The sequence below is a fragment of the Aotus nancymaae genome, unplaced genomic scaffold (assembly GCF_030222135.1).
Source record: "Aotus nancymaae isolate 86718 unplaced genomic scaffold, 86718_ANA_hifiasm-v0.15.2.pri h1tg000040l, whole genome shotgun sequence".
Lineage (NCBI taxonomy): Eukaryota > Metazoa > Chordata > Mammalia > Primates > Aotidae > Aotus > Aotus nancymaae.
Genome location: NW_026988454.1, coordinates 24,426,906 through 25,003,621, shown reverse-complemented (window position 1 = coordinate 25,003,621; position 576,716 = coordinate 24,426,906). Strand labels below are relative to the sequence as shown.

The window sequence follows — 576,716 nt, the reverse complement described above, 5'->3', positions numbered from 1 at the left end:
GACAATGGTTTAGCTCTAATCCAACTCTGAAGGCTTGAGAACCAGGAGAGCTGTTGGTGTCATTCCAGTCTGAAAGCCAACAGGTGCAAGACACAAAAAGAGCTGATGTTTCGGTTTGAGTCTGGATTTAAAAAAATTTAAAAAGCTAGCATTTGAACTGGTCTTTGACTGTACAAAGGCCTTCTTTCAGGAAGAATTCTCTCACTTGAGGGAGTGCCAGAGCTTTTGTTCTGATTGGATGAACCCTGCCCACTTTAGGGAAGGCAATCTGCTTTACTCAGTCAACTGATTTAAATGTTAATATTATACAAAAGCATCCTCACAGAAACAGAAATAATGTTTGAAGAAATATCTGGGCACCCTGTAAACCAGTCAAGTTGATAAAAAATTAGCCTTCATATGAGAGAATAGCATTTTTCTTAGGAAACATATATTGAAATTAAGTTTAGAGATTAAAAGCTGTGCTGTATGCAACTTGCTCTAAATGGTGGAGACAAAAATGTTTAGCGATAGAGATAGTAAATGGTGATGCAAATTGGGAAAAATGTTCACGTAAGTGAATCTGAGTAAAGGGTATAGAGCTATTCTTTGTACTCTTCACCTACGTTTTCTGTAAACTTAAAATTATTTCCAAGTAAAAGTTTCTTAAAAAGCATTTCATTGTCCTACTAAAAGTACTCCAACTGCTTCCCATTCACTCCTCATCTCAGCTCACTCCTCCTCTCAGCTGATCCTACTCACCTCCCCACATAGAACCTTACCCTGCACACTTTCTGCTCCCAAGATGTGCCAAGTTCATTCCCACCACAGAGCCTTTACACTTGCACTCTCTGCTCTATGCCTTTCCCCCAAGTCGTCTCCACATGGCTGCTCCTTTCCATTGCTCAGATGTCCTGTCAAATGTCATGTATTAGTCTGTTCTCTCACTGCTATAAAGAAATACCGGAAACTGGGTAATTTATAAAGAAAAGAGGTTTAATTGGCTCCCAGTTCCACAGGCTGTATGGGAAGCATGTCTGGAGGGGCCTCAGGAAACTTTCCATTATGGCGGAAGAGGAAGCAGGTATGTCTTACAGAGGAAGAGAGAAAAAGGGGAGGTGCCACACACGTTTAAACAACCAGATCTCATGGGAACTCACTCACTTTGGTGATAACACCAAGCGGAGAATCTTCCCTTTGATCCAATCACCTCCCATCGGGCCCCTCTTCCAACATTAGGGATTACAATTCCACATGAGATTTAGGCAGGCACAAAACTCCAAACCATATCACATAATTTTCCCAGAGAGGGCTTCTGACTACAGAAGCTCAATTATGTTTCCGTTTTGCTTTCCTCTCTGAAGTTACCATGTTGACTCACTCCTTTGCTTGTTTATTATAGTCACTGAGATATAAATTTCAGGAAGGTAGACATCTCATGCATCCTGATTACTGCTATATCTCTAGTCTCTAAAACATTGCTTGGCATATGGTAAGTCCTAAATAAATATTCTAATAAGTGAATAAATGTTTAAATGCCAAGACCCCTCAACCTTTTGAAACTAATATATTTAATCCTTTAGCTTTTCACACTTCTTTAAATATAGCCTTTCCCAGTTTGCAGCAAGAATTTTAATGATAAATATTATGATGTTTCATGTGAGCATCAAATACAGACTATTATCATAGAGGAGTTTAAAAAGTACTGGTTGATAAAAATGAACCTTTTTTTTCAAGTAACTCTGACAGTCTAAAAGTTAAACTAGGTTGACCTAGTAAATGTGAAAAAGATTACATAGTAATAATAAAAAATTTCTTGGGAACAGCTCCTTGCGTTCCAAATACCAAGTACACTATCTGGAAAATAGTAAAGCATTCATAAATATTTAAATAATGTAAGAAATAATCTATCAATAGCCAACAGCTCATAAGCAAGTCACTCTGGAGAAAGTAAAATAAAGGAAGACAGCTAGTTTTGCATCTTCAAATATTAAAACAGATTCATTCTTTTTAACTAGAAGAAGAGCTCATGAGAGTCAGAGGTAAAAGTTCCCCAATGAGATAGAAACAACATTAGGCATAACAACAGAATCTGCCTCAGGATAGTTGCCACCTTCTTCACATTTGTTTTGTTTTGTTTTGTTTTGGGGTGGGGGTTGCACCACTGGTTCTATTGATGATTCATACTTCCCAGCAAACCATATGTTGCTACAGAAGGCATTCACTCTCTGCATTCATTAGGGATAAGAGCCAAGAAAATATAATAAATCACTTTTCACCCATCCAAAATAAGAATGAAATTCCATTTGCAGCAAGATTTAATCAGCAGGCTCTTAAGTAATTTTGGTATTGAAAGCTTGCACTCTTCTGTAATGTGATAGGCTCATTTACAACTCTATACTCCATCATGACATTGCAGCAATTATACCATGGAAAGGTGTTCTTGCCATTTTTTACAACACCAAAAAAAAATCTATAATTTCTCAAGTTCAGTGCATTTAGGTAAAATTGCAGTCTCTGGAAGGTCCTTCTTGGATACTACTTTTTGTATGTTTGTCTTCCTGTATCTGACCCTCTGGCATGCAATACTCCATTCAATGGCAAGGACAGTGTTTGCTTAAGTATAACTGAGCTATTTTGCAATTAGTTTTATAACTTAAAGTTATCATTGGATCATAGTCTTGTAAATAAATACACAAATGTATCACTTTTGACTTCTTCATTAATTCACAACCAGTTTCACCACTAACGTTTCCTAAGCTTAAGGGAAAAGAGAATTATCAACCCAATCTTTTTCTCTGTTTTTTGTTTGTCTGTTTGTTTGTTTTAGATAGGGTCTCACTCTGTCACCCAGACTGGAGTGCAGTGGTGCAATCATGGCTTACTGCAACCTTGATCTCCCAGACTGGGTGATCCTCCCACTTCAGCTCCCAAGTAGCCGGGACTGCAAGCGTGTACCACCACGCCTAGCTGATTTTTGGTTTTTCGTTTGGTAGAGATGTGGTTTCACCATGTTGCCCCAGGCTGGTCTCAAACTTCTGGGCTCAGGTGATCCATCCACCTTGCCCTCCCAAAGTGCTGGGATTACAGGCATGAGCCGCCATGCCCAGTCCTTTTTTTTTCTTTAATTACAGTACAATTTGTATAGAGTAAATTTTATCTTTTAAATATGCAACTCTATGAGTTTTGACAAATGAATGCAGTTGTGTAACCAGCACCACAATCGAAATATAGAACAGTTTTATCACCCTCACAAAATTATTTTATGAACTTTTGTAGTTTAATTCTTTCTCTATCCCCAGCTTCTAATAATATTTAATCAATCAAATCTTTGCCTATAAATATATTCATTATATCACACTCTTTTGCCCTAGTAAGTAAGACTTTATTAGAAAGAATTCAAGAATTAAAATGAAATTTCATCTATAGAAAGGGAAAAGAGGCAAGTTAATAATGATGCCCTTACATTTGCTTCTGTCATGTTTTATTTTTAATTGTTTCTCCATGTTATGTTATTGTATTAGTCCATTTTCACACTGTTGATAAAGACATACCTGAGACTGGGCAATTTACAAAAGAAAGAGGCTAAATGGGACTCACAGTTCCACCTGGCTGGGGACGCCTCACAATCATGGTGAAAGGAAAGAAGGAGCAAGTCACATCTTGATGGTGGCAGGTAAAGAGAGCTTGTGCAGGGCAACTCCTGTTTCTAAAGCCGTCAAATCTCATGAGACCCATTCACTATCATGAGAACAGCCTGGGAAAGATCTGCCCCTCCTACCATAATTCAATTCAATGTTGTAGGAGGGACCCATCTCCCACTGGGTCCCTCCCACAACACATGGGAATTATGAGAGCTACAGGATGAGATTTGACTGGGGACACAGAGCCAAAGCATGTCAGTTACCAAATGTAGGACTCTTATTTAATAAGAATGAAAGAAGGACGATGGCATATGTCATAACAGATAAGGAAAAAAAGTCAGTTTAATTCCCCCCGGTGAGAAAATGTCATTTCTATAACAGTATCTCAAATATTAATTAGCTTATATTAACCTTCTGAAGTGATTACTAATAGTTGAATCATTCTCCAAATCAGAGATGTGAAAATGTTCTCAATTTGAATCCTGGCTAATTGCTAGTAACTACCTAGGGTCCTAAGTTACAAAGAATTCTGAGACTTACTAGGAAATATTAATAATATCAAACACTGAAGTCTTAGAAATGATTAAACATTGAGTACACATTATTTTATTTTATCCTAACAAAAAGCCCAAGAAATCTTTCTAATGTTATCCCCATGCTATGAGAGAGGAAACTGACTTTTAGAGGGATTAAATAACTAATGCAAGGTCAAACCGGTGAGAAATGATGAAGCTGGGATTTGAACGCACAAAGCCAGTCCTAGCTGGATATTTACCAACTTTACCACATTAAACTAAAGCAATTAGTCACACAATATGGGGAAGGGTGATTCAAGTTTTCAATCTGGACTGAAATCTGTAGCTTGTATTAAATACCAAAGGCACAGAGGCTGCAAAGCAAAGAGGAGTTTTTCAAGCAAAAGGCAGAGCAGATGCAAATGCCCAATTGGTAGAAGAACAAGGCACATTAGAGGAACCAAGGAGCCCCCACAAGCCAAGGAAAAGCAGAACAAGCAGAGACAGGAGAGAGGCCTTTGATCTTTTTCTTAAGGGAATCAGGAAGCTCCTGCATAGCTTGAAGCTGGCTAGTGACACAATCACATGTAGGCTTCCCAAAGGCCGACTGCCTGTTGGAAGGAAGGCTGATTCACAAGGGTAAGTGAGTTGCAGGAAGAGCACTTGGAAAGCCACTACAGGCAATCCAGGTGAGGGATAGTGGCTGTATTCGCCACATCTCTTTGGTTTCTATATCTTGCTACTATATTTTGACATTTGGGGCTTAGCTAATCATAGAAGGACTGCCTAGCTCAGAGTTAGTTAATTCCTAGAGATAGCAAACCAAGGACTGCAAGCATGCCTTTTCTATGCAAACCAACCAATTCAGAGTCCAGGCCACCAACTGCCTCCTTTATCAAGTTCCTACACTTCAGGCCACTGTCCTGCTGCATTAATCACCCCAGGACCAGACAGCTAGCAGCAACCTGTATGCCCCAGAGTCTGCTAAAATTATTCAAACTAGTCAATCCTAAACCTGCTTGCCCTGTCTTACCCATTCCTTCCCAAAGAAACCACAATCAAGACTCTTGCCCACACTTCCCCTTACTCCTTCTGCCTTCCAACCTACCCGGGTACTTCTCTGCATGGCCCTCTGTAATGTGGCATGCCCCTCCTCTCAGGATTGTCACCCGAAAGAGCTGTTTTTAATGGCAGTCATCTGATGGGTTGGCCTCAGCGTACCCGAATAATAATGAAACTTACATTTTAAACAGTAGCCCACTGAAAGAGAGGGCATTTCTGAGGGATGTTAGGGGGATACAACTGATAGGAAGTGACGAATATGGAGGAATGAAGGGAAGCTGATATCAAGAAGTGTATCTTCTAGCCTGCAAGTACAGAGAAATAACAGTAAACACTTGGAGCACTCACAAATGTTCTAGGTTCTGTTCTAAGCACTTGATGTACATAACTCATTCAATCCTCTTTGAAATCCTACTTATTATTCCCATTTCATATAGGTTGAAACAGACACAGAGAAGTTAAGTAGTCTGCCAGAACAGAGACTAGCTAACTGTTCATCCACCCATCTTTTTCGCTTCCTGGGAAGGTAGCTGGACTAATGTCCCAGCTGCCTTGAGGTTGGGTGTGGCCAAGAAACTGAGTTCTGACTAGCAGTATATGGGAAAAAATAATGAGTGGCACTTTTGGTCTGGCTCATAAAATCCTCCCATGTGTCATCCTGTGTACTCTGGCTTACCATAACTCTGGAAGCCTCTGATTGAAAATAGTGGAGCCTTCAGATGGATGGAGTGTGGGTCCCCAAATTAAGGAATAGCAGACTATTTATGTAAAAGAGTATCAGATAGTATATTGTAGGCTCTGAGGACCAAGAGGCAGAAGTGAGGATGTTATGTTATGTAGATTTTTTTTTTTTTTTTTGAGACGGAGTCTCACTCTATTCCTCAGAGCATGTCCAAGTTCAAAATGTTGGATGGCATATAGTGTACCTAAAAAATGGGCAGGTCTTTCTCACATAAATTTGGAATGAAAGAAATTGGCATTTCAAAATACCATTCCTGCTCATTCTTGCCATTCTCCTCGATCCGGCAGGATTTGTTTATATTGGTGTTTATAGTTACTGGTTGGCCTGAAAATAGATATTTTAATTCAGAGCTCTCACTCATGGTTAAAGAATGTGAAAAGAAGGTTTCTATGGTAATGTTTTCATTTTTAAATTAAGGTGCAGTTGATTAATCTCTCCTATCCATCTCATGAAACAGAGGATGATTAATTAATGTGGAAACAGATAATTAGGAGAGAAAACAGTAAGTATTCATTTTGGAATTTTTCTTAGATATTTTGGCTTTTGTCTTTACTATTTTATTCAGAAAGTTAGGACAGAGAGATTATTTTCATTTACCACATTCACTTATCCTGTACTCAAAATTATAAAGAGAAACAAATGACATATGTCTTTGTAATTTGTCCTATAGGTAAATATACCATTATTAGCTGTTGTGGTTTGGAGATACCATCCCAAATTCTAGAAAAACAATGCACAGGAAAAGTAGTCTTACACAATGCAATCAGAATTAATTGCAGATTAATTTTAAAAAGCCAATGGATCATACAGGTTGATACATAACACATTAAATATTTTAACTTAAAACATTCTGAAATGTACATGCATCTTTGTCATCCTTTGGTGGAGAGTAATGCACCATCTTCCCTTTCAGCATTGGGCTGTGATTAGAGATCTGGTCAGGTAACGCAAATACGATCTAACCATAATATATTACCAAAATTATAATTTCACTTAATTCAAAGTGGAATGAGTATTGAAAGACATTCAAGAATGAACTGGAGGGCAGAGTCGTTTTTGGTTTTGTTTTTCTAATTGCCCACACATAATTCAATTGCCACTTTCTAATGACTTGTCCTTATTCTTTCCAAAGCATTTAACTTAACAGTCATAGATAAAAGCACTCTTTTGTGCACTCATGTTTCATAGATTCATGTGGAATTTAAATCATGTAATTATAATAATCCACAAAACTTGCATACATTAGTATGGGATTAAATTCAACTGCACGTAATTCAACTGGCAACAGGAAAAGTGCACAGTTGTATAGAGAGCAGCCTGGAGTCCTCAGCTTGGTTTATGAAGGGAATGAAGAAATGCAGTTATTCCTATGAATCTATTAGGTCAATTTGAAAATCTTTGAATGTGTCTGTCAAGTAATTTTTGCACGTTTGTGCATTTTTCAGATCCTCTATGTCAGTGCAATTAAACAAACGTGGTCATGGTGAGACTGCATGGACGACGGTGGAGTAGTGGAAACAGGAGTGACCCTGGTGTCTGACTGACTTTGATTTGACTGCAATCATCTCAGTATTAGCAGCAACACAGTAGTAACAAAAGCAGTTTTGCCATCATTATTTTTAAATCGACTTAAATAGTAATAGTCTTAACACATTATAGATGTATTTATGTGTCAGCAACTATATCCAAAATGTGCTTATAGAAACTATCAAATGCTTGAAATAGTTTCTCAGACATAATACTGAAAATGTTGATTCTATGATATTGAGGACAAGTTTTCTAGGATTAGTAAATAATTCTGCCTGATGAATTTCTATTCATCTTCTCAACCTGGGCATTATCTCTCTCTCTCACACACACACACACACACAAACAGGGCATTTTGGAAATTCATGGAGGCTTTTGATTGGTGCTATAATGGCAGGGCACTGCTGGCATTTAATGATTAAGATTCTCTAATGCTGGAGTCCCACCAATGAGCAGAACCATTGTATAAAACTTGAATGTTCCTCCAAATGGGATACGAAAGTGAAATACTCATTTGGATTTATGTGAACCTAGAACCAAACTCCATTTCATCATACAGCAAATTTGGGGTGGGGGTATAGAATTTTAAGTCATCTCTGCTACCAGAAGACAAGTGTGTTCCTAAAAATCATTGTGCTATGCAAAATTGTGCAATAACAAACCACAGGGCATATAAGGAAAGCAGGGTTAGGGACTCAATACTCCAAAACTTTATCAGTGATCTGTTAAAAAAATAAGATAGGGTGCCAATAAAAATGGTAGCACAATTTTACATCCATTAAATGGTTATTAAATACACAAGTACTCCAATAAATGTGATGCTTAACTTAAAAAAGATCTAACTTTTGCTACTGGAAGTAGGTGACAGAAGAGCAGCAGCTTGAGACTTACTGGGAAGTGATGGAAGGTCATCTGAAATGGAACCGAAAGTCCAATTGCATTATGCTGTACACTATGTATATTAGTGGGGCTCATAACACTCTCAGTGAAATGAGGTAGCTGGTAGATATTGGAAGTGTGTTAGAGTTTATGTTTGTGTATTCCCACATGGCTCCTTCAGCTAAATGCAGTCTTCAGCATTCACCTAGTATTTCTCAATTAAAAAGTCAAGTATAAGCAAATGTGTTATTTCAAACTGTTCCCTAATATGTCAATAGGGTTGGAACAAATTTTAAAACAAATATTACAGCAGAATTGACTGTAGACTAAACTTTTCTGAGAGGGCAACCACATGTCAATTGAGAAAATTTGTATTTTGTTATTTTTGGAACTTTTCAAGATTTTCCTTCTCATCTCAGAAAATCATGTTCTAATGACAATGGCAACTGAGTTGCTAGTATAACACATGGGCAGGGGAATGTGTAGGTGTCATAATCATGGTGATCCAAATGGAGGTACAAGCTCCTAACTTCTTCATTATACTTTCTTTTTTTTTCTTTTTTGCTTCTGTTTTTTGAGATGGGCTCTTGCTCTATGCCAGGATGGAGTGCAGTGGCACAATCTCGGCTCACTGCAACCTCTGCCTCCCAGGTTCAAGCTATTCTCCTGCCTCAGCCTCCTGAGTAGCTGGGACTACAGGTGCGTGCCACCACACCCAGTTAATTTTTGTATTTTTAGTAGAGAAGGGATTTCACCATGTTGGCCAGGATGGTCTCAATCTCTTGACCTCGTGATCCACCCGCCTTTGCCTCCCAAAGTGCTGGGATTACAGGCATGAGCCACCACACTTGACCTATACTTTCTACTATAATCTTTAACTATAACACAGAACATGTACCTATTTAATAGATAAATAAAATTGTATTATAAATTACTTTTCTATCATTTTTACTTTATATACAGTTAGGGTATTATATTGAAATTTTTAAAATTATCCATATAGGCTGAATAAACTATAGAAAAAGTCACTATAAAATATGTGTAAAGAAGGGGAGGCTTTGGGTTTGATAAAATTGTGAACCATTGATATAGATAAAAAAGAAAGGGAATGTAGGCATATTCTTATCACCAAATTCATGGAAGGATTAAATGAGATTATATCTGTATGGCATATGATACTTTTTAAATAAATCACAGATAGATTTATTATTATTAAGATAGTATCAGAAGAACCACAGATCCAGTTGCTCCCTGCACTTCTCCTTTTGGATGGCCATAGGGCCCCCAAACTCAGGAAGTAAGGAAGTAAGCGTTACCAAATTGATCAGGGCTCTCCCAAACCTCCCTGTCCCCCTGTCCTTTAACCATGTTGTGGAAAGGCATAATCTTTCATCTATTTGTGGCCAGCTAGAAATGGAGTGTGAACCATGACTCCCCGCCCTTCCGAGAACCCTGTATCTAATGAGCCACCATCCCATATGGCGCCCCACCTTCCTGCAGTTCAAGTCTGTCTGCTTTCTTCCATCTTCACCACTGCCACAATATTGCAGGCCACTATCATGGAAATAGCCGCCTAGCTGAGCTCAGTGTCCTCTCCCACCCTCTCATATCGTCTCTCTTTCACCAGCACCATCCAACAGAAAAGCAATGTGAACCATGTATGCAATTGTGAAATTTCTGGTACCAACCTAAAACAAGAAGCATAGGAAATTGACGTTAACATTATTTTAGTTAACCTAATATTTGCAGTGTAATATCATTTCAACATGTTATCACTAGGAACAATTATTAATGACATAGTTGATACCATCCTTGTGTTATGTCTTCAACGTTGGCATGTATTTTAAATTTGCAGCACATACCAATGTAGACTATCCACATTTCCAGAGCTCTGCAGCCCCGTGTTGCTATGGCTCTTGGACAGTGTACCTTAAAGCCCTTTTATCTGTGTAAACCACAAAGCCTGTCTCATCACTTTCCTACCTAGCACCCTCTAATTCCCAAATTGCTGTTGCCCTAATGTCTAAACCTCTAAAAATAATTTCCAAGACCCTGCAGTATCTGGTCATTGTTTATCCCATCAGCTTCACCTCTTGCTATCCCTTTCCTGGCCCCACACCTCATCATCTTTATTCCCTCTGTAGAATTTGTTTTGTTCTCACCAACATGTCCTGCTCTCTCTTGCTGTGGGTTTTTTTCCAGAGGGCTTCCTCTACCTGTGACACTTGTAATGTTCCGCACTAATCTGATCATCACCTTAAATTCCTGGACACCCATACTTTTGCTTCAGATTTAGGTTCCCTCCTATGGTTCAGACTCACTTGCCTCAAATCTGGGTTTGCATTGCAGTGAACGCTCTCCCTTGCCATTCTGTCATTGAAATCTCTTGCTCACATGAGGTTTTGCCTACTAAACAGTGAAATGATGAACTTCCTTTGAAAGCTTGCAGCTACGGCTGAATGACAATCAATGAAATAATGGAATGGATGATTCTGGAGTCAGACAGACCTGAGTTTGAAACTCAGTTATGTAATCTTGGGCAAGTTATAAAATTTATGTTTCTTTCCTTATGGATCTTGGGCGATTAGCAAAATGGAAATTATAATGCCCATCTTACAGGGGCTACAAGGAGTAAATGAAATAATGTATATATACATAAAATGGCACATATTTATCTATCTAAACAGAATGCAGTAAATCTGGTCATATCTCTTTCGACATAGGAATATCTATGTATACATACCCTAAAATTTAGATTTATATAGAAAGAAGGTGGCTTTACTTCAGAATGGAGAGCAAGACATATTCTCGATTGCAGCATTAACCTGAAGCATTGACAGAGGGGGTAGGGGTGATAAATAGGAAATATAACATTTTTTCCCATCTGGCCATGTTTCTTGTGTGGACATATTTCCCTGAAAGAAACCCCATATTGTGGAGTGGTAGGTATACTAAGATCTTGGCTGAAATCCCTAACACATTTGAATTGTAACCTTCCTGGAAACTTGAGTTATGTTATTCTTGGGTAAGGAGGCAAAACTGGAGACTTAAGTTTATTTAGTCTTTAATATAAAAGGGGGTTATCTTTGTGCAATTTCAGTTTATTCTGGAAAGTATTAATGAGGGAGTATTCACATTTGGAGGCATTTTAATATTGCTGGCACGATACAATTTGGGGGGATTGATGCTGTCCTGTGATTGTCCTCAACGTATTATTTATGTTAAACTAGATTTGCCAATGTGACTAGGCTTGATATGAGTTGGGAAATATACCACAGTCCATCCCTTGTCAAACAGGCTTCCGTATGAATATTAAGTCCTAATGCCCTAAGACATCCATTGTGTGTAACAAATTAACTTTTTTCCTATGCACAAGGATGGTGCTGGTTATGTAATCTTCTTAGAAGATTTGAGAAAATCGTCACTCAAATCATTTTCTTATGGGCTTAATTCTCTCTGGGAAAGGCTGCATGTTCTAATTTTTGAGCTAAGATGAAGTTGCTTTATTTAATCTCTTTGTCGAGTTTGTTTCAGTTGAATATCACGTGACTTATGATCTCACTGGTTCCATGGGGATAACAGAGAGTCATAGACCATGTTTTGGGAAAAACAGTAGGTTCTTGGTGACAGTGGGTTTTCTTCAAAGAGGGAAACATTTGCAGGGTGCCATGAATCTGGCTACTTAGATGGATACACAGCAGCTAGGAGCAGCCTTTTCCTCAGGCCCCCTGCTTCAGTCAGGATGACAGCTTGGCTAGAGAAAGGAAACTCCTCTGTTTCTTTCCTTCCTCCACCCTTCCCTGTGGAGGGACAAGAAATGACAGACTCCTTCCTTCTGCCTTCCACTTACTTAATTACATGTGGTCAGCAGAACAGCAAGGCAAGGCTTCCAGGGGCCAGGGCGCTCTCTTCACAGACTCCACATCCTATTGCAGAAGCAGTAGGGGAGTCACAGTCCTCGGGGAGCCCAGCTGCATCTCTCTCTTCTTAGGCCCACAGGGAGGCAAACGGATTTATACTAAGGCAGAGGTGACAGACCCCGCAGGAGTCCCGAGAATGGGGTAGATTCTCCATCCTCGCTTTTAACAGATTTCTGGCAGGGGGAGTAGGAGTTGCCTGTGAGATGCTTGTTTACTTCTTCAGAAAAGCATGCTTTGGCTGTTATTGCTTGAGTTCGTTCCAAGGTCCAAAACTCAATGGAAACAGAAGCAATCAATGGGATTGTGTCACCAAAATACTTAACTAGATACTTAGTAATAAGCAGTGAACCCAAGTACTATGATAGCAGATTTTTGGGTTTGGTTGTTGTTGCTCTTTGGTTTATCTCCAGCACCAAGAACAGAGCCAGCGTGTGAAAGAATCTCAATAGTTCTCAAATGGTGACTGCTTATAGAGGTGGGTGGTGCAGCCTGAGCACAGGGGAAGAGTGCAGCCTGCAGGTGGCTGACAGTTCAGGAAGCACTGCACACATGTGAAGTTTAATTTAAATATAATTAAATAATATTAAAATTCCAGTTTCTCAGCTGCACTTGCTGCATTCCCAGTGCTCAACAGTCATATGTAGCTATAGGCTCTTGCACTGGAAAGTGCAGATATGGAACATTTTTTTCCATTTCAGAAAGTTCTACTGGACTGCACCGATTTTAAAGCCTAACTGCCTCTTCTCCTTACTAGCTGGAAAAACTTAAGCAAATTATTTCTCTCAGTTTTGTGACTATTAAATGAGGGAATAAATGAAAGCACTTACAACAGGGCTAGTAAAGAATACTTACCATCATTAGATAAAAGTGGGATTTTGTATACGATAACAAGTAGGAAAAAATAGCCATCTCATCCAGTGGCATTTTTTAATAGAAAGGTTTTCAGTTTAAAATATTTTATTTATTAATATGATTTTTAATGAATTAAGGAAATGTATGACCATTAATCATTTTATCATAATTTTGCCAAAACAAAATTTTATTCACATCAAACTATATTGATTAAACTTGTATTTCAACAATGTAACAAAGCTTGTGATCTACTTGAAGAGTAAAACATGCCAGGGGCTGAACGTGGTGCTCACTCCTGTAATCCCAGCACTTTGGGAGGCTGAGGCAGGCAGATCACCTGAGCCCACGAGTTCTAGACCAGCCTGACCAACATGGTGAGACCCCATCTCTACAAAAAAATACAAAAAATTAGCCAGCCGTGGTGGCAGAGACCTGTGGTCCCAGCTACTCTGGAGGCTGAGGTGGGAGGGTCTCTTGAGTCAGGGAGGCGGAGGTTGCAATGAGCCTAGATAGCGCCACTGCACTCCAGCCAGGGACACAGAGCAAGACTCTGTGAAAAAAAAATAAAAAATAAAAATAAAAAACCATGCCAGGGATCTAGTACAGAATATGAAATACATTTATAGGCACTTAGTGAATGGAGAGAAAAATCTGTTGATATGATTCATTTTGATAACCAATGTGTATTTCTAGTCTTGAAATCCTGGCCTCAAGCAATCCTCCTGAATCAGCCTCCCAAAGAGCTGGAATTGCAGGCACACGTCAACACACTCAGCCAAATGCATATTTCTGAAGGTGGCCTTAGTTGCTGATGAGCAATGGATATGTATGCATAAAATGATTCATCTAGAGAGTTCTAGAAAACAGAGTTTGTATCTCCTTCTTGTTCATCTTTAGGTACTCTTTAGTACCAAGTAGGATAATTTCTGCCATTTTCCCTGTTCTTCAGCATGGCCAAGCTGGTTTATTGTTGCATATGAAGTCTGGGTAAGCACATGTTTCTCTATACTCGGAAATGAATGGGAACTTATGCACTATATAATGTCAAACAGCCCCCGGGGGAAAAAAACTGTACCGTGGTGAAATAGATGCCACCATATTTAGTAATATATTTTAGACTAATAACCATTTCCAGGGCAGAAACAGGCTTTGTTGTTTTTGTATGATTCTGAGCTCATTCAATCAGACAACTTTCACTGTAAATTGTTGTGGTTGAAACCTTAATCTAAATGAGAAGAGCATAAATAATCAGAAACTGTTCTTTAAGCAAACCTGGACAAAGAGTTGGGAGCTCAGTGTTAGCCTTGACTCTGCAATGAACTACCTATTTCTCCTTGAAAACTTCACCTAACTTCTCTAGACCATAGGTTTTGGAAAAGACATTTGTAAATGACAGGTTAATTTAATAATGTCTAATTAATTGTTTAATAATAAAGCTACAATTACACTACTAAGGAAATAGTAACTAATAGTAAATAATTGCACAAATAGTGGGTTTTTTCCCCTCAGAAAATGATGTTCTAAAAGTTTTGTTTTCTAGAAATTATCTCAGGGAACATATTGAAAATCAAGTTAGCAAAAATATTAAACAATTTTGTATAACTAAGGCTCACAGATGAGATGTGCTGTCCCATGAAGTATGTCTTTGCTTGCCCCCATGCTCTTTGTCTACCTTTGGAAATCCTCAGATTTCCTTTTCTACCCCTTTATAAACACCGAGGAATTTCATCCAATTCAGAGTTCTCAGCTATGATGAAAGACAAGAACTGACAAACCAGTCTCCAGCTCTGGCCTCTCTTGTTTGGGGTTAAACGACTTTGGAACTGCTAAGGAGAGTTCATTTCTTTACCAGCATTCTGTACAAATCCACTCTTTTGTGGCTGAATAATACCTCCCTCATTCCATTATCCAGGTTAAAAACTCATCATCATCTTTAACTTCTCCATCTCCTTCATCCCAGCACCAAATCAGTCTAGCTATCAGCCATTCCTCTTCATTAAGCAAAACTGTTCCTTCTTTCTGCAGGTCCTCATCATGTTTGGATCGTTGCTGTCTTTATTTTCCTTATCTTCACTGCTGCCACAGTGTTTTATTTTTCGCTAAATAATGATAACGATAACAAGTCCACTTTATTGCTTCAATCCTTCCTTGGTTCTCCATTGCTTACAGAGCAAGACCTGTAAGCTGGATTAGGAAATTGGACTTCAATATGTGCTTCTAGCTTAACTATCTACCACCTTGCCATATACCCAGGGTGCCAGCTACGTTTTGCTTTTTACCCATTAATTGCTTTACACATCCCAGATCATCTAACATGTGCTTTTCTCCTTATGTTTTTATAATGCCCTTTCAGCTCGAATATAAACTCCATGAAGGCAAGGATTTTATATGTTTTGTGCCATACTGGACACCTAGCACACAAAAAAGTACCCCAATGTAGGTGATGAAAAAGTATGTTGAGTGGATTAGTCAACATATTGTTTCAAGGATCTGTTCCAAGGCTATCCCTGTGATAGCCTTTCTCCATTCTCAGCAGGATGATTGCTCTCTCCAAGATGATTGCTCACTCCCTTTGTGGTTGTAAAACACACCAAATGTGCAACTGTTTTAGCTCAAACATCATATTATCTGTATTTACTCACATATATCTTTCCTAGTTACTTGAGCTCCTTGGTGTCAGAGATACTCCTCATTAATTCTAAATGTCCACCACTGGGCTGGGAGCATTGGCTCACACCTGTAATCCCAGGACTTTGGGAGGCCAAGGCAGGCAGCTCATTTGAGGCCAGGCTGGCCAACATGGTGAAAACCCATCTCTACTAAAAATACAAAAAATAGCAAGCCATGGTGGCGTGTGCCTGCAGACCCAGCTACTCAGGAGGCTGAGATGGGAGAATCACTTGAACCTGGGAGGCAGCGATTGCAGTGAGCTGCGATTGCAGTGAGCTGAGATTGCACCACTGCACTCCAACCTGGGCTGCAGAGAGACTCTGTCTCAAAAAAATAAATAAAAATAAATGCCCACTTTTGTACCCAGTTCATAGTTGGCACTCAAAAACTTTTATGAATGAATAAATGAGTGATGAATTAGGTAGAGGAAGAAACAGAGTAATTTGATTTGGCCTGAGATCACCAACACACACACACACACACACACACGCACACACATCAATGAGGAATACAACACACAAATCACCCTACATAATCAAAAGGTTCTTCTTAGAGTGTCCGTGTTGACCTTTAATTCACCTTTGTAAAACACAGTTTAAAAAGACAGTCTGGCTCATAAAAGCAAATAGGTACATTGTAAATTCACCAATTTGAGATTTTTATAGTGGAAATACTAATAGGTTTTAATGAACTTCTGCTTCTATTATTAAAAACGTTCTACTCTTTCTAATAAAAGAACTCTGATTTGTGGATTTTTCTGATATATTTCAGTTAATTCTTAGCTTCAGCCACCTTGGCAAAAGGAAAGAAGTTTCCCCAGTGGAATTTCAGATAAGTATGCATACTGCAAGAGAAGCAGAAGGGAAAATGATAATTTGTTTTATTCATGACTCTATTCAGATGCAACATATGCTGCCTAGGCCCATGCTGAGGTTTGGATTAGTCTATTCCTAGGGTCCACACCTTGGTGACCACTATCTTCTTCTAATCAGATGACCTATGGACGCCAATGACTGTCTTCTCACTTGTTAAAAGCATTCATTCATACTCAGCATACCTCAGGATAGGCAGAGCCTAGCACTTAAAAGCACAGATGGTATGTTGCTAGTATCAAAATTTCTTTAGAAACAAAATTGGGAAATTAAAATGTAAAGCAACACATAAGAACTAGACACCTCAAGCATGTAATTGTATATTTATTTCTCTTTTTAAAGAACACTCCTTAATGTAATTCAATATACAAACTTGGTTTCACAGAATTATAATCCACTATATAGCACAAAGATAACCCAGATTGTGTGTGCGTGCACACATGTGCGTGCCTGTGCACATGTTGCTGTACCCCTCCCTCTCTTCCACTCTTCTGGACCTACAAAGGCTCTTCCCACCTTCAACGCTAACCAAAAGCCATTGTGAGTATTACATACAACAAACATCATCCTCCCATGAGTTCTTTGCCCTTGAAAGATTCTTTTCCCCATTCCCCCTGAGATAGCCAGGAGTGTGACACTCTTCCCCTGTGCAAAAGGGTAAGGTGACCTCCCCTAACACAGATGTTAACCCTGTTCCCATGTAAACTGGCTGACAGGAAGAGCTGGGGAGCAGGTCTCCAACCCCTTTTCCCTCTTCCACACCCAACCCTCAGAGTCCAAGTGCGACCCTCTGTGTAGCCTTAGTTCCAGTCACCATCCTGTGTAGCAAGAACTAAGGAGATTGCTAAGCCCAGGTCTTCACCATAAGCAGCGCACAGCACTGCCTGCCAAGCCACCGGGCCGGCCGATAACCAAGCTCTACACAGTCCCATGTGCTTTGTCACTTTAATTTTTTAAAGACACCTAGCATAGGTCTGTGGAAACCTAGTGTCCAACGAGTTACATAAAATTGTACCAGTGATGCACTTGTACATATTTACATGGGGTGGAATGTTTTCCCATATTTTTAGATGAGTATATAGATCAACATGTTCACATAAGACCAAATACTTTTAATATTATTTATAACTGATTTATAAAGCTTTGAAAAAACTCACAATAGCACATTGTTTACTTTAATGCTTTACGGTACTATCATTTTAAAATCACAATCAGCACTTAAGTTATAGTCAATCCAGCAAACAAGAGACAAAAAAATATACAAGAGTTAAGAACTGACTGATACATCCTTTATCTTTTTTTTAACTAATGCATAAGTGCAGAATAAGATACTCTACTTTAAATATCTTGTTTACAATGTACATTTTTGTTCTAGTTACGCAACAGTAAATCCCATGCTTCACATAGAAAAGCAATCCACAACATTAAGAAAAAATGTACAATTTATGAAACAAAGTAAATAAATATTAGTATTACAGAATCAGAGCTGTACATAAAAGCTGTTCAGTTTTAATCATATAAAAATATGTTTTAGTGCAACCTCACATATATATTGATGCTGTTTTGCTTTACATCATTTAGATCCAAGTGTCCAAAAAAGGAAAGAAATTACATTTATTACAAAGCAGATACACAAATTCTAAAATATGTACAAATTACTGCTAAAAAATGCTTATAAGAATATAAGCAAAGTAAAGAAAAGGCACAAACATCTGTACAATTTTAAAAGTACCAGACCCAATAGGTTAATTTCAAATTTTGTTTTGGTCAGGCTCATGATGACTTGTTAATTTACCTAATTCTTTTGATATAACAAAAGTATATATAATAGCAAACTACTGTAACTTAGGACAGGCATGCTATAAACTTGATTACCTCCATTTCTAGAAAAACGAAAACAAAAAAATGGGAAAATGTGGAAATGAAAGTCTCCATGCATCGCAGATCAATGTAGCTGACTCTTTTCTGATGAAGGATCTTTGCCCTCCTCTGTGCTTGAAGATAACTCCTTGCTGCTGTGAAAGTCCACCTGCTTGTCATCCACACAACTCTTGCTGTAAAACGTGGAGTGAGCTAATGGAGTCTGTGATGTACCAAAATTGTCCTTTTCACCATCATGCAAGTCAGGGTGGGTGGCTGAGGTACAGGGCTGACCTGGCTCAGGTCTACTAAAGTGTCTAATGCTAACATGTGCACTTCCCAGCGGGTTCTGGTGGGGCTCCTGCACCCGTGCTGGCTGATCTGCCCCAAGCAGAGCTGCCTCTTCTGTGGCAATCCGGAGAGAGGCAATGGCTTTTGTACAAGTCTGTATATTTTCCTCCTGTTCCCGCTCTGTTGCGTTTAGGCTGTCTTCCGAAGTGCTCTGTTTCATCAACAGCCGAGGAGAAGAGGGAGTGCTAGGTGGACCAGAGGACTGCAAAGCGTGAGGACCGCGCTTCTCATGCTGCTTAGAAAGCACATAGGGGTCCTTGGAGAAGGACTCCCCTGACGCACCTTTCTTCTCCTCAAAGCCCTCCATTGGCAGGGGCAATGTGGGTGGAGGATGTAAACTGGAAAGGGCCGGCGGCATGGAGTGAACCATCTGGATCCCACCAACGGGCACCATGGGGATAGGAGCTCGCACTTGTTGCTGAGAGTGGAGTGGAAGATGACTGAAGACATAGTCATTAGGACCCTCAGGGAAAAGGCTGGAGCCTGGATGTTCATAAGCACCTTCTTGGTCTCCATAGAGACTGAAGTAAGGAACCTGAGGTAATCCTCTTCTTAAATTCTGCACAGAGAAACAAAGAGAGCACAACATTCAGATTCTGCTACTCTTCATTCTTAGGTCAAGCTATTAGATCACTCACTCACTCACACATTCACTTCCTAGATAGGCTTCAATACCTAATCCTTTGATCAAGTTTTCAGTTTTCAAGACAAAAGAGATTTCTCTGCTGTCTTTTATAATCCTTATATAAAGGTGTCGGCCTGTGAAAAGTTGCTTTTGCTTTTAAACAGCAAGGTGATAAAGCAGTCAGGGTGTTTTCCACTGGGCACAGAGATACATTTCAGCTCTGTTTTTTCATAAGAGAGAATGAAAAATTAATGAATAATTAGCAGAAAGAGTTTACTGAGCAAAAAAACACTAATAAACGTTAATTATATGTATTTTTAATTCAAAAGGAAATAAAAAGATTACCATCTGTTGCTGTACTGGACAGATTTTTAATATTTTTCTTAAGTGTTGATGAGTATATAATTGGAATGACAAGTCTGAAAACTGGCTTTTTAAAAAAGTTTTCCACAGAACAGATGACAAAATGGTGGTGAGGCCCACAAACTGGGTCCTCCAATGTGTAAGACACTGGTTTAAAGGAATATATTCCTGTCAGGAGATATTCAGCGCAGACCAGGTTCTTCATCCAATAGCAAATCAAGGCCATTTAAGTCTTACATCAATAATAATTTTTTTAAAGGAAACTATCCATCATAGAAGTAGTTAACATTATTATTACAGATAGTTAACAACTTATATTCAACTCCATAGCGAGGTACCAAAGATGACGACATATTAATTCTTTTGTTCATATTATTATTTCCACCTCAATATCTTGTGGGCAGTCAATGAATTAAGGATGCATAAAATGCTCAGCCAGAATTTCAGATTTCATAGTCTCAGTCCTGAAAATGGAGAATTTATTTTCTATACTATTTCTGTGGTGAAATACAACTTAGATTGTCAAATCAGGTTTTAGTGATATTACCATATTTTTAATTGCTGTGATTCATTCTTTTAATGGATTTTCATCTAAAAAGGACTTCATTTATTTTTCTATTTTTTGAGAACCAAAGATAGAAAGATAGATAGATAGATGGATAGATAGATAGATACATAGATAGATAGATACATAGATAGATAGATAGAAACCTCTACAGTATGGTAGTAGTCCAGGATAGAGCCAAAGAAAGTGCTAATTCATTTCAAGAGTGTTTCAGTGCTAAAACTCAAGGTATGCTCTATACCATTAAGGATTCATCCAGTTCTATCTAGATTGTGATTTCTGCTACTCTCTGAGATGCTTAGCTCTTACCTTGCTCTGTGATATATCATATGCAAGCTGGAAACACGGGTTCTCCTGAAAGTGTGAGTGGAATGGTGTAATCATCAATACTATCATTACCAGGACCTCATACTCTGGGAAAGGTGAGAATTTTATGGTACAAGAATCATTTAAATTCTGCACACACACAAAATCCCCCTTGTGTTTGATCGGGTTTAGTAAAGGCGTGTCTCCTTCATCAAACACCAGTTTGAAAGGAAGACCTGCAATGCCTACAGTAACAATCTTTAAAGATAATCAAGTAGGTTTTCTTTTAATCATAGCAATCACAGATTCAAAGTTTAAAATAAATCTAGCTTGGTTAGTTTTCCATTTTACTTCTGGGGGCGATTCCATGACCTCCACTGCATACAACCAATCAGAATGTGGATCTGTGGGGGAACTGAGGAAGTGAACAGAAGTCAGAGAGAGATGTCCTATAATGTAAACTGAGCTGAGGTCACCAACTCCAGGCTGACAAATGGAGTCGTGATTTGTCCTCTAAAACTACAGTACTATTCGACATGTTCTAAATCCAATAAAATCTTGTGGGTGCTACTAATAAATGTTTCAAATTCAGCCCTTTACTGATCAGAAATGAAATGATTTTAACCACAGAGCTAAGTGTACAAGTAGAATTTCTACCATGTGGCCACTTCCAGCGCTCCAAGCCCCACCAGGCATTTCCACATATTCTCTCTCCTCCCATTCACCCTTTCTTCATCCTCCAAAGAAACTCCCAATAAGTTTTCTCTACTTCGGTTTTTACTCCATTTGCAATCCTATTGTTTTGTAGTTTGGGCCACACAAATGTGGTGAACAAACTCCCCGTCTTATTAAATCTCAGTAAGAAAAATTTTGTCACGGAAAAGCAAATAGTGAATTCAAAAGTAGATTGTGTTAAGTGTATGTGCATATATATATATACACACACACAGACATATATACACACATGTAGAAATGTACATACACAGACATCTATATATATGTCTATATGCCATGTACCAGATCTATTACCCCACTCATCTCTTCAACAGTATGGCAGTAGGGACCTCTAAATGCAAATGATCAGAGGGACATAGAAGAGCAAGAGCCTCCTTGGGGGCAGCAGGGAGCAGAGGAGGGAGAGGTGACGCATCTGTGCTCAGTCACTGGCTGGGGCTGCAGGGAGAGCATGGCGTTGGCTTGAAAATAGGCCTGTCCTGAAGGTGCTGACATGCCAGCATGAGGCTGTCTGCCCACTACATTCCTTACAGCTGAATGGCACGTTCTTTCAGGGACAGAAATCTGTATGGGCCACCTCCCTGGTTGCCAGAAACCAATTAAAAAACTGTGGCCAAGAGGTTAAGTGACTTGCCCAGGATCACACAGAAAGCAAGGGATAGTAATCAATGTTGGCTATTTCACTAGACATAATCCTCATCTACACTACATACTGAGGACCTGGACACACCTTTGTCTTTCTTTCTGCTATTTATCTACAAAAGTTTTAAAATGGAAAAGGAAATGTATTGATTGAAAAAAAGATAAGGCCACAAGCCATAATATAATTTCATTTTCATCCTTGAACCACATGTAGTAGACCCTCAAAAATTCAAATTCAGTAAATACTGAATAAATGGATAAAAGATTCTTACCTTTTCATTCTATCTATCTATCTATCTATCTATCTATCTATCTATCTATCTATCTATCATCTATCTATCTTAAAATTAAAACTAACCAGAGGGCACCGGGGCAGAGCTGACAGGGTAGCAGGAAGCCTCTTGCTCTCCTACCTCCCTCTCATCATTTGCGTCCAGAGGTCCCTACTGCCATACTGTTGAAGAGATGAGTAGGGTAACAGATCTGGTACATGGCATATAGATGTATATACAGATGTCTGTGTATGTACATTTGTACATATGTGTATATGTGTGTATACATAAATATGGACATACACTTAACATAATCTACAATTGAATTCATTCTTTTCCTCCAAACTTGTGTTTCCTATGATCACCATCACTCCAAACACAGCCAGAATATGACTATGTCACAGTGAGCTATAAGGTCCCTTCACATCACAGTCAGTGTCCTGTGGTGTGAGAAAGCATAAAGTGGGCAGTGCTTGGGACCAACTGTTCCTGCATCAGGGAGGATTCCCACATCTGTTCCTTCATATCACGGGAACAATGCAGCAGGCTATGCAATCTCTAAAGAGAATTAAACTAGGTAACAGACCAAAAGCGTCATAAATGATAAAGTTTAACAACATTTTAAAATATACCCATGATCTGGCATTTAAAAACACAACAAACCAACATCAAAAAACTGGTACAAACTCAGTGACTACTAAAACTCATCTCTCTCCAAACTTCTGGGCATATATCTAAAAATCACATGAACTCCCTTAGCCCCCTCTTTCAATTCCTTTGCCCAACTTGACTGTGGGTTGCTGTAATTATTTATAACCACAGCATGTTTGCACTAAGTCTACTTTTTCTGACTGAAAAACTGCATGTTTGCAGTTGACTGAGTATGCACCACTCTTTCACAAATGCCACTCTCAATCCACCTGGCCAATGCTAGAACAGGAGCTGCAGGGATGCAGGGAGAGATTTGTCTAACACACCCTACCAGCATCACTGTGTATATACCAGGAAAAGCAGATATCACCCCAGACTTGGTATCCCATGATCCAGGAGATTTACAGTTCTCTTTGGGCTGCAATGGCACAAACTGCAGAAGATCCCTTTTTCCTACTTTTGCTAAGGCACCAAAACCTGTGGAAATGTACCTCTTTTTCTTATTAGCTTCCTAATCTATTAGCAGCACCCAAGACTGGGATGTTGCTAACAGAATCCCAATTGCTATACGTGTTTTTGCAAGATTTGCTTCATCAAGATGAAGTTGGTACCAGACTTGTGAAAAGATCATGCAGGGAGTGGGGAGAAGAACGCAACAGTTTTCCTAAAGTTAAAAAATGACAGGCTGAGCTCAGGATTCAGGGTGGTGGAAGGTGATGAGAGGGAGAAAATTGGCTGACAGGGCAGTGATAAAACAGAGCTGGGAGCTGGCAGTATCTCCTCTGGCTGTGAAAGATGGTGCTGATGCACATGACACAGAGATCCGGAGCAAGAGAGCACAGCAAAGAATAGAGACCAGGAAATCAAAACACATTCAAGGCAGACAGATTCCAAAGGTATCATGCCTCTGCCTATGCTAAGTGCATGCTTTATTCGTTTTTTAAAATCCTACACAAACTGAAAGAGACATCACAGTCTACTGACCCATGGAATAGGCAGGACTCGTGGTCTTTTTATGAATTTGTATGAAACCTACTGCTTAAATGTAATCCATGATGGCTACTGTTATTTTCATTTATAATGAAGGCACATCATAGAAATCTCTGCACATTCTCGCTTAGCTCTCCTGAGTTCCCGTTCTCCTTGGGCCTATGCTTCCACTGAGCAAGTGCACTTGATGGTAGTCATGGCAAGAAAAACAGACATGCTCATGTCTTTGATTTATAAACACACCGAGTGTGTCATTCTTTCCTCTCCTTGTCCCTGACCAGTTTCACATGTCCACTCACGATGGGCAAGGTAATGAGTGTATTAAAAAAGAAGTTTTTGAGGTCGGGCACAGTGGCTCATGCCTGTAATCCTAGCACTCTGGGAGGCCAAGGCAGGTGGATCACTTGAGGTCAGGAGTTCAAGACCAGCCTAGCCAACATGGTGAAACCCCATCTCTACCAAAAAATTAAAAAATTAGCCAGGCGTGGTGGCACACACCTGTAGTCCCAGCTTCTCGGGAGGCTGAGATGCGAGAATCGCTTGAGTCTGGGAGGCAGAGGTTGCAGTGAGCTAAAGTCATGCCACTGCACTCCAGCCTAGGTGAAAGAGTAAGACCCTGCCTCAAAAAATAAATAAATAAAATATAAATTAAAAAAATAAAAGTTTCTGAAAGTCAAGGTTAACAACTGCATCAGAATCCTCACCTGGTGATGAGTTATATAAGTGATGCCTAAATGTCCCTGTGAGTGCACATCCATGCAATTATGCCATTCTAGAGCCTTCATCTTTTTTACTTACAGAAAGGCTTCAGCTCATGTCTATAATTACTTAAGTTTGGAAAGCCTTCAGAAAGGCCTCACCTGTTCCCACTGGGAATGCACTGCTGCTCTGATGCAATACTACACTTTGGATAATGCCACAGCCATGTTACTGACAATGGCATACGACAAAAATGTCTCCCCGCTATTTTCAGTAGCCAGATTCACTCCACCCAAGACGGATACCCATGCTATACTAAATTTCACACCAGTGCATTATCAGGAGGCACCAGTGTGCTTCCACTTATATATTAGAAAGACAAGTGAATTATACTTACAGGAGGCCCCAATACAATTGGCTCTGCTTGCAAATACTGCCCCATGGACAATGGTGGGTTATGGTATAAAGCCCTTCTGGGAGATGGCGCTCTTATGGTGGTCATGTATCTTCTTTCTCTTCTAGGAGAGAGGTCTCTTCTCGTTGTGATATCTTTCCCAGGAGACACTGGCCTCCTTGGAGACAAATGCCTTCTTGGTGAAACATCTCTTTGGGACATCTCTCTCCTCAATGCAGCTTCCTTTCTTGGTGAAAGATGCCTCATGGGTGACAGATCTCTCCTAGGTGATAAGTGTCTTCTGGGAGATAAATCTCCTTTGGGTATCAGATACCTCTTTGGTGAATTATCTCGACAGGGTGAAGAATCATAACCTGGTGAGGAATGGCGGCTTGAGGGTGAGAAGTCCCTGGGAGAGGAGCTAGGCTCTGAAGGTAGCATGCACTCCTCATCCATACAACTAGGTATGTCCAATCTGTCTTTGTCTGGTTCCGAGTCTGTACTTTTGCTCTGGAACAGCCTCTGGTATTCTGTCATCTGAGTATCTTCACATGAGTCACTGGGGGTCATAAGCTGAGTAACTCGAATACTTGGCAAAGTAACCAAATAGCTGATCAATGAAGAATGTCCCAGGGAACTATCTGAAGGAACCCCGTGGGGTACGGCGCCAACATTCACAGGCAAGGAGGAGAATCTAGGAGGCTGAGGACTGGTGCTTCTTGATCTTGTTTTTGGTGTTAAATCTCCCTGGTCATCAAAGTCATCCTCATCTTCATCATCATCATCATTATCATCTCCATCCTCACCATCCGATTCCTCGGCATCTGAGAACTGATGATCAGTTGAAATGCTGGACATGCTATGCTTCTCTGCTGCTTTGTGCAAATCTTCCATATTTTCTGAAACAATTGAACAAAGATAATGGAGATCAAGATTCAAATGTCAAGGTCAGGGTCTTATTTAAGCCCCATCTCTTTCCAAAAGCTTTTTCCAATCCCTAGTGTCCACAGATAGTTATGTCCGAGATCTCCTATAAATGAGGCACTTACCTGTGTGACCCTGCATTCATTCTATCTTCTGATATATCTATTTTTTTCATCCCCAACTTACAAGAAAGATTCCACAGTAGGATCTTATATCTCAGACATCACCCCACTCACAGAAAATCCTCAACAAGTGAGTATGGATGATGTTAATGATGATGCTAGATGGAAAATGAATGCAACAACCTGTCTCTGCAAGTTCAGGCACAAGCGTACGTCTAAGTGATGTATCTCAGGGGGTCTGGCCAACCTCCAGGCCCTCTACTGAGGTTAATGATGTTTGTTTGTTTTCCTACTGGGTTTCTTCTTAACTGGAATAATAATACATTAAAATGCTTTTCAAATTTCCCCAAAAGCCTCATAAAATCTAATTCGCGATCACAAAGCAAGTGCAATTCTATTCCCTCATGGCTCTAAATAGAAGTATTTTCATAGTAAGGCCTTTTTTGCCTTCAGAGTCAAAACTGAAGTGCACTTCTCAGTAGGTTTCAAGAAATTCAATGTTTCAGGTTTATTTCCTAGATTTAGTATTTAATAAAATGAAAAGAGATCATTTTTTAAAAATATCTAAACTTATTTTACCACTTCAGCCACAGAGCTCCAGTGTGCACAGTGAAGAGGTCTGTCAACTAAATTATGATATACCTGCTTCCTCAGTTTCTGTATCATCCACCGATGTCATTGAGACTCCCAATTCCAGGCATTTTTTCATATGTGCTTTAGATTTCATATGCTTCGTTAGGTTACCTTGAAAATGTAACCAAAAAAAGGAGAGAAATCAGTTGGTTATCAAATTAATAACTGCTGATGACTGCTCCAAATTCAATGTGAAATGGACTAATTTTATTACATTCATCATGTAATGCAAATTTGTTTCTAGCCACTACCCCTTGCTTCAACCTTAAGAAGAATAATCTGGTTTCTGAAGGTATCAATCCCTGAGGGCTTTGGCCCAATCTCATATTTTCTTTATTCTAGAAGAAAGGTGAAAGTCCAGGGTCACATCTTTTCAAGAGTAGGCACCAAGCAAGACTGAAAATCCCAGACTTTTCTGCCTGAGACGGGATCTCATATTCATCCAGTGTATCAGCCTCCTGGGTGGGATTCAAGAGCTGCACATAATGGAATCTGTGATGTACTGAGTCTTCACATAAACAAGGAAACACAAGCTAGCCACACACCTCAGAGATACTTCAGAATGAAATATTCTCAACACACCCACTGGGCCCTGACCTTCTGTCATTGATCAGCTATAGAGTAACCTCCGAGGATCTTCAATGTTCAGAAGAAAAATACATACAAACTAATGTGAGGGCCAACTTTGTCAGTGCATTGAAAGATCCATACAAATAATTAGCTAACTACTCATAGGGAGCATTATTCCAGTATTTAGCGTCTATCTGTCTGGCATATGTTAGCAAACGTTATGAGAGCAATTTCTAAAATTCTGGAGCAGCAGCATTCCGTTTTTATTTTATTTATCTTCAGGCTCCTATCATGCTAAGAAAAAAGAAAGGTTTCATGCTGAATATGTTATAATGATAACGGCATATACAATTTTATGTGTATATACGTGTGTGTATATAAATTACATATATAATTTATATAACTGCTTTATGAAATATGAGAAATTTTGAAAACATCAATCCAATCCCTCTTGACCTAGAATCTATAGAAAAAAATACACACACACACACACACACACACACACACACACACACACACATAAATTCTATGCCATATAACTTATCAAAAGAGATTCAGGAACTCATTCAGTTGGAAGGAGCCTTTACATTACTTCAGTGAAAATAGCCATAATGTTATCTGTACCTTTGACAATGCTTTAACAATGTGCCAACAAATACTTTAAGAGAAGGCTCTGTGAAATCTCCGTGGAAACTCAGCCTACTGGCATAGTTTATTCCTCTTGTAGGGGTGTTAAGCTTGCTATTCATGCATGAGCCACAGTTAAAACTGGGACACTGTTGTTTATTATTTTACTCATATTGCTGTATTATTTACTTATTGCTTACATATTTATACATTTTACATGCTGTTGTGATAATTCTAAATGTAGAAATATTTCCAGGCCCCCCACTGCTCTTATTTATCAAAACTTATATCTACAATTTTTAAAAGAGCTCAAAAATGTTATAGACATATCAAGAATCCTTAAATCTAGAAAATTAATGAAATGTATCTATAAATTAATAGGAATCATCTGCTTCTGCCTGAGTGCAAGTATGCTGTGGATGTGTCTAGGTATGACTGCTAAGCGTGTCAGGATGATTTGTTAAGATCTGAGTATGTGTTTCTTTCTTTTGCACTTTTCTCTCCATTCCAAGGATAGTCAGGCTTTAGACTCCCATCTTCAGAATAGGTCTGTAGCTAGAAATCTGGATCTGAAACAATCCCACCATGGCTTTAGTTTGTGAAAGTCATGAGCTGTGGAAGTAATGCATAAGGACAAGGAGAGTGAAGGAGATTGGCGGGGGAGGCCCCTGAAGAAGTGGCACAGACAAGGAGAAGGGATTGGTCGTGCAAGGGCGTTCCATCTGTGCTCAGATTACAATGTGGGTTTGGACAACAGGCATTTCAGTCGGAGGTGAAAACTGGCAGGGTTTTCCAGGATGTTTTGCTCATTTTAAGATTCTGAGACATTTGCATATTCCCAAAGGGTGACAAGGAAACTCCAATAATGACCAAGAATAAATGATTTCTTTCAGGAGATGATGATTCAGAGGCAGACTTAATTTGATTTTTAAAAATGTCTAGAGATGTGTCATTTCTTCATCCAGTTTTCCCACAACTATACTTTCAGCAAACTCTTATGCCCAGTGAAGATATGTATTATTTGTAATGACTAGTGAATTTGCAGTATTTCCTAAAATCAAAGTTTTTATTTTCTTATCTCCTAGGGAATCTCTTAGTAAAGTTCTATATAAAAGGCTTGAGTGTGCAAAGGTGAGTGGTATTTAATTCCTCAAGGACCTAGAAATAGAAATTCCACTTGACCCAGCAATCCCATTACTGGGCATATATCTAAAGGATTATAAATCATTCTATTATAAAGACACATGCACACATATGTTCATTTTGGCACTGTTTACAATAGCAAAGACTTGGAACCAACCCAAGTGCCCATGGATGATAGACTGGACAAGGAAAATGTGGCACATATATACACCATGGAATACTATGCAGCCACAAAAAACGGTGAGTGTGTGTCCTTTGCAGGGATATGGATGAATCTGGAAACCATCATTCTCAGCAAACTGACACAAGAACAGAAAATCAAATCCTGCATGTTCTCACTCATAAGTGGGTGTTGAACAATGAGAACATATGGACACAGGGAGGGGAGCATCACACACTGGGGTCTGTTGGGGGGACTAGGACAGGGTCAGCTGTGGATAGGGAGGTTGGGGAGAGATAACATGGGGGAGAAATGCCAGATATAGGTGATGGGGGGATGGAAGGAGTAAACCACATTGCCATGTAAGTACCTATGAAACAATCCTGCATATTCTGCACATGTACCCCAGAACCTAAAGTGCAATTAAAATACACACACACACACACACACACACACATATATATAAATTAATTAATTTTTTAAAAAGACCATATGAGTTTTTTTGAAATGCAAATGAACACACACTTTTTTTCAGCTTCAAATGAGGCATTCCTGTAATATAGATACCTTTTTAATAAAAAGAAACAGAGATGTTGGAAGGCTATCCATTTACACTTCTAGAACCAATAAAACAATTTAGGATTTTCAGCTGTAAAAGAAAATTGGTGTACATTTCTCTACCAAAGATTATTTTACTTGATATTTATTTTTTCTTGAGGGATATCAGAGCAGATTAATCACTATGCAAATTTAAAGTGGTGAGGGGTGTCTATAGTATCCACTAAACCTAAGGTAAAGCACACTTCCGCAAAAGTCAAACCACCTCTAATTCACTACTGTTTGTATTCTGAGAATACCAGGCTTATGAATTTTTTCATGATATTACAAAAAATAGAAATATAACCAAAGTAACTTCCTTGAATAAAATATTTTTACATAAATCTACCTGTTAAAACAGATTTTTTTGGAGAAATAAAATTCTTTTTTATTATTATTTTTTCTATTGTTTTTTAATTGTATTTGGGCTCTGGGGTACGTGTGCACGTCCTGCATCCTGCAGGATTGTTGCATAAGTATATACACGCCATGGTTGTTTGCTGTCTCCATCCCTGCCCCCACCATTGCCTACACCAGGCATTTCTCCAGGTGTTATCCCTCCCCGTTCTCCCACCACCCCCCCGCTGTGCCCCCCTCAAAAACAGATTTTTAAAAAATTTCCAGGCAAGTCCTAGTTTTATAAGACTAACAGTTAAGTCCTGAGAGTCAGAAATTGTCTCTGTGCTGATAAAAACAGGGAACACAAGCTATCAAATTTCTATGCATAATTAATGCAACTGTAGATGGAGGGGCCCACCTGGGAATGTGTGGGTCTCTACATTATTTATAATCTTGAAACTGACCAAGAGCACACTTTTTTTTTCCCAGCTGCTGCCTTGCTTCTCTAATACCACAGCATGTGCAGGATTTCAAAACTGGTGTAAATATTATCTAGACCACATAACATTTCCAGCATGAAGTAATAGCTATCCAGATGATTCTTACCCACTTCCTTTGGAGACAACTGGCCTGGACCTATGTCTATTGCTCTTAATTAAGTCATAAAAGGAGCCTCACAGTCTCACATACATCCTTTGGTCACTTACTTGAGGGAGAAAATACGTTTTGTGGAATCATATTTTCACAAACAAAACCATCTTATTGTTGGTGAAGGTTAGTTATAAAATAGTACTCAGAAGTCTAAATAGCCAGAGAGAAGTATTTTTCCTCTCAAACAAGTCAGATTTGTACCTTTCGTTTTGAAGGCAAAGTTACATAACTTGCATACATAGGGCCGAACATCAGTATGGGTACGGATGTGTTTTTTGAGCATGCTTGGCTTCTTACAGCGAATCCCACATTCTTCACAAATGTACTTTCCACGGCCACGTCCTCTGACATATACATAATCTTCATTCGATTTGTACCTGTTTTAAAAAGGGAAATCCAGTATGTTTTCAAATATTCTTAGCATGCTATGTTAAAGCAAAAGCTAATTATTTGCACGGCAAATTTTTGTGAGGGTCTTTTACAGACAATTGTTCAACTTTACTTCTATGAAGCCTGTGAAATTTATGTGGTAAATGGCTGAAAGAACTAGATAATAGATTTGGCACTGTAAACAAAATGTAATGCTACATGGAATCCAAAATGGAATTGGCCCCACTATTACATGTGAATTTACAGAGTTGGGAAATAGATCTTCAAATTGATTTATGTAAACCTCAAAGAGTTGCAGAGTTGCAGACCTTTGGATTGGATTCTAGTATGGTCTTCAATCAAGGGACCTACAAAAATCATACCAGCATATTCATCATGTATCTTTGTTAACATTACATCATCTAAGATGTGCATGTACAAACATACAACCCTCTAAATTTGCTAAAATAAGTATAACTGATAATAGAATTCTTCATTGCAAGTTCCTACTCTATTTTTACAATCCTGGCACGAGAGTGCGTCAGAAATTTCTAGTTTACACAGGGTGAGCTCAGCTCACCAACTGTTGTCTACAGATTTGATCTGCTCTTCTCAAAGACCATGAATCTGTACTAATGTGGAGTCTAAATTTCAACTAGCTTTTTCAAGGTACTGTTACATAATGAAAACTAGAGATTCTATTTTTAATCAAATTTGCATTTGTTTCCAGAAGGCTTTCATAGAGATGTTGGAAAGGATATGTGAGGTCATCTTGCTTAATCAAATCGGCTAGAAAAACAGTCTTAGGTATTTTCTTTGATAATCAAGGGAAGAAATCTACCCAGTGCTCAACCATTCCATTTTAGAATACAATAAAACATGATTTGTCATAGAATACAGATATATTAAATGGACTAATTCCATGACTGCCATTATCTCTTAAGTCAAAGCTGGGTGAGAATTTTGGGTTTAATGTTATTCTTGGAAAGATATTCCTTTTGGGGAGTTCTTTTCATAACTTCCAAAGGTAAACTGACATGCAAAATGCCCTAATCCACTGTAAATTTAGATAAAGGCACTAAATTTATAGTTTTTTACATTCTAAGAGCATTATAAATTTTCCTATTTTATTCTAGCTAATCCACAAACAAGAATAAAAGCAACTTTAACTTCAGTCATCCAATCCATTGGAATAATTTTAAGAAAGGAAATCCATCCACATATTTAAATACCAACTCTGTTTGGGATTCACATCTACTCTTAAGGTTATCTACTTTTTGGTCAGTACCAATCCAGATGGAAGTTAAGTAGAATCAAAACTATGAATATTCAATTTTGCATGTCTTTGGTTCCTTTAAATTTCTACCCTTTTACCAGGAATGCTGATTTCCATTTGTCCTTCAAAATTATTTTGAATTTTATCTTTGTCTTTTGCAATAAAGTAGAAAAACCCTCAAGATGTAAATATCTTTTACCTTTAAATTTCACTATTCTCTGCCCCAAACTAGATGAAATTGCTTAAGGGATATAGACTAAAACAATTTTATAGAAAGCTGATTTTCTTCAGGAAGGATACCTCAAGCTTACTATAGCCCACCACCATAGTGATGGGAAATGCATTTTATCTTCAAGCAGTATAATTTTATTTTCAATGTCTTAGCTGATTAACTTGCTTTCAGATAAAAATACAGTAAAATTTTGTATAAAACATAAGTATGTATCAGAAAAACCTGTACAAATAAAATATCATACAATATGTACAGGCCCATGAGTCTACTTGATAAGAGAATTGATGGATTTTGAAAAAAATTCAAAGCTATGTTTAACTAAATTATTAAACCCATCAATTAGATAATATATACTTAAAATTTTGGTCAGTAATACTTTTTATTTTTTTAGTTATCACTTTGCAATCGCCAAAATAAGAGGAGGTAACACAAGGTTTGGAAAAAACACTTGGTCACCACCAGGCAGAAACTGGGCCACAGATTAAGAAGTAACTGGGACACAGCCCATAACAGGGGGCAATTAAAGGAGGAGGAAATGAAATATGGGCACAATCCTTTTGGATCACCAAAACACAGCAATAAAATGTTCACATACGGTTTTTCACTTGTGTCCTTCATTAGTGGAGATGGGCTCCCCAAAGCACAGAGTAATTTGGAGGTCTCGCTAATCTATTGGTACAAGTGCACTGCTATGAAGGCTGCTGAATTGAGAGGGTTGATTCAGTCCCAGGGACCTCTCAGTCTCTGAGGAAAGATAAAATCTATATTTCTCTTGTTTGTGTTAAAAGATGGGGGATGTCGAAAAATATCAAGACAAGATTCATGACTATATATAATAATTGTACACAGTTTTAGTAGTGAAAATGTTAGACATCCAAAGGAGGCAAAACTTCAGGGAGAACCAATAGAATAATCCATCTCCAAACCAGTGATGCTAGGTGAGAAATGGTTATTTCACCTCACTGAACATTCCACACTTTATAGTCAAACAAATGACATTATTGTCCTCCAAATATAACTGGAATAAAGTCATGCCCATGAAAATAAATAAATAATAGATTTTTTGTAGAGATAAGGCTAATTACATCATAATCTTCAAAATGTGGTTGGTACACTTCAAAATTTTTAAATTTTAAAAGCATAAGTGTAGGCTTTTCCTTCTATGTGACTGGATGAAAGATACATTTCATCAAAATCTAAAACAAGATATTACACATGTAATTTTTCTTAATTACACAAATAACAAAGTCTTTGAACCTTATTATTTGCATTTCTATGACTCAGGACTCAACATTTGAAAAGAAATTCCTGAATACAGAGAAAGTGTCATAGACCAGAGAAGACTGGGAAGGCAAGACAACTGAGTGCAACGTGGTATCCTGACTTGGATCCTGGGACAGAAAAGGATATTGATGGAACTGGTGAAATCGCATTTAAGTCTCCAGTTTAGATAATAAGAGAAATAAACAAATTAACTAGTTCTGAAGATCATACGTGATTGTACATGATCTGATTTTTGTAAGCATAGAAAATATGCCCATCGATAAAACAAATACCTATAAAATGATTAAAGAATGAACGAACTTAGATGATATCAGTGTCCATCAATTTAGTAGATTTCATAATAAATTAGAGGTGTGAAAATTTAAGGAAGAGGCTTGCATGATATCCAGTGGGGACATTTTCATGAAAAGCAAGTTCCAAAAGCAAGGGCATGAACTTATTATCTATTACCAGCCAGACTTCAGAAATGTAAATAGAAAAGGAATTCACTTTCAGCTCCCAACCAGATTAGACAGCACTTTTTCCATGCAGACATTCTGGACCATTTACTCTGACCTATAACTGAACATTTTACATTTGCACTTAAGTTTCCTTACCCTCCTTCAAATATTTTGATTCGGATTGGCTCAGTTTGTTTGGATCCAATATCTTTATCTCCATGAATATCTCCTTTCCCTCTTTCCTTTAAGATATTTCCCACTAATTTCCTTTCTAGTTTGCTGCCAAATAAAAAGGATGCATCAGGTTTCATCTGTAAGACAAGAAGAGAGAATCATTTCACATGTTTTCTCTAAGACATAGTCTCCAAGACCCTTTCCCTATTTCCCACTCTTCCATAATCTCTGAAAATGATCCCAAATTCTGTACTAAAAGGCCAGGAACTAGTTTTACAAAATAAGAGCCACTAGGGATAAAATCCGATAAGAGTGGCAGTTTCTACTGAACAAATTCAACATTCTGTTAGATATATATAATTTAGATATATATACTATATAAATATATATTTTATATGTAAATATATGTACATAAACACTCAGCACTCACTCTGTGCAACTCTATCAGAGACTTAAAAGACATATTCTGTGTTCTGAAGTAGCAATGAAAACAATCTATACTAATTAGGGAAGTAGTCTCAAAAATTATTGAAGGGAAAATAACAACTGATATAAGTGAAAATGTATTTTTAAATCCTCTATTTGCCTCCTTGTCAATTTAACATAAATTCCAAAGTGCCCCTTAATATTTTTATAATTTTACCTGGAAGGCATTGATTGTTCTTGTAGGAATAAACCAGTTAGCAACTTGGAAAAATAACTTTTGAAGGAGATAGATACACAAAAACGAATTTTAGTGAAAAGTCTTGTCGATGAGAATAAGCCCTGCGGCATTTGCAAAGCTCAGTCCTCCTTCCTCATCTTTCCTTTTGGCCTCCTCTCTCTGCTCTGTGGCCCACTTCACAGTTCCCTGAATTCCTTGCATCCAAAGAAAATTAGACCTGCTAGGTCACTCACAAAGGTCAGAAGGAAAATAACCCATGGGAATTGATCCCAGTGGAGGCTTTCATGGCACCCACATTTTTAAATTTTAAAAACATTAAGTGTAGGCTTTTCCTTCTGAAAATACTGAAAGTGACACTGTCAGTATTTGGACCATGCCTGAGACCTCAGAACCAAGTGCAGTCAGTGGCTTCTTCCACTTTTGGGTAAGGTCAGACCTTCTGAGAAGGATGTCCCCGCACTGACTTTCATTTTACTTGTATTTTTTTTAGGCCTTATATCCTTCACTATGCAGTCTGCTCAGCAATCAAATCCACAATACAGAGTTCTTCCTAAAACAATGTTTGTTACCTGAGTAAACTGCTTCCAAGCACTTGACGATGTAAGTTTGCCGGTTCCAGGCCTATGCATAGCAGCCAGAGTATAAATTTCTGCAGTGATTTTTTGCTTGGACCTCAGAAGAGCCAGAGTGGTCTTGGTGTTCAATCCTGATGGGTTTGGGTTACAGGAACTAATGCACCATGAAGCATAAACGGAGGATTTGAAGGTGGCCTGTTGCACATAATTGGGTTTTGTATAATTCAAGAAGCACCAACTCACTGTAGTTGTTGTCCGCAGACTGGGGAACTGAAGAATCTGCTGGAAATCTGCCATGTCCGTGAGAAGAAGAGTCGAGTCTGCCACATTCCCGCTGGGGGCAGAGGCCATGCGGACCAGCATGCCGACAGGCCGCTTGTGGCCCTTTCCTTCCTCTTCTGGCTGACCATCTCCTGCTGGTAATGAGGAACTCTGTGGGCTCATGCTCATGTCCGATGCAGTCTCATCAATATCTAATTCATCGGAAGACTCTTTGCTTTCAGAAGGCCCACAGGACTTCTGCCCTGGAAGCGATGCCTGGGAACTGGAAAGCATCTCCTTGCTGGGCGGGAATGGCTCCCGGGAGGATGGGCTAGCAGAAGGATAGTCTTGAGATGAGGAGGGTGACAGGGAGGAGAAGGAAGATGACCCTGACTGCAAGCCATCTTTTGGCTCAGAAGCACACCCTTGTCGAACCAGTTGGGGTTTCTGGGGGCGGGAGAGGTCCTTTTTGATGTCTGAGTTGGTCAGCTCCACAGCACTAAGCTCCTCCACAATCTGTCCATACATCTTTTCTTCTTTGACCCTTTTCTGCTGCTTGGTTTCCATGAAGAGCTCCAAGCTACTGGCTGGAGAAAGCATTCGCTTGCTACCTCCCAGGCTGGCCACGCTGTCGGAGGTGGAAGGCAAACACAAAGGGATTGAGGATTCTAAGCCAAGGGGTAGAGTCTGAGGTGCTTTCCAAATGGGGTACTTTTCCAAGCCCGCATGCTGCCCCAGCACCTGGGCAATGTTGAATCCTATCCCTTGCATGGCTGCATTGGTGACCAGTGTCCTTTGGGTCATATTCTCATCGACTTTGCATATGACAATGGCAGGGCTATTCTGCCCAAGTATCTGAGAAATGCTTGTGTACATGACGCTTCCATAGGATGGTACATGCGTCTGGATCCGAACAGGAACCACTGTTCCCGGGAGGGACTGCAGAGGCCCAGCATTTGCTGAGGCAAAATCTTCTTGAAGAACCTGTTCAGAGGGTGTTTCAGTGGACTTGCTGCTCTGGTCTGATGGAAACTTTGGAAGAAGGTTCTTTGGGTGTAGCCCTGATGCTCCTGAATAACAGGGGTAGGTCTGCTCTTTTGTGTGTCCGTAGTCAGCAGGTTTCTTTCCAGTGTGCTCTGCCACATGTTCTAAGGGATAGCTCGAATGGATTTCTGTCTGATAAGAGGGCTTGCCATAGCTCTTCTGAGGCTGCTGAGCAAAGGGATGTGGAAAATGCGCCTGCCACCAGGGAGGCTGCTGAGCTGGTAAATGAACCATACAGACTGTAGGATACTGAAACTGAAACAAGGCATTCTGGATTGGAGAAAATGGAATTGTCTCTTGATGTGGAAATAAGTGTGGCTGTTCAGGTAAGTGCTTGCTTGTCATATAGGATGTTGGTTGGATCAAGGGATTTCTCAAAGATTCCTGACTGTCCATGTGCATGATCTGTGGCTGGGCCAGGTGCAGTGGCCCTGAGCTCAGCGGGGCACAAGGACTTACCACCTGCTTCCCTGGGTCCTCTTGCTGAAGAGGAGGCAGCACGGCAGGTGGGCCATGGTGCCACCCGGACCGGAGGCCAGCATGCAGATGCTCTAGCTGCTCCTGCTTCACGCTTTGATCCATGCCAGCCTCACCCTGGGCGATTTCTGGGGAGCCGCTGAAGGAAGCTTGCCGCACCAGAAAGCATTTCTTCCTCTCCCTGGACGGTGACACCGTGGAGGCTGCTGCTCCTGACACAGGAGCATGGGACAGATTCCCATAATCAAATGATTTGCTCCGAACTTCTGGGACTTCCGCTGGGTGAGGACAAGGCATCTGCTCTGATGAGCAGCGTCGCATCTCTTTCTGGTGGTGATGGCCTGGGACAGACAATGAGTATGAACCAGCAGGGACGGTCAGAAACTCTGAATGCTTCCCAAACTCATCCTGCTTAGGAAGTGCAGAAAGTTTACTGGTTTCTTCTCTTTCAAAAGACATGGAGAAACTGGAGCTGTGGGACAAGTTGCTTTCTTGGCTGGGGCTGCGGGAGAGGCCTGTGCCTGTGGATTCAAAGCTGGACTCCCCTGAGGAGTGCTCCATATCTGCAAGTCGAAGACGCTTCTTTTTAGGTGGCAACTTCTCCGCGGGGAGTTGGGAAAGGGTCTCGCTTCTTTGGGGCCACTGAAATTCTTCCACAGGCTTCTCTGGCTCTTTGCTCTGTGCTTCTTTCTCCTTCTCGGGTTTATCAGGCTCCTCGGTCACTCGAATCTCAGGAACCTGGATGTTGTGTTGCCGAACTAGCCTGGGCTGTGTGTGATAGGACTGCTGCTGCACCTGCTGAGATGGAGAGGGTTTCCCCCCACTTTCTGCACCATCCCCGGGTGGAGCCCACTCAGGACTCACTGGGGCTTCTGAAATCTCACTGTCGCATGTCTCCGAAGGGGAAGGGGCTTTATCCTGTGTGCAAGCCACAAGTTCAGCTGACTCAGATCTTTCGAATGAATTGGGTCGGCTCAGTGAGTTGGTGTGCTGAATCACAGAAATCACATTTCCAGGAGGTTTCCTGCCCCCTACGTCTGACATCTTGTCTGAATCAATGGCTGACGGTGACTCCTCTGACCCAAGAGATGGACTTCCAGACTGCAGTTGGGGTCGACACGGGTCAAAGCGTTCAGTGTAACCATGAGAAGGGTTTTCGTGTCCAGTCATGGCAAATCCACTCCTGACTCCTTCCTGCATCTGCAGTTTGGGGTCATAATCAGAAGCCATGATACCCACAGGAGTGCTTACAATGCTGCTGCAGATCATGGGGGTGTCCTCTTCATCCCCTACGCTCTTCTCTTTCCGGCGTTTCCTGTTTTCACAGGTAGTTCCAAACAGGCTTGGTACTCCCTGCAATGGCACCACAGGATCCATAAAATATTCTCCACCATGTTTTAAAGAACTCAAGCAGGAAATGTCCCTGTAGCTTTGCTTTGGTGTTTCAGAGTCGTCCCACTTCTTATAGGGTTTCCGACAGATGTCATAGTCATACCCAACCCTGTCCCCAGAAGGCAATTTCTTTTCCTTCAGGGATGAACTGCTGATACCTTTCAACATCCTGCCGTGGTGCTCCACCTCCCCATGGCCCTCCTGTACTGAAGGCAGCTCAAATGCCGCTTGTCTTCTTAGCATGCGCTGCGGGGGTATGCCCACAGTCCCTGGATAGAATACATCGTCGGAACCAGTCATCCTTTCATCAAATGAGTGACTTCCTCTCAAAGAAGGAGGAATGGTTAAATTAGTTGCTGAAGAAGTCGGCATTGAGTTGCTTCTAATAAGGGGTGAAGAGTCTACAGGAGCTTCTAAGAGAACCGGGCTGCTGCCTTGAAAGTTTGCTGGATAAAGTTTTCCTTCATTTCTGATGGGTGGAATAATCTGGGGCTGTCTGGACTCACTGTTGAATTTAGTGGATTTCAGCATGCTCGTTTGACTGGGGTCGACGTCTCCCTTGCTTGGGATCAGCTGTGAAACAGGATCTTCAAACATCTTGACATCTAACCTGGTGTTTACGTGAGGTAATGGTTCCATTATGCCCTTCCTACCCACTGCGGCACGCTCCTGACTTGTGGTTGTAACACTGAGTGCATTTCTCGGACTGAGCCGACAGTATTTTCCAAAGATGATTTCTTCATAAGACTTTGCATTTGTGTTGGGAGGGCTTATTTGCTGCTCAGCACTTTCTGAGCGAGAAAAGTAACCAGAATCAGTGCTTCCTTTACTGTGCGGGCTCAGAAGGTTGAGCGATGGCTCAGAATCTTGTCCTTTTTTCTCCGACAGTCTTAGTGCAAGTTTCTGTTTGACTGTGTGCGAATCATCAGCCTTAGTACTTAAAGATGGATTTGGTAGCATATCAGGGCCAATATACGGAGAACTTTCGTTGGGAAGAGGAATCCCACTTTTGGGGATAATCAAAATCGGCACCTTCATTGGACCTCCCAGTGATTCTTCCAATGACCCATGATAGCCACCTCTGCTGGCAATGTCCAGTGGGATGGGTGGACCAGGACTCATTTTGTCAGAGGCCTCGGCAAATAGAGAACTCTCCTCATCTGTGTCTGTACTCTGTTCACCATCTGAATGTATTTCTGCCTCTACATCAATAAAACCAGCCTCTAGGTCCAATTTAGATACAGCTGACTCTGTGAAGGGTACTAATCCTGCCTTAATTGCATGGGCATGTGACTTCCTGTGCTTGTACAAATTGCTCTTTGTCTTGAAAGAGAAACCACAAGGTATACATGGATATGGCCGCTCCCCAGTATGGGACCTGATGTGTTTTTTCAGTACGCTAGGTTTGGCACACGCTCTGCTGCAGTAAGGGCAAATGTACTTGCCAGGCTTTTTGGGTTTGTGCTCTTTCTTGTGAGCCTCTTCTGCCTGTTCGATACTTTTCTGGGAGTATTGGCTATAAGCAGGGTTCAGACTTGAAATCTTTTTTCTAGGATAACCACCACTGTGGCCATGTATAGGAAAAGGAAATAAGTCCTCGGAGGCAACGGATGGCAAAGGGCCAGGGAAAAGCCACGGAGGACCTTCGAGGCTCTGATGTGGCTTGGTGCTGTGCATGACCCCCTGTGGCAATGAGTGTTGAGGGAAAGAGAGTGAGTGTTGGCATGAGTAAGGACTCGGACGATGCGGTGGATATTGCTTCTCTGCGACTTGCTGCACCACTTCACTAGGGGAGGCCAGTTTCCCAGAAACAAACAGTTGTGCTGATGCTGTGTTTCCTATTTGCTCGGGCTCTATTTGTGGTTGCCGCTGCTGTCCTTCTTGACTGCCAAAAGTGCTCATCTTAATAACAGCTGATTGTTCCTGTCTCCATCTACCTGATGCTTTATCAGTTTCTCCAGACCTTGAGGTAGCTTTTTGTCCTAGAGCTGTGTCCCCAGTGTCCATTTTGTTACACAAGGTCTTAAGTGCTAGTTCCCCTGAAGGCGGTGCAGACTCATGGAGTGTCTCCAAAGCTGTGCTTCTTAGAGCTTGGTTGCTTCCATGTTCCACGGTGTCTGCAAACTTGCTGATTGCTCCTTCTCTTTGGAACCTTCCACACGCACACCACAGTCGATGGGCATTAGACAGTAATGTCCTTGGACCAGGGCTCTAACACAGTTCTCGCCATTGTAGAAGTGTCCATCCAAAAGCTAAGTGCAAATCTAGAAAGATTTCTTATGGCATTTGAAAATTTTCAACCAGGATGAAATCGGGATGATGAATAGTCTAGGAGAAATTTTGCCCATCAACTGGAGCAAAGTTCAATTGCCAGTTTCATAAAATGACCTGAAGAAAAAGAAAATACAAAGAGATCATCGTAATAGTTTCAAATAAGAAACCAAAACAAATCCTAACTAACCAACCAGAAATTAGGTAAATCTGAAATGTTTTTTTACTCCAAGGACTTATTTCTACTGCGATTACATTAATTCCACAAATATATATTAATTTCAAACTCAGCATTAAGTCATAAGCATAAGTCTCTTCCATGTTTGAATTTTGGGCACTCTTTTAAATACTTCTTAACTTTAGAAAACTATCTGAAGGAAAATCCTTGATGGATATGAGCTACAAAAGTGTAAGATTTTAGAAAGCCTCATTAACAAATTTAAAGCTATTTCTAACCAAGTTTTATATGGCCGCTCCCCAGTATGGGACCTGATGTGGTTTTTTCAGTACGCTAGGTTTGGCACACGCTCTGCTGCAGTAAGGGCAAATGTACTTGCCAGACTTTTTGGGTTTGTGCTCTTTCTTGTGAGCCTCTTCTGCCTGTTCGATACTTTTCTGGGAGTATTGGCTATAAGCAGGGTTCAGACTTGAAATCTTTTTTCTAGGATAACCAGCACTGTGGCCATGTATAGGAAAAGGAAATAAGTCCTTGGAAGCAACGGATGGCAAAGGGCCAGGGAAAAGCCACGGAGGACCTTCGAGGCTCTGATGTGGCTTGGTGCTGTGCATGACCCCCTGTGGCAATGAGTGTTGAAGGAAAGAGAGTGAGTGTTGGCATGAGTAAGGACTCGGATGATGCGGTGGATATTGCATGCCAAAGTGTATTACATATCTCCATATAGAAATACGTTTCACAGCTTAATATAAAAATATGTTATATATTAATATAAAATATAAATATAACAGTATACATATAAGCATACATATATACAATGCACATTTTATAAAATGCATAATAAATAATTCATATTTTATATATTACTCTAAGGTTTAGCTATATTTTACAGCTTAAAATCAGCGATGAGTAAAATGATATCAAGGCTATAAGAGTCAGATATCACAGAACTTTGAAAAAGATAAAAGGGTTCATCTAAACAAAATAGTATAAAGTCTTCATAATATAGAAAACAAAGCATATTTTTAGGACAGTTTAAAGGGACAGTTTAAAAATGACATGATTACCTGAACAGTTTAGAGTTCTCATGGGCATGATTGTCCTGACGCTTCCTGGATACAAAATAAATGCAGTTAGGAAAAATTGTTCCATTAAACCATAGCTTTGATATATACAAATACAAATTCCAATTTCCAGTTCATTATATAAAGGGTTCACAATGCTTTGTACCCTAAAACAAAAGCAAGAAACTGCTTCATAAATCATTACGCCAGAATAGTAAACCTTATATTGACACTATGACTCAAATATAACTCAGAGAAAATATTATAAAAACATCATAGTGATATTTTCTGAGATATAAGATTATTATATATAAAATTTCTTAGTTTTTTAAAATGTAATCAGCCTAGTTCTAATTCCCTAGATACTAAAAAGTTGAGAATAGTGGGGGTTTTTTGTTTTGTTTTTTTGAGACAGAGTCTCACTCTGGTGCCCAGGCTGGAGTGCAGTGATGCAATCATTGCTCACTGCAGCCTTGACCTCCCTGAGCTCAGGCAATCCTATCCACCTAAGCCTCCCAAGTAACTGGGGCTAAAGGTGTGTACTACCACACTCATCTAATTTTTGTATTTTTTGTAGAGATAAGGTCTTGCCATATTGCCCACACTGGTCTCAAACTCCTGGGCTCAAGCAATCCGCCCACCTTGGCCTCCCAGTGTTAGGATTACAGGTGTGAGCCACCTCACCTTGCCTGGCTGAGAATAGTGTTTTGTTTTGTTTTCGAGAGAGTCTTGTTCTGTCACCAGGTGCCAGGCTGGAGTGCAGTGGCATGATCTCGGCTCACTGCAACCTCCGCCTCCCAGGTTCAAGCAATTATCCTACCTCAGCCTCCCAAGTAGCTGGAGCTACAGGTGCGCATCACCATGCCCAGCTAATTTTTTTTGTATTTTTTAGTAGAGAAGGGGTTTCACCATGTTGGCCAGGATGGTTTCGATCTCTTGACCTCGTGATCCACCCACCTCACCTCCAAATAGCTCCCAAGCCACTGTGCCTAGCTTGAAAATCATTAGTTTTAAGGAAAATAAGAACCTTACAAGTGAAAATTAGGTATGTATCATTTTCCATCTTTTACTTGACTTCAAATATATAATTTTTCTCAAAACATAAACTTCAGGGGCTGAGCATCGTAGCTCATGCCTGCAATCCTAGCACTTTAGGAGGCCAAGGCAGGTGGATCCCTTGAGCTTAGGAGTTTGAGACCAGCCTGGGCAACATGGCAAAACCCAGTCTCTACAAAAAATATAAAAATTAGCTGGGTGTGGTGGCAGATACCTATAGTCCCAGCTACTCAGGAGGCTGAGGTGGGAAAATCACCTGAGCCAGTAGGTCGAGGCTGTAGTGAGCTATGATTGCAGCACTCAAGCCTGGGGAACAGAGTGAGACTCTATCTCAAAACAAACAAACGAACAAAACAAAAAACACCATAAACCTCCAGTGATAAGTACATACATTTTATAAAAAACAAGACTGGAATAATTTATTTGATAAGTTATCAAATAAAACATAATGTTTTTAATTAGTTGTTAAATGAAATACAATGTTTTCAAAATTGATAAAGGTAATACCTTTATAAATCAGATATATTTCTTTTTTATGGTTTAAAATAATAAAACCATTCTTATACACTAAGGACATATCACATAGTAGATACATCAAATAAAAATCAGAAATATATTCTGCTACCAGAGAATATACCAGAAGGTGAAGAAAAGTGACTTAAATAAAATTCGAAAGCAGGTATCTCATGGTCAGAACAAAACATATGTAGACCATTAAGCTAATTGTTTAGACCATTAAGTTAATTTTTAATTTCTAAGAGAGGGAGGATAATCAGAAAAAAGTCTTATCTATCATTTTATTTTAAAAAATCAATTTTTCTAAGTTTAACATAGGATCATTCCATATTCCAACAGCATTCATTATCCAGAAAGTTCTTAAGATTCAAAATATTAATTCATTTATGTAAATAGCTTCTGTCAAGAAAATACCTTCCTTTTAAATTTCTAAGACAAGCCTACCCAAGATGCTTCACCATTTTACCAGGAAGCTAGATGATATCCCACACCATGCTTTCTCTCCTGGGTTGGGCAGGAAGAGATTCCATCTTTGTGCCTGAGCCGGAGGTCCCAGCACTACAGGGACCCCTTCTCTGACCCAAATGTCTCGTTTTTCACTTCAGTGAAAGGCTTACTAGGGAACTAGAAATCATGCTTGTTTCACGTGAACCTTTCACATTTGATTTGAAACATGTTTGAGGATGTCTTTTTCTCTCCAACACTATCCTTAGGAAGCCTTTGACTAACTGCTATCCATAAAATTGCATCTCTTGGAGTTTCTGAGACATATAGAGAAAGGTAGGTGAGAGCGAAAGTGAGTGATGGGTTCTTTTTGGAATGTATTGATCGTATTTATGAACCATTAAAAATAGAGACTATTTGTATTAGTTTTCTACAGCTGCTTTATCCTGGAAACGATAAAGATTCTGCAATGGAAACTGTGTGCCTCATAATCTATTACTGAGCATGGCATGACTTTCTCTTTAAAAACAAGCAGGATTTGGGAGGGTTCAAAAGTTTCTTTGCTACTCCATTCAAGTTATAATGAGGAAAAGAAATTCACTTTAAAAACAATAGGGTTTTCAAAGTTTAATTCAAGATTAGATAATGGCATTTGTCTTGTTTTGTTAGGTGACACTTTTACTAAGTAACCTAACTCTTCCAAATGGCATAAATTCTTGAGCTTGCATTTTATTCCTAAAATGTATAAAAATGCTTATGGATAAGAAAACATTTTAAGAAGTATGTCAGAGAAGGAAATCTATATTATTAAGTGGATCATTAAATCTAGGAAAATACTGTCTTTGGACTTCATAATATTATTACAAATCATTAAATGTACCATTGTATCCACCTGCAATTTTGATTTCTTCAACAGAGATCTACTTAGAGCTATAAAGATCTATAGTAATATGGTTAATTACAGCTACAGTATTTCTCTATGACCGTGTAGAGTCAATTCATTTTTCATATTCTCTAATAGTCCATTAAAAATATACACCAGGTTTCCTAATCAATTGATGCATCAAAAAATGCACTATGAGAGTAATTCTCATAAGAAAACAGCGAGTTATTCACTGAGATTTCCTTTTATGGTAACCAAACCCACGCAAAGTCATTTTTGGCACCCACTGCCAACAAAGGAGCGGTATTCCAAATACAGTTCTGCATTCACAGTTAAAATTTTCTCTCGTGGTTTTTGAGTGCTATGAAAGGAGTAAGATAATTTACCGGAGAATAAAACTCAGGGGATATGACTTTGGGTTTCCTGTGGACGCTGCTCCAGCCCACAGGAGTCCTCCAGACAGTAAAGACAGGCATTGTCTGGCAGGGTCATCACACTTTTCAGACAGGGGTCATGTTAAAAAAGATATTACCTCTGCATGGTTATTTCAGTGGTAATGGAACTAAAGGAACTGAAGTGAAAGAAAATGATATTACAGGGAAGAGCTGGCATTTTTCTAGAAGTGTGCCCTCTCCTTTGGCCACTCTTCAGAGTCCCACTCAAATAAGTTTGGCACCCAGTTAAATAATTTCCCCAGACAGGCTCCCAAAGGAAAAACATAGAAACATCCTGGGGGATGGACCTACTCAGAGGTCTCTTCAGGATAACGGTGGGGTGGGATTGGCAGGAAGACAGGCTTGCTCTGCAGAGGAATAAAGGCCTACAGTACCCAGACTTGTCATTCTGGGGTCTTTTACTTAGAAAAACACTATCTCAGAGAAAACTTTACCTCAGGAAATTAATCATTACTTGAGTGGTGGCAAAAGTCAAGTGAGCATTAAATCATGACGTCCTAAATAATGAAGGTATAAAATGACTGGCAGCAAAAACGACTGGCTTCTCCACTTCTAACATTTTAATAATATAACATTTTTAAACATTAAAGTGGTCGTTTGGTCTTTTCTTGAGGATTTGGTGATGTGACACTTGCAAACAAAATATGGGGCTTTTGATAATCATTAGTGAATGACATTTTAGAAGAGACATTATATTTGTTATTAAAATGCCACAGATCAATTGTAAAATCTTTAAAAACTACATGAACATCTCAGGGCATCGTAGCTGTAACACTGATCCCACAAGTCACATAGACACTCATTGCCCAACCACCACTCAGAGCGTACATGCTCAGAGAGCACTGGATGAGGGAAAAAAGGAACTACCAAGAAAGTGTGACCAGTGCCAGAGTCCTGTTGAATAAAGGCTTATTTCCACAGGATGATTTTCAAAAAGGTGCCTTCCCAAGAGCCAAATTTATTATAAACACTTCTTTTAGTAAAAATTCCTGTAACAACCTCAGTTCTCTCTAAAATGAGCAAGTTGCCACCATGCGGAGAAAACCATATTACATACAATCCTGCCAAGCAATTCAGAAAACTTTCGGAGAAAAGTAAAAAGATTGTGATGATTATCCTCTAATTTGATGTAATTAATATCTAATTTGATATTTAAAGCCTAATGAGAAACAACCATATTTTTCCACATTGGCTGTAATGCAGGCATCATATATTTGTAGAGTTTGCCGATTTAGTCAAGATAATTATGATTTATTTCGACTACAGCATGCTGCTTTTAATATTTTGTCATATCATTTAAAATAATTTTTAAAATTGCAATTTCACTTTTCTATTGAGATGTTTTCTCATTATACAGCAAAAGTTATTAGGATTTACTAAGTTAGAGTTTCACATGAAAATAAAGTTTGTAGAAATAAATTTTGTCAAATAAAGATATTTTAATTATAACAACAATAATTAATTATAAATAAGACTGGTCTACTATGAAAAACAAAATATAACAAAACACAGGTTTCACACTAAATGGAAAATATATTGTATCCTCCCTGATTTGATGAGAAAATCAGTTTATATATCAGTTCATGGTAGTCCAAAACAGCTTTTCAAGTTTAATGTAACAAGAGAGTAAAAATAAATAAATTTTAGTTATTAACCTGTTATCCTCATATCAAAAAACTGCATCACAACGGTCTTTGATTTCCAAGATGCCAACTCTCCCCACAGGAACTCATGCACAACTTCTGGGAACCTAAAAGATGAATAAGAAGATTTAAAAGACGAAGACACCTGTAATGAATTTAATAAGCATGCTCATTCTTCTTCACTCACAGAACCTGCCTTCCTTTAGGAAAGAAAATTTGGAACTGGATCTCTCAAGAAGCCCTTTTTATCCCCCAAGAAAGAATTTCCTTTCTTTTAATACAGTTTAAATATTTTGAATAAATACTTTCCTTTAAAGGGAATTAATTCCCTGTAACAGTGAAATGCTAGAGATAAAACTTCACATATCAGAACTAAAAATTGTGTCATTGTAGTCCATGACACAGTTCTGCCATAAAGCTGAGATGTCCACAGAACTTCTTTTGGTGTATCAGCAACTAAGCTTCGCAGGATGAAGTCTCAGATAACCTCATTATAAATGTTTCTCTAGTTTATTTCAGTGATGTTATATTTTGTGCTAAAATTAAATTCTGAAATAGGAATCCAAAACCAACCAAAGCAAATTAAGACTTTGCAAAGTTTACTAAGTAATGAAGAAAGGAACTTTTCATACTTAGAATTAATATTTATCTAAGTATGATCCAAAGAAATGCATGGAAAATTAAGCTACCTAATCCAAATAGATTAATCAACGACCTTAACAGAGTTTATCTCCCAGTATAAAGGACTTACATAAAAAATATTATATGCTACCCATAATTGTTTATTTGTCATTTTTTTAAAAAAATTGCTCTTTCTTCTTGGCAAGTTATTAGAAAACTCTCATTGGAAGGGCTAAAGCATTAAAATACGACAGCTAAAATGTACTTTCCTTGCAGTACCACTTCATGTGAGCATTCAAAGTGCTTAAAGGAAGTAGTTTGCTTTAATTCCCCCCTCCTTTCTGCACATCACTGCAGTAGCACTTCAGGACACTCTGTGCACTTGAGACATGAATCATTATAAGCAAGTAGGCCCACTCGGTTCCTCAAAAGACACAAAAGGTGCAAAAATAGTTTCTGCAATTGAAGCAAGAACCACGTCAGTAACCAGATGAATGTGGGCGGTCACATAAGATTCTGGTGCTGCAAAGGGCAAATTATTAAGCAAATGCTAGATTTATTTTCTTTCTTAAACTTTGTTCTTCTTGCCTCAAATCAACCATTCTCTGGCACTCAAAATGACACCTGACAAGGTCTACTATTCTCAAAATTGAAACTTTCATCAATGCTAAAGAGCATGATTCATTAACATAGAAGGAATAGTGGTAATATCCTAAAAAATATACATTTTCTATAAGATAATTACCTATATCTATATTTTTAACACTTTAAATATCACATCTTTAAAAAAATCAAATAAAAGTGCTTCAAAAAAAACTCACAAAAACTATAATCCAGTCTAAAGTAAAGCATGGAATCCCTCAAAAAAAAAGAAGAAGAAGAAATCACAAAATCACCGAGTTATTTTGTACTCCAAGTAAAATGCACCCAAGACATAATGGGCCACAGTTCTAAAGATACAGCTCTTTATAGGGAACCTTAACTTGCAGTCATCAGTGGCTATACGTGACTGGTAATCTTACAGTCTCCAAATTAAGAGGCAAGAGGGTAAAAGAAGGGCTTAATTTACAGTAGGCCAGCACCGACATCCCTTCCCCTGCAGAAATCATCATTCCTACCAGCAGCCTCCATGGGCAAAACAGAGCACATGAGTGCCCCCTAACAACCTCCAATGAGACAACATTCTCAGTTCTAACTCTGCTTTTCCAATCTTACTTTCTAAGATGATGGCTACTGGAAATGGTAAACACTCCCTTCATGATATGCACATGTGTCCGAAACTGTAGATTACGGAAGATCCTCCTTTTTATCCAGTAAGAGGATTCGAAAATTGGTTCTGTTGCATCACTCACAACTCATGACCTTTTAAATGTCTGGATTTCTCTTGAAGCAGAAAAAAGCATTGGCAATCATGTTACACTTATCTTTACCTTACAGAAAGTTCCAGATAATTAGCATGATTTTAAAGCAAAGATTCAAATGACATTAGCATGAAAGACAATGATACCAATTTCAACATTTTTACACAAATCATTTTGTTATAAATTGAAATCAGTAATGGCCTCTACATGGGACTTGGTTATTGTTATTATTGAAATGGAGACATGGAGGTGCCATCTCAGAAATTTATTTTTTGCATTAATTTTAAGTGAGTTTTTGTGTCTATTTCTCCATCAAAATAAAAGAAAAATCTTTCCTCAAACAGTTCTTGAGAATGTATTATGACAACTCACGCTTCTATTCCCAAGAAATCAACAATTTACATAGTGTGCTATTTAAGAAATGGAATAAAGAGGGAAAAATGATTATTTCTTGAACTTTGCTTTTAGGTTATTAGATTCATAAGAAATTACCAGGCAATGAAAGCTTAATACTTAATAAAACAAACAAGTTTTCAGAAATAGTGCTAGTGAATCTTGATAGATATCCCAAGGTTATTTAAAATTCCTTCCTAAATATGAGGTGAAAATTATCATTCACTTTACCAAGTACAGGATGGTTTTTCTGTCAACCTGCATGTTAATGGAAGAGACCCTTGAAAATATTTTCCAATCCTCCAACTCCTATTTGTAACAAACACTTGGAAGATTTGAGTATTACTGTTTCTATCCCTGTGGTTTCTCAGCCTTCCCATTCTTAGAAGAAAAGAAAATCCTTGGCATTAGTTACTTGTTCTTGCATGCTTATAGGTTATTACCATTAAGCTAAGCAAGAGTCAAGCTATTGATTGATAGATGATAGACAGATAGATATTTTTAAAATATCCTTTGTTAGTGGGATTATCTTTTTCTGCTCTCTACTTTTCCAAACTGTTTCAAAACAAGTTATGGTTAATGGTTTAATATGACTCTTACGTGAATCTAGCAAGACATGAAGTTTTCATTGGCAGAACTCTCAAGAACCTCCCATCACCCTTGTTTTTTCTGAGGTTACATAAATACATACTATACCACAATTTTAGGAGAAAAGCTGATAATATAAACCAGTTATACTTTAGGTAAGTGTTGTCATAATTAAAAACAATAATTATTGGCAGGGTATAGTGGCTCACACCTGTAATCCCAGGACTTTTGGAAGACTGCTTGAGACCAGAAGGTTCAGACCAGTCTGGGTAACATAGCAAGACCCTATCTCTACAAAAAAAAAAAAAAAAAAAAAAAAAAATTAGGCAGGTGTGGTGGTGCACATCTGTAGTTCCAGGTATATAGGAGGCTGAGGTGGGAAGATCATTTGAACTGAGGAGTTTGGGGCTACAGTGAGCTGCAATTGCACCAGCCTGGGTGACAGTGAGACCCCTGTCTTTAAAAAAAAAAAAAAAAAAAAAACAACAACAACAAAAATAATTCTTATAAACTCAATGAAAAAAATGGCAAAGAGGAACTGGACACAAGATATAGTCACTTTATTTGTCAGTAAAAAGGAATGTTTAAGCATTACATGTTTAAAAGAATGAACACTACTCTTCACTAGAGAAGAAGACACTTTACTCTTATAGTAGGGAATAGAAAAAACTCAAAAGTAGTGACTAAAGATGGGAGGAAGATCATTGAAAGAGATATCAATGTTCAAGATATATTCCATCAATTTCACAAGCTTTTTGTAGAGGCATCTTTTCCTCTCTACAAAAAAAAAAAAAAAAAAAAAAATACTCTAAATGGGCCCATCATTCCACTTTGAAGTGCCTAGAGTGGCAAAAACAAAACAAAAAAAAAGAGCCTGGGAAGGACTAGAGAAGGCAGATACAGGATAAACCACACACACACACACACACACACACACACACACACACACACACAGTATGATGACTATAAGCTTAGATCTTTAGAAATAGTTTCGATATCAAAGTAATGGATGAGGTTGGGGCTGAAATGTAAAGAAGAAAACATATTAAAGGGACATGACTAGGAAAAGAGAAACATGGTAGTTTTGGAACATGGGGCAATTCATTAGTGGGACAACACTGTAGAAGGTTTTGCAAAGTCAAGAAGGTGCATGGAAAGAAGGATTCCCACAGCATTTTCATAATAGGAGGCTGGGGGAAACGGAATCCAAATTAGCCAGAAACTGCCCATGAAAATGATACCAAAGCTACCTATGGTCTATTGCTGCTTCTCAGCAGGTAGTGCAGGCGCACAGATAAGATAGGAAACAAAACATTGTGTAAATTAAAACTAGTGAAAACAAACAAAAAAAGCAGGTACATGTGCATTAGAGATTGTAACTTAATCCTCTTTAAATAGGATTTCTGATTATTATATGATACTTTAAGACATTCACTGAATGCCTACTCTGTGCCAGAAAATTGGGCTATATTTACAAAATATAGAAAAAGAAAAGATAAGCACTGCATTTAAGAGCACAGAGCTGAATGGGCATGGTGGCTCACATCTGTAATCCCAACACTTTGGGAGGCCCAGGCGGGCAGATCACTTGAGCTCAGGACTTCAAGACCAGCCTGGCCAACATGGTGAAACCCTGTCTCTACTAAAAATACAAAAATTAGCCAAGTATAGTGGCTGGAGCCTGTAATCCCAACTACTTGGGAAGCTGAGGCAGGAGAATCGCTTGAACCCAAGAATCAGAGGTTGTAGTGAGCTGAGATCATACCACTGCACTCCAGCCTGGGCAACAGAGCAAGACTCCATCTCAAAAAAAAAAAAGGAAGAGCTCAGAGCTTCAGGAGGGAGATATTTGTGAATAAGTTCAACAAAGTATTTTAGATACTTTGACATAAATATAAACAGAGTACAAGGGAGATTGCAAGAGAGTATGGTCACTCTTATCTGGAAAGTTAGAAAAGGATATAGGTGAAGGAGAGGAAGGCAGCAAATCACACTGCCACGTGTGTACCTATGCAACAATTTTGCATGATCTTCACGTGTACCCCAAAACCTAAAATACAATAAAAAAAAATTAAAAAAAAAAAGAAAAGGCTTTCTAGAGGTAATGATGCTGAACTTAGTATCTAAATAAAACTATATATGCTAATATACGAAGTGTACAGTTCTGAATGTTAGATTTAGAGACAAATACATTTGTCAGAAGAAATAAAAATACAAGACTCTATCATTCTAGTTTCTCTATAGTTATATGTACTTTATTTTAGTGTGGTGAAATATTGGTTTGTGAGGATGCTTGGGGAATAAGGTGTTCTACTTAATACAGCCTTATGGTTAGGTAAAGACCACAGAGAAAATCATTTTTTGTTTAAACATATGGTAGTAATTATTTTCAAAAGTACACTAGCTTTTGTCTTGAGTTAATTACCATCTACTAACCATAATTTAATATTTCTTTGATGATTCAGGATCATACAGCGTTCTCTAGTCATTCTGCATCTTGGCTGAGCTCACCTGGTATTGGCCATGCAAACTTCTCCTAACGTGGGTCCTTAAAACACATGTCATGTTTTCTAAGATAAGAGCTATAACCTAGGTTTGTTTTCTTGACCTACATTTGACATCATGTAAGTCATATATCTGACCAACTTGATTTTAGGAGCAAATATATAACTATAAACTTCTATTAATATTTAAATGTTGAGCTTATTCTAAATCACAGAGACAGGCAGCGTTTAGGGCTGTGAAATAATTTAGAAACCATTGAATTTAATCTATCAGGCAACTAACAAATAAAAACAGTGAGAACCAGAGAAGTCAAAAGACTCACTTAGAGACCTACAGTTCATTATGATAGTTCTGCCCTACAGCTTAGGTCTTTATACTGTCAAGTCAATTATTTTCCATTATCCACACTATTTCCTCTTATTCAAAGTTTATTTATCTAACCCCATCGCAGAAATCAATTGAATAAGTAAAAAATGAATAATTAATAATCTTGAAATTTGAATGAGCAGAGATATTTGTAATCTATAATCAGTCAAAGAAACAGAAAATAACAGTAGTTAAGAACCGATGCTCCAGTGAACTGTTTATCAACATTTATAATAAATAAAATAAATTCAGCAGAAATTTTAATTTGTCCAAAATGAGTAAATGATAGAAAAATTAGATGGAATGATAATCAATTTCAACAAGTAGCGCATTATTTGGTAGCCAAAACAAAAATAATTAATTTTCAACCAATTTTCAGTATAAGCTATTTTCTAAGATTTTTATGCTCTTACAATAAAACTTTTAAAGTAAATATTTTAAGTAGAGTTATGAGATCACCTTCCTAAAAGCAAAGATAGCTCTTTCATTGAAAGTCAATGGAGATAAGCCCCATGGTTCATAATACCAAAATTTCACCTAGGAGACCTGTGAAGGCATAGTAAAACCATCTCCGCAGGGACTACTTCTTCTGCTGCATTGGTTTTGCAAAAGGGCAGGGCCAAGTAGATGTTTTGTATAATTAAAAATCTTTTTTGTTTTCTCATTTGTGACACATTTTCCCATTTTTATTTTTTTCCTTCCCTTCAATTTCCTCTATCTTATCCCCTAATATTATGGTAGGTTAATAACTACTTCTTGCCAAGCCATTTTAAACATTTACTCTTTGTGTTTAAATAAATATTTAGAGAGACAGGGATAAAAGCAAATAAGGTTTATTTGACCACCGTACTCTAGTGAGAAGTATGTATGACACAACAAAGTCATAACTGCAAAGTATTGGTTTCTCAAGTTTTATCTTTTACAGTGCTTACGTTTACTATTTGGTTGCTGCAGATACTCATAAATAAGGTCATGATTCTCCAATTTTCTTTTTATTCCTGGGTATGCAAAGACTAACATAAAGAAAGGATGCCATTAACTTTGGATTATGTAAATAAAGAGAACAGAGAAGTCAAATCATAAAATATGCACTATATTCATAAGTATTCATATAACTTGCCTGAAGAAAATCCATCTTTGAGGGAAAAGCCTCCTGCATCAATAGAAATAATACCCAAAGCAATTAAAGCACAGCTGAAAATTTGAATGGCATTCCACATCTCATGCTACAGATGATCATCAGATATGATGAAAAAGAAATTGTCTTCAGTCTCCCTACAGTAAGTCTACACACAATAAAAATCTCTCAAAGAGAAATCAAGGGAAAGCCTATGACATATCATATAACCCAATCAGACAGACCCTATCTACTTCTAATAACTGAGCTGCTGAAAGAATCTATTCTATTTCATCTCTTGACAATTTTCCCAGAGAGTGGTGAAATTGGTCTGTGTGCCCTTGTAGAGATATACAACCTCAGGAAACCAAAGAACAAACCTGGACTCACACTGTCCCAGGTTCTATGTGGCACATGGGGTAAGTGTATACTATCCCCCAAGACTTCAGAAACTGACATGAGGTTAGCTCACAGCAAATAACCAGAACATTAGTTGCCAGAGTTTAGGAACCATACAATCAAAAATGGCTTGAACCACCAGGAAAGACTAGACAGAGGGAAGGGGCTCACATGGAAGCCATATTTACACAAATGAATTAACTAGATAAAGCTTTATTATTACCTGTGCTACATGGTTATTCAGGTACTTCCTTGACATTTTGATAAACTCTGGATGGCATTCATATTTTTGGTCTCGTCTCAGAATACATCATTGTCTACAAAGTTTAAGGCTAAAAAAAAATTCAAGTTTCAAGCAGGCATTTACAAGATGCTATTGGGCAAATTCTGTCAGGCAATTCCAGAATTCCATCTGCAGGCTCATTCACTCAGTCGAATTACATTTTTCCAAAGCTCATATATACTAGTGTTATGAAATAGAATATTACGAAAATGCAAACTTCGTATTTCTTTGAGTTTGAATCCAGATAGCACTGCCTCATTTACCAAAAAAAAACTCCACATACATATAAATTTAAACTAATTTCAATGACACCAAGTAAGAATTAAAAATTGTGTGCATGTGTAGGATCAAGATAAATAAGACAAGATTCTGCTTTCAAAGAGCTTACTGTCTAGTGATTAAGGAAACCATATGAACAATAAGCTATAAAAGCAATAGAGGCATGAAATGGTGTTGGGTGTATGTGAAGACAAGAGATTTCTTGGAAGTGCTGCATTTAAGGAACACTATCTTAGATCTTGAAGGAAGGCTCAGATCTGCAGGCAGAGATGGATTTAATGTGAGCTTATCATTGTGACATAGGCAAGAGAAGGGATGCTGGAGAAGCAGTGTGTGTGCCTAGAACATTAGGCAGACTGAGGTGACGGTGGTGGCAGAAGGTAAAGAACTTTAGTTGGCAGACACTGAGAGACATCAGTGGTTCTGAGAAGACAACTGCCACAGTCACAGAGACATTTTAGAAAGCTAAAACTTACATCCCATCTCTTTCCATCCATTTTGAGCAAACTCTGCAAATATACAGCCCGAAAAAGAATTGAGATTAAGAAGTTTGTTTTAAGAAAAGGAGACTTGAACAAAGGAGGAAAAGATACAAGTAATAACATAATGGAATAAAATCTTTAAAAAGTGGAATACTATGCAGCCATTAAAAAGAATGAGTTCATGTCCTTTGTAGGGACATGGATGAAGCTGGAAGCCGTAATTCTCAGCAAACTAGTACAGGAACCAAAAACCAAACATCGCATGCTCTCACTCAAAAGTGGGAGTTGAACAATGAGAACACATGGACACAGGGAGGGGAGTATCACATACCAGGGCCTGTCAGAGGGTAGGGGACAAGGGGAGGGAGGACATTAGGACAAACAGCTAATGCATACAGGGCTTAAAACCTAGATGACAGGTTGTTAGGTGTGGCAAACCTATCATGGCACGTGCTTACCTATGAAACAAACCTGCATGTTCTGCACATGTATCCCAGAACTTAAAGTAAAATAAAAATTAATTAATTAATATTTTATTAAATAATTAATGAAAAAAAAGTGGGAACCAAAAAGGAACTCAAAAGTGTAGATAAAGAGTCTATATCAGGAGAAAGCATGAAAACTTTTCTGTTTTGGAATGGAGGGAAGCAAGACACAATGAAGCGATATAACTTTTCAGAAAGAAAAGAAACTGAGGTGTTCCCTTAGATATTCTTATTTTCTCAGAAAAGTAGAAGGCAAGGTCTGCTGATGGGAGCAGGGAACTAGCTCTGGTAGAGGGGCTTGATGAGTGGGAACAGTCAATTTGCCTTGAGTATTAGTACTCACAGCAGTCTTAGGAAAAACACTACTTCTTATTAGGTCATTTACAAAGAGTATTTTCCAAACTTTTTTTGAGTCAATAACCATATCCAAATAATTTAATAATATATCCAAAAGTTTATCTTTTATTCTATAATAAAATTCTTTTTTTTTAAAGCAAATGTCCTAACATTCTATTTATTTTGCTAGTTACTGATAAAGCACTTGTAAAACAAATAATGGCATATCATTACAATGGAATGCTCTGTAGTTTACTAAAAATAATGGAGTAGATCTATATATTTCCAGTGTGAAAGTAAATGGTAGATGAACGTATTATACGATACTAATGGTTTAAACAAAGTTTAAAAAGTCTCTCCTTTATATCACATTTATCTTCGTGTATGCTACCATTTTTCTTTCTTTAAAAATTTATTTATTTAACTTTAGGTGCATACTATATCTGGCATTTCTCCCCATGTTATCCCTCTCCACCCTCCCCTCCCTCCTCACCCACCCACTGTCTCTCCCCTACCCGTCCCCAACTGCCCTCAGTGTGTGATGCTCCTCTCCCTGAGTCCATGTGTTCTCATTGTTCAACACCCACCTGTGAGTGAGAACATGCAGTGTTTGGCTTTCTGTTCTTGTGTCAGTTTGCTGAGAATGATGGTTTCCAGATTCATCCAAGTCCCTACAAGGACACAAACTCATCGTTTTTTATGGCTGTGTAGTATTCCATGGTGTATATGTACCATATTTTCTTGGTCCAGTCTATCATTGATGGGCATTTGGGTTGGTTCCAGGTCTTTGTTATTGTACACAGGGCTGCAATGAACATACATGTGCATGTGTCTTTATAGTAGAATGATTTAGAGTTCTTTGGGTATATGCCCAGTAATGGGATTGCTCGGTCAAATGGAATTTCTATTTCTAGATCCTTGAGAAATCGCCACACTGTCTTCCACAATGGTTGAACTAATTTACACTCCCACCAACAGTGTAAAAGTGTTCCTATTTCTCCACAGCCTCTCCAGCATCTGTTGTCTCCAGATTTTTTAATGATCGCTATTCTAACTGGCGTGAGATGATATCTCAATGTGGTTTTGATTTGCATTTCTCTAATTACCAGTGATGATGAGCATTTTTTCATGTTTGTTGGCCTCATATATGTCTTCTTTTGAAAAGTGTCTGTTCATATCCTTTGCCCACTTTTGAATGGGGTTGTTTGTTTTTTCTTGCATATCTCTTTTAGTTCTTTGTAGATTCTGGTTATTAGCCCTTTGTCAGATAGGTAGATTGCACAAATTTTTTCCCATTCTGTTGGTTGCCAATTCGTGCTAATGATGGTTTCTTTTGCTGTACAGAAGCTCTGAATTTTAATTGGATTCTATTTGTCTATCTTGATTTTTGTTGACATTGCCTTTGGTGTTTTATTCATGAAGTCCTTGCCTATGCCTATGTCCTGGATGGTTTTGCCTACATTTTCTTCTAGTGTTTTTATGGTGTTAGGTTTTATGTTTAAAATAATAAAATTCTCAAGATGATTAAGCTATTATGTATGAACAGTAGATTTAAAACTGTTACATATTTTTAAAACTGTATATATATATATCTCATAATTCTGTATAATGACCTAGAGTAGAAAATTGTGATACTCATGCTGTGCCCCATTGTATAGGCATTTAGGAAATATTCACTGATGACTTGAATATTTACTTTTTAGTGTCATTAGTGACTGAGATAATTCTTTTCAGTGAATTAGACAATAATTTAACAAAGGAAATTGATGATGAGTCTATGCCACATTTCTTTTCCAACACCATGATTACCAAAATATGTATTGCTTGATACTATGGTCTGAGTAAGGTGTCTATTCTAGTCTACTTAGCAATTAAAAAGGAGCTCCGTGATTTACATGATGGAGTGATGTAAATCACTCCCCCTCCCTCCCTCCCTCCCTCCCTTCCCCCTTCCTTCCTTCCTTCCTCCCTCCCTTCCTTTCTTCCCTTCCTTCCTTTCCTTCCTCTGTCCCTCCTTTGTTCTTTCTCTGTCTTCCTCCCTCCCTCCTTCCCTCCCGTCCTTCCTTCCTTTACTTGTTTTATCTCTTACTTTCTTTTTTTTTTTTTTTTTTTTTTTGAGACAGAGTCTAGCTGTGTCGCCTAGGCTAAAGTGCCTCCCTCTGCCTCCCGCCTCAGCCTTTCGAGTAGCTGGGACATGTACACCAATATGTCTGGCAAATTTTTGTATTTTTTGTAGAGATGGGATTTCGTCATGTTGTCCAGGCTGGTCTCAAAATCCTGGGCTCAAGAGAGCTGCCCTCCTCAGCCGCCCAAATTGTTGAGAATACAGGTGTAAGCCACTGTGCCTAGCCCTCACAGTTTATAATTTCAAATTGTCTACTTAAAATGAAAAGATATAGGAGAAATTTATCTGGACTCAAAATCAGGAAGAATTTTATTTTTACTTAAAATTAGCTTCATAGACATTACATTTTAAGCCTATTCTATGTCCCTCTTTGGACTGACTAATAGAAAGCTAAGATCTAAATCTGTGGCCTTCCTGTAGGAAGGATCTAGACCTTCTTGGCAGGTATTTTGGTCACTAACATCATGTCTAGCTTCAAGTACTATTTCTACCTTTCTTTTCCATTGTTTCATACTGACAATTAACAATATGTACCCACACAGACACACACATCTCAATAATGGGGACTATTACAAAAGGCAATCAATGTAGCTAGGAACTGTTTCCAAAGTTGAATCTATTTGTATATTTCAATAGTTTGAGCAATACAACTGTGAAGACTAATTGGTTCCAACTCTGTGAAAAATAACAGGAACTCTCTGAATATGCATCTTTTCCTTAGCCTTCAACTGTATTGATTCCAAGAGAAGAAAAGCTTCAAAAATATAACAGAAAAGGTACATATAACCCAACTGGATAGGAACACTAATTATTTTTACTTCTCCAAGGAACTGCATATGATTAATATGGAAATAATATGGTCAAATTATATTATCTTTGAGCCATGGTCAAATTTCCAGCTACTGTCAAAGCTCAGCAGCAGACAAAGCAAATGCATCTGACATATTCTTGGACATGGATAATGTACACTGGCAGATCCTACACACAAATCCTGTGCAGTGTACTGAAGCAGGTGGATGAAGGTTTTGTCTCTCTTGAACACCCATGGGGTTATAAAATCAGATTTGGAAACACGTACTTTAATAAGTTTTGAAGCCATTGGATCAGAAACCATTACAAGTCTCAAATTGGACTCTACTTTTAAGGTAAAGATTCAACTATCCTAAGTGTTACTCTAATTTTGAACAATGAATTAAAGAACCTGAAAATCATTTTCAGTGTCATTTAGATTAACCAATTATATGTGATCTAATTTGATCTTTCTCTTCAAATAAATGTAAACACTAAAGAATGTGTGTTTGGAATTCGTAATTTGGATTTCAGTCAACATTGACCAATATCTAATATAAGCATAGTGGTTTAATTTCTCTATTCTTCACACTCATATAAATAATTTGAAGAATGTGATTTAAACAATGCAACCAGAAATTATTTGCCTTGAAAAATTATAATAAATTTAAAAATTTAGTTTGTTTAATTTCGTTTTTAAGATGTTTTGAGTTTTGAAAGCAGTTTGCCAAAATGTGCAGGCCTGTAAATGGTCTGAATTCACACAATATTCAGTGACTTCTCATTTATTGATGTTACTTGGAATCTCACTTTCATTCTTTTTCACATATCACTGAAGGGAAAAGAATTTACTTTAAAAAAAAAAAAAAAACAATCTACCTAATCAAAAATTCTTCATTAGCACAGCTTTTCATCAAAGTAGAGAAAAATAAGCAGAAACATATAATCAAATAAAAACAAAGAAAACTATAACATAAAGCATTTTAGTCATATTATCCAATTTCTATCAGACTTGCTCTAGGTTCACTGAGGGGCTTAGATAAGGTGCCAGAACTAATTTTATTGCAGCTTCTGCTCTCTGATTTTAACATGGATGTAAATTATTTGAATAAATATTAATAGATTACAGTACCTCTTTCAATAGGTAACTAGCCATACAATATAGAGAAGAAAATGTTTTAGTAATGTCTATGTATACTATTTTTTAAAGCTTATTTCAGCCTCATAATAGCCTTCTAATGGAAGAAGAGCATGAGAAAACTGATGCTCAGAAAGATTAAGCAATTGTCAAAGCAATTTCTCAAAGATCACACAGCAGAGGGTCACTCCTTGGCCTCCTGCTTCTCAGTGCAAGGCGGTTTCCATGGACAGCATATGGATATAGGTTTAAGATCCCACCTGCCATGGGCTAACTGTGGGTGAATCCCTTTTGGAGCTTGAGTTTCCTCATATGTAAGATAGGGATAATAAACGTGCTGGCCCATTTCTCCACCATTCTATGGGTGAGCCCACATGGAGAGGACACATGAAAGTGACCTGTTAATTTTAAATTGCCAAGTAGTAGATATGGTTGTTGTTGTCACTGATACTAATGAACAAAGCAGTTTTATTGCTGACTAAATAAACCCAAGCTGAAGAAATGTTAAGGTCTGGGTCCTAACTAAAACTTCCTGTTTCACTGAGGGCCCTGAGTAAGTCCTATCAGCACAGTAAGCAGTCAGAAAGCTTTAATACAGTGACTACAGTTGATTCTTGAATGCCACAGGGGTTAGGGTGTTGATCTCACCCTGGACCAAGCAGTTGAAAATCCACATATAATTTTTGAATCCCCGAAAACTAACTACTGACAGACTACTGTTGACCAGAGCCTTACCGACAACCTAAGCAGTGGATGAACACATATTTTGTATGGTATCTGTATTACATATGGTATTCCTACAATAATAAGCTAGAGAAAAAAGTTATTAAGAAAATCATAAGAAAGTGAAAATAAACTTACTGTACTGTATTTATTGATCCCATAAGTCTTCATCGTCTGTTACAGGATGAAGACTTATCTGCCTGAAATAGTGGCAAGTGCAGCTGTAGACCTCAAACTACAGTACCCATTAAGCAATCCAGCTTTTTCTTTCTAATGTCATGACTTCCCTCTGCTTTTGGGGAACACTTCTAGCATTAGTAATGGCACTTCCTATGGGTCCCGTGGTGTTATTCAAGGTTTACATTATTGCATTAAACATAATGAAAAATGTGCAAAAACCATGAGAGATCACTTTTTACTATGTATGCAATTTGCTGGGAGACAGACAATTGCACGAAGATGACTGCCGTACATGGCGTTTTAAGCGGATACTTGCAACACTTGAGCTCACTGTAGGAGCAACAGGAGGGAACTACAAAATTATGACGCTACTACAGCAAGTACGACAGTTAATTTTATGCAGTTATGATTTGATACTGCATCTTTTCCTTTGTTTACATTTCTCTCACTGCGAATAGTCCCATGTATAGTCCATGTATGTGCATACGTTTTGGCAAATTTTTACTTTTTATAAGAGATGTATGTATATTTCATGGTAGTAAATGATAAAATAGACTAATATCTACATATATTTTATACACTCATAACACATCTAACTTTTTCTTTTTTGATGTTTCTATTTTTTTTAATATTTCCGGTATTTCATTCATTAAATACAAACCACCTTAACATCAACTCAACACTTACAAGTTCTGGATGAGAAATAAAAAAAAAATTTTTTTAGAATTCATTAAACTTCATCTATCCAAGTGACTCCAAATAGATGTGAAATGCTTAGTTCTAAATTATTTCACACTACTTTCCTACTATGGAACAAATAGTTGTAACTCATCAAAAGTGACAAGTCTGAAATACTTTTGTCAAGGAGACGGTAATTAGGATTTTAAGCTAATAAGGGCATAAATATTTTAGATAGCGAATAGAGACAATATGACCCAAAACTGTAAACAAAGTGCTATTCTCCCTGAGTAACAGTTTTCCACTGTGTACATATGTACTTGGGGTGCCCAAATAGTACTGACAGAATACACTCTTATCCTCAATTTTGCTTTCTGCTGTTTCAATTACCCTCAGTCAACCGTGGTCGGAAAATAGGTGAGAACAGTAGGATAACATATTTTGAGAGTGAGAGAGAGAAACCACACTCAGAAAGCTTTTATTACAATATATTGCTATAACTGTTCTTTATATGTATTAGTTATTGTTTTATATCTTTTACTGTGTCTAATTTATTAATTAAACTTTATCATAGGTATGTATGTACAGAAAAAAACATAGTATACATAGGATTCAGTACCCTCTATGGTTTCAGGCATTCATTTGGGGGTCTCGGAATGTATCCCCCATGGATAAGGAGAGACTACTGTACATATAGGTCTGGAAAAATCCTCTTTTTTTCCACAAACATAGTGACTTTATGTCAAGGAGGGGTATTATAAATAATTCTGACTTGGGCTTCTAGGTAACAGTAGCTAGTGCCTGTCAAACATTAAAAAAGATTTTCATCCTGAGAAGCCATAAGAAATACTCTCTCTCTTTGATTTGGGTGGTGAGGAGAGGAAGTCAGGGATTTCTTTGGTCATTGCTACTACCGTGACTAGAGACAGCCTGATGGCACTTCTGATATAGAGAATAAACAGTCAAACACCCCAACGAAAGAAACCAGTTCCTCAAGGCTTCACAGGTCTCTGGAGCAAGCTTTGGCTGAAAGCACACCACCCCTATTGTTGCAATTCATGAATCAGTAATGTTTCCATTTTTGCTTTAGATAGATAGCTCCCATCAAGTTCCCTGTTCCTTGCTGTCAATAGTGTCATACAAATGCTATAATTAAAACACCTTGGTCGAAATAGGTTTGGTCTGCTGGTGCTTCCCCCTTTCTAGATCCACCTGCATGCCCATGAAGATGGCTTGAAACCAAGAAATAGCAAGGTTGTACAGTGTTTCACCTGGGTTGCAATTTTCTGTCTAACTCACCCTCTCAAAATGAGAAGAGATTCTGCTCCTAAGTTCTTAGGGACAAGGGTGACCTCATGAAGATGGGGTTGATGATGAAGTATGTAGTCTGGAGTGAAGACAGAACTGAGTCTCAATTCTAATGCACAATTCACCAGCTATGAGATCTTGGTTATATAACAAATTCTCCTAACATGTTTCTTTATTATAAAACAGGATACTAATAGTTCTTATGCTAGCAGTTGTGAGTATTAAATGAGATAGCACATGCAAATCATTCGGGACAATACCTAGCACTTATAAAATGCCACAAAATATTGGCATTCTTATTTACATATTAGCAGAGTTAAGTTTCCAGAAGGTATAAATATAGGCAAACATTACATTTACAAAAATAGGTACTTGACTTTTTATTTGAACTACAGGAGTAGCAAGTGTAACTAATTAGTTGAAAACAGAGTCTTCTCAAACCAGGGTCAAATGCTAGTGGAAAATGGTTATTTGATTTTGTGTGTATGCAAGCACATGTGAAATATGTGTTTATATCTGTAGATTTTGTCTTAGTAGAGGTAAAACATTGAAAAAATGAAATATTACTCAAAGCATGAAGTATTGATAAAGCAAACTGTTCTTACTGTATTTCATAAACTAAAAAATACTACACAGAATGTCAATGTCAAAATTCCTGCTTTGGAGTTTATTTTTGTTTTATATCGTAATGACTCCATTACATGCAACTGATTTTTTTTGGCTTGTCAGTGGGAAACATCATTCTCGTCCCAAGTGCAACCCAGGAGGAGATGACGCTATCTATGGTATCACCTAAGTATCCTTAAAAGACAGATAGGAATGTGAATCTTTTCAATTTCAAGAACAGCCATTTCTCGCTGAGGGGCTAAACTACTAAGAAATTAGGAGAGAGACAGCATTGGGCATTATCTCTTCTTGGAAGAACGGAGCATTCATATTACTATTCATTGTCACCAGTCACTATTGAAGTAACTAAAAATTAGTACATTTCTGATCATCAGTGGACAGCTGCACATCAACAAATTATTTGAAAAATCAACACTTGCTGAAAGCATTTTTCCCCCCAAATCTTACTGAAGTCCCAAACATCAGAGCTGTTAACTAACTTCTATAATGCAACCTGAAACTGTAATTAAAGTTCAAGGTGGTAGAATAGTAAACATCAAAAAAGTAGGGGAGCCTCTGGGCTAAGATCCAGCTAGTTCGCAAACACAGTATCTTTGGAGTCTAGCAGGGAATGATACATCAGCACCAGGCCCATGACTGGAACCCAGCATCGCTGATTAGTTTGAAATTTTCCTTGCTCACCTGTGCATGAAAAGCCACAGATCTATCATTTAATGCCAATGAGTAATAGAGTCTTCTCAAACCGGGGTCAAATTGCTAAAGGCTATTTTTTTTCCTAGTAGATTGAAAAAGCTTATTTTTTCACAAGAACTTTCCCAGAAATTAGACTAAGCAGCAAATATTTTCCCTTTACTTCAAGACTTATTGTCTGGGCTACCATACACCCAGGTGGCAGCAAAAAACATGGAAAATGTCTGCATTTGGCTGGTGTGGAATAAACGGTCATCACAGCTCACACATATCTGAGGAATTGTGTCTAGGAAGACAGCATCACCACATCCGGCTGCTGAAGTGTGTGTCTGTTACTTCAATTTTTATATCACAATATTAAATTAACAACCATGATATCATATTAGTCATTATTAACACTTACTAAGCACTTCTGCCTCTAGTATGCAAAGTGCAGAATTCAAGTTTAATACGGTGCGACTCTAACTGCCAGACAGCATCTTCACTTGATTTATGCTTCTCTATCAACCAGAGGGTTCTTTTCCAAGCTAATCACCTTAAGTTTCTAAGTATTTGGCCTTCATTTTTGTATATGCCCAATATGCTCAGAAACAAGAAATCCATGACTAATCATAAGTAAATTAACAAATGAATACATTTTCTGCTTAGAGTGATAAGCATCTTTTTGATGGGAATGATTTAATTTTATTGAGATAGATTAAAATTTAAAACCAGAAGCCAAAATCTTATAAATGGCTTCCCTTTGATATTCTCAGGGATGGTAAACAGAAAATAAAAAATGAGAATTTTACAGGTTTAGAAGGAGGAATCCCTCAAAATGCATAGAAGGTATTTAGGTCTATGAAAATAATTCAAAGAACTGGCTTTATCATATAAAACTGGAAAGATCCTTCTGTTCTAACATTGAGTGTCTCTCCCTAGGCTAATCCAAATGGCTCAGAAAGCTTGTGTGCTATACCAGACAACAGCTTTAGAAGATCATAATTTTATCTTTTGTTGCTTCTTGATGTTAATGAGTAAATAATGGCATTTCTTGACAAAGACTAGCTACATAGTGATAATTAGGCAGAAACCTCTACATTTTGACCAGACTGAATGCTGTAGGAGTCACCTCACTATATGGTGTGGGGAACATAATGGACTCAGCCTGCACCAGGGAAAGAGGCCAGGGTAGCCCATGCAGTGGCTGGGCTTGCCCTGTCTATTCAGTTCTGATGCTGTCTGCAGGTCAGAAGAGGGGACCTTTCCCAGGGACTCACCAGGTATGAGGTCAAGCAGTGACCAATATAAAATAAAAATAAAAAAATAAAAAATGGGAACAGGAGAATACACACAATACCTGCAGGTAAGAGGCACTATGATAGCACGAAAAGAACACTAGATTAAGGCAAGTGTCAGCACACCTTAAAACACATTCTCATGAAGAGAACTGTGAACCTAGGAGGCAGAGGTTGCAGTGAGCTGAGATCGCTCCACTGCACTCCAGTCTGGGCAATAGAGTGAGACTCTGCCTCAGAAAAAAATAATAATAATAAATACATTCTCACTTGAGAAAGTTAAATAAGGGCAATGATCACTGAGATAGTGATTGCCAGTAATTACAAGAGTCTAAGCCAGCTCTCTTTCACTCTAGATCTAATATTTCCACAGACATGGCACCTCTCAGCAGAACAATTGAGCTCTCCTGATTATGTACCCTTGTATAAGTCACTTCCACTTAGTGGGACTTAGTTTCCTATCTATAAAATGGACACAGTAATTCCTGCCCTGCTGTCTTCCTGGGTTACTGTAAGAACTAAATAAATCTCCATATATGAAAACAATATGAAAATGAAAATCACTAGATCACTGTAAGATATGAATTTTAAATCCAAGGCCCTTCTCAATCACAGTTTTCTAGATGTCCCCATCACAGGCATTCTGTGTCATGACTTAAGTTTTAACATGGTTCATTTGTATTCATCTTTAAAAGTAAATGTATCCTTCTCCCTAAAGCTTTCCACAAATCCTTTTCTGCGAAACCACAAGACAGACATCTACTAATCGTTCTATCTCACTGTGCCGTATTAATGTCTTACACTGGAGTATGAGGCCCCTGGAGATTGGGATTTTGTCTGTATTTGTTAATATACTACCAGCTACTATAACAAACAAAATCCAAAATGCATAAGGGCTCATTCTCAAAAGCAATCTAAAATGTGTGTTCTGGTAGACGGGTGGCTCCACACTGGGAGGAATTAAAAAGCCCAGCCTCCTTCAAACTTATGGCTTCACTATCTGCAACAAGGATTCCATCTTCTGCCATGATTACGGCAAAAGCGGGGAAGCACAGAGGGTAAAGCAGAGGAGGGTTTGATGAGTCAGCTGATGAATTTGTACACGGGGACTTCCCCCCACATTCCATTCACTAGAACTCAGCCACATGGCTCATGTAACTGCAGTAGGGCCTGGGAAATGCAGTCTAACTGTGAGTCCAGGAAGGACAGGACAAAGGTTTGGTGAACAGCCAGTCAGTCCTGCCACCCTCATACTCGATATTCAAAAGATGCTTTCTAATGTGTGAATGGACTGACTAGTACATCCGAGTCTTGGCCACGAAGTAATAAAGGAAAAAAAAAAGAGAAAAGCTATATGTAAATCATGTTCACAGCTCCAATTCACTTAATTTCACAAATCACTCTTTGCCTTCCTTTTCCTAATATTTGTGAATCCAATTTTAAGGATGAAAAATGACATTGCCAAAAGAAAAAAGAAAAGCATCATAAACAAAGCTTAAAGTTTCTAAAAAAGAATCACTCCCTAATAAGAGAATGTCATGGAGAGAAGAGAATCATGAACAGAGAGAATTTTCTAGTAATACACAAAGAAAAGATAAAGAGAACGTGATAGCATCTACTTGCTGTTCAATTTGCTTTAGAATTTTACATTTTTATAGTAAGAGGTAAAGTCTTGCCATGTTTCTTGTAGCTAAGTTAGACGTTACAACATAAAATTCTGATTTTGATGCTTTAATATCTAAGTTGTTTTAAAATCAATGGAGTTTAAAGACTGATCAAATGCATGAATAGAATGAAAAAAGATCTTTGGCATTTTTAAGGAAAGTCACTAGGTACACCAAGAATGAATGAGGGGTCTTTCAAAGGCATCATATACAACTCTGTAGTTTGTACTTTTAAATATCTGCATTTGACCAGGTCAAGATGGCTAGTGTATTTAATTCTTACTAAAAGAAATTTTTGAAGCTTAAATTTAAACTCCAATTGGTAACTAAGTGCATATGCCAGTATTTCATCATCACCTAGAAGTTTCAGGTGATGAAATGCTACAGTTAATGCTCCAACCAGGAGGATCTCTTTACTCTAGTGGAATTTGCTTCACCACACAAGCTTTCAAATAGATTTATTTATGCTATTTTTTCTGACTATATTTTAAAAGAAAAATGACACAGGTTTCACAGATGCTGGTGAAATAATTACAGTTGCATAGGCAAGGCATATAATTAGTTGAAGAAGAGGGTTAAAAAAAGATTTCACCTACACTATGTGGGTACAAAGACTTAGGATTAACTGTGAAGCAACTGCTGTCTGTATCTTTCATAGTTATAACCAACACTGAGGCAAAAAATACCCCAACTATAAATATATATAGTGTATACACACACACACACACACACACACACACAACTCAGGACACAAAGAGAAGACATCCTTCCTAAACTCAAAAGTGGACAGATGCTTACACTGAAAATAAACTCAGTTGCCTTCACTGCATGGGCGTGCAGCAAAAATCAGGACAGAGCGAGGACAGGACAGAGAACAATGAAGTGATTCCTCCTTTCCTATAATAAAAGGCCACAATTCACTCCCTGAGACAGAGAGATGACTTCTCTTCTTTGGCACCCAGTGTATGGGAACATCACCACTTCATGCACCCCTGACTCCTGAGGAGTGGGAGGCTGAAAGTACCAGGACAGGAACGAAATCATCTCATTTTCATATGAACCCGTTGAACTCCTAACCATTTCAACTTCGCAGCTGAAAGAGCCCTTAAGCATGAATATCAAAAGCTGTTATTTACCTGTTTTCGCAATCTCCTTTAATTATTCTAAGAAGTTTGCAAGCAAGTCTACAATGACACAGTGCAGGAAACTCCAGTTCAAACTTTAATTGCATATGGAAGTACAATGCCAGCATATTTTTATCCAACACATATAAATTTTAATGGGAAGAATTTTCTCACAGCTTAAACAATCACATCTTACTTAGGGATAAAGAGCTCAAAGGCCTTGTGAATAATTACAAATGAATATTATACATAGTTGTGGCCTGGACAACTCCACTCAATTTCATAAAATGTTACACCGGTACTGAAGCAGATTGACGGAGTGTCCCACAAAGACAGCAGGTGAGAGGTGGTTTGGAAGGCAGGTACGACAATAGGGTCATGCTCTCCTGATCTGGGATGATATCAGGATAATTTTTAGAACATTGGAATTCATAACTCTAGTCCTTTTGGAGCAAGGCAGGTAATGAAGATTTGTAAAGTGTCTTGGTGAAGGCAAGAAAGAGAAACATTGATGCCCTGAAGCCAAGTGAAGACTGACTGTGAATCAAACTGAAAAAAAGAGTACACATTTGGAGGTCCTGAGTTATGACCGTGCTTGGAAAAGCAAATGCCAGCATACTTCTCCCAACTACCTAACTAACCTTTGCATAAGGTATTAAGCAACAGTAAGAAGTTAAAAATTATTAACTTTTTAATAAGTAAAAAGTAAAAAATGGCACATGTTGGAGTGTAGATACTCTAGCTTATTAGCGAAATAAGGACTCTATAGTCAAAATAGGGCAGCCTAATAAAGTGCTTGAGATTATAAGGCCATTCCACCTCAGCTTGGAGAAAGGCTTAAGGAACTCCCACAGGAAAAGTGCTAGATGATTATTCTGAATAGACTTTTAAAAGATGAATGGAGAATAGTCATCCTTTCAATTGGATTCAATGGGGCATGGCCACAAATTTTAGCCTTTTCCCCCCAAAATAAACAAACAACAAAAAAAACACATAATCAACAAATTCCCTTAATAGTGCGCTGAGTGCCACCCGAGGTAACGCTAGATTGTGAGGTATATACCCTTCAAGATCAATTAGATGCAAAACATACACTAGAAGAAAAAGATGGACTGTAAGCAGAGGAATTGCATGGGCTGACAAGGCTAGCAGATGCCTTTAGGGAGCTAGTGAGCCAAAGGACCCAGGAGGGCATGGTATGTGACCCTGGCCACTTGTCCCAGCCAGCCTGTGCACAAGAGGTGACAGCTTCTGCTCCCCATGGAGGGACAGGGAAGCAATTACCTCCAATATTCCCCTCTCAAGGAACCCCCCAACTCCTCCCTACCCCCTGAAAACCGAGGCAGCCTCAGATAATATCATGACAAGAAGCCAGATAACAACACTGCTCCCCAAGAACTGCCCCCATCCCAACAGGAACCTTTTACACAGAGCTTTCTCTCTCTCAGTGGAAGAGGACACAGAGAGACAAAGGAATCCTGCCTTCCTTTGCTCATCTGCAGGGCTTTCCAAGTAGGGCAGAGTTTTACAGAAAAAAAAAAAAAAAATCTACTTTTCATCAAGAGGAGGAGCTTATACAGAAAACAGACAGTACATGGGAACAGTTTTCAGGGCAGGTCTGAGAACACTGTGTGTCTCTTGACCTAGCTCTACCACCTCATCAACTTGTTGAGCTCATATTTAAGCATACCAGAGCTCTTCAGACTGCACCTTTCAACTGGACTCCACGGCGCATGGCCATCTACAAAGGGCCCAATTTGGAGGAATCTGGCAGAGGCTTATGAAACACCAATATGTAGGGTGCTAAGACCCTTACCATTCATTCATTTGACAAATATTTATTAAGCATATACCAAGTGTCAGATATTTTGCCTGGTGCCAGGTCTACAATGGGGAATGAAACAGACATCATCTCTGTCTGCCCTAGAGAAATTCTGCCTAGAGGATAGCTCTCCCAACACAGGTTAGAACTACTATTCTCAACCTGTACATATGTATATCTCAGTACATCTACACATTCACTAACAACTTCATTTAAAAAAATTTCATCATCAATACCAATACCTACACTGAGGATTACTGTACCTACTGGGCTTACTGCGCTGCAGATCTGCCTTCGTCCTATTCACTGTCAGTACTCTCAATATACTCACATTTTGGAGAAATAGGATACAAAATGGCTTATGCTCTCAAGTAGCTTACAATCTCCTTTGAGGACAAAATATTTACATGAAACTGTAAATGACAGAGTGGAAAAGAGACCCTGGAAAATTCATGCAAATAATCAATAAACAGGCTGCATAACATGTGGTATCCAGGCTGCTCCTCCTATGGAGTAGCCATTCTTCATTCCTTCTCTTTCTTAATAAACTTGCTTTCACTTTACTGTAAAAAAATGTGTCATCCAAATCATAACAGTTTTCAGAGCAAAGAGGAGCACTATTAATACTTAATATTGGAAATGCCTCTGGCAATTCAGAACCTAAGATCAGTACTTTCATAAACCCCTTTTTCGAGAGGTGTAGTCTTTAATTCAAAAAGCATATTTAGTTCCTCATCAAAGAAATATTTATGGAAAATTTACTATATTCAAGGTATAACGACAGGCTTTTCTAGAGGTAGGCTTTGAGCAGGAGCTCACAGAGCTAAATAAGACACAATTCTTATTTATCTATTTATTCTTATTTATCTATCTAAGACATTAAAATACCATGAATGCATACCATGTGACGATCTTATGCTCAGCTTTTTGCACATACATTATCTCTAATCATCAAAACAACCCTGCTAGGTAAACAGTATTGCTACTATTTTATAGATGATGTTTCTAGTGGTTAAGTAACTGTCCAGGGTCCCGCCAGCTGTAAGGAGCTGGCACTGGAACCAGTACATCTCACTGTGATACCCCAGCTCTTACTCTGTGACAGGTACTGCTTGGATTATTCTGAGGAAGAAAACATGTCTTTCTTGATGGAGTAATCAAGGATGACTCAACAGGGCATACGTGATGTTAGATACAGATCTTGAAGGATTGAGTTAGAAGGATTTTAAAAGGCAGAGAGTAGAGCGGACGGCAACCCAGGGAGGCGGAACAGCCCAGAGCTGGAAAGACTAAGGATTGGGCACGGAGGAGTCAACTTGGCCAGGACTCCATAGTTCTGAGTAGAGGATCTGGGGACTGTAAGACTGAAAGACAGGTAAGCTGAGGTCAGCTTTCCCTTTGTGTTTAATTAAGCAAACAGGAAACTCAGTTTGCATACCCTTAGTATACTCCACAGTGAATCTGCATTGACGCCAACCAGTTCATCCAGCTCAAGGTGTCTGGGAGGCAGAGTGCTTCATATGGCTGGCCGGAAGGGGGCATTGTATCATCCAAAGGCAGGATGTAATAATGTTCTGGCAAAGTTGAAATAATGTAAATAAATCTAATTTTTTTCCATAGAAATAATGTTATAATGAGTGTGACATTTCATATAAATGGCTGGTTCTCATAAAAAAGCACCCCAAACACCCTAAACAGTAGTCCCATAATAATAATACCTTCAGTGTGCACATGTAAATTAAATAGGCTGGTGTCATAGTCATAATTTTAATAAGTCGAAACTATCCTGCAAAGTTTTAATAAGTCCTGCAAAGGACTTTGCAGGACTGGGAGGGACTCTAGGACAGGTCAAAGTGACCACAAGGAGAGAGGCTGTGCACAAGGCCAGGACGCTGCCAGCTGAGAGAAAGCTGCCATAAAAAAACAGAAGGACTGGCCAGTGGCCCAAAACCTGTGGGGTCAAGTCTTAGGCAAACTGATTAGAAGATCAAGGCCAGCTTTAGAGCATGTCCCTACCTCCAGGCTCTTCCCTCATCGACATAGTCTCCTAAAGCAGTATTTCTAATCTTATTGCTCTCCTGCTCAAAGACTTTCAGTGACTCCCCATTTCCTACCCAGTTCCAACTTCATGTCTGTCACTTAGGGCCCTCCAGAATCTGGTTTACTGTTCATCCACCCAACCTAATCTTCCACTACATCTATTCCAATATGCTAGGCTGTAGAAATGTGGCTTAGTCATTATTCTCAAGCATGAGAGGCATCTTTATGCCTTTGCTCAGGCTATGAGCTTGGCTTGGCAGACTTTCCATATGATCTCTTTCCTAGACGTAAGACCCAACTCACATGCCAGCTGTTTCCTGAAACTTGATACATAAGAAATGCTCTGTAAATATATCTGTAGATGAATGGATGGATGGAAGGAGGGAGGGAGGAATGAAGGAAGTAATGGATGGGAGACAGAGATAGAAAGAGGGATGGATGGAAGGAGAGATGGAAGGAGGGAGGGATGGATGGATGGATGGACAGAGGAAAGGAGGGATGGATTGAGAGAGAGTTGGGGGAGGGATGGAGGGATGGATGGATAGAGGGAAGGAGAGAGGGAGGGACAGAGGGATGGAAGGAAGAAAGGAGGGCTGGATGGATAGAAGGATGAATGAATGGATGGATGGAGGGATGGAGAAAAGGATGGGGGAGGGATGAACAGAGGGTGGGATAGAGGCAGGGTAGGAAGAAAGGATGGAAGGATGAATGGATGGAGGGAGGAAGGGAATGCTGGATGAAGGGATAAATGGATAGATGGTGGAGGTCCTGATCATGAATCTCGCAGCTGGTCATGCTCGTTCTCCTGTCAGTGTGCCACAGTACACTTTTGTTCCTATTTCAAAACATTGCATGCTCCCTTCTTCCATAAACATCTGAAGACAGTTCTTCTCTTCCTTATTAAATAGAAGGCTGCTGAAGGCTAAATTATATTCATCTTTGTATCCCACACAAATCTGAGTACAAGGTCTTTCACCGAATATGTACTGAAGATATCAGAGTATCAGTGGCATGGTATACCCAGAAGCAGGCAGAAAATGTGCATGACAGAAAACATAATCCATGTAAGGGATGAATCCTGGATATGAATGGCTGTAAATGTACCTGCATCAGCTTTAACTATTCCAGACAAAAGTCAAGTCTCCAGTCTGAGGTTACCTTTAGGCAGAGACAGTCAAGGTCATCACCTCTTACTCCTCCTTCAGGCCTCAATTCCGGCACCATCTCTTCCCTGAAGCCTGAGAACACTCACCCCGCCTCACTCACCATGAGATTCTAAGCCCTCCCTCTCTTTGCTCTCTTGGCACTGGGCATACATCCCTTTAAGATACAGGCCAAGAATGTTCCTGAGTAAGTACTGCCTCCCGTGTCTCTCTTCAGAGCAGAGGTGTTGGCTTTGTTCATGTCTGTACCCATCATTCCCAGAACAGTGTCTGGCATGCACTTGGCTCCTAAAAAAAGGCTTCTTTGTAAGTACTTCATTTTAGAAGTACTTAGCTCATATTCTGGGTTTTTTGTTTGTTTATTTGTTTTGAGATGGAGTCTCTCCCTGTCACCCAGGCTGGAGTGCAGTGGCACGATCTCAGCTCATTGTACCTTCTCTTGGGTTCAAGTGATTCTCCTGCCTCAGCCTCCTGAGTAGCTGAGGCTAGATTATAGGCACATGACCACACTTGGCTATTTTTTTGTATTTTTAGTAGAGACCATGTTGGCCAGGCTGTTCTTGAACTCCTGACCTCAAGTGATCCACCCACCATGGCCTCCCAAAGTGCTGGGATTACAGCCATGAGCCACTGTGCCCAGCCCAATATTGTGATTTTTAAAAATCTACTAAGTGCAATCATCATTGTTCACTAAATCTCTTATGGTTGTAGAGCTTAGGCTAGGCTTTACAGTCAGGCAGCCCCAGCTGGGAATATCAGCTCTGCTTCTTACTAGGGTTGCTATCTTAAATAAGTCACTGACCCTCTCTAGGCTGATTTCATCAAATCACATCATAGGATAACAACATCTACCCTGCAGCATGTCAGGGCCACAGGTTATGTAAATAAGCACCTAACAGAGCTCCCAGTCATTGGTTATTGCTCAATAATGATAGCAATTATAATGACTAGACTAAGAGGATACGTAAAAGTAAAGGTTGATGTATTTTTTCAAGGAACATATATATATATATATAGTTTTTAATTATAGTGTATTTTTACAAAATCAAACTTAAGAATTTAGTTCAGCCACCCCATACAGACACAGTCTACATCTCTGGGGCTATAAATTATTTGTCATGCTTTCAGTAAGAATCTCAATCCAACAGACAAAGGAAACGTAATGGAATATTCAGGAGATGTCTTGAGTTTATAGAAAAACATGCAAAATATTAGGCTAGGTGCAGTGGCTCATGCCAGTAATCCCAACACTTTGGGAGGCCAAGAGGCAAATCACTTGGGGGCAGGAGTTTGAGGCCACTCTGACCAAGATGGTGAAACCTTATCTCTACTAAAAATACAAAAATTAGCTGGGTGTGGTGGTGTGCGCTTGTAATCCAGCTATACTCAGGAGGCTGAAGCCAGAGAATTGCTTGAACCCGGGAGGTGAAGGTTGCGGTGAGCCGAGACCACGCCACTGCACTCCAGTTTGGGCAACAGAATAAGACTCTGTTTTAAAAAGAAAAACAAGAAAGAAAAAAAAGGAGAAAAAGAATATGCAATATATGGCATAGGAGGTAAGGCTACAGGATCTGTCTTCAAACTGATTTCTGCTTCATGATTTTCCAAGGAGAATTGAAAAAAATAAACAGTGAACAGGAAAGGGATGTTTCCTTAACATTAAATATTTAAAGCAGGTCGATAAGATCCCTACATATCAGGAATTCTTCATCAGTCACTGTGCCTCCCAAACGTTAACTATGGAAGCGGTACATGTGTATGCCATATTGAGAAAAACCAATGCAGAAAATGTGTTTTGGACACAGCCTCCAAAGAACACAAATGAGTGTCTAGCTTCCTGTGTAAACAAATGTCATTACATTCAAAGAACAGTGCATCAGGAAATTCCTTAGAAAACATCTATGAGGCACGTGCACGTATGTGTGTGTGTGTGTGTTTGTGTGTGTGTGTGTGTGTGACAGAGAGAGAGAGAGAGAGAAAGCGCAAACAAGCTGATGGCATTTCACCATGGAACGACCTCAGAGCACTGTAAGACAAATCATTAAAAATGCAACACATGCAAACTCTCTTCTACTGCAGATGCAGGGGGGTTAGTGAAAGCAGCATGGTCACTTAAGATCAGTTTAAGAAACCTGGCTGCTTACCAATGGGAGTAAGTAGGTGGATTTTTCCAAACCACCCTATTTACATCTTCAAAACCCTATCATTTTGTGCAATGGCTAAAATTTTATGCATGTCATGAGTCTTTCCCCTCCCCCCCACACAATGTAGCTGCTTTGAAGAATGTCAGATTAGAATCAAGGAGAAAAAAAGAGCCATTCTTTTAAAGTCTCAAAAATTGCACAACTTTCAGTTGAAGTAAGAAAGGCAGAGCCAACAGTCCTTACATCATGGTATGAAAAAACTTCCTAACACATTCTCACTACACAGATTTCACAGACCTGACCCCTCCCATGTTAGGTGTGTACACTAAGTTAAATCCTTTATTTAGCGATTATTCTTTAATCTTTAATCCCTTAATTCTTCAGACTAACCGTTATCATATTAATGAGTAAATAAATCCAAAAGAGGTTCTGACTCAATTTCAGATCAACATGGAGTAGCTGAAGCCAGAGTTACCCTCCTGCCTGAAAGCAGCAATATGAATGTAACAATAGCTCTCAAGATGCTGGGGCCACCTGGCAGGAAGGGACAGTGATGCCTGAAAGAAGGGAAGCAAATGAGGTAAACTCTACAACTGTCCCAGGAGCTGGCCTGGAGAGAGTCTTCAGGCCAAGGCCTAGGAAATGGGGACCTAGGCAGAGATCAGCGGTCCCCGAGTGGAGGACTTGGAGACAGAAGTCCAGGGAGCCAAAGACGGTTAAAGATTACCAGGTAAAATACCAGGAAGGAGAGCACTATACAGAGAGGAATCCAAAGAGCTATGAATATTCAGTTAAGTACGGATTGATCAGCACGAGAGAAAACTACCCCAGCCAGGGAAAAACCACCTGAATGTATTAGAGGGAACAGTGCCTGGTATTCGCAAAGGCCACCAGCCCTGTTCCCAACAGCCAGAGGGGAAAATCGTCTAATTTATGGGGAATCGGTTAGAGTACTAACAAGGTCTTCCCTTGATAGCGGAGAAAAATCCACTCTTGACTAAATGCTGCCCTGGTCCTACCTAATGAAGCTTTTTAAATAGCAAGATGTAAAAAGATCACACTGTTTCCAAGTATCTTGTAGCATGCCCCATAACAAAGCTTCATAAAATTTTTAGGAACGCAAAAGTTTCTAGTAGCCAACAAAGTAAAATTCTGGCATCTAATCCAAAATTGTCAAGTAGAAAGTGGAAAAGTGTGAACTATAAACAGGGGAAAAATTAACTGATCAGAACTGACTCAGATGATAGAATTAGTAGAAAAGAACAATAAGACAGTTTTTTTAAAAACTGCATTCCATATCTTCCAGAAACTAAAGAATGGCTGTGTCAAGTAGAAACAACATGGAAAATATTAAAAAGACCAAAATTAAATCCCTAGAGAGGAAACGTTCAAAATTTGAGATATATAATACACTGGATGGCAGATTAGACATTAGGGGCAGATTATACATTACTGAAGAAAAGATTAGTGAACTTGAAGACATAGTAATAAAAATGATTCAAAGTGAAACAGACAAAACAGACTTGGCCCTACTTGAAGTCCACAATTCCAAAAGTGTGTCTGAAAGTTAAATGCTCCCACTTATTCTCAGGCTCAGACAAAATCCATTATATAGTTCAAGATCAATTTAACATGGTAAAAAGAAAGTGCTTATTTTTCTGTTAATAAAATTATATGACTTTATAATATTTAATATAGAGTTATCTCACTTTATAATCTTTCTATTGATGGATATATACACTGTGTGTAAGATCTATCACTGCTATGTATACAAGCCAAACATATATCAATAATGAAAACCTGTGGGCAGGTTATTATTTTTCCATCACTATAGTCTAGTCAGAATTACAGTAATGAAATCAAAATTATTATGAGGGCTAATTTCACTTAAAGGATTAATATTCTTTGTTATTCTGATCTAGTTTCTGACTATCTTTTATTTCACCTATGTCTCCCTGTTATCTGTGATTGAATCTTCTGGATTCTGGAAATCATTCACACTTAACATTTTATTAACATATCTACATAGATGACATACATATTTGATTGATTTTCCTTAAATTTGCCCCTTCACTGTAGTAAGAGATAGTATATTATTAAGTCATTTAAATTCAATCATGTATAAACCAGAAGACATTTATGTCTAGATGCTCCATCATCAGTTCAGGGTTGTTGTTTTTTGTTGTTTTTTGTTGTTTTTTTTTGAGACGTGGTCTCGCTCTGCCACCCAGGTTGAAGTGCAATGGCACAATCACAGCTCATTGCAGCCTCAACCCTCAAAGGCTTAAGCAATCTTCCCACTTTGGTCTCCCAGGTAGCTAGGACTATAGGCACGTGCCCCAAAATTTTTCAATTTTTTTGTAGAGACAAGGTCTCACTGTTGCCCAGGCTCATTCTGATTCCTGAACTCAGAGAATCCTCCTGCCTCGGCCTCTCAAAGTGCTGGGATTATAGGCATGAGCCATCATGCCTGGTCTCAGATGTTTTTTAATATATTCAGTTTCTCTTTACAATCTTTCCTCTATAATTTTCTTGTATTCCTAACAGATCCATGCTGGTCACTGCCAATATAATGATGACTAAGACATAACCCTCAGAGTCTATGGTCTAGAGCTAAACAGGTGAAAAATATTTTACACCATATCTATGGTCAAATATGAACAAAGCACTAGCAAGCAGAAGCAAGGAGATGACTAAGTGTACTGGTGAGAGGGATAAGGGAACACAGTAAGAAAAACTTCATGATGGAGACGACCTTCATGTCTTAAAGTATGTGCAGAAGTTCACCTGATAAGGAAATTGAAATGTGACATTAGAGGCAGAGGAAATAGCAACTGTAAATGCACAAAAGCATGAAGAAACCAGGTATATTCTGGGAATAAATAAATGTTGGTATTACTAATGCATACCCTAAAGCACTAGGAAGCCATCAAAAATTTCTAAGTTTGGGAATGACGTGGTTAGATTTCTCTTTTAGAGGAACACCCTTGGAAGCAATGTGGAGAACGGTGGAGAAGTGAGTGGAGACTTCGGGCAAGGACATCAGTCAACAGTTGACTGTAATAGTTCAGGGAGATACGATGAAGAACTGAATGGGGCAGAGGTGGTGGGTCAGGGGAAGCTGATTACAGAGATACTTAAGAAGAAGAATTGACAGAAGTTGGGAATTGGTTACATGTGTCAGTGTGATGAGAGGGTAAGAAAGGAGTGAAGGGTGATTCCAAGGGTCTAGCTCAGATGTCTATAGGGGTAGCAGGGCTTTGCATGGAAAGAAGGTATGACAAGTCTTGAGGGAAAAGTATGATTCTAAACTTGTCTAATTTGAAGTTTCTTTGGGCTATTTATGCAGAGAAATCTAATACATAGTGTGTAGAAGTAGGAAACTAGAGTGTCTACTACAGAATAGGAGTCAAAGAAATCAAAGTGGATAAAAACACTCAGTCTTTGCAAACTTAGAGAGTAAGAAGGGAAATGAGGAAGTCTTGCTGAGTTCATTCTGTACTACTATAACAGAATACCACAGACTGGTAATTATAACAAGCAGAAATTTGGGGCTTATGGTTCTGGAAGCTAGGAAGTCTAAGATCAAGTCATGGCATATGGAGAGGGCCTTCTTGCTGTAACAGCCCATAGTGGAAGGGCAAAGACAGAGCAAGAGAGTGCACAAGAGAGGGAGAAAAGGGGGCTAACTAATCCTTTTATAAGGAGCTCTCTCCCAAGATAACAAACCCACTTTCTCAATGACTGCATTACTCCATTCAGGAAGGCATGGCCTAATCACCTCTCCTTAGGTCTCAACGCTGTTGCACTGGGGATTTACTTTCCAATACATGCTCTTTTGGGGGACACATTCAAACCACAGCAAAGCCCTCTGACAGAACTCTGCACTGCAACATTTAATAGACGGATTGGGGGACAGAACCAGTGATGGAGACTGAGAAGGAGTAATTGGGCAAGCAGCAAAGAAACCAGGGGTGTATGGAGTCAAGAAACCCAAGGGAGAAGAATATTTCAAGGAGGAGAAGGTTCAAATGCAATAGAAAAGTCATATTAAATAAGCAATGTTTAAATGTACTGAAATTGCCAATTGATAGATCATTGATGCCTTTTATATGAATAATTACATGGAGATTGAGATGTCAAAAACAGATTCCATGAAAACAAAAGGTAAAGAACTTGACATTTCTAACATAGATTAATCTTTAAGAATTTCAAGCTGGGCATGGGGGCTCAGGAAGCCCAGTCAACATATTATATTAATATTAATAACAATAATTGTGATCCTAATAAGTGACTATGGACTACTTATTATCTGTCAGGCATTGTGCTAGGCGTTTCACATGCATGGTCTTGTTTAATTCTAGGTAATTAGATGACTCCACAAGAGTTTTTCTTGAACCACAAATTTTCATCATATTGCTAGTCTTCTGCACAAAATATCCAACTTGATTATCTGTACTCTAAGAATAGTAACTATGTCTTATAATTCCTTTCTTTTGTCCCATCTGGTAAAGTTTTGGGGACATGATATCCCAATATCCTTTAAAACTCTTGATAACATACCAAGTTCTTGCTATCCACATGACTTTGTATTAGACAATAGAGAGGATTTTTTTACACTCCCAATTCTATACAAATTTGGAAGCTGATTAGAGAGACAAGGCATGCAGATGAAAATTTAAATTATAGCTCTAAACATCAATTAAGTGCTACTACATTTATAATCGTAGTATATGAATGTGGTGAAAAAGAGATTGCTATGGGCTACTGTCATGAAACAAATATTTATGCAGCTGGTAGAAGTTAAATAAGGGCTTGAATATTCTGACAGGCAGAGACCAGGCTTTCCAGGAGGTGGAAGTGCCTGAGCAAAGGAATGGTTGTGCATCTCGTGAGAGCCAAGAGTTCACAGCCAATGATTTATTTAGCAAAGTCTTTAGCTAGTAGAGCTAAAGACTTCTTTGTCTTTAGCCCCAGTTCAGCCCATTTTTAGCATGCATTTTTTCCTTCCTTATATTGCCTCAATTCATCTCTTTATCTACTTCTCATGATCACAAGTCTCTGTTATCCTACCCTGTTTCAACTATTACCACCTCCCTGTCACTCAACTCACACTATTAGCACTGCTAAGGATCCACAGTTCTACTTCCGAAGGAACTTTGGATTTTCTAGCGCTCTGCACAGTAGGACACATAGAGCACGGCATACCATCCCCTGCCTCTGGCATTTCTCATCCTTCATTCTAACTCACTGCTGTTTTCCCCACACAAATGTGCTCCAAGACCTCCTAAAACAAACTACATTGTCTTCTTCCAAACCTCCCCTGGCTCAAAGTCAGTCTTGATGCACAAGGCTCTAAATCATAATTTACTGCTTAGAAGCCATTAATCCTGTACAGAAGGAGCAGAGTTTACTGCCAATGAGTTGTTCAAGTACTAAGGTGATATGGCTCTACATGAATTTTTATTTAAGTCCCCTATAAAAATGTTTGTAATAGTGTCAGAGTGTGTGTGTGTGCACATGCGTGTACATATACGTACACACACAAACACACTGTCTCTCTCTCTCTCTCAAAGTGAGGAGGAACGGATGTTGAAGAATGACAACTCCTTGGGGACAGGCCACATTTTTGTTCAAATCGAGTTGAACAGTATTAGCAAGAGCGTGAGAGGACTTCAGAAACAATACAAATAAGGCAGATTGGCACATTCTTCAAGCTATCCTTTGATCCCAGATTCTAAACACTAAAATACAAACTAAGGCTTAGACCCAAATTTTCTTCTTTGAGTCTCAGAGATTAGGTCTATATATTTTAGAAATGCAATATCATCTTCTTAAAAAAAATTACTTGGTAATTAACCTGACTGAAAGCTCTGCCCAAAATACTGTGGCTCTGGCTTAGAATACTCTATGGTTGTAGCCAAAGCTAGAACGAATACACTTTCAGTTCTAGTCTCTGTTCTCTCACTAAATTTCACTTTGGCTGTATGCTGATAATTTGATCTCATTTGGAGATGACTAGCAGTCACATATACACCATCAAGTGATAATCACGAGGCAAAATCTAAATTATGTCATTTCAAATAAGCATCGGACTATTATTACTAATTTAATAAGCAGGAAATGCCCATGTGTCTCATGCACTATGCTGGACAAAGCTTGCATGGAGATAAATAAAACACTACTAGTAAGTACAAGATCCTCAAAGTTCACACTCTGAGATGTAAAGAATGAACGATAGCACAATTTTAAGAGTAAAGAAATTGACAAGGCAACAGAGGAACACCAAGTAAGAAGTGAAGATAAGAATATGCCTTGAAGAATTATAAAAAGATTGCAAGAAAGTAACATTTAAACTAAATCTCGGCTGGATGCGGTGGCTCATGCCTATAATCCCAGCACTTTGGGAGGCCGAGGCCATGGGTGGGGATCACCTGAGGTCAGGAGTTCAAGAACCTGGCCAACATGATAAAACCCCATCTATACTAAAAATACAAAAATGAGCTGGGCATGGTGGCACGTGCCTGTATTCCCAGCTATTTGGGAGGCTAAGGCAGGAGAATCACTTGAATCTGGGAGGCAGAGGTTGCAGTGAGCCGAGATCATGCCACTGCACTCTAGCCTGGTCAACAGAGTGAGACTCTGTCTCAAAAAATAAAAATAAAATGAAATAATAAAAATAAACTAGATCTCAAAGGAGGAGGGAAAGAAGGGAAGGGAAATATATGTAGCATGTATTATTTGTCAGACATTGAGAGATGGTGAATCTGAGGCAGGACAACTAAAGTCACCAGCTAGAATATCACACAGCCAGCTTCAGACAGCTTTGTATGCTCTGTCCAATGTACAAGCTCCCTTCTAAAGGCAAGAAGCCTTCTTTAGGTGGAAAAATGAAATAATCTTTATTGCACTTAAAGTTTTCCAAAAATTACCTCTTATGAAATATTTACTTGTAATGATTAACAGTTTATGGTTGTAGCTGTAAGTTTCTATCTGCCCATAAAATGCTTTTAAAGCCGGGAGCAGTGGCTCACACCTGTAATCCCAGAACTTTGGGAGTCCAAGGCGGATGGATCACTTGAGGCCAGGAGTTCAAGACCAAACTGGGCAACATTGTGAAGCCTCATCTCTACAAAAAATTAGCCAGGGATGGGGGAATACACCTGTAATCCCAGCTACTCAAGCGGCTGAGGCCCGGGAATCTCTTGAACCCAGGAGGCAGAGGTTGCAGTGAGCCAAGATGGCATTACTGCCTTCCAGCCTGGGGGACAGAGTGAAACTCTGCCTCAAAAATAAAAAAAGAAAGAAAAGGAAAAAAAAGCTTTTAAAACCTAGTACATTGAAAAATGCCTGAGAATCAGGCAAGGCGTCTCAAGTCTGTAACCTCAACACTTTGGGAGGCCGAGGCAGGAGGATTGCTTAAAGCCAGGAGTTCAAGACCAGCCTGGGAAATATAGCAAGAACAAGGAAGGAAGGAAAGAAGGAAGGAAGGAAGGAAAAAAAGGAAGCAAAGAAGGAAGGAGGGAGGGAAGGAAGAAAAAAGAAGGAGAGAGAAAGGGAGGGAAGGAATGAAGGAAGGGATGAAGGAAGGAAGAGAGGGAGGGAGGAAGGGAGAGAAGGAAGGAAGGAAAGAAGGAAGGAAGGGAGGAAGGGAGGGAGGGAGGGAAGGAGGAAAGGAAGGAAAGGGGGAGAGGGAGGGAGGAAGGGAACGAGGGAGGGAGGGAGGGAAGGCAGGAAAGGAGGGAGGGAGGAAGGGAATGAGGGAAGGGAGGGAGGCAGAGAAGGAAGGAAGGAAGGAAAGAAGGAAGCAAGGAAGGAAGGGAGGGAGAGAGGGAGGGAGGGAGGAATTAAAGGAAGAAAGGGAATAAAGAATTAGCTGGGTGTGGTGGTAGGCACCTGTAGTCTCAGGTACTCGCAAGGCTGAGGCAGAAGGATTGCTTGAGCCCAGCATGCAATGAGCTATGATCACTCCACTGCTCTCCAGGCTGAGCAACAGAGTGAGACCTTGTCTCAAATTAAAAAAAAAAAAAAAGAAAGAAAGAAAGAAAATAAAGAAGAAAAAAAGGAAAATGCTTGGGGTTCAAGGTCTATTTAAGAGATATGTAAAACTTCAAAAATGGATGCAAAATGTTGTGTCTATATCCATTTTCATGGGGAAAAACGTCAGGAGCTTTTATGAGTCTTAAAGGAGTTTATAAACCTCTACCCCAGAAAAGGCTATGAAGCACTAACCTACAGACTTTTGCTAGGTTTTTAATGCTTTCTGAAAGGAAAAATACATACACTTAAGTTTCACATAGAAGGAAATAGATTTCATATATAACCAGGAAGAAGCTTCATATATTCTACTATAATGTAACAACTTGATAAGCAGCCATTGAAGTGACCCTTTCCCATGTTTCTAATAACTACTCAGGATGTTAACAGTGAAAGGACCGTTTAGAAAGCTAATTTCCTTTTCATCATGCTTGTTAAGTGTTTACTTTAATCCACATCCTGTGTAACCCTATGGGAAAATTTTTAACTAATACTGGGGAAAATCCCATAGGGTTACACAGGATGTGAACAGGGCCTGTACTGAACTACCTTCAGCTTGAAACATAAAATTAGATAGGTGAGTTTCACTTTCTGTTTGTCAGAAGTTCCACTTTCTGGCTCCCAAAGCTTAGATTCACAGTGTATCTGTGTCCGTGCAATAAAATCCCAAGCTTCTTACTCTCTTTTAAAGGAAGGATTCCTGCTTGTCGTATAGCAAAATTCTTTCAGCACACAAATGCAAATCTGTGGTGCTAATCAAGGAGAGGCGGCTGGAGCACGCCCAAGTGCTCCTCCATACCTGGGCTCACACACAGTTCAGCTGCGTTTTCCATTTCCTGCGGAGAACATACATCATACCACTTCCCTATAGAAGAAAGAAAGCAGCCCAATTTAACTGCTGATGGAAACACTGTCATACTTTCCACTGGCCAAGCTTGAAACCATTACTGATCTAACCTTCATTAATTTTTCCACAACAATTTGCAGAAATGTCAGGAAGCAGCTGTACGAAGACTGATTAATTGTCCTTATCACCACTACTTTACCAGGCTCGCTCTCTCTTCTCTCTTTCTCTCTTTCTCCCCTTCTCCCCTCCCTCTCTTTCAGTTTAAAAATATAATTGGGATTTTTCTGTTTTGGTTGGTACTGATGGTGGTATATCATACTCTGAAAAATCCAGATCTATTTTTGATGTCTTTCAATGGCCCAAACATTTTCAGATCTAAAGGAGACCCCATGAAGTTTGGGACAGCATCCACGAAGGAAAAGGTTGCTTCCTGCTGATTACTCAGTTATAGCTGTTTAAACAGACGTTCATGAATTCAAGTCTTACAGCAACACTGCATTTATTAGTCAATCATAGACACTAAAATTCACTTCCGAAATGTGAATTAGAAAATCAAATGCCCTTTTTCTATTTTTTTCCCACTTTCTTTTCTCCCTCATCATTTTCATTTGAGCTATACCATCTGTCCCAGCCTATCAAATAATGTACTGTGCATGCCTGGCAAAAACAAGTGGAACAGTACACCTCATAACCCCATGTACGCAACCACCGAGCATCTCTAAAAGTGGTACATAACAAAATCTGGCCATCTGGGGATAACTGGTTACAGCAAGCTTAGCTTCTCAGCCAGCACTCAGATTTGCAGACTTTTAACTAGTTGGCAAAGCGTCAACTAGTGTTCAAGAAGAGAAACACTAACAAACATTTTTTTTTCAAAACACAAGAATTCAGATATAAATTTTCAAAGGTGTACTTGCCAATGTTGCTGACAAGAAGGCTTCAAAAGCAAAGATCAAGGCACTGTCATGTCGTTGAAATGGGGCCAGAGTCAATCCAAATCTCGCATTTTGCAGCATTACCAAACTTTTTGGGTATGAACATATTTTTCCTTCCCCATATTGCCTGAATATATACAAGCAAGCGATTAAAGCCGAACAGACTTTGAACCAAATGACACAGTATCTTTCAGAGACAGCTCCAGCAGACTGGGAAGAGTTCCTTGTAGGACTACATTAAAAAAAAAAAAATCCAAAGGCTCTCTTTATCCCAGATAGACTCATTTCAAACCGAAGAAAAACAGATTGGACAACTATGTCTTAAGGCATTAAAGTAATAACTGGACATGTAGCATAGTGGCCCAGATCATGGACCATGGACCCAGAATACCTGCTTTCAATCCCATCTCTGCCACTTACCAGACATACAAATATCATCAGGCAAGTTAGCTAACCTCTCCGTGCCTCAGTCTTATCATCCATAAAATGGGGATACAAATAATATTGTTAAGACAATTACACAGCACTTAAAAATGAACTATAAATGCTAGCTATTAACTCTATATTTTTCTGTTGATATTTCAGGTATCTATTAGCCTAACAGTGAGGAGGAAATAATGCGACATGAATTCCTAAATTAATTTTAGAAAGCCCTCTGGGTTGGCTGAAAGATTTCCCCTGATAATATGGGGATATCCATATTATTTGAAACACTACGACCAAAACTGGGTCAAGCAATCAAAGCTAAATAGTCTATCGTTTCTGTTCACTCCCCCTCCCCTAGCTGTCACAGGACAACATGTCTTGTGCTGCCATGGGATGTAGGGGCAGGCACGGCTGGAGAGTACCACACCTTACTGCCACCTCCACGCCTGGAAAGCAGAGCTGGGGAGAAGGCCACCACAGACCAGCGAAGTGCAAACAAAGACGGAAGCTGACTTGGCCTTCATCATAATCAAAGCACTCATTGAAGAAGCCAAAGGCGCTCATTCCCTTGGCACTAAGACTGGAGTTAAGGTGCCAGGAGGCCACACAGTGCAGGAAAGATGCTACCTTTAATTCCTGCTCCACCATATGACCTTAAGTAACTCTCATGCTCTAAAATCTTAATCTGCAGTAAAACACAGGATTTCATCCACATCAGACCTTTTGAGTATTTTGGCTGCCATGACCTCCTTGGCAGTCTGAGGAAGCCTATGGGTTCAGTCTTAGCAGAATGTTTTAAACTACACTGGATTACAAAAGAAACCCATTATCATGAATATAGGTATCTCAAAATAACTTTTAAAGCAAACTTATTGACAGTAATATACGTGATTCTTTATTAATAATTATAAACAAGATATACTGCAGGTCTAATACCCACCATAATTCGGAGTAGATGTAATCATAAAGATACTTTGAGATATGAGCCACAACAGTAATGTGATATGAAACTGTCTGTGATTTCTATTGGTGACAAAGTCACTGCCACTGCTGAAACTGCTGTCATTTGTGGCTTACATGAATAATGAAGGGAGTGCTGAAGTTCAGTTAGAGATTAACGAAATATAGTTTTTTCTCAACCAAATTTTCTGAATTCTGTCCATTTGTGGTTAAGAGCCCCAGCCTAGGTAAATAATAAAGTCCTTTATAATTCCAATATCTCAAATCAATGATCACATTGTGTCCCTGAGAATATTCCACAGAGAATATTCACAAAGAGAAAAAAAGCAATTCCTATTCTTTCCAACTGTGTGGAGGAAAACAGATTTACAGGATAGAAGTGTCTTTCCTCATCTCTCTCCAAGTAAAGGAGGGAAAACTTACTGACTTGGAAATGAATTACCCAAACACAACCAAGCCCTACCAGCCTACAGGCAAATACATATGAAGTGGCATTAACACCAATTAACCACAGCTCCTGTTCCAGCCCCACCTGCTCACACAGGACCTCAAGTCCCCTTAAAAAGTCCCAACTAAGTATATCTAGGATTCCAGCAAGGGAGACTTACAAGAGCCCATAGGCAGTCTGGCAGCCAGTCACAACACCATCTGCCACGGCTTCCTTCCTGCACCAGCTCCCCCTAGCGTCCTCAGGAAGGATCCCCTCTACCGCTTTTGCAGATGGTTCCCGCAGTAAGAATGCTAATGCCCAGATGCCCCCACAGACAGCAGAGTCCATACTTCCAGGCAAGAGGAGTTCTTGCCATTGGTCCCACGCTTTAGAAAGCTTGCGTATCACAAACATGCACAAATAAATTCTCTGAAAAATACACAGCACCTTTATCATAGGCATCCAGATGTCCTGTAACCCTAAACCCTGCTACAACGGTTTGAGCCCCCAGGGAAATGCTTCTTTTGCCCAATCTCTTTGCACCAAAGAGTAACTGAGTTGGAATGCCCTGAAGGCTCATAGACTGTGACACTGCAGAGTGTGGAGTTAGACATCACTTCAAAAGCGGAGATTTAAGCAGCAAAAACGCTTAGGTAAAAGAAAAGACTTAAGAGTCATTTCTCTCAGATGGCATGGACGCAATAGATTCTTGCATAACAAGTGTAGCCATGCCAAGCATCCCTTTCAAAGTTTCTCCTTGTGCTCTGATCAGTGGTTCTAGAATCGTTAATAAATTAGAGCAGCAATTGGAACAATCACACATGGCACTTGAAGAGCGTTTCGCAATTAAACAATTCTTATTCTTAAATTTGTAAAGATGTAACCTGCATGAAGCATGATGCCAGTTCTTTACATTAGCAACTAAAATGAACACTAAAAACAAACTTGTGAATAGTTTTGCTTCTGTAAAAACAGCTAAGGACATTAATTCAATTTTTAAAAAATATTAAAAAGCCTCAGTTGCATTTAAATAATTTTGAATTTAAAATGTTGTATTCATTCATTGTAATATAGATTTATTTGCCATTCAATTTTAACATGTGATTTTGGATATTCTGTAAGAAAAATTCTTTTTTTTTTAAATAGCTTAATTTAAAACAAATTTTGTACTTACTCTCACTTAGATATATGATGAAAATATACTGATATTTCCTATATGTTGAATACAAGTACATTACATGCTTAAATCCTTTAGGCCATTGAGAATGAGTACAAGTCAACACCTTAGTATATGTAGCTACTTTTTTTTGGAGTTCAGAAAATCAAAAAGCAGAAATTTTTAAGAAGCAGTAGAAAATCTAAAAACAGGCCGGGCCCGGTGGCTCACGCCTGTAATCCCAGCACTTTGGGAGGCCGAGGCAGGTGGATCACGAGGTCAAGAGATCGAGACCATCTTGGTCAACATGGTGAAACCCCGTCTCTACTAAAAATACAAAAAATTAGCTAGGCATGGTGGTGAGTGCCTGTAATCCCAGCTACTCGGGAGGCTGAGGCAGGAGAATTGCCTGAACCCAGGAGGCGGAGGTTGCGGTGAGCCAAGATCACGCCATTGCACTCCAGCCTGGGTAACAAGAGCGAAACTCCGTCTCGGAAAAAAAAAAAAAGAAAGAAAAGAAAATCTAAAAACAGTCCATTTAAATTTTAAAGCTGCAAATAATTAAAGTAAGCAGACTTGTCAAGCATGACCCATATAAAGTTCACTAACAGGACATTAGAACTTCTTTATTTAATAAAGATTTAATTACTGTTCCACAAAAATAAGCCAGAAAATCATTCTCATCAAATCCACAATGTGAATAGGTCAAATGAAATCTCTGCAACTTCATGTTCTGTGCAAATAAAGATTTTATCACTGATCAAATGAAGAGTCTTTGTGGGCCTCCAATTGAACTCTTGAGCCCAAGGCCCCATAAATACTGATAGCAATGATCCTCTCCCCAGTTGTGTGTTCTTAAGGTCCAACTCAAGCTTGGCTTGTAACCAATTCTCCTTCAAGACTGTCACCAAAGCAGTTCCATCAGGCTTCTTCCTTCTACTCTTCTTGAGAATCTCACACAGTTTATGGCTCATACCTTGTAGCCATGTAAGACAAGGCTCAGATCCAGTCCCAGAAGCGAGGGAGGCAACAGTTACACCCTTCATTGACCAACTTGGAAATCCTCTACCTCATTGCAGCCAGCTACAAAACCATAGCTGAATACCAGCGAGTGATTACACATACTAGGGGGGACGGAGGAGTGGTTCTGCAATTTGAAAACAATAAAGTCCACACATTTGTAGACAGAACCATTGATCTTGTTTACCCCTCTTTCATCTTTGTTATATCTTCTCCCTGCCTCCAAGGTTCTGGGCTTATAACTCACCTTATACTTCACCACCTCCACACCTCTGGAGCTGGTAGAAGGCATTTCCCTACCTGACTTATTAAAATTCAGGTCAAGAAGGAGGAAGAATGGCCATAGAGGCCAGAGAGAATGAAGGAAGATTCAGAAAGTGCCTTTCCACATTTTTGCTCATAATCCATTTCTTAAGCTTGGAGGATAAATCTTGTAGCAAGATTTATCTCACACACACACACACACACACACACACACACACACACACACAACACACACCCCCAAAAGCAAGAGGCTGAGTGGTGAAACAGTAGAAGGTTGAGATACTTGTCCAAACTCTGCAAGCTATTCTATGAAATCCAGAGCAAGAAGCTCAGTTTCCTGATGTTTCAACCAATGACCTTTTCAGTTAATCACTGATTCCCTCCCACCAGTTAACTACTCACATTGTTGCCATGATATTGATATTATTCAATTTAGCAATCTCTTATTAAGATGTTAATAATATTGGAAAAATAAAACTTAGAAATCATTGAGTTATCAAGAATTATTCTTATATTTTATGTTATTATAAAATGTGTAAGTTAAAAACGTCTCATTTTAATAGACATTACACAAATTGTACAGAACATTTCCAAACTTAATCCCTTACACATCTAAGAGAGTTTGACTAAAAATGTTATCATGAGTTAAAAAGATTTAAAAATGTGTTCTCCAGAAAATATTAACTAATTGCATCTGTTCTAAAGAATAAATGCCAATAATGAATTTAATTAATTAATTTAAGGTGCCAACCTTAAAATATAATTGTTTTAATTTTTTCACCAGACTTCCAAAATACTTCAAACAAATGCATATAAAAAGGGCATATGTAAAACAAAAATAATAAATGATTATAATTTAATAAATTTAAAATAAAGCTATAAATATCTTCAAATAAATGAATTAATTATCTTCATCCACTAGTTTGCTTCTATATTCTAAGTAAAATCCTAAGTGAACAGATCTTCCACACTAAATAGACCAATCATGTTTCTTCAAAAAACACAAATATCATGTGTCTGATTTAGAAATTTATTTTCAATGTCTGAAAAGTATCTAAGCTCCTTAAAATAAAATATTTCTTACTATATAATTCCTGGTTTAGGAGAAATTTCCATTATGTGTATGTTTAAATAGCTTAAGAACAAAAGCTTATATCAAGATTCTAAACCAAGTCTGTCCAAACTATGGCCCGCGGGCCACATGCGGCCCAGGGTGACTTTGAAAGTGGCCCAATACAAATTTTTAAACTTTCTTAGAACATTATGAGTTTTTGTTTTGTTTTAGCTCGTCAGCTATCCTTAGTGTTAGTGTATTTTATGTGTGGCCCAAGACAATTCTTCCCACGTGGCCTAGGGAAGCCAAAAGATTGGACACCCTTGCTCTATAAATACCAAAGTCTGTCTTTCTTTCTTTTCTTTCTTTCTTCTTTCTTTCTCTCTTTCTCTCTCTCTTTCTTTTCTTTCTTTCTTTCTTTTTTTTTTTTTTTTTCTGATGGAGACTTCCTCTGTCATCCAGGCTGGAAGTGCAGTGGCATGATCTCGGCTCACTGCAGCCTCCACCTCCTGGGTTTAAGCAATTCTCCTGCCTCAGCCTCCCAAGTAGCTGGGATTATAGGTGTACGCCACCATAGCCAGCTAATTTTTGCATTTTCAGTAGAGATGGGGTTTTACCATGTTGGCCAAGCTGGTCTCAAACTCCTGACCTCCAGTGATCCACCTGCCTTGGCCTTCCAAAGGGCTGGGATTACAGGCGTCAGCCACTGCAACCAGCAAATACTGAAATATTTCAACTCTTGTTCCTGTCAGCTGGTAAAGGTTCACAAAACACATATTTAAAAGCGTAGATATAATTCTAGATATTTTTTAAACGCTATATTCCTTTGGTCAAAAACAGTCAAAGAGAATTTTATAATCAAATAAAATTTATTGAAATGATGCTCAAATAGCAATTTTCCATCCACTTGCAACCTTACATTTTCATATGTTATTTAGTACCTCCCCATTAATATTGTATTTCCCAGTTATATTTAATCTATCTGATGTTTATCAGAATGAAAAATACAAGTCATAGGCCAACATCTTTCCATTCCTATTCTGAATGAAAAAATGAATGAGTGAAGAATAAATAAAAACCTAGATGCACACATCAGACCAGTTTCTGTCCTCTCCTCCAAGGCCACAGATATAAGGTATAATAAAATATACATGCATTAGAAGACAGTGCAGGTACAAATGCATACTATTTAGAAAATAATACCAAAGTCAAATTAACTTTTTTCCTCTGTAGAGATAAAAACAAGTCCACATAAACATTTTATCTTTGTCAAATAAATACTTCCAAATGTGAGTTGGAGTTTTCTAAAAATAAATTCCTACATTTACATATAGTTTAATTCAAATTTTTTGCAACTACAAAAATATGTTCATCAACTACAAAAACTCAAAATTTATACTTGGCATAAAAATGATTGCCATTTATGCACATATCATATGTAGACCTTTTTAAATTTGCTTTAGAAATGAAAGAACTCAAACTTAAGAGTTCTGTGACAAAGGTCCCATAGGTCTCTTGGGTCAATTTGAATTTCTGACTGTTTAAGACAGAGGTATACTTGGTGGCATGTTATACTTGATTCAAATACTCATGAATATGTGCTACAAAGTAAATATGGAGAAAAAGTGATAGCCTTGTTTTCGCATGCAACATAACTAAGCTAAAATAAACACAGGATAAATCCTGCAAGACACAAACCTGTCAGCCACGATCACCAGTTGAAAGAAATGCAGAAAATGACAAAGATGAGGCAAGGAGAGGTAATAATAATAAAGGAGAAATTATTACCTGCCAAGGGGCATATCACTACACTCAGGTTTACTGTGCCCCTAAGCGATTGGTTTAGGTCTTCCAATCTCAATGGTCCCTCACAATTCTGGCCATGATCAGTGGTTGAAATGATCTTGCCAGTGCTTCCAAAGGTGGAAGATGCCCCCATATGTTGAGGGATTCCCTGACGATATGTACATGTACAGATGAACAAACATACTAACCCTATCTATTCTAGGGCTTCCCGTAGAACAGGAGAAAAGCAGCCTAATAAAACATCTTACCACTTCAATTCTCAAGGAAAAGGAATCCCAATACTGTGATAAATAAAGCATGATGAGAATGCATGGCAGTTTTTTCAGAAGCTCTGAGAATCCCGACTACCATGAACCTGACAGCTAGATTGTTATACTCTAGCAGGCTGAGCACACTTTAGAGTTCAAAATGGCAGAGAATAGCTTTGTGGCATAGAAACATTAGTATATAATACTCACCTCATAAATGTAATTTCAAACAAGCTGTCTACCTATAAAACAGGAAAGCTGACTTATATTGGTTAGTTACCTATAAGAAGGATGTGTTTTATTTAAAATTTTGTCTGTTTTCTCTACTCAGCTATATTTCCCAGCCCCCAGCCTGGGATAAAACAGGAATTCAGCAAAAGTTTGTTGACTGAGTGATTAAGTGAATGGATGAATGGCTGAATGAATGATTGTAAACCCACTCACTACTCATGTACTTTGGTGTCTTTGTGGGGTTTAGGAGCAATTGCTTCTTCTTCCATTCTACTGCTCCTGTTAATTTCCCTCGTTATTCCTGTTAAATTACAGGATGGTTTGATATAATTTAAAATACCCCTTTGTAATAATATGGGTGCCTCTGTGAAAGTTCTTTTATCTAGCCCAGTTGGCTATATAATTGCTTGAAAAAATAAAAACCAACCAAACATAACCATGATATAAATTTTACCCCTTTACATTCTATAATAATAGGCTGTTCATCTTAACAAAGCAATTTCAGAATTTTTCTTTAACAAGCTCTGTTATTATTCCTAAAGCTTCAATTATGAATAGTATCCTATCACCTCCTGCTAGCATCCTGCACGCCTGCCCCATGTTTCCTCAGGTTGGGTGTGACAAAGGCCTGCATATGACTGTGTGTTTTGTCTATGTATTGGCACATAAATATCCTTGAGGACAGGAAAAGAGCTGGTGTGTGTGTCTGTCTGTGTGCGCACATGCACGTGCATGCACTTCCTTGGATTGTTCTCCATGGAATTCTCCCTCCAGATGGGAAAAGAGCCAAGGAGAGCCCGAGGACTTCCCTGACCCTAAGCCAAGGGTGTGGCAAGTGTGCTCACCATTATCAGCTGGTGCGCAAAGAGAAGGAGTGAGAAGGAGGAAAGAGGTAGCAGGGAGGAGGAGGAAAGCCGTTAGTGAGTGCAGAGATCTTTTAATTGCAAGACAGTAATTTGGGAGTGTAACATTTTTGCAGTATTTTAAAGTGTGCAAAGACTTCTCAGGACTAGCATATTCTCAAATGACACCTCTAAGACCAACCCAGGCATAAAGATCTTCTGAGGCTTACATAAACTTACTGCCCATTAAGGAGATATACAGAAAAAGCTCAGCCTTTTTCTCACTGGTGTACTTAATTATGTATTCAAGATAAGTAATAACCTTTAGAATGTTTTCACCCTGTGTTTGCCTTGTTTTCTCTACTCAGCGATATTTCTATACTGAAACCTCTTCAAATTCACCCAGCATTCTTAAATTGCCGAATCCATTGGTCCTTTCTTAGATCACAACATTGGTAACAAATTTGTGGCATTATACGCTGAAGACTCCCTTAAATATAAGGCTCTTAGCTCAAGATCTGACATACCCAATGCGCTTAATAAGTAAGAGCTCCTCTCATTAGCAAGCTCCTCCTGGCTTAGCTTCTTTGAGACTTGCCTCTGTTAGTTTTCCAGCTACATTTCTAAATATTTTGAAATATTTTGGAATCTTTTATCTGATCTGCAAGGCTCAGATGAAGTGTTTTCCCCCAATAAACTTCCCCACTTTTGCAGTGTCAGAATTAATGCCACTCTCTCTTGTGTTCTCATAGCTTTTGCTCAACTCCCATTATCTCACTAATCATGGTCGGCTTTGAATTTTAGTTGAGTGAATTTTTTTTCAAGATAGAGTCTTGCTCTGTCCACCAGGCCAGAGTACAGTGGTGTGATCTCGGCTTACTACAACCTCCAGCTCCAGGGTTCAAGCAATTCTCCTGCCTCAGCCTCCCCAGTAGCTGGGATTACAGGCACATGCCACCACACTCAGCTAATTTTTGTATTTATAGTAGAGACGGGGTTTCACCATGTTGGCCTGGCTGGTCTCGAACTCCTGATCTCATGATCCGCCCACCTCAGCCTCCCAAAGTGCTGGGATTACAGGCATGAGCCACTGCACCCGGCCCGAGCACATATTTTATATCCCCAACTAAATTTTCAGCTACTTGAGAATGGGGCCATTCTTATTTATCTCAACACTGAGCACAATGTCTTGCACATGGCTGGCTTTCCATAAATGTTGGTTGATTGAAAAGTTGATAACAAATATTAAATTGAAGCTTTAACTGCTTCCTGTTTCCCACCCTTCATAGCCAATCCCAAGACAAAGCCTACAGAATATTCATCTTCTGTGTCTCTCCCAAACCCACTTTACATTCCTATTACAATCATCCTAGTTCAGAACTTTACTACCTCTCAAGGAGACTATTGAATAGCTTCCTAATTTGTCTCCCTCCAAGTTTTCCAATTCTTATTGGTGATACGATCTGCAGTGAGCAGATTAATATTTTAAAACTATAACCCAATCATGTGATTCCTATCACATGATTAGGTAGAAAAAATGCCTACCAAACTAATGTGCTAATTCATTATATTCCAGTCCTTCTATACTCTCCAGGTCTCCTGGCTCCTTCCCTTCTTCTTCTTTCATAGCTCCTCTTCACTTACCAATGTTCTATTCCAAACATACCATGTTACTTTTCCTTCCATGATCACACCAACTTTATCCATCCCAACTTTTTACCTAGATGAATATCATTCTTGCCACCTATCAAAATCTTGCTCATCCTTAAAGCTGTCCTCAGGAAATACTTCCTGCTCCCCAAGCCCTCTACCCAGGCAAATCCATAGGATATTAATGTGATTTCTTTCTCTTCATAAAACATTTTATTTATACCTCGCTGAGGGCACTACTCTAAGCTTTCTTATATCCAAGTCTGGTATGTACTGGTCTGATCTCTATTTTAGGTAGGGTTTATAAGCAACTTGAAGGCTGAAATGCAGACTTACTCATCATTGTATTCCTCCACAGCACCAAAACACTACATTGCATATGGCAGAAATGCCATAAATATTCATTGAGTTTAAATGAACTGAAGCTTTTAAAAATAGCCAAAAAAGCTCAGGTTCCATGTAAGAAGAACGGGGCTCAAGCCAACTGAGTGTTGGCGTCTGTGATGATTGGTGTCCTCAAAATTTCCACTTAAGGATAATGACAGAATCAAGCTCCGCTAGAGCCAATGAATAATTTATTTGTGCACAAAACATTCTGTTAATGGAAATCTTTTTATGGCTCAAGATCTAAAATATATTTACTGCCCTATAGTTATGAAATGTTTGCTTTAATCATTAGGTACACAAGGTAATAACAAATGATAATTACAGAATCATTATATACTCTTAAACTGATTTAATCAAGGGTGTCTCTTCTCAAATTCAAAAACTCCTCAGTGGATGGGGAGGGGAAGGATTATGCTGGAGCCAATCAACTCACTTCTACCATCAAATTTAAGAAACTAAGGTTTTCTGTTGTTAGAAATACCACCAATTCAAAGAGTAACTTTAGATACAAATGGCTAGTACTTTTTTTTTATTTTAAAGCTCAATTAAAAATCTCCCTGCCTCCCCAAACTAGACTGCCTCAATCAACGAAACATATCAGAGAAAGAGAGAAGTGCATGTGTCTGCGCATTCCCTAGATGTTGCAGCCTGCCAAAAAATGTTTCTTTGCTGTGCTATTTCAGCAAGTCGTGAGATGGCAATGATCATCCTCCTCAAAAGAAAAAGATAGCTATTTTTCCTGTATGTTTTTATTTTAAGAGGCTGGAAGGCACACTTCTGGCTGCTGAGAGTACTCTGACACGTACACATGTTCCTGAGGAGGTGAATTTGTGGGGGGATTTTGGCAGGGTTAAGGTTAAGAAAACTTAAAATCATCCTAAGCTCTTGGGAAATATTTAAGGAGCTGAAAAAAAAACAGCAAAAAGAGGAAGACGATGAAGTCTTCCAGTGAATTCCCGTTTCCAACTATAAACCCTCATGAAAAACAAAAAGAAAGTAGTATAAAATACATACTTCTTAATCTATATTTATCTCAGACTCAACTGGTACACAATCAAATTCATCACACTACTACCCAAACCAGCTTCTCTCTTTACCTCACGTTTTCTATGAAAAGTGATATTCGAACTCCAAAGCTCAAAGCCTGGAGTCATCATTGACAGCTTCCTTCTGCTCCCCACCCCCAGAATGCACACACATCCACACATGCTCATCCTAGACCCAATCAGGCAGCCCCTACACTGGTGTCCTTCACATGGCCTGTGCCTGTCAATCTTTACCGCTACGCTCCAACCAGGCCCTCACACCGGTCTGATCTCCCACCACACACAGTAGGCAGGAGATCAGCAGGTACTCTGGGTACAAATGGCAAAGTGCCAAAGGCCAGATCCACGCCTGGAGCTCTTACGTACTTGGAATCCAGGGACAATTCCCAGAGGCAGTGAGCCGTGGAAGTGTCCAGAGTCCTAGGAAAAACAATTTGAGCTGAACGAAGCCACAAGGGCACCATGATGCAAAACCTGAGAAGTAAGGAACTGAGGGGGATATGGGAGGAAGTCAGAAAGAACTTCCTGAACCTGGGATGCAGTGCCTTCATCTATGATGTAAGTGTGGGAGGAGATATACAGGCAGAATATGAGGGGACAGCTCTTGTTCGAATTAATGGAAGTGCCTCCTAAGTGGATTCTGTGCTTGCAATGACTGCTGCTGCCTCCCACCCCACCCTCACCTCATCCACCATCCAACACAGTCCAGCCAGAACCAGCTCCCTAAAGTGCAACTCTGACTGCGGCACTCTCCTGCTCAAAGGCTTTCAGGGGCTTCCCACACCCCTTTGTCCAGCAGTCAAGGTCAGCTGTGCTTTGCCTTCACACTACACAGGAATCCCTCATTGTCAGAGGCCACATTTTATTCATCTGATTAAATCTTTTCAGAGATCAATTATTTTTGTTGACATAGTCAAAAAAGGGATTGTAGCGGTTTTAGGTTTGTTCTGCTGTGTGGAGAAGGGGTTTGTTATTATTTTACTTTAAGAGAAATTTTTGCACTAAAAAAAATCACTAAAAAAATCATAAATTTGTACTCATGACCTGCCTCTTGATATTTAATAAGTATCAGACTTGAAGATTCATCTCACAAATATAATTAAAAGTAAACCTGTGTCCAGGTATCAATTTTCAGTCCTCAAAGTGAATTTTAAAAGAGAAACTCACAGCAAATATTTTTATTTAACTCAACAAACATTAAATGTTTACAATCTATTCAATCGCTATTTTTAAGGATAAAGAAAACACAAACAAGCAACTTACAGTGCAGGCATATGAGAGCAAAACCTCACATAAATTACTTTATTATAAAGTCCAAGTACAAAAACGCATACATAAAGTGGCATAAGAGAAGTATAAATTGCCAAGGGGTGATGAGGACAGAGGAGCTCAAACATGAAGGGAAGTAACACTACAATAAAATTATTAACCAGACTCTGACGTCAGTAAAGGGCATTAACCCATAATGCAAATCGCATTTCTTAAATGTGATTAAGAAAGCTAATTTTTCTTTTGGCAATTCATGGGTGAGACGTCAATGTGATATCAGATTCAAACATAAAATAAAGATCTCTATGTGGAGGATTTTGTCCAATATCCAATTAAAGGATTTATAGTGAAAACTTTAACTGCCAAGGGAACCAGCACTTCAGAGGCCCTTCTTAATATGTAAAGATATTGCTCGGAAATCACAAGATTCTCAGATCAGGGACATGATTGGGTAAACTTAACAGTTGGTATCATCGGGTTTTAGTTTCCAGAAGGTGATATCTGACAGAGGTCTGGAAAATTAACAATCCATATCTTTCTACAGCATTTTGTTCCTTGGACTACCTCAAGATTCCCTGAAATTGTAAGATTTAACTCTGCCCCCAAATTTTAATATGGCTGCCTTCTATTTCCTTATGTGAATCATAATAAACAGAACATAGTGACCATATCCACAAAGCTCCGATATTTGAACACTCCAGTTAACTAGACCAGTGACCTGGCAGTGACTGACATGTTATCTGAATAGATGGATTCTGTTCTGTGACTCACTAGTGCTGCGACTTTAAACAAATCACTCAACTAAAACCAACCCCCCACCACCAAGCCTCCAATTCCTTATAGACAAAATAAAGTGTGAGTAATAACTACATAATAGTTATTGCCTCAAATGAGATAATGTACATGGAAGCCATTTGTAGAGAGAGAGTAAAGCATTACTCAAATATTCATTCACGCCATCATAGAAACAAAGCATATGATCAGTCACTAAGATCCACTGTGTAGGTTTTGCACGAAGAGTGAAAAATGAGAGGTTCCTTCACACAGCCATCCTATACTGCAAACTGAAGGGGACAGGAAGGATAGACAGAAGGAGATACTATGAAATTATATGAACTCAGCCTTCAGCCAGGGTTTCAGATGGCTACTGCATGCTCGTGGAACAAAATGGGATTTACTCATACTACCAATTTGGTTAATACTTAGTGATGGAATGATGAATATATGAATGAAAAGTTATTGAATGCATGAGTCAATGAAGGTATAGCCAGGTGAAATGCTTGAAAAACAAATCAGGAAGAGTCAAGTTGTATAGAAGAAACAAGAAAATAATTTTGGAAAAATGAAGCCATGTAGCTCAAATAAGCTAACAGTAATGGGCTCCACTCACGTAAGTCAGAATAGCAAAACAAAGAGCATAAGAAATCTACAGCATACAAAAGAGTAAGGAGGCCATAAGAAATCTAGAGCATACAAAAGAGTCCATGTTTTCATATCAGTTTGTAAATATTAATACTCAAACATAAATACTGATACCCTCTTCTGTTATCTTTTAAAAACAAGGAACCAAACAGAAGAATTGTATGCATCTGAAGAGCTATAAAAATATAAACGGAAACCTTATATAATAGGAAACATTTTGAAGGCCACAATATACTGAAGCTTATAAGGTCTACTCTGAATGATCTGCGATAGCAGAAGTTATAGTACCCCAGAAGATAACAGATAGCAAATCTAATGTGCACCTTTATCAAATCCTTATGAGATCAGCTAAAATGTGTTCAAACAATGAATTAAAAGGGTTTTCTGACTCTTCATTTTCCTAATTGGTATAAATAATAACAAGAAAAAAACATATAAAGGCATATCACAGAGAAAGGAAAGAAAAATGGATGAAGAATAGATTTGTAGAAATCACAAAATATAGCAATTTCCACAGAACATAAAATTATGTATTTTGGATGTCCTAATTTAAAGTAAGATTTCAGTGATGTCTGACTCCAGAAACTACTAATGGTAATACTTATATAATTTCAGCAAATTAATTACTGCTCTTTAACCCAATATTTTCAAATAAACATGAGATTCTTAATAATTGTCATCTTTTTTTTAGGAAGGAATATCACTTACATATTTCCTAAATAATTATATCCAATGTAATGACAATATATAAATCTGATCACCCATGTGTTTAAAAGCCCAGACTCCAGCTAATATCACTTTAAAATGAATAATGTCAAGACAAGTCAAAACCATTCACTACTTGAAGTAAAATAGCAGGGCATGCAAAGCAACATTATTGTAAAAAATAATAACAATTTGTATTTACTGAGTTTTACAAAAGGTACCATAAAAGGAAGAACATTCTAATGATGAGAATGTTCCTTTCTGACCTCGCGAACTGTTTTCTATTTACTAACAATTTGTAGTGGGAGGAGTTGGGCACATTTTTAAAATTCATTATTTGTAAAAAAAAATTATATTGAAAAAATTGCCTCATTTGGGCTAATGCATAGGACCAGGTTCATTGATAAACACACTAAGAAGTTGCTGAGTATGCATTCCATATGCATCATGAAAATGCTTACTGATTCCATATGAAGTGCTTCCTTACCAAAAGAAGTATTTGATTTAATTGAGAAAATATACCCAGCTCTTTGAGTAAAGACCATGTTGACAGGTTAAAGAATCAGTCACATGATAAATGAAATACAATTCTGGTTACATTTAACCAGTGACTGCAATGACTATGAAATCACTACTCTATTAATTACCATCATCATAACCACTACTATTTACTGAACTCCTAGTACTCGCCAGGTATTTAATCCTCATAGAGCCTATGAACTAAGCAGCATCCTTGTTTAATGCAAAGCAATTGTTTCAAAGCAAGTGACCCCAATGAGTTCACTCAGCTAGAGGAGTCCAGAACTCACAATGCAATAAGCAAGAAGGCCATCTGCACTCAATGCCCAGGTCATTCCATTCTCAGGAGGCACTGATAAAACAGTCTCTTGAACAAAATTTAAATTAGGTACCACCAATTCAAAAGTCACTTAACACTTAGAGTACTTTGGAAATAACTGTAAAAGCCAAACTTGTGTGTAGATGGAAAATTAAATGTGTCAAACAAAGACATTTAAGTTAGTGGTTTGGATTATTAATTTTCATCTTCTAACATCTATTATAGCTATTGAAAAAATTAAGGTCTTGCTTTTCAAACTTATTAAGTATCTCTCTTCCTAATGGGTTTTTCATCTAACTGCCTTAAATTATCCAAAACTATTTTCAAATGGCACAATGTGCCCATAACAATGAAAATTATTGGTCACAAATGAACACTGAATCATGAACCTTGCAAAATGAAAAGGGGTCTCTGGAATGTCCACACTTGATATTTCTACACTCACTGGATGCTCAAAGGCTACACTAGCAAATCAAGTTCTTAAGCAGTTCCCTTAAGAGAGATTATTTTAGACAAAGCTTAGGGCAGTTGTTGCCCCTGCGTAAACTCTACAACACTATCACTGAAAAACCATCTGACATCATCATGTCTTAAGATGTTCACAGGTAAAGCAGACACTGTAAGTGGGTTTGGTTTAGAAGCTGTCTTCCCAAATGATTAGATACTTTCCTCTCTTGTTCATTATCATTCATCAGGTTTTAAAATAGCTCCAGTTTATTTGGAGGAAAATTAAGTAACAAGCTGTACAATTTTAGAATCACGAATAACATTTAGAATTTCAGAAATTCAAATCTTGTGACCTAAATTAGGAATACAATTTTTTTCCAATTTTTCTTTACTGTGTAAAGGGTTAATTAAAGCATGAGTTTGCTTGGATTTTTTTTTTTTTTAATTACCAAGCCCTAAAATCAGTATCATTTAAATTTCTGATGCCAAAAATCTGTTTGACAGAGCAGGCTTTACTATACTGACATTTTAACAGTAGCCAAAGTCCTGTTCCCACTAAATTCTGTCTTGGCAGCACTAATAATTTGCTAAAAGCCTAAACTCCTCCTGGTAACTAATGTGTTCTCAACCTCAGGAGCTTTCCACAGCAGCTCAGTGCAACAAGGAAGCTGAAGCAATCAAGTCCTTCCTTAAGGTTTCTATTCTTACTACAGAAACCATGATTTCTATAAAATGAGAATGGTTTAAAATATGGAAAGATGCTAATTTACTCCAAATGTTCATTGTATCTTAGATGGGAATCCGACAAAATGCAATAAAATTACTTATAAAAACCTTACTCAAAGTAAAATCTGATATTTTTATATTGCCTCAAGATTATAACAAGCAAATCATCATTAATATATGAAATAAAAGAATCTGGTTTCAAACTGACAACATCTGGTTCAAATGACACCACTTTCTAATCTTCAGCTAAAATCAGATTTTTCCAAAAATGCAATAAATATATGAATATTTTCATTCAGGTAACATCCAAAACATCTATCACAGGTTTTGAAAGCCTCAAATAATTACTGTCAAAATTTCACATAAAGCTTATTTAACATTGTGCTTGAGGAATCTTTCCAGTAACTCTGAAATCAAACCATACAGAAAGCATTTGGCTTGACTTACCTAGTGGCTGTATGTTAAAGAATTGGTAAAAGAGCATTCCAACCAAAGGAATTCACTTAATTTTTCAAGTAGATCTGATTACTATGGTCTTTTAAAAAATTCAAGGGCTCCACCTAATGAGGAAAAAACAAAGAAATGCATTTAAACCAGAGCATCATTATATAATCTATATATTAATAACACAAAAATCGAATCCAGACTATTATGATATTATGCTATGTTTTCCTAAGTTACTGTGCTACTTAAAGCTATAAAACAACAAAAGCATCTAGGAATTACATTAAATTTTCCAGTTTGGGGTAAAATGAATATTCAAGCATACGGAAAACAATAAAAGAATACAACAAAGTGTGAGAGCAGAAGAGTTTGTTTTCAGAACTGACTGGCAGATGGAAATAATGGCTATATAATGTCAGTTAAGACATTAAAATTAGAGATGAGGGGGAAATGCAATTTATTGCTTTGGAATTATACTCATTGATTCTTCTAATTTTCTATGCAATGAAAATTTGTAGGTGACGGTTCCTGAAAGCCATTAAGCCCTAGCTACATGCAATCTCTGTTGAGAAACAGAAACTAATATCTAGACAGATCATTTAAACATAAAAATGATCAAGAAGTCTTGGAGATAATTCACCAGCATGAATTTCCAAATTATTCTGAGAATGTTACACCTTGACCCTACAGAAAGTGTTTACTCTACTAAGGGCTCATAAATAGCTTATTATTATTTATAAATAATATTAGTTTATTCCATTCACTTTGCCAGTAGAAGCACTTTTCCTGAAATTCAAACATTAAATTACTATCTCAGCTCTAAGAGAACATTTGAGAGAAAGCAAGCAATAACTTGAGAGAGAGCCTGAAGTGAATGCTGGAGGAATGAGCAGAAGAGTGAAATAGAAAATTGGACAGTTTCTAGCTACTCCCAAATTAGGTCTTCCCAGGCCTTCAAATATTGGTATGTTCAAACATAGTAATACTTCAAGAAGTCCCAGAACATCAAGCACAATCATATTCAAGTGGCAGTCCAAAACTTATTCCAAAGCCATAAGCAGATTTTTTTTATTATGCAATTTGAAATTAGCCATGTACTGCCATCCCTCCAAACCCACTAAACACATTAACAGAATTGATTGATAATCTCAGTATTAAAAAATAAAGATAGAAACAGATTTGTTATCCACCAGTATTAGAAGGTAATTGCTCTAGAAAAGAACAAAACAAAAGATGTTGCTAACAATAGAGAAGACAAATAGCAGTAACTATACATACTAACTAGAAATCCACAGTAATCACGGGAAATATGTTTTCATTTTCAAGAAAACCTGTGTCTAGATTCTAGTCTTACTGATATTCAATAAATAATTATCTAGGAAACTCATTTGGACATGGTCTCAAAAGACTTCTTCATTAACAGGGATACATAATTTTTATTCCAGGGTTCTTGCCATAAATATGATGAGACAAATGTCAAATGGTTTAGTTATTTAAAATTACACCGAATCTACAAAGACAATCACCTAAACGATGAACTGCAAAATGATCCAATGCACACATTTTTCACATTTGAACATCTAGAGCGGCGAAAATATTTCTGTACTTTTCCTAGCATTTTATGCAAAAGTTACAAAGCCTCTCTCAAATAAGATTTGGTGGCTAGCTTCATAATATCACTTCTGAATACTTCCCAGGATGGTTTTATGCAGAAGCTAGCCGTCACTTTCCAAGAAAAGAGGTAGGGCCCTCCCTTCGTGATGAAGGAGAAACTTCAAGATTCTTAAAATCTCAATGATTTCTGAAAGTACAATGTAAAACCGACTCATACAAAAGTCTTTTCCAGTCTCTCTTCATTTCTCGGGTAGAGTATTGTTTTCTAAAATTATGTAATTCCTGCCTCATAAGAGGTCTTACATTTCCTACAGATATCCAGTCATTAAGCCAATATGTTAAAAGGCTTTTTCACCTATACAGCAACTATGCTTTCATTTCTAATTATGGTGCCTAAGTGGTCAGTGACTTCAAACTACTTAGGAATTTTTCAGTGTTCCCACAGAGTGCCTAAAAGTGGTAGCAATGGGCATCTCATATCAAAGTTCAAAAGCACTAAGTATAAAATATATTAGTCATTCATTGGATGATTCAGCTAAATGACTGCTACTGATTAGCACAGAAGATGCAGATCTGTTGCCCATACAACAGGTAAGCCTCACATACAAACCACTACATAACATTTATTTAGAAATGTTCACTTCCTTAAAAATAATTACATATAATGAAATGAAAATAAACACAGCAAATTGCCTACAATAGCTACACCAACACCTCAAATAATTTTATAACCTGATGAAAGTCACTGAATCTAAACTTCCTTACCTTTAATTTATTTTTATTACCTGCCTTACCAACCTGGGCATGGGTTGGGGGTTGGGAGAGGGACCCTTAGTGTTTTTTGACTCTATCAGAAAATCTAAATACATCTGACCTTTGTATTTCAGTCAGTTATATGTTACATAGTCTAAACAATGGAGCAATTTATCATTAGCTAATATTTGATTATGCTTGTCATCAATTGGTTTGTTTCAGTTATTTGCATGTAATAAATCAGATGTACACACAATGCTGGGCTTGAGTGACTTTCTCTAGCTGAATGGTCTACCAGGAGTAGTACACAGGAACCATGCTCCCTGAGTTCACCAAGACACTTCCTGGGAGCGGCTAAACTGACCATGCTGTTGTAATACTGATCACAGTAAATGAGCTTTTCGAGGAGCCTTCTAGAGTAGAAAACCACACTCTGGAGTAAGCTTGTGAATCTTAAGGTCTCTATAGACCTAACTAATTCTTAGTAGTCATCAAACACTCTCTTTTCGTTGACAAGGAAACTGAGGCCCAGCAGGTCACTTGCACAAGGTCATGCAACTAGAAGTAGTTTACATGACTACTATTTTGCTGTTTCCCCCTTTACATCATAGAGCCACTGTGCCTCTTATAGGCAAAAATTCAGTCATAGCTAGCAGGAGCTTATTGAGCACCAACTATGTTAAACTTGCTTATCGGCTTAGGATGGGAAGGAAAAGGGAAGAGTAATGAGTTCAGTGTGTGAAAACAGACCACAAATACTGGCTCCAAAGTATCCCCCTCGTCATGGTTGCAATCAACTCACCTCTTCATAAACCTAGTAAAGAAGTGGCCAATGAAAATAGGAAAACCAAGAATACTTTGACACTGTTACACACTCAAGACATCTTGGCATATTTTGCAAGGTTTCAAAGTGACACCTGAAAAGCCCTCCCCTTATGGTGAATTAGTACAGTTATCCTTAGTTATTTTATTATTTTTCCTTATAAACACGTAACAACATTGAAGATATTTTTAACCAGAAAAACACCATTTATCCCATCGCCTAAACACAATTCTTTTCATTTTTAAAAATTCCAATCTATTATTTGTCCCCATGTAAGCATATTTTCACGGAGATGTCCTCATAATGTACATATAATTGTGTATTCTGATTTTGCAATTTAACATTGCATAAGTATATGATTTCCATGAAATTCAGTTTTCATTGTTACTAGCCATATAATATTCCATAAAGCTAACATAAAGTCATTTCCTTCATCATCCTTAAATGTAGTAACATTTCAAATGGTCTCACTTATTTTAATACTACCTATATTATTTTTTCTTAGAATATTACCAAAAATAGGATTATCAAATCAAAAGAGAGAAATGGGTTTGTAATGGACTTCATATTTATGGCTATACTGATTTCAAGAGATTCAAATTATCTACAAAGCCACCAGCAGTAGATGTGCATTCAACTTTCACCAAACTTTCTTAGCATTGCATGTAATTACAATTTTTTTCAGAGGCTTATTTCATGTAATATGATACTTAAGGGTTGCATTTTTGTTTTAATGGTGACTGTAATTATTCTCTCACTTAAAAATTATCTGATTGTCTTTCACCTCTAATGTAAAATTATCTACCCATATAATATGACTACCTTTAGGCCCCAGTTTTTCTTATGAACCTAAATGGCCTTTTATGTAATATATATATTAATTTTCTATACATTTTTTCTGTAAATTTATTTTAACTATTTAATTTATCTGGCATATATTTGGATCCACAGCATACGGTACGCATTCAAATAGTTCTGACAAATTAAGCTTGCTTTACTATATTGCATTATAGTATGTCCATTTCTTGGCTCACCATTTAGTTACATCGATCCACATATTTAAAATGGAACTTTTGTTCAGACTGCGAGTATGATGTGACTGGCATTGTGTTAGGTAGTTTTCATGTGTATTATCACATGAACTTAGGGTGTGTGTTAGTTTTAATTACTGTTTCATAGTATGTTCAAATCCATGTAGAGCTAGATTCTACTCTTCATTTTCTTCTTTCAAACATTCATTGATATTTTCTTTTGTGCATGAGTATATGTGAGAAATTTTCATCCATTTTTTTCAGATTATATTATTTAAGTGTACTGTTTGCCCTCCATATTCAGCCATACTCAGAACATTCCCATTAGGAGTCTGATTAAAATTGGGTTGAATCATATATATAGAGTTAAAATGCCATATATGTAGAGATTCATAATAATGTGCTATTTCTAACATGGGAAAACAAAATGTGTGTGTGTGTGTGTGTGTGTGTATATATATGCATCTTTTCAACATTTTTTCCCATGTTAAAAAAATAGCACATTATTATGAATCTCTACATATAAGATATTTTAACTTTTATATTCAATAGATATTTATATTCTGTAAGTCTCCTGGTTCTCTGTCTTTCCTCATTTCCACTCCACTTGCTTGGAAATACTTCCTTTCTTCATGTCCAGCAATTAAATTGTATTAATTCCTCACAAGGTTCTCTGAATCACTTCCTTTACATGCCAGAAATACTGATTAAATAGAAGCCAAGTATTTAAAATCCTATCTTAAATAAAATATCTTCATTTCCTTGACCAAAATGAAATTAAAACTGCATGTAAACAATATCATCACCACAAAATAATATCCCAAGGAATCATTCTATTTCTATAGAAGATTTACATGACAAAGCCCTGAGTTTCTTTAAAACACAGCTGACATCTGGGAGGCCAAGGCAGGCAGATCATAAGGTCAAGAGATGGAGACCAACCTGGTCAACATGGTGAAACTCCATCTCTACTAAAAATACAAAAATTAGCTAGGCATGGTGGCATGCACTTGTAGTCCCAGCTACTTGGTAGGCTGAGGCAGGATAATCACTTGAACCTGGGAAGCGACAGAGAGAGACTCTGTCTCAAAGCACACACATGCACACACACGCACACACACAGCTAATGGCTTTGGTTAGCTACAGCCCTCCTCCTTCCCCTCCACCCACCATTGTCTTATTCCTGCTATCTGTGAAACAGGTTTGAATTCAAAGATAGAGAAAAAAATGCAGAAATACAAATCACTTAAAATTATAAATAAAATATGTTAAACTTAAGTTTGACTGAAAATAGTCTGAATTTTGTTATGCATGTTAACTAAATCCACGTGTTATCTTCATTGATTTCACAAAACTTGGTACTCTCAAGGAATCTCATAGTTTACATAGCTGATAATAGTAAATGAAGAATTCTAGAGCCTGTACTGAAAGGGAAGAGAAGGACAAAGAGAAAAAATGGGAGGGAAAAAAGAAAGACCTGAATGTCTGTGTGTAGATAGGCAAATAAGGCCTGAAACTGTTTTCCATCCATACTCTGAAAGTCATCACTATGTGTCAAGTTTGTCAAGTTGAGTGAACGAAGGAGTGATGTGCCTCTCCACTTTCCTGAAGAACCACGTAGAAAATGTGGCAAATATTTAATTTAAGCCTTGTTTCCTGAAAGATTGCAAGATGCCCACAAATTTTCTTTCCCAGAGTTCAAAATAGCAAGCTGAGTGGGTGTAAGCACTTTAAGTGAAAAAAAAAAAAAAAAAAGTAACTAAGGAAAAGGAAATCATACTTTCTGCTTCTTAGTATAAGATTTTTTTAAAAGGCCATTTAAAGAGATATTAGCGATATGAATCTGGCGGTTGTCTTGAATCAGAATACAAATACAGTCCTGGTGACCTAAGACAGAACCCCTGGCCACATTTAAACGTGATTCATTCTGTATAAAGATTAAACTGACAACATCATAGTTACAGTAAGAGCGAGCTGTTGTCAGCTACAACCAGATACCTAAATCACAACAGGAAAACACTTGCACAGAGAGAAAGCTGAATGTTTCTAGGGCCTTTGCCCTTTCCAAAGAGAAAGACCTTCATAAGCAGTGCTTTATAATATTTTAACATGTAGATGAGTCACCAGGAGAGCTTGTTACAAATATAGGTTCTGATTCTGAAAGTCTAACCCAAAGTTCCCAGGTGATGAGTTTGCTGGTCTACACTGTGAGAAGCGAGGTTGTAGTCTGTAACAATAATTTCCTATTAGCCAAACAACAGAAATCACACTCAACCAATTAAGAACGCTTGCTGGGTACCTGTGCCAGTAGTTACAGTAGATAATAAAGTACATAACACGTGACCTGAGCTAACACAGAAAAGTATGTTTTAAAAAAAAAAAGCTAAATGCTAAAATGTGTGATAAAGACTCTAAGAATAATAGGAGTGGAGAACAGAAAGCCTTCCGTAGGGGATAGAGTGGTTGTAAATGGCTTCATAGAGCAAATGGGAAGTGTGCAGCCCCAAGATGGGGTAAGGGGTAAATGTGGAGAAAGAAAGAGCAGGCCACCACTAAGGGCAATTCTAGAAGGGAGAGCCTAGAGTTCCCACAAGAGAAAGCTATGGTGCACCTGCTTTGTGGTTATAGATATTATCATTGGAAGCTTTTAATCAGAATTCACTTTTAACCAAGTGAAAGGAAACTCTGGCCTTGTTTAAAATTTGTCGGTTTGGAAATGATAATTCTATTCCAGGACAGGAAAGAATGGGTAGTTTTGCCTTAGTCTTATGCAAATTTTCTCCACTGGCAGCAGCAATAGTGTTATGAATGACATTTTAGGTTTGGGCCTGGGAGCACAAAATTATCATTTTTGTACATATATTTATGCATATGTATGCCTTTGGTTAACATATGTTTTTAATGATTAAGACTTTTAAGAGCATTAGAATCATAACTTTATACTACAATAGATTTAATAATCTTCTGTTACTTCGAGTACTTGAATTTTGCTTTTATTATAAAAATAAACCCTTTTTTTCTCCCGTAACATAATTTGGGATGGCACATACCCACACAACACCCTCAACTCCAGCAATATTCTTTCATTCTTCCCTTTCCTCCCACACTGGCTGACAATGGGAAGAAAACATATCCAGAAACAGAATGAAATTATTAATGAATTATACCTTAGGTGTTTTTTTTTTTTAATCTTAAAGAGTTTTTCCTGCCAACTCACAATATGTTGGGTATTGCACAATGGATTCAACAGAAAAGCAACCAAGGTTTCCAAAGGTCAATACAAACATAAACTTTCAATCTCTAAACTTTATTTTTTAACTGAAGAGAATTACAGAGGGATGAGGGTACCTGCAAGCTGCAAGAGGGAAGTACTTGAAAGAGAAACCTAATATTTTTGCACTCCTAAGTCAGGTCAGCAATCTTACTGAGTTCTAATTCCATCTTTTTGTCTTGGGAACTATCAAATTCGTCATCTTATTGTAAGCATTAAGAAATGGTATTTGGAAGACTTACAAATCTTATGTTTCATATTAATGTTAAATGCCGTGACTATGGTTTAGCCACAGTTACTGTCCGAGGTGTGTTCCTGTCTTACCAAACTTGACTATGCTTCCTGTTCTTAGCAAGGAAGTCAGAATTTAGGCAATGCATTATGGCAAAACTGCTATCTAACGCATCAAAGCTTGAGTGTTACAAGATACCTGTTCACTGCAATTGGGCTGAACAAAGTCCTAGTATTCAGGATGTATGAACAGAGTCACCTTCCCTCCCACCAATCCAACGCACACACACATAAAACCCTCACTAATGACAAGAAAAAAATACGAATATGAGAATGCTAAGTTACTGTTACCTATGAATGGTTGCAAAAACAATAAACAGAAGGCAGATAGGCACACCCTGTTGAGACCATGAAGTGTGTCTTCTTCAAATCTCTTCCCCTTTCTATCCTGACCCTGTTCAGGTGTCCTTGCCTAAGCAGGTCGTGGGGTCTTTGCAAGCTGCACTCTGCATCTACTGCAGAGAAGAGCTGATAAGATTTTTCACACTAGGTTGTCAAAAATGTAACCTGTTCTCATTATGAAAAAATTTACATTATGAAAACAACAAAAACAAACAAAAATCTTGGGACATCATGAAACTTAATACAAACAAATAAGTGTGGTGAAGAGATATATGTGGGGGAGGGGTTTTGCAAGAATAGAAGCAAGATGTCCTCTGTGGGAAATATTATCAATCCTATTAAGTTACAGTGCAAGGTGTGTCGTAGACACTAGAAGCACATATGGCCGACTTTCAGTTCTCCAAGGTGATTTTTATTTGAATTGAAGTTGCTCTTCTGAAAACAATTAATCAACGATAAGTTCTCTCTCCCTCCCACTCTCTCTTCAAAGTGTGTGTCTATATATACAGGTCTTTTGACTAATTATAAGCCATAGTCCCATTTTTTCCTCCTTAGTATCTATCACTATGATTATCTGTGTTTATGTGTCACCTGCCTTTAGAATTACCCATGGCTATTACCAGAAGTTACAGAGTTAAATTTGCAACAGCACAGACTTCTAACTACAAGCCTGGGACCATGGTGGAAACAAACGTTCAGTTAAGGAAGATTTCTCAAGCCAGAACTGATGTCCTCACTAACTCGGCTGCCAGGCTTAGATCAAATGAAGGTCGATGCAATGTCCCCAGAGGAAGCTGTTCAACTCGCCTGGTCGGTTCCCCGGAGCCCTGCCAAGGAGGCTCTTCAGATTGACAGCACCCTGGCAGAGCTGCTGTCTTCCCCACGCAGAGAGGCCCTCCCCCGGACGACAGGCTGGGTGCAAAGCCATCTTCCACAGACACCAAAAGAGAACACAGCAAAGCTAAGCTGCTGGGGACAGCCACCTGTGGCTGAGACAAAGGCAGGTTCCCCCTGCCGCGGGACGATCACTAGGACTGTCAGGCTGTCGAAATGTATATTGCAGACAGGACATCCCTCCTGGCATCCAGCGTGAGTGAAGCCCAGGCCACAGCAACAACAGCCTGGCCTGAGGACAGCCTGCACCACACATCAAAGCCAGAGGCCCTGGGAGGCTGGCCAGTCGCCAAAGACGCCTGAGAGCAGCAGGGGAGTGTGTTGCCTTAGGACAATAGCAAACTGGGACGTGGTAGAGTCTGTAAATTCCAAGCACTGGGGAGGTCTTCTCAGAGATTTTACCCTCTCCTGTCAGGGCTGTGATTTAATTTCCTTTGAAGAAAAAAAAAAGAAAAGAAAAAAGAAAAGAATATACATTCCCAAACCTTCTGTCTGCAAAGGCAGACACCACAATGCAAGCTTAATGCACTCTGGTCCTTCCCAGCAGGCGGCCACTGTCTAACACAATACAGCTAAGTGAGATGTGACATTCTCCTGGTCCCCTTAATAGGGCATTAAGTCTAAGGAGTAATTAAGATCATTTAAATGCAAACATCATTGTTTCACTGCTACTATCCTCCCAGATATTTCCCATCAATTCTGTTTAATTAGAGTAGCACCACACGTTAATTATAACCTGATGGTTTTATTGATTTCACGGGGCACATCATACAGTCCCATTTTAGGTAGCAAGGACTTAAGGTGAGGCATGAACATCTCAGTCACAAAGGTGACTCAGCTCTTGGACTGATGAGGTTCTGGTTTTTCTACCAGGAGAGGTTTACCCACGTGCTCAACAGAAATACTTTGGGAATCATCTTACATCCTCACTTTATTTCATAGCATTTTGCAAAACAACACATCGAAAACAAACTAAGACAAAAAAATAAAATAAACCTGTTAGAGTGTAAAAGATGTATCCATCTGCTCTGTTCTCTGGTCTTAATCTGAAATTCTTAAGGACCAGGATGAGGTACTGTGAAGCCTATGCAGGTAAAGCTGGAATCAAACAGAAATACGGTGTGCACTTATGCCACTGAAGCAACCGGCCCAGCTTCAAAAAGCCACGCTGCCTACATGCTTATTAGCACAGAGAGAGCTGGTCAGTTTTCCTTTCAGAGGAAATGAATATGAGTTGAGGTCACTCAACTCTAATCCACCCTGTACCTCAGGGTTATACTCCCAGCAGCACATGCTCCATTAAGCCAGCAGTTTGTCATAGCCCAGCGTGTCATCCATAATGGCATGTTGGGGGTGGAATCACTTCCAACTCCTCGCTAATCCAGTGCGGGGAACGCCAAGGTACAGAGTTTTACTTGATTGCATAAAACGTAGAGCTATTTTCAGCTTCCAAATCATCATTCTGGCTCTTTCACCAGTCCTAAAGCCATATTACAACCCTTTAAAAATATCTTTTCTATTCGTTTTCCCCTATGTTAACATAAGCAAACACTTAAAGTAATCCTACTAAGTCTCCGAAATATAAAGCCATGAAATGTTAGAAAAAAAAAAAAGACTAAAAAGAGTTTAAGAGTTTTACAACATATTTGCAATTTTTTTTTTTTTTTTTTTTTTTTTAGACAGAGTCTTGCTGTTTCACCAGGCTAGAGTGCAGTGGCACGATCTCGGCTCGCTGCAACCTCCGCCTCCCAGGTTCAAGCAATTCTCCTGCCTCAGCCTCCGGAGAAGCTGGGACTACAGGCGCATGCCACCACGCATAGCTAATTTTTGTATTTTTTAGTAGAGATGGGGTTTCACCATGGTCTTGATCTCTTGACCTCTTGATCCACCTGCCTCAGCCCCCCAAAGTGCTGGGATTATAGGCCTGAGCCACTGCCCCTGGCCCCACATTTGCTATTTAAAATGGTTTCTGCCACTACGGTAGTGGACTTTCAGTTATCTCCAAACTCCTTATAAGAAACCTGGGCAATCAACACTTAGCAGGACTTTGGTGCCTGATGACAAGATCAATTTTGTTATAGTCACACTTCGAAAAACGACTTTGAAGAGTAACATTAAATAATGAAAATTAAACAACAGCTAACTGATATAGGAAGAACTTCAGCTATTTCTGTAATAATTCCACTGGGAATTTTGCTGAACATTATAAAAACAGGATGTTTTGTTTGTTGTTCTTCATAAAAGACTACCGAACCAGTGTAAGACTCTAAAATATATCAAGACTACAAATCTATGTGAAGTCTAGTAATATTTTTAAAAAACCAAATGGAATTTTTATTCATGTATTTAACATTTTTGCTCAATGTAAGATGACCTCAGGAAACATGTTTCTTATTTTTATGAAAGCCAAAAGGAAACACAGTTACATAATTCTGCAATGGTTCAGCATCACAGTGCAGAGAACTTAAGCCTAAATATAGGACAGTCACAAATGAGTCTTCACTGCTAAGACTTCTTATATTTAACAGTAACAAAGGATTATCCCATGGTAACCAGATACCTGTTCCATTTAGAGGCTAATCCTAACATAAGGATTTCAATAACAAACTTTTTCTAATGTTAACGTCAATGAACTGTGATGAAGCTACTGCACCAAGGATGAACTTAATAGTAGTGGATTTAGAGATAACTTTAAGTGGGCATAATTAGCACATAAATACAGTCTTATCTTTGGATGTGGGGTGGGGGGAGGTTTCACTTCTATAAATGAAATAGTAATTTTTTACTGCTTAAATAAATGAAAGCATATATATCATCTTCTTTTCCTGATCCACATAGCTGTATTTGGAAGTGGAGAAGAAATAGGGAAGAAGTATGTCTAGGAAACAATTGCACCTGAGTGTTTTCCTAAAGGCTGGGCATGGTAGCTCACATCTGTAATCTCAGCACTTTGGGAAGCCAAGGTGGGAAGACTGCCTGAACCCAGGAGTTCAAGACCAGCCTGAGCAACATAGTGAGACTCTGTCTCTAAAAAATAAAAATAAATAAATAAATTTAGCTAGGCATGGTGCACCTGTAGTCCCAGCTACTCAGGAGGCTAAGGTGGGAGGATTGCTTGCACCCAGAAAGTTAAAATTGCAGTGAGCTGTGATTGTGCCACTACACTCCAGCCTGGGCAACAGAGACAGACTCTGTCTCAAAAAAAAAAAAAAAAAAAAAAAAAAACCTAAAACAAATAGTTGGGCTCTGCTCTGTGTCCATTCCGATGCTTTTGAAATAGCTGGAAAAGTCACCCAAATAACTGCTGCTGCCATTCCATGAACTGATCGCTATTTAAATCAAGTGAAAGCATCAGTTCAACCCCAAGTCTATGAAAGGAACTAGAGGCTCCTCTTCACTTCTGAGGTCCCAGAGGCTACATCTAATCACTAAGACTGATATTTTTATTTCTAAAAAGTATCTCTTTAATATCTAACCACTTATACACTTTGGTGAAACATATCTTTTTCCTATTTTAATATCTATAATTTGCTATTCATGTCATCCGTTAAGCTATTCAACAATCATTTACCATGCACCTATCACACACCAGGCACTGGGCTGTATGCAAAGGTACACAAATGTATTTTTTGATCTTAAAGAAGACCAGACTTGGAGGAAGTATGAAAAGTGCTGTGGTGCGAATTACCATAGGGTCCATAGGAGCGAGAGTAGTAGTTATTAAGGAAGATCTGAGAGTAGAGTTACTTGAAATGGACCTTGAGTAACTAAGAGACATTTGTGAAGTAGACAAGAAGAAAACCAAGCTGAGAGGAAATGTATTCAGTTTTAAAGCAAACTAAGTTTGAAGTGCCTTAGAAACAACTGGGTAGAAATATCCAAGTCGACATTTGGAAACATAGATGTAGAATCCATGAGATTATGTGAACTGAAAAACTAGTATGGAAGACTATTAGCATCATTAGCAGCTAGAGTTACTCTTTTTTTTTTTGACACAGGATCTTGCTGTATCATCCAGGATGTAGTACAGTGGCATGATCAAGGCTCATTGCAGCCTTGACCTCCCAGGCTTAAGCCATTCTCCCACTTCAGCCTCCTGAGTAACTGGGATCACAGGTATGTGCTGCCATGCCCGGCTAATGTTTTTGTATTTTGTTTGTAGAGACAAGGTTTCACTATGTTGCCCAGGCTGGGCTCCAACTCCTAGGCTCAGTCATCTGCCTGCCTTGGCCTCCCAAACTGCTGGGATTACAGGTATGAGCCACCACGCTTAGCCTAGAGGGAGTCTTAGAATAATGGGCCTCTGTAAAACAGTCTGAAAAGCTGCAGAGAGTGGCTTAAGGGTTGAACTTTGGGAAAAGCCCCAAAGACTGAGAAATGTGTGAAGGTGCTGAGAACAGAGTCAGGCCTACCAGGCCACAGCATCACAGGACCAAGCGGAGAAAAAAATCAAATGATAAACAGAGTCAGACACAAATCAGGTCAAATAAGTCAAAGACCCAAAAGATGTCTGTGAATTTCAAAATTAAGAGGTTACAGATGTTCCTTGTTAAAGCAGGTGGTCAAAACCGTGGAGCAGTCGAGACAGTAAAGTAGTAGCTAGAAGAGCCATCAGGATTATTGGTTTTACTGTTTGTTTGCTTGATTGTTTTCAATATGGAAGGGATTTGAGCTAATTTAAATGTTTCTAGTTGAGAGACCTTTAATAGCTATGGCCCTGAAAAAAACACAATGTCCTAACAATATTTTACTGGATTACATTTTGGCCACAGTGGAGAGATAATTACGACTTGATTGTGTTAGGACAAAACTTCAAATTCTTAGCAATTGACTAACCACTAATAATGATTTAATGATTTGGGGAGTCTGTAATGGAAGAAATATGCTGTTCTTCTGTCAAATGAATCAAGAAGGAATCACATAACACTGTGGGGAAATCTTGAAAATGAAACTACTAAAAGGTAAACTTTGACTATATGATTTTCAAGCTGAACAAAGCTTTATGGATCATCCGCTTAAATCGCTTATTGTGAAACAGATTTAAAATCAATGTAATAATAACAAATTTCCACTGAAAAATATCAAAACTGAGTTTAAATTGTACAAGAAAGAAAATGATTATGACAAAGAGACTGTCCAAACTACTCTGTTTGAGAAACTTTGAAACATTTTATTCAGATATCTAGATGGGAGGGAATTCGTAAGCCTGGCAATTACAAGTTACCAGTAGGGCTACCAAGACAATTTCTGAAGAAGCACCCTGAAAGAATTCACTAGCTGCTCCTGTTCTTAGCGTGTAAGGACTAACTCATCCTGCTCCGTCTGGGGTCATGCCTCGCCGTGGTTCTCACCCTGAATACTGTCACAGGACAAGAAAACAGTCACTTTGAAAACAGTAAGCAAGAAACCCTGAAATATTTTAGTATCACAGTATGGTTGTTTGTGTTGTATGATCACAACAGAAAACCCAGTTTTATTCATGTGATGAAAAATTCAGGAAAAAAAGTATTTCTTTAGAACTTAGAAAATGACTTACATAAGGTTAGTTTCTGGGAAATATACAAGTAATAGAAGCACTTTCATATTCTTTCACAGCTTGAATTTAGAGTTTTCCAACTCCCTTAAGAGGTGAGAAGGAAAAGCAACAAGAAGAGGAAGTAACTCTAGCAGGCCTGGAATCAACAAGGCCTGGTAATAGGATTTGGCTCCTGGCCAAGAGTGGGGTCCACCTGCCCTCTCTGTGGTAAGACTCAGGGTTGAGGCTCTTTTATAGATAAGACACACATGTACACCCCAAGCATGATTTAATTTCTCTATAAGATGTACCAGATAGTTTTGGCAAACCAGACTCTGTTTAGGCTGTTGTGATTTCCACAAAGAGGAACATGAAAAGTTTGGGCTGACTGCTGAAAACCTTAAGAAAATGAAAAGCCTCAAAATAGTAATGGAGTTTGAAACGATCACCACAGAGAGAAATAAAAATAACCCACATTTACTGAGTATTTTCCTATTTAATCTTTTACCACACAGGTACAATTATTTCCCCAGCTTACAGAGAACTTAAGGCCCCAAAAGGTTCAAGAACTTGTCTACAGCCTCGCCATAAGTGCCGGAGAGAGGGTTTTAATCCTTTGAGCCTGAATCTAAACCATCTCTCTTGAAAATAGACACTGGCAATTTAAACAGATTCATGGGTTGAAGAAATCTAAATATCCTGCCACGACTGGCACCTAATTTTCAGTTCATGTCATAATGATTCTGACCTGGCAAAAGGATCACCAATGCCAAACCAAAAGAATGTGTAATGTACTGAACGATTCCTGATTACTCACTGTGTGAGCTGGTATGATAGAACTCCATGGTGGAAGAGTTTCAGTGGAGGTTACTCACGTCTTTATACAACAATGATACTGCTGCTCTCACACTTAGAACGAAGGTCATTGCTCTAAATTTGGCAACAAAATCAAAGTCTTTCTTATCCAGCTCAAGAGTATTATTTTACCCAGATCATTGTCCTAATTTACTTTGGCACTAAAACATGTTTATTACTATAAAGTAAAGCTAAAATTGATGGGTTTGGGAGACTTTATATACCATGTTCCACTACGTTAATTTTGGAGGGCATGCCATGCTTTCTATCTTTAGAAAGTATAATCTATTTCCTCCTTCTTAAATAAAAGCCACAGATTTCCCCAAAAAACCTAAAACTTCAGTACATTACGTTGTTTTAAATTTTTTTTTCACTTTATTATTGGGAAATTATTTAATCTTTCTATCAAGAAGTAGCATTTTGCTTTTCTTATAAAATGCTCAGGATAAACTCTTTTTTTCTCTCATTTATTCAATTATTCATTCAACAAACAATTGTGCATTCCCATAAGCCATGGTTCTTGTCTTCATGGAGCTCAGGGGCTAATGAAGGTCAGACATTGAAAACAGATTGTTACTGTGTAGACCCCATAACAAAAGACATGCTGTATAATTAGTTATCTAACAATATTTGAGAAAGGCAGCATTCTTCTAAATTCTTTAAAACTTGGGAGCTATGTATCCCTCCTATCATGATCTGAAGCCTAGAATAATTCTTAAATCCACCACAGATACACTTTATTTCAACAACTCCCAGATGTCTCACGACACCTGAACCGAGTTTCAAAACTCACCAGCATAGATGTTCTAGAGACTTCTCCAAAGAAGTCACTGGTGCAACACTATCACATTCTAGCCTGGGTAGACTTCTCTCTCAATCTAATGCATCAGTTTGTTCAGTTTGACAAATTTAGAGTAAGAGGGGAAAAATACATAAGATACTCAGAATTGGAACACCCTCTTAGAGTCTTCTCTGCTGTATGTTTCCTAGTCTAAAATGATAAACATTCCTATCTTTGACAAATTTGATCTAAATATTTGTCATGCGACGCAGAAAGAAGAGTGAGCTATTTTGCGCTTATCTTTTAATTACTCTAAACTCCTCTTAGTTTAATTGCATACTTATACAACATATACTTCTTTTCTTACTTTTTCTAGAACCTGCTAAGATTCCAGTTATTTTCTTACTGATTTCCTTCAGTCGGTAGCTAGACCCATAGATTAAGGCATTTTTCTTTTCCTCTCTTGGCAGACTAAGTTCATTTGGCACAGATTTGTACACAAGATCATGTCCAAAAGGAATCCAAGGAAATTATCAGATATCTATTTCTTTCCACATCAGAGAAGCAAACCCTAGCTAATCCAGCTTGTCTGCCCTCTGAGCCTGGGGCTTAGTATGAGAAGTTACACGCCCAGGAGAGGGGGGACGCTAAGCTGGCAACCCAGAGGGTCTCCCTGTGGTTTTGATAAGAACACACTTGTAACAGGTGCCAGCACCTGTTCTTCCGGCTCCCAAAATAGTTCCTACTTAAAATGAATCATATCCTAACAGTTTGCTTTTAAGCTTACTGTTTGAAATTTGGAATGTGTTTCCCTCTAGAACCAGTGTCATCAGTACTGGTTGGCATGCCATGCCACCCTTCAAAAGCCTATATAACCGGATTTAGGATTTGCCTAAGGCAGTGTAGTAAGAGCACCATAGAACCTACCTCCCTTAGATGGCATAGCTTCTTGTCAAATAGTCACACTGAGAAATGGAGTCAATAGGATATGAAACTGCCTTTTCCCACATGGACCATGCAAGTCTAGGTGGAACTCTAAGAGGTAAATAATAAAGTAAGAATAGCAAGACACAATGGGCCAGGGGCATCAGCCGGAAGAATCTCAGTGGCTCTTGCTGTCAGAGACAGCAGTGGTGGTTCAGGCATTGGTAGCAGCAGAGATGGCAGAAGAGTGGAAGAGAAAAGCGGGCAGGGAAAATAAGTGAATCAGATGCTAGGGCAGCCTTTGAAAAGGGAGTATCCTACAATTGAGGTTAAGAGAATTGAGGAAGAGAAGGGAATTTCTACCACAAGCCAATTGGGGAATCCCCTGGTTGGGATTGCCATTCATTTTGTCACTGACTAGGAATATTCATTGCTTAGTCATGTAACTGTCTCAGTCTTTGTTTCTTACTCTGGCTTCTTAAATTCAAGCTCTGTGTTGTTCATAAAAACCTGGTTCAGGCTGGTGGCTGTGCAATCCCCCTCAGATTTATTGTTAGCCTGCGGTAGTTCTCAGTTAGGGTGATTCTGCCCCCTTAAGGGACACTACGCAATGTCTCAGGTTCTTTCTGGTTGCCAAGCCTGGGAGTGGGAAGGGGTGTGCTATTGTACCCTGGTGGGTAGAGGTCAGGGATACTGGTAAATACTCCACAATGCACAGGACAGTCCCCCACAACAAAGATTTATCTGGCCCCAAATGTCAAACCATGCTGAAGTTAAGAAAACCGATGACATTATAACTCTGCAGCAATAACTCTTTGGTACGTTCCCGCGCTCCTGGTGTTTAATCAAGTGATTATGACAAAAATCCTGTAGACTAACTGTATCACTCAAACTCTATTGTGAAGATCGGGCTCAACCAAGAGAAATTCTACAAAAAAACCCATAGTATTCTTCAGAATTACAAAGTGTGACATTTGTTTTTTCATTGAAGATGTCCAATCAAGACAGCCGATCTTTGAGAGGCTGGTAGAAATGGCACAGGATGAACTTGGTATCACCTGGATGTAACTGAAGTTTTTCAGGGAGGACACTGCACAACCTCCTCTGTGAGTGTGAACCCTGCCACCAATGCCACATCCTGCTTCTTAAGCTTTTCCATAAACAGCAGCTGTATTCCTCCCCAAGCATCAGATGACAACCCAGGAACATGCACACGTTCCTGAAATGCTCACAGCTATCCAGTATTAAAGCAATAATCTCCCCCAGGGAAAAGTCCTACTGGGCCTGATGTGGGAGAAAGAATGAAAGCAGGGCTATTCATCAGGGCACAGCTTCCAGGTCCATGCCACCACAAAGCACTCCATGACCCGGGCAAGGAATGTTAAGTAACTTCTTTCTGGCCCTCTGTTTCCTCAACTAAAAGCAGAAAAGGTTTGGCCTAGTCATCTCCAACTTCAGTTTCAATTCTCACCGCCATGATGGTTTTCTTCCCAAAAGGTAAAGAGAAGAGAATCGGCTCCAAAGAAAGTAAATGAGAGTGAGCTTGTGAAACCCTTTTCATTAAAGGTCCCAATCTCACTAAGTGTCTGTGGGCTGCGAGAGATGAACCACCCACGTGGTAAGTTCACCCACAAGAGCAAGTTTTCTGGACAAAGGCGAAAGCTGGCCCCAAGCTTGACAGGCAAAGTCTCTATTGAGCTCCAGGCCACATGAGAAATGCTGACTGTAAGAATGAAGGACCAATCTTTGTGTGTGCACAGCAGGAAGAGGACTAATCATTCCACACTGGCCTCTTCCACCAAAACCTTCTGTACAGACAACCATCATCCCCAGAGCACCATCTTCTCATTAGGAAGGATAGAAGAAGAAGAGTACAGTGCGTCTTAAACTGTCTTCATATTATAATACAAATCACAAACAAAACCAAAGTGGGCACAAACAGTATGAATTTGAGGAGCCTTTAGTTGTAATGGGCAAATACTTTATGTATTTATAGCCATATGGTAGAAACCCAAATTCATTCTGGGGAACCTCTCAACTATACTGGTTTTGTTCATGGTTCTACAATAAGACAGGAATCTGTTTTCCTGAGACTCCCCACTGAGTTTTTTATGCTGTGCTTCTGTTCCTATGTTTAAGTGAGCCATTTAAAAGGAAGAGTGTCAAAGGTAGACTCAGGTATGAAAGTATAAAATTTCATACCAGTAAAGTGTCTTGTACAAAAAAAATATAAAATTTCATATCGGTAAAGTATTTTGTATAAAATACAAGATACTTTACCGGTATGAAAGTATAAAATTGTATTTCTATCCTCAGATTTCTAAAATCTGAGTATGCAAAATTATTTAAAAAGTACACTATGGTGGGGGCATGTATAAGTGAAAGTAATAAAATCCATTTCTTATTACAGCCATTTCAACGTCGTCACAATCTCACAGGGCTGCGTTTTCCCAACTGAAACACCAGGATTTTAATGTGTCTGGAGTTTGAGACCTTCTGATAAATTATGCTTGTTTGCTAGTTTTGTTGTTGTTGTTGTTGTTTTGGTTTGTTTGTTTTCAGTAAGCGCTGCCACTTTATGAAATATCTATCATCAGTATTTGACAGCACTTGACAACCATTATCTCATTACTTTTTACCACATCCTGGTAAGGGGGAAATGGCAGGTAACTTCATCGCTTTTCACTAAAAAACAGACAGCAAGGGGTTAAAAAAAAAAAAAAAAGGAGAACTTCAGGTCTCCCAGTTCTACGTACTGCACCACTTTAATATTTAGGATTCTCCCCAGGCCATTCTCAGAGAAAAAAAGTGAAAAGAATCCTCTTTGACTTGCTTGGGTCACTGCCCCCAAGATACCGAAGACTCGATGTACAGTACATTGGTGGTGAAACTGAAAGGCATATGCAAGAAGCCGACTCCCTTCTCATTGCAAATAATCCTAACATGACGATGTGCTACAGAAATCAATAGCAGTAATGACTACCTTTTCTGGAACTGCCTCAGCAGTCAGCTGGAGAGGGGGACTTGCTAAGCCCAGGCACACTGCCTGGATCAAGCACTGAAAACAAGCTTCACAATAGAGAAGCGTGAGTAATTTACTTATTAAAGAGATAACTGTAAAGTCTGATACAAACAGACAAGCGTAAAGCCTTCAATGCACAAACCAAATGCTTGGCTCAGAGACCATAAAATGCAATAAGCAATGAAATCTAGGTTATATTACTCAACTTTCAAAAGTCTAATGCCCCTTTTTATCCTTAGAAAGATGACACAAAGCAATGACCTGTGAGGGGGAGTTCTGGTTAGCAGGAGCTCCCCAAAGACACTGAGCCCACAGCAGGAAGTGGAGGGGAAACCTCAGTGACTAGTCTGAGACCAACCTGGTCCTCCATGTAAGGCTGCAATGCAGATAAAGGAGACTACTGTACTTCAGGTCGGTTCTAAAGCATTCTACATTATTCAAAAAGGACAAAAATCTAATCAGGCATTGCCCGAATGATCCCTTCTGTGATCATTTTTCTCATGTTGTTCAGAAATGCAGTGGTGATAGTGCATTTGTGAGACTCTAAGGCCAGGAAACAACATCTCTGTAACCCTAATTTTACTTTTAAAATCATGACTTCACTATCACCAACTAGCAAATACCAAAAATAAGGCAAAAATGTCTAAAACACTGTTAGAAAGTGAAGCTTGAGTTCATGAGCAAATCAGAAAAAAAAAGTCACTTGTCATCAGATGTTGTCTGTCAACTTAAAATCAAACCCAAATAAAAACAGAATTCAAACAGTTCTTCTACAATAAGCTATTGTATAGCCCCTAGATCTGTCATTCACAACTCCCGGAAATAACTGCACATTTGTGAAATGCTCTTATTTTGTATGTTCTCACGGGCTTTCATGACTTGTGCAAATTGTTTTCCAAGCACCATCCGGCCATAATGACCAGGTTAGAACTGATAATTATGCCTGCCTGTCTATAGGTTTGTCAGCTAAAGAAATCCACAGACGGCTGCATGATGAGCAGAATTCTACTTCGGGCGCAGCTGCGCTGACCACACTGCATTAGAAAAACAACCTTCTTTGCAATAACCAGTTCTGGGCATCACTGGTTAAAAAAGACTAGTTTCCTGTTTTTCTCAAAAACTTCAGAGTGTGGGTATTGCTATTTTTTACCCCACCCACACTTTTTTCTTTTTAATTGTTGAAGATTAGGTGCCGTAAACACCTAATCATGAGCAGTTTTTATATTAATTTTAATATTAGGTCGGATTTGTTCTTTCCATGCGGGGCCTTCCCTTTGTGGAGACCTGTGTGGCTTCTCCTGCGGAAGTGGGGAAACCACGGGGCTGCGGGCTGCTGTCCAGGAGGGTCTGGGGTTGGGTCTTGGATCTGGGGACTTCTCTGTGGCCCGGTGTTTATCCAGGTAGCTGTCCCCCACCACTGGCCTCCTTATGGCCTGGCTATGCATGGTCCCCTGCAGGGATGCTGCAGCTGACCTAGGGCAATAGATGGTCGGGGGAAGAGGCGCTGTTCCCCCTAAAAGAGTATCTCAGCCCAGGCTTGGGAAACACTCCTTACTGATGAAGTTGGGGGGCGGCTAACAGTGACATAAAGCATCAAGATCCCAGACATATCATCCATATTATCGTATTTCTGTTTATACTGTGCCATTTCCCTTCCTCACTTTGAAATGTTATTTCCTTTCTTTCAAGAGGAATTTGAAGTATATGAAGGCAGTGCACATTATAGCAGGGCTGCTCCTGGTGCCTGACCCCCTCACTTCACTCCCGTCCCTGCGCAAAGGTTAACTCCTTGCAAATTCCCCTTCCCCGCTACCAAATTAACACACAGGCATGAGTGCTGGGCAGGATGATACAGAGCTGTCTCCCGCACTGAAGAGAGGCTCTCAAGGTAGGCGGTACTGCCCTGTTCGCGCTATAGCCCCAGCACCTCAAACAGTGCCTGGAAAATAGCAAGTGCTTGATTAATATTTCTTGAGACTGACTGCCCCCTCCCTTATCTGCTTCATCTTTTATCACACCTCCTCTCACCTGCTCTCTTTTTTATTTTTTAAATTTTTATTTATTTATTTTTGAGATGGAGTTTTGCTCTTGGTGCAATGGCTCAACCTCAGCCCACTGCAACCTCCACCTCCTGAGTTCAAGTGATTCTCCTGCCTCAGCCTTCCGAGTAGCTGGGATAACAGGTGCCCGCCACCACGCCTGGCTGATTTTTTGTATTTTTAGTAGAGATAGGGTTTCACCATGTTCGCCAGGCTGGTCTCAAACTCCTGGCCTCCAGTGATCTACCTGCCTTGGCCTCCCAAAGTGCTGGGATTACTGGCGTGAGCCACTGTGCCCGTCCCTCTTACCTGCTCTCTTGGGTACACCTCTCTGGAAACCCTCATCTACTATACTGCAGTTTCTTTACATCTGCCTTTTTTAGAAACTATAAACTCGTGCAGGTGGAGGACTGGGCTCAGCACACCTGGCACAGAACAAGTGCTCAATAACATCTGCTGGGTGTTGTTAAATGAATCATTTGTGATTACCCACTTTGAAGCCAGGAACTATGCAGATACTGTAGAAACACATTTCTGTCTCTAATTTTTTTAACCAATACTACAACTTTTGATCCCTACAAGAAAAGTCTGCAGCATTTCCTCAACCAACAGTATATGCTTAATGGCAAAGCAATAAGACTTAATCTGGGAGGATCACTTGAGCCCAGGAGTTTGAGACCAGCCTGGGCAACACAAGAGACTCTGTCTCTACAAAAAATTAAAAATTTTGTGATGGCACATGCCTGTAGTCTCAGCTACTCGGGAGGCTGAGATGGAAGGCTGAGAGCCCAGGAGGGCTGCAGTGAGCTACAATCCTGCCACTGCACTACAGCCTGGGCAACAAAGCAACACTATGTCTCAAAAAAAAAAAAAAAAAAAGAATCCATGTAAGCTTGTCGAAAAAAAAAAAAAAGAAAGAAAAACTTGAAAGAAAATGATAAATGAGGCCAGGTACGATGGCTCACATCAGTAATTCAAGCACTTTGGGAGGCCAAAGAGGGCAGATCACCTGAAGACAGGACTTTTGAGACCAGCCTGGCCAACATGGCAAAACTCCACCTCTACTAAAAATACAAAAATTACTCAGCCATGGTGGTGTGCGCCTGTAATCCCTGCTGCTCTGGAGGTTGAGGCAGGAGAATCGCTTGAACCCAGGAGGCAGAAGTTGCAGTGAGCCTAGATCACACCATTGCACTCCAGCCTGAGCAACAAGAGCTAAACTCCGACTCAAAAAAAGAAAATGATAAATGAAATGTTTATTGCTGTACTGCTATGCAAGAAGTTGAGGTAATATCCTTTGAAAGTTCCTAAAAAGAAAGAATTCTAAGCAAAATCAAAATCTTCCTTTTTGTTAAAATTCATGGTAGAAAAAGTGTTAAATCTTTTTTTCTTCTATAAGTTCTCCTTTTAAAGGAAAGGCAGAAGTTCAGCAAAGATCTCTATCCCCTCAGACCTCCAATATTTTTCTGAACTGTAAAAAAGATAAGAAAAAAACCAAGCCACAATCAGACTTACATTTTATGTATATGTATTGACTTCATATCACTCCCACTCATGTTAAGAAGAACCCAAGTGATAAAAACTCAAATAAACTCCTGAGGTAAGGAAAATATATGTATAATATCATTTGTTTCAAGAATTTTAATAAATTATTAATATGTACACTCATTCTATAAAGCTCTACAACAGCAGTTCCTAACCTTCTGGGTACCAGCGACTGGTTTCCTGGAAGACAATTTTTCCATGGACCAACAGCAGGCAGGGCGTTGGGATGATTCAAGTGCATTGCATGTATTGTGCACTTTATTTCTATTATTATTACATTGTTATAATGAAATTATTATACAACTCACCATAATATAGAATCCATGGGAGCCCTGAGCTTGTTTTCCTGCAGGAAAACTAGATGGTCCCATCTGGAGGTGATGGGAGACAGTGACAGATCATCATGCATTAGATTCTCATTGGGAGTGCACAACCTAGATCCCTGGCATGTGCAGTTCACAATAGGGTTCACGCTCCTATGAGAATCTAATGCACTGCTGATTTCTGAAGGCAGAGCCCACTCACCTCCGCTAACCTCCTGCTGTGCAGCCCAGTTCCTAACAGGCAACAGACCATTAATGGTCTGTGGCCCGGGTGCTGGGGCCCCTGCTTTACAGGCTGCCAATTGCTGCAACTTCTACCACTGGTAGCAGCTTTATTCCTTACAAATTTTGCAACTTGTCTAAGCAATAGACTTTTTAAAATGAGATAAAGCTTCTTTAATTTCTATGTGCCTTAATGTTGGAAAAAATAAAAAAGAGAAGAGAAGTCAACTATCATTTCACAGAAGACACAGATCTATCTTCAAGGAAGTTAAAATCTACTTAGACAGTATACCAATATGCATACATCAGATAACAGAAACATCACAATAGAACAGAATACCAGTAAGGAACAACGGAAGACAATACTGTCAGCATATTTAAACGATGAGGCTCATTCACAAAGGAAAACACAGGCTAGAATAATAGACCTCTTTGCTTCTGTATGTTTGTAAATAACATAGTCATTGTCTTATATATTATTATCAAGTAGCAAAGTCTTTCCCCATTCACTGGCAGATCAATCGGAATGGCCTTCCCCAGTATAATTCATATATAAGAAGAAATTTACTAATAATGAGAAGTTTTGACATAGGTACTAATGACTTGAGATGAATAAACCAGATTTTATATATGAAAAAAATGTATTGTCTCCTCCCATAGAAACCAGAGCAGTGAGGCAACAACATTGGAGGAACTATAAGCAACATGACCAGTGCAAAAAAGTAATTCTGTTACTTGAAGATATCCTTGGATAAAGTAGAATAGCACCATACACTTACGGATTTTTTTTTTAAACCCACGTACACATTTTTCCCATCAGGTTGTTGGTAAAAAGTAATGAGTATGAAATGGTAATATCTCAAATTTAACACTCCAAAGACTCTGTTTGGGCCAAATCATCAAGTAAATGCTCTTAAAATTTGCCCTCTCCCTCCAAACAATTTAATGTCATCTAAGTTCGAAGTTGTCAGTCCCACACTTTCCAATTATAAATAGACAAAACTCAGTGTATGGAACTTCTGTTTAGAAAAGGATTCCATTTCAAAGCGGGCTCCTAAGAAGAAAGAAATGGTAAGTAAGCACACCAGCCCAGGCGGGAGCCTTACTAGAGATTAGAATTTGGTCCACCTGCAAGAACAGATGGCTATTCTGGACAGCTGCAGGAAGATGGGGGAAATAGCTTGAGAGCTATTGATTGCTGTAATGATTAAAACCAACAACAACGACAAAGTGACACTGGAGGTTTTATACTGTTACTCAAAATTTTTTTTCAGGGAAATTTAGGTTTATAATGTTAGAATGGCACATCAGTCCAGCAGTTTAAGACTCTATTATCAATCGTTTATACTGGAATCTGTTAGCAGCCCTGCATTCTCTTTTTCCACTCTAGAGAATAAACACTAATACCCAAAATGTGTGTTTGGCTTACATATTTACAAGAATAAAGCAAATTTATTGTACTAGATTCCAGATGTAAAAGATGTGTCACTCCTTCAATTTCTCCTACCTTTGACAGTTTCAAAAATTGTGCATGCGTGCATATACACACACACACACACACACACATATATACATACATATAAACAATTACTGCATTTGCTACATTAGCAAATCTATTATATATATTATATATGTAAGATATATGTATCATATATGTATATGTATGTATATTATATATATTATATAATATATAATATATATAATAGATTTGCTAATGTAGGAAATGCAAAATATAAAAAATGATAAGGTTCTGTTGCATATTTTAAATAAATTCTCTGTTCACAGCTCCATAATACACCACAAAATTTAATATGAAACCTCTTAGAGCAAAACTATATGTGAAAATAAACTACCAATTATAGTAGTTTGGGTTACTTTAATGTAAATCCTAGATACAAACCAAATCTTTTTTATCTGCCTTGTCAAATGTTCCTGAAATGAACACATTAAGACTGCTTTTATTTCAAAATCTCAGATCCTTTTGGAAATTACCAATTAACTTCTTTAAATTATTAATGGCTATTAACAGTTACTATACAAAAAATAGCTTTTCTAAAATGTTGCTTTCTGAAGAATCAAAGCATATCAGAAACAATATTACAAAATATTTCTAAAGATAGGACATGGCAAATATCAAGTTATGAATTTTTTAAGAGATTTAATTGAGTTCTCCGAAATAAAGAGGAAATAAAATAAGTTTAGAAAAGAGGTCAAATTCAACAGTAAATGTCATGCTGGGTTTAAAGTAAATGAAAAATACCAAAGTCCTCACAATACCTCACATCTACATTCATCTAACTATGCTTTGCATATTGCACATTTGGATGTCCCTGCTCTGTATGAATGTCTCGGACGGACTAGGATCCCCCGGAGGAATCAGATGCACTTCTTTCTGCACTGATTCAAGGAATGTTTGTAGTCCACAGGTCCCAAAAACACACTTATAAGCAAAATCTTTATTTAAATCTCATGCTTATTATTTTATGTAGCTTTTGTTCCATGTGGAGAAATGTTTATACTGCTGTAAAATCATATTAGGAGGATATGTGTGTGTTAGCAATTTTCAAATTAAATGTGCATAATTTACCTTTGCCCCTACCATTGGAAAGACCACCCAGTAAGCAGCCAGGCCAGCCAAAGGGCTGTAGGGGGTGTCCTTTCTTTCCTCTCTGCTACCCTTGTTGAGTAATTGACTCTTTTGTCTATCTCTCCCTCTCAGTCCAGCAACCTTGAACTAAAACCTCCCTTGGCTCACTCTGTATTTCACCTCCCCCTCAACTCCCAGCCCCACCACCAGCAGCCTACAGAAGTGACAGCTTAGAGCCTAACCAAGAACTCTAGGAACAGCCTAGACACAGAGGGCAAAGTGCGGCTCTCACAGTAGCAGAGAGAGCTGTGTTCCTCAACATCACAGCTTATCACTCAGAAAGAAATTTGCAAAGAAACTGACATCCACGTTATAACTTCTTAACTATTACTAATACTTCAAGTACACTACAGGTCAACTCAGCTTTTGTGACTTAACAAAAAAGAATAAATATTAGTAAGAAAACTTTATACATCAAGGATATTGTATATGCACATAGAGGAGCAAAGAAAACTGGAGTCTTTATGCATGACATTTATTCACTCAATAATTTTTTGAGCACCTAATAACTTTGAGGTATACCCATTTGGTATTACATCCCTCAGTTAAATGCCTTTGTTCTATTGCCTTTTCTTTCTTTTTTAAGGATTGCTTCTGAGAATTAGAGCCTTTAATTCTACTCATCTTCCAAAATAATACAGGGCAGGGAAAATTCAATGGATGACACCAAATCACATCCCTTAGAATTCTCCTTTCCTTGACAGTCCTAACCCTGTAAGAATTCATATGGCCAACCAATTCCATTACAAACTGCAATGACCTCCTAAGGGGCTTAAACACCTCTTTAAGTCATGAAATCTTACATAACAAAAGTTAACTATGTTTATATATATATATCTATCTACCTATATGTGCTAGCACTTAAAATTCAAGAACAGGTTTTCAAAAATAGTTTCCTCCAGCAAGAGATTTATTTATTTATTTATTTATTTTGGTTTTGTTTTTTGAGATGGAGTCTCGCTCTGTCGCCAGGCTGGGGTGCAGTGGTATGATATCAGCTCACTGCAACCTCCACCTCCCAGGTTCAAGCGATCCTCCTGCCTCAGCCTCCTGAGTAGCTGGGACTAAAGGCGCACGCCACCACACCCAGCTAATTTTTTGTATTTTTAGTAGAGACGGGGTTTCACCATGCTGGCCAGGATGGTCTCGATCTCTTGACCTCGTGATCTGCCCACCTCGGCCTCCCAAAGTGCTGGGATTACAGGTATCAGACACCGCACGTGGCCCAGCAAGAGACTTATTACAGCCTATTTTACTTGGCCATGTGAATTTTGTTTTTGTTTTTGTTGTGGTTAGTTTTTCTTCCTTAATAAGAAAATAAGTCTCTTGACAGCTACTATTGCTCTAGGAAAACCAAATCTCTTCTGAATGATTCCAGATATCCAATATGCTGCCATTTTTATAATTTGGATGGCTGTATATAACCCATGAATTCAAATTTTGTTTTCTATTGTACTTCTAATAGCTTATTCATTTAGGATTTGGGATGATGCACATTAATGCTGTCAGGAGCATTTTAAGAAAATGCTGAGTGAAAGACATAAAAATCCTAATTTCATTAAAAATTAGTCAAAAGAGACATTAGGGTTACACTACTAACTAGTAAAGGTCTGAAACTGAGAAGAGCAAAAAAGGAAACACTTTAAGGAATAGTGTTACCAGTACTTTTTTCTTTTACTTAGTTCAAAATCCCTGCATAATTAATACAGTAATACTTAATAAATGCCTGTGAACCTACCACCTTCTCTCTTGCAGTTTAATTAGGTGATTGACTTCAGGCATATTATAAATCATAATGACATTTTAATTACTTTTTTAATGTGCACACTTAAAAGATTTATAAACAGGAATAGAACAGCCCAGTACGTTGAAAAGAGGCACACCAAATGAAATGAAGCACACAGCCTAGGATGATGACAGGCAGATATTTCTAGAGGATAGAAGTGAACCAGAAGGGGTTTCACAGGTTTCAGTAAACATCAGCTCTACTGCCTTGGGAGCAGTTATGAACAACCTATACAGGCTTCTTAATAATCTTAACTGTCTTTACAAGGAAGGAACCGGGTCTCTCTGTCAGTTACACTTTAGGCCCTCCCAAGAGAGTCTCTTCTTACAGTGAAAAAGCAGAGACTTTTGAGGATCAGACCCTGGTTCAAATCCTTCCTTTACCACTGGCCAGCTGGATGACCTTGACAAAATCAACCTCTCTAGGCTTTGAGTTCCTCATTTGTAAATTCTGTAAATGGAAGAAAATACCTATTTTGCAGTGCTGTGGTGGAAATTACATTGGGTAAGCAGTAAACTGCACTGGTGAAGAGGTATGCTCTAAATCAGACTTTCTGAATTCTAATCCTGGCTCTGCCTCTAATGCCCTCTAGAACCTTGGGCAAGTTACTTAGTCTCCTTGTGCCTCATTTTCCTCAACTGTAAAATGGAGACAGTATCAGCAACAACCTCGAAAACTTGTTGGGAAACTAAATAAGTTAATACACAGAAAGCACTCCTGCCTGGCACACAGTAAGTGCTCAATAGATGTCAGCTACTAATAAATCACTGAGCATAATCACTGATGCACAGTAATACTCAGCCATACTTGATTTTTCTTCTTTTTCTACAGCGCTTATTTCCCATAGACAGTTCCTGAAATTCCACCTCTGCTGTGAAATTATCTTGTAGAGTTAGGTCAGTGCTAACTCCTTTATTATCTCTTTCTCCTGTGTATGTAGATCCATATCAAAGTGCCTACCTTTAAGTTTCTACACCATGAGCATTTAGTCTGGGAGATTCTCTTTATAAGGCAGAATAGTAATTCCAAAATAAATACGTACTTTGATGCTAAGGACAACAAGGAGAATAACTGAAAAAGGATGAATATATAAAGCTGTGCAAAGAGCTTTCTCTTTATCTTTCCGGTAGGTCCACATTAGGATTTCATTTTACCCTAACGGGGTGAAAGTGCAATGAGCCTCAGCCCAATGTGGCAACCTACCCCTTTCTAACTGCTAAAATACAATTTCCCTTTGCCAGGAACTATCTTTATAAAAAGTGAAAAAGAAAAAATTAAGCTGTAATTTTTCAGTAGGGATTTTCAGTCCTCCCTGTGGTAAACTGGTGAACAGGAGAAGTCGACAAAAGGTAAGATCCAGAAGGATATAAGAAATCGTAGGTAGGGAGGTACTGACTCCAGTATTTCTAACTTGCTGTGGGCAAGTATGGTGATAGAATTCTTGTAATAAAGAATTGGATGTGTGTGTTAGTGTAAATATTTCTTTTAATCCAAACATACTTATTCAGAAAGCATCACTGTTTATATCAGAAAACAAGGATTTTACTCTTTTGCTATTAGGTGCTTTCATTGTCTTTTTTTTCCCCTTTGCATGCTATTAGGTATCAAGTTTTGTGTTAATAACTTTATAGGAAGGTTCTGGCCAAACCTGGTGAAGACTACACATCAGTGGCATTTCTTACTCTACAAGCCAGGCAATCATATATATAGTCAACCAGATTGTATTAACTATCAGTGGTATTTATCACCATGGCACCTAATCTACTATACATTTGGTCAAAGATAAAAAAGTATCTGCCTTGAACTGCCTTCTACAAGCCAGTTGTTATCGTCACAGATTGACTGAAACAGATACGCTTTTGATACACAGAACCTGAACACATTATCTCTCACTCTTCCTCCACCCACTTCAGTGACAGCTTTGGTCAGCAACAGCTGCAGCTGATACATTACTCTACTTGTTTAAGAAAGTGGCATAAATACAGAGATGAGATGACATAAAGCTGTGAATGTTGGACATGGCTTTTATAAAGCTTTCCTGAGCCAACCAAAAAAACAGGATATGTGCTAAAAGAATTTGTGTATGCTGCCAGTTACTTAGAAAACATGTGGACAAATATATGCTTTCAGTAACTAATGCATTAATAAAGGTGGATTAGCATGCAAGACTTCATTGCTAGCTTAATGGATTTAAGGCCAAAAAAAATTCCAATAGGATCTCATATGAATTTCTTGAAATGTTGTACTAGAATAGGTCATTTATTTTTGCAGAGGTTCCTAATCTTCCAAATAAAAAGAAATCTCCAACAGTCTCACAGTCACCCATTGAATAACACAGCTTCAAGTCCTATATATTGTCATTTTATACCTCTTACAGATGGCATAGATTAGCAACAGAAAGGAAAAATATGCATATAATCTTAAAACTAGAAAGATCACATTGCAAGACTGCTGTGTCAGTAATTTCTGCTTTCAAGAGTTACACAATGCTTAAACAATAGTTATCCTACCGAGCTACAGTTCACTTAACCTCACAGTCCAGCTGATGATTGATGAAGGGTCAAGAGGGTAGCAGACTTTGGGTGCACAGCACTTTAGTCCTTTATCAAAAATGGCAAGAGGCCACATACTACAATAACGGAACAAATACTTCCTTTTACCATACAGTAAATTCCTTCCTCTGATTGGCTAAAGTTTCAGTGCATGGTTCACAAGAACAAAGATACATTCTATCATGAGCAAAACACATTTTAAAGAGCAATGACTTAAATCTCGGGCCAAGTAAAATGTCTATATCCCTACAATAATTAAAAACCAGGTGTGTCTATTTGTCTCCTTATGCTAAAATGTCCATGAAGAAGTTCACAAATGGACTTCTGAAATCTAACTCTTCAGCTTATGTTGCATAAATTATTATTCATCAAGACACACACACACCCACCTATAAAGGCAATTAAACTTTTCAGTATGTGCATGAGAAATATATAGAATGATCTAATTCAATATAGGGTAAACTACAATAATATTTCCATCTTCTAAAAGATGGAAAAGTTTTTAAAAAGCACTATCCAGATCATTATTATAAATTAATTCAGAATCAGGGGGATATATCTATTTTGAAAGAAAATAAGGAGATAAAACTTTATTCCAAATGTGTGAAATTCTGGTTAATTGGATTATATTGTGGTAAATGAGAGTTAATCACAAAACACTTATCCTAACCCATATTGTTGAAAAATCTTATTTTTCATAATTGATAAGTATTGCCTCCATAAGTATAGCATTTTCTCCTTTTTAGTGTAGTCCGAACATCGATTCAAATTTGTAGAATAATGTATTTTAGGTTAGGTAGAAGATTTAAATCTAATGTTGAAAATCTTAGATCAGTGGTTCTTGGCTAAGGTTGGTTTCGCTCTCTAGGGGATATCTGGCAATGTCTGGAGCCACTTTGACTGTCACAACTGGGGAGAGGGAAAACTGGATATCTATTGGGTAGCTGGCCAGGAATGTTACTAAGCATCCTACACTGCACATGACAGCCCCTCCACAACAAAGAATGATCTAGAACCAAATGTTAACAATGCCAAGGTTGAGAAACCCTGGCCTAGATGTTGCTTTAAAAAATAAATTACTGATAGTATGTCATGCTTTCTTCTAGTTACCTATCTTTTCTATGGAAAATACAGTGCATGTAACCAAAAAAAAAAAAGTGTATTATAGCTAATCAAAATTTTACTGCACAAAAACAAATTTACTGGATAAATATATATATAGTATCAACTATGTACACATTTCTGACTCAGAGTAAAAAATGATTTCATAAAAATAATGTGTTTGAATGTAATACCCAAATCAATTCAATCTTTACATGTTAACATGTATGAAATAATTATCTAATTTTAAAATTTGTTCTCAGTATTTTAAAAATTCTGAAGTACTATACAGAATTTTCTCTGATCACTTTCCCAAATCTTAACTCACCTGATTTTTAACCTGACAAACAGGACAATCCAACTTTTAAAGCTATTTATAATCCTAGAACCCAGAGAAATAAATGTAAAAGTGTATCACCACCAGCATTAAAAAGTATATACTGAATCACAATCAGAATAACCAGTTAAATCAAACTAAGAGTTACATTATATATATTAATTATTTTACTCTACTCGCCAACTTCATTTTATTGACACAGTGACCCAAAAAAGGCCCGGGTTGAAAGTGTATTAATACTATTAATCTTGTATAACACATGTTCAATCATTAGATAGATGCTCATTACCTTCCTTCTTAGCAAAAAGAGAAGACTGACGCTTAATTTCCCCTGCAGAACACTGATCCAGAATGGCCCTTCACAGAGATTGAATGCAAGCCTCGCTCAGAGGCCACAAAGAGAGAGGGGACTCTTAAAACCGTCTGGCAGCAGTGACCACTGAACGGCTATGCATGCATGTTCTACACAGCACAGATAGAAGGTCCCTGGATCTCCACCAAGACCCACCTGGGTTTGCAGCAGCCCACACCCTGACACTCCTTTGGGGTTCAGCACCAAAGGTTATTATTGACTTGAACATTTTTATATAGCAGAGAAGGACTCGTGGGTTGGAATGAAGAAATATGGCCAGAATCCAGGAGGTCTGCTTCCTCACTGTACACTCACTGACCACACGCTTGTGAGCCAGTCCTTGAGTGTCTCTGAGGCTCAAAAGCCATGTCTGTAAAATAGGTGTTGTTGGGAGGATTAAATGAAATAAATGTACATGAAAGAACTTTATAAACTACCAGTCTCCATAAAGTGCATGCGTTTGTTTTTTTGCGGAATGTACAACAGGGCCTTTACTTCCTCTTTCTCTGACTTCCCACGAGTATCCTCCTGACCCTTTTATTTCCTCTCAAGAGACAGGTCCTCAAACTCAACCAAATCCCATCAGATAGAATCTAAAACAGTCTGAGCGATGCGAATGGTACATTCCATCACTTTAACATGGAACTCTATTTCTTCCTGTAATCTGTATTGAGTGCCAAGTGCTCTGGGTGCGTTACTTCACTTAAGCTTCACAACAACACTACCATGTGATAATCATCCCTGTTCTACCAGCAGAAAAGTAAAGCACAAAAAGATTTAGAACTCACCTGATATTCACCAAGCTAGAATTGAGGAAACCAGGACAAGAGGCAAGACCATTTAATTCCAGAGCCCACACTCTTCACCGCTACCACGAACAACCTCCCATTTTAAAAATACAGTTATTTCTAAAACCAAATACCAATTTTTGTAAAGTGAGCCTCACAGTGTGCGGAGAACCAAGCAATGTACAATTACCACACCATACAGATATACTGAATCTTTTCGCTTTGTACACTTAGTCTTCCCTACTTTCTCTTGGTCAGGACACTGACAGCAGGACCAGTGAAACCAACATTTTGCCTAAAACATGGTTCTTCCAGTCATTTTCTTAGGTTAAAGAAGAAACTCACTTCTCCATTGAGATGTTTACAATCATCTCTGATACTGCAGAAGTGAATTACTGGTATGTTTGGTGAGATGATGCAATCCATCAGTGAGTACATGAAAATAATGGTGATGATAATACATGCTTATTCATAATAACTTCCAGGTTACAGAACGTTTCTACTATACATTATCTCACTAGACTGGATCTTCCAGCCATGAGGGGAAGAAAAGACTTGCAAGTATTGTAAAGAAAAAGGCAAGCCAAGTGTCAGAGCACCCAAAGAGAGAACTAGTGCCCAAGGTTCTTGCTTATTCATTCTACAACCAAAACTGCAATTTTGGAACTTCTGAAGGACTAGAAAAAAAACATGTCTTGTGATTCCAAAATAATTTTGAAATATTTTCCTTTTAAGGAAGACAATGAAACAACACAAAAACTTTATTAAAATAATTCTATCTACATTTTTATATTATAAATATAATCCTAGAAATACAAAATTTACCTTATGGAATACACCACATGAATAGATCAGAAGTAAAAAATCGCAAAAATGCATATTTAGAAAAGTACAATGGCATATGTTTGCATTAATACCCTATTTAGCCCCCATCCATTTTTACCTTTCATCTCCCAGATAACTAGTAGCCCTTGCAGGCAGTTATAATGACTTAGCTTGCCTATCCCACCCTCCCCAGGCTTAATACAGGACTTTATAAGGGACTCAGCTAAGGTATGGATTGGTTAATTGATGGAAATCAGGTACTATAAAATAAATGACACACAGACAAGCAACCCTAAATTCAGCTGAAATGCAACTTTGAGCAAAAGCAAACCACAAATTTAATAGCACTACAAAAAATGCTCCTTTTGAACTTGACAGTTCCCAGTCATTCAGGCCCAGAGTAACACACAGGGAGCAGTCCTCAGAAAGTTCTGTGGTGTCTTCTGAATCACTGCCATTACCCGAGAAAACCCCAGGAAGTGGTTTGACTTAGTAGCTGGACCAGTGCGTAGGTATCAGCTGATGTCTCTCACACATACAAGTCGGTAACAATGGGGACGTTGTGAAACCAGGAATAACCTTCCTTATCTTTAGTAGTTTGGGAAATCATTTCTAACTCAATGAGTATATAACTTGGGAACAAGTCAAATGGTTAATTATTCACTGAGAGCTCAGTAATTAATCTGTGTTAGATCAAATATCATCAGATCTGAATAACATAAGAATGTCCGATGTCTGGAACAATGAGTCTTTGGAATCGCTTCCATAAAGCAGCAATCTTTCCTAAACAGTTATGACCAACAAAGAAGAAAGCCTAAATGCAGGGAGCTGCTGGCAAAAAACTAATCAAAATGAACTGTGATCTCATAAAACCCTTCAAAGTCAGTTTATTTTAAAATATAAGTTGATGCCATCTTTTTCTGCTCCAGCAAACGGTTGGTGCAAACCACAGTAAGATTAGGTAAAATTCCAGCTGCTGATAAATCTGGGTGGTGGCAAGCCAGTGAGCTCACCCAGAAGAAAACCATGCAATGTCAAGAGTCTATCCTCACATGTCTTCATCTAACAACTAAAGGAAAAGGTCCAAGACGTCCTACCAAACCAAAACTAAGAGATGTGATTTACCTAAACCCAGAGACCTGAACTAAATAGCTACCTCTTTTCTGAGACAGAAGTTAGCTCTTTAATGGCCACGATTGAGAGTCATAAAAGGAAGTTATGATTTCATGCAGTATTGAGTTTCTTACAGTTCATAAATTTCCCACTGGACATTTTTCAATGTATCACCCCAATGGTCAGCACCCTTTTTGGCTGATTTGACTATTATTTTACATTCCCAGCATCCACAATCCCAACCTCTGGAAATATTAATTCTCTAAAATATCTAACAAAGTCACAAGGGCAACCATAAGACACAACTTTTACCCAAAACAGCAATATTCCCCTAACAACAAGAATCTGCAATTCCAATTCTAAAGCATTACGCAACAACTCTTTTTTACAGACACCACATAGCTTTGACCCCAGCAAGAGCCTGCTGCACAGAAACAGAACAGATTCACCTGCCTTCAACACTCAGCAGTATATGTGCCAAGAGCTCTCCAGCTCTCCTGTGCAAAGCCACATACACCTTTTAGGAAATCCTTTACATCTCCTCACCAGGAAAAAAAAAATGGCTATTTGCCCCCAATCCAAACAAGACATTTAAAGAAGCAGGCTTTTTTTCATGTCTCTACTTTCCCAAAAGAAATGGATGCCTCAAAAACAAGCTGTTTATTCAAAATAGCAAATTCTAGAATGGACTGAGAATTAATCCAATCACTGACATTATTTTGAACACCAATACTATTGACTAGTAAATGATGTACACCATGATTTACCATGGGCTATACTAAGTGTCTTTTATGTTATTAAAACTTAAAATAATCATTATAAGCATATTTGACTAAATTATTTGAAAACAATTTATCCATTAGTGGAATATATGATTATTCCCAATTTTGAGCACACATTTTCCAGCCATTCTGGATTGAGAGAAATACACCATTTGTATATACTGAATTAGGCATGATCATATAGCATTAAGTTTCTATATTACATGAAAAAACAAGCCTTCTCCCCATTACCTCTTCCTATCCTGGCCCACGGGAATTTTACGAACAGACTCCAACAGGATGATAATAAATTAATACATTCATAAAAAGAATAGATGAGGTGTTCCCTAGCTCCTGAATTTTTTTTAAGCGGACCAATAATTCTTCTAATTATCTAAGGAATGAGCAACATCCTTCTAAAATACTCGGTTTTCTAGGATCTGACCAACATCAAAAGGAACACACAGTTGCACCAATCCCTGAGCAGTAAGCATGACTTCGGTCTGAAATAGGAGGATACACTGTACTTAAATTGACCCACTACAAATGGTTCCCCTCCACTCAGCCATTTGCTATTAAAAGAACCAAGCTGTTCTGCAGATAAGCAGGAAGAGGATATTCAAAACGTGTAGGCGGGATATTTTCACAGAGCTTCTCTAAATTCCAAATACCTGAACAAACCGAACCGATTTAAAAACTGAATTCAAGTTTTTAAACCTGAGTTAATAATAAAAAAACAATGTTCACTTCCTTTTTCAACTACTCAGGAATAAATCTTTATATAAAAACTTAAATAGAACAAAAATCTATAACAAAACTTTTGGTTAAGTTGCTTACAAATGTTTTCAAAACATCATGAAACCAGAAGTCTAAATTTCCATTTTTAGATTTTTTTTCTCCAGCTCAGGCTTAACAAAGATATACCTGTTTGGTTGCTGTTTAAAAAAATCTGTTTTTGTCCCATATAAATTAGTAAGCAGGCCAAGCATGATTATTGTTTTGAAATCAGTGTTTTTGGAAGACAGCATGCCCTTATTGAATTAAAAGAGATGTACTGAGTATAGCCTAAATGCTATCACTATGGAGGTTCAAAACAGTTATAACTCTAAACCATAGCCCTATGCCTAAGGGCTAAGAACTAGGACAGGCAAGATGTGTATACATAAAACGATTACACTCCTCTATAAGGGGCAGAGTCAAAAGAGAAGAAGGAAAATTATTAACAAATGCAGCCAGCAAGGACCAAAAAGAAGGACACTCAGGAGGGAAGAGAATGAGCAAAGTCCTGAAGATCTGAATAAACATGGTCCATTTATAGGACATTAAGGAGGTCGACTGGACTGGATCAGAGGGCTTAGAGACATGATAAGAATTAAAACTGGCTAGGTAGGGCGGGGTCAGAGGTCACCTGTCCTGACACCTTTGGTTTACAGATAAGGAAGCTAGGCTCAAAGTCGTGAATGAGTCAACAAATTCTTTAAGTGCTTCCTATACACTATCTACTCTACTAGGCACTGAGATGCAGAGGTGAATAATAAAATGTCAGTGACCTCAGGGAGCCCACACTGAGGACAGACAGACAAAAAACACAGCAACTAATAAGTTAATCATTTCAGATTCTGAACATTTCTACGAAGTAAAAAATGCAATAAAACCTGAACTAGGGATGGATAAAGGAAACTGCTCAAATGTGGGACACAAATGGCCTGTCCAAAGAAGTAACATTTGAGTTGAGACTTGAACAATGAGAAGGAGCCATGCAGGGGAGATGCAGGTAAAGAGCACTGCAAGCAAGAAAAACAGTAAGTGCAAAGACAGAGACAAAAACAAGCTGAGCAAGTTTAAGGAACAGAATGAAGGCCATTATGACTGGAACCTAACTGGGAATGTGGTGTGTAGAGGGAAATGAGCTCAAAGAAGCAGAACCCTATGGGCCATGGTGAATAGCTTGGATTTTATCCTAAAGGTAAGGAGAATGAATCCATTAGAGAATTTTTAGCAAGGAATGGTATTACATAATTCGTATTTAATAGGCTACTCTGCGGAGTGTGGAGTCAGGGAAGACTGTAAAGAGTTTTTGCAGCATACAAGGCCAGATGCTGGTGGCCTGGACCGAGACTATAGCAGAGCAAAAAGTAAGAAGGCATGACATTCAGCATTTATTTTGGAGAGACAGCCAGAAGTACTTACTGGATTAAATGTGAGTCTTTGGAGAAGGAGAGGAATCCAGGATGAGTTCTGGAATTATGGCCTGAGTAACAAACATAGCTGATTTAGTGAAACATGGTTCTGTTTAGTGAAATGCAAAGGTTTGGTGGGGGAGCACAGCTGTAGGCAGGGAGACATTGATAGTTCTCTTTCACCTATTTCAACTTTGATATGGCCATTGGACAACCAAGTGCATGGGTTTAGGAGGAATACAGGTTGAGAACTCGTGATAAGATCCATTAATGAAAATAAAACTTTGAAAATTATTAGCATATTGATGATATTCTAAACCATGCTGAGATATCTGCTAGAAAGACAGTGTAGATAAAGAAGATAAGAGGATTTAGACAGAACCCTAGGGGAGTACAACACTTAGGGGAAGCCTAGCAAAGAAGACAGAGAGGGTTAGATGGGGGAAAGTGTAGAGTCATGGAAGCTGGGAGGGTTACGCATTTCATTAAACAAGGCAGAGTGGGCAACAGTTCAAAATGTTGTTAAGAGTTGAGAAGATGAAGACAAAGAATGACCACCAGCTTTGGGAAGATACATGAGAGGTGAGAACTTAAGAGAGTTAGTAAAGATAGATAAATTTGAGCAGTTTTAGTGAACAGTAACATTTCCAGGGTCACAAAGGAAGTTAAAGGCCAAGCAACTTAAAGCAGGTCTCTGGATTCCACTTCCTGTACTATTTCTGTTGCTCTAAGCTACCTTTCATCCTATGGACAATAAAGACCCTCTGAAGAACTTTGAGCAGGAAAGAGGTGCTGAAAGAGAGTCACTGTAAAATTAATCTGATAGCAGTGTATGAGATCAATTCGAGATAGAAGCTTCCATAGTAGACAGGCGCAGGGATGAGAGCCTGCATTAGCAGATGGCAAGAATGAAGAGGAATAAGCCATAGAGACAGCTCCAAAGAATGTGCAAGGCCAGGGAAAGTTAGAATGATTCCCAGTGAGTGACGCTGATACCAAGAATCATTCAACAGGACAGGAGAAAATCAAGTGGTGAAATGCAAAAGGGCTAAGCACTTTTGAAAAATTCTTTTATATGTTGCACAATGCCTGTATTTATACAGAAGGCATAGGTCAGGAGTGGTGGCTCACACCTGTAACCCCAGCACTTTGGGAGACCGAGGCAGGTGGGTCGCTTGAACCCAAGAGTTTAAGACCAGCCTGGGCAACACCCAAAAAAATGCAAAAGTTAGTTAAGCATGATGGCATGGGCCTGTAATCTCAGCTACTTAAGTGACTGAGGTGAAAGGATCACTTGAGCCCAGGAAGTTGAGATTGCAGTAAGCTGAGACGGCACCACTGCACTCCAGCTGGTGCAGAAGAGCGACACCCTGTCTCAAAATAAATAATAAATAAGTAAATAAATAGTAAAAAGGTGTAACAGTTTTTACAAAAGTATTAACTTTGTATATTTTTGTCCTTTTCTTTATTATCATATATTATCACTTTTATCATTGCTAATGCTTTGAACAAAATATAAACTAGTCTTCTTGACTGTCTTTACTGTGTAGTCCAACATATGCACTAACAAGCTCATGAAGTACATATATGTCTAGTTAGTTTTAATCAAGAATGCCCTCTTTAATTATTTAAGTTTTACTAGGTGACCAACTAAGTAACTAAGACCAAGGGAAGAAAATATGGCCACAATATAAATCAGTATTTCTAATGAATACCACATGACAAATTTTTATTTAATTCTCTAGAAAGTAAATAATGTAATATCATAGTTCAGAATTGAAATTCCTTTTCCAGAACATTTCCATTCAACACTATTTAGGATTTATACAGCTTGTTGCCCCCCTGAAATGTTTTACTACCAAAGTCCAAATTATATCTCGTTCCAATGTATTGTGTATAATTATATACCTTTGGTTAAATTAGAGAAAGTAAAGAAAAAAAAAATCAAGAGTTTGGCAGTTGAGCCATTCATACTCCTCACCTGACTGACCTTTTAATTCCAACATGTGAAAGACCCTAGAAAAGTTAGGAGATCTCCCAAGAGCTTAGCCTCCTGAGACTACACAATTGTCCCCAAATGAAATACACTTGTAGAAGAGAGTGGAAAACAATGAGGGCTATAACATGGGCTTGTAAAAGTATTTCAACTATTCTTTAGCTTTTGTGATTAGAAAGATGCATTCCTTAATCATGGAAATGCAACTGAAAGAATGCAAAGGCAAAATTTCCAAAGAGGTACTGGGATTAAGTGTGTGTGTCTTAACACGGAGCCCAAAAGGTGATGCAGCCCTCTTCCAATATATTACTTAACTAATCCTCATGAACGTATTTCCATGATCGATTTTTATAGGAGTAGAAGCAATCTTGAAAGGCTTGACAACTGTCAGGCATGTTTCTGATATCATTTAAACTTCTGATGCAGTAAATTGTCTCCAAAAACTCTGTCAAAATCCACATGACATTGGCTTCAGTACAATGAGAAAATGATGGAAACAGAGTGTACTCTAAAATCACGTTAACACAGACTCATTAATCACTGCATTGCTAACAAATGTTCCCGATTTCAACATGTATTTCAAAGCACAGCTCTACACCCTTCTGTATACATAATTTTCCAAAATGATTCACATCTAAGTGGCAACAAATTTATACATCCATTACGATAACAACTGAGAATACATTTTGAGACAAGTATTCAGACTTAGAGTTTCTCTGGGTGTGAATTTATGAATTCAAAGCCTGTTTCTCGCCTTACTGGTGAGAGCAGCTGAAGCAGGAAGGGATGGTGCCGGCAGCGGTCAAAAGCCGTCCATAACCTCATGCGAAGTCAGTGGCAACCCTCTCCAAGTTCCATATGAGACAAGCAGGCACTGAAGATGACATCAGGAAGTACAGAGTGTTTTCTGTGCCTCCCCAGATGTCCTGGCAGGAGACAGGCTTTTCCCAATCTAAGGGAAAACCAGCCAGGAAATGTGTCTCAGTTGACAGCCCCAGATCACAACTTCTGAGTGGTGATAAAAAGTGACTGTAGGGACACTGAGAGGCCTCTCTGCAATCCTGCTGGGACTGAAGGCACCGCGCCTCATCATCCTAATTACAGAAATCCTAGGGTTAGAATGGAGATGGGGCTCCAAGGTGAGGCCACAGTGTGGGGCAATGACCCTTGGACTTGAACTCAAAAGACCGGATATCTATTTCTGGCTCTGCCACTCATGAACTGTGTGGCCCTGGACATGTAATCTAACATGTCTGCTCCTCTATTATGTTATTTATAAACTTAGAAAAAGTGAAACATATATCCTCACTATCATATGGCTTTTGTAAGAACTCAATGAGACTATGTGTTCAAGAGTCATTGGTAAATTACGAAGGCCTGAGAAAATGGAGATTTCTCACTTTATGGAAGGGCACATCCTTTATACTGTAGGCAATCGGTAGTCAGCGAAGCTTTTAGATCTTCACAGTAACCTATTATATATGATGTTTTAAAAAGTTGAAGCTTGCAGTGGAATAAGGAACTGAACACAGAGTAATTTGAGTCAGGAGCTTTTGAAGAAGAACATGGATGGGAAGAATATGGCTGCTGAATGTTGAGCACAGGGTCAATAATAAATAAGAGATGATAGTTCTCTGAGTACCTGTTAGAATAAACTCCATCCTCTAACTTCTTGAGCCCTCCACTAGCACTGCAAATTCAACCCCATTATCCTCTTGACCTGCTCCTTCTCTATCTCAGACTCAGATCCCCACTTGCTAATGCAAGACCCCCTTCTCTCATTGGTTTTCACTTCTTCACAGCTGCTAGAGTGGCTCTTTGCTCTCACGTTGACTTTGGGTTCCTGATTCTCAACCATCGCAGGCCGTCTGACTTCAGCTGTCTGAGCAGCTGCAGATCACACAGTCAGATACTTCATTAACACCCTTCACAGGCTTCCATAGTCTCTTCTCCAGGCAGCCTTCCAGCCTCCTTCTGACCCTCCCATGCCCCTCTCTAAACATGGCTCACCCACAGGCTATGTTCTGTTTCCCTGGTTTAAATTGTAATCCCAGCAAAAGTCACTCAATAGTGCCACCTGGGCTGTGATTGCTGACTTCCAATAAATTCTTTGAGGACCAAGACTATGTCTTCTTCATATTGTATCTACAGGGACTAGCACAGAACCTGGCATATGGAATACCCTCAACTGAGCACCTATTTCAGTGAATGAAATTGATAATCTGGAAACTCTATAATTCATCTCTCCTATAACGGTACTTTTCTTGGCTTTCACCTACCCCCTCACTACTCCTCTTAGTCATCTTTATTAGATTCTATTTTCCATTCTGTCCCCAAAGCAGGAATATTTCCCAGGATTCTAAACTCAGCTCTCAAGATTCTCTCTTTGTTGTCTCTCCAGCAGAGAACAGTTCCCACCAGCAAACACAGTAGAATGTCAAGACATTTCAGATATTCACCCTCACTGGGACCCAAATTCAATCCTCCTGCCAACAACCCCACAACTTACACCCTCCCCCAGAGGGTGAAGCCATACCAAAATATTGACTCCAATGAAAAGGAACAAAGGTCAGAGAGGAATCGGACCCTCCCAGTGGAGAGAGCTGAGCCTCAAGTGGGACTGACAGGCAAGCCTTTGCCACCAGACACAGTCACCAATGTGTCCTACATTGATGACAAAGAAGCCTCTCTTCTCAGGGATCACTGCTTGCCTTTAAAAGTCCAGGTTCTCTGAGGCCTGGGAGCTTTATACCTTTAAGGGCATTTAGTGTCCTCTCTTTCAGACAGTCTTCCACCTCTGAGAAAGCTTTGCTTACAAAGCACTTCATTACAAACAGGGAAAGCGGCCCTAGACCTCTGAGACCCTAGCCCAAACCTGCCCATTTGGCCTGTGTGGCCCAGGCTGTCTTCGATCAAGTCCCCAGGCAAAGTTCAGTCTACAACTGGGTTCTTCCTGGAGTCCTTTCATCTGTCAATGCCCCGGCACAATTTGAGGCCACAATCACAACTGCAGGTTCCTCACACCCCTATCTTGACAGAACAGTAATATAAAATAAAATGTGTCTTCTCCCCAGCAGTTCTGGCCTCTATTATTGGAATTTCCATTCCTTGAACCACTGGGTTCAAATGTAAGGCATCTTTGACATCGCTAGCACTCAGTTTGGATCAAGCATGAGACGTCACTTGTTTTCCCCATACTAGACTCAAGTTTCTTGAGGGAAGAAGTTTTTATCTTATGCTTTATGGTCAAAATGCACAGATCCTTTTTCATGGTTTTACTATATATTTCTGAACTTTCTTAAGCTTGTTCCCTTAGGAGGGAAATAAATTCTTTATTGGACTATGCCATGAGGCCTTATGAATACCTCTCCACTCATAAAAAACTAACCTAAATAACAGAAGGAAATAATTTTGGATATGGCCTTACCCAGTTCATACAGGAGTCAGGCTGTGATTTTACGGAAAATGAGGCACTTGTGGGCAATTAGTTATTTAAATATCTATCAGTCATCATGTCAATAATTTTTAAATGTCCAGTAAAAAGTCTAAAAGTTTGGAAAGAGAACTTTTTAAGAAAAATTCTGCAGCAAGTGAAGTAATTCCAAGAAAAACGCACCTAGACAACTAGAGCAACCGGTTTTGAGACACCGTAAGAATGGTCCTACACATGTTATTAGAGTACATTCCTGTGCATCCTTTAGTGCTGAGGCAATCAGATAGTGTCATCTAACTTTAGTGTCATTAGAAGAATGCCTTTAATAAAAATTCTTGGACCTGAGTTCTGTCATCTGTATTTGAAAATATGGTCTCTGAGGTCCTGCTTTCAGCTGTCAGGATAGTTAGACCTCACAGATCTCCTTCTCTCGTAGAAAATATATCTTCTCCCAAGTAAAAAGAGTAGGAATAAAATACTTCCACTAAAATGCATTTATCTCTATGTACTATGCCTCCCTTGAGATCTGTGTCTCTCGCTGAGTTCCCAGCCTCATGTACTATGACAGTCCTTTCTAAAAGCCACCACTCAACATGAGCTGCTAGTCCTGCTGACTCAAATGATGACATCTTGTTATAGAAATCTGAGTGCCTCATGGTGGATCTACACATCAGTTACTGACAGCCACTGCCAACCTCTGTCACAGGAAGATTAAGATAACACAGTCAAATCTGTAAACACTGCCCTAACTAATTATCAGAGTTTGTTACCATTATCAGGGCTGCAGGAGAACTACCCAGAGTCACCACACTGACCCCTGACATCATACATATGAGGTCAGAGTCTTTCAGCTCCTAAGCCCCAGCAGACAAGCTCCAGTGAGCAGAGATTATCCTTAAGCCACTGTCAACACAATGTGTAATTTTGAGTATAAACCCCATCCATTTATTAGGCCTCATATTCCTCACCTGTAAAATGACTACAGTGAAGTATGAAACATCTTAAAACTTGTATAATCATTAAGAATAATTCCTAAAACTAAAGAGTCATCAATACCGTTAACTCACTGATTACATAAAAAAGAAGTGGAAGAGGCAGGGTGCAGTGGCTCATGCCTGTAATGCCAGCACTTTGGGAGGCCAAGGTGGGAGGATCACTTGAAGTCAGGAGTTTGAGATCAGCCTGGCCAACATAGCAAGATCCCGTCTCCACTAAATAAATAAATAAATAGCTGGGAGTGGTGGTGAGCACCTCTAGTTCTAGCTACTCAGGAGGCTAGGGCAGGAGGATCACTTGAGCTCAGGAAGTCAAGGCTACAGTGAGCTATGATCATGCCACTGCACTCCAGCCTGAGTGACAAAGTAAGACCCTGTCTCTATAAAAAAGAGAAAGGAAAGGTGGGGGTAGGGAGGGAGAGTAGTGGAGGAAAAGAAAGAATCATATATACCCTCCCAGAATGAGCTTTAGCAATGGGTCATTCATTGTTCTGACACTGTCAATTAGGTATCTTCTTAATTTTGAGAGTTTTTCTTTATCGTTTACATAATGCTGGTGTAATGTACCTTTAAGAAGGTAAAATTAAGTGTTACATTACCTCAATGTTTTAGACTGGTTTTTGGTGTTAGCTTCACTCTCCTAAACTCTGCAACATAACAGGAAGCTTAGTGAAAGGGCCACATATTAACCAGGAAACTCTATCAGCTGCACCGACCAAAGTTGATAAACTAATCACCCATACTACATTCAAATAGTCTGATCATCCATAAGTAATAGAAGTGTCTCCATAGAAACCAAGTGCACAGTAAAATCTGCTCTGAGTACAGGATCTACTTTAACAAAAAGACTTCACTTCAAGCCAAGATTTTGCTCTAACTTAGGTTTACACATTATCATACACAGGTATCATTAGATATCACTCCTTTGAATTTCACAGTCCTGAATATCACAAAAAGCTCTGCACATGGAGAGAGAAAGGGGTGGGGGGAGTTTTGGGAGAAAAGATTTGCATATGTAGTTATAAAAATACCAAAGCAGATTCCATGCTAAGCTCTGCCAAAAAGAGAACAATTACTGTTGCCCATCAGCACTCAGCCTTGAAATTATATTCTCTTCTCCAAGCAGAAGCAGTCATCAGATTATCAAAACGAGGTTATCCTGACTAAATTCAAATAGTTCTTATATGGAATAAGCACAATGCAATCAACAGACAAGCAGCTATTTCCTTCCCACACAAACTATAATCTTTTGTGAAATATATTTTTAATGAAGAATACATAACCTCCTACATGTTTACCTCTGCCCTCACACTCCTCCACATAAAAGCACACACACATTTTAAAGAAAGGGAGAAGAATTTTATAACTTCTAAAAACATCCCTTACAATGTAAGGCAAAGAACAGTAACATCTGAACTAACCCTCAAATATATTTTTTTCATATAGTGTGATGCTTATGAAAGTAAAGCTAGTCTCCAGTGCCTTCTCAGGGAAAGTACAACGAAATCGACATAAACAATGGATCTCACCAATATTTTAATAATTCCTTTCTAATTAGATGCATCATGAAGGCTTAATTCATTCAACTACTAATGACTCAAAACTCACAGAGCTCTGAGTTGAAGCTTCTGCAAATTTCAAATTATAAATTTCTTGTCATGAATCATCCTGCTTATTCAAGAAGCAAGTTTTCAAAAGGAAGGTTTTCTTTGTAGGTGATGTTCATAGTGACAGTCATTTTTCTTTCTCCTTCAATCCCTTGAATTTTAAATGACTAAAATTGAAACAATATGACTTGATGGGTGAAACATTTTTGCCATTAGGATAGCTGATTTGAAATAAGGCTATAAAAATAATTTTGAATGTTCACGCCCACTTAACAGAATTGTAAAGCAGACAGAAGTTTCAAAATCTCTTTTTTCACTAGGACTTTTTTATCCTACACACAATATCTGCTTGAGGGTACTGGATTCTGGGATGTATCTCATAATTTGGTTTTTAGGAGGCAAACCATTAAGAAATTAATTACAGTGACAAGTAGCCTTGGTAATCTCTTACATTAGGGGAATATGCCTAGCCGGGCGTGGTGGCAGGGGCCTGTAATCTCAGCTACTGGGGAGGCTGAGGCAGGAGAATTGCTTGAATCAGGACCCGGAAGGCGGAGGTTGCAGTGAGCCGAGATAGCGACACTATCTTCCATCCTGAGCTACAGAATGAGACTCCATCTCAAAAAAAAAAAAAAAAGGGAACATGCCTTTGTTCTGGAAACAAAAAATGAATAAAACTTGGTATGCCAAAATCAGTAAGTCTCTTTTAAAAAACAAAAAAAAGCCTTAAAAGATCACAAAACCAATTTTGCCTAGGTGTGTGAATGATGTAACCCTTATACTTAACGGTGCATTAATTTTGTCTAATTGTCATTAAAAAGAATAATAATCGCTGAAAAGATAGACTAAACAAACATGGACAAACCAGTGTTGTTTCATTCAAACCTAAACTACACCCCATCAGAAAAAAACCTTGTCTCCTTAACGCAACACATGGTCAAAATTACTTTTGCGAACAAAGTAGCATAAGGAAAGGATAGAGACAGGAAGAGGAACAAGAGGAAGAGAAGGAAACAGAGGAGTTAGGAAGACGGACTAGGAAAACAGTTTGGGAGACAGACACTCTTATCCAAAAGCAAACGTAGCTGCTAAAAGGCTGGTGACTAAATCTCACTGCATCCAGTTCAGGAACCTTATTCACATGTGTGTAAGAAAGAGGTAGGGAAAAGCAAGACAATGAAAAAACACATTTGTGCATTCAGTTATAATGCATTTTCACACACATACACAAATGCACCACTCTGCTCCCCAAAGCATGCTGATAAGAGGTGCAGGTTAACTTTAAAAATCACCTCCAGATAGACACCCAAGCATATCGAGATGAAAAACAACACATCCTACATGTCACTAGGAATGCTGGCACACCTTTAAATTCAAAACCTCTGTTTTTACACAGGATTGTGATAGTCCAGTTGCTCATGGACTAATCTAACTGATTTGGAAAAGAAAATCTTAGCTAACTGAAGAAAACCCAATGCCTTCTCCAGTGCACCCCATGGAGTTACTCCGTGCAGCCTATGGCAAGGTTCTGACTGTCCACTTCTTTAGGTCCAGGAAATGCACCTTTCCCCACACACAGCCACGGAGGAGGGCTAAGAAACAAACTGAGCCAGAATTGCCGCCGTTCACAAAAGGAATTCCCCCTCCCTTCCCCTCCTTCTCCCTCCCCTTTCTTCTCTGTCCCTCCCCCATCATCGCTGGTGAATAATATCACTCTGCTACCTGCCTTGAGCAACACCATGAGTCCCTGTCTTCAAGCATTCAGGGAATTTAACAGCCTGGAAATTCCTGTTGTCCATTCGCTGAGGTCACAGATAAAGCTAAACAACAAGCCGTGGTTCCCATCAATCATAAGTCACTCACTGATAGAATGTATGGTAGGAGACCTGATGGAAGCGAGTCACCAGAGAAAATACCCACTGATGACGCATATCCAGGCATAAAAATAGTTACAGGGCCCTCAAAGGGATTATTCAACAGCCTACATTTAGACTTTCTTACAAGAGACCTGAAGTCAACGTGCTGCAGTTAAGTGGCTGGAGAGAGTTGAAGTTTAAGCTTCCTCAACAGACATAACCACAAAAACCTGTTTTAAATAAGCTCCACAATAACAAGCTGTTTGGTAAATTTTAACACAACTTTATAAGCCCTAAACAGCACCACCAACTATCTTATAAAATGCCATACAATCTTCTATTTTATCCACTTTCTCCCTCATACAACGATTTCTCGTTTTCAACTCGTAGTCCCCAAGTGGTAATATTTAATCAGTCCAAAGAAATATAGCCTTAGCTGCTGTCAAAATAAACTTTCGGAAAACGACACAAATTGCTCTCTGCATCTATATCTTTATAAAACATACTTTTAAGTAGAATAAAGCTTAATGACAAATTTCACTGAAAAAACTGACATTTTGCCCACTGTATTTGCAGTTATCTTTTTCATGAATTGGTTTGATCACTTAGAGAAATAATTACCACATGTATTACATATACCTACTAAATATGGTATCTTATACAAAGTAGGTATCACTACTGTTTGACAAATGAGTGAGTGAATGAATGAATCAATAAATAAATCTTATGTACAAATATTTGAATTGGGCAAATGACAAATAAGATGTTAACTAAGACTGAGATTCTGTTTTTTTTTTTATTTTATGAGGAGAAAAACAACTTTTTACATGTGTAACAATTTTAATAGTTTTCAAATCATCTGTTCTCTTTTCCTCCCACTAAAACATATGCATAGCTACCCTACAAAGCAGGTCGTTCACAGAACTTTCATATCAGAGAATGCTGGATTTTTGCACATATTTATATTTGAATATCTAAAAATGTTCCCTTCCCAGTTTGCCTTAAGCAAATGTGCTGACACAACGAACAACGAAGACAACTGGCTATGACAGAACCCAAAATTCTGCCTCAGAACTTGAACACTTCCGACTTGCAACACCCTATTTGTTAGTCTTATTACAAATCCTTTCCTCATTTGGACAGGTTTCCATTGTTACCCAGTTAATTATTAGCCATAGAAATTTATCTGTGATAGAATGTATCTCGGTGCTTAACGTTATTAACAATCTTGCCCACACAAACAGCAAAAACCTGTTAACAACACTGCTCTAACTTTTGAAGAACATGCTTATGGCTTTATTGTAGAGAGTAGTTCTCCAGTGAACAAGTAGTTAAAAAGATGACATTTTTCTTCCTGTCCTGGTAGGTTCTGCATCACCTTCCTCAAGTATGATAACACTGCTATAAATACAGGTGCAACATATTTTTAGTACTAAGATTTCACAAAGCATTCACGTTTCTCTCCTGTGCATATGTGTCAACAGTATGTGGCCTAGTTTAAAGAACCTAAATGGAAATGTTCGCTGGTGCCCTCTAGTTGATCATTGCTAAAGCAATTTTGAGGAAGTACACGTGTATCTCCATCACCCCACTCATAAATATTGCAAAGTTCCCAATTAACATTTGGTCATTAATTCCTGACATAAAATGTGAAATAAAAAATGAAATTTAAAAACTGTCTTATTTCATAAGGTTTCATTAGGCATTTTTTTTGAAAATGAACAATAAAGGAAAACTGAGAAACAGAAAAAAACCTAAAAGATAAGATGAATCGTATCCCTATTTGCCAAAGAAGAAAGAATGTATTAATACTTAATATTAACTCAGAAACCAAAAATGTTTCACTAATTTTACCATAAGATAGCTCAAAATCAGCCAAGGCACCCTGAAATGATCACATGTCACCCTGCTGCAAACATCTGACAGCTTTCAGTTATGGTGGTCTATGCTGGTCAAGTCTGAACTGAAAATTCTCAGATACTTTTCAAACAATACCAACATCCAAAGGAGACACTATTTCAAATTGCACTGACATGTTAACTAACAATCCAGAGATCACTATTGAATCCCCTAAGAGGTTATTTCCATCAGCACTCCTAGTTTTAGTAATTCCGCACCTGTTAAATTTACTATCAGCAGAACCATTGTTTTTTGTTAAGAGAAAAATGAAACTTCCTTATCCTAGATTAGAAACTATGCTATCGTTATAGTTATTTAAATCTGTGAAATCATTTCCTGCATTGTCTCCTGTAATGAAGAGGTTAAACAAACCACTGCTGAAAATTTAAAAATGTCAAAATACATTTCAGAGAGTAAGTGTTTTTATCTTTTTGAAATCTCAAACAAGGCAATCACCTGGTCACTAAATTTAGAAACAGGTTATTTAATTATCTGGAAAGAACTGAGCGAAGGGGAGGATATAGCAAAAGGGTGATGTAGCAAAAACAAAATGCTTTTTCAAATTAGTCTCTCTAGAAACAATATTTAAATTCATCCCCCATGCCACTAGTAAAATACCATGACAATAAATCAATTTACATGTTTTAACTATATTCAAAAAATGGGAAAATGCATCCCTAGTTCACTATCCTACGCCCAGTCAAAGACAGATAAATCCCATTTAGACTATAAGGTTAGTCCTCTCCTTCAGTCTCAGTATCATGATGGATTCTGTTTTGTTTTGTTGTTTTTTTTGAGACAGGGTCTCACTCTGTTGCCCAGGCTGCAGTGCAGTGGTGTGACCACAACTCACTGCAGCCTCCATCTCCCAGGCTCAAGCAATCCTCCCACCTCAGCCTCTCAAGTAGCTGGGACTACAGGTGCATGCCATGTTAAGATGGGATCTCTCTACATTGCCAGGGCTGATTTCAAACTCTTGGGATCAAGCAATCCTCCCATCCCGGCCTCCCAAAATGCTGGTTTATCAATTTGAGCCACTGTGCCCAGGCATGGATTCTGTTTTATTTTTAATTTTTTAAAAATTACATCTTTAGATTTTCTCATTGTTTAATCGTGACATTTTTCATTTAGTAAATAAGATTGCTTCTTAAATATTTCATGGGCTTATGTTCAATGACGTCATTATCTTCATTTTTTTCCCACCCAGCAATGCACCTACAAGAGTACGTGCACACACACACACACACACACACACACACATATTCAACCTTTCCCTTATGCCTGATCTCCTCTGATGAGGCCAAACATTCAAAGAGCCCAGGGTGTACTCAAGAGAGTCATCCTTAACACCTCCTCAAACCTCAGCTCCCTTATCTAATCGCCAAGCCATGACAATTTTACCAAGTTACCTCTCTTTCTTGTCTGTCTTCTAATTCCACTGCCATGACCTTAGTTTTACCCTTTAGCACAGTGCTTCTCTCAGGGAAATACAATAATAACTACCCACAGTTCTCCCACTTCCCTCAAACATGGCCAATAGTGAGTTGTAGAAAACATAACTGTGACTATAGTACTCATTCCATCAAAACCCTTCAATGGCTCCTAGCTGTATCATACAAAGTCCTGTCAGAGATCACCCTACACTATCATAATTTTTCATTTCCATGTTTGAACTTTCTATTTGATTTTGAGTTCCTTAAGGTCAGAGACTGTGCTGTGATTACTGCATCTCCAGCTCTCAGCAGACTACCTGGCACTTTTGTTGAACTAAAGAGGACTGAACAACAGGACACTGCATTGACATTTTAAACTCCTGATGCAGCCAGGCATGGTGGCTCATATCTGTAATTCCAGTGTTTGGGGAGACTGAGGCAGGAAGATCTCTCGTAGATGGAGACCAGCCTTGGCAACAAAGCAAGACCTTGTCTCTACAAAGAAATTAACAAGGGCTATGCACCTGTAGCTCTAGCTACTTGGGAGTCTGAAGCAGTAAGATGACTTAAGGAATTCGAGATTATAGTGAGTTGTGATGGCACCACTACACTCCAGCCTGAGCAACAGAGCAAGGCCCTGTCTCAAAACAAGCAAACAAACAAAACTCCTGATGTGGTCTAGCTAGACTAGATAAAAAGAAAGCATGGCAGAGTAATTCTCTTTAAAATCAAAGAAAACTGAGTTCAACAATAGTCCTGTCACATCTTAGCCAATTACATAACCCATCTGAACCTTAGGTTCCCAATCTGCAAAATGGTGTTATGGCAAATGGAATAGCATCTGTGTGTCCGCTACAATAGCTCACACCTATTGAGAAGATGCTCAATAAATGGCAGCTATTATTATGTTTTAGTGATTTCTGCTGTGCAATTATATATATGTATATCAGACATCAAAATGACCAATTTTGGTGCTGTGCACTAGACAGGTATCTATATATCTATACTGTCTAATACTGTAGCTGCTGGCCATAAATGGCTCTTGACACTTGAAATGTGGCTAGTATAACCGAGAAACTGATTTTTCTATTTTAATTAATATAAATTTAGATACTTCATGAGACTGGGTGGCTATGGCACTGGACAGCACAGACCAAATTAGCCCTGACATCGATGGAGTCCCCTTTAAGTGTCTATCATTTCCCTTTCCCCAGAATCAGTCTTGTTTACAAGGATTCCAGGCCAGTGTTAATTAGGGTCTATGTCTTCATTTTTGTTAATTCGACACTGCCTGTTTTGTTAAAGTAATCAGACCTACATGCCTGTATTTTTCACTCTCTTTGCAAATTAACTCTAACACTAGTAGAAGGGGCTCTACATCAGTAAAACAACCCATTCTATTTAAGAAATTTAGCCCTGAAAGTCTGAGAAGATCAGATAACAGAGTTCCATAGAGAATCTTTCTCAAATAAGCTCCTCCAAAACTTTGTATATTTACAAAGTTAACTCAGTTCAGCTTTCACTGTGTGTACTTATTTTCATGCACTTGCTTTGCACTCCAACATTCTAAAATTCATTGAAGGTAGAAACAGTCTTGTTTTGTTTCCTTGTACACGTGTTGAATGGATTATTACCAGTCAGAGAAACAAATGAAGAATACAGGCCACGGAATGGAACCCCCAGCACAACACAGAGAGACAGATTAGAGTGGCAAGTGCACAGGATCTGGATCAAAAAAGCCCACTTCAAATCCCAGCTCTGCCATTAACATTCTATGAGGTTTGGAAAAATCACCTCACCTCTGATTTGTTAAATAATGGTAATACTAACCGCAACTACTAAATATCCTACTAATAATCTAATGAGATAAATCAGACATACAAATATTAGGGCAAATAGTGTAACTGAGAAAGCAATACAAATAACACTTAACTTTCTACCTTGTATATTACTTGTATGTTACTACAAAAAGTAATGTCCCATAAATATGAAAAACACCATGTATCTGTCTTGACAATTTGGATAAATGTCTATAGGGAAAGATCAATTTTAAAATAATTATAAGGATGATTACACTTCCATTTGTAAACTGTAATAACAGTCATTACCTGTGGTGTACAGTCTTTATCTGACATCAAGGTAGAATGTTAAAATACGCTTTGTATATATGACCTGTCTCCTTAATTATACCTGTGCTGTATGGACAGGGTCTGCGGTCTTCAAAAGTATTTGGTAATAATAGCTCACTTTTGTTGTTCGTTTTTCAGTTCACAAAGTACTTTCACTGATATGCTTAAAGTTCTGTTCAGGACAACTCCCAGATAGGCTGAGGATTTTATTATTTTCATTTTGCAGAAAAGTAAAGTAATAATGGCATCAGTAAGTATAACCATCAGGTTAATAACTCGAAGTCTAGAGCTCCTGTTCTTGTACTCAGGGAATTTCCTACTGTTCCCCATTTCCAAAGAAGAATCCAGATTGTGTTCATGTGTTCTCACATTAAGAATTTTAGCAAAATACTAGCCATTACACTGTACATCTATCTCATGTTACACATGTATGTTTACATATAATTTAATATTGATTAATATTAATATATAATTTAATAATTTTAAAAAGTATTCTCACCCACACTCACGTAGCAGATCCTTACAGAGTGGGTATGCCAGGTAGTGCAATCGCCATTTATGGATAAGGAAATTGGAGTTTGGAGAGATCTCAACTCTTGACTGTGTCTTCGTAGAGCGATGGAGATGAATGATCTGTGCACCGGGCTGTGTATCTAGATCTACTACCAGCCAGCTGAGTAGCTTGAAATGAGTCACCCAACCTCCCTGGGCCTCAACCTCCTTCTGTGTAGAGACTTTTAGTCACTCACAGATACAACCTAGCTATTAAAACTCTATTATCAGGGATGGGCGTAGTGGCTCATGCCTGTAATCCCAACACTTTGGGAGGCCAAGTCGGGCGGATCACAAGGTCAGGAGATCGAGACCATCCTGGCCAACATGGTGAAACCCTATCTCTACTAAAAATACAAAAATTAGCTGGGCGTGGTGGCACACACATGTAGTCCCAGCTACTCAGGAGGCTGAGGGAGGAGAATTGCTTGAATCTGGGAGGTGGAGGTTGGCAGTGAGCCCAGATCGTACCACTGCACTCCAACCTGTGCAACACAGAGAGACTCAGTCTCAAAAACAAACAAAAAAAAACCTCTATTATTCTGCAATTCAGCTAATTGGACAACATTGCTGAGACACGGCCCCCGATGGTCTAAGTTCTTGCTGGTTCTTTGTCCTCTCTCAAACACTGTAATGCATCTCACAATATCTCTTGCTTCACAATCAAAAAACTGGACTTCATTAAGGAGTTCATTCTGTTTGTTTGTTTATCTTTATAGAGCCTTAGGCCTTGTTTATGCCCCATTTATTCTTTGATCACTTAGCTATGTTCAGCTGGTAAAACATTCCCTAGAAGAAAGGCTAGCTGAGACAGACACATGCAGGCACAGGGGTTCCAGAGGAAAAGGTGTGCTCTCGCCTGACCTGGCCTCACTGCGCTGCCTACCACACTTTCACTTTGAGGATAGGAGATGCTTCCCTGTGTTGATGGGTTTTGATATCTTTTACATTTTTATCTTTTTAAAGAAATAGTACAAAACCCAAGAGTGATAGGAAAGACAGGCTCTTGCATGCGGGTCCAGGAACAGGGTCACAACAGATTTAAAACTATTCAAGTGTCCCAACTAAGAACATGTCCACCATAAAGAAGGGGCAAGTCCAAAAGAACTCGTGGCTAAGGGCACCTGGCTAAAAGTAGGGACTCATGTGCACAAATCCACACATACCCTCTGCTGGCATGGATAAAGCTCTTCCTACATCCCAGCTGAGGTGCCAGAGAAATAAGCAACCTGACCCCCAAAGGGCCTTTGGAGCCTGGCAGTAACCTGAGCTGCTCTAGGTTATTTTTGCTGATGGCTAGTGGTTCTTAAAGGGACTGTGTTCTAAGTACACATGTCCAGACACAAGATGCAAATCAATGATAAGACAGATGTGACTGACCTATCATCATGAAACAAAGTCCATAAATGCATATAGTAAACGAGAAGACATGTGAGCAAATATTTTAATGACCTTTCAAAAAGATCAATCACATATCCTGTGATATAACATCAATGGCTTAATAAAAGGCAATACTGAATAACAGAGTATTCTATTGGTGTAAAATGTAAACAGCAGGCATTTTCTCAAGGCTTTGTCTTCAGTCCAAGCCTGCTACTAAAGAAGGGAATGGGGAGTCGAGAATACATATGGAAATGACTTCCAGGACCCAGCTCTAAAGTTATCATCCCACTTAAATGCTCGCTACATCTCTTAGAAGTATAATCATTCCTTCGTACCAAAAAGGAAAGTGGAGCTAGGTGAGGCTTTGTAACATACTCAAAAGTTACATGAAAGATGGGTGCAAGCCCCTTCCAATAATGTATATGGGAAAGGTGAAATTTCAAAAGCAAATATCCTATTCAAGAAACCATTCTCATGAAACAATTAGTCCTTTCATTCTCTATCCCACATCCCTATATTGGCCAGGCAGGAACTGGAATAACCCAGTAACAAGGAAAGTGGGACCTGGAGTCACAAACACCCAGGCTTGTAAACCTTTTCCACCACAAACTTGCTAAGTGACCTTGGGCAAAGCGGATACATTCCCTGGGCCTCAGTGGGAGTAACAGTGATACCTACATGGTCGGATTGTTTAGAGAGAGGTCATCATATGTGTAATATTTTTGGAATGGTGCCTAGCACAAAGAAACCCCAGAGTAAAACTATGGCTCTTATCGGTTGTGCTAGTATTTCTAATTCAGAAAGTGTGCAATTCAATTTGCCTTGAAAAATTTGATAATATATAATCATAAGAAAAATCATGTAACAGCTAATTATCAAGTAGGTACTTCACAGATACCATTTCTGGTGATCACAATTTTGCCAGGCAAGGGATCTGACTCCCCTTTGCAGATGAGGGAACTGAAATTTACAAAGGTTTAGTATCTTGCCCAAATCACAACCAGCAAGTGACAGAGCAGGGACTTTAATTTAGGTCTCACTTCAAAGCCTGTACTCCTTTCTCTCAATCGAGAAATAGCCAGAGAAATGGCATGAAGAGCAGTGGGAACAACCCTCTATTCTATCCAGTTCTATTCTACAACTTGTTAACTGTGCCCTAAGGTCAGTTGTGTAACCTCTCTAACCTGTTTCACCCACATTTTTCGGGGGGACGGAAGCCTAATCTCTGCAGCATGTTATCCATCCATTATTGGTTTACAGGTAATTCCACAGAGAATGATAAAGTACTCTGTAACCCTATTTAAAATATATTCTAAGGATTCATTTCTGAGCCATGGCTCTTCAGAAATTCACAAGCCCTGTATTATATAAATCATGATAAAACCACACAAATGCATAAAATCTTATAGTTCATAAAACATCTTCACAAACATTCGCTCACTTAATCATCCTAACAACTCAGCAAGGTAGCTATGTGCCTGTTTCTCAGATGATGAAACTGAGGCACAAGTTAAGTCAATTGCTTATAGTCGTATAATCAATAAATAGTAGACGTCATCATTTTAATAGCTGGGTTTTATGCTATCCTATCTGTGTTTCATCCATTGTATTAAGTCCAGCTCTGGAAAAATATCAGCATCTTTCTAGTATAACCTGCTATATTCTGTAATATATCAAAGGATGGCATCCCCTTCTGTCTTTCAGGTACTATCTTTTACATGTGTTGCAAAATATAGTTTTAATTAATTCCAACATTATTTCCTAACACAGCACAATACCTACCCAAGAAAATCAGTCAACAGAATAACTTCCCAAAGCTTGAGTGTTCAAAGGCACAAGGGCCACATCTTACCCATCATTTCATAGCATGGAGTACCTTACGGCACTTAGGAGTAGATGTTCCATGAATTAAATTGAATACAACTGTAACTTTATAAAATTATGTCTCTATTTTACATAATAATTTATAAAAACTTTAAGGTACTTTTAACAGGGAACTTAACAACAGAAGTTACGTTTCAAGAATGCATTTATTGAGTGTCCAGCGTGTCTTGCACTGCTCCAAGTGCTTTATGTTTACTACTTTATTTATGGAAAACAATTCTATAGGTAGGCACTAATACTATTTTTTATTTTACAGATGAGGAAACTAAATCAAGTTAACTTGGTCAAGGGTACAGAGCTAGTTAGTGGTAGGTCAGTCATTGGAACTCAGGGTCTCTGGCATCCACAGAGTGTGTTCAGAACCACTCTGCTACACTGTCCCCACTGATAATATGCCAGACACCATCCTCAGACCTTAATTCATCTTCACAACAACCCTGGGAGCAGTAGCAAATCACCTTGGAGATTGAAAGTCGCCTTGATAATTCACTGGCACGAATTGGTATTCAGGAGAAAAATTAAGTAATCCAATTTAATTGTCCTGCCCACGACCAAAAATATCACAAGTAGCACATCCATCACATTACAATTTTAAAAGTTGTTGGAAAAATAAACCTTAAAGCTACATTTTAATTTTAACACTTGAATTTTAAATTCATAGCCAGTTTACCTCTTCTTGAAACAGTATCTTTTGATATGTTTTCTGTGCAGTCTCGTATACTTAACATTGTTTTTGTTTGTAATCTTACAGTTGTGATTCTATCTAGTATCCATTGAAAATTTTTAAAATAAAAAGCAATAAAAATCTGATAGAAATTTTTTTTCAGGACTTCAATTCTTGTCTCTTTTCTTGCTTTCATCTTATTTCTCATCTTTCTTCTTTTGTAGTTTCCTTTGTTATTTGCTTTGTTTCCTGGTCAAATGATGTAGGCTGGTAAGCATAGCAATCTTCCAAAGCTACACGCTTAACAGTAGGTTCCTCAAAGTTAAGTCTATGGACAATCCACATCATTATCTCCGAGGCTGGCATCCCAAATCTACATTTTTCAGCAAGTTGCCAAGGTGAATTCTCTACATACTGGGATAAATCATAAGATTTTCAGTCTGCTGATTCCTGTAAGTGGTTCTTCCATTGAACCACTTTTTCATTTAGTAGTGTGTATGTGCTAGTTTTATAAAAACATAAACTTCGCTCTCTAGACTTCAGCTGAGAGTGTCACACAATATGGGACATTTAATGTACTAAATTTAAACCAAAGATTTTAACACACTTTATCATTTATTTCAATGTGTGGCAGCCAGAAAACACAACTAGAGAAAAGAGAGTGAATCAAACCAGGCCTCCAAAGATAATGGCTTAGGAAATGCACCCAACCTGCTTCATTTGAGTTTACCAAAGCAACAGATTTTTATTTTGGGTGTTTCATTTTCATGTGAAACCTGACCATCTGGATCTCTCAATTAACCTTCATTATTAAAAACTACCTTATTGAACCAACTAATGGCCAATGTTTGAGGAAAAATGCTCAAATAAAACTTCATCGGAAGTTTTCATCTAATAGAAAGTATTTAGTTACTAACAATGCAAGAGAAAAGCTAACACTTAAAATGTGACTTTTTTTGAGATGTCGCTTGCTTAAATGTTTGATTGTTGCCCATAAAACCTGACAGGAAATTCAGATTACTGTATGCGGGTCGCTAAGAGAGGATACTATAGTCAATCTTGTCACATCAACCTCCTTCCTAAACTTCACACAGTGTTTGTTCTTCAACCTTATGGAGACACCAGTTCCTCAGTTCCAGCAGTTCACCATCTTCCTCCTCCAGGTTTCTTTCACTATGGCCTCTGAATCCCACTATTAACCACTTTACCCTTTGTCTCGCCAGCATCCCAACTCATCTGACACCTTGCCCTTCATACCCATCCTAAAAAACACTCAATTTAGTTCACTGCTTTTTCTGTCCCCATATAATCTAGAGGGGCTGAGAAGAAGCACCAATTTCACAGGCTGAGCTACTTCTGCAGAGCCCTCTGAACGTTGGCCTTCTCATTCCAGGACGCTCTGCTTGGCGCTCTGCCATTTCCTCTAGAGACAATTCCAAGTGTTCCCCATTTTTGTCAATATTACCCAGTTTTTCCAGATAAACTTGCCTTCCACTTCACAAAAATAATGGAAAAAAAACAATGAATTTTTCAAAGTAAATTATCCTCGATGTACAGTTTCTACCCATAAACTTAGTAGCATTCCTCCTTCTGCCCCATCGGTCCTTTCTACAGCTTAGAGCACTCTAGCTGCTCCAGGATTCTGCTCAATTATCATCCTTCCTTTCTATCATCTACCTTTCCCTCTCCAATGGCTCTACTTGGTCAGCATATATAAACAGGTTCACATTGATTCAGAAATGCTCTCTGGGTCCTGCTTCTTATTCTACCATCTCACTCCTCCTACACACAGCCAAGCTTTCTTGAGGTACAAGGTATGATTATATTGTTCTTTTCTCTAACTCCTCGAATATAGTTCCTGATAGGTCCTCAATAATAATTCCCATTGTTTTAAGATTGATGCTGAAATTAGAGAAGCCAAATAGAAAGGTGGAAAAATATTTCAGCAGCCGTTTTATAAAAAGAGAATATCCAACAGCAAAAAAACAAAGGAAAGGGGGCTCAACTTTGTTAAACACCAGAGAAATAAAAATGAAAATTACAAGGGTACACCACTATCTAGCCATCAGAATGCTCAAAATGCAAAAGATGAAATACTACAGCAGGGTAAAGACAGTTAGGACCCTCATGGATGTTGGAAGGGGCACAAACTGGCATACCTGCTTTAAAAAGGCACGCAGTAATAACTGCTAAAGTAGAATTCATGGAAGCCCCATGATCTAGCAACTCCACCCCTAGGGCTGCACCTGCAGAGATGTACCATAATATTCATAGAGGCACTACTTGTAAGAGCCAAAGCCAAAAGTAATCCAAATTCACCAATGACAGAATGAACAGATTACAGTACATTCATAGGATGGAATTCAATACAGTAATGAGAATGGATGATTGTTACATGCCACAACATGAACAAATCTTACTGACATACCATGGAATGAAATAAGTCAGACACACACACACAAAGCAGAGCATATGATTCCATATATATAAAGTATAAAAGCAGGCAAAAGTGATAGATATGGTGTTAAAAGTTAAAACAGTAGTTCTCCTTGGGTTCTAACATTAAGAGATGTGCTCTTAGAATGCTGATAATGTTCAAATGGTGAAAATCCATCAAACTATCTACATCCTTTTCTTTATATATATTATATTACACAATTTTAAAATCTGGTTATACGGATTCATCCTTGAACCACTTCTTATTCAAAACACTCTTGACTTCCTTCTCTGTCTCACTCTATAGATGCTAACATCCTGAGGCCAGGGATTAATCCTTGTCTGCCTCTCTCTATAGATGCTAACATCCTGAGGCCAGGGACTAATCCTTGTCTATCTCAGCTTCCCTAGTTCCTATACAGAGCTTAGGACACACCTGTTCTCAACAAATGATTCTGGATGAGTGAACGACCATGGCACCTCAGCCTCACCGATTTTATTCTCGTTTATGCTCTTGACTCTGAAGTCTGCATTTTCGGCCTCTTTCCTGGGCTCCAGGTCTTGATATCTACCTATAGACACTGCAGTGATAACAATCTGCCCTTTATTTGGAACAGGCTTTGAGTCAGGAGCTTTACCTATCACAGACAGCCTGCACGTTAGTAATTATTACCCCTACTTTACAGACCAGGAAATCAAGGATCCCAGAGGTTAAGTAATTTACCTAAGAATGCATGGGTGATAAATTGGAGAAGTAAAATTGAAACTCAGGTCTTTCTTATCCCAAAGCCAAGGATCTTTCCACAGACCACACATGACCACAGATACAACAAATCTAAAATGTAGGTCACACAGGCTGGGAGCAGTGGCTCAAGCCTGTAATCCTAACACTTTGAGAGGCTGAGGCGCATGGATCACCTGAGGTCAGAAGTTCGAGACGAGCCTGGCCAATATGGCAAAACCCCATCTCTACTAATAGTACAAAAATTAGCATGGGGTGGTAGTGCACGCCTGTGGTCCCAGCTACTCAGGAGGCAGAGCCAGAAGAATCACTTGAATTTGGGAGGTTGAGGTTTCAGTGAGATCGTGCCACTGCACTCCAGCCTGGGCAAGAGAGTGAAACTCTATCTCAGTAAATAAATAAACAAATAAATAAAACTGAAAAATTGAAATGTAGGTCACTGCTTTTCTCAAAGGCCTGCTCATCTTCCTCATCCTGGGCAACATCATCACTACCCACCTTGTCACTCAAGCTGCAGTACTGGGAATCGCCTTCAATTTCCCTCACCTTTCACACTGACCCAGCCTCTAAGTACTATGCCAAGTTTGACAGTCCATCCTGTGCTCACTATACCGCAGCATTAATTCAGGCTTTCATTTTTTTCTCTTGAATGGTACTGTAATTGTCTGTATACCACGTCCCCCAAATGCAGGCTTGCTTTCATCTGTATCATTCTTGTGATGCTACCTGAGATGTCTTTGTGTGATGCTACCTGAGATGTCTTTGTAAAATGCAAATCTGAGTATGTCCCTCCCCTTATCTACAGGACAGAGTTCAAACATAGCAGCATGGCATGCCCTCCTTGACCCGGTCGTGGCCAAACTCTCCAGATCCTTCCCTTATGATTCTACTCCTCCTCCTCCTCCCACCCTGTAATCCTGCCATGTGAAGATTTACTGCTCACAAATGCACCTCACTGTTTCCATGTCTCTGGGTCCTTTTATGCCAAGGCTTTATCTTCCTGGAATGCCCTTTCCCATGCTGTCTACCAGGCAAATTACCACCCATCCTGCAAGCGGTAGCTCAAGCATTTAGTCCTCTGTCAAACCTCTCAAGTAAAGCTGCTGCATTGCTTTCATGTCACAGCTAAGCTTTGTGCTTCGTTCTCTCACAGCCCCTTTCATAATGTATTGCAGTTTTTACAGTCTGCAGCCTTCACTTCTAGACCATTAGCTCCACGGGGACACATCTCCGCTCTTCATTGCACGCTCAGGCCCGCACACAATAGTCAACAATACTTGAACAAGTGAATTAGTAAATGAAACCAATTGTATGTGTACATATAATCTTAGTTGCAAATAATTTATTTTTAAAAGCAAATCCCAAGAGAATGGTCCAGGCAGAAACAATGAGGCAGGACTAGATCATTTATCTTTGTAAACTCTACGAGAGTGCAGCTCAAAGTATAAGGCTGAAAACAACATTTAGCTGTTGTGTGTCTGCGGGAACATAGCATCCTCCTCTCCCAGGCCTCTCATCAATAATCTCCTCCTACCACCACCGCAGCCATCTCTGATCCTGGGCAGCGGTTAAGTTCAAGGGTGAAAGGAAAAGGGGTGAAGATGTGTATTGAATAGGCTATTTCCTGGATCCCTAGTCTCTGAAGCTAGTGGAGACAATCACTGATACTCGATCTCAAGCTTTATGTGGAATAAAAATGGTCTAAACCTTAATAGAGATGATTCTCAGCACTAACCAGGATAGAGCAGAACATTCCATTTATCTCCTGGATCGGCTAAAGTAGAACAGAGCAAAAATAAACATTTTTCAGATTGTGCTCTCATTTCTAAGATGCAGGACAGGAACGTGGGCATATAAATAGTCAAGTGGTGATACTGTCACTTCTGAATGAAGAAACTAAGCAAGGGACTGGTGGAATTGACAAAGATGAGTATGGCTGCAAAGCACAGTGAGAGAAGAAACTTGACTGAGAGTTGAGCAAGAGGCTGAGAAACAGCAGGCAGGAATATCCACTTCACCAATCGCTCCACGGCACCTCGCCACCCCAGGCCACACGGTACTTAAGTACAAGGCAGGACATCAGATGACCTACCAAAAGTACTCCTTGCACAGAGGAGAAAGCTGACTACAGCTCTCGTCAGCCCCTACTCTACATGAAGGCTACAATTAAACAGCTCTCCCTGGAATAAGACTGTGGAAAGAAGCAGGCAAGTGTCCCCTGAGACACACAGAAAAGCAGTAACTATGTTGACATTCCTAGAAGAGAGAGGGAGAAGAGCATTTTTTTTGCAGTTGCATTCTTTAATTGCCTCTTCTGGCTTCCTTTCTGGAGAGGGAAGAGAGGTGGGTGATGGCGGCTGGATCACGTAAAAGACCAGAGCGCAGCTGATGTGAACCTCTATCGGCCCTCCTTGCACAAAGACCTTATTATAATACATACATAAAAATGCGTGGGCAAGTCTTGGAGGGTTGGGTTTCCCCCCCCAAACTCACTCCCAGCCCCGTGCTTTGAATGTAGTTGTGTATACACACCCTCTGACAGAATAGGTTCTTCATGTTGCCATGGAGCTGAAACCTCTATAGTTTAGATGGAAGGATCACAGTGCTTTTATACTTCTAACAGCAGAGGTAATAATCACTGCATAATATTAACTCCACTTGTATTTCAGATTTTCAGTTGCTCATCTTCGTGTTCTACATGAACTCTATGTGTATTTTTTAACTTACTCCTTGTAAAATTACATGGGAGCTGCTAGCAAACGAAATCTTGTGTTTGTAAATCAATATGCCAAAACTTGGGTGCATTCATGACGTGTGAGTTTTCCCCACCCCGCCCTTTCTAACAGAGAGACTGTGATCTTATCACGTCAAGGGGAGTTTATGAGAAATGCAAAGTACAAATCAATCCACAGCTAATAAATATTCTGTGAAACACATAAAACATCCCATAACCAGAAACTATTTTCTCTGACATGATAAACCTAAAGGTTATTTTTATTCTGATTATTTTTCAAACAGGTTTCAAGAATCAAAATCATATCTAGAACACTTTTGCAAACATGGATATGCTTCTGCAAGTTCCTCTCAGATCTTATTTCAAAGCTTAGCTATTACCCTATTGTTCAGAAATCAAATAAAATATTCGAATGAAAGAAAAACAAAGTGATTTCCTAGCACAATCTCAATGTCTATGCTGCCCCTTCTTTCAGATTTTGTATCTCCTGTGAAATCAGTAATTTGACTTCTACAAAATAAAATGCAAAGGAGTTAAATAAAATAATTTTGATTTCCTACCTGGAAATATGCTTTTGGTCCTAGTCACACATTCTCATAATCTTGAGCCTCAATGTCTCAGGTAAATTCGCCAATCTGCTGACAAGAAGTTTTGTATTATGACTTCTCCTCCCACAATGCATGCATTACAACTTGACTATGAAGATGACCTTCATCTTAACCAGAACAGCAAAACTGAATCTAGCAGTTTGAAAAATGAGAGTACAAACATGCGGAGGAGGGAGAGGCAAAACAGGTGGATAAGATGATGCACTAAGTTACGTATAATATTAGTGCTAGAGTGCTCTGCAAGGTGAAATCTTAAGAATTAGAAAATAATTTATGAGCAATAAAATAGTGATGGCACTAGATTATAACCCAAATAATAGAACAAATATCCATGAGTCCACACCAAAGTCAATCAATCAATCAATCAATAAAATACGTAGATATTTCCTCCCTTGAAAGGGTAAAGCTTAATTCTTCTCCCCTTAAATGTAGGCTGACTTCCAAAAATAGAACATAGAACGAGAAAAGCAGTAACTTTACAGTGGAAAAACCTGGCAGAGTCTACCATAACCAAGCGATCACAGTTAACATCACCAGTGATAAGGCATGTTGATGTGACACAATTTCTAACATAACGGGATGAGTCGGGAAGCTCACCTTGTGGTATGCTGCCCCCAAACCCATAACCCCAGACTACAAAATTCCTGGCCCATAATCCTCCAAAATGTCAGTTCCATCTGAAACAAGTAGACTGTGCCATGGTACCTTCATATTGTATTTTGTGTAATATTAAATATTTTTAAAGTGAATAGTTAATTAATACCAAATAAACTTCTCAGGCAAACCAAACCATTCTTTAAAATGGTTAATCAACCACTCAAACAGAACAGCCTTGTTAAGATAGTAATATTGGTTAGACAGGAATTTTTCTTTAATTTTGCTGCTTTTGGAACACTTCAGCATGACATCTTCAAATGTTGTACATTTCAGTTTTTTCTTTACTAAAGACAGTGTGTATATTTTCACTATGACTAGCAACAATGGTGCTTGTATTGATCATTCTGGCAGTTATTTAAATAGGCTTGTTTTCTCCCTATCTCAATGGCCTTACAATGCTAATACTATAATGCTCAGGACCTTCCGAGCACCCTAGCCAGACCCTCCTTGCTGCTTGTGAATAGGCATTCCCCAGCCTCTTGGCTGGGTGACAGCAACCACAGCAGCACACAAGGCTGGTGGAGAACCAATGAGTAAAATGATAAACATTTGAGATGAAACAGGATGTTGGGGACAGGGGGGCGAAGAGACAAAATCTCTCAACCCTGAACTACTAAAGCTACTTTGGAACTCCTAACGGTGTTCCCTTGTTGTAAAACTAGGAGCAGTAAACAGGTCTTTTCTCTGGTGTTTTCTCCTTTATCATAAATAATTTCAGAATTACTGCCATATAACATGCCACCACCCAGGCACAGAACTTAAGACTCTGAGCTAACTGAACCATAAGCACTATACTCCCATAAATATTGTAAATGTTCACTGGAGACACTTAAACAATAATGTGAAAATAAAATGTATTCCGTACAGAGAACACAACATTTTCAATAGATCTGCCCTTGCTGTTGATTGAAAGTGCACTTTAAACCACCATGTCCCCTCTTATCTATGTCAGTTAGGAACAACAATAATGATCACTTGCAAGCCCAGGAACCTTCCTGGCAAGCGTAAATTTAAGAAATTCTGAAATAAACATAATACTTCACTTATACAGTGTCCTAGAATCGGACTTCACTTTTATGTACTCTCAATATGTAAGTAAATATTTCTTAAGCTGAAATTCTACTGAAATTATTCCCTGATTTCTGTACTTGAAGTGCAATCATTTTTTTGATCGCTATGTATTGAAGAATCCACAAAATACTAAGGTTATAACTATGCACATCGTGCATTCCTGCTTTACCCCATAAATTAATGTACCAGTGCCATATATGCATATATCCCAGTACCATACTGCAGGAAAAAAAATGATTCAGGTGGTTCCCATTAATTCACACACTGATTCTGATATCGAGGTTAACAAAACAAAACAGAAACGCAAAATCACCACTATGGTGGTGCTCTCTTGGACTCCTTTTTAAAGAGTGTTAGCAACAAGGACGTCTTCTCAAGAGTCTATGATACTCATCTCTCTCATCCATTTCACTGTTGCTTTATTGCTAATGATTGCACGAAAACAAAGTAAACGTTTGCACCAAAACAAAGTTTAAAAAAAAAATTCATCTTAGTAGCAATTTGATACTTTAAATAAATCTCTGAAAACCTTTTCCACCGGAAGTGTCCTAACAGTGACAGATCATTTTGCAATCTATACAAGGAGAAGGAACACAGCCATGTGGTGAGAAATATGGACAGGGCAGGAAGTGAGCGAGATGCGGCAAGCTCGCTCACTTCAGACTAAATATAAAACTTTATGGCAATGTGAAACCCAAATTTCTAGTCATTTTTAGACTTAAAAACCCAATTCAGCCTGTCTGAATTTCAACCATTTGACAAGTTCCTCCAATGAAAAAGTGGGAAATTACAAAGATGAATTTGAGAACACACATTCTACTTTTGTTCTCCACTTGTTACACTCGTCATCCCCAAACTTATTTACCCATCTCTTTCATGCACTTATCTTTAAGAATCATTTCTGGAAAACTTAGTAATTAACATTTTGAAAACAATGCTAGAGCAAAAATGTTACAGCGTCACATATACTTTCCTTTAAAAATGTGTTACATATTTCCCTGTAAAGCTGTTGCTCATGTTGAACAACAGGACACCAAACTTGAAAAGGCAAAATTAGGCCTATGAGAAAACGCAGTAGGTGCAGTATCAGAGATGAATGTGACATTTCATTCCAAGCACTATTGCACACATACAACTGGTACACTCAAGTCTAAATCATAATTCCATATGGATAATAGTCCTCACCCTTTCTAAATAAAAATAAGGCAACTCAATGAAACTGATCACATGATTAAAAAGAGGTAAACAGCCCTTTTTACCCTTCAAAAGAAAAAAACTCATGAGAATATTTCTATCAATACTGATATTTTTTAAAAAATTGATATTTTAAAGCATAACACCATAACCCATATTACTCTGCAAGAGCAGTTTGTTATCCATTTGCTTTCATTTATTCTTAGCCTTTTCACTTGTATCAGTTCCATTTGTTATCTCACACTATTATTTATCAGTTAAGTAACCCTGCGTAAACTGTGGTTTTCATATCAATTGACCTGGGATAACACAGGCTGATATGTCATTAGCAAAGCTTGTTCTAACAATCCTCTCCTTTTATGAATTGTTAAAACCAACTTAATTATATTTTCTTAACTATTTTGATGATTTTGGTTGCGCATTTACTATACACAATTTTTGATATTAAATTTGTCTTTTAAAACTAAGGAAAAACCTTTCATTCATTTTTTAAATTCTTCCTCCACTGTATGAAATATTCGAAGACATATTGAACTCCTATCTCTACATCAGAGTTAAGAAAGATACTGCTCAACCATCTACCAATAAACTATCTACCAGATAACTTAGGTTATTTAAAAATAATTATAAGATCAATTAAACCGATGTAAAGAAAATCTTGAAATGCACTACAAATTCCAAAGTGCATCCTGTTTACATAATAAAATCTGAGCCTCAGAAGAAGAAAACCAACAAGGCATGATTTAGGTAATCAATACGGGGGCCTGCTAAAATGATTTCTGCAAATGAGCAATGAGTTGAGACCACATTTTAAAGTTTACTATTACTTACATTTTAAAATTAAGACACTGGAAAGTGTGTTATAAATACTTAAAAGCTCATGGAAAAAAACTATACATAATAAAACATAGAATGTTTTTCAAGTGTTTAATAAATATAAGTATTTTGTTTTTAAAACCTGAGGTTAAATACAATTCTTAATTTACTAGTCAGATTCACTGTACTCAGAAATTCCTGAATATAGTTTTCATTTACTTTCTAAGCTATCAATCTATAAATAAATCTACATTTAATCTGAAAAAATTATATGACATATTAGATCCTTTAAATATTAAGGGCTCTTAACTGATGATTAATTCCCCTCTACCTTGGTCATTCCACGATTTTAGAATATAAAAGTCCTTAAGAATCCAAGCCACTTCACAGTAGACCAAGAAGCAACATGAAAAATAATCATCAGGCTGGGCACGGTGGCTTATGCCTGTAATCCTAGCAGTTTGGGAGGCTAAGGCGGATGGATCACTGGAGGTCAGGAGTTCGAGACCAGCCTGGCCAACATGACAAAACCCCATTTCTACTGAAAATATAAAAATTAGCCAGGTATGGTGGCACATGCCTGTGATCCCAGCTACTTGGTTGGCTGAGGCAGGAAAATTGCTTCAACTTGGGAGGCAGAGGTTGCAGTAAGCTGAGATGGCGCCACTGCACTCCAGCCTGGGTAACAGAGGGAGACTCAGTCTCAAAATAATAGTAATAATAATAATAATCAGAGAACCACACTATCTTTATCACTGTAACTTTTAAATAACTTTGAAGGCATTCATGAAAAACTAATCAGAAACAGATAATCCAGATAAGATAAAGCTACAATCATTAAATGTATAAATTAACAAAACAAAAATTAAATCACATTGAGAAACAGTAGAACCAAGTAGAGATAAGTAACAAGAATTAATATTTATAATAAATAAGAAGTTCATAGAAACTTATTTTTCAAAAAATAGCTAAGAAATAAATTAGAAAAGATAGGCCAGGTCAATCCAAACAAAGAAATGTAATTAATAAAAACACCTCATTATTATTAAAATGCAAACCAAAACAACAATGCAGTCAAAATTTTCACCTTGGCACAATCATGATAAAAATGGAAAGCAATTTGGAAATAGTGACCATGTATAATAAAAAATATTCATACCCTTTGAAAACAATCCCAAAAGAAAAAAAAAAAGAATATTCAGAAATAAGGGGATTTTTAGAAAACTGTGATCGTTAAATTAGATCCAAAATATGCAGCCATTAAAAGTAGAATATGGTAATTGGCAAAATGAAAGTGTTTATAAAAATGATTTTGAAAGTAAGGATTGTATCAATAACTATTTCAAGTGTATGAATGTGGGCAAAGATCACAGCATATACAAGGAAAAGTTTTTTAAATCAAATTTATACACTGAAAAAGCCTACGATATAGTTATGCCTCTTTTCTTTATGGTGATATAATATTGCTTGTGTGATAAATTAAAAACTTGACAAGAACAAATAAATTACAGTAATCTGGTCAACTCCAAAATTAAATCTCCCAAATGCATCACCCAGTACGTACCATAAAACAATGACTATTCCACAGGAGAGTTCACCAATGGCCAGATCTCTCTAACCAAAGCAAGACCAACAACTTACATGAAATGAAACTGTGAATGGTTCGTAGCATATCCATACTATTTAAGCTATTAATCCATGCCCAGTGCTTAAAAAGGTTACTATCTAGCAAGTGATGTTAGAGATTGTTCATTTTTATCCTTGTGATTGTACTACATTCATTATGTCTATGGGAGTTCAGTATACACTACCAAATCACGTTGTTTGAATACAGGCAGTTCTCAACTTACAAACACCTGACGAAAACCAAAAATAAAACCAGCTGCTGCTGTCCCCGGGGTTGTCGCCTTCTAGCACTACCAGTGGTCTTACTGTAACCCCTAGAGAGTCTCAGCTGTTGTGAGGAAATCTAAAACTTTTTAGAGAATTTGGGGGTAGAAAGGGTCAAAGCAATAAAAGCAGCAAAGTGAATTTACACAAAGCACACAAACCATTGCTTACCCTCAGTCGTACTCAATAAAGGTTTGATGAATGAATGAATAAATTTTCTTTTCACCTCTGTAATTTGAGACCCATTACTTTGCCTCTATCCTACTTCAGCAGCCTGTTAACAAGCCTCCTTTTGGGGCTCTTGATTCATGGAGCTGGACTCAAGAAGGGAGTGAAACCCCATAACCAAACAGCTGTCATCAACAGGCTGTCCACTAGGCAATTCAACAAAGAGGACCTGCGCTCAGGACCAATCCAGAAAGTTCTGTTCTTGTGACCTCCCCTAGAGCACCAGTTTGATGTATTACTCCAATTGTACTTTGATAGCCTTAAAGAAGCAGAACCACTTTAAACACATCTAAATTCTAATAACTTTTCAATTCATTTCACCCCATGTATTTCTAACTAATCATTCATCTTCTGAAATTTCAAGCCACTCCATTACTCAAAAATCTTCCTCAGTTCTCTCTTAGCAACTGAATTACAGAAAATCAAAGAAACTCAAAGTTTGAGAGGTCTAAAAGGACTTTTAGCACAATAACCTAATGAACAGGGTCAAACAACTCCACTCTTTCATTCAAGTTCCATCACAACATGGTCCAGGTTATCCTACTTATGATTCTCAGATCTTAACCCTATACATTTACTGTCTCCTGACTTTCACTCATGCCACCATTTATATCATACTCTATGTGAATGGTGCCCTCACAATTTTGCAAAATCCAACTCTTGGTCAGCCATATGTGGTGTTCCTGCTTTCACTTGTAACATTATCTCCATCTTCTAACCCATCTCTGTTTCTAAAGATGCTAACCAATACTCAAGGTCCCCATCTTCCAGAAAACCTTTCCTGGTTCCTGCAATTGGCCTTTTTCTCTGAACTTTCATTTCATCTGGTTTATGCATCTTTTTTGCATATTCTGTCTTCCAGTATAATGAGTTAGTCATGCATGTCATTAACAATATTAGATTGCATTCTCTCTGAGAACGTGGTGTAGGATTCACACTTATTTCTATACAGTTTCTAGCCCATTGCCAAATCAGAACAGGTACTCAAATAATTGTTGGCTGGGACTTTTGACTGGTAGGAAAATACAGATGACTTAGGAACTAGAAAAGTTTAAGGGGTGTTTTAGACTGGAATGGACTATAGCAATCAAAGACTTAGGGCTAAATTTTGATAACTTGGTACCTTCAGCTTCACTGGGTTGAGAAGAGTGCTAAATGGCAGGATGTCACTGACAAAAACACACATTTTCCTATTTCAAAATTTCGCCTAAGACCAAATATGTACCTATGGAAAAAGAAGACTTCCTTTCATCTCTTCCTCCCCTCTGTAAGATACCACCTCGCAAAAAAAACAAATTCCAAATTCTATACAACCAATTAAAAACACAGTTTTGAAACAAAGTGCAAAGGAACTAAAGATAATTTAACTTGTTTTATAGAATATCAAAAATAACTTTCCTTTTTGGTTAACAATAGTCTACTAATGGGCAAATTTCAAGAATACAAACCTGAAACACTTGAAGAGCAGGTATATCATTTTAGAGGTAGCTAAATGTTATTTTCTCTACTATATAGAGCCTGTGTGTCTGCCTAACACATAACATGCATTTTCTTAATTAGTATGCATGCTGAAATATCTATTTTAATAAATCTATCATGATCCAAGGAAATCATTATGATCTATTAAAGGACAATTAACTATAAAAGCATTAGCTATAGAGAAAGAGATACCTTCAAATTGGTATACACAGATTTCCACCATCCATAAATAAAAATCTACCTAAATATTTTTCAAGACTCAAGACTCAAGATTCTAAGATGCTGTGTTTACGTAGCAATGGTATAGTATACATTGGCAGATGTTTCAAAATATTTTAGATTCTACATATATGAGTATTTATAATCTGAAAAGTAAATCCCATGATTTTAAGACAACTTAAATATAAACTAGGCAGGAGAAAGTACAACAATGTTAGAAAGGAAATCACTGGAAAATGAATACATATTAAGCGTGTTAATATTAAGTCTTTATACACCAACATTTTTTGAGATTACATATATCTAAAATGCAAAAAAAATTTGTCTCTCTTTTCAGTCAGAAATGTCTCAGGGTTATTATCATAAACATAGATCATCACAGCAAACCGACCCATTTATTTATTTCCATTTACTAGGAAAATACTTATGGAGCCTCTTCTATGAGTCAAGGGCAACATTAAGTCCTGGAGATAACAGTATCCTTTGGGGCAGGCATAGTCTCAGCCCCAGTAGAACTTAGATTCTAAGTAGAAAGATCAACAAATAGCTACTGTAAATTGGGGAAAACAGAGTAACACCTTTTAAAGCTACTGAGATGCTCACATTTGCCTACTCCTTCACTCTTGTTTCCTCAAGTGGCCTACATTTTGATCTTTTAAGATCTTGCTGCTGATTTTTGTAGTTTATCAATTTCCTTCCTCACTTTCAGGCTGTCAGGGATTACATTTGTAGCCAAATGTGCAGTCCTTTACCAGTGACAATACTTGACTTCCATATACTGCTCCTAATCTCTAGCCAATCAGATCATCAAGCCTATTAAAACTGAGCCTAAAATAAGGACCAACGAGCTCTGAGTGAAGGCTGAATAGGTATTTTCTACCATTGTGGTTTGATAAAATCATTTTATGCATTATCCATTTCTTTCTGATGGGATATTTCTATTACTGAACTGTTCCTGCCATCCATTTAAGAAGACAATATAAAGAAATGTTTTACCCACAAAATTTCGCACTCTTCTCTCATTCTCTTCTAAAATAAGCAAAAACAAAACAACAACAACAAAGCAACCTACACTTCTGCTTAGAAGCAAGATCCCTACTGCCAGAAAAGTCTTCTTTAAGTACAGTCCATAGAAATGGACTAACATATAAACCACTGTTTCTCAAAGAGTAGTCCTCAGATCACCTGCATCAGAATTACCTAATTTGCCTCTTAAAATTCAGGTTTCCTATGCTTCACCTGAGACCTAGTGCATCACATACATAGAGCATGAGGACCTGAATTTTTTAGGGCTCCTTGAAAGACTGTCGTGCATGATACTGCTTGAATCCCCTGATCTAAATAACCAAAGAAAATGAAAATGTCAGTCTGAGCTCTAAAGACTCAAGTCCTCTATTTTACTACCAGTCTGCAAACTTTAATGAATGCCACCCTCTGCAATGCACTGGATAAAATTAAGTTTCAAAAGCTCATGACAATAAAGTTTAAAGGCTACCTCTACCCAGGGAGTTTCCACTTTAATATGGAAGACAAAACACAAACACATAAATACAACTTAAAAATAAGCACAAGCAGCATTTCAGGGCAGTCCAGTGGATAGGGGACAACGTACTGAGAGGGGCAGAGCCTAAGACTGAGCAGAATACAGTTGGGATTCAGAAAAGAAAAATTCTAAAACAAATCTGGGGGAGAATTTAATCGTAGCAGTTTTCAAGCGGGTCTCCAAAAAGGTGTGAGGATTGCAACAGTGCATTTAAGATCAAGGAGAAAATATGTATAATCATATCTCTTGGTATCATAGTCAACACAGAAAGAGAAATGTCCTGCACGCTTATTGAAAAGATGAGATATTGGTTTGACTAAGTCTCCCTGAAAAGAAGCTTTTACAAACATATATTATCTTTTGAGGCAGACAGAGGAGGTATCATTATCCCCAGTTTACAAACGAGGAGACTAAGAATCATCTGAGAACTTTTTTCACAGAGTTCTTATTGTAGGGCAGAGCTGATCCTTTTCTTCCATCAGGGACTCTTTGCTCAGCCTGACACTGCTTCCAGAAGGATCATTAACTCACTGTCTGTCCTTCAAAACAACAAGCCATTCAAAAACATACTTCTCCCTCTGTCCAATTCAGGAAACAAGCAGGGAAAGTTTGTATGTCTGTGATGTGTCTGTGTGCATGCAGGTAGATGTATGCATGAGTGTGTGTGTTGAGGGCATCACTGACTAATTTAACTGACCACTCGTTTCATAATTAATGAGTTACTCACTGTATTTTAGTGTCTAATGGATGTTTCAGTGCTAGTACTTAGGGCTAATTATACTGAAAAGTAAAAGCCAACGAAAGTCTCTGACTTTGTGATTTGATTTGTGATCAAGGTGATTATTTGAAATCTCCATACTGGGTTAGTGACAGCAGGTTTCCTTTGGCTGTGCTATCCAATATGGTAGGCACTAGCCATATGTGGCTGCTTAGATGTAAATATAAAATTAACATGAAATAAAATTTAAAATTTAATTCCTCAGTTGCACTGCCACATTTCAAGTACCCCAAAGCCACTTGTGGTTAGTGGCTACCATATTGGCCAATGCAGTTCAATTGGAGAGCACTGCTCCAGCAAAAGACAACTTCAGGCCCCAGTATATACGACCATTGTTATTTACGTCTAGTTCCAAACACATGCTAACAACAGTGACCAAACGTTTGACCCTCCCACTAGGGCAGAATTCATATCTTTCTTCTCAGAAATCCCTTCCCCCTTCTGCTTATCACCCCTCTTATCTCATGTTTTCATCCTAGCTTGATAGCTACATGCACATCCATTTCCTCTACAGTCAGCTTATCAAGGCCAGTGGGTCATGTTCAGTTACCAGTAATGGTCCATGGCCTGTTAGGAGCCGGGTCGCGCAGCAGGAGGTGAGTGGTGGGCAAGGGAGCATTACCGCCTGAGCTCCGCCTCCTATCAGATCTGCGGCAGCGTTAGATTCTCATAGGAGCACGAACTCGTCTGTGAACTGCGCATGCGAGGGACCTAAGTTGCACATTCCTTATAAGAATCTAATGTCTGATTATCTGAGGTGGAGCAGTTTCATCCTAAAACCATCCACCATCCCCACACCATGGAAAAATTGTCCTCCATGAAACTGGTCCCTGGTGTCAAAAAGGTTGGGGACTGTGGGTTTAAAGAGTGGTAAGGTTTTGTGATGATTTCTACAAGGCAGGTGCTTAGATGGAATTATTGCTGGTGCTGCACATTTATAAGGAGAAAAAAAATCAAATGATTTTAGAAGTGGGTATGAAAATGTACCTAGCAGACATAAATCAGAAAAGTGCTGGGCTGTATTGCAGGTATTGTTATCCCCAATTCATAGATGAGGAGACTGAGTCATCAGCCAATACACAGAGGATGGCCCCTTACCACAGCAGGGAGACAAAGCCAGCACCCACGACCTATGGGAACTGAACTGCTTAGCTGAGGATGAGATTGTCAAAAAGTCTTATCAATTCAATTCTTATTCATGCTGTTACAACATCTTCAAAAACTCGAGCCTTGGGATGCTAATGAGAACTTCTACTTTCACTCTGACAGTGACTGCTGAACCGCGAAAAACGTAAATTTCCTTCGTGCTATCATTTGGATAGTTTCAAAGTATCTGAAGTATGAACAATATCTGATATTTTCAAGATACCTGTTTAAGGGGGAAAACCCATGGATCAGGACACATTGGCTGTTCCCATGAAGGAAGAAAATATTAAAAAGGATTGAAGAGTTATCACACTGGTACTTCACCATTCACTGCTTTCTTTTGCCAGCTTTAATGCCATACTTAACTAAGTATCTAATTGCCATACTTAGTTAAGCTTCTGGGCGCTTTCCCACAAGCCTTGGAAGAAAGAGGTACCTACAGGGCCACCATAGACCAGAGGAAAGGTAAAACACAGGAAATGAAACCAAGCAACACGGTGAGAGCACAACTGAGGATGATCAGAGAGCGCACAGTCGACTGCAGGGGCTGCTGAGTGTGGCCTTCAGAGGAAGTGAAACTTAGAACAGCACCTAAATGCATCACTTTCCACAAAAAAAGTCACCCACTCTTGCCCCATCCTCACCTTCACCCCATCTCGTGGCTCATCATTGTGGCATTTCTTCATTGTCAACGTTCCAGATTGATAAAAAGTAGCAAACCAAAAGACTGGCCCAGCAAAGTCCCTGATCAGCCACATCACCAGCAGCAGGTTGCATGTTTGCACACGTCTCTCCCACCACAGTGTACCCCAAAACTCAGCCAGGTCAGAACCCTGAAACATTATCAGGCTCTCCGTACACTAAAAAAAAAAAAAATGTGCCTGAGATGTGCTCAGAGATTGCAGTCATAGTACTGGGGATGGGCTCTGGCACAGGCCTCTTGAAACAGAATCTGAGCTCCACTGCATATCCACAGGTAACCCTGGGGAAGCAACTGATCCTTGGTGCCTTCATAGTGGTCTACCAATTCTAAGACATATATGCTTTTTCCCCATATTTTAACATTTCTGAAATCAGAATGTGTCTTGCTATGGATGGCATCTTTCAAAAAATTGGAATCTTTGTTTTTCTTTCTTAGAGGTACATCAAATACCATCTTACAACTGATGATACCTTAGAGTCCATGAAATGTGGAGCCTACTTTATAAAGTATTGATGAAGATTAAATTAGTTAATTTAGGTCAAGTATTTAGAATACTTGGCCTTGGGTAAGCTGCTCAGTAATTATTAGTTACTATTACATTTATGATTCTGAAAATGGGCACAGTCATAAGAGACAATCAACACATCTTTACTCATAAGTTGTGTGTTAAAATGATGGCTGATGCAGAAGTGTTGTGGGGAGAGGTTAAATGACTATTCAAAATCTGATGTGTCCCCAGCCCTCAGCGCACAGTAGGTGGTACATAATAAATAATTGTTGACTAAGTTATGAATGCACAACCTAGGCTTACTCATGCCAAAAGTATCTGCATCAAACACAAATATCTAATATTCTTTCCATACAAAGAGAAACCAGCAAGTGCATGGTTCTTTGATGCTAAGTGACAAAGAGCAGATTCCTACTTTTTAAAGGCTGTGAATACTTTTCCAGATCAAAACTTTATGCAGGTTTTCTTCTCTGGTAATGAGAAGTTACCAGAGTTTCTACTTCAACCTTCCACAAATTTAAATCCTGAGCCCCTTCTTTTAAAGCTGAATTCAAATTACATCTCCTCTAAGAACTGTTTTTCCCCATTCTTTCTCCCCCATTTAATATTCTTTCTATTTCTACCCCTTAGCATTTATCTCAGCTATCATAAACACTTGATTTGAACCTCACTGGACACAATAATACTAAAATATTATGTAGGAATGGAACTGTGTCTTGATCATCACTGCCTCCTCTGGAGAACCTTACACAAGAGGGAAATCTGCTTGGATCCTAGTTACATGTGGAGTTGTGGCCCCCTCAAAAAGATACATTGAAGTTCTGACTCCAGGACCTCAGAATGTGGCCTTGTTTGGAAATAGGGTCCATGCAAATGTCATTAGTTAGGACGACATCACACTGTAGTAGGGTGGGCCCCTTATCCAATATGACACAAATGGAGAATACTACGTGAAGACTGAGAGAGAGACTAGAGTAAGAGGATCCCAGGAACAGCAAAGATTGCAAACCATGGCCAGAAGCTGGGAGAGAGACACAGAACAGATTTCCCCTCACAGCCCTCAAATGACCTAACCCTGCTGACACCTCGGCTTCACACTTGCAGCCTCCAGAACTGTGAGACAATAGATGTCTTTTGCTTTCAGCCACCCAGTGTGTGGGACTTTATCACAACAGCTCGAGTAAAATATCTACTGCATCTCTCCTCATATAGATGCTGTAACACTGGACTCGCTTTTATCATGGACCTCTACCCAGCCTTTCTTAATCTTGGTGGCATCACTCCCTTGAATCAGGCCTATAAAAGTTAGGGTTTCTCCAGGGTTGGCCCCACACCCTCTTTTCATGTCTGTTCTCTTTACACCCTCTCATCCACTCCAACTCAGACACCATTATACATTGATGACACCCACTTCCATCTCCAGACTCCTATGTTCAACTGACTACTCGGCATCTCCATTTAGATAATTCAAAGCCACTTTAAACTCAACAAATCCAAAAACAAGTCACCACTCTCCTAAACCTGGCTTTCCCTCAGTGAGCCCCATTCCAATAATTTGTGTCTCTGCCCATTCAGGCATGCAGGCCACACACTTAGGACTCATTCTGGGCTATTTTCTCTCCTTCACTCTCTACATCCAATCTACCATCAAGCCCTATCTATTTCTTCTCCTAGAAATCTCTCAAATCTCACTGATCTTTCGCCATTCTCCACCTCTACCTCTTTAATTCACTGCAGTGGATTAATCCAGTGCAGTCATCTACTCCCTGGATTACTGCAATGATCTCTTGACCAGTTCTAGATCTAATCTTGCCAAATTGTTCAACATACAAAGCTGGACCACGTAGACCAAGTAAATTTCAAAATGCAGATCTAATCTTTTCATCCCCATGTCTGAACAACTTCTATGGGTTTTCTTCATGGTGGGATAAAGCCCAAAATCCTGAAATAAGTTTTATAAGACCCTGTGCAGACTGAGCCCTGCCAACTCTCCCAGGCGCACCTCCCTTGTTCTTGGTGCTCCAGCCACAGCAGAGTTCCTTTATGCCTTTGATTAGAACCATCATCACACTAATCACAGGGCCTGTACCCTAGCTGTTCCCTCCACCTGAAGAAACCACCAACCCCTTCACTTATTTAATGCTCCCCATGAGTCAATCTGGGCTCGAGATACCCATTTCTCAGAAAAATATTTCCCTGACTTCATAAAAGACATGAAGCTCTCCTGTTCTCCTCTCTCCTGGCACTTTATTGTATAATGTACATACATATACAATAAAGCATAATGTATAATTCCACATCTGTGTGATTATCAGATTCATATGGATGAAGATCTTCTAATGAGGGCTGAAACTCTTTGTTCCTGTTGTATCCCCAGCTCTCAGATCAGTGTCCAGCACAAAACAGCTACTCAATAAGTATTTGATAAATATATTAATCAACGGTAAACAAATATGTCTCTACTTCAGTCTCAATACCTTTTTCCTTCCACCCTTTCCTATTTGTCTCCCTGTTTATTTTCTCCCACTTATTTTATTTATTTATTTATTTATTTATTTATTTATTTATTTATGTATTTATTTGTAGAGACAGGTTTCGCCATTTTGGCCAGGCTGGTCTCAAACTCCTGACCTCAGGTGATCCACCCATCCCGGCCTCCCAAAGTGCTAGGATTAAAGGCATGAGCCACTGTGCCCGGCCCTATTTACTTTTTCTATTAAACAAACTCAAGGGTTAAAACTGCAACAGCACCCAGAGAGTTGCCACGAATGTGGATGCTGCATTCTTCTAGCTGCATCCTCCTGGGCCTTCCACCCTAAAGCTTTAACAGACCGCATGCCTCCTAACGACAGCATCTGGATGTTCTGCGCTGGTTTCACAAAGCTGCAGGCCTGTAGCTGTTTCAGAATTGTCTCCCCAAGATTCATGCCCACGAGGTCATGCCAAGCTGACCTCTTCGGAACGTGATACCCTGAAGCACAGCTGCAAAAATAGAGCACTCTATAACAACTTCTTATTCACATAAAAAAAATGCAATGTTCTTTCACTTTTAGGGAACCAACATGTTCACATAATTTTTTTAAAACAAGGTGAAATAAATGAAGAAAAGAGCCTTAAGTTATATAAAAGTATTTTCCTATGACAAAACAATGTAAAAGCAAACACAGGTTCCAGTAATTTAGAGAAAGCGAAGTCATAAAAGCCATTTAACCAAGAGAGTCTGAAGTCTCAAATCATTCTCACTATTATTTTTTAAATATTAACACCTGTAGTTAACACATTCACATTTCATTATAATACATAATTCCCTACCTATTCTTTTACTTTTAAGTCATGCGATTTAGATTGTTTCATTCTCTGCTTTTTTAAATGTCTTTATTAACTCCAAGTTACCCATCTGTCCATTACTCTACCAAATGTAATGACATTTTCATTTACTCACACTGGCTTTTTTATTCCAGTGTATTTTTAGTGTGTTCTTATTTTAGGTTTACAAAAACACAAGCAGAAAGAAGCCTCAAAACTCATAAAGACCTTTGAGGCAAGTCACCTCAGCTTTCTTTCAACAGATTCAGATAAAAATTAGAAAACAATACTGTTAAATGCCTTTTATGTGAAATATACAAAATATTCTTTGCTCTCTTTCTGATAGCAGTTTTCTTCACCACTTTCAGAGCTTTATAGTTTGATATTGAGTCATAATTGTGCTTCAAAAATTAAAAAGCAAATCCTACTAGATTCTTATGGGATAGGTAAGAAATATATTTTACCAGCTGCAGCTCAAATCAGGAACTGTCTACAGATGTCTTCTATGCAAATCTAGATGCACAGTAATCGGCTCAAATGCAAGCCATTTTTTTCAGAATCAAATTTCTTTTAATGAAACACATGTCACAATGCAGTTTATAATATGGATAAGTTTATCATTATTCTACTCAAAGACCTACTTTTATAAATATTATCTGACTTGCCTTCTACAAATAAAGTCCATGTTCAAACCTATTAAGCTTTGGGACATAAGATGTAATATACATTATCTACACAAAAATAGTAAAATGACATTTTAAAATATTGATAATTATAAGTTTACTAAGTTAAAAATTGAGACCCTGATATGGATCTTACTCTGTTCCTTTCACATTTAGTGTGCTATTCTCAAGTGATGTTAATAAGTTGTAAATAAATGTATGCAAACTCTACATTGGTCACTGATGTGAGAGAGCAAAGAGTAAGTCCTCAAAGGAGGCAGAAATGGTAACCTATTCGAAGGATGCAACAGAAGTTAAAAAACACTTCTGGATAAAAACGGAGCTTCCTAAGGATATTTTTATGTCATTAGACATAAACTCTAAAAATATTTCTACAACAGGAAAGTTCGTTCCATCAAAGTTAATTATTCTGTTTATTGTAAAGCCATAATAGTTGGATCTTTCCATAGGCCCAACAAACATTTCCTCTACCATTCATTTCATCTCCAAAGATAAGAATTACAGCCCCATTTTGTATAACTGCTACATGAGGTCACAGAGTTATAGCTAAAAAGAAAGTCACAAATGCAAAAATAATGTCCCTTCTACCATATTCTGCTACTTATTTGTCACTCAGTTATCCTTGTATCTCCGAAGTCCTGGCTTCCAAAGGTTCAGCACACAGAGCTGGCCTTAGTCAAGTCCTACATCACATGTGAGTGGCTCACAGCTTCACTTTGAGCCCCACCTGTGGTGTCCATTCTTGTACTATCCAAGTCACAGGTATGTATTAAGGACCTCCTCCCTGACAACCAAGACCCCATGACCCATACAAGGAGAGAGAACTCATTTGGAAATTCCCTAATTTCCAGGAAATCAATTCCTAAATACATCTTATGTTTCAAGAATTTAGAAACTGGGATATCATGTAATAGAAAAATAAACTTCTCTTAGGAAAATAAAAGGTATGAGGTACCTACCACCAACAAGGAGATAAAAAAAAATTATACACAGATTTACTAATCTGGATTAAAAAATTACTAATCCAGCTGGGAATAGTGGCCTGTGCCTGCAATCTTAGCACTTTGGGAAGTTGAGGCAGGAGGATCACTTGAGCCCAAGAGTTCCAGACCAGCCTAAGCGACATAGCGAGACCCCATTTTCACCAAAAATTTTAAAAATTAGCTGGGAATCGGAGCACATGCCTGTAGTCCCAGGTACTTGGGAGACTGAGGCAGGAGGATCACTTGAGCCTGGAAGATAGAAGCAGTAGTGACCTATTATCATGCCACGGCAATCCACAGTGAGTGACAGAATGAGACCCTGTCTCAATATACATATATAAATCCATCTCTTTTCCCCAATTTATTCATTCATTCACCCATTTGTTCAGCAGAAGTATACAGAGCTACAGTAAGGAAGCAGGTCATGAAAAGGGAAAGTCTAGGATTTGAATTAGGACTGCCTGAGCTTAAATGCAAGCTCCAAAACATACCAGCAGTGTGACAAGATATTTAACTTCTCTGCCCTTCCGTTGTTTTCATCTATAAAATAAGAAGACTAACAGCCTTGCCTCAAAAAAATAAAAAATTTAAAATATGAGGACATGCCAGGCAAGGTAGTAATCCCAGCACTTTGAGAGGTGGGCAGATCGCTTGGGGCCAGGAGCTTGAGACCAGCCTGGCCAATATGGCCAAATCTGCCTCTACTAAAAATACAAAAATTAGCCGGGCGTGGTGGCACATGCCTGTAATTGCAGCTACTTGGGAGGCTGAGACAGAAGAATCGCTTAAACCCAGGAGACAGAGGCTACAGTGAGCTGAGATTGTGCCACTGCACTCCAGCCTGGGTGACAGAGCGAGACTCTGCCTCAAAAAAAAAAAAAAAAAAAAAAAGGATAAACAACACATGTAAATGGCCTAGAAAAGTGTCTGACATTCGGTTTTCTTAAATTATCATTATGAACTAAAAATTCCATCAGATTCTGAAGTTACAGTGATAAAATAAGGCTCCACTGCCCTTTCCCTACTGAGGATTACAATCTAAGTGGGACCATGTACTAATCTCAAACCAGTAGTTAATCCTAATCTGAAAGAACTAGGGAGAAAAAGGATTGTCAAACTTCTTTTGGAAATCTAGGACTTAATCCTCCTTTAGTCAGAAACTTCAGGGTCTAATTTAAATGCCTTTTCCATACTTCCAAAAAATCAAAGCTTAAACAGTCATTCACACTAAATAGCAAATGACAGATCAAAGTACATGCCAGCAATTTCCTACCTATTAATCACTTTTCAGTTCTTATCTTCCTTTAACTCTGCATGGCATATGGTTTTGATGCCCAAAGCCTCTTTGGGAAAACACAACTTTGTTGGCTTCTAAGATGCGACCCTTTCTTCATTTCCCTCCTGTCCCTGTAGTCCACATCCTCAGGATCTGCCTCATCTTACATCTCTACCCCATTTTTCACAGTCTCCCACTTGTACTTTAAACTTCAGCCATACTAATCTATTTAAAATGCTCCCAACTCTCAATGCATTCTCAGACCCTCACCAAGCTGCTCTCAGTGCCTATTGATCCTTCCAAGGGCAGCTGAAGGAATGTTCCATTTCACTTCTTCTCCAAGGAGGATTTGGGGCTCCCTCCAGGCCCTTCTTTTTCACCCTCTGCATCCCCCTACTTTTGCCCTTATTCCAGTATCCTGATTCAAGAATCAGGTCAGTTCCTTCACTTGACTATGATGTCTTTGGGGACAGCAACAAAAGCTCTCGCTTCACATTTAATAAATACAAATAAGCATATAAATAAACTTAAATTTTAAAATAGTAAGATCCACCGTGGCCTGGACTTCATTTATTGAGTGCTTACTACAGACCAGTTCTCTATATATATTAGTATACTTAATCCTCACAAGGTCTGTTTTAAGAGGTATCCCTGTTTTACAGGTGAGCAAACCGAGGCTAAGGAAACAAAGTAACTTGCCCAAAGTCATACGACTAGACAGTAGCTAAGACAGTATTCAAATCCACGCAGGCCAGCTCTGAAATCCACAGTTCTGGTCCTATTCTACACTGACTGCCTCTTTTCCAGCCATAAGTCTGATTAAGCAACAGAACTGGATCTCAATAAGAACTATGATATGTACATCCCTACAGAGCCTCAAAAACAGATTTTTTAAAAAGACTGTCTTGCCCCCTCCTATTATTTCACAGGTATGAGCATATAAATACATAGTAGTTACATGAACATGTATTCACGTAAACAGATACTACTCTCCAGAAAACAAACATGTTTTAATATAAATCCTGCCCAATATCTAACAAACTGAGAATTATCAATAAGTCAGTAATTAGTAAATAACTATACCACTGATAATAGGGATAAATATTTCATAGTGAACAATAAGATAACCATGAACCAAAATGTAACAGATGATATTTCAAAATATGATAGTTAATCCTACCTATTACATCTCCCATGATGTTAGTTACAGTCTCCTATGTTCCAACTAAGACGATACATCGAACACTTTGGAGAAGATTTTCTTTTTCAAAACCATTCATATTTGATTCCAAATAATATTCCAACGGAACTGATATATTGGATGGATCCCAAACACTCCATCTGTTTTTCATTTCGTTGTACCTTAGCAAGGCAGAGAAATGAAGATCCCTTGCTCAAAAATTAATTTCTAGGCAGTGACAGCAGAGCATTAAACTAAACTCAGGGTCCTTCTGAGCTTGGAGCTCTGTGCAAACGCACCGGTCACATGCCCACAAAGCCAGGCCTGTGGAACCCCTAGATTCTACGTCAGGCACAGTACCAGGCAGGAGGTACAGCAATGGCTTTCAATCCACAATCCCGATTTCCAGAAAGGCTCAAATGTAGCATCAAAGATCCTGTTAGGCAATGAATAGTCAAACATGGAATAGGTTTAAGAGTTCAAAGAATCTTTGGATCTCAAACCGCTATGTAGAGCCCTAGGGTTAAGTGCTAGTTAAAATGATTCAAATTCAAGTGGGCCTCTCTTTAGCTTTGCTAAATGTCTTCTTTTATAAATTAATAGGTCAATGAGCTTTTTAAAAAATGACTCTCATTAGATGTAAAAGGAGGATTGCAAATGATTAGAGTAGTAAATAAAGCACCAGGATTGCAGTATCTTGCTTCTTTCAGTGATTTTTCTTTAAACTTAATAAATGTTTATTATGCATCTACGGTGTTTACATTTCATTCAAAATCACATATCTCATTTTTGCTGAATTAAAACCTCTTAACAAAAAACAAAACTCTAAAATTATGACTGAAGACCACAAAATAGCATCCGAAATATGATAGATAGCAGTATCATCTTCATTTCTTCATTCAGTACCTGTGCTTTGAGCAAATGCTCCAGGTCGGGCACTGTTCTAGGCACTGGACATTCAGAAAGGAAAAGACAAACTCTGCCTTTACTTATGTAGTTCATTGGAAAAGGCACAGAGTAGACAACCAATTCTTTTAAAAAATACTATTTAAGATATTTCAAATTGTAATTCCAAGATACAATGGAGGATTGCATTTTCTAGGATTTTCTTCCAAGAAACACAAACCTACAGTTAAGAGGAAAAATATATTCTCCTACTGACCCTAAACAGAACTATAGTTTTGGTCCCTGCAAAGGCACAAAATTCTTCTGCAATACAGAAAGTGAAATCTATCCCCAAATGTAGATGTATTTGTAATTCACATCAAATCACATTTGCTTAGACTACAATTACAGACAAGGTACCGGGTTTGGATTAATGTTATAAAAATTCAGAATCTATGCAGTCCATAAGCACTCCTCACACTCCATTTTTCATAAAACAGTATGTTAATCTCCTGGAGATTATGAGATTGAACTAATATGTCTAAGGATCCTACTTAGTACCTCCAACATGATGCTACATAAAAACTGGGGATTATTGTTTATACAAATCTGGAGTAATTGGTCCCTATAATACTACTACTAAATAAATACTTTCATAGTACCTTTGCAGCTACATCCTTTGAGGTCACATAGTTGGGTCCCCTGACTTCTACTTGCTCTCCATGTTTGAAATCTTATACAGAGTAAATAGAAGGCAGAGGACCCAACTATGTGGCCATAAAGGATGAAATTAACGTGCACTTTAGAAGTTCTTGTTATATCACACAAACCTTCCATACAATTTTATTGTGAAGGAAAGAAGGAAATGAGAATATTTTTAGAAAGTAATCTTGTATTAGCATAGTGCTTTCCAGATTTGCGAAACATTTTCACTCACAAAACTTGGTTTGCCCCCAAATTGTTTAACTATAAGAGTGTACTGTAATGGATTATGCTCTCTTGACACAATACCAAAGAACAACCTCCCCTCTATTCTTAATTTCCAATTTTATTTTCTTCAGTGGGCCAGTGAGGATATCTGTACCAACATTTTTGGACATTTCATAACCCATAACTTTGCTACCATAACAACTTGAACTAAGCTCAGATGGGAAAAATGATTGTTGTGTTATATTCTGTCAAGGAAAAAGGAAAAAAGCTATCCCCAAAAGACAATTTCAATATCGAAAGCTATTATTCCAGATGTAGTCAAATAACCTTACATTTCCTCATTTCATAATTCAGCTGAAAGCTTCCCAAGAAAAATGACATTGTACTATATGTCCATCTCATAATCCTGCGGGGACTTCTTTTAAAGGAGAATATTTAGGCAACACTACTAAAAGCATAAGTCAGCGGTTAGCTTCATGACTCAGTTTAACCTAAACACGTAAACACAGTGTACATTCCAATTTGGAATGATTTTTGAGGTTTACTAGGAACTACTACATAATATTTTCATTTAATAAGTCCTTTCTCTGTCAACTCTTTGATATAAGAAACCTTAGCAGACCTCCCAGTGAACTTTGGCATTTTGGCTGTGTGTCCAAAAGAACAATCTACCATTACAAAGCCTATTCATGAGTCAAACAGGGTCGTAATCACAATGACGACAGCTCAGCTGACACAACGTTTCTTTATCATACCTGCAAGTATGGAAGACACGTAAGATTCAAGTTACTAAATTACAGATTATTAGTACTAAACATCGATTCTCAAATATAATTCGAAAGATCATTCATGCAAGTTTAAACTTTTTAAAATTTAACAGGTTGGGTTAACTTGCTTGTGTCCAACTTTTTATGTCTACCTCTAGCAAAATAATAATATAAAAAGTAAAAGTCCATCTAATAATTTCAATATAATAAATCCAGAGCTATGATACTGTCTTCAAATTCACAAGATCATTAGTATTCTTTTAAACAAAATTCATCATATTCCCTAAATAACAACAGCTAAAATCATGAACACTGAGATCATTTTCTTGTAATGATTCTGGCTGGAAGTGTATAAACCTCACGATGTTTGTGCTTTGCGCTAAACATTCATATCTTTGTTTCCACAACAAAGTAAAAAGGTGGCAGTTAGAGGGAGAGTTAAACAAGAGGTTTCCTGCGAGGACTTTGTGAAAAGAAAGAGTGTATATTCTATCCCGGCAATGACAAATGGACCCAGGCCTCCTGAGGTCAGCTCTCCTGGGCACCATAAGGCCCCACTTCGGGAGCCCCCGGGTGCTCCGGGCCCACCTGCCTGGGCGTCCTCTCCGTCAGGGAGATGCCAGTGCTGTGGTCCCCTGAGGCCAACTGCCCCCCAACCCCCGGGCTTTTCCGCCCCGTGGAGGCCCCCGACACGCCGGGGCGAGCGAACCCCAACCGGGGCACGCGTTCTCCCGCCCGGACCCGCTCCCGGCGCTGAGCCCGCGCCCCCGGGCGGCCCCGAAACTAGGTCTGGGCCGGCGCTGCAGCGGCCGCCGGGCGCGGCGAGCCCCACTTTCTCCTGGCAGGAAGGGGGGAGGCCGAGAGCATTTCCTGTTGTGCAGCTGAGCCCAGCGGAGACGTCATTGCATTCATGCTCCCTCGGGTGTCAGCGGACCGGGGGCCGAAGTTCAAGCCGCGTCCAGGGCAGGCAGCGCGCGGCGGGGCGGGGCGGGCGGCCAGGGCTCCCCTCTCCCGCGGGCGCTCCCGGCCCCTCCGTCCCCTGCCGGCCCGGCGCTGCTACCGGAGGCCAACCCTGGGGCTGCGCGGGGAGGAGCTGCTCTTCCTCCCGAAGGAAATCGAGCTCGCAAGCCCAGCGCTCCCAGCCGCAGACTGCGGGCTACCCTCCTCCGCCGCCTGGATTTCCGACAGCGGAGGAAAGGCGTGCGTTCCAGGTGCTGAGAGGACACACTGGCCGGGCGCACGTTTCTTAGCTTAATTTTGAACGCAGTTTCCCTAAAGATGACCCTTTTTTCCACTAGGATTATTTCCAAGTCATCAAAAGTGAAAATCGCTTAAGTGTTGTTGCAGTTGTTTTCCCCTCGTTTTTCTATCTATCTCCATTCTAACTGTGGATTCCGTAAATAACTGTCAGAAGACAGGGAAAGGAACATTTCTGCACTGCAGAGCTACAGTGAGGAGAAAGTAGGCAAGAAGGCCCCCTGAGACGTTTCTAAAAGCATATTCTATGTGTTTTCATTATGAAAACACCCACTGCACAACATATAAACTCCTTTTGTTAGGACCTTAAGTTTTCATATCAACTAATACTTTTAAAAATCAGAATCTCTAAAGAATCTGTCAATCTTAACCATTTTAATAGCAAACAAAACCTTTAGCCAGAGTGTTTTAAAATTGAAATTACCTATTCATGTTTCTTAAAGATTTTTAGTTTCCTTTCTTCTAAATTTCCAACCTTCCATTTAGTTTCAGCCATAAACCAGGTTATAACCATGCGTAAATCTAGAGAAGCTCTGGCTTATGGTTAATAATGATTAAAAATAAGGCCATAAGGTATTTTATAATCATTTTGAAATAAAAAACGGGGATAGTTTAATTTCAGCTTATGCAGTTTGAGACAGATCATCAACTACAAAACAAATCGTAGATTCTGTTCTTCTCGTGGTAAACAAATGTTACAGATGTTTTATTGTGTCAACATCTCTAACATTTGAACTAAGCAATGTTTCACATCAGGACATGAATTAAAATAATGTATTCTATGGACCTGGGGTGATCATGATGTGTCAATGTAGGTTCTTGGATTATAACAGACGTACCACTCTAGTGCAAAACAGACTTCCATAGTGGGGGAAGCTGTGTGTATGTGGCGACAGGAAGTACATGGGAAATCTCTGTACCTTCCGCTGAATTTTGCTGTGAAGCTAAAACTACCCTAAAAATATAAATGCTATTTTTAAACATACGTTTAGGGTTTTATAGGTATCATGATACTTAAAATGTGCACTGCATTTTAACCTATGAATTCACAAGTAAATGAATCTTAAGAGTTGGCACAGAAGTCATCTCAATGTTTTCGTGAAGTTCATCCTCGGTTCTACTGCTTCTTGATAAACAAATTTCATTTTTAATAGGCTACTGAAAATTTTTTATATAGTAAAGGTACACCAAAGACTTTACAATTTCATATATGCTACCTGCCCTATCCAGTCATACACTATTTCAGGCAATATTAAAAGTAACTTAGGTTTCTCTACTTAGAGTGATGCAAAGCCCTTCAGTAATATTCTGTTGTCTTATTTCCTAAACATCTGAATATTACGACTTTATCACTATACCTTAAATTTGCATAGTACATTAGAGTTTGCCATTTACTTCACACACACACACACACACACACACACACACATATATATATTTCTAACACCATTTTTTTTTTCAAGAAATAGGCTCAGGGAATTGAAATCTCCACTCAGTTCAGGACTAGCATAGCTATGGGAACCTCAGAGTGGCTCCTTTCAATTTGCTGAAAAGCAATCCCAAACTCTTCCCATTCTCAGACTCCTTATTCCTAACTGTAACCACTTCTTTACTTCCCAGTGGCCAGTGCCCCTGAGTGTGAGTGCTGAGAGGGGCCTACAAAAAATCTAATCACATCCAACTGCTTTATTTACTTGACTTCCCAAACTGTATCAAAGGATTCTAGACTGTAAATGTGATTCCAGCGTATTCGATCCCAGGAAATACTGTAGTGGATGTCTGCTTCCTGAGTGATCCTACACCAGCTTTTTTTTTTTTTTTTTTGGTGTCTTTTCTCCTCATATCAATCGTTCTTTTATCCATCAAATCTCTGCAGCAATTCTTGTGTATTTTATATGAACATACTTATACTTGTTCCTTGGAATCATCTGCCAATGGTATACAATTAACACTCCCCAAGCTGCATGTGACTGCCCAGATACTGTCTATGCTCAATGAAGATTTTATTCAAAATTCATGCTGTCTGATCTACACTTAATTGCTGCTGATGACACTTGGAAAGGACAAAGAGGGAAGACTAAAAAATGTTTTATTTTATAATCCTAATTACAGACTAAATAAAATCAGTACTACCATAAATTTAGTATAGATGGAGGATGTAAAGATCAGTATGACAACAGTAAGTTAGACTAACTTGTGAATAAATACACAACTGAAAATATAAACCAGAACATAAAAAACAGCAGTTCTTCAGATTCCTGGTGCTATTTTCAAAGGCACCTCTTTTACACCATGAAAGAGAACAAATAACTGTGAGAATAAAAGGAAGTTTTGCAGGATAACGTTATTTTACACTTTCTCTTTAGAAAACCATTAAAATGCTCCAATTTTGTTGCTTAAAGTACATCATGAAGGTGCACAATTCCAACCTAATAAGATATATTACTCATACAATGAAAAGGATTAAGACCTGAAGTTTCCCTTTTAAAACTCACTGTTTCATTCAGGATTGGTTTCATTTAAATATGTAGTCAGAATATGAAAGAAACAGTAAGTTGTTACCATAATGTTTTACTTTGCATACTTCTGAGATCCAAGTTCTCTATCTCAAGAGTCTCCACATTTTCATAGTCTTTGATATGGCCAGACTGTATCCAACAGGCTGACTTGTTTCACAAACTGGCCTCTTCTCTGAAAATATTCAGAAGGGCATACTAAATGTTCCTTCTTATCTAGCAAAATCCAAACTGAATATCCTTCTCAAATGAGCTTTCACCAATCATTTGTTGTTTTTCCAGAAAACCGATTCCCACGAAATGCAATGACAAAATCAGGACTCTCTTCTTTCTGAGAACCACATCCTATTTCCATTACACAGTGAGCAACTGTGTTGTTCCTCTAGAACCTGTACTTTCCCAAATCAGAGCCCAGCTCAAAATTAAATAGCTGAAGTGAAAGGAAGGGAGCTCACTGAGTGAGCAGATATATACAAGAATGAAGAGAGAAGTGAATCACACACACATACACACTCTCATGAACACATAAGAATGAATGAACCTTTCATGAAAAACCTACCTACCCACTTGCTTCAGAATCTTTGGTTCTAACAGGACCCTTTTCTACTTTGATATCTCCAAGCTCAGTGGTTTTATTTTTCTTACAAACTACCCATAAAACTATAACCTCTCTTTATAAGTGGTCTTCAGCACAAATTACTAGTGCCTCAATCCCTTCAAGGCTAGATAACTAAACAAAGTACAGACACTGTAACTGAGACAGTCCCAAGACCTGCAGGTGGTTCTAGGATTATTCATTCACTCCTCTGGACAATAACAAAATGTATCATCACCTCGTACCTTTCAGGCTCTAGATAAAAGTCAATAAAGTCTTTAGATGGAAATATATTTACATAGTACTCTAGTGTTTACGAGCATATCTCCTTGTTCAACCTCCATCTAATTAAGTACTTCAGAAGAGACCCTCAATAAAATCTAAATAATAGTAAGTACTCAGATGGCCTATAATCAAGCATGTTATTGAAACAGCAGTGTCCCCACATGAATTCAAGTAAAACACAATTAATTAACTATATGTTTTATTATAACACAGTAGTTTTCTATTCTCTCCTAGTCACTCACAAAGTCCTATGTACTTCTCCAGAGACTAAAAGTGCGACTAGAGCTAAATCTAAAATGTATTTATTTCCATAATGATTAAAAGGGAAGTTCCAAAATCAAAGTACACATGCAGGAAAAAATAACTTTTGTTTTGGCAACATATAATTATTAACTCTCAACTATCTTTTAATATATCACTTGGGCATATAGGTCCACTTATTCTATCAAATATGTGACCATTTAAATATTCCTTCTTTCCTTTTCATTATGTGGAGTAAGTCATCTGTGCAGACAAATTAAGAGAGTTTTCTCACAGGCCCTAAATACAGTCTAGATTTCAAGTAGGATTTTGTTTTTAAATTGTTGTTAAGATGCAACAAAACTCTTTGCATACTGTTAGGCTCTATATAGACGACATTCTTACAAGCAGTATAAATGCATGCAAGTACTTCCCAATATTCTACATCCCCATTTTTAATTAACAGAAAAATATAATTGATGAAAAGGTTAATTTATACCAAAATGACAATCATTTGAGCTCAGCCTAGTATCAGTATTGCATGTCATTTATATTGCCAAAAAGTAGGAAGTAGGAAAGTATGTGTCACCGGCACAGGTGTGAATATAACAATACATCCTTCAGCAAAACCCTTGCTTTACCTTTATGATTAAAGTCATCATCCTTCAGTTTGCTGGGTTTCTAGGACACTGGCAGTATATAAAAATAATATGCCAATTCAAAGCAAACATGTCTTACATGCAAACTGCATATACTCCCTGCTACTTATAAATGCAATTGAATTTTCTGCATAGAAATTTTCACATACTTATCTTTTATCTGTTTGTTTCATTTCATTAAATTGTGTATGTACTTACAGAACTGTTCAATTCAGGGACCAAATTCTTAATGGGGGTAGATTACATGCACCATTATCTATCGTTTTAAGCCCAAATCCCTTAAGCTGGAATATGAATCCTTAGACCACATATCTCAATCTTCCTAACTTTCTCACCAACATTCACTTAATACACATTTTATGTTTCCCTCAAATGAGATGCTTCTCTGAAAATACTCTTGACACTTTCCCATATTGGTATGTGTGCCCAGATACAGCATTTCCTTTTGCTATGAAACCTCTCCTGAGTCCTCAGCCAGGGCTGACGTTGTGCCTTCTCAGTACTTCATACGTGCCTCTCTCATGGTACTTAACCTGCTTCTTTTAAATACTGCTTCCCTTACATCATTCTTTTCCTCAATATGGTAGATTATAAAAGTTCTGATGATGAGAATAGTGACTCTTCTTTATATTATATATTCTACTTACATTTATATTCTATGTATATTTATACTCTACTTCATATTCCCATATATCTTGCACATACCAGCATCTCAAGAATTATATTTGTTAAAATCAATTTGCATTACATTATTATACAATCCAACTCTGTTCTAGTTATACTACATAAAAAGTCTCAGCAAGCATGGCTAGTCCTTTTCTGTAAAACGTTTCTAAGCCAGTTGGTAAGAGGCTGTCTTCTGGAAAATAAATGGTAATAAGCAATTCATTTTTGAGGAGTTATCCAAAAAAAAAAAAAAACTCAGCCTGGAGTAAATTTCAAACATGAACAACCTGATCCCCGGGAAATTAATAAAATAAAAATGAAAACAACATCCTATGAGGTCTAGTTGAAGGAAATGGGATTATTTAGCCTGGAGAAAAGAATACTTAAGGTGAACAAGATTGCTATCTTTAAATAATTGTAGGACTGTCATGCAAGACAATGAGTAAACTTGTTCTAGATAGCTGGAGAGGGCTCAGCTGCTGGTAACTAAAAGTATCCAAGAACAGAATAAGCCTCCCTAAGAAATAAAAATGTGTTTAAGTAGAGACTGAATGCAAGCAGTCCTTGGCGATTTGTCCTAAGTGATTTCTCACTCAGTTAGAGATTAAATGATGCTGCCAATAGTTTTATCTAATCCTGAAATTCTGTAAGAAACTTTACATTGCAAAGTGTCCTGCCACCCGTTGACAAACCAAAACTGATACATCAGATCCTACACCTAAGAAAATTAATCAGCATATTTAAATTAGGCACTTTAAGAGACACCCCAAATAAGGCATCATTGCAGTACCACAGATTGTATCACAGTGAAAGGAAGAAGTAAAATTTCTCACAAAAAGCTCAGCTGGGACTGATGATACAGTCTGCTCAAAACCAAAAGCTGACCCATCGGGAAGAAAGCACTGGGAAAAGGTGCACTAAATAAGGAAGCCATCACTTGCATGTTCCAAAAGAACCTCAGAATTTCATCTCTTCATGCCTGCCCCATTAACTACCTCATTTTTTTAGAAACACTTACATGTCAAATACAAATAATAACAGTAGCTTGATGTATACAACTGATGGTATAGTGTAAAAATTTGAAATGAAATTTAAACCAAATCAATTTGGCTCAAAGGAGATTAAAAAATGTTAGATATACTGTTTGGTAATGTCTGATTTTACAACTATAAGAAGGGTTAGTATAACCATAGCAGGCTTCAAAGCCATGGCAATTTTGTGATTAATTTCAAAATATCTTCTGTTTGCTTCCTACTGCTTTCATCCTACATAGCCCATAAGAATATAGGAAAAGACGAACTATCAGGATACTTTCTCCACAATATAAATTCCTGGGATTATTTGTGAAGATGTACAATTTTTCCAGATGGCTATTAATACCCATCATGACCATTTTCAGACATTAGCAAACTCCCACCAAACATTGCCATAAACCAACTGATGACTGAACAGACTTGGACTTTGTCCACCAGAAAATTTAATCTCCACACTCAGTGTCTAATTATTTGTTATATTCTACACTGTCAGTTTATTATTTTAAAAGGCCATTTAGAATATTCTCATCCACTTGACCCATTTTAAAAGTTACACTTGATTGAAGTTGGGCACCAAGTTTATCACGAATAGTACTGAGGTCATTCGAACAAGTAAACAGATTACAAATCCAAAAACAAATGTCTTTAGATCCCTTTTCTTTTGTTTGAATGTGGGTATCACGATCTGAATACTTCATGACACAAATGCATTAGTGACCTACACAAAATTTAAATCCATCAGGAGATATTATAACAAGCTATGGAAATGCTGACCATTATCTTTCTGAAAACAATTACACAGGCCTGTAATAAATTGCATCAGTATCAGTCAGTTATCTCAACAACACTCTACTAACCCTTGTCACCAGTGTATTGCTGTGTATCAGATTTTTTTTCAACAAATGAATTATTCTCAAAGCTTAAGTGTTGCTTCACACACTAAAAATAGCCACTCCAATTCTCTTGTGTTACCCTGCTCTATTCCCAGGAGGCAGAGCAGTGCTATAAACAATGCTTCATTTTCACAGATGAAGAAATAATGAAATATAACAGAGGTGCAGCCTCTCGGCCTGAATCATTTTGAAAATCAATGATAAGGCAAGCAATCAACTAGTGGGGTCAGAGTTTCGAGTCACCCATTCTGGTGTTCTCTAGAACTCTGGTGAAGGCTCTAATAAGCACAGCCTCACAAGAGCAGAAAAGATATCTGAAATCCTCATTTTACCCAAAAAGGCTACATCTCTAAATCTCTCCCAAGATAAACTTTGACACATGACTACTGACAAGAAAATAAATTGAATGTTTACAACCCTGGATTTGTCCCTGGCTTAGAGAAAGTGAATATATTAAAAATGTAAGCATCAGCAGAAGAAAAAAAGTTTGCTAAGTGTTCCATGGATAATTAGAAGCTGAACTTCTCATGACCTATCCATAAAGTGTTGGACAAGCCATCAAGACCATCCCAGGGGACACTGCTGAGTTGCAAAGACAAAGACTTTCACCACTTGCTTTGCATGAAAGGAAACCATTTCACCCCAGCCTTTCTTCCTCCATTTGTCTCGGCCTACCTGGGCCAAGGGTGTGTAGTGGGAGAAAGGAATACACTCTCTCTTTTACACCTAATTTATCCAAACACACACACCAAGAAAGAATGCTTCCTCAAACCCCACACTCATGAGCAACAGCCACCTTCACACAGCATCCTTCTTAGAGCACCCTGAACAAGATATAGTTAAAAAAAAAAAAAAAAAGACTGTCCTAGATGGAAGAATCCCAGTTCAATTATAAACTTCTCTATCCAACTGTAGGGAGAAAAATGAGTCAAGAAGGCCCTATTTGGTCACTTGCTGCAAAAACAAATGGGAAGTTTAGAGCCTGGGGAGTCCTGAACTATTGGTTTAAGAGACGTTTGGGATTGCTGGATGGACACACGGAGATACTTGTTTTCCGGAGAACATTAAAATTGAATGTGCCAAGAAGCACTTAAAAGTGCACAGACAGTCTGGGCACAGTGGCTCATGCCTGTAATCCTAGCACTTTGGGAAGTTGAGGCTGGTGGATGGCTTGAGCCCAGGAGTTGAAGACCAGCCTGGGCAACATGGCAAAACTCTGCCTCCATAGAAAGTACAAAAATTAGCTGAGCATGGTGCCAGGTGCCTGTAGTCCCAGCTACTTGGGAGGCTGAAGTAGGAGGATTGTTTGAGCCCAGGAGTTGGAGGTTGCAGTGAGCCCAGATTGCACCACTGCATTCCAGCAGGGACAACAGAGTGAGACCCTGTCTCAAAATAATAATAATAAAATAAAGGTGCACAGACTGATGAACTCTGGCTGATGGCACAAGGACTAGACCGGACTTGAGCTCCTGGAGAATCCTTCATCTGGTTCTGATGGCCCCCCTCTTACAATGTGGCAGGTGTTTTTCCTTACCATTTGGACAGTAAGCTTCTTGAGAATTAAGACTTTAAACATTCACCAAATATCAATTGTATACCCAGCACGTCATGCACTGTATCGAGCACATTTTTGTGAAAGTGAAACCATCCAAAGCCACTAGAAATTTTACAGCAAAAATTATCAGTTAAAAGATGAATAATTCATTTAAACAAGATTAAAAATATAAATTCTGAATATAATTTGTGTAACTACTTCACATTAGCAAGCTTATAAATGCATTTAACAATAGAATGTGTCACAAAAATTAGCCTCGCATGGTGGTGTGAGCCTGCAGTCCCAGCTACTCAGGGGACTGAGGCAGGAGGATCATTTGATCCCAGGAGGTCGAGGCGGCAGTGAACTGTAATCGTGCCCCTGCACTCCAGCCTGGGGGACAGAGCAAGAAACTGTCTCAAGAAAAAAGAAAAGGATGTGTCATTTGTAAACCATTTTTTTTTCTTGCTCTTAAAAAAAAACAGCCAGCACCTAATTCTACTAATTTTACAGGTATGAAGGGCCATAATGCTGAACCATAAAAATGAACTTTAAAAAAAAAGAGTGCTATAATATTTAGGTGTCAAAAACTACCTTACTATGAAATATGTATACATATATACACATATGTATAAAATAAATGGGGTATTTCATTAATGATTTAGTAAGTCTTACAATGTTTCTTTAACTGTTATTTGGGTTAAGAGAGACCACTATAAAAGCAGAGATTCCTGTAAACACTGAAAAGTAATACAGTGACTGAATTTGCCATAAAAAGTTTCTAAATTAGTCTACTAGAATGCAAACTCCATGAAGGCAGGGAATTTTTTTTTCTACTACTTTTGTTTATTGCTGGATCTCCAGTGTCTAGAACAGCACCTTCCCCAGAGCAGGTGCTTAATAAATCTCTGTTGAATTAATAATTTTTTTTTAAATTAAAGTCAACAGTCCTGTGAAAATCCAAGTTGTGACTCTTAAGTAGGCCCAAGGCCCCATGAGTAATCAATGGTCCTCTGGTTCTTGCAATTTACAAAGAATTTTAAGTTGGGTAATTCAGGCCCCAAAAGCTATTTTTAGAGCAAAAACTTCAGAATGATTTTCACATAGAACCAGAGAATTTAATTCACTTCATTGGTATAGCACTGACTGAGCTCAGTGAGAAATACCCCAGATTATCATTGATGCTTCCATTTGTTCAAACTGCTGAATGTGAAACCATGTAATTGTAACATGGTTTCTTAAACCTTTTCAGGCAAGAGTTTAATGGACCATTGAAAATATTTAAGTAAAATTTTACTGTCACAACAATTTGAATTGTCCTGTGTTTTTCTTAGGTCCAACCCTTATTAATAATAACCCATAGCTACCAGGTATTAAACGTTTACTATGTGCTCATTGAGATGGGTGCACACATTCTCACAAAAATTTCACAGTGACCCTTGAACGGGTATTATCCTCATTTTGTACCTCAGGGAGGTTAAGTAACTTACTCAAATTCCCCCAGGTGGTGGTAGAGCTGGAATTTGCCCTATTCTGTCTGACTTCAAATCCTGGTTCTTTGGGCTACCTGTGGGCTACCTGTTTACCAATATCCTACTAATGGGAAATGTTGTGCTAAGTGATAAATATAGTTGGAATTTTAAAATATTTGGAATAATTTTTATGTGTAAATAATTGCTTATGCTTCATGAAAGGGTAAAAAGACCAAGCATTTTCAGAGCCAAAGAACCCTGAGTTCAAATCCTGCTTCACCAAAGCGGAATTTGACTATCAAAGCTGTAAGATTTGTTCTTGGGTTCTTACCAAGTTTAAAAAGAAGAAACTGAGGCCAGCACAAGAAGATCCAATAGAAAGCGTTTATTCAGGCTCCTAGGCAAGGTTCTGCGGTCCAACAGCGGGGGCCGGAGAAGTCGCACAGACTCCTCTCAGATGTGGGGTTTTATAGGGAGTGAAGGCCTCGATTGGTTGTGGGAGAGCAGGACTACTATTGGGTAAGGTTACAAGCCTTTGTTTGCATACAGGACTTTGCTGCTATTGGTTAGAATTATTTGGCTGCTATTGGCTAGAAAGACTTGGCTGCTATTGGCTAGAAAGACTTGGCTGCTATTGGCTAGAATCACAAGACCCCGCTTGCATACTGGGTTCTTTTTTTTTTTTTTTTTTTTTTTTTTTTTTTGAGACGGAGTTTCGCTCTCGTTACCCAGGCTGGAGTGCAATGGCGCGATCTCGGCTCACCGCAACCTCCGCCTCCTGGGTTCAGGCAATTCTCCTGCCTCAGCTTCCTGAGTAGCTGGGATTACAGGCACGCGCCACCATGCCCAGCTAATTTTTTTGTATTAGTAGAGACGGGGTTTCACAATGTTGACCAGGATGGTCTCGATCTCTTGACCTCGTGATCCACCCGCCTCGGCCTCCCAAAGTGCTGGGATTACAGGCTTGAGCCACCGCGCCCGGCCGCATACTGGGTTCTTTAAGGGAAGGCCAGGCTGAGCGAGAAGGGGAGAAGGGAACATGCCCGAGCACGTCCGAGCTGGCGGAAAAAAGAGGCGGCGGGGTGTGCGTCCAAGCTCCCGGCGAGGCAACCGGCCTTACAAAAGCATCCTTGCAAAATCCTTTCTGAATGTAAGTTTCTTTAAGTGTACACATAAAGATAAAAAACCAGATCTTCTTGGGGTGGTTGGGAGGGCTACGGGATGTAACGTGGGGAGAAAGCCTGGAATGGAGGCTGGCACAGGTGAGTGCTCTTTAAGCCTAAATTGTCTTCCTTCTAACGGATTTGCTAAATTGGCACTGTGCTGATTTTTTTAAGTGTTTAGTTCATCCTTGTAATACCATAATTACAGAATATAATGACATTGCATTCTCTACGACTACAAAGTAGAATTTATAAACTGATAGAATATGAGTTGGAAGAAGCTTTAGGAGCCATCTGTTCCAATCTCTTCCATTTCCAAATGAGGTCCAAAGAGCTCCGATGACTTGTTTCCAAGTTTTCACAGAAAGTTAATTGCAAAGACAGGACTAGATCTTGCGTCCCTCCCACCCCCACTCCCGCTATACCCTCAGCTTTTGCTTCACGTTACACAGGCATGGCAACGCATGTAATTTACTAACAATTAAGCAGTATAAAATAACCTCAATTTAATTGCATCCAATTAACAAGCCAAATTAGCGTTTCATATGTACACTATTAAACTAGTTGTCTGGCTTCCAAAAGAAATAAAACACTGTTTCAAATAAATCTAGCATTTTAGTGAACAAAGCTACTTACAATTTAAATCACCTTTCCTATAATCTTCTTTATATGGAATTAGACATTAATCTCCATTTTAAAAGAAATATTTTCTGCAACTATCAGGATGCAAATTCATGCTGTATTTAAGTAGTAAAATTTTATCTCTCACAAAACATGGTTCTCTATGATTTGTATATGTGTGTGTGCATACATGCATACATGTACATGTATGCACATTGACAGATCCCTAATTAAACAGAAATGAAGGTGTGTCTACATTTACCTACTGCCCTAGTTTCAAAAGTCTCACCCTTTTTCCTAGGCTTCTGAACTCAACAGAATATGCCACAATGCAAATAATAAGAGCTTCGATGATCTCCGGCTTGTTTTTACAGAGAAAATGAAACCATTAAATAAATCTTTGCCAAACGAAACACTGCATTTCAAATACTCTGCACTACACTATCTTTCCAGTATTGTCATGATTTTGATATAGCTGAGTATCAATTAAAAAGCAGTATTCTAATTAACCATGAAATGAATCATTGGTCCATTCCTTATATATGTATACCTAAAAATATAATTACCTTGTAATTTTAAGTATAAACATGTCTGTAAGTTGGTGTTTGATGGTCAGCTTTCACTACTAATATTTATAAATGTATTCTAGAACAAAAAAATGTTATACTAGGTTAAAATAAAATGCAATACTTTTAACGTTGTTCAAACTGACAGCCTGTCATACACATCTAGCCATGTTTAAATATTTTAATCACTTTTGTCACTTATTATTTTCTAGGGTACTTTTAAACACATCAATTAACAGGATAAAAGAATTCATATTATCATTCAATAGGGGCAAGTTTCATTACTTCTCTTTAGAATATTTTGGCAATCTAACTGTCTCCTTGCCACCAAGATATTCATCTTATATGCCCTTATCAGCTTTCTGAAACACCCACTTTATAGCATCACTCCTCTGCTCAAAAACCTTCAGTATGTCCAGCTTTCTCTGCAGGTCTTTGAGGCGCCACAAGATCTGGACCTATGTACCTTTCCAGGCTCCCAACTCCTCCTCTCCCTGGTACTATCCCTGTCCCCTCCCATTCCAGGTCACAGTATATGGAGCTCCTGCCTCCCTTCCTCACTTAACAAAATTCTACTTAACATTCAAGGCCCTCAGTAAAAAAAAGAATTACCTCGTCCCATTAGAACCCTCTAATCTTTCCAGTAGGAAAAAATCCTGCTTCCATTTATGCTCTACTCGCAATTGCAAGTGTTAATAAAGTTTACTATAAGCCATGTCTCTTCTAGATTGTAAAATGTTTGAAGTTGGAAATCATCATCCTTTTATCTCTGTTACTCATTCTGACTCTCAGTCTGACTGCAGAGCCCAAGCTTGGAACTACTGCATAAAATAGACTCTTTTGGTCACCTAAATTGAATTTCCTACATTACATAGATTATAAAACAGAAAAAAAAGTAATCAAATGATGCAGTGGACAAAATAAAGGAAAATGACTTTCACTAACCTGTTTCTACTCTTTTGCTTCATACTTACATGTCACACAGACCCCTAATCACATGGAAAGCAAGAAATCAGATCTAAATTTCTCCAAAGATCCTGATATTTTCAATCATGAGGAGAAATTATTGGGAGAATTGAATGTTTCAGTCCTTTGCTAGTTGTTTGAAAACATACAGATCCAGCTCACACAGGGTTCCAAAGATTAATTGGTTACTTCACACAGAGACCTTGTAAAGACTTCTGACTTGGTAGTTATTTATTAATTGAATCAATGATGCTGGCTATTTTTTGTTAACTGGAGTGCCAAATAAGTATTTTTAGAACTTAAATTCTTTGTTATTAAAAAAAATCTGCAAATAATAATAGTTAATCTACACGTAAGTCCTTCAAACTGAAGTCATTACATATAGAGTCATTAAAAATTTCCAGGTGCTCCAAGACAACCGATGTGGAAGCACTGGGAAGACACAGGTTTTACGCACAAGGTTCTTCCAACTTCAAGCCTCTGCCTTTCCATGGATCAGCCTATAACATGGTGATTTGAGGGTCAGCATGTGTCCTGATTTGCCAAAAGCAGTCCTCACATGTGCCAGGTTGGATAATCAGTCCTGTGGTCAACCTTCCTTCAAGGCCCCACATTACCTTTCTCTTGTTATCAGCCCCACTGGCTTGTTTTCAACTTCTGGAAAGGAGCTCCTTCTGTGGTTTGGGTCATTATTATACCGTGGGTATCTAGCACAAGGTCTAATCTACAGGAAATACTTGAACAACTGAAAGAGTGAATTGCATTGACCAACAATAATAGGGTGCTAGTCGTAGTACTTTGGATAGAGGATTAAGATTATACATGAGTGACAAGTCAAAAAGGTTGGCTCTCGGTGCTTCCTGAACTTACTTCCATCACCCTATGACCGAGAAGTGGCCAGTCAGACCCCCTCTGCTTTCTGCCCAGAATCACCCTCAGGCACGCAAACATCATATTCATCTCTTCTTCTCTCCAAAGCTCTTTCTTAAATAGATCTAAACAATTAGACCTCCAATTTTAAGCTGGTTGAAAATCTAAAGTTATAGACACTTGTAGAACAGAGCACATGTCATAGATAATACCTCAAATGATGAGTAATGGGAGCGTATATTAAGATAGCACAAATTCAGCCCAACTATCAGGCAGTTCTGATTCTATTCTAAATGCAGTCATGAAGCCAGTTTAGGCCTGTGTCTCTCTAATGTTGATATGCATGGTCCATCTCAGAAAAGCCAAAGATTGCACAGACCAAGAAAGCTGTTATCTTCTTTTGCACGATGATTTCGGAGTTGTGATACAATAATAAAGTGCTAAAATATTTTCCCAAATTAGTTTATGGCAGCTCATAGATACAAATGCTGGTTTACAACCTCTTTTTCATAAGCATTGCCATAAATATCATCAGAAAGCAATGCTTTTGATTGTGACCAAACACCAGGAACAAAGAGAAAATATTATTTCTCATACAATTACTTTAAAATAAGCATGATTTTATTTTCATAAAGTTTTCCTATTTTCCTTTCATCCTCTGGGCTCATCCACAGCTTCAAACACTGTAAATCCTACAGGTTTTACAGTACAGACCTCACCTGAATATTCACTAAAGTTTAGCTGCATATTAATAAGGACTATGCCTGAATGGTTCAAGCAAATCCATACACTCTGGATGGTCTGAAGTTCCTTATGAAACTTGAATTGCATTAAGTTGAGTTAGAAACTTCCTCTGCTCCTTTGTATAACATCATTTTAAAAGTTGTAACAGTTAAATACCAAGTTTTAGCCAAAATATGAATTCATGATGCATTCACATATGAATTGGAAGCATATCATTAAAATTTTCAAGTAGATATTTAAACTGTCAACCCTTTCTCCATCTACAGAACTAATGTATAGAGTTCTACTGATGCTGATCACATACCACAATGTGAAAACAGTGTTTATTTTTAACAAATAGAAGATGAGCAGCCTGTGTGATCCTCAGCCATGCATCCAGTTCACTTTTCCCTTATGATAATAATTACCACATCAGTTATTGCATTACTTTACATCCTAATGGGTTATACTTTCACTCATGCCAACTAACATTTTCTATCACTCTGTAAAACTACTTTTCCTATGTGAAGCTTTCAAATGGACTTCAGTTAATTACTGTTGATAATTTAAAAACTGAAACCCAATACAAATAGCATACTTGTTATAATTCAAAAACTGAAACCTAACACCACCGTACAACACAGTTATTTGTTATTGCTGCTGTTAAAATGAGCCCTGCTTTGAAAAAAATGGCAAATTTTGGAGTAAGATTTTTCATTTTAAATTAAATCAGCATAAAAAGAGTTAACCTGATTTTCTGAATAGTGACAAAGTGCCAAAAATTCAAGCAGACACATGCACCACTATACTACAAGGAACGTCCCCATATATAATGTCCTCTGTTTTGTTTTCATGGTAACAAGAACATTCACAAACACATCCCATGCAAAGGAGCCTGATCAATCAAAATATTCTGCTAGTTAAGCTTTCAATGTTATCAAAGAGCATTATTTTCCTATGTGATGATATACACATAGTAAATTTTTCACATTCCATGTTTAATAGCAATATACAAATGTTTTATGTACTTCAGCGGTATTTTACCAAACACCTCTACAAGGATCTAACCAATTAAAAATCAGTTAGAGCTTAAATCTGTAAGATCATTAATATACCACCATTCCTAAAATTGTCCCCAAATCAATCACACATCAATTTATTCTTAAATATCCTTGTATAAATATAAGCCATCTCTAATAGCCGCATAGAATACAATCACTGTAGCAGAAATACAGATGCCAATAAGCAAATTGTTTTATGCCCTACCTAAGCTCCACGCAAGAAATTGTCTCAGACAATGTTCAAAAGATTCATCATTGTAATGTAATATTTTTCTGTATATAAGAAATATACTGCATGTTTCAAACCTAGTGGTCAAAAGGGATTATGACACTTGAAACAAACACACTATCATCAAGTAAATGCTGGTAAATCCCTTTCAGCTCACAATGAAAATGTACAGTTGTCTTCTAGTACCATGACTCCTTAGGGTTCCACAGGTAATTTTCTCTTAATAATGAAAATGATACCCACTTTACTCACAGAAAGGGCATTTCTGTTCTGACAAGCTATGTGGCCTATACCCTAAAATTCAAACCAATCTACTCATTCCACAATCTACTTTGTTAAAAATCTGCTTTTGGCACTCTTATAAGGTGAAAAAGCAATGAGGCATTTGCTACATATGTAGCAAACATAAGTGATCTGTATGTGTAAATATTTAAAATAACTTGGTTTGCTCAAGGACAAACATCACCAAATATTACTGTATCACTGGAGGAAACGTTTCTAATAAAGTTAAATGGGCTTTTTCTGGGAGGACAGATCATTGCAAATTTAATTAAAATGGATCTTATTAATATTTCAAGTAATTTCTGGGCTTGATTATGCACTACAAAAGAAACAACTGTACTGAAGAGAAAAATCAATAGCCCTTGACTAGGGCTCTGGGTATGCTAGAAGAACACAGTTCTCTTAGGAATTATCGAGGTCTACCCTTAAGGTTCGGGGCAAGTACCAATATTCATTTGGAGGCAAATTGAGTTATTTTAAAAATGGCAGAAAAGGAAGGAGAAAAATCAGTTCAAATTTTCCATTATAATAAAAGTACAGGAAACAAGCCTTTCTATATCATTTTAGGCCTAAATAACTGCAGAGAATAAGGGTTTTGCAATATCAGTTGCACACACAGCTTCCTATGTGAATGCTAAACCATTACAGGTGTCCTAAGGCCTCCAGTGAAACCTATTACCAACAGATTCCTCCGGTCTCCTCCAAGCCATCCCCAGTACCCCCTATCCGCCCACACATTATTGCTCCTCTCCTCCAAACGTCTTGGTTAAGGACCCGCTCTCTTCTCTGTACTCCCGAGGTTAAAGTGCCCCCGTTCTTTTGGCATAGCAGGTTACAAGCTTTCCCGTTAGGGAGACTAGTGCCTGCAGTCCTTTTTAGTTAGATGCTTTTAAGTCAGAGATGAGAGGAGCCACTTGAAGAAATCCTCCTTCCCTTCTTCCTTTCCCCCACTGGGAACCAGGTCCTTGAAGGGCAACACCCAGGGACGCTTCCTGACCTTCTATCCCCTCACCCAATTTGGGCTTGGAGGGTTGGGGTCGCATTTTCTCGTGTCCTCTGCTGCACTGGATGTGTTATGTAAGAGAGACAGAACGCGGGAGGCACATGCGTATAAAGCGCACCGATGTGTGATAACAGCTGGGGTAGGAGGGCTGATCTGGAGTCCACCCCCCACCAAATACGACAGACCCCACACATGCACATCAGCACCCCCTCCCCCACCCTCGCACATACACGCGCGCGCGCGCGCACACACACACACACACACCCAGAGCAATGTTTTCCTGTCTCACCCCTACCAGTACCAGAGGCACAGAATGGAAAGGCGGGGGGTGGGGGTGAAAGGAGGTGAAAGAGGAGGAGCAGCAGCAGCAGCACATCTGCTTTGATAGCAGCCGGCAGTGCCGCCGCGGCACAGAGCCCCTCGTTAACCCCCTTCCTGTGGCTGCACCACGTCATGGAACATTCCCGGAACGGGCCAACGTTCCACCCACTTCAGGGAACAGACATAAAGGCGCAGACCCAGCTCCCCACAGTGCACAGCCCAAACACACATGTCCCTTCCCGATCCCCGGCCAGACGCACAGACAAACACGCATGCAAACCGGCCCCACCAGTCTCCACGCGCCAGGGTCCAGCCGGCAGCGGCCAGAGCCGCTCTGCGGCCGGTGCACCCGCAAGGCGAGGGCGCCTCCGCCTGAACCTTCCATCGAGACAGTCCCCTCCTTCCTCGCTTCCTTCCTTCGCTCCTTCCTTCCTTCCTTGCCCGGGAGGTAAAGGGAGTCACTGAAATGCCTGGAGCCAGCGCCTTCCCTGCGCTCGCTCGGCCGCAGGCCGGCGGCCCGGGCCTCGCGCCGCCCGCCCGCGCCGCGCGCCGCGGCCCCCTCCCCCGCTACCTGACAGCGGGCCGCCGCCGGCCGCCGCAGCCGCAGCGGTGGCCGGGCCGTGCGCGCCGGTGCACGTCGCTCATTAGTAAGCAGGCACATTCCTGCCTCCAGCGCTCCCGCGCGGCCCCCTCCCCCCCAGGACATTACGCAAAGCAGCCTCCCCTCATCTGCATAGATCCGCGGCCAGGGTATTCCCCGCATTTCCCCACGCGCCCGACCCCCCTCCCGCGGTCTCCCCATCCCCGCCCCCTCCGACCCTCACCCTCCGGCCACCAGGAAGGGGCTGGGGGCGCTCGCCGGGGAGCTGGGGACAGAGTTCGGCGGCGGCGATTCCAGTGTGAAGTGAAACAAGCTCCCAGCGCCGAAGGAGGCAGGAAAAACCCAGCGCCCAGGCCACTTACCGAGCCGAGGAGGGACCTAGATTCCCGCCGCTCCGCTCTCCCAGTGGCCGGTCCGCCCTCCGCGCACCCCGAGGCTGCACCCAGCACCCCACAGGCGAGACGTGGAGGAACACTGTGAACGAGCCAGGAGACCCTCCAAGTTGCTCCGGGCTCCGGGGAGCGTCAAGGTCCAGGACACAACTTGGCAAAGACTTGTGCCACAGTCACTGAAGATGTTTGAGACCCTCCTCCGGGGAGCGACGGCGCTCGGCTGCGCCCCGCTCTCCTCCTCTCCACCCCCTCACCTCCAGCCCGCCTCCCGCCGGCCGCCCGCCTCCGGGCCGCGAGCCCCTCGGGTGGCTGTCAGCTCCCGGCCACCGCCGGGTGACAGGGGCGGGAGGAGGGCGAGACACGGCGGCCCGAGCCCGAGAGGGCGAGGGGGATCCTCGCAGCCGCGGCGGCCGCTCACCTGGAAAGTCACCGCTGAGGAGGAGGAGGAGGAGGACGGGGAGGAGGAGGGAGAGGAGGAGGGGGAGGAAACCCCCCTGGTGCCCTTGCTCTCGCTGCCGCGGCGGCCGCTCCTCGCCAAGGCTGAGCGTGTCTGGTGGGGGGTGTCTGGTAGCATTTCCTTAAGGACAGAGGGAGGGCGGGCGCGGAGGGAGGGAAGAAATCCCGACCGCCAGCCCAGGCTCCTCTTGCCTTTATTTATTTTTCTGACACTGTACGGAGATGGGCCCGAGGCAGGGGCCGCGGGGCTCAGGCGGGAGCCGCGAGGCCCGGGCCGCAGCTGTCTGCGTGCGCGAGCCGCAGCGGCCGCCTCCCCTCCCGGGCTGTGGACGCACCGGGTTATTCCTGGCAGCGCCTCCCCGAACAGAAGTTACTAGGAGGAGTGCGCGGCGAGGGCGGACGGGGGGAGAGGCAGTGGGAGGGAGGGAGGAAGAGGGAGAGACTCAGCCAGCGACGTCATCGGATCCCCCAGCGTGTCCCAGGGAGGGAGGCTGAACCAGAAAAACCAGTCTGGAGCCAGCGAGCGAGGGAGGGATGCGCGGCGCGCGGGGCGACGGGGGAGGAAGGCGGTCGGGAGGGCAGGGCCTGGCCCCGCGGCTGCCGCTCGGGGCGGGGAGATCGCGGCCGCGCACTCGCTCGGTCGGAGCGGGGAACTCCCCGGAGAGCCGGTCTCTACTTGTCATGCAAAAAAACTTGGGCTTCTCTGGGAGCCTGAGAATTTCCTTTAAGGATGTGGAAACCTCCTCCGTCCCCACCCCTTCCCCATTTCCCAGAGAATCATCGCCTGCCTTCCTGATGAACGGAATTATCTAATTAGTAGGGTCCTTAGATTTGGTCCAAGTACTCCGGATCCCCGGCCTCTCAACGCCCCTGCTGCCTCTACTCACAATTACGTTATCGGTCAAGAAAAGCAAAATCAGACTGTGGCTCCTGGCTGCGTTTCTGGAGCTTTGCAGTGTTTCCCTAGCACTTTCCCTGCCCTCGCGGGCGCGCGAACTTTTCAAGTGCTCGAAACGCCCGGGTGGCCTTCCCTGGAGTCACACACCAGGGTGCCCCCGGAGCCCCCAGCTCCGCGACCGCGGCCCGCCCTCGCTGGGGGATGCAAATAGGTGTGGGCAGCGGCGCGTGGAGCAGCTGCCGGTTTCCTGGTGGGCCGCGCTGGAACCCTGGGGGGAGCTGCCACCTTCAGCCTGTGCGCTTCCCTCTCCACGGAAGGGACCAAAGTTGAAATATCACCCAGCCCTGGGAGAGCGGGGCCGGGGTGGGGGGTGGGGGGCGGGGGGCAGTGGGGGCGGTGGAATCCCATGCGAGTGGGAGCTGAAGCTCTGGGCTTCCTACCCGGCCGGGCGACACCCGGGGGACACCGGGGCTCCGTCGGGCCGTTACCCTGTTTGTGTGGACTGGTGTACATCCTCGAGGGAGTTTCCCAGGGCGCCACGGTGCTGAGGCGCGACGAATGACTGCGGGGCCCGGCCGGCGGCCGGAGCGCCTCCCCGGGGTGGTCTCCCCTCCGAGCGGAGACGGCGCGCAGCCTCTCCTGGGCGCCCCAGCCCCCGCGCCCCACGGAGCCCAGCCGAGCGCCCGGGGCGCCGCGGGCCCCAGCGGTCCTCCCCACCCCCTGGCAGCGCCGCCGCCCTGCCAGGGGCGGAGTAAACAAGAGACGCGCAAGATTTGACCTGGCGCGACCCGGCTTTCTGGCCGGGGTTCCCCCTGAGCAGGTGACTCCGGGGGAGGCGTGGAAATGAGTCTCTGGAATTCCGGGCCAAAGACAATAACTGTGGTTCTGCTTTTAAACCAGGTATTTCACCAACAACTGCGGAATGTTTTGTGTCTCGAGTTTCAGATTTCTCGGAAAGGGACCAAATGTCAGGACATATAAAATATCCCCTTCTCTTTTCATTAAAAATGAATGCATTACAAAGGAAGGGCAGCCCCGTAAATGCCTGCGAGAACAGCGCTGCTGGTTTCGTTTTTGTTTTGTTTTGTTTTTCATCCTGACCTACAATCAGTGTATTTTTGTGGTCCCCATGCAATGGCTACAGTGCCGCCACCGCCGCCGCCGCCGCCGCCGCCGCCGTGAAGAGCAACTCTGCAAAATAAAGCGGTAATACATTTTTTTAAGTGATTTTTTTTCTCAGAGGAGAAATATCTGAACAATTTGGCATAAGTTTCACTTTGTCCTTCTTTTAGGTTGATCTCATTTAAATTCAGGGCCTACTTCCACTTAAGCAACTTCTTCTTTCATTGTATAGGTTCTTTAACATCCAGCCTTTTTTTGGCTTAACTTGAAGCCTTTAATTTAAAAAACTGTCCCAACATCATTTTCTTTTAAATGTATGCAGTTGCATTTTAAACATCCATTTAACACGCAAAATGTGATTTTTTTGAATTTTTTTCACTTTCAAACCCACCTGCTACATACTCCCAGAGACCATTTTATTTAATTGCTTAATAGAGAAAATTAAGCAGTTTCTTTAAGAATCCAATTTCCCTTCAACAAACACAACAGCAGCTGCCCAAGCTCCCAGAAACTAAGCAAGGCAACTAGCAGGCAGCGTTTTGCTTCACTAGAATGAATGTTAGTTGAGACCTTAAATACCTCTGAAAAAGACTAGATTAAAGAGAATAATGGGGATATTAAGATACTTCGGTAGTTATTTAAAATACTTTTAAATAACAGACATCCATTTTGATGATTAGATCCCACCATCAAAGAGGATCCCTGAAAACAGTTTTAGTCAAAATTTGACAAATTTTAAATAATTACTTTGTTTCAGAGGCATGAAGATGGAAAGAAGATAGCTTGCATTGAGTTGAAGTAAAGTAAAAATATTGTGAATATGTGTAACTAGGTGACATCCTCTCTGCTGGGAAGAATCGTATGTGTGTATGTGTGTGTGTCTGTGTGTGTGTCACAGAGAGAGACAGGGTCTTGCTCCATTGCCCAGGCTGGAGTGTGGTGGCACAATCCTAGTTCACTGCAACCTCTGCCTTTCAGGTTCAAGCGATCCTCCTGCCTCAGCCTCCTGAGTAGAGGGGAAGCCACTGCAGCTCTCGGGCAAATCAGCACCAGCCACTCCAGAGCCTGACCTACATAGGACTTATAGAAAGCGTTGTCTATTGTGGTTGGTTGTTCCTGTGGTCAGTCCCAATGGCCTACTGATTGGGGGTTTTTCTCCAAAAGGCTGCATGGCTTTTCTCCTCCAAGTGAATCTCCTTTATAACCCATATTTTATATCTATATCCCAGACATGCTATCCATATTTAGTTAATTTCCAGTTGCTTGCATGTAAGGGCAATAGAGTAATCGAAAAACTCTTCTCAGAAAACCCCCAAAGACAAAACTAGCATTGGTAGAAAACTGGACATGCAGCTCTAAGAAGCTCTACGGGAAATGAGGCTAGGTAGGGCACAGCTCCCCCAGCCTGGCACCCACAGGGAGCATCAGCAAGGAAGAAGGAATTTGCTTTTCATCATGCATCCTTCTTATCACTTCTCAGTTTCAAAGGAAAGGAAAATTTGGTAATCTGCATTTTGAGACATTAAGAAAGAAAAATAATTAATGGCTACATGGTTGTATGGCATTTTTCAGAGTGTTGTCAGAAAATCACTTTGATCTGAAATTACTTTCATTCAAAAAATATTTATTGAGTGCCTGCTATGTGCTGAAGATTTTTTTTTTTCTTTTTTTTTTTTTTTGAGACGGAGTTTCGCTCTTGTTACCCAGGCTGGAGTGCAATGGCGCGATCTCGGCTCACCGCAACCTCCGCCTCCTGGGTTCAAGCAATTCTCCTGCCTCAGCCTCCCAAGTATCTGGGATTACAGGCGTGCGCCACCACGCCCAGCTAATTTTTTTGTATTTTTAGTAGAGACGGGGTTTCACCATGTTGACCAGGATGGTCTCGATCTATTGACCTCGTGATCCACCCGCCTAGGCCTTCCAAAGTGCTGGGATTATAGGCGTGAGCCACTGGGCCCGGCCTCCTGAAGATTCTTAAGACACATCAGTGAACAAATCAAAGACCCCTCTTTTCTTGGAGCTTGCATTCCAATGGGAGGAGAAGATTTGTAGGAAGAACGGGATAGACAATAAATGTAAGTAATAAATTATATAGGACTTTGAAAGGTGAAATATTTGGGGAAAAACATAAAATAGGGTAAAGGATATAGGTGGGGTGAGGGTTGTCCTGATGCTGTATTAAATAGGGACGTCAGAGTAAGACTTGTTGAAAAGGAAGATTTCTGCTATGGCTTGAAGGAAATACCTGGAGATATCTGGAGGGCAGAGCTTTTCAGATAGGGGGAACAGCCAAGGTTCAGTTCCAATACCTGGAATTTTTTTAGACTTCAATGGTAATGGTGTGACTAGAATAAAATGAGACAGCCAGTGAACAGAAGACTTCTCAGGCCATCATAAGGACTCCAGAAAAGCTTCTTAAAAGGCAAGTTTTGGGCCTTTACCACTCAGTCCCACGGAATCTGAATCTGAATGCAGGGCTCAGGACTCTGCATTTTTAACATGTAAAGCAGTTGTTATTTATGTAGGCTAAAGCACAGGGCCTCCTGCCACAGAGCATGGAGCCTGATATACCCAGGCAGGAGAACTGGGTACCAGGAGACATTGTACATGAAGCTTCCAGAACCAGGCATGTTCATGTTACTAATCAAGACTTTCCCTTAAATCTGCAACTCAAATGACTTTAAGGAAAAATGGATTTGATTGATTCACATAACTATCAGTCAAGGACTAATTTTCAACATAGTGAGATCCTGAGGCTCAAATATTATTACCCCGTAAAGCCTTCTCCATCTCTGTTCCTAATTTCTCCGCTTACTTTGCCCTTCAGGCAAACATTCTGCAGGTTGGTGGCAGAATTCCCAGATTATCTTCTTCCTAGATAAGCAACCCAGCAGGAAAAGACCTTCTTTCCAGATAGCTAAGGCAGCCTTAGTCACGTCATTGCACCTGAACCACTTGCCGGGCTGGGGTGGAGTGATCTGATTGGTCAGGACTAGACTTGGATAGGAGAAGGTCCTCATGGAAAAAAAAAAAAAAAAAAAAAAAAAAAAAAAAAAAAAAAAAGCTGTTCCCAAAAGAAAGGCATCTTGCAGACCAGAGGGCGGAAAGTACCCACTATATCCCTTAATTCTTTTGGCTTTGGCTTCCCTGTTTTTTAAAACTAGGGATTTAGTCAAGATGATGTGTCTGATTCCCTATAAATTCTATATAAATCGCTGTAATAAATCCCCCCAATAAACTTGTGCAAAATGAATTAACTGGCATGCCATTCCCTCAGACAAATTTATAGTACTATAAATAAGACATTAAAGGGGTTACCTGCTATGGGATTCTGAAGAATAAATAGAATATAGCCTTAGGTCTTAATAAAGCGTAGTGACTTAGAACTGCCTTTCTGATGGATCTCTTGCTTCCTACTTATCTGCTTTAATTAGTGTATGGAGGAAAATTAAGCAGTGTCATGATTCACATGATGTTAAGAATACATAGATCCTCAAAAATTAGTTGAAGAAAAGAATTTGGAGGGAAAATCTGCCTGTCTGTTGAATTCTCAATAGGATACAAGTCCAATCATTCTAATGTAGACAAGTCTTTTTATCCCACTATACATCCTTTGGATGAGGAGTGGAGGGAGATAGTGGTAATGAATGACTGATCAGCCAGAGCCATACTGTGATTCAAGATGACATCTGTTAGGGTTGAAGGATAAAGTGCTTATCCTTGTGGGTTTTACAAGCAGACAGAACATGCAGACATTCAACTAACCAAATGTCACCCTATACTGCAGAGTTGCTCAGAATATATTCCAAAGAACACTTGTAGCAATATCTCTTAAAATGCTCAATTAAAAGCCTGGGCTACCCCCTATATTTATAAAATCAGAATCCTCAAAATTAAAGCCTGGGAAACTCCATGTGAATAAGATCCCCAGGTGACTTCTATTCTCATTAAAGTTTGAGAAGCATCCCTTTACACCTTGTCCCTCAGACTGAATGGGGGCTGGCTGGCTGAGAACTCCCTTCTTCCCTGTTTGTTATATTCTTCAGGTTTCACATGATCCTTTATGACAAGTTGGTCTGTTTTTCTCCTTTAAAGATATTCTTGTGGCTCTTATTTTAACCAGATATCTTCTGTGCAAAAAAATATGTCAGGAAAGAAATGATCCTGTGAATGATCCAGCCCTGAGGATAAGAAGGGTGGAGGGAGAGGAGGGAACAGTGGGGCCCAGAATATAGGAATCCATAGAGGACACATGGGGACGGAGAGGTCAGCTGTGGGGCTGAGCAAGATGGAAGCAAACTTTGATGGTTTTCTAGTTTAGCTTAGGACCAACCCTGCCCATAGTTTATGGAAGGAAACGGCATATTTCATCAGTCCAGTCTGCTCGTGAAATGCTTGTTATATTCTAGAGAACGCTCAAGGAATGTCCAGTCAGGCCTTTATTCTGAGGAAGCTCAATGATATCTCACAGATAACCTTAAAGATGAACAAATATCAGATTAAGGAACAGCCAGTAAGACCCTGTTTTACTAATCCCTGAACTGCCACCTTAGATGTAGGGAAATGTAGGCTTATGATACTATGTTAGCAATTTAAGAGCACCACATTAATGTCATCCTCCATCCTGCTTTGTTCCATCACCCTCCCCCAACTCCAAAATTGGTTAGAGCTGAAATTCCTTCGCTTAAAGTCACTGCTCGGGGTTAAGACTTTGCCTCTGTAGAAATCTTCACTTACAAGCTAACTACAAGTGGTAGCCCTTCTTATCCTAAGCTCTTAATCAGTCATTAACTTCTTATGAAAGATTAATTTATTAGATTGCCTTACAGAGTGACAGCTAGCTTAGTGCTCAAATTGATTTATCTTGACAAAGCATAGAATGGAGATAATATAGGAAGGTCTGGAGGGGGAGTGAGACAGAGAAATCCAAAACTTGGACCAGACTGACAGGGGCACACTAGGGCAACTTGGAATAGGATACAAATTGAAGGGGAAGGTTGTGAAAAGATGAAGACAAAGGCAAACGCAGAAGCCAACGTCTTTGGCAACAGAGGATGCCTGTGCTCAGGGCCTGTGGAGCGGGCATGATGATCCGGGCTTTTTAGGCAGAAGGTGGGTGGCTCTGTCAGCCCAGAGCACAGGTGCTAGTCCTGATCCTGACCTAGCAGGAGACATGGGTCCCCTCTCTTAGCCTCTACTTCCTCATTCAATCAACTAGGGGATTCCCTTTCAATCATAAGATTCAGAAATAGAAACTCCTAACAATCTAGCAGGCACAGAGAAGGGGAGCAGGAAGAGAGGGAAGCGTGAAAGAGAAAAATAGCAGAGAGAGACTAAGTCCAAATTCCTCCCATGCTCTTGCAGGGGTTTCTTAAAGTAAAACATCAATTTCCAGTGTTAAAGAAATGGGAGTAAATGGGCAAGGGATAGTAGTGGGTTTCAGAGAATAGTGATTTTGGTTTAAGAACAGGTCATAAAAATTTGGCACACTGTATGCTCAGAAAGGAGAAGAGTTGTTTCTCATTATCAGTCAAAACACATTGGGAAAAATGTATTTTTCTTGAATTTCACCAGTAAAGTCTTTCATTGTACCTAAGTCCTTAAACTCTTAGAAATTCTGGGACCAGGAACATTTGACACACTCCCAATCTATCTATTGATCTAACATCTGGTAGATTTTACCCTCTTTCATATAGGTTTGAAACTTCAGTTTAGGGTAGTAAAACAAAAAAAGTCAGGTAGTTATCACTAAGTTTGTTCAGTGATTCAAGCCCTTAGTTAGAAATTGTATGTAAAATAATGCAGCAAGTTGAGAGCATCAGAGAGACAATGTGCTAAGAGAGGATATTATTTCTGATCCAGAGGAGGCTGCTCTCAGCAAAGAAGACACCAAAAAAAAATTTTTTTTTTTTTAAACAGTCTTGCTGTGCTTCCCAGGCTGGAGTGCAGTGGCTCAATCTCGGCTCACACAATCTCCACCTCCTGTGTTCAAGCGATTCTCCTGCCTCAGCTTACTGAGTAGCTGGGATTACAGGCGTGCACCACCATGCCTGGTTAATTTTGTATTTTTAGTAGAGAGGGGTTTTCACCATGTTGGTCAGGCTGATCTCGAAATGCTGACATCTCATGATCCACTCACCTCTGCCTCCCAAAGTGCTGGGATTACAAGCGTGAGCTACTGTGCCCGGCCGAAGATACCAAAATTATGCAGATGCGAAGCAGGCTGAGTTTACTTAGCTGTTACTGGGGTAACAACAGAGTCACTGCTGAAATAGTCCCATGCAATCATCCATGAACTTCATAAAGCCGAACAACAGAGAGACTAGTGTGTCATTTCAATACTTCCTTGTATAAGAGGAAGAAGAAATCCATGATCTGTTTAGAAGGATTTGCACAAGAGAAAATTAAATTCATTTTAAAATATTTTGTACTCACATTCAGCTATTTGAAAAGTCCACATATAGATTAGACTGCCCCCAGTGATTCTGGTGAGTATAACAGTATTAGAAACCTTAATTATTTGTTTTGTATCTTTTTAAAAAATATATTTAATAAAGGAATACTTACTCAGTATGTCATTTTCCATTGACATTCTTGTATATATCGATGAATATGTCAGTACCTTCTGTTCTGGCAAACTGGTATGCTCCAGGTCTCTCTAGTGCCATATAAATATATCTATCAGTGTTTTATAATTGTGTCTCCTGCACTGAGCTGCGGGATCCTCAACTAGAAGAGACTGTGCCAATGATATATAGTGTTGAATAAATATTCTGAGTTTTAAAGTTATTATTTTACTCCTGCCTTCTTATCTTTTCCTAGGCTCTGTGGTATAAGCCGTGACACTGCCACTGAAGTGTGTGAGACTCCCTTTGCTAAATAACATCTTAAATAATGACATGGGTTGGGGCATAGTTCAAACAGATCTGTGTTAAAAAAAAAAAAAAAAAAAAAAACAATATGTAGCCTTAGGGAGGCAGCCTGTTCTTTTTTTATTACATCTTTCCTTCAAGGCAATGATTATTTTCCAGCAATGGAAGATTTTTGCCAGGCACTTAAGGATGTCTGACCCAAGTACCGCTGGCACAAAGCTCACCAAATGTCATGTGTGTAAATCAGCCCTTGATGGACTGACAAAAACAGTATTTTTCAAAATGTAGGCTGAGGAGGCTGAGGCAGGAGAATCGCTTGAACCCGGGAGGTGGAGGTTGCAGTGAGCCTAGATCGCGTCACGGCTCTCCAGTCTGGTGACCGAGTGAGACTTTGTCTCAAACAAACAAACAAACAAACAAAAGACATATATTTTATATGTTCTACTAATTAATTCAAAAAACTTTTCCCAGAAACAACTTTCAGTGAATAAGTAATGGCTGCTGGATATAATTTGCAATTGGGTGGCAGGTCAGCAAGGAAAGAAATCCAAATAGAGGACTTTCTGAAAGCCCAATTATAATTAGCCTAAAGTAAACAAATCATAAGTGTACAATTAGATTAATTTTGGCATATATATGTGTGTGTGTAACCATTACTCTGAAGAACGTGGAGACGATTTTTAAGATTATAGAAGGCTCCCTTGTACCCCTTCCCACAGGGTACCCCTGAGATCATCTATGTTCTAACTTCTATCATCATAGGTTGGTTTTTTAGTAAAGATACATATGTATATATGCATGCATGCACATATGTATGCGTTTATTTTTTAAATGTTTCAAGTAACCATGTGCTAGACCAAGTTTGATGACTAGAGATACAGGAGTCATCAAGGCAGATGAGGCCTCTAGGTTCTCTGGGCCTCACATTCTGGTTAAGAAACTGATAGTAAACAAATTTACCCATAAGACAGTTTCAAATCATGAAAAATGACAAGAATAAAACAAGGCAATTGATAGGCAATAAATAGGTAGCATAGGGTAATATTGAATGAAGGTGGAGTTATCTGCAGGGTTGACATTTGGGCTGATAACTGACTGAAGAAAAGCAGGGAAAAAGAGCCCCAGGAAGAGGGAACTGAAAGTGCAGAAGCCCTAAGCCAAGGAGAAGCTCCGTGCCATGAGGAACTGAAAGGCCAGTGTGGCTGGACATGGGAGGTGGGGAGTGTGGAGGAGAAAGTTCTAAGAGATGAGGTAAGAAAGGCAACCAGAATGAACCAGAGGAAGATGCCTTTGTGGGCTAGATGAGTTTTAAGGAAGGAGGTAGACACTGGGGATTAAAAAATACATATATCATGCCAGGCACGGTGGCTCACACCTGTAATCCCAGCACTTTGGGAGGCCAAGGCGGGCGTACCACGAGGTCAAGAGAATGACACCATCCTGGTCATGGTGAAACCCCGTCTCTACTAAAAATACAAAAATTAGCCAGGCATGGTGGTGCATGCCTGTAATCCCAGCTACTCGGGAGGCTGAGGCAGGAGAACTGATTGAACCCAGGAGGCAGAGGTTGCAGTGAGCCAAGACTGGCCATTGCACTTCAGCCTGGGCAACAAAGGGAGACTCCATCTCAAAAAATAAAAATAAAAAAATTACTCAGATTTACTAATCTGAATTTTAAAATTATTAATCGAGCTGGGCATGGTGGCTCGAGCTTGTAATCCTAGCACTTTGGGAGGTTGAGGCAGGAGGATCACCTGAGCCCAGGAGTTCCAGACCAGCCTAAGCAACATAATGAGACCCTATTCCTACCAAAAATTTAAAGAATTATCTGGGAATGGGAGCACATGCCTGTAGTCCCAGCTACTTGGGAGGCTGAGGTAGGAGAATCACTTGAATTTGGGAAGCAGAGGTTGCAGTGAGCCGAGATCACGCCATTGCACTCCAATCTGGTGACAGAGTGAGACTCCATCTCAAACACACACACACACACACACACACACACACACACACTCCTTATATGTTCTATTAATTAATTCAAAAAACTTTTCCCAGAAACAACCTTCAGTAAATAAGTAATGGCTGTTGGATATAACTTGCAACTGGGTGGCAGGTCAGCAGGGAAAGAATTCCAAATAGAGGACTTTCTGAAAGCCTAATTATACATGTTGAATGCGACAAAAGGAAAATAGTTTTTAAGGTAGCAAATCCTAAAGAGAATTTAGATAATGTGGGTGCTATTCTTCACATTTTTCTATGGCTAATTAGAGAGAGCTGGGAAACACACAATGCTGCCCACAGCTCTGCCAACCCATTATGGGCAATTCTAATTTCAGATAAATGAAGCCCTTGGTTACCACCCCCAGCTTGTCTTGGAACATCCATTGTATTATCAGAGTAGATGAGTAAAAATAATAGCCTTCTGAATATCTACAAAGGGTACCTTTCTCTTATTAGTAGATAGTTACAAGTTCAAATCATGTCTCCGTGCTAATGAAGCAACTCCCAAATTTACTTTGCTCTTGAAAATCTAGCTTTTCAATTTCTGTTTTACACAGAAAATGTGATATTTAGCTGAGTAATTTAGAGCACTAAAAGTTCAATGTGTGTAACTTTAAAAATTAGTGATTATGTGAAATCTTAGGTGCATATATAGATACATATGCGTATCTTCTCTCTAGTAAATAGCATGTATTCACTTCTCATTTTAAAAAAGCATTTCTAGCAGTATATATCGATCCAAGTATATAAACTTAAAATATGCTATAAATCAATAAACAATTGACATCTTTAAAGTTTAGCTTTCATTAAATAAAACCATGATGTTATTTTTAAAAAATGATAATATGCATGTAATGGGAAATATTAAATGTCATGGCCAGGGCAAAATTTGAAGAAGAAAAAAATATCAAGACAATTGCATTTAAGTTTCCAACAAGAGATTACATCACTAGGTTTACTGTATTTATACAAATGTAATAGCAATGTTTGTAAAATGCCCCTAAAATTCCTGGGTAAAAGCAGAAATGAAGAAAATGTGTGTGCTTATAAATATCAGGATATCTGAAAGCATAAAGATATTTAGTTGAGTTTTTCCATTGTCATCCAGATTTGATTACGTAGAACAGACTGAAAGGTTCTTATTGTCTTGGTGTTTCAGCACTTAGCAAAGGAGCTGCCATTCATTTCGGCTTTTTTCTTAATTATTCCAGGGTTCCATGAACTGCTTCCTCTGAGATGAGATCTAACAAAGCTGAAGACTAAAATGTAGTTGTTTACAGCATGAGAAGGAGGCTACCCTGTGCACGGCAAAATCAACAGAGAAGAGACAGTCCTATGCCTTCGAGAAGCAGTCTGCTGATACTGTCATGATGTCTAGTGACAGACTAAAGATTAAAACCCGACACCCTCATTTTCCTGACAGTGATTTAACCAAGTAGCGTAACATTGCTAAGAGCTTCAATTTCCTACAAAATTGGGACAATAGTATTTGTTTCATAGTGTTACTGTCAGGGTTATATATTAAGCATTTAATGTATGCTGATTGTTTATCTAAATATTCATGGTCAGGCACTAACTTCTTATGTGACTCTGTGCAATGCATTAATCTCTGTGCCTGCTTCCTCATCCATAAATTGGGAGTTGAACAAGGTGAGCCCTAAGTTTCGTTCCAACTTCAACATTCTGTAATTCTTGCAGTTTATATGGCCTCAGTTTTCTTACCTTTATAATGGGCATAAGAGTACCTACCTCATAGAATTTTTGGGAGGATAAAATGAATTAAGACAGGTAGAAATTCATAGAACAGTGCCTGCCACGTTGGAAGTGTTTGATACATATTAGCTGTGATGATGATGCTAATGATGAAGATGATGATGACTCCATTTGCAGATAGTGTGTCAGCTATAAAACATTCAGTATCAAATTGATTACATTCTCTTTGAGTCAATGCCAGAGCTACCAAGATTTTATTCTTTAAAAGTTCTTCAAGAATAAACTCATTTTACTTGATTTGATTATTACACATTGTATACCTGTATCAAAAATCTCATGTACCCCATAAATACGGGGTACCTACTGTGTACCCACAAAAATTAAAATAATTTTTTTAAAAGCCTAAACTCATTCACTTCTTAGTAAGAATTATGTAAAGATTTCCCAGTGTAGATACCCTCCCCTGCTAATATTTTTTTTTCTTTTGTTATCAGTATCTTACAAAATAATTGGCCTGGGAGTGGTGGCTCATGCCTGTAATTTCAGCAGTTTGGAAGGCCAAGATGGGAGGATTGTTTGAGGCCAAGAGTTCAAAACCAGCCTGGGCAACATAGTGAGACCCCATCTGAACAAAAAAATTAAAAAATTAGCGAGGCATGGTGTCACGAGTCTGTAGTCCTAGCTACTTAGGAGGCTGAGGTGAGAGGATTGTTTGAGCCTTGGAGGTCGAGGCTGCAGTGAACTGTGATTGTGACATTGCCCTACAGCCTGGGTTACAGAGCAAGATCCTGTCACCCTCCTCAAAAAAACAAAATGCAATAAGTTGACTTATTTATGGCCACTCTCTCTTTTTGTGAGCTGGATATGTGTTCACTTTCATTCTAAAAAAGTACAGCCCCCAAAGCTCATACTTGTTGTCAAAACTCACTACATTTAGGGAGTTTCCTGTAGTCTCCTCTTTCAAGTATTTTAAATAATGTGTAATTTCTTCATGCAGTTGGAACATGCTAATGTTGAGTTGGTACATGAAGAAAAGTTTTGATTTACTCAAAACTGGGATTTGTGCAGGTCATTTCCTAGTTCTTCTAAGTATTTAATAAATGTAAAATGTAACACACAATTAAATAAGCTAACCAAGCCAAATGAACCGGTGAGTGCATTATAAATAGCAACCAAAATTATACTTCAGATGTTAACTCGTGTGTCCTGATTTAATAATGAATTACATCATTTGACAAATGAGATAAGACTTTCACCTTTACCCTTCTGATCCAAACTTCTAATAGTTGAAATGTATTATTACCATCTGATGTCTGGCCTGTAAAATGCCCTGGTGCTATCTGCCTCATTTTTAAGTAGTCAGGACTCGTGTATGCCAGCAGAGCACTCTCCTCAGTGTCTTGATTGGCAGGCCTGGAGAGAAGGCTAAGAAACAAATGAACTGTGGAGATATAGTTCCAGCTCTGTAGAAGTTTCTTCTAGTTCAAGGCAGATTCATTTTCTTAGTTTGTACAGCAAAGAAATTGTCATGATCGAAGTTGTTTTTATTTTGTATCTCAATCCTGAAGGATGCAATTCCTACACTTGCCAAGAATGTTTGCATCTGTTTTAAATTATTTAACACCTTTTACAAAATGGCAATAACTTTAACACCTTTTATTTTCAGAGAAAATAATTCGAGAATGAAGCTGAGAATGATACATAAGCCTAGAGTTTTAACTCAGTGAAGCAATATGATTCTGACAGTTCTTTATTGTTTTTCACATTGTGCTAGGTACCTAGTAAAAAGGCAAGATGAATCTTATTGCTTTCAAAAACCTGACAATATGGTATGTAGCACAGAATGAACATACAAAGAACAATATCCAATAACACAGATGAAAGTGACAAAGCCATTGCCAATCAGAGTGATGCAGATTGTAAGCTCAGTTTTCTTGGTAGGTGTCATGGGATGTATGTTGGTATCCTCTAACATTCATAGCTTATAATCTAATCCCCAATGTGATGGTAAAAGTATCTGGGGGTGAGAACTTTGAGAAGTAACTAGGCATCAGGGTGGACCCCTCCTAAATGAGATTAATGTCCTTATAAGAAAAGACCAGAGAGTTAGTTCACTCTCTTTCAGTATGTGAGGACACAAGAAGCCCAGAATCTGCAACCTGAAAGAGGACCCTCACTCGAACCCAATCATGCTGATGCTGTGATCTTGGACTTTCACGTTCCAGAACTGTGAGAAACAAATTTACGTTGCTTATAAGCCACCCATTTCATGACACTTTGTTATAATAGCCTGAACTAAGACAATAAATATAAAAGAGAATTGATAAAGATGAAATTTAGGAAAACAATTAGAAGTGAAATGCAAATAACAAGAGGGTGATCCTGGGGTAGAAAAGTGTCTGTGTCTGGTAGATCTGAATAGTTTAGAAATTCCAAGCCTGTGCAAAATAGGAGTTACCAATGATAATGGCTGCATCATTACAAGGTGTACCCAAAAGACAATTAAGAGTACGTCTGTGTTTGTCAGTGGGGAGGCTGAGAGTGGGAAATGTTAAATAATCTGCCCATGGTCACTCAGCCGCCAAGTAAGAGAGCAGGGAATCAAGTTCAGATCGAAGTGCTCTAAAGTGATTCCCCAGCCTCCTCATAGCTTCACTTAACAACCATTTCCTGCTTTGGTTGACTTTACAAAGATGACCATACATTTGAGAGAAAAAGGGGAAGCTATAAATCCTCACATATGAACAAATGGCATGAATCAACATCACCCACTGCAAACTAGGCATGTTCATCTTCTGTCTATATATCTTCATTCCCAGACATCCATCAGACATACAGTGCCTTATCTGAGAAGTACACTTGGAGGTCAGTTTTTTGGAGTAAATTAATTGAAGTCTTATGATTCTAGAAAGTTCCTGTATTTTAAAGGAATTCCCCCAAAAAATGGTACAATGAAATGAATCACTAATAGTGGAATTTCAGGTACTCAGGTACCTGATAATAAAAACTATTTCAGAACAACATAACTTTCCTGGCACCTGTCAAATCACAATTTTCATATGAGATGTGGCCAGTTGGGTATTTAAAGACAATTGGTCAGTTATTGTGATGGTTAATATTGAGTGTCAACTTGTTTGGATTGAAGGATGCAAAATATTGTTCCTGGGTGCATCTGTGAGGGTTGTGTTTGTCTGTTTTCATGATGCTCATAAAGACATATCTGAGACTGGGCAATTTACAAAACAAAGAGGTTTAATGGACTCACAGTTCCACATGGCTGGGGAGGCCTCACAATCATGGTGGAAGGTGAAAGGCACATCTCACATGGTGGCAGATAAGAGAAGAGAGCTTGTGCAGGGAAACTCTCATTTTGCAAACCATCAGATCTCATGAGACTTACTATCATGAGAACAGCATGGGAAAGACCTGTCCCCATGATTCAGTTACCTCCCACTGGGTCCCTCCCACAAAACGTGGGAATTCAAGATAAGATTTTGGTGAGGACACTAGAATCCAATCATGCTGATGCTGGAAGAGGCAGACCCACCCTCAATCTGAGTGGGCACCATCAATGCTAGTGCAGCTAGAATAAAGCAGGCAGAAGAAAGTGGAATGAGCAGACTTGCTGAGTCTTCTGGTCATCATTTTTCTCCCATCCTTGATGGTTTTTGCCCTTGAACATCAGACTCCAAGTTCTTCAGCTCTCGAACTCTCGGACTTACAGCAGTGGTCTGCCAGGGGCCCTCAGGCCTTCAGCCACAGACTGAAGGTAGCACTGTTGGCTTCTCTACTTTTGAGGTTTTGGGACTCAGACTGGCTTCCCTGCTCCTCAGCTTACAGGCAGCCTATTGTAGGACTTCACCCTGTGATTGTGAGTCAATTCTCCTAGTAAATTCCCCTTCATATATACATATATCCTATTCATTCTTACCACTAGAGAACCCTGACAAATACAGATTTCTAGATGTACAGATGAATTGAGAGGCAAACACTCTGAATTAACAAGGCAGAAATGAAAAAGGTGTTCTGCCCAAGATCTTCAGCACTGGTCAGACCTCTATTAGAATTTCTTTTCCAATTCAAAACTTATCAACCCAAGAAAAATATAAAAAATTTGTAAAGCATTCAGAAGAGATGAAAGACTAAAGCAAAACTATATGTTCAAATATTTAACACTACCAAAATGTAATGTGTTTCAGTAAAATGATATATGTCCTCAACTCACACAAATTCATAAGTGTCTAATATACACACATATAGGAAGTGAATATCAGATGCCTGTGTACTATTTGTATAAAGTTTAAGTTAAAACTCATTTCCATCCCAAATATGTGTGATATGTAAAATAATATTCTATGTGTTTAATTTTTGGGGGTCATTTTAGATTTTATTTTTATTTGCAAAAAAAGATGTCTACAGACAAAATTAATGGAAAAAGCCAAAAATTAGTACCAAAAGAGGAAACGAGGTTAAGAAAAAACATGAACACATAGAAACATGTAAAAATACTCAAGCCAGGTTCGGAGAACCAGCAACCCTGACAGCAAGTGTTGTCAAACATCCAAGTGGGTTGCTAAGGAAGGTTAGGGAATCTCCCTTTCCCAGAAGTCTTTAAAAATAGGATAACATCTGTTTGGATGGGATAATGGTGGTAGTGCTTGACTTGGCAGCTTCTTAAGCAAACCTATAGTTGGGTAATTCTACCATTTCTATTTCTGATTGTAAAAAGTAACATAACTTCAGTTCACCTAGAAAAATGGGGCTTATAATGACTTGCAATATTAATTGTCTGATAAAACTATTTTCATTGTTATTTGTCGTGCAAAGGTAGATAATTGAGTTTTTCAGATTATACTTGAAATTGCAGCAACTTTCCTTACCTATCTGTAGCATTTCCTTACGTCAAACTTTCCTTACCTATCTGTAGCATTTCCTCCAAAATATGAGAAAACCAGAGATGTACTGAGATTATCCTTACAAGAAAGTTACGAAGCATTGTACATAATCCTCTATTTAATTTTTAACTCCAACTAAGTAATACCTGCATCCAGTCGGGCAGAGGTTACAGGAAGGCTAGATTATATAAACCCTATTAAAAACTGGAGTCTGCCAGACCAATAACCCAAGGGGTAAAATTTATATACTTGGCCCCTGGAGAGAATTTAGACTGTGATCCAGATGTATCTGTACTGCTCTCACCATCACCAAAATTTTGCTTTCTACTATACTACGGGACTGTTTTTCCCCATTCCATTTCACTATACATGTATTTGTTAAGCTCCTACTTTTGGTCAGGTGTGGAGAGAAAAAGCCCAGTGCCCCTGCCCTTGTGGAACACACGATCTAAAAAAGGCATGGGTGGCTCCAAGTGTTGTAGGGTCTTATGCTAGTATAATTTTCGACATGCATTTTAAGAAAAGGAATACATAATTACAAATGCAGAATTACTAACAAAAGGGAATATTTATTGCATAGAGAAAACTAATGACAACAAATTACAAGTTTTAACATTCTGACAAATGCCAGAAACATCACAAAATGTCAGAAAAAAAACTATATTCTGTTTAATTAACTGACTGATCACATCTATAATTCTACTTGGTTGCATATTGTTGACCACATGAAAAGAATTTTTTATATTTTTTCTATGGAGAGAAAACAATGATAATTCATTCCATCATTCTCTTGGTATGATTGACTGAAATTTGTTTTCTTTCTGATTCACAACTCTTTCATAAATATAAGTAAATTTTCAGGATGTTGTCAAGTACATGAAAATTTCAATCAAATTTCTTTGATATATGAACTGCAGGAGCTGTAAGATTTCAGGGCATTGCTAATTTCCATGTATGTAAATAATTTTAAATACTCTGTCAATTGATGATACTTATTAATCAGCTTGTCACTGGTGTCCTCGTAATGGTATAGTGTGAGTTTGATTTTATCTCTGTCAATGTTAGGATTGTGTATCAAATTTGAAAGAAATTTAAATATTTTTCCAATGAGTTCATGTGATTCAGTCCTCTGCATTAAATGTGTTATCAAAGAATAAAAAGCCCATTCAGTACTCCTCTCTTCCTGTTAATGAATTATTGCTCTTTGTATTATCTAAAAAATATTTGTTACAATTTACTTCTTGATGTCAGAGCAATTTCTTTTGACTTTATCTCTCAATTTTTTTTCATATTCTATCAAATTTCATCTGGATTTTCTCCCAGTTCCTTAATACATTAAGTCATAGATGACAAAAGAGTTACTCTTCATAAATATCTATATCAGGAGTCATTGATTTAGAAGAGTTTTTTAGCCGGGCGCGGTGGCTCAAGCCTGTAATCCCAGCACTTTGGGAGGCCGAGGCGGGTGGATCACGAGGTCAAGAGATCGAGACCATCCTGGTCAACATGGTGAAACCCCGTCTCTACTAATTCAAAAAATTAGCTGGGCACGGTGGCGCGTGCCTGTAATCCCAGCTACTCAGGAGGCTGAGGCAGGAGAATTGCCTGAACCCAGGAGGCGGAGATTGCGGTGAGCCGAGATCGCGCCATTGCGCTCCAGCCTGGGTATCAAGAGCGAAACTCCGTCTCAAAAAAAAAAAAAAAAAAAAAAAAGAAGAGTTTTTTAATTGAAAACTTCCAAAGCGTCTATGCAAATTCCAGGTAAAATGAAGTATTTATATCTAATTAATTTTTTGAATAATCTGTTCACATCTTGTTTGTGTTTCTCTTCCATGCCTTTAAAAATATATTTCAGAGTCATTAAACTGCATGGTACAATGTTTTAAGACTTGAACAGCTTTAGTGTGGGCAAACCAAACCATGTTGTTACCTTCAGACTCTGAAAAGAAATACTCTTGTTGGCATTTAGCATTCAGTAAAATGTACAAATCATTGTGTTCAGCACAATGAGTTTTGAATAACTCATGTATCCATCACTTAAAACAAATAGCATTTTCACCACCCAGAAAGTTCCCTTTCCCATCCACACTCCCTTCTTCACCCATCATCACCCCCCAGAGCAACCCTTTTCTAATTCTGTCACCATAATACATTTTATCTACTCTCAGACGTCATGTGAGTGGAATCACTCAGGATGTAATCGTTTGTGGTCTGTCTTATTTTGCTTAACATGATTTTGAGAATCAACCACATTGTTGCATGTATGGATAGTTTATTCTATTATGCAGTGTGGGTAAACCAAACCATGTTGCTACCTTTAGACTCCTAAAAGAGATACTCTGTGGGCATTTACCATGGTAAACTGTATAAATATACCATCATATATTTATTTATTCTCCTATTGATGGAATTTGGATTCTTTCCAGTTGGGGCTATTAATTTGGATGCTTTGAATATTCTTATGTAAGTCTTTGCATGGACATGGGTTTTCATTTCTTTTGGCTACCTATCTGAGAATACAACTGTTCAGTAATAGGGTAGATGCATGTTTAACTTTACTGGAAACATGGTATATTTATTTTAAGTACTCCCTCTACAAGGAAAACACAAAAACAAAACATGTAATTGTTGACAATACTGAAGTGGCCCAAGAATTAGGCTTCCTTAAAGGGAGCCTTCTTCCACCTGTATTGATCGTCCATCGCTCTTCACTAGGCGTCATTCTTTGGGTCAGCTAGGCGTCATTCTTTGGTCAGCTAGGCAGAACGACTTGCTGTTCCCTGAGTATGTGATACAGTTTCTTCCTGTGAGTCTCTCTACAAGGTACTTCCTCTAACTGGCTGCTCATCTCTCATCCTTTACCTGCCCTATCCATTCTTAAAGACCGGATTTAATCATTTTCGTCTCTGGAAGGCCTTTCATACCACCCTTCCCAAACCCCCATCGCCACTATCAAGACTGAACTAAGTGTCTCTTCTCTGTGCTCCCATAGAAACTCAGGTTTTCCTCTATAATTGCTAGTCTATTTGTCTATCTCCATTACTAGACTACAAGCTCTCTATGGGTGAAGTCCTGATCACTGTTAGAATCTAATGCCTACCAAAGTTCTTGACCAGGAATAGGTGCCTGACAAGTATCAACTGAATCCATGAATAAATGATTAAGCAGGTCTGATGTTATTGGCATTGGGGGAAATTTGTTTATACTTTATGATATTAAGGTAGAAATACGTTGTTAGTTGTATAGGTCTGGAGGTCAGGCATTGGGCTTATAGGTAGGAGGAGGAAAAGACGTATGGATATGGGAGCTCCCCTTACTTTCAGTCACCTTGTATACAGGTAAGGATTGAAAGTTTGAGATTCAATACAAATACTTGGGGAAAGTTTCCAGTTTTGAGAGAGAATGAGAGAAGGGGCAAATTGCAGTAGATTGTGGTATAAATGAAAAGAGAAGGGGAGAAATGCAAACTGTGTAGACAGGTAAATCAAGAATTTTGGTGCTGAGATTCCAAGTAGAGCAATGAAGATATGTCCCAACAGACAGATGAGATTGGATCACATTGATTCTTTCACTTTTATTTTTGTTAGTTTAAGAAAGAAAAGACAACTGAGACTATTTTCAAATTGAAGGACCAGTGTCACTGGACAGAGGAAATTATGAGACAGATATGAGAAGATACAAATGAGACAAATTTAGTTCATATAAAGTTTTTGCTGAGGTCTCACACCACTAAGTCATGATATGGGTTGGTTGGTTGGTTGGTTTCATGAATAGAAATTGCCTGACACCACATTTTCACTTCAAGGCATTGATTAAGTTTGGGGTCAAAAGTACTTAGGTGACTCAAAGCAGAAGCCTTTATCCATAATGAGTAGAACTGAGTGAAGGCTGCATGAGAAGTTTGAATTTCCAACAGGAACTTCACGTGTTACAGATCTCATAGTACTAACAGAGGCCATTTTATAATGGGTTCAAGGTAATAATAACATTTGGAGCTGGAAATAAGCTTCAAGATGATCTTGTCCAGTATCTAGGAGACTTTATGTCATGGTTGGGACATTGCTTAGACATCATCTCTTCTAGGAATCCTTCCTCGGGTTGTAAATAAACACACTTTAAAAAATGTTACAGGCAAGTCTTCTATCCTCTTGGAGTTTTTATAATGCTTATGATTATTAAATGTTAAAGCCTCTGAGAAGTTCTACAGTAAATAAACCAATGTAATTCTGATTCACAAAATAGTTTTCCATCATATTTGAACCTGGAAACCATCATACTTTTATTTTGTGGACACTTACCTGCATTAAAAAAGAGTCCTTTGAGAATCACTAAACTAACTTATCCATTCAGACAGAGTCTCAGTCAATATTTTTATCTCCTTATTTCATGTATTTAAACTTAATAGCTGAAAACAATTTCATTATCTTTGTTGACTGGGATGATCTGGACAATTCTCCTGTTCCACATAATGCTAGCTGGGCCTGCAGTTAGCTGTGGCCTGACTGAGGCCTCTGCACAGATGCTGGAACTCTGAGTTCTGCCCTGGATGCTGGCATGGCTGGCTTCTCCCTCCCCATCTAGTCTCAGGCCTCTAGCTCTTCACCTGTGTTCACCATGTTATCCCTCCTTATAGTGTCTTCATAAGGTACACAGACCATTTAGATAGTGACTCAGGGTACCTAAAAGTACAAAATCAGAAACTTCTGAGACTTTCTTAAGGTTTACACCCAGAACTGGAATAGCAACGCTTCTTCACATTGTATTGGATAAAGCAGTCACAGGGCCAGCCCAGATTCAAAAGGAGCAAAAAATAAACTCTACCTTTCCATCAGGTGGTGCACAGGGAAAGAGAGATGACAAAGAATTTTCAGTAATATTTAATCCACCACACCTCTCATGGGCTTTTAGCACACTGTGGGATAAAGAACCTGTTCCCTGACACTGTAAAATTCCCCAGATAACTAAATCCCCAAGCTTCTTGGCATCACAGAGATGGCTGGGTCCATTGATATCTTCCCTAATATCCAGGATCAAGATGTTAGGCAAATGGTCAAGAGGACTCAGATCCAAACACATTAAATCAGGGATATGGGCTGGGCACATTGCCTCACTTGTAATCCTAGCACTTTGGGAGGCTGAGGACGGCAGATTGCTTGCACCCAGGAGTTCAAGACCAGACTGGGCAACATGGCGAAAACTTGTCTCCACAAAAAAATACCAAAAAAAATTAGCCAAACATGGTGGCATGTGCCTGTACTCCCAGCTACTCAAGAGGTTGAGGTGGGAAAATCACTTGAGCCCAGGAGGTTTAACTGCACCACTGCACTCCAGTCAGAGTGACAGAGCAAGACCCTGTCTCAGAAAAAAAAAAATTTAGGAAATGTTGAAAGACTGACGCTAGTTCTAATGGTCTAAACCAGAGGTGAGCAAACTACATTCTGTAGGCCAAATCCACCTACTGCTGGTTTTTGTAAATAACATTTTGCTGGAACACCGCCACACCAATGCGTTTGTCTATTGCCTATGGCTGCATTTGTGCTACAGAGTCAGAGTTGAACAGTTGGGACTAACACCAATTGACTTGCAAACCTAAAATATTGACCATCTGGCCCTTTACATTAAAAGTTTGCCAACCTCTGTTCTAGATTATATAAGCATTACAAAATGATGCCCACTTTATTGTGAGATGACTCTATCTATACATTAAGAAATGTGGAATATTAGCAAGCTGTAAAACAGTTTTGATGGAGATAAAAAATTGCTGTACTGTTGCATGTATCAAGAGTACATTCTTTCTTATTGTTGATTGTATTCTATTTGATTTCTATAAGTAAAGCTACTATGAACATCTATGTGCAGGTCTTTGAATGAATATATACTTTTATTTATTTTTTTTGTAAGAGTTAAATGGCTAGATCTTGGAGTCAGGATATCTTTAACTTTTTTAAAAAACTGCCAGCATGTTTTCCAAACATTCTTACCAGCCATTGAAGAGAGTTCCTGTTCTGCTACACCTGTGCACTTGCTTTAGTCAGTCCTTTAATTTCAGTCCCTGTAATAGGTATGTAGTAGAATCACATTACAGTTTTAACTTGCATTTTTCTAATGACTGATGATGTTAATCATCTTTTCATAGGCTTATATGCCATCCACATTTTTTTTTTATGAAATTTCTGTGGAGATTTTATTGCCCATTTTCAAAAATTGAGGGTTTCTTATTGTTGAGTTTTGAGAATTCTTTATATATTTTGGGTAGAAGTTGTTTATCAGATGTGTAAATTGTATTTTTTTCTAGTCTATGATTTGTCTTTCAATCTCTTTTAAAGAGAAGTTTTAAATTTTTATGGAATTCAGTATAACCATTTTTTTCTTATTTCTTTTCTTTTCTTTTTTTTTTTTTGAGATGAAATTTCACTCTTGTTTTCCAGGCTGGAGTGCAATGGCATGATCCTGGCTCACTATAACCTCAACCTCCTGGGTTCAAGCAATTCTTCTGCTTCAGCCTCCTAAGTAGCTGGGATTATAGGATTAAAGAGAAGTTTTAAATTTTTATGAAGTTCAGTATAACCATTTTTTTCTTATTTCTTTTCTTTTTTTTTTTTTTTTTTGAGATGAAATTTCACTCTTGTTTTCCAGGCTGGAGTGCAATGGCATGATCCTGGCTCACTATAACCTCAGCCTCCTGGGTTCAAGCAATTCTTCTGCTTCAGCCTCCTAAGTAGCTGGGATTATAGGCACCCACCACTATGCCTGGCTATTTTTTCTATTTTTAGTAGAGACAGGGTTTCACCATGTTGACCAGGCTGGTCTCAAACTCCTGACCTCAGGTGATCCACCCTCCTCGGCCCTCCAAAGTGCTGGAAGAACAGGCATGAACCACCATGCCTGGCCCATTTTTTTCTTTTATGGATAGTACTTTTGGTGTCATATAAGAAATCTCTGCTTAATCTAAGGTCACAAACATTTCTGCTTATATTTTCTTCAAGAGATGTGATTGTTTTAAGTTTTACATTTAGGTCAATAATCAATTTTGAGTTAATTTATTTAATAAGGCACAAGATATGGATTCAAGTTTTTTTGGTATATGGGTATCCAATTATTCTATGATAATTTATTGAAAAAACTATCCTTCCTCCATTAAACTGCATTTGTCCTTTTGTCAAAGATCAGTTGTCGTTACTTTTGTATCTGGACTCTCTGTTCTGTTCCATAGATTTGTCTGTCTTAATGCCAGTACTGCAGTATTCTGATTACTGTAAATGTTGACATCAGAAAATATTAGTTCTCTATTTTTTCCTTTTTCAAAGCTGTTGCAGGGATTCTATGTCCTTTTTATTTCCATACTAATTTTAGAGTCAGTTTGTCAGTTTCTGCCTGTAGATTTGGTGAACAAATCCCAAACACTCCACTGTCTTGCTACTTATGCAGCGGCCCCTCTCTGACTAAGGTTGTTCTCGGCCTGTAGCCACATGCTCAATCCACATGCTGGCAGGCCAGAAGTGCCTAGGAATGAATACTGTTTTCCATAGCAGTTGTACTAATTTCCATTCCCACCAGCAGTGTAAAAGTGTTCTCTTTTTACTGCATCCATGCCAACATCTATTGTTTCTTGACTTTTTAATTATGGCCATTCTTGCAGGAGTAAAGTGGTATCTCATCATGGTTTTGATTTGCATTTCTCTGATGATTAGTGATGTTGAGCATTTTTTCATATGTTCGTTGGCTGTTTGTATAAAATCTCAATAACACAATTTAAAAACTTGACCTGATGGACATAGATGGAATTCTGCACTCAACAATTAGATAATATAAACTACATTATGCTCAAGTACACATAGAACACTTATAAATGTTGATCATGTATTTAGGCAAAATGTAAGCCTCAAAAATATCTTTAAATATGTATAATATAGACCACATTTTCTGACATCAACTCAATTAAGCTAATAGATAATAAGAAAAATATGAATTCCCCACATATTTAAAACTTAAAAACATGCTCTTTAAGTGACTCATGAGGTAAAGAAATCATAATGGAAATTTTAAAGTGAATGATAATAACAACATTACATATCAGAACTTGTAAGATCCAACCAGAACTAAGGCCCCGCAATTCACTCCTAGGGAAGCACCAAAGAGGAACTCTTGCACATGTGCAGCAGGGATGCAGAGGAAGATCTTTACAGCAATACTATTTAAAAAATAGCAAAGACCTAGGAACAACCTACATGCCTGTTGTCAGTAGAATGTATAAATAAACTGGTGACCGTCAAACAATAAAATATTATACAGCATTCAAAATGAATGACCATCAGCTTCACATCACAATATGAACGAATATTAACAATATAGAGTGTAAAAAATAAATAGATGATAACTAGATAGACAGATATATAAAATAAATTCCCAATGATACATACAAATACACTTTTCATAAACTTTGAAACACTAAAACTAAATGTGATACTTCTAGGACTATATAGATATGAAATAGAACTATGTAAATAAAAAAGGAAGGAAATGATTAATTATGATTCAGGATAGTGGTTACCTTGGGTGGAGACAGACAGGAAGAAACACTGACTTTAGATCCAGGCAAGAGGACCTCTGGGCTCTTATCTGTAGGCCCAAATCTGGTCGTCTTCTAACTGTGTCCCTCCCCTTAAGGAAAGGAGTCTGTAGCACAAAAAGGATGTTCTCACTCAAAGCCTACAGCGCCCCCTTCTAGATAATGCTCTGAATACCCGGAAGTCAGGACTTCCCTGTCCCTACAGTGAGAGCCTCTCTCAGTGACTGTGTGGACCTCTGGCCCAGGTCTATTCTTCCAAGCACAGATCATGATTCTACGTGCACTCAGGCCTATGGAGTGGCCAAGGGTGCTACTTACCAGTATGTGGACTGACCTTTGGGCCTAGTATCCATGTGTGTGCTCAAAGGACAGGCTGCCGAAGACCATCTCTCCTCACACTACTGTCACGGTCCAATGTAGCTAAAAACCTAAGAATTCAAAATTCCGGCCTAGCCTTACAGGTTGGTATGAATATATTTAGTGAGATGGAAGCATAGAATGCATTTTATTTAACAGTCTTAGCTAGAGTGATAGCTTTTCAATATTTAAATATATAGCATGTGGGCCTTTTCCTCCAGGCCCCGTAAATGTTTACAAGTGTGGCAGAGGGATAGAATTCCGGAGCACGAAATAGGCAGATATAATTGACTTTCAAAGTTCTAGCACCTATGAATTTAACAAAATGGCATCTTGGCTGGATCAGACACATACGGATTTTTCATGGTAACGATTGGCTTGAGTGTATCTGTTGGGAGCAATGGCAAAAGATAACTAGAGAGGGAAGCAAGGGCCAGATCATACATGGTCTTATAAGTTATACTGTGGAGTTTGGACTATCCTAAGAGTAACAGGGAAATACTAGATGATTTTAAGAGTGAGGCTGACATGATCAGGCTTGCATTTTAGAAAGATTAATGTAGCTGCAAAGTGAATGTTGGTTGAGGGACAGGACTGGGAGAGGGAGAGCAAGTAATGTGTCTCTCTCAGTAATTATTAGGTAATCAGCAGGAAGGAGATGCAGATGTTTGGAGTCAAATGAAAGTAATAAGGGTAAGGTCTACAGGATCAACTTACAGAGAAATAGAAATTAAGGCCGATTCCTACGTTTTCAGCTGGCGAAGTTGGGCAGCATTGTCTTTCAACGGGATAAAGAATTGAACTGAAGGTTTGGGAACTGTATAGGGAAAGACATTGGATTTAATTTGGACGTATTGTGCTTAAGGGCCTGTAGGCAGCTAGTAAGCTTTTGGCACAAACTTGGCACATAGTAATTGTGCAATGTAAGTAAAAATGAGGAAATGAAGTCAAAATTGTTCACTATTTTATTTATTTTTGAGACAGAGTCTTGCTCTGTCACCCAGGCTGGAGTGCAGTGGCATGATCTTGGCTCAGTGCAACCTCTGCCTCCCAGGTTCAAGCAATTGTCCTGCCTCAGCCTCCTGAGTGGCTGGGACTACAGGCGCATGCCACCACATCCAGCTAATTTGTATATTTTTAATAGAGACAGGGTTTCACCATACTGATCAGGCTGGTCTCATACTCCTGACCTCGTGATCCACCTGCCTTAGTTTTCAAAGTGTTGAGATTGGCCAATTATTTTTTAACTATTCTTTTTTCCTGAGGTTGGAAAAGATGAGGAGAGTTTCCTCGAAGGTCTAAGGGAGCTTGAATCAATTGCTGCTCTCGTCAATTAGCATACTCCTTTGTAGATTTGTCAATATATGAAACGATGCTATTAGTGAAATTTTATTTTGTTCTAGACTTGCCTATTATATTCTATAGATCATAATAACTTCAACCCACTCTAAAATTGACCATACAATTGGAAATAAAACACTCTTCAGCAAACGCAAAAGAATAGAAATCATAACAAACAGTCTCTCAGACCACAGTGCAATCAAATTAGAACTCAGGATTAAGAAACTCACTCAAAACCACACAACTGCATGGAAACTGAACAACCTGCTTCTGAATGACTACTGGGTAAATAACAAAATTAATCAGAAATAAATAAGTTCTTTGAAACCAATGATAACAAAGACACAATGTACCAGAATCTCTGGGACACAGCTAAAGTAAGTTTAGAGGGAAATTTATAACACTAAATGCCCACAGGAGAAAGCAGAAAAGATCTAAAATTAAAAGCTTAACATCACAATGAAAAGAACTAGAGAAGCAAGAGCAAACAAATTCAAAAGCTAGCAGAAAATAAGAAATAACTAAGATCAGAGCAGAACTGAAGGAGATAGAGAAACAAAAAGCCCTTCAAAAATATCAGTGAATCCAGGAGTTGGTTTTTTGAAAAGATCAACAAAATATATAGACTGCTAGCCAGACTAATAAAGAATAAAAAAGAGAAGAATAAAACAGACACAATAAAAAATGATAAAGGGGATATCACCACTGATCCCACAGAAATACAAACTGCCATCAGAGAATACTATAACCACTTGTATGCAAATAAACTAGAAAATGTAGAAGAAATGGATACATTCCTAGACACATATATTCTCCCAAGACTAAACCAGGACGAAGTCAAATCCCTGAATAGACCAATAACGAGTTCTGAAATTGAAGCAGAAATAACGAGTTCTGAAATTAACAGCCTACCAACTAAAAAAAGCCCAGGACCAAACAGATTCACAACCAAATTCTACCAAAGGTATAAAAAGGAGCTGGAACCTTTCTTTCTGAAACTGTACCAAACAATAGAAAAAGAGGGACTCCTCCCTAACTCATTTTATGAGGGCAGCATCATCCTAATACCAAAACCTGGTAGTGACACAACAAAAAAAGAAAATTTCAGGCCAATATCCCTGATGAATATCGATGTGAAAATCAATAAAATAAAATACTGGCAAACTCAATCCAGCAGCACATCAAAAAGCTTATGATCAAGTTGGCTTCATCCCTGGGATGCAAGGCTGGTTCAACATACATGAATCAATTAATGTAATCCATCACATAAACAGAACCAGTGACAAAAACCACATGATTATCTCAATAGATGTAGAAAAGGCCTTCAGTAAAATTCAACCCCTCTTAATGCTAAAAATTCTCAGTAAACTAGGTATTGATGGAACATATCTGAAAATAATAAGAGCTATTTATGACAAACCCACAGCCAATATCATACTGAAGGGACAAAACTGAAACCATTCCCTTTGAAAACCGGCACAAGACAAGGACGCCCTCTCTCACCACTCCTATTCAATGTAGTATTAAAAGTTCTGCCCAGGGAAATAAGGAAAGAGAAAGAAATAAAGAGTATTCAAATAGGAAGAGAGAAAGTCAAATTGTCTCTGTTTGCAGATGACATGATTATATATATTTAGAAAGCCCCATCGTCTCAGCCCAAAATCTCCTTAAGCTGATAAGCAACTTCAGCAAATTCTGAGGATACAAAATCAATGTGCAAAAATCACAAGCATTTCTGTACACCAATAATAGACAAACAGAGAGTCAAATCTTGAGTTCAACCATTGTGGAAGACAGTGTGGTGATTTTTCAAGGATCTAGAACTAGAAATACCATTTGACCCAACAATACCATTACTGGGTATATACCCAAAAGATTATAAATCATTCTGCTATAAAGACACATGCACACATATGTTTATTGCAGCACTATTCACAATAGCAAAGGCTTGAAATCAACCCAAATGCCCATCAACAATAGACTGGATAAAGAAAATGTGGCACATATATACCACGGAATACTATGCAGCCATAAAAAAGAATGAGTTCATGTTCTTTGAAGGGATATGGATGAAGCTGGAAACCAACATTCTCAACAAACTAACACAGGAACAGAAAACCAAACACTGCATGTTGTCGCTCATAAGTTGGATTTGAACAATGAGAACACATGGACACAAGGAGGGGAACATCATGAACAGGAGCCTGTCGGGGATGGGGGCTAGAGAGGTGATAGTATTATGAGAAATACCTAATGTAGATGACGGGTTGATGGGTGCAGCAAACCACCATGGCCTGTGTATACCTATGTAACAAACCTGCACATTCTGCATATGTATCCCAGAACTTAAAGTATAATAATTTTAAAAAAAGAATAAAAAGTGTATTTACTTTTGTAATATTTCCAAGTGGGTCTCGTAGCTCCTTTTGACAGATTTCCTGCTACCTCAGGGTTTCAGGTTCCTACAGTCTTATGAATCTTTGAGATATGATTTGCGAGGGTATCACATTGGACAATAGGACTGAAGAACTGCCAGATCTAGGGGTGGCTTACGTCACCTCTGCCCATAGTCCATCGACCCAACAGAGTCACCTGACCTCAATCCAATGCAAAGGGGCTGGTATATCCAGACCTTTTGTGTGCCCAGGTACAGGAACTAGGGCTCATGACCATTTAGCCAGTATCTAGAACACTTGAAAATCAAGACAGTTTTCAGGTAAGTGCTCAAATAACAAATGTGCAATACAAACGTCTAAATGCCAGCTTCCATGCAGACTTGTTCAAAGAATGACACATTGTGTAATTGCAAAAAAGGTCTTACCACTATCTTCAACTCATTTAAAGTGCTTTATTATTTGCTTGTCATAAGTTTGCTTAATTCTTTTAGAGGAATTCAAACTCTTATGCTAAAGATAATACTTAGTGGTCTTTTCTTCTGCAGTCAGAACCTTGAGAATTTGCCACCAGGACTACAGAAGAGAACTTGGCAAAATGCAATGGAGATCTGTAAGAGATGTTTAACTCAGATGTTTCAAGTTATAAAATGCCTAATGCCATTATTTAAAACATAAACTTTTTTTTAGAGATAGTCTAATTAAATAACATCTGATATAACAAAAAAGAATTCCTTATAGTCATGTGATATCTTACAGACATTATCTTGTTTGGTTATCATGACTATATATATTATATGTATAATAATATATTATACCCTAATATATTCTCTTTGTCATAATGGCACCCAGATTTTCTATGGGGTGCTACTATTCCTCACCAACTCTCAAATTCCCACTGTTTGGCTAGGGCTGGCTCCCCACCCAAATTATGGGATAGGAACAAGGCCTAGACCTGACCAATCAAAGCTCACATCTGCCTGATTACAAACAGCAATTCAGAGATAAACACAACATCCAAGTCATGCTAATCGGGGTCACTGCCAATCAATTATTGGACTACCGTTGTAACAGTTGAGAAACAGACCTGTTTCTAAAGCCAGTTGGATATAAGCCTGGAGTTGTTGGAGGCCGTCTTGCCCCATGAGGAGAGGCTGCCAGAGACTTGGGTCTAACAGAGAAAAGCAGGGCCAAGGCATAGAGGGTGACTCAGTTCTAATGACACTGTTTGAACCAGGATCCAACCACAGTGATGCCAGGCTACCCCTGGACTTTTCATCCACGGGAGTCAATGCATTCTTTTTCGTCCTTTTGCCATTTTGATTTGGGTATCTTTCATTAGCAGCTGAAAGAGTCCTACGCTTTTGGTTGGGCTGTTTCTATTTTCCGTATTTTATAGGAAAATAAACAGAGGTTTAGAGTTTAACTTACTATATATAGTTTACTTCACACATAGTTGGGCAAAACAGAAGGGAAAATTGACTTAAACTGCAGTGCTTTAATTGTATATTACTTAGGATTATTTTTCAGTTTTAAATCATGCTCCTTTTTTTTATCAAGATTTATGAAAAATTTTGTCAGGGTAGAATAATTACCACATTGTGTCTGGATTGTTCAGTTTTTCCAATATTTATTGGCAGTAGTTGTGTAGCATTTTAGTATAATAAATACAAATGGCTGAGTCATTCTCAAGAAATAAATAGTAAATTTTAAGTACTTTATGAGCCATATGATAGATACTTCAGCTTCTGATCTGTACTTGAATTTTTTTCTATAGTCAAGCCCAGATCTGATTTAAAAGCAGTAGAGAGGTTTTGAAATACTACTCAAATGTGTGCTACTTATGAAATCTAGTGGTTTTATAAAAAAGCATGTATGTACTGTATACTTCAAAATAACTAAATAACAGTATTCTTAATGGGAAAAAAATCCCATTTTTTCCTGGAACTATGAATGGAAAATTCAACTGCATACCATTCCAATTCAAGGATCTGTAATCTTAGACGATTGAAGAGTTCCCCTTTCCAAGGAATGTTTCTCTGTGTGGTTTCTAAACCTCCTGACTTTTTGCAAAAATGTAGCATACCCTGGGAAGCATAAAGGAATAACAATGCAGGAATATCATAGCTCTTCTTAAATTTTCACGTCAGACTCACAGGTTTTCCATTTTTATATGTCCTAGTTAGTCATGATCTTTACTGCATTCGACTTTTGTCTTTAGAACAAAACAGAGAGCTACAAGGGAGTGAGAAGGATTTCCTCTTTTAAATAAAAAACGAAGACAAAGTTGCTTAGACCCAGACTTGGGTACCACAAAGACATGTGAACGGCTACATCGCTAGGAATCTGATGTTCTACTTTATTCTTTTAATAGTGAGTGGTTATAATTTTAATGTAACTCTGTGCCATTCTTAATAAGATTATCTACTATTAATAGTTGGTGCAAAAGTAATTGCCTGCCTCCTCTTGATGCCCTGTTGACAACAGCTCAGATGAGTAAATAGCCCAATCAGAGTAACAGACTGGGTATAGAAGGAAGCTTGATATAGTTCTCGCCTTTATGCAGCGACAAGCATGATCCTGAAGCACAGGAGAGGGGCCTTCTGATGTTGCTGCCCAGATGTTAACTCTGTAAGTGGGGATTAGGAAACAATCCTTTATCTCTCAGCCTCAGTTTCTTCAGCTATAAATGGAAATACTAATGTTTCCCTCATGAGGATGTGTGAAGATTGAAAGGTTAAATGTTTTGTTGTTTATTTATTGTTCTTTTTTTAAAAAGCACCGTAAATTCTTGTGAATATAAGATATTATAGACAATTGAACATCCATTTCAGCTCTCCCTTTCCATGCAAATTAAGGAAAGTATAGTCAAAATCCAAGAATTAACACAACTAGAGTCACAACAAAAACCAGTAACAAATTAAAATTAAGTTGCCATCAAGTAAAATTGTACAATTAAATTGTATTACCAACTATAATTATATATATATGTCCACAGACACATACACACAGACACACACACACACACAGAATTTTAAGTTTAGCCAAATGGACAAATTGGGTCTGAAAAAATGTCCTCTCCAGTAGCTGAAGACATTAGAAATGACTTCCATGGCAGTAGTATGATAATTCATATCTCTACTACCATGGTTTCTTAATTAATTTGAGACATTATAATTAGACTCTTTCTCCTTTTCTTTTTCATTTTCACTTCATCCCAGCATCTTTGGGTGGGATCAATCCCTCCCTTCCCCCACCCTTAGTGTGCTCCAGCCCAGCCCTGGCAGCTGCCAGTCAAATTTCCACCAGGAAAAGCCTTTCATCAGCCAACCACAAGGAATCAAGTGGAAATAGAATAGAAATAAAATTTGCCCTTACTATCCACCATTTTACCACAGTTTCTCGGTTCTTACTACCCTCTTTCTCCTAACCCTTTCCTTATGCTGATGGAGCCCCCACTACCACCCCACAGCTCCACTCCCTAGGAATCTGATGTTTTCTAGCTCAGCTGACTACTTTTGTCTGCCTCCTCTAAAGGGTCTCCAGTTTCAGAATGATTACCATTTTTCTCCTCCAGTTTCTCTTTCAATAAAACTCACATTTGTTCAAGCTTGCTGATCTCAGCACAGTATAACACACAAACCAACTAAGCAATCCTAATGTGTGAATAATTGCTTTTTCTCTTCATTCTGGGATTTTGCATTTTAAGCATGTTAGTCAATATTCATCTACAATTAGTGAAATCCCATGGAATGTAAAAGGAGTCCTAGGTTGCTGAGTGGGAATACCTATGGGCAACAGACTTCACTTCATTTCAACTCATAAGTGAAGGTTTCTCACCTTTGGTTAGGGCCAATCTCTAGAAGTTCTACATTTATTTCCTGAGAAAAATCATTGCTTAGGGATTAGGAATCACCTCTGGCTGCCATCTTGGATTTGACAGCAAGAATGCAGTTTTGTTCGTGGAGCATGCAAATGGCTTGCAAAGTCCTGCTGATTGGCATGAACCCATGAGGAAATCAAGTTTGTCATTCATGTACACACCCTCTATGAGGCAGTACTTCTTCCTCATTCACAGACAAACACACTTTAAATTGCATTGGGCACTTGTCGTCTTTCTAGTTTTGGAACATAGAAAGAGTATAGTTGTGACTGAAGCCTGATTAAATCCTGAAGTGTTGATTAACAAGTGCAGATGCTAGAAATATCTACAGGTCAACTTCCTTGGTCTTTGATTAACTTTTGCTCTTAAGTGGGCTGAGTCTTGAGAAGAAGGAGTATTGTGTGTAAATTTTATTATTTTTGCTGGATATGTGAAGTTGCAGTGATTCTTTCCAGGAAAATATTCAAAAATTATTGTGATGTCTTCTTTTTGTTAATTGTTTTATATAAGCTTACATACAATTTGTTGGTAGAAATGAATTGCATTTATGGCTTATTTGCTATTTTTCATTTGTATCCTTTAAGCCCCAAGAACCAGGAAGATCAGAATATGCTAGGAGTACAGAATCACATATTCCCTTAATCTGAGCACCTACCTATGAATGGAATGAAAAATGTACATTGTATTCTAAGAAGCAAAAGTAAAGATACAGCTACCAAATTGCTTAGGTGGAAAAAATTACTTATGTGACAGATCTTGAAAAAACTGTCTCAACTTTCTTTACATGTAGAATCTATTTTCTACCTCTACCATATGAACTAAAATAATTCACAGACTGATTACAGATTAAGTCCCAATTGTCATATTTTAAGGCATCATTTTAGTCCTAATATTACGCAATTGACACATTCTTTTATTGGCCCTTAAACACTGGGTTTCCAGAGTTCAATGCCTCCTTTTTATTCTCACTCTTTTTCAAAGTTTTGTTTGCTTTTTGTTTTGGGGGGATTTTTTTTTTGAAGTAAAATCTCCCTTTATTGCCCAGGCTGGAGTGCAGTGGCACAATCTGGGCTCACAGCAACCTCCACCTCCCTGGTGGTATAAGCGATTCTCCTGCCTCAGCCTTCCAAGTAACTGGGACTACAGGCACCCGCCATTATGCCTGGCTAATTTTTGCCTTTTTAGTAGAGATGAGGTTTCACTATGTTGGCCAGGCTGGTCTCAAACTCCTGGCCTCAAGTGATCCACTCTCCTTGGCCTCCCAAAGTGCTGGGATTACAGACGTAAACTACCATACCAGGCTACAAAGTTCTTAACATGGATGCCCACAAAAACTGGATAGAGCCCACAGATGAATTCAATTTTGGCTAGACAATGTTTCAAATTTAAAACCAGAGATGTTTATTTATTCATTTAGATTTCCCATGTTCTTTTGAACAAGGAAAATGATGCTCAAAATGGGAAGATCTGACAACACTACACCAATCCTTACACACAGGAATCATTCGTTGGAACTAAATAGAAGTTGCTCTAGTTCTTGCCGCTTCCTATCACATTAAATCTATGGCCTGCTTGCTTTATCATTTATACAGCGAGCATTTGTAATACTCCTTGCATATTCACCCTGTGTAATTTCATCCTTGCTTGTGATTTGATCTACCTCACTCTAAAATTCTAATCCAGAGCATATTCTTAAACACTATACATATTATTTTCTTTTCTTTTCTTTTTGACAGAGTCTTTTTCTGTTGTCCAGGTTGGAGTGTAGTGGCATGATCTCAGCTCACTTCAGCCTCTGCCTCCCAGCATCAAATGATTCTCATGTCTCAACCTCTGGAGTATCTGGGATTACAGGTGCATGCCACCATGCCAGGCTAATGTTCTGTGTATTTTTAGTAGAGATGGGGTTTCATCATGTTGACCAGGCTGGTCTTGAACTCCTGGCCTCAAGCGATTTGCCCTCCTCGGCCTCCCAGTGTTGAGATTATAGGTAATGGGACAGCACACCCAGCCAAATGCATTATTTTCTCTCATTAGCCACTAAGTTTGTGTCTCCAGTATTCCCTATAGAGTCAGTAGTGTCACCATCTGTGATGATCAGTTTCAAGTGTCAATTTAGATAGTCTATAATACCCAGTTGTTCACATAAACAACAATCAAAGTTTTACTGTGAAAGTATTTTGTAGATGTGGTTAACATCTAAAATCAGTTGACTTTAAGTAATTATCTTTGATAATGTGAATAGGTTTCATCCATTCAGTTGCAAAGCCATAAGAGCAGAACGGTCTTCTTTGAAGAAGAAATTCAGTTTCAAGACAGCCGCATCAGCTCCTGCCTGAGATTTCCAGCCTGCAGACTATCCTACATACTTTTGACTTGCCAGGACCCACAGTCCTACAAGTTCTGTTTCTGTGAAAAACCCTGACTGATATCCCATTAATGTAGACATCCATGCTAAAAATCTAAGAGACTACCTGAACACTTCCTCCTGCTGCTGGCTTTTATCCAGTTATAGACCTTTCAAATTATTCTTCAAAAGAAACATCAGATCTAATCTTGTAATTCTAGCATTCAAGTCTGGTCTCTATTACCTAGACATCAAAGCTCAGACTCGTAAGTAGGGCACACATGGCTGCTCATTTCTGGTCCCTGCCTACTGGTCCATTTACCGCTGTACTATTCACTTCCCTTGCACTTACCACCCAGATGAAGATGCTTCCATGTTTTTAAAGGCACCCTCATATTTTATTCCTATGTGCGCATCTATGCTGCTTCTATAACCTCAAATATTTTTCTTTACAGAGCACCTGGCAAAAATCTACTCAATGTTTGAGACTTTGTTTAAATGTCTTTTCTTCTACGAAACTTCCAGATCTTTTCCTTTCCCAGTAGAACTGATCAAGTCTTCATTTGTACTCCAGCCCCCTAGTGTATACTTCACTCAAGCAGGGCCACAATATAGGAATTGACTTCATTTGTTCACCCATGTACCTGTCTTTCTCTGTTAAACTGTGAAGCCTAATTCATTTCCTAATTTAGTAGACCCTTATGGCAATACTTGCTAATCACCTCTCAATATCTATTCTCCCCTTCTTGCAAAGTGAAAGAATTTCTAGCTAAGCACACAGCAACCCAGAACAAAACATACACATTCAAGCTCCCTTATGACTTGGTATGGCCATGTCACTAAGTTCTGACCAATGGAATTTAAGTGCAAGTGTCCTGTACCAGCATCCAACAACTTTCCATCAGAGGCAAATGTCATAGGCTCTTTGCCTCCTCTTTTTCACTTCTTCTATCCTGCTGTTTAGAACACGAAGGTACAACTGAAGTTCCATCTTTGTTCTTGAGGGAGAGTTTGCTTTTAGCTTGGTCAAATGGAAAGACACAGGGAGCCTTTGTCCCTGGGGACTTGGGAGAGCAAAAAACTACACTAGCTCTAGACTCGTTACTGGTTCCAAGTCAGAGAGGAGCTGACAATCTCAGGAGTGAGCTGGCTATGTTTGGGTTTTTAAACTCGGATCCTGTGTTTGCATATGGTCTTCCTATTGTTTGTACAGGGTATCACAGAAGATACCTAGGGACTTTGACTTAGTTCCAACTACGGTTTTTAGGAACCCAATCCTTGACACTGTCTGCTTTACTTGGCCAAAATCTGACTGACTAGCCCAATTCCATCTCCTACAAGAGAGGGTGAATAAGTGAAGCAAACAAAGAAGAGAAATGGCTAGGTTAGAGCCAAGATGGAGGCTAGATAGGAGGCCATGAGCTCTCTGGAGAAAATGGCAACACGCAGCAAAGAATTTGAGCCAATAGTTGGTGCACAAGGATAGTAAAACCAAGCAATGGGAGAGAAATATGTCAAATTATTGCTGGGGTGATTTGATTTACTCCTTCAAAAATCATAGTCATGTTAGATAAATGGACACATTATGACCTTTCTCAACATGGGTGTAAAGAATAGACATTCTTGCAAACTCTTGTAGGAGTATAAATTGCTTAAAATTGGGGGAGGGCAATTTGACAATTCTCATAAGTATTTTAACTGTGTATTCACTAGGAACCAAAGATGTTTTAAAAGGTGAGGAAGAGGCTCAGCAGAAGCACTGGAAACATGTGTCTTCATGATTTAATACTGTTAACTAGGTTCTAGTTATGTACTATGACAGACAGACACACACTCACTCACATGTCTACTCTACTCCCAGCAATAACAAGAATTAGGAAACCTTTATTATACATTTAACAAGAAATATGTAAAACCAATACAGAAAACAGTAAATTTGCATTGATGTTTACTTGAGGGCTGAAGCTGTCTTTCTTAGATGATGCTATTATTCTCATATATAGAAAACCAAGAGAAATAATTGATTTATTAACATCAGGGTTTAGTAAGATGGCTAAAAATAAACGAAATACCTAGGATTAATATGTACATAGAATTAATACAGCAGTAACAATAATTAGAAAACAGAATGGAGGAAAAAGGCAACAATTCAAATTTGCAGAAAACTGATGGATTGATCAATAAATAGTTTTGGGAAATTTGATAACTAAAATAGAAAAACAATAGTCTTTCCTTACACAGCACACATATGCACACACACAAACAATCTATATGATTTGAATATGCAAATAACAAATACAAAGAATAAAGTAGTATAGCACTGAAACAAAACTTGGGAGATTATTTCTGGGGGAGAAAAATGTCTACTGTGACCCTCAGTAAAAAGCCCAAAGCCAAAAAGGAAAATATTGACAATTGATTACATAAAATTAGAAACTTAAAGACCATAGAAAATTTGGCCAGCAAACACAGTAGGATAAAATATTTGTGATGCCTTTGAGGGACTGAATATCTTTGTTATAAAGGGCACCTGCATAACAAGAAAAAGTGAAACACTCAGTAGGAAATGGTCAAAGAATAGGAAAAGGCCACTAACAGAATAGGTTCATAAATGAATAATAAGCATGGAAAACTTGACCAACATCACTAAATATAATACATAGAAACTGAAACAAAACAAAATACAATCCAATATTTATAAGATTCACAAAGATTAAAAATATTTATAATCAATACAGAGAACAATAAACAACTCGGTGAAAATGAGGAGGAAAAGTAACGTGTGTGCATGTCAGATTAGCAAAGTTGACAAAGATTGACATAATTAAAACAATATTATGAACAAACATAATGAGAAAAACAAAATAATTAGAACAATTACTGTGTGTTTGTTCTCCCTGTAAGTATGTTTCACCCCAATTCCAGCCTTCCTGTTTTGTTATCACATGGATTTTCCCAGGTTTGGTAAGCAAAATATGCCTGACTTTTCCTGTCATTTGTATGCAACTAAACTTATTGAGAAGATTGTGTCTGGCTTCATAAAGAGGTAGAGAGGCTCTCTGGGCAGGGCATCTCTGAAAGAAAGGCAGTAGTCCCAGTCAGGGGCTTATAGAAATAACTCCCATCTCCCTGAGACAGAGCACCTGGGGGAAGGGGCAGCTGTGAGCATAGCTTCAGCAGACTTAAACGGCTCTCAAGAGAGCAGCAGATCTCCCAGCACAGTGCTCGAGCTCTGCTAAGGGCCAAACTGCCTCCTCAAGTGGGTCCCTGACCCCCAAGCCTTCTGACTGGAAGACACCTCCCAGCAGGTGTCAACAGACAACTCATACAAGAGAGCTCTGGCTGGCATCTGGCAGGCAACTCTCTGGGACGAAGCTTCCAGAAGAAGAAACGGGCAGCAATCTTTGCTGTTCCGCAGCCTCTGCTAGTGATACCCAGGCAAACAGGGTCTGGAGTGCACCTCCAGGAACTTCCAGCTGACCTGCAGCAGAGAGGCCTGACTCTTAAAAGGAAAACTAATAAACAGAAAGGAATAGCATCAACATCAACAAAAAAGATGTCCATGCAAAAACTCCATATGAAGGTCACCAACATCAAAGACCAAAGATAGATAAATCCACAAAGATGAGGAAAAACCAGCACAAAATGGTAGAAAATTCCAAAAACCAGAGGATCACAACTCCTCACCAGCAGAGGAAAAAACTGGATGGAGAATGAGTTTGACGAATTGACAGAAGTAGGCTTCATAAGGTGGGTAATAACAAACTCCTCTGAGCTAAAGGAGCATATTCTAACTGAATGCAAGGAAGCTTACAACCTTGAAAAAAGATTAGAGGAATTGCTAACTAGAATAACCAGTTTAGAGAAGAAGATAAATAACCTGATGGAGCTGAGAAACACAGCACAAGAACTTTGTGAAGCATATACAAGTATCAATAGCCAAATCGACCCAGTGGAAGAAAGGATATCAGAAATCAAAGATCAACTTAGTGAAATAAAGCTTGAAGACGAGATTAGAAAAAAAAAGAATGAAAAGGAATGAACAAAGCCTCCAAGCAATGTGGGACTATGTGAAAAGATCAAATCTACATTTGATTGGTTTACCTGAAAGTGATAGGGAGAATGGAACCAAGTTGGAAAAGACTCTTCAGGACGTTACCCAGGAGAACTTCCCCCACCTAGCAAGAGAGGCCAACATTTAAATTCAGAAAATACAGAGAATACCACAGAGATATTCCTCAAGAAGAGCAACCCCAAGACATATAATCATCAGATTCACCAAGGTTGAAATGAAGGAAAAAATGTTAAGGGTGGCCAGAGAGAAAGGCTGGGTTACCTACAAAGGGAAACCCATCAGATTCACAGTGGATCTCTCTGCAGAAACCCTACAAGCCAGAAGAGAGTGGGGGCCAAAGTTCAACATCCTTAAAGAAAAGAAGTTTCAACCCAGAATTTCATATTCAGCCAAACTAAGCTTCATAAGTGAAAGAGAAATAATATCCTTTACAGACAAGCTGAGAGATTTTGTCACCACCAGGCCTGCCTTACAAGAGTTCCTGAAGAAAGTACTAAATATGGAAAGGAAAAACTGGTACCAGCCACTGCAAAAAACATACCAAATGGTAACGACTGTTGACACGATGAAGAAACTGCAACAACTAAGGGGCAAAATAACCAGCTAGCATCAGAATGACAAGCTCAAATTCACACATAATATTAACCTTAAAGGTAAATAGGCTAAATGCCCCAACTAAAAGATACAGACTAAAAAATTAGATAAGGAGTCAAGACCCATCGGTGTGGTATACTCAGAAAACCCATCTCACATGTAAAGACACACATAGGCTCAAAATAAAGGGATGGAGGAACATTTACCAAGCAAATGGAGAAAAAAAGCAGGGGTTGCAATTCTAGTCTCTGATAAAACAGACTTTAAACCAACAAAGATTACAAAAGACAAAGAAGGGCATTACATAATGGTAAAGGGATCAATGCAATAAGAAGGGCTACCTATCCTAAATATATCTATACCCAATACAGGAGCACCCAGATTCATAAAGCAAGTTCTTAGAGACCTAAAAAGAGACTTATACTCCCACATAATAATAGTGGGAGACTTTAACACCCTACTGCCAATATTAGACAGATCATTGAGACAGAAATTAACAAGGATATTCAGGACTTGAACTCAGCTCTGGATCATGCAGACCTAATAGACATCTACAGAACTCTCCACCCCAAACCAACATAATACACATTCTTCTCAGCACCACATTGCACTTGTTCTAAAATTGACCACATAATTGGAAGTAAAACACTCCTTAGAATATGCAGAAGGGAAATCATCATGAACAGTCTCTCAGGCTACAGTGCAATCAAATTAGATCTCAGGATTAAGAAACTCACTCAAAATTGCACAACTACATGGAAACTGAACAACCTGCTCCTGAATGACTACTGAATAAATAACAAAATTAAGGCAAAAATAAATAATTTCTTTGAAACCAATGACAACAAAGATACAATGTACCAGAATTTCTGGGACACAGCAAAAGCAATGTTTAGAGGGAAATTTATAGCATTAAATGCCCACAGGAGAAAGCAAGAAAGATCTAAAATCAACACCTAACATCACAATTAAAAGAACTACAGAAGCAAGAGCAAACAAATTTAAAAGCCAGCAGAAGACTAGAAATAACTAAGATGAGAGCAGAACTGAAGGAGATACAGACACAAAAAACTTCAAAAAAAAAAATCAATGAAACCAAGAGTTGGCTTTTTGAAAAGATTAACAAAATAGATAGACCACTAGCCAGACTAACAAAGAAGAAAAGAGAGAAGAATTAAATAGACATAATAAAAAATAATAAAGGGGATATCACCACGGATCCCACAGAAATACAAATTACCATCAGAGAATACTATAAACACCTCTGTGCAAATAAGCTAGAAAATCTAGAGAAATGGATAAATTCCAGGACACATACACCCTCCCAAGACTAAACCAGGAACAAATCAAATCTCTGAAAGACCAATAACAAGTTCTGAAAGTGAGGCAGTAATTAATAGCCTACCAACCAAAAAAAAGCCAAGGATCAGACAGATTCACAGACAAATTCTACCAGAGGTGCAAAGAGGAGCTGGTACCTTTCTTTCTGAAACTGTACAAACAATAGAAAAAGAGGGGCTCTTCCCTAACTCATTTTATGAGGGCAGCGTCATCCTGATACCAAAACCTGGCAGACACACAACAGAAAAAGAAAACTTCAGGCCCATATCCCTGATGAACATCCATGCGAAAATTAATAAAATAAAATACTGGCAAACCGAATCCAACAGCACATCAAAAGCTTTTCTATCACGATTAAGTCCACTTCATCCCTGGGATGCAAGGCTGGTTTAACATATGCAAATCAATAAATGTAATACATCACATAAATAGAACCAATGACAAAAACCACATGATTATCTCAAAAGATGCAGAAAACACCATCGATAAAATTCAACACCCTTTTATGCTAAAAACTCTCAATAAACTAGGTATTGATGAAACATATCTCAAAAGAATAAGAGCTATTTATGACAAACCCACAGCCAATATCATACTGAAGGGGTAAAGCTGAAACCATTCCCTTTGAAAGTCGGCACAAGACAAGGATGCCCTCCCTCACCACTCCCATTCAACATAGAATTGGAAGTTCTGGCCAGGGAAATCAGGCAAGAGACAGAAATAAAGTGTATTCAAATAGGAAGAGAAGAAGTCAAATTGTCTGTGTTTGCAGATGACATGATTGTATATTTAGAAAACTCAATTGTCTCAGCCCCAAATCTTTTTAAGCTGATAAGCAACTTCAGCAAAGTTCAGGAAACAAAATCAATGTGCAAAAATCACAAGCATTCCTATACACCAGTAATAGATAAACACAGAGCCAAATCTTGAGTGAACTCCCATTCACAACTGCTACAAGGAGAGTAAAATACCTAGGAATACAACTTACAAGGGATGTGAAGGACCTCTTCAAGGAGAACTACAAACCACTGCTCAAGGAAATAAGAGAAGACACAAACAAATGGAAAAACATTCCATGCTCATATAGGAAGAATCAATATCTTGGAAATAGCCATACTGCCCAGAGTAATTTATAGATTCAATGCTATGCCCATCAAGCTACCATTGACTTTCTTCACAGAATTAGAAAAAACTACTTTAAATTTCATATGGAACCAAAAAAGAGCCTGTATAGCCAAGACAATCCAAAGTAAAAACAACAAAGTTGGAGACATCACGCTACCTGACTTCAAACTGTACTACAAGGCTACAGTGACCCACACATCTACAACCATCTGAACTTTCACAAACCTGACAAAAGCAATGGAGAAAGGATTCCCTGTTCAATAAATAGTGTTGGGAAAACTGGCTAGCCATATGCAGAAAATTGAAACTGGATCCCTTCCTTACACCTTATACAAAAATTAACTCAAGATGGATTAAATACTTAAATGTAAGACCTAAAACCATAACAACCCTAGAAGAAAACCTCAGCAATACCATTCAGGACATAGGCATGGGCAAAGCCTTCATGACTAAAACACCAAAAGCAATAGCAACAAAAGCCAAAATTGACAAATGGGATCTAACTAAACTAAAGAACTTCTGCACAGCAAAAGAAACTAACATCAGAGTGAACAGGCAACCTACAGAATGGGAGAAAATTTTAGCAATCTATCAATTCGACAAAGGGCTAATATCCAGAATCTACAAGGAATTTCAACAAATTTACAAGAAAAAGCAAACAACTCCATCAAAAAGTGGGTGAAGGATATGAACAGACATTTCTCCAAAGAAGCTATTTTTGTGGCCAACAAACATATGAAAGAAAGCTCATCATCACTGGTCATTGAGAAATACAAATCAAAATCACAATGAGATACCATCTCACACCAGTTAGAATGGTGATCATTAAAAAGACAACAGATGCTGGAGAGGATGTGGAGAAATAGGAACACTTTTACACTGTTGGTGGGAGTGTAAATTACTTCAACCATTGTGGAAGATAGTGTGGTGATTTTTCAAGGATCTAGAACTAGAAATACCATTTGACCCAGAAATCTCATTACTGAGTATATACCCAAAGGTTTATAAATCATTCTACTATAAAGACACATGTACACGTATGTTCACTGCAGCACTATTCACAATAGCAAAAACTTGGAACCAACCCAAATGCCCATCAATAATAGACTGAATAAAGAAAATGTGGCACATATATACCATGGAATACTATGCAGCTATAAAAAAGAATGAGTTCATATCCTTTGAAGGGACACGGATGAAGCTGGAAACCATCATCCTAAGCAAACTAACACAGGAACAGAAAACCAAACCTTGCATGTTCTCACTCATAAGTGGGAGTTGAACAATTAGAACACATGGAAACAGGGAGGGGAACATCACACATCGAGCCCTGTAGGGGTGTAGGAGGAAAGGGGAGGGAGAGCATTGGGACAAATACCTAATGCATGTGGGGCTTAAAACCTAGATGATGGGTTGATGGGTGCAGCAAACCACCATGGCACATGTATACCTATGTAACAAACCTGCATGTTCTGCATATATATCCAAGAACTTAAAGTATAATAAATAAATGTTTTTGAAAACTGCACAATTTTATTCTCTCATAGTACTGGAGGTCAGTGTTTGAAATCAAGGTGCTGGCAGGGTTGGTTCCTCCTAGAGGCTCTGAGGAGAATTCAGTCCATGTACCTCTCCTAGTTTCTGATGGCTGCTGGTCATTCTTGGTACTCCTTGGCTTGTAGATGCATCTCTTTAATCTCTGCCTCTGTCTTCATGTCACCTCTCTGTGTCCTCTCTGCTTTTCTCTTGTAATGACACTTGTCATTGAATATAGGGCTCATCATAATCCAGTATGCTCTCATCAAGTGATCTTTAACTAAATTGTATCTGCAAAGACACTTTTTGCAAGTAAGTCACGTTCACAGGTTCTCAGGGGGCATATCTTTTGTAGGGGCACCATTCATCACAGGACATATATTCAGTAAAATGTTCCAGTGGAAAAATGTTTGAAGGGTATGATTTCAGAAAATTTTTTTCATGTACTTTTAAAACAAATTAACATGCATTATTTCCCCAAAACCAATTGGACGAAAAAAATTGTTAGTTTGCTGAAGTGTAAGTAATTGACATTTTTAAGTGCCATTGATAGAACTGTAGATTGGTAGGGCCTTTCAGATAGCAATTTGGCAGTTCAATTTCCAGGAATTTATACTACAGAAGTATGTGTGTTTTTACACAAAGATATATGCCCAATTATGCCCATTATAGCATTGTTTGTGATAGCAAAAATATAAAAAAAACTAAAGCATTTTTGTGTCTGTTTCCTCTGGAAGTTGTTTCCTTATGGACCTAGAGCAAAAGTAGACATACAATTCTAAAATGTCATTAAAAATTAGAGATAGAGAGAGTTTTTTTGTATATTGACAAGGATAAAAAGCCATAATATATTGCTAAATAAAAACAGCAAGTTAGAAACAGTATTTATAGTGTGATCCCATTTTACAATCAGTATTTTTATACACTAAGGAAAAAAACCCAAGAGGATGTACGCAGCAATTATCTTTTGAGTGATGGGACTACAGAACTTTCACTTCCTGCTTTATACATTTCTAGATTGTAGGAACATTTCACAATGAGCGTCTATCATTTCTAAGGGAGAAAACAATGAAGATTTTTTTTTTTAGGGAAAGGCAAATGCTACAGAGAGTGGCATTGTTCCAGGGCTGGCTCTTGGGCCAAGTTTTAGACTCCGCTGCAGAGCAGTGGACAGGACCTTCCTCAGCTGGGCTTGTGAATAGCATGATTGACACTTTCTGCTTGGCCTGGGCTTTCATGCATCTGGCCTGGCTCAGCTAGGAACTCCCTTGAAATTTCCACAAAGATGCCTCTCCATCATGTATACAGTATTGACCGTTAGCTGTGGAGGACTTAAGCACAATCAGCTCATACTTTTCAGCTGTATGACTCTGAGTAAGTTATTTAACCTCCCTAGCCTGCCTACCTCAAGGGTTGATTTTGGAGCTGAAGTTAAAAAAATACGTAAAATTCTTTCATGGACATCGCAACATAGTAGGTACATATAAATATCAATTCACACCCATCACCTCTTCTACCACCTTCTTTCTCCTTGACTGCATTCCTGGGCAGGTGGGTAATCTTCAACAGTGGCTCTCAATGAGGGCTCTATCATCCCCTTGGTGGCAGTTTTAAAATGGGGAAGAGCACATGTTTTGGTTGTCGCCATGATAAAGAAGCTACTGCCTTTGACTAGATCTTTGGCAGGTTCCAGGAATGCCAAATGTCCTGCAATACATGAGACAGTTCCAGACAATAAAGAATTGTCTTGTATCCCATATAACTTTTCATTGCCCCACAAGATATCCGTATAAGTTAAAAACCTGTTTACATTATTTGAGCCTGGAAGCTAATTTCATTTTACATAACTACATTGCATTTCCCAAGGAGAAAATTATATTTGTTTTGTTTTGATTTTACCACTTTTTTGAAAATCACTTTCTGATAGCAACACCACTTATGCAATTTATGTCTCCAAATAAAACACACTTCTCGTATCAAAATATCCCATTGTATCCCATCAATATGTACAATTATTGTGTGCCAATTAAAAATAAAAATTAAAAAATTCTCACTTTTAACCATCTACCTCCGTAGCTGTCACAAGTTGGTTTGGTGCATAGGTGCAATCACCTGACAATAATCTTATATCCTCTGGAATACTCATTCTTAAACATTTATATAATGAAATCCATACTAATCTGTCATAAATTACTTTGCTCTTATTTCTCTTTATACTAGTTTGTGCATTATATTGACTTTTTTTGAAATGATGTGTAGGTAGATTATATTATCCATCACTTTTATTTCAGAATCATAAAGGAAGCATTGCAAACTATTTATTACAAAAAAGAGAACTTGATGAGATTGAGGACTATTCTAGAAGATCATAAAGTTTTTCAATTGCAGCAAAACCCCTAGCAGAGAATGTATTAGTTCGTTTTTATGCTGCTGATAAAGACATACCTGAAATTGGGAGCGAAAACAGGTTTCCACATGGCTAAAGAGACCTCAGAATCATGACGGGAGACCAAAGGCATTTCTTCCATGATGGCGGCAAGAGAAGAATGAGAGAAACAAAAGCGCAAACTCCTGATAAACCCCTCAGATCTCGTGAAACTTATTCACTATCACGAGAATAACACGGGAAAGACCATCCCCCAAGATTCAACTATCCCCCTCTGGGTCCCTTCCACAACACGTGAGAATTCTGGGAGATAGAATTCAAGTCAAGATTTGGTGAGGACACAGCTAAACCATATCCAGGAACATCCCTCCTGTGAAGTAGGGTGGGTTCAACAATTGCATGCTTTCAATTGTAGAATAATGACGTTGGCAAAAATTCCAGCATCTTCTGATCCTAGATTCAAGATAACAGCCAACACCTGTCCCTCTAGAGCCAGAATCAGGGAGGCAACAGGGTCCAGGACGATTCTTATGAGGTCCTTAGTTCAGAAGGAGAAATCAGATAATCAGGCCGTCCTTTTAGTTGCCAAACCAGAAGGCTAGCAATACATCATGAGCATGTAGAAGAAGTGATGGGCAAGAAGCCAAAGATGCAAGTCCACTGAGAAGGGACAGCGGTGGGGACTGTTGTTGCTGGTCGTGGACAAGGTAGCAAGTTGGACAAGGAGTAAGGTAAACAATGTGGAACAGGTTTCGCCTCAGCATCATTTTAATATGTGGGTTGGACTCCTAGATCTGTGTGCTTCTACCAAACACTGAATACTTGTTGCATGATTTCTTAAAGGTGCCAGCCGGCATCTGAAAAATAAAGAATGAAGACATCTGATTTCCTCAAGTTTCCTTGCTAGTGGGCCAGAAGACGGATGAAAAATATTGAAAATTGCCAACAAATAAATCACTATTTGCATTTTGGAATACTTCTTGTTACTTTTATTTTAGTTTATATTTCTAGTGATGGAAAATCTTTTTTAACAGATTAACAGAGAACACCAACGTAGGATGAGCTATGGTAACGGCAGTCTAGTTTCCACAGTTTTCCAAATTATGAGGAAGTGAATGATTGCCAGGACCTCCTCATGGGCTCCAGACTACAGAGTTTGCAGAAGTAAAATGACAACAACAGAGGCAAAAATAAAAGAGTAGATCATTTGAAAACATTGTTCCATAGTCTAGTTTATTTCAAATCAAAACAAAATTGAAAGCAAGAATTGCTCAGGATAAGATGCAAAATGGATGCACTGTGCCCAGAGAATAAAGCACTATTCTATTAGAGCGAGGAACTATATTTGGAAAAGAGTAGTATTAAAAATAATCCTCAAAAAGGAAGTCAGAAAGGAATGAGAAAGACATTTTACACAGATCAGAAGTGAAGGTTTATCAAAGGCAGAAGTCCTAAGACAGTGTATAAGTGTTCTAAAATACTTAGTCTAAGACACATGTAGACAACCTCCTGTATCAGGAGTATCCACCCTGTCACTCACCAGACCTGTCATCTTAAGAAATATACATTAGGTTGGTGCAAAAGTAATTACTGTTCATTAGTAGAAATACCTAATGTAGATGTCAGGTTGATGGGTGCAGCAAACCATCATGGCACATCTATACCTAAGTAAAAAATGCGCACATTCTGCACATATACTCCAAAACTTAAAGTATAATTTTAAAAAAGGAGTAATTGCTGTTTTGCCATTACCCTTAATATATATAACATATATTTATATTTATCTATATTTAATATGTATTCATATATACATGCTCATATATGATAGCTATAGATAAAGGTAGAAAAGAGATAGATTCCCTTATTTGTATAAACTTAAATCTTGCTACACGTATTTTTTTTAATTAAATTAAATTAAATCTTTCCAACCTAGGCTATGTTAAGATGTAACTGGTGTACAGGACAGGCACAGCCCAGCCCTCACAAAGATAAGTGAGTGAGGGAGTCAGGCTGCTAAATGGGCAATAATCACACAGACCCATGCTGGAGCAATGTGTGAGCTGTCAGAGAATCTTAGAAGGGCACTTGTTTTACTCCTGGATAGTCAGAGGGACCTTCCCAGCGGAAATGATGTCTAAACTGAGATCCAAAGAATGAGTTGGAATTTGCTGGAGAATGAGGGTGGCAGAGGGGCAGGAAGATTATGTCCCACAGAGGCAACAACCAACAACATTTAGAAAAGCCAAGAGAGGGTAAGGACTCTTCAAAGAGACAGAAGTTCAATGTGACAAGATCATGGAGTGGAGTGGAGTGGAAGCTACTGTAGTAAGTAGGAACCAGTTCATAACGAGGCTTCTTAAGGGTTTGTGCATCCTAAAAGCAATGGCAAGACTTTAAAGGACTTGATCAGGGAAGCAATATAAGCAGGTGGAAGGTCATTCTGGCTACAGTGTGGAGAACGAATTAAAAGAAAGAAAACTGACAAATATTTTGTCATATATTATTAATATATTGTCATATATTGTTAATATATTCATGTATCTATTCAATTATTATAAGTCACTCACCTACCTTTTCCTATTTTCTAAATGGTACATCTTAACTGGCCAAGGTGAACCCAACATATCACTCTCCTACAAGCATTTTGAAAAGATATGCTATTATGTCCTGATTAGCATACTAGGAAAGAATAAAACAAGAACTACAGATAATAAAGCAAGATTTTAATCAATGGAGACTTTTAAAGCAATGAGAAAATAATTTTAAGTGCAAGATAAAAATGTTAGCTCACCTGATAGAGCTAGAGCCTTAAAGAATCTTGTATCTATACTACAGGTAACAAATAATTGTAATTCAAAGTCATAAGACCCTGTTTTTAAAGGAATCCTAGGAAGGCTTCATGGAGGAGGTAGAATTTTGTCTGGATTGTTTTTAAAGGATAGGTAAGAGTTTAAGAAACTGAGAATGGGAAGTAGGGTGGGAGGATCCTCTTGAAAAAGGGTTGGGGGAAGACACCATAAAGTGTAAGTTTTGTTTGGCTCTGGGGTCACCATGGTGGACAACTGTAGGACCCTGACTGCCACCACTCATGGCCTCTGGAGGAGAGCAATCAAGTTTGGGAGCAGGAAGGACTTCCAGCTCTGCTCTAGGAAATCTAAGCTCACTGTGACAGGTGGCATAGATTAAAGTCTTGCAGGACTAGTGGCAGGGAGACCAACCTGGCTTAAACAGTGCAAACACAATGTGAAAAAGGCATCAACTTGGTGGATCTATGAATATTGGAAGGAAAGGATTTAAGAGAATATGAAGTGAGGGAAACTACAAGGCGGGTGAGAAAGAAGAAGCCCCTCTGAACACTTGGGAATGCTAGTTAAAAATGGGCCAATTAGCCTCGTCCCCATGCAGAAACTATGGGGATCATGCCAAACCAATGGAAATGTCAGCATAAGTATTTGCATCTATTAGGAATGTGAGTACTAAGTTACCAGCCCTTGTAACAAACACAATGAGGAGCATGGAAGCCATTAGACAGGTTATTTGGAAAGGGCCCGTGAGAAACATTTTGAATACTTAGCTTTGGTGCTGTTAAAAAGCAGAGATAGGCAAGGAATGGTGGCTCACGCCTGTAATCCCAGCACTTTGGGAGGCCAAGGCAGGCGGATCATGAGGTCAAGAGATCGAGACCATCCTGCCCAACATGGTGAAACGCCATCTCTACAAAAATACAAAAATTAGCTGAGCATGGTGGTGCATGCCTGTAGTCCCAGCTACTCGGGAAGCTGAGGCAAGACAATCACTTGAACCCAGGAGGCAGAGGTTGCAGTGAGCCAAGATAGCGCCAATGCACTCCATCCTGGCAACAGAGCGAGACTCAGTCTCAAAAACCCATCTCAAAAAACAAAACAAAACACAACAAAACAGAGCTAGATGCTGCGTGCGGTGATTCCCACCTGTAATCTTAGCACTTTGGGAGGCCAAGGCGGGTGGATCACTTGAGGTCAAGAGTTCAAGACCAGCCTGGCCAACATAGTGAAACCACATCGCTACTAAAAATACAAAAATTAGCCGGATGTGGTGGCACACGCCTGTAATCCTAGCTACTTGGGAGGCTGAGACAGGAGAATTACTTGAACCGAGGAGGTGAAAGTTGCAGAGTTGCACTGAGCTGAGATCGGGCCACTGTACTCCAGCCTTGGCAACAGAGTGAGACTCTGTCTGGAAAAAAAAAAAAAAAGCAGAACTAGAAAGCAAAGTTATTGTCATTTGGCCAGGGACTTGTTTGTATGCAATAATCGCCAACAGTCTTAATGGTTTTAAATAGTTCTGAACAACCGTCTGATTTTGAGAAAAGGTAATGAATACATTGGTGTCTTGATGTAAATTAGCACACAGAGCCACAGACAAAGTTGTTTTCTCCACTTTCTCCTCTATGGTTTCTAATAATTCTGCACATGGTTCCCTACCTCTTACCACTGGCCAATGGAAAGCCAAAGTAATGTGTCCATTACAGGATTCTCTTCTACATACCTAGAAGCCTTTCTGGAAAAAGAGTATTCAGAGAAAAATAAAGAAGCAGCAGATCCTAGGATTTTACTGGCTGGGAAGCCTTGAAACTTGGTTTCAGTACTAACCTTAAGAAACAGGCAATTGAGAGGCAAGTTTCTGAACAAGGTAATAATAATGAAATGGCATTTCAATATTTAAATATAGTTACTTTCATAAGGTAAATGACGGGAGAGAATGACTAGAAGGATTTACAGAAGGCTCCGAGAGGAAGACGTCATTGTGAATAAAATGGAAAATGGGCGGAGTTTGAGTTTTTTTAGTGCCTAGAAAAAGGGAAAAGAAATGGTTACAAAAGATGTTTTAGGTAAACAGACACTGTAATTTGAAGCTGGGCCATGTAGGGGAATGCAGGGCTGGGATGAGAGGTGTGAAGACGTGGGTGCCATCACAGAAGAGCGGAATAGCGTTACTCCCGGAAATTATCATCCACACCAGTACGGGTAGATAAAATTTAGAGATGAAAGGCGACTGTATTTAACCAGAAGAAATCACTGTTAATTTCAAATGGATAGCCAATTTGAGAAGAATCTAAAGAGAGAGGAAATATTAATAGAAAGCAAAAGGATAATGGGAGATGACAAGGATGTGGGATTTGAAGGAAGAAAGAAACAAAACATGGCTGGACCTCAGAAGATAGTGAGGTATGTAGATAAAGGATAAATCCGATTTCGAAACCCTGGGCAAAGGCCAGAATAGCTCTGGTGGTTTAACGCCCAGTGCTTTTTATTGCTTTATGAAATAGAAATTGTGAAGCCTTAAAATTATTTTGTGCATAGCATAATGTAGGGGAAGTCACCTCAGCCCACAGCGCCTCTGTCTTGTTAGATGTTGTCCCATTCATGAGAAGGACAAAGAGGTGCCATAAACGCAGGGGAGGGGGAGAGACCCAGAGAGGAAAGGCAGGGCAGGAAAGATGAACTTAGTCATGGGAACAGTGAGGAAAAAGTGTGGGGAGGGAATAAACATTCATTTCCTAATAAGAACCAGATGCTATAAATATATTATCTCATTCAACCTTCACCACAGCGCTGAGGAGCAGATAGACGATTGGAGAAACAGGAGGTTGAGGAACTTGCCCAAGAATACAGAACTGCATTGAGGCTGAGACTTCATTCAGAACCTAATATCACAATATGCTGCTCCTTGAGATGGGAAAAATAGCATTTGTAGGCTAGAAGAAGCAAGAGGTTGAAAACTGAAGATGAAAGTTATTACATAGAAAAAAAAAATCTTTGAAATGGAATGTTGAAAACGCACTAAGTCACTCATGTTCAACGTCAAGGGTGTTACTGGACTGTTACGGGAAACACCCTGGCCTATTAAGATAGCTATTTAAGAAAAGCTAATTTTTACACATGGAATGATTGGAAGAAATTGTATAATCAACTGAGACATCGGATGAAAACCGTAAATAATGAGGAGAATGTCATCTTTCCTCTGGCATAAAAATATTGCCAGATTGTGGCAACAGTTCAAAAATTTTATGAAGACCCCCCCCGGGAGAAGAGTCATCCTTCCTTTCCCTTCCCCCAGCTCCTTCTCTCAGCCAGCCCTTTCTCAGCCACTCTGATTTCTGGAAATAAAAACAGCAGGAAATTCAGTGTTTGCTCTTGGCATCACTTCCTCTCTTTCCAAGCCACCCCCCGACATTTCCCATTCAATCTATCTATTATACGATGTATACCCATCTCATGTCCTCGAGAAAGGCTTTCAAATTAAACAAGTACTATCTGTTTTGATGCAAGTATCTCCTTCAAAAGTTATCTTCTTAAATGTCATTACCTTAATTCTACATAGGATAAATAAATTAATAAAATGCAAAATGTCTCTTCTCTGCACAAAAAATTTCTGAAAATTGTTTATTTCATGAGAAATGCATGACAGATGGTATGAGTAGTGGTGAGGCATTCAAAACAGAACAAAGTTTCCTACTGTTCTGTCAGATGTTTCCACTCTCTGTTCCATCCATTAAACGCTGACTTATTTTTCTTCCACAAATTCAGTTCGGCTTCTAAAAAAATAAATAATGCTTTGGGTATTCATTTAAGATTTTCTTATACTATTACTGGAAACCTCAATCTGAAATGTAACCTTCACACCACAGAGATTAAGTGGCTGGAAGCATCTACAATAACTTCCAACACGTAGGAAATGATGGTCATTGTTCAAGGAGCATTCAATTACCTTTGATCACTAAGATTATTCAGTTAGATGCGTAGATTGGTACATAAGTAATATTTAAATATTTCATGGGCCAGGCATGGTGGCTCATACCTGCAATCCTACTACTTTGGGAGTCCAAGGTGGGCGCCTCACTTGAGCTCAGGAGTTCAAGAACAGCCTGGCCAACTTGGTAAAACCCTGTCTTTACAAAAAATACAAAAATTAGCCAGGCATGGTGGTGGGCGCCTGTAATCCCAGCTACTCGGGAGGCTGAGGCTCAAGAATCACTTGAACAAGGGAGGCAGAGGTTTCAGTAAGCAGAGATGGAGCCACTGCACTCCAGCCTGGGCAACAGAGTGAGACTCTGTCTCAAATAAATAAATAAATAAGTTAGTTAGTTTCGTGAAAGAAGATTACTGCTAAAATCTAAAATGTTCAATTGGTCAGTAATGGATTTGCTAAAGCAATACCCATATTGCCTCAAGGATGGTTCCACCAAGCTTGTCTAACCCACAGTCCATGGGCTTCATGTGGCCCGAGACAGTTTTAAATGCAGCCCAACATGAACGTTTGGTAAACTTTCTTAAAACATTATGAGATGTTTTTGTAATTATTATTATTATTTTTAGCTCATAAGCTATTGTTAGTGTTAGTGTATTTTATGTGTGACCCAAGACAATTCTTCTTCCAATGTGGCTCAGAGAAGCCAAAAGACGGGATACCCCTATTTAGGCTATATTTTGGTAAACAATGAATAGTATTCTCATAGAAGCCCATTATACTTTATGACTGAGAACTGATAAGTGCATGAAATGGAAGCATTCGCATGCCCTCGTGCATGACATGTGTGCACACATACAACTTTCAACAAAACATGGTTAAACACGGTCATGTGTGAACTTTGCCAACTCCTGCGTGTCCCAGACGCTCCATGCCTACTACATACTTCTTTCTCCTGCGTGTCCCAGACGCTCCATGCCTACTACAGACTTCTTTCTCATGCGTGTCCCAGACGCTCCATGCCTACTACAGACTTCTTTCTCATGCGTGTCCCAGACGCTCCATGCCTACTACAGACTTCTTTCTCATGCGTGTCCCAGATACTCCATGCCTACTACATACTTCTTTCTCCTGCGTGTCCCAGACGCTCCATGCCTACTACAGACTTCTTTCTCCTGCGTGTCCCAGACGCTCCATGCCTACTACAGACTTCTTTCTCATGCGTGTCCCAGATACTCCATGCCTACTACATACTTCTTTCTCCTGCGTGTCCCAGACGCTCCATGCCTACTACAGACTTCTTTCTCCTGCGTGTCCCAGACGCTCCATGCCTACTACAGACTTCTTTCTCATGCGTGTCCCAGATACTCCATGCCTACTACATACTTCTTTCTCCTGCGTGTCCCAGACGCTCCATGCCTACTACAGACTTCTTTCTCCTGCGTGTCCCAGACGCTCCATGCCTACTACAGACTTCTTTCTCATGCGTGTCCCAGATACTCCATGCCTACTACATACTTCTTTCTCATGCATGTCCCAGACGCTCCGTGCCTACTACAGACTCCTTTCTCATGCGTGTCCCAGATACTCCATGCCTACTACATACTTCTTTCTCCTGCGTGTCCCAGATGCTCCATGACCACTACATACTTCTTTCTCCTGCGTGTCCCAGACGCTCCATGTCTACTACAGACTTCTTTCTCATGTGTGTCCCAGATGCTCTGTGCCTACTACATACTTCTTTCTCATGCGGTTTGTTTTGTTCACTTTCCCTTTTGGGGTCTTTTGAATAAAAAATTTGGATCTAAAGGAGCAATGAGCTTCTAGAAGAAAACTTGTAGAGATGTGGATGATAAAGTTTTCAACGGCATTCCAGATGACAAGTGGATCATATTTTTATTCTTCCTGCTGAGTCAGATCCTTTATAGAATTGAGTGATTCCATTCAGCATATGTTGATTTATGATAGGAACTGAGATTGATATCACTCTATTAAAAAGACTGTAATCTCTAAAAAGAGAACAATTAGACAAGATATTTTTTAAAAAGATCCTAATTAAAAGCAAAAAAAATTTCAGCAAAAAAAAATATCTGCTGAAAATCAGAAGAATATTTTCATGGTTATTCTGGAAATAAATTGATGCTACTTGGCAACCTTCACAAAATGAAAAGTACTGCGGTCTCTCCTGCCAGTTTTCTCATGTGTAACTGACCACTGGTAGATGAGAAACAAACCCTAAACTCCATTGCTTTAATTATTTGTCTGATTGACCAGCAAACCAATAAAAAAAAATTATTTTATTTTTATAGAGGAGATTTGCACAGTGGGTTGCCATCTGTAATTGTTTTTTTAAAAAACACAGCATTCAGTAGCATAGTTGGCTAAAATGTTGTTGTTGATAGAATCCTAATGGTAATTATCAACTGAAAAGAAACTAGAATATTCAATCTCAGTGATTTTAAAGCAGGATTTTTAAAGTGACAGCAAAATTATTGTGCTACACAGACTTGCCTTCTAGGTTTCTTTTCTTCAGAATTCAAATCTGCGACATGCACAGGTTTGTACTTAAGCTTTAATAGATTTAACTGTTAATTTTCACAGGGGATTGCTGGGGAGAGGGTTTGGGAGGAGTGGGCATACAGGGATTCTCTGTAATGTCCTTACAACTTCTCTGAAAATCTAAAATAACATTTTTAATGTAAGGATTATGGTTATTTAGAGGAGAAAGATCTGGAAGAGGAAAAGAGCTTAGGGAAAACTCCATGGAGCAAGCCCTGTTTGTATTGGATGGGCAAAATTAATATATAAATAAATGTGTAATAGTTACCCATTAACTCCCCTAAAGAGGAAGGGCATTCTAAGCAGAAGTAAAAACATTGAAAAGTACAAAGAGGTACAGTCCTGGCTAACCAGAAAATGTCAAACAGCTTTCACTCCTTCATTAAGTGAAATTTAGAACCATTCCCCTGTGAGATCTAAGATTTAGGCCCAATCACCACAGCTAGGATTTTGTATCAAGTCCCCAAACTTCTTGTCAATTATACACTCAACCCTGTTCTCCCAGGGACTATCTCTCCCTGTCTAGTGGATCAAAATTTTTTCCTTGACCCATGATGGCAGACACATCACAGATTGATACAGCTACTTTGATCTTGCCATTTTGACATGAGAGTATTTTGGCATACCATTGCCCATGTTATAATTCCAATTCATATGACGTTTAAACGAGGAGTCTCCCTTCCTTTCTCATGGATTCCTGAGTATTTTGCTGGGGGACGCTTAGTACTTACCACTTTCTGCCTTGACATGTACCAATATCTGAAAAAAAGACACTGCTGCAATGGAGAAGCACTCAAGATCTGGAGTCGCTGCTTATACCTGCCAGTCGTATAAGGCATGACCATAGCCATCACAACTGGCTTTTCTCAACTGTTTCCTCGTTCTTGTGATGATAGCACTTTAAGCACCAGGTTGCTGTAAGGATGTAATAAAGTGAAGTAAGGTAGTCGGGTGCCTGAAATAAAAGAAGTACTTATGCTTGCTATTATTCTCAAGAAAGAAGTTTCTTCTTAGGAAGAGAGAGTCTGTCTTATTTATCTTGGAATCCCCCCACAACCCAGTGCCTTATGCCTATTATGTTGCATTCTCTTATGAAAAGATGAACAACCCTTAGGAGATACCTTTCAATCATATTTGAGAATTGTACTGAATTGCTTGTCTTTCATGTATAGAAATTATAATGTTTTGTACTGCAGCTATCTTAGCATTAAAGGGCTCTCATTGTATACATTTTGCACAAAGAAACGGAAGATCCAAGGGGACCATTTGCTTAAGGGTATGCAAGCTAGTTATTGGGCTTGTTACTCCTATTCCATAACAGGTCAGCCTCCCATCCTTAGCTTAGCTTTTTCCTTCACTCATAGCTGTTTTCTCTGTTGCCCTATGACCAACCAACTCGCCATAAGAAAACTCCAGTCACATTTGATGAATAGAGGTAACACTGCCTAATGCTTTCATTCAGGACAAAACACATCTGCTTCTTCACTCTATGTGAAAATTGTACCTAGTTCGAAGAAGATACAATGTCACAATATGTGAAAAGCATGACAGTTCGTGGTAAAGGAACATCAACATTCCCTAGTGCTTTTAATGCAAAATTGTGTGCTGCTGTGTTCCATTTCTGCAATTATATACATGCAAGCTTAATGTAACTGAGTTTCCTATTTGTAAACACTAGAAAATATAAACAATGCTTGACAGTTTAGTCACAATATCGAGGTGGTTGTAATGAGTGACTTAATTTTCTATTGTATTTGTAAATTTACAATATTTTATGCAATCTATATTTCTCTTTAGACTTAATATGAAATAGCCTTTAGAGTTAGAGTAATAATCTAAATATGATAGAAGGCTGTATTAAGACATTTTAAACACTTTAATAAAGTTTTACATACTTTCAGGCTTATAGTGTTTGTCAGATTAACTACTAATACATAGTAATTTCACTACTGTGGATTTCCCCTTTTATATTTTAAGAAATATATGAATGGCTTGGTGTAAAATATATAGAATACAGATCTCATTCCTGTGTAAGCAGAGCATTGGTACCTGCCTAACTTCTTCCATTTGACCAAGGAAAAATCTTTTCACATACTCCTCTTTCCTCTTGAAAAATTACATTTTGTCAATGTATTTATTACATATGTTTGTTTTATGGCTGTTAATTTTCTATTTGTCTCATACCGTGCCTTTTTGTTTGGCCTGGTGGGTCCTCATATAGACATTAGGGTGGATGGGTAGATAAAGATTTTTATTGAATTCTGAGTCTTTCTTTGTTTCCTGAGGATAAGATCCTTTACTAGTCTTCTGCATAAAAATTTTATCCTTTGAGCTGTGGGCAGCTTACAGAAAAAAATGCCTAAGAATATGACTAAAATTTAAAAAACCATTATATTTTAAAAGCCAGTATTTTTATTTTTTATTTATATATTTATTTGATTGTAAGTTGATGGATTATAGCTGTATATATTTATGGAGAACAAAGTGATATGATTTATGAGTACAATGTGTAATAATTAAATAAAGCTAATATATTAAAATGTATGAATGTCTTCTATTGAATCATGACATGTATAATTGGTGTCCTGAAATTTTTTTTTTTTGTTTGTTTTTTGAGATGGAGTTTCGCTCTTGTTACCCAGGCTGGAGTGCAATGGCGCGATCTCGGCTCACTGCAACCTCCGCCTCCTGGGTTCAGGCAATTCTCCTGCCTCAGCCTCCTGAGTAGCTGGGATTACAGGCACGCACCACCATGCCCAGCTAATTTTTTGTATTTTTAATAGAGACGGGGTTTCACCATGTTGACAGGATGGTCTCGATCTCTTGACCTCGTGATCCACCTGCCTCAGCCTCCCAAAGTGCTCGGATTACAGGCGTGAGTCACCGCACCCTGCCCTGAAATTTTTAATTTCAAAATAATTGCTTTACTATAACTTCTTTCATAATTTGCCCACACATGCACTCCTCTGCTTGATCTTTTGTTTCTGCTATGACAAGGGAGAACTTTTTAAAATTACATGTCGTCCACAAAGAATCCCTTCACACAATTGATTCTTGAAAAGCAGATACCTTCAAAAAAGTCAACTAAGTAAATTACCATGACATCAAAAGACAGAAGTAAATGCTCCCTACCCTAGTCCTTTCTTGACACATTTTTTTTTCTTTATTTTTTATTTTTGGTTTCACAAACCACTTTCTAAAAACATGCAGGTTTGCCAGGACAATGTTTTATTCTGTTATTTCTAGGAGAAATGCACAGGTCTAAAATTCCTTCTAGTTTTATTCCAAAAATGAAATTCCAGGTCTTTTCAATAAGTTGTTTTATATGAATTCCCTCATTCATTGATTTTCCTGACAAACTTTTATTATCTGACTAAAATGCATCAACTACAATATTGTAATCTGAAGATAAATATGTGAATAAAAATTTTCCCACCAGCATAACCCAGTGGTGATACAGGTTTAGAATCATCAGAATGCAATATGATAAAGTGCTAGCTGCTAAAGAAGCACTAAGGAGAAAGAAACAAATGATATTTGAACAAACCAAGAAAAGATTCCCAGAAGAGTTGGGTCATAAAAATTGTGTAGGTGCTGATCAGGTGAAGAGGAAGAGGATGGGCCTTCTAAGTGGCAGGAGATGAATGATAGGGCAGGGAGGTCAAAAGAAGAGTCAAGGAAAAGTAGGATGTTGCCAGATACTAAAGCGTCTTTATACCAATTGCCTTGAGGACATGGACGATTTATAACATATTTTCAAATACCAATTGAAATAAACACACTTAAGGTCATAACTATCTGTATGCAATATATATTATTACTCTTTTTCTGGCACATAATAATATGTTGTTTAATCTGGCTGTTTTTATCTTTAGTGACTTTATTGATGTTCCAACTTTTACACAGCCAAAAGTGGTCCAGAACCATTTCTTATTTAATTAATTCTTCTCTCCAAGTGCCTAGTGAGTACTCATAAAATATTACACGACTATAGGAAAGCACTCTCTTCTGTAAAGAGTTTGGTTATCGGGCAATCAAGATATAACACACCTTTATGTTTATTTAATACCCCTTTGACCATAAGCATACCTCAATATTTTATTTATTATTCATTTCACTAGCTTGATGTGGTCTCAGTTCTTGTTTAGATTCCTGCTCTAAGGGATTGAATTATAAAAGTGAAGGAGAAAGCTCTGTGCAGGCTATGAAACACAGGTCAATCTTGGGAAAAATAGATGTAGGGACCAGCGACTTTCTGAGACATAACTTAGGAAATCAAAAGAAAAACAGACTTTTGCATCCAGCCTTGATGGAATAATAGGACCCAGATTTACCTTCCCACCATAAACAACTGGAGCGTTGGACAAAATATATGAACAACTGTCTTTAGATGTTTGGCAATGAACTCTGCATGTTTGTGATCCCTAATAAAACAGCAAAAAATAAAAAGAACGCTGCATTAGTGACCTGTGGCAAGCTAATCTAATGTATGCGTTGTATTAGTCTGTTTTCATGCTGCTGATAAAAACATACCTGAGACTGAGTGATTTATAAAGAAAAAGGTTTAATGGACTCACAGTTCCACATGGCTGGGGAGGCCTCACAATCATGGCGTAAGGTGAAAGGCACATCTTACACAGCATCAGGCAAGACAGAATGAGGATCAAATGCAAGGGATTTCCCCTTATAAAATCATCAGATCTCTTGAGACTTACGGCCACGAGAACAGTATGGGAGAAACTGCCCCCATGATCCAATTATCTTCCACCAGCTTCCTCCTGCAACACATGGGGATTGTGAAAACTACAATTCAAGATGAGATTTGGGTGGGGACACAGCCAAAGCATACCATATGTAATTTTAGTTATGGGGAAATACATGGATAGTGGAAAAACTTTTGTAAATTTGATGAAAACTATAAATGCACAGATTCAAGAAACTCAACAAATCCCAAGACAGACAGACATATACACATGAAAATACAAACATGCCAAAGCCCATCATAATTAAAATGCTGATAATCAGTGATGGTAAGAAAAAAAAATTTAATGAGAGAAAAAGACATTACCTACAGATGAATCGTAAAAGAATAACTACAGACCTGGTGCCAGAAATCCTGTGAGTCAAAAGACATCTATAAAGTACTAAACGAAACACACTCACAGCGGGGCATGGTGGCTTACGCCTGTAATCCCAACACTTTGGAAGGCTGAGGCAGGTGGATCATGAGGTCAGGAGAGCGAGACCATCCTGGCCAACATGGTGAATCCCTGTCTCCACTAAAACACAAAAATTTAGCCGGGTATGGTGACACGAGCCTGTAGTCCCAGTTACTCGGGAGGCTGGGGCAGGGGAATCGCTTGAACCTGTGAGGCAGAGGTTGTAATGAGCTGAGGTCACCTCCACTGCACTCCAGCCTGGCAACAGAGCAAGACTCTGTCTCAAACAACAACAACAACAACAACAACCACCAAAAAAAAAACCATTCACGACCTAGCCATATCCAGCAGAAATACCCTTTAATAGATCCTTTAATAATAAAGAATAAATATAAAGTCTTTTAAACAAGCAAAAGCTGAAAAACTTTGTCACTAGCAAATCTGTACTACAGAAATGTTAAATGTTCTTCAGGAAAACTATGTAATAAACTTAACTCTTTGCCCAATATTAAAATTGAAAAGTATAGAAATAGTAAATTTGAACAAATTTTTTCTTATTTTTTGATTCCTTAAAAGATAATTGTCAGTGAAAAAATATCATCAATATATTATACGTTTTGTAATACATGTAGAAGTGAAGTCTACTCAAAAACACAGGTTGAGTATCCCTTGGCCAAAATGCTGGGACCAGAAGTGTTTTGGATTTTGGATTTTTTTGAATATTGGAATATTTGAATATACATAATGAGGTATCTTGGGAATGGGACCCACGTCTGAACACAAAATTAATCCATGTTTTATATACACCTGATATACATAGCCTGAATGTAATTTTATGCAATATATTTAATATTTTTGTGCATGAAACAAAGATTGTATACATTGAGTTCTAGAAGGCAAAGATGTCAGGTATGGAATTTTCCACTTGTAGCATCAATTTGGTGCTCAAAATATTTTAAACTTTGGAGTATTTCAAATTTCAGACAGAAGAGATGAAAAAGATGTATCCTGTTGTACAGTTCTTACTTTATATGGGAAGAGGCATAATATTAATTGAAAGTAGACTGCGCAAAGTTAATGATGCATATTGTAAACCTTAAAGCAAACAGTTTCAGAAAGGGCGAGACAGTAAGTCATAGTGCCAATGAAATAGACTAATATAAAATACTTGATTTATATAACAGAAGGCAGGAAAAGAGAAAAAGAACTCAAAGCAAGTAGGTCAAAGAGAACATAAATAGTAAGATGACAAATTTCAACATAACTCTATTAATAATTACATTAAACCCAAATGGTATAAACAGTCCAATTAAAAGGCAGAGATTGTAAGACTGAATAAAAATTATGACCTACTACTTATATACCAACTACAAGAACTTCACTTTAAATATCAAAAAAGGATAAAAGTAAAAGGATGATTAAAAATGTAACATGCAAACACTGTTCATAATAAAGATTAACTGTGTCTTTTAAGATTATATAAGAATTCAAAATAAGAAATATCACCAGAGATAAAGAGGGCATTTCATAAGATTAAAGTGGTCAATTTATCAAAATATCATATCTGTTATCAAGCCATAACAGACCTGAAGTCAACATTCACTAATTCTGTGATCGTAAAGCATGTGATTCAGCTTTCTTAGTCTAAGTTTCTTAATTTTATAAAATGGGACTACTGCTTGACAGGACTATTGCTATTAAAAGTACTCTGAGTTCTATGTGAAATGTGACATTATTTCTCTACCCATTTTCATATGTTTATTTTTAATTTTTTAACTCTTCATTTTTAAATCATTTCAGATTTATAAAACAGCTACAAATTTCCCAAAAGTTAGCATCTTATGTCAGTAAATTATCAAAATCAAGATATTAAACACTGATTCAGTACAACTATCAAACATTCTTCAGAGTTTTACCAATTGTCTCTCTAATGTCATTTTCATTGTCCAGGGTCCAATTCATGTTCACATATCGCCTTTAGCTGCCACGTATACCTACTCTCCTTTATTCTAGAACCGATTCTCAGTGCTTCTTTGTCTTTAATGTTCCTGTCACTTTTGAAGACACTGGTCAGTTATATTTAGAAATATTTGTAAATTTAGGGTTATCTTTTTTTTTTTTTTAATTTGAGACAGTTTTGCTCTGTCACCCAGGCTGGAGTGCAGTGATGCAATCTTGGCTCACTGAAACCTCCTCCCAGGTTCAAGCGGTTCCCCTGCCTCAGCCTCCTGAGTAGCTGGGATTACAGGCATGCACCACCTCATCAGTCTAATTTTTGTATTTTTAGTAGAGATGGGGTTTCACCATGTCAACCAGGCTGGACTCAAACTTCTGATCTCAAGTGATACGCCCGCCTCGGCCTCCCAAAGTGCTGGGATTACAGGCATGAACCACCAGGTCTGACCAAATTTAGGGTTATCTGGTAGATTCCACAATCAAATATACATTAACCATTCTGAGTAAAAATATCACAAGAATTATGCCATGTCTATTTGAGTGCAGCATGTCGTGAGACACAGGCCATTGATTTGTCTCTTACAGGTGATGTTAACTTTGATTCCTTGGTTAAGGTGGTGTCTTCCAGGCTTCTTCACCTTAAAGTTACTATTTTTTCCCATTATTATAGTAATTTTTAAAACCCTCAGAAACTGTACACTGTCATATTTTTCCACCCAGCTTGGCATATACAGAGAGAGGGAAGGAGGAAGGTGGGTAGAGAGAGAGAAAAAGAAAGAGAGAGATAATGTGAGAGCAAGTGGATTCTTGACATATTTTTAGAAGTACATTGTATCAATTTCTGCATTTCCATATTTTTTCTTAAACTACTTTAATTTAAAAAAAAAAAAAGAGAGAGAGAGATAGAAGGAATCTACTCTTATCCTCATCCCAATCAGCTTGGAGCTAACTTAGACTTGCCAAAAAAAGAATCCCCCAGAGACTGGGCATGGTGGGTTATGCCTATAATTCCAGAGTTTTGGGGAGCCAAGGCAGAAGAATCCTTTGAGGCCAGGAGCTATGATTGCTCCACGGCACTCCAACCTGGGCAACAGAGAGAGAGAGAGACCCTCTCTCTGAAAAAAAAGGACTCCCCTGGGCACCTGCATTGTTCTGATATGAATGCCTGTTTGGGTGGGAAAATGTAAGACCTCTATAAGAGAAACAAGGGGAATGTTGGTCTCTCCCTAGGTTTTTCTCCAGGTGGCATGTAATTTTCCCCTCCTAAGGAAGTCATGTGAGCTGAAGTCTCTCATTCTGCCTGAGGAAGTTATTCTTGAACTCGAGCACAGGAGGAGTTTCCTTTCTGGGATGTTGAGCAAGTCCACTTTTACCTGATAACTTCATCCTGGATTCATTTTGGCTCTGAAAGCTGCTCCTCCCACGTGGTCTGCAAATCAACACACCCTCATCCTACTCTGCATGTTTATGTCACTGCTTCATCTGACAATTGTTTGTAATGGTCAGATCTGTTGCTTATCTGCCTTGTAGGAGGCCATGGAGATGAGCGAGGTAATATGTGTTCAAAGGAAAGGAAAACATGTCCCACTTTGAGCCACACTCTCAGGGGTACAACATCACTGAAGTCATCATCTGCCCAGATGCCTCAAGATTTAATCATAGGAGATATCATTTTACATGTAGGAAATTATAGTTTCTGAAGGGTGAAGGGACTTAGTGAAAACACAATTGAAAATGTAAATAATCCAAATTTAGAACTCAAATTTTCAGATTGTAAGGACTCTGTTTAAAACACTACCAGCTCTCAGATGCCATGGAGCTCCTAAGAAAGTTGTATCAAGATGAGCAAGACCCAGTTTCATATTTAAACAAAATTGCAGTATTCTAGATTCTAAAGCACAGGCAGAACTAATTCTTCCCATGGTGGAATGCATTTAATTAGGAGTAAGTCTATGTGTAACAATTTAAATAATAACTTTATAGCCACTGACTTTACATTCATATCAGAGCTGAGTTCTGACCATGGTTTTAAATTCTTTAAAAATAACATTTATCCTTTTTTTGTTCAAAAAGCAATACAAAAACAATGTAAAATCTGAAATTGTAGAAAAAATGTATCATAAAAACTGTAAAATATTTTGTAAAAAAGTAAAAAGCACTATTAAAGGTAATCGCTATTATACTTTGGTTAGTAAAATCCTCCAACTTTTCTGCCAATGTAATATAAAAATAGTTATATATTTATATTATTTTATATATTTAATATTTTATTATATAAGTATATTGATAATTTATAATTATATCTTATATAATTATATATAAGTAATCATAAATCTGTAATTATCATTATATTAAAATATGAGATGATTCCTACTTCTTTGATAAAGCTTCTTTTTACACTTATGAAGATTTTCCTGTGAAGTTATACAACCTGAGTTTTAAAGACAGTAAAGTATTCTATTGGATGGTTGTATCATAATTTATGTAAATGTACCCCATAATTTATGTCAATAAATCCCATCTCTACAAAAAAAATAAACAAATTAGTCAGGTATGGTAGCACGTACCTGCAGTCCCAGCTACCCACTAGGCTGAGGTGGGAGGATCGTTTGAGCCTGGGAGGTGAACGCTTCAGTGAGCCATGATCATATCACTGCACTCCAGCCTGAATGAAATACTCAAGACTCAAATAAAATCCAAAACCAGAGCAAGACTCAAATAAAATCCAAAACCTAACAATGATTAAATTAATATTCAAATCTTTATGTGCATTCACAATAGGTGAAATAGGTATAAAGTTTAAACATTTTTGTCACATATTTCTGTATTTTCTCTAGAAAGATTTACCTCAAGTTGCACTCTTCAAGCATTGTCTGTTTCTTTATTTCTTTGTTGTGACAATGAGGAGTGCATCTGACTGCAGAGAACAGAGAACCCGACCACAGCAGTAAAAATAAGAGATCTGTTTGTCTCAGACCACAGGAAGACCAGAGGTTATCAATCTTTTCATCTTTTTCATTCAGTAGTGTTTCCCTTGCATTTGCCTGTATGCCACCTGTATTAGTCCCTTCTCATACTGCTGTAAATAACTGCCCGAGACTGGGTAATTTATAAAGGAAGAGGTTTAATTGACTCACAGTTCCACATGGCTAGAAAGGCCTCAGGAAACTTATAATCATGACGGAAAGGGAAGCAAGCAAGTCCTTCTTCACATGATGGCAGGAAGGAGAAGTGTGGAGCAAAAGGGGACAAGCCCCTTATAAAACCATCATATCTCATGAGAACTCACTCACTATCACGAGAACAGCAGCATGGGGGTAACCACCCCCATAATTTAATTACCTTCCACCCGGTCCCTCCCATGACACATGGGGATTATGGAAACTACTTTCAAGATGAGATTTGAGTAAGGACACAGCCAAACCATACATATCACACCATGCTTTTTAAAAGTTGGGAAAACTGGCTAGCCATGTGCAAAAAGCTGAAATTGTACCCCTTCCTTACACTTTATACAAAAATTAACTCAAGATAGATTAAAGATTTAAACATAAGACCTAACATCACAAAAACCCTAGAAGATAACCTAGGCAATACTGTTCAGAACATAGGCATAGGAAAGGACTTCATGACTAAAACACCAAAAGCAATGGCAACAAAAGCCAAAATAGACAAATGGGAGCTAATTAAACTTAAGAGCTTCTGCACAGCAAAAGAAACAATCATTAGAGTGAAGCAGCAACCAACAGAATGGGAAAAAGTTTTTGCAATCTACCCATCTGACAAAGGGCTAATATCCAGAATCTACAAAGAACTAAAACAGATTTACAAGGAAAAAAAAACAAACCTCATCAAAAAGTGGGCGAAGGATATGAACAGACATTTTTCAAAAGAAGACATTTATGCAGCCAACAATCATATGAAAAAATGCTCATCATCACTGGTCATTAGAGAAATGCAAATCAAAATCACACTGAGATACCATCTCACAGCAGTTAGAATGGCGATCATTAAAAAGTCTGGAGAGGACAGACGCTGGAGAGGATGTGGAGAAATAGGAACACTTTTACACTGTTGGTGGAAGTGTAAATTAGCTCAACCATTGTGGAAGACAGTGTGGCGATTCCTCAAGGATTTGAAATAGAAATACCATTTGACCCAGCAATCCCATTACTGGGTATATACCCAAAGGATTATAAATCATTCTATTTTTCTTTTAAATTATGTTTCTAATCATTTTTCCTATCCTCTGAAAAGTTTGATGAAACGTGTAAGTTGTTACGTAAGATTTGCTAAGCACCTTATTACCCTACAGAACATTGTACAAAGTGCTCTAGGGAGAATTCATTTTTATTTATTTATTTTTGTTTTTTGAGAAAGAAAAAGGGGGAGAGAGAACAGGATTCTTGCTTTATTGCCCAGGCTGGAATGCAATCTAAAAATAGGTATTAAAAACCTCTTTTATGCCAATAATTGTGCTTAACAATGGAGACGGGAAGCCATAAGGGAAGAAAATAACAAACAAACAGCCAACCAATATTTCATTTAAGTCTGTGAAATGCTATGCAAATGCTGAAGAATTATTTACTTCCAATTTTCTAATTATGTGGTCACTTTCAAAATAGGTGTAATGTGATACTGAGAAAAATGTATGTTCTGTGGACCTGGGGTGGAGGACTCTCTAAATATTCACTAAGTTTACTTATTCCAGGTCTAAGTTCAAATCATAGATGTCCCTATTAATTTTCTATGTCGTTGATCCATCGAATATTAACATTGTGGTGTCAAAATCTCCCGCTATTATTGTGCGGGAGTCCAGGTCTCTTTATAAGTCATTAAGAACTTATCTTATGTATCTGGGTGCTCCTGTATTGGGTTCATATATATTTATAATCATTAACTCCTGTTGTTGCATTGATCCTTTTACCATTACGTAATGCCCTTTGTTTCTTTTAGTCTTTGTTACTATTAAAGTCTATTTTGTGAGAGACGAAAGTTACAACTCCTGTTTTTTTTACTTTTTTTTTTTTTTGCTCTCCATTTAATTGGTGAATCTTCCTCCATCCCTTTGTTTTGAGTCTTTGTATGTCATTGCTTGTGAAATAGATCTGGATACAGTGTACCAATGGCTTTTGACTTTTTATTCAATTTACCTGTCTGTGTCTTTGATTGGGGCATTTAATCCATTTAAATTTAGAATTAATATTAATATTTGTGAGTTCAATATTGTCATTTAATGCTAGCTGGCTATTTTGCCCATTAGTTGATGTAGATTCTTCATTATAAAGATACTCTTTATGTTTTGGTAAGTTTTTGGGATGACTGATACTGGTTGTTCCTTTCTGTTTGTAGTGCTTCTTTCAGAAGCTCTTGTAAAGCAGGCCTGGTGGTGATGAAATCGCTGAATGCTTGATTGTTCGCGAAAAATTTTCTTTTTCCTTCGCTTATAAAGTTTAGTTTGGCAGGATATCAGATTCTGGGTTGAAAATTCTTTTCTTTGAGGATATTGACTATTGACCCCCACTCTCTTCTAGTTTGTAGGGTTTCTGGTGAGAGGTCTGCTGTGAGTCTGATAGGCTTCCCTTTATGGGTAATGTAACTTTTCTCTCTAGCTGCCCTTAGAATTTTCTCCTTTATTTCAACCCTAGTGAATCTAGCGATTATGTGTCTTGGAGTTGCTCTACTTGAGAAATATCTTTTAGGTGTTCTCTGGATTAGCTGGAGTTGAGTATTGTCCTGCCTTACTAGATTAGGAAAGTTTTCCTGAATAATATCCTGAAGAATATTTTCCAATTTGGATTCATTCTCTTCATGACATTTAGGTATACCTATCCATCGTAAATTAGGTCTTTTCACATAGTCCCATATTTCTTGGAGACTTTGCTCATTCCTTTTTACTCTTTCTTCTCTAATCTTGTCTTCTCGTTTCATTTCATTGAGTTGGTCTTTGACCTCTGTTATCCTTTCTTCTGCTTGATCAATTCGACTGTTAAAACCTGTGCATACTTCACGGAGTTCTCATATTGTATTCTTCAGTTCCACTAATTCACTTATATTTATCTCTAAATTATCTATTCTCGTTAGAATTTCATCAAACCTTTTTTCAAGGTTCTTAGTTTCTTTACATTGGGCTAGAGCATGTTCTTTTAGTTCACTGAAGTTCCTTATTATCCACTTTCTGAAGCCCAAATCTGTTAATGGAATGCACTCGTTCTCCATCAGGCCTTGTTCTCTTGTTGATGAGGAACTGTGATCACCTGTAGAAGGAGAGGCATTCTGATCTTGGGTATTCTCAGCCTTTTTATGCTGGTTTCTTCCCTTCATTGTGAGTCCATCCACCTGTCGTCTTTGTAATTGCCTACTTTCAAATTAGGTCTCTGAGTGGACGTCCAACTTGTTGATTTCCAGTGCCGAAATCTGAGCAACCCACTGCACCTGCCAAAACAGCGGCATCAAGATTCGTGGTGCTTTTCTGCCCGGGAATCTCCAGTCTGGCTTCTCTCTTGAGTCCCTTCTTCAATCAGGTAAATGGGTGACTCTGCCTTCCCGGAACTCCAAACATTGATCAGTCCCGTTTACTCTGCACCAAGAACCGCTGCGCCGGGAGCCGGCAAAACCGCGATGCCGGCCACAAGAGTCGCCCTGGCGACCCGTGGGGCTCCTCCACTGGGAATCTTCTGGTCTGTGGGTAACAAAAATTCGTCTGAAAGTGTGGCGTCCTCTCGTTCTGTGTGTTTTCTCTGGGAGCTACAATCCCGAGCTGCTAGTGATTAGCCATCTTGGATCTCTCTCTGATAAATCATTCTATTATAAAGACACTTGCACACGTATGTTCATTGTGGTACTGTTTACAACAGCAAAGACTTAGAACCAACTCAAATGACCAACTTTCTGGATAAAGAAAATGTGGCACATCTACACCATGGAATACTATGCAGCCATAAAAAAGGATGGGTTCATGCCCTTTGCAGGGACATGGATGAAGCTGGAAACCATCATTCTCAGCAAACTGACACAAGAACAGAAAATCAAACACCTCATGTTCTCATTCATAAGTGGGCATTGAACAATGAGAACACATGGACACAGGGAGGGGAACATCACACACTAGGGCCTGTTGGGGGATTGGGGGGGCTAGGGGAGGGATAGCAGGGAGAGGAGGGATTGGAGAGGGATAACATTAGGAGAAATACCTAACGTAGGTGATGGGGGGGTGGATGCAGCAAACTACCATGACATGTGTATACCTATGTAACAATCCTGCATGATTTGTACATGTACCCCAGAACTTAAAGTATAATTAAAAAAAGAATATTATTGTGGATATAGAGAAATAGCCATGTGATTGAGCACCCAACACCAGGAGGAATCAATTTCTCTACTTTGAATGTTACCAGCTACAACTGTTTTAATTAAAGTATAACTTAGAATAAAAAAAAAAAGTTGACATCAAAAAGTGGCTATAATTATACAATAATTTTATTCTAATTATTCCCTACTTTTCCTTTTTTTGGTTATTTTAATTAATCCTGTTTTGGACAGCTTTATGTATAATTTTTAGTTTACATCTTGGATTATTAGAGTCCTGTGACTGAGGATTTCTACCTATTTTGATATCATGGTCTAGTATTCTAAATTTTTTAAAAAATTATTTTTAAATGAACTTTGTTTTCTAGAATAGTCTTAGATTCATAGGGAAGTTGCAAAGATAGTACAGAGAGTTTCCATAAACCCTGCACCCAGTTTCCCTAATTGTTAGCATTTTCTGTTACTATGGTACATTTGTCACAACCAATGAATCAATATCGATACATCATTATTAACTAAAGTTTATATTTATTCACATGTTCTTAGATTTTACCTGTTGTCCTTTTTCTGTTCCAGAAACCCACCAAGAATGCCACCATCTCTCTGCACTGTCTTTAGGCTGTGTCAGTTTCTCAGACTTTCCTTGTTTTTGATGACCTTAACAGTTTCCATGAATATTTGGTCAGGCATTTTGCAGAATAGTTCTCAATTTGGATTTGTATGATGTTTTCCTCGTAATTAGATGGTGGTTACAAATTTTGGGGAGGAAAAAACACAGAGGTAGAATGCCATTTTCCTCGCATCACATCAAAGGTTCATGCTATCAACATGACCTGTCATGGATGCCAAACGCGATTATGTGGCTGAAGCAGAGTTCTTTTCCATTGTGAGTTGCTCTATCCCCTTCCATCATGTTGTGTTGTTTAGAAGGAAGTCAATATGTGCAGCCCATACTTATGGGGGTAGTAGGGTGGGGAGTTATTCTCCACATCTTTGAGGGGATATCTTATAAGTTATTTGGAATTCTTTTGTACGTTTTAGTTATTTATTCAATCATTTTTTTAAGTATTCAGGGGATGCACAAATCAGCCACTGGAAAAGAATATCCAATCATTTATTTAATAACTCATGGATATTTGTGTTATACTTAGGGATGTAATGTAATACTGCACTATCTGCTTTCTTGCTCCAATTGCTTCAGCTGTGGTCATTGGGATCTCTTTCTGTTGGCTCCTGTGTTCCTTTGACATACTCCCATTTTTGTTTTGTTTTGAGCACTTTCTTATTTTATGACACTACATGATGCTCCAGATATGTCTTGTATATTTCCTGCCCCATTCCTAGACTCAGCCATTTCTCCAAGGAGCCTCATGTTTTTTATTGGAGAATAGTACTATAAACCAAGATCTAGACACTGAGTATGCTTAATACTTTGTAACCTGTAATCAGCAATATATTTCTTTCTAATTTTAATCCTGTTCTCATTGCAAATAAAAATTCTTATACAGACATATAAAATATCTGCAATTAAGACCTATTCTTTGTGTCTTGTTCTCGACAGGAATATAGCAATGCTGTTCTCAAGCATATGCTGGATTTCTCTTAATATTAATATGACTAAGGGTGATGCATGGATTGTTGTTTACTGGGCAGAATGTCTTTTCACCGTTTCAGAGGTCTACCTGAAATCTCAGTCTCGGCCTTCGGGTCACTTCTTATAAGCTCTGTGAATTGCACAGGAAGAGGGACAAGGTCCATTCTGTCATTCAGCCTCACCTTAGTAAACCCAGCCATAAAAAGTTACTTCAATTCTAGTTTCTCTAACTTCACACCTTCCATTAAATAACCCCAAGATTCTGCCTCTGAAAAATAAATTTAATATATCAAGGGAATAAAACAGCAAAACACATCCTGATTTGAAGCTCCATTTTGTACCATTCCATTTGTAACACTATTTTTATGAAATGACAAGACAAAAAGAACAAATTTAAGAAATGTGAAGAACCACATTCATTTTTATGCAGGCATTATAGGCATTGTACAATGATCAAGACCATTGGCATCAGAGCTAAAATAAGAACAGAGAGGTAATGCAGTGGAGAATTCATCAGTCACATTAACAACAAATTACACACTAATCCTTTATCTATTATTTATAGTATCAATAAGTGTATCCTGTCTAGACTACAGAGTACTTAAACTCAAAGGTGTCAGTAATAACAAAGAATAACATTATTAAATAATAGTAAACACCAATTAAAATAAAAATGAATGGAGTATAAGAAAAAGCACCTTACAGATTGTGTTTATAAACCTAGCCTATTATATGCAGTTGTTATCGGAATTATGATTTATGCTAGCTAATATATCTGATTTTGACAACTGGGTAAACAAAAAATTCAGATTATTAGAATTAAAAAAATTTTGCTTGAAAAAAGATCCATATATGAGTAAAATTTAAAATTTATATCATCAATATTTTAGTATTTCCAGATTTTTTACGTTTTCAAATTTGTATCTTATTAGTGTCACGTCAAATAAAAAGAGCTAAAGTAAGTGTTTATCTTGACCAAATTTAGCAATCATGACTTCTATAGCTGCAAACAAAGCTTATCCACAGAATTTAACTTATATTCAGATATAAACGGCCCCTAAATGCTCCTCAATTTTCTTTCATTTAGACAAAAAACAAGTTTCCCCCTTTTGCGGAGTTGTTCAGTTAAAAGACTGTTTCATTTGGACAATGAGACTGATGGCTCCCAGTGAGAATGGGCAAGGCAGAGCCAGCCCTGACAGAAGAGGGAGCCACTCTGCCTCCGAGGAGGCTGACTCAGGTTCCAAGGCTTATGCCCTGGGCTTTGGCCCGTGGGCATTTACACAGAGAAAATTTGTTGAGTATAATCATGATTGTCTCTGACCACATTTGTTTCATGTAGGAACTCCTTGGCATGTGTCTCACAGGACTGGGGTGAGAGTGGAGATCCATGACATGTTACCAGGGTCTCCATGAACACATGGGTCCTAGGGACAGGAGGTGCATGTGTCCATGGCAAAACAAGGCCTTAGCTGGTAGACTGGATTTCGGAGACAGGATTCTAATATCCACCAGGAAATTTGCCTGGAAGAAAAACATGCTCCTAGGTTTCTGAGGGAAAAACCAGATAGATTAATGCAGAGGCCAACTTTAGAATCAGTGGCACAAAGCAAGGTTGAGCCTGGGGACAAGACCACTTTCTTTTAAGAGCCTGACACTGAAGGACATGTGACTAGGGTGTGAGCATAGGAGTCAAAATTCAGCAGAAGATATTGATTCTAGATTAAATTAAAAGCAAAGGGGTCTTAGCCTCAGAAAAGTAGCTGCTGGAACAGAGCACATAGAAGGCCCATACTTTGGGACTGACTGGCTAACTCAGCAGCTTTTAGTATGGGATCCACTTAATGGGACTAGATATTAAGAATGGGACTTAATACTGAGGCTTCTGCCTGGGGGATTAGCACGGTTTAAATACGGCCTGACACAGGGGTGGACTTGCTCTTGTATATGGGATGTTGGAGTCCCAGCTGTGGGGAACTGGGAATTATGGAGACTGAAATCAGAAGACATGATGACTAAAAGTAATGTCACACCCTGAATTGGATCCTGAGGCAGAAAGAGGTCATTAGGTAAAAAGTAAAAATATCTGAATCAAGTTTGAAGGTTAGTTAATTTAAAAATGTCAATATTCATTCACTAATTGTTACAAATGAATCATAGAGATATGATATGTTAGCAGTAAGACAAACTGGGTACAAGTTATATAGCCACCTTCTGTACTATCATCACTAACTTTTTTGTAAATCTGAAACTTATCAAAAGTAAAAGTTTATTTTTTAAAAATCAGGCACCTTATTATCTTTCTTTTTTTTCCTTTTCTCATGTAAACACTTTTCCCTATTCAAGGAGAAAATACCATTTCCATTTCACTTTATCTGGGTGCTTAGTATCTTCCCAGAAATATGACATTTATGGGGTTTTTTGTCGATATCATATATAAAAATGGGACCATTTGCTTACATACTATTCTGTCTTAGTCTGGTCAGGCTGCTATAACAAAAATGCCATAAACTGAGTGACTTATATGCAATAGAAATTTATTTCTCATAGTTCAAAACGCCAGGATCAAGATCAAGATCAAGGTGCCAGCAGATTTGCTACCAGGTGAGGGCCCACTCTGGTTCGTAGAAGGCATCTTTTCCACCCTCACTTGGAGGAAGGGGTAAGGGATGTATCTTGGGCCTCTTGCAATAGGCACAGTCTATTCATGAGGGTTCCATCTTCATGATCTAATTATTTCCCAAAGGTCCCACCTCCTAATACTGTTACATTAGAGAAGTTTTTAACATTAATTTTCGATGTACAAACACTCAGATCATAGTATAATTTCTTTGAGTTGTTCAATATCAAAAAACAACATGTGCTATGACTTCAGTTATAATATTAATTGAAAAAATGCTTTATAATGTGAACAAAGCATATTTTAAAAATAGTGTTTAAAAACAGAATAAATTTGCTTTCAAGTCAATAAAGGTTACTTTTTAAATTAATACTTGACATCATTTTAAATTTAGTTTATCCCCTCACCTCCTTCTTTCATCTCTCTCTCTCTACCTGTTGCATTTTAAAAAGCTTAGAGTTGTCATACCTTTGACACCATCTACTTCAATTCTATCTTTTGATTAAGAAATGGAGGTTCAGGGTTTTGATAAGCTACCAGAAATGAGCTATGCAATTCCACATATTAATAAATGAATAAACTGGGCCTAGAGCCAGTAGTATACCTGTTATTAGTCCATGTTCATGCTGCTGATAAAGAGATACCCAAGACTGGGAAATCTACAAAAAAAAAAAAGAAGTTTATTGAACTTAATGGTTCCACGTGGCTGGAGAGGTCTCACAATCATGGTGGAAAGCAAGGAGGCACAAGTTACATTTTATGTGGGTAGCAGCAGGCAAAGAGAACTTGTGCAGGGAAACTCCCGTTTTTAAAACCGTCAGATCTCATAAGACCCATTCACTATCATAAGAACAGCATGGGAAAGACCAGCCACCATGATTCAGTCATCTCTCATTGGGTCCTTCCCACAACATACGGGAATTATGGGAGCTACAAGATGAGATTTGGGTGAGGACACAGAACCAATCCATATGACTACCTCCTAACCAAAAGCACATTTTACTGCACAGTCTTACCTTCACTCTACAAAAATTACTTTGTTTCCAGAGTTACTCTTGAAATTTCCCTTCCTATAAAGACAAAGACAAGTTTGTGTCTATGGCCATATGCCTGGACTTTATCTCTGTTGTTCCAGCAAGACTGATGTGAATCCTTTTACAGCTTAACTTTATTACCTCTTTAAAAGGAAATGCTGAGAAAAATTCATGATTCTCATACTTAGATAAAAGTGCCAGCAAGTTAATAATTTATAAAATAATTTTACTGCCATATGGATTTTCCCCCATCTAGTCCCATTTTCTGAGTACATGAATGTGCTAAAATTTTAAGTGTAAACAGCAAAGTTGTTTTTAAAATCAGCTCTCCAAAGAGTTATAAAGCAGTAAAGGAAATGAAATTTGTTCGCCTTGAAGGTGATGCTACAAAGATATACAGTTACGTGTAGGAAGAAACATGTTCATTTGTATATTCTGGGCTGTTCTTTATTTTGTGGCTGCAGTCTACTTGCTAGGATTTTCCCTGAGGGAATTTCTGTTTCTATTCCAAGTGGTCTGTGTTCCAAAACAGCTACCAAAGTTTATTGCTAATGTTCTTTCCATTCCCTACAAGTCAATGTCCTGCCACATTAACGAGGTGTTTTGATGTCTTTAGAGCATCTCTTCTGTACCCACCTATCCCCAAACTACAGCTACCAGGGGGGTTTCCCTGACAGCAGCTGCTGTCATCTTACGTGTCCTCTAGGGATGGTTCAAGAAACAATGGAAGGGTATTTAGAAGTGATGGAAAATAAGGCTTGACAGGTCAGATTATGGTTATGATAGGTCTGGGATCCTGGATTTGTTGGTTGGGGGTCCTACCTTGCCATAGCTCCTAAGTTTAATTTGGGGCTTGGTGACTCTCTGGCGCCACACTCTGGCATCTGATCAGCAGCAAAGCCCTTTGGACTCCATCAAGCAGTTCAGTGCAGATCATCACAGAGAAACCCATGGAGAAAACAATGTAAAAATCTCTGTGAAATGTATCATATTTCAGAGATATAGGACTGACCTGAGTAATTTTCTTTCAAAATTTTTTTCTTCAGGTATTTAAAGTCAGAGTTAGGCATAAGTTTAGCTTTGAGTTCCCATTTGTACCATATACTTCTTAATTTTCATTTTTATTTTTTTCTGTATACAAAGAACATAGGCCTCATGGAACACATTTATTCAAAAGGAATAGTAAAACTCTCCACCCCATTCTTACACCATGCCTGAGAGAAAACCACTGATAGCAATTGGTCTATATCCTTCCAGCTTTTGGACTGTGTTTATGCAAATATGTGCATAAATATACTACCAAAAATATATCATACTGTGTGTGCATGTGTAACTTGCATTTGTCTTTTTACTAAACAATATACATTAGGTATCTTTCTATATCAATGCACAGAGTCATTTTATTCTTTTTAATAGCCACATGGTATTCTACTCTATTATACAGAGTTATTAAAATCTATTTAACCAGGCCCCCAATCATAGGGATTTGGATTAGTTTCACATTTTTAATAAAAGTACCATCATTACACATATATCTGTGATTACTTGGAACAATATTTTTGCAGAATAAATTTCTGGAAGAGAAAGAAAATATATCAATTTGTGCTTCCATCAAGAATGTATGAAAGTCCATATTTTCTTCTTATTGTTATGCCTAACAATGTAAATTTTTAATACATTTTGGTCTTTGTTAGTTTAACTAAAATTTATTTTTACTTAATTATAATTGAGTTTAATTGAGTATATCTTTTAAGAAGTATGTTTAATGATCATCTATGTTACTTCTTTGTGAATTCTCTGTTCATATTTGTTTATTTTCTGTAGTGATATTTTCCTTTATCTTAACAAATTTGTGAAAGATAATTTTCACACATTGGCTGTCATTGCAATTTCCCTCATTTTGTCACTTGTCTTTTATCTTGTTTACATAATCATTTCATTCATCTTTTTCTTTATGGTTTCTATTAATCTGATGTGTTTAGCAAGTATTCCTGACATAAAAATTATTTTTCACTGGAACATTTATTATTTTTGTTATTTTTAAGGCATTAACCAATCGAGAGACCTTTTAGGATATGATTTTGAAGTAGGAATACAAATTCATTTCTTCCCAATTGGGTAGACAAAATTTGCAGCTGATTTATTGAACAATATGTCTTTTCTCCACTAATATGAAATGTCACTTTTATGATATAGCAAATCGCATATACATCAAGGTCTATTTTTTATTATGAATAACCCATTGACCTATTGATTTGTGTCTCTATTAGTATCAGGGTGTTTTAATTGCAGTATTTTATAATATGTTTTAATAAATTACAGATCAAGATTTCATTAATAATTTTTATATTGCTCATAGCATTCTAACGTATTTATTATATTCCAAATGAAATTTTAAACTAAATTTTCAAGGTTCTGAAAATGCTAAATTTAGTTTTTAATTGTAATTGCAATAATTTTATTATAACTTATTACTTTATACTCTTCACCCGATATAGTTGTGTTTCTTCATTTGTTTTAGCCTGTCTTTTGTGTTTAATTGAAAGCCTTGTTATTGGATTTATTTCTAGGTATGTTTATTAATGTTATTAATGAGTCTTGTTTCCCACTTCATTTTCTTACTTTTATTGATTTTTGGTATATTGATCTCGTATTAACTGCTTTCTTATACTTGCTGTTGCTGTAGCAAATCGTTTTCTTGATTTTACTCCAAGGCAGTTATATAATTTTTGGTAAATGATCAGACATTTTACAGTCAATATATACTTCCTTTCCTTTTCTTATATTCCTTTATTTGTCAGAAGTTCCAGAATCTTGTTGAATAATAGAAGTATTAATAGAAAGCGTTCTCTTATTTATCACTTTAATGTGATTATTTTTGGTATTTCATTATAAAGTATTATATTGGTTTTGGATTTCCGAAAAATACCCTTACCAAGTTAAGAAAGTTTGCTTTTCCCTTGACATGGTAGGAATCTTAATCAAAAGTAATGCTTAAATTTATAAAATGCCCTTTGGCTTCTACCAAGATTACATCAGCGTATTTCCTAACTTAGAACAATTTTTGTACTCTTGAATAAATTTGATCAGGTAAAGTGTATTGCTGTTTCAGTGTACTGTTGGATTTGATATTTCATAATTAACTATTTTTATTTGTGCTTATTAGATAGATTGGTCCATGGTTCTGTGACATCTTTATCAGGTTTATTATATCAAAGTTATGCTTTCTATAGTTTTGTAACAATTAAATAATACCGAACTTAACTATTCATCAGTATTTGGTAAAAATTTCTGAGAAAACCAATATGGCTCAGAGCCATTTTGCAGGATTTTTTGACAAAATTTTCAACTTTTCTGTGGATATTGATCTATTTAGGCTTCCCATTATTTATTTAGCCAAATTGGTTCTTTGTAGTTTCCTAAAAAATATCTACTTAAAAATTTTATTTTCAGAAAAGTACAAAAATTTTATTTAAAGATTATAATTTCCTTTGATTATTCCCCTTTTCTGTTTTCTAATATTGTATCTGTGTTCTCTCAGGTTTCCTTTGGCTAGACTTGCCAGGGATTGATTGGTTTGTTTTGTTTTTATAACTTTTCAAATAAAAGATCACAGTTTTTATCAGTAAGTTGTAATGTTCGACTTTTTCATTTTTAAGTCATTGCTTTTGGATTCTTTTACTTTCTTTTGATTTATTTTCTTCTTTTTAACTTCTGGAGTTAAACATTTAGGTTATTTTAAGGTTACTTTAGATTACATCAAACAAAATTTCTTATAAGGTAAGATTTGGCTACAATTCACAAGATTATATTATGTTAACAGGATTCTTTTTACCTCTTTGATACAGGAGTTATCTAGAAGACTATACTTTTATTTCTAGGTGATTTTTAAAAATGCTTTCTTTTGATGTTCATGTCAGTATTTATTGCATGGAGTCAAACATAATTTCCTATAAAAATTATTGATTTTCAAATATATATTTAATTACACAAGTAGCATATGAATACATTTTTATTGTGAGTCATATAATGTAGATAAAACTATTTCCTCTAATTCCATTTCTAGTGGTAACAATAGTTACTGGCTTATTGTATATCATTTCAGTCTCTTTTCTATTCATCTTTGTCCTCTCACTAGGAGCTGGTACCATCCTGTACTTGTTGTATTTAGCACTCTGACCCATGCATGCATGGACGCTGCTCCTACCTGCAGACTGCTGCCTCACTTGGGGGTGTTAAGGGGATACAGAGAGGTCGATTCATCTGGTTGCATCTCTGGAGTTCCCCAACTAATCACCTTCTCCATTACTCTTGATGCACCCCTGCTCACTGCATCTGCCAAATCAGAGCATGAAGTAACTCTTTTATAGAAGTTATTCCTACATGCATTTTGACCATACATTTCTTCTTCAAGTGATTGTGTTTTCCATCTTTCAGTTACCCAACATAATTTTGTGTACTCAGTATTCATTTATAGTTACCAACATATTTACCCATCCAATATTCTTGATTCCCTCCTTGAATTTCCATCTTTTCAAATGAAATCATTTTTACTTTTGCTAGTAGAACTCCCTTCAACATTTCAGTGTAGGCCTCCTAGCAATAAATTGTGTGCATTTTGCTTTTTTGTTTACTTTTTGCTTCCTTTTGTTGTTTGTTTGTTTGAAAATGTCACCATGTAACGTTCATTTTGAAGATTGTTTTTCACACGTTGGCCTTCAATTTCTTTCAGAACTCTAGAGATAGCATTATATTATCTTCCAGCTTCTATTGTTCCTATTAGAGACAGCTGCCAGTCATTGTTGCTCTTTTGTAGACAATGTGTCTTTTTTCCTCTGGCTGGTTTTTTGATCTTCTTGGTCTTTGGTTCAGCAGTTTTATTCTGAGTTGCATAATTGTGGTTTTCTTTATATTTATTCTGCTTGAGGGTTTGCTGAGCTTCTTAATCAGTGGATTAAATGTAGTTTATCTACTTTAGAAAATTCCCAGCCATTATCTCTTTGAATATTGCTTCTGCTCTATTTCTTTCTTTTTGCCCTCTGAAACTTCAGTTTTACATGGTAGACTTTTCATGCTTGTCCTGTATGTCTCTTACATTTGTTTCTTCTTTTCTCCTTTTCTTGTTTTCTTCCATGCTTTACTTTGTATATTTTTCACTGATATGTTTCCAGTTCGCAAGTCTTGTATTCAGCAGTGTCCAACCTATTGTTAAACTCATGCACTGGGTTTTTAAATTTAATTTTGAAATAATTTACTTTGAAATATTTTTATCAAAAAAGTTGCAAGAACAGTAGAATGAACTCCCACATTCTCTTCATCCAGATTCCCCAGTTAATAGTTTTATATTTGCTCCATCTCTCTTTCTAAAGATAGATAGATAACTGAGTGTGTTCAAGGATATGATACCTCTTTGTGAATATTTTGAGCAAGTTGAGCAAGTTGAAATCCTTATGCCCTATAATCTCTAAATATTACTATTAATATTTCTCCTAAAGACACTCTCCTACAAAGTAATCACCAAGCCTTTCAAATAGGAAAATGGACAGTGATAAATACCACCATTCAAACCACAGCCCATTACTATTCAATGTTGGAGGCTTATATTGAAATTTCACTACCTCTATCCTTGAATCATCCCCTTTTACAGGGAGCCCTTGTTTTTGATGGAAATTGAAACCTATATACTTGGTACATTAATTGCTACTGAGGTGTCATTGCACCTAGGCTCTCTCCATGGTCAGAATTTTGAAATATATGTGTGTATTCATGTATATGTACACAGACATACTCACTTGCATTGTAAGTTTTTTTCTTTCCTTCCTTCCCTTTCACTCTTTCCTTTCCCTCCCTTCCTTCCTTCCCTCCTCCTTCTTACCATAGCAATAGCAACGAGTTATGTTTTCTTTTCCCCTCTTCATATTTGTACATTTCTTTTCCCACAGTGAGAAATCCAGCTTTCATTATAGATACTTTCTTGATCAATCCTCCTTTACATAATTAATTTCCTGAAAATGCCAGGTACTGCCATGGCCAGCTCATCACTCCTGCTTTCATCTCCAGGCAAGTCATGACTTTTGAACTCTTCTCCCCCACAAACCCTGGGCTGTTTGATATGCCACTGCCTCCATGCCCCTGCCTCCGCCTTTTTGGCTGTTAGACACATTGCTAACTGTGCATCCCAACTTACTCTCACCTTCACCTCCCTGGTGCTTCTTCTGATGGGCATACAACTACCACCACATGTACCCCCATGAATGCTTCCTTGGACACCAGGCACACTGCTGCCTCCACATGGCTTTCCCATTGTGACTTCCTTTGCCCCTATGCATACCTCTATCTGTATGCCCGCCACCCTACTTTTTGGCTATTGGATACTCTGCTAACTCTATTGACCCCTTCCACTGCTGTTTTCTTTAAATATTTCTTAACTGCTGATATTATATTTTTTCATATTTATAATGCCTAAAGAAATGTTTTTTATAGATTCCTTTTACTGAAAATTTTCCATTTCCTTATCGACTTCGCATTTTATTTTCTTAAACATATTCATAAAAATTATTGGGTAAATTCTTGTTTGCTGATTACAATATCTTGATCATCTACAATTGTGTTTCTGTTTGTTTTTTTCTCTCGATTATTGGGCAAATGAACTTGATCTTCCATGAATAGTAATGTAAAAAATGTTAGACATTATGTATAATAAAAGCATACAGGGTCTAGATGATATTGTCTTCCACCCAAAAGTGTTCCCTTTTTCTTCTGTTGGGCAGATAGAATGGCCGTTGATCACCTCAATTGAGTTAGTGATTATTTTGAGTCAGACTCTGGTTTCAGTTTTGCTGAGTGTACCTCTAAATAACTTCTGTTCTTAGGGTGTAGCCCTTCAGGGCTTTCAATTGAGAGCTTGGTGGATCTCTGTCTTCCCAGCCCTAAAAGATTACAGCAGGTTTTCAGTTTAGCTCTTTAACCTCCTGCTCCATGAAACTTCAAAGTTTATCAATTTTCTTGAAAGGAAGACTGGCAATATATTTGGGACACTCTATAGTCTTCTGTGAAGGGTAGAGATCTCTGTTGTTGCTTTCTATGAGGGGCAGACTGTAGCTTTACTCAGAATCTGTAAATATTCCCATCAAAAAACCACCTGTAGATGATCAATGTCAATTCCCTACTCCCTCTTATGTTTTTGTATCTTATTTCTTATGTCTCTGGGCTCCTCTTCCCCATAGCAGTTCTTTGACTCTTTAGCACCATGATACTGTGGGGGATTTCACTTTGCATTTCAGAAGTTTGAGGGCTACTGTTTTAGCCTCCATACAGTCTCAGAACTCGGTTATTGTCTTAGCCATGTGTTTGGGGTCTCTCACATCTTCAGTGAGTCACAGAGCCCCATATAACTGCTAAAAGTTTTGTTAGTTTAACTTTTTCCCCAGCTGCATCTTTCTGCCTGGACTCATTCTGATCCCTAGCCTGCACTCCAAAGTGGCAGTTTTGCCAAGGGAAAAAAATTGTGGCCATCATCAAGTCATTACTGGAAAGTTCTCACTTCTCTGGAATTTTAATCCATTTAGTTCTTGTTTTTAAAACTCTCTGATTATTTTATAAATATACAATTTACCTAGGTTTTTCTCATTGTTGTTAGTCCAAGTGTTGGCCTGCCACACTTACTACATCCTTTCCGGAAGTAGAAATTCTCTCTGTTGCCCTTAATGAATTTTTAAAAATATTTTATACCACTTTATCATTTATTCTAAGTCCAAAACATGTTTTCCACCATTGTTGGTAGCAGAAGTCCTGGAATTGGTTTCTATACATTTTCAGATCCCGTAAAAATGAATTTAGCTGAATTTGACTAATGTAAATTAGATTTATGTGAGCTGATCTTTGCTGCAATTAGAGAAGCGGTGCAGGTTCCCCATTCTAGCACTCAGTATTTGAAATTGTACCTCTGCTAGGATTCTGCGGTATTTCAGCTCACTGCCTGTGTGCATTGACAAATATTATCAGCCCTCTCTTTTCTTATCTATTAGGCAGGGCCACAAGATGCAACACATGCTTTCTCATTGCTTCACAACTTTTTCTTCTTTCACTTTCATTCAGTCACTTCATAACAGCTATGTGTTAAGCATAGGAGATTTGTCAGTGAAAAAGTAGTCAAACTCCTCGTCTTTATGGACATTACATTGTAGTGGGAAGAGACAATAAACAAAAGCAATAACACGCTTAATAGTTGACATATAATTCCAAGCTGTGTACCTATTGGTCTTAAATAGGGGAGAGACACTCAAGACATAAATAAAATGTAATAAAATCCAAGTCCTACAGTTTGTAAGGGACTTGGACAAGACCCTCAGAGTCCTTAAGGATAGGATAGGTGGGGACTACCTGTAACAATTAATGAAGATGTAGTATTCAGCTTCTTTATCTCTGCTGATAAAGTTTTCTCTATACATTATTAAACTTTGATAGTTATAAAGTTGGAAAGGTTGAAAATGTTGTGATGTATAGGAATAAGAAAAATGATTTCTTATAGTCTGTGTATCTTGGTTTAAAAACATGTACACCCTGGAGTTAAGTTTCAGGTGCCCTCTCCGATGAGTCTATCCTATACAAGGGTTGTAACATCTCCCCAGTTTCTGCTGGTTAGATCAGATTTTGTTTCCAGAATTTTCAAATTTCTTGCTGGTCCATGAAATAGGAACTTCTTCTTACCTCCTGATAATATTAAAAAGAAACTTACACTCTTCTTCCTATGATGAAGGGTGAGTAACTGGTGAAAATGGGAGGGGGAGCCTGTTTTTAAATTCCCTTTCAGATGAATGTTCTCACCGAATAATTTTTCTCTTCTGCCCAGGGTAAACTTACTGGGTCAAGCTCTGCCCTTATAAGAGAGATCAACAGCTTTACAAACGTATGTTCATTTTTGCCAGAGGACCAAGCCACAATCTCTAAATCAGCTTAACCAACAACAGAAGTGATACTGAGTTCCAAGCTGGCTCCCTTCTCCACTGACTAAGAATCTATAGACAAAAGGAGACATTGATCTCTTCAAGACACTCAATAAATTCTTTTGAGTTACTCCAGAACTCCAAAGGGCCATATCTCCCCCTAAATTTCTGGTATTTGTATTATTCAAGCTTTGCCCTTTCCCCTGATGGCCTGTAGTGTGTATGCTTTAGGAGAGAAAAGCTCATAAAACGTAGGCATAATATGGTTTGATAAGTAGAATACGAAGGTTATACTAATACAGAGGAGGCAGTTTGGTTGGGGGGGCAGTAGTGATGAAGAGATGAGGATAATGCTGGAGTAAATGTCAATGACAGTCTGAGAGAAGCAAAAATGATTGACTTGGACCTGGAATTCAGTATCTTTTCTCTTCTTTCCTTTCTCCTGTATGATGGAGGGAGAAGGAAAAATGATTATGAAGCAATGTATTTTCTGGCTTCAAAGAGGTTATGAATTACTATAGTAAGAACTTTTTGAAAGAAAATGAAATTAAAAAATACTGAATCATTGCACTGAAAGTTATTCAGGAAAATTGGGACTAAGTAGAATCAAAATTACCCTGAAGTCACACTCCATACAAGCAAGATGAACATGAAGTGAAAGATTTAAAGGTGTTGAAAGAAAAAAACACCAACCTAGGATTCTGTCCTAGGCTTTCCTTCAGAAGTTAGAAGAAATACTTTTAGATAACTAAAAATCATGGAAATTTGTTGCCAGTAGACTTGCTCTGAAAGAGATAAATGTTAGAATAAGTTCTTCAAAGAGAAGAAAAACATATAGGCTAGGCTATAACTGAGGAAAGAAAGAATGTTACAAAAAAAAAATAAGGGTAAAATAAAACTTTTTTTCTTTTTTTTCTCTTTGAGACAGAGTCTCACTCTATTGCCCAGACTGGAGTGCAGCAGTGCAATCTTGGCTCACTGCAACCTCTGCCTCCCAGGTTCAGGGGATTCTCCTGCCTCAGCCTCCCAAATATCTGGGATTATAGGTGTGTGTCACCATGCCCAGCTGAATTTTTATATTTTTTGTAGAGACGGGATTTCACCATGTTGGCCAGGCCGGTCTCAAACTCCTCACCTCAAGTGATCCACCCGCCTCAGCCTCACAAAGTGCTGAGATTACAGACATGAGCCACTGCACTTAATTGATCTAACAGATAACAGTTTATTCAAAATAATGATAGCAACATTGCATTTGGTGATTATAGTTTATGGACAGGTGAAATGAACGACAGAAATGTTATAAGGGATAAAAGTAAAAAATTGAAATACTCCAGGATAAGGTACTTCCACTATCTGTGAAGTGATATAGTGTTACTTAAAAGTAGAATTGGATTATTTGTAAGTGAGTATTTCAAACTCTATGACAACCTCTGAAAAAAATTTTTAAAAGAAGTATAATTGACATGGTAAGAGATGAGAAAAATGGCATTAATATAAAATGCTCAATCAAAATCATAAAGTCAGAAAAGCAGTGGGGAAAAAAAGCACAAGGGCAATAAATAGATACTATTCCAGATATTAATCTAACTATATAAATAATAACTTTAAACATGAATAGTCAGTCTAAATATACTAATTAAAAGATAAAGACTGTCAAAGTGAATAAGAAACATGTTGTATGCAAGAAACCCACTTTAAATATAATGATACAGATAAATTAATATGAAGAAATAGAAAAAGAATATACCATGATAACACTAATCAAGAGGTAGCTGAAGTAGCTGTATTAATCTGAGATGAAGCAGACTTCAGAACAATAAAAATTATGAGGAATAAGGAGGGGTACCACATAATGGTAAAGGGGTTAACTCTCCAAGAAGACATAATGGCCCTTAATGTATATGCCCCTAACAACAAAGCATTAAAATACATGAGGCAAAAATTTACAGAATTTCTAGGAGAAAAAAAAAATCCACGATTTTAGTTGGGGATGTCAACAACCTTTTTTCACTAATTCACATATCCAGTAGGCAAGAAATAAGTAATGACATAATTGAACCAAATAGCACCATCAATTACCTAGATCTTATTGACATTTATAGAATATCTCCTCCAAAAACAGCAGAATATATATTCCTCTTAAGTTCATACAGAACAGTCACCATGATAGGATAAATTCTAGATTATAAAGCACCACTTAACAAATTTAAAAGAATAGAACTTACATGAAGTATGCTCTGAGACCACAATGGAATTAAATTAGATACTGATTAACAGGAAAATAGCTAGAAAAACACAAAATATTTGGAGATTAAACAACACATTTTTTTCTTTTTCTTTTTGTAATTTTTTTTCATCAACGTTTATTTTAAGTTCCAGGTTTACATAGGTAAACATGTGCCATGGTGATTTGCTGCACAGATCAACCCATCATCTAGGTATTAAGCCCAGCATCCATTAGTTATTTTTCCTGATGCTGTCCCTCTCCCCGCCCTCTCAACAAGCCCCTGTGTATGTTGATTCCCCTCATGTGTCCATGTATTCTCATTGTTTGGCTCCCACTTGTAAGTGAGAACATACCGTGTTTGGTTTTCTGTTCCTGTGTTTGTTGAGGATAACGGCTTCCAACTTCATCCATGTCCCTGCAAAGGACATGATCTCATTCCTTTTTATGACTGCATAGTATTCCATGGTGTATATGTACCACATTTTCTTTATCTAGTCATCATAGATGGGCATTTGGGTTGATTTTGTGTTTTTGCCATTGCGAATAGTGCTGCAATGAACATATGTGTTAACATATCTTTATAATAGAATGATTTATAATCCTTTGGGTATATACCAAATAATAGGATTGCTGGGTCAAATGATATTTCTGTTTCTAGATCTTTGAGGAATCACCACACTTTCACAATGATCAAATGTTCACATTCCCACCAACAGTGTAAAAGTGTTCCTTTTCTTCCACAATCTTGCCAGCATCTGTTGTTTCTTGATTTTTTAATAATCACCATTCTGAGTGGCATGAGATGGTATCTCATTGTGGTTTTGATTTGCATTTCTCTTTTTTTTTCTTAAGATGGAGTCTCATTCTGTCACCCAGGCTGGAGTGCAATGGTGTGATCTCAGCTCACTGAAACCACCGCCTCTTGGGTTCAAGTGATCCTCCCTCCTCAGCCTCCTAAGTAGCTAGGATTATAAGCATATACCACCATGCCCAGCTAATTTTCAGTAGAGACAGGGTTTCATCATGTTGGCCAGTCTGGTCTTGAACTCCTGACCAAGTGATTTGCCTGCCTTGGCCTCCCAAAGTTCTGGGATTACAGGCAAGAGACACTGCGCCCAGCCTGCATTTCTCTAATAATCAATGATGCTGAGTTTTTTGTCATATGTTTGCCGGCTTCATGAATGTCTTCTTTTAAGAAGTGTCTGCTTACACCCTTTGCCCACTTTTTAACGTTTTTTCTTGTAAATTTGTCTAAGTTCCTTGTAGACTCTGGATATTAGACCTTTGTCAGATGGATAAATTGCAAAAATTTTCTCCCATTCTATAGGTTGTCTGGACACTCTGATGACAATTTCTTTTGCTGTGCAGAAGTTCTTTAGTTTAATTAGATCTCATTTGTCAATTTTTGCTTTTGTGGCAATTGCTTTGGTGTTTTTTTCAAGAAATCTTTGCCTGTACCTATGTCCTGAATGGTATTGCCCAGATTTTCTTCTAGAGTTTTTTTTAGTTTTGGTAAACAACACACTTCTAAACAACAAATAGGTCAAAGAAGATCAAGATAAATTTTAAAATATTTTGAACTAAATAAAAAATGAAAGTACAACTTATTCAAATTTGTGGAATGTAGGGAAAGCAGTGCTTAAAGGGAAATATATGGCATTAAATGTATACATTAGGGAAGAAGACAGACTTAAAATCAATAACCTAAAAAATTAGAAAATTAGAAAATGAAGAGTAAATTAAATACTAAGCAGAAGAAATAATAAAAAATTAGAGTATCTATGAATGAAATGGAAAACAATTTCTATCAATGAAATGGAAAACAATAAAGAAAATCAGCAAACCAAAATCTGATTCTTTAACAAGGTAATTGATTTGGCAAGCCTGTAGTTCCATGAGTCAAAAAAAAAAAGAGAGAGAGAAGACACAAGTTACTAATATCACAAATGAGAGAGAAGTCATTACTACTGATCCTATAAACATTAAAATAATAATAAAGGAATGTTATGAACAACTCTATGCCCACAAATTTGATAACCTAGATGAAATAAACAAACTCCTTGAAAGACACAGTACCAAAATTCATACAACCAGAAATAGACAATTTAAAGAGGCCTATATCTATTAAAGAAATGGAATAAATAATTAATATAGTCTAAAACAGAGGGAACCAGGCCAGGAAGACTCACTAGTACATTCTATGAAACATTTAAGGAACTAATGACAGCAATTCTCTACAATGTCTTCCAGAAAATAGACACAGAGAGATTACTTCTTAACTCATTCTATGAGGGCAGTATTACTGAGATACCAAAACAAGAAAAAGACATTACAAGAAAAAAAAAAAAAAAAAAAAAAACTACAGAGCAGTATCTCTCATGAATACAAGCAACATTCCTCAACAAATTATTAGCATTGAACCCAACAATGTAGAAAAAGAATTACACACATGATCAAGTGGGATTATTTGAGGTGTGCCATGCTTGTTCAACATTAAAAAATCAGTTAATGTAACCTATCACATCAACAGGTAAAAGAAGATATCATATGATGATATAAATAGATGTGGAAAAAGCATTTGACAAAATCCAACATTCATTCTTAATAAAGACTTAGCAAACTGGGAATAGAGGGGAATGTCTTCAATTTGACAAAGAATAGCACTAAAAAACATATAGCTATCATCATACTTAATGGTGAGAAACTAAATACTCTCTTCCTAAGATCAAGAACACGACAATAATGTCCCTTCTCACCACTCCTATTCAACATTGCACTGGAAGTCCTAGCTAATTTAATAAAATAAGAAAGGAAATAAAAGGTATACAGATCAGGAAGGAAGAAATAAAGCTGTTTTTGTTCACAGATATCATGATTGTGTATATAGAAAATCCCAAAGAATAAATAAAAAAACTCCTGGAACTTATAAATGATTAAAATAACTACAGCATACAAGACTAAAAGACGGAAGTCTATTGTTTTTTCTATAAAACATCAATAAACAATTGGAATTGAAAAGCAAAAACAAAACTCCATTTACATTAGCACCAAAGAAATGAGATATTTAGGTATGTATAAGATCTACATGAGGAAAACTACAAAATTCTGTTGAAAGAAATTAGAGATCTAAATAAATTGTGAGATGTTCATTCTTATGGATAAGAAGACTCAGTAAGGTTAAAATGTCAGTTTTTTCCATTGTGCATATAGATTCGATGCAATCCCAGTCACGTATCATCAAGTTATTTTGAAAAGCTATTTCAAAAGTTGGTACGGAAAGGCAAAGGAACCAGAATAGCTAAAACAACAAAAGTTAAGAGGACTGATACTACTTGATTTCAAAATATACTGTATAGTCGTCAAAACAGGTATAGTATTAGAGAAAAAAAAAATACATCAATATCACAGAACAGAGAGTCCATAAATGGACATAATATAGTCAACTGACCTTTGACAAAGAAGCGGAGGCAATACAATGGAGCAAAATTAGGTTGGAAAAACTGGACACTCCTGTGGTAAAATAAATTAATCTGGACACAGACCTGACACCTTCACAAAAATTAACTCAAAATGGATCATAAATTTCCAATGAAAAACTATAAATCTTCCAGAAGATAACAACATCAAAGTGAGAAAATCAAGAAGACCTTGGGTTTGAAAATGAGTTTTTAGATACAACACCAAAAGCATGATCCATGAAAAAAAAATTTAAGTGAGACTTCCTTAAAACTTAACACTTCTGTTCTGCAAAAGACACTCTTAAGAAAATGACAAGCAAGCCATAGACTGGGAGAAAATGTCTGCAAAACATATCTGATGGAGAATTCACAAGAAAATATACAACAAACTCTTAATAACAGTAAGAAAGTGAATCTAAGTTTAAAACAGGCAAAGATCTGAACAGACACCTGACTAAAAAAGGCTTTCAGATGGCAAATAAGTGCACAAGGTACTCTACATCACATCTCATTAGGGAATTTCAAATTAAAATAACAATGAGATACTGCTATATACTATACTATTACATACTACTATACTACTATATACTGTACTATTACATACTACTATACTACTATATACTATACTATTACATATTTTAGCTGCTGTAATAAGATGTATATATACTATATATAGTATATATACATATTACTATGTAATAGTATATAGTATAGTATATATGTATAGTATATACTATACTATTACAGCTGCTAAAATTCAACATTGACAAAACCAAATGCTGATAAGGACATGAAGCAATAGGAATTCTCATTTTTTTCTCATAGGAATCCAAAATAGTACAGCCACTTTGGAAGATAGTTTGGCAGTTTCTTACAAAGCTAAAAATAATCTTACCATATGATCTGGTAATTGTGTTCCCTGGTGTTTATCCAAATGAATTGAAAGCTTATGTTCACAAAAAAACCTGCAAATAAATATTTATTAGTAAGCACCAAGAATTGGAAACAACCAAGGATAAAGACACTGTGATACATCCATACAATGGAATTTAATTCAACAATGAACATTAATTAGTTAATTACCAAGCCATAAAGAGACATGCAGGAACCTTAAATGCATGTAGCTAAGTGAAAGAAGCTAGTAGGAGAAGGCTACATACTATATGATTCCAACTATATGACATTCTGGAGAAGACAACACAATAGGACAGTAATAATTTCAGTGGTTTCCAGGGGCCCAGGGAAAAAATTAGCCAGGCATGCTGAAGTGGTGTGATCTCAGCTCACTGCAACCTCTGCCTCTTAGGTTCAAGCTATTTATCCTGCCTCGGTTTCCCAAGTAGCTGGGATTTCAGGCATGCATCAGCATGCCTGACTAATTTTTTGTATTTTTAGTAGGGATGGGGTTTCACCATGTTGGCCAGGCTGGTCCTGACCAGCCTGACCTCAAGTGATTCACCCATCTTTGCCTCCCAAAGTGCTGGGATTACAGGTGTGAGCCACTGTGCCCGGTCAGTTCGGCACTTTTTAAAAGGATACCAGGACGGCCGGGCACAGTGGCTCACATCTGTAATCCCTGCACTTTGGGAGGCTGAAGCAGGTGGATCACCTGAGGTCAGGAGTTCAAGACCAGCCTGGGCAACATGGTGAAACTCTGTCTTTACCAAAAATACAAAAATTAGGTAGCCGCAGTGGCACGTGCCTGAAATCCCAGCTACTCGGGAGGCTGAGGCAGGAGAATCACTTGAGCCCAGGAGACGGAGGTTGCAGTGAGCCCAGACTGCGCCATTGCACTCCAGCCTGGGTGACAGAGCAACATTCAGTCTCAAAAAAAAAAAAAAAAAGGCCAAGAGCAGTGGCTCATGTGTGTAATCTCAACACTTTGGGAGGCCCTGGAGGGCGGATCACGAGGTCAAGAGCTCAAGATCATCCTGGCCAACATGGTGAAACCCTATCTCTACCAAAAATACAAAAATTAGCTGGGCACGGTGGTGTGCACCTCTAGTCCCAGCTACCCATACACCTGTGAATTGGCCACTTGGATGTGAAGGCAGGAGAATCACTTGAACCCAGAAGGGGGAGGTTGCAGTGAACCAAGATGGTGCCACTGCACTCCAGTCTGGTGACAGAATGAGACTCCATCTTAAAAAAGGAAAAAAAAAATACCAGGAAATAACCCCACATCTCCTTGTACCACCATTTTGCTGCACATAAGCGAACACTGTACTCCACTGGCTTAAACAAATAGGGGGTTGTTTTTCTTACATCACAAGAAGTCTGGAAGGAGGTCACTGCTCACTTGGTACAGCAGGTTGCTGACGTCAAGGCAAATATCTCTGAAATTCTCTGTTCTTTCTCTCACGCTTATAAGACAGCTATCCACCTCCAGCCATGATATGCATAGTGAATTCAGAAAAATGGGGAAAAAAAAGGACTATGCTAGTGAAATATTTCTCAGCAGTCCTTCCAGCAGATTCTGACTTGACTCAGAATCACGGCTTGACCCAGTCACCTCACTGTATTCCACTTAATCTTCCAAATGTCCTCATGGGTCTGATGATCTTCTACAGCCAGAGCCTAGATGTCAGTGATGTGGGCCATTCATCTGCTTTTTTTGAGAGGTGAATTTTTGAGGGAAATGGCAATTGGATGCTCAGCTCCTGGGAGAAAAAGTTGTCAGAACACTCTTTGGTTCTGACAGGCCTGCTAAGGTACCCTCGGGTGAGGGAAGCTGGTGTTCTCTGGGCTCTCAGTTGGCCAGCTTCACAGATAGCTTAAACTGGCTTTTGGCACTTGGCAGGGTGGCTCGATGGCAAATCCCTCTCATGGTAAATCCCATTTCTCTTGTAAACAAAATAATGGTGCTTAGTTAAATTTTGTTGCACTCCCCTTTTGTGCTGGATGTTTGTTATGCTAGTTTTAAAAACTGACTTTCAACTAGCTCTGTGGATGACTAACACAGGGGCCCAATAAATGGACTGTAGGCATTTTAGCTGCCTTTAATTCAAGGGAAGAAGTTACTTAATATGGTAAGAAGTATCAACCCATCCTATCATCCCTGCATTCCACATTTCTGTAATACTGATTTTCCCAGAGGCTATCAATTTCGCCAAAGCCTTGCCTTCCATGGACAGAGTCTGTGTCCAAAGAGGATAGTTTAATTAGCTGCTTCACATATCTCAAATTATTGAGAAATAAGCTTTCCATCTTACACAAGAGAGGGAATGCCCGCTGACAATGCCTCACCTATAGATTGGCTACTTGGATGTGAAGACCATCCCAGGACAATTCATATTATATGGGGGATGGTCATTGTGTAGGAATGCCCAAGGGATGAGATGCCACAGACATCTTGAGAAGATGCCATGATTCCATTTAGTATAATGTGAAAGTGCTTTCTAGATGGTAGAGTACTAAGCAAATATAGGCGTTATTATAGAACTTCAATCAGAGTTGGCCCTTGGAAGATGAGTAGCATTTCAGCAGACGGAGAAGGTAATATGAATCATTAGTGCTCAAGGGGTATGGAAGAGTAAAAGTAAATGCTGAGTTTGGGGAGGAAATAAGTGTTCCTATAATAACGGAATACATAATTATTCAGAAAGATGCAGTTACAGAAGTTGAAAAACTGGGTTAAGGTCAGCTAAACCACAGAAGATGCTGGCTGCCATGCTAAGGGAGTGAGATTTCCTGCAGGTCATGGGAAATCAGTGACAATTTTTGAGGAGAGGAGTAATCTAATCTGATCTATATTTTCAGGAAGATAATCCTAGTAGCAGTGATAAGGGTGACATGGAGATGCAAATGTGGAGACAGTAAGACCACTTACAGAGCTTACTCAATAGAGAAGAAATAGACTTGAAGGTTTAAATTGAAGAAACGTAGCAAAGAACAAATTACTGGAATTATACTATTGATGGGAAATTGTGGTAGCAACCGCTAGTGGTCTCCCACTATCTGCTTTCTCCCTTGCATTAGTCTGCTTAGGTTGCCACAACAAAGTAACACAAACGGGGTGGCTGAAGTGACAGAAACATATTGTCTCTCAGTTCTAGAGGATACACCTCTGAAATCCAAGTGTCAGTGTGGTTAGTTACCTGTGGGGCTGTGTGGGAGAATCTGTTCCATGCTTTCCTCCTAGTGACAGCTGGCAGTCCTTGGTATTTCTCCTGTGTGTTTCTATCTTCATCTTCTTTTCTTTTTTCTTTTCCTTTCTTTTTTTTCCCCCAAAACAGAGTGTTGCTTTGTCACCCAGTCTGGAGTGCAGTAGTGCAAAAACAGCTCACTGCAGCCTCGACCTTCCTGGTTCAAGCAATCCTCCTACCTCAGGACCCCTGCTTCAGTCCCAAGTAGCTGGGACTGTAGGCATGTGCCACCATGCCTGGTTAATTTTTGTATTATTTGTAGAGATGGGGTTTTGTCATGTTGCCCAGGCTGGTCTCCAACTCCTGAGGTCAGGCGATCTCCACCCATCTCAGCCTCCCACAGTGCTGAGATTACAGATGTGAATTATCACACCTGGCCTTTTCTGTTTATTTTTCTTCTTCTTCTTTTTAAAGAAAGAAGGACACCAATCATATTAGATAAGAGATTGACCCTACACAAGTATGATCTTGTCTTGACTAATTATACCTGCAATGTCCCTATTTCCAAATAATGCCACATTCTGAGAAACTGGGGATTAGAACTTTGACATATCTTTTTGGGGACACAATTCAATCCACAATGTCTCATATCCATGCTAATGGACTTCTGATTTCCAGCTGGCACATTTCCACCTAGCTGTGGCCACATGGATGAATTCAGGCCAAAGAGGTGAAGGTCGAAGTGTTGTGTGACAGTATGTTCTGCAAATCTTGCTTAAGGGTCAGTGTACAGGTCCCTTTTGACTCATCTTCATGTTTCCTCTACCCTGCTTTAAGGAATAGAGTTGTCCTTTTACCATTATGTAATGTCCTTCTTTGTCTCTTTTGATCTTTGTTGGTTTGAAGTCCATTTTATCGGAGACTAAGATTGCAAGCCCTGCTTTTTTTTTGTTCTCCATTTGCTTGGTAAATCTTCTTCCATCCCTTTATTTTGAGTCTATGTGTGTCTTTGTATGTGAGATGGGTTTCTTGAATACAGCACACCAATGGTTCTGACTTTTTATCCAGTTTGCCAGTCTGTGTCTTTTGATTGGGGCATTTACGCCATTTACATTCAATGTTAATATTGTTATGTGTGAATTTGATCCTGCCATTTTGTTACTGACTGGTTTTCTTTCTCATTAGTTGACTCATTTTCTTCATTGCATTTTTGGTCTTTGCCAACTGGTTTGCTTTTGCAGTGACTGGTACTTGTTCCTTTCCATGCTTAGTGTTTCTTTCAGGAGCTCTTGTAGGGCAGGTCTGGTGGTGACAAAATCTCTCAATAATTGCTTGTCTGCAAAGGATTTTATTTCTCCTTCACTTATGAAGCTTAGTTTGGCTGGATATGAGATTCTGAGTTGAAAGTTCTTTTCTTTAAGGATGTTGAATATTGGCCCCCACTCTCTTTCTGGCTTGTAGAGTTTCTGCAGAGAGATCTGCTGTGAGTCTGATGGGCTTCCCTCTGTGGGTGACCTGACTTCTCTCTGGCTGCCCTTAGCATTTTTTCCTTCATTGTGACCCTGGTGAATCTGATGATTATGTGCCTTGGGGTTGCTCTTCTTGAGGAATATCTTCGTGGAGTTCTCCGTATTTCTTGAATTTGAAATTTGGACTGCCTTGCTAGGCTTGGGAAGTTCTCCTGGTTAATATCCTGGAGTGTGTTGTCCAGCTTGGATTCATTCTCCCCGTCATATTCAGGTACATCGATCAAGTGTAGATTAGGTTTTTTCACATAATACCATATTTCTTGGAGGCTTTGTTCATTTCTTTTCACTTTTTTTTCTCTTGTATTGCCTTCTCTTTTATTTCATTTAGTTGATCTTCAATCTCTGATATCCTTTCTTCTGCTTGATAAATTCGGCTATTAAAACTTGTGTTTGTGACTTGTTCATTTATTCAGCCATCAACTCAGGTTCTTTTGGAGCTAAGCTAAGTGAGTCTTAAGAATATATTTCTAGGGAGAGAGATCCAAGATGGCTGATCACCAGTAGCTCTGGCCCACAGCTCCCAGTGAAAGCGTAGAGAACGAGAGGATGCCACACTTTCAGACGAATTTTTGTTGCTCATGGACTAAGAGATTCCCAGCGGAGGAGCCCCACGGGTTGCCAGGGCGACTCTTGTGGCCAGCGCGGCGGTTTTGCTGGCGCCGCAGCATGGCAGTTCTTGGTGGAGAGTCCAGAGATTCCCGGGCAGAAAAGCACCATCCATCTTAACACCGCTGTTTTGGCCGGCGCAGTGGATTGCTCAGATTTCGGCGCTGGGAATCAACAAGTTGGACGTCAGCTCAGAGACCTACTTAGAAAGTCGGTAATTACAAAGATGACAGAGGGATAAATATATATTGAAGGGAAGAAACCAGCCTAAAAAGGCAGAGAATACTCAAAATCATAATGCCTCTCCCTCTACAGGGGATCGCAGTTCCTCATCAGCAACGGAACAAGGCTTAATGGAGAGCGAGTGTGTTCCATTATCAGAAGCAGGTTTCAAAAGGTGGGTGATAAGAAACTTCTGTGAATTAAAAGAACTTGTTCTAACCCAATGCAAAGAAACTAAGAACCTTGAAAAAAGGTTTGACGAAATGCTAATGAGAATGGACAACTTAGAGAGGAATATAAGTGAATTGATGGAGCTGAAAAACACAACACGAGAACTTCGTGAAGTATGCACAAGTTTAAACAGTCAAATTGATCAAGCAGAAGAAAGGATATCAGATCTCGAGGAACAGCTTAGTGAAATGAAACGAGAAGACGAGATTGGAGAAAAAAGGATAAAAAGGAATGAGCAAAGTCTCCAGGAAATATGGGACTATGTGAAAAGACCTAATTTACGTTTGATAGGCGTACCTGAATGTGACGAAGAGAATGAATCCAAGTTGGAAAATACTCTTCAGGATATCATTCAGGAAAACTTTCCCAACCTGGCAAGGCAGGGTAATATTCAACTCCAGGTAATACAGAGAACACCACAAAGATATTCTTCAAGAAGACCAACCCCAAGGCACATAATCGCCAGATTTATTAGGGTTGAAATGAAGGAGAAAATACTAAGGGCAGCCAGAGAGAAAGGTCAGGTTACCCATAAAGGGAAACCTATCAGACTTACAGCAGATCTCTCAGCAGAAACCCTACAAGCTAGAAAAGAGTGGGGACCAATATTTAACATCCTTAAAGAAAAGAACTTTCAACCCAGAATTTCATATCCAGCCAAACTAAGCTTTATAAGCAAAGGAAAAGTTAAATCTTTTGCAAACAAACAAGTACTTACAGATTTCACCACCACCAGGCCTGCTCTACAAGAGCTTCTGAAAGAAGCACTATACATATAAAGGAACGACCAATATCAGCCTTTCCAAAAATATATCAAAAAGCAAAGAGCATCAACACAATGAAAAATTTACACCAACTAATGGGCAAAACAGCTAGCTAGCATCAAATGGCAGTGTTAAACTCATATATATTCAAATTGGATAAAAAGCCAAAACCCATCGGTATGCTGCATCCAGACCTATCTCACATGCAACGATACACAAAGACTCAAAACAAAGAGAAGGAGGAAGATTTACCAACCAAACAGAGAGTAAAAATAAACAGATAAATAAAAAGCAGGAGATGCAATTCTCGCCTCTGATAAAATAGACTTTAAAGCAACAAAGATCAAAAGAGGTAAAGAAGGACATTACATAATGGCAAAAGGATCAATGTAACAAGAAGAGCTAACGATTCTATAGATCAATGAGACAGAAAATTAACAAGGACATCCAGGACTTGAACTCAGACCTTGAACAAGTAAATTTAATAAACATTTATAGAACTCTCCACTTCAAATACACAAAACATACATTACCACCTCACACCTATTCCAAAAGTGACTACATAATTGGAAGTAAATCATTCCTCAGTAATCGCATAACATTTCATAGGTTTAAATGAAATATTGGTTGGCTGATTGTTTGTTATTTTCTTCCCTTATTCCTTCCTGTCTACATCATTAAGTATAATTATTGGTATAAAAGAGGTTTTCAATACCCATTACTAAACTGCATTCTAGCCTGGGCAAGAAAGCAATACTCCCATTCTCTCTCTCTTTTTATCTTCCTTTTTCTTCCTCTTCTTCATTCTTTTTTGCTTTCTTTCTTTCTTCATTTTTTTCTTTCTTAAAAAAAAAAAAAACTTCTGTTTGCTTCACGTAGTTCTTGTGCTATGTTCTTCAGCTCCATCAAGTCATTTATGCATTTATGCGGTTATTCTAGTTAGCATTTCTAACCTTTTTTCAAGGTTTTTGGTTTCTTTGCATTGAGTTAGAACGTGTTCCTTTAGCTCTGAAAAGTTTGTTATTATCCACCTTCTGCATCCTGTTTCCGCCAATTCTTCGCACTCCTTCTTGGTCAAGTTGTGATCCTGTGTTGTTGAGGAGTTGTGATCCCTCGAAGGAGAAGAGGTGTTCTGGTCTTTGATGGTTTCATCTTTTTTGTGCTGGTTTCTTCCCATCTTTGTGGATTTACCTGGCTGTGGCATCAGAGAGCTGCTTGATAAGGTTGCTTGTCTGCTTGTAGGGGGGCTACTGGGTTTCTAGGGGCTCCTAGAGGTTACTAGGTAAGCTTCCTGTGTCTTTTTTGTTTATGCTGGGAGATTAAGCCCGCTTCTTCCGCTGACCTGTAGGCACTGCTGGGTTGTCAAGAACGCCGTCCCATTGCTACGTAGGCTTCCTGTGTTTTTTGTTAAAACATGTAGCCCAGTCCCATCCCTCTAGTGGTGCGTTGTGCCCTTCCTCTACTGGGCTAGATCCTTCAGGGTTCATCTCAGATTGTGGCACTGGCTACACAACCCACTAGAGTCAGAGCTTAATGGTAAAAGGATCAATCCAACAGGAAGAGCTAACTATCCTAAATATATATGCCCCCAACACAGGAGCACCCAGATACATAAAGCAAGTTCTTAATGACCTAAAATGCGATTTAGACTCCCACACAATAATAGTGGGAGACTTCAATACTCCTCAATATTAGACAGATCAACAAGACAGAAAATTAACAAGGATATCCAGGACTGGAATGCAGAGCTGGACCAAGCAGATCTAATAGACATACACAGAACGCTCCACCTCAAACCCACAGAATATACATTTTTCTCAGCACCACATTGCACTTACTCTAAAATTGACCACATCATTGGAAGCAAACCACTCCTCAGCAAATGCAAAAGAACAGGAATCATAACAAACAGTCTATCAGACCACAGCGCAATCAGACTAGAACTCAGGATCAAGAAACACACTCAGACCTGCACAACCACTTGGAAACTGAACAACTTGCTTCTGAATGTCGACTGGATAAACAATGAAATGAAGGCAGAAATAAAGATGTTCTTTGAAACCAACCAGAATGAAGACACAACTTACCAGAATCTCTGGGACACCTTTAAAGCAGTATCAAGAGGGAAATTTATAGCAATAAATGCCCACCAGAGAAGAGAGGAAAGATCTAAAATTGACTCCTATCATCAAAATTGAAAGAACTAGAGGAGCAAGATCAAAAAAACTCAAAACCTAGCAGAAGACAAGAGATAACTAAGATCAGAGAAGAACTGAAGGAGACAGAGGCACAAAAACCCTTCAAAAAATCAATAAATCCAGGAGCTGGTTTTTTGAAAAGATCAACAAAATAGACAGACCACTGGCCAGATTAATAAAAAAGAAAAGGGAGAAGAATCAAATAGATGCAATAAAAAACGATAAAGGGGATATCACCACTGATCCCACAGAAATACAAACTACCATCAGAGATTACTACAAACAGCTCTACTCACATAAACCAGTAAACCAGGAAGAAATGGATAAATTCCTAGACACTTGTACTCTACCAAAACTAAACCAGGAGGAAGCTGAAACTGTGAATAGACCAATAACAAGGGCTGAAGTAGAGGCAGCAATCAATAGCCTACCAACCAAAAAAAGTCCAGGTCCAGATGGGTTCACAGCCGAATTCTACCAGACGTACAAAGAGGAGCTGGTTCCATTCCTTCTGAAACTGTATCAAACAATACAAAAGGAGGGAATCCTCCCTAACTCATTTTATGAGACCTACATCATCCTGATACCAAAACCAGGCAGAGACTCAACTAAAAAAGAAAACTTCAGGCCAATATCTATGATGAACATCGACGCAAAAATCTTCAATAAAAATACTGGCAAACAGATTGCAACAGCACATCAGGAAGCTTATCCATCACGACCAAGTAGGCTTCATCCCGGGGATGCAAGGCTGGTTCAACATACGCAAATCCATAAATGTAATCCATCACATAAACGGAACCAAAGACAAAAACCACATGATTATCTCAATAGATGCAGAGAAGGCCTTCAATAAAATTCAACAGCCCTTCATGCTAAAAACTCTCAATAAACTAGGTATTGATGGGACGTATCATAAAATGATAAAAGCTATACATGACAAATCTACAGCCAATATCATACTGAACGGGTGAAAGCTGGAAGAATTCCCTTTGAAATCAGGCACTAGACAAGGATGCCCTCTCTCACCACTCCTATGCAACATAGTATTGGAAGTTCTAGCCAGAGCAATCAGGCAAGAAAAAGAAATAAAGGGTATTCAAATAGGAAAGGAGGAAGTCAAATTGTCTCTATTTGCAGATGACATGATTGTATATCTAGAAGATTCCATCATCTCAGCCCAAAATCTTCTCAAACTGATAAGCAACTTCAGCAAAGTCTTGGGATACAAAATCAATGTGCAAAAATCACAAGCATTCCTATATACCAATAACAGACAAACAGAGAGCCAAATCAAAAGCGAACACCCATTCACAATTGCTACAAAGAGAATAAAATACCTAGGAATACAACTAACAAGGAACATAAAGGACCTCTTCAAGGAGAACTACAAACCACTGCTCAACGAAATAAGAGAGGACACAAACAGATGGAGAAATATTCTATGCTCATGGTTAGGAAGAATCAATATCGTGAAAATGGCCATACTGCCCAAAGTAATCTATAGATTCAATGCTATCCCCATCAAGCTACCAATGACTTTCTTCACAGAACTGGAAAAAACCATTTAAACTTCATATGGAATCACAAGAGACCCTGCATAGCCAAGACAATCCTAAGCAAAAAGAACAAAGCCGGAGGCATCACACTGCTAGACTTCAAACTACACTACAAGGCTACAGTAATCAAAACAGCATGGTACTGGTACCAAAACAGAGACATAGACCAATGGAACAGAACAGAGACCCCAGAAGAAACACTACACATCTACAATCATCTGATCTTTGACAAACCCAGCAAAAACAAGCAATGGGGAAAGGCTTCCCTGTTTAATAAATGGTGTTGGGAAAAATGGCTAGCAATGTACAGAAAGCAGAAACCAGACCCCTACCTGTCATCTTACACTAAAATTAACTCCAGATGGATCAAAGACTTAAACATAAGACCTAACACCATAAAAACACTAGAAGAAAACATAGGCAAAACCATCCAGGACACAGGCATAGGCAAGGACTTCTGGACTAAAACACCAAAAGCAATGGCAATAAAAGCCAGGATAGACAAATGGGATCTAATTAAACTCCAGAGCTTCTGTACAGCAAAAAAAATCATGATTAGAGTGAATCGGCAACCAACAGAATGGGAAAAAATTTTTGCAATCTACCCATCTGACAAAGGGCTAATATCTAGAATCTACAAAGAACTAAAACAGATATACAAGAAAAAAACAAACAACCCCATTCAAAAGTAGGTGAAGGATATGAACAGACACTTTTCAAAAGAGGACATATATGAGGCCAACAAGCATATGAAAAAACGCTCATCATCACTGGTCATTAGAGAAATGCAAATCAAAACCACACTGAGATATCATCTCATGCCAGTTAGAATGGCAATCTTTAAAAAATCGGGAGACAACAGATGCTGGAGAGGATATGGAGAAATAGGAACACTCTTACACAGTTGGTGGGAGTGTAAATTAGTTCAACCATTGTGGAAGATAGTGTGGCAATTTCTCAAGGATCTAGAAATAGAAATTCCATTTGACCCAGCAATCCCACTATTGAGTATATACCCAAAGAACTATAAATCGTTCTACTATAAAAGACACATGCACACATATGTTCACTGCAGCCCTGTGTACAATAGCAAAGACCTGGAACCAACCCAAATGCCCATCAATGATAGACTGGACAAAGAAAATGTGGTACATATACACCATGGAATACTACACAGCCATAAAAAATGATGAGTTCATGTCCTTTGTAGGGACTTGGATGAATCTGGAAACCATCATTCTCAGCAAACTGACCCAAGAACAGAAAGCCAAGCACCGTTATGTTCTCACTCATAGGTGGGTGTTGAACAATGAGACCACGTGAACTCAGGGAGAGGAGCATCACACACGGGACAGTTGTAGGGGGGTAGGGGAGAGACAATGGAGGGTGGGAAGGGAGGGATGGGATAACATGAGAAATACCAGATATAGTATGCACCTAAAGTAAAATAAATAAATTATAAAAAATAAAAAAGAAATAGAGTTGTCGATTCCAGCCAAAATAGACTTAACTCTTACAGATAAGAAGGAGGGCTTGAATAAGATTCTGAGGTGGGCTGGCCAGGGTCCTGCAGACACTGTGAGTAAGATATTCACAGGGAACTCTTTCAAAAAAAAATAATCCAGAAATCCCAACTGCAGCCCATGAGCTGACTCTAGCACAAAGGTGGGCATTTTTTTAATTTTTATTTTTGGCTGACACAATTTTAAAATATTTAAATGGAAATGTGTTTACTAAAAAAGTAAATGGCATTTGCTCCAGTTTTTCAGAGACTCAATTATGCCCTATTACCTTACATCTAGCTTTACTTAATTATGATACATGCCTGATCTCTAAAGAATGTGACTATTATATCCTTTAAATATTCAACACTTATTTAGAATAGAGGCTGAAGGCTTCTATTCTAGAAGGATCTAGAAGGATTGGAGAAAAAGGTCCTCTGGTAGCAGTGTCCACCTCTTCTCTACTACCTAGAGCAATTTGGCTCTGCTCCAACTCCTAAATACTCCATGCAGCAAAACAAAAACTGTGCAATTACTTGAATTACAGCAGCAGTCCTTGGGATTCCTGGGCTCTTCATCATTCCAATCTCTGTCTCTGCCTTCACAGCACATTTTCCCTGTTGTCTCTGTCTTCTAGGACACCAGTCATATTGCATAAGAGGCCCACCCCACTCTAGCATGATGTCATCTTGACTAATTCCATCTGCAATATACACCCATCGGGGGTGGTGGTTTTACAATCATTTATTGTCACTCTAGAATGCTTTAGAAAGTCTCTCTCACCAGTGACCACCATCCATCCACCCAAGTAGCTTATGATAACATTTCTTTTAACATCATACAGTAGTCTCCCTGAGAAAAATTCTAGTAAGTATATTACCTTCAACTTGCTAGCTCCCAGGGACATTTTAGCACCATTAAGAGACTGGTACCCACAGGCCATCTGGCTCTGTCCTGACTTTTCTAACTGCAGTGGGTCCGTTTTTGAGGAGGAAATAATGAGTATAATGAATGCATGTAGGATTTGCGTCACCAGTGAGCCATCCAGCTGGACCATTCAGAGCAGGATGGCCACATCATATGTCCCAAAGAGGGACTGTCAGACCAAGTGGACTTAATTGAGTCTTGCTCAATGTGCTGTATTTGGATACATGCACATGAAGAGAGAACATTCCAAGCTTGATGAGAAGCACAGGCAAATGCACTTCTAGCACTAGAGAGTGATGGAGATGTTTCACATCTGTATGAGATCATGCAATGACTCACGACTCATCTAGACACTAATTTTTCTAACTCTTTTTAAAGACTCTCTATAGAATCCTCTGTGTTTAGAAATCTTAGAGTTCTCTGTAGCAAATAGAGTCCATTTTAAAATCAGTGAAAACCTGCAGCATCAACATAACCACTAGTAGCTGCTGCTCATTTGGCCTGTAAAGAACAACTGTTACTGGTTAATAGCAAAAATCAAACAAACAAAAACAAAAAACAACCCACAAAACAAACACAAAAAGCATACCTGATTAATTAAATGCATTGGCACTGCATTTTGTATCTATAGCAATTTGAAAAAGCTGTAATGAGCATTCATTGTAAGGACAAAAAAAGTAATTTTTACCTACTTCTTTCACTTAATCTTTCCCAACTACTCTCCAGGGTAAAAGAACTCTCCTTGTCACCTCAGTTCATATAAACACACATGAACAACACACAGTAGGTTCTAGAAGTGTAGTTTCTTAATTGGTTTTGAGTTCCATATAATCCTAAAAAAGCAGATTTCTCAATTTAAAATATAGACATGACTGTGTATTTATAGTGCTGAAAACTTAAAAAGAACTTTAATATCCAAAAACAAAGAAAAGTTTAAGCAAAATATGTCCATATGATGTTGTGCTATGCAATCATTAAACATGATTTTTACATTTTAAGTAAGAGAAAATTTTTGTTAAATTTGAGGCAGAAGAAATCTCTCTGATGCAAGTTGTTATACAGTATGTCACAACGAGCTAAGTCTATATTGTAAAAAGACTTGCAGGAATATATTAAAATGTCCAGTGTTTTCTCTGGGTGGAGAGTGTGGGGGAAATGTTTTTAAAAAACTTTCCCGTTTTGGTATCACAAATATGCTATATTTATAATGAATAAAAAATAATTCAGAAGTATCTTTTCTGCAATACTGAAGATTTTTCCCATGCCCAGGCCTCTCAAAGGGACATGTCCTAACTTTCACCCTTGAAGTACAGATAAATGGGGAAAAAATTTGTTCCAAATATATTGATATTGTTAGAAAATGCTTATCTCGTGTAGCGGAACCAAAGGAAATGTGTAAATATTGAATACTGTAAGGATACGCATAAATACAATTCTTCCTCCTGAACTTTTAAGCAAGGACTAATAGTTATATGAAGTTGTCTTCTTGGAATACAATTTAAGGGTGACACAGAAGTCCCAGTCATTTCCAAAATTAATAGGTATTATCATCAGTATGTCAGACAGACATCCTCCCTGATATGGTTTGTGTCCCCACTCAAATTTCCTCTTGAGTTGTAGCTCCTATAATCCCCACATACTGTGGAAGGGAACTGGTGGGAGGTAACTTAATCATGGGGGCAGGTTTTCCTGTGCTGTTCTCTTGATAGTGAGTAAGTCTCATAAGATCTGATGGTTTTATAAAGGGCAGTTCCCCTGAACACACTCTTTTGCCTGCCACCATGTAAGACATGACTTTGCTCGTCCTTTGCTTTCTGCCATGATTGTGAGACCTCCCCAGCTATGTGGAACTGTGAGTCCATTAAGCCTCTTTTTCTTTATGAATTACCCAGTCTCAGCTATTTCTTCATAGCAGCATGAAAATGGACTAATACACTCCCCTTCCAAAAAAAAAAAACGAATGAAAAGTCTCTGTCAATTATTAGAAGTACTTAAGGAAGAGTATCTTCAGCCCCATATATAGTCTGAGAAATATTACAACAATCAAACAATATTAATATAGCTTGAAGCTAAAACAGGTTATTGAAATCTTCCATTGGTGTTTCTTATGTTTACTGCTATTCATGGAATTCAACTGGATAAGGCTTTTCTTCTCCAGTCTCACTGTGTAGCAGAATGAAAAAGCTAAAAAAAATGACATGTAAATATTTCTTCTATACATACAAAAAAGTGTTATCTAAATCAAATATGGAATCATCATGAGAATACTTAGAAGTGAGTAATGTATTATAGTTGGTAAAAATAATAATGAAGTTTTAAAGGCAATAATACCCATTGTATTATTTACACTGTAAAAATACAATCTGTGTGTAGATTAATATTTTCCACAAAAGTATCTGTAAAACATGACTAAGATTGTTAGATATGGTCTGGAAAGCAGAGAAAGCAAATCTGGACATGTTAATATTTATCAAGAAGTTCCAAAAATTGTGAACTGACTTTCTCACAAAACAGTATTTGAATAAAGGTTTATGCAAATGCTTCATTTTTTTAAGCACAAAACTATCTCATCATGATTGGCAAATCATGAAAAACCGAAAGCAAATCCAGTAGAATGGGTTCTAAACACCCAATTGAGCGTTATAGGTATTTATTTAAAAAAAAAAAAAAAACTGACCACAGGAAAAAATTTTAAAATGGCTTATGAAAATATTATTTCATTTTGTAACAGTGGGGTTGGGAGTCTTAATAATTTTCTAACACGTAAAGTGGGTATATCAAATTCTGCAAATATCACATTAACTCATAAAACGTTAAGTCCTATTAAGGTAGATAGATCTTCAATAGATCTACTCTTTTTTTTTTTTTTTGCAATTTTATAACGATGTACCAAGTACACACAATTTAAAAAAGGAAACCAAACTTTTATATTAAGATATGACCCCCAAATCATCAATAATACATCGTTTTAATGCTAGCAGAATCTTCTTCTGACATCAATTCTATTAGTATAATTATAATGCCAATTTAAAAAATTTAGTGGGTCTCTTCATTTTAGTTTAGAGCTTGATTGGGTACATTCGGGAAAACATCCATGGCTTGCTACTCTCTCTCTACCTCCAGCACTATGCTTTTCCCCGCCAGCCCTCCCTCCGCATCCTCTGACTCAGAGGCTATTTGGAGAGGACACCTGTTTTAAATGGATCCACAGGAAATACCTATGTTGCCTTTTCATAGTCTGACCCTGCATCTGGTTGGCTGAAATGTGATCATGATTAAAAAAAAAAAAATGTTGCCCACAAACTGATGCAACTTCAGTGTGACAACATTTACTGGAAGGCAGGAGGGAATCCAGTTTATATTTATTTTCCTTCCATTAAGCCCTGGTAGTGTAGTGTAGGAAAAAAGTAAGTAAAAGGGCAAAACCAGTTTAACACCCAAAAGATCAGTATTAAATTACACACACATGGGTTTTACATCCAAACTTAGAATGATTTTTTTAAGCTGAATGCAATCCTGTGGCAGAAAGTTATTTGACACTCCTTTCTTTATAGCTATTTATAAACCACTTGTCCATCTAGCTGATGTTATTATATATTGATACGACTTTAATCAATCTCTAGTGGAAACCCATTGAAAGCTGAATTTACAGTTTCCTCGTGACTGACAGTCGCCTGTCAACATTAAAAACCTTACTGGTCCAAAATAATGAAAGGCACTCGCGGCTGCCTGTGCTCGGGTTTACACCCCACGTTCACACGCCCACCCGATACCTTCGCACGAAGCACCTGCTCTTGGCCAACTGCAACTACCCCAGAAAGAGTCGCCGCGATTCCAGGGTGGCGGAATCATTTGCGGGCACTGGGGTCCCCTCCTTCAGTGCAGGTTCCCCGCCCCCTCGCCCGGCCAGGCGCCCACTCGCCCCAGACCCCGCTTCCCCCTGGAGCTCAGCGCGCATTTCCCGAAGCCCCGTCGCACCCAGAGGTCGCACCCACTCCTAGGACGCCTAGGGGGCGCCCCCCGGCTGGGTGTCCCGGGACCCTGAGAACGCAGGACCATAATGACGAAGGTGACGAAAGAGATGACGCCACGCCGCCTGCCAGGCCGCTGCCGGCCGCGGGGAGCGTCCGCAAACCGCACCCCGCCCGTAAGGGTCGCCCGCGTGCTCGCGGCCGCGCCGGTCCCCGGGGGCGCGCGCCCAGCCCCCGCCCCCGCCCCGCCCCGCCCCGCGCCCGCGCCCGCGCCCGCTCCGCGGCCGGGTTCCCACGGCGTCCGCCCCCGCGCGCCCGGCGTCTCCCGCCCGCCCTCGTCGCCGCCCAGCCCGCCCAGCCCGCCCAGGCCTCTCGCGAACATGGCGCTTGTCCCCTGCCAGGTGCTGCGGGTGGCAATCCTGCTGTCCTACTGCTCTATCCTGTGCAACTACAAGGCCATCGAAATGCCCTCGCACCAGACCTATGGAGGGAGCTGGAAATTCCTGACGTTCATTGATCTGGTAAGGCCGTCCCCTCCCCCTGCCCGCCCCGCACCCCGTGCCTGTGTGTGTTTGTGGGTGTGCGAGCACCTGCGCGCGTGCGCGCCTCCAGCATCCACCCGTGTCCTCGCCTCTACCCCAATTATTACGTGTGAAGGGCTGGCTGCCCCCGCAGCAGCACCTTCTGAACCACCCACCTTTACCTGGTAGCTGGGGGACGAATGGAGGTGGGGCGCAGCCAGGTGGTGGGCTCTTTGGAGGGGGACACAGAATTGCTTGTAAGAGGTGACACGGGAAGAATCTTCAACTAACAAAAGCATCGGACCTGATCATGACTGGCCTGAGACCCATTCGCCCTCAAGGTGCTTTCCAGGGCACCCACCGTGGGATGAAACTTGCTGCAACTGAAGGAAATTGGGTATTGTCTAGTGATTTGGAACTTCACCTGAAAGAACCAAAACCTTCTCATAAGGGAGAGAAAGCACCTAATAAAGTTGTCTTCTTTGCATCTGTTCTTTTTTTTTTTTTGTCCCATTGTCAATAATTTATTTCCAACCTTTAACCTGTAAATATTAGGAAACAGAGATGTTCAAAGTGCATTTCCAAAGTGACTGTACACTCTTCTCTGTCTTCCCCTATACAAGTTTACAGTAGTTTGCATAAGCAGCTCCTCTGTTGGCACAATAGAACAATCTTGACAGGTGTAGGTTATTATTAGTATCATCATTTTGAAAGTTTTTTTTTGGGGACTAAAAGGCCCTCTCCAACCCCCCTGGAGAATCAGAACATGGGCATAAGGCCCAATAATCAACTCATGGATGGACCTAGGAATTTCAGGGTAAAGGTGACTAAGACACACACAGATTATCAGGAAGAGGGTTAAACAAAAGCAATGAAATTGTAAAGCACTCAGAAAAATTGTAGAACCAATTCCTGGGACTCCCAGAATTGTTTGTGCAAAACTATACACTAGGTTGGCTACACCAGCAAGATTATAATCTTTTTTGTTGACTCTCCATTCTGATGAAGAGAACCTGATACATGTTTTGAGAATTTCCAAAGGCTTAGGATGCCTCAAAGAAATGCAGTCAGAGGCTTTTGGTTTAAAAATAACACCTTATATTTGCATTATAGTAGATACTTTCAGAGTGGAATTTCAATTCTTTTGCCCAGCAGTCTCCAAACTATGCGCATACCCTCAGTCCCACAAGACTTCACAGGGCATAGAATGTTGCAAGGGTTTCAATTTTCAGATCCTCATCTTCCAACTCTTCTTAAAACTAATCTCCCTCTGAACATGCGTGATGCCTGCCAGTTCTCTTTTCATTCTCCCCATTCATCCAATTGAGGAGCACACAACAAGGCTCTGAGGTGTGTTTTTCTGTTTGCTCCTTTTAGTATCCAGAAGATAGATGGCTGTCACCAGGACTGTCTTCATATTTGATTGAACAACAATGTTGGAGTTGTCTTGACAGAAAAGCTTATTGGGTTGATTGGCTTGTCAATGAGGATTGGCTTTGTCAATTATGTTATGTAGCAGACATTTTCCATATATTGAATGAGCTAAATCTGCAGCCCTGAGGTTCTGATACATATGTATATGAAGCAAGCATATCACCCACAGAGTGCCAGAAAGCATGTCCCTTTTTCAAGTGTTTACACTTAACTATGTTAAGCATGTTTAGATGTTATTTAAGAATGTGTGCATAGATTTTCAGAATTCTTTGAGGGGCTATATGAGCGAAACTCCTTTTGGGACACTGCCTTATCCCATTCCTAAGTCAGATCTTACTTAGAGCTGACCCATTTGAATGTTGCTAAGAAGCAATACTGGGCCAAAATACAAAATACAGAGATGCTATCAGAGCCATAGGTACTAGAAACAGCCCTTAGCATCACTCTTGCAGTAGATGCTGTGTTGTGGGAGCAAGGGGAGGGGTCAGCAGGTGAACAGACATAGAAATTGAGGGTGTTGGTTAACCTGAGAGATGCCAACTTCTCATAATTGGTATTGCTTACTGTGCAGTAAAAAACAAGGCTCAGAAGAAACCTCTCATAACCTCTGTGTGACATGAAACCATAATAGTGTCAGCTTGATATGCTGCCATACAATTTATCTTTTAGCATTCAATGATTGAACTGCCTGTTTTAAATACCAATCACCATAAAGGACTTTTTTCTATCCCAGAAGTCAGACAGTAGATTCAAATATGAAACATTTACTTTGCTTCATATTTAGTTTCAGATTGCACAAGACCTTTAGCCAGGCATTTTAATGTTTTACTCTGTGGCTCCTGATTGAAATATAATAATTATCTTTAACCAAGAGTTCCTGTGAGAAAGTATGTCTAAGATATTTTCATAAAAACATTCATGCAAAGTGTTATTCTTATTGTTTGAGATTTAGAATCTTTAGAGCTTAAGCATTGTACAGCTGTTAAAACAACCATCCTGTCAATCCTCAGTAATGGCGTGAAAAGATTAGGCTGCTATAATTTAGCCATTTTACTTTTCACTTTTAATATTAAAAAGACCGTACACTTTATTACCTAGTGCCTTGTACAATATTAATGGGTCTAAGTTTATTGGAACAATTTTGCAAGAGGGTTTAGCTTTTTAAAAATTTAATGAGAAGGCCTTTTTTCTTGCCAACTTGGAATGCAGGAGTCATTTATCCTGATGGCCACAGTTGGATTCCATGTTCCATGGCATCAGTTTACCAGGATGTGAGTCAGGAATCTCAGGCTACATGTATCCAGGAGCAGATGGTTATGTGGCAGTGGCCATTCTGGCTGTATTCATATCTCTCTTTGGGTATGAGGAACTTTCCAACGGATTCAGAGCTCGTGGTCAAAAACTGAAATGACATTGTTACTATCAGTAATCTTATACTATTATTTTCCGATGGTTTCTTTTACTAGTATTGAGAAACTGTAAGATGACTAAGGTGCTTTTGGAAAATTGAAGTTAGTAAATGGAAAAAGAACACTATCTTGGTGTAGTAGGCAGAATAATGGGCCTCCAAAGATGTTTACATCCTCCTGCACGGAACCCATGAATACATTAGGTTACATGGCAAAGAGAAATTGAGATTGCACATGGAATTAAGGTTGCAAATCAACTGACCTTAAAATAGGAAAATTATCCTGGGTTATCCTATTGGGCCCAGTGTAATTACAAGGGACCTTAAAAGGAATAGGGAAACAGAAGATAAGAGACCATCGGAGGAAGACGTGACTGGAAGAAAGTCACAGAGAGATGCAACAACGCTGGCCTTGAAGATGGAGGATGCAGCCAGGAGCCAAGGGGTGTGTGAGAGGTTCTAGAAGCTGGAGAGGACGAGAAAATGGCTTTCCTCCTAGAGTTTGCAGGAGCACATACCTGCTGACAGCTTGATTTTAGCCTAGTTTGGACTTCTGATCTCCAGATTTGTAAAATAATAAATTTGTGTCGTTTAAGCCATTCGATTGATAGTAATTGGTTACCACAGTAATAGAAGACTAGTATACTTGGCTTTAAAGCCTCTGACTTAGAAAAAAACTTAACTGTTTTTGTACTTACATGAAATAAATGCAATGACTCAGCTAGTCCTTTATGTATAGTAGATAACTGGTTAATTTTAGCTTTAACAACGCAGGTTTTTTCCTACTTCATCCATGAAATTATGTGGAGGAGACATATACGTCTAACAGTGGGCAATATGAGAATCTATAAAGACTGGACAACATTGGAAAAACTAGGTCTTTACTGTGAAGTATTTCAGAGACTATCATTATGTAGCATGTCAGGCCAGGAAAAGGAATATACTTAACTGGAAATAAGCTGGAAAGAAAGAAAATTTAAACTAGCTATTGCTCAAATATTAACATTTTCTTAGTCAATATCACAGCTGTTGAATTTTCTTCAAGTGATGTGGATTCATTGATTCATTCACTAGCAAAATGATTATGCTTCATGTTACATGATAATTGCCTCCAAAGATAATAAAGAAGAATCAGGATAAAACCAGCATAAATAAATGAAAAGAAAAAGGCAAATGTATTTTAAGGTCTTAGTGGTTGGGGTATAATAGGTGTTTAGTAAATGTTTAAATAAATAGAAGCTTTCTCTTCCCAAATTTTCATTGAGTATTCTTTTCTTGCCCTGTCTCCTCCCAAAACTTTCAAAATGATAGGAATTTAAAAATGTATCAACCAGAACATTATTCAGATGTGTGTGGTAGAGTGTCTAACAGATGAGTCAGAATCAACTTCTTTGAAAACCATGAGCTGCATTTTTTAGAAAACAAAATATTGATAACGGATTTAAGGCATCTTAATTTTTAAAGATTGAAACAGATTTGGCAGTTCCGCTGACTCTAGTTTGTAGTACTGGCCATTTTGAGTTACCATCTCTTAGGACCGTATCAGACCCATTATTTCTCCTGGACTGGCTTTTCATTCATGTCATGGCAGAATAATGTTCAGGCCCTGCCTACTCAGAGTGGGCGGACAACCAACAGGATCAGCTTTGCTGGGAGCCTGTTAGAAATGTGGCATTTCCAGCTCCACCCCAGAGCTTCTGAATCAGAGTCTGCATTTTAATAGGATCATCAGGTGATTTCTATGCACATTCAAAGTTGATAAATACTGCTCTAAGCCACATTATTTTTGTTTTTTAATTTACATGGATTAATTATAGGAGTCTGTAGAGCAGTCTTAATATACTAATTCTGCCTATTTGTCGTTTTTTTTTGTTTTGAGACAGAGTTTCACTCTGGAGTGCAGTGGCGTGATCTTGGCTCACTTCAACCTCTGCCTCCCAGGTTCAAGAAATTCTCCTGCCTCAGCCTCCCAAGTAGCTGGGATTATGGGTGCCTGCCACCACACCTGGCTAATTTTTGTGTTTTTACTAGAGACAGGGTTTTACTATGTTGGCCAGGCTGGTCTCAAACTCCTGATCTCAACCTCCCGAAGTGTTGGGATTACAGGAGTGAGCCACTATGCCTTGCCTGAATTCTGCCTATTTTCAAAACATATTACAGATTGGCTTTCACTGTGATATAACAAAAAAAATGTAAAAAATAATAATTAGAAAATAAAAGAAAAAGAAAGACATGTTTCAGGTACCAGAGATGGGTTAATTATTGCTATTGAGAAACAAATTTGAATAATCTTCAGGGCAACTAAGGTGATAAACAATACACATTTGACTGCATTGTCCCTATATTGGAATAAAGGAAGTATAACAGTTTATCGGGAAAAATACAGTTCTTCCCAGGCACTGACTTTTCAAGGTAATTTATCACTCAGATATTTACTTAAAGAACATTAAGGGTGGGTATGGTGGCTCATACCTGTAGTCCCAGCACTGTGGGAGACCATGGCAAGAGGCTTGCTTAAGCCCAAGAGTTTGAGACCAGCCTGGGCAACATAGCAAGACTCCCACTACAAAAAATTAGTTGAGGGTGGTGACGTGTGCCTGTAGTCCTAGCTGTGTGGGGGGGCTGGGGCAGGAGGATGACTTGAGTCCAGGAGTTTGAGTTTTCAGTGAGCTATGATAGTGCCTCTGCACTCCAGCCTGAGTAGCAGAGTCAGATCCTGTCCGTAAATAAAAATAAAAAAGAACATTGGTTAGCATAGTGGATAATGCCTTTCATTGGTTTTTAGCATAATATATAGAAATATTCTTACAGTTAATGTTTCTTATTTGATGGTTTTATGAAGGCCAAAGGCATGGTCTTATATTTTGGCTAGGGTGAAAGCATTTTTGTACAAGTTTAAGGTAATATAATCTAGGTACTTTTTTTGTTATCTAAATCTGTATTGCAAAAGAATTTCAGAAAACCACAGAGAGAGCAGGATAAATAAAGTCTCAGATGTGGAAAAGCTTGGGGTGCTCAAAGAACAGGAAATTATCAAGTGTACCTGAAGGATACCATTTTTACTTTTAGACATGCTGAGAATTTTTGACATTTAAAAAATGTTAAAGAGGGAAAACAAGCTGTGTAAGTATACTACATTTTGCATTTGAATTAGTCTTATATTTATTTACATGCTTATCATAAAATATATTCTTGACTCTATTTCATGACTTAATTTTAAATAGGAAATAAAATATTTTGAGAAGAGATTCTGCATGTCATTATGTAACTGTGGTACTTAGTTTTGCCAGTCAAAACACACAGTGCCACATGAAGGCCAGTAGTTTATTGAGTAATCAGGGAACAAAATTAGGTGGGCTTTTTCTGTGTTTTGTTTCCTTGGGGTTTTGGATATTATACAGAGAATATGAAATTGCAAATGTTTTCTTCAGGAGACTCAGACTTGACCCTAAAATATGCACATAAACTTGAAGGATCAAATAACATTTTTTTCCTAACCTGGAGGGAGAATTGTGAGAATAATGCTTTGCATAGAATCTTCTTCACCTTCTTTGCATGTTTCTTTTGGATCAGGCATAAAATAGGGGCCTGGTTTTGTTAGAGTGGGGGAAATAGTTGATGATATAATCACCCGTTCCCTGTTAGTTGCAAATGGTATTGAAATTACAGAAAGTCATCTGACCATAGTTGAGGTCACTTCTTTTCCCATTCCTGCCATTCCCCCATGTCTGGTATAACATTTAGCAAAATTGTTAACTGCTCTTGAGGGTTTTCATTTGTTTCTCTGTGTTCCTCTGAAATGTCACATGTTTCTGTGGAAGCGTGAACAATAGTACAATTTTCCACATTGAATCAGATGTTCATGTGATCCAAGCATGCTTGGAAAAATCTTACTGCTTAGGATTCCATACAACATAGCTCTCTTGTGCAGTCTGTAGCTAAGCAGTTAAAGGGGCCGTGTCTCACCTGTAGGTAGCCCTTCTGAGTGCAGTGATACCAGAGCTCTCTTTGAAAGTGAGACACCCCTTGATCAGATCCATTGTGGACTTGAACAAGATACAAGATCGAAGCATGGAATTCTGAAAAGTCAGACAATGCACTAGCGCATTCACATTGACTTATATTTAGGTCTGTCGGGCTTTTGAAATTAATTATTTTTTAAAAATTAATTTCAAAAGTGATACATACTTATTGTAGAAAATTTGTACAACTACAGCCAACCGTAGAAATACAGGAAAAAAAATATAGTCCGTCTTAATTCTCCCTAATTTTCCTTGCATCTTAGCGTTTCAGTGCTTCAAGATGGTATTTATTTTGGAACTTTATGTACATACAGAAACATATATAGAAAGTCAGATTACCGTGTATATGTGTATGTGTGTTTGTACATATGTAGTCAGATATAAAAAAATCATATTCTTTAAAACTTATTTTAAAATTACAGATATCATTCAGAGATACCAGTGTTAGTATTTTGATATTTGTCTTTTCAGTCCTATATATACTTCTGTTAAAAAAAAACAAAACATTCAACATAAACATATGGTTTTTATAAATTTTTTATCCATGTATCCATGTACACTAAAATTTATTCCTTTTTTTTTTTTTTTGAGATGGAGTCTCATTCTGTTGTCCAGGATGGAGTGCAGTGGCGCTATCTTGGCTCACTGCAACCTCCACCTCCCAGGTTCAAGTGATTCTTCTGCTTCAGCCTCCCGAGTAGCTGGGACTACAGGTGCATGCCACCACTCCTGGCTACATTTTTTTTTTTTTTTTTTTTTTAGTAGAGACAGGGTTTTGCCGTTTTGCCCAGGCAGGACTGGAACTCCTGGGCTCAAAGGATCCACCCACCTTGGTCTCCCAAGGTATTGAGATTACAGGCATGAGTCACCATTCCCGGCCAATTTGTTCTTTTTGGCATACAGTTCTGTAAGTTTTGATAGATGCACAGAATGGTATAAATACCACCACAATCACCTAAAAGCATTCCTTTGTCTTCCCTATGTATACTAGAACCCTCCCCTGAATCTTATCAACCATAGATTTGTTCTCCATTCATATACTTTTGTATTTCCTAGAAAAGTATATAAAGCATACAGTATGTCTTTCAGTCTGGCTTTTCATTTAGCAGAAAGCAATTCAGATTTACCTATGTTGTTGTGTGTATCAGCAATTTATTCCATTTTACCAGTGAGTAGTGTTCCATGGTATTGATGTACCAGTTTTATTTATCCGTTCACAAGTTCAAGTACATTAGAGGCTTTTTTCACTTTGGGGTAATTATGAGAAAAGCTGCTATAAAGATTTGCATACAAGTTTTTGTATGAACATCAGTTTTCATTTTTACTGGGCATATGCCTAGGACTGCTTGGTCATATGGTAGGTATATGTTTAACTGTGTAAGAGACCCCCACAGTTTTCTAGAGTGGATGTGGCATGTTGCATTACCACCAGCCATGTGTGAGAGCTCCACAGATGGGAACTCACATTGTATCCTTAGAGAGTGGTGTCAATTTTTCTTTTATTTCAGCTATTCTAGTAGGTGTGTAGCAGTATCTCATTGTGGTTTTGAGTTCCCCTCATGACTAAAGATGTTAAATATCTTTTCCTGTGCCTTTTAAGAATATATTTATGTTCTTTATGAAGTTTGCCCATTTAAAAAATACTGGGTTGTTTTATTATTATTAAGCTTTGAGAGGTTTTATGTATGCCAAATAAAAGCTTTTTGGCAAATATGTGATTTGCAAATATTTTCTCCCTGTGTTTAGTTTATTTTGTTGGTAGTATCTTTTACAGAGCAAAAGTTCATCATTTTGATGATACCAAATTTACCATTATTATTCTTTTTATGGAACCTCCTAGAAATTTTATAGTTTTATGTTTTTATCGATAATCCTTTTTTTTTTTTTTTTTTGGTACGTGTTGTGTAATTTTCTCTGCACCATGTCCTGAAAGATTGTCATTTTGCCATTGAATTACCTTTGCACCTTTGACAGAAATCAATTGACTACATTTGTGTGTCCGTTTCCGGATTCTTTTCTGCTCCACTGATGTGTGTGTCTCTTCACAGGTACCTCACTCTGTTGATTGCAGCTTTATAGTGAATCTTTAAAGTAGGTAGTGAGAATCATCCAGCTTTGTTCTTTCTCAAAATTTGTTTATACTATTCTAATTACTTTTCCTTTCTGTTTAAATTTAGGATAATCTTGTTAATATCTACAGATAATTGTACTTGGAGTTTTGAGTAGGATTTCATTGAATCTATAAAAGTAATTTGGGGAAAGTTGAACATCTTAACAATATTTACTTTTCCAATTCATGAGGAACATGACATATCTCTTCATTTATTTAGATTTTTTATTTCTTTCATTGGTGTTTTGTAGTTTTCAGACATAGTTTGTGTGTGTATTTTGTTAGGTTTATATCTATTTTATTGTGAATGGTACTTTTAAAATTTATTTAATTTTTTTTTCATTTTCTTCATCCATTTTGTGTTGCTATCACAGAATGCCACAGACTGGGTAATTTATTAAGAAAAGAAACTTATATCTTGCAGTTCTGGAGGCTTAGAAGTACAAAAGCATGGTGCTGGCATCTGGTGAAGGCCTTCTTCTTGCACCATACCATGGCGAGGCATCACAGGGCAAGAGGAGCATGTGAGAGAGAGCCAAACTAGCTTTTCTGACAGACCCACTCTTGTGATAACTAACTCTTTCCTATGATAATCTATTAATCAATTAACACATTAATCCATTAATAGCAAAACCCTCATAACTCAATCACCTCTTAAAATGCCCTACTCCTTAATAATGTTACATTGGGGATTAAGCTTCCACATGAGTTTCAGAGATAACAAACATTAAATGGCATCGACCCTTTTATATTTAATTGACATTTTAATTGAGATAATTGTAGATTCACTTCAGTTGTAAGAAATACAGAGAGATACTGTGTAGGCTTTACCCACTTTCTCCCAGTGGTTATATCTTGCAAAACTGTATTATAATATCAAAACCAAGATATTGATATTGAAACAGTAAAGATAGAAAACCTTTCCATTATCACAGTGATACCTCATGTAGCCTTTTATGACCACAACTACCTTCTCCTTTTGCCCCATCCCTAACCTCTGCTAGCCATTAATTTGTTCTTTCCTGATTTTTATCATTTCAAGAATATTACGTATCCATAACCATACATATGTGACTTCTGGGGATTGCTATTTTTTAAAAAAATCAGAATAATTCCCTAGAGAGTCACCCAAAGTGTCACATGTATCAGTAGTTTGTTCCTTTTCATTGCTGGTAGTATTTGTTAGCATTCATACACCACAGTTTAGCCGTTTATACATTAAGGGATATCTGGATTGTTTTTATGTCTTACTTGGACAAATGTCTATTCAAGTCTTTTGCCTGTTTTTAATTGGATCATTTGTTTTTCTATGATTGAGTTGTATTAGTTCTTTATAAATTTTAGATATTAAACCCTTATCAAATCTTGGTTTGCAAATTTTTTTACCAATTTGTGTGTTGCCGTTTCATTTTATTGTTTGCTTCCTTTGCTGTGCAAAAGACTTAGTTTGATGTGGTCTTATTTATTTACTTTTGCTTTTATGGCCTGAGCTTTTGGTATGGTATCTAAATAAATAAATAAATAACTGCCAAGACCATTTTCTGGGACTATTCCCCCGTATTCTCTTCTAGGAGTTTTATAGTTTCTGGCATTACATTTATATTGATTTTACATTTTATGTAGAATTTTATGTATGATGTAAGAAAAGAGTCTAATTTTATTCATTTGCCTGTGAAAATATAGTTTTTCCAGCACCATTTATTGAAAAGATTATTCTTCCCTCCTTGCATTCTTTTGGTGGCTTTGTCAAAAATTAGCAAATTATATATCTTTGAATTTATTTCTGAGCTCTTGATTCTGTTGCACTGGTCCATGTGTCTGTTTTTATGCCAGCACCATACTGTTTTGATTACCATAGCTTTGTAGTGTAATTTAAAATCATGATGTGTGATGATTTTTGACTCAAACCAGGCTTGCATTTGTGGGGTGAATGCTACTTAGTTATCTTGCACTGTTCATTTTAGATATTGCTAGATTTAATTTGCTAATATTTTGTAGAGATCTTTTTCTGCTTTTCTGTTCATGAGGAATATTTGTCAATTGTGTGTTTTTCTTTTCTTGTTTTTGGATTTGATATTAGGATATGTTGACCTCATTCCTCTTAAGTGTTCTGGAAGAGATTAAGCAAAATTAATGTTACTTCTTTCCAGAATGTTTGGGAGAATTTACCAGTGAAAACCACTGGGCTTGGGATTTTCTTTATTGAAAAGTTTTATCCACAAATTCCATTTGTTTGATTTCAAAATGTAGGACTATTAGTGTCAATTTTTAAAACTGAGATTTGATATCTTTCAAAGAATTGGTCAATTTTGTCTTTCAGTATTTTATTATCTTTCTCTTATTGTCTGTAGCGTCTGTAGTGATAACCATACTGCATTGCTGACATGGGTAATTTGTGCCTTATCTCCTTTTTCTTCATCAGTCTGGGTAGGGGGTTACACGAATTTATATTGATTTGATTCAAAGATCAGTTCTTATTTTTTTCTGTCTATTGTTACTGTTCTCAAGTTCATTGATTTTGCTTTTCTTTTTTTCTTTTTCCTTTTTTCTTTTCTTTTTTTCTCTTTTGCCTCAAACAGTGACATTTATTTAAAGAAAAAAATGACAAGATGTCCATCCCTTGGCTCTCTTCCCTACCCTCTCCTGCTGCTCCTCAGCACCCCCAAGACTGAACTCTGGATGGGGCTAGGTGGCAGGATAGCCCCTCAGATGAGGGCAGCAACACTGAGGGTCATTTCCTCAGTGGAGGTGTTGTAAAAGGTCTCTATGTCTTGAAGAGTCCTCTTGTCTTCTTCTGTAACCATGTTAATAGTCACATCCTTACAGCCAAACCATCCACCTTGACCGATTCTTTGGATATATTTTCCCTGTTGGTGGGAAGGTCATAGTTGATGACTAAAGAAACCTACTGCACATAAATGCCTCTGGCCTATGTCAGGAAAGACAACTCTTCAGCATGTGCACAAGAGTCTATCCTGAAGGGATGACACATGGGTATCCATGTAGGCAGCCAAGGAAGGAAGAGGAAATAAGCATCCCTGTTCCCCAAAAACCTTAGGCATGCCAGATTCTATTCCAAGTTGTTACTTTCCTGAAAGGGGCACTGGATGTTCCCTTGGAGAGGAAATCACCTTGGATTTTTTTCTTTTTTTTGAGAAAAGGTCTCACTCTGTCATCCAGGCTGGAGTGCAGCTCACTACAGCCTCAACCTCTCAGGTTTAGGTGGTGCTCCCAGCTCAGCCTCTCAAGTAGCAGGGACTACGGGCATAAACCACCATGCCCAGATAATTTTTATATATATATTTTTTGGTAGAGACGGGGTTCTGCCATGTTGCCCAGGCTGGTCTTGAACTCCTGGTCTCAAGCGATCCACCCCACTCAGCCTCCCAAAGTGCTAGAACCACAGGCATGAGCCACTGTGCTAGGCTGATTTCTGTTTTTAACCTTGATTATTTTCTTCCTTCTGTTTGTTTTGGGTTTGTTTTGCTCTTCTTTAACTAAATTCTTAATGGGGAAGTTTACATGATTAATTTGAACCCTTTATTCTTTCCTATATAAGCATTTGATACTGAAATTTTTCCCCTAAGCACTGCTTTAATTATATCTCATGTTTTAATATATCTTATTTTCATTTTCATTCAATTAAAAATATTTTTTAAAATTCCCTTTGATTCTGTTTTACAGTGGGTTGTACATTGTTTATACAGATTTTTCAGATATCTTTTCATGATTTACTTCTAATTTAATTACATTACAATCAGAGATCATTCTTTGCATGATTTCAGTTCTTTTAAATTTATTAAGTTTGGTTTTACAGCTCAGAATATGGGCTATCATGTTACATATTCAGTGTGCACTTGAAATATGTATTTTGCTTTTAGTAAGTGGAATGTTTCTTGAATGTCACCTAGGAAAAGTTTGTTGATGGTGTTATTCAGGTCTTCTGTTTTCTTGCTGATTTTCTAGTGTCTCATTAATTGAGAAAGGAGAATTGAAGTCTCTTAAGTGTAACTGTAAATTTGTCTATTTCCTATTTCAGTTTTATTAGTTCTTGCATTATATATTTTGGAGCATGCACCTTGTTAAAAGTACATGCACAGTTGGAAATGCTGTGTATCTTGGTGAATTGATCCTTTACCACTATAAATTGTTCTTCTTCCTAGGCAATTATTTTTCTTGTTCCAAAGTCTGCTTTGTCTGATATTAGCATAGCTTCTCCAGCTTTCTTTTGGTATTTGCATGTTATATCTTTTTTCGTCTTTTTACTTTTAACTTTATCAACATATTTAAAGTGAATTTTTTTGTAGATAACATATAGTTGGATCTTATTTTTAAAATTTAATTTGATAATCTCTATTCTTTAATAGGTACAATTTACATTTAATGTAATTATTAAAATAATTGGACTTAGTTCTATCATTTTCTTATTAGTTTTTTTATTTGTTATTCTTTTTTTGTTCCTCCACTCCCATTTCCTGCCTTATTCTGGGTAATTTTTTAGTATTTAATTTTATCTGTTGGCCATTTGTATATATCTCTTTGAATTATTATTTTAGTTGTTTCTCTAGTGATTACCATATACAAACCTAGCTTTACACAATCTACTTAGAGGGAATAGTTTATCACTTCAAGTGAAACATATAAGCCTTGTCACTCTACCCTCCTCAGTTGATGTCATAGTTGTCATTTTCATCATAGCTACGTAACTTGAGAACCCTATAATGTTATAATGTTTGCTATTAACAATAAATATTTGAAAGAACTTTGTATAGTAAAATACTCCATTACCCAAATATTTACCATTTCTGTTGCTCTCTCTCTAGTTCTCATGTTGATATTTCCCTCTGATATCATTTCTCTTCAGCTTTAGAATTTATTTTAGCATTTCATTAAGAAGAGATCTGCTGGCAACAAGTCTCTTAGTTTTTCTTCATCTGAGTATGCTTTCTTTTGCCATCATTCTTTAAGGATGTTTTTGCTGGATATAAAGCTCTGGTTAGCAGTTTTTTTCTTTCATTGCTTAAAAGATGTGTCACTGTCATCTAGCCTGTATGATTTCTGAAGAAAAATTTGAAATTATTTAAGCCATTGCTCTCTTAAAGGCAATGTGTTGTTTTTCTCTGGTTGCCTTTAAGTTTTTTTTACTAATCTTTGGTTTTCAGCAGTTTGAGTATGATGTGTCTGAGTATGGTTTTATGAGTTTGCTTTGGTAGGAGTTTGCTGAGTTTCTTGAATCTGCAGTTATGTCTTTCACTCAGTTTAAGAAATTTTCAGCCATTATTTTTTCAAATATTTTTTCTATGATTACGTCTTTCTTTCACCTCTCCTTCCAGGACTCCATTGATATGCATATCAGATCTTTTGATTACTATTCCAAAGGTTGCTGAGAACTTCTTCACTTTTTTCAGTCTCTCTCTTTCTCTGTTCTTTAGGTTGTATCATTTCTATTGAACCATCTTCAAATTCACTGACTCCACTGTCATCAGCATATTGTTATTGCATCCATCTAGTGAATTTTTAAATTTCCAATATTGTAATTTTGAGTTCTAAAATATTCACCTGGTTCCATTTTATGGTTACTGTTTCTCAGCAATTAATTTCTATCTTTTATTCATTTTAACAGTGTTCACCTTTACCTTATGGAAGATTATTGAAAAGCTGCCCTAAAGTCGTTGCCTGATAATTCCAACATTGGGGTCCCTTTGGGTTGACATCTTTTGATTGTGTGTTTCCCTTAATATTGATCCATTTTTTCTGGCTCTTTGTATGTCATGTTATTTTGGTTATACCATGAACATTTTGAATATTGTATTAATCCGTTTTCACACTGCTGATAAAGACATACCCAAGACTAGGTAATTTATAAAGAAAAAGAGATTTGATAGACTCATTGTTCCACATGGCTGGGGAGGCCTCACAATCATAGCAGAAGCCAAAAGGCATGTCTTACATGGTGGTAGGCAAGACAGAAAGAGGGCCAAGCAAAAGGGAAAACCCCTTATGAAACCATCAGATCTCATAAGACTTATTCACTACCAATGAGAACAGTATGGGGAAACCACCCCCATGATTCAATTGTCTCCCACAGGCTCCCTCCCACAACATGTGGGAATTATGGGAGCTACAATTCAAGATGAGATTTGGGTGGAGACACAGCCAAACCATATCAAACATTATGTGGTAAGGCTCAAGGTTGTGTTAAAATTATATGGAGAAATGTTGACTTTGTTTATTTGTTTAAGCAGGCAATCAACCAAGTTTCCTTTTTCCAGGTCCTTTTTGTGATTTCTTTCATACTCTCTAGCTCTCAAGATATTCCTTTTTATGGTTCTTGTGGCCAGAAGGTGTCTTCTCAAAATTTTAGCCTCCCATGCTGTCATGCAGTCCACATAATTGGCGATGCCTTCACAGTGAGATAGGAGGAGAAAAGAGAGAGAAAGAAAAAAAAACATTTTCTCGCCACCATTCACACAGCAGGACTTCATCTTGCCTGGTTCCTCTGGTCATTGAGGTGGGTTTTTCTTGGGGTTTTAGGTACTCATGCTAAAGGAAAAGAAAAGAGGGAATCATAATCTCTAGCATGCAGAGGACTTTTCCTCTATCCTGTAGCTGGAAAGAGGAGGCTTCTCCTGGAGTTTTTGCTCTCAATGCTTGCTTCACAGTTCTAGAACTCAGTCTGCACGCAGGTCAAATAAGGGGAAAAAAAGGAGAGCAAAAATCTATAAACTGTACCCCATGGGTCCTTATTTATTTTTGCCTTAGTTCCCAATGCATTTGTCATTGTGTGTTTTTCAAAGTCCTCAGATAGTTGCTTTTTGTACTCTGTTCAGAGTTCTTAGTTGTAATCAGTGGGATTCATAGGCTGTAGTCAGCTTACTTCACTTGGGCTGTCACCAGAAGCCTACATATGTTTTCAATACCTATTTTTTTACACTTAAAATATTTTATAAACATTTTTCCATGCCATTATACATTCTCCCATATCATAATTTTTAATGACTGCGTATTCCTTCATATGAGTGTTTATATTGATTGTCTTAGTGAATATATGAATAAATAAATCTTTACACACATCTGTGATTATATTCTTAGGATAAATTCTTAAAGGCAGAATTGCTATACTAACATCTTTAGAGAGTATCTTAACGTTAAATAGATTTAGACTCCCTCCAATAATTGGAATATTGATTTCTCTATATTCCTGCTATAGAATGGGATAGAATAGATAGAAAAATAATGCCAATGATCACTAAAGGTGCTTAAACCTGACAGTTTCCTGTCTGGTAGATTAACTGCAAATATTTTACCACATATCTCATAAATATAAGTGACTAGCTGTCTTTGGCTAGATATTTATAAAATTCAGTGGTATTAGGCATGTTTGGTTTGGGCTCATAAAAACTTGAGCCAGACATAACTTTTCAGGTGCCTAGAGCATCCTAATTAGGATAGAATGGGCATTGCTGAAGAGAGCAAGAATGGCTTTCTGTGTGCCGTAATCATGGGGTCTGCATTCCATTCATCTTGCATTAAAATTGTGCTTTAGTTTAGTCATGAGTGATTTATTAGGTCCAGTTTGAAGAGTTGGCTTCTCAACATTAGGAGTCTGAGGAAAGTGTATTTGCTATAACACTACACATCCTTTTTTTTTTCTAATTACATATGTATACCTTTGTTGTTTTAAAAAAGACATATGAATATTAAAAATCCCTATAGAATGGGAAAATATCCTCTTCTAAACTATTAAGGGATATTCTATGCCAGAATAGATTACTTCTCTATCAGCCCAAGCCCTGACAGAGAAGAGAATTGGTGCACTCAAAGTGGGTAATCTGAATGAGATTAGTGAAAGAACCATTTACAATTGTGGGCAGGGTGTAGAGATCACAAAATATACAAGTTCCCTGGGGACTGGAGAGTATCGCTTCTAGGCCTGGAGCTTTGACCTTTGGTGCTCATCCAGCGTGCAGGGTGCCCTCAGTGGGTGTGTGAACAAAACAAAGACCTCATGTTTCCTGTTCTTTCTTTGTCCAATTTCCTGCCAGTCCTCATTGATTAAACCTATCAGAAGTCAGAGGGTCAGCATGCCTCTTGATGCAGTGCACACATATCTACCAAAGCAAATGCAGGAAACATTGGATTGAAATCTCCTTACACATATGTGTTCAGAAGACAATGGCTAATTTGCAACTAATTGTATATGATGAAAGAATATTTCTGTTTCACCAGGTATTTATAGTAGAATATAAATGATAATTCTTAACATAAGACTCTTAGCAGGGCTGGGCGTGGTGTCTCATGCCTGTAATCTCAGCACTTTGGGAAGCCGAGGCAGTTGGATCACCTGAAATCAGGAGTTTGAAACTAGCCTGGCCAATGCGGTGAAACCCCATCTCTACTAAAAATACAAAATCAGCCACAAGTAGTGGTGTGGTGGGCACCTGTAATCCCAGCTACTTGAGAGGAAGAGGCAGGAGAATTGCTTGAACCCAGGAGGCAGAGGTTGCAGTGAGCTGAGATCACACCATTGCACCCACTCCAGCCTGGGCAACAAAGTGAGACTGTCTCAAAAAAAAAAAAAAAAAAGAAAAGAAAAACTTCTTATCAAAATATGCTACCAATTTATTGGAGAATTATATACAGCATATTATACATCTGTGAATACCTATGATACGATGTATATATTAGGCTTTATAATATAAGGGATAAGCACTTGGGCTTGGGAGTTACACTGAGTTTGAATCCCAGCTTTTCCATCTATTAGCTCTCTAACTTGGGGTGAGTTTATTACCTTCTCTAAGTCATAATGCTTCTATTTTGCTTGTTTCTTTTATATGTTACACAGGAATATAATAGTACCTACCATGTAGGATTGTTGTGAGGATTAAATGAGATCACGTATTTGTCTTAGTCCATTTGTGTTGCTCTAAAGGAATACCTGAGGCAGTGTAATTTATAAAGGAAAAATATTTATTTGGCTCATGATTCTGTTGGCTGGAAGACTGGGTATCTGGTGAAAGTCTCAGGCTACATAAACTCATGGTGAAATGCAATCGGGAGCCAGAGTATGGCGAGATCACATGGCAATAGAGAGAGAGGGGAGGTGCCACATTCTTTTTAGCAACCAGCTGTTGTGGGAACTAACAGAGATATAACCCATTTACTGCCACCCAGAGAGGGGATTCCACCCCTATCACCCAAACACCTACCAGTAGGCCCCACCTCCAGCACTGGAAATTAAATTTCAACATGAGCTTTGGAAGGGTCAAACATTCAAACTATAGCAGTATGCAAATTGCATAAGCCAATGTCTGGCACGTATTAAGTATTGTACTTAAAAAATGTTGTCTATTATTATTCGAATTGTTACACATTTGTGACCAGGGACAAGAACCAAGAGTTGAGAGGACTCTCCTCATTGTAGGATGAAACTCATTGCTTAAGTAAGTATATCCTTCAGAAAGGATAGAGAATTCAGTGATTAAGGGCACAGGTTCTGGAGTAAAACCTTTTGAGTTTACAGCCTAGTTCTGCTTTGACAAATACTTATCTGCTCATCTTCTCAGTGCTTTAATTTCTTCATCTGAAAACTGGGATTGTTATATCTATCTATCTATCTATCTATCTATCTATCTATCTATCTAAATATATTTTTAAAAATTTATAGACTGTATATGTAAAAAGATAAGTATGAAAATTCATTATAATATCAAAAACTTAGAATTTATAGTCAATCTGTTTTCAGGATTTGAAATCATAGTCCCACAGAAGACAGATCTGGTGAAATTGTTTTCCAATACAGGCATACCTTGGTGAGATTGTGGGTTTGGTTTCAGACCACAGCAGTAAAGTGAATATTGCAATCAAGTGAATCACATGAAATTTTTGGTTTCCCAGTACATATAAAAGTTATGTTTATACTCTAGTCTACCAAGTGTACAATGCCATTATGTCTAAAAAATGCACATGCCTTAATTTCAAAATACTTTATTGCTAAAATATGTTAATGATCATCTGAGCCCTGATTGTATAATTGCCTTTTACTAGTGGAGGGTCTTGCCTTGATATTGATGGCTGCTGACTGATCTGGGTGGTGGTTGCTGAAGATTGGGGTGACTGGCAATTTCTTAAAATAGGATACCTGTGAAGTTTGCTGCACTGATTTACTTGTCCTTTCACAAAAGATTGTTCCATACCATGCAATGTTTGGTAGCATTTTACCCACAATAGAACTTCTTTCATAATTGTAGTCAATCCTCTCAAACTGTGCTGCTGCGTTATCAACTAAGCGTATGTAATGTTCTAAATCCTTTGTTGTCATTTCAACAATGTTCACAGTATCCTCACCAGGGGTAGATTTCATTTCAAAAAAGCATTTTCTTTGTTCCTCTATAAGAAGCAATACCTCATCTGTTCAAGTGTATCATGACTTTGCAGCAATTCAATCACATCTTCAGACTCCACTTTTAATTCCAGTTCTCTTGTTATTTCTAACACATCTGCAGTTAACTTTATCCTCTGATGCCTTTAACTCCTCAAAATCATCTATGAGATTTGGAATTAACTTCTTCTGAACTCCTGTTAATGTTGATATTTTGACTTCCTCCCATAGATTACAAATATTCTTTATAGCTTGTAGAATGGTTTTCAATTTATTTTGCCCAGATTCATAAGAGGAATCACACCTATGGCAGCTACAGCCTTATGAAATTTATTTATTTGTTTTTAGATAGGATGTATCTCTCTCACTGATGCTGGAATGCAGTGGCATGAACATGGTTCACTGCAGCCTTGACCTCCTGGGCTCAAGAGATTATCCTGCCTCAGCCTCCTGTACTGGAACTACAGGGGTGCAACACCATGCCAGGCTAATTTTTTGATTTATTTTTTGTAGGGACAGGGTCTCATTTTGTTGCTCAGGCTGATCTCTTTCTTTCTTTTTTTTTTTTTTGAGACGGAGTTTTGCTCTTGTTACCCAGGCTGGAGTGCAATGGCGTGATCTCGGCTCACCACAACCTCCGTCTCCTGGGTTCAAGCAATTCTCCTGCCTCAGCCTCCCGAGTAGCTGGGACTACAGGCGTGCACCACCATGCCCAACTAATTTTTGTATTTTTAGTAGAGACGGGGTTTCACTATGTTGACCAGAATGGTCTCAATCTCTTGACCTCGTGATCCACCCGTCTCGGCCTCCCAAAGTGCTGGGATTATAGGCGTGAGTCACTGCGCCCGGCCGCCCAGGCTGATCTCAAACTCCTGGGGTCAGGCAATCCTTCTGCCTCAGCCTTTCAAAGTGTTGGTGTTACAGGGATCAGCCACCATGCCCAATCTATATTTCTTAAATAATAAGACTTGAAAGTCAAAATTGCTTCTTGAGCCATGGGCTGCAGAATGGGTGTTGTGTTAGAAGGCATGAAAACATTAATTTTCCTTTACATCTCCATCAAAGCTCTTGGGTGACTATGTGCATTGTCAATGAGCAGTAATATTTTGAAAGAAGTCTTTTTGTTTTCTGAGCAGTAGATCTCAGTAGTGGGCTTAAAATATTCAATAAACCATACTGTAAACAGAGCTCGTAGATTTTCAAAATGGTACATGAGCATTGGCCTCAACTTCAAGTCACCAGTCTCATTAGCCCCTAACAAGAGAATAAACCTGTCCATCAAAACTTTGAGGCCAGGCCAAGCTCAGTAGATTATGCTTGTAATCCCAGCATTTTGACAGTCTAAGGCGGGAGGATTGCTTGAGGCCAGGAGATTGAGACTAGCCTGGGCAACATAGCATAAGTTTATTTCTACTTAAAATTTAAAAATTAGCTACGTGCGGTGGCATATCGCTATAGTCCCAACTACTCAGGAGGCTGAGGTGGGAGCATTACTTGAACCCAGGAATTCAAGGCTGCAGTGAGCTATGATTGCACCACTGCACTCTAGCCTGGGTGACACAGTGAGACTGTGTCTCTGAAAAAACAAAACAACCATCCCTCCACCCCTACAAAAAAAAAAAAACCACACATACTTTGAAGTCAGGTACCGACTTCTCATCTCTAGCTGTGAGAGTCGTAAATGGCATCTTCTAAAAGAAGGTGATTTTGTCTACATTGAAAATCTGTTGCTCAGTGCAGTCACCTTCAGCAGTGATCTCAGTTGGATCTTCTGGATAACTTGCTGCAACTTCTACTTGAGCACTTCCTGCCTCACCTTGTGGTTTATGTGATGAAGACAGCTGTTTTTCCTTTAACCTCATGAATCAGCCTCTGCCAGCTTCCAGCTTTTCTTCTTCAGCTTCCTCATCCCTCTTGGCCCTCATAGAATTGCAGAGAGTTAGGGCCTTGCTCTGGATTAGGTTTTGGCTTAAGGGAATATTGTGGCTGTTTTGATCTTTTCGCCATATCACTCAAGCTTTCGCCATATCAGCAATAAGGCTGTTTTCTTTCTTATCATTTGAGTGGTCACTGGAGTAGTGCTTTTAATTTCCTTCAATAACTTTTCCTTTGCATGCACAACTTGGCTAACTAGTTAGCACAGGAAGCCTAGTTTTTGGCCTGTCTAGGCCTTCAACATGATCTTCTCAGCAGGCTTAATCATTTCTAGCTTTTGCATTAAAGTGAGAGATGTGAAGCTCTTCTTTACACTTGATCACTTAGAGCCCATTGTAGGGTTATTAATGGCCCAATTTCACTATTGTTGGATCTCCGGGAATAGGGAGGTCTTGGGAGAAGGACAAAAATGGGGAAACAGCTGGTTGGTGGAGCAGTCAAAACACACACAACATGTATGGATTGCACTTGCCATCTTCTATGGGTGAAGTTTGAGGTGCCCCAAAGCAATTATAATAGTAAGATCAAGGATCACTGATCATAGATCACCATAACAGATATAATAATAATGAAAAAGTTTGAAATATTGCAAGGATTACCAGAATGTGACACAGAGACAGGAAGTAATCATATGCTGTTGGAAAAATGCCATTGATACCCTTGCTTGATGCAGGGTTGCCACAAAACCTTTAATTTGTTTAAAACAAAACAAAACTACAGTATCTATGAGTTGAGTGCAGTAAAATGAGGTGTGCCTCTATGTGATTGGTGGCCCCCCATATCTGCTGGTCTAAAATCTGAGATGGTGGCCATAAGACTCTTTTCTGCTTGACTCAGAGATAAAAGTATCTAGAAAGACTTCTTTTCATTTCTAGGAGGCAGCTAATGTGTTGCCAAGTTGGTGACAGAAACCCAGAAAATGACTGGGTAGGAAGAAATTACGTAAAGCACTAATAGAAGTGAGTTACATCCTGGGAGATGTAATACACACAAATAAAGTGTTGTAGGTTGTTGCTAATGGGAAGAATTAGCAGCAGTGTACACTTAGGTTTGTAGTTTTCTATTTTATGTACTCCATTGCTTCAGAGTGAGAGAACCATTCACTGAGTAGGGGAAAATACCTTCTCAATAGAGCTGAGGTTTGTTGCATGGAGACCTAAAAAGCATTATTATACTAAATTGAGCTACAATTGTACATACAAACATTTTCAGCCATAGATCTTGGACTAGAATAGCCCTCAAATAAAAACATGACCCCTAGATAAGTCCCCGTATCCCATCTATTGAAAAACATTAATACTAGCATTAGACAAATATTTTCTTGCTCCAGGTTGAGTGAATAGCAAAAAATGACAACTTTACGCAACCATTGAAAATGACTATAGAACAAATGAAATATATTTCAAACTGAAAACTCTCAAGAAGAGAACACCAGTGAAAACCATTTACAATAGGAAACAAAAAAGTTTAGAAAACTGTTCAGAATCCTCACTAGAGTGAAAAAGGTATAGTCCCAGTGGAACAGAGCATGATGCCATGAGTTGAGAATTAAGAAATGAAAAGGCAACAGGTTGGGCTGAAATGGGGAGTGGATAAGATGAGGTTAATTGCAAGAGTCTAAAAATGCAATGACAAAAACTAAAAAGGAAATGTAAGAGTAAAATTAACATCCACAATGGGGACAATAAAAGGTGAAATTGATACTATGGGAAATCAGATCAGTGTGATGGAGAATAAACTAAAGAAATTTTTCAGAATTTAGAAGAAAAGGAAAAAGAAAATAATGAAAGAGAAACTGCGAAGTAAAGAGAATGGAACTTCAGTAACAATTATTGATTATTCCTCAATAATAAACTATAGTAATTAGAAACAAATAATAAAATAAAATTGAAGGAAATTCCTAGTGCAGGGGGCAAAAATAGATAAAAGACTAGAGTATATATATTGAAAGGTTAATTGTCTTTCAGACAAATAAATAAGAAATGACATATAGCTGGAGTCATCTTGGCAAAATTTGGGGTTTAAAATAATGATGAGCTATCTTATAAGTAGCCATGAATGAAAAATCAAATAAAACATACACAAAGAGCACTCCAGAAAGTTACCTACTAAGGAACAAAAATTACAATTCTTTGAGTCATCCAAATTTATTATGTATTATTTAGACTCTGAGTCAAAGAAAGTAACAGAAGTAAGAGGGCAACACCTACAGAATTTTGAGATGAAAATTCTGTCTTCTAAAAATTTTATACCTAACTAAGTTGTCTTCCTGAGTTAAGATAATTAAAATATATTATTAGTTGTATAAGTTTTCAGAAAATAGTGTCCATATACCTCATCTTGTTTTTTCATTCTATTTATTACTGCATTTTAATTGAATAAGCCAAGAAAGGAGTTAAAATGAAAAAATTCAAGAATGAAGTAGAAATGATATAAAACTTGTGTTATTTGTGAAACAGATTGATTATAAGGTCAAGTCTAAAGAGTTTGTTAGGATTTGTTCAGATTACAAGGAATAGTTCAATTAAAAACTAAAATGTTACTAATGCAGACTCTTGGTCAAAAATTGAGCTGAAATAATGTGGTTTTAATTACAGATACTTTTTAATGCTGTTTTCCTGGTTAAAGATACAGAGAAGTAATCTGGCCAAATATTTCCTACAGAGATAGTACTTTAATGAGTACTTAAGAATTATTTGTTAATTAGCACCCGAAGGTTCTAATCTGAATATGGGCTTTTCCTGCCTTCATTGCTATTTACATGAATAAATATAAATTGATATGCTTAAGCTGGCTAAAGTATCTCCTCTGAACTTTTAGTATGCTTTTATGATTGGTCAGTTTCAAAGGTAAATTGCAGTCTAATTTAGGCCTATCTAGTGTGAGAGTTACTAAGTTATTTTAAAGACCTCACCCAATCAGATGGCTTCTCTTCTTGCTACTAAATTGTGGTTTTAAATATCAGAATCAAAAAGAGAAGATGGAGAAGGTTATATTATTGTCACTGTGAATAGACTAGCCTTAATAGCTCATGGTGGGAATTCCCCTGCGATTTCATTTATGGGTACAGTATCAGAGTGCCATGCTGATATGGGTGGCCAATAGATAAGTATATATTAATAATTGATAAGCAGTTTCTTAATGACTCTTTTGTCTTTAAAAAATGATTTTATTTTTAGTAGAGACGGGGTTTCACCATGTTGACCAGGATGGTCTCGATCTCTTGACCTCGTGATCCACCTGCCTCGGCCTCCCAAAGTGCAATCCAGATACAGATCGCTATCAAATATGTCAGAGGTTAATAGGAATGTGTCATTGATACTGTAATACAGTTGCAATTGCTTTATTTCTACTTTATATTTTTATTGAAAGTTAACCTAGCATTATAATTTTAAAATGATTTTTTTCTTCTAATACATGTAATTTTTCTATATATTAGCACAAATTAAACTCATAGCCTGAATGTAATAAACATGTAAGAACCAATATCTGGTTACCACAGAAAGCCATTATTATATGACCTAATTTGATATTTAAAAAATAGGAAGGGAATAGCACTGTACCAGCAGATTTAAATTGTAAAGGAAAAGTGAAGTTTGTTTTGTTTTGTTTTTCCTTAGGAGAATGCCTATCAAATGGAATCTCCCTTGCTTTTTGCTGAAGTGAGGCTTGCTCTGTTACTTTGTAGTGGGAGAATGTATCAGATATTCTGGTGTAGCAAAAAATTTAGACCTTATCACCTTTCTTAATCCTACATCCCCTCATTTCTTCATTTATTTTTCTTAGTAGCTCAGAGTGCATGGCCCAACAAGCATACCCCAGCATATCCTCATCATACATACCCTGTTTACCTTCAATCTTACTCACTTGGAAAATCTATAATCCTGATTAAACTCAACTACTTGCATACTCATGCCTGCACCCTAGCAGCTAAGCATGATTGAAGAAAATCATAGCAGCCTCCTGTGTGATCTTGCTTGATGTTTATGACCACAAATACCCAGTGAGCGCTCCACGCTGTGCTGACCAACCAGCTACTACACTTACCTAGGCAGTTTTATCTTTGATTCTCATAGTGCCTCTTTCACCTGCTTTCCTCTCTCCTCAAATCTTGGGCAGCCCTCTTTAATCTTCCCACTCAGCTGTCTCTTTCACTCAGAAAACAATCTTCATATTATCCAAAGGGCATGATGATCTTGCTGCTTATTTCAGTATAAGACAACAAAAGCATTTGGAGGAGTCTTCTACATTCTCCCATTATCAAATTTCTCAAACTACCTCCATGTAAAACTCTACTACACTTTCTCTCCTATTGCAATAGAGGAAGTGTCTGTGCTTCTTAGGACAATGCTCCCATGTATACACTGGATTCTATAACCTCATGCCTAATTGAGCATTTTATTACTCAAAGTATCTCTCCTCCCTCCTGTATTACACAGTTTTCAATTTCAACTGCTTTATTTTCATCAGTCCACAAACATAGTGTGCTATCTCCCATCTTACACAAAACAAGACAAAATAAGATTTGTCTTTGTCTTAAATCTCCTAGTGCCACGCTATTTCTCTGGTTCTATTTTCAGCAAAACTCCTTGGAAGAAGTTATGCTTCCGGTTTCCAATTCCTCTTCCTCCATTCTCTCTGAAACACATTCTGCTCCAGTGAAAGAGGTCTAATCAAGCTCATCTGTGACCACTGCGTCAACACAGATAGAGGCTAATTCTGATTTCTTACTTAAATAACTCTCAGAAATGACTAGGCTACTAAATAACCTTCTTTTTCTTGAAACATTTCCTTAAAACTTGGATTCTGGGAAGCATCACTCTCTTAGCTTTTTTCTGACCATTCTGGCTGTTTTCTGTCTCTTCTTAACCTCTGTTACTTGTTCCTCTTCCTCTTCTTAACTCTCAATGTTGAATTCCTGAAAAATCAGTCCTAGAGCATCTTCCCCTTATAGTCTACATTCACTACCTTGGGGGAACTCACCTAGCATTATGGCGGCTTTAAATACATTCTATGTAATGATCGTCCCCTAAATTTATATTTTGAGTCACAGTCTCTCTTGAGCTCTATATTCTTATATCTAATCACCTGCTTTTAAAACTTATGTTAAAAAACTTTTATTGATTTTACCTTACAAACCTGCTCCTACTCTCTTGTTCTATATCTAAATTAATATCACCATCTTCCAAGACTTCTGTGTTGTACAACTCCAGGGTATGCTGTTCTTATGGATTAATTGGATTTTTGTTAGCATCTTCTGTGCATTTTTTTCCCCATGGGTATCTCATTTATTTGAATTAGACTAAAACATGCGAACCATTCAGCAGCTGTATTTAGCTCTTGAAAATTTCAGTCTATCTGGGTAGCTACTATACTAATTACATGATGAAAATAATCAGCTAATATTCTTTTGTTTGAGAAATTTTTTTTTCTTTTTTTTAATTGCATTTTAGGTTTTGGGGTACATGTGGAAAACATGCAAGGTTGTTGCATAGGTGCATACGTGGCAGTGTGATTTGCTGCCTTCCTCCCCTTCACCTGTATCTGGCATTTCTCCCCATGCTATCCCTCCCCAACTCCCCACCCCCCCGCTGTCCCCCCCACTCCCCCCAACAGACCCCAGTGTATAGTGCTCCTCCCTGTGTCCATGTGTTCTCATTGTTCAGCACCCTCCTATGAGTGAGAACATGCGGTGTTTGATTTTGTGTTCTTGTGTCAGTTTGCTGAGAATGATGGTTTCCAGGTTCATCCATGTCCCTACAAAGGACGCAAACTCATCATTTTTGATGGCTGCATAATATTCCATGGTGTATATGTGCCACATTTTTCCTGTCCAGTCTATCATCAATGGGCATTTGGGTTGGTTCCAAATCTTTGCTATTGTAAACAGTGCTGCAATGAACATTCGTGTGCATGTGTCCTTATAGTAGAAAGATTTATAATCCTTTGGATATATGCCCAGTAATGGGATTGCTGGGTCAAATGGAATTTCTATTTCCAGGTCCTTGAGGAATCGCCACACTGTCTTCCACAATGGTTGAACTAATTTACACTCCCACCAACAGTGTAAAAGTGTTCCTATTTCTCCACATCCTCTCCAGCATCTGTTGTCTCCAGATTTTTTAATGATCGCCATTCTAACTGGCATGATATGGTATCTCAATGTAGTTTTGATTTGCATTTCTCTAATGACCAGTGATGATGAGCATTTTTTCATATGTTTGTTGGCCTCATGTATGTCTTCTTTTGTAAAGTATCTGTTCATATCCTTGGCCCATTTTTGAATGGGCTTGTTTGTTTTTTTCTTGTAAATCTGTTTTAGCTCGTTGTAAATTCTGGATATCAGCCCTTTGTCAGACGGGTAGGCTGCAAAAATTTTTTCCCATTCTGTTGGTTGCCGATTCATTGACAAAGATCAGAAAACCATCTTCATATTGGCTAAAGTGCATAACTCAAAAAAATAATTTTAACTAACCTCAGATCTTGGAAACATTTCAGTGAAGAGCTTTTGATTTTAAAAAAGTATTCAGTTTTCACTGAGCATTTTAGGATAGTAACCATATAATATTTTCCGATTCCACCAAAAATAGCCACATTTGTTTTTTACTAAAAAGTAGTAAATATCAGCCTTTTTATGTGGTGCTACTACTGCAGAAAGCTTCATAAACTTTTCAGCCGGAAATATTGTAAAGATCAAAGAGCTTTCCAAGGAGTTTCTAACTAACAATGAATATAGATACTCTCTCTGCATTAGCCAAACTAGCTATGCTCTGTTTCCTAGAGCACACCACATTCTAAGCAAGAGAGGGATTATTAAAAAGTTAACCATGGAATACATAATACACATAAAATAGTTGGAGTGATATGTGCATAAGTTTTTAAAGCTAATTTTACCTCTACTGCTGTTTTCCATATCATGCTACTTTCCCAGACTATAATTTTGCCTCCTGCCCTGAAGTAGCCGCAATCCTGAATTTTGTGTTTCTCTCTTCCTCCTTTTTAAGTAGTATAGATCCCTAAAGAAAATATTGTCTTGGTTAGTTTTGCTTGATTAGGGCCTTCGTAAAAGTGGTATCATTAAGAAAGCTTTCTTTATCCAAATAGAAATAGTGTGTTTAAGCAGGGTAAGCTTGGCAGAACAATGGACCATTGTGATATTGTTTACATGCTTATGTTTTTTATTGCCTTCGGTACTATGTAATTTGGTCTTGTAACTGATTAGCCAATTAGGAATTGGAAGGATGATATGTAAATGTTACTGTCTGACTGACAGAATGATTTATTAGAAGTGTGTATTTGTAGAATTTCACCTGCTTTGTTGTTTGGGAGGCCCGGTGCCAAAGCTAAACACAAGTGTCCATGGCAGACCTGCGGCCAGTGGTTTAGGAGAAAATTCAGCCACAGTTGAATTTTGTTCAAGTACGGTATTGTTCGCTTGCCAGTGGTGTCATGCTGACTTTAGAATATCTTTACCTTTTCTGTAGTTTCCATCAGCATTGTTGATTTCAGCATGTATGGATATAACCCATGGGTCCTGATGCCACCCACTGACAGCACTGGCCTGGTTTTTGGCCCTGGTTGTGCTGATACTTCCTATTCTTCCATTGTCAGTGTTTGTATTCCATTCTTACTGCCAAATGGATCCTCTGAACCGTAAGATTTACATAAAGAGGCCTTTACTTTGCTCTTGGAAAACTCTGTGTAGCTCATTGACCTAGGTTGTTTCCTTTCATTTCAGAAATGGGTGGATTTTGTTCTCATTAAAAATATTCTTTTGATTTCACTATTTTGTCTTAATGTGATCTGGATAGAAAAATGCTAAAAATATTACTCTTACAAAGAAAGCAGAAAAAAAGAAGGAACTCGTATTTGTCCATAGCTTTAATCTACAAAATTAAAAAGCATTCGCTTACTTTAGGAAATAATAGGAGTCAGTTTTATGAAAATGTGTTAGTTAAAGCTTACTAACTTTAATGTTCTGCTGTCTTTATTCCCTTTATTTTAAAAGGCAAACGATATACACATTGCATCCCTCTGTAAACATTTAGTTGATTTATTTATTTGACAAACTCTTTCTGAATACCAGTGTGCCACTCTACTAGTTTTAGTAATACAATGACAAGTAACACACAGCCCCTGCCTTCAAAAATATTGTGATGTAATGGCGGTGTCAGGCCCAAACAACAGCATAGGGGTATAGTGAAAGAGAGATGTACAGGTTATTACAAATGATTAAAAACTCTACCCTTTCCAATCATTGTTGGATTCTAAGGTAACACTGATTAGCTAAACTAAGTCCACCCACATTAGGAGCCACACTCTTCATGGAATGGATATATCCATTCTGCCTTTGCCCTGGGGAAGTCAATGGCTGTATTTAGAAGTACACAGTTTTAGCTCCTTAAGGTCATTTATAGCATTGACAAAGTAGATGTGATAAATATATATAGAAGTTTTTTAAAAAGAGCTACTGAACATCTTTCTTCCTGGTAAGTTCTAACACAAAATTGTTCACTTGAGCATTACCTGGGCCTTAGAAGAGATTTGGTTACTGGCTAGGATTCTTTTTTTTTCTTTTTTGAGATAGGGTTTTGCTCTTGTTGCCCAAGCTGGAGTGCAATGGTGCGATCTTGGCTCACTGCAACCTCTGCCTCCTGGGTTCAAGATATTCTCCTGCCTCAGCCTCCTGAGTAGCTAGGATTACAGGCATGCACCACCATGCCTGGCTAATTTTGTATTTTTAGTAGAGACAAGGTTTCTCCATCTTGGTCACGCTGGTCTCAAACTCCTGACCTCAGGTGATGCATCTGCTTTGGCCTCCCAAAGTGCTATGATTACAGATGTGAGCCACTGCACCCAGCCCACTGGTCAGGATTGTTATTAGTAACTGAGTGAAACGTTTTCTACTCAAAATGAGTTGCCTTCATTTTCTGCCCCAAATGGAAGGAATTGACAATGTTTCTGATTGCTGTTGCTTCTGGTAGTGATGGTAGTGGTGGGGATGATGGGAAGAGATTTCTGTTTTCACTTTAATCAACAACAGACTTTGTTCCCCAGAAGCCATGTGATCAGCCAATTTAGAGGTGAGAGTTGCTCTGTACTGGTTTTTGAGAAAAGCCCCTTTGTTGCCTTACTAGTCCCTCTTTGGGACCTTTTTTAATTTAAGAGTGAATCTTGCAGCCAGCCATTCTGTGGAAATAGAAATGATGCTACAATTAAAAATAGAAACATTGAAAAGTTACTGTGCTTAGAGCCTATTATATAAAGGTCTTTATCTTATATTCCTCTCATGCCTTCACAGAAGTAAATGAAAGACTCTGCCTCTCATTTAATTAGGAGGGTAAAGTTTCCTTCTGACCTTGCTTTAGTGAAGGGATTCCTTTCTCCATGAGAGTCCTTTTTTCCAGCCTCAAGATGCCATCTTTGCAGAAAAATAGTGGTTGTTTGTCTCAAGTGGGCATTTTATATTTCCAAAAACCTCTCAGTATGTGACATTTGTTCACCAAAGACCTCTTAGCATTTCCCAGGTGTGAGCTCTTCTGTTTGTGCTTTTATGTTTTAGTGCTAGATCAGAGAAAACATAGAAACTGTAGAATACCCTGAGTGTAGGGCTCATGGCTATAATCCCAGTACTTTGGGAGGCTGAGGCAGGGAAGACTGCTTGAGACCAGAAGTTCAAGACCTGCCTGGGCAACGTAGCAAGCTACGTGACTACAAAAATAAAAAACAAAAAATTAGCTGGGCATGGTGGTGTACGCCTGAAGTCCTAGCTACTTGGGAGGCTGAGGCAGGAGGAATGCTTGATCCTAGGAGTTCAAGACTTCAGTGATCTGTGATGGCACCACTGCACTCCAGCCTGGGTAACAGAGCAAGACCCTGTCTCAGAAAAAGAAAAAAAAAAAAAGAATATCCTGAGTGTGTACAAGAGCTATAGCTAGTAGGCCTGGAATTGAACCCTAAAGGTGAAGCTTGTGTATACTGGGCATAAAATGACATATTAACAATTAAGCTTAGCTAAGGTAAGATCTCATTATGCCTCCTAGCTCATTGCAACATTTCTACATTTTGATAAAATTCTGTATAAAAATAAGGGCAACATGGCCAGGTGTGGAGACTCACGCGTGTAATCCCAGCACTGTGGGAGGCTGAGGCGGGCAGATCACGAGGTCAGGAGTTCAATACCAGACTGGCCAACATGGTGAAACCCTGTCTCTACTAAAAAATACAAAAATTAGCTGGACATGGTGGCTTGTGCCTGTAATCCCAGCTACTTGGGAGGATGAGGTAGGAGAATTGCTTGGACCCGGACCTGGGAGGTGGAGGTTGCGGTGAGCCAAGATCGCATCACTGCACTCCAGCCTGGGCTACAGAGCGAGACTCCATCTCAAAAATAAAAAATAAAAAAAATAAGGGCAACATGGCACAGACCAGTGAGATCATAGCATCATAGTGAGGGTCAAGTCAGGATAAGATAGATGGTTAATGGAGCATCCCATGCCACAAAAGCCAGATAAATCAAAGACCGAGACAACATGCATGACACCACCAAGGGCCAGAGACACTGAAACAGCTGTGTGAGAGCAAAAGGAAGACCCGCATGGCTCTCAGAAGTGGATGTGAATAGTGTTCAGGATGCGGCTGCTGAGGAACCCGTGAGAGTGAGCAAGTAGGGCACAGGCCTTCAGTGAATTAACATACCAGGAAGCACAGAAATCTGTTGTGCATTGTAATGATAATATCACTCACATCCTTCAGTCCAAAATATTTGCCTGGGAGTATCATAGCTGGAGTGCTTTTCTCAAGCTGACTATAAACACTATGAAGATTAGGTTTTACTGAGAAAAAAACTGCCGAACAATATCAATATTTCTCCCACAGCTCCAGAAAAAATGTGTCCGCAAGCACAGTCCTATCCTTGAATTGGTGATATAAGCCAAGTGGATCGTTTGAGGTTAGGGGATGTATCGCTGAGTTCTCTAACTTGTCTTTTGGAAACTTTGAGTAGTCTGGGTTATGACATGGGGCTTTGCTTTGGAAGTTAAGTACAAGGTCAGGATCCTTACACAGCTATCATACACATTCAGTGGCAGTAGTACGTGTTCCTTGAGGTTTTAGCCCTGCGGGCAGCCAACTTCTACAAGGCGCAGATGGCAGGAACAGGGGACTGACTTTTGGAAACAGATGGTAGGAATAGAGGCCATTAAGGAAATGGTGGCTTTTCCACAAGGATCCCCAAAGGTCTGGTGAATGGTTCTAGTGAGCTTGTGTGCTTTTCCCCTCTGTTCTCTTTCCTTTCTGAATTATTATAGATTGAATTTTGTCCTTCTAAAATTCACGTTGAGGTCCTAACACCAGGACTTTGGAATGCAACCTTATTTGGAAATCAGCTCATATCAGATGTAATTAGTGAAGTTTAGATGAGATCATCCTGGAGTAGGGCAGGCCCTGAATCTGACATGACTGGTATTCTTGTAAAAGGGGGAAATATGGAAACAGACACGCACACAGGGAGAACACGATGTGAGCATGAAGGCAGAGATGGGAGTGATGCTTCTACAAGCCAAGGAACACGGAAGGTTACCAGCAAACCAACAGAGAAAAGGTATGGAACAGATTCTCACTCTCAGCCCATCCTGCTGACGTCTTGATCTCAGACTTCTGGCCCCAAAACTGTGAGGGAGTAACTTCTGTTGTTTAAGTCATCCAGTGTGTGATGGTCTGTTATGGCAGCCCTAGCAGACAGATGCATGGTTTTCTATTTCTTGCCTGTCTTTTCTAGGGCACTCTACATTCATTTTGATCAGGGACTATGTCCTGGTAATTTCCAAATCGTCATCACATACAGTGGTCCTGGTTTACTGAATAAAAAAAGTAGATAATGTAGATTTCTACCAATAAACATTTAGCTGTATCTCAAGTAGGAAAACATATGTACTATTCTCCTAATTCTCAAACTCATTTCAGTTTAGCAACCTTGACCGTGGGTTAGGTTTGGGGTGGCTTCCCTGTGTCTTAGTCTATTTGGGCTGCTATAAAAAAGTATCATAGACTAGACGGCTTATCAGCACCAGATTTATTTCTCATAGTTCCCTTGGGTGAGAAGTCCAAGATCAAAGCACCAAGATTTCTTGTCTCATGAGGGCTGGCTTCCTAATTCATAGACAGTGGAAGCGGGGAAGGATCTCTCTCAGGCCTCTTTTATAAGGACATTGATACCATTTGTGAGAGCTCCACCCTCATGACTGGTCACTTCCCAAAGCTTCATCTCCAGATACGATACCCTCACACTGGGTGTTGAGTTGCAACATACAAAATTTAGAGGGACACAAACATTCAAACCATAGCACGTTGATTAGTTCTTCATTTCCCTAAGTCTCATCAATGACCCTCATTAAACTGTATTTAAAAAGCTAAGCATAACAACTTTCACAGTATCTACAGATAAGTGAAGTTTTTATACTGTAGCACTGTTTTGGGAAAGGCTTTGCTTAAAAAAATGTGTATAGGTAGTATCAAGCATTTGATTAAAATTTTCTTGAGAAGAAAATAAATTGTTTAATTGTCACACAAATGAAGGGTATTTAAATATAAAGATACCTACTCATTGTGAAGACATGTCCTGAATAAGTAAGGAATATATGTGGACCATTTATTTAGACAGATAAAAGTCTCCAAAACATATTACCATGGATGCAGACATCTGTCTTCTAGACTGTAGAAGCTAGCTGTATAAAATTATGGTGATATATGAGTGAACTGAGATATTTTTAAACTATAAGCGAAAATGTAGGTCCTTAAAAGTAAACTAAAATAAAGTTTCCTTCATAACTGCAAGCAAAAAAAAAAAAAAAAAAAGGCCAACTGGCTGTATCTGGAAACCTCAGCATCTGTTTACTTGAGTTTTAACCTTTGTGCCAAAGGGCTGGCAAGCAGAGGGAAAGGAGGCTGTCTGGAAACTCAAAAGGGGAATGAAGTGACACAGGACATAGGAAAGAGGGGAAGAATTCTAGGTCAGAGGTGGAAGGGACATATTCTGTAATAGTTTTCTGAGCCCTAGTGTTAGAAGTCATTTCTGAAAGCTTAGAGATCAACTAAAATATCCTTCCACTGTGATTAGTTGGAAACATTTTTAACTTGATTTATCTTTTTTGTGTTCCATTTTCCTTGTTTCTTGTGTTTCTTCTAAGAGAAGGAAACAGAGACTTCTTCTGTTGAATTCCTGATCCAGTTAAATATATGACAGACAGCATAATTTTACATAAGACTTTCTCTGGAAACTGATTTGCTTGACTTACTCTAGTTTTAAGTTGGCTTATATGTTTTGCTCAAATGTTTAGAATTGTCAAAATGGCTGCCCAAAGCTTTGATGCCAGATTGCGTCTCTCAATAGACAGTTAAGTAAAGGAGTATAGGGAAGGTCTTACCTTATGTAACAGAGGTGACTCTGCAGACACTTTACTGTTTGTTTACTGCATAAGCACATTGTAATGGGATGTGATTTAGAAGCACTAGACTCAAGTCTGTTTAAAAAACATTCCAGATTTACTCTACTAAAAATACTAAGAAAAAATTTTGCTTTAAAATTTCTTGCTGCATAGCATTTAAGAAAACTTACCCAACGTAAGACAGTATCTTGAGAAATCTAAAACCAAGTGAAAAGACTTGGAAAACGTCTCCTGACCACGATGGTCAAATGTTTGTGGTGTCTATTTGATAGCACAACAAGTGAAATAGAGTGCCTTAACTTTTCCTTTTCCCTGATCTAACCTCTGTTTCTAGGAATAAAAAACAGAAGCGCAGTTTGCAGCTCAGAGAATTCTCACTTAACAACTTCAGCTGGGATGGGGCCCAGAATCTGGCTCTGGTGTCTAAAATTACACTTTTAACTGTATGTGAGGATATTAACACTTGCCTTCACCAGTTTTCAACAGACACATATATGTGGGATGCCTGTAGGTATTTAATTTTCTAAGACGTTTATAGTTAGAAATGCCTTTGAAACCCCTGGACTATGGGTGTTTTCCCATGGAATACCATTGTCTTGTTTGTTTATTTTCAAAGCAGTGCACATGTCTTATATAAATTGACTCCAGATTACATTGTCCTGTTTATCTATTTATTTTTATTTTCAAAGCAAACCAGGCATACTGAGGAGTCTTACATGAACAGCCCAATGAGTTTTTACAAAGGAAACACATCTGTGTAACCACCACCCATATAAACATATCAAACATCACCAATACCCCGGGCGCTGCTCTGTCTCTTCCGTGTCATTAGCCCCTCAAAGGTAACCACTGTTCTGACCTCTGTCACTGTAGATTATTGCTGCTCATTCTTCCATTCTACAGAATATCCATGAAAATTCTATAGTATCCTACAGGAATCATGCTTACATTGTTGTTGTTGTTTTCCTAGATTCTTTTGTTCAGTGTGTGTCTGTGAGGTTCATTCTTGTGGTCGCATGCAGCAGTCATTTGTTCTTTTTCTTTACTTTGTAGGATTCCATTTTGTATGTTTTAAAATATATACTCCATTCTATTGCTGATGCATTTTTCTGTTATTTCCAACTTTCAGCTATCAAGAATAATGCTTCTATGAATGTGCTTATCCATGTAGCATTGATTCACATGGATATGCATTTCTGCCGAGGAAGAGAATTGCTGGGTTATAGAGTCCACATATGTTCGGCTTCGTGGAGACTGCCAGTTTTCCAAAGTGGTTTTTAAAAATTTGCATTCCCCATAGCAGTGTTTGAGTTCCAGTTATCCTATGTCCTCACCAATGCTTTGTAGTGTCAATATTTTTGCTGATTTATTAATTTTTAAAATTTTGGCTGTTCTAGTGGCTATGCAGTAATCTTTTGTCATGGTTTTAATTTGGATTTCTCTGATCACCAATATTGTTAATCATTTTTATTTCATTACCTGCCATTTGAATATTGATCTTTTTAATAACATGTGTGTTAAAGTCCTTTGCCAATTAAAAATATTGGACAGTCTTTCTTTTACTCTCTGGCTTGTAGAAGGCAATTTTTCAAAGAATTTGAGTTCATTTTCAGTCATATACATGACAAATATATTTTCTTTCTTTATAGCTTATCTTCCCTCTTTGTGACATCTTTTGATCAACTTAAGTTCTTACTTTCAATGAAGTTTAGCTTATTAATTCATTCCATTATTGTTTTTCATCCTTTTTAGAAATATTTACCCAACCCAAGGTCATGAAGATATTCTCCTGGGCTATCTTCTAGGAGCTTTGTCGTTTTGCCTTTCACATTTCTGGTCTGTCTGGGAGTGATTTTTTGTAAAATGTGAGGTAGGAGGCAGGAATCATTTTTTCTCACATGGCTATCCATTCCTTTTCTCGGTGGCAGCTTTGCCATACAGCAGCTTACTGTTTATGTGTGGGGCTGTGTCTGGACTCTGTGCTGCTCCGCTGGTCTATTTACCTGTCCTTGCACTGATACTGAATGGCTTCAATTACTATAACTGTAAATTATATCTTGATATCTCGTGATATAAGTTCTCCGACTTTGTTCTTCAATATCATTTTTATTTTCTTGACCTTTTGCATTTCCAGGTAATTTTACGATCAGCTTGCCAAATTTCACACACAAAGATTTACATTATTAATTGGGATAACAATGAATCTATCACCAATTTAAGTAGAATTGACATTTTTCAATATTGTACCTTCCAGGAACCTAGTAGATGCCTCTATTTCTTAAGTCTTCTTTCACATTATCAGTAAAGTTTTGGGTTTTCTTTGTGGAGGACTTGTGCATCTTTCACTGGCTTTATTCCTAGTTATGTGTCCTCTTTTTAATAGAGAGCTACTTCTAGTTTGAATAGAAGCAGAATCTTCCTTTACAGTCACATCCTTAAACAAAACATCATAGAGAAACTCTATTTTGAAGCTGAAGAGAGGAAGTGCCCTTGAACCTCGAGGAGGAGGTGTGGGGTTTTTTTTTTGGTTGTTGGTTTGAGGTAGGTGAGATGCAGTATGTCTTGTCCAGATGGAATCTTTGGAATATCCTTAAAGGCAGCAGATGTGCGTGGGAAGAATGACAGAGTATATTGAGAAGCAGACTTAATGCCTTGGGTAATTGCATAGTTGAATGAATAAACCAATGCATATTTTAAGTATCTGAAGTACATTCATTGATGCAAAGCAAATGACCATCCGAAACATAGGTTATATCCTGGATTTACCTTCTGAAATCTTTGATTTACCATCCCCAGTTGCCAGAGATGAAGTTACAAATTAGATGATTAAAATATTATCAAGGTAATTGAGTAAGGGATACATAGTTTAGATTTACCACCAAATATATTTCCCATTAAATAAAAAACATTTTGAAATTTAATAACTCATGCGTGAGTCAGTGACAGCATACTGTTTAAGAGTTAAAGTCTCTTGGAACTCCTGCTGGTTACTACTCTATTTTTCTTTTCTTTCCCAATCATGCTTTGGGAAAGAATATTTCTTACTTGCTGACACCAGTGTCTCAGCTCCAATTCACTTCTCACACCAGCTCCTGACTTCTGACATCCATCGAAACTGTTCTCATCCTTAAGACCCAAAGACCTCGTAATTGCCAGATTCAGTAAAGAAGTTTTCTTCAAGTTCTTTTGACATTTGAGATTACTGAACTATTCCTTCTCCTTGAAACTCTTCTTTTGTGGCTTTCTTGATATTTATTCTCCTTTCCTGGTCTCCTTCCTACGTCTCTGACTCTTTCTCAGGCTGTCTTCATTCCATAAATGTTGGTATTGTGTATGGCCTGCTTCAGACTCATTGCTTCTTCATTGTGAGTCCTCAGTCTGGTGGAACTCTTTCACTCTGTGGCTTCCCTGACAGTCAGTCTTCTGATGTTTTTGAAGGCTTGTCCTGAAATAGTCTACACTACAAATACATATGTCTAACTACCTGTTGGACCTCTCCATTTGAGAGTCCCAGAGGCATTTAAAACTTTACCTGTCAGAACAGGAAACATCTTAACATGCTCAGCACCTTGCCTGGAAGTGGTTATTGACTCTTTTCTCTTTTTTATTTCTCCATGTCTAGTGACAACATCTAACAAGTCTTCCTCCTTAGTAGCCTTAATATCTCTGCAGTCTTGACCCTCTACTCTATATCTGTTTTCTTTTTTCTGTTCCCAAATAACCTTACATCCGGCTTTTAAAAAAAAACAGCCTCCTAACTGGCCTCTCTGCCTTCAATATGGTCTTTCTCCAATCTCATATCTGCTCTCAAGACTATCTTTCCAAAATATACTGCTCCTCTATTTAAAACTACAGTGGTTCTATTTTTCCTTTAGCACGAAAGCCAAGAACTTCAATATGGCTTTTAAAACCTAACCATAAGGGAGCTCCCTCTGCTTTTCTAGTCTGTTCTTGACACTACCTCTTTCCACCTGCCTGGCCTGTTATCCAGAGCCCCTGCAGTTCCTTCCATTGCTCTGTGCCTTCCCTTCATAAATACTCTGCTTCTGCCCAGAACAGTCACATCTGTATCCACAACCTTCTTCTGTGGATGGCTTCTTACTCTTTCTCCAAAACTCACCTTGATTATGTCATTGTCTAGGGGAATGCTTTTTCTCATTCCCCTAACCACACCAGTCTGAAATATATTATATTGCATTATATGTGTTTTTTTAAATCCCACTCTGAACTTTTTTCAAAGGCAAAAAACACGTCTTTCACGTTTGTATCCTCCCTCTGCAGGTGCTTTTAGATATAGGCACTATGTTAGGCTCTAGGGATGCAAGATTAATAAGGCATCATCCCTGCCTATGAGGCTCTCATAGTGTAGAAAGTGAAACAGAAACACCAACAGATAGTTACTGTGAAGTTTGAAAAGTGCCACATGACAGGTATTTTTAAAACGTGGAAGATAGAGCACCTGATTCTAGGTCTGAGCAAGTTCTATTTAAGAGTATACAAGGATTCTTTGAGAAACATAGATGGACAAATAATCTGCAGAGTAAATATCCTCTCCTGGAAAACTCCTGGCAAACCCATCACCTGTTTCATCAGCTGATCTCCAGAGACTGCATTTTCGATCTTCAGATGTAGAGAACTGCATGGGAGCTGAAATATTAACAAATAGGACCTAAACATGTAAATAAACATGATATGGTTTGGTAGGAGAGGTAAATGTATTAAGCCATATTTTAGGGCTTAGTTGAGACTTGAAAAAATAAGCATCTCTTTTGTATGCTCAGGAGCTGTCGGACAAAATCCTAAGCCTGACCGAGATCATTGTCCCCCCTGGCTTTGTCTAAAAATGTTGCTGACAGAGCATGGGGGCTCACATCTGAAATGCCAGCACTTTGGAAGGGTGAGGTTGGAAGATGGTTTGAGCCCAAGGGATCGTGCCATTACTGCACTTCAGCGTGGGTGACAGAGCAAGACCCTGTAAGACCCTGTCTCAAAAAAAAAAAAAAAGAAAGAAAGATAAGAAAAAGAGCAAAAAGGCATTTGCCTTTGCGGTAATAAGAACAACCTAAAGCCTTGAAATATTCATTCTACTTTTTCAGATACAATGTTAAAAATTATTATAGATTGCTTTCTCCCAAACAGATTCCTAAGCTGGCTCTCATGCTATGAGACTTACTGGAATGACTTTTTGATTTGATGAATTTTCTTAGGACAGATAAATACTGTAAATGTTTTCTTAACCTAATCTGATTACGAACAGAATTTCAAACCTAACAAATAACCCAAATACATAGGTGACCGCTTTCGTTTCATGGCCCTGAATAGCTGGAAAGTTAGTAGAAAAGTGTATCTTCAAGCTGAGCTTTCAAAACACATACCTGTTTTCAAAAATCTCTAGGGGTAAAATATTTAATGCTTGGTTTCATTTTGCTTCTAGTTTTCTTCTAAAAACACAGTATGACTAGTTTAAAACAATGCTAGATAATTCCTAAGGGAAAATGCTGCAAGAACCTTTCACATAATGAGTTTACTGCCTTAGCTTACTGTTTAAGTTACATGTTTTCAGGAAGTTCTCAGACATATGAATGGAAGATTATCTCTGATTCCACTTTAAAATAAATGGGGAAAAAATGCACCAAGGTGGAAGTGGTGGTGGGGAAAGAAGAAGGATATGAACAATATGAGGGCAGCACTATTTTTATTTTATTAATGATTAGACATAGTGCATTACAGTTTGAAAAAAAGTTCAGATTGTAAGTATGTATTTTTCCACTTGAAAAAGTCAATTAAACTAAGAAACCAATGGATGTCAGCTTGCAGGTACTGGATCAGTAGAACATAGTATCATGGCTTACTGTCTACCATTATAGTATCATGATCATCAGTATTCTGGCTAAATGCTTTATTTCTAAATTGTTATTTCTTCTTATGTGTTTTAATACATTTGAGGTTATTGTCTATGTAATATGCTTTTCTCTGCCTCTACTTCTTCATCTGTGAGATAGAGATAGTTGGAGTTCCTGGATCATGGAGTTATTACAAGGAGTAGATGAGAGGGGTGACTAAAGTGCCCAGCACAGAGCCTCGTACTCAGTCAGCATTAAGGTAGGGTTTGTAATTGCCATGACTTGTTTTTTATACTTTATTTTACATCATAAGCATTTTATTAAGTTGCTAACCATTATTCAAACCCATGGTGTCTCAGGGATATTTAACATCTCACTTTTCTCTCCAGATTTAAATAATGTCATTTTGGTCAGGTTTGCAATTTCTAGATCGGTAATAACATATATTCCACTTAACTAAACATTCTTATGCAGAAGTCTTTGTGACCAAGTGAGATGCATTTCCAAAATAAAATAATTGGGTCAAAATATATACATATTTTAAAGACTTTTGATTCATATGTCCAAATTCTATCCCTGAAAGAGTGTACCCATTTGAAAGTATCCCTTTCTCTTGCTATGTTTCAATAAGAACTAAGAAAGTATAAAAGAATGTGGCGAAAAATAACAGAAGGCTGGAAGTTTTAGAGCCAGAATATTTGAATTTATTAGTTACTTACACCATGGTATCTCAGGGAGGGAAGATAAATATATTCCTATAACTTCTTATATTGAAAAGGAGCTTTTGTGTGATGAAATAAAAGCACTGCACTGATGTTAAGCAGCCTGTTTCTTATATTGACTGATACAGGATTAAATACCAGCTTGAGGAAGTCACTCTACTTCTCATAGTTAGAGACTCACAATTTGCAAAATGGTGTTACCATACCTGTGTTATAGGCTTTTTGTGGCAGGGAAGTAGGATTGTGCATGAGAAACACCAAGCAAAGGTCTTGGCATATAGAAATCAACTGTAATTGATCATAGGCTTATTGACCATGAGTATGTTTTTGCTGCAGAGCCAATCTTTAGCCTTCCTCACTTTATTGCATCTGTAGATTCATAAAGTAGTAGAGTTCCCGGCAGGTGTACTGGCTGTGTCATGAATGAGCAGAGGGCAGAATTCCATGACATTCTCAGCCGTACTGTCAACACATTTGATGGTCCTGGTTAGTGTTAACATGACATGGTTTTATGACTTGATTTAGTGCACATCTAGCTCCTGCTTTGTTCCAGACACTGAATCAAGAATTTGTGTTACAGGAGTAAATAAAATGTAATCTTTGTCCTTGAAGGGCTCATAATCTAGACCAGAAGTAGTTACCATCTTTTCTGGGTGAAATTATTCTTCTTTTTATAATTGCTGAGTATTCATTTGTGCTGTTCCCATAAGACACACACTGGTAGGTATTTGGAGGTGAAAGTGAGTAATGATAAAGCCAGGCTGTGCTCTTAAGATGGTTAGAATGTGGTGTGTAGTTCAGTTAATTGGCATGCTGTGGTAGGAAAATAGTGGGCTTTTGGTCAGAAGACCTTGGTTCATACTTGTGGAATGATGGATTGGGCAAGGAAGGCCCTTGTGTTCTAAGCAAGAAAATGAAAAGAGTCAAAAATCTAGTTATTCGTTCATCCATTTGGCAAATATTTATCAAGTACCTGGGATTCGGCAGAGAATAAAATATACAAAAATCCCTGCCCTCATGGAGCATAGACTTGTTGCAGGTGGAGAAGGATATAAAAACTGCTGCTATGAAATTTTTTAAAGGCAGTGAAGGAAGCCTTGGAAAGTTGGGGAGGGGTGGCACGTTTATAGAGAGTGGCAGGAGAGGCCTATTTTGCCAAATCCCTGTTGAATCCAATGCGGATGGCATGAGGTTCAAGAGGCAGAAGAGACCCAGAGCCAGCACATAAGATGGAGTTTTACTAAACATACAGGGGAGAGAGTCCAGTGGTGGTGGGATGGACAGGAGAACCACCTTACATACAGTCCCGGGGCAGCAAGTGGGCTAGATAGAACCACAACAGCTTGTGGGACGCATGCTGTTTCTATAGCATTTTCACTTAGCAGCCTCCCCGTAACGACCTCCACCTGGCAACCTTCATTCAACCCAACTCAGAGCTCTGATTCTGTGTACAGCCTGTGTTCCACAGGACAGTATGGGGGCTCAGATATACCTCGTACACAAGGAACGAATCTCTGGGTTCGCCGTTCCAGGATTCCCTAGCTCAGAACACACATTCAGGTGCGTCTGCCATACAGGGTCCTTCTCAGGGTATGCTTAAGTTATTGCTATCAGGTGCCTTTAACGTACAAGGCCTCACTACAAACTAACATTTGAATGAAGAGCCAGAGGAAGTGAGGGTACAGTTCAAAGAAGCAGCCCTAACCCCAGGAGACCAATGGGACCGGAGCAGAGTGTATGTGGGGTGCAGGTCGGGGGAAGTGGCGGTGGCAGGGGACAGGGAAGGGACATGTTGCTAAGGACTTTGGCTTTTACTGGGCGTAAGATACGAAGCCTTCAAAGGAGTGTGAACAGAGTGATGGGAGGGTGTTCCCACAATCTAGGGAGACATGGTAATGATGTAGACCAACGAGATAGCAGTAGATGTGGTGCAAAGGGTCAGATTCTGGAGGTTGTGTTTAAAGATAAACCCTGATCATTAAACAATCTGGAGACAACAGATGCTGGAGAGGATGTGGAGAAACAGAAACACTTTTACACTGTTGGTGGGAGTGTAAATTAGTGCAACCATTTTGGAAGACAGTGTGGCACTTCCTCAAGGACCTAGAAATAGAAATTCCATTTGACCCAGCAATCCCATTACTGGGTATATATCCAAAGGATTATAAATCGTTCTATTATAAGGACACATGCACACGAATGTTCATTGCAGCACTGTTTACAATAGCAAAGACTTGGAACCAACCCAAATGCCCATTGATGATAGACTGGACAGGGAAAATGTGGCACATATACACCATGGAACACTATGCAGCCATAAAAAACGATGAGTTCGTGTCCTTTGTAGGGACATGGATGAACCTAGAAACCATCATTCTCAGCAAAGTGACACAAGAACAGGAAATCAAACACCGCATATTCTCAATCATAGGCAGCTGTTGAACAATGAGAACACGTGGACACAGGGAGGGGAGCATCACACACTGGGGTCTGTTGGGGGGAAATAGGGGAGGGACAGCGGGTGGTGGGGAGTTGGGGAGGGATAACATGGGGAGAAATGCCAGATATAGGTGATGGGGAGGAAGGCAGCAAACTACATTGCCATGTATGTACTATGCAACAATCTTGCATGTTCTTCACATGTACCCCAAAACCTAAAATGTAATAAAATATATATTTAAAAAAAAATAAACCCTGCTAAAGAATGGCATTAGCAGAGTTTAGAGCTGTGTTACTGTGAAGCCTGAGTGGCCATCAGTTGAGATGAGGATGATGGTGGGAAAGGCAGATTATAGGGGAGAGCACAAGGAGTTCAGGTTTGCACCAGTTAAGTTTGAGATGCCTTTTGACTTTCAAATGCAGATGTCTGGTTAACTGGAGTTCAAGGGAGAGGTCCTGGCTAAGGATGTAAATACCAGGATTATCATCATAGAGGCGGTATCTGAAGTCAAGAGTTGATCAGATCTGTAAGATAGTGGTTGCAGCTGTAAAAGAGAAGAGCTCCAATGACTAAGCATCATGGTAAACTATCATGCAGACAGTAGTAATAACTATTATGCGCTTCTGAGAAAATGTGGTACCTTTACCCTGTTCACTGTGGCCACTTTCAAAAACATTGTGTTTGTTTACTAAATGTTGTCTTCATGACCTGAAAAATTGAAGGTTTTTTCCTATCAGGGATTGATTCAGGCACAAAGATAACTTGGGCACCACTGGAGTTGGGCATAGGCAGCTCTGTGCAGGATGCTTAACAATAGAATTTCAACAGACATAGTAATCTCGGCCTCCGGTTTTGCTACATAAAAACACATTGATTCAAAAAGGACACAAGAAATGTAGGTCCACAGAGATTAAAACATCACTAGAATGGATGTGTACATTATATACAGGATGCTTTCAATATAAAGTAAAAAAATAACTGAAGATTGGACTCAAGACAGAGGCCAGTTTTTCTAGGTTAAAGATGCCTTCCAGAAAAATGTTTGCTCAGCCATGCTTTTAGCAATCACTTATGTGTAGAAAGCTTTTCCACATGTCTCCTGTATTTATTCACTCAACAGGAATTAGTTTAGTAGCATAACCCAAAGACTTATCATTTGTGTTGCCTTATGATTGATGTTGTTAATAAGTAACTAAGTCCTATGATCCTATTAAGAATTTTACAACAAAGAGGGGCTTGAGTGACCTAAATAAAAATCAGTGCCAAAAAACTCCTATATGGAACTTCTGGAGAGTGTCCCAAACAAAGAATTTTCTTTTTGTTTTCCTTTCTTCCTTTTTTTTTTCCCTTCTTGAGACAGGGTCTCATTCTGTCACCCAGACAGAGTACAGTGGCATGATCATAGCTCACTGCTACCTCAACCTCTCAGGCTCAGTTGATCCTCCTGCTTCAGCCTCCTGAGTAGCTGGTACTACAAGAATGGGTCACTGCACCCGACTAATTTTTGTATTTTTTGTAGAGACGGAGTTTCGTCATGTTCCCCAGGCTGGTCTCGAACTCCTGGGCTCAAGGGATCCACTCTCCTTGGCCTCCCAAAGAGCAAAAGAATTTTCATAGTACATAATGTGTTCATCACCTACTGACAAATTTCTCAGATCACGTCTGGGAGCACGCTGGCTACATGGGGATCATAGATTTTTGCCTACATATGCTCAATTTAAGTATCAAACACTCCATACACCTTGCAGCGTATCTCTAAATTAAAGATTTTTAAAGGCTCAACAATTCAAGAGTATTGTAATAATTTTCAAAGTATGCCACACCCTAAGAGGTGTCCATCTATGGGGGTGATACTTGGATAAGGGGAATAAAGTCCACTTCTGAATTGTGGGTAACAAACACAAGGTAAGTGCAAGCAGGCAGCTTGTACTTACCGTGATAGATGCATATTTTGGAAGTGAATGACACTGAAGCATTAGGGCTTTTTATACTCCAGTGGCAAGGTGGGCTGTACAAAACTGCAGGGCCTTCATGTAAGACAAAGGTAGCACTTATGTGTTTGTAGTAACTCATGGACACTTTGGACTTAGATTCTAAGGGGCTTATCCCTCCTCCATCCAGTGTTTCTGGACTTCTTCCTGGATTAAGGACCTTTGGAAGAAGGCTCCATTCTTGTCTGTAACCCCTATTCAGTGCACTGATTGGGGTGCTTAGCACAATCACAGCTAACAAACAGAGGAAATATTAGATAATATTTTCAGTTCGGCTCTAGGATCCAATATCAATATGGTAGAATAGATGGAGTTGTTCTTGTTTGCCCACTGTTGTCTTCAAGTATGTGATTTCTTCCAGCATTTACCGGTTTGAATCATCATCTCTCAGGTGCCGCATTCTGATCAAGTTGAACATGTCATGTAATATACATATATTTTTCGATGTGTCTGAGCATACTACAACTTTATATTACATAATCCTTTTCTCCCAAAGATCATTTAATTTGTCTTCCTTTCCCTTACTTCCCTTTCTCCTTTCCTTCCATCTATCCTTCCTTATCTACAGACAAAATTGCCGCAAAAATGTCACTGTTAGCTATTTGGAGAAGCTATAAAAGTCATCTGCTAGGAGCAGTTCCAGTGTGTGTCTGGTTAGCAACCAGGCCTTTCTCTGACAACCAGTAGAACGGTTCAGTTGTGGATGTCTTAACCATTCATAAACCATAGGTATTTTATTTTCGCTAGTAAAACTGTGTGATAATTATTTCAAATAATGTTATGGTTGATGACTCTGATTTTTAAAACACTTCTCAGGAAAATGTTATTAGGATTCACTTAGAAATTTATGAACAACTTTTCACTAAATTTAATATATCATACCAAGTTTTACGTCAGCTTGTTTTTCCTATTTTTAAAAGTTAGTATAAATTTAGTTTGCTTTCTAATGTAAAATTTAGTATACTTTCTGATTTCTAACAAACCACAGTTTATTTTTGTTTATTTGGTATTCTGGTGAAAAAAACTATTGATAGTTTTAAAATTAATGTACCTTATAAAGCAGCATAAATTATGACTTTTTTCTATTCTGAGTTCTTAGAGCTCTTAGTGGTATTTCTTCCTGATTTTAGGTTTATAAATTTTGTTTGACTTCTTGATGTGTGGGCATTGAAATCATTTCTCTTAGGAGATGTTTCCAAATGAATACTGCTTTTAGAAAGAGACATATATATTTTTATTAATACCTGTTGGAACTTCTCTGGAAGGTTATGTATTTGTTTTCTTTCTTCCATCCACAACAAAAGTGTTGAAACCAGCCTTATCCTTTTATGGCGCGCGTTCATCAAAAAAAAGTTTTGTTGTTCTGTCCACGTACAACTTTGAGTATTGATGGTTCTCTCTGTTTTTTAGAATTTAAACACATACTGTGTATGTTTACGAGAATAGAAAAGTGGAAGAAAACAAAACGATATGCATTACTTTAATGTAACTGAACAAAAAATGCCATTGTTTATATTTCTATTGATGCAAGGTACTCTGTTACTATTCATTGTTTTATAAACATACATTTTATATTAATAATTATATGCTTAATTAATAGATTTATAAAATCTCTACTTTTTAGAACATATATTTCTTTATATTTTGATTTTAATTTCTGTTTACTATTTTTTTGCCCTATAATTTACAGTAACATAATGGGTACATGAGATTCATTCTTCATAGTGTTTTTTTTTTCCCTCAACTCTACTGAGTTTTATCTCATCCACCTGGGGGCTTACTACCATGGCCACACCTGGATCTCACTGTTATTGAGAACAGCTTGACCTTTAAAACCCAATTCTGGTACCACAGACTCCCATCATTTAGTCCCACCATACCTGTGACCTACCTAAGCACTCTTGTTTTCTCTCTCTCTTGACTCCATGCTTTTCTTTACCGAGTCTAAGCCCTGTGATCTATCTCTAATTATTCATCTCCTGATACCCTCAGTGCCCTAGTGTCTTGTTGAGCTTCCTTGCAAACCCTCAGACCCATTAATTCCCATTGGCATGCCCTATAAGTATGGCACTGGGTGCTGTTGGAAAAACAATCCTGTAACAGATGGAAATATACTATGATGGCATCTTTCTTTATGGGGCCCTCAGAATTTCCTGGCCATCCTTCTTCTAATCCCAAGTCAGGTCCCTTCCCATTCCACTCAGCTGTCTTCACCACTGTATTAATTCTGTAATTGGTAAACATGCATTAACACTACATTCCAGATGTGCGCTAAGCTCTAGGGATATGATGTTGAACTGAAACAAGACTCTACCCATGTCGTCTGCAAAAGAGTCAGATACTTATGAAATAGCAACACCAATGATGATTTCATTACACTTGAATCGATCAGTGAAACACAAAAGGTTGCCTGAGAATAGATTGAGTGAGAGTAGGGCAGACTGTAATTTGGCTATGTGTAGAGTTTTCTTATTATCATTGCCTTACTTTTCCTTATAGTTTACTATATGTGGATTCCTGGGTTAATATTGTTGTTTCTTTCATTTCTTTTCAGACTTTACTTAAATGGTATTTTGCTTTTTCAGTCGTTTACAGCTTGCTGTTATTCTTCAACATTATGCCCGTGCAGTTTATCCATGTTGATACATGTTACTTTAGGCAGTTTATTTTCACTGCTGTATATTTTTTCTTTTAATATGTCTATTTATTTATCTATGGTTGAGTCTCTACATATTTGAGCTATTTTCTATTTCTTGTCATTCTTTATAGAATTCTGATATGAGCAGGCAAGGCGTGATAAAGATTGGTTAATTTTTAATATACAGGTAAAATTTACCTTTGGCCATTCACTGTAGCCTTCTTTAGCTAACACAAGCATCACATATTACTAATAAATCAGTCCACTTTGAATGTTCTGCCATATTTAAAACAATAAGATAATGTCTTCGTAGGTTTTCCTGATCTACTTTCTTTTTTTTTTTTTTTGAGACAGAGTTTTGCTCTTGTTTGTTGCCCAGGCTGGAGTGAAACGGTGTCATCTCGGCTCGCTGCAACCTCTGCTTCCCAGGTTTGAGCCATTCTCCTGCCTCAGCCTCCCGAGTAGCTGGATTACAGGTATGCACCACCATGCCCAGCTAATTTTTTGTATTTTTAGTAGAGACAGGGTTTCTCCATGTTGGTCAGACTGGTCTCGAACTCCCAACCTCAGGTGATCTGCCCTCCTTGGCCTCCCAAAGTGCTGGGATTACAGGTGTAAGCCACTGCGCCCAGCCTTTCCTGATCTACTTTCTCTAGAAGCGGATTGAAAATGATTAAATGGCCCAAAGTCAGAAAGATAGAACTCAGATTTCCAGTCTGAATAATATAAAAGCAAATGTTTTTTAAATGATTTTTCTGCAGTTCATAAGAATAACTGAAATCAGCAATGCTACTAAAAGTCAACAAAGTCATGGTGAATTAATGCTATCGTATATAACATCTTTCAGCCCCGGATCACCCTTCAACACCTGCTGTTTCTTAGCAGACTGGATTTCATGAGCATTTGTCCTTCACAGAGAGGCCAATGTTGCGCTTTTTCAGTAGAGTGCTGAAGGGCCATTGCAGGAGGAAGGACCTCTCTTTCTATTTTCAGCTGCTGCCCCACTAATCAGTGGTGTAGGTATAAGGACATCCAGTTTGCTCTGCCCCAGCCATAGGCAAGGGGACGTGCAGTCCCTCAGTAACCTCACAGCCCCAGCCTGTCCAGTGACCACTTCCCTGCAGCCCTCCCAACAAGGACATCACATGCTCCAGGTCTCCTGCCCACAGTCATCCCTGAACTCCTTCTGTGCACCTGCTCATCAGTGGTGGCTCACTTGCCCCTGGGAAGGCTGCTTCCTTCCTGCCCGGCAGCTGTGGCTCTTCCTGCAGGCTGCAAACACACCTTTTCCAGTGGAGCATTTTATTAGTCTGTTCTCACACTGCTATGAAGAAATACCTGAGACTGGGTAATTTACAAAGGAAAGAGATTTAATTGACTCACAGTTCAGCATTGCTGGGGAGGCCTCAGGAAACTTACAATCATGGTGGAAGGCAAAGGAGAAGCAGGCACCTTCTTTACAGGGTGGCAAGACAGAGTGAGTGCAAGTAGGGGAATGCCAGATGTTTATAAAACCATCATATCTGGTGAGACTCACTCACTATCGAGAAAAGAGCATGTGGGAAACCACCCCCATAATCCAGTTCCCTCCAACCTTGTCCTGTCCTTGACATGTGGAGATTGTGGGGATTACAATTCAAGGTGAGATTTTGGGTAGGGACACAGCCAAACAGTATCAGGTCTGAAGTCCATCCTTGGGGAGGAGGTCCTTTTCCAAGTTTTTTTTTTTGGTGGGGGTACCCTTCTTGAGCTCCAGGGTACCTTTTATAATTCTCTTTACATTTTATTTAGGTTTTAGAGTTATCTAGCTCTTTAATGTTACTTTTAGCAGTTAAATTATCTTCTGTTGAAGAGAATTGTCACCATGAATAAAAATTTAGTGGGACAAAATATTTTACAATCTTAGAAAATTTAATGAACTTCAGAACATTATCAAAGATGCAGCATCTTTTTTCCCCCAATAATTGTTTATCACTTTTATTGTGCTTTAATCTAAATGTCATATACTTAGCAAATGGAGATAGTGCTAAGTTAGAGGTTAGGCACTTTAAAGCATATTCACCTTTGTAGCAGAGTTCACAATGGTTTCATAGTGTGCATTTCTGCATTAATAGTTTACTAAGTGCTTTGTACTCAGCAATAAATAATTATTTGTTTAAAAATCAATGGTATATTTAATTCAGTGTTCAAAAAGTTCATGCTAATATTAATAATGTAAAAATCTTTAAGCCTGTAAAATGTTTGAGTAGCTCAGCTGGGTGCAGTGGCTCACAGCTGTAATCCCAGCACTTTGGGAGGCCAAGGTGCGTGGATCACCTGAGGTCAGGAGCTCAAGACCAGCCTGGCCAAAATGGCAAAACCCCGTCTCTACCAAAAATACAAAAATTAGCTGGGGGTGGTCATGCATATCTGTAATCCCAGCTACTTGGGTGGCTGAGGCAGGAGAATCACTTGAACCCAGGAGACAGAGGTTGCAGTGAGCTGAGATTGTGCCACTGCACTCCACCCTGGGTGACAGAGTAAGACTCTGTCTCAAAAAAAAAAAAAAACTGAGTAGCTCGTAGTGTCATTGTAGGCCCCACCCAGGTAGCTGTGGAAGCAAACTCAGAACACCCTGGGGGGAATTTTCTATCATTTTTTGCAAATTAGAGTGGAGTCTCTGGGAAGGTCCCCGCTGCGTATTTATCTGGCAGTTGAGGGAACATAGCATGATACTTTGTGAAGAATATCCAAATGCCTTCTTTAGATGGTTGTTCTCCTTGGTACTTATATATTAAAAGCAATTATGTGATATTGTAATGAATTATGTTGACAAGCTTTCATTCCCAAAGCTGCTTATCTGACTAAAAAACTACTTATTTTTTTTCTGCCGGTCTGAATGAATTGCTTGCCAGTGGTGACTTATGGCCTGTTTCATTGATTTTCAGTAATGAGATGGAGCAGTATGAGGCAAATATCTGTGGACAAAAGCAGGGATTCTAAATCACATTCTGCAAACCACACATTTGATGGTGCAGTTAGCCCATCTCCTCAAAAATGTTTGTGGTGAAGTTTCCTTGAAAAAGCTTGGGCTTAAAGCATGTCACTTAGATGACAGATTTAGAAAGAATTTCAGTCATTAGAGTGAGAAGTCCACTTTGGCTTCATCAGGCTAACCCGCTCCAAGGTTAGGAGAGGATAATTCACCAGGCGGTGCATCTAATGGGCATCATCTTAGTGGATGAGGCAGATAGAGAGAGCCTGTGGTTCTTTTAAATGCATTGATTTCTCTACGGAGTAGCATTCAAACATGTGACTGATCATGGACTCCAGGTAAGTGATGATGGACCCCCCCTGGTTATAGAATTGCTACTGGGTGTTCAGATGGCTCAGGCAAGCAAAGCATTGAAAACAAAGGCAAAGGAAATCCTTGCGGGATTCACTCATCTGGTTTCATACTGAGTCACTGTCTTATGAGGATAAAGTACCCTTGGCATCCACTCTTGATCTTGATAACAGGGAGAAAGAATTATGCACTGTTAAAAAGAAAGATACCTGTGGAAAGGGGGATCCCTTGAAGATGGTGTTTCATAGAACTGCTATTTTATGGCTCTTGTGTCCTTTCCACATGTTATTTAACTTCTCAAATTTAGTCTTTGCTGAACATAGATACTGACTAGGTTGGTTTCCAGCAAGAACTGCATTGAAAGTTTTATGAACTGCAAACAAAATAACTTTTTATGCTGTAAAGTACCTCACGATATGTGACCGTAGGTGAAATACAGGAAGGTCTCAAGCTCACACCATTTCTCCAAATGTGCTACTTACGTTTCTGCATATGAGAAACAGCACTCTTTCTCTTTCACACATATATAACTGTACATATTATATATATGTACATATCATATATGTGCATATCATATAGATCTAATAAACAGTTATAGTTCCTACTTGTCTTCCCCTATTCGGGACTATAGTACCTATATATTCGGTACTATATACCTATATATTTGGTACTATATAGGTACTATAGTTCCAAGTAGGGGAGAACAAGTAGGGAGGTCTACAGAGTGATACCTACCTATCTAGATATATGTGACTTTTATATAGAGATTTTCTGTGTAGATAGACTGTTCCTCTCCAGATTACATATAAATTTATTAAGTGTCACATAATAGTTTTCTAATTAGAAAAGAGACCAGGTAGATTTTTCATTTCTTCCTTATCATTTCCCCTTTAATTAATGCTTTTATCCTCATATGGGGACTCTTCCAGGCCCTTCTTTATGACACTAATAAATCTCACTGCCTCTTTCCCATCTGTTCTCTCCACAGTTTTCCTTCATTCCATGATCCATGTCACTCCAGTTTCCATTGCTGTCCTTCTTGGCATTCCATCTTCTTATTTCTTCTGTCTGCTGTGCCTAGAATTAACTTGAAAATATGAACCATCTTCAAGACAAATCTATGGTGTTCTTCACATTAGTGTTATGAAAGTATAACATAATCAGAAAGTGGAAGACCTTGGCTGCCAGTCACTGGGGATCTTACAACCAAAGGTCAAGACAAATGTACTTTGACCTTTTAAAATTCATACATACAGCGATTCCATTTCTTACTTAAAGTGTTGCTTTTCTTATTTTGATATGTTCTTGTGTTTTGCCTCAGTTTAGTCATTTAGGTAGAAATGTACAAATTAGCAACTAATTAAGGACATAACTTGATATTCTTTTTTGGTGCTGACCTTTCTTGTTTTTATTTTTATTTTATTTTTATTTTTTGAGACAGAGTCTTGCTCTGTTGCCAAGGCTGGAGTGCAGTGGTATAATCTTGGCTCACTACAGCCTTTGACTCACATATTCAAATGATTCTCATGCCTCAGCCTCCCAAGTAATTGGGATTACAGGTGCACACCACCACACCCAGCTAATTTTTGTGTTTTTAGTAGAGATGGGGTTCCACCATGTTGGCCAGGCTGGTCTGGAACTCCTGACCTCAAGTGATCCACCCGCCTTGGCCTCCCAAAGTGTTGGGATTACAGGTGTGAGCCACTGCACCCGGCCATAATTTAATTTAGTTGAGGATATTGAAGATGATGTCATGGGATGAAATAAAAGCAGTTCTGGATAAATTATGTCATATATGTTTAGGAATAAATGGCAGAAGTCTAATGAATTTGTCCTATAATACAAACAGGATCGTGATAGTTTAGTGCATTCCAGAGAAAAAAAATAACAGAATATTAAATTAATTTAATCAAAACCAATTGTGCATTTCAAAAAATATAAAGACATGAATGGAACTTGGGTACACTTCAATACTTGCAAAAATGAAGTTAAAATCTAAAATGACTCAGTAACTCAGCTATGATTTCCTGACAGGGAGAGTTGAGGAGGTGGAGAAAAAAGATGGAGATGGAATTAAACAGTAGAGAAGATTTTAGAGAAACAAATACTGAGTGACTCCAAAGTAATCCTGGGATTTTGCTGTTGTTGTTCTGATCTATTCCTATTTATATGTCGCGGAGAGACATGATACATTTGACCACTTCATTTCTACATGCAATATAAAATAACAAGAGCAACTAGCCTGCTAAGAACCCAAAGCCAGATGGTGTATATGTGTGTCATGCCGAGTTGATGGTTTGGAAGTGCCAGCTCTGCAGAATGGCTGGAGTTGGATAATACTTCAAGGTAATCCTGCTTAAGATCCACTTGTGCCTCTCCATATAACTTTTACATTTTTAACAGTTAATTTAATGAATTTTAAGTTGCAGTGGTCAGCAGGATTCAGGTAGACAATGGAAAAATACACATAAAATGTCCCTAATGGCATTTGTTAACTGTCAGTTCAAATCAAAGTCATAAAGTGACAGAAACGTCAAATAATTTAATATTGGCAAACTGCTTCTTGAATAAGCAAGTAACCAAAAGTGAGTTTATACTTCTTTCCTGGGAAGGAGAGACTGTTACATAATTTTTAGAGATTATCTTTTGAGGATTAACCAATGTGAGTTAAAGAAACAGTAACAAAACCCAAACATTTCCTCTTTGTCTCCTTACGTTTAGAAAATAGGAAAAAATCATTTTGTAGTACCTCCTTTCCCTGACCTCCATGTACACTCCTTGGGGAAGTCTTTTTAGCAGTTTAGGTGAGGTGGGGGCCATACTATGGTCCGAAGTTGCGGAGAACAAGTAGGGAGGTCTACAGAGAGTGACCGGATAGCCACCAGGTAATAGTAAGGGGACTGCTGTGTTAGATGACACCACTGGGTGAGAAGATGAATCAACTGTAGAAAAGTATAAGACTTCATTTGTATGTACTGTTAATTATATACATTGGAGAAAGTGTTGCTTAGACTATTACATTTAGATTTGCAGAAATTATTTTGTTTTTTCCCTCTCCTAAATTTGAGATTGTTTCCCTCCTTTTTTTTGATGTTAAGGTTCCCTCCTATTCCTATTCCTTTTCTTTTAAATCTTTATAAAAGCAACTATTTCCCAAGAATTAGTAAATTACTTATTTATACAAAAAATATTGAGTAATTTAGCTAAATCAGTTTCTTCTTTCTCTGTTTTGAAGGTCTGATACTAGGTACATCTGTATTTAATATCATAAAGTCTTCTTGATGAATTGACTTTTTATCATTATGAAATGTTCCTCATTATTTTTGGTCATATTCCTTATGTAGCTACATACTTAAAATTTAAAGTTATCTTTTTGTTGAGGCCCTGCTTATCCCGAGTTTGTGAATTAGGAAAATCTAAGGTCTCACAACGAAAAATATATCTCTACAGTGTTGCTGACTATGAAGGCTCAAAAGAGGAAAAAGTGTTCTCTACTGTATGCTTAGCTTGCTTTGGAAGCCTACTTTAAAAAAAAGAACTTTTGGGGCCAGGTGTAGTGGCTCATGCCTGAAATCCCAGCACTTTGGGAGGCGGGCGGATCATGAGGTCAGGAGTTTGAGGCGAGCCAGTCTGGCCAACATGGAGAAACTCCATCTCTATTAAAAGTACAAAAATTAGCCAGGTATTGTGGCACATGCCTGTAATCCTAGGTACTGGTGAGGCTGAGGCAGGAGAATTGCTTGAATCCAGGGGAAGAAGTTGCAGTGAGCTGAGATATAGAAATTAGAAAAGTAAAAATCTTTTATATTTATTTTCATATCCATATTATCCATATCTCTGTTTCAGCAACTGTCATTGCTCTGTATAGATTTCACAAAGGTCACATCATTTCTTTATTCATCTAATATATCTTTTAGTAAAAGTCTACTGATAATGAATTTTCTCAGTTTCTGTTTATCTGAAAAAGTCTTTCACCTTTGAGAGTTTTTCTCCTTATAAGATTTAAAATATGTTGTTTCATTGTTTTCTTGGCTTGGATCATTTTACGCAAGAAATGTGTGTTAATTATTTTTGTTCTGTATGTGATAACTTTTTTCCTTCCAGTGAATTTAAAATTTCTCTCTTTATCACAAATTTTCTGAAATTTGATTACACTGGGCATTGATATGGTTTTCTTTGTGTATACTCCACTGTTGGGCTTCTTGGATCTTTGGGTTTATAGTTTTCAGAAAACTTTGAAAAACTTCAGCCATTATTTCTTCAATTTTTTCTTTCTACTTGACCACTCTTTTCTCCTTTGGGTCTCCCATACACATACATTAGACTGTTTCTCACAGTTCACTTAGGTTGTTAATATTTAAAGTCTTTCTTTTTTCTATGATTAATTTTGGAAATTTTCTTTTCATGTATTCATGTTTTCTATGTATTCAGTTTTCAATCTTTTCTCTTTCAGTGTCTAATATGCTATTATTTCCATACAGTGACTTTAATTTCAGATGTATTTTTAACTTTTGAATATTAACTTTGATTCTTTTTAAGTTCTTATTTTTGTCACCATTTTTACATCTTCCTTTAATTTTTGAACTGATTTAGTTTAGTTGTTTCATGCCCTTGTCTACCAATGCCAATATTTCTGTTATTTTTATATTTGTTTTTATTGAATGACTTTTCTCTTGGTGAAGGATCATATCTTTCTATTGCTTGACATGTTCCATAATTTTTGTTGGATGGTGGACATGTGCACTATGTTGTTGAATATCTGGAATTTGTTGTCTTCCTTTAAAGAATGTAGAATTTTGTTTTTAATAGGCATTTAAACTACTTATAGATCAGCTTCTTTATTTTTTTGAGCATTATTTTTAAATATTTTTGAGGTGGATCTATGTTAGCCTTTATTCCAGGGCTATGTTAGTGCCCTGTTTAGGCATGAGACTTCTTGGATCTCTACGGAATGCCTGTCGTAGCCAATAAGGCCTCTCCTATGTGATTCATCAGAACTGGAATACGTCTGTATCCTGAGTGAGCTTTGAGAATTGTTTAGCCTATTGCTTGTAGTAGGTAGAATTCTAAAATGACCCCAAAGATATTCACATTTGTGTATTCTCCTCCAATTGAATTTCGGAAGAATGTGAATGTGATTATTCTTGTGATTATTTTATATGGAAAAAGGAAAATTATCTAAGATGGGCTTGATTTCATCTGGTAAGCCCTTTAAAAAGAGATTTATCTGACTGATTGCTGAGTAAAAAGTCCAGTATCTGAAAGGTTGCTTCACGTATTTAGTCCAAATGTCTAGTTGTTTATGGTGTGAAGGCAAATCTGGTCCAGTTACTATATCATGGAGTTTTTAGGTGAACAGTCGTAGTGAATTCACTTGTCTTTGGGGGGTATTGCTATAGCTTTATCTAGAACTTTCTTTCTTGGACTTATCCTCCATCATGTTTTCTTGCTTTCCAGGCTGCATAAAATAATTCAGTGGTCTCCAGATATTTATACTTTATCATTACCAAGGCAATATTCTATTTCCTTTGCCTATAAATGAAACTCCCACAGAAATTTTACATATAATGCAATAACTAGGCTTTTTGAGCTTACCGAATTCTATTTTTAATCAATCTTTAAAACTAAGGGATATTGAGTTGGGAGGAAAGGATCTGAAAGAGACTAGCCAACTATATTTCAAAAGAATAAAAACCACTGTCTTTAAACTTTCAAGTTATTTGGAAATATTTTATGCTAATAAAATATAGACAGAGTAATACAATAAATTTCTATATGCCATATAACCAACTTAAGAAATAAAGTATTATCTGTACAGTTGATGCCCTATACAGATAATATTTCCTCCAATCTTATCCTTTTCTCTCTAGAGGTAACTTAATGCAATGTTATTAATTCACATGCATTTCCTCATATACTTCATATCCCTGCAAACTTAAATTTATCTTTGCATTTTTTGAAATTTATTTCAATTGTGTCAGAATGTGCCATTCTTTCCTGGTTTTCTTTTTTTTTGGTTTAATATTTTGTTCTGAAAATGAATTATTTAAATTTATTTAGATTTCCATTGTATGACTATGACACAATTACTTATCCAGTCAACTATTAAGAAACATATAATTGGGCCGGGCGCGGTGGCTCATGCCTGTAATCCCAGCACTTTAGGAGGCCGAGGCGGGTGGATCACGAGGTCAAGAGATCGAGACCATCCTGGTCAACATGGTGAAACCCCATCTCTACTAAAAATACAAAAAATTAGCTGGGCATGGTGGCGCCTGCCTGTAATCCCAGCTACTCAGGAGGCTGAGGCAGGAGAATTGCCTGAACCCAGGAGGTGGAGGTTGCAGTGAGCTGAGATCGCGCCATTGCACTCCAGCCTGGGTAACGAGTGAAACTCCATCTCAAAAAAAAAAAAAGAAAGAAACATATAATTATTTCAACTTTTCTTAAGCAACGAACACTTAAATTAACCTTTGGTAGATATGACTAGTACACATGTATGAGAGTTTCTGTAGGGAATGTACTTTATAATTATATCACTAAATAAATAAAGTACATGTATTTTTAAATTACTATAGATGGTTCACAACTCAGAATTTTTGACTTACTATATTTTAACTTCATGATGATGTGAAAGTGATCACATTCAATAGAAATCATACTTTGAGTACTCATGAAACCGTTTTGTTTTTCACATTCATTACAATGTTTAATAAATTACATGAGATTTTCAACATTTTATTATAAAATGGGCTTTGTGTTAGGTGATTTTGCTCAACTGCAGGCTAATGTGTGTGTTCTGAGCACATTTTAGGGAGGCTAAGCTAAGCTATGATATTCGATAGGTTGGGTGTATTAAATGCATTTCCAACTTAAGATATTTTTAGTTTACTATGAATTTATAGGGACGTTATCGCATCATAAGTTGAGGAGCATCTGTAGATATTGTCGGTCGTTTTTCACAGTGATTGTCCAGATCTGTATTCCTACCATAAGAATCTGGTGCCCTACATCTTTATAACACTTAGTATTATCACAATTAAATTGTAAATAATTATAATGGTGAGAATTGCTACCTCATTGTGGTCTTAATTTGTATTCCCCTGGTTATTAGTCACCTTTTTATGTTTACTAGCCAGATTAGCATGAAGATTATTATTCCCCAGTAGGGTCACTCCATTGTAATCAAACTCCATTAGGACCAACATAGAGATTCAAACATCTAAAGTCCTAAGATGTGAAAAATACAAATATATGAATAGAAAGATATGAAAAATAGAAAATAGAAATTTTTTCTAAGTATGAAATTATTCTCTGAGTCATTGAAGTTATTTCTGGTTATCAAAACATGAATCTTGCCAGCACTTCTATTGTGTCGTTCTCAAGTGTGGCAGTCTTAGCTTCTCTTACTCTGGCTTTCTGGCTGTAGAAAGAATGACAATAAACCTTAAGTCACTGAAATTAAAGACGGTCCACATTATGAGGAAACGGAGAACATTGCTCTGGCTAAGACTGACTAATAATAGTAAGATTTGGTGAACTCCAGAAAGCCTCGCTTAATAATTTGAGTGTTCTAGTGCTGTGCTAAGTGATGGAACCAAATACTTTTTAGAATCCGTCTTCCCTTGTAAGGACCCCTATCCACAGAGCTTTCACAGACTCTTTCTACTGCCAATGAGGAAATATACCAAAAAAGGTACTTGCTATCTTTTCTTTCTTTTTTTTTTTTATTATAGTATATGTGCTGCCGAAGCGAGCACTTTCTTTTTTTAAATATATATATGTGTGTATGTGTGTATATATATATATACACATATATATATACACACACACATATATATATGTATATGTTTTTTTTTATTGCACTTTAGGTTCTGGGGTACATGTGAAGAACATGCAGGATTGTTGCATAGGTACATACATGGCAATGTGGTTTGCTGCCTCCATCCCCATCATCAATATCTGGCATTTCTCCCTATGTTATCCCTCCCCAACTCTCTACCCACCACTGTCCCTCCCCTAGTCACCCCCAACAAACACCAGTGTGTGGTGCTCCCCTCTCTGTGTCCATGTGTTCCCATTGTTCAACACCCACCTATGAGTGACAACAGGTGGTGTTTGATTTTCTGTTCTTGTGTCAGTTTGCTGAGAATGATGGTTTCCAGGTTCATCCATGTGCCTACAAAGGACACAAACTCATTGTTTTCTATGGCTGCATAGTATTCCATGGTGTATATGTGCCACATTTTTTCTAGGGTTTTTATGGTGTTAGGTCTTATGTTTAAGTCTTTAATCCATCTGGAGTCAGTTTTAGTGTAAGGTGTCAGGAAGGGGTCCAGTTTCTGCTTTTTGCACATGGCTAGCCAGTTTTCCCAACACCATTTATTAAACAGAGAATCCTTTCCCTATTGTTTGTTTTTGTGAGGTTTGTCAAAGATCAGATGGTTGTAGATGTGTGACATTGCCGCTGATGCCTCTGTTCTGTTCCATTGGTCTATATCTCTGTTTTGGTATGAGTACCATGCTGTTTTGATTACTGTAGTCTTGTAGTATAGTTTGAAACTTGCTATCTTTTCTAAGCAGGCAGTGAGTAAAATTGTATCTTTTACAAAGGTATCATCTGTAAATTATTTTCAGTAGAAAAAAAAGCCAGAAAAGTTTTCCTGAATCTATCCTCGCTGCTAATTGAGTATGACTTTGTGCCCAGGGGATATGTTTTCTGCCCTTCCCATAATTTGAATTATCATCTGCCTAACTGCATTACAATATGCTACCTGCAGCATTCTCCTTCTGCAGCAATCCAAGTAAAACATAGCTGATCTAAATGCTTCCATTTGTAATTGATTTGGAGAATGTACAACCTGTAGTTTTTTGTGGGGGATTGGGGGAAATGGTATGGGTATCTCTGTTTATATTACTTTGGAAATATTTTATTTCATTAATATAAAAACCTGAGTAGGAGGTCATTTGGTTCAAGTTTGACAACAGAAACTTGTTTCATTCCAGTCTTAATTATTACATTCAGTTGATTTATTTTTTATGACTCAAGTACCCACTTCCCACCATTTCCTTTGGTAGAAAAAATATCTAAATGTAAGAAACAAAAACATAGAAAAGTTTTTTTTTCACATTTAGCCTGAATTGTCTTATTATTCAGACCATCGTCACCTTTTTGTTTTCACTTCTTAGATATTTGTTTAAACTCACTAGTTATAATGACTAGTAGAAACCATAGACATGATTTAGACATGACCTAGTAGGAACCATGACAAACCATAGACATAATGCTTTAAAATAATGGTCCTGCCAGTTTGATCGTTGATATTGCTTTCTATCGGGCCTATTTAGACGTGTGTGTGTGCATGCATATTTTGCACTTGTCCCGATGTGAGTGAAAATGGAAGTCGTGTTTTAAAGATGGACTTTCTCACCTATAATAGCAAGTTGTAAATTTCTGTTTTCTATTTCTAGGACCAGCTCTTTAAAGTATGCTTCTGATCCTTTCCTCTCAGATGTCATGTTGCACATCAGCAGCTCATTCGCTGTTCCACAGCTTGGGTCTCTAGATCTTAATGACTAATACTGGCTGTTGTCCCCCTACAGGTTATCCAGGCTGTCTTTTTTGGCATCTGTGTGCTGACTGATCTTTCCAGTCTTCTGACTCGAGGAAGTGGGAACCAGGAGCAAGAGAGGCAGCTCAAGAAGCTCATCTCTCTCCGGGACTGGATGCTAGCTGTGTTGGCCTTTCCTGTTGGGGTTGTGAGTATGATGGAGGATGCATTCAGCCACAAAAGAAACTTGGCTCTTATTTCAGACTTCTGAGAGACAAAAAAAGAGTTCATTATAAGAGGTTTCTGTATTATTACTTTGCTAGAGGTGTCAGTACCACAGATGCGGTTGCTTAAACAACAGACATTTATTTTCTCATAGTTCTGGAGGCCGAAGTCTGATATGCAGGTGTCCACAGGGTTAGTTTCTTCTGAGTCCTCTCTCCCCGTGGCTTACAGATGGTGCCTTCTGACTGTCTTCACACCGTCTTCTCTCTGTGCCTGTCTTTGCCTATTTTTGATCTACCTTACAAAAATCGTTCTATTTTTGTAAGATGTATTAATCATGTTAGATTAGGGCCCCCTAATGGCATCATTTAACCGTATATAATTACCTCTTTTAAAAACCTAGTCTTCAAATAGAGTCACGTTCTAAGGTTCTGGGGGTTAGGACTTCTACATATGAATTTTGCAGAGGACGCAATTCAGTCTATAACAGTTTTTTAAGCAGCCCAAACTTGAAAGATAGGGTCCTTGGGTCAACCAGTCTAGTATTTTTTGAACTTGGGGGAGGAAATCAGTATTAGCTCATACTTCTTCACTTACCCAACTGAGCCATTAGCTAATATCGTTGAAGTAAATGCCTCTTAATATTTGGGTCTGTTTTGACTTCATTGATTTTCATTGTTTTCAGTTAGATTCTCTCCATAACTCAACTTCCTTCACAAGTCTGTTAATTTTCCATTGTCTGCACGTAAACCATGTTTTTTAAAGGCCCTCAGAGACCCTATAGATTTTAACCTTTGCATAGCCAAGATAAGAATAAGAGAATTCATATATATCACAAATTGTAAAGATGAGTAAGAGATTTTACTTAATTCAAGTTCAGACCTTTCATTTGCCAGCTGATTTGGGGGAAAAACAGAAGTCCCAGTGATGTGGACTAGCACATGCACAAAGTCCATTGTAGGAAGAATCAGAACATTGTTCATAAATCCTTCCAGTGGCTTAATCATATTTGTCAGGTCTGTAGCTTGTAGAAGGCCCTACATGCTTGCTTTAAGACCAATTAGTAGACAGATTGTCACTGGATTGCTTTTTCTCTGTGCCAAATTGTATTTTCTTGGATGAAATAGCCCTTAACCCTTGAGAACCACACAATGGCCAGGGAGCATTATAATTTGGTTACACTCCTCATCCCTTCATCCTTGTCCTCTGAAAGCAGATCTCTCAAATTCCATTGTTTAGCATAACAGAGTGTAATGCTTTCCATATTACGTAATATTTCCTTCTTTGGACTTTCCATATAAAATTCAAATACTTTCTATCAGAATACTCATCTAAGAGAAAATTTCCATTAGCATAAAGCATAAATTTATATCGTTTCTGCATAAAGGAATTATCTAGAAAATGTAAGTCTCTCTGTGTAAGTGTATATGCATATATATCTAATATATAGTATATGCATATATATATATACATATTATACATACCATACATACATTTTTTCTTTTTTAACATTTACTCCCTTGGAATTCCTATAGACATGTCATTGCCTGTGGAAGCCTTTGTTGACTAAAAGAACTACAACAGTAATACAATAAAAAAGTAAATAGGAGTACAGTGTTAACATGTTTTCTCTTACCTCCCTTCTGTATGTGGTATCAAATTATGTCTCTACAGGGGAAATTTTGACTTACTTTGTAAATCTTGCTGCCTTACTCAAAAGCTCATGGCATATGCCTTTTAGACATTTTTTGCCTTTCTTTGGGGGAAACATTTTGCACCTGCTTGAAACTTGAAGTATTTGTAAACTCTCAGTGTATTTCGTGAAATTACCCCATGTATGCTTCATGGTTTGTAAAACAAGTGGCGGCCTTTCTGTTTAGTTATTTGTTTTAATACATCTGATATTTTCCTCCATCTATCACTATCTTTGTTGTGTTGCCTATGTTTTATAAAAAAGAGGAATAGGTGTCTTTCATCCGCAGCCACCCCACCCCTCTTAAACCAGAAGCCCCAGCATCACGCTTTCATGGTGTACGGGTGCAGCTGTCCTAGTGGCTAAGCTCTCTGACAGCAGGACCACTCCTCTTCACTGTGCCCAGGGCCTCCCATGCCACCAAGCACATGGACAGGGTCAGTGCTCTGAGAATTCACAACAGAAATCAAAGAATAGATAAGGAATCAGAGATGTGCAACTCACTGATGTTTTTAACTCATTTTTTTTTTTTGCCCATTGATATTCTGTAGTCACTATTTCCATCTTTCACAATCTTCCCTGTTACTGTGAGTCACTGTTCCCTTCATAGTTACTAGTTTGTTGTTTTTCTAAACTTTTTAAGGTTCCTTTCAAAGAAAGTCACATTTCTTTCTCCCTTTTCCCTGCTCCTTTCTCTCCCTCCTCTCCCTTCTTTTAAGAATAATCTAGGTCAGTATTCTCTAGAAATCATCATATGTTTTCTACTATTTCTATCTTGCTCTGTCATTTGATGTTTTATATCTATTTATGCAGTTTCCACTAGACTTCTCACTCTAACACACAGAAATTCATTTTGAGGCCAAAAAAGTCTGATAAATTGATCCTTCCCAAATCCCAATAATTTTATTGTAGTCATATTTACAAAAGATATGAACGTGCCTCTTTACAAGTATTTGTATTAGTCTGTTCTCACACTGCTAATAAAGACATACCCAAGATGAGTAATTTATAAAGGAAAGAGCTTTAATTGACTCACAGCTCCACATGGCTGGGGAGGCCTCACAATCATGGCGGAAGGCAAAGGAGGAGCAAAGTCACATCTTACATGGTGACAGGCCAGAGAGTGTGCAGGGGAACTCCCCTTTATAAAACCATCAAATCTTGTGAGATTTATTCACCATCATGAGAACAGCATGAGAAAAACCATCCCCATGATTCAATTACCTCCCACTGGGTCCCTCCCATGACACATGAGGATTATGGGAGCTGCAATTCAAGATGAGATTTTCGTGGGGACACAGCCAAACTATGTCAGTATTTTAATACAAAATTTGTTTTCACTAAAACATCTAACTTTGTGATTTTTCATCTTTCTCTCCCTAAGGGTATTTCCCACCTTTCCTTTCCAAGGTGCTGTGTTTTAGCTGTGGCTTCAGAGTTTCCCCTGTCCCTTCTGTACCTTTTTCCATATTCCCCCAACTGCTCAGAGGGGTCTAGAATCCTGCTGTAGCTTTATTCTTATGACTTCGGACGTTCTTCCTTATTAAAATGCAAACTCTCCCTGGAGCATTCCAAGTGATTCACCAGGAATCACTTGAAGAAGCATCTTTTTAACTCTTTCTGTGCCTCCTGGCCTGGAAAGGAGGTGCCAACCTGGAGGGGTCATTACATCAGAAGGATGGAAGAGCATTAATACCCAGGAACTGATGGAAGCAGAATTATGCCTGTACGAATCTGTAGCATAAAAATGCTTATCATGTGTGAAGATGATTAATGATAACATTTATAAGTAAATGTGTTCATAATTTTGGTGGATGCAGTCAAAATCCTAAAGGACAAAATTCTTAAGCACACTCTCTGTGCCAGGGGAGCACCGGGCATCCTATAGCTGCAGGTGCAGAGCCTCAGGTTTAAGTCCTCCTGTGGTTCGCACAGGTCTCCCCTGCTCTGCCACCCTGACTGCTGGGGCACTGCCAACCTTGCAGAGTGCTTCCCTGGCTACTATTTACTGACTTTCTTTGCCTACTGCCTTTCTACTTTTTTGTCAGTCAGAAGTTGAAAGGGAAAGCAATGTTATTTTTGCTTCATGGTGCAGGCAAAATGGCATCGGGCATGAAAAGAGAGTAAAGAATGAATGCATTACCTCTGAACAGCTGAATTTATCAACTTTGTACAAATGTTCCTGAAGAGACCTCTTGGCTCCTGAGCTTTTCCTGATGCTCCCATTATCTCTCTCTTTCTCTCTCTCTCACCTCAACTGAAACCATGGCAGCAAGAATGACATGGGTGGGTTATCTGGGATTTGTATTTTCTGCATTAATGCTTCCTCCAGTAACGAGGTTAATTGAGAGTTAACAGTAATTGCTTTATGTGAGCATGAAGCCCTAAATATGATTTTGTAACCCATGCACCTAACGTGTCTACTTCATGGTCTCTCTTCATCTCAAGGATACATAAAAATCACGAAACATTCCAATCAAAGATAATTGGAGGAAAGTTTTATTTCAGCATAACCTTGAGGAAATCAGGCAGGGTTGCTTGAGTGAACATGGCATGTATCATCCTGATTTGTGTAGATTCCCATAAATACCAGGCTGGCCTTGATTAGTAATGCTAATGGCCGGAAACCACCAGCACTCCCAAAGCCTTGCAACTAATTTTGCAGGAATAACCCTTGGGAGGCTCTTCTTACCATGTGCAGTTTATTTCTGAACCCTGTCACCCTTTTAAAGAAGCATTAAAAATAATTGTATGACATTATGTGGTCTGGAAGCACTGAAGTTTATTAGGAGCAATCAGACCAAGAATGTCTTTTGTCTCCTGTGAGTTTGTTGACTTTTGTGCTGGCAGATCCCATTATGACTAAGAGACTGGGCTTAGGCTTTTAACCAAAAAAAAGGGGTGAGGCATGAGAGAAGAGCAGAAACAGCAAATAAATAAATAATATATATATATATAAAATATATTTATAAGTATATTTATATTTATTTAATATATATACTTAACATATATAATTATAATATTTATTATATATAATATAATTATAATGTAATTTATATTATATTTAATGAGTATGAAAGTGCCCCCTCAGGAATCCTAAATGTATCTCCAACTGCTAAAGCAGCCCTTTAATAAAAATGTACAATTATTTATACATTTTAAACTTTATGTCTTTTTAAATAGAGACGGGGTTTCGCCCTGTTGCCCAGGCTGGAATATGGTTGAGACTCACTACAGTCTCAACCTCCTGGGTTCAAGGGATCCTCTCACCTCAGTATCCCAAGTAGCTAGGACTACAGGCATGTACCAGTACACCCACCTAAGTTAAATTCTTTAGGAGACTAGGGTATCACTAAATTTCCCAGGCTGGTCTTGAACTCCTGGCCTCAAGTGGTTCTCCTGCCTCAGCCTCCTGAGTAGCCAGATTACAGGACAAGCTACCATTGCCAGCTAATTATAAATTTTTTATTCATTGTAGATTATGCATCCTATTCCTTTGTAGCTGCTCACCTTGAATAATGCACGTAATCTAATCTCATAACCTCACCAGTACACTTTTGCCCTAGTGTTGGTTTGGTTGCTCTACCCCCAGTGTTGGTCTGGCCCATCCCAGCATGAAGATGACAGCCCTTTCTGAGTGGGTCTGAGGAGGTCTTTGAGGTTTTGATCCGTTTCAATCTGGGATGAGTGTCCAGGTTATTTGGAGCAAACTGGCATGTGCCTGTATTAACTTTTGGGGAATTTGACCTTCTTATCTGAGTTTAGACTCAAAGCTGTTTAAGTAACCATTTCTAGTGTTATAATCATGTCTTGTAAAGACTTGATGAAGATTTTATAGGTAGCAACCTATTCTAGAATCCTTTAGAACTTGATTTTCCTTGTAACGGGACTGTATGGTATCTGCTTCCTTAGGAAACATGGAAAATCGATTTAAAATCTCAAATGCAAACTCAAAGTAAATGTATATTGCTATTGTTTTCATAAAGTAATTCCCAAAAATCTTTGTTTCTTGACATGCTATCTAATTCTAACCTGTCTTTAAGAAGTTTTGAGATGCATATACATTTAGATTATCATAAACCTACGTAGTTTCATTACTGATTTTTAAATGAAAGAGATTGGCTTAAATGGGAACCCAGAATATTAGTTAATATTAATGACCAATATTAAAGTCTGCTAATATTTAACACATAAAGGAAGAAAATTTGATTCTAATTGAGACTATAAATAAAAGAAAATGCCTTTCCTTCTCTTTTGATATTAAGGGGGAAATTTAAAAAAATACATTGTTTATTCTACAAACTCTGGATTTAACTTAAAAATACACTTAATATTATCTAATCCTCTCTTTATTAAATTTTCACATAAGTACCTAAAGTCAAAGACTTTTCTATTTTCTTTAAGCCTTAACTGATGTTTTAAGTTTCTCTGAATGTCCTTTTCCTTTCTTTTCACCTCAAGTTAAAAATACAAAATCGGCTAGATCATGTTTTATGGTAAAACTGCTGATGGGGTTAATCAAATGCTAGCCCCCTGCATTGAAATAAGGAATGTGAATTAAGTTACCTAAGAAGGAAGGTTCAGAGATGAGGATTCATTCAAGATCAGTAAGGAAAATGAGCCATATTTTCCCAATACCAGGAGAAAAGCTCAGAAAACTATAATTACCAAAACTACGTGAGTGGTCTTACAACTATTTTTTAATAACTTTTCAAAAGACCAGAAATACCATATGTTTAGATGTATGTACCTGACAAGAAACCAGGTTGCTTCTCAATCATTTAATATACTCTTTTCTCCTAAATAATTTTCTGCCTAGGTGACCTATTTAATTTACACATATTCACGTTAGCTCAGACTGGTCAGCTTTTTTGATATCTGCAAGACACATTTCTTAAACACGATAAATAATCACACTTTAACAAAATTTCATATAGATGCCCACTTTAAAATACACGACAGGGAAAACCACACATTTATAACTAGACTGTTTAAAGGACAGAAGTTCTCATCAAATCAGTAATTATTTGTGGATCCATGGAGCCTACTGTGTAGCAAGTACTGAGTGTTGAGAATCAGGATAGTGTTGGCTGAGAACTGGCCTGTCCTTCAAAGGTTTCACAGTCTAGGGAGGGTGACTGTATAAGCTATATCGACAAGTACATTAAAATAGGGTGTGATGAGTATAATAATAGATGTGTTGAAGGTGCAGAGAAGTATCCCCAAAGAGAGAGGGGTTAATTGTAGTGGGTGGGAAGTCCTGAAAGACTTCTCAGAAGTGATGACATCAAAGCTCTGTTTGAGCTTATTGGACATACAAGATAATGATGCATTCAGTTGCAAGTAACAGAACACCTTCAAATATCCACCTGGCCCACCTTTCACTTCATTCAAGTCTGCTCAAATAAGCTCAGCAAAGCTTCTATGAATGATCTATATGAATTAGCCTCTCATTATTCTCTGTTCCCTTACCTTGCTTTATTTTATCCATAATGATTATCACTACTTGGCATATTATATTTATTCTTTTATTTGTGTAGTGTGTCTCTTCTCTGATTTGGTTCATATGCTACGAGGCCAGGGAGGTTATGTGTTTCACATACTACTTTATCCCAAGCATTAGGAGCACTGTCTAAATAATTCAATATTAGTTGAGTGTAGTCCAGCCAACCATGGTTTAAGTAATAAAGATATTTAATATCTCACAAGACAAGAAGCTTGTTGATGGGTAGTTTCAGGGTGCTATTGCTCAGTATTTTCATATTTTGTAGTTTTTATTGAGACAGGGTCTCGCTATGTCACATAGACTGGAGTACAGTGGCATGATCTCAGCTCACTGCAACCTCCACCTCTCAGGCTGAAGCAATCCTCCCACCTCAGCCTCCTGAGTAGCTGGGACCACAGGTGTGTGCCACCACGCCCAGCTAATGTTTGTATTCTTTGTAGAGATGGGATTTTGCCCATGTTGCCCAGGTTGGTCTCAAACTTCTGAGCTCAAGCAATCCACCACCTTGGCATTCCACAGTGCTGGAATTACAGGCATGAGCCACCATGCCCAGCCAGTATTTTCATTTGAGACTCGTACATTTTCTGTTTTCCACACGTCTGTCTTCAGAGTATTACTTTTTTGTCCTTGGACTTGCCACCTAAAGTCTCAAGAGTTTAATAAAGCACCAAGCATCACATCCTTCACAGCCATGTTCAAGGGCAGAAAAGGAAGAAACTCTCTAGGGAGCCCTCCCCAAGTGTATGTCTCTTCATCAGGCAAACAGATTGTTCCCAGAAGCTCCACCTGCAGTTTTCACCATAGGTCTCATTGGTCAGAACCATCACATAGCTAGAGCCAGCAGTGTGAGAGGCCAGGAAAGCAAGAAGCAGCAGAAGGAAATGAAGTTACCATGAGGGCTTAAACTAATTATGGCCTATCCTTAGGGGCTGGGCATATTGCATATGGTTTGTCTAAACAAAATCAGGACTTTAAAAAAATGTAGTAAGTAGGATTCTAGGTAATTTATTTTTTATGTCAATATGAAAAATATATACAGTAAAGCTGATAAGATTAATCATTGACATTTTCTATTGTAGCCAAAAAGGTATATTTTCCCATTCATTCTCTACCAATATCATTTTTTTTCTGAGATGGAGTCTTCATCTGTCACTAGACTGGAGTGCAGTGGTGTGATCTTGGCTCACTGCCGCCTCCACCTCCTGGGTTCAAGTGATTCTTCTGCCTCAGCCTCCTGAGTAGCTGGGACTACAGGTGCGCACCACCACACCCAGCTGATTTTTGTAAACCAATTATCATGCATTCTCACCAGTAGTATCATAAAGAACAATTGAAATCTGATATCTGATAATCAAAGAAGAATTTCTTACATATTTGATGTAATAGTTTAATTTCTAAAGCTCCATACAAAATTTGTCAGAGGTGTCCCTTGCTTTAGACCACAAAGTCAGAGAGTCAGACAACTGGGTTCAATAAGTAAAGTCTTCCTTGAATATCCTTCCTCCTAGAAATTATCGTGTCCCATAGATCATTTCACGGTGTTCCTACTTTTTCTGGACCAAAAATAAATAAATAAATCACAGAAATATCTTAGAAAATAAAGTTATCTTCTTCCCATAATTGTAGTCGTCAGTAAAATATATATTTGAAATTTGAGATCAAGAAAAGGTAGAATTGATTTTCAGTACCGTTAATAATGCGTGCCTATTATGCACTAGACATGTGATTCCTGTCCTCAACAATGTGACCCCCAAAACCAGGATCTTATATATGTCCTTGTTTTGGGGACCAGAGACAAGATGCAAAATTCTTGATTTAAAAAGAAAAGAAAAAAAGAAACACTATTCACATTTCTTCTTCCTTCCCCGCATGTCATTCCCTCTGTCTTTCCCTCTATCTCCCCAACACCCCCATCTTTCTCTCTGTCTCTCTCCCTCACCCTCTTCTCTCTCTCTTTCTCTATCTTTCTCCTTTTACCTCATCCCTTCACCCTAACCATTTCTTTCTATGTAGGAAAAGAAACAATAGCGTATTGCTGTGTGAGTGTTCCTGAAATTACTACTGTCCCCGTGGGTGTTTTGAGTAACTCTTACCTCCTTTAGCTGGATCAAAGTGTGCTGTTACATCAGCTGATAAAAAAGTAATTTCCCCTCAAGGAAGGAGCTAGTAGACCTTCCACCTACACAAAATTTACTAACTTCATCGTGCCCATGTGATTACTATTCTAATGATTTGCTTATTTTACCACAAATAGCCAGTCCTGGATAGGACTTTCATTTATTGTACCTTTTTCTAACTTTCTTAGGGAACAAAAGTTAAGGCATAATTCTGACTATTGGGAATGTGACGCAGACACTCAGGTGGGAAGGTGGGAAGATGAGGAGAGGGCAGGTGGTGAGGAGAGACGGTGTAGCTCTGCCAGCCAGCTCACCGTCTCCTAAGCTCCTCTGAAGTGCACATTTTCCAGAAGTTTGCCACCAGAGAATGTCACTTGAGATTAGTTCTGTACATAGGTAGGCTATGTCAGTACTTAATTTACCCATAGCAACAAATGTATACTGGGAGTTTGGGCTGTATTGGTGAAGCTGGTGGCACGTGAGGAAATTGAAGACAGCTGTGCCGCAGAGGGAGCGGAAGGAGCCCTTCAGCCCTGGTCTGCTTTTGCACTTTTCTGGATTCTCTGCTACTTTGTTCATTTTTGCCCAGAAAAGATTGGAGAGGAATGTGAAATAAGAAAGAATCCTAGACGTGAGTGAGTGGCAGGCCCAAGTTTAAAGGCATAACGAGAGAGGAGTTTTACCACCTTGCCCCTTGATCCTAAGGACATCTCACCTTCCCTTTGTTTCCCTTAAAAATCAACTACAAAATGCAAAGACTGCATTCGCTCACACACACAACTCAAAAGAAAGAAGAGTCTTTGCTCCCTTGGCCGGAGGGTACCGTGAGCATGCACAGACCCAGGGGCTTTCTGTTACACTAGAGGATAAAATTAGCACTGAGTTAACAGAGGAAAATGGCCCCCAGACTCATTAATAAAGCAACATTTTGGTTTGAATATTCAGAAATGCTATCTGCACCCATCCATTACCTCAGAGTTCCGAAGAAGATACCGCATGCCCGGTGGCCTCCACTGTCGCCTCTGTTTTAGTTCCTGCCTTTGAGTGAGCAGTTCCACTTGCACTTCCTGAGGCTTCTCACCATAGCCCTTCCCTAGGTGGCAAAACGCACAAACAACGTGAGAGCCTGAAAGATGGAAGAATGAGAGCTGATTTTCACTACATGCTTGCTGTGGGCCAGGCGCTGTGCTATACTAGAACGATTTATTTAATCCTCATGTCCCCAGAAAGTAGGAACTTCCATCATTCTCACTTCACAGAAGACTTCTGTTTTGTAGATTTACAGATGGGGTTCCCAGGTTATAGCTTGCCTGCTTGAGGTCCCACAGCAAGTGAATGATGCTAGTAAATCAACCAGGCTTTGAACCCAAACACTCCAATGAACAGAGTGCTTGCTCTTAGTAACCACGGTTCTGTGCTGTATAATGACGTTTTTTGTCAATGACAGATGACATATAAGCAGTGGTTACATGTCATCGTAAGATTATAAAACGATATTATGGGCTTGACATGGTGGCTCACACCTGTAATCCCAGTACTTTGAGAGGCTTGAGGTGGGCAGATCACTAGAGCCCAGGAGTTTGAGACCAGCCTGGGGAACATAGTGAGATCCCATCTCTACAAAAAATAAAATAAAATAAAATAAACATTTACAAAAATTAGCTGGGTGTTTTGGCATACACCCTGTAGTCCTAGCCACTTGGGAGGCTGAGCTGGGAGGATCCCTTGAGCGCAGGAGGTGGAGGCTTTAGTGAGCTAAGATTTGTGCCACTGCACTCCAGCCTGGACAATGGAGTGAGACCCTGTCTCAAAAATAAAACAAAAAGCGAAAAACTGGATTAGGGGCCAGATGTAGTGACTCATGCTTGTAATCTCAGTGCTTTGGGAGTCTGAGATGGGATGATTACTTGAAGCCGGAAGTTCCAGATCAGCCTGGGGAACAGCAAGACCCTGTTTCTAGAAAACATTTTAAAAGTTACCTGCTTGGTAGCATGCACCTGTCGTCCCAGCTACATGGGAGGCTGCAGTAAGATGATTGCTTGAGCCTAAGGGTTCGGCTGAGCGAGCTATGATCACTTCACTGCACTCCAGCCTGGGCAACAAGAGCACAGCTATGTCTCCGAAAAAAAAAAGAAGAAGAAGAAGAAAGAAAAGAAAAAACCAACAACATGCTTTTACTATGTTTAGTATGTTTAAATACACAAATACTTACCATTATGTTGCAGTTGCCTGCAGTATTCGGTAGTTTGTAGCTTAGGAGCAATAGGCTGTACCTTCTATAGAGCCTAGGTATGCAGTAGGCTATACCACCTAGGTTTGTGTAATTCCACTCTATGATGTTTACAAGATTGTTAAATAGCCTAATGACACATTTCGCACAATGTGTCTCTGTTGTTGAGTGATGCGTGACTGTGCTCTAAACTTTTTGACAAATCTAACCTAACTTTGGTTTTTGTCATTTGCCTGATAGCCATTTTTAGCTACGTACATAAGGCTTGAGCTGACCAAAATTTCTAACTTTGGAAAAGTATCAGAATAAGAATAGGAGTTATGTAGAATCTGGATCAAAAATAACTGCTTTATCTTTTTCCTGGAGGTGGCTTAACAAAAGACTGTGTTCGTTTGTGCTTCTGTTGTTTCCCTTTGATACACTGTTTCACACTGTAGAGCCAATGACTTTATACAGTTTTACAGGACAGCTTGCAAAGTGTAAGTTTTGACAAGAAAATAAAATCTTTCCTGCTTTTGTCTTCTCATTTCAAATATTGCATGCAGATTTAAGCTACCACATGTTTACCCAACGTGCTTGTTTTTCATATGTGAAAATAAGGTTATATCGGTAGAATTAGTTACCTTTAAAAAATTGGTGGCGGAGTGTATCCAGTATATCATCTGTAAATCATCCCTAGGCTTCCAAGAAGGCATAAATTGTAGCTACACAATTGCAAAAAAACCTATTTTTGGTGAGAAGTGATCCAATGCATTCCACAGAAGCAGCAGCATCCTAAAAGCTGAACAATGTCTACCTCATGAAATGTTTTACTAAGAATTCCAAAAACTCTGCTTTATCAAGAGTTAGTTTTAAGTCAAATCTGTTTTTCTTTTTAAATTTATAATTGAGCCCTCCACCTGTTTTAAACAAGGATTTGAGGTGGTGTAAGTCAAATCTGTCACTCAAGCAAACACTCTAGCATCCTGAGCCCTGTTGTTCATCAAAGGCCTTCAGTAATTAATCTTAGCTTTTTGGGTAAGTGCCTTCTATATTATGGTGTAAGGAAGGTAGAGCAACTTTCTTATGCCTTTTATCCTAAAAAGGGAGAGAAGTAAAAACATGGGAAGAAACCTTCAATAGACCTTCTGGCAAGTTCTATTGTCGTATATTGAGTGCTAAGTACCAGTCACTGAGCTAACCACTGTCATACGATTTCACTGACTCTAGAAGAGGATCTTACCTAATAAATAAGAGCCACTGAGCAACAGGAAGCCACTGGTCCCTACAGATTGTGATGTTAGGAAGAAGACTTGGAGCCCATTAGGGTGGGCAAACTGCTGCCATCCAGGCTGAAGCAGCGGGTTCTTTCTCTGCTTCTGTCCTATTGAAAGAAAATGCCTGCCCTATTGGATCTGGTCAGTGATGTTTGATGAACAATGTTTGTGCTTGAAGAGTCTCAAGCAGAAAAGATAGTAAGAGAGGAGAGAGGAATAAAAGCTCAAGATGGGAAATAAAAATCACCCACATGAAGTAGGTTTCCGTTGGAGCCCCAGGTTCCCTTCACAGATCAGCATCGAAGCAGATGTTTCTCCCCAATCTTGGCACCTTCCTGAACTGCTGATACTCAAAGTTAATTAGTTTAGTAGAACTTCGTGTCTCTTAATTGATGAAAAGTGATTTTCAACAACAAAAATATCTATAATTGGGCTGCGATTCTAGATGGGGCCTAAGGAGATGACAGGGAATTCAGGTAGACCAAATGCCAAGGAAAAATGCTCTGAAGTGCTCTCAAGCAGACAGATGGCAGACGCATGAACAGTACCTATGCATCTTTGAGTCATATTGGTTCCAAAGATGACCATTAGCTTGCTAACACCTCCCGCTTTATGTATACAGCGTAGATCTTCACAGAAAAAATTTAAAGGCGAAATACAAAAGTCTACACCAATTTCCATAATAAGCACTTGTTACCCTTATAATAAGAAAACCTCACAGAAAAGTATTAGAAAATCCCTCATACAACTACTCATGTTTGGAAAATATATCACAATTGTGTTTGTAAGTGTGCTCGTATTTAGAGGTGTTCACATTCTACATGTAAATGGCAAATTGTTCACGGAGAAAAACAGAAAAAAACATTGATATGTTATTGATAGGATACCAAGAAACAAATATACCAGCCTTTCCAAAAGTTCTTTTCCCATTGCAAATTATGTATATAACTTGCTATGTATTTTCCTGGTTTTTAATGTGTATAATCTAAAATAAACAAAACACAGAATACCATAGCCTTCCTACTCTCCTAGTCCCATAGCAATTCCAGAGCAGTGAGATAGCCATTTGTTCATGTCCTAGTGTTCTTGGAAGCACCAAATATTCTCGTAGCCCAGGACACTGTTTTGTTAGTCTATTTTGAGATAATCCTTCTCTCAGTAAATGAACTTTTGCTAACGAAATGATTATAGACTAAAGATAAAATCAGAAAGATAAGGAATTTATGATGTGAAAAAATTGTCAAGTGTACTAAAAATTTGTCAGATTGCCTAAACTCTCCCTAGGGGCAATAACTTTGAAGAAGCAAAAAGGGAAGCTGAATTCTGAGTGAACTTGAATTGGATGATATTAGTGGCAGGTAGTCAAATTACTATAATCTGATGAATTCTTTCGCACAGTAGAGATTGACTGGCTTTGTAGACCAGAATGCTTTCTTGGGTGGCCAGAGAACCCTGTCCTGTCTATGGAACTGGCAATGAATTTTATCTCTTTAATGCCATAAACCTGGTCACTATTTTGATCATTTTTCTTCTGTTAACGTATCTTTCTTGGATAGGCTGTATTTTATTTGATTAGCCTTCACTTTTCACTGTTACAGTAGTATTCTGATCAGTAGTATTCTGTTACTCTGCTACTATACCCAGGGCATTAAATATAGACATTGACACATAGTCATCTAACATAGGATGCTTCTAAAAAAGCATGGTCTAATTTATTAATTAACTTTTACTAGATTGAATTAAATTAGATTTTTCTTACTTTGATCCTCAGGTAACTGAGATGTGTTTAGCTGGATATCTCTCCTGTGTAGTTAAAGCTACCCTTTGGATATTCATATTAATGTAATTTTATCTAGTAACTATAGTCCCCTTTTATTTTAAAAATGAGAAGGAATGGCTGGGCACAGTGGCTCATGCCTGTAATCCCAACACTTTGGGAGGCCGATGCAGGCGGATCACCTGAGGTCAGGAATTTGAGACCAGCCTGACCAACATGGAGGAAGCTAGTCTCTACTAAAAAAAATGCAAAATTATCCGAGCATGGTGGTGGGCCCCTGTAGTCCCAGCTACTCGGGAGGCTGAGACAGGAGAATGGCTTGAACCCAGGAAGTGGAGGTTACGGTGAGCCGAGATCATGCCAATGCACTCTAACCTGGGCAACAAGAGTGAAACTCTGTTTAAAAAAAAAAAAAGTGAGAAAGAAAGACAGCAAGAGTTTAATTATTCAGTGATTTTATGGTGGAAAGAAGGCCCAAATAGTTTTTTGTCAAAAAGAAACTTAATGCTAATTGATAATCGTTCCCTAACATATTAAAAATACACTTATGTGAGGTTTCTGACTGTCTAGTTATTTTATTTAATGTCACTTGACAGAGAGTGAAAGAAGCCTTGCTTTATTTACTTTAGAGTGGAATTCAATTCTAAATGAATCTAACTTTGAGCACATAACAGGAGGGTTAGTTTTTAGAATAGTAAAATGATCACCTTTTGGGATGATCTCACCTGTGAGGCATAAGTCAACCAGAGGTACAAAAGTTTCCTCCCTCCAGGCCTTATTTTTGCCACCCCTTACCCTCTCACAATGCAAACCACCTTGCTAACCAGACCCTTCAGACATTGCTCTTCACAAAATAAGACTGCCACCAGTAGAGGCCAAGCCCAGGCAATTTGGGTCCTGTAGGTGGGAGAGAAAATCAGACCTAATAGTCGTCATTCTCATGTTTCAGTCAGTGGTAAAACTGGCCAGACAGAGATGCCTGGGGCTGTGAGAAGAGACAGAACTGGAGGAGTGTGGCATGACTGGTGCAGTTTCAGCCTAAAGGCACAGGGATGACACAGGGTACAACCTCAGGAACCTCATCTGCAAATCCAGAGACAGCTGGTCACAGGGATCCATCCATGCAAGCTGGCCTTCTGGGGAAAGATTTCCACCTCAAAGATGAAGTAAGAATATGATAGGAGCCTATTAACTAAAATTTGAGTAAGGAAGGAGATGTGCAAGCTACAAGACAAGACCCAGGAATCAGTTAGGACCAACAAGTATTCCAAATCACTATTGCTTCTGTTTCTTATGGATATGAATTTCCTAGAGGGAAGATGTACCTGGTCAAATAATCCTGGTTGAAATGCTTGAGATTTATTAATGCATTTATTACTATCAAAGACAAGACTGCTGCTACCCTGTGACCTTGTAAGGCATGTTCAATCCAGAGGACCGGCTTGATGATTTTTCACCATTTGTGACCATTTTCATTTTCCTTTAGTTTTTTTCTAGAATGATTAACCACATTTACTCACCACAAGTTCTTTTCTAGAATGATTAACCACATTTACTCACCAAAAGTTCTGACTATATGCAGGCTTTTCTGGGGGACCCAGAACTAGCTATGAAATAGTCTCTGGGATCTAATTTATTTATTCAACCAATCATTAATACATTCAAAAGTATCTAGTATCTAGTATGTACAAAAAGTATTTAAAGAAGTTGAAAGTGACCAGGTGTGCTGGCTCATGCCTATAATCCCAGCACATTGGGAGGCCGAGGCTGGAGGATGGCTTGAAACCAGGAGTTTGAGACCAGCTTGGGAAACCAAGTACAACTCTGTCTCTGTTCCCCCCACAAAAAGGTTAAAAGCATAGGAGTCTCACTGCCTGACCTCACATTCTGGTTTGGACATTTATTAACTTTTTGACTCTGGTAAAGTTACTAAAATGAAAATTTTCTAAAGATCTGTTTTTTTCATCTGTAAGACTGGATAAAATAATAGTAGCCACCTTAAAGTAGTGATGATTCTCAAAGAAGATCTTGCTTCTGAAATCTCTGGCCCATACATTGTGAAGACTAAACAAAGGCAAGCCAGCCTTAATAAAGTGCTGAGAAAGTACATGCATATAATATGCTCAAAATGACAAAACTGTAGTGATGAAGAACACATCAACAGTTGCCAGGGGCTAGTTCAGGTTGTGGGGAAGATGTGGCTATCAAGAGTTAGTACTAGGCCTGCCTGGATGATAGAGTGAGACTCTATCTAAAAAGAAAAAAAAAAAGTACCATTCTTTGTGATAATAGAAAGCTTCTGTATCCTGGGTAGGGCAGTTGTGATACAAATGTATATGTGTGATACCACTCCCACCCCTACCAAAAATGAGTGCATGTAAAAGCCAGTGAAACCCAAATTTGATCTGTAGTTTGTAGTGTCGTATCAATGTTAATTTTCTGGTTTTGAGGATGTACCATGGCTATGTAAGATGATACTGGGGAAAGCAGGAGGAAGGATACACAGGAACACTGTGTTATCTTTCAATTATATGTCTTAGATTATTTCAACATAGAGGGTTTGTTTTGTATTTTTGTTTTGATTTGCTCTGTTTTTGAGATAGTGTCTCTCTCTGTAGCCCAGGCTAGAGTACAGCAGCGTGATCTTGGCTCACTGCAGCTTCCGCCTTCCAGATTCAAGTGATTCTCCTGCTTCAGCCTTCTGAGTAGCTGAGATTACAGGCATACACCACCACATCTGGCTATTTTTGTGTGTGTGTTTTTAGTAGAGACGCGATTTCGCCATATTGGCCAGGCTGGTCTCGAACTTCTGGCCTCAAGTGATTTACCTGCTTCGGCCTCCCAAAGTGCTGGGATTACAGGTGGGAGCCATCAAAATAGAGTTTAAAAATATAAAGCATGAGAAGAGATTTGACAGTGTAACAGAGAAGAGATAGACTTTTCTCTGCCCTTACGGAGTTTACTTTCTACTGGGAAGAGAAACCAGTAGTTACACAGACAGTTATTTCGTGGTAACTGTGCTCAGTGTTAAGAAGGAAAAACATAACATGCTATGAGAGCATGTACAAAGACAAGGGGCCTGAAGCTGAGGCCGCTCAGGAAAGACTTCTTAGATGGGGGGATATCTAAGCTCCCACTTCTAAGGTAGGTGAGCTGGGTGGGATGGTGGGAGGCATTCTAGGGAAAGGGAGCAACACTGATCGGGACCTGAAGGGTGTAAGAGCCCTCAGCAGTTTAGAGGAACTGGCCACCATGCAGGAATCAGAGTTAAGTCGACTAGTGTTACAAGCACAGTGCTGTGGGGGTCAGGGAAAGAAGTAATTATGTCTGACAAGAAGCTGGGGGTGAAAACCACTGCGCCATGATGGTAGCGGTGGATAAAGCTTAGATTTTGAAATGGGTTGTTTTTTAATGAATTTAAAGCTGCAGTTATAGAACCCACAAAGGAATGGATGCTTCGAATATGTGATAAGTTTGGGAAGCCACACATAGTCTGGTGAAGAGGGTCCCTGAAAGAAGCTGGAAAGAGACTGGGAAAAACATTTGGGGCTTGACGACAAAGGCAGTTTGATTTTTTTTTTTTTTTTTTTTTTTTTGCCTACAGGCATGGAGGAACCACTGGGACTTTTGTGCTGACAGGTTCTTCAGAGTTAACTCAGAGGCCAAGATAAAGCATAGATGGAGTTAAAGAGAACTGAAGCCAGTGAGCCTGGCCAAGAGGCTACTGCAGGAGTCCAGGATAGGGACAGTAGAGCCTGAAGCCAGGGTGAAGGCAGTGGTACTGGGACAGGGAGTGGCAAAGGAGCCTCATGCCAGCAGCCCAGCCATGGGGGCCTCAGATCCTGAAGCATCTCTCCTAGTAATTTAGGTTACTGCAAACGTAATTGTGGTTTTTGCAGTTTATCCCTCTGAGATCTCATGTAGGTACATAAAAAACATACATGTAACACATCTACTGTGGCTTTGTTAGAAATTGGGAAACAGGGCGCTGTTGTTTAAGGAGTGTAGAGTTTCATTTTGTGGTGATGCAACGTTCTAGTGATAGCTGCACAACATTGTGGTTATACTTAATGCACTGAATTATACACTTAAAAATGGAAAAAATGGTAAATTTCATGTTGTGTATATTTTACCATAATTTAAACATAAAAATAAATAAATAAAACCTGAAAAAAAAATTGGGAAATTGGAAAGAATGCATACATTGGGGTTCTGTGGAGCACTTAAAAACATGGAGTATCTCCTTAAAATATTAGGTTAGAAGAATTGCAGAAGACTAGGTATAGCATGACCTAATTTCATAGAATAATGTGTTGAGTGGATTTTACATACATAGAAAAAGATCTTGAAAGATATACTTCTCTCTCTTTGACAATAAAGATCTTTGCAGGTGGAGATTGTAAAGAATGTTTAATTTTTATACATTTCCTTATAGTGATTTATGTATTACAAATGTGTTCATGCTTTAAAATATCTGTCTGTTGCTCTTCTATATGAACAGTGTTGTCTTAGATTGGGCTTCTCTGACCAGGCTCTGAGATGGAGACCACATGCAGAAGGAGGCAGCCCTTGGGAGGTACCCGTGTTAGGAAGTGACGAAGACAGCATTGGGCAGAGAGGGAAGCTCACCCATGTTGCAGTTTTAACGGAGGCATGCAAGGAGTTCTTGAGCTTGGATGGCCCTTCAGAGTTATCCTAAATTGAGGCAGTGGGGCAGGGTCTTTGTATCCTTGGTTAGGCAGTCATTGGGTTTGGACTGCCTTGAGGAGGGAGCATGACCTTGGGCAAGTCTATTCTCTTAAGCTGAGGGCAACTCCCATTGAAGGTTGCAGCTGAGAGTGGCCACCCACTTATATTCATAAGCACTGGCCAATGGATGCCCTAACTCTGAAGAGGGGATCTAAGAAAGCACTACAGTATCCATTACAGTTATTTGGTGTAAGTTTGCAATTTATTTTCAGACCTTGCTTAATAATCTTAGCTTCACTTTCACTAATACAAAGATAAAGGTGGAAAAAATGATAATCTCAATGTGGAAAAAAATGAAATGAAATTAGACATTTTTGATTAAAAAAGTCTTGGCAATTAGGAGTGAAAAGCAATTTCTTTTACCTGATAGAGAGCCCTTTCTCCAGGCTCCCCTTTCTCTGAAGGTGCAGGCCCTCTGCGGGCAAGGCTCCTCCGGTTTAATGTTCCTCCCCAACATTGTGTGGCCTCAAGGCCTTGCCTTCCATCTCCTAGACCACAGTCCACAGAGTGCTCTGATTCTCTTTTTGACATTTGCCTCCAGAAAGTCCCAGTTTCTGAGTTTGCCACTGTTTTCATTTTTCCTCTATTCTATTTTTTTCCTTTCTCTTTTTGGGGCTCCTAGTGATTTCCCTTCCTTTCTTGTGTGCTCAGCAATACATTTAAAAGTATATTTGTGGTAATTTATTTAGCACCTAGTGTTTCTCAGTGGGAAGGTTTTTCAGTGTATCTAGTCCACAGTTCTGCAGAAAGCTAAACCCCGACTGTCTTCACCAAAGGCAACGTTTCCTGTTACTGCCTCTAATGTGACTTTCAGTTTTATTTTTTATATTTTATTTATTTCATAAGTTCATTCACCTTTATCCTCTTCTCCTCTTGCTGTATCTTCTCTTGAGTCTCATTTTTTCTTCTTTGACCTCTTTGCTTTAATGGAGAATTATTTGATCATGAATTATACCCATAGGGGAAAACTTTCTGGTTTGTATCATTCAGCTGACTTTTTAAAATCATATTCCTCTTTATGTTTTTTGTGGTGTCTATGATTACATTCCACACTGTTTCATTTCTTGTGATTATTCATCGTTAAATGGGTTTGTTCTTACTGAGCCAGCTATTTGTGAAAGGATAGAACTGGAGACAGGCTAGGGAGTGGAGCTAGGGCAGCTTGAATTTCCATCTTTTTTCCACCACTGCCTTGTCCTGGGGAACGGACTCTGTGTGGGCTCAACTTATTTCTCTCTCCTCAGCTCATTTTTATCACAACTCTTTCAGATGGTGACATAAAGCTTGGTCCCCATCAGCTGAGCATGAGCCATATGTTCAGGCTTGTCACCACCACGCTTTTCTTGTTGACCTTAATACACCCACATCCTGCTCTTGCAGAGATGACACACTAGCCCATTTCCACATTTAACATCATCACCTCTGACCCCTAACACCAAGCAGAGATCTGAGCATTTCCCCAGTGCTCCCATGCATCGAGACCTCATGTTCCCAGTAAGGGTCATTTAATGTCCTTCAGGGTGTGCCACCTGTAAAGAGCTGTCTGTTCCGCTCACTCACCCAGAGAGCTGTGGGATCTTGTTTCTTCCGTCAGTCTCCCCATGTCCTTGATTAATTTTCCTAACACTTGGCACCCTTTTTAAAGAGCGATGTTTGGATTATGGGTGCTTCCTACTTTCATCAGTTTCACCTCTGTTTCTCATTCTTCTAGTTTTTGATTGACTTCAGGAAAGAGAGCTTTCAGTCCTGCACTTTCAGTCCAGAGGATTATTATAGGATGATAGAAGACGTAAGCAGGTAAGGAAGGAGCTATCTGATAGGCGATCTGAGAAAGGCTGGGCCGTAAGAGTAGCCTGGAAAGAAGGAGATTTCTTCCTTACGTATAGAAGGACAAAAATCCACAGGGAACATCCAGGAGGAATTTTAGGTCAATCGGAAGAAAAGAAGTAAAATGGTACTTGTTCCTGTGGGAGATATGGAGTTTGGAGTGTACAAGGAACAGCAATATACTTTATTTGTTTATTCAGCAAATTTTTATCACATCCATGCTATATGCCAGACAGTGGGGAATGAGTAATGAACAGGACAAACGAATTCCTGTTCTCTGATACTTTACTTTCTCATCAAGGAGCCACAAAACAAGGAAAAAATGAGCAGCAGCAACAACAGCAAAAGCCTGTTTCCTGCCGGGTTCTATCATAGACAGTAACAGAGCAGTGGAGGGTCTAGTGGTGGTTTCCATGTGGAGGTGCTATTTCAGCTGGGCCTGAAAGAACAAAGAATCCAGCCGTGTGAAAGGAGGAGAAGAGCATTCCTGGCACAGAGTAGAAAATGCTGTGGCCCTGAATCAGGAAACAGCTTAATAATTTTCAGGAACAAACAAATCACCAGTTTGACTTGAAGGCACAGGAGAGAACATGGCACAGACCAAGGCTGGAGAGAAAGGCAGGAACCAGATCATGTAGGTGTTTGTAGGAGCTGGGTTTCCATTCTATCATTACTTCCTCAGTCAGTAGAGATAATGAAGAACAGAAATGTAGACAAATACGGATAAATTATAAATGTACCAAAAAGATGACAGTTAAAACCCATAAGATCATAACATCAACACGTGCTTTGGCAATTCTCTGTATGGAGATTCTAGTTTTAACGTAATTTGGGCAGAATGCATAGTATAGAAAAAATAACACAACTCACAGACTCACATTCTAAGGAGAAGAATTCCATGTCATGCTTTTAGGAATGAATCCTAGAAACTGGTTGTCCTCTGGAACAAAGGAGACTGTGACATTTTAGCGAGCCCTATGCGTCACTGTGTGTTTCTGAATTTGAGGATATGGTCGAGGAAAATAAGCAGGAAGGAAAGGACTTGTACACTCAGGGTTCCATAGATCTGGAAAGTGAGAAGACAAGGGCTGTGTTGAAGGAGACACTCACTCTTTGCATGGGGCCATCAGAGGCAAAACCAGATAGCATGCACAACACCTGGCTTACTCTGATGCTCAAGCTTCCTATGTTTTGCAAAGTGAAATCACAATTGGAAACATTTCTAAAGATTACCCTTCTGCAGCAGAAAGAATTGACTGGAAAGTAAGTTAGGAAAAAGAAATCTAGAGGCAAGGTAATAGAGCCCCAAACAGAATTTAAATCTTTTCCTATGAGTATTTGGTAAAGTCTGAGTACTGACATAACAATTTTAAAAGGGAATGTGTTATAGGATTATATCTAGTTGAAGCTGCAGAGTTTAAGGATGTATCAGTTTCTTCCCCTCTTCCTCTTTCCTTCCCTTCCTCAGCAGTGAATGTTTCAGATGATGCTATCAGCCTTTATATACCAGTCTATAGATAAGAGACTCTTCCTTTTAGCCTTCTTCATGGCGAATTTCTCTCCAACATCCTTTGCATTCTAATTGGTCATACTGAATTCCAAAGAATTTCCCATTAATCAGTAAAGCTTCTTAGAAGTGGACTAAAGCTGAAGTTTCAGCTTCTATCAGACTCCATGTGAGAGACTTCTTTCAAAAAGAAACAAGCTTTGAATCCAGTTTCCTTTTTGCATTAATTTCTAGTAGTTCTGAGGACTCAAATGAGATATCAATGACTACCTGTCACTCAAGTATTTTATCTCAAAGCTTAAAGGACTGGAAAGTGACTGTGCTCCTTCCACTCTCAGTTCAAGTACAGTATTCTGGTCCTGGCAGCCAAGAAGCAGCAGGTGTAGGATGAGGAATAGCTTGGCCATTGCTCTTGGCCAGAGAAGACACTCTTTACAACAGTGGAAGGTTTCAGTATCACTTAGCCTGTCCAAGAGAAACTATTTTTGTTCCATATCCATGCCCTGGTAGGAGAGTTCAAATTTATTTTGGGTTTGCTGATGGCTATACTATCAGGAGGATATCAGTGTGGGAAGCCAAGAAGCTACCATCTGTGCTGTGTTTATATCTAAAGAATTATTTAGAAGACTGATTACTCAGTTAGCTGTGCCTCCTGACCTTCTAGTATTACACTTACAAAGGTAACTAACACTTTCTTGAAAGTCACTTCACCTTTAATAACCCATATAATTCCCTTAATATATGGTAGGGATCAAAGTACTGACCAACGCTTCACACTGAGTGGATGCTATGAATGATTACTAGTGGTTAACAGAAAGTAGCTCCCAACAGTGGTATGTTAGTAAATATTTAGCAATGGCCTCTCTAGGGAAAAAAATACCTGATTCATAGTATTTGCCAGTTTCCATGGTGGAATATTAAGAACAAATAAACTCAAAAACATAGATGAAATATAGGAATTCTGTAAAAGACAATAATAACCAAAATCAACTCAAGTGAAAGTAGGAAGCCCAAAGAGCCCTATATTTATTAAAGAAAATGAATTCACAAATCTACCCACAAGAAAAATCGCAAGTACAGATGGCTTTACTAGGGAAGTATATCAATTGCACAAGGAATAAATTGTATTAATCTTGCACAAAGCCCTTCATAAAATAGAGGAGGCAACACTTCCCAACTCGTTTTTTGATTCTAGAATTTATACTATTACCAGAATTAGATGAGGACATCATGAGAAAAGAAAATTACACATCAGTATACTTCATGAACAGAGATGAAAAGAAAATCCTTTGCAAAGTGTCAGCAGATTGAATCCAGTAAAAACATATAATATATATATAATACATATAATATATATATAATACATGATGACCAGGAATGTAAGGTTGGTTTGACATTCAAAATAAATTGATATAATTCACCATATTAACAGAATAAAGAGGAAAAACTATACGATCATCTCAAGATATAAAAAAAAATCTGAAAAAATTCAGAAATTCAGCACTCATTCATTGTGTGTATTAACTCTCAAATAAAGTAAGAATAGTGTTCCTATTTCTCCACATCCTCTCCAGCATCTATTTTCTCCAGATTTTTTAATGATCGCCATTCTAACTGGCGTGAGATGGTATCTCAATGTAGTTTTGATTTGCATTTCTCTAATGACCAGTGATGATGAGCATTTTTTCATATGTTTGTTGGCCTCTTGTATGTCTTCTTTTGTAAAGTATCTGTTCATATCCTTCGCCCATTTTTGAATGGGCTTGTTTGTTTTTTTCTTGTAAATCTTTTTTAGCTCGTTGTAAATTCTGGATATCAGCCCTTTGTCAGATGGGTAGGCTGAAAAAATTTTTTCCCATTCTGTTGGTTGCCGATTCACTCTATTGACTGTTTCTTTTGCTGTGCAGAAGCTGTGGAGTTTGATTAGGTCCCATTTGTCTATTTTGGCTTTTGTTGCCAATGCTTTTGGTGTTTTGGTCATAAAGTCCTTGCCTACGCCTATGTCCTGAATGGTTTTGCCTAGGTTTCCTTCTAGGGTTTTTATGGTGTTAGGCCTTATGTTTTGCACTGTTGGTGGGAGTGTAAATTAGTTCAACCACTGTGGAAAACAGTGTGGCGATTCCTCAAGGACCTAGAAATAGAAATTCCATTTGACCCAGCAATCCCATTACTGGGCATATATCCAAAGGATTATAAATCGTTCTACTATAAGGACACATGCACATGAATGTTCATTGCAGCACAGTTTACAATAGCAAAGACCTGGAACCAACCCAAATGCCCATCGATGATAGACTGGACAGGAAAAATGTGGCACATATACACCATGGAATATTATGCAGCCATTAAAAACGAGGAGTTCGCATCCTTTGTAGGGACATGGATGAACCTGGAAACCATCATTCTCAGCAAACTGACACAAGAACACAAAACCAAACACCACATGTTCTCACTCATAGGAGGGTGTTGAACAAGGAGAACACATGGACACAGGGAGGGGAGCACTATACACGGGGGTCTGTTGCGGGGGAGTGGGGGGGACAGCGGGGGGGGGGGAGTTGGGGAGGGATAGCATGGGGAGAAATGCCAGATATGGGTGAGAGGGAGGGAGGCAGCAAATCACACTGCCATGAATGCACCTATGCAACAACTTTGCATGTTTTTCACATGTACCCCAAAACCTAAAATGCAATAAAAAAAAAAATAAATAAAAAAAATAAAGTAAGAATAGAAGAGATTGTTTTCAACTTGATAAAAAACTAAAAAAAGTCCGCAGCTAATATGAGACTTAAGTGCGAAAAGACTGAACACTTTCCCTAAGATAGAGACAAAAGCAAGGATGGTCACTCTTCATCACTTCTATTCAACATTTCGCTGCGGGTCACAGGCAGTGTGATAAAGAAAATCGAAGTAAAATGCATAAAATTGTTAGGGAAAAACACTGTCTTTATTTGCAGATCGTGTAAGTATAAAATGCAAAGCTATTTCTAAAATAGCTACTAGAACTACTACAGGAATTTAGCAAAGGTATAAGATACAATGCCAATATTCAAAAATCAGTTCATTTTTATAAACTAGTGAAAAAGAATGAAAAAAATGTAATACCCGGCCAGGCGCAGTGGCTCATGCCTGTAATCCTATCATTTTGGGAGGCCGAGGCAGGCAGATCACGAGGTCAGGAGTTCTAGACCAGCCTGAACAACATGGTAAAACATCATCTCTACCAAAAATAGAAAAATTAGCCAGGCATGGTGGTGCAAGCCCATAATCCGAGCTACTCAGGAGGCTGAGGCAGGAGAATCACTTGAACCCAGGAGGCAGAGGTTGCCGTGAGCCAAGATAGTGCCACTGCACTCAGCCTGGGCGACAGAGCAAGACTCCATCTCTAAAAGAAAATATCTATATCTGTATCTATAATACTCTCCACAATAGCATCACAAAAAATGTTTATGAATGGGTTCAATAAAATATATGCAGTATCTATATATTGAAAACCACAAACATTGCTGAGGGAAATTAAAGAAGACCCAAGTAAATAGAGATTCAAATTATCTTCATGGATTGGAAGATTCAATATTGTTAAAATGTTAGCTCTCTCCAAACAGTCACCATGAGAATTCTAGCAGGATATTTGTATAAATTAACAAATGGAGATTCTAAAATTTAATGGAAATTCAAAAGACTTAAAACAGTCAAAACAATTTGGAAAGGAAGTGGGAGCCTATGGTAAGCAGAATTCCAACATGACACCAAGATTCCATCCCCTGCTGCATCGGCGAGTACAATCCCTTTCTGTCATGTGTGGGAGAGACCTGTGAATACGATGGGATTTCACTCAGTTGATTAGGTTATGTTACATGGCAAAGGTGAAGAGAGTTTCACCAGTGGCTTCATCCAGGACTGAAGTGGCTTCATGCCTGTGTTTGGACACCCAGACCAAATGTAAACCTTTGGTCCTCACCCTCCAGAAACAGACATGCCTTAACCACCCTTCAGGTTAAGGTAAACACACATTTATTGCACAGTCTACCTTTGGGGGTCAGACCCCAGGAGGAGGTCCACAAATGCCCTGAGGCATACTCATGACTATGTGGGCAGGAATTCCAGGCTCATGATTACTTCAGGTGTGATCTCAAAGGGAAGAGGTGCATGCTCTATATAGGCAAGCCACTTGGCTGTGGGATCTCTTCACTCCATGGGAAGGGAGGAGGCTCAAGGTGGCTGGAATAGAGCCTCCCCAAACAGCACATGTCAAACTTGTATGTGCATAGGATCTTATTGAAATGCATGATCAGAGCAGATCAGAGTGAGACCTGTGATCCTGCACATTTTATTTTTATTTATTTATTAACATTCTTTTATTTATTCATTTATTATACTTTAAGTTCTGGGGCACATTGCAGAATGTGCAGTTTTGTTACATAGGTATACATGTGCCATGGCGGTTTGCTGCATCCATCACCTCGTCATCTACATTAGGTATTTCTCCTAATGCTATCCCTCTCCTATACCCCCACCCACTGCTATCCCTTCCCTACCCCTCCACCCCCTGACAGGCCTCGGTGTGTGATGTTCCCCTTCTTGTTCCTTGTGTTCTCATTGTTCAACACCCACTTATGAGCGAGAACATGCAGTGTTTCTTTTTTTGTTCTTGTGTCAGTTTGCTGAGAATGATGGTTTCCAGCTTCATCCATGTCCCGGCAAAGGGGATCTTGAAGGGAAGAGCAGCATGTTCTGCATAGGCAAGCCACCTGCCCAAGGGATCTCTTCACTCCGTGGGAAGAGAGGAGGCTCAAGGTGGCTGGAATAGAGCCACCCCAAGTAGAACATGTCAAACTTCTATGTACATAGGATCTTATTGAAATGCAGGATCAGAGCAGATCAGAGTGAGACATGGGATCCTGCACATTTTAAAAGCTCTCAAGTGACATGAGTGCTGCTGACCCACTTTGAATAGCTGTGCCTGGAAATCATGGGGCAGAGTAGTACTGCCATGATGCCTGCCAGTGTCTCCCTAGTATCAGAGCACATAATCAACCCTAATTGGAGTGGTGTCACTTAGAGTTGTCGAATCTATGCAGCAAAAGAAGTGAAAACAGGAATGGCTATCTTTAATTGTTTACTCTCTGTCACTAATATCTGTATGTGTGATATCTCATGTGATTCATTGGTAACCACGCCTTGCCAAGAACCAGCTTAGAAACGATAGCCAGTTGCTTAAATACATTATTCTGATCTCACGGAATCCCTTATTTTCAACCTTTTATCTGTCCTTTACTCAAGCCATTGTGCTACAAGATCCCTATGATCCTCAAGTTTTCTAAAGCCCTTTTTCCTAAATCCTCATTTTCACAGACCTCAAGACAGCCTGGGAATACATCCTGATTGGTTACACTACAAAATCTTGTTATTCGATCTCCATTGGGCCCTCCTGATTCATGATAGTCTTCCTTTTTAATATTTTATGGACTTCCTAGCACATTATCCACAGCAGTGCCCCAAATCCACTCTTTGTGCTCAGCTCTGTTTCCAACTGTCGGCAAAAGTGCTTGCATTTCACTTTAAAGGGAAGAACGCTTCATCTGTGTTTATAATCCTAATCCCTTTCTTTTCCTGGGCTTTGCTTATCAGTCATTCCCTGTCTTTCTATCTCCTTTTACTCTGACTTCTGGCCAATCAAAATATTGCCTGGACTTGCTATTTTGTAAGAGCATACACACCTCCTAATCCCTGTTACATGTCTCAGGCAGCCGGCCTCCTTTGCCTTCCCTCACTGCCCATGGCCATGAAACAGGAGACTCGTCTTACTGCCTCTACCTGTCACCTACCAACACTTTAATCTCTTGTGTTCTGGCCTTTACTTCCACCAACCTACCAAAACCACCAATTGGAAGTGGCATGAAACATAAAATACGGGACCATGGATAAGCTATAAAATGAAGTAGAAATTGTTTCTGTTTAATATTCATGCTGTATTTTTCCATTTTGCAGCATTTTTTATGTTGAGACATCACTCTACAGCGACTTTGATCTCTTCCTGTGGGATGGTTCCCTTTTTTATGCTACATTTTTTGACATTTACAAAAACATACACTTTTTCTTTTAAATTCAGTGCAGAAGGTTAAGACCTCTGTCCATTCATTATTTTATCTGAACTTCTTTTCTCACCATTAGCTGGAAGAGGGTAAAATAATACATTGAGTACTCTATTCTCTTTTGATGATTACGTTGCTTTTGGGCCAAAACAAACCTTTGGAATCCAGATGAACTTCTAAGTTATTCCAAGAGAATTAGGAATCTTCCTTTACCCTCCATGGACCCAGTTTCTCAATGCAGCTAAAGCCCTTGCTTAGTCTGTATAAATTAATACATTTGCTGGAAATGTGACTTTTGGAGATTTTATAGCAGTGGTTTCAGTGCTGCTAGTGGTGAAGTGGAAATTTGAGAATGTGAAGATTAATTTAAACCACATGATGGGTTCAAGGAAAAGGGACATACCCTGCCATTTCCTGAGTGTGTGCTAACTCTAGATAGTGGGGAATGGTATCCGAAAAAACCACCAGTGAACTTTTAAACCCTCTTGAGAGGAATCAAACCAGCACAATTAGCCCTGAAAAGGAGCTGTTCATGAAAACAGGCCTCTTCTCTCTCCCTCAGAAACAGATCCCTTTGCCTGAAAGAACACAATTGGGAAATCAGAGAGAAGAGGCACCTTAACTTTTACTACTAATGGAATGAAGCTAGACCCGTGTTTCCAATCATTAGCTGGTTTACTGATCCGTCTTTCACCATAGATTCCAAATTCTGTTGGGTTCTTTTAACTGTTGTTAACCAATAAATTGTATATTGTGGATAGTTGATGACCTTGAAATAAGAGAGTTCTTTTTCCTTCCAGTTTGTTGTAGCGGTGTTCTGGATCATTTATGCCTATGACAGAGAGATGATATACCCGAAGCTGCTGGATAATTTTATCCCAGGGTGGCTGAATCACGGAATGGTGAGTGGATTAAAACAAATGGCTTTCTTTTATTTTAAAAAATCTATTAAATAGCTATTATCTGCTATTTAGATCTTCCATAGAATTTACCTAAAAGCCATGAAATCTTGGAAGGTTATAATGAGAGATTAAAATTAGAGAATACTATAATATTTACTGAATATAGATAGAAACTTCTTCCCATGGAATTGAGTCATTGTTTAAACTATGTAGTAGATGAATTCACAGATTATTAAGGTGGATGTGTCGGAGGTGTTAAATAATATAACTAGCCAATTCTGGGATGAATTTAATTTCCGTGCCATTAGAAGGCTTGTCCTCAGAGCCCAAGGATGGATTCCTACCTACACAGCCACCAGCCCTCTGCTCCACCTGCACCTCACATCCACAGAATTGTGTTGGAAATAACTGCTGCAGCTGGACAGTTTCCCCTAGATGGGCAGCAAGGCTGTTATTTTCCCTCGGAGATCTGTTGCAGGCGTTTGGAGGTGTCTTTAGCGATGGAATGGTTTGCCTCATCGGGTTCTTCACCAGTTTGGGTGTTTGCCTGTGGCTTTGAGGCCTTCTCCTTCTTCTCAGTCTAATTCTTTCTGATGCTTTAGCCATGATGTTACCCTCACTAATTTCAAAGCCAGTGCTTTGGATGGTTTTCACATCACTTTACAACATTTGAGGACATATTTTCTGCAGTGAAATTTTGTATCATCTTCTCTTTCAGCTTTTGGAATTGAGCGCTATTTGTTATTAGCTAAGAAGCATGCATTTTGGTTGCAGCAGTTTTTAGAATATGTCCCAAGGTGTTCCTGGTGAAAAGGGCAGCCCATCACAAGAAATTATAGGGGAACAAGAACTGGAAATCATAAGTCTTGGGTGCAAAATAACAGATTCCCTCTGCCCCCAATTTTGGTATATTTGAAGAAAAGCAGTGTGTCTAACAAACAAACATTACTGTACCGAAGGGTTTCGATCAATCCTTTCTTAAGCCAGTGCATCAAAAGTGACGCATCTCAGAGAACTGGATTTTTCTTTGAGTTCATTTAGAGCCACGCTCTTGAGGGATTAACATGGCACCTCTGGTCTATTTCCAAACACATCAGCTGGGTCTTGTCAGTTCAATTTAGCCACCCAAGGGGCCTGGCGTGGTTACTATGCCCCTCTCCAACTTTTTGCTTTCCTTGCATGTGAACAGCACGTTGTAACTCTGTGCCTTTGCAATCTTCTGCCCCAAATGCCCTTCTCAATCTTTCCTGACAAATTCCTTCTCATCCCGCTAGCTTAGTTCCTATCTTCTTTAAGAAGCCATTCCTAACTCCCCAAGCAAAGTTAGCTGTTCCGTTACTTGTGCTTGCACAGCACTTTCCTGTCTCTAGTATGCATGTCTGTATCCCCACAAAAATGCTAAGCTCCTAGTACAAAACAGCCTTTGAATTCCAAGCACTTCACCCAGTTGTCTGGCATACAGTAGGATCAATACATATTTATTAAATTGGTGAATGAATTCACTATAGCCAATTTCCATAATTCTTTACCAGTTACATAGCCACTATTTTTTTTTTTTTTTTTTTTGGGAGAATGTACTGGTGCCAGGCACCCAACAGTGATTGTATCATTAAATTTTCACAATGGCACTACAAATGATCTCATTTGCAAATGAAGAAACTGAATCTCAGAAACATTGTATAATTTGCCCAAATGACCTAGCTCAGCATGGTAGAAGTGGGATCTGAACCCAGGCCTAACTGGGGTTCACATTTTATCATTTTATCTGTGGCCACATTTTATCTAAACAGGCAAAACATTAATTGATTCTTGATAAAAATTATAATATTGTATAGCTTTTACAACAGTAAGTCAACAAAGTATAAGAGAAACATCTTCAGGGTATTTTAAAGCTCAGTTTCAAACTGTTTAGCATATTTCAGCTAAGATAAACCAGTCAATAATTAGGTAGGTATTTTTAAGAAAAAGATACTATGAAATTCATGACCTCCAAAATCTAAGTTGGAAATGGAAATAGGCTTTGCAAATTGTCACTTCAGTCATTACACTGAAAAATATTATTGTGTGCTCAGTCAGTAGCAGGTTGGCCAAAAGCAGGCATATTCTTGTACAAATAGTATCCTCTGTGACATCTCCAAATATAAGGAAGAGTAAATCACCTAGATAACTCTAATTAAAGTGTCCAAATTGTATGTATTAAAGGGAGACTCCTGAAATTGCGGCCTCCAGTTGAATGTGATGTCAGTTACCTTGTTCTGACGTTAGAAGAGACTCTGCTGAGAACAAATAATTGCATCACGTGCTATAGAATTGAAGTCTCGGACACTTTGGCCTATTGTTAACAGGCCTGAAGTGCACAATATTACCTTCATGCCAGAGAATGAATCACAACCTTTGTGGATCCTGATTCTAAATTTTTAACGTTTTGAACAAATGGCTTATTAAGCATGTATGCAGCCATTAGAACTTTGACTTGCCTCTCTTAATTTTCCCTTGATTCACTTTGATGTTTTAAAATTCTTACTCCTAGAGACAACTACTACTTAGAAACACAAGGAGGAATTGAATGACACAAATATTTAGGAAAGGGAAAAGATAAATTAGTGAATATGTCAAATCCTATGAGATAATATGAGCTCAATAGCTTCTTTCACAATGAATTTTGTGTCCTAATAAAGATAAATGACCAGTTCTTGGCTTGTACTCATGTTTCAATTCATAGTTCCAGAATTACTGAGAAAAAAGAAGTTGCACACGGTGGCTGAGGAGTATTTTGCAATATTAAACAATTTACATTACTTGAATTCTGTTTCCGTGTAACTAGATACAAAATGGATAAACCATGATGCTGCTCTTTTAGACTAGCAATTAAAATATGAACATTAAATGCTGGAATTATTAATAATTTTCATAAAATGTATAATGACATTTCAAAGGAATGAGCATTTTCTTCTTTGTTTAAATATTAAAGTTTTAGTAATTATTATAATTTGTATTTGCTTTTAATTCTAATTGGTTTTTAAATATTTAATTTAAAAATAGCATTTCTAAATATCTGTAAATCGGTCCATTCAAAATTTCTTAGCACCTGGGTAACATGGTGAAACCCTGTCTCTTAAAAAGAAAATTAGCTGAATGTGGTGGTGTGGTCCTGTAGTCCTAGCTACTCAGGAGGCTGCAGTGGAGGATTGCTTGGGCCCAGCAGGTCAAGGTTATAGTGAATCTTGATCATGCCACTGCACTCCAGCCTGAGTGACAGGAGTGAGACTCTGTTTCAAGAAAAAATAAATTCTCACATTTATTTAAATGCATATATTTTAAATAAAATAATTCAAATTGTGTACATTTTGATTATAATTAATTTTATTTTCAGTTGATCTTTTAGATTATTATTATCAGTAGAGCTAAAATTTTGTGAGATTTTCCATTATAATGGCATATTTAGTAATTTTGCTGAAATGAAGGCAAGAAAAATAAAGTTTTAGAGTATTTATGTTCATATAATATTAAATATTTTAATATATTTATAGCTTATAAATATATATATCTTACCCAATCACATATTTTCTATTTTGTTTTGTAAAAATACATCTGACAATATAGAAGGATAAAACATATTTTATTTAGTACTTCATTAGCTTTATTTGTAACGTTTCTTTTTCCATAAGTGTATATGCTTATTTTAACTTTAAATAGGTAACACATATATATGCTATAAAATTTAAATGCTTCCCTGCCTCCTCTGTATACCAGCTACTTAATTCTTTTTTTCCTTTACTTGTACCATTTAAAATTAATTTTAATGTACATGTAATAATTTAATATATTTACAGGGTACAGAGTGATATTTCAAAACATGTATATAATGTGTAATGATTGGGGTAATTAGCGTAAGTGTTTTCTCAAACCTTTACTATTTCTTTATGTTGAGAACATTCAAAATTCTCTCTTCTAGCTTTTTGAAAATATACAATAAATTATTGTTATTCATTCTATATTGCTGTAGAACACTGGAACTTATTCCTCCTATCTGGCTATAAACTTTGTGTCTGCTAACCAGCCTGTCCGTACCCTCCCCTCCCGGCTACCCTTCCCAACTGCTAATAACCACAGTTCTACTCACTACTTCTACAACCTCATCGTTTTTAGCTCCATCTTGTTCCAGATCTTAAAGGAAAAGCTTTCAGTTTTCTCTGTTTAGTATATTGTTAGCTGTGGGTTTGTCATATATGGCAGAGGTTGCAGTGAACCAATATCACAACCCTACACTGCTGTGTGACACAGGTCACCAGGGAAGTGAGGAAAAGCCAGCAGCTACAGACATTGTACTGATGAATAGAATGAATATTCTGCAATTGTTGGGTAGAATGTTCTGTAAATATCTGTTAAGTCCATTTGTTCTGTGGTATAATTTAAGCCCATTGTTTCTTTGTTGACTTTCTCTCTTGATGATCAGTCTAGTGCTGTCAGTGGAGTATTGGAAGTCCCACAGTATTATTGTGTTGGTGTCTATCTCACTTCTTAGGTCTAGTAGTAGTTGTTTTATAAATTCGGGAGCTCCAGTGTTAGATGCATGTATATTTAGGATTTTGATATTTCCCTTTTGGACTAGTCCTTTTATCATTATATAATGTCCCTCTTTGTCTTTTAAAGCAACTGCTATTGCTTTAAAGTCTGTTTTGTCTGATACAAGAATAACTACTCCTGCTCACTTTTGGTGTCCGTTTTCATAGAATATCTTTTCCTACCCCTTTACCTTCAGTTTATGTGAGTCTTTGTCAGGTGAGTCTCTTGAAGACATCAGATACTTGGTTGGTTAATTCTTATCCATTCTGTCATTTTGTGTCTTTTAAGTAGAGCATTTAGGTCATTTACATTCAATGTTACTATTGAGATGTGAGATACTATTCTAGTCATCATACTATTTGTTGCCTGAATACCTTGGTCTTTTCTTTCATTGTGTTATTATTTTATAGGTACTGTAAGATTTCTGCTTTAAGGAAATTCTAGTTTGGTTTATTTTGAGGATTTGTTTCAAGATTTAGAGCTCCTTTTAGCAGTTCTTTGTAGTGCTGGCTTGGTATTGGCAAATTCTCTCAGCATTTGTTTGTCTGAAAAAGACTATCTTTCCTTCATTTATGAATCTTAGTTTTGCTGGATACAGAATTCTTGGCTAATTGTTTTAAGGAGGCTAAAGATAGGACCTACTCCCTTCTGGCTTGCAGGGTTTTTGCTGAGAAATATATTAATCTGATAAGTTTTCCTTTGTGGGTACCTGATGCTTTTTGCCACACAGCTCTTAAGATTCTTTCTTTTGTCTTGACTTTAGATAACCTGATGACTATGTGCCTAGGTTATGATCTTTCTGTGATGAATTTTCCAGGTGTTCTTTAAGCTTCTTGTAGTTGGATGTCCAGATCTCTAGCAAGGCCAGAGAAGTTTTCCTCAATTATTTCCTCAAATATGATTTCCAAACATTTAGATTTTCTCTTCTTCCTCAGGGACACCAATTATTCTTAGGTTTGGTCACTTAACATAGTCCCAAACTTCTTGGAGCCTTTATCCATTTTTTAAATTCTTTTTTCTTTGTCTTTGTTGAGTTGGGTTTATTTGAAAGTCTTGTCTTTGAGCTCTGTAGTTGTTTCTTCTACTTGTTCAGTTATATTACTGAGATTTTCTAGTGCATTTTGCATTTCTCTAAGTGTGATTTCTTCTTCACTTCTAGAAGTTGTGATTATTTTTTATTTATGCTATTTCACTGGAGACTTTTGCATTCATATTCTGTATCTCTTTTTTTGAAGTTGAACTTCACCTTCCTCTGGTGTCTCCTTGATTAGCTTAATGATTGACTTTCTGAATTCTTTTTCTGGCAATTTGGAGATTTCATCTTGGTTTGGATCCATTGCTGGTGAGCTAGTGTGATCTTTTGTTGGTGCTGAATAACCTTGTTTTGTTGTATTACCAGATTTATTTTTCTGGTTCCTTCTCATTTGGGTATACTATGTCAGATGGAAGATAGTATACCCAAATGAGAAGCAAGGCTGCTGTTCATATTATTTTGTCCCTTGGGGTGCTCCCTTGATGTAATGCTCTCCCCCCTCCTCTAAGGAAGGGGCTTCCTGAAAATCGAACTGCAGTGATTGTTGTTTCTCTTCCGGATCTAGCCACCCAGTGGAGCTACCAGGCTCCAGCCTGGTAATGGGGAGTGTCTGCAGAGTCATGTGATATGATCTGTCTTCAGGTCTCTCAGCTGTGGATCCCAGCACCTGTTCCGGTTGAGGAAGTAGGGAAGAGAAGTGGACTCTTGAGGGTCCTTGGTTGTATTTTTGTGCTCTAGGGTTGTATTTTTGTGCTCTAGTTTTGTGTTGGTTGGCCTCCAGCCAGGAGGTGGAGCTTTCAAGAGCGCATCAGCTGCCGGAGTATATGGAGGATACAAGCCTACCCTAGGGTCACCTTTGGATAAGTATTCAAGTTTCTCTGGTGGTGGTGCAGGGCCATAGAGCTCCTAAGAGATTATATTGTTTGTCTTGGGCTACCAGGACGGGTAGAGAAAGACTATTAACTTGGGACAGGGTTCAGCGTATCTGAGCTCAGACTTTTCTTGGGCAGGGCTTGCTGCAGCTGCTGTAGGAGATCAGGAGTGTAGTTCCCAGGCCAAATGGAGTTATGTTCCCAGGGGGATTTTGGCTGCTTCTGCTGTGTGACACAGGTCACCAGGGAAGTGAGAAAAAGCCAGCAGCCACAGACAGGCTTCACTTAGCTCCCATGCAGCCTGCTGCATTGAAAAGCTGGGCTCACTCCCACCATGCCACCCCAACAGCACACAGTTTATTTCCAGGCAGCTGGGGAGCAGTGCTGAGAACTTGCCCTAGGCTACGAGCCTCCCAGCCGAGAAAGCAAGCCTACTCACAGTTCCTCAGCTGTCCCACAGAGCCTGCAGCGGCAATGCACCTCCTTCAAAGGGCCTGTAGTTTCTCTTGGCTTTTCTAGTATGTTGCTGCAGTAGTTCTTGGAGCAAGTTCATGACGTGAGTCTGCACATGTGCTCTGTCTCAGGGAGAGCTGCAAGTTAGTGTCCTGCCTCTTATATGCCATTTTTCTCACATTCCCCCTGAATGGAGTATTTTAAAACAACTGTCTTCAAGTTCAGAAACTCTTCTGCCTGATCTATTCTATTATTGAAGTTCTCAGTTTTATTTTTATTTCACTCATTGAGTTATTCAGTTCTAACATTTCTGTTTCATTCTTTTTAATTATATCTATTTTTTAAAATTTCTTACTCAGATTATGAATTTTCGGATTTCATTGAATATATTTGTGTTGTCTATTTGTGTTCTCTTGTATCTTGCCAGGTTTCCGCAAGATTGTTGTTTTGCATTGTTTTCAGGTGTTTTTAGATTGGTTTTCCTCTGGGTTCTGTTACTTAGAGAATTATTGTATTTCTTTGAAGGCCTCACATTTCCTTACTTTTTCATATTGCTTGTTTCCCTGTGTTGGTATCTGTGAATCTGGTGGGACACTTCCTTTTCTGATTTTATGGAGTAGCTTTCATAGGGAAAAATGTTTTTCTGTATATCTGTCATAAAGTGTCAGTTGGGTAGGGTGCTTTGGCTTTGGCTCAGTGTGGGTGCAGTAATGGAGTCTTTGTATGATTTCTTCAGCTATAATCAACGTCATTGGTGTCTGTGAGTACCTCAGTGGCCTATGCTGTGTTTGCTTGTAGAGGCTATTGCACGGCTTTCCTGGGGACAGGGACACCAGGCAGATCAGTTTGGGGGCCCCAGTGGTAGGGAGCATGGGTGTATGGCAGCTCTTCCGCTGCAGTGGGCAGGTTATCTGACAAGAGCAGGCCTGGGTGGCTTCATCACTGGAGGGGGCAGGGTCACTGGTGATGGCAGCAGCCCTGGATGGCTAGTCTTGGGTCCCTGAGGGATGTGCTTGGGCACAAAATCACTTTGCTACTGGAGGGGGTGGGGTCACCAGTGGTGGCATATCTTGGCCAGGCTGGTTCTTCTGCCTGCGGAGGGCACGTGTGGGTGTGCAGCACTTTTCTCCTGGAGGGAGCAGGTTGCCATCAGTGGTGGGCCTGGTCAGGGGATCCACAGTCCTACGGGAGGGGTGCCGGCTCTGTTACTGCAAAGGTTGGGGTTGCTGGTGGCAGCAGCAGCAGCCTTCAGGCAGGCAACTCCTGCATTCTGAGGAGTGCATGCGTTGGCTTCCTCTGCCCATGGGCAGCCTTCCCACTGTATTGGACTGCCTGTTTTCTGGGGTATGGAATACCATGTGTGCTCAGATGCTCGGGTCTCAGCTGCAGAGCTGGTATCATGACTCTGCATCCCTCTGGGTGATGTAGTGGGATATTGGAGGGACCTCAAGGATGTGGAGATTCAGAGGTTTTTGGGTCCCAGGCCAGGATGCACACTGGTGGTGGCTCTACTCTCAACATGATGATGTGCTGTGGCAGCCTGTGTCCTGTGGGCTTGGGTCCCAGCTTGATTTCCTCTCTGGAACAATGCAGTCACATGGTTTGCAGGTAGCTCCCTATATGTGAGGGCAGAGGGCTCTCCTCTTGTTAGGGCTACAGGCATCCAGCATGGAAATGTGGACTGCTGGGGATCTTAGGCTTACCTTTCATCTGTGCTTGAGGTCTCTCTGGGCTCTGAGCTGATCCTAGCCAGGTGCTTTTCTTCCTGTCTATGCTGCCGTCCCAAGTCTCCATCCCCCAGAGGGGCTTTGTCACTTCTTTGCTGAATTCCAGTGTTCTCCCCTAGACTTGCTGTTTGACATGTGACTGGAGGAGATGAATGCTGGGTGCCTCTAGTCAGCCATCTTGATGATGTCTTCTGTAACTTTTCACTATTTCTGCAAATGTTTATGATACTGTAGGCCTGGCTGCCTGTGCTATAAATGGGGGAGTAGGTCTCTTTGTTGGATTTTGTAAGGATCATTCCATTATGGCCACACAAATCACACTGAGAGAGACATAAGAAATTAAAGGATCTGTTATATAGAGTCACAGGACTTAGAGACAAGAGGCATGGCAATCCCCACCACATAGGGCCTGTATAGGAGCTCTGGGGAGGGGGCTCAACCAGGTAGATGGGGAGGGGAGAGAGAGAAAACCCATAGAGAAGTCCCTTTATTGGGGGCTAGAGTAGAGTACACAAACAAAAGGTGTGAGGGGATTTTACTGGTGTGTTTGAAAGTCACTAGGGCACTGTCAGGAGAGAGCTAATAGGGGAACTTGTGGCAAATACCAGCATTATCATACTGGTGCACCTGGTCACCTGGGTGGAGTGCTCATAACCTGTTGGTGGGGGATGTTGGGGGATTGGGAAAATAAGTTTTAAACATTTACAGTATACAGTCGTTGCCTGTTGAGATCTTTATAATAAAAAGAGTTCCAAGAAAGAATGCACACTCTTCTCATGTGCAGAATCACATTCATTATTTGAAGAGTTTCAACATAGTTTCTAGGAATCTAGAGCCCAGACCGCAGAACTGAGATGTAGTTAGGTATATCATGACACTATTTCAGAACATGTCATCAACTCAACCTTGAATTTGCAGTGTTCAAATGCCCAGCACAAAATTAGTCAGAAAACAGGCATAAGAAAGCTTACAGGATCTGAAATCCGCAGGGGTTTCATTTTTGATTTACACTAAAGTTTTAGAAGTGAGACATGATCATAATGAGAGTGTCATATCCCTTCTTTTCTATTGTCTCCTTTTTTTCTCTCAGCAACTGATCCTAGAATTTATTTGAAGAGGAGAAGAAATGAGTAAATGGGTGACTTAGAAGAGTAATGCGGTCTTGTATAAATACTAAGTTACCTCTAGTATCTATGAAACTATCGAAAGAGAGAATTATTGTTTTAATGTATTACAATTAAAAAATAAACATATGCAATATAGCACATTTAAATGGAGCCAGTTCAATACCTAAAATCAAACATTCTTCTCTCCTTGTAGCCTATTTAACTTTATATTCTTAGCAACTTGAACAGCACATGGCACACAGTAGGCATTCAATAAATGTTGATGATTAAAACAATGTTTATGTATGTGCTTTTGAAACTTGGAAGAATTTCATATTTACATTTTCTATCCTTCTATCATCTTTCTTTCTTTTTTTTTTCTTTTTTGAGATGGAGTCTCACTCTGTTGCCCAGGCTGAGTGCAGTGGCCTGATCTCAGCTCACTGCAACCTCCACCTCCCGGGTTCAAGCGATTCTTGTGCCTCAGCCTCCCGAGTAGCTGGGATTACAGGTGCACACCACTATGCCCAGCTAATTTTTGTACTTTTTAGTACAGATGGGGTTTCACCATGTTGGCCAGGGTGGTCTTGATCTCCTGACCTCATGATCCACCCACCACAGCCTTCCAAAATGTTGGGATTACAGGCATGAGCTCGCGCCCGGCCCCCTTCTACCATCTTTCTATCCTCAGTCCACTGATGATCAGATGAAAGAAAAGCACAGGCGATATCAGCAAATGAATCAGAATTTCCAAACTGTAGTGCAGGTGACCAGGGGCAGTTGTAGGAGACAGAGTTCTGAATGGCCTGCAACATATGGAGCTGGACTTTGAAATAATTCAGTCTAACAAACATGTACTGAAAACCTGTGATCTGCAAATCACCCTGATAGATATTATGGGGCTGCAGGATGAGAAAAAACACAAAATGCATGCAGTTTTAAAGGCTGGAAATGGCATATTTGAGATGGAAGAAGGCAAATAGGAAAACAGTTCCACAAGCCAACGGCATAGTCCCCAAAGGACTGTTTTCAGTTTGACAAGGAGAAGCACTATTATTCTGGCCTGCTTCCTTGTTGCAAATATAGAACCATGAACCTTTCTCTTCTGCTCATTGTGATTTTAAAGCAATGTCAGTGAAGCAAATATACATTAAAAGCAATAAATAAATAAATATTTAAGCTCTAGAAAGATTGCCAAGCTTTCATGATGCTATAACAGGAAAAACCATTAATAAGATAGTGCCTTGGCTCACTGAAGAACTAATTCGTGTTTATAAAGTGCTTTCAGAATGCAAAGCACTGAAGAAGGTTAGGTTATTATTATTACCAAAGATCTTTAAAAAGCAAGATCTTGATATTCTTATAATCACAACAGGAGTTGTTCATTTCCCATGTAATTTATGAGCAGAAAAAAGAATAATAAACTCCGCCTCTCTTCATGCTTGATTTGTCAGTTGTTCTTGTTATATGTAACTGATCCTCAAGAGAGCCTTAATTTAGGCAACAATTTATTCTCTTCAATATTATTTTGACATTTGGTAATTACTACAGATTTTGTGCATCTGTCTTTCCCAGAAGAGAAGGCATTAAATGCCACTTGGATGATCACTGGTTTTGCGGAAACTCAGATTTGATGTTATTCTTTTGGTAGATAGCATGACTTATGGTAAGTTTCCAGTTCTGGGATACACAGATTGTGCATTTCATTACTCATGGAGTCTGTGCCACATTGATATTAGGTATTTGATAAAGATAAGCTATTGGTTGAGAGAAGAATATCATAAATATTTCAATAATAAAACTGGCCTTTTCCAATTTTCCACATGTGTGCTAAAAAAATTCAGATATCTGGAAATTTGCAAAAATGAAAGTAAGAAACTGGATCAGAGGTCAGAAATTTCTTAGGAACCTCTCTCTAGGACTCTCAAATGGACCTCCCAAAGAAAACAAATAAGACCCCCCAAAACCAGGAACAAGAAGGAGAGTTCCATCAACAGTTAGTCAGATGCTTTCAGAATTGCTTCATGCTATTCCCATAGGTAAACTTTTTTCTTATCAAATTTTATGGATAATGACAGCTTCTTCCATTGTGAATTTTCATTTGTGATCATTAGTTCTAACAAGTCCAGTCCTCCCATGTTAGATTTTGCAGATTTAAATTTTGATGTGAAGATTTGGTTAGTCTGTTTATTCAAACCAGTAATACATTTCAAGGCAATTACTTTTAGCTATTGCAAATGATATTTCTAATTTGTTATTTTAACCATAATATTATAAACTGGAAAAAATGTAGTATTTTTAAGCTGACGTTTGAATAAATTGTGAACAACTTTGTAAGGTAGAAAGAAAAGGAAAACTGGAGGGAGAAAGGGGAGATGGGGAGAAGGATGGAGAAGGAGGAAAGATAGAGAAAAGAAAGAATAGTGTCATGAATGAAAAGATGCAAGGTGGCCATAAAAAAAAGGAAGACAGGATAAGGAGTTGGGAAAGGGGAAGACCAGAGGAGAAAGAGGGTTAAAAAATGTTCTAGAATAAAGAAGGCAGAATGGCAAAGTCAAATCACACACTTCTTTATACCCTACCTTCTCCATGGCTACTTAAGGTTTAGGGGTTAATTTTTTCTCTCTTTCTCTCATTCTCTCTTTTTTCTTTCTTTTTAGAGACAGAGTCTTAGCCCAAGTTGAAGTGCAATGCTGCAGTCATAGTTCACTTTAACCTCAAACTCTAAGTCTCAAGGGATCCTTCTACCACAGCCTCCTGAGTAGCTTGAACTACAGGCACACCTCACCATGCATGGCTAATTTTTAATATTTTAAATTTTTTCTAGAGCCAGATTCTCACTATGTTGCCTAGGCTGATCTCAAACTTCTGGCCTCAAGGAATCCTCCTGCCTTAGCCTTCCAAAGTGCTGGGATTACAGGGATGAGTCACTGTACCTGGCCCTTTTTCTCCTTAGTGCCTGGTGTGGTGCCTGGTATATTGTAGGCACTTAGTAACCATTTGATGAATCAATAGATGTTAATGGATCAAGCTGGCCTCCTTATGGTTCCTTGAACACCCCAGGTACCCCTGTCTTCTTGGACTATGTCCCCAGAGATTTGTTTAGTTCACTCTTCTACTTCCTCCTCACCTTTTCAGTAATGCCTACCCCGAGCAGCCAATTAGGAACTGCAGCTAACCCTATACTCCCCACTCACTGAAATTCCCTAACTCTGCTCCCGCTTTCCATGGCAGTAATCCTCCTTGATATGTAATGTGGTTTTGCTTATATGTTATATTTATGGTTTATTGTCTGTCTTCCCCTGCTAGAATGGAATTTCCATAGGGCAGGGGTCGGTCTTTATTTCAGTTGCTGATTTACCCCAAATACGTAGCACAATGCTTGTTTGTTGCATGGATGAATCATCCTTATCAATATATGTCCATGTTTTTTCTTGTTCTTTTTTCTCTCATTCTTTCTCCCCTCCCCTTCATAATAGTTGACAGAGAATACAACCCCAAAGCATTTACCTATTTTCTAACTTGTATTTAACCTCACTCTTCAATTTCAGCTGCATTGCAGCAAAATCCTGCGCACATGTCCTGCTGTTCCCCGAAACGGTCTTTTTGTGCACTTTATATTGCCATTTACTGCCTGAAAAGACCTGGACTGATGTCCAAAGAACACATTCCAGAACACGGAAGAGCTACAGGTCAGCCTGGCTCAAATTTGTTGAAAAGTTCTTCTACATATTAATTGTTTTATTTGGGTATTAGTTATTTTCTCTCTAGGGGAATAATCAGAGAGTGGCTTTTTAAGACAATTTTATGCCATCACAAATCCTTTTGGAGAACTAATTTTCCATGCTAGGGTCGAATTCAAAGCTAATGCTGTCATTTGGCTTGTACTCTACCCTTGTTCTTGCTTTGTTTAAGTGATGAGTTAGGCCCAGCAATAGCATTAGTTCATCAAAAGGTCTATAAGTTGTATTCAGATCGTTTGGGGTCAACAAAACCCAGAATGTGGTTTACACAAGTGCTTTCTCCCCTAATCCTTAAATCCATAGATATTTCAAAGTAAACTTAATTCATATGCTTTTCGTTCATTTGCCCTTAGGTCTTTATGTTTTGGGGAGGGGGTGGTGGTAGGCAGGAAGGTACTGTTCTAGGAACTGGCTTCCTTCTTCACTGCCACAGACAGATCATTCATTAGCCACAGACCCAGTTTCTTGGCAGAAGTCCATACCTGTGTCCTTTCCAGGTCCCTCTTAATTGAAGCTCCAACCTCAGCACACATCAGTGTAGCTGCCAAAGAAAGTAAAGCGGAAAGAGGCTGCATTTTCTCTCATAGAACCACAGAATCCTAGACTTGTGATTCTAAAGATCATCTGGTTCATCTACCATGTGAGCCTTAAATCACCTGGACAGTATCCTGGCTAATTACCTTTCAGCCTCTGATTAAGCATCTCCAGTGACAGAGCTTCAATAGCCAACCACAGTCACAGGTGGCTTTCAGCTATAAGGACTCTCAGAAGAAACTGAGTCTTTTTTTCTGCATCCCAAATCTCTCCAGTCCCTTCATCCATTTAAAACCAGTCCTCTGTGTTCCCCTCATGTTCTCTTGCCATGAAGATTTCACTCTCCCATGATTTCAGGTTCTGCTCTACATGTATCCTTCCCAAGCCTGTGCTTCCTGGTCCAACTACCCCATGGGTACCACATTCTGCATCTGATACAAGGACCTTGAGATAAACCACACTGACTGCTTAAGCTAACTCCTTCTTTAAATCTTATTACTTGTCTTGTGTTGCCATCTCAAAAATGGCAAGATGCATCTAAAAGCTCCTCTTCTTATCACATGCTCCGCCATTAGGTGGCAGGTCCTATCAGCTGCACCTCCAAAATAGCTCCCAGGTGGGCCTCAGCCTCCTCATGTCCACCATGTCTGCTTTAGTTCAAGATTTGGTCATCTCTCAGCTGAACTGAGGCACCAGCTTCATCGCTCATCTTCTGGCCCCTGCCCTCTTGTTCCCCAGTGCTTTTTACCACATTGCTTCCAAGTTTCCCTTTCTCCAGATCATGGAGCTAGTAAGAATGTGTTGATGGGTTCTCATCCTCATGTTATCATTGTGCTTCTTTATCCGGGTCTTATAGAAAGATGGTCAGCTGAAGAGAAGCCAGGACAAGAGTGTGGCAACCCCCAGTAGAAAATATTCAATCTTGGTTGGGCACAGTGGCTCATGCCTGTAATCTCAGCACTTTGGGAGGCTAAGGTGGGCGGATCATGAGATCAAGAGATGGAGACCATTCCTGGCCAACATGGTGAAACTCTGTCTCTACTAAAAATACAAAAATTAGCTGGGCATGGTGGCACATGCTGTAGTCCCAGATACTCGGGAGGCTGAGGCAGGAGAATCGCTTGAACCTGGGAGGTAGAGGTTGCAGTGAGCCGAGATTGCACCACTGCACTCCAGCCTGGAGATAGAACGAGACTTCATCTCAAAAAAACCAAAATATGTAATCTCATTTATTTTTCATGACCCTTTGATTCTAAATCTGAGCTACTGAATTTGTCCCCAAACTGCTTGATCCTTGAGGGATACTGAGGTCCTGGCTAACTTCCCCGAGCCCATTTATGCCTCTTCTTAAGGTGCAGCTTATCCTGGAGGTCCTCAGCATCCCCTTCACCCACTTTAACCTGTGGCTAACACAGCACACCAGCCATACTGCCACAGCCCCTGCACATTGCCCTCTGAGCTGAACGGATGCAGAGCTCCCATTCAGAACTCTGCTTATCCTCCGAGTGTGCTCACTCATGCATCACCTCTCCCATTACATCACTTGCTCATGCATGCATCGCTTCTCCACTGCCTATCCCTTATTTATGAGCCTCTTTACCCAGCAGGTACCTCTCCCATAGCATCCATTGTGCTGTATTTGTAGTTTGTTTCTACGTTTTTTGGAAGTGGATGTCCTTTGGAGGCAGGCATGTGGTCTTAGCATCCTCTGTATATTCCATTATCTGGCTTAGTGCCTGGCACATAGTAGGTCTCAGAAATGTTCTTTGAAAAAATGCGTGAATGAATGGTTGAGTGAATGAGCTTCTATCACATTTCCTTATTCTCCAAGTCTACTAACATTTTCTGAAAAGGAAATAAAATTATTTTCTCTAAGTGAACTGAAGCCAGTATCTATGATCATTTAATTTTCTACATTCTTCAGTGAGCTATTCCAGTTGTTCAGCGATTCATTGTAGACGCTTTTAGCATCCTTGTCAAGCTGATTGATTTATAATTTCCAGGATCCATTTTCTTCTTTCAAATGAACAGCATAGCAATATCTGATGGCTTGCAAGTGTCCAGTCTAATAACTTGCCCAAGTGCTCACAGCCTGTAAGCAGCCAAGCTGGGAGTGGACCACTCACTAGCTGCCCCCTCTGTACCTGTGTGCCATGGGGCCTCTCTCCGTGGAACCTTGTAAACATCTAGTTAGAGATGCTGCTAAATTTAAATTATCATTATATTTCACCAAACATACTTCATTAAGTCACTGATAAACATTCCTGGCATTTTTTATTATTTTCCTTTTCATCCAAGCAAGGATTATTTTCTCTTATTGTTCTTACCATCTCTATATCTGTATCCAGGAACTGAGCTTACAGCTAATGATCTAATTCAGATATGTGTAAACCTGGGTGTAATAATTAGCCCAGATTGGTGGAAACGTTTCCCTTTTATGCAATCCCTTTCATCCTTATCACGTACATTAAATCATTGGATCTGGTAATATAGATGATTAACCTGTATTTCCAGGTGCTGCTGCTGATATGGCTGCTATCTTCATGTGCTGGGATAAACAGACTGTTGTTAGTAAATATTCCTTCTGATACCTGCTCTCTGCCATCACTACGCATGTTCCAAAATGTCTTTTTTGCTCTGTTCTTTTTCTCATACCAGTTTAACTCAAAAAGATCCACTTCATTTCCATAGGCTAAACTTCTAATGAATGCAGACATTTGCAAGGGGCCTGAACTGGATAACCTCTCGAGTTTTCTCCAGTTTTAGTATTCTGTGAACACAGTTTGGTGTAAATAATTTAAGAGGTTAGTCAGAATGGAGTTCTCTGTTCAAATGGTCTCCTTAAATTCCTCTACTGAGTTCTTAGAGCTTGTTGTGGGATTCGGGAGCTTACCCTTGGAAGTACAGAGCACAGTGCCTGCCACACAGTAGGCCCAATAAATAAAACAAAATTAAACGAAGTTAATTTAAACAAAATTAAAGCATCCCTAGAGCTAACAATTTTAACTTATTATCATATAATAAGTAACAAGTTAGTGTCAATCTCAACCTAAAGTTTCAAGGAAAACTGCCCCGTAGAATCTTGTATTTTTAGCAACACTGAATTTGTACTCCTAACAAAAAATTAATGAAATTCCTTAAAAGCTGTTATAAAATGTAAGTTACTTATCCTTGGACAAAGAGTTCAAATCTTCCTTATTTATTGTTAAGCATTCCCCGTTCATCATACTTATTGGAAAGAACTTTGCTTAAACTCAGAATTTGACTGCTAATATTCACACATATGGCAAATATGAACTAATCAGACCACAGATATTTTGCTGCATTCCATGGTGTCTCATTTATTTGTTTAATTTGCAGCTATAGCAACTAGATTCCACCACTTTGGGCTTTTACACAGAACTACAGTATGATCAGCTTGGTTGAAGTTTGGCACTCGACATGCTGCTCAATTGAAGACATATGCACAAAATCACTTACCACATTTTTTTAACCTGTTTTTCACACTGGGTAGGTCTGTAATATTTGCATAAAAATATGAAAAGCAACCTTCTACAGGGAGAGAAGGCAATTAAAAGATGTTGCGACCTTTCTTTCTGCAGCATTTCAAAGCTTAAAGTTTTCTTGGCATGCTTTTCAAACGCCCATCTGACTTTGAAGCAGGCTGCCTCTCCACAGAAAGCTTGCTCCAGCAATGACTAAAGGATTGACCTGGTGCCATGCATGCTGCTCTGCACAAGAAGGGCATTTGGAAATGACCTTGAAATGAAGTTTTGCCAAGTTAATGAAATATAGGCCTTCAAGAAGTGCTATTTCAGAAGTGATGTACAGAAGGGCATCTGCAGCATTGTCAAAAATTGCCCCTTAATTTGGTGTTGGATGAACATGAATTTTTAACTTCCATAAGGAATGATACTCTTGATTTTATTAGTCGCATTTTGTAACAGGTTGGAAAAATTAGGTAATGGAGAATATTGGCATACCACTGTTGTTTCTTTTAGGTGACTTTTTAAAAACATTTGCTGAAGGAAAGGTTGATGCTCAAAGAGTACAATTATAAATGGAGAGATGGGAGTTTAAAATGAAGGATAAGCCACAAATGAGGGTGAAGTTAGTGGATAGAGAAAAGACGAGAGGAAAAGGTATCTCTCTTTACTTATAAGCTGCCTGTCGATATGATTTAGATTCTAGGAGGGGGCATTTCTTTTCTCAGTATGCACACTCATAGAGTGAACTGTTGTGACTGGTTAAACGTGTTAATTGATATTGACACCAGTTGTTGCTATACGGTTTTCCATTTTACTGAGCGGTGTATTTATATTGCTGCATAATGTCGCCTGATTGCACGTCTCATGCTGGTGAAGTTGGCTGACATTTCAAGCTCTGGGTATCATGAAGCTGAGCTTTAACCTTTTTTGGAAGTCAGAGTTAGTGTGGCACTGGAAGGCCTCCTTCAGCTTCCCTTCTTGTGGCCTCCCTTCTATAATGCTAGCAAGGCTGACACAGTCCAAGTTTGAGGCAGTCAAGGTGGGACAGCAGAAGATTGTTGAGGTACAAGTCATATATTCTCTTACACCAACTCTCAGATTTTTATATAATCTGAGTCTACACTTCTTTTAAAAAATAATAAATAGGAGGGCCAGGCACAGTGGCTCACACCTGTAATCCCAGCACTTTGGGAGGCCAAGATGGGTGGATCACGTGGTCAGGAGATCAAGACCATCCTGACTAACATGGTGAAACCTTGTCTCTACTAAAAATACAAAAATGAGCTGGGCATGGTGGCATGCGCCTGTAATCTCAGCTACTCAGGAGGCTGAGGCGGGAGAATCACTTGAACCCAGGAGGCAGAGGTTGCAGTGAGCTGAGATCATGCCATTTCACTCGAGCCTGGATGACAGAGCAAGATTCCATCTCAAAAAAAAAAAAAAAGTCAAAGTTATAGCTTATAATCATTTGTACAACTGTTCACATTTTTAATTTTTTTATTTTTTAGAATCTCACTGTGTCACCCAGGCTGGAGTACACAGTAGCACTGTCATGGCTCACTGTACCCTCAAACTCCTGGGCTCAAGTGATCCTCCTGCCTCAGCCTCCTGAGTAGCTAGGACCACAGGTGTAGACTACCACACCTGGCTACTTTTTTAAAAAATTATTTTTTGTAGAGACAGTGGCCTTACTATGTTTCCCAGGCTGGTCTTGAGCTCCTGGACTCAAGAGATCCTCCTGCCTCAGCCTTCCCTAAGTCCTGGGATTACATGCATGAGCTGCTACACCCAGCCCCTGCTCACAATTTATATAGCAACTTATTTTAAAAACAGTAATGAATTTGCAAAATAGTTTTTAATGCAGTAATTTATTATATACTGAAATCAAGCTTGATGATTTTTCATTAGGTTTTGCAAAGTGTCATATGCTAAATTATTTGCTTGTGAATTTTTCCCCAATGCCTGTATTTGGTCCCCAATGCCTGTATTTGGTAAGTTTGCATGGAAAGTTCTGGCATAAGAAACTCAGAAATATTTTGTTGTTTTACCTTAGCATTTTTATTGATGTGTCTTAACGGTGATTTGCTTTAAATTGCAGTATCATACTTTTTTCTGTACCTAAATCTTTCCAGCTGAAGAGCCCAGTTTCCTGCAAAACCCTCATCCCCAATTTAGAGCCCTCTTTATATTAATATGAGTCATTTTAAAAGTATTTCCTGAAACACTTCTCAACTTCATAAATAAAGAAGGGATGTATCTTAGTCCATTCAGGCTGCTATAACAAAATAGCATACATTGGGTGGCTTATAAACAACATAAATTTATTTATCACAATTCTAGAGGCTGGGAAGTCTAAGAGCAGAGTGCCAGCATGGCTGGGTTCTGGTAAGGATCCTCTTCCAGATTATAGACTTCCAACTTCTTGCTCTGTCCTCACACGGCAGAAGGAGCAAGGGATCTTTCTGGAGCCTCTTTAAAAAGCCCACCAATCCCATTCATTGAGCCTCCACCCCAGTGACCTAATCACTTCCCAAAGGGCCACATCCTTATGCCATAACCTTAGAGGTTAGGGTTTCAACATATGAATTCCTAGGAGACAGAAACATTCAGCCCACAGCAGGATGAGAAAAAGAAAGGAAAGTACAACAAAGGACATCAACCATAAGGAACACCATGACTTCTGATGTTTAATATCATAGATCACAGATCGAAGGAGTCGAGAGACAGAATAAAAAGACAAGGCCCAGGCCCAGGGAGCTTTTGATGCCTGACACTCCTCTTGTCCTTGCTCTCCCGCTGACCTCAGTGCTCAGCACTGCCTTTCTTCTCCTGGAAGCATTTTCCATTTATCTTTTGGTGTAAACATTTTAGAGATGAGAGAAGTAGGGAGCTTATCATTATTCAGTCTGATCAAACAGTATCTTCACCTTTAAGTGATATTCAGAATTTCATTGTCCTGTTTTTTTAAAAAAAAAATCATATGAGATTATTTTTGTGTATGTGGATAAACTATAAGGTAACAAAAACTTCTTTCTGCATCCTGGCACAGCTCCTCCAGTTGAATAGGGGCCTTCTTTCCAAAAAAGTCCAGGTAAGGACCTTCTCAACCTGTATTCTAACATGATGGGACGTTGTCCTCTTTGCTCTCCTATCTTATCATTGCAAACTCTCCAACATTTTCTATATTAACATCATTTATATTTATATTAGCACATATGTTTTGAAAGAGATATGATCCCCATTGAAAATTCTTTTCCTTTAAAAGCTAATTCCATTTCTAGAGATCTTGATGATGCTTTCTTCTTTTCATGGATTGAAGCTGCATTAATGTTGGTCAACCCTGGATGGCCCAGGTCTCATACTCAGAGGTTCTGATGGATTCAGCCTGGGATAAGACCAAGACACCATCTATTTTTTTTTTAATGCTTCTTTACATGGTTCTGAGCCAGGTTTGAAGATCTCTAAATTTGTTGGTCCCACAGGCATCCCTGGGGTTCAAAAAAAGGAGTTATTGGCAGATCACAAAGGTAGGGAAGCTGTCCTGGTGATATCTAGATCTCAACTGAATAGAGACAAACCTGAGTTAATGTGCATAATCACGCGCACTTTAAGGGGTTGGTTGCGAGGTTGTATCTCTGCCTCAGTTTCTACTGTAATAAAATACTGGTACTTTATCAAGATTCTGAGAAAATTTGATAAATTTTAACATTTAATGTAAGATTAAAGGAATAATACAAGTGTCAATTAGCATTAATCCTTGAAAATATGGAGTTAAATGATCTGTAACTAGAGATGGCAGTTAACAGGGGACATGAGTTTTTTCTGGGTTATATGAAACAAAATATAAATCTTTTATATAACTCAATTTCCTACAGAAAAAAAAACTTACTTGTCAGTGGGGTTTTTAAAGTTTTATTTTATTTTCTTGGATCTCATTACTTTTCCATAAATCCTATAAGCAGAATTACAATGAGGTGAGTCATAGTCTTAACACTTTTTTGGAGCTTCTTCTGCCAAAGCAGCTTGGAATATAAAGGATTTTCCAAAACTGTGTTTGGGGAACATGGGAAGGTATGGAAAGGAAGGAAGGGTGGGAGTCTAGGAGGAAAGGAGGAAGAAGGAAAAGAAAGGGAAAGGGAGAGGAAGGAAGGGCACAAAACGTTTTACTTCAGATTACATTTTTTAAAAATCTTAGTGACATTTATAAAGGTAAAACTTACCTGGTGTCTCATTTGCATGTTTTAGACAACCCTGAGGTGCAAATGAATTTGGGTTTCAAAAGTTCATTCATGAGCCAGTTATTTGGAACTGGAAACACAGTTTCCCATGAAAGTTTTGTTATGTAAGTGGTAATTCATTTTTGAGACTGGTTTCTAAACTCTCATCATTCAGTTTTGAAACTGAATTTTGCATTTACAATGATAAATAGTAGATTATACAGTTGAAAACTTGTAGATGTAAAAAACATAAAAGTGATAAAATCAATGGTTTAATTGCTTTAAACTTTTAACTTCAGTGCTGGTGCTGGAGGGAAAGCAGATTTAATTTAGGAGTCTGAGGATGTTCAAGACATCTAAGGTTGATATTTGAGAGTATCCTTCAAAGAAGCAGCAGCCATTCTCTCAGGAGGGCCTCTGCAGCCATGCATGTGCTTAAAGCTGGTCCCTAAAAAGTAACATCCTTAGACTGTATGAATAAGTCCTCAACAGAAATGTCTTCTTTTCTTTCTAGGCCAGGTGTGGTGGCTCACGCCTGCAATTCCAGCACTTTGGGAGGCCAAGGCAGGCAGATCTCTTGAGGTCAGAAGCTCAAGACCAGCCTGGCCAACATGGTGAAATCCCATCTCTACTAAAAATACAAAAATTAGCTCAGTGTGGTGGCACATGCCTGTAGTCCCAGTTACTCAGGAGGCTGACACAGGGGAATTGCTTGAACTCAGGAGGTGGAGGTTGCAATGAGCTGAGATCATACTACTGCACTCCAGCCTGGGCGACAGAGTGAGACTCCGTCTTAGGGAAAAAAAGATCCTTCTTTCTTTCTATAACCAGTATCAGTGGAGCACATATTATGTGCAAGGTGCTCCTCACTATTTATGCTAGCAGGCAAAACAGAAAGAACCCCTGTCCTTGTGAGTTTATAGTCTAGGGATGGAGACAAATGTTCAAATAACTGCACAAGTTGATGACCTATGATTCATCCATTTTTATAAAAGGTTATTATATGAACATTCAAGTACGTACAAATTTACAAGGCATAAGGATGACACATTTAGGGTGATTCTGGAGAGTGGGGTGCATAAATCTTTAAGTAACTGCTAGGGGCCAGCCGCTTCCATATGCTGTCACATTTGTTCTGTGAGTAACCCTGAGGGGGAGGGATCATCACCACCTTTCCACAGGTGAGGATCTGAGACTAAAAGGAATTAAGGAATCTGTCCATGAGGGTTCAACCAAGAGCCTGGGTTCAAACCAAGTGTATCCAACTGCAGGCACTTCTTGTCAGTCTAAACTGCCTGCTCTGCAAAACCACTCTCAAGATATTTTCTATTGTTTTATTCAATATGTAAGTATCCATGCAATAATCTCTTTCTAAAATTTAGTAATTGAAGTCATGTTGCCTCTCCTGATGCTGATGTGTTCCTTTCTGTTAATAAGAGCTCTTTCCACTTCTCTGACACGGTTAGTGCCCTCAAGCCATAACCAGCCTATCTGTGGCTTCCACTACAGTTTTCTGTCTTTCATTCCTACCATATGCTTTTTGTCTGATTCTTCATTTTGTCTTGATTTTCACCATCCTGAGCCTTTCATTGCAAGCTGCCTTGACCTTTTGAGGAGTAGTGAGAATATATAGAAAAGAAATAGACATCCGGGGTGTGAATTCCACAAAGCTCTCTTTTTATATCCTCCACATGACCTAGAACAGGGCCTTGTACTTAGAAGTGGACAGTAACTATTGGTTGTTAAATGATCCTAGTAATTCTGAAGGACAGTTCTGCTTATTTTAAGGAGGACCAAGAAGTCGATAGCTCTGGCTTTATACGTGAACTTCATCACGAAACGTACTGCTTTCCTTTTTCTTAATAGAGATTTGTCTCTTGCATTTTCTTTATAAATGGAATGCGAAGGACAATGATCACAGCTAACGTGCATCACGTTCTTTCTTCTTTCTGTGCTAAGCACTTTATAGATAGTGTTTATTTAATCCTCACAACCTGATTATCATCCCATTTCATGAAAGGAAATACTGAGGGTTAGAGAATTTAAGAGGTTTAGGAGGAAAGTGAGGAAATAAATTTTTTCCTGATGATTCAGCAAAAGATAGGAAAAAAATAGAGGAAGAAAAAGGATATATATTTCAGTATATGTGAGAAATATAAATTGCTTTAAGTATGATCAGTAAAATGCAGGAGAGGCTAGAGAAAGTCACAAATGATTTATGAAGGAATGATTCTCCTGCCTATCCCCTGTTCAGTCTCACACTGCCATAAAAATACTACTGGAGACTGGATAATTTATAAAGGAAAGAGGTTTAATTGAATCACAGTTCTGTGTGACTCAGGAGACCTCAGGAAACTTACAATCATGGCAGAAAGGAAAGCAGGCATGTCTTATGTGGTGGCAGGCGAGAAAGAGCAAGCGTGTGAAGGAGGAACTGTCAAAACACTCACAGAACCATTTGATCTCATAAGAACTCCCTCTCTATCATGAGAATAGCATGAGAGAATACACCCCTGTGATCACGTCACCTCCCATGAGATTATGGGGATGATAATTCCAGATGAGATTTGGATGGGGACACAGAGCCAAACCGAATCCCCCAGTTCTGTTGATGGGCAGGGAAAAGTCCTGTGCAGACTCTCATTTAAAGATATGAGACATTCTCTTGTCAGGTGATCATAACTTGAGCTGACTTATAAATTTCTCTAATCCATCTATTTATTTGGATAATTTCAAGTTGAGTAGTTTATTTGTGAATAAAACCTAAGGTCTCCTCTGTGGTTCCTCTGGTCTGGCTCTTGTTTTTGTGAGTCCCCAAAGATGCCATAACCCCAGGATCCCTGGAGAACCTGAATGTGTGCTTGATCTCTTCCCATCATGGCAGGTAGCCCCCAGCATGCTGCCTATCATCACTGTCCTTGCAACACCGAAGGCCCTCTGGGCACAACTGCAGCTCTCTAGACCAGAACCACAAAGAAACAAGGTTCTTTCTGTCTAGTCTCACTGGAAAGAGGGAGAAACCCCATGTGAGCAGTACTACGAGGGAGTCCCTAGAAAGTGGGTCTCACCCAGAGAATTACAGGAATCATATTAGGAGATCAACCCATTCATAGAGATTAGCCCAACACATATTTATTTAACCCCTTGTTTGTGGGATTGTTCTGGATATTGACTGTGTTCCTCTTGAGAAAGAACAGCCAATAAAGGAGGGAAATTAAAGCCCCTTGGAAGGGTGGAGAAGTGACGAGCTCTGGGACCACTGTAAAGACTGAAGGTGGGAGTTTAGGGTGACTATGGTGATTTAGGGAGAATTTCCGTTTCATGCAGAGTCTAGGGAACTCAGAAGGCTTAGATATAGCTGGAAGTGGAGGTAAAGGTGCAGCATAGCTGGAGGTGTGGTTAGAGAAATAAGCAGGGGTTCAGATCCAGGAGACTCCTACATACCAAAAACTAGTTTACGTTTTATCCTCTAGGAAACAAGAAGCAAGGCAAAGTTGTGTGTGAGTACAGTGACTCGTTGACACACTGGACAAATGGGAAAGAAAGGAAAGGTGACTCAGTGTTATCCTAATAGCTCTGGGGAGTTGTTGAAGAGTTTTAAGCAGGGGGAAGATGGGGTCAGATAAACATTTTAGAAGGCTTTCCTCTCCAGGGCTGAGGGGAAACGTTGACAAGCACAGGCTGCATTTAGGAAGAAATAGAAGAAGGCTGAGAGGGGAACCTTGCCGACTGGCCACCTGAGGGAGCGTGGGGGAGGACATGATGCAGGGAAGCTGGGAGGGAGCCCTCGCCAGGGAGGGAGAGTATCTCAGGGAGAAGGAATGTGGGCAGCTGAGGAGAGCACTTCCAGAAGAAGGCAGGGCTGGCAGCATCCTGGGCACATGGAGGTCTGACCAGACAAGGACAGTGTCTGGCACAGGTGCTCCTGAGTGCCAAAGTGATGACAAGGAGAGCCACCAGAAGAAAAAAGGAGCCTTGCCTGAGAAACAAAAAGCAATTAAACATCTTGTCAGTGTGGCATTTTTTTTAGGCGAAAGATGATTGATGGCTTCATCTTTTACTTGATCCCGAAGCAAGGACAGATTGAGAAATGGTGTCTGAGGGGCAGATGATTTTTCCCCTCTGGCCTTGCCTCCTTCTGACCTTCCATTTTCTCCCAGTGAAAGAGGTGCTGCTTCTGGCCTGTGGCCTTATTTAGCAGGCTCGGAACTTTTTCCCATCTTCATAATAATGGCCTTTGGTGCTCTTTCTACTGCTTAATGTACTGTCATCCAGAATAATTCTTTTCTATGTTGATCTGAATGTTAATCTATAAATTAAAGAAATCATAAGAGAACTTGCAAAAAAATGGGAAAAAGTAGTTACTTGTTTTGTGTATTTCTGGAGGGGAGGAGAGAGAGTCTTTAAAATAATCTCCCATTTGTGCTTTCTCATTTGTCGGCACATTAGAAGCAACAAAACCAACACACACACACACACACACACACGCACACACATGCACACGATTTGATAAATTGGAAAACTGGCTGCATGACTTAGATTATATGTCTTTCTTTAAAATTTTCTGAAATCTGATGTAGATATTTAAGAGCCTTCAGAAATTTCCATGGGCGTGCCATTAGAGATAAGCCATTTGTTTTTGAGGGGATTCAAAGAGGGAAATGTACTTTAGAAAACAGATGAAATTGGACTCAACTTGGAGAAATGGTTCTCTGACCAGTTGTCATTTAAAGGCATTGGACTGTGGGCTCCAGGCGTTGACTGCTTCTCAAGATAAATATGCAACTAGGAACGAAGAGGGGCATTTTCAGGGATTGCTGTGCGTTGGTATTATAATGTGCTAAGCATGCCCATGACGTCTTTGGAGGTCTGAGCATGCAGATGAGACATAAATGCTTCTCAGTTCATTCTCATAATTTCTCTGATCTTACTGGCAAGAAAAAAAAAAAGAAAAAAAAAACTCTTCAGGAGCATAAAATATTATTGAATTTGCAGCAGTTGTCATGGTTACCTGCATAGTTTCATTGCGTTATTAATGTGTAATTCCTCTTATTTCTGGAAATATCATTATAGTGAAACATAATAGTCTGCAGCCTCTTAGCAAGTTTCTCTGTGTATCTCAGAGATCCTGACAATGGCTGTGATGAATGTGCCTGTGGTTTCCCGGTCACCTGCATGCTGATGATCCAGCAACTGGGACATCATTGTTTAGGAAAAGACAACTTGAAGTTAATGACTCTTGAGAATCCCTTGAAAGTTCAAATGTCTCTTCTATACAAAAGTGCTTATTTTTTTTTCTGTGGGTCAGTAATCTAAGGCTCTACTCTTTTTCTAAATAAAATAATTTATGTTTTATTACATTAAAACTTTTTACAGCAATTATTTTTCCTTGCTAAAGTCACTCTTGGGCACTCAACCAGAAGACATTTTTCAGCATCCCCTGCAGCTGGGTCTGGCCATGAAAATCATGGGAGAGTGGAATGTGAGTGGACGTTATGTAATCATTTGCAGATCTGGCCCATAAACACCTCCCACAGATCCTCCAGTCCCTTCTTTCCAGGTTGGTTGGTAAGTCTGCCAGCCTAGATCCTGGAGTAATTGGGTAGAACAGAGCCTCACTATAGGTCAGGAACATCTATTGTTACAGAAAGGAGACCACCCTCTGAGATGTGAGGGTTGTGTATTACATCAGCCGGTGTTGCCTTAACTGATGCATTGCTTGTCAACGTTTCTTCTAAGTGGGCCATATAATCCTTGGGAGAAAGTCTGTATTTTCCATCCATGAATATCTCCCATAACTTCTTTCATAGCCTTTAAAAAAGAAGTTGGCGTTGTATATCCCAGGACTTTCTTATCAATGCCCAGTGATAATTTTGCTATTTTGGAAGAGTGCTGGACACTTGAATGGCTACAGCAATAGTGGATATTTTGAAAATTATCGGACCCTTGTGATTTACATGCACAGATAACCAAAGGAAAGGAAATTAATCTTTTCTGGATACTTCCATGTACCAAGTACTATGTTCAGTTCTCTATTTACTCTCTGTAATTGATCTTCTCTGGAGCATTATCATTCCGTTTTACAGATTTTTAAAGTGTCATATCATTTAAATAACTTCTTCACGGCTGGGAGGTAGCAAGGGAAAATACAAACGAAAGTCTGCCTGGAACCAAAGCCAGCCAACCTTTCTACTTTGCTGCTTTTTGTGGCGTATGTTCAGTTAATATCTGTTGATCACCACACTCCAAGACAGAATCTTACAGCTAGTAATAATTGGAAACGTATGCAGATAACATTTGATTATCTGGGGTGTTGAGAATTGAAGCTCTCATTCAGTTGTTAGAAAAATTATAAAACTGACATTGTTGAGTTTTACATTCTATCTTAAGATATCAGAACAGCTGTTTTAACAGATACCAAAATAACAGTAGTTTAAAATCGATGGTCTGGAGGTTGGCAGGCCAGTTCTTCTCATGAGGTCATCTAGGGCCCCAGGCTCTTTCATCTGGTTGCTCATGGATCCTCTGCATAGCAGAAGATGAGGTTGTTCCTCATCTGCATAGCAGCAGATGGTATACCACACCATGTCTGCATGTAAGCCATTAGGAAAGAAGGAATGGGAGGAAAGAGCACATTTCTTTCCAGTTAATGTCATGACCCAAAAATTGCACACATCACTTTTGCTCCCAAATGTTGCATGGTTGCACGGACATCTAGCTGCAGGTGAGTCTAAGAAACATCATCTGTAAGTGCCAGTATGTCTATTCTTGTGGACGAAGGGTACAAGAGAGGTTGTTGGACAAATAGCAGCCTTTGCTGTACCTTCTTTCCTTTCCCAATCTCTGATAAACTTACAAAGAAGAAAGATCCAAAACTGTAGTAGCAGAAAATGGAAGGAAATGAAAAATGGAAACTAAGTAATTCAGAAATTGAAGGTCTTCTTTCTCCTTAACCTCTTCCAGTGCATATGCTAAAAGAATCAACAGTTCGTTTCTTGCATTAAATCACTTTAAATAAGCCATAACTATTAAATCAGTATTCTTTGAATAAAATGATTGCAATGAATTGAGAATATTTGAACAAAAACTAGATATTAAATCATATTAAATGATTAGAATTAATTTTATTAGGTTTGACATATGATTAAATTATAAAACAAAACCTCATCTGGTAGAGACATTTACTGAGATATACATAAGTGAAATGATATGATGTCTGAAATTTGCTTTAAAATACTCCAGCAAAAGATGCAGGGGGGATGATGAATAGTTGAAATTAAATTGGGAAAAATATTAGTTGTTGAAGTTGGATGATGGGTTCATAGGGGTTTATTTTGCTATTCTTTCTACTTTATGTGTATTTGAAATATTTCATAATAAAAAGTTAAATAAATACTTGCTCCAAGAAGCAAAAATAATTTTTGACTGTGCCCTGATGTTCATATGAGCTCATTTCTCTACTCCAGTTAAGTGCTTTCTTAAATTTGCAGTGTTTTATTTATTCTGCATGCATATACCCAGAAAACTTATTTGCATCTAAAGAATGCATTAACAATTTGTTTTTGAGTGAACTAAGCAAGATTTTGGCAAGTAGCTGCTTCATCCAGTGATAAAAAGGATGCAAAAAAGCAAGTAAGATAAGGCCCCTCTCAGCAAGTTTAAAGTCGACACAGGCAAATAAGACAATTCCTCAGATAAATTTAATTTAAGAGAAGTATACAAGAAGCCTTAAATGTTAGGAGATCATATCAAATTAGAAGGATCAGGAAGAGTTTCCTGGATTAGATATTATAAGCTTTAAAGGAAGGGTAGGCTTTTGACAGATGGAAGTGGTGGGGAGAGTGGGACCACCAGGAGAAAGGCTTCAAGCCAAAGAACATGTGGTAGTTTTCTGGTGACAGGAAAGAGTGATATGGTTTTGAGCATGGGTATCTGGATGTCTCATTAGAGTAAATCAGGAAGTAAAGAGGATCTGAGTGAGATAATTGATGCTTTTTATAAGGATGTGTAGTTTTGAGACACTGGTGCATCTCAAGATGAAATGTTCATCTCAAAATACAGTATTGGAGCACAGAGAAACGTTAGTGTGGATAGTCAGCCATCTAAGTTGAGAATTGAAGCTGTAGGTAGAGGATGAGTTTACTACAGAAGAGAATAGAGAAAATATTTTTAAGCCAGTTTTACTGAAGTAGAGGATGGATATTAGACAATATCATTGTGAAAATGACATAATGATTTCAGTTCCCTTGAAGATACTATGAGTCACTGGAGTAACAAGAGCTGTATTCCTTGCCCAACCCCTCTACTGAATTCTCAGCCCTTCGTTATCCACACAGTGCCCCCATGTCTCTACTTTATTTCTCCTTTCTCCTTCACCCTAAGCTTCTCCAAGTTGTCAACCCAGAATGTTTCCACCGCTTGACTTCCATTCATCTTTCAACCGACTCTGAATGAGAATTCTTTACCAATCCACTGAAACTGTTAGTTATCAGTAACTGCCACGTTGACCAATTCCATGAAAACTTTTTACTTCTCAGTTCTCTTGACTCTCTGAGCAATGCTTGGCCTCTCAGCCAAGTCTCACTTCCCTGGAACTCTCTCTTCCTGGCCTCTGGTTTTGTTTTTCCATTTTTTTTGTAGGCTACTCCTCTCCTGGACATTTACATATTGTGTTGCCTCGGGACCATTGCTGGACTCTCCCTCTCTTTCTACAATCTCTCCTGGAGGAATTTCTTCCTACTCCACAGTTTCACCCAACAAAAGTCAACAAAATGCCCACATTTATATCTCATTTGAGTTCTAAACCTACTGAATATCTCACATAGATTTCTCATGACATTTCATATGTAACACATCCATACTGAAATTTGGACTCTCACATCCCTCCCAAACCTGTTCCCCATCTCAGTAAATATTCAGCCACCACCACCTACCTTGTAGCTCAAGGCAGTAAGTTGTTTAGTTTGCAGAGTCCATGGGACGATTCTATCAGGAAGCCCAAGCAGATACCACTTTATTATGAAATATTCTTTGATCCCCGGACTGTTCCCAAAGTAGCTGAAGTGTGTAGGCCTTTAAAAGAAAAGTTCCAAAACTGAGTATAGTGACTTGTGCCTGTAGTCCCAGCTACTTGGGAGGCTGAGGTGGGAGGATTGCTTGAGCCCTGGAGTTCGAGGCTGCAGTGAGCTATGATCACACCACTGCACTCCAGCCTAGGTGACAGAGTAAGACCCTGTCTCTAAAAAAAAAAAAAAAAAAAATTAAAAAATTAAAAAGATACAGCTTTCTGATGTAAATCATTGCTACATAGCTGTTTGATTTAGATACCAGTGCTAGCTTTAAATTTAAATCTGTGGTTGGCTTTGCACTATATATTTTTAAAGGATGTTGTGGGCTACTTATACTGAGAAGCCAAGCTCTTGAGTCTGACCACACTTGGTTATATACAGGACTATCCTCAATGGGCTCCACAAGTAGAAGGGACCCCACAAATCATCTGGGAGATGCAAATGTTGCTCTTCTATCAACCAGATTGGAAATCCATAGGTGTGGACATCTCCATACCCTTTACTATGCCCAGAGTGGTGAAAAAATTGCAACCCTTAATTCTCCTCTTTGGCAAGGAACTGGAGTTCCTTTCCTTCTTATCCCACTAGGTCTTGAGAGAATGAAATTAAAGTAGCCTTGCATTTTATTCATTCCTTATGAATCTACATTCTCTGGAAAGGCACAATGATTTGGTGGAAAGATAACCTGCTTCTAGCTCCATCTCAGGAACTAGCAAGTAAGTTGTAAATCTGTAATTAATAGAGTCATCCTTACCTCTTTTCTGTACCTTCCTCCACATCAAACACATTAGAACAATGAACTCTGCTTTAGTATTTGCTTTGTGCCAGACACTACCCTAAATAATAGATGAGGGAACTGAGGCTTAGAAAGTTAGTAAATGGCAGCTGGGCACGATGGCTCACACCTATAATCGCAGCACTTTAGGCGGTTAAGGCAGGCAGATCACCTGAGGTCAGGAGTTCAAGACCAGGCTGACCAACATGGCAAACCCCATCTCTACTAAAAATACAAAATTAGCTGGGCGTGGTGGCACATGCCTGTAAACCCAGCTATTCTGGAGGCTGAAGCAGGAGAATTGCTTAAACCCTGGAAGCAGAGACTGCAGTGAGCTGAGATCACATCATTGTGCTCCAGCCTGGGGAACAGGAGCGAAACTCCATCTCAGAAAAAAAGAAAAGAAAGTTAGTAAATGGCACAAAGATGCCCAGTTAATGCAGACCCACAGTTTAAATCCAGGCTATTCAGATCTACTTCTTAACAACTCTCTTATACCACATTGCAGAGAAAGATTTCTGGATTTCTTCTTCCTCTCATTCCTACTGTGCCACCGATGTAAGAGGTACCATCAATTTAACTTAACGGTTTTCAGGAAATAAAGTAAGCACCACCAAATCATGTGTAGTTATAGTGGACCTGTCTTTTAAAATTCTAATAAATGTTTTTTTCCTTCTTGGTAATTCCTTTTTACTTCATGTCCCTGAAGCTAAAATCCTCAGGGACAAGCTAATCACAAAAAACAGGCACATTCTTGGCTATCGACTTCTAAAATTGGGTCATGCAACTCATAAAAGATAGCCAGGAGCCAGGGGTGGTTTTTGGTCTGGTTTGGTTTGAATTATAAGACAGAATTTGTTCAAGATAAACTTAAAAAATTTTCTTTAATGTTTCCTTTGCATATCAAGAACCAAAGCCTGACAATTCTCACATCAACAGTAGAGTTTGGGGAGAATTAAGGATGTCAGAGAAGCTTCTTGTCCCAAAAGAGATTATGCTTTAGCTGCTGGTAAGAGGAGCATCTGCAGTTTAGATGCTGAGGGACCCTGAGAAGGTTCTGCATTCCTTGGTGCCCCTGAAATGGGAGATCATTGAAACCCCAGAAGTGTTTTGAGAAATGCCAGCATACAAGGAACCTGGGTTTGATTTCTAAACCATCACTTCCCAGGAGAGGAAGCAAACAGCATCACAGAGGAGTGGAAGGCAGCAATCACTAGTAGAGGTGTCCCAGCAACATGGAAAACATTTTAAGATTCATGTCCCCAGGGACTGCCCTGAGAGAATCAGAAGGGCCTTGGTGACCTGATGAGGGAACATCATCAGTAAGTTTGATGTGGATTCTCTGTGCTGGAGGCTGTGGAAACAGAAACAATGTCAGCAGCAAAAGCAGTGTAGGTAGAAGTCTCCATCAAAGATGAGCAGATAATAAACCAGGTATCTCCCCTATGATGCCATGATACATATGAGCTTTCTTAGAATTTAGTTACTATCCCAGGAAAAAATAAAGAAAGATAGAACTCTAATTTTACCATGTTTAAATTCTGAATTTGACTGTGAAATAACTGAACAAGATTTAGTCTTTTGGAAATAGCTGTAGTTTAGCAGCTAAGTTACTCAAGGTCACATAGCTAGACAGTGCTGAGGCCAGGATTCGAGTCCAGGCAGTCTGACTTCACAGTCCATTCTCTAAAGCTCCACACTGTATTGTACTGTTCTATACTCTACTATCTTACTATCTCCATGTTTCCCGCAGCCAAATGGAATGGTGGCTCAAGACCTTAAGTTAAATTACATTAGAGAAAGCTAAAGGGTAATTTCAAAATTCACCTTTTGACTTTCCACCTTAATTTCAAGATGCATACAAATATCAGTATGAGTAAAATGTTTTAGACTGGAAGAAGTACAAGATATATTTATATTCTCATCTCTCCATCTCTACTACCAGTGTCTAATTCATGTCTTACCTACACTCTGGCCTCTAAACTGGGGAGTTTAGGCTTTTTCTGTGTACTTAGGAGCAAGAAAATTAGGACCAATGGATGGAAGCTTTAAAGAGACAGAATTCTGTGTAGAATTAGAGAGAGTTTCTCACAGTCTCAGATATCCAAAGATAAAATGAACATCTTTGTTTGGAACCAAAAGCCATGTCCCCTGAGATGCTATATCATGGTTGAGACACCTACAACGAATAAGGGACCTTATGTAGAAGAATTCAACCGAAGACATGGCTGGATGATGCAGTCTTTTACGTTTCTTCCGATTTTGAAATTCTGCCGCTTTAGAATGGAGGTTGTGAAAACCAAATTGCCTTGTGTTTACAGAGTGGGAAGTGAGAAAATAAAAACAGTGGGTATAAAGTAGTCTTTTAGAGATGGCTACCACTGAGGGAAGCAGAGTGTTATTGTATAGTATGGTGGGACGGAGGGAAGATTTTAACACTGGGAAGAATTGAACAGATTTGTAGATAGAAAAAGGAGGGGAATTAGTTAAAAAATGGAAAACTAAAGGTTAGAGAGGACTCTGGTTCTAGTATCCACTGTTGTATAACATAGTTCCTCAAAACTTAGTGGCTTTAAACAATAATCATTTTGTTATATCTTAGGATTGTGTTGGTCTGGAACTGAGGCAATGCTCAGCAGGGTGATTCTTCTTTTCCACATGTTGATGACAGAGGTGACTCCGTCCGTGGTCTTTGGCTGAAATTGTCTTGTGTCCTTGGTTGGAATGGCTGGAAGGCTGTGCTCAGCTGGAACTGTTGACCAGAGCACCTACATGTGACCTCACCAGCCTCTTAGGGTAGTCTGACTTTTTATTGCCAGCTTATAGTTCCCAGAGCAGTATTCCAGGAGGTCCAGATGAAACTGCCAAGCTTCATAAGCCCTAGCCTCAGATGCCCAGAGCATCACTTCTGCTGCTTTTTGTTTGTTGTCAGTTAAGTCCCTAAGGCCAGTTCAGATTCAAGGGGAAGAACTAGATGCACCGCTCAGTGGAAGTAGTAGCAAAGAATGTATAGCCATCTTTAGTCTCCCATACAGACAATAGAACGAGGTCCTGAACGATGTGCAGAGTCCAAATTGAGAGCAAAGGTAGAGTGATTATCTTTAGAATGATGGAGAGACATGTCTACCTCAGAGATAAGGACAAAGAAAAGGGGTTCCAGAAGGTGGAAACAAATTTTGAGATGAAAATGAGGGAAAGGGAAAGGAGTCATTTCTACGGTTAAGTAATCCAAGGCTATCTAGTAGAAGAGGAGTTTCACATAATAAAAATTATGCTACCTCTCCATCCGTGTCTTTTACCTCTGGGTTGTTTCCTCATTCTGATAATATATTGTCACTGGCTTTACCAGACACGTCTGCCACAGACTTCTGTCTGAAGACACTGTCTGCAGGATTTTTGGCTGAGTTGTTCTATGCTTTTTTGTACCAAACACATGTAGCACATGAAACTCTGGTGTAGTCCAGGGCAGTGGGGCAGGTAAATTGTCTTTCCTGGAAAATATGTCCATAATGTGTGCCTTATGCCCAGTCTGTGCTTTTAAGGGATAGAGCACTCCATGAACCAAGGCTAGAGTAGCAAAACATGAAATCTGCTTTCTACAAATTATCCAGATAATCTCATCCAATCCACTTCTGGATGAAAAACAGAGCCACATGAGGGTGACACTCTGGCAGATATTCAAAGCTGCGTGGCCATGGCTTGGCTCCTGTTGTATCCACAGAGCTGTTTGATTGGGTTGATTTATGCAGTTTTTCCCATATGAATCCTTTTGATAAGTATCTTTAGAAGCTTCTAATTCATTTTAAAGGAATGTTTCTTTTTGGCCTCATGTCTCATTCTTTTCACGTTATATATTCTGGTGATAAATGATGGATGCATAAATATATTACCTTTGCTCAATCAGTGTTTTCTGTTGTTGATGTAAAGTACACTAATTGGATTTGTTTCAGTATAGCTGAATTTGGAATGTGACATTTTGCCAAGTCGAAATCACACTTGCCCATACAACACAGATGCGGATTTTGCAGTTGTTTTCTTTTTAAAACAGTATATGTCTGTGGTGCCATTGATTAATGTAATATTGCATTAATGTGCTATTACAATGCTCCAGGGAATTCATGAGGTCTTTCAGCCAGCAGCAAAGAACTCCCCAAACAAAGCTTTTAATAAAATACAGATTGCAGGGCAAAGAAAAGTATCAACCATGAGAATTTATGGATAGCAGAAATGCTTGAGGAATCAGCTTTTGATGGCCTTGCCAATGGAAATACTGTGTAATTGTTATATTATTTCATTCCCCTACAAATAGTTAGAAATCATTTCTATATGTATTCATTTATTGAATCTGTGTTTTTGAATGACCAAGATATTATGACAGTATTGATCCATGACTTCTCTTTTTCTTGTTAAGTTTCCACTTGCTTCAGTGCTTGTATAGACTCACTGTCAGATCCAAAAGGTCAGTGGAGGCTGACACAGCCACATGTGTGACACGGCATAAACTGCAGAAATTAAAATTGAATCCATCACTGTCCATTGTAATGGCTGGCAGGCAACCTTCTACAATGCAGTGTTGATGTAATTCTGGCATGGAGTCATTCTGAATCTATTTTAAGTAACAACTATTTTTTTTTCCCTTCTCAAGGTATTTCTTAATCTTTAACCATTACATTTTCTCTGTTAAAAAATTTGGAATAATATTTTTCTAAATCAATTAACTGATGTAAAATTTAAGTGAATAAAAATATCCTTAGTATAATATACTCAACTTTATAAATGTAGGCGCCACTGCCAGCCTGCTAACAGAAGGGCATAAATCCAACTCCACTTATTTTCAGATTTCAGGCGTGGTGGGGGGTGGTGGTAGTATTTTCAAATATCCATTTGATAAGAGAAACAGAGGCAAGTCTTTTCTTTTTTGGCGTAGGTCTACCATAGCCTTACAGTAGATTTAAAATACAGAAGGTAATATTTCCCCTTTTAAACCTCTACAACTTGCAAGATCTGGGGGAAAGCAAAATACACAAAAACAAAAAGCATAGAGCTCTTTAATTTAAAGAAAATTTTGCTGTAAACAAGTTTTATGAATCAGCATTTTGATATAAATAATTTACAGCAATAACCATAAGATCATTAAGTTCAAGCATGCAGAAAACCATTTCATGGTCTTTGGTAATAGGGCTAATAGAGGCCAACTTAAGTGAGCTTAGGCCACTGATTTTAATAATGTGCCTTCAAAAGTCCAACTTGTGTTGATGTTTAGAGTGGAGATAAAATAAAAGTCATTTCTCTTATATTTCAGTGCTTTTAGGTCTGGACATTTTTTAATGGGCTCTGTAAAGTAAATGTCACTTAAGATGTCATAAGTAATATAAATTCAAGAGATGTTAAGGTTCTGCCCCCATATCCATAAAAATGATACACGGAGTATGTTGAGGAACAAGTGAGGGGCATTGCCATCTCCTCCCAGGTATCTTCTTTTTGAGAATGCAGTTTTTTTTCCCCCTCTTTTGCCCCAGTTGCAACAACTTAAGACTTAGATTTCATCCCATGACTGTCTTTCTAAAACCACGAGATAGAATACCTTCCATGACCCAACTATACAACTATCTTCTTGTGTTTTTCTGGTGTTTGTATTCCCATAGTTGCAAATAAAAAGTATATTTTTAGTTTTAGAATTTTCCTTTCCATTAAAAAAAAAAATCCCTGAAGATTTGTGGCACCACTGTTATTTCTGTTAATGTCATTGCTTCCATAGCAGCAAGCTAAGACTTTGTAAGAAACTATGTTTACAAAAAGCAATTATCCAAGTGAACATTATAGCTACATGCGGCAAACTTTCAACTTAGATTTCCCATAACTATTACAACACACACACACACACATACCCACACTCACACACACACCCCTGCTCCTTCCAATTTGTATCATAAATACAGTGTCATCAGCTATATTCTTGTGCCCTGGAGCAGGGTGAAACTAGTTCTTTGGGCTTCCATAGCAGAATGAAAACTCAGGCAACTCACATTCTTGGTCGTAGAAGGTGAGTTCTTTCCTGATCTCAGATTCCAAATAGGAGTTGAATATAAAATCAATGAGTTTGTACTGATCCTTAGGGTAGATTTAAGGAAAAATTAGGAAATAAAGAAAATAAATTCTCAGTTTTTTTTCACAGTGCATTTTGCTAAGCATTAAACATAACATTGACAGACATACTCATTTTGCCTAAAAGGCTTGTTGCCCTCAGAATGTCAGTCAGTAGAGTCATGTCTTTAATTTAGGATATTTCAGACTTGCTTTACCATCTTCCAGGTGAGAGATTTTAGTAGCCATTCCATGGAGAGATGAAAATGTCTATATAAAGGGCACTTTCTAATTGGCTGTACCTCAACATGAAATGAGATAAGAATGCTATCTAAAGCATGCTAAAGAATGCACTGTAGAGATTTTTTATTCATGTGAGTAAGACTGGCCTTCTTGGATGTTCCAGTGTGCCTTGGTGTTACTAATTTTCTCTGAACAAAAATGAATTCTAAAATCTTTCTGATGAACACTGCCTATGTCCTATTGCATGGGTAAAAGGTAAATAGGAAATAAAATTATCTTTTTACAGTATTTTCAAGCAATGCTCTTTATTAAATAATCTAACTTAGCAACTTCTGGCCACAGAACTCTGTAGCCATTGGGTAGAAGTACAAGCAAAATAAGAGCTATGAGCCACTTTCTCCCTTCCTGCTGAGAGCTTACATTTGCATAGAGAACACAGCCATGAATTCAGAATAAAATAAATACATACAAATAAAAGAGGCAGAGTGACACATATGCAGCCAACTTTGTTATATCATCAGGGGCAGGAAGGGTCAGTGATGCTAGGTCTTGTTAGACTGTCAAGGCTTAATTCTTATGAGACATTTTAAGGAATGGAAGACTGTAATTTAGTGAGGAGGAAGAATAGCATTTGTCAGATACATCCAGCAAAATAGTGGCATCATAAAATCAAGCAACGCTGCAGAAATTAAAAATTAAACTTACCATATTCATACTGCATAAAAGCAACCCCATAAAACTGTCTAATCTCACACTTCATCCATCAAAAGCCTTTCTAAACCATTTTAGATATTTTCCCCCAGCTATTCTAAAATTCACTTTCCTTATCTGGAAAATGATCTCCTAGGATCCTTAAAAAAAATCTCCATTTATAATTCAGGAAAATTGCCACAGCCGACAGAAATGAAGGTGGTGGAGTGCTCAGGGAAGCTGCAAGAAGTGATTGCTGAGAGGAGATGAGGAAAGATCACCACCCCAGGTCCCGCGCTAGCCAAATGCAGGAGCTAGACATTTGGAGGAGAAGGGCTGAGGGGTCTTGCCCCTGGAGCCTGATGTATTAATAGCAGGGACCCCTGAGTGTCTCTCTGCATTGGAAAAACTTTTAGTTAACCTAGAAGGTTGGCTGAAGCCACCTCACCCCTGCAGTTCCTGTAGTAAAGAAAACACAGCCCCTGCTCTGATCCTTTAACAAGAAGCAAATCTATATAGTTGTGATCCATTTACCAAGTGCTGAATTTACTAAACATCTATTCTACATAGGTATTGAACCAGATACTAAAATCATAGTCACCCATTATATTATTGTGGTAGGTGGACTCGTATACCCTGAAGGAGTCCTAATCCCTAAAACTTGGAAATATGTTATGTTACAAGGCAAAGGGCAATTAAGGTTGTAGATGAGATGCAAATTGCTAATCAGCTAACTTTAAGATAAGGAGGTCATCCTGAATTATCTCAGAGGGCCCCTTGTAATCACGAGGGCCCTTTAAATGTGGAAGAGAGAGGCTGAAGAGTCAATGTCAGAGTAATACGATGTAAAAAAACTTCACCAGCCATTGCTGGTTCTGAAGATGGCAGAGGGGGCCATGAGCTAAGGAATGTGAACCCATTCTAGAACTGAAAAGGGCAAGAAAATGGATTCTCCCTTAGAGCTTCCAGAAGGAACAGAGAGCCCTGACAACTCCCTCATTTTAGCCCAGTGAGACCCATGTCAGACTCCTGACCTTGGAATTATAAGATAATAAATACGTGTTGTTGGCCCCCAAGTTCATGGTAATTTGTAATAGCAGCCATAGAAAACTAGTACAGTCATACTGTTGATTTCTTTTGTAAGAATGTCAGAAATTGCCTTGTTCATTATCTTGCTAATTTCTTAACATTTCCCTTCACACTCAAAAAAGTCCCTTCCAGGAGGGCAAGGCCTTGCCTGCTGTGTTCACTGCTATATCCCACATGCCAGAGCAGAACTTCAAATACACTAGTTGATATGGCTTGGCTGTGTCCCCACCCAAATCTCACCTTTAATTGTAGTTCCCATAATCCCTGCATGTCATGGGAGGGTCCTGGTGGGAGATAATTTAATCAGGGGGGCAGTTACCCTCATGCTGTTCTTGTGATAGTGAGTTCTTAAGAGATATGATGGTTTTATAAGGTGCTTTCAGCCCTTTTGCTCATTCTTCTTCCTGCCACCATGTGAAGAAGGACATGTTTGCTTCCCCTTGTGCCATGATTAAACCTTTTTCCTTTAGTTACCCAGTCTTGAGTATGTCTTTATTAGCAGCTTGAGAATGGACTAATACACTGGTGTTCAATGAATGGTTCTTGAGTGTCAAGTGAATAATTTTATACCTAAGTGAATGACCAGAAATTATGATTCTCTCCCCAGGGCTTCCTCAAAGTAGACACATAGGAAATAGTGAAGGAAAAATGAAAAGTAACAAGAGGTCAGGAACCTGAAGAAGTAGTATTTATACAGAACACAGTAAAGTTTCAGAAAATTTGAATTACAAAACAAAGTATAAACCCTCTGTGTACTGGAAAGAGCCCTGTGATGCTGAAGAACGTAACACTATGGAAGGAGGCTGCTCGTATACAGGAAGGAGACTAGTGGTGTTCAACCACAGAATACTCAGTTCCTTTCTTAGGTAGATTTACCATAGTGCCATAAATCAGTTTTTATCAGGAAACAATAACAAATGAAATTAACCTAGAGCAATAAATATACAGGTGAGAAAACTGGACATAGCAGAGAAACTGGATGGAACATTTATTAAGTCAAATCAATATGGCAAAATTCTGTCTTCTACTATGGCTTTCAAGACCTTTTGACTAAAAATATTAACATACAGCCTTCCACATATATCATAAAAAAGAAAAGTCTTAAATTTTTTGAACACCAAAAAGGTAGAAGCCAATGTGTTTTATGAAGTTTTTTTCTTCCTAATTTTGGAGGGGGCAGACAGATTTTTAATTCTATCTTTGCTTGCTTCTGGATGCTTCCCTTGTCAACAGATATGCAGTAAGCATTTTGTACATGTTAACTTACTTAGTTTTACCTATGAGGTAGGCACCAGATGTCCCTCTCTATATTGATGGGGAAACTGAGCCTTTGTGAAAGTAAAGTGACTTGCCTAAGGACACAGAGTGAGTTAGTGGTGAAGTATGGATTGAAACCCAGGCAGTTTGACTCAAGAATTTACTCTCCTAGCTCCGCTCCCACCACCAGACACTGGTGGGCTCTGAGATAAACTGGAAGCACATCAGATCCAGTCCTTTGCTGTGGGAGGTTTATATTGTAGTAGAGGAGGCATGTGAGAAATAAGAATTGCATAGATATGTATTGTGGCTGGTGCTGTGAAGGAGACATGGACCACAGGATCCTGAGAGAGTGAATTCTAGTGTGGGCTAGAATTCATTTCTGGGAGCCACAGAGCCTCGCCACATTGCAAATCTCCTAGAGCAAATGAATATTTAAATGCGAAAATATTCCGTAAGTCCTTCATATAGGTTAAGTGGAGATTGATGAGAAGGAGTCTAAACACTTTTCTAAAATTCCAACAATTGGCCAGGCATAGTGGCTCCTGCCTGTAATCCCAGCACTTTGGGAGGCTAAGGCAGGTGGATCACTTGAGGTCAGGAGTTCGAGAACGGTCTGGCCAACATGGTGAAATCCTGTCTCTACTAAAAATATAAAAATTACCCCGGCATGGTGGCACATGACTGTAAGCCCAGTTACTCCGGAGGCTGAGGCAGGAGAATTGCTTGAACCTGGGAGGTGGAGGTTGCAGTGAGCCAAGATCACACCACAGCACTCCAACCCGGGCAACAGAGTGAGACCCTGTCTCCAAAAAAAAATCCAACAGTAAGTTTATTTCTAAATTTTTATTTGCCTGTGGTATTATAGTTGCTCTGAATGTCCTTTGTGTAACCCAGGGTTTCTCAGCTTCAGCATTATTGACTATTCGGGACCGGATAATTCTTGTTGGATGGGGCCTGGGGGCTGCTCTGTGCATTGTGGAATGTTTAGCAACATCCCTGGCCTCTTCTCACCAGTAACAACTTCTCTTCCTACAACTTGTGAGAGCCAAAAATGTCTCAAGACGTTGCCGAATGTCCCCAGAGAGCAAAATTGCCCTAGGTTGAAAAACACTGGTAATCCACCAACAATTCAAATTCTACCTATCCTTGAAGACCAATTTTAATTGCGTCATGCTTCGAGCCCATTCTTCTCTCCTTCTTTTCAAAAACCCACAACCACACTATATAGGCAGTATTTAAAGCTCAGCAGATAGCATTTTCTGAAATCAGCCAACCCCTCTTTACCCCAGCCTCCCGCCAGGATGGGAAGGAGCACACACATGTGAGGAAATTAATCGGAACTTCAAGCTCCCTCTTCATCACCCGGTGGTTGTACAAGATTTGTTTTGAGTTTTCCACCTCACTCTTAGAACAGGGTCTAAGGCAGTGACTTCCAGGCATGTACTAAGCAAGTGACTGACCAGATCATGAAGTCTTCCCTGTTCGTGAAAATGTCTCATCGATTTATAGTAGCACTTCATTCAGGCCTTCAAACTGAATCATGAAGTGAAAACTCAGTGCCTCAGGGTGCTACACTCTTCAGGAGGAGAGGTAAAACGTATGAGTGTAGAAGAGGTTTGAGTGTGTCTGTGTGCAGTAAGTCCCTTGAGTTTAGCTCCTGTTCAGACCAAAACACAGGAGCCCTTTCCTACTCTCAAGCATGGTGGGCCGACATACAGAAAGCAGAGTGAATTTGAAGGGCATATATGCTCAGCTTAACATCTCATCTTCTAAGACAGCAACATACGATTTCTGATTTTAAACCAAGGCAGAATTAATCTGCAAAGCCTGTGCTTACGGTGGGAATATGACAGGGAGGAAGAAATGGAACTGCAATGCAGCCATCTCTGGATCAACTTCTGAAAAAGCATTGTGATCCTCAATCTTAACAGATATCAAAATGGACCCCTAAAAAGCCCCTTGCAATACTCTGAAGTTGTTCTTAGAGCTTTGGGATTTTTTGGCAGTAAAGTTACAGAGAAAGTAAAAATGGTTTTAATGTGCTAAGGATTTTGATACAGTAGCATTTTAAATATAATTGTATGTGTTTAGTTACATTGTTGCTTCATTTTATTAATTAACCTACAATTAATTATTGTGAGCTATTATATGGCAGTCACTGTGCCAGACGCTGCATATATAAAGATAAATAAATATCCCGTTGCCGACTTCGAGGATCTTACCATCCTTGAAGTTGAGAAACAAGCAAAGAAGAGAAGCTGACAGTCACAAAGCAGGGTTCTAAGTGCTTTGACTGCACATCGGATAGTAAAATAAATGAGGGGCAGCAAACATGAAGGCTGGGAGAGGAGAACAAGTGTCTGGAAAAGATTTTTTTTTTTTCTCTCTTTCTTTCTTCCTTTTTTTTTTTTTTTTTTTTGACACAGAGTCTTGCTCTGTTGCCCAGGCTGGAGTGGAGTGCAGTGGCACAATCTCCGCTCACTGCAATCTCCACCTCCTGGGTTCAAGTGATCCTCCTGCCTCACCCTCCCAAGTAGCTGGGATTACAGGCCGGGCTAATTTTTGCGTTTTTAGTAGAGACAGTGGTGTTTCACCATGTTGACCAGGCTAGTCCCAAACTCCTGACCTCAGGTAATCCACTTGCCTCAGGCTCCCAAAGTGCTGGGATTACAGGTGTGAGCTGCCACACCTGGCCTGGAAAGTTCTTTCTGAGAAGACAAAAATCTATGAGAACAAGTTAAAAAATTAAAACTTATTAAATATAATTTGACTTGAGACTTTAATAAGTCTATTTTGAGAATTATTTTGGCTCCCCATATAAATGATCAAAGATGGACTATAATCAAATAGAAAGCTGGAATCAAAGAGAAACAGATCCTTCATGAGTTTCTGAATAATTGCCACGACATAGAACAAAAGTGTAATAAAATATATGCTTGATTTTTCCTATTAAGAGACTTTGCCAAAGCCTAGTAAAATACTCTTCATAACTTACCTCATAAAGTAATAGAAGGGAAATGCCTCCATGTTTTCCTACATTTAATGCCATCAAGGTATGTTACTGCCAAAACATGCAGATACTCCTGCCTGGACTGAATTTAGGGACTGGTTGACTCTGGAATGCTCATTGCTCTCAATGTGCAGCACGAAGAGAACTGGACTTGAGATCAGAAAACCTTAATGCAAGTTCCACTCTGCTACTCACTAGCTGTGACACTTTACACAAGCCATTTAACATTTCTGAACCTCAGTTATTTCTTCTGTAAGATGAGGCTTTCCAGGATGGCTATGAGGATTAAATGGAATCTAGGTTATTATTAGGCCTCTTTGCTAATTAGCTGTTGGGTAAGTGGATCTTCTTATGCTACCATGCAAGGTCATACTTTAACCAAAGCACCACTGCAGGATATGTGATTGAGGTAGATAAAGGTTTTCTCCTCTGTCTTCCTGCCTTCCCATCCCATCCAAATCCTCACTGTGGCCAGAATATGGTCCTTAGGAAACATAGATTAGTTCCGTCACTTCTAAGTCATACTCTTCAGTAGCTCCTCATCACTGTCTGGATGAAACCCAACATCTTGGTGCCAAGGTCCCTTCTGTTCTGGGTGTGGTCCTTGCCCACCTTCCTCCCCCTGCACACCTCTGCTGTGCCAGCCCCTCCGTGCACATTCTCTCCCTTTCCCCTCCATGTCTTGGCACCTGTGGCTCCTTCATATTGGAATAGCTGTGCTCCCGTTTCTCCCCATAAACTTCTCCCAGCTGGTTCTTCAGCATCCAACTCAAGTTGTAAGCCTTTCCTGTGTGCTTTCCATGGTGTATACATAGGCCGTGGTGTGGGAAATTTCCCACCCTGAATGGCCATTATCCATTTACTTGTCTTTCTCCGTCATTGACCTGGGACTTATTGGGGGCAGAGATTAGGGTTCATTGCACTTTATATTCCTTTGCTTCACTGTCAGCTTGGAACATTGTGCTCATCAGTAGGTCTTGCTGAATTAATGAACTGATCAATCACTGACTGATTCATAATTGACTAATATGCACAGCAACTGATTAAACATAAGACAAAATAAATTGTATTTATGATGTCAGAATGCAAATTCTTCATTCTTTAAATATTTCCACCCAAGAAAAATGGGAAAAGGTACGGATGAGCTGTGAATCCTGATGATACTCATGAGGTCACTAAATAGTGTTTTGTAGCAAAGATTGGTGCTAGCCTAACTCAGCATCCACTTTCTCCGTTCTCCAGAACAATAGATTCTGATTTTTATCTGGGTATATGGCCACCAACAATAAAACAAACAAACAAAAAACACTATTTCCCAGTGCACCTTACAGGTAGATATGGCAAATAAAGTAGAAGTGAAAGTATTTTGTGGAACTATCAAGAGGGCTGTTTAATGAGAGCTGACTCATCAAGGAGGAGCTTCACCTCCTTCACCAACGTCTACTTTTCCTCTCTTCTGACCTGGATTTGAGATATTTAGATATGGCTGCTGTGTCTCAACAGCACTTTGACCCATCGGGTGACCTAGAACATCCTAGCACCCATGTGCTAGAATGTCAAAGCAAAAAAAAAAAAAAAAAAAAGGAATGGGTCAGTTCTCTGATAGCACTGTTAATCCTACAGTCCCAGCCTCTAGACTTCTTTACACAAGAGAGTAATGAATGAACACCCTAATGCAGTGGCTAATACACCTTTTTTGTAAAAGGCCAGAGAATAAACATTTTAGACTTTGTGGTCCATACAGTCTCATTCACAACTCCTCAAATCTGCTCTCATAATTTAAAAGCAGCCACAGACAATACATAAACAAATGAGTGACTATGTTAGAATGAAATTTTAATTACAAAAACAGGTGGCAGGCTGGATTTGATTCATAGACTGTAGCCTACTGATCCCTGCTCTGAGGCACTGTGATTTTGAGTCCCTGTGATATATATATATATATATATAGAGAGAGAGAGAGAGAGAGAGAGAGAGAGAGGGAGCTAAATCTCAGCCTTATGAACACATCTTATTGGTGAGCTAAAACTTGTGATTTGGAAGAGAGAAACTGTCAAGACTCTTGTTTCATGTTTAAAACTGTTTCCTTCAGTAGACTCTTTCTCCCTTAATTGATGCTTATTTGATTATACAAAGTCCTGACATTTCTGTTTCCAGACTTTTGATTATTAAGACCGGATGATCCAGGGCTTTTCTAGGTTTCTCAGTTACATTATGTTCAGTTTGGAGGATTCCAGCAGAATATAAATGGGACAGCCATCAGGTGTATGGACAGGGAAGATGGAGGACAAAAGGCAAGGCCTGTAGGAACTGAATGAAGAGCACCATGCTGAGAGCTCCTAAAATGTGTTTGAATTATATGACAAAACTTTTAGGCTACCTGGATGATAGCCTATTGTACTCTGTTACCACGGAGATTGCACAAGTTGAATTGATGTTTAGCAGCAGGACCAGAGCTACTCTTGGAGATTCTTTTTAGCAGAGACTTTACTTGTTGCTGCTAGGATGTCTTGGATTTTCTGGTTTAGCTCATCCTGTGAATGCAGAACAATGTAGTACAGACCAGGAATGGCAAATTGATTTCTCCTTCCATGAAAACTCTAACTGATGGGTAGTAGATAGCTGGAGCTTCGTATTGAGAAAGATTATGTGGCTCCGTCCATTTTTAACAGAAGTGGTCTGTGCTTTCCTACCAGTGTCTTCCCCAGCTGCATGAGGGCAGTGAGGGGAATGGAGGAATCTGAAACAAGTTGCCACTCTTGATATAGACTTAAGTGACAAGGAGGCTAACAGGGTATTATCATTTAAACAGTCTCTAATCTGGTTCTTCATTTTACACATGGCTGTAATATTAAGGCTTGGAAATGTAAAGTAAGTCACACAGGGTTCTATGACTAGTTAACAGCAAAACCACTGTTAGAAGTTAACAGTAGTATTCTTCATTACACGATACTTGACATAGTCAATTGAGAAGTTTTTATACTTTTCATTAATTTTTCATAATTTCTTTCTAACATAGAACTAGAACCAGTTAGTTGTTCGTTTTCCAACAACCGAACTTCTAGAGCTCTTGTTGCTGGCATTTTACCAGCCTGATCCTTCAGACTCCATTTAATTTTGTGAGCCCCTATCACCTTCCAATTACTGTGGTTTTTTGTTGTTGTGTTAATGATGTTCAGGGTCAGTTTCTGTTGCCTACAATCAAGAACTTGGATTAATATGATGGTTGTATAATATCCCAAAGAGTATGATCATTAAGTTGTGAATATAAATTATTGAGGGATGAAACTCTGCCTCAGTACACCCCACTCCTGGTAGGTATTCAATGATCAGTTGTTGTATTAAATTGAAACTTCTCACCTATTCTAAATTTGTGTTCTTTTAAACACTATTTCAACAAATGTCTTTATGGGTATAGCTTTCTACATTTTTTTTTTTTTGAGACAGAATCTCACTCTGTCACTCAGGCTGGAGTGCAGTAGTGTGATCTCTGCTCACTGCAATCTCTGCCTCCCAGGTCTAAGTGATTCTCTTGCCTCAGTCTCCCAAGTAGCTGAGATTACAGGCACCTACCACCACACCAGCTAATTTTTGTATTCTTAGTAAAGACAGGGTTTCACTATGTTGGCCAGGCTCATCTGGAACTTCTGACCTCAAGTGATCTGCCCAATTCAGCCTCCCAAAGTGCTGGGATTACAGGCATAAACTATCATGCCTGGCCGCTTTCCACATATTTTTGATTACTTAAGGTAGATTCTCAAGAGTGGGATTACTAATCCCATGGTAGGATCATGTTTATGGCTCAATATGTTTTATCAACCTGCTTTCCAGAAGGGCTGTATTGATTTGCAATGTTCCCCGCCATGCTTGAAATCACTAGTTTCCCTATAACCCTGTCAGCACTCATGCAATAGAAGGAAATACAGCATCTCATTGTTATTTTAGTGTGAATGTTTTCTCATTTGCGTGTTGCTAATTGCATCTTCTCATTTGTGAATTTACTTACTTGTCTTTTGCAACCTAAATGAACTCCATAAAGAGTGAAGATATTAACTTTTACTGACTGGTAATATTGTCCTCACTTGGGGTTTGTTCTTCCATTTAATTGCGGGGTATTTGGGGAACATCTTTACTCTCTTTTGAAGAGAATCCTCTTAAACTTCTTCCAAAACCTTGAACTCTGAAAGTTTCCAACCTTGTGAAAATGCTTGGGTTTTTAACCTGCCTTAGCTGCCAGCATTAATTAACCAAAGGCGAGCATCCTACCCGCTACTGTCAGCTAATCTGGGAACGCTTTAGATACCTTTCCCCACATGCCTGGATTGCTTTTTATGGTCAAAAATAGAATTAAATATCTTACGTTCCGCATTGTTACTGTTCTTTTCCAAATAGGAAATTAGTTGCTGTTTAACCCAAATCTCTTGTCCAACTTGCTGTCCCCAAAGCAAGGGTTTGACATATCCCTTTACAAACCTTTACAGATTTTTTTCTTCCACTAAACCAGCTTCTAATGGTTTAACATATCCAGGTGGATATCCTCCACCACTAAAACTTGAGTTTAGGTAGAACATAAACCATTCCCATGATCTCAGATGGTGATTCTTAAAAATGATGTCACAGCACAAAGGAAGCCCTTGGCAAAAAGGTAAAAATGAAGGACCCTTCGTTCATTCTCAGCATTTTGAAAATTGTGTCTTTTATTGTCTTCCTGAACCTTTGCTACTTTCTGACCCCTGATTCCATAGTTTTCTCTTTAACCAATTTTCAGCTTTAGTTTTCCCTCAGGTAGGACAGAACAATTCGACATTTTTATAATTCTTTCAGAAATTGTTGCTTTAATCCTCTTCCCTCAAACCTCACTCCTAGACCCTAGCTGAAACATCTTTTGGTTCTGAGGAAACCTCTGTGAACTGAGAATACACTGAAAACTAGTCCCATATTCATAGTTCAAAACTAATTAAATAGAAGAGTTACTTTCCAAAATAACAGAACTCATTAGAGCATCAGAACTCAGGTAACACGCTTATATGAAAGGGAACACATACTGGTTGACATAGAGCTGAACAGAAGCAAATGCCATACCTGTAAAGATCAAAATAGGTGTTCTAATGTAATAAAGCCGATGGGAGACATTAAATCAGAAGTCAAGAGATGGACGCTTGCCCCAGGTTGCTGCTAGTTAGCTAATGACCTTCAGGCTCAGTTTGAGGCTCAGCTTCCTTATCTATGAAACTGCACTCAGGCCAGGTGCAGTGGTACGTGCCTGTAGTGCCAGCTACTTGGGAGGGTGAGGTGCGAGGATCACCTGAGCCCAAGAGGTTGACGCTGAAGTGATCTATGATCATGCCACTGCACTCTAGCCTGGGTGACAGATTGAGCTCCTACCTCTAAATATAAAACAAAACAAAACTGGAGTCAATTGGTGATGTTCAAGCTTTGGAGTTGTTTTTAGCAACACAACTCAGTTTTCAAGTGAAAAATATAACAAAAGAAGAAATGCCTGTAGAACTCCTCTGATTGGAATAAGGGCTCATGGCCTAGAATCCCACCCTCTTAACTTTCTCTAACCTTCCACTCTTGAGGGCTTCAAGGAAGCCTCAGATTATTCCTTATGACGATTGTTGATATAAGAACAGGCCCAGTTATTTTCCCGCTTTAAAATTCTGTACTTTCCCATGGTTAAAATACAGCTTATGCTTTTAGATTGAGTAGGTTAGATCAGCAGAGTAGCATGGAAACCTGTCTCTGTGACCTCTGTCTGCCCTCACTATACAAGGGCCTTGATACGTCATGGAGTTTTCAGAATATGAATAATGACCCAACTGTTTTTTTGCCAGGTGCTTCCTTTGTCCTGTGAACTGTGCTGCAGATCCTCCCACCTTACCTCTAATTCTCACCACCAACCTCATCTTGAGCTACTCCTCACTCTAGCCCACTTGAGACACGCCAATCTAACTTAGGGTGCTAGGGTCAGATCATAGGGCCTTTGCTGCTCCCTCTGATGGAGCTCGTCAAAGCTGGCCCCTTCTCTTATTTCAGGTTCCAACTTGTATGTCACCTTCTAAGATAAGTCTTCTTTGACCATCCTAATTAAAGATATTCTGGACATCTGTCTGGTTGAATTCTTAACATTTATTACTGTGTACAAGTGGATTAGTCAGTTTGTTAGTTTGTTACATTTATCTTTGCTCAAATCCCTCCACATACACTGAAACATGAACCCACAGAGAGAAGAGAGATCTTATGTCTCGTCCTCCTCCAAGCATCCAGAAAAGTGCCTGGTCCAGAGTAGATGTTTTGTGAGTATCTTGTGAATGAAAAAATGAACAGGAGAAGTTGTTAGTATAATCTCTATCATACGGATGCAGAAACTGAGACTTAGAGAGGTTTAACTGCCAACTCTGAAGCTTCATCACTGGTAAGCAACTGATCATAGATTCGAACTCAAGTTTGACCTAAGAGCAAATCTTGACTCTGTTATTTGGTCTCTCTTAGTGGAACCATTTTCAACTCTCATCAATGTTTAAATCTACCTGATAGGATGCTAATAAGATAATTATGACGATAACAATGAAAATTGTGCTACCAATAATTGCTTATACTTCAAGTGTATATTTGGCCTTTCCTTGATCACATACTGAGCACACATCACCTCAGCTGGCAGCACATTTGTTGCTGGTTACCTCTAATTTTTTAAAAGTTCTTTCTTACCTTGAGCCAAAATCTACCATTATGCATCTTTCACCCACTAATCTCAGTTTATCCCTCCATAACAAACACAGTGAATCTCTTCTAGCTGCCAGGGAGAGAAAGTAGGTACAAAGAATGGACTTGAGGTCCAGATATCACTAGTTTTGTTGTTGTTATTGTTGTTTTAACCAATGTGCAAATACCTAGTATGTCAAGCATTCCTAGGTGGTAATTTACAAGGCAGTTTACCTGCCATGGGTGCAGTATTATTATCAATGAGTATTATTATTGTAGTTTCATCTTAATTAATGGTGATATTCTTTTTCTTAGCTAGTAGATAAGCACACTCTTAGAAGAAAATTGAGTTCTTACCACTGGCTATGAGTAATTCATTTTGTCTATGCAAGGTGTCTTAATACGAAAGAAGTTTTCATACTAGATCCATTCCTCCCCACAACTTGAATATGATAAGATTGATGAGGAGGAATCAGGTAAACCCTCTGAGCTCCTAAAAACCAAGGCCCAATACAAACCTGTTTAATTGTGTGGTCTCTGGCTTCAGCTTTTGGCCTTTGAGAGCATTTTAGTCCAAGCTACACTGTGGTCTCTGTGGTATTCGCTGGTGGTGACTGGTTCCTGAGAATATTACCTATATTTGGATCTTGTATGGCTCATAACTTTTATCTAGATCCAAATTTTCTGTTCTGTTTCACACAAATGAATAAAGAAAAATGTGATAACAGCAGCTAATATTTACTATTTACTGTGAGCCAAGAACTGTTCTAAACCTTTTACTTGGATTATTGCATTTAATAGACAATATTATATACTGGGAAAATAGCATAGGCCCTTTTTGCATTTAATGCATTTCATGCATTTTCTTCATTTTCTCCTTAATTTCAGTTTCCTACTTTATGATATTCTATCTTCCTCAATGATATGACTGATTCAGTGCCATGCAATAATTCATGTAGTGCTTACAGCAGTGCCTGGCAGAGACTTAGCACTCAAGAAATCCTAGCTGTTGTGATTACCATATTTCCTTCTTGATGCTGAACAGATTCAGTATTTTTGGATCTAGATTCACAGTAGAGCATGCAATTTTCTGGCTTGAATCAACACACTATACTACAGTTGACAGGATGATAAGGTAGAAATAGCAACATGCCGCAGGGCAAGAGATCTGGGGTCAGGCTTTATCTCTGCACTTTAATAGGTTGTGAACATCCCAGCAGTTCCTCGACTCCTGAGAGCTTTGATTCCTCATTTATACATGAGATATGTGAACCTGGTGATCTCTGAGATCCCTTACCTCATGTGTACCTTCCTTGACAGAATGTGAATTTCACCATAATGAGGATTGTATTTCTATAATCTCAGCTCACATAGTACGTTAAAGAGACCCCAAAGCACCATAGTGGAAGATTCTTCAGGAAATGCTTGGTTAGTAAGAAACATCAGAAAAGGACCCTCCAGGACCCTCTTCTGTCTGTGCTCCCATAGCACTCACTAGTAGGCAAAGCCATCAGTAACTAATGGGTTTAGGAATTACCAGGAAAGGCAGTGTGAAATGCACCATTGGTAGTATTTGCGTTTGTTTTGTTTTTAAATCAATTCATTCTGATTCTTATTGCAAAAGAAGTAGTGTGGTGTGATAAGAAAAGTGCTGGCCCCAGAGTCCAGAGCCTGTGAATTTTATTTCAGCTCCGCCGCTGTCTGGTTTTCTAGCAAATGACGTTGACCTTCCTTGGGTCTTAGTTTTTGCAGTTGACAAACTATAGGATTGCTAAAAATTTCCGGCCATTTAAAAACTCTCTGCTACCAATTTCTTTATATAAGAACAATATTCATATGAAATCCTATTGACAGAAAAACATTCTGCCCCCCCTTTCTCCATTTTTTGCCAAATATAATGAGAGTTGGTGTGGAAAAATATATTCTGCTGTGAAAAGGTTCATTCAGCCTTTTCTTAATAGATCAAGTGGTTGGTATTTCAGCTGGCTTCTGAAATACATTACAAATCACAATCTGGAAAAATTTCCAAAGCAGCTAGCTCCAAGCCTTCCTGCTGAATTTGGATACATCTTTAGGCCTTACTCTGCAGCTCATCCTTAACAACTGACAAAATATTTACTTTGCTTAGTACAGAAAAGGGTAACATTTTCCAAAATATTAAACTAGGTTGGATTCAGAACACAGACAATGAGGCAAAAAGCTGGACCTCTGTTCGAAGCACTGTCATTGAATCATTTTCCAGAGTGCCATGAGAAACAGAGCCTTGGTGGATGTTTGTGCTCCACAGTAACTCTGAAAAAGGCAGAAGCCAGCCAGCCTCTGTCTAGCAGCCCCACTGGTGTGTTGAGCCACGGTTCTCAAAGTGTCGTCCCCGGGCCAACAGCATCAGCATCTACTGGCAACTGGTTAGAGATGCAAATTTCTCACAATCCATTCCCAGACCTCCTAAATCAGAACGTTCCAAAATGTGGCCTCCCAATCTGTGCTGTAACGAGTCCTTCAGGTAAACAAGTCGAGGTAGTTCTGATACTGATAAAAGTTTGCAAAGCGTTGGTTTAGGCCTGTGAAGGCTATAGGTGTTTATTACCATGCAATTGGGAGTTTGAAACAATGACAAGACTGGTAACTCCGTTTTTGTTAATGAATTTTTTTTCAAACGTAAATAATGTGAAGTTTGGGGGTATTGCTTTTTGAAGTGCTCTCCCCTCCAAGGCTGTGTCCCTCTCTTCCCATCTCCCTCCCCAGCCCCACTTCATGCTTATGGCAGTAGGGTCTGAATTATATTTGTCTGTTTTGAGACGGTAAAAATGCACTGCAATTTGGTTTGATGTACTTGAATGTAGCTAGTAATTTTAATAAAAACTTAACTGCATTTTTTTAAAAAGACTCTCACTTGAAGTTCCTCTTATGATGAAAAAGTGAACAAAAATGGAATGACTACAATTTATAATGTTCTGGTCTATCAGTGAGCCTTCTCTTTAACAGAGTAACTATTTTCTATAAGTAAATTGTGATTTACTTTAAATTAAATTACTGAAAATCAGTCTAGTCACCAGCTGTAATTAAGAAACAGACTACCGGCCAGGTTTGGTGGCTCACACCTGTAATCCCAGCACTTTGGGAGGTTGAGGCAGGTGGATCACGAGATCAGGAGATTGAGACCATCCTGGCTAACATGGTGAAACCCTGTCTCTACTAAAACTACAAAAAATTAGCCAGGTGTGGTGGCAGTGCCTGTAGTCCCAGCTACTCAGGAGGCTGAGGCCAGAGAATCACTTGAACCCGGGAGGTGGAGGTTGCAGTGAGCCAAGATCGCACCACTGCACTCCAGCTTGGGCAACAGAGCAAGACTCCATAGAAGGGAAGGAAGGAAGGGAGGGAGGAAGGGAGGGAGGGAGGGAGGGAGAGAGAGAGAGACTACCATTGTAACGGCTGTATTATTGCCGTTTAAAATTGCAAATAATTTTTAGGGGAAATTCAGATAGTCCTTCTGCCCCTCCCGAATGTCTCCTGCCTGCCCTGCCTGGTCGCTGTTACCTGCCTGGCCACTGCAGGCATCTGAGCTGTGACCTTTGTCCCGCAGTCTCATGCTTGGCGATGTCATTTGGTCCCAGGGTTTCAACTCCTGCATCTGTTAATTTGGAAGGCACACAAGTCTGTAACTGGAGTGTGATTTCGCTCCTGAGTTGTAGCTAATGTCACCAACTGCTTCAGTGTCCTTCCAGCGCCTTCAGACCACACATCCAAACCAGAACTCCTCATCTTTCACCCTACCTTTACTCTTCTCAACATCCCTATTTCCTTGAGTGGGCATTTCCCACCTCAGTGCCCCCCACGACCTGCCATTAAGTTGAGTGCAGGAAACCAGGAATAATAGGAGGTTCTAGGATTTGGAACTACGTAGGTCTGGTTTTAAACCCAGGTCGGCCACCTACCGTCATTAGGCTACTCACTTTGCAGATATGCAGCTTCTTCATGTGTAAACAGAATTTTTTGGAGGAGTAAGAGAGGAAAAGTATATTAAAATTTGGTTGTATAATGTATTATCCAAACCAGAACACACTGAGAGTGAACGTGGCTGTTGTTAATGATTATTCCATGACCCCTCAAAAAAGGCAAAATCTTAAACTGTGCCAAGCAAAACAGGATGTATGTTCATTCTACATGTTTAGTGCTGTGACTACTGTAGTAGGTCCTCAGTAAATGCGTATTCCTTCTCCCTTCCTTTCTGCCATAGCAACATTTGTCTTCAGTGTTTTCTGAATCTGCCCTTGGTTTCCGTCTCTCCTGCCCCTACAGCTGTTCTCAGTCCCTGACACTTAGACCATAGTAATGTTCTCCCAACTGGGTTCCTTGCCTTCCATTTTTCCCCTCTAATATATTCTGTGCACATGTGCCAGATTAATCTTCTGGAACCACATCTCTTAAACCATTCTCTGCCTCAAGACCCTTTGCCAACTGCACATTGCCCACTTACTAAAGTTAAAACTCTCCAGCATGGTATTGAAAAGTCTTCCTGCTTGGGGCCCAGTAGATTTTCTCAGATTTAATTCCAAGCACCGTCCTTTGTCTACACCAGGTTCTTGGCAAACTCCACCATTTCCCAACAGCCTTGCCTTTCCTGTCTGCTGTAGTCTTCCCTTCTGTCTCCGCCTGTTCAAGTCCACTGTCCTTCATGCTGAAGTGTGGCCTCTTCCAGAAAGCCTTCCCTTGTCTGCCCAGTGAGAAGCTCTCCCCTGACCCCCTAAATTATCCTAACAATGTTTCATTCCTGGCCTCCGTTTTATATTGTAGTTAATCAGGTTCATGTCTTAGACATCTTACAAGGAAGGGGAATAGGAGGCAGTTCAAGCCTCTTTGCCTCAAATAATTCACACATAAGAGGAATTCAGTAAATGCTTGTTGAATGAATAAATGACTGACTGAAAGTCATTTTTGCCCTCAATAATTAAATACTGCCATTGTTTTAAGTAAGCAGAAGTTCCTAAAGTATATGACAGGGATTCTTTCTTTATTTTGCTTCTTTTAAGAACTAGGAGATTGAAATCTTTACCGTCAGTGACAGTAAAGATTCTAAAACTACAAGTGACTTTTTCCTGCATCTTCTGTTGATGTTATTAGTTTTATTTGTCCATAAGAAGCAGCGTATTTAATAATGAGAAAAAAACCCGTAGCTCCAAGAAGCAAATTTTACGTATAATAAAGTAAAAGATTCTGCTTACAACTCAGGTATTGGAAAACACAGTTTGCTTTCTTGACTGCCTCTCCCCAAACTCCAAACTATACGGGGCAACTTTGTCTTGCTTTTGCTTGTTTCTGTCCCAATTTTAGAGGCAAATTTGTATATATTTTAATGTAATATGCCTCTACTCTCTCTTTGGCATATTTGTTTTTATAATTGTTTTATAGTCAATAACACATGTACATTTTTTTGAACAGCACATCTGTGATTAAGGGAATCAGTTTTCACAAATTAAAAAAAAAAAAAAAGCCCCAGATCTGTTTCAGAGAAAGCTACTTGTTTGCAAAGAGATCATTTGTAATTGCTGGTGAATCTTGTGTAATGATAATAGAGAAAACCAGTCATCAGTGTTCTCTGACTTCTTCTGTTTCAATATTTATCCACTTGTTTGTCTTACAGAAGTGCTCAGGTGTAATGACAAGAGTTGCACCTATTCAGGCTTGCCTTAAAATGGTAGTTCTAGATTCCGTTCTTCTTCACTTTTTGATTCAAGAAATGTTTTTCTTTGCATTAGATAATTGCCAAATAATTCTGTTAGATGCTGCAAATATTTTTACCAGACTTTTATCTCAGTATGTGTTTTTGGAAGTGAAAATATAAGCAGCTAATTTTTATTGAATTTGAAACAGATAGGCCTCAGAATTAGCATAATTTTGTAAAAATTGTATAGAGTCTACTTACATGGCCATTAAAAAATGAATGGAGTTAGCAAGGGGTAGGTAGTTCACATCCTCTCTCAGGGAACTCTGGGATATCAGGGCAGGCCACCAAGCATCTTATTTTTATAAGGAACCTAATGCCCTAAAGCAAGCTTGTCCAACCTGTGGCCTGCAGCCCACATGCAGCCCAGGGCAGCTTTGAATGTGGCCCAACACAAACTCATAAACTTTCTTAAAACATTGAGTCTTTTTTTTGTAATTTTTTTCTTTTAGTTCATCAGCTATTGTTAGTGTTTAGTATATTTTATGTGTGACCCAAGACAATTATTCTTCTCCCAGTGTGGCTCAGGGACGCCAAAAGATTGGACACCCCTGCCCTAAGGAAGATGATTCACTGTCTGAACTTCTATCATGAAATTAAGACTCTTGAACAAAGATAAAACATTTCTTAGAAGTAGGAAGGTTGTTCTGGAAAGCAAGAATTTTTACCTGTAGCCAGTCAATCACCCTGTCAACAAATGCTTAGTCAGTGCCTGTTATGTCCTAGGCCCTGGACGAAGTGTTGAGAGTGGTGTAGGAAACAGCCCAGCACGGTCCCGCGTGGAGTACGCTGTCTGGTGGAGAGAAGCCATTAGCCCATGCCCCTGCCCCATGCCCCTCCTGCACCCCCATTTGGTCCTATTGGCATCAGGAGGAAAGTGTCAGAAAGCACCAGTGAGCCATAACCTTTAAGTGTCCTCCAGCCTGGGGTCTGGAAAATTCTAAACTCTTGGATCTAAGAGATTGTAAAATTGAAAAAGCAAGAGCACAAAAACGGGCTTTTAGGGCTTAACGTATTCCAGTAACCTAGCAAAGGTCACGTCCTCCAAATGTAGGCCAAAAGAGCTTGATCTCTTTGGGGTAAAATTTTTTTCAACATGGAAATCCCTGACTGATATTTTAGGGTTCTTTCAACAGGGTTCTTTTGATGCAAAACCCAGAGCTTTAGCGGCCATAATGGTTGGGTCTTGGAGGAGCTGGGGATGGGCTAGCAGCATCTGCTATCAGGATCCACATGCACAGGGACCCAGGAGAGGCCAGGAAGAGCTGGGGTGGCAGACTGGCCGAGCTGCAGGAAGAACGGAAAAGCATAGGTTGTCACCTCATTGTCCTTAATGTGACTCAGCAATTTCCCCAGAGCTCGCTCATTCCTCTTTATCTGTTAGGTATCTATTATCTACCTCCCTTAACCTCCTGTTTCTATTTCATCTTTCTCTGTAGTGATTTCAAACACTTTTAAACATGAAACTCTTTCTTCAAGTAACATCTTGTGTTTAAAGCTGATAAAAACTGAACTGCAAAGTGGCAGTAGGCTCAGCCCCTCCCACTCAGACCTCCCCTCATCCCTGCACCAGGCCCTGCGTTACCCCCTCAGAACCCCAAGACGCCTTGGAACATGCTTTGAAAATCTCTGCCCTGGCCTCTTAGATTTGGTTCTCTCATAGTTTCCTGTTCTTCATGACCTCCAATGACCACTTTAGGCCCCCGAGGGGCTGTATTTTGTTATTTTTCTGCACAGGCCTGTTTACATACAGACTGGATTATTCTTGAATGAAGCACCCACCTCAGACCAGTCAGTTGGGGCCAAGACGATGATGGAGTTAAGTTGTACAAAATGTGGCTAGGTAAGGCTGTCTCTCCAGCAGGAGCTGAGCGAGGTGGCGGCCCTCAGCAGGACTGTGTGTGGGACAGGGACCATGATTGCCATGTACAGGTAGAGCAAGTGTCCCAACACCAAATCCAGCAGAGTCTACAGGCAGGCAACAGCGTCGAACAGCCACAGGCCCACATGAGGGAGAGAGCAGCTGAGGAGCAGGAAGGAGGATTGAGTGGCCATTTGAGGGTGGGACGGCATTTACTTGGACAAATGAGAGGGACTCAGGGGGCTTGGACTCTGGGACTATTGAAAGCTCAAAACCAAATGAAGAAATGATTGTCACAAAAGTGATGAATTGGCCCCAAGGTGGGCGTGGCCTGGGAAACAGGGAAAATGAAAGTAACCTTCATCTGCTCCTTTGTGTAGGTGTGGAGCTAGCTTTTAAAAAATGTGTTCTTTTCATTTCCAAGATGTCAAGTATAAAACGCCAACTCACTTTAAATTTAAGAGTTCAGTTCTTATTCTCTGTAAAAGGCAAATGTTGCTTTTGTGACCACATGAAACATTGCTTTGAAGGACACCTGGCTAAGATCTTTTTGGCAGTGCCAGATCATGCCATTGCCACGATGGAAACCCAGATTTGGGGCCAGTAGGAGGAACTGTGACTCCCCAAGCCAGAGGCAGAATATGGCCCTAAGTGGGTCCTGGGCTTCTGCAGGGGCAAGGCCTGACTCCAGGAGTACCCTTGGACTTGGCCTTAAGGCACTGTGAAGAAAGAAGCTCTGTTTCTTGCAATCTGAACAAAGCACATGAAAGAATTTGTACTTACTATTCATATAGGAAGACCTTTGCCTCCAAGATGGAATCGGTTTGAAGACTTAAGTTATAATTCTGGCTTTGACACTACCTTATCGCGTAATTGTATTCTGCTTTTCTAACCTTTTAGTTTCTTTTTCGATGAAAGACACATTCACATCTAATATATCCCAAGTTAGGAATCCCAACAAAGCAGTCCTACAACTTTTTGTCAATTCTCTTCCACCTTCTCTGGGGGTCTATCATGAACAAATAGGTGCAGCTTATTGGGAAAAGTGTATATTTTATCATGTAATGGACATTTTCACATTTGCAATTTAATGTTTTCCAACTCACCAGAATATATAGACCATCATTAATGCTGCCATACCCTCTTTTACCAGGATTCTGCTGCGGTGTCATTATTTGTGTCTCAAATGAGTTGAACCACCATGACAGTGACAACTCATCATTCTTCTTTCAGCAGATAACATCTTCCCCACAGACCACCCTCCACAGAAAAAGATGACTGAGGCAATGCCATTTAGTTGTTTGTTTTCTTAATCCTTTTGTAATAATTCCATTGTTTGATGCCTCTCATTTCTGGACTCTCAGAAAAAATATATATATATATATGATCTATGACCAGAGTCAAGGGGGAATTTTGTGGGTTTCTGTGGTGTTATTTCATATGTAAACTGTTCCATTTACAAGGCTTCAGCATTCAGTGAGAGAAAATGACATTACATCAGATTCGATGGGACATTTCACGGTCTTAGTGTCTTTTATTTTAAAAGTAATTAAAAATGTGATCTCAAGCTCATAGAACTTTCCTAACTTACAATTGACTAGAGATAATATCTCATCACTTTCTTTCCATTTACCCTCAAATGAGAAGATTGGCTTCTATATGTCTAAAATAGCAACCTGATTAGGTTTAAAATCTAATTAAATTTAACCTGTGAAAGCTTAAGATCCTTTAATGGTTTGCTAATGTCCCTAGCAGTTTCCCAATGGAAGGTGTGATATTGCTATTGATACATGGAATTATTTTAGGGGCATAGTGGTGAATGATTTCACTACTTAATGCAAACTTATTATACTTATTCTACTATGTATTAGTAAAAATGTAAATACATGTTAAAGTAAAACTATAATGTGTAAGATAGTTAAGTTGTAACATAAGATCTTATGTATTATAGTTTATATTATTATAGCTTACACATTAATCATATTTTGCTAATATGATTAATATTAGTATATTAACTATTGTATGTTAAGAATATCCTATGCATTAATAAGACATAATATGTCATTGTATTGTTGTGTTTTAATAATAATATATATATATCAAACCATGGACATTATTACTTAGATGGTCAGTAAAATAAGTGAGTCAACCTAGAATTCATTTTTAAAATACTAAGCAAATAATAGCACAAGTTGTTCTTAGATATGGGAAGCTCATGAAGACAGTAAGAGAATAACTAACATTTGAGAAATATTAACTAGCAGAAAAAAGTTTGACTCAGCTTGTCTCCAGTTTTACGTTTTGCCCCTCTTCATTTTAGCCTTTCAGAACCATTTGTTGCTTCTGAAATGCACAGTTAACTTTCACATCTCCCATTCTTGAATTAAAATGTTGGCTTAATCCCATCACATATGGAAGACCTTGGGAAGGTCAGTTACACTCTTTGGCTTTAGCATCCTCATCTAACAATGAACTGCTACCCAGCAAAAGTTCCTTAAAGTTACTGGATATAATAGTATTGTGTAAACTGTAGTAAATTATGCAGATACAAGAGATTATAATATTTCATCTTAACATCTCTCACAGTGCATAACAAGTGTTCATTACGTATGTGTTAGGGAATAAATGAATGCCTACCACTGATGTTCAAGTTTGAAATGGCATTTATTTCATTAAGCAGGCATTCACAGGATGGCAGTAACTAATGCCGAAATATTGGAGGAAGGATCTTTTCCTTCAAGATAGATAGTGAAGGAGGAAACTAACACCTAAAGAGGTAATTACAAATAAGGTATTATGCTAATTTTTAAAGTAGAGATAAGGTGAGGAGCATTGACTCAGCTGGGAGGGCTTCCCAGAAGATCTGATGCTGAAGCTGCATCTTACAAGATGGGGAGGAGCTATCTCATGGAGTGAAAAAGGGCTGTCTTGGCTGAGGGAGCATGGGCATAGCTGTAGACCAGTACTGTCCAGCAGAAATATGATGCAAGCCACAAATGCAAACCAGATTAAACAGAACTTCAAAGAAAGTGTGAAGTTAGTAGTATATCTTCTTTAATTCAACAAATAGTATATAGTATCATTTAACAGGAAATCAATATTTTTAAATTATAAAAATATTTTACATTATTTTGTGCTAAAATAAATCTTCAAAATCTGGCATTTACACTTACAGCAGATGTCAGTTTGGGCTAATCATATTTCAAGAGCTTAATAACCACATCTATGTTGTAGTTACTGTATTTGACAGCATACGTGTAGGTGATAGAGGAAAAAGCCCAGAATACTAAATAAACCGTGAGTTCTTTGATATGCCTCTGGTGCAGATTCTAGGTAGAGACTGGGGGAAGATGAAAGGGAAATGCAGTCAGACATCAGAGCATGAAGGCCTTAGATACCAAGTTAGGGGGTCTCTCAATTTAATCATAAAGGCATTCTGGGGCCTTTGCCACCTTGGAAAGATTTTATATAGATCAAATTTGAGGTTTTAAAAGATTACTCTGGCAACTGTGTGAAGAATCAGTTGGGGTCCACAGTGCAAAGAATGTTGGAGGTATTTCTCAATCTGTTCTGTTTCTCTGTGCTTGATGGAACTTTCATATAAACTCCAGCAATTAGCAAACAGACAGCCCTTCTCAATTAGCAGTGTTTTTTGAGTTTTTATTATACTCCAGAACTTTATGAGAATTAAGTGTAAGGTGGTGGAAGCAGAGCTAAGAATATCAGGTTGTAAGAGAGAAAGGCTGGGGTGTGGACACGCTGAGGCTCAAGCTGAGCAGTCCATGAACTGCAATTTTTAGTCAAATAGACCCTGTCCTCCACCAAACCACAGCACACAGGCAGTATAACATCACCGCATGCGTGTGTGCAGGCCAGCTGTCCCTAATTGTAAAGTATACATCAAAGGGAACTATCCACCATCCCCCAAATGCCTTCTTTGCCAAGATGCTTCTGACTCCTAAACTCTAGATAATAATCTTTCCTTTGAGGTAAAAATTGATTTTTGTAGCCATCTTTTCTAAAGAGGCAAATGTCTTGAGTAGGTTACATATTTTCATAACCTGCTAATAACTATGCTATTTGCTTCCCTTTTCCCTTTATAGCATAATACAAGCTTCCCAGATTCATTCCCCCCGCCCCCCAGGATTGCCTGCTTCACAAGGTCCTTTCTTATTCCTTTTATTCTGCCTTTCTGCCAATTTTGCTAGCTCCGTGGCACCATGCTAGCTCCATTGGTCTCTAATCCAAAACTCTGCCATCAATACATGTTGATGTGTGGAAGGTGGTGCAAATGGACATAGATACTTAAAGCGGTGTCCTTTCAGAGTCATGCTGGCCATGCCTCCTGTTTCTTCTGGGAGCTCCAAGGCCTATGCTGGTCCCCCTGAGCCAATTAATGAGAACGTTACATGAAGCAGTCAGCAAGCTTGGAGGCCACCACCAGAGGGAGATATTGCCCCCCCCGGCGGAGTTGGTATCCATGAGTCTCACTCCTGGACCCCTGTCTGGGGTCTACCCCCTCCAGGCACCACCCAACCCTCTTGTCCTGGATGTCCAGAAAGGGGTTGAAGCATGAGGGGATTCTCATGGCCATCACGTTGGGGGCACGGACCATCAGGGTGGCTCTGCATGGCACTGCAGCCATTTTTGAAATCTGAGATTTAAAACCCAAATTTTTAAATCTAAAATTTTTTACATTTCAAAACCAAGTCCTGAGATTATATGACCTTGGGTGATTAATTTATTTTGCTCAAATTAGAACCCAGGAAATTGGGAAATGTTTGATAGTTTGATGAGATAAAGAGAAAGGGGGAAATGAACCCTGCTTATGTATTGTTAAAAGGAAAACCATAGGCAAAATAAATTTAACAGACTTTGATTCAGTAAAGAATGATTTGTTAACCAGAGAGCCCCCAACCAGAGTAGGTTCAGAGAGACTCTGGCCCTGCCACGTGATCAAAGAAGATTTATGGACCAAAAAAAAAAAGGAAAGCTGATGTGTAGAAAACAGAAGTGAAAGTGAAGTATAGAAATAGCCAGATTGGTTACACCTTGGCATTCTTCTTATTTGAATGTGGTTTCAATAGTTGGCCACATTTGATTGGCCTAAACTCGGTGATTGATAGAAGAGTAGGTAACAATCTGTTTACACATTTTGCACATTCAGTTAGGTTACCGTTCACTATGTACTCTTTAGGCTGAATTTCAAATATGTAAGCAGTAGCTTTAGGCTAAATTTAATTTAACAGTATGAATGGGGAATTGCCTTCACTTTGCTGTGCCAGATGTAAATAATTGTAATTTTTTTCTCTAGCATGTACATAGTTTGCCAAGTTAGTAAGTTATTAGAAAGTCTTTTTTCTTTCTTTTGCAAAAAGAACCTGTACTTTGAGTGAGATGCTGCTGGGAAGCCAGCTCCATTGCCTGTCTGGCGTCTGTCCATGGTGCTTGAGCGGCAGGCAATGATATTCTGAAAACTTCAAAGACCCCCTAAACAAACCTCTGCCCATCCTGGTGGGGGGTCAGCGGTGGGGAGGATATGTTGCTGTGAGGAGAGGGAGACTTGGACTTTGAAAGTTTTTCTCCCTGTTACATAAAACCTTAGGCAATTAGTCTTTTCAAAGGTAAAACATTTCTTTTTATAATCTCTTCATCACACAAACATACACACACACACACTCATAAAAGAAGAAAAAGTAATGTTGCTCAGGAAAATTGCAACAATGAGATTGACTCCTGTTGCTTTTGTCAATTGCCTTCTTTCAGAAGTAGATTAGAGTGATGAGTGATAATGCCATGAATATCCTAAGGGGGTTTCCCAAAGAAAAGAGAAAAATCCTTCAGAGTCCCCACCTGGTTGGGAGCATCAAATGCCTTTCAGGAGCTTTGTTTCAAAAGAGAAGAAAATGTTGATTGAAAGCAGACTAGAAGTTGTTGTCTTTCTTTGGGAAAAAAATAGTTTAATTATTGGAGAAATAAGTAGGAAGGGGAAAATGGAACCCATCCATCCAGTGTTGCCTTGCTGGGGCTTCCCTTTTTTTAACTGAGATTTTCAAGTGTTCTTTCTGGAATGGGGTGAGTAAAGGATTCCTCACACAGACGCTGATTAGGATACTTTTGTCAGAAAAGAATGGATCAGAATTAGACTCAGGAACCTAAACCAATACCATTGATAATAAGATGGAACAAAAATGCTAGGACCTTTTTTAGAAAGTAGCCTTTGATGGCTCGTGGTGGATATTCTATGATACATAACATGAGCAAACACAACTTGGGAGATGAGGATGAAATAAACTCCAATCAGATTGTCTTGGAATGCGGCAAAGGGATTATTCCCTCTGAGTTCAAATGCACTTCCCTTCCTGGGGCAGGGGCGGGAGGCCTAGTCATTACTACATAGCCCTGCATGCGTGCATGTATTTATTCATTCATTCATCAGTCATTCATTGAGGGCCCACTGAAAGTTAGATGGTGTGGTAGGAGGTAGGGATTTAAAAATGAACAGATGAGGAGCTGAAATTCTAGTGGCAGAGTGGAGAATGGTGACATACCACGTAAGGGGGTAGGATATGCCCTGGGTACTGTGGAAACCCAGAAGATTTTTCTTCAAATGAGATGTTTCCAGGACTTTATTCCATGTAATTTTTTTTTTCTAAATAGAATTTAGTATTTCCTTTCATCATTGCTGGTCTCTGTGAGGACATGTGTGTTTCTGTAATAGTGGAAGAAAGAAAAACATCTGAAATTTGTACAGATACATTTTTGCTTTGTGGCACATTGTATAGAATAATGGCAGGGAAGCTATGTGGGAATGTACATATCTGCAGGGCTTTTCTGACCTGAAGCTAAACCTGTGCCTGAGAAAGGAAGTACATCAAATAAGCTTCTGGAATGGAAAATGGTGGCCTTTTTCTGCCAAATGCCTGCCTGGCATGCCATATTACCAGGCTCCCCATCTCGCTCTCTTCTCCCCTGATCCATTTGTAGGGGAGGAAGAAATCTAGGTTCCTGGCAGAGACCCCTATAACAAAGATAGATAAACAAGAGAAAAGGATACAGATGTATTTGGGTTTTACGTGACATGGATGCCTGCATAAGGCAAATGAAGATCTGAAGAAACAGGTAAACCCTTGTATTTTTTATGCTAGGTTTAACTCAGAAGAGGATAGCTGGGAAGTATAATTGGATTAAAAAGTGTGATCTACTGATAGTAAACTCGAGGAATTCCTGTTTGTTCCAGTTCTATTCCTCAAAGGTAAAGATGCCTCTTTCCTCTGGATCTAGGGAGGGCACCCCTCCATTGAGGGTCTCCCCAGGTTTGCTTCAGAGAAGGCAGGGCGGGGAAGGGAGGAGGTGAGAAGACCTTCCTCCCACTACTGCCGTGCTCCCAAATTCCTTCAGCTTAAAATATGTTCAGGTATATAAGCTGAGCCCCATCACATTTTTATTTCCTTGTATTTAATTCGCCCCAAAAATGAAATGTGAGGTTTTATTTGACCAGGATATCTGGTTTCTGTTTCCTTTAATCCTGGGAAGCCTCCTTGGGCCTTACGGGTTGTGCCAGTTCTCATGAGTTGAGTGCATACGGCTGGTGTCCCTCCTGGTGACCTTCGCAGCCATCTGGGCCGGGGCCTGTGTCTGTCCGGCTCAGCCCAGTGGGGCAGGGCCTCTGCCGCGAGTTTGCAGATGCCTCATTCGGACTCTGAGTCTGTGACTCACGCCATCTGTTGGTAATTTGTCGTTGTTCTGGAGTCAGGGGTTTTCAAAGGATTCGATCTCTGGAGTCCCTTCACAAGTGCAGTGCCTGTGATTTTCTGACACCCTCTTGCCATCCGGCCTATGGCCAGGACCCAGCAGTGAGTCAAGCTACTGTGGATATAATGATGTTGTTCTTTGCACTTGAGAGAGCTTCACACCAAGTTCCTGCCCCCTTTTGAGCGAGTCACACTCTTTATGGGACTTGTTTGAAGTCCAGCCAAGCTGGCAACTGTGGGGTTCCACTTTTACAACCTCTAGCAACAGTAGGCTCCAGTCCTTTGTGTCACCGTGCCATCTGCTTAGCTTTTTTCCTCTTCAAACTGTAAGCAAAATGAGCTACCTACACCAAAAAAACACCACCCGCCCAACTAAAACACATTTGCATCGAGTCAACCTAAATGTTACTGCTTTGTTCGCTCTAAACCACATTTAAAACAATTTCCATACTTCCTTAAGACATTTTTTTCACCAAAATATAGACAATCATAATAGTAATTATATTTTTTTCTACACACCAGGCACTGTGCTGCATGTTTTATGTTCATGATTCCATTTCATTATCACAGAAACCCAATGAAGGAGATATTGTCATTATCTTGGTTTTTTTGCATGTAAGGGAACTGGGGCTCAGAGAAGTTAAACAATTTACGATGAGCATGCTACCAGTAAGCAAGGGATCTAAATCTAAACCCCACTGCCTGGCTCTAGAGTGTGACAGTTCAACTGTTTTCTATACTGCCCCCACCCCTTGATATTAATAATCTGATGCATTGAAGTTCAATGCCTTTAACTGATTCATTCTTCAACCCTTAAATATATAGTGTCACACACCATTAGCAATCCCCATCTGTTCATCTCTTTAACAAATATTTTTGAGCATCAACTGTGTGCCATGTATCATGCTGGACCCTGTCTCTTGAAGCTTATAATGTAGTTGAGGCTACAATTTATTCATGTAATAAACCTTTGTAAGGAACATATGGTGTGCAGGGCATTGTGCTAGGGGCTGGGGCTATAAAGTCAAGAAAGATGATACCATCTCTCTTAACTAATATATGATAAACTCATGATTAAACTTTAAATTGGAGGAGCCAGATATTTAGTATGTATGCCCAAAATTTGGTATGTATGTCCTGGCCAAATCAGTGAACTTCTCTCTCCCTTGGTTTCTTCCTCTATTCAGTAGATAATATGTAAGGTTACAACCAGCTCTGGAAAGACAATTTCTACTCTAACCGAACCTGGCTTTGAAGGAGCTTTTCTATTAGAAATATAGGAAAAGAGAAAAGAGCCGAGCCTGGGTTCATGATAGAAGTAGGAAAAAGAAGTTATGAAGTATATCAGCAAGAAAACTTTTGGCTACAAGTAAGAGAAAACATGACCAAAGGGTTGAAAACTTAGAAGTCTATTTTCTCCCATAAGAAGAAGTCAAAGGGTAAGTGTTTCTGGTGTTACTTCCATTGCTCAGCAGTGTCACCAAAGACCCATTTTCTTTTTTTTTTTTTTTGAGATGGACTTTCACTCTGTCACCCAGGTTGGAGTGCAGTGGCATGATCTCAGTGCACTGATACCTCTGCCTCCTGGTTTCAAGCAATTCTCTTGCCTCAACCTCCCCAGTAGCTGGGATTACAGGCATGTGCCACTACACCTGGCTAATTTTTGTATTTTTAGTAGAGATGGGATTTCACCATGCTGTCCAGGCTGGTCTCGAACTCCCGACCTCAGGTAATCCGCCTGCCTCGGGCTCCCAAAGTGCTGGGATTACAGGTATGAGCCATCACGCCTGGCCTCATTTTCTTTTCAGACTTCTTATTGCCACCCTTAGTGTTGACCTTTCATCCTCAAAGTTATGGCTTCCTGAACACAAGATGGCTCCTGTTGTGCCCAGAATTATTTTCTCATAACAACCACCCAGGCAGAAAGGAAGCCATTGTAGAGAAAGACTTGCTTCCTACTATGGCATTGCTTTTGTTTTCACTCCAGAAAGGGAGTCTTTCCCCAGCCAACTTTCCCTTTTCTCTTATTGGCTAGAACTAGGTCATATGTTGAGCCCTCAGCCAATCATAATTTGTCCTTTGGGTCTGAGGGAGGGATTCTGCTTTCTCTGAGGTCATGTGATCCACCAGCTTTTAAAAGAAAATCCATCTTGGATTTGCAAGGAAGAAAGTGAATAGATAATTAATGGTGTCTGTCATAGGGAGTCAGGTGGAAGCAGACATTCTAGCGTGGTCATTTGGCCCTAGAAAAGCTGGAACATTTGAAAGAACTGTAATGAGTGGAAATGCCTAACATGTGAATTCTAGAAAAGATAGATCCTGCGACAAAACCTTTGTTATCTAAAAAGATGTCCCTAAATGGGAAGGATAGGTGATAAGATTGCCACTAGGAGACTCTTAGGAACTCTGCATGACTAGCTGGTATTTGAAATGGAGGAGCATCAGTTACAACTTCCCTTTCATCTTGAATTCAGACACTGTAGATATAATTACCAGGATAGATTGACACTGGGGCAGCCTAAAAGAACCTCAGTCATCCAAAAGTCTATTGAACTGGCCACCATGAAACGAAGATGACTAAGATACAGTCCACTCATGGCAGAATTTTTAGGTATTGATGAATTTCCAGCTGTAACTGCAGTGTAATATGTGTTTTGCCAAGATTGTGCACAGAATACAGTTGGAGCACCAGGGAGAGACCGGCAACACTGCTTGGAGTGGGGCAGGTGGTGATGAGGGGAGGATGTATAGGGAAATGACATTTCACGTGGCCCCTGAAGGAAGAAAAGAGGCATTCAGAATTGAAATGAAAGAAAAGGGAAGTAAATTCCAGTGGAATCTCATAACAGAAGTGAAAGTTGTCTGAATATTTTTGAGCAGATATTAATGGCAGAACCTTTAGGAATCCATGCTAACACTGCTATTCAGAAAATTTGTGCTAATTTCCTTTGTTGAGCAAGACTGTGGGTGTGGCTTCAGAAAGAGGAGGTGGTGGATGCTTATATCTGCCTGCTTGTCGCTGAGCTGAAGGGCCATCACTGGCTGGAATAGCAGCCCCTAAAGAATGTAGGAAGGACCATGTGTTCTATCTCCCATCTCTTTTACTGCACGATCTTGTTTTCCTCTCATCTTCCCACTTCCACATGCATGTTTATAACATGGTAAACTTCTCCCCCTTCACATTAAGGCATGTGTTATCGCATCTTGGTCTTTCCCCTGCCCTATCACAAGACCTGACACATGGCCCATGTTCAAAATGTGAACTGTGGACAATTGGATGATCGAATAAATGATGTAAGAAGCTAGGTGGTGGGAGACCTATGTGTTGGTCACATAGACAATTAAGACTCATCCCATAGTCTCCCGGCTTCATTATATTAATCATATCTGGCTCAGGATGTTTTACCTGACTAGAACTTGTGAAATGTGGCAACAGGCAGAAAAGCAGAGGCCAAATGTCTCCCTATAATTAGATATATTTAACACAAGAGGGTCCGGGTAGAATTTAACTATTACCTAAGCCCATCTAAAATGAACAAAGAATAAATGAACCGAGAGCAAACATTTATTCAAACCAGTTATGAAAGAGAGTATGACATAGGTCATTGAGGAACAGACTCTTCAGCCAGACCTCCTGGGTTTAAATCTCAGCTGATTGCTTCCTGGCTGTTTTACTTTGGGCAAATCATTTAATTCCTGTATGCCTCAGTTTCTTCATCTACAGAATAGGAATTAAAACAGTGAACACCTCTAAGGATTATTGTAAGGATGAAATGACTCTAGGTGGTGTAGTTTCATATTACCATAGTCCCTGGCAAATAGAGAATACTGTACAAGTGCTGACTACTTGAGTTTCAGAACAGCATTAGAAATTAAATATAACTTTTATATATTACATGTGATGAAAGTTTAGCTGGGAGAAGTTACATGTGGCAAATCTATTGGTTTTAACCTGGCAAGATAATAGCTAGGACTTCTATAAGGATTTTCTCATATTTCTACATAAAACATATAAACCACGGCCACCTTGTTCTCCTGGGATCATGAAGTTATGAGATCATAGATCGAGCACATCATCTGATTCTTGCTCCTTCCTTCTGGACCAATGGCTAGTGACATTTTTCCAACAATTAAAGCTATCACTGGTAAAGAAGCATTTGTTTGGGTTTGGGCTTTTTGTTTTTTTAAAAGTTTCCACTCTGTCATGAACCAAAATTTTTACCAAATACAATTTAAAAAATAGTTACTAGAAAAAGAAAAAAATTTAAAAAAAAACAGACAATATTCAAGGCCAAATGGTTTTATTAGATTCAATGGGAAAATGGCTTTAAAAATCTTTCAAGTACTTACTCTCAATTCCTGTACTTAACCTTTCTGTGAATCTATACCAATGGCCGAGCACCAGTGTGCAGACCGCACTCTATGAGTATCTAACTTAAAGAACTTCCGTGAAGAGTTAGTTACTCCTCAGATGGAAATGATACACTTTCCTATTTGCTCTTAGCTTGTGGAGAAGTTTTCAGATTTCTATAGATTTTCCTTTACAAACATTGACCTGATGTTTGTGAGGCTGCCTGGAGAATCTCTATCCATCAGCAAAGCACATTAGAAAAGTGGTCTGAAAAAAAAGAAATCAACAAGAAATAAAGCCATAAAACGTAGCCTTTATAGTCGATCCTGTGCTGAGCACAAGGTAAATGTTAGTCACTTTTAACAGAGGCTCAGGAGAGCTCCCGAAAGAAACAAGCTCTGGGAGTACTTGAGAAAAGCTGTTTCAGTGAACAACTATCCCAAACCCCTATGTGAACACCCTGACCCTGGTGAACAAGACTGAACCATTTTAGACTTGTGTGGAGCCCTTTTGCCCCTTGGCCTGTATCCCTAACTCAAACCAGACTTTCCTGACAACTTTTCCCTTAGCTCCAAACTCAGACTTGGCTGTCATAATCTTACCACTTCTGGGATGAGGCATTAAGAGACAGACAGAAAGTAGCTAGGGAAAGAGTTCATTTCCATGCACTCCTACAGTTAACACTTCCTATCAAAAGCTTTGCTTTCTATTTCATTTCATTTTTATTTAACAAATGCTTTCACTGTGCTCATGGTGTGTCAGGCACAGTTCTAAGGAATTTGCAAACATCAACTCATTTAATCCTCAGGACAACCCTGTGGGTAGGTTCTGTTTTTCTCCCTATTTTATAGATGAAACCAAAGCACAGAGCATTTAAGCAATACAAGTTAAGCATCCCTAATCTGAAAACCCAAAATCTGAAATGCTCCAAAACCCAAACTTTTTGAGAACTGATAAGACATCACAAGTGGAAAATATCACGTGTAGGTACCTAGCACAAACTGTTTTGTGCACAAAATTGTTTAAAATATTGTATAAAATTACCTTCAGGCTATGTGTATAAGGCATATATAAAAAATAAATGAACTTCATGTTTAGAATTGGGTCCCTTCTCCAAATAGTAGGTGTATGCAAATATTCCAAAATTCAAACCACTGATGGTCCCAAGCCTTTCGGATAAGGGATCCTCAACCTGTGTATTCTTCAGTCACACAACTGCGTTTTTATCTCTGTCAACACATCTCCTCCTCCAGGATAAAGAGGAAAAGTAGCAGGGAGAAGGGCTTAGAATGAGCACAAGCAATAGCAGTGTAAGGAGAAGTTAATTTCTGGCCAGGAGGAGCAGGAATGCAGCCAAATTTCACAAACAGCACAAGGGATTCTAGTCACTGGCAAGAGAAAACAAGCTGAAGACTGAGTGGCAGGGTTGCTGTGTAATATGAAGAAAATGGAACCCAAGCCACTTGCATTTCATGACCACGCTCAAATTAATGGACATGATAACACATCTATAATAATAACCATAATAATAAAATAGCTATGCTTTTTGAAACTCTACGGTATGGCAGTTTACATAAGTAAAACTTTGTTTAATCCTCACAACTATATGGAGAAGGCGGCATTATCCCCATTTTTCAGTTGAAAAACTTAATCAAAGTACAAAGAGGTGAAGTAACTTGACCATAATCTTATAGCTAGTGATAGGCAGAGCCAGAATTGACATCCGTTTCTGTCTAACTCTAAATAGTGGGTTGTTTTGACTCAGCCACATTGTTATAGTTAGTGACCTGATGCCATTATATTGGGGTGCTTAGGAGAATCCTAAATTCAGATGCTGAGTCACCACATGCCCAAGAAGTCTCAGAAAGATGGCACCTACAGATACATCTAAATTAGTTTTTTTTTAAGCTTGGAAAATCCAAGAAAGATAAACTTTGCACCCATTAGCCTGACACAGAACACTTCCATTTTATACAAATAGTAACGTCTCATGCGTCTCTGCAAGAAGAGCATGCAACATCATGGCTGGGGATATGCCCCCACAGAGAGCCCTTGTTGGCCCTGGGGTATTTGTCTTTCTTATCCCAGGTTGCATGTGGTTATAGAAGGTGAAATGCTGTTACTGAGCCTAGCGCCTATCTGATGGCCTATATGAATGACCCACTAGAGTTATTGGGTTCTGCCAACATTATTTCCATCCTAGATCTACAAAATGTTTGTGGGTAGATAGAGCCGGTTCCTGAGATCAGGCTAGAAGGTGTTTTTCATACTCTACAAGGCTTACATAAATTCATTGTCTTCCTTTTAGAAAAAAATCCTTGGTCCAGCGTCTTTTACATACTTGATAAATAATCAGTTGATCATGTGAGAACATTTGCAGCTGTACATGTAGGTGCTAAAGCCTTATTACCTGCAGAGTTGGAATTATACTAAGACATTAACCACTTATCTAAAATAATTCAAGAAGACAATAAAAGACAAATAATTCTAGGATCATCAGGAGTGATATTCTTTCTATGCCAAATGAAATTATGGACATAACACTAATAGAAGGTTCAAAGAAAAGGAAGCCCATATATTCTTGGAATTATCAAGGTTATTCCCGTAATTATACACTTGCTTGGAACCCTAGCCTTTTTTTTTCTTTTTTCATTGAATAGCCTCCCAGTTAAAAATAACCTGATAAAGTATCCTAGACTACAAAATGCCAGGAATCTTTTTACCAGGTGACATCTCATCTTTCAGGATATCTGATCTTAAGTCACCCCAAATTAACTTGTACATTTTATTTGGTAGTAGACAGTGGTAACATAGGTATTGTTAACGTATTGATATGACAGTGGAAGGAGACTTTTGATGAATTGATCAAGAAGAAAAAGAATTCTGTGTTGTCACCTGGCTATGGTTCAGAAGTATTGCCCTGAACTGCCATAGTACCACTGAGGGTGAAATAGGAAAACATGTCCTCAACATTATCAAGCACACACCTCCATGGGAAGACTGCATATGTGACACTCATACCTCATCTCTTCTCCTGCTCCTAATACAGACAGAGCTAATCCATCACAGCACTCTTTCCTGCCAGGCCTAGATTTGCCATCAAAATCCTTCTCACCTCAATGCTCCAAACAGGTCTTCTCAAGCCATGACAGCTGGATCATGAGTTAAACCTGTTTACTTTCTCAGGTCAGCACTAGTAATGCAAAGATGAGTACACATAACACCTGCCCTCAAATAGCTGGCAGACTATTGAGGGAATATTGTGAGATACAATGATAGAATGTATGTGTTAAATGGTAATGGAAGACAGAAGAGGGAATAACTTGTCTATTCCTGAAGGAGGTAAGGAGTGTTTCCTGGAGGAAATGAACATGGATGAGATTGGAAGGATGAAGGAGTTCACCTATCAATAAAGGGGTGGAGGCTGTAAATGGCACAGACTGTGCAGGTGCTTCCCTAGCCTAGGGCCTGAGTGGAGGAATGGCAAAGAGGTAGGGGGCAGCCTCAGGTCAAGACCTTAACCTCTTTTATTGCTAGGTAAGACGCTAAGTATTTTTCTTGCAGAAAAATTCCCAGTCTGAGGTATGTAGACCCTTTGGGGCCATGAGATTATTACAAGGACTGCATGAATTTGCAGCACACTGAGTAGGCTCTGATAAATGTACTAAATGTATCACATGGGTACAGGCTTTCATAATGTCACTGCTAAGAATGCACCATGTGCTTGTAGCAGAAGATACAGAAAAGAGAAAGCTTTCACCTTCAATGATTTGCTCTGAAGTTCCATCAACAAAACACTGTGAGCGTCAAGGTATAGGCTGGAGAGCTGATTTGACTGCAAAGATGTGCTGCCTGTGCAGGCTCTTTCGAGGAGTCCTGGGGTCTCAGTGTCTTCTCAGGCATTTTATGATATGTTACATTCTCAAGTTAATTCCTCTCTTTTTGAAAAATATATAAATTCAGCCTGGGGTTCACAAGCTCAAAGCCATGTTACCACTAAAGCCTTTCTCACAACCTAAAGCACTTGAACGTACCTTCACTCTCCTAGACATCGTTATATCTAAATAACTTCTCTAAGAAGGAAATAGCTTCAGTCCTTCATTGACTAACAGTTTAACCTTTGAAGAAGAAACAAATCTGTAACATCCATGTCACTAAATTAGCATCATTAAGGATCGGCAGCCATTGTCTCTTTTAGTTGGAGGAGGGTGGGTCACCCTTCTCAAAGCCCGTTTAATGAACATGGTTTCTGGGTTTATTCAGGAAAACACTGAATGTTACCCAAGTTAATATTATAATAATCTCTTATATTAGTAGAGTACAATTAGCAAAACACTTTCTTTCACTTACATTATATCATTTGATGCTCACAGCAACTATTCAAGGTAGATGGAAAGGTGTTACTCAGTTTACTTCAGTGGAAAGTGCTATCACTATCCAAAGTCTGAATTTTTTAAAAAACGAATTCTGAAATATAAAAAGAGAAAAAGGAACATAGCTTCCAGAGAAGATTTTGAGTGTGTAGTTTCATGGTGATTTGAGTTTTTCCCCTGAGGCTCTGCACAAAATTTACTGCTTCTTTCATTTTATTGATACGATAATGGAGTTTGATACACCCTAATTCAGAAACCGAAATGTTTATTCATTTCATATGTCAGTACAAAATCCAATCAAGAATAAATATTGCCCCTCCCAAAGCTACAGTCATACAGAATGATAATTGCTTTGAAAAGAAATAAACAAGTTTGGGATGAGGGTGCTTTTCTTTGTTGTCAGCCAGTGAAGCAGTCCCAAAAGTGGGGCTCTTCAAGCAGCTTTTTCCTGCAGAATCATTTCATTGTTTCTGTCCTGCAAGGAAAAACACTGGAAACTTGATGGCCGTTGCTCTTATTTATTGAACACTTTCCTTGGAAGGTTGCAAACATCATCTGTAATCCTTACAGCAATGTGTAGTTGGTGAATTCCTTCATCAGAGGTGTTTTATGAGGCAGTGTAGCTTATCAGCTAAAAGCTGAGGCTTTCAAGACATATGGGTGTGTGTTCAGGTCACAAAGATCAGGGCTCAGGGCTGAGTTGTCCCATCTTTTGGCTTCTTTGGGCCACATTGGAAGAATTGTCTTGAGCCACACATAAAATACACTAACACTAACAATAGCTGATGAGCTTAAACAAAAATTGCAACCAAACAAAAAAAACTCCTCATGTTTTAAGAAAGTTTGCGAATTTGTGTTGGATCACATTCAAAGCCGTCCTGGGCTGTGGGTGGGACAAGCTTGTTTAGGACCTCACTTCTGCTTCTGATTGACTCAACTTAGGTCAACTACTGAAACCCTCTAAATTTCACTTGATTTTCTCTTACAGTGAGTTAGGAATTGTATTAGTCTGTTTTCAATGCTGCTGATAAAGACATACCTGAGACTGGGCAATTTACTAAAGAAAGAGGTTTAATGGATTTACAGTTCCACGTGACTAGGGAGGCCTCACAATTATGGTGGAAGGCAAGGAAGAGCAAGTCAAATCTTACGTGGATGGCAGCAGGCAAAGAGAGAGCTTGTGCACGGAAACTCCCCCTTATAAAACCATCAGATCTCGTGAGACAATTCACTATCACAAGAACAGCACTGGAAAGACCTGTCCCCATGATTCAGTCACCTCCCACAGGGTCCCTCCCACACCATGTGGGAATTTGAGATGAGATTTGGGTGGAGACACAGACAAACCATATCAGGAATTAAATGAGACAATCTGCTTGAGCCATTCACCACAGAATTTGCTTTGAATGATAAATAAATGTTGTATATGGAGCTTATAAAATAGTAGCCAACATTTATTAAGCACTTATACACCGTGTAATGTTCTATGTGTTTTACATATAAAAACTCATGCAATCCTCTCAGCAGTGAGAGAATGCAAAAGATTTAGCTAACTGTGAACAGAAGAGCCAGCTGTGACATTAGAAGGAATAATGTCCTTACTTCTGACACCAATTGCTAGCTCAGGGGTTCCCAAAAACACCCTCAGTTTCAAAAACAGAATAGAAAAAAAAGTGGCTCACAGAACCCACTGGAAGCTCATATATTCATGGCTATGGTTTATGACAGGAAAAGGATACAGAGTAAAGTCAGCCAAGGGAAGAGGCTCATACAGCAGAGTCTGGAAGGGGCTCAGATGTGGTGCTTCCAGTTGTCCTGCCCCATGGAGTTAGATGACATTAACTCCTCTCTGTGATGCTGTGTGATAATATGCATGGAATATTACCAACCAGGGAAGCTCACCTGGGCTTTGGTGTCCAGGATTTTTAGGGGAGCTCAATCACATACTGCCCACATCACTGACTTTTAGTCTCCAATTATTTCTGAAGACAGAACTGATACCACTTTGTTTAAAGCACCTGTCATAAATCACTGTTAGACTGTCTGGGGGCTAAAACCCTAGCAAACAAAGACATTTCTACCAGCCATGACATTCTAAGGACCTAGAGGGTACCTTCCAGGAGCCAAGAGCAATGGCCAGACATCTCTTTGGGTAAGTTTATTCTTCACTGTTAATATTATTTCCATTTGATAGAGGAAGAAACTGAAGCACAGAAAGGTTAAGAAACTTGCCTAACCACTCCTTGCTGGTATATGGGAGAGCCAGGATTCAAAGCCAGGCATCCTTTCTCGGGGGTCTCTAAATATTTCTCCTTGATGCCTAAAGATAGGTTCATTGACTCTGCTGAAATCAGAGTGACTGCTGGTAAATGTTAGGAACTGGTTTGACTCTGGGCGGATCTGATTCAGGAGGTCTTCATCTTTCCATTTTCCTCTGGTTTTTCCTTCCAAAAACACGAGAGCCTCACTGAACACTGTCTAAAAGGCTCTTGTTTCTCACGGAGGAAGTGCTAATAACCCATATTGGGTTCTGCCTCTGGCAAACTGAGCCATGCTGATCATCAGTATCTATCTCAAAAGTACTCTTTTGTGGTCTCCTGGGAGTGTCTTATGACTATTGAGAGTCAATGGAGTTTTTATGAGCCTTGAAAATAATATTATCCATGGGGCTAATAGTTCTGCATTATTTCTGCAGGGAAAAAAAAAAAAACTCCTATCAGTACATACCAATATCTGCAAGTAAATTTAAAGACAAGGGAAGATATTGATAGTCACGTGCCCTAAGTATGGAAATACAGCTAGGGTTTGCCACTGTTTGCATAGAGTACATCACTGTGGAACACATAGGGCTTTGCTTCCTCCCATATTTTTAAAGGCAGTTTTATGTCTCAGGAGGCTGTCTTCAGTACCCTCAAATATAAGGTGTAATTAGAGACACCCAGCTGTAGCTTGTTGCTTTACAGACCATATCTCAGTTGCTTGTCAGGCCTTGATGGTTTTGCCAGTAGCGGGAGGAGAGTAACACCCCCATCACCACCACCCTCAGAGAACAGCTTTTCTGGGTAACCACTGCAAACAGAGAGGGATCATTGATGAAACCCAAAGGGGTGGGCATCTCCCACCCACAGATCAGCCTTGCTGATGTAAAATTCCAGCTCATCCCGAGCCAGAAGTCAAGCTCTATGAGTTCAGGTGCCTGAATATTTGTTGAATCAAGGCAAAAAATAGGTGTGCTTAGTCCTCCACTTCCTATCTAACCCCATCAGTTATAACTGAATTTCTTCTTCATCAGAATATCACAGAGTAAGGCATGAACAACCATGTCTTTAAAAGTCCCACAGGAGATCCTGAAGCACAGCAAATGTCAAGAACATAATACGTCGGAAATTATGCCATTTTAAACATTTTTCAAAAAAAAAGAAAGAAAATGACCTTGTCACCAAACACTAGTTTTCAGCATCATGGGCGGGTTCATTCTTTAAAGGAAAATGAAATGACCAGCCCCCACTTATATTTAATTTTGGTTTTTAAGAGGGGCTTGTTTGTGTTAATTAAAAGTAAAGTATATAATTATGTAGGATGAATATGTTAAAAATTAGGATAGTTTTGCTGCAAAGTAATGTGATTGTCATTTGTAAATACATTGCAGTTTTTACAGTCTTTTCACCTTAGATGTTAATGACCACAGCAGAAGAAAATCCTAAAGTTTCATCCAGGTATGGAGTTGTCCTTTGACTGGTACATCTTCTGTGGGGCCAAAAGGTTGGTTTGAATCTGTTTCCTCAGACACTGTCAGTAATACAGTGACAGAATAATCAGTTACTAAGTGTTCCTTGACAGCAATATTGGATATGCAGGCTGGATTTTAAGTTCTTTCATGTTGTGGGAAAGAAATAAGCTTGTGTTACTGAAGTTAGTATGAACCTAATGGGGGATACATGGACATGAAACCAGCCAGGCACCTCACAGCCAGGCCTCATGGACAGGTGAACGTTGTTCATTGTCAAGGCCAGGACAGGACAGCAGCTCCTTTCATCTGACAGTAGTTCTGGAAACCCAATAGCAATTCTGATAGCCTCCCAAGTTCAACACTTAGCCCTCCCATCTCTGCTCCTTTCTCTTCCAAAATGGACCTTCCTACTGCACTACCAGTACATGGTTTCTGCTACTGTTACAGATGACCCTCCCCTGCATATCTTATGTTACTCAGAGCCTCTCCTGGCTTCTGCCTACTTCATTCTTGTGCCTTTTGCTTCAACTCCTCTATGTTTGCTGATGCCCTATGTGTGTTTCACATGTAAAGCCTATAAAAGAAAGAATGTGATTGGGGTCACCAGTCATAATCCCATATTATGCACCTCCATTGGGTATATAGTGCATCAAGCAGGTCATCCTATGGGCCACTGCCTGCCTGCAGAAGGCTGTCTTTGGATCAAGCCCTGGATCCTTGTCCAGCTGGCTTTGAATAGAAAAGTGGAATGGTGAGTTGTACAACCATGGAAAGCCATGCATAAGAAATCTGGAAAAAGGAAACTGCATGTGTGTGTGGCAGGCACCATGGGGCCTCTCAGAAAGCACGGTGGCCTGTCCGAAGCAAGGCAAACCACATCAGCACCCCTGCTGGTTGAGCTTAGGTGTGGTCCCCTGTCTTGGCTGAGCAGGTATACAGGCCCTGGGACTCAATCGCTCTTCTCCATGATTGTGATCACCTGTGTCTTCTTTCCTTCTCAAAGCTGGGCCTGAAGTAGGAAGCAGCTCTTTATGTTATTATACACCTTTCTTCTGTTCCTGAAAGAATTACGTGGTTTTTATGTTTTAAAGGTTTTCATGCCAATTACTCTGATCTGAGCATGGGATAACTAAAATGCCAGAGGGGAATTTATAAATCTCAAAAGATTTCCCATGAGTAGTTTATATTGAAATCTAAACATTTTTAATAAAAAATATATCCACATGTTAATCTCCAGAACCTGTGAATATGACCTATTATGGCAAAAGAGTGATTATTAACATATGTAGCAAAAAGATACAATTAAGTTCAAGATCTTGAGAGGCGTTTATTCTGGATTGTCTGGGTGGGCCCCAAATGCCATCACAGGTGTCCTTGTATGAGAAAGGCAGAGAGAAGTTTGACACACGTTGAGCCGGGGCAGAGGCAGGATGACCACAGAGACAGAAGTTTGAGTGACGTGGCTACAATCCAAGGACTTCCAGCAGCCTCTAGATCAAGCTTGTCCAACTCACAGCCCATTGGCCACGTGCAGCCCAGGAGAGCTTTGAATGCAGCCCAACACAAATTTGTATGCTTTCTTAAAACGTTACGAGTTTTTTTTTGTGATTTTTTTTTTCTCATCAGCAATGTAGTGTATTTTATGTGTGGCCTAAGACAATTCTTCTTCCAGTGTGGCCCAGGGAAGCCAAAAGATTAGATACCTCTGCACTAGATGCTGGAAGAGGCAACAAGAATTCTCCCCCTGGAGACTTGGAGGGACTGCAGCCCCGCCAACACCTTAATTTCATGTTTTTATCTTCCAGAACTGTGACAGAATGCACTGATTGTTGTTTTAAATGACCCAAGCTGTGGTCATCTTTCGAACAGCCCTAAGAAATTAATTCACATACTTTCTTAACTGACCCATGGAAACCTCCAGAGCTCTTATCTTGAGAACAAGCATGCTTGACACTGTTTGCAAATTAGATTGGACTCTTCAAATTTTGGCCTGGGGTAGATTTGGGGTAACACCGTGACTGAGCCTTCTGAGGTCACTGGGCTGTAAGCTCTGTGAGAACAGCACTGTGTTACCTCATATAGGTGCTGAATGAATAAATAAATTCGCTGGCTTGCTAACTGTTTTTTTCAGGTACTGCATACCTAGACTCCTGTGGCCCCGATGGCGCTGCACTTTCAAGCTGCAATTTTTCTGGCTATTTTTGAGTCCCATACTGGGCCTTGGCCTTTTACCATTCTTTCCACTGTTCCTCCTCTTGCCATCTACATCTCTACTGGATAAGAAAAGCAATCTGCCCTCCCTTTTGTTTGCTTTAAATGAAGCAAACTATTGTTTCCCAGATAATCCCATTACATCTTCTCTCCATTGATATGCGCCATTTCTCCATCTCCAAAGCCTAATCAAACTCCGTCCTCCCAGATAGTAATTCTTCTGTTTGGAATTTTCATGCTGCTTTGTCCCTTTTGTGTATCACTAATTTGTCTCTTAGAATGCAGATATTTATGTGACTACCATCCTTTCTGCTATACTTGAGGGTGGTCTTACCACTGGGTCCATCTTTCTCTTAATGCACAGTACAAGAATAGCCAGGAGTATAGGAATCCAAAATATTGGATAATTGAATAAATGGAAAATGAGGATATGGGGGAGGTTTGACAAGAGTGGGGAAATTTTTTATAAATTCTTTAATGTGCTAAGAAGTTGAGAAGTGTTGGGACCAACCCAGAGTGGTTGGCAAAATATTAAGGGAAATATTAGGGAAAGCTGTGAGAGATAGTCTCAAACCTTTTGGAAGGCCAAAAGGTTTTAATCAGACAGGCTAAAGGCAGCCAGTTCTTATCTTAGAGCATTAGGTCATAGGGTGAAGATTAGGGATAATAGAAGCTTCCCCAATTAAGTCTGTTTACCCCACATTACTTTGTCTCTACTCTATTTGTTTACTCATGTAAACTGTGCCAAGGGTCCTCGCAGGGGGAGGGCACACATTTTTTTTATCATTCGTAAAACTACTCTTTTAACCATGTTAATTATCCACAAGCATGTTGACTTAGAACCTCTGTTGTTAAATCTATGTGAGGAGGAACAGCTAGTAAGAGGTCTGGTAGCTGCAATCACCCTCAGAGAGCAGCCGACGACCTCCCTAGCCTACTCATGCACTGGACACTGTGTGTGTGTAAGTGTGTTTTATTCATTCATCGCAGAGTCAGGGTTTGTAGAACAGACCTCTGCAGGTGGTGATCAGTGTCTCAGGTGGTGACCCTAACGTGACCAATGTCACAAGGAAGGTACATAAAATTCTTCTGAAACAACATTAGGGGCCCCGTTGAACTGGCTGTGGGCTAACTTGAACACGTATGAGTAAGGTCAAACAGTTAGATGATCTACATTTGGTTAGTTTGTTTTCTGTATTGCTCTGTAACAAATTACCACAAGTTTAGCAGCTTAAAACAACACACATTTATCATTTCACAATTTCTGTAGATCAGGATTTCAGACAGGTCTTCTCTTTTAGAGCCTCTCAAAGTACAATCAAAATACCAGACAGGATTGGCATCTTATCTGAGGGATTAACTGGGGAAAGATCTACTTCCAAGTGCACATGGCTGTTGGCAGGTTTCAGCTCTTCAAAGGCTGTTGGATTGAGGGCTTCAGTTTCTAGCTGGCATTTGGCCAGAGGATGCCCCTTTAGTTCTTGCTCTGGGGGCCTCCGCACATGGCTGTTTGTTTCCTCAAAGCCAAGGGAGGACACTTGCTAGCAAAACAGAAGCCACAATCTGATCTAGCCTAAACGTAGAAGTGACAGCCCATCACCTTTACCACGTACTATAGGTTAGAAGCAAGTCACTAGGCCGGCCCACACTCAAAGGCATGAATACTGAGTATTTGGAATCATTGAAAACCATCTTAGAATCTGCCTATCACACCTGATAACAACCATAGGCATTCCCTAAGTATTGAATGGATCCTGTTCTTAGTTGGAACTAAGAACTCAGTATGACTTTCTTTATAGAAACAATGAAGTTAGGTTTCTCACTTTACCACCTAGGTAAGACCCATTTTACCCAAAATATAGCAAATATCATGCTAACCAAATCCCTCATTTATTTTAACATTAATTTTATTTTGACAATAATTTTAACATTTATTTATTCCATTGCTATTCTATGAAAAATGGTTTCCAAATTTCAAGTTGGGGTCCTGACACAAAGGTTTCAGTTAATGGGTCTTCAGCATAGTCATGCAGGAAAGTTAGGAGTTTTATACCTCTGTCATCAATAACTCATTAACTGCTTCACACAGTGCAGATGAACAGATTATTCCCAAATAAAATATGTATCCATGAGCTGATGTTCACTATGGATGCATTTACTGTGTAGTTATTCTATGAAGTCCTCAGTTTTTGCACTGAAAATCTAAATGTTTGAACGGGAAGAGTAAATCATTTTCAGTTTTTCAGAATGTGTAGTTCAAGGAAGCATTTCAAACTGTTTTTAAATTCTTAAAACTAAATAGAAACTTCCACTCCAACAACACTTAATCCCTATCACGAAGTTACTGGTCTTGGTTTGTTGACATTAAATCTCATGGGTTAGTAAAAATGGCACCTCCTCTCCCTATAATTCAATGTGAAAGAATCTCTCTGTTAGGCTGGCAGTAGAAATTCTTTTGAATTTTTAGATTCATCAAAGACTGACCCTTTCCCCTTTTGAAGTCTTCTTTTGCTTCCTAACTATCAGGGAGTGCTTTGAACTCAGCTCCCACTGACCATTTCCTCTTCAAAGGCTTGCTCCCTTCTGTGCAGGGAGAAAGCGCCTTTTGAAAGTGGTAGGTTCCTGCCTTTTGTGGATCTGTTGGAGTACACAGCAATAAACAAAAATAATAATAAGCAGCAGTAGCAGTTCTTGGTAATTACAGAGAGATCTGGGGAAATTGTGGAAAGCGAAGAAAGCCACTTTGCAGCATGACTTAGATGAAAGGGTGTTAAACATGCTTGATTCTCAGTTGTACTGAAGCTTTCTGTAACTTGCAAAAAGCGGGGAGGGGCATCTAAAGGTGGTCCCTCCTCAGGTGGACATTTTGGCCCAAGTGCGCATCCTGAAGGCATCATGAGAAATTTAAAACTACTTGAGTTATTTAAATAAGACTCTTCCCTGGTCACTTGAACAGTTAGAGCCCACCATGAGGCAAAGTCCTAGATATCCTGGGGGTGTCTCTGCTTTATCTGCAAACACAACCAGAGCATGAACTTCTTTTTCTTCTTTTTCATCTTTTTGTTGTTGTTGTTGTTAAGTATTGACACGTGGACTATTGAGTTGATTCTGTTTCTATCCCTCCTCGCCTCCCGCCCAATTTAAGTCACTTGTATATTTATAATTGTAGCCCTAATGAAGTGTTTATTGTTTTGTTTCCTAAGGAAAATATTTCTAGAGTTGTGATGCTTTATGAGGCACTTAAAAATAGGCTCTTCTCGGCCAGGCACAGTGGCTCATGCTTATAGCAAGCATGGGTGGCCAAGACAGGCAGATTGCTTGAGCCCAAGAGTTTGAGACCAGCCTGGGCAACATGGCAAAACCCCATCTCTACAAATAATAATAGTAGTAACAATTAGCCAGGCATGGTGGTGTGTGGTGGTGCCAATACTACAGCTGTAGTCTGAGCTGTCGGGAGGCTGAGATGGGAGGATCACCTGAGTCCCAGGAGGTCAAGGCTGCAGTGAGCCATGATCATTATGCTGCACTCCAGCCTGGATGACAGTGAGACCCTGTCTCAAAAAAAAAAAAAAAAAGGCTCTCCTCACTCTAGAAATTTCTGATTCTGTGATCTTAGGTGAACTCTCCACAAGATTATCACCCAGCATGACTACATAGAGCCCCTTATGTTGCTTCGTAATACAGAACAGTCCACGTATGGAACAGCAGGGGTCTGCAGTTACCAACAACAATTGAACCACCCTCTCCTCCATATATGAAAATGGTTCTTTCAGTTATGAGGTCTGTAGTTCTGCTAAGGCTGCCATAACAAAATGCCACAGACTAGGTGGCTTAAACAACAGAAATTTATTTTTTCACATATCCGGAGGCTGGAAACCCAAAATCAAGGTGTCGGCAGGTTTGGTTTCTCCTGAGGTCTCAATTTTGGCTGGCAGATGGTGTCTTCTCGTGTCCTCATGTGGCCTCTTCTTTGTGCAAGCATACCCCTGGTGTCCCTGTCTCCTCTTGTAATGTTACCAGCCCTATTGCATTAGGGCCCTCCCCTTATGACCCTGCCTAACCTTAATCGCTTTTTTTAAAGGTTCTGTCTCCAAAAACAGTCACTTTGGGGGTTAATGCTTCATCATATAAATTTTGGGGAACACAATTCAGTTTATCATATGGGGTTATCCACATTATCCATGGGTGGATTAGAGGTCATAAATATTTTCTGAAAATGTGTGTATGAGAGTATGTGCCATATAGATTTTTCTGGAGAGAGGGATCACACTCTATGGAAATTTGAGGGCATTCTAAAAGATAGGAAATATAAATTTATATTAATTTCTTTTTTTTTTTTTTTTTGAGACGGAGTTTCGCTCTTGTTACCCAGGCTGGAGTGCAATGGCACGATCTCGGCTCACCGCAACCTCCGCCTCCTGGGTTCAGGCAATTCTCCTGCCTCAGCCTCCTGAGTAGCTAGGATTACAGGCACGTGCCATCATGCCCAGCTAATTTTTTGTATTTTTAGTAGAGACGGGGTTTCACCATGTTGGCCAGGATGGTCTCGATCTCTTGACCTCGTGATCCACCCGCCTCGGCCTCCCAGAGTGCTGGGATTATGTTATATGCTAATCCTTTCACAAAGATTCCGTCATCCTATAACCCTGTTGCTTGGTCCTCTCTCAATTTTGAGATATTCTGTTTTGCAGAATATCTGTTTTATAAATCATGAATCTTTCGAAGCATTAAGAAGTAGTGGAAGAACATGTTTTCCTTTCCTGCTGAGATGTCTAAAATTATGACATGGCATTTTCATTATTGTACAGTTTAGACTCTTCCTTTACAAATGGTGGGTGAGGTGCTTGAGCAAATATATAAAGTTTTATAAATCAAATATCTGAGCTAGGTAAACAGAATCCAAATTCAATAGGAACTGAGATAAATTTTAGGACAAAAATAAATTAGAATAAACAGAAGTAAACTTCCCAATATAGGCAGTGTTGTTTAAGTCTACGTAATGTGCAGAGGAAAGCAGTGAAAACAAGCGGCTTGGAAATGGACACGATGATTAAAATCTAAGGAAAATTAGGATTTCTTATGTGGAAAAAGAAAACCCCCAACGATACTTTAAAAGTTCCTCCAACCCCTTGTTTTCTCTCCTTCCCTTCTAAGTCTACAGTTTTATTTAGGTCATATCCTACGCTGGTTTCTGGGGTTACAATTGTTATTGTACATTGTGCTACTGACTTCTTAAACTCAAATGTTGATTTTTCATTTGCCATCAGTAAATTTTATTTTGGCAGATTTAGACATTTTTCTTGCACAGTGATTTTCAAATGTTTCTTTAGTTATTGAACCCTAAATCCAAACAAAATCTTCTATGTCCGTCGAGCAGATAAAAATGGAACTGTTGTAGCCGAAATAGGGTAGAAAAGGATCTTACTGAAATAAACATATATTATCAATATGGCATTTGCCTAATCCAGTCTATGCTTTATATGATTCCCCACTTCATTGGCAGTTTGTGGTTGATTCTTGTTTCCTTTGTTCAGCACTCTCTAGATTTTGACATATTAGAAGAAAAAAGAAACTTGTATTCTTTTAAAAATAATCCAAATTAGCTGGAAGATATTTATTTTCCCTGACTCTTGTAAAAATGTCAGTAGGGTAAAAATGTCACTAAGGGATGCAAAAATTAAGACAATACACATGTCCCTTTCTTCATTTTATGACAGCGGTGAGGAGGCTAGAAATCTTAAATGATGTAATTGGCTTTGCAAGCATTTTTAACCTTTGGTCTCATTTGCCCATAAAGCATGCAACTAAAGTCACAAAACCTACATTTTTAAGATATTTTATGACTTTCCAGTGAATGGCTATTTCTAGCATCACGCCAAAGCCCCATGTCGTTTTTGCTGAAGTCACTGTGTCAGTTGCAAAGGCAGCTGGCAGCTCCCACTGCCTCCGTTCGTGCCTGATGGCTTTCAGGGAGCACTCCAAGATCCTGTGGTCTCTTCCGTTCCTGGAGTCAAGAACACCTGAATCACTAAAATAAAGTGAAGTTTGAAATGTGATGTTTACTATTTAGAGTGATCTTAAATATTTCCAAGTAAAATAACTTTGTAAAAAAAAAAAAAAAACAAATCTTGATTCAGTGACCCTCTTAAAAAATGGAGGAAATCTTTAAAAATCAAATTAAACTTATGAAATTCGTATAAACAAACACTTGTGAATCTTTAGGGTTTTCATTGGAAATACACACTGCATCTTTCTATGTGTATATGTGTTTGAACTGTTATAGTTAAGCATTTATATTTTTACAGAAGGCTTTATGCCTGCTTTTTTTGGTTTCTTGTTTGTTTGGCTTGGTTTGGGTTCTTTGTTTTGTTTTATTTTAGTTCTCACAACATTTCCAGCTCTAAATGGCTCAGCAAATAAAGTTGCCATGTTGTATGTCATTTGCCTCAGGTCATGCAGAGGTTTTTAGCCAGGGTGTTTTTAATCTGCTGTTTTAACCTGTCAGCACATCAGTATTGGGTCTTGGGTCATCCGTCAAGTTCTGGGTGCCGTGCTAAGGTCTTGGAGACAGAATTTTAAGTCATGAAGTCTAATCCTCACTTTTTCCAGCACTGTATGTGGAAGATGGAGACAGTTCTAAAAGCATGCACTTGAGTGAGAGGCTGAGACCCCCCATAAAGTTTGTCACTTCCTGCCACCCTCAGGCCCAGCATATTCCTGCACCTTGGCCAGTTCTTTTTTCTAACTGGGATTTCAAAAGTTAAAGAGGAGGAAGGGAAGGGAACAGAAACTAATAACTACTGAATGCCTGTTATATGCCAAGCTGCGGTTTAACATAATTTAATCCTCGTGACAATCCCACGAGAACATTCTTATCCCTGTTTAACAGGCAAAGAACCCGAAAATCAGAAAAGACAACCTGATGCCCAGAGTCCTCCAATTGAATCCATGGTATCAGCGTTATTTGAATCTAGGTTTCCCCAGTGACAAAGGCCAGACGTTTCCCACTAGAATTAACCATTTCTATAAAAAGCTAGAGAACTATTTCTATAAAATACTAGAAAATCCTCAGTTTCCTCACCTGTAAAGTGAAGACAAAAGCCTTCTACCCTGTTTCATCTATCACTAATTGGGAGACGATTGATTGTGGCCAAACAAATTCAAATAGGCTCATGTTCATTCAGACTCTTCATGAATTTTGTGAACAACCACCAGCATATTATGATTCAAACCATCGATAGAATTGTTTGTACTGACTCAGCAATGCTGATTATATGTGATCCCAATGCAAAGATTTATTCTTAGCCACTGCTAACCTTGAAGAGCAATATCGCCATTCTCACCTAAGCCTTCTGCAAAACTCATAAAATTTTTGTTTAAAGATTTTTCTTCTTGCAGATGCTTCTGACTGCAGCCTCTGCCAGCTAATGAAAGTATTTCATGGGCTTGATTGGCAGAGAGAGAATCAAGGAGGGGTATGAAGTAGAATAGAGAAAGAAACCAGGGAAGGAACTAGCACAGTTGAGGCAGAGAGACATTTTGAAGTGTATAAATGAAAGTTTAAGTTGAAAATAATTTGAGGAACAACCGTGAAAAAGTCCTATATTCTAGACCCAACCCCTGACAAAACTCAGGTTGAAATTTGATCCCCCACATACCGGTGTTGGAAGATGTGGTCTGTTGGGAGATGTTTGGATTATGGGGGTGGATCCCTCATGAATAGATGGATGCTCTCGTGCAGGAATGGATTAGTTACCATGAGAACACTCAGACTCTTTTTAACAATATGCTTTCATGGGAACCACATCCAAACCATAGCAGAGATCAACAGAGATGTTGGCAAAACCTTTTTTTCAGCAGATGATGGGGCAGAAGACAAAAATGCAATGGATCCTCTTAGCCCATATATCCAATCTAAACTCTTGGGTCTAGAATTTGACCTCCTCTCTCTTCATGTGATCTGTTTGTGCACATCCACTTCCACTTCTGCTTTCTGCCATGAAGTGAAGGCAGCATGAGGCCCTCATCAAATGCAGCTGCCCAGTTTTGGACTTTCCAGCCACCAGAATTGTGAGCCAAATAAACCTCTTCTCTTTATAAATTACTCAGCCTTGGATATTATGTTATAGCAACACAAAACAGACTAAGACAACTTGGATTTACCCGAACATCAGTAGACATTTTTTAGTCCCCATTTTGCCTTTTCAGCAGCATGAAATGCCGTAGACCACTCTCTCCTTTCACTTCCTTCCCCCGGGCTTCCCTGATACTACACTTTCTGGCTTTCCTTTCATCTCTCTGGCTACCTTCTCTAGTATGCATTGTGGACTCATCTTCTGCCACCTAGCCATTAAACGTGGAGACCTTTAAGGTTTATTCTTGGGCCCTCTTCAGGCCTTCATATACATATATACATATATATAGACCTTTCTTTTAAATGAGCATACTCACAATTACAGCTGCATTTATCACCTAGCTAAGAATTCTTTACAAGCTCTAGACCCCCATTAATTTGAACATAAAAAAGGTTTCTCATTCCTTGCGTGCTCATAACCAAAACTGGGAATGTACCCTCAAAACTTAGTTCACTGTGAGTGTTCCCTATCCAGTTCTATCAGCCAGAAACTCAAAGGGAAGTCAGGAATGACTCTCAATGTTTCATCTGAGCAATGGGTTAGAGAGTGGATAGGGAGCCCTAGGAGAGCAGTGGCAGGCACAAAAGCTGATCGTGAATTTAGTTTTGGACTCACTACATGTGAGCTGCCTAAAGGTTTTAGTATCATAAGATTTGAATATTGTGACCTGTAAGCCAAGGGAGAAAATTCTGTAGCGTATGTGGCCAAAGCTGTGCTTCTTAAAGACACCTCCCACTATCCCATCCAACTTCTTCAGTTCAGGATATATTGTTGTGTTTGGTGTTTATTAAGTAACTGAAATTTGAATCTATTCTTTGCTTGCCTTTGGAAACCAGTAAATTTCATTCATTCATTTTTTTCATTTATCCACAATAATAGATTCCTTGTTCAGGCCAGTTAGGTCCAAGATAACTCAAAAACCTTTGGACTGCTGTGGTCACAAGACAGAATCAGGAGAAGACTATAGCTGGAGCAACAAAATGATAACACAGACACTGACTGAGCACTTACTTTGTGTCAGGTACCATAGTGACTGCTTTATATACGTTGCCTTGTTTACTCCAGCACCACACCATTAGGTAGTTATTCCTTTTTAAGCCCATTTTACAGCTGTGTATATTGAGGTTTAAATAAGTTAAATATCTTCCCCAAGGTCACAAAGCTAGTAAGTGCAAAGCTAGAATTCGAACCCAGGTGTAACTTAAGTAACCACTGTGCTTCCCATCCCACAACTGCAAAAACCTTCAATTCATTGAACAGTATATTTTGCTTAAAGAAGCCCTAAGTTTCCCTTCACCCCCATTCTTCCCTTTGCTCACTGAAATTAACAAACAAAACAATGCCTTTCTCTTTGGTTTCAGCTCTTTAGCGGGTGGGAGGAGGAGGAGCTATTAAAAGTAAGGAGACTCCCAGAGTTTCAAATGCACAATGCATAAGCAAACAGCCTGGAGATGACTTGAGTCATCTTCCACAAACGTCTGATGGAAAGGAAAGCATGGGTAGCTCTTTGTTTTCTTTTTTCTTTTTATTTGGAGACAGAGTCTCCCTTTGTCACCCAGGCTGGAGTGCAGTGGCACAATCTCAACTCACTGTAATCTCTGTCTCCTAGGTTGAAGCGATTCTCCTGTCTCAGCCTCCCTCCAGAATAGCTGGGATTCCAAGTGCTTACCACCGCACCTGGCTAATTTTTGTATTTTCAGTGGAGATAGGTTTTCACCAGGTTGGCCAGGCTGGTCTCGAACTCCCGACTTCAAATGATCCACACGCTTTGGCCTCTCAAAATGCTAGGATTACAGATGTGAGCCACCGCACACGGCCACTGGTAGCTCTTCGGTGTTAGCATTTTCCAGCCCCTGCAAGGCTGGATTTGAGAGAAGTGTGTGAATACTGGTGGCCTTGGCCCAAGCAGGCAAAAGCTTCACCTTGAAAAGTAGCTTTGGTTCAATATCAGAATTTATGTGGCAAAAAAAAAAAGAAAAAAGAAAACTATTGGAAAGCATATATAAATTATAGCCCTTACTTTTCCTCTATGCAATTTTTTTTAATGCTTGATTCTAAAGCTTTTCAACACACCTGGAGAAATTGAATCACCACCAACCTACCCTCCACCAATGGGTTAAGTTCACAAAGATGGAGAGTTAGAGGAAACCTCATAAACTTAGAGTTACCATTGCTTTACAAGACAACAAGAACTCTAGTTAAAGATACTCTAAACAAACCATTCTAGCTTTGCAGTGATTTAGGGAACCTCTTAATGTTCTTTTTCCTCATTGATTTTAGTGCATTAAATTTAAGTTGGCTGATAATCCTTCCACTCTTGAAAAAGCAAATGGTTAGTTTACAACAATTTCTCTTAATGATCATCTTTCAGAAAACATTTGAGTTATGAGCGAAAGTATCTACCTTATCGTGCTGTTGATAAAATAGAATTGGGTGACATATTCAAGGTGCTGCTGCAAAGTTGCTTTCAGCAATTGCTCCAGCTCAGCGCATGGATGTTCAGTGAAATAAATAACAGAAAGCAGTCTAAGAATTTGCAAGAGGAAGTGTTTTCATATTGCTTAGCAAAATCATCTCTATATTAAAACCACTTGTAAATTTAAACTGCGCCAGGGGAGGGAAAGTAAATGGGCTTACATAATCCAAGTAGCATAGGAAATATTAAATACTTCATGTTGTTAAAACAGGCTGACATCATTTCCAAGGTACTTTTTTCTCTAGAAAATTGAAGGCTTCATCTGCAAGTAAGAGGTAGGAAGCATTATTTGCTGTGGGAGAAACTCTAACATACATCTCCGCCTTATGTTGATTGTGCAGCTGGAAAACAAGAACTGCCCTATATTATTTCATTTTCTCAAGCTTCAAAGCAAATAAGAGAGCAGAGGTAAAGAAACTAAAGAAATTCTAAGAAGCCATGCTCCTCAAATGATGGAAGGTGCTGCCAAGAATCACATTAACTTACTACTTGGTAAATACACGTTTAAGAAATAGAGATTCTTACAGATTTCTACAACGGTGAAATGAATTTTATGCAGGATTAGAAAAAGGAAGAGGGAGGCAATATGCATCAAAACAGAACTAAAAATTGAAGACTCATTAGAAAAAAAATAAAGGTCTACAGTCTAGCTAGGGAAGGTCTTAAGAAGACTTATGATCTCTTGTAGAGTTTCCCAAAGGGCCAGTCCAGGGATAGAAAATCATTAGGGGGACCACAGATGAATGATGCAGTTTACACTTTTCTGCCAAAACAGCGGTCAGTTTTTCAAAAGTTCTTATATGCATTGTTATTGCAGTGCTTTCTGATTTTCTCCCGTTTACATTGCTCCTCAAAAAAATCTGCATAGCCAGCCTGAAATATTATTCATCAAGTTAATACCAGAGATGAGCAGACTGGCAGGAGAGGGCCACAAGGAGTATGTGTTAGGGCACTGATGTCCCAGAGGACTGACTTGAAAGCTTGAAATGACTCTTTTGGTCACGATTGTGTATAAGGAAAATCAGATTAGTACATCACCTTTACTCCCACCAGTTATCTCTGACTTTTCTGCGTTGTAAATTCATATGGCCTTTCCCCAGTATTGCTTATAGTGACCAAGCATTTTTAAATGGTTCCCTAGCAAAGCAAAGGTCATCAATATTCAGCAATACCACTTGTATTTGATAGCTTCCCCTCTTTGTTTTCTACATCCTGGTCTTTTATTGGGTTTCTTTCTTATCACTTACTTAAGCTTCTACTTCCTTCTCACTCTGTCTTATTTCCGATGTCGGGAACATGCCCATTTTGCTCTTTCTCTTGTTCATCTGCTCAGCTTATTATAAGCCATGCCCTGATTCTTCATATTTCTGTGTTTTCTTGAAAACACTTTATTCAAATATTTTCCTGTGTATACATCACATTTTCCTTAATGTACGCTTTAAAAAAAATTATGAATGTAACTTTAACAAGGTAATACACACAAATTAAAGAACATTCTAAAAAATATAAAAATGTAGAAACAAGAAAGATCACTCATGGTTCTTCAGACAAAGGAATTCGGTGTTAACATTATGATGTACTCCTTTTAGAGTTTTCCATGTAAGATTTGTGAAACTAAATATGATAATATAAATATGTTTTGGTGTTCTTTGAAGTCTAAATATATTAGTATTTTAGGTGTTTTTGATGGTTGTGTAATATTCCACTGAGTGGACATATTTTAGTTTAAAAACCATTCCCTGATGGTAGATTATTGAGATAATTTTAAATTATTTTGCATAAGGATGGTTAGGGAAAATATCTTTGTTTACCAAGCTAGGGGAGAATGTGTTTTATCTTGTGTTTATTTCTTTTATTTAGGCTGGTTATTATTTCTTTAGCATAGATTCCCAGAAATCAAATTACAGTCCTTGGGGAAAGGGTTTAAGACTCTTGATAGTAGGGACAGTTTGCTTCAAAAACAATGGTTGGGATGTACTTTCTGTCCAGTATTCATGAGAGGTGCTTTTCACTTTATTCTTGCAACATGAAAGATTCTTATTTTATAAGAAAAGTTTGCTAATTTACTCTGTATAAATGATTTTTCACTCGATTCTGTTTATTTTATTAGTATGAATACATATATGTCTGGGTATTTATTATTAGCCTTTATTCATTAATTTTTTCACCCTTTTACCCTTCGTTTATCTTATGCCCACACTGCTGATTTCCAGTGCTTATCCTAATTCGCTCCTGCTCACTTCTCCTCCCCTCAGAGTTATTTTGCATTCTCTTTTGTCTGGTATCCAGTAACTTGTGGGGCAGTGGGACCCAAATTGCATTTTAAGATCTTTTATATGAGATGTTCTCAGCAGGCATCTTCAAGGCCCCAAGTTCTCTCTTTGTCCCCCACTGTGAAAAACTGATTGACATCTGGTGATGGGCAGGGCACGGGTACTTGGCGCTCGCAGGAAGCTTCACAGGAGGTGCCCAGAGCCATGGTGGATGAAGTGTGGCCAAGCCAGCACAAGGTGGGGGACCAGATGTCGCCCGATTATGTTCCATTGAAATCCAAACAAAGCCCCAGATTCAGGATCATTTCCTTGAGACTCCCCAGTTGGAAACTGGCACAAAGCCAGAATCTCCCAACAGCTGGTCTCCCCATGCTAGGATTTATGTGCCTTACCGAAAACTCTACCTGTGTGTTATTGATTGGTTTCTGTAAAGCAATTAAACAATATTTTGAAGATCCAAAGCATACTGCTCTCTGCTGAAAATAAAAAGACCATATATCACTGAATACACCAGCAAGTCTTATTACAGGCTTGGGAACTCTGAGAAGGATGCGTTTTCCTTTTTATTTATGCCACCCATGTTAACCTCGAGGCTGTGTACTGACATTTGCAGCTTCCCAATGACAACACTCCACTCTTGTTAGGAGACCAAGCCCACCCTTTGGAAATAGACTATATTATAAAATAAGCTTTCAAGGGAAACTAGCAGATGAGAAATCATGCTTATGTTTCTCATCATCTAGTTTGTGTTGAGAAATCGGAGCGTCTTTCCAAAATCTCATTACTTGTTATCGTCCAGGTTATTTGCATTTATGCCCTTCTTTCCTCCTGCAAAGGACGATGAACTATAAGCCTGGCAGTTTCATTGCTCTGATTAGCAAGGAGGAAAAGCCGACAAACAAAAGCCACCGCATTCTGCCCCACCCCCAAAGATACTGAAGTTGGTTGTGCTGAGCTGCAGGGGAAGATTGCAGTTTTAAAACAAAAACAAGCACTTCTTTGTTGAATAATCATCATGAAAGCATTTATATTCATATAATATTTGGCTAAATATGCATTCCTGATGTAAATTGAGGAACTCTGTTAGTATTCGTTGCCTCGATCCCTGGTTGCTGCTGCTATCTCAGTCACCTGATAACGTCTCCGTTTTTCTCTCATTGTCTTCCCTCTTTCCCCCTCTCTCTGCCTGCCCCTCTAGCTGCCTGGCCATCCTCAGCCCAGATTCTCAGACCTCACAGTGAGATTTTGGAGCTAACCCGCTCCATTAGAAACAAACAAAATAAATTGTTTCCATTTCCCAAAGGAATGTGCTAAAGCCTTTTTCCTCTTTAACATGGATGCAATTTAAGTTTGGCAAGAGCTGGAGAAAGATTTCTGAAAGAGACCCTGGTAGAAAGAACTAAGCACCCCCTCATCCTTCCTGTGAACGTAAAGTGACAAAAAGTAACCTGGTAATGCTTTCAGTATCCAGTGTTTCTTCAAAACCCTCATTCATTCCCTCATTCTATAAACATGCATTAAGCACCTACTAACTGAAAACGCCGTGTGCACGTTCCTTCCCAACTGTTCGTTCAAGGTGCATTTCATTTGCTGAATCTAGCCCTTACCATGCCACGGGCATTCAAATGTTGTTCAGTGGCATTTCTCTTCATCACTCTGATTTAGAATCCTGCTTATCTGTAGTGTTTCATAGGTGATGATTTGAAGGGCAGTAAGAATAATATGGCCCGTTCACTGCAGGTGTTAAATAGAAATCACCTGAGATCAGCTGTCAATAATTAATCAGGGATACTTACTGTAGGGTGTACTTGAAACTAAGAGGCTAGACCCTAAGTGTTCACACACACACACACACACACACACACGTGCGCACACACACGTAGCTATGTGAGGTGATGGATATGTTAATTAGCTTGGTTGTGGTAATCATTTAACAATGTATTCGTATATCAGAACCTCAAGTTTTACACCTGAAATATATACAATTTCTGTTTGTCAATTATACCCCAGTAAAACTGAAAAAAAAATTGATCAAGAAGGACTGGTCATGGTGGCTCCCACCTACAATCCCAGTGCTTTGGGAGGCCAAGGCAAGAGGATCATTTGAGGGTAGAAGTTTGAGGCCAGCTTGGGCAACATGATGAGACCTCATCTCTACAAAAAAATAAAAATATATTAGCTGGGCATGGTGGAACACACCTGTAGATTAGCTCTACATTGGATGCTGTAGTGGAAGGATTGCTTGAGACCAGGAGTTCAAGGCTGCAGTGAGCTATCATCACACCACGGCACTCCAGCCTGGGTAAGAATTCGTTAAGGACAGTAATATAATCTAGAGTCAATTTAAGCAGAGCCCAAAGAAGGACCCAACATCCAATAATATGCACATGAATCAGAAAAGGGACCCGGTCCTTGTCAATGTCCTGCCTCTCTCTTTCTTTTCCCTTTCCTAATCCTCATCTCTGTTTATAAAACATCTCCTGCGCATGGACTTGAAGGAGTCAAACATCTTTGTTCAAATTCTGGAAGCTACCGTGCTTCCCCCAGACTGTGGTGATTGCCACTGAGGATCAGATCCCAGGTGAGTTGAGGCCAGAGGAAAGGGTCCTCTGAAGCCACGCTGGAGACGGGCTTGTTGGTCTATTCTTTACTACAAGAACACCTGATATTCTTCATGCATCCTAGCTTTTCCTAGTCATTCTTTATTCCTTGATCATATTCACCTGCTTATCAAAACACTTATTGAATTGATTTTTACTTTCAGTGTGTTCTCCTTTCATAATCCATAAGCTGCCTATCCTCGTATAGCGCAGCACACAGCTATTTTTATAATCCTCAACTCACTTGATTCCTAGCCCCAGTAATCCAGGGACTGGCCATTATATCTAGTTCATGCAACCCATAAAGTTGCACATTCTGTACCTTTTGAATAGTCTTTCTCCCATCTTTTTTCCCTTCTTCCTTTCTGATTCTTGAAGCTGAAAAGATTCTCATGGATCCAGGTTAGCTCTGCCCTCATCTTGATTCCTTCTTCGGTGGCCACCAGATATCATAGACTTATGACTATCAAAGCAAAAGGAATATGAAGTCAGGGAGATATGTTGGCTGGAGCAAGGGGTGGGCCTGAAGACAAAAGCTGATGAGCAATTCTTGAAGGTCCTGTCTCTGTTCATGAGGGAGGCTCCTGGTGAAGAGATAGAAATCCCACTCATCACTGTGTAGACTGGGGACTTTTCCATTTACCTGAGAGAGTCACAGATGGAGATCTGACTCCTAGGGGTCAACCGAAGTAGGTACAAGGAGGGATCTGCAGCTGTGTTTAAGCTTTAAAAATGTGTCTCTACCCAGGATTAGGCTGCAGAGGCTGATGAAAATGTCAAGTTTCTTTGATTTGGCTGAACTCCGTGAGCACAATGGTGTAATACTGTTGATCTCATGCTGATCTGAAGCTGGCCAAAATATATATCCTTGATTAATGATAGTAAAAATAGAGAGGATTATGACGTGATATATACAGTTTGGGAAATAAAGCCATTTAAAATATTGGTCTGTGGGTGAGAATGACAAAACATAAGGCCATAAAGAGGAATAAAACCAAAGGTTGGTTGTGTGATCTACATGTGGAGCCCAGAGCATGTTTCTTCCTCCAGCCTCCTTCCCCAGGGCTCTGCCTCACGAGGGAATGAGCACTTGACATTGTCTGTACGACTGGCATTGTTCCCTAAGCCTTGAGTCTACAGGGACCACAACTAGCTGGTCTAACTTGTGCCTTATTCAGCTGAATAAGGTGTTGAACAGCTACAAATTGATAACAAGTTTTAAAGAGTATGGAGTGCCAGCTGTGCCCTGGCTGGTAAGAAAGCCAGTTATTTGTCAAGAAGGCTTATTGGCTGTGCATGACCATACATAAAATTACAGTGGCTGACTTTATAGCACAAATTAGGTGGTAGTGAGGAATTTAATCATGTACTGACCAATTTCTTGTTTCAGAAAAGCACTAAGCCCCCATAAGTGCAGATGTCAGCAAATTCATAACCCTGCAGTGCACTTGTGGATTGTCAGAATCTGTTCATTATAGGTATTCCATCTACGGATCTTAAAATCAGAGTTTCAGACTAGCTCTATTACTTGGTGTGGTGTTAACCGTTTGGTGGATGTGCCACGTTTGGTTAACCTGTGTGGATGTGCCACACAGGTCCCCTTTGGGGATTTGGACTTACTTCCTCAGCAGGTGGGAGTGCTGCCAATTTCAGGCTTCTGCTCTAAGCCCTCTGCAGAACTGCCCTCATGTGAAGACAGCAGCCTTACTAAGTTCAGACCCCCTTCCTTGTGGCAGCCCTCATCCCATAACTGATCCATGCTGAGGTATAAAGACCTGACCCACTTCCCCTATTAGGGGCAACTCTGAAGGGAAGAGCCTTCACAGCTTTGCAGCTCCTAGTAGGGTGGGCTCAGGCCCTTGTTCATACTGCATCGCCAAGCCACATCTTCCTTAGCTGGATCACACTTTCTTATTTTCCCTGGACAGGTGTTGGTCCTAGAACACTTCCCTAATAAACTTCTGCATGCTGATTTCAATCTCAGAATCTGCCACACAGGGAAACTGATCAGCAACAGTATGACAGTCTGGATGGCTACAGTCAGAAGGTGATAAGTTAGAAATAAAGTGCTGTGATTTAAAGGGCAAGCACGAGAATGACTCCCATGAAAAAGACTGTATCAAGTGTTGACGAGGTTGCAGAATAAGTGGAACTCTCGTACCCTGCTGATGGGGGGATAAACTGATACAAGAACTTTGAAAAACTCTTTGACGCTGTCTGTTAAAGCTGAATGTCTGTGATCATGTCCTATGAGCTAGCAATTTCTCTCCTCAGTTATATGCCTAAGAAAAATGCACACATATCCACCAAAAGGAGATTGTACATGAATGGCATAGCAGCACTCTTCCCAAATGCACCGAACGAGAGAACCACAGTGTCATCAGTAACAAAATGAATACATACATTGTACTGTATTCACACAGTGGAGTACTACACAGCAATGAGAAGGAAAACTGCAGCTCCACAGGCCAATACAGATGATTCTCACAAATGTAATATTGAGCAAAAGCAGCCAGACACAAAAGAATACATAAAATATGATTCCATCTATGCAAATTTAAACATCAGCAAAACTGAGGTATGGTGTTTGGAGTCAGAATGCTGGTTGCCTTTGTGGAGATTCATTGTGACAAGAAGAAATCTGAGGTGGATCTGGGAGGCTTGCAATGCTGTTTTTTTGATCCAAGTGCTGGTTACTGGAGTGAGTTCACTTTGGGAACGTTCATTGATTTTCTGGACACTTACTATTTGTGCACTTTTCTGTGGATATAATACAGTATTTAAACTCAGAGTTTATATAGTGAGGGAAGGAGAAAGGAAGGACAGATGTAAACATGGATACAAAAATGTGTCATCAAGAATGTGGACAAAAATTCCCAAGACTCAAACAGGACCTCTGTTGTCCAGTACTGCAGACTCCTACAGATGACGAGCCTGGGTCCGGAAGGGCTCTGGTTGGCTTAAAGTTACATAGCCAGCTAATGGTGAAAGACTTCCTGGCCACGTACTTTCCCCCTCTTCCCATACTAAGCAGAGCCAGTGTGGTCACTAGAGTCTCCATTCATCTGGGCTCAACACTGACCACGCAATCATCCAGGCAGCCTAAGCAAGATATGGAATGTACAGGGAAGCACAGCATGAACAAAGACCTGAAAAGGGCATAGGAATTTGATGTAACAGAAATGTTATCCATTTCTTAGAGGCCTTTCTCCACCTATTACCTACTGTCTTCCCACCCACACTTCTGTAACCATCTATATTGCTTTGTGTTGAAAGTGTGTCATTTTCTTTTTGCAAAGCCAAAGACTACGGAGAAAAGGTTTTGAGCTGTGAGCTAAATTGCCTTTTTCTCCCTTGGCTTTTTCCTGTAATCTTTGGGAGAACTCTTGACTATGCTGGGCTTTAAAGGCTCCTTTTAAGAGCATTGCCTTATGTCATGGAATCTTTGTGAAAAAGTGCTAAGTTATAGCTACTTTATATGTGTTTAAATAAAATAGTGCTACTCTAAGAGCTTTAATTTCATTTAATAGGTGATAGAGATGACCTTGAAGATTAAAGCTGAACTATTCTTCATTCTTTAAGTATGTTAATATGTGTATGCACATTTGTGTGTATGCACATGGGTGTGGGTGCTCATGGATGTGTGCTTGTGTGTGTGTGCATGGGTGAGTGTGTGTGTTTGCATGTGTGCAAATGCATGAATCTGTACTAGTATATATGCTTGCATGTGTGTTTGTATGCATGAGTGTGTGCTTGTGTATGTTTGCATGTATGTGTGTGCACAGGCACGTTCTCTATTAATATGATGCCATTTGCAGGGTGCTTGTCAGTCTCTGGAGACTCATGATTCTCTGCTTTTGATTACACTCAGACTAGTCTAAAACCCTTCTGAACTAATTCTAATCAACTTGGAAGCCACCACACTCAGGCATGAGGCTGTCAAATGTGAGTGTTTGCAGATGTCAGTGCAGAGATGGCAGGAATCCAGGAGGACAGATCAAGGCTTAGTCACTGAAAAATACATGCCAGTGCATCCCAGCTCCAGAGTACCATCGCAGCCCATAAGAAAAACGTGTCATGACAGTAAATCAATAACCCCTTGGAGATGATTCGTTTCTGAAATATCCCTGATTAATTATGCCAGTGCATGCTTGGCAAGAGTACTTTGCTCCAGCATTAACCTAATGCTTTTTGCATGAAGCAGGATTATAACTGGTTCTCATAAGTCAAATTTGACATTTTAAATCAGGCTTTAAAGGTTTGGGTTATAGATTTTATAATGTCTCCATGTCAAACATAATTGCTCTTATTGCTGCTAGTAGACGTTTGCCAATCAATCAAAATAACATTTATTTTTATCATAAACAAGGGCAAATTAAAACCACTCGAAATCATTGTATTTGAAAACTTAGTGAAGAGCATCTTTAGTATCATTGAAATTTGCTTCCTCGCTGTGACATGGAAGCATGATGAAATTATAAAAGTCAATGGAAATGTGTTGCTATTTTCACTTCAAAAAATTAATGCCTCTACATATTTTGTGAATATGTGGCTTAAGTTCGGAGTTATTCCCATAAGATTATGATTCGGGGCAAAATAGCTCCCTTTCTTTACATAATAGGAAATTATCATTTTTGTCCCTTAAAGATGAATATATCTTTCAGTTTTCTTATAAATTGCATGCAGGAACTTATTTCTTATTCCTCTTAAATTACAAGGTTGTTTTTTTTTTTCCTAATGGAAGTGTCTCATTCACACACAGTGTGTCGTTACCCAGTTGACCCTCCAGAGCAGCTTTCTTCCAGGTGGTAATGCAGGGATCCAGAACCCTTCCATCTTATGGTCTTAACATGTGGCTCTCAGGTCACTATGGTAGAAATGAGAGAGAATTAAATGCACTGGCCTAGGAGTGTTCTATATCGCTTCTGTTAATAATAGGCCCATTGGCCAGGACTAGACCCTTCTGTGGCCCCGCCTAACTTGAGGATGCATAGAAATGTGAGGATGATTCTTTGATGGCAGGAAAATGACTCAGATATGTATATAACAAGGATAAAATCCCAAATATTAAGGTATTACAGTCAGAAAGAAGAAGATGAGCAAAGACACGAAAGTTTGAGATCTTTTAGTGGAACAGTAACAGTTGCCAGTCCGGAGTGGTATAAGATTAATCTAGAAAATAGGTTGGTCGCATAGTAAGGGCCTTTGAAGGCAATGCCAAGAAACTTCGACTTTACTGGGTGACAGAGTGAGACTCTGTCTCAAAAAAAAAAAAAAAAAGAAAGAGAGAGAAAGAAAAGAAAGAAAGAGAAAAAAAGAAAGAAAAGAAAGAAAGAGAAAACCCAGTTCAAGTGTCCACCATTATGTGAGATCTTTACTTGACATGACCAAGCAGAGCAAATCACTCTGGCCTTTGCACCATCGTTGGTCTGCAAGTCTTCATACAGCTCATCAGAGTATAGTGGTTTGCTTGTCTGAGGGCATTCATTAGAGGTGCTACTCTGTGAGAACTACACATACTAACTAGGAAATCTTTGTGGAAGAAAGTAAACACGAGGTCACTTAAAAATGGGTGTTATATTTTATGGTACAACATGGGTCATCTCTAGCATCCCATTTCAAAAAGAATTCCTTAATTGGTGACCCACAGGCTGCTGGGCTGGAAAGGAGGGAGAAAATACACACCACACTGCAGCCTCTTGGTAATGTCATGGCCCCTTAGCACCTCCTGGGTGTCCTCATTTGTAGAATTCAACAAGAGATAGTTACTACCTCAAGTCATAGTTAAAATGCTTTAAATGCAAAAATACTATCCCAGTAAAACATGTCACTGTCCTCGTATAATGGTGCCTGTGACACATAGTTGCTCTTAATTGCAAAGATATATAGGTCTTTATTAAGTGTGCAACGCTGTTTTATTTGCCTTAATTATTAAAACCATATCCTAAGAGTTGTTGGGGCTAATGTTAGAAGTGAGTAAATTCCTAATTTAGTACTTAGCTATAAAGAGTTTTGCAAGTGCCCGGAACATACTGACACTCAGGAAGTGTTGTTCCTTCTGAACCTGAGTTTTTGGCCTGGGGTCACTCTTTCTAAGGGCATCTCAGCCTGATTTGACAGCCGGCAGGAACAGATATCCAACCTATGCCAAGAAAGCACAGTTAAAAAATGCCCTGGCAGTTTCTGGAGAAAGATTCTCTGCCATACTTATAGGCAGCACCAAACTAAAGCCAGCACTGGTCCCTTGGGAGAGGGAGACCCGTGACAAAAGGAAGTTCTGTTTGGCCTCTGGAGACAGAAACTATAGTGGCTGAGACTGGCAGTTCCTCGTCATTCAGAACACTACAATATCTCTACTAGGAAGGGAGGGAGGGTGGGTGGCAGATTTTGAGCTGACCAGTTAGTAAAATTAATAATGATAGTTTCAAGGTAAAACATTTTGTCAGACTTCTCAAGGTAAAAATTCAGGGTTTTTTTTTTTTTTTTTGGAGCCTCCATCAGTTTTCTTTCCAAACTACTTGGGATATCATTTCTGTCTCCCTTGAAGAGGAGAAACATCTCATCCACTAACACTTTACTGTGGTCCCAAAGGAAGATTCACCGTGATTCTCCTCATGCCCTCGCTTACGCTGCATTTTTCTGTATTCTTCAAACATTTGACTTATTTGGGAAGCCTCGAAGTTCCGCCAAAGATTAGGATCAGCCAGAGTGTGGTGATTTTTCTCAGTTTTTCTGATGTCCCCTTTCTATTGTTTTAGATCGTGTTTTGCTAATTCAGTGGGCTTTATTTTCAAACCCGGAAATTTCTTCTTGCTTTATTTAAGGATAAAATTTTTCTCATTTTTAATACCCTTTTATTCTATGGGGGGTGAGATGGAACAGGAAACAATAAACAAAAAATGCAAGTTACAATCTAGAGGGCACAACTTTTTGTATCTTGGGATAGATTTTCATATTATTGTTATTTATGATATAGCTATAAACTTATTGGACCTACTAGGAACCCTCCCTTATCCCATCTTCCTAGGTAAGTCCAGTCACATCCCTGGCCCTTCCTGCAGCCTAGGTGCTCATAAGAATACAGGTGCACAGTGACACAAAGATAAGCACATTGCAAAGATATGCATGTCTTTATTAAGTGTGCAGCACACGCGCACACTGCCATCCTTTTATTTATAATACAAGGTTGTGGTTGGGGTATTAGAAAACAAGAAGGCAAGAACAAGCTCATCTAGTGACTTGATGCACGTATAACTGCATAAACACTTCCAGAGGCCTGCCTGTATCCTACAGGTGCCAAGAGAGGACGTGGGCTTGCCAGTTCTCCTATGAGCCAGTGAGGTTGGCCACTCACATTCAAAAGCTGGTTTTACTTCCCAGGAAGAAACGATTTTTGCCTGGTGTTCATACGATGTGAAAGTAGTAACTTCCTATTAAAAAGTATTTTGGAGAGAAGGAGAAAGACCAGAGAAATGGCAGTTGAACACAGTTTTCAAATATTGCCTATTAATTTTTGTGTTGTATACTCTAATTATAACTCTCAATTCTAGAAATCTAGAATGATTTTGAGAGGGCTCCTAATTCATCCATCGGACTTGCCTGAATTTATACCATCATGCAGCACAATTTTTGTCCTTCTGTTAATCCACAGCAAAGGTTATTCCAGAACGTCTCTGTAGTTATAGGTCACTGATTGCCATTACAGATAGTCCAAAATTTTCCCCAGTAGCCAGTCCAGATCCTTCTTGTGTAGTGTGAACATTTTTCTTTTACATTTATCTGTCAGAGCCTAAACTTTCATCTTTCCAGTATCCTAGTGAAAGAACATCCATTCATAAATCAAATAATCTAGTAGTTAGAAGGTACAACTACAACTTATAAATAATCCATTCCAGTACACCCCAGTATGTAGGCGCTATAGCTCTGGTGTTATGCAAGATAATTGATGTAGCACAGGGACCTTACATTAAATAATATTGAATTGCATAGTGAAAAGCTTATTCCCTCTGAATTATCTTTTAGTCCTTCTGATTCTGTTTAGGAGAGTCTCTCTTTCACGCCAGTATATCTTCTTTTCTTTTTTTTTTTTTTTTTTTGAGACAGAATCTCACTCTGTTGCCCAGGCTGAAGTGCAGTTGTGTGATCTTGCCTGACTGCAACCTCTGCCTCCCAGGTTCAAGTGATAATACTGCCTCAACCTCCTGAGTAGCTAGGATTACAAGTGCTTGCCACCACGCCCTGGCTAATTTTTATATTTTTAGTAGAGATGGGGTTTTGCCATGTTGGTCAGGCTGGTCGTGAACTCCTGACCTCAGGTGATCCGCCCACCTCAGCCTCCCAAAGTGCTGGGATTACAGGCCTCAGAACAATCTAATGAATATTTATTAAGATTAATTCATTTTTATTGTATTTGTTTTTATGGTTCTCTTCTATTTGTGGCAAATGATATTCCATTTATGGGAGTTTACGTAAAGTTTTTCTTCAAGTACATTTATTTAAGAAAAATGTGAATTGGGTTAGAACTTTTTTTAAAAAAAAATCAAGTAGCGTGGACAGGGCCACAGAATGGCTTTTGTGGGTCTAAGGCACTTTGTGTTAGTGAGTCCCTTCTTACACTAGTGTGTATGTGTGTAAGTATATGTATATGATGTTTTATGTCATCACTGGTATACAGATGAATTTAATCTTCAACTCTGAAAGTTCATTTTTTAATTCTGATTCTAAAAGAAACTAAAACATCTTCATGGGCCCTAGCACTGTGTCTACCATCCCTAAAGCATAGGTGGGTCAGCCCTGTCATGTGTTATAGCAAAACGCATTAGCTCTTCATGAGAAGCACTAATGTAATCCAACTGCCTCATTTTACAAAGAATAATACAAAGTTGCACACATGCGTGAGAACCTGCGAGTCAGAGAGTGAGGAAGGACACAATCAGAACTAGATCTCAGATGCCGGCTTCCTAATCTTTCCACTTCATCACACTGCTGTCTTCCTTTGAGCCTCTTCTCCCAAAGCCCTTTGTCTTGTCCCAGCTGCTTCAGGGTCTTCACAGGATAATTAATCATGGGTCCTTCCGTGAATCCAGCCCTCTCTCAGGTGTGAGGACTGCTCTGTGTGGAGGTGACACCACCTTGTGGCTCTCTTTTGTAAGTAGACTTTTGCCATGGGAGGCCAGTCAGGTCACAGCCTTCACGGCAGTGGAGTCAGTTCACTCCGCCCCAACACGGGGAACCCACCAAGATCCCATTAAGAAAAACACAAATGATGCAACAAATCAGGATAGATTTAGGCTTCGGTTTTTTGGTGCAATCTTCCAAATTATAGCTCCCCATTAAAACTAGCTAAAATTGATGATAGTGCTTGGGATAGGTTCACTACTTATATCCTAGACCAGTACTTTCTAGGGCGGAGTTTATATGGAAGACCAAAGCTTTACTCCTTGTGCTGTCAGCCCTTCATCTTACTTAGCACTTCAAACAAGTGAAGCCTTGTTTTTAACTCAGCTCCTGGGGAATTGTTCTGTTGATAAAGTACTGCAGAGAACAGTCCAAACAATTCTTAAGGGCCACCTCTGGTGACTAGACTTTGTAACCTTCTTGTTTATCCAAAGTGAAGCTACATCTACCTGAAAATACTGTAAGTTGTAAATGGTATTTGTGTTTAGGGAAACAGAAACAGATCATTCTTAAGCTCGCTTCCAGCCGTCTGTAACTGTCGTCGTTAGAAAGTTCTGACTTTGAAAAAATAACAGATTCTGGTGAGGTTGCGAAGAAAAGGGAACACTTATACACCGTTGGTGGGAGCGTCAAAGGCAGTATGATGATTCTTCAAAGAACTAAAAGTAGAACTACCATGAAACCCAGCAATCCCATCACTGGGTATATACCCAGATGAATAGAAATCATTCTACCATAAAGATATGTACATGCAAACGTTCATTGCAGCACCATTCACAATAGCAAAGACATGGAGTCCATCTAAATGCCCATCAGTGACAGATTGGATAAAGAAAATGTGGTACCTATGCATCACAGAATACTATGCAGCCATAAAAAAGAATGAGATCACGTCTTTTGCAGGAACATGGATGGAGCTGGAGACTGCTATCCTTAGCAAACTAATGCAGGAACAGAAAACCAAGCACTGCATGTTCTCACTTACAAGTGGGAGCTAAATGATAAGAACTTGCGAACACAAAGAAGGAAACAGCAGATACTGGAGTCTACTTGAGGGAGTAGGTTGGGAGGAGGGAGAGGAACAGAAAAGGTAACTATTGGGCACTGGGCTTAATACCTGTGTGATGAAATAATCTGTACAATGAACCCCCGTGACATGTGTTTACCCGTGTAACAAACCTTCACATGTATCCCCAAATCTAAAATAAAAGCGAAAAATGGTTCTGACTTTACACTAGCTAATGTTATTGTTTATTACTATTGACATGATAACATACCAGGAAAAACATATTTAGCAAAAATCATTTTTTACAGTGAAGACCTTTTTATTTATTTGATATAAGTGATCTGCAGTTATGCACTCCTACAGGTTCATTGATCAAAGCGTTATTCAGCTGTATTATCTTTTAAAAATATAATTCTAATGCAGAAAAAAAAAGGGAGATAATTAACCTTTCTGAGCCTTTTTGCCCCATCTGCAGAATGGTGTTAATAATATCCACTTAGGATGTTGTTTTGAAGATTAAATTATCTGAACAAACATTGACTGAGTACCTCTCTTGTGCCAAGCTCTTTTTTAAGTGCTGCAGATACCACAGTGAGCAAAACATAAGAGTGCTGTTTATATGCAGTATCATTTTAACTGGAGTTAAATATTTCCCTCCTGATTCTTAAGTCATTGAAGCATAGTTGTGCCTAAGAATGGATTGGAACTGGATTTTATGTACTTGCAGTTCTAAAATAATTATCTCCCTTCTTGCTATAGATTTTAAGTTATAACTCAACTGGTTTTAAGTTATAACTCAAGTTATAAAGGTTAATTCTTCAGCAGCACCATTTATAGTTTTTTATCATTTTTTTAGTTCACAAAATTTTAATTATCTGTAAGGCAGCATTATATTTGCAGTAAATATTTTACACTGATTTATATTTGTTAATATGTACTATGAATAAATAAATATAATTTGCATCATAAATTTCTAGAGGGGAAGATATACAGTCTTCATCACATGAAAATTCCAAATGATAAACTGTTACCTTGACATAGAAAAACCTTCTCCTCAGATTTGCCACTGGACAAGCCTGCACATACACAGCTAGCCACAAAAAGATCTTGTGACTGTGGTTAAGTCACTGATGGGACAAGTTGCTCTTGTTTAGTGGTGATGACACCAATGATGAAGTGATCTAGAAAGATGTTCCTTTTTCGAATTTATTTTCTTCCTGGAATGGTTAAAGTATATCCTGGTTCTCCCAGATACGACATCTGATCATCAGCAAGTATCAGATGTCCTATCTGGAAGATATGCATACATTTTATTACTTTTCTAGATAAAATAATGACAACTGAATAACTAAGCATATTATGATTGGTTATTTATACAACCTATATATATTTATTAAAAATGGATGATTTTCTACTTTCTTTGGAGCAGTGAATGAAGAGGTAGAACTTAAGAAATTTATTAATATTAGTGATCCGAAAGTAATGTCATTGTCGTTTATAACCCACATGGGCCCTCAGGGTCAGCATTATCATCAGTGTAAAGGTCAGATCTGTTTGATCTGATGTTTCTTCTGTGTGAGATTTGATAAGGCATAGCCTTATTGCTAGCTATATATTTGAATTTTACATGAATGCACCATTGTAAAACTGTTGTTGCCATCTCAAGGTGTTGGCGACGTTCCAGGCCAATGTCATCTGAGGTAACTAGATTGTAATGAAAAACCAATTGGTCTTTAAAATGCATCCTGTCTCTTTATTAGCACGAAGGTACATTGGCCTGCATGGCTTCCTTCAGAGTCAATTATACTGTTTTTAAAAAATAGTAATAGAGAAGATAAAAGATAAAGAAATATAAAGCTATTCAACTGTAGAATCACTCACCTGATTTTCTCAGAATGCCACACTCTAAGTACTAATGTATTGGCAGTCAGCACAGTTATCTAGAGGAGAATGTTTAAGGCAAAGATTGTCCACTGCCTTAATATTTCTTACCAAATCATTTCTTTCTATTTTTTTCTAGGAATATAAACAATAGGTTGCTCCAAAGATGTTCACTTAGATATCCCCAACATGCCTTTTGCCTGCCAAGGCCTACTTGCTACCTGGTTTCATTTTGCTAAAATACTTATTAGACTTTGAAAATCATAATATTCAATTTCCTGCCTTTTCCTTGAATACACAAATAATACAGGAAGAGCCAGGCAAAGATTATTTCATGGCTGTTTAGGAAGTACTAAGTAGAATTTAAACCTGCTGATGGGTCAGTTTTTAGTTCTGCCTCTTTATACTCTTGAGAAAGTCTCCAATATTAGAAAGTAAGTATATATCCTGACCCAGTTTTATCTTAGAAACTCTTTGTTCCTTATATCTGTTCACTAAATTTCAATACCAAGGGTATTTGAATATTTGAAAGGTTTAAGAATTTTAGTTTCCTTTCTTCTTACCTATAGATGGGATAAATTTCATCTCCATCCTGTTCCAATGAACTTAGTGTGTAGAGTAACCACTGGATCAAAAACAAAGAGATGTTCCACTCAGTTTCTTGGGGTTCTGCGTTCACACATCATATCTAAATTCATGGTCCAAACTGGCACACCCTTTCTGGAAGCTAATTTGGCATTGATTGCTAACCTGCTGCTTGTGCACACATAATTTGGCATTATTTTTAAACAGCCTTAAAATCCATATAGCCTTTGACAACAAAAACATAATTTAACATTCAGACAAAGAGTTCTATGAAAGGTGTTTGTCATGATGTTTTTAATAAATGAAAGGGTGAAAATCTTTTACATCTTGATATCCAAGAACAAGAATCAGTTAAATAAATCTTGATATATACATATAATGGAGTTCTCCAAAGCTATGGTCAAGACCGATGTTCTAGAAGTCTTTCTAAAATGACATATCAAAAATTCTCATGCTGCAATATTATGACAAAAATCCAAAACAGAATTGCACACACAGTATGATCTTAACCATGTATAAGTAATATGAACAGGGAGGGGGAAAAATGAGACGTACATCAAAATGTTAACAGTGGTTATTGTTATTCCTTTCTTTTGTTCCAGTTTTTTCTTATACATTTTTCTGTGTTATCAAAATTCTCTGTAATGGACATAAAATAAAATAAAATTTCAAAAACTAAGATACAGAAGAAAAATATCAATGGAGCAATCGACGCACTACGTGGTTTTGTGTCCATTCTACTTCTTTGGCGAGCCATAGATTTCTTTCTGCCTGACACTTTCCTAGGAATGTACCGTGTGAATTCTCCTACCAGAGAAAACACAGCTATAGAGAGACAATGAGAGGAATCTGTGTCACCTAGTCTCTGTTCTTTTCCAGCACACAACGGTTCTGCCCTTTATATTAATCGAGATGAGGACGTCGCACCATCAGTATCCCAGCAGGAGCAGTGGACTCACCGCCATATGTACCTTCTCTGTTGGCTATATATTATGGTAAGGACCACGCCTGCTGGGCTTTCTTATTGTATTAGATTTTGCACTGCTAAATTTGGGCACATGTTTCATTATGGATATAATCACTAACAGATTCACGCTGTGTGCCTCATTTGGTCCAAGACCTGGGCTTTGTCTCGCTTCCCCAGATGCTTATATTTTTAGAAAGTATATGCCAAACCTCACACAACAGGAATTTGTTGAACAATCCCATGTAAGCAGTGGTTCTTCCAAGGCTACATTTTTCAATTCTTTTTCAAACTAAATGTTTTTCTTGGACACTGGTTTTATTGCTTAAGGGCTTTTTTGCTTGGGATTTTGTTGTTGTTGCTTTCGCTGGGGGGGCAGGGGAGTTACAGCAAACACAAATGAGAACAGAAGTGACCTCTTAGAGCAATGACTTTAAACTTACTAGGAAATAAGTGAAAATGCACATTTTCCCTGGTCCATTTCAAGCCTATTCCAGAATTAGCTGTTACATAGAGAATGCATTGAACTGTTTTGTTTTTAAATATCAGGGTAAATAAACCACAAGAAATCTTCATTTGCTCTATTGTGCACAATTCAGATCGAAATGTGAGGTGCCAGATTTATCTGATAAAAGAATTTTTGCCTAGCAAGTCTGCTTCACATTAATTTCAATTCTTATCAGGTTTTTAACACTTCAAAAATTATTTATCTTAACATAGAGAATTTCTTATTTCTCTCTATAATTCCAAGTCCTCTTTGACATATTAACATGCACAGAGGAGGTCCTTCCTGCCAACATTTCTGCCTCTTGGGACTCTTTTATCCTGAGTTCTGGGTCACCATCCCCTCCTTTAAGCCCAAAGGACTGGCGAATGTTCTTCCAAACACCCTTCAACTGTACTTAATCCCCCCAAATCCTAGAGCGTTATGGGAGGCCCCATCTCCATGGAGCATCTTGCTCCAGCTGGAATTGAAATATAAAGTAAAGGTCACTACAGTACATGACACACTTTGCATAAACAATCACATGATGCCCCAAATCTGAGCAGAAAGGGAATTTGCTTCAGGAAGTCACACCCTGTGGCTGGATCTAAGGGTACATCCAGAGGATGTCCATGTGGACAAGCGTGAGCCACTGTGCCCAGCTGGGAGGAGCTTTACCACATGGTTGAAAGCTCTTCCCAGCTGGGTGTGGTGGCTCACGCTTATAATCCCAGCACTTTGAGAGGCCCAGGCAGGCAGATCACTTGAGACCAGGAGTCCAAGACCAGTCTTGACAACATGGTGAAACCTCATCTCTACCAAAAATACAAAAATTAGCTGGGCGTGGTGGTACAAGCCCATAATCCCACCTACTTGGGAGGCTGAGGCATAAGAATCTCTTGAACCCGGAAGGCAGAGGTTGCAGTAAGCTGAGATCATGCCACTGCACTCCAGCCTGGGCAACAAAGCAACACTCTGTCTGAAAAATAAATAAATAAATAAATAAACAAGCTCCTCCCATTGCCACTCCATGATCTAGTAAAGATCATTTACAAGGACTAGGGAATAGTTTGTTTTCCTAATTACTTTCTAAGTTTTTTTCCCCTCATCTAAAATGTTAAGTGTTGATTTTCTCTTATAGAAAATGTCTAAGTGATAGAACTCACACCTGCAATGTGACTAAAGTTATGTCTTAAAAATGGATTTATGGGCCGGGCATGGTGGCTTTCGCCTGTAATCCCAGCACCTTGGGAGGCTGAGGCGGGCAGATCACGAGGTCAGGAGATCGGAGATGGAAGCCATCCTAGCCAACATGACGAAACCCTGTCTCTACTAAAATACAAAAATTAGCTGGGTGTGGTGGTGCGTACCTGTAATCCCAGCTACTCTGGAGGCTGAGGCAGGAGAATCACTTGAACCCGGGAGACAGAGATTGCAGTGAGCCAAGATCGCACCACTGCACTCCAGCCAGGAGACAGAGCGAGACTCTGTCTCAAAAAAAAAATGTTTTATGTGCTTTATACATATGAACTTATATTCAAATGAGTGTTGTATTGTCTCTCAGAAAAGTCAAGCAGGGAGGCTACACAATTATTCCAGGGATGCCACAATGTTTAAAACATACCTGGAACTGCCTATAGCCTTAGTTTAAAAATCAGTCTCACATCCCCACCCCACCCCAAATACGGTCTCATTACTTTGCACTCATATTTGCTTACCTGTGGAAAGGCAAGTTCTTTACTCTGGGAACTCTGGGTGTATTTCTGCGAATCCATTTATAAGCTATTAAATTATCTGCATCTTGTAGCACCCCAGAGATTTCAGGAACCATGTACTTTCTGATGGCCTGTCTTCCACTGTGGGTAGAATCAGTCCACGTTCCAAAGAGACACATGGGAAATACCACATAGTCCTCATTATAGACCCCCAAGATCCCTCATTAAAATGAAGCATTACTCACGCTCTGCGTGCCAAGTGAGGCTCGCCTGCTCTGCGTACTCCCTAAGCAAACCAGTACTTGTTTGGACATGTATTTGCATTAACCAGCGAATTCTCTCAGATTTGTTCTGAGAAAGCATTCAAAGTAGACTTTTTCCTTTGGTGTTCTGCCCTGGGCATTCATAACTACGCCAAAAGCTAAACAATGGCCCTCACATTATGTCACATAATATAAATCCAAGATTTTAAGTGTTATCAGAAAGGTGCTGGCTTTTGTTTCCTTTCAGACTGTGTTAGGGCCGACATACCAGTGACACAACAGCCAGAGGTTTGGGATATGAAGTCCTCTGATAGCATACCAGGATTGTAACTGGACATTCCAGAGCCCCATGCCAAGATGAAAGAAAGCATTCCTCTCATCACATGCTAATTATAAAAGAAATAGATCACCTGTGCAATACTGAGTAAGGTTGAGCTAAATCTATACCTCGGGGGCTGCTGCCCAGGCTGGTTGGCTGTTTTGCTGGGACTTTAACTTGCTGTCCATTTAGACTCAGCTGGTCCTTCTCATCTGAATCTATTCCCTTCCCAGGTTTGCATAGCAGGAGTTGAGCAAGTGAGGGATACCTGGACTTTCCCCATTGACTGGTTCTCATTGAGCTCCCCTCTTAGTGGCTCTGCTTCCCAGCCCTGTTGCAGTGCTCCCCAAGCTTAGCATCCGAAGGCCATCCCAGTCTCCTTCCGCGACCACTTCTACCTCCCTGCCCTGTTTCTGTTTCTCTCAGCCCAAACATTTGGGACAGAAACATCACTTGTCCATTTGTGGGGAGCTCTTAACTCCTTTCCTGGACACCTCCCCTCCATCCTCAACTCCTCACACACACATAACTTCTCTGCACCGTTTGTGAGATTTTCCCTAATCAGTGAAAGGACCCTTATTTATAGCATTCTGGATACATACAGAAGTCTCCTTGGTTTCTGATGTAAGTATCAGGAATCATAATGAGTTCCACTCCTTTGAGCCAGACGCTGTGCTAGGTTCAGTTCAAATATTATCTTATTTAATTCCCCAAACAGTCCCTAGAGATGGGCACGATCTTGCCCATTTTACAGAGAAGTATGCTGAAGTGTAGAGAGAGTGCGTGACTTGCCCAGGATGAGCCACGGCGTTGTTGCCAGCACTACAGTGCAAGTGCCAGTGTGAGGCTCCAGATCGTAGACTGTTAACCAGACCCTCCACTGCTCTTGCTGCATGAAGAGTAACTCTATGAATGAACATACTAAGTGAGTTTTTAAATTTTGGTTAGTAGAAGTACATCAGAAGCAGCCAAGCCTGGTGGCTGAGCTCACTTTCTGGGCTGGAAACATTTCTAGCCTTTAGCTTACTCAGAAGTAAAACAGGGAGGAGAATAGAATGTACGTCATAGTGGGAAAGACATTTTATTGTATATAAAGCCCATAGGACAATGCCTGGCTCACAGTAAAAAATATCTGGTTGTTATTGATCAGTTCTGAGAAGCTCCTCAACAAATAGTGGTATAAACAGTAATTTTTCTTTTCAAGGCTTAAGAATTTTAGTTACTATGAGTTTTTTCTCTTTTTACTCATTCTGGCTCACTTGCACAAAATCAGAAACAACTTGAATGTCAAAAACAACTCTAAAGGATATGAAAATATCTTTTTTTAATTATAAAAGAATGATTAGGAAATCTTGTAGGTGTGCTGGGTAACAGGGAGCTTTAAGATCATGGGCTCCTGACTCCTGTCACCTTCTAGTTGGCATGTTACACAAAAGAAGACATCTTTGCTCCACCTGGTGCAGCTGTCTGGGGCTGAATCTTTTACCAGGCTGCCTCCACCCTCACTTCCAAGCACCTGGAATCCTGTCTCTCTGCAGTTCTGCTGCTTCTCATTGCTCTGCTTTTCAATCTGCAAGATACAGAAAGATGAAACAGTCAGATCCTAGGAAATGTACATCCTCAAGGCTTCAAGAATGATCTCTGTCCTGAGGAGTCTTTTTCCAGCCCCTGGCTATTCTCCCCTCCTTCAGTGGTGTCTCATTCAGTCAGAGCCCATGTGAGATCTCAGAAGCTGATCTCTCAACCCAGGACACATCGGGAGCAAGTAGGCATTAGTGAAGGGGACAAAATAAATCCTCGGTGTTTCCATTTATGGATAAATATTCCTTGTCAACTGCTGCTAGTGTATTTAAAGCAAAATAGAGATTTCTGTTATCCCTGGGCCCTAATGGTTTTAAACAAATTCCATATTCTAAATCTCATTTCCCCAAGTGTGTTCATCGAATCACTTTCCAACACAGAAAATAAAACAAAGTAAAATCAGAATTCTTTTTTTTTTTTTTTTTTTTTTTTTTTTGAGACGGAGTCTCGCTCTTGTTACCCAGGCTGGAGTGCAATGGCGCGATCTCGGCTCACCGCAACCTCCGCCTCCAGGGTTCAGGCAATTCTCCTGCCTCAGCCTCCTGAGTAGCTGGGATTACAGGCACACACCACCGTGCCCAGCTAATTTTTTTGTATTAGTAGAGACGGGGTTTCACAATGTTGACCAGGATGGTCTCGATCTCTCGACCTCGTGATCCACCCGCCTCGGCCTCCCAAAGTGCTGGGATTACAGGCTTGAGCCACCGTGCCCGGCCAAAATCAGAATTCTTAATGGAAAAAGCAAACTCTATAAAATATTTAAAGAGGTTTATTCTGAGCCAATACGAGTGACTATGGCCCATAGAACAGTTTCAAGAGGTCCTGAGAAAGTGTGCCCAAGAGGGTTGGGTTACAGTTTGGTTTTATACATTTTAGAGAGACAGAAGTTACAAGCAGTCATAAATCTATATACATGTAAGGTATGCATTGGTTTGACCTGAAAAGGTAGGATATCTCAAAGAAGTAGTAGGTGGTTACAAGTCATAGGTGGATTCAAAGATTTTCTTGTTGGAAGTTGTTTGAAAGAGTTAAGCTTTGTCTCAAGACTTTAAGTCAGTAGAAAGAAATGCTTGAGTTAAGATAAAGGAGGTTGTGGAAACCAAGGTTCTTGTTATGTAGATGAAGCCTCCTAGGTGGCAGCCTTCAGAGGGAACTGATGGTAAATATCTCTTTTCAGACCCTAAAAGCCTTCAGACTCTTGATTAATCTCTCCTAGATCCAGGAATGTCCTGGCTGTGTTAATGGAGACTCTCTACAAATGCAAAGATCCCCCACAAAAGATGGCTCTGCAGGGCCATTTCAAAATATGTCAAAGAAATAAATTTGGGCTAAAATATGTTTTATTTCTTCAGAACCTACTATCTGTTATGTGATGCTACATCAAAGTCAGGTTGAAATTTGGAATCTTATTGCCACAAAAAGTCTGTTTTATCAGTCTTATAATCTCTATTTTAATGTTAATCCTGGTCAGTTATGCCTAAACTCCAAAAGGGAGCAGGTACAATTAGGCATGTCTAACCTGCCTTCCCCTAATGGCTGGAAATTCAATTTGTTGGGTTTCTCTAGGGTCCCCTTGGCCCAGAGGGGGTCCATTCAGTTGTTTGGGAGGCTTAGGATTTTATTTTTGGTTTACAGAATGAAGTAGGCTCATTCTTTTATGATCATTCCTAAATTATTTCATGTCAGAATTCTATCTCCCACCAAATTTGATTATCTCTCAACGGGGCAATTTCGTATTATTTTTTGTCTTCTTGTTGAAATGTTTTTGTGGCTCAAGTTTCTGCTGGAAACATACATCATTTTCTATTTACATACAGTATTTGTAAACCAGAGAAAAAATTCTCAAAAATAAAAAGTATACTCAAATTATAAGTTTTAGAATTGTTAGCCATGAATCAGTAAAATTTTTAAGAAAAAGTTTATACCCTCTTTACTAAGAAAATGAAATTTTAGACCACATTCAATTCCTTCCATTTAATCAGATGTTTACCAGTTAAACAAATCTGGCCGGTGTGTGTTCTTTGACCAGCAGATGACATTTTTCTCTGTTCCACTTGAACCTTTCACTGCACCATAGCTGTTGACTTCTACATCTGTAATGGTTGGTGTACATTTTTCTGATTTTCTGGCATTGGAGAACTGAGTCCAAGATGAATGAAGATGATAATGTTACTAGCGGCAAATACGTATAGGTCTGCAGCAACCTCAGTTCTTGCCTCCTCAGAAGGAAGAATTTGACCAAGGGGCATAAGGCAGAGTGAAACTGAGACAAGTTTTAGAGCAGGAGTAAAAGTTCCTTTAAAAGCTTTAGAGCAGGAATGAAAAGAAGTAAAGAACACTTGGAAGAGGGTCAAGCCGGCAACTTGGGAGATCAAGTGTGCAGTCTGACCTTCTGACTTGGTGTTTTATGTTGGCATGCTTCCAGGGCTGGTGTTCCTTTACCCTGATTCTTTCCTTGGAGTGGGCTGCCCACGTGCACAGTGACCTGCTAGCACTTGGGAGGGGCCGCATGCACAGTGGGTTTACTGGAGCTGTGCGCATGCTCACTTGAGGCTTCTTCCCTTACCAGTTGAATGACCCTAGAAGGTCATATACCAGTTAAACCCCACCATTTTGCCTCTTAGTGTGCATGCTTGAGCCCACTTGCCCTACTCCTGAGATCTTATCAGGAAGCTGTTGATCATGAACTTTAGGTCCTTCTCTATTGGGAGACTGACTTACCCTGGTGCCAGGTGCAACCAATTATTATTTTAGAGAGGCAGTTTTAACAACAACCGACTGACCATCACCTGCTGGTTGCCTGACATTCTTGTTTGTTGGGAGGCAGCAGGTGGATACTCTCCTGCCCTTTCATGTTTGACTAACTACCTACTGTAACAATAAGTATCTCACATTCTGAAAAGAGCTGCCTTTCTTGGGGCTTATAAAAGACAGCCAAAGGACTCTGCTCACTTACTATCACCAAGGCCATCCATCCTTTACCATGCCCGACTTCCCCACCCTCTTCCCAAGTTGGGGAAGAGGGACAGGGTCTTTGCAGTCTTGAGTTTTGGATCTAGGGGAGCCGTTGGTGGAAGGAAGGGCCTATCCATACTGACCAAAGCCAAGTGTGAGGCTCTAAGAGAATCCCTGGTAAATAATAAAGATGAGGCAGGAATCTCATTTAGGAAGCTGACTTGTTAGCCTTCCTTGTAAGCAAGGAAAAGAGTCTTGGAAGGATATGGCAGGACAGAGGGAGGGGAAGCTGTAAAGCAGCCTGTGATTCCATTATTGTAGGAGTTTCTTGTAGATCTGGTTTGACATAGAGGAAAGTTGCTGGAGTTGAGCTGTCATGATGGTGGCCCACCCAAGAAAGAATGGCTCCTGGGCAAGGGTTTTCCAGCAGCAGGAAACCATGGGGTATGCTGACATGGACAAGAGCCAGGGGGTGTTAAAGAGGTCTAGCTGGAGCCAGCCAGATCCCCTGCGTAAGGAAGCTCTTCATTGGAGAAACCCTTCAGGGTCCCCTGCAAACCTCACACATAGGCACCCAATGCAGAGGTGAGCATCCAGACTTCAGACTCACAGCATTGACCAGTGGGAAGCAGGGATTTGCCAACGACAGGGAAAGCTTGCACAAACACAGGCAGTGAAGTCAGAGGATATTCATCCTTCTTCCATTTCCCCCACCAAGAAGATATTCACCCTTCTTCCATTTCCCCTGCCAGAAAGGAAAGAGGCATCTCAGAACCAGGCCATGCCCTCCTCTTCTACCTCAGGGTCTTGTAGTGAGTGGAATAAAGAAATAAACCCTCCTCCCATTTAGGGTTTCAGCAATAAGCCTGGTATGTTCAAGGAAAGCAGAAGGCCACCATGTGTTGAAGCAGAGTGAGGGGGAGAGTGCACAGAGGTCCTAGGGTGAGGGAAGGAGAGCATGATAGGCCACTAGAAAGACTGGCCTTCATTCAAATTGGATGTCATTGGAAGGATTGGACAGAGAATTGATGTGATCTGAGACATTTCTAAGGAATCACTTTGGCTAATGTGTAAGAGTGGATTGAAGGCAAGGGTAGAACAAGGGGAAGAGAAGGAAAGGCTGTAGAAGAAATCCTGGTAAGAGATGAAGCGGCCTGGAACCTGGTAGTAGAGATGGTGTTAGTAGGATTCTGGATATATTTTGAAGGTAGAGTCAACAGGATTTCCTGGCCAAATTTAAATTAAACTCTAGACTCAGCCCCTTTAATAATGTTTAACCTTTGTATGGAAGGCAAAATAATGCCCACCCCAAACCCCCAAAGATATCCACATCCTAAAATCCCCAGAACTTGTGGATATGTTCCCTGACATGGCACATGGCAAAAGGGACTTTGCAGGTGTGAGTAAGGTAAGAACCTTGTGATGGGCAGGTTTAGCCTGCTTTGTCCAGGTGGACGCAGTCTAATCCCTTAAGAGTGGAGAACCATGGTCAGAGAGAGACATGACCATGGAAGGATAGTTAGAGAGATGCAACAGAAAAAGGACTTGAACTGCCATCCCTGGCTCTGAAGACAGAGGAAGGGGCTGTGAGCACAGAACAAGGTCCCCCCTCTAGAAGATGAAAAAGGCAAGGAAGGGGATTCTCCCCTAGAGCTTCCAGAAAGGAACTCAGCCCTGTTGACACCTTAATTTTAGCTCAGTGAGTTCTATATTATACTTCTAACCTGCAGAATTGTCAGATAAATGTGTATGGTTTTAAGCCACAAGTCTTTGGCGATGTGTTATAGCAGCAACACGAAACAAATACTTGAACAAATCATTTAATCTCTATGGGCCTCAGTTTCTTTACCTGAAAGAAAATAAGAGCATGACAATAGTGATCAGGCAGGACTGCTGTGAGAATCAGAAAAGTGGGTATACAATGTCCAGCGCCTCACTGGCACTCAGTTACAGTGGCCATTGTTGTTGTTTATACACTAGGAATACTCCATCCTTAGAGAGCCTCAGCTTAGCTCTTTCTGCAACTTTCTTGCCTCATGAGCCTTACCCTGGGAGGCAGAAGTCTCCTGGTTTAGTTCCCTCTTCCTGGGGTCTTTGAGCAAATTACTTATCCTCTCTTAGTCTCATTGTTACCACCTTGAAAATGGGAAAGAATTCCTGCCTCATGGAGGATCAATGAGCCCATGGGGATGCTCAGGAAATGAGAGCATCTTTCCGTCCTCAGAGGTGACAAAACTCTTGAACGCCTGCAGAGACCCTAGGAGAAAGGTTCATTTTCTTTTTCTCTCTCTTCCCCACACTCTTATTTTATTTTCGTTTTATCCTCTGTCCTTCGTACAGGTTTTGGTCCTACTTTAGGATGTATGGCTCTTCATAAGCTATTAAGAATGCTAAAGAGTTTTCTGAAATTTTCTTATGGTTGATATATTAAGTTATTTCCAGAGCTCTGCTTTTCCCGTGAGATTCGAGAATGTCATTGCTTTCCCATTATTCCAATCTGTGTATTTTTGCAAGCACGTTGTTGAGAATGCACTATTTTCTCATCTGTTAAGGAAAAGTCTATCTGGGCAATTGAGAGCTTAACAACAGAGAGTGTGGCTTACCCTCAGCCCCTGAGAATGTCCAGTTGGGTGTTGGTCAAATCGGCTTCTTAGACGTGCATCTGGATAGAAAAGACTTATGTATATAATCTTTCTCAATATCCAGCATTTATTATTCTGAGTTTTTTGTTTTCCTACTCCCAACAGCTGGTTCTCAGACATTCTGGGAGTGCACGAAGAACTAGAATTCCCCATGTGCTATTAACCTTGCCCCTCCCCAAAGTCATGTTTTATGTGGTTATGATCCTTCCCACACTCCCCAGCTTCCCTACAGCCATGCCCACACCACTGCTTCTTTTCCCCATAGTCTGCTCAAATCACCAGTGTGACGCTGCTGGTGCCTTTGACGCGACTTGGCAGTTTTCCTGTGGATTTCTCCAGCCATCTCTATCCACTCCCCTCCGCCTCCACCTCAGTCTCCCAGTCCTCCCAGCCGATGGCCTGGCCTCTTATTTCACAGAGAAGATGAAAGACTCTGAACAGGGACTCCTTCAATCTCCCCCTGCAAGCATCATTTCTGTACTCATCCTCTCTTCACCTCTGCGACAATAGGAAAAGGGTCTCTATGTCTTTCAGCAAGCAATCCTTCCTTCTAGACTCTGGCCTCATACCCTTCCACCTCTCCTGGGACCTCCTTCATGCTCATCACTTCATTCTCCTGTAACTTCAGTCTCACTGCTGGATCCTTTCAGTTAACATCTGAACATACTGTAGTCCTAGTCTTCACGTTACAACATTGCTCCTCTAGGACGAGCCCCTGTGCATCTGGCTGCCTCCCTATTTCCCTACTACAGCTGAGTGTCTTCAAAGAGTTGTCTGCATTGTCTCTACTCTCACACAGCACAGGCTTCAGAGACAGGGTGGTGTCATGGTTGGGAGAGCGGATTCATGAGCCAGACTGCCTAAGCCTGAATTCTGCTTCTGCCATATGAACCGGGCCAAGTCACTTAACCTGTCTGTGCTTTTCCTTCCTCATCTGTAGAAGGGAATAATAATAATAACTCTCTCATCAGATCAATATTATCATTAAACTAATACTAGTCTTTAGTATATGTAAAATGCATAGGTCAGTAACTCTTGCAGAGAATATACTATGTTAATGTTAATAATGTTATCATTATTAACCCACACCAACATGGCTTCAGCTGTCATTACTTTAGCACAACTTTAGTTGATGTCACTAGTGACTTCTGTTTTGCTGAATTTATGGAATGCTCTGTAGACCTCTTCTCAATTGACATTTCAGCAATTTGATACTAAAACACACCCCACCCGTTCCTGATACACTCTCTTCCTCTGATTTAGGTATTGTAACCATTTATTTTCCCTCCTTTCTGAAGATGATCCCTTTCAGCCTCATTTGCTGGCTCATTCCGCTCCCCTCAAACCTCAGTGTTGGAATTCTTCAGAGCTCAATTCCAGGTCGTCTTGTTTTACTACCTACTTTGCCTGGGTAAATCTGTCCATGTGTATTTGCAATGCCTCCATTTCAGAACTCCATCCCAGACCTCTCTCCTGAGCCTACTCTGTATCAACTCACTCAGCAATTGCAAACCAACCTCATGCCATGCCAGATTTTTGCATCCCACCCCCAAACCTGCATCCTCTTGTCATCATCCCGAAACCAGTCGTTCATGCCAAAAACCTATGCAACATCCTCGACCCATCTCTCTTGGGCCCACTTCAGGCAGTTGTCCACCAGTTTCTGACTTCTGTACCTCCAGAGGACTCTTAGAATCTTTACGCTTTGCTCCATCTCCACTGCCAGCACTACAGTCCAAGCCTCAGTTCTCTCTCCACTAAACCACTGCTAGAACTGGCATCCCCCACCCAACTCCTGTCTATGGAAAGCAACCCTGAGTGATCTTTTATAAACAAATGCCATCATGCTACTCCCTTGCTCCAAGACTGTGGATGACTTCCCATTGCTCCTTAAGATAAGAAACAAAATTCCTTTACATGGTTTAGGGGGCCCTGCATTACCTGACTCCTGCTGACCTCTGGCCTCATCACCTTCCTCCTTCCCTTTTGTTTGCTAGCTGCAGCCACAGTGATCTTCTGATTGTCAAAAGCAATAAGCTCCTTCTACCTTCAAAGCTTTCACTTTATTTGTATCACCAACAAATTCCACCTCTCCCCCAGTCATGTCTCCCACCAGTGATAGTTTCAAATCCTGCTCATCTTTCAGGCCTCAAGTTAACTCTTTTTCTCAGGGAAGCCCTCTCTGATTCTCAACTTGCTTCAGCTTCTCTATGCTACACTGCTATAATCTTCTGTTGATTTCTGCCAGGGGATTTAAAAAATAGTGAAGATTACAGTTATCTGATTAACTCTTTCTCCAAAGTCTGCCCCCCCAAATCCCCTCCCTTCACTGTCTATAGCAAGAAAAAGATCAGCAGTTGAAATTATCTTAAAGAAAATAAAGAGGGCTTCCTTGTCTCCAGTATTCTAAGGGTTAATCCAGGCACATTTTCTTTAGAGATTACATCAATAAAATGTCAGAGAAAGTATTTTTAAGATAGACTGGAATAAGAGAAATTGCAACAGTGAGTTTTAAATGCAAGCAACATAGGGAAAATGAATATATATTATACATGCATGCATGCACACACACAGAGACACACACACACACACACACCTGCCTCTCTTACACTAAGTTCAATGGTACTATATAAAGTGTTTATGACACCTCTACCATCCATTTCTCCAATATTGAATTTCAGCTTTATTGTCTCTTCTTCCACCTGCCTGATTTATTTAAATTACCAGCTGAAGCTGATAAAGTTGTAGCAGAAACTTTACAGACTGTGCTCCTTGCCACAGTGACTCACATCCTATAGGAGAGATGACCCAGTTTAGGCAATAAAAACATTCCACATAGAGGGAAGATTCATTAATTATCAAAATCATAACCTCTTCATTTCCCCAAAGGGAGACTTCTTGGTGTCTTTGAGAGTATGAGAACATTTTCAAGGCTCAGAACATATTCACTTGTGGGCTGCAGGGGAGGGTGCATGTATGTGAGCATCTTCACATGACCTCTGTCCTGCCCAGTCCCACCTTTAGCAGATGGCTTCCACAGGTGACAGTAACTGAGAGGAAACCAGTCCCCAGGCATTTGCCTCTCCTACAGCACCAAACAGAGGCACACATTAAAATCTGGCTAAAAGGAAACAATCAGATGAAGAGTTATCTGTGCCAGAGATGAGCTTATACCCCAAGAGTCAACAGAAATTTATAGCCCAAAAGACCATTTACTTGCAATGTGATGAAAATGGCAAGAGAAACTTTATCTACAATAACCATATAAAGCTTTGACTTTGTACATGTAAGCAGACCCATGTCTCTAATAATTTTCAAAGTAAGAGAAGCAACTGGCTTAATTATTATTATTGTGATATTTTAATTCTCCCATATTCTGAAAGATTTGGGTACATCTTGAGTGGTGACATAGTTCATTAACTCTCTCAAACAAGCACTATTGAGGGCCTACCTTATTGAATGTCAGGCATTGTGCTAAGTACAGGAGGTACACTATGGAAGAAGCTGCAGCTCTGTCCTCAAGGAGCTTATAGTCTATTGAAGGATACAGGGAACTAAAACGCAGTGGCCATCCAGTTAATAAGTGCTATTTGCAAGAGCAGAAATAGAGTCTAGAGGGAGGTTCTCTAATCCAGACTTAGAGAGTCCTGAAAGGTTTCTCAGAGGAAGTGACATGTAAACTGCCTCTTTGAGAGTAAGAGTTAGCTTTATGAAGGTCCAGGATAAAAGTGTCCCAGGCAGAAAAAGGAGATGGCCTAGAAACAACAAGGAGGAAACCATAATCAGGGAGCCAGAGCAGTTCAGTGCACCTGGAGCCATTGACATTTTTGCCCTCCTTCTGTCACTGCAATATCTATTCCACCTCAACTCTCCCCACCACAACTGTTTTCATTTTTCCTTTCTACAGCATCCTTTTTGGAACTGGTTCTTTCATGGTTGGATGGGTGGGTGGTTGGTTATTTGGATGATTGGTTGGTTGGCTGGATGGTTGTTTAGGTGGTTGGATGGATGGTTGGTTGGGTGAGTGGGTGAGTGGTGGGTTAGTTGGCTTAGTGGTTGGTTGGTGGAGTGGTTGGTTTGCCCGTTTCTTGTGACACTGCTCCTCAGCCTCCTTGGGAGGCCCTGTTCTTCACATGATACTCTAGCCCTCCCGGCAAGCTTTTATACACTGCCTCTCTTCTATTTTTCGTGTCTCAGCCAGATAATTTGTTTTAAAATGCAAATTTTGTCCTGTCAATCCTCCTACTTAAAACTCTTCAATAGTTTGATTTTTCCAGTTTGGGTATTCTTTTCTTTCTGGTAGCATTTTTATATTTTCTTGCACAATGATGTATCCTTGGGCTGTGATATTCTCACACAACAGTAGAAAAACAAGATGTGTAAGTCATCCATAAAGCCAAGAATTACGTACAAAAATCTTACATAAATTAAAATGATGCATAAATTTACAGGTAAAAATACAAATCATTTTGCAACTGGAATGAGTAATTTAATCCTGTGACACTCTGCTGCAAAAACATTAGATAAGAAAGAAAATGGAGTCCTAGTACATTTTCTATCTCTGCTGGAAGAGTGAAAGAAAGAAGTGACAATTCATTCATAAATTCTTGCCAGCCACTGGAGAAACCCAGGAATTGTCATTAGTACTCTGTGGAGATCTGTTCAGGTTCTAGAGGAGTGAACAGCTCGAACGAAATTGTCAGTCAGCCAAAGACCCATCACATCAGGCCAAGTACCTTCTATAAACACGTTCCCCTTATTCTCCCTTTACCACAAAGTATCTGGCCACACTTGCTAAGCTTTAAACCAAAGATTGGTAAAGAATTTTAGAAAATGTATTATAAAGAAATGGTTAACATGAATAATAGGTGAAATAGTGCTATTTGCCTATCAGACAAAGACAGATGTCTTTTTAAAAAGGCATCTTCCAAGTAGGTAAGTTTAACGTAAGAGGCTGTCCATTTAAAAGTAGCCAGGTATGGTGGCTCTTGTCTGTAACCCTAGCTATTCAGGAGGCTCACCTGGGCCTAGGAGTTCAAAACCCAGCCTGGGCAACATAGCGAGACCCTGTCTCTAACTTAAAAAATTAAATTGGCCAGGTGCGGTGGCACATATCCCTAGTCCCAGCTAATCAGGAGGCTGAGGTGGGAGGATTAATTGAGCCCAGGAATTTGAGACTGTAGTGTACTATGCTTGTGCCACTGCACTCCATCCTGGGCAACAGAGCAAAACTCTCTCTAAAATTGCAGTTTGCAGTGGGCAGGTGAAACTCATCAGACTCTTGCTTGCTAATCCATATCTGCTAGAACGTCAAGACAGTAGCTAGACACAGTGTTTGCACTCAGAAAAAGAGCAATCTTAATTTTCATTGTGGTTTTTTCCAAGGCTGTGACATCTGTCTGTGTTCTAAAGTCAGTAATAGCAGGACACATGGTAGTACTACCAGACCAGATGGGACGTGTTGTGTTGGCACATAGATCTTTTCTAATATAAGCATCACATCTCATGGGTGACGTGGAAGTGCTATCTTGAGTGCCACTGCTTTCATACCTGAGGAGAATGGCTGGAAAGAACGTCTGGGTCCGTGACTCTCTCCTTTACAGAGGTGATCAACTGACTGTGAGGCAACTTGTTGCTCTTCTCCAGGGTAGGTGGTAAGCAGTGGTAGCTCCTGTTTGACATCCAGGACAGAGCAGTACCACTTCTCCTTGGCATCATGTATAATTTCTAATCTGCTGTGATAATGAAGCTGTAACCTCTTCTTCTCACAGTCCTTAGGAATTATTTTCCAAATCTCAGCTAGCAGGATCGAGAAATAGGATGACATACAGCAGGTGTAACCCTCATAGTAGGGCATTGTGTGGGTGCCACCATCACCTAAGTCTACCAGCGGTGTATGGCCAGAAGCATTACAGGAACAGCATGGCTGGAATAGCAGCACACGTAGCTGGGCTATTGAAGGTGTCAAACAGAACCTGTTGTGATTGATGGACATTGGTTTGTTTCTACTTTTTGGCTGAAAATGGAAGTTTGAAGTTATAAAATACCCATATACTTAAAGAGAGAAATGAGAAGCAGAGGGATTTCAGGCTACTGAGAGGGTCTGGCTGAATTTGAAAACCACAATATGATGCTACACAATCATGTAATTTATGATACACAAAACTCTTCAGAAGTAAGCTCTGCTTCTTCCCAGAACGCCACACATGAGCTCTATTAAACTGCTTGTAGTTCCACGAACTTGCCTCAGAGATTTGCAGTGTTCTTCTCTCTGCCTAGACTATTTCCTCCTAGGTCTCACTGCCATTCCCAATCTAAACCTGAGTCTCAGGTCAGATGTCACATCCTCCAGAAGCTTTCCGTGACACTCTGAGTCAGTGTCAAGTGCCCCTTTCAAGTGGCACCCTCCATGTACGCCATCATAGCACTTCTGAGACTGCTGTGAAACATCCACCCTGCACCACCACTGGGCTAGAATCTTCTGGGCAAGCACTGTGACATTCATCAGATGAGCCTCCATGTCTGACCTGCTGCCTGCTGCCTGAGGGACCCAGTAAGTTTTAAAGGAATAAAGCATTGAATGAGTGGTGGATACTTTCAAAAACATGGCCCTATGAGGGTTGAAGATGCTGAGAACTAGGGCCGGGTAGCAATGAGCATGACTCTTCAGCACATTGGCAGCTGAAATTCTTCAGAGATGAATTTCTGCATTTTTAAAAATAAGTGAGAACTAGAGTAATTAATGTTTGTCAAAACATACTTATTTGTATTTCTGGACAAGTTTTCATCAAAGTTAAAAATAAATCTTTCAGAAATATTAGCTTTGCAATTCTTCCATTTTTTTTTCTTTGTCCACATTTGGTGCTGCACTCTTGAATGATGGTTTCTAGGACACAACTGGAAAGAGACAAGAGGCTACTTACCCAGGTGCACACGAGTAGTAAAGAGTAAGTTACCAGCCAGGATTTCCAGTGTAGCATTAGAGATAATCTAGCATTAGAGATAATACCTGATAGACATCAGAAGAGGGTATAAGTCCCTTCTCAAAAGAAAAAATTAAAAATTGCTAGTGATATGCCTTCCCTAACCATTACTTTCAAAGACCTTTTAAATTATTTTTGTTAATCAAAATTTTGACCATGTATACTTCTAAAAATTACTAAATTAAGAGAAGTCTGGATTTTTGTAGTGTATTGCATTAACAGGGATGTTGCCTGGACCTGACCAAATAAATTCTTTAAAATAGCCACACACAGAAAATAGAGCTACATTTTTAAAATCGTATACTGTAAGCCTTTGAATGAATTTTCCATGAAGAAGGCATCATGGAGAAGAAGAAATATCTGACACATACTAATGAGATGAGGACAAACTATTGAAATGTAGCTGGCAGTGATCCAGCTTCTTAGTTCACTTCTAATAGTTTATTTTTAAGTACATGTATCTTTAACTGTGTAGCTTATTTTTACAAGAGACAAATAGTGGGAGATGGGTTTAAATGGACTCTTGCTTTGCAAACCAAAGTATATCTTAAAACAAGTTTCCCTGTGCTTATCTAATAATGAGTTTGGGCAAGAATAATGCTGCCTTGGATTGTAATGTTCAAGGCATTCATTAAAGTTAATAATCAGTGCTCTTATATAGAAGCTTTATGCCTAATATTGATCAGCCCTTTATTGTGTGGCATTTGCCTAGTACTCAAGTAGCAAGGAGATCACCACAAAGGCCATCAGGTAAGTTTCCATGGTAGCAGTCTTTCTTTTGTTATTCACATTTATAAAGACTGGGTACAAGCCCCAAGCCTTGGAGGCTTACACCTGGTGTTGGGCCATTCTCACGCTGCTGTGAAGAAATATTCAAGACTGACTAATTTATAATGGAAAGAGGTTTAACTGTCTCACAGTTCTGCAGCACTGGAGAGGCCTCAGGAAACTTACAATCACGGCGGAAGGGGAAGCAAGCACGTCCTTCTTCACATGGCGGCAGCAAAGAGAAGTGCAGAGAAAAGGTGGGGGGAAAGCCCCTTATAAAGCCATCAGATCTCATGAGAACTCACTATCACAAGAACAGCCTGGGGAAAACTGCCCCCATGATTCGATTATCTTTATCTGGTCCCTCTCTTAACACGCAGATTATTATAATTCAAGGTGAGATTTGGGTGGGGACACAGAGCCAAACCGTATCAGACAAATATTCACCATGTCACTGCTTAGTGAAAATGAATAGAGTATTGACAATGCCTGTAGAATCAGGAAGCTGGTCTCTGGGTGTGACAACAAGGCAAGGCATGATGTCTATAGAATCAGGAAGCTGGTCTCTGGGTGTGACAGCAAGGCAAGGCATGATGTCTATAGAATCAGGAAGCTGGTCTCTGGGTGTGACAACAAGGCAAGGCATGATGTCTATAGAATCAGGAAGCTGGTCTCTGGGTGTGACAACAAGGCAAGGCATGATGTCTATAGAATCAGGAAGCTGGTCTCTGGGTGTGACAACAAGGCAAGGCATGATGTCTATAGAATCAGGAAGCTGGTCTCTGGGTGTGACAGCAAGGCAAGGCATGATGTCTATAGAATCAGGAAGCTGGTCTCTGGGTGTGACAGCAAGGCAAGGCATGATGTCTACCAAGCTTTTCTTTTAAGCAGCTGTCCAGTAAGCAGGACTAGTGTCCCTTTGATCTTATTACATGTTAATAGCCCTCAGTTGTTTCCTATTATTGCCCTAGCGACAAATAGAACTCAGTGGTGAATAGAATACTTTCGTTAGTGCTGAATCTTATGAAAGACAAGTTTGTGATTGTACAATAATAAAATTACAATGTAAAAACTTTGGAAGAAAAGAGATTTCTACTTTTTAAGAAGGTATAAGGATAACATTGAGGAATGAAAACAGTTTTGGATTTTTGTTGAGTTTGGGTGTCTTCATTTTTCCCAGTGACTGAACACCTAGACTTGCTAATTGTCTCTGTTGTCTAAAATAAATGCATTCTGGTAAGTGTAACTTCTCTTTGATTGTGAATTAATTATTTGAGTTCATAGCAGCACATGGGGGCTTTATTATGCTGCCTGGCTTGTTCTGAGGTCAACAAGGCAGTCAACTAGTACTCAGTCATCCAAATAAAGAGCATAATGTACTCGGACTTAACATTGTTCTGGTATTCAGTCCTACCAAAACATAATGTCTGCCACTTACTCAGGAAAGAGTAAAAACTGTAACTCTTAATTTAATTTACCTTTCTCCTTCCTATAGGATAGGAGGTCTGAAAACATTTATGAACAAGTAAGTCTTTAGTGCCTCTATTTTAGCTACTTTAATCTGTGAAATTTTCACAAAGCATTATATGGCTTTCCCTTGTAGCTTTAGCCTTCATTACAAATGGTCTGAGTGTAACATCCATGGAGGTTTGTGAAGTTTCTGCCATATATAAAATATATTTTAAAAATATATTTAAAAGAAAAACTACAAATACCAAAGACAAAGAGAAAATATTGAAAGGAAGCTGTTGGTGGGGTTGGGAGAGCAGGGGGCTTCCTTTTACTTGTAGAAGAATGAAGATAAGAATTGTAATATACTTCTCATCAGAAATCATGCAAGCAAGATGAGAATGGAGTAAAATATTAAAAGTATTGAAAGACAAAAGCCATCAACCTAAAATTCTCTATCTAGGGAAATTGTCCTTCAAAAATGAAAAAGATATATTTTCTCAGACAAGCAAAACTGGAGAGAATTCATCACCCACAGACCTACCCTAGAAGAAATGTTAAAAGATGTTTTTCAAGAAGAAGGAAAATATAGCTCAGAAACATGGATCTACACGAAATAAAAAAGTGCATAGAAGAAGGAATAAATAATCATCAATTAAATATTAGATTTTTCTTTTTAAGTGATGTATTAGAGAAGTGTTTTTAATGTTACAAACATAACAACTTTTTGGGTGATTGATTATAGTATAGAAGAAATTATAAAAAGAAGTAACTCAGTATTGTAAGAGAGAAGAGAAAATGGAATCATATAAAATACTTAATAAAACCAGAGAAAACAGAAATGGAGGAGGGCGTAAAAAAGGAAACAAATGCCCAGTGCAATGAATACAAAGCAGATAAAATATGGTAGTTATTAATGCAACTATATCAATAATCACTTTAAATGTGAATAACCTAATATACCAATGAAAGACAAAGATTATTACAGTAGATAAAATAATAAGACTAAAATGTTATACATGTTTCATACAAGAAACTCACTTTAAACATAAAGACACAGCTAGACTAAAAGAATGAAGAAAGGTAGAATATGCTAACACTTACCAAAATAAAGCTGATATTAGCTATATTAATTTCAAACAAAGCATACTTTGAACAAGGAAAATTAACAGGGATAAATAGTAGGATTATATAATAATGAAGGGATTAATTTACCAAGAAGACATAAACTTTGATGTATATGCACCTAACAACAGAGCATAAAAATACATGAGATAAAAACTGATAGAACTGCCAGGAAACATAGGCATATCCACTATTATAATTGGAGACTTCCACATCCCTCTTTTAGAAATTGTTAGAGCAAGCAGGTGAAAAATCCATACTGATATAGTTGACCCAAACAATACCATCAATCAACTTGATCTATTATATCTATAGAATACTTTATTCAACAAAAGCAGCCTACACATTCCACTCAAGTTTATGTAGGACATTCACCAATATCAACCATATTCTGGGCCATAAAAAATATCTTAATGAAGTTAAAAGAATAGAAATTATACAAAGAATGTTCACAATCAACAAGGGAGTTAAACTAGAAATCCATAAAAGAAAAATGGCTAGAAAAGTCCAAAGTATTTGGAAATTAAATAGCACACTAATAAATAACCCATGGGTCAAATAAGAAATGTCAGGAGAAATTTACAAACACTTTGAACTAAAAGAAAATGAAAATACAGTTCACCAAAATTTTTGAGATACAATGAAACCAGTGCTTAGAGGTTAACATTAAATGTCTATGTTAGAAGTTTCTAATCTAATCTAAGATAAAGAAAGAACAATTTAAATCAAAAGTAAGAAGAAGAAATGAAATAATAAAAATTAAAGAAGAAATATAAAATTTAAAAACAAAAAAATCAATAAAAGCAAAAGCTGATTATTGTAAAAGATTGATAAAATTATAAAACTCCTGCCAGGGTCACCAAGAAAAAAACAAAGAATACACAAGTTACTAATATAATAAATGAAAGAGGACTCTCACTGCTGATCCTATGGACATTAAAAGAATAATAAATGAATATTATTAACAACTCTGTGCCCACAAATTTGATAATCTGGATAAAATGGATCAATTCCTGGAAAGAAACAATTGCCAAAACTCATGTAAAGAGAAAGATAATCTTAATAGATCTGTATCTATTAGAGAAATTGAATCAATAATTAGTAACCTTTTAAAACAGAAAACAGGAGGCCCAGAGGGTTTCTCTGGTAAATCCTACTAAACATTTAAGGAAGAAATGATAACAATTCTTCACAATTTCTTTCAGAAAATAGAAGCAGAAGGAATCCCTCCTAACTCATTCTCTGAGGCCAGCAATACCTTAATACCAAAACAACTAGAGAAAGACATTACAAGAAAGAAAATGTACAGACATATATCTCTCATGCACATAGATGCAAAAAATCCTCAAAAATATTTGCAAATCAAATTGAACAATGTATAAAATGAATTAATTCAAAATAGCTAGATGAGAGGACTTGAAATTTTCCCAACACATGGAAATGATAAATACTCAAGATGATGAAGACTCCAAATATCCTGACTTGGTCAAGCATCAAATATATGCACACAGTCTATGCATGTAACAAAATTTGCATGTGCCCCATAAATATGTACAAATATTGTATGTCAGTTTAAAAATAAAATAAATTTAAAAGAATTATTCACCAAAACCAAGTGGAAGGATTCTAGGCATGCAAGAATGGTCAAGATTCAAATACCAATTGATGTAATCCACAACATCAGTAAGATAAAGAAGAATCATATGATCATATTTAATAGATCCACAAGAAGAATTTGATAAAATCCAACATCCGCTTGTGATTTAAAGGAAAAAGTACCTCTCAGAAGAGTATAAATAGAAGAGAACATCCTCAAGTTGTTAAAAGAATATCTATGAAAAATCTATAGCTGGAAGTCCTACCTAGAAAACAATCAGACAAGAGAAGGAAATAGAGAGCATCCAAATTGGAAAGGAAGAAGTCAAATTATCCTTGTTTGTATGATCTTATATTTGGAAAAACCTGTAGACTCTACCAAAAAACTGTTTGAAGTGATAAACAAATTCAGTAAAGCTGCAGGATACAAAATCAACATGCAAAATATCAGTAGCATTTCAATATGCCAACATTGAAGAATCTGAAAAAGAAATAAAAAAAGTAACCCCCTTTGCAATAGCTACAAGTAAAATTAAATACTTAGTAACCAACTTTATCAAAGACGTGAAAGAGCTCTACAACAAAAACTATAAAACATGGTGAAACAAATCAAAGAGGACACACACAAAAAAGGAAGGATATTCCATGGTCATGGATTAGAAGAATAAATATTGTTAAAAACAATCACACTACCCCAAGCAATATACAGATTCAATTCAGTCCCTATCATCAAAATACCAATGGCATTCTCATAGAAATAGAAAAAAAAAATGCTAAAATTTATATGGAACTACAAAAGACCCAGAAAAGCCAAAGCTATCCTGAGCAAAATGAGCAGAACTGAAAGAATCACATTACATGACTTCAAATTATGCTAAAGAGTTATATTAACCAAAACAGCATGGTACTGTCATAAAAGCTGACACAAACCAACGAAACAGAATAGAGAACCCAGAAACAAGTCCATAGAACTGCAATAAACTCATTTTTGACAGAGATGCCAAAAACATACATTAGGGAAAGGACAGTCTCTTCATAAATGTTGCTGGGAAAACTGGATATCCATATGTAAAAGAAAGAAACTAGACCCCTGTCTCTTGCCAATAGAAAAATCAAATCAAAATGGATTAAAGACTTAAATCTAAGACCTCAAACTATGAAATCACTATAAGAAAACATTGGGGAAATCCTCCAGGACATTGGACTGGGCAAAGATTTCATGAGATACCCTGCAAGCACAAGCAACCAAAGGAAAAAATGGACAAATGGGATCACATCAAATTAAAAAGCTTCCACACAACAAAGGAAACAATCAACAAAGTGAAGAGACAACCCACAGAATGGAAAATAAATACTTGAAAGCTACTTATCTGACAAGGGATTAATAACCAGAATATATAAGGATCTCAAACAATTCTATAGGAAAAAATATTAATCTGAATCAAAAATTGGCAAAAAAAAATCTGAATAGACTCAAAAGAAGACATACAAATGGCTAACAGGTATAGGAAAAGGTGCTCAACATCCTTGATCATCAGAGAAATGCAAATCAAAACTATAGTGAGATGCCATCTCACCCCAGTAAAAAATGATTTTTATCCAAAGACAGGCAATAACAAATGTTGGGGAGGATGTGGAGGAAAGGGAACCCGTGTCCACTGTTGGTGAGAATGTAAACTAGTACAACTATTATGGAAAAACAGTTTGGAGACTCTTCAAAAAACTGAAAATAGAGCTACCATATTGTCCAGGAATCCCACTGCTAGGGATCCCAAAAGAAAGGAAATCGGTATATTGAAGAGACATCAGTATATCTGCACTAAGATTTGGAAACAACACGTGTCCAATAGCAGATGAATGGATAAAGAAAAATGTGGTACATATACACAATGGAGTACTCTTCAACCATATAAAGGAGGCTCTACCATTTGCAACAACATGGATAGAACTGAAGGTCATTATGTTACGTGAAATAAGTCAGGCACAAAAAGACAAACTTCACATGTTCTCACTTATTTGTGGAAGCTAAATACAAAAACAATTGAACTTGTGGAGATAGATAGTGAAAGGATGGTTACCAGAGGCATGAAAAGTTAACGGTGGTGATGAGGGTAAGTGGGGATGATTAATGGGAACAACAATAGAAAGAATGAATAAGACCTAGTATTTGACATCAACAAAAGGGTAACTATAGTCAATAACATTTAAAGATAACTAAAAGAGTATAATTGGAATGTTTGCAACACAAAGGATAAATGCTTGAGGTGATGGATACCCCATTTACCCTGATATGATTATTATGCATTGTATGCCCATATCCAAATATCTCATGTACCCCTTAAATATATACACCTACTATGAACCCACAAAATTTAAAAGTTAAAAAAAATTTTAATTAAAAATTAAAATTAAAAATCCTACAGCTAGCATATTTAAAGTAAGAAGCTGGATGCTAATCTCCTAAGATTGGGAACAAGGCAAGGATATCCCCTCTCACAACTCTTATTCAACATCATATAGGAAATCCTACTTACTGCAATAAGACAAGAAGAGGAAATAAAATGTAAATACAAATTGGGAGAGAGGAAAAAAAAAACAAGGCTGGGCACGGTGGTTCACAACCATACTCCCAGCACTTTAGAAGGCCAAAACTGGAGAATTGCTTGAGGCCAGGAGTTCAAGATCAGCCTGGGCAACAAACCAGAACCCCATCTGAAAAAAAAAAAAAAAAAAAAAAAAAGTTTAAGTGGCTGAGTGAGGTAGCCCATGCCATGCCTATAGCCCCAGCTATTCAGGAGACTGAAGCTGGAGGATCACTAGAGCCCAGGAATTGAGCTGTGATCTTACCACTGCACTCCAGCCTGGGTAACAGAGTGAGACCCTGTAAGAAAAAGAGAGAGAGAGAGAGAGAAAAGGGAGAAAGAACTGTTTTTATTTCACAGATGACATGATTATCTATACAGACAATCCCAAAGAATTAACAACAAAAATTTCTGGAACTTGTAAGTAATTATAAAAATATTGAAGAATACAAGATTAATGTACAAAAATCAATTCCTTTCCTATAACTACAGTGAAGAGTTAGGATTTGAAATTTGAACAATACCATTTACAATAGCACCAAAAATTACTTAGATGATATCTAATAAAATATGCACAGTATCTATATATAATAAACTATAAAAACCTTGCAAAAGAAATAAAGATGTGAACCAGTAGAAAGATATTCTGTGTTCATACATGGCAATACCCAGTATTGTTAGGATATCAGTTCTTCTCCAGCTTAATCTATAGATTTAACCCTTTTCCCATTTAGAAAAAAAAAAAAGTGCAGGTCACTACCAGCACTCATTTAATTTTACATAAACACACTCTTTGAGGATGAAGCAAATCTGACTGATCTTCAATGTGAAAGTAAAATATGAAAACTGTTCTTGGAGTTATTTCTAAACAGAACTAACATCAGAATTATCTGAATCATCAGAATCATCTATTTTGGAAAAACTGGATTCATCGAATGAATCTTCGGCCAGCAACTGTTGGAGAATGATGTTAATATCATGTGTAGGAATGCTGTGTTTTCTAGAATTTGACATTTTCAGTGATCGAGAATTACTATATTTTCTAAGTGGAAATACCACTACTAAAAACAGAATGCTATAAATAGAATGATGTCTTTTGTTTCCAAAGTTGATACACTAAAGCAATGCAAAAATAATAATAAAAGGAAGATATTTTGTGGCAAAGGTATCTTGGGGTAAATGTTACAGCTGCAAGTACTACCAGCAAGTATTCTCAGGGGAAATGGGAAAAGGATTTAATGTAAGCCTAACCAAAAATCCCAGTGAGTCATTTTGTAGATATCAAAAACTGATTCTAAAGTTTATATTGAAAATCAAAAGGCCTAGAACAACCACTGCAATGTTGAAGAACAAAGTAGGAGGACTGGCACTACCTGACTTCAAAACTTACTATAAAGCTACAGTAATCAAGACAGCGTGGAGTTGGCAAAAGAATAGACACATAGACCAATGGAACAAAATAAAAAGCCAGAAATAGACTCTCACAAATGTAGGCAACTGATATTTGACAAAGGAGAACAGTCAATTTAAGAGAGAAAGGACGTCTTTTTAACAAATGGTACTGGAGCAATTGGAAGTCCGTATGATAAAAAAAAACTGAATCAAGACATAAATCTTACAACTTTCTCAAAAATTAACACAAAATGGATCATAGACTTAAATGTAAAAGTCGACCCTTACAAAAAATCTAGAAGAAAATACAAGGAATTTGAGTTTGACATAGAATTTTTAGACACAACACCAAAGGCATGATAAAACAATAATAATCCATTTGATTCACCATGAGCAAAGTTGACATAATCATAATAATAATAAATACTGAATACTGATTTAGTTTCTCAAAATATCATAAAACTAAATTTAGTTGATAAAAGATAGGGGAAAAAAGAGGGGAGAAATTGTAAGAGAGCTGAAGCCATATCTTTTATTTTAGGAAATCAGATGATAATGTATAAAATTGATAAATCGAGGTATAGCAATATATAAATATTGTTAAGAAATATGGGTATAAAACTCAGAAAGAGGTTGACATCAGCAAGATGGCAGAATAGGAGGCCTTGTCCACTACCCCCTAAGAAATACTGATTAATCAACTATTCATGAACAAGAATACCTTTGTGAGATTTGGAGACCCCAAGAGAAAGGTTGCAGCACACCAGTGGCGCAAAATGTCTAATAGAAGCTGCATTTAAAAGGATAAAATGAGTAGTTTCACTCTATCAGATTTATACTTCCCCTAAGCTACCACAGCATAGTGCTAAGTACGATCCCCTTTGCCCACAATTTCTCCCACAGGGAATAGTGAAACCAAGGTGGACATCCAACTTCCTGATATCTCTGGATGCTGCCTAAAAGGCCCACTTCTGTCTCAACTCATGGAGAACACTGGGAGGATTGGCACAGCTAGACAGTTTGAGAGCTAGGAACAAAAACAAGAAATGGACCAATGGAGGTATAAACTCAGAGGTAGACTATTGGCCCCCAGCAGCACCCTCATTGGCCCCATTTAACCATGGCCCCCATCAGAGTTCTCCCCAGCTCCATAGGTGAAGCCTCAACCAAAACATGGACACTCACCTAGCTAGCTCTGTCCAACTACAGAGACCATTAGGAGCTTTACTTCACAACAGAGCCAGTCCTACAAAACTGAAGAACTTCATCAGAAGCCTTGCTTAACTACAGAGCCATGCTAGCAGCCTTGTCCAAATGCAGAGTTCTCCCTACCAGCCTTGGCCAAACAGAGCCTTGCAGTAGCCTTACCACTGCAGAGCCCTGCCAGCCAACCCCACCTGACTGTGGAGCCCAGGCAGTGGACCCCACCTGGCATGGATCCTAAGGAACAACAGTGGGCCCTCTCCAACTGTAGACTCTGGCAACAGGTCCCCCACAACTATAAATCACCTTGAAACTGGCCCCACTGCACCACAGGCACCCACCAGTGAACCCCATTGACCACAGAGCACCAGTATCAGGATCTACCTACCTGCAGAGCCCCAGAGTGAGCCCTGGCTGCCTGTCTGTGGACCCTGTAGAAGGCTCCACTCACAATAGCTGCCACCAATTGGGCTATCCAGAATAGAATCTCAAGGTAGGCTGACTAATAAAGGGCTTTCCCTGCTGAAGCCAGCCTATATACTGGAAGAGACAAATATGCAGACACTAACAGAAGGATGCAAGAATCAGGAAGAATAAGGGAAACATGATATCACCAAAGAAAACTAATAAAAGTCAAGTAAACAAAATTGAAGAAATGGAGATATACAAAGTTCCTGATGAAAAGTTCAAAATAATGAACTAAAAGAAGCTCAGTGAACTACAAGAGAACAGAAACAAACAACTAAATGATATCAGGAAAACAACACAAGAACAAAATTAGGAGTTCAACAAAGAAATAAAAACAATCATTTAAAAATTGTTACAAATGAGGAATACAATTACTGAACTGAAAAATTCAATAGGGAGCTTCAACAGCAGACTTTATCAAGTAGAAGAAATAATTGACAAACTCATAGACAAGTTTGAAATTATCCAGTAAGAGGTGCAAAAAGAAAGAAGGAAAAATAGTAAAGCAGGCCTACAGGATGTTTGAGACACTATGAAGTGAAATAATATACACATTATCAGAGTTTTAGAAGGGGAGAGAGAGAGAAAGGGACAGAAAGATTATTTAAAGAAACAATAGCTGAAAACTTCCCAAATCCAGGGAGAGAAATAAACATCCAGATTGATGAAGCTCAACAGTACACAGCTAGATTCAAAGTGGAGAGGTATACACTGGAACTTATTATAGGTGAATGAGCAAAAATCAAAGAAAAGATTTTGAAAGCAGGAAGAGAAAAGCAAATCATTACATATAAGAGAGTTCCCCAATGGATTTCTCAGCAGAAACCTTCAGGCAGGGAGAAAGTAGGATGATATAATCAAAGTATGAGAAGAAAAAAAAGTCTGCCATCTGATAATACTATACAAAACTGTCCTTTACAAATGAAAGAGAGAGAAAGGTCTTCCCTGAAAAACAAAAACCAAGGAAATTCACCAGCAGTAGACTTTCTCTACCAAGCATGATAAAGGAAACAAATAGAAGTAAACAGCAACGAGAAAGCATATGAATGTACAAATCTCACTAGTACAAAAGTCAAAAAGCAAAAGGATTAAAAATAACTGCAACCACAAAATCTGTTAACAGATACATAATGTAAAAAGAAGTAAACTTTAATGTCGATATCATAAACAGGGGGCAGTAAAAGTATAGACTTTTTGTATGTGATTGAAGTTTCAACTTAAAATAGACTGTTAAAACTATAAGAGGTTTGAACAAGCCTCATGATAACCACAAAGGACAACCTATACTGGTTGAGCATTCCTTATTTGAAAATCCAAACTACTCGAGAATCTGAAACTTTTGGAGCACTGACATGATTCTCAGAGGAAATGCTTATTGGAGCATTTCAGATTTTGGATTTTCCTATTAGAAATGCTCAACTGGAAAGTATAAAACAAATATTCCAAAATACAGAAAAAATCTAAAATCTAAAATACTTCCTGTCCCAAGCATTTTGAATAAGGGATATTCAACCTATAGTAAATACACAAAAGATAAAAAGAAAAAAGTCAAAACATAGCACTATCAAAAAAAAAAAAAAAAAATCCCCAGTTGCTAAGAAAGATAGGAAAAGAAGAGAGGAACAAGGTGTCTACAAAACAAACAGAAGAAAATCAACAAATGGCAATAGCAAATTCTTACCTATCGATTACTTTAAATGTAAATGGATTAAACTTATTAATCAAAAGACAGTGGATAAAAACCAAGACTCAATTATATGTTGTCTATAAGAACCTCACCTATGCTTAAAGATACACATAGGCTGAAAGTGAAGGGATGGAAAAAGATATTCTCTGTAAATCGTAACTAAAAGAGACCAGTAGTGACTATACTTGTATCAGACAAAATAGGACACTAAGTCAAAATGTGTTACAAGAGACAAAGAAGGCCATTACATTATGATAAAAAGGTCAATTCAACAGGAAGATACAACAATTGTAAATATATATGCACCCAATATTAAAATAACTGAATATATAAAGCAAACATTGACAGAGCTAATGGCAGAAATGGACAGAAATATAACGATATTAAGAGACTTCACTATCCTACTTATAATTACAGGTAGATCATCCAGACAGAAAATCAATAAGGAAATAGCAGATTTGAACTACATTATAGACCAAAATGAACCTAACAGGCATATACAGAACATCTTACCCCAAAACAGCAGAATACACATCTTCTCAAGTATACAGGGAGCATTCTCCAGAGTAGATCACATGCTAGGTCACAACATAAGTTTTAAAAAATTTAAGAAGATTAAAATCATCCCAAGTATCCTTTCTGACCACAACTGAATGAAACTAGCTACTAGGAACATAAGAAAAATTCACAAATACATGAAATTAAATAACACAGTCTTGAACAACCACTGGGTCAAAGAAGATATCAAAAGAGAAATTAGAAATATCTTGAGACAAATGAAAACAAAAATACAACATTCCAAAACTTATGGGATGAAGCAAAAGCAATACTAAAAGAGAAGTTTATAACAATAACCACCTACATTTTTTAAAAAAAGATATCAAACAACCTAACTTAACACCTCAAGGAACTAGAAAAAGAAAAACTAAGCCAAAGTTAGCAGAAAGTAATAGATAATAAATATTAGAATAGAAATAAATGAAATATAAAGTAAAAAAAAAAGAGTAAGAAATAGAAGATAACAAAGTTTGTCTCATTTAATAGCTACTCCTGCTCACTTGGTGTGTCAATTTGCATGAGATATCTTTTTCCACCCCTTTACCTTAAGTTTATGTCAGTCCTTATGTGTTAGGTGGGTCTCTTGAAGATAGCAGATACTTGGTTGGCAAATTCTTATTCATTCTGCCATTCTGTATCTTTTAAGTGAAGTATTTAAGCCATTTTCACTCACCTTTAGTATTGTGATATGTAGTACTATTCTATTCATCATGCTAGCTGTTGCTTATATGCTTTTTTTTTTAAATGTGTTATTGTTTTATAGGTCCTGTGAAATTTATGCTCTAAGAAGTTTCTATTTTGGTATATTTCAAGGTTTGGCTTCAAGATTTAGAGCTCCTTTTAGCAGTTCTTGTAGGTCTGGCTTGGTAGTGGCAAATTCTCTCAGCACTTGTTTGTCTGAAAAAGACTTTCCTTCACTTATGAACCTTAGTTTCACTGGATACAAAATTCTTGGCTGATAATTGTTTTGTTTAAGGAGGCTAAAGATAGGACACCAATCTCTTCTAGCTTATAAGTTTTCTGTTGAGAAATATGCTGTTAATCTGTTACAGCAAAAGGGGATACAGCAAAAGTGGTGCTAAGAGGAAAGTTCATAGTATTAAATGTCTACATCAAAAACTCTGAATTAGCACAAAGAGACAATCTAAGGTCACACCTCAAGGAACCAGAGAAAGAAGAAGAAACCAAATCCTAACCCAACACAAGAAAAGAAGTAACCAAGATCAGAGCAGAATTAAATGAAATTGAAACAAACAACAAATACAAAAGATAAATGAAACTAAAAGCTGGTTCTTTGAAAAGATAAATAACACAGATACACCATTAGTGAGATTAACCAAGAAAAGAATAAAGAAGATCCAAATAAGCTCAATTAGAAAAGAAATGGGAGATATTACAACCAATACCACAGAAATACAAGAGCTCATTCAAGGCTACTATGAATACCGTTATGCACATAAACTAGAAAACCTAGAGGAGATGAATAAATTTCTGGAAATACAATCCTCCTAGATTAAACCAGTAAGAAATAGAAATGCTGAACAGATCAGTAACAAGCAGTGAGACGGAAATGGTAATTTTAAAATTGCCAAAAAAAAAAAAAAGTCCAGGACCAGATGGATTCATATCTGAATTCTTTCAGACATTCAAAGAGGAATTGATACCATTCCTATTGACACTATTCAAAAAAATAGAGAAAGAAGGAGTCCTCCCTAATTCATTCTGTGAAGCCAGTATCACCCTAATACCAAAACCAGGAAAGGACTTAACAACAAAAAAAAGAAAACTACAGACCAATATCCCTGATGAACATAGACGCAAAAATCCTCAACAAAATACTAGCTAACCAAATCCAGCAGCATATGAAAAAGAGAGTCCACCATAATCAAGTGGGTTTTATACAGGAATGCAGGGATGGTTTAACATACACACGTTAATAAATGTGATACACCGCATAAACAGAATTAAAAACAAAAATCACACTATCTCCTCAATAGATGAAGAAAAAGCATTTGACACAATCCTGCATCCCTTTATGATTAAAACCCTCAGCAAAATCAACATTGAAGGGACATACCTTAATGTAATAATGCCATCTATGCAAACCCACAATCAATATAAATACCGAACAGGGAAATGTTGAAAGCATTCCCTCTGAGAACTGAAACAAGACAAGGATGCCCACTCTCATCAATTCTATTCAACACAATACTGGAAATCCTAGCCAGAGCAATCAGACAAGAGAAAGAAATAAAGGACATCCAAATCAGTATAGAGGAAGTCAGACTGTCACTGTTTGCTGATGATATTATTGTATACATAGAAAACCCTAAAGACTCCTCCAGAAAGCTCCTAGAACTAATAAATGAATTCAGCAAAGTTTCAAGATACAAAATCAATATACACAAATCAGTAGCTCTGCTATATACCAACAGTGACCAATCTGAAAATCAAATCAAGAACTCAATCCCTTTTACAATAGCTACAAAAAATTAAATAAAATACTTAGAAATATAACTAACCAAGGAGGTGAATGACATCTACAAGGAAAACTCCAAAACACTACTGAAAGAAATCATAGATGACATAAACAAATAGAAACACATCCCATGTTCATCAGTGGGTAGAATCAATATTGTGAAACTGACCATACTTCCAGAAGCAACCTACAAATTTGACGTAATTTCCATCAAAATACCAACATTATTATTCACAGAATTAGAAAAAAAAAATTCTGAAAAAGCTCACATAAAGCAAGACAAAGCAAAAAAAAAAAAAAAAAAAAACAAATCTGGAAGCATGACATTACCAGACTTCAAACTATATTATAAAGCCATAGTCACCAAAACAGCATGGTACTGATATAAAAATAGGCACATAGACCAATGGAACAGAATGGAAAACCCAGAAATGAAACCAAATACTTATAGCCAACTGATCTTCAGCAAAGAAAACAAACACACAAAGTGGGGAACGGACACTCTATTCAACAAATGGTGCTGGGTTAATTGGCAAGCCACATGTAGAAGAATGAAACTGGACCCTGATATCTCACCTTATACAGAAATCAACTCAAGATGGATCAAAGACTTAAATCCAAGACCTGAAACCATAAAAATTTTACAAGATAACATTGAAAAAATCCTTCTAGATATTGGCTTAGACAAAAACTTCATCACCAAGAACGCAAAAGCAAATGCAATGAAAACAAAGATAAATAGATGGAACTTAAACTGAAAACCTTCTGTACAGCAAAAGAAACAATCTGCAGAGTAAACAGACAACCCACAGAGAGGGAGAAAATCTTCACAATCTATACATCTGACAAAGGACTAATATCCAGAATCTACAAGAAATTCAAACAAATCGGCAAGAAATAAAAACAAACAATCCCATTTTTAAAAGTGAGATAAGGACATAAATAGACAGTTCTCAAATGAAGATATACAAATGGCCAACAAACATATGAAAAAATGTTTAATGTCACTAATGATCAGGAAAATGCAAATCAAAACCATATGTGATACCACCTTACTCCTTCATGAATGGCCATAATCAAAAAATTAAAAAATAATAGATATTGGCATGGATGTAGTGAAAAGTGAACACTTTTACACTCCTGATGTGAAGGTAAACTAGTACAACCACCATGGAAAACGGTGTGGAGATTCTTTAAAGAACTAAAAGTAGATCCACCATTTGATCTAGCAATCCCGCTATTGGGTATCTACCCAGAGAAAAAGAAGTCATTATATGAAAAAGACACTTGCACATTCATGTTTATAGCAGCACAATTTACAACTGCAAAAATATGGAATCAGCCAAATGCCCATCAATCAACAATTGGATAAAGAAGATTTGGTATATATGCACCATGGAGTACTACTCAGCCATAAAAAAGGAATAAAATAATGGCATTCATGGCAACGTGGATGGAATTGGAGACCATTATCCTAAGTGAAGTAACTCAGGAATAGAAAACCAGATGTCATATGTTCTCTTTCATAAGGAGAAGCTAAGTGACGAGGACGCAAAGGCATAAGAATAATACAGTGGACTTTGGGGACTCTAAGGAGAGTGGTAAGGGAATGAGGACTAAAAGACTATACACTGGGTACAGTGTACACTGCTTAGGTGATGAGTGCAACAAAATCTTAGAAATCACCACAAAAGAACTTATCCATGTCATCAAACACCACCTGTTCCCCAAAAACTATTGAAATGAAAACTAGTATTAATTTTTAAAAGAGGATAACAAAGCTAAGAGTTTTTTGGAAAAGATAAACAATATCAACAAGCCTCTAACTAGGTTACTTTTTTAAAAAGAGGCAGAAGACTCAAATAAATGAAATCAGACATGAAAGAGGAAACATTATAACTGAAGCAATAAAATAAAAAGATTATAAGGGATTATTATGATTATATGCCAAAAAACAGGCAACAAAAGCCATAGACAAATGAGACTACCTCAAATTAAAAAGCTTCTGCATAGCAAAACAATCAACACAGTGAACAGGCAACCTATGGAATGGGAGAAAGTATTTGTAAATTATATCTGATAAAGAATTAATATCCAAAATCTATAAGGAACTCATCCAATGCAATACCAAAAAAACAAAAATAACCTGATCAAAAATTAAAAAATGAGCAAAAGACCTGAATAGACGTTTCTTCAAAAAAGACACACAGCCAGCAAATACACAAAAAGGTACTCACCTTCACTAATCATCAGGAAAATGCAAATTAAAGCTACAATAAGATATCACTTATTGTTAAACAAGTTATCACACCAGTTAAAATGGCTATTATTTTTTAAAAAAAGGATGAGTGTTTACAAGGATGTGGAGAAAAGGAAACCCTTGTACACTGTTGGTGGGAATGTTCATTGGTGCAGCCACTATGGAAAATAGTATGGAGGATCCTCAAAAGTAGAAAACAGAACTACCATATGATCCAGGATTCTAGGTATATACTCGAAAGAATTGAAATCAGGATCTCAAAGAGGTATCAGCATTATTCACTGTAGTAAAGACATGGAAACAACCTAAATGTCCAATGAAAATGAATGATAAATAAAAGGTTTATGTACATAGAATGGAATATTATTCAGCCCTTAAAAAGGAAGAAAGCCTTCCACTTGCTAAAATGTGGATGAACCCAAAATGACATTATTCTAAATGAAATAAGCCAGACTACAGGATCCCACTTATATCAAGAACATAAAATGGTCAAACTCAGAGAGTAGAATGGTGGTTACTTGGGGCTTGGAAGGGAATCAAGGAGGTGTTGGTCAAAGGGTACATTTCAGTTATACAGGGTAAGTCTTGGAGATCTACTGTACAGCATAATACCTATAGTTAACAATATTCTACTGTGTAGTTAAAACTTTGTTAAGAGAGTAGATCTTATGTTAAATGTTTGTATCACCAAAAAAGAGAGAGGAAAGTTTTACAGGTGATGTATGTTATGACACTGTTTATGGTGATGGTTTCAATGGACTTATACATACCTGCAGACTCATCAAGATGTATACCTTAATTATGCATACCTTCTTGTATATGAATAATACTTCAATTTTTTGAAAATGAATTAGGCCAGGCACAGCGGCTCACACCTGTAATCCTAGCACTTTGAGAGGCTGAAGCGGGTGGATCACTTGAGCCCAGGAGTTAGAGACCAGCCTGGCCAACATGGTGAAACCCTGTCTCTACCAAAAATACAAAAATTAGCTGAGTGTGGTGGCAGGCGCCTGTAGTCCCAGCTACTCGGGAGGCTGAGGCAGAAGAATCACTTGAACCTAGGAGGTGGAGTTTGCAATGAGCTGAGATTGTGCCACTGCACTCCAGCCTGGGCGACAAGAGCAAGACTCTGTATCAAAACATAAAAATAAAAATAAATAAAATGAACGAAATAATGAAATGAAATCTGGAAAAAACCACTGAAAGAGTTGAATGTGGCTTCCTCTGGGAGCAGGACAGAGCATTAAGAGGAAACTAAAGACCAGTTGGTGGGGCAGGGAGTTTCTGCTTTTTTAATATAAGCATTTTAGAACATTTGATGGTTTCATTCTGATAAACATTGAAATGAACTTTAAAAAGGAACACTTCAACGCAACTGAAGAAAAACAAAAAAACCTGACACTACCACCCCTCCCTGGCACTACTGAGGGTGTAATACTATGGTGTCATCTAATGTCTGTGTTGCTGTTAGACTGGGAGCTCTGTCACAAGGGCAGAGCTTGTGACATCTACTTCATAGACTGCTCTATTCACATGTCTGACACCTTCTAGGTGCCAATACGTATTTGCTGAATGAAAAAAATATATAAGAAACATTTCACAGTGGTAGAAGCAGCACCCAGAGGACTGATGTGACAAATGATACAGATTGCCTTACTACAAGTTGACATCAGGCACTGGCACAGAGCAGGAGCTCAGAAAGGTCTGGAAATTTGCTCTTTATTAAAGAAGGCTGGTGATGAGAGAGAGTGGTTGGTAGTCCGAGGCGGTAGCAAGATCAAGGAAGGCATTATCATGGCTGGGACATCAGGACATTGTTAGTAGTCCTAAACATAAGCATCTAATTGAGGGAGGGACATAAACGATGCCAGAGAGACACTGAAGATAATTTCTTCAAAATATGGAAAATTATGATTTTCTGTTGTGGAATTTCATATGTTCTTCCTCCTCCCCTTCCAGAGCTAGCAGTGTTTTGATGATTGCTTGGGCCGTCACAGTGCCTTGCTAAACACACTCCCCACCTCCCTTCTGAAAGAGCACGTGTTCCCTACGATGTTCAGTGTGTCTACTTAATGTTTGGCATCTATGTGCCTTGAGAAACTCCAAATGATTCCAGTTAAGCAAAACAGGTCATGAATGTTAATAAGGGAAATTCAAATTGAATTCCCTCCAGGGAAACATCAACATAAAACCAGGTAGACTTTAGAAAGTGGGACTGCATGGAAGCACATCACTTAAAATCACTGTAGACGTGTGTCAGGAGATGTGTTGGAGGAAAGTGTTCTGAATTTGATTACTGGCCTCCTTTATGGATTAATCACTCTGATATTCATGATTTAGAATCAGGAAGAAAGCGCATTACCTCATTACAGGAATTCATTCTGGGAGGCATACACAATTTGCCTCTTTCCCCAGGGATGGGCGGAGGGATGTGTAACCTTGAAAACATTCTTGTGTGTGAGAACTACAGAAAAATATGATGTATTTCTGCATAAGGAGAAGCAGTGGAAAGTTTTTGTTTGTTTGTTCTGTTTGCTTGGGGTTGTTTTTTTTTTTTTAACAAATATAAGTTGACTATGCCAAAAACTACATTACTGATGACTACATCTCTAAGGGAGGCAGTATGGTTTATGGCACTTTACCAAAAGGAAACTGAGGCTCAATGAAGTTAAATAGTATCCAAGATGAATTAACAAATTTGTGGATGTGCTCGGAGTTGATCCCAACATAGCTGTGTAGGAAGGACCAGTTAAATTTGTGAGGCCCAGTGCAAAATAAAAATGTGGAGACCCTTGTTCAAAAATGATACGACTTTGAAGACAGTGACAGCAGATCCTTAAACCAAGTGTGATCCCCTTCTGAGCACAACACCCCTTGTGACTGACTGCACAGGATACTAATGCATCTGGCTGCCCCATGTATAGACACCTCCCAGATTCTGTACGTTTGGACTAGCTCCACTGAAAAAAATTGGGACTTCTTTGATGAGTATTAAATTATGATTATGCCTTAAAATATTGTCTTGAAAAATACTGTCAAACACACTGTATATCAAAAACAGACTTCTACAATGATATCGATAACTGAGTTAGAGATGATTTCAATATTATTTCAGATTGGCTCCTTCTATTTGATATTTACCTGTGAATTGATGCATTAATTTTTTGTCTTTACCATACACTTCACTGAGGAGACCATTTTGAGCCCTGTTTCCATCTAAGTTGATGTCCTTTGTCCTATTCCTGGAACTTACAGGCTGTTCATCAGGAATCTCGGCAGACCCTCACACACACTATGACCCCCTCACAGCCACACCTTTGAATTCCCACTGCTGCTTACCCCACCTGACACAGAGTGAAGACTCAAGAAACATTCATTGAATACATGAATATGGACATGAACTCTAGGAAACTGCAGCAGAATTCCAGATTTTCAAACATGGAGCAAGAATCAGTCACTCTGCAATCAATACTCAGGCAATGATCCAAGGGACCCGTAGAATGGCTCTAAAATTAGATCGTTAGATCTCAAAGAGAGGGCCAGGTCTAAAGTCAGCATTTGAGCCAAATGTCAAACCTGTCCTTGAAAAGTCCTTCAGGAGCTTCAGGTTGGAGCTTCCATGAAAGGTGCACAGAAACCTACTGGGTGAGAAGCTGATGCACATCCCATATCTTATCCCACCCCAGGGCACATGCTCACTGCCTGCCAAGCCGTGCAGTAAATTCCAGTAGGTTAAATGCACATGTGATGTAACTGTTTCTTAAGAGGTAAGTCAGTGCCTTCTCTGAAGGAAGTGTTTATTACTTTATGTCTGCACTGTTTCTTCCCCCTCCTCAGGGGAAGTTGTAAAATCTGAGCTCTGCATTTTATAAGACACTTAGTCTTGTGTTAAAACTTCACCCAAAGTGATTTATCTTGCATCTTGCAACATGTCTCTATCTCACACATTTTCTATAATGAGCATGAATTACTTTTATAGTCAGTAGAAAAAAAAAACTTTACAGGGAGATTTTATACTTAGATCATTTTTTGGTTCTGAGCAAAACATTAAAAGAAAATCTTTCCAGAGCCATGTCCCCATTCACCACCTTCTAGCCTTCAGAGCAGTACAGGAGCCTGGCATCCAGGCTGAACACTAAACTGCTGAAGAGTGTATCTCAGATTCTTACTTAACCTCTCTGGGCCTCAGTGTCCTCATCTGTGAAATGATACTAACACAATACCTTCTCCAAAGAGTTGCTCGTGTGCATTCAGTGTGGTTAGCTAATTAGCTATTACTGCATATGAGTCTGTGTCTTAGGTGCTAGTAGCCTGGATCTCAAACAACCTAGTTCCTTATCTAAATGTGAATAAGAGCAAGTTTTTAAAATCTCTTTAAAATAATCTCAAAATCAGAAAGGTGACATAGCTAGAAGAGTAAGGGATGATATATCGACCTCACTGCACTCCTCAAGGGCTCCAGTGACCACCCCAACTCATGATAGAACAGGATGAAATTTGGCCATGTGGCAAAAAGAGCTACTGAGCTTGACAAGGTCATTCTTTTTTTTTTTTTTGAGATGGAGTCTCGCTCTTGTTACCCAGGCTGGAGTGCAATGGCGCAATCTCAGCTCACCGCAACCTCCGCCTCCTGGGTTCAGGCAATTCTCCTGCCTCAGCCTCCTGAGTAGCTGGGATTACAGGCACGCACCACCATGCCCAGCTAATTTTTTTTGTATTAGTAGAGACGGGGTTTCACAATGTTGACCAGGATGGTCTCGATCTCTCGACCTCGTGATCCACCCGCCTCGGCCTCCCAAAGTGCTGGGATTACAGGCTTGAGCCACCGCGCCCGGCCAACAAGGTCATTCTTTAAACTGTCATTTCTACCCAGTCAACATCCAAAGTAGATTTGAATATCGTACATAGCATTTGGAATCTGAAAATGTTTTCACTTCAACTTTATTAGTGGAAACCTAGTTTTCTAATAATTCTCGATTAAGACCCTGTGCTAATAGATGCTATCTTTGAACCACTTGTCCCTTGGCTTTATGACATCACATTTTCCTATTTTGCGTCCCTGTTACTAGCCCATCTTTCTTGATCTCCTTTTTAGGCTCATCCTCCTTCACCTTATCCCTTAAATATTAACCTTTTCCAAGACCCTCTCGTGGGCCCACTTCCTTCAGACCCTGTCCTCTTCCTGGGTCTCAGTCTGTCCTGATAGTTTCAACCATGATCTTTATTTGCCAATGAACTTGATACCTGTATTGCCAAATCAGTCGTTTCTTCAAAGTCCAAATCCATAGAACTGAATGACTGCCTTCAGAACATCTCCACTTGGATATTCTACAGGTACCCCAAACTCAACATGTCCAGACTGAACTCATCATGCCTTCAAACAGGCTCCCTTATAGCATTCCCTATCTCAGGAAATGGCAGCTGTTTCCACCCAGCTAATCAAGCCAGGAATCTGTGATTAATCCTTAACTCATCTCAGTTCCCTCACTGCCTAAATGTAACCAATCACCACGTTGTCTTAATTATATTTGTTAAATCAGTGCCTGTCAAATTTCTTTTACTGTAAACTAAAACACACATAACTGAAATAGAAGTTTCACAAAACAATTCTTATCATTATATGCAAGGCGCTGTGATATTTTATCTTCTGTTCTCATCTGTTATTGCATTTTAAAATGGTAGTAACCAGTGAGTTCAACCAGTTAGCTCATTTGGAAGCATGGGAGGGAATACCTGATGTGTAGCATTTGCCCACATCCTTGGTGTGAATACTTCCACCATGGTTGAATTCAAACTACCAACGAACCAGCTTGCAAACCACCTAAAGATTTATCAACCAGTTCTCAGGACAATCTCCAGCATGCCACACTCATGACTCAACAGTTTGAGAGACACTGATCTAAGTGTTCTTAAATCTATCGGCTAATTTTTATTCCCAGTGCTGTCATTCCTCTCCTAGCCACCACCATTTCTGATACAACTGATTTAACTCAATCGAATCTATTTCAGATTTATTTCTTATCTTCAAAGACTTTCTATTTGCACACTAGGATGGAGTCTACAATTCTTACCATGGCTTAAAAAGCAACCCATGGTCTGGCGCCTGCCTGCTCCTTCTGCCCTCTTTTCCTTGATCACAACAAAAGTGTTCTCTTCTTGAACTTCGGGAGCTTTCTCTTATTCTCGGTTCTTTAGACATGCGTTTTCTTTTGGCTGAAAAGTTCTTTCCTCCCATTTTTACTCAGTGAATTCTTACTTATCCTTTCTATCACAGTTTAAATGCTACTGTATTCATTCATTCATTTATTCATTCATTCTTCTAGTGTGTGACAGGCATTCTGATAAGTGCTGAGGATCTAAGGAGAGGTAAAGATAAACACAGTCCCTCACCCCACAGAACTTACACTGTAGAGGGGGAGAAACATATTATTTAAATAAAGATATTCAAATTTAAGTATGAATAAAAGAAGTTTAAAAATGAAGGAAAGCCCTAATTCTATAAGAACATATAAAAATCTCTTAATCTGGTGCATCAGAGGACACATTCCCTGAGTAAGGAATAATTGATCAGTTGTACCAGTTGAGCTAATATATAAAGGATACATGTAACCTAATTAGTCTAAAGGGTTGCTAACTGACAGTATAGACATAAAGAAGAATATGTGAAAACCCGCGTTGCAGGAGGTAACATGACAAAATCAAGGAACCAAATGAAAGCCAGTATGACAAGAATGCAAAGAGGAACAGGAACAAGATCCGAGGTGCGGCCAGAGAGACAGGTAGAAGCCACTCTATGAAGAGCACTCTAGACTTTGTTGAAAATTTCTAACAAGAAACCAGGGGTTTTGATATGTTGAAAGCAGGCATATGATGTGTTCATACTTCTGGTTTGGAAGGATCACTCTGGCAGCATTGAAGATGACATGGAAGGGAGCAAAAGTAGATGTAGAGACAAATTAGAAACTGTCACAGTCCTCCAGACAGAAATGCTTCTAACAGAAATTAAGTGATGCATATGGAAAAATCAACATATTGGAGAGGTGTATGGGGTAACCTTGTTAAGATAATAATGGATTGGACAATTTCCTCACGCTCTTCCTTTCCAACTTGGGCCCAGCGGAATGGCTCTCTCAAAGAAGGATGGCGAGAAGAAAAAGGGCCGTTCTGCCATCAGGAGTTGGTGACCTGAGAATACACCATCAACATTCGTAAGTCATCCGTGGAGTGGACTTCAAGAAGTGTGCCCCTCGGGAATTCAAAGAGATCTGGAAACGTGCCACGAAGGAGTTGGGAACTCCAGATGTGCACATTGATACCAGACTCAACAAAGCTGTCTGGGCCAAAGGAATCAGGAATGTCCCATACTGAATCCATGTGTGATTGCCCAGAAAATGTAAGGATGAAGAGTCACCAAATAAGCTCCACTTTCAGAAATCTACAGTCAATGTGGATGAGAACTAACTACTGATCGTCAAATACATCAAATCAAGTTATAAAATTGTAAAAAAAGGAAAATGGATTAACTAAATGTGGTGAAAGAGAGGGAAGTATCAAAGATGAAAAGATGACCTGCAATGTTTGAGTTACGAAACTGAATGAATGATGGTACTATTTGCAGAAATAAATAATACTGAGGTGTGGGGAGAAAGAACATGACTTTGGCTTTAGATCTATTGAGACTGAGGTATCCTTAAGATGGGCAAAACAAGATGTCTTAAAAACAGTTTGATAAACTGTCTAGAATAGAGGAGAGATCTGGGGGATATAAGTTTGTGAAATGGCTGTGTATAAGTAGTGAACTGATGCCATAGCCATGAATGAACTCATCAACTGAGAATGCATAAGAGAAATCAGTTTAGAAACCAAGACTTGAGCAAATCCAACAATTAGTGGTAGGGTAGTGAAGGGTGCATTGACAAAGGGAAGAGGAACAGCCAAGTGGTAGGAGGAAAACCAGGAGAAATTGACGTCAAAGAAACCAGTGTCTTTTGGTTGAGTAACAAGAAGAGATGCCAGACTGCTGTAGGTGAAAGAGTGAGTGCAGAGTACGGATACGGAGTCAGTGAATGTGCACCACTTATTGGAGAAGTTTGCCTTTGAAGAGGAGAGACATGAGTAGTACTTGTGAAATACGTGGAAACTTTTGGTTGTGCTTTAATGAAAGGCATTTGAACATATTCATCAACTATGAAAAACACTGGTTTGAAAGAAAGTTAAATATACAACAGAAAGACTAAAGGCAAGTGTGGCGTTTAGAAAAAGGTGTGGGGACTGATCCCTGCGTACCCATAGCACCCCTACACTTACCCTTTTTAATTCTGACTACACTTTTAATTACTTCTTAATTATCTGTATTTCTCATTGCACTGTACTCCATGAGGACAGGAATTAGCTCTGCCTCATTTACTTTTTTTCATTGATACATAATAGATTTATACAGTTTCAAGGTACATGTGTAATTTAATTCATTCCCATAACCCATTTACTTTCCTATCACTTGTGGGTAGCAAAGCACTCAGGTAGGAGGCATGAATAAATGTTATTTTTTAAATTATACATTAAAGTGAATGAAATTGGAGGTACATTTAATAAAATAGACAATCCAAAAATCTTATTATACTAATATGTGCATATATATGTATGCATACATATCGTGGCTGTTGATTTCTTAGGCTAAAATTAGAATTGGTACTATGACCATAAGCATATGTTATTTGGGCACTAAGACAAGAAGACCTTAGAATGAGAGAAATTAAAAGTCAGCCAAGAACTAGGAACTCTCCAGATAGATGGGCAAGGCCATGAGTCATCTTTATGCGGAGAACTGAGCCCTGATAAAAATCAATGAAACAAATGGTGAAAGCACAACTTGTTAAGACAAGTAGATGCATCATTCACACCGATCCAGATGAAATCCCAAAAACAAGATTTCTTTATGAGATGGTTTGATGACCTACCAAGTTAAGAAAAAAACAAACTGAACAAACAAGAAATGCTCACTTCCATTTTGGAGACAATATTGAATGCCTCATTTAGGCAAGAAAGTGCACGCAGCAAAAAAGAAATCAGATGTGCATTTCTTTCCTGGGTTTGCCAGTTTAATGATAAGTTCTTTAGCCTGATCTCAGTTTCTTTGCCTGCTTAAAGGGAATAATCATACCTAATAGGGTGGATGTATAATGTAAAGGAAGTTACTTATCATGTTTATTAGCACCACACTCAGAATAGCTGTCTGCTTCTCTGCCTTGTAGGTTGCAAACCTGAGAATTTCACATTGCTTTGGCAATTCTGACATATTCTCATTTATACCCTATAGGCTCTGATTCATACAATAGTACAATGAGAATGCCATGCTGTATCTAGAATTGCTGAGAAGACTAGATGACATAGTGTGCCAGAGGAGCTTTGTGAAATACAAAGAACTACTTAAACGAGTAGTCGGCAGATGAGAGCCCATGTGCCAAATCCAGCCCACCACCTGGATTTTTGTTTGTTTGTTTGTTTTATGACTCAAAAGCTAAGAATGGTTTTTACATTTTTAAATAGTTGAAAAAAAATCAAAAGATGAATATTTCATGATGTGAAAATTACATCAAATTCAAATTTCAGTGTCTATAAATAAAGTTTTATTGGAACACATCCACACTCACTTGTTTACATATTGTCTATGTCTGCTTTTGCACTCAATGGCAGAGTTGAGTAGTTGTGATAGAGAACATATGGGAATATTTACTATCTGGTTCTTTACAGAAAAGGTTTGCCTAGTCCTGCCTTAAATTAAATATCGTGACAAAAATCATAAAGATTTTAGGGATTTTTTGAGATTTAAAAAATGTGTAAGTTATTGGCAAACTGTCTGCCATATAGTAATGTCTCAATAAACAGATGTTGCTGTTTATGTTCTTTCATTGGGTTATTAATTCAACAAATAGTTATTGAGTGCATACTCTGCCGAATACTGCTCCAAGGGCCACAGAATACAGCGATGAACATACTTGGACAAAATTCCTTTGCTCGTTGAACAGACAATAAACAGATAAATAAAAATAAGTAGAGTATATTATATGGCTTGGAGAAACGTTAAAGGGAGAGAGAATAGAGAGTTTGAGGGTAGAGGTTGCCATTTTTCAATGCAGTGGACAGGGAAGACATCACTGGAAAGGTGACATTTGAGTGAAAACCCAAGGGACACAAGGGAGCCAGGGGGTGCTGTGAGGGTGGTAAGGAATCATGTTCCAGCCAGGTGAAAAACACAAAAGCCTGGAGACAAAGAGAGCTTAGTGTGTTCGAGGAATGCCAAGGAGTTGATGGGCTGGAGTGGTGGGGAATGATGGGGAGAATAACAGGAGATTAAGTCAAAAAGTGTGGGGCAAGCTTAGATGGGGCCTTGAAGAACTCTCTAGGGACTCTGGCTTTTTCTCTGAGTAGGAGAGGAAGCAAGAATTTTGAGCAGAACAGTGGCATGTCCTGACTCACATTTAATCCAGATCCATCCGGCTGCTCCAGTGCAAACACCCTGTAGCATAGACTGATGAAAATTTTATAAGTTGATTTGCAACATCAATTACAGCTTAATGGTATTAAATTGGGAGAATATTGCATATTCTCTCCATGGAAATTAATAAACCACTTGATGGGTACACAGCGCCTTTCTTACATTATTTAAGACAATGTCAGAATGATGAAACTGCTTCTAATTTATGGACAAACAATATGATATCTCAGAATCCCATAGGGTAGTTCTAACCATTTAATTTTTGGTGATTCTCACGACTGCTTCAGCTTTTCTAACAGAATATTTTGACTAACACGGCCTCCTTTTTGGATAACAAGCCTTTCGTTTGGACAGTGATTCGGGACCCTGGACGGACCTAGTGAATGCCTCTTTCCTGTAAGATTGTTCCTCAATCTTTCTTTCATTACTGCCTCCCCTACCAAGGAACCTTTGTAGACATGTTTTTTCCCGGATTTCCACCACAGGAAAAATTTTTATTGTGCTAAAATATATATAACATAATATTTATCATTTTAACCATTTGCAAGTATACTATTTAATGACTTTAAATGTATTTATAACATTGCGTAGCCATCACCAGTATCTATACCCTAAATTTTCTCATCATCCCCACATAAACTCTGTTCACATTAAACAATAACTCCCTATTCCCCACTCCCTCGAGCCCCTGGTAACTGATAAATTTGCCTATTCTAGGTACCTCATATAAGTGGAATTATACAATATGTGTCCTGGGTCTGGCTTATTTTGCTTAGCATAATATTTTCAAGGCCCATCCATGTTGTAGCAGACATTTCACTCCTCTTTATGGCTGAGTAATATTCCATTGCATACATATGCCACATTCTGGTTATTTGTTCATCAGTTGATGTGTTTCTATATACATATATGTACATCTCTGTGTAAGTATATATGTGTGTGTGTGTGTGTATCTGTGCTTTCTACATAAAAAGTATAAAATTTTTCTATCACCAACCCCAGAATGAATTTTTACCTGCAAGAGGAGGGGGTTATCACCCTCATTGATAATGCAGGTTCTCAGGTATGGATTTCCTGCCCAAAATGAGGTACATGTGTAAGTAATGCTTTACTATTACTATTATTATTATATTATTATTATTGAGACCAGGTCTCACTCTGTCACCCAGGCTGGAGTGCAGTGGCGCTATCTTGCTCACTGCAACCTCCACCTCCCAGGTTCAAGTGATTCTTGTGCCTCAGCCTCCCAAGTAGCTGGGATTACAGGCACGCACCACCACACCTGGCCAATTTTTGTATTTTTAGTAGAGACGGGGTTTCACCATGTTGTCCAGGCTGGTCTTGTACTCCTGACCTCAGGTGACCCACCCTCCTCGGCCTCCTAAAGTGCTGAGATTACAGTTGTGAGCCACAGTGCCCTGCTGGTAATGTTTGTATGTAGATAAACTACTTAGAGTGAAGCCATGGATAAGAAAAATGACCTCAAAACACATAAGTGTGAAAAGTCGTCATTATTCCCAATGCAGTAGAGTTTTCTGTATTTTATTTAGTCTTCACAATTGCCAACGTTTTATAAAGGAATGAACTCAAGAATGTTTTGGAAAACAGCTGTAAGCAGTCGTGTCAGGGCTAAGCCAATGGAGCCGATATTCTAATTAAGCTTTTGAAAGCAGTGGCGATTCATGATGTTACTATTTCCAGAGTCAAAAATACTTCTGGAACACAAAGAGAATGATTAAGGAAGTATGTAAAATAGGGAAAAAATGAAATCAGTGTTATATCTGAAGATCAGGGGTGGGAAGCTGGTACCTGCCAGGCTGTGGATGGTTGTGCCAGGATATGGCATGATTGTTGGTGTCTACTTGGAAAGCCATATGGCAGGGTATCTGGCACATGCTCTCCCAGGTCTTATTCTCAGGTGGTTGCCCAATGCCATATTGTCTCATTCTGTAAAGAAGAGATTTAAAAGATCGTTTAACAGTGTTAATAAAGTCAACCATTTCAAATAACCTGACCAGAACCCTTCAAATGTCATCAAAGACAAGGAGAGACTGAGGAACTCCCAGAATATGAGACTGGAGAGATGTGATGACTGAAGACCATGTGGGGTCCTGGACTGGATCTTAGAACAGAGAAAGGACGTTCACAGGAACACTGGGAAATTCTGAATAAAGCCTATAATTTCATACTGTCATGTCAATGTTAATTTTTTAATTTTAGTTAATTGTTCCAGATTATACAAGGTGTTAACATGAGGGGAAGCAGAGTGTGTTGTGCATCTTCTGTGAGTCTAAAATTATTTCAGAAAAAAAAGTAAAAGAAAATAAACAACAACCAAGTTTCTGGTAGCTCCTGAGTATCAGAAGCAAACTCGAGACTGGCAAATGCTGAGGCGTGGTGAGAGTGAGGGAGTGTATCTTCGCACCGTAGCAGCCTTGATGCCTGCCATAAGAGTGACTCCTGTCCTTGTTTCCTTTCCGATTCCTTTGCAGGGTGTGCTGGGTGCATCATGTAACTGGCATGTGGGTGTACCCTTTCCTGGAACACATTGGCCCAGGAGCCAGAATCATCTTCTTTGGGTCTACAACCATCTTAATGAACTTCCTGTACCTGCTGGGAGAAGTTCTGAACAACTATATCTGGGATACACATAGAAGTAAGTATTATTGCCTGAGGGGACACAAAACGAGAATTACTGCCAACAAGAGTATATTCAGAGACTGAAGGAAAATTCCACTGGAGCCTTCTCTTTCAGCCTTCACACAGGATCTCCTATGAAGAGTTCCATTTTTATAACTACAGTATGAATTTAAGAGCTGCTGACAGTTACCCGAAAGGTTTACCAGTCACTTAGACTTATTTGCTAGTAAAACATCCAAATCTAAAGAGGAAAGAGGCATGTCTATAAAATTTTATAGGAAAAAATACAGTGTTAACAAAAATATATACATTAGGGAAATTTGTCCTCATCACAACACAATACTGCCTTAGTTAGCTAAAGGGACCCCAAATTAAATAGTTACATTATTAAATGTCACCAGTCTCCTTTAAAGTCACCCAGGTCTTCACTTTCTCTGTGGGTGCAGTCACCTGGGAGAGGTCTTACTGCCATTCTGCTAGAGCTCTAAGCAGTGTGTGATCCTCCGGCCACTTTGACTCACCAGTGGCTGTCATATGGAAGATCTGAAAGTGGCAAAGAGGTACAAGCAGTAAAAGATAACATTTCATGGCTGCAAAAAGTCTCTTAACCTGTGATTCGATTTCTCTTTTGTTTCCATGTATGACAGAGCCTCCATCTTGGCAAGGCACGTAATCTTATCCAAGCTGTGCAAAACCTGTCCAAAGTGTATGTAAGATAATGCAAAAATTGAAAAGTGGAAAAAGCACCAGCACAGACATGTAGTGATTGAGTTCTGCATGAAAATACATCCAAAGGCAAGAAGGTTTGGAGATTTTAGAGAGCCCTGGCTCTCTCTTCTGACACAGTCACAGCATTCTAGACAGCACCAATAAATGGACTCTGTGACACAGACTTTGAGCACTCTGCTTTGTGCCAGACACCCTGCCAGGAGCTCAATCAAATCAGACAAATAAAGCACAGTGAATGCATGATTACTGTGCGTGGTTACTGAATCAGACTTTTCTGTGTGTGGATCCTCTAAGCTTGTACGCATCAGGGTATTGGCCAACGTTAAATGGCCCAGAGGAATTTGAGGGTTTCTTTTCTCAGCAACTTCTGATTTTAATAAATGTTCTATTAGAAAAAGTATCAACATTTTTTATTCTGTTCAGGCCACAGCTTAAGGGACCGGAAACTAATCTTGTAATAATGTCCCACCTGTTCAATGGAACTAGTGATCTTTCTCCACTAATTTACTGAAGTATTTAGTTAACTGACAAAAATATTTTGAATACCAAAGATAAACTTTTCTCAGCTTCTTGGGAGAAAGGTTGTATTTAAACTTAAATGAATGTGCCCAATATATGCTATTCAGGAAGTACTTAAGTACCTGCCACGCTTGACTTGATTGATTTGACAGTCATTTGGCCATAGTTCTACTACTTCTGTGAGAAGATGACCTGAAAACCAGAAGAGAGAAATATCCCCTCTACATTATTAACTTTATGTACGTAAGACCATCTGGTTAGTTCCACAGAGACAGATGTTTTGGGCCAAGTCAGTATCGTCCTCATTTATAAGAGGGGTCACAAACTGATGGCCTGCCCCAACTTGTACCGATCAAGTTCTGTTAGGCCTACATAGTGGAATTTTTGTTTTTGAATCAGTATTTTAAAATTGGGAGATATCACATAAGGGCCAGATTTTCAGCTTCTTAAGATATATTTTAAGATTTGGTGGCCGGGTGCAGTGGCTTATGCCTATAATCCCAGCACTTTGGGAGGCCAAGGCGGGTGGATCACGAGGGCAAGAGATCGAGACCATCCTGGTCAACATGGCGAAACCTCGTCTCTACTAAAAATACAAAAATTAGCTGGGCATGGTGGCGCGTGCCTGTAGTCCCAACTACTGGGGAGGCTGAGGCAGGAGAATAGCTTGAACCCAGGAGGTGGAGGTTGCAGTGAGCCAAGATCGCGCCATTGCACTCCAGCCTGGGTAACGAGCGAAACTCCATCTAGAAAAAAAAAAAAAAAACATCTGGAAACATGGAGCCTACTGTTCTCTTCTGGTGACAGTGGTTTAGGATAGCATATCTGTTATCCTGTGGCTGGGCATGGTGGCTCACACCTGTAATCGCATCACTTTGGGAGGCTGAGGTGGGTGGATCACTTGAGGCCAGGAGTTCAAGACCAGGCTAGCCAACATGGTGCAACTCCGTCTCTACTAAAAATACAAAAATGAGCCTGGCGTGGTGGTACATGCCTGTACTCTCAACTACTTGGGAGGCTAAGGCACGAGAATCGCTTCAACCTGGAGGCAGAGGTTGCAGTGAGCCGAGATCATGCCACTGCACTCCATCCTGAGCCACAGAGTGAAACTGTCTCAAAAATATAAAAAAGAAAGAAAAGAAAAAAGAATTGAGTATCAGTTATCCCCTTTAGATGACTAATTTTCCCTCGGTCTCACCTGGCCACTTTACTCAGTCACAGTCACATTAGCTGCCTGGTTCTATTAGTTGCTGAGTTGACAACTACTCACTAAAAGCAGTGTGTTAGGATGAACTGAGGACATGGGAGTACAGCACTACAACACGGAGTATTTCACATCAGTTACTATACAGTCCCCCAAGAAGAAGGAAGATTGCATTGCAGCCACCCTCCTTTCCATAATGGTTTTTAATAGCGCAACTCCCTCTACTTGGGTCACTTATGTTAGCTACAACTTCAAGATAAAAAATCACACTATTACGGAATCTAATAGCGAAAGAAAGACTAGAAGTCATCTAAACCAACCCTTTTTTTTCACCATTGGCCCAAAAAATCTTAAGTGACCTTCCAGAATAGATAATGGCAGAGCCGGTGCCTTCTAACTGATGTTCAGTCCAGTCTCCAAATGTCCCCTTTGTATAAGGATACCAGTTGTATTTAATTAGGGCCCACTCTGTTGATCTCATTCGTAAACACCCTATCTCCAATAAAGTCACATTCTGAGATCCTGGGGATTAGGATTTTAATGTATAAATTTGGGAGGGGGGACACAGTTCAGTTGATAACACTTCACTCTCTCCCCACCAGAATACATGTCCTTCACCCAGTGAAAATATTCCATCCCAACAACCCCAAACGTCTTTCAAACATCAACTCTCAAGTCCAAAATCTCATCTTAAATATCATAAAAATTGGGTATGCGTGAGACTCGGGGTATGAGTGAGATTCGGGGTATGAGTCATCCTGAAGCCAAATTGTTCTCTAGCTGTGTGTGAACCTGGGAAACCAGACAAGTTATCTGCTTCCAAAACAGAATGGTGGGACAGGCATAGAATATTCATTCCCATTCTGTAAGGGAGAAGTTGCAGGGGGGAAAAAAAGTATCATGGTTTCCAAGCAAGCCTGAAGCTAGCAGGGGAAATTCCATTCAATTTTAAGGCTTGAAAATAATCCTCTTTGGCTAGATGTTCAGTCCTCAGGGCTGGCTCACCGGGGAGGGGATACATAGCCCTACCTTCCAGGCGCAGAAGCCCCGCCCCCTCAGCCCTGAGCTATACAGTTCTACCCTCTACAACCAAGGAAGAGCCAGTCCCTGAACCATCTGTGAAGCCATTGGTCCTTCATTTCATCCTGTGTCTGTCCTTTTCAGTCCAGGCTGTCAATGTTTCTGCTGGTATAAAATTCTAAAAACCTCATCGGCCTCCTATGCAAGTCATGGGTGTCCAAGCAGTCAGACAAGAGGGCACACCACGGATCTTACAGGTAGCCACCCCTCTATTTCTGGTTTCTGCTGCCGAGATTAATTGGATCCGTGAGTCACGTACCTAGTTTTGTTAGCACATGGCTGTCCAGCCACACCCTTGGCACTCTCTCCCAGCCTGAGGTACTGAGGGTTAAGCACTTCAATGCAGGATTTTGGGGAGTGGGGGACACAATTCACAGCTGAAATATTTCTGTACTTAAGCTAAGACTTTATCCCAATTTTAATATATCTGACCAGTCTTACTAAAGCTACATTTTCTAAGACCAGAAATGAGTCTTTTCAAAAGCAAAAGGTTGGGGTGAGGACAGAGAAAGTAGGCAAGCGGGGAGAAAGGAGAGGTCTGTGTGAGCAGAAACCTGCACCTCTTCTCCAGCTGCCCATGCAGGTCATTCCCGCCCAGGCCTAGGGATGTCCCAGCACTGCCCCCTGGTGGAGCCTGTCCTCCCCGCCCCACCGCAGGAAGGCCATGTGACTGACTCCCTCAGCGCTCTGCGGTCTTGTCCCCTCTGGCCCCAAAGGTGTATACTACCTCAGCTTTGTGATAGGTTTCTTCCCACCCTTTGTGTGGAAATTTTATCTCTGGTTCTTGCAAACATTATTTACAGCTGTGTAATTTTTCTCTGTACCTCACAGCTGCCAAACCAAAGTAGGTGGGAAGCCATTTTCGCTCTCTAGGTCAATGAATAACCCCATTCTCCACCCGTGCTTTGGAAGATTCCAGCATTGCTGCCAAGTCAACCCATCTGCAAGATAACGCTTTGGGAAAAATAGACCTTAAAAAGAAAAGCAAACTGCTGTTGGCCCCTGATAGCTTCTTCACATGGGAGGGAACACGGACAGAAGCAGGGCTTCGAGACAAGTGCTGTTTGAGTGGAATCTGTGCTGTTTTCTTCTTTCCTTGGTTACCCAACAACGAAGGTGTGTTGTACCTTCTCCCCAACCCTGTTCCTCCTCCCGTCAGACGTACTCACTCTTCAATTTGTTTTCCTTCATGTGATTTCTGGGAAGGACTTAGGGAAAAGTGCTCCAGATCTCTGCTGGTTCTTTAGCCATTAAAACCAAACATAAAAGACCATCTGGGGACATCCGTGCAGAGCACGTTACCCACATTTCACCACCGCTACTCTGACGGCGCAAAGCTTAAGCTAGGAGCTGGGGGTTGTGTGGTCGGGGAGTCCCTCCTGTTGTGAGTCCTAACATTATGACCCTCTGGGGTTAAACTTTATAATTTTCATATTGTGGAGTCCCATATTTTGTTCTGCTTTCCACTAGTCCAGGCTTCTGAGGCCTTCTGTGTGTTCATTGCTTATTAATTTATTCAACAAAGACTAATTGAGCTCCTGCAATGAGACACACACACTGTGTTAGGTGATGGGGATATGATCAGGAACAGAACAGGGAAAGGACCTACCCTCAGAAAGCTTGCAATTTATCAAAGAATAATAACCAAACCTGCAAAATGGTATTTTAAGTTCTTTTGTTCCATTTTTGCTATTGAAACAAAGAAACTGAGAGTTTGGTATGATTCAAAAAATGTTTAGGTACAAGAAAAAGAGAAGAGAAGCACTTGCGAGATTTAACTATAATTCATAAAAATGACAAACATTTTCATCTTCAGGCCCATGAAACGTCATTGACTATACTCTACAGACAATAGGCAAAGGGTCTTACTGGTGCAGTACATACAAGTTCTTCAGGAAGAAAAACATGATTCTACCAGGATTGGGTTGAATAGAGAGAGAATTTCAGTTTAAGTTTCAGAAGTATGGAAATAAACAGTTCTTGGGGCTAACAAACTCTCTATAAGCTTAAAAAAAAATTGGCTTTTGAAAATCCAGAGTCCTTGCCTTGGGAAGGGACAGGACTAAAGCAAAAATAAATGAAGTCTGTTTGAAACTCATGAGTTGCACATCTCATGTTGCCAGAAGCTGGTTTAAAAAGCATTCTAGCTGGGGTTTCCATGCAAACTCAGGGAGTCATGAATCAACTTGCCGCCTTGTCTCCCAGAGGCCATAGGAGCTGGGTGTGTCCCAGAGATGCTGTGTCCTGATTCTAGGGAAAGGGTGGGAAGAGAGGTCACTGAGGATGTTTCCAGAGAAAGTTGTACATGGCTTTTCTTCTTAGCTAAGAGGGACAGCGGGGGTGTCAGGAGGGTGGATGGGAGAAGTGAAGGCGGATGAGTGGATTTGTGGGTAGTGTTAGCAAACCAGATTAAATAAACTGCTCGTAGTTTAAACTGATGCTCAAATAAAACACTTTGGCTGTATTTCTAGGTATGGAAGAAGAGAAAGAAAAGCCTAAATTGGAATGAGATCCAAGTCTAAACGGAAGAGCTAGATTGAGCCGCCATTGAAGACTCGTTCCCCTTGGGCATTGGCAGTGGGGGAGAAAAGCCTTCAAAGGAAGCAGTGGCATCAGCATCCACCTCCCCCAATGAGGACACCTTTTATGTATAAATATGTATAAACATAGAATATAGTTGTTTCCAAAAGAACTCACCCTCACTGTGTTTTAAAGAATTCTTCCCAAAGTCATCATTGATCATAACATTCTTTCCTTTTCTAGTTTTAAAACCAAAATTGGACATTGGATTTTTATTTTGGCAATTTAACTCCATCTAATTAAGAAAGAAAAAAATTATTGCACTTCTTTTTGAGAACGATGTTGAAGTTAAAGGGGCAGATACAGAATAAGGCCTTTGTGTATTTTGTCCCAAAGGTGGCTGTAATATGAACCTAGGCCACCAAGGGGACCTGAGAGGAAAGGGGACAGATGTTTCCCATTGCAATAATATCACAGTTGCCTCAAATGAGCACTATTTGTAATAATGATGTCAATTTCATTAAAAGCCTGAGTGTATTGAATCTCTTCATTTCATCATGTGGAAGTTTTCCTAGATGCAAATTCTGACCGTAATAAAAGACCAAGCAGCCCTGAACCTGATGTGTGCATGGTGCATCTCAAAATCTTAATAACATTGGTGTCTCCTTTTTATTTATTTATTTATTTTTGAGACAGAGCCTCATTCTGTCACCCAGGCTGGAGTGCAGTGGCGCGATCTCGGCTCACCACAACCTCCACCTCCAGGGTTCAAGCGATTCACCTGTCTCAGCCTCCTGAGTAGCTGGGATTACAAGTGCACACCACCACGCCTGACTAATTTTTGTATTTTTAGTAGAGACGGAGTCTCACCATGTTGGTCAGCCTGGTCTCAAACTCCTGACTGTGTGATTCGCCTATCTCGGCCTCCCAAAGTGCTGGGATTACAGATGTGAGCCACCGTGCCCGGCCTCCTTTTTATTTTTATTACCTGTTGAAAATGGGTTTACTGAAACTGGTTCTTTCCTATAATTTTTGGATTTAAAAAAATGTGAATCTTCTTGATAACTCCAAAACTAAATTGTTTTAAAAAGCTGTTTTACAAAGTCTTAGACAATAATTATTTTTAAGATAAAAAATGTTACATAAATTAAAAAATGTTACTTAACGCAAACATAAGTATTGATTGCCCATGCTGAGAGAGATTTGCAAATGATATCCATTAGCTCCAAAATTATAATTAAATTTTAAAATTAAAAAATGGAAAACATTAAACTTTTTAATTCAAAAAAATTTAAACTCAAAAATTTAATTTTATATTATAATTAAATTTAAATGTAATTAAATCCTAAAAATCTCTCTTCCTTCCTTCCCTCTCTCCTTTCTCTCTCTGTCTCCCACACACTCTATATGCCCCATTTCTGAAAGCATAATTGATAGCAATATAGAATGCATCTAGCAGCATTACCATATTAGTTTCCTAACTCATGGAGTTGGGACTGTTAAGTAGGAAAAGTCAAGCAGAAATCCACCAAAACAGAAAAGCACGGCAACACCACACTCTTGGACTAACTGCTGCTGTTAGTGCAGGATCAAAGACTTGAAGGATCCAGAGTCGATTTCCATCACAACTACATGTAACTCACCTGTGACCTCTATTATGGGTTAATTTGTGTCCCCTAAAATTTATATCTTGAACCCCTAACCCCTAGTACCTTAGAAAATGACTGTTTTTGGAGACAGAGCCTTTACAGAGGGGATTAAGTTAAAATGAAGCCATTAAAATGGGCCCTAATACAATCTGAGTAGTGTCTTTATTTAAAAA

General features: G+C 38.9%; 2 protein-coding genes and 1 non-coding gene across 14 annotated transcripts; 1 reads left to right on the top strand and 2 right to left on the bottom strand.

The window, feature by feature from the left end:
* Window positions 1-16,968: 16,968 nt before the first annotated feature.
* HIVEP2 (HIVEP zinc finger 2) lies at window positions 16,969-212,063 on the bottom strand. Of its 9 annotated transcripts, XM_064360615.1 has the most exons (11): window positions 210,673-210,920; window positions 168,464-168,538; window positions 103,477-103,589; window positions 47,589-47,683; window positions 42,583-42,627; window positions 35,890-41,457; window positions 34,639-34,793; window positions 31,083-31,258; window positions 26,804-26,905; window positions 25,119-26,014; window positions 16,969-19,432 (listed from the first exon to the last, which is right to left on the bottom strand). In XM_064360615.1, the coding sequence occupies exons 6-11, from the start codon at window positions 41,074-41,076 to the stop codon at window positions 18,608-18,610; spliced, it is 7,341 nt and encodes a 2,446-aa protein (XP_064216685.1). In that variant the 5' UTR covers window positions 41,077-41,457; window positions 42,583-42,627; window positions 47,589-47,683; window positions 103,477-103,589; window positions 168,464-168,538; window positions 210,673-210,920; the 3' UTR covers window positions 16,969-18,607. The 9 variants fall into 9 exon arrangements, with proteins under 9 accessions (XP_064216685.1, XP_064216690.1, XP_064216687.1 ...); XM_064360620.1 differs by lacking the exons at window positions 168,464-168,538; window positions 210,673-210,920 and adding an exon at window positions 212,046-212,063; XM_064360617.1 differs by lacking the exons at window positions 168,464-168,538; window positions 210,673-210,920 and adding an exon at window positions 211,121-211,301.
* Window positions 212,064-319,875: 107,812 nt separating this feature from the next.
* Window positions 319,876-575,510, top strand: AIG1 (androgen induced 1). 4 transcript variants are annotated; one of them, XM_064360613.1, is made up of 9 exons: window positions 320,157-320,307; window positions 327,763-327,780; window positions 335,132-335,136; window positions 340,261-340,387; window positions 381,614-381,760; window positions 411,335-411,436; window positions 521,114-521,229; window positions 568,695-568,858; window positions 574,846-575,510. In XM_064360613.1, exons 1-9 carry the CDS (start codon window positions 320,167-320,169, stop codon window positions 574,881-574,883), a joined length of 858 nt encoding a protein of 285 aa, XP_064216683.1. In that variant the 5' UTR covers window positions 320,157-320,166; the 3' UTR covers window positions 574,884-575,510. The 4 variants fall into 4 exon arrangements, with proteins under 4 accessions (XP_064216684.1, XP_012329869.1, XP_012329870.1 ...); XM_064360614.1 differs by lacking the exons at window positions 327,763-327,780; window positions 335,132-335,136; window positions 340,261-340,387 and adding an exon at window positions 319,876-319,968 and having other exon boundaries at window positions 320,188-320,307; window positions 381,605-381,760; XM_012474446.3 differs by lacking the exons at window positions 327,763-327,780; window positions 335,132-335,136; window positions 340,261-340,387 and having other exon boundaries at window positions 320,137-320,307; window positions 381,605-381,760.
* LOC135268568 (small nucleolar RNA SNORA67) lies at window positions 332,280-332,419 on the bottom strand. Its single transcript, XR_010336872.1, has one exon. It is a non-coding gene; the product is annotated as a small nucleolar RNA SNORA67 (small nucleolar RNA).
* Window positions 575,511-576,716: the final 1,206 nt, after the last annotated feature.

Excerpts from the sequence above, each read along its gene's own strand:
- HIVEP2 (XM_064360620.1), bottom strand. The coding sequence starts at position 41,076 with ATGGACACTGGGGACACAGCTCTAGGACAAAAAGCTACCTCAAGGTCT. Across the intron at positions 34,794-35,889 it reads CTTGGAAGCAGTTTACTCAG|ATGAAACCTGATGCATCCTT; the intron begins GTAACAAACATT and ends CTTGTCTTACAG. Across the intron at positions 26,906-31,082 it reads CTTTGCCTTCAAAACGAAAG|GTAACCTAACGAAGCATATG; the intron begins GTACAAATCTGA and ends TACATTTTCAAG.
- AIG1 (XM_064360613.1), top strand. The coding sequence starts at position 320,167 with ATGGCGCTTGTCCCCTGCCAGGTGCTGCGGGTGGCAATCCTGCTGTCC. Across the intron at positions 521,230-568,694 it reads TCTGTTGGCTATATATTATG|GGTGTGCTGGGTGCATCATG; the intron begins GTAAGGACCACG and ends ATTCCTTTGCAG. Across the intron at positions 568,859-574,845 it reads TATCTGGGATACACATAGAA|GTATGGAAGAAGAGAAAGAA; the intron begins GTAAGTATTATT and ends CTGTATTTCTAG.